This window comes from Phoxinus phoxinus, assembly GCF_949152265.1.
Source record: "Phoxinus phoxinus genome assembly, chromosome: 22".
Lineage (NCBI taxonomy): Eukaryota > Metazoa > Chordata > Actinopteri > Cypriniformes > Leuciscidae > Phoxinus > Phoxinus phoxinus.
This window is the reverse complement of record NC_136897.1, coordinates 5,381,793-5,958,508: the sequence shown is the minus strand read 5'-3', so window position 1 is coordinate 5,958,508 and position 576,716 is coordinate 5,381,793. Positions and strand designations below refer to the sequence as shown.

The following is a 576,716-nucleotide window of genomic DNA, read 5'->3' as shown; positions in this document are numbered from 1 at the left end:
GAGTGTGGGAGGAGAAAAACAAGTGTCTAGAAGAGCAGTGGGCGATATACCGGTTGAAATGATAAACTGTTAAGAATTTGTCAGCTGGTATAAATTTGTAAGTATTGTTTCTATCACCAGCGAGCAGACATGGTAGGACGCATAGGAATAAAAAAATATTAATAATAATAATAAAAAAGATAGAACTTTTTTTTAAATAATAACAAATATATTATTATTATTATTTTAAATAGTGTGTGTATATATATATATATATATATATATATATATATATATTTCAGTCGTGGACATTTATCAAAACTATTTTCTTTTCATAAATAGATTTTAATACCAGTGATGTGAATGATTTTTAAAATTAATCATTATTTTTGAATGATTTGATCTTTATAATATTTCTAATATTTTAAAAATATGATATAAAAAAATATATCTTCTAGCTGAAACCAGGCCAATTTTCTTTCTTTATTTTTTTTTTTTTTTTTTTTTTTTTTTATTATTAGGGTTTTGTCCAGCTAATGCTCGATATTATTGTATACATTTTTTCAATGAGTAGCTCCTCTTGCTCTCTCAGAATTTTTTTAAGAAAAAACAAACTGCAATAAACTTATTTGTGCACATGCTGCAACCTGCTCCTCATCTACTTTGACATTTAGTTACACATGCAGACACCCACATGCACCTGTGAATATATATAGGCCTATGTATATGTATATATATTTTTTTTTTTTTCACTAGCAGTAAGTAGCAGACACACACACACACACACACACACACACACACACACACACACACACACACACACACACACACACACACAGAGTTCTGGCAGCAGGTGGCCCTCAGGACAAGCCAGCTGCATTAGCATGACCCCCTGCTGTGGCACCATCACTCTTCTTTCTTCTCAAACCTTTAGTCTTAAAACACAGGAGTCCCTCCGCTTTTAAACCATTTCCTCGCTTTCTACTTCAACTGCTTCTTTTTATCATGTTCTCCTAGTCTATTCATCACCCTTTACCCACCATTCAGTCTCTGGGAACATACAAAGTGGCGTCACGTTCTACAGGGGCAAAAAAGTTAGTCTCCAATAATCTTAAAACATAAAACACGACTTGCTCTTCTTCTAAAAACCACTTTCCTTCACTAAGGTTGTGCAGAAGGCATGGTCGCTTTCTGTTCCTCACCCTTTCAAAAGGGTCATCTAAACAGCGATTTTGCATCTGCAAACATTTGACCACTTACAGACTGAGAAGGCATTTCGTCATCCTGAAAATTGCATTTGGTACATTAGAGGTCTCGGGGTTGACGACTGACCGGAGTATTAAGCATACGCTAGGAGAAGAGTGTGTGATGTATGCATTCATTATGGCCATTATGGACTGGATCCATAGCTTCCATTCCACCTGCTCCATTACACACTCAGCTAATCTCTGTGGAATCTTTTTTGGGCTTGGTACAAGAGCAACTCTGCTTTCCATGGCGTTCTCATACAGTTCAATCAGGGGTTGTACTGACTAAATTTGGTCGACACCCATCACAATGAATTATTTGTGTGCTACTGCCGATAATCAATCATTAAAATTACAGATACTGTAAATCTACACTTATTTGTTTAGTTAAAGTGTGTAAATCTAGTCAAAGTTGTTATTTCCGACCAAGTTGGGTTGCTCAAACAAACAAACTATTATTATGTTTATTAACTTTACAAAAAAAGGTAAAAGATAAAATAATAAAACAACAATAATAATAATACAATAAAATAAAACCATAATAATAATGATAATATATTAAATCAAATCAAATGAAATACAAAATTAAATCCTAATCTAGAGCATATAGTTAACTAACACTAAAAAGTGTTATGGGGACATATCATGAAAATCAGCGAAAAACTGATAACTGCTTATTTCCGTTCAATCTTGGTATTTTTAAAAAGCATTATCGCCATAATAGCATAATAGTTCACATTATCGGTTTCCAATGACCAACGTGGGTAAATAAAAATTCAAACTATACTCTAATATTCACCAATAATTTGGTGAGTTCTTTATTAAATGTATTCCTCTAATACATTTATACATGTTTGTGCACAAAAGCACACAATAAAACTCTCACAAAAACAACACCCATTTATCTCTAGTTAGCTTGAAGAATCAGAAAATGTTGTTCTCTGTGAATGTTATTGGTAGTGTTCTGGTCCAGTTTCCTGATCTTGGGAGTGGACTCCTGTTACTACTGCAAAAATAATCTAAGCGCCCTTTGTTTGGAGAGAGAGAGGGGCCAGAAATGTACAGTGTTATGAGAGAAAATGCACATTAGGTCCATGACAAACAGCCACACACACACACACACACACACACACACACACACACACACACAAACACACACACCCTCTTGACTGAAAACCTGGATTTTCCTGTTAAAACAAAACTCACCCTGCAATAAAGCCATACAACACACCCTGGACAGAAGATAGTAAAGACAGAGCACAGGACATTGTCCTGTCCAAACATTTCCCCCTTATCTCTGCATCCCCCTCTCCCTCGTCCCCGCTCCCCCTGAGTCAAGTCACCAAAAGTTCACAAAGAATGTCTATATATCACATATGATGTATCTTGTGAATCTATTGTTTTTCCTTTTCATGTTTGGTATCATTTTAAATGTCTCAGTGCGATTGGTAAAATGGTCTTAATTTCATTGCAGTCATTGGTAATATGAGAAAGATTAAGAACTGTCTCTTCAAGATATTTCCCCACTCCCCCGAGACCAGGTGCTACCCCCTGGGGTACAGGAATTGACCCAAAACAAACTCTGAAAAATATTGGTACAACCCTTATGTTCTGGTCTGGGTATTTAAGGCTAGGTAACAGCAGTCTTTGGGAACCGTAACCAGGAAAACCCCCATACAGTGCTGTGTCAGTGTTCTCCCGTTGGAAAACACTCACACACTGCTGTGTGTCTCTGTCAGGAATGCATTGCTTACTTTTAGAATCATCTTTGAGTAATTGATGTCATGTATTTATTATTTCTGAATTGGCTTTTAATTGAATTGGCACATCATTAGATCTTCCGATTTCTGTCTATCCCTGACTTAGCATGTTGTACGCTGCAACTATTACAAAACATTACACCTCCGGGTCAGCAGTGAGCGGCCGCTTGGGGTAAGAGAGTTTGCACTGCACCCTCTGACTATTTCAGGACTGGCTAGATTGTGATTGTGAGCGCACATTCGCGACGTGACGTCTCAAAGCGACACCAGGTCCTCAATGAACGCATATTTGAAATTATGAAATGCCCAGAATAATCTAAGATCTAAATTAACTCATAATCAATATTTATGATTATTTTCTAAGAAGAAACACAATCTAAATTTGATTATCATTAGAAATTGGAGTAGAGATATTGAAACTAAATTCTAATAAATTCAGTGAACTTCACTGGAACGCTGAAAAGATATACACGCATTATCCCTTCGCCCACACCGTTGGATTTCCGTCATTGGGCCAATTGGTGTTCCTTACACTGGTCATGGGGCAACAACACCACCGACAGTGATTGAGATCTAATCTGTTTCTTCAGAGCGCTGTTCTGTAAGCAAGAGGAAGAGAGTGTTTAGTGCTCGAGATAACACATTCCTGCTCTTTGGCATTCGCACAGTTCACAGGTTAATACAGTCACATGAGGTTACGTAACTGTCGAAGGGAAGAACTTCCAGTGGCCTTTCTATTCCAGACTGAGTGGGAAACGGATCTTCACACAAAAGAGTGCAGAGATCCTTTCCTGCAATAAGTCATTCCGCACTCTTAGGCTAATTGCTAAGAGTATGTTCAAAGAAACGGCGGGATGCGATAAGTCGAGTGACTGATATGTCACGTCTCCTTGAAAGACTACAAATGCTACACTCTTTTCGTTCAACCCCAAACAGTGGCAGAATTAGGGCTAATAGTCAGGTCTTTGTTCTCGAAGAACTTGTTATTGGCTGTGAAATTTAACATGAAGCATTTTGCCTCCATTGTGTTTTGATAGATTTTCTTTCTCTTTAGCCTAGCATTGTGTTAGCAGTACAGTATATTGTGTTATAAGAGAGTGTCATTCATTTGCCTCCAAAAAAGAGGATATATAATACTGTTCAAAAGTTTGTGGCCGTAAGTTTTTGAAAGAAGTCATTTATTTAATCAAAACAGTACAGTAATATGGAAAAATATTATTATTACAATATTATTTATTTATGTAATGCAAAGCTGAATATTCAGCAGCCATTATTTAGTCTTCAATGTCACATGATCCATCAGAAATAATTTAAATCATGCTGCTCAAGAAAGATTTACTTACGGTGAAAACAAATGTCATTATTCATTTCTTTTGTTGTTGCTGAAACAGCGATACGTTTTTTTCTGTATTCTTTGATAAATTGAATGTTCAGTTCAGAAAGTGGTAGTTACAGCATCTAGCAGTAGAGGCTAAATTCTGAACATAAGCCAAAACTCCTGGATATTATTCAGTGCGCAATGTAATAACTAAAGAGAATATTTTACTATGAGAGTCAGATGGACGCTGTTCCTGAATCGATTCCTTCAGGTTTTCAGAACATCCTGTCCTACTTGCTGAATGATCTCAAAAGTTCTAAACGATTTTTTCTTTTATTACATTTTTTCCTCATTGAGGATCTGCAGAGTGACAGCTAAACTACAGGGACTCTTCGGCTCCCTGCAGCCATTAACATAATGTTCTGTAGCTATTATCAAAGTGCTAAAAAAGTGAAGCTTGTGCATCGACTGCCTTCGTCATCAAGATTTGTATTGGCGTGTAGAGGTTGATGTTTTGATTCACTTAATAGTACATGCATCTTATGTGAGGTTTTAAACCCTTACTGACCCAAGAACTCCCATCCTGACTCTCAGCTGACTTATGGACTCCCAATATATATATAATAAATATCAGTAAAATTCTATAACAACTTGCTTAACGGTTCATTATTGTAACAATATATGTATACACATGTACAGTATATGGTTTACATTCAACTTATTTCTCATTTTATGAAAAGATCAAAGCTGCAACCAGCACTCACAATATAATAAATGTAAAATAATGATTAAATAATGCTGTGATTATTTATGATAGTCATCAGACCCAGTACATGAAAACCAAGAAAATTGTGCCGTTCTTTTCATTGTTCTTTTTTTTTAGAAATTCTGGGTGTGCAATAATCAAACCTCATGATGTTTGGCAGAGTTTATCTCAGGTAGCAATTTTTCTTTATTTCTGGCATGGGACGTTCTTCGATAAAAAGGTGGCGCCAGTCTTGGCTGTTACTGAATGCTATCGATGTGACAATATTCACATGGCGTGTGAAAGAGTGAGAGAGAGAGAGCAAAAAAGTGAGAAAAGGATCTGTCTGTGGCACCTTTGAGGTATTGACAGAGCAGTGAGACGGGGCGTCAGGAAGAATCCCATAGAGCAAGTGTTGCCTCTCTCTCTCTGTCTCCTGTTGGAAAAAATCAATGGTACAGAGGAACACATACCCAAAGAGGCAGGAGCAACTTTCCAGTGAAAAGCTATGAGTGGTAAATGAAATGTCACAGAAGCAGACATAGCACCTGTGGAGAAGACTAAGGTCAGAAATGCTTCTAGCTCCATTTCACGCATCATCATGGTCATAAACATGAGAATGCAATTCAGAATTCGAAGCAACAAGGCTGTTCTCAGCATGTCTATGGATATTAGTGTAAACGGTTATCTATGGTCAGTTTGTTACAGTATTTCAGTCAAAGATTGTCATGACGGTGCAACCACTGAAGAGATGACTTTGAGTGACATGACACTTATTTAACGCTACGATGTTATTTTTCATGGAACATTGCAGTATTTATCATAAATGATTTATCCGTACACATCATTTTTATTTATTTTTATTGCATGTGCGTTTGTATTCTTTAAATCAAAATAACTTGATTTAGTTACCGCTCTCTCTAGCAGCATTTCTTCTCTTCTCCGATTACGCGTTTCTCGACGCAAGGACGGGACAACCTGTCGCTCATATGAAATCACAGCAATAGCAAACCACAACCATCCGATTAAATCCTCATGGACAAAATCAGGTCATGCCACATATATTTTCTTCCTGTTTCACTCGAATATACGTCACAATAGGGAAGATACTGTAATAAACTTCTGTTTCATCTGACTTTAAATCCTATTTATTGAGAAATATGCAATTCATACACAGAATGAGTTTTACGGAAGGTTATTTTAGGTTGTAAATATGTCATGTGGTGCAATGAGATTTTTTTTTTTAAGAAAACATTAAGAAGTTTGGAATAATCTTTTATAATTGCTTAGAAACATTCCTCCACTAAACCAAAGTCATGTGGTGTGACCAACAACAACAACAACAACAACAACAACAACAACAACAACAACAACAAAATTCATGATATATGTAGAAAACACTTTTTTACCTTGAAAAATATATATTGACTTTTTCAAAACCACAAGTAAGCTAAATTAATACAAAGAGTACATTTCTAAGAACTTGACATGATTTCAATTAGATTTTCTTTTCTTTATAGAGTACACTCTAATTTGCCTTTGAATCATTTGCATACAATTTATTTCTGGTAAAGATTTATAACACTTACATTAGTGCAGTGCTCGGAAGGCAGTGCCACTAAAATAGTTTACAGTGTGGCACTGGCAAGCATGTGCTTTTATTATTGTAGGTTTATGCATGTCTTAAACCATTCTGGTAAATGCATTCATGATCAATAAAATCCATATGGAAATCCTTGTAAAACAGAAACATTCCAATAATGCCTTGGCAAAATTACAAAAGTTAATTTGTGCTGAACAGACATCTTAATTAACTGTGCTGGCTTTGCTTTAGTAGACAAAGGAGGTCACTTTGCCTGTCCTCTCTCTCTGCTAGCCTCTTGTCTAAGCGTTTGCCTGTGTATTTCACTGAGATGTGACCCGGCTATTTGCATGTGCTTGCAGATTTGGTAAAAATTGCTTTGGACCTTAAACAAGGATGAAAATATATCCAGTTAAATATTTGAACGTGCATATTTGCTGCCCTGGTCTTATGGTCAATACGACTTTTTACTCTGCAGGGACATAAGCGAATCCTGCTGAAAAAGAGAACAGATAGATAGAATATCCAATAATATGTAAGCTCTGCATCAAAGCTAAACACAAAGAATGGAAAAGGAATAAAAGCAAAGAGAAAAGACAGTGATGACCACTCAATATAAAAACGTACTGAATCCATCCCTCATCTATTTAAATATTTATTCCCTAACAAAATAATTATCCTGACCTCTCGAGAGACAGCACAGCTGAAAAGGATGATACATCTGATTATTCTGACTTCAAAAATACTGAGGGCTTCGTTGCATGCTTGTTTTGTTCAAAGGAATTGCAGACCTGGAAAAGGAGATGGAGAAAGTGAGCAAGTGTGAAAGAGGATGTAGGGTGCAAGGGTGTGTGCGAATGTCCAGAGAGAATCGTTCAAATTGTGAAGCGGAAATCCAGACGAGTTTAACTGTCTACTCCTCCGTTTCCTCTTACTATTTAGGGCAATAACGTTCCGCCAGGCTACCCTGAGGCCCATGAATATTGCATCAGCCCATGGTTTACTGTAACTCCTCAAACATCTCTGTTTCACCAGACGTCCAATGGGCTCACCAATAGAGACGGAAGTGTCAACCGTCCTGACCCCCGTGGGAATGTGTTATAAGAACCAGTGAGAGGAGTGGACACTTTCTCTTAGGATGGTGTTTCACCCTGAGGCATTACCCTTTACGCATCAGAGATATTAAACAAGACTGTTGAGGTTTCTGAACAGGGAACGGTTGACCTTTTGTGATACTTCAACATGTGTTACCTAAAGTGTAATGAAGTAATGTAGTTGTTTAGGGCAACGAGAAGGTTTGTGTGTGTGGCATTTGTAGTTGGTTTGATCATCGGGGGAACTATCTATCAGGGGTCAGCAACTGTTACTGGACAGTGATGGATTTCCACCAGCTCAGAGTCAAGAGGACTAGAGAGGCTGGACAAAACATCACCATCACAGCCATCCATCAAGAAATTGGTAGCAAAGAGCCAAAATGAGCAATACATCAAAGTCAGCTGCAGAAGAGCCTATCCAGCACTATAGCTCCTCCCTCCGGAACCAGGTTTTATTAGTGCAACCACAGAGCAAAAATGGCCCCAGGACAAAGACTTGAGGCACGCCAAACTTTTCTGATCTTTCTGTATCCCACTCTGACCTTTAGTTTAATCCTAAACAACACAGAACCTTGTACTGCCTTCACATGGAGCTGAGAGTCATCCGTATTTAGATTGGCATTAGCATTACACAAATAAATGCACTGTGCATGATAATTAGACCACACAATTGGTCTCTCATTAATGAAGGCTATGCTAAGCCTTGTTCTTCCCTGCAAAAAAGGCCATTGCACATGTGCTTCAGTGGGTTAGTAGCTTACAGTAAGACCGAGCATACACAATGCGTAGTGAGGCATGAGTAAGAGAACATTTTGCTAATAGTACAACAGCTTAACTTATCTGACCATATAAGCGGAAAACCTCCAAGTAAATTCATGCCTGGCTGATTAAAAATTAGTGAATATATTCGTATTATCTAAAGATTTTGATCTTAATATCGTGCTATTTCAGGATTTATGCATTACAAAAAATTGCCACAACATACCTTTCTACCAAATTACCATTTATGCAGTTTTGCAGTAATACATCATTATACATTAATACGATACACTTTATGCCACCGTTATTGCTACTACTGTGGATGAATAGGAGTTAGTCTTAAAAAAATATATCTCACATTGTTTGATTTTTTTCTTTCTTTCTGTATGACAGTAGCAAGTACAGTACTAAAAAGGGTTACCATGGTGATTTCCCACATTAATCATTTTTGGTGTAAAACAACGCAGGTGTTTTGTCACAATATTAAACCTAATTTAATTTGATCATCAGGAGCAGAGGAGGAATTGTGAGCGGTAACTCTCGTCTAGCCTACCACAATGTGCTGTACAAATGAAATCTCCGTGGGACTGATACAGACTTAACCACACACAAATGTATAATTGGGCTCAGGCATTTGCATTTGAATTGTGCCATGTTTGGAAATGAGGAAAGGAATGAAACTGCAGAGACAGACAGAGAGAGAGAGAGAGAGAGTGGGAGAAAGAGTTGTGTGCTCTGATTAAAATGGAGCAATGTGTGGAAGAAAGGCAGGGATGTTGGAGGAAGCAAGCGGAGGTTTAATTGGCTGATGACCTGTCCTACAGTGAAATCCTCAACCAGAGGGAACTATCTGATCCATCTCTTCCTGTCACTCTCCACAATGTTCGTATATCGCTGAACAGGTTATATAACTTTTTCTTATAGTGTTGATACACCCTTGGGCTTTTCACAATTGATGGTTTTCCTTATTTAGTGTAAAAAAAAAAGGAAATTATGAAGAATGTTCTTGCTGCTCTTTTCCATGTAATTACATTTCCATGCAAACGAATGGAGACTCAAGCTTTCCAGATTGTAAAAGAATGCAATGTCACAGGTGTGCTTTTGTAGTGGAACCCTTTGAGTAAAATGCACACGGATGGCTCAATTTCCCTGGCACCAGTGACAGGAAGTATCCCAGAATGCCGAGTGGGGCAGCTGTTAAAAGTGTCATCGGAGAGTGCGTCCCGTGGTTGGTCACCTGTCCTGTCACATTCACTCATTCTTTCCATTAATCAAAGCATACACACCCTGCTGTCTGTGCAATTCCTGTCACTTAGCCCAGGATAATGGTGTCATGAATAACCTACGATTGTTTCCCCCCTGTTTTTCTCCTCCTTCACTCTCACAATCTTTATTCACACTCTCATACTATGTCTCTCTGGCTCTCCACAGACATTGACAAACTTCCTGTCACCTTTTCCTTTCAGAGGAAAAGAGGGAGCTAATGATATATAAAGATGGAGTGGGTTTAAGAAGAGGCAAGAGAAAAAGATAGCAAGAAAGACAGTGACAATGCCTGTCATGAGTCGCTACCTCTGGGTCTTCACAATTAGAGGAAAAAAAGGAGGTCACAACAAAGATGCAACGATTGAATTCTGGATGTTTGTTGGATCACATGACTTTGTTGATCGGACCACAAGGACTTTCTAAGAATTAGTAATACTAATGATGTCCGGTTCTTGAATGAATCAATCTTTTGAGCTGGTTCTCAGGAAGTAACCGGTCGAGTAGGTTCACTAATCGTACTGAATCAAACATTAGTTCAGGGTTAATGACGCAAGATGAAGAGACACTTTTCTTTCTATATTCTTTAGACATGTGGAGCATATCCGCGTTTGTGCTTCAATGCCATGTGTGCTGTAGGTGCGAAACTTTTAGAAAACATGTGGATCAGCAAAAGAAACTGTGACCACAAACAAAATTAACTTAAGTGAATGAAAGGCAATAATCAGCAATATGCATTCACACAAATAACTTTATTAGAAAGATACTATATATCATAACACTGAGTTGTAAAAAAAAAAAAAAGTGACACCATTGCAAGATGACGCAAGAAACCGATTCATCTTTTTGTTGAATGGTTTGCAGAAATGGTTAATTAAATAATTATTGTATCTTACTCTATAGTGCTGGCCTTGGTCGTCAGGTTTTTCCTCTAAGTTTATCCATTGTTAAATTTTTGTTAGATTTTTATTGTGGGATCATTTGTAGAGGGGTGGATGCCATTTCATTTAAAATTCCATGTTATATCCTGTTTAAATAGAGAGGGAGTAAGGGAAAAGTTTAAGTCTTTGATTTCTCTTTTACTTTTGAAGATAGGTAAGTTATTTTCAAATACCCTCAGGGAGAATGTCTGTTCTTTATTGTTTTGGCCATTTCCCCTCCGGAAGTCTTATTTCATTATATCCCACTGATTATTTAAATAAAACGTGTTATATCTTTTTACTAATCTGGTGTTGCTGTGCTGGAGATGGATCATGGCCCAAACCTGCATGGACATATGTGAAAAAGTAATTGTCCCCATGGGATGGCATCCATGGGAGAGTTCCCAGGTGAAAGCCGCTGCTGACCAAAAAGAACACAAAGGCTTGTCTCACATTTGCCCAAAAACATCTTGATTATCCCCAAGACTTTTAGGCAAATATTCTGTGGACTGATGAGACAAAAGTTGGACTTTTTGTGTCCTGGTATGTGTCCTGTTACAATTGGCGTAAAACTAACACAGCATTTTATTAACAAGAACATCATACCAACAGTCAAACATGGTGGTGGTAGTGTGATGACCTGGGGCGGCTTTGCTGGAACCATGAATTCTGCGCTGTACCAGAAAATTCTGAAGGAAAATGTCCCTCCATTAATTCATCACCTCAAGCTCACTTGGGTTATACAGCAGGACAATGATCCGAAACACACAATCAAGTAAACCTCTGAATGGCTCAAATAAAACATAGTTAAGGTTTTAGAGTGGCCTAGTCAAAATTCGATTGAGCTGCTGTGACATGACCTTAAACAGGCCGTTCATACTCGAAAACCCTCCAATGTGGTTGAATTAAAACAATTCTGCATAGAAACGTGGGCCAAAATTCTTCCAAAGCAATGTAAAATACTCATTGCCAGTTATAGCAAACACTTAATTCCAGTTATTAGGTTTAGGGGGCAATTACTTTTTCACATTTGGGCCAGCTTTTTTCCCTTAATAAATGAAATCATCATTTAAAAACTGCATTTTGTATTTAATCTAGGTTTTTTGTGTAATATTAAAATTTGTTTGATGATCAGAATAATTTAAGTGTGACAAATATGCAAACAAAAAAAATTCCAGGAAGGGGGCAAATACTTTTTCACAGGACTGTATATACTTACAAAAGCAAAATAAAGGACAAACTATCCACTTAGTAAAAACATAGATTTAATCAGCACAAGGACATGGGAACACAAGACACTCTGGGAATCCAGGAAAAGGAAGACCCTGCGTTAATAAAACAAGCTCCCCTAAAAAAAAAATCAATCTTCACCCCTTGCTCACTCGTTCTTCGTCTCAACACCTGAGGGACTCTATCCCTTTGCACCTTCCACACATCTCCAGCTCATTGAAGTCAGAGAGAGCCACTTTAATAGATTTCCAAAACACGTTTTAGATGACAAAGCCCCAGCTGCGGTGAAAGCACAGGTACACAATACACAACCCAGCGATTGATGGAGCCCCATTCAGCGATTTGACAAACTGATTATCTCTCTGGAGCTTAAGCGCAGATCGATTAAACCGATTTTAAAAAGGAGGAAAGAAAGGATGAGTAAGAGAAATGAAAGCGAGAGAGAAACTTTCCATTGCCTTTAGGTCTTGAATCATATTTAATTTTAGATGAAGAGAACCTTCCTTTAAGGATTAAACATAGTCAGAGCGCGGATTACATAAATCATGTAACTGCACAGAGAGAGTGCCACATGAATATAAAGTCATGGTCGGGGCTCAAAGTGGAAACATCCTTCAGTCCAAATGTGCTATTTGGATGATCAAAAATGCTGCAAATCCAATACCAGTTCCTAAAAATGGCCCAGAGTGAACCATTTTACTCATTCAAATGTTCCATATGACCAGTGGTACCGCAGGTGTTTTATTTGCGGAGGGACTATCCATCAAGTGGGTGGGCTAGAACAGTCCGGAGTCAATTTTACTGAGCTGAATGGATCTCAGTGGAGGCCAGGGCAGCTTTTTAGGCCCAACTGGGTCTGAAATGGACTCAGGACACACTCTCATCTGGATTAAAAGGTTAAACAGCCTAACTTGCCCAGAACAGCTTTTTACCAATTTATCAAAGAGAGTTGGTTCTGAGGAAGATATGTTCTTCAATGCTGACACAAGATTGTTGGTTCTTGGGTCAAAGACAAACAAGTGTCCATAATAAAAGAAAAGGAAAGATTGTGTTTTTTAGAAATGCACTCTTTGTATTCATGATGGTTACATTTTAATTTAATGACTTAAAAACAAAGTAGCAGTTCCCCCTGTGAAATAGTGAAATTTCACAGGAGAAAAAAAAAAGTCCACTGTCATTAGTGCAGTGATGCACAAAGCACTGCTCACACAAGTTCATTTAGCAAGTTACGTCAAAATTCCAGATCACACAGATTTCTCTTGAAAATACTGGATTCCACCAACAAAATTTCGATAAAAGCTTTGCATAATAATATTTTTTTGTTGCATTTTTGAGTAAAAAAATATAGATACAGACAAATAAGCATCCTGACATTGACCCAAAATGGCACATGAAAACAAAAACTGTATTGCTGCTTTAGGCTAAATACCAGTGGGTGGTTCCTGTCCGGAAATCATGCCGATAGTTATAACCAGGGTCCGAAATTAACTTTTTGGCTCACCTGCCACGGGGACTGGTAGAGGAAAAAATCCACCAGCCAAGCATATTTTTTACCGGCCAAAATAATAAACAGCCTTTTTGTGTCACATATACATTAATTTCAGTACATTTAATTGAGATAATAAGGTATTATGTTGAATACAAACATAAAAAATTGTCCAGAGCAAAATTTGAAATGTAGGCTATAATAATTTTTTTATTTTTTATATTACACACACACACACACACACACACACACACTCTTAATCTCTCTCTCTCTCTCTCTCTCTCTCTCTCTCTCTCTCTCTCTCTCTCTCTCTCTCGTTTTTACGTTGAAAGAAATGGCTACTGTTCATTTAGCTGTTCATAATCTGTCCATTACTGTTCACACACATTTCTGTCATTTTCTATCTGAAGCTATTGCCTGCAACATTGAAAACTCCGGTCTCTTGTGTTTAGCGCGAAAGCTCACGGACAGTCGTGCCGTGTACCAGCTGCTTTGAAGCGAATATCAGTTTCACTGACTCGTAACGTGTGCAATATCTCACGACCTCCCGAGTGTCCGAACATTTTATTTTATTATTTATTCGCTAAACGGAAAATCTACCAGCATTTGGCGCTTGGCGGGTGTTAATTTCGGATGCTGAAGACAGCGCTTAGGAGACGGTGAAGCCTTTCGCCTGTCTCCACTGAGAGAGAGAGAGAGAGCGCGCGCGCGACCGGGGCTCGCTCTCTCTCTCTGCTCGTTCTTCAGTTAAACATGCGCCCTGTCACACGCGCAGCAGTTCGTCTACATTCGGCTACTCACCGATCAGATAAGACTATGGCGGGACAAACATTTTATTAAAAACATTTTATTACATTACTATTTTGGTATGAACATTCACCCGCCAGTGTGGCGGATAGCCTTTTGAGATTTACTCGCCAAATGGAAAATCTACCCGCATTTGGCGCTTGGCGGGTGTTAATTTCGGACCCTGGTTATAACTATGAGAGACTAGGTCACCTGTAAAATATCTGGCCACAAATAAATTACAAAAATAAATAGAGATTTATTGATTTCAATTGAAGGACTGTTTAGAACGCCAATATCTCAAAGTTCTTGCTGAGAGCCTCTTATGAAGACGCTCTTATTGACTTTTGTAGCCCAGATGTAGAAAACAGTCCCCTGTGAATGTAGGGTGGAGTAATCACCCTATTTTTCCATTTGCTTTGAGTGACCTTTTATGAAATCAATATCCTTTCCCACATAGACCTATAAATGTCCACTATAACAGGAACACAAAGAAGAGGCCCTCATGCTGACTTTGGACTACAACTTTTATTTCCTGGCATTAGCTTAATTAATTTCTTAAGCTCTTCACAGATCAAATGGGCTGCAGTTCTAAAATAACAAGCCCAACATCTCTAGTGTAGATGTGGACCTCGGAGGACTTGACCTCTGCTTGTTCAGGGCCAGTTAAGTCCCATCTAGTGTCTCAGGCGCTGCTTAAATGAGACTGGGGACTCTGCTACCGGCCCCAAGTTCACAATTAAAATCCTGCCATAGAGTGTAGGACAGACGGGCTAAAGAAACTCTATTCAAGAAGTTATGGATGGAGGTCGTTGAAGTAGAAAGAAATGTGATGAAAAACTGACACACTGAAGTTTTTCAGTTTGGGAGTTTTTAGAGATCTCACACACATTCATACATACATAAAAATTTGCTTTAAGGCATGCGCCACCGCATAACGCAGATTTTATTTTCTTCTAACCTCAATTGCTATAAACTCTGAGCAGATATAACCATCTTTCACTCAGGAAGCAAAACCTAATAAAAGCTTGCCTGCCGTTCACAGTTTGTTCTGTTTTTATCCAGCAGATATCAGACATGCAAACAGCAACAGGAGCCAGACAGGAAGAAGAAAATAACATTGCAATTGCAGCAACAACATATTGGAAGACTAAATATATTGTTCAAGACCATTAGTATCGGGAATGTTAAGAGTGTTGGAAAGAAAAACCCAGAGATTCAATGCACAAGGGAGCTACAATGAAATATGTGAGAAATACAGAAGAGAGAAGAAAAAGTGAGGAAGGAAGAAGTTGAGATGTCACCCCGTTCAAGCTCAGAAACAATTATTCCCCTCTATGCAGTCACGATAACTCTCCCTGGACCTCCACTCAAAGTGTGGGGGAACTGAAGGAGTTGCTATATGAAATCCACTAGAGACGATCGCCGAAAATATTCAACTCTGGGCTGCTTCCACAACAAGTCTCCGGAGAGCAGGCACGGGCCTTTCTGTAGTCCTTTGGGAGGAGGAGGGGTCTGATAACCTCAGCAAGCAACAATTATGATGGGACTGATCAATGGCACAAGGGTATTAAAGGACAGAACACTGTATATTCAAACATGATCAGTGGTATTCCAGCGGGAACCTGGAGTGTGTGCATATCGCATATACATACAGGATACTGTCAAAACCAGACAATGGAGAGCCATCAGCTTCATGTATTGTTCCTAAAGTCAACATAAATTCAAAACTGATCTTCATGTGCATGGATTCATTGGTGTATATTATTCCAAAGAGAATAAATGCTTGTATTAAATTGTAATAACTTGCTCCATTTTCCATCTGAAGTCATCAGATGAAATATCTAGTTTCACTCAAAATGTCATTGCAACTATGAAACAAAAAAACACATTCAAAGTCCATTTCCACCTCAGCATGTACATAAAAAAGTGATTGTGACTTTGTTTATCATGAATGCAACATTGTGAGATATGAAGTTATAATTATGAGAAATAAAGTCACAACTGTGTGACATAAACTGACTATATCTTGCAACTGCAACTTTATTTTTCATAATTGCAACTTTATATCGCAATTAAGTAATGCACTTCTATATATTACATAAATAAAATGGTTTCCAAATGCTGTTGCACATTAACATTTCAGTGTTTCTCAAAGCATCAAACTCAGTGCTGCAGGGATGACGTGTTTTTGCAAGCCAAAATTTAGAAATGTAGCATTTTAGCAATTCTGATACCATCGTCCTGAAGTCAATGGGTTTTTTAAATGCTTGAAATAAGGTCTGTGGTAACACAAACTCAAATAATTTTTACGGTTTATTTTATAACATAAAAAAACATCAGTAATACCCCTTTGTGATTTTTTTTAAAAGCTTTTACTTGTCTTGAAATAGGTGGTTTCAAACAAATGGCTAAATGGGACAAGGTTGTCGGGGAAATTGAACATCACCACGTCAAACAGGTAAACTTGTTTAATGCCTTGGAAATGCCTTGTTGTGTTTATTACCACATTATTGCTTACTTTTTTAGGTCAAACTTAACCTAACCCTTTTTTTTTTTATAAAGACAAAGTATTATTGGAAGCTTAAAGGAACACTTCACCTCTGGAAAGATGAATGTGTATTTAAAATGGGTCATTTATGTAGAAGAAATGTGAAATTATTTTTGAATTTGGAGCCTTCTAGACTGAGAAAAGCCAGAAAATGTATTTTTGGCTTATGGGGATGAAAGACAACAACTCCCAGAATGCACTTGCTTCGCTGCCCTAGGAGGCCACGCCTACCGGTAAGAAATCGCAGTAAACAACAAGGCTATGCTACTAGTGAGTCTCCGTGAGTCTGCCCAGTATTTTGATGTCGCCCAAAATGTCCAGGATTCGGCATTTGCGTTCTACAGTCGCCATTCATCATGTTTACTGTGACGAGCAGGAACGAGACTGACGGCCGCGGAGAACGATGCGAGCCCGGTGGCGTGATTACTGATGAGCGGCGCCGGCGCCTGTGAGACGCACCGGTCTCGCATCTCTCAGGGAGGAGCGGGAAATTTCCTTGCAATGTTAAAACGCACATCAAACGATCACTTGTTTAGCGTTCATGTAAACACTACATTCAGATTCACTGATCGGAATGAATTCAGTTAACGTTAGATTGAAACAAAAGGTGTGCATGTAAACTATGAATGCGACAGCAGAAAGCAAAAGCCGAATCCCGGACATTTTGGACGATCTCGACGGCCGGACATGTCCGGGAAAAAGAGGATGGTCACCGCTACTACTCAGCTTTCTCCACAGAATAAGAAACTGTTAGCTTAGCTTCCTAATAAAGAATGGCTGACACTATATGTACATTCTGTGAGTGAGATCCCTCTATGGGCGGGTTGAAAACATGCGGAACAGCGCCTTCTACTGGATAAATGATGAGCTAGTGTTTGTAGTCTTACCCTTATTCAAAGAAATTTGACTTCCTGCTTTTTATGACGCAAATTGACGATTTTTGCGTCATAAAAAGCAGGAAGTGGAACACTTAAATCCTTATTTCTCCCATCTCAGGGGAAAATAAGGGAATAAACCATGACCATTCGAAAATATGACTGGGTTTCTAAAGATACAAAGTCTAATGCAAATGGGTGAAGTGTTCCTTTAATGATGGTGAAGTTCAAGTCAAGTGTCCATGGTGTAGTTTGTTTATAGCCTACGTTTAGCTTTTTACTCGTGTACATTTGTATTTAGACTTCAGAATGAATAGAAATTGTGTCCATGTGTGACGATTATCATGATGAACAAAACATGTCAGAATCATAGGCCTGGTTTCACAGACAGGGTTTAGATTAAGCCAGGATTAGGCCTTAGTTCAATTAAGAACGTGCTTAAAAAAATTACTTGTGTGGCTACATATTGAGACAAAACAATAGCAGTGACATATTTTAAGATAAGTCAGTGAAAGTTTCTTTCAGCTAAAACAGCTCAAACATGCCTTTTAGTCTGGGACTAGTTTTAAGCCTTGTCTGTGAAACCAGGGGATAAAGTTTTATTAAACACAGAGCTTATTTTCTGCAACAATCTAAAAGCCAATAGAAAAATCCTATTGGGTTTTTGTCAAGGGAACCAGGGTGATGCCAACTTCTGGGGGGGCTAACAACAATATGTCATCACTGCAGGGCTCTATGAAGAGAAGTGTTAAGCAACAGCATTACGCAGGTTGAACACTGTAACACAGCACTTAAAGTTCAAACAACCTTAACTTTGATCCCATGTGCCACTGACCTTGATCCCTAAACGATTACCAGAGAATTTGCATTCAGTATCAGTGGGAGTAGGAGGTTCCAGAAAGAAAATAAAAAAAAAGAGACTGAGACTGTACATTACGAATGCACATAATCCCCCAGTTTCACAGACAAATCTTAAATCTAGTCCCAGACTAAAATGCATATTTGAGCTGTTTTAACTGAAACCAACTTGCACCGTCTCAAAATGGACACCAATTATATATATATAATTGTAAATGTTTTTCATGTGAAGGTCAAAGTGTTGCATGAAATCCAAATGTGAATCATGTCAAAGGGCAATTATACTGGGGTGAAGTGGCATTACACACAGTATGAGATGCACCCAAATCTAAGAAATGGAAGAGAAATGGGATATGGTGTGGGAAGCGGCGGAGGAAGGGGTCACCACCACAGGGTTCCTGGGAGCCAGGAGCTCGTCAGGTGATTTATGGGCCTGCAGGGCTACTGTAGGCTGGGCTGATTTTCCCAAAGGCACATCTACCGGAGCCGAAATTACAGCCTTTTCCACTTTCCATTCCTTCTCCTTCCTTCAGTCAACATATGAACACTGGGGACGGCAAAATTATTCTCCCACTCTCTTGGTTCATTTTCAGCCTCTGTGTCCACTCACTCACAGTCTCGCTCTCTTCAGCTGAACAACGAGGCCAACCTCCACCCCCCTCCCCCACCTTTCATTTTCTCAATCTGTTCTCACTCTCACTCAATCTGAAGTAGTCTTAATAAGACAGTGCTCTTTCCGAGACGAGAGTTACTGACCTTCCCGGCCTTCCCGTTTAATTGAAAGACCTGCATAGCTCCGAGTAGCTGCCATTCACATTGTCTCCCCCTTCGGCCGTAACTCTCCTCCAATACCTGCAGTCCACTTCTGCCTCATAAAGTCACAGATGGTTTCTTTATTTGTCAGGACTTTATTTTTCATTTGTTGAGTCTTATTCTTCCCCAGACGGATCGATGAGGCATGAATCTTACTCCAGAGGAGCTAAATCTATATATGAGCCGTAAGGTATAATATCTTCTCTCAGATTATAAAGATCCACAATGAAACTAACAATCTGATGAGAAATGCAGCCAAAATCGCTCATGGATATATTGGTAGGAGCTCCGCAGAGAAATGGCCTTTAAAATTTACTTTCCTCTTCATTCAGTGGTCTATAAACTACATCTGGCCTTGGGTGATTTTAATTAGGTTACTGTTATTAAGCAGTTGGAGGAGAAGGAAAAGGAGAAAGTACAAAGACAATATTTCTTGGAGTGATTATATTTTGTATAGTGGACTAGAGAGTGGGTCAGATGATTGAAGTTCACGTGTTTATAAAGTATGTACTTGGATTCGGCCCGAGTAACATACTTCCTAACAAAAGATCAGACCGTCTAGATGAGGGTATTTCCATCTGTTTGGCTACCCGTATTCTTCAAAATATCTTCTTTTGTGTTCAGCAGAAGAAAAACGACGACAGAATTTTCATTTTGAGGGTGAATTATCCCTTTTCATTCATATTTTTAGCTCATTATATAATGCAGAGTGTGGTTCAAACATCTGTGTAAAACATTTTACCATACCTTAATATACCATACCATTACCATACATAATTCCACAGATTTTTCCTTAAAACCGGCGCAAAAAGTATTAAAATTACATAGCAAACTATTCACAGAGAAATGGGAAAATGGACCTCTGCTGGTTGGAGTTTAGCTGGAACTGTCTTCACTCAGAGCAAGTGGTGTTGTAATGCCCTGCAGACCCCATGGTGCCGCCCACACCGCCTTTGATCCGCATCGCCATCCGTCCACCACCAATTACTGACATTTTTTACATCCCATTTGCATACATTAGCGAACGGTGCGCATATTCACGAGATGCAGATGAACCCTGCTGACGGGCTCCAGGGGCGTTGCCTCCTGTCGAACGTATTGCAATTTAATACTCGTTTACTAGTAGGAGCTGAAGCCACACACAAAGACTGGAAGGGAGGGGGGTAAAGTGGGGTAGTTGTAATGAAACAGCCTGCCTTTACATCAGCTTTGGGGAGCAAATGATGCGTCTTTTCTTTCTTGTGTACGAGCGGCTCTTTAACGCAGGTAATTAGACCAGAGTTAGATTAAGCCACACAATGGAGCAGAAAGAAGAGAAGTGCAATAGGTTTACCCTTGCTGCATTCCACTCCTTTACTATACTGACAGAAATCAATAGACACTCATGTAATGCACTTCACAGCAGATAAAGGGTGGACAATAAAAAAGTGAAAGGAGGAGAAGACAGTGTGGAAAAGGAGAACGGGCTAGAGCCATTTTGAAACCCATTAATCTCTTTGGAGCCATGGTGCAGTGGTGAGCGCAATGAGCTAGAGCTTTGGTGCTCACGTGAGTAATGCAGGTTTGAATCTGCATTGCGTATACTCAAGCACACTTTGTGGACCCGGGAACAACATTTCTGGATGTCCCTCCCTGACGGTAGGATAGTGTGTGTGTTGAGGATCAGAAGGGTCCGTGCTGAGTTGAGCACTGGGAAGAGCTGTTGTCGAGAGCCAGGATCAGGAGCACAATGTGGGATTTACGGTGGAACAGAGAAAGAGCAGCTCGCAGGAGTCATCCTCCACCCCAGGGCTGCTTTACACTTAATGTAACTCACTCTCCATTCACACAGCCACACTAATCCTGTTCCCAGCATAAACCTGTTAACACCACATCAACATACACACACGCGTGCACACTCGATCGTTCTCTGAAAGCATCGCGCTCCCTCGAAACAGTCCCAGCTCAAGGATAGAGGCAGAGAGGAAAATCAAATGAAATAAAGCCAACAGGTCTTGTTCTCCAAGGCACCATAAAGAGCTGATGCTAAGAGTTGTGTTTCACACTAGTCTTGAAATGCTGCCATCTTCCCAAACGCAAAGTGTAGGACAGGCTAGCTCAGTGGAAAATATAGACCACCCATAGTCCTTTCACACCATTTGTTTTTTGAATGAGTTTATGAGACAAAGAGCTTTTGATTTTAGAATCACTAACTGCTCCTAAATGCTATGTAAAAAACAAAATGAACTGTGTTGTCATGTATTTATATCATATGATACAGTTAGCAAAAATACACGAACAATAGTGAAGGTTTTCCGAATATCAGCACAATTGCAAATGTGATCGATTTTATACATTTCAACAGAAGTTAATATTGTGAGTTACATTTTAGACTATTGTCTGTTATAATGTTGTCTGCTTTTGCTCGTCAACGAATATAGTTTCAAACAAAGCTGCAGCAGAACCATTGTGTGTCTTTGAGCAACACAAATCATTTCATTACTGAATTTTGTATTTGTTTTTATTTTTGTGTATTTTTGTCTTTGGCTGTTTACTGTAAAACATATTTTTCAAAGATCATTGGCCTGAAACAAAGATTATTGGAGTATGCTTTACAAGAAAATACAATTTGAGCTATTGAGTTAATATTTGAGTATTTTATGTTTTTATAAAATTTTACTTGTCGTTTTCTGAGAGAAAATTGTTTCTACACCCTTTTTGTCATTGTTGGAGCTAAAGGTAATGCGTAACAATTAAACGTTTAAGGTAAAACGTTTACAATAAGGTTCATTAGTTAACTACCTTAGTTAACATGAACTAAGAATGAACAGTACTTCTTCAGCATTAATTAATCTTAGTTAATATTAATTTCAACATTTACTAATACGTTATTAAAATCAAAGGTTGTATTGGCTAACATTAATTAATGCACTGTGAACTAACATGAACAAACAGTGAACAGCTGTATATGTATTAACTATGATTACCAAATATTAATAAATACTGTAACAAATGCATTGCTAATTGTCAGTTCATGCTGGTTAATTCATTAACTAATGAACCTTATTGTAAAGTGTCACCGATAATGCAAAAAAAAAAAACAGGGTCCAAACCAAGAAATTTTAAAAAACATAATCTGCAAAGTGGACCACACATCATGCCAAAAGTGACTGTCTCTTTGAGAGTTTGTGTTAGCATCCTCAATCCCCATAGTTCTGCGGTCAGAAAAGAAGTACAGTTATTCTGATAGAACGTCTCTGTCTTGTGCTCAAGTTGAAATAAATGCAGAATAACCAATGCGGAGTGCTCTGATTAGATCATTTATACTTCCAGCTGCTCCATGAGCCGATCAATAGCGTCGGTATTCGGCAAGAGAGATTGAACAATAATTTCCCCTCGGATTTTCAATTATAGACTGCTAAACATCTGCAATAAAGCAGCCGGTTCCGGGCGGGGGAGCGATCCATCACGGGACACTCGCAGGAGAGATGGGAAAGAGAGATAATACTGGCACCGAACTCTTGCAGCGAAAGCACGTCTCTCTGTCAATATAAAATATTCATCCGTTTCTGATCACCTCTCCCCTTATCTCGATCGCCCCCCTTCTCACTAGACACAGTTCTGCGGTGATCCATTCTCTTTTGTAGTATCGCGCCATCTTGTTTTCTTCCGTTCTCAACTGCATTGCTGGCTTCCATATTTCTGCCTCCATGTTACTAATTTCCCTCTCCCTTCCTCATCTTGCCGTTTTTTAATTCCGAACACTCTTTCCCCATTTAGTAAACTCCAGAGCGTCACAGCTCGTCCGCAGGGCACATATTAAACACGCTCGGAGCTAATAAGTCTGCAGAATGTGTGTTCTGTGGGAAAAGTAATCAGCCTGCCATCTACACAGGAGGCCTTGGTTGTGTTTTTTGGGAAACTGACAATGTGTGCTTTAGAGTTCTTTTCGCTGCCTAAATGTTTCTCACGACCTGGTTTTAATTGCGCTGGCCATTTCGATGAAGTGTCGTGTAATAATGGGGGGATACAACACTGAGCGTTTAATGATAAATGGATGCTGTGCTTGACTATGTGTGAGAGAGAGATCACATTCTCACAAACCTTGAGTTTGACATGAAAAAAAAAACTTTAATTTACTTTTGTCACGTTCTCACTAGCCTTACATTTGGCATGAAATAAACATGAATTTACTTCTGCCTTATAGATGCTTTTATCCAAAGTGACTTAGATTACTGTGCACATTCTATCAGTTCATGCATCTTCTGGGAATGTGTTAGTGTATTATATATAATGTATAATGTAGTGTATTATATATAATGTATCTGTATTGGACTGTGTAGGTTGGTTTTTCTGGTGTCCATGCTATTGCCAAGAATATCTTTATTTCTAATTTATCTTTTTGATTGAACATTCTTGGTTTTATTTTTGCATTGCAATGTCGAAAATGTATTTGGATAAACATTTTTTATATATTTTATCTGTAAATATAGAGCAACTTTTACTTTTCAGCCCACAGCTCTCGATTTTTTTTTCACAGCAGTAAAACGTCGGGTTTAGAGATGCTGTCCATAGAATTTATCTTATCTTATTCTTTGCCACGAATCTGCCCAAAAAAAAACAACTCAAAAGAACAGAGACATATCTTTAAACGACATGGCCTGTACTGAACTTTGAAAAAAATAGACACCTCTTCTGTTACAATACACTCAAAAGAACATACAGATAGATAGATCTGAGTCCATTACAATCATTCCACAATAAACCACGGTACTCACTAAAATCCATGTGTTTAAATGGGTCATATCTGACTGGTCCACCAAATGAGCCCTGAAAGGCTGTCTATTTGGTCCTGATTTGGTCAGTATAGTTTCTCGAAACCGACCAGAGCCTCCATCTGAACCTTAGCCCTCAGGTCGGGCTGAATTTGAGTGTGATCAGGGTGCAGCAAATCCTAATTCCTTCATGGATTTGCCGGGTGAGATTACGCTAATTTGATCCACATGTTCAGTGCTAGTGTGCGCATGAGAGATAATCCCAAATCCGCTGTGCACAAATGGGTCATTAACAGAGCCAAACATCTGCTAAATGAAACTACCTGTGTGCGGCTGCGCGTGTGATAAATGTGTGAGAAGCTGCGAGTGTGTTAGCATTAGCCTAGCATGCTTACGTGCACACGGGAATGAAAATGACTAAATGCTGCCGGAGTAAAAGTGTGTTTATATGTGTGTGGTCTGTTTTTAAGTCCCGAACACATCCACACCCATTTGTTTGCAGCTCTGGCGTCTCCCTCGAGTCAGGCCCATCTGAGGCACATTGATTAATTAAAGGTGAGTGATTTCTCATCTTTAAGAGCTTTAATTACACCGGGGAGATCGCGCAAGGACAGGAGGGTCGCAGCCACATTGCTGCAGTTCATCATGCCGCCTTGGGGCCGACGTCAAGCACCCCCTCCACCCTCCGGCCTACACTACGCACGTGTACCGCCACACAAACATGCTGTTTATGCTATTCCTCAGCAGTTAAAGCATCATCCGTTCCTGCCACTGCACTCTCGAGAGAGTTTTCCTCTGTGCTAATCTTGACCTATCCCGTGACATCTAAATGAATGTTTCTTATACAATAGCCCCTTTCACACATATAGTCTTTATTGGTAAATTATAAAAAAATACCGATCATGAGTGAATAGGACTTTAAAAAAAATACAGGTCAATCGGTTCTGGCAATTTACCAGTATGAGAAGTTAAATTAGCAGTAAATTACCAGTATGATGCTGTGTGAACAAAGATGACGATTACCGTTATGATCACGTACGAAGTCCGAATGCACTAAGTAAGAAGTCTGCTTTAATAATAAAGTTCTTATGGAGATGACATTAATCCGCGCTGTTTACAGTAAGTTCCGCTGCTTTTCAATAGATTTTCTATGTAAATAATATGCTCTAGATGGACATCTTTGACCACCGCGCTGCGTCTCACAGCTGCCTTCTTTTTCATTGATCAGCACTGCGGCTATGCAGTTAGATGCTATTATGCGCGTCTCATGTTTTTAACTCTTTCCCTGCCAGCGTTTATTTAAAAAGTTTCGCGCCAGCTTTTTTAAAAAAATCTCACTAAATTTTCATGGCCCCCAGAATATTTAGTTGAATGAATATCTGAACATGCGAATGTGGGAATGTTTCATAAAAAAGCAACAATTTGAGCAAAAAGCTGAGAAAATCGCATTTATGTTAAAGACAACATCCAGATTGGATTCAGAACGATGATCGAAATATAGATGGAGTAGATCGAGTCCATCAACACACCTAATGCTTGCACAGTCCTGTAGCTCGTCCTGGGTCGACATTTCATTTGGTAACGTTAGGCAGTTTTGATTTATATGCTGTTTATTGTTGATGATTGCGTTTTTTTACATATGCATCTGCTTACATATTGCTTTTTTCTGCTTCTTCTTCCCCTGTGTTTTGATCCGGAGATTCTGTACTCTTTCAGAAGATGTGTAATAGCGCCCCCCTACCATTTGTAGTGGTAAACACTGAAACAGTGAAAACACTGAAAGCCGGAAATTTCCATTAATGGTGGGGAAAGAGTTAAGAGCAAAAAACGTGTTCTGTGTGATCATGTCCCTCAAAAGTCCCTCAAAAATGTTGTTAAATTGAACAGATAGAAAACGATTGAAAGTGCTTCTCCTCACGCGGGCGAATGAAGACAATTACGCAGCATTTGAAGATCATTATCAATAAGTGACAGAGAATTTACCAGTATTTTGGTGCTGATGTGAGAATGGAGAAAGCCAGAACACCGTTTCTTGTGTGAAAAGCATATTTGTGAATTTACCAGAGAATCATTCTGGTAATTGAATACAGTGATTTACTGGGATTAGTGTGTTGAAAGGGCTAATGTCTGTTAGCTTTCAAACTAACCTACATGTTACTGTACTCCTGAACATTGGCTAAACTCACTTTTGCCAGATGTTACATGTACAACAATCTTTCTTTTCTGCGACAACAGAGCTAAAATATTGACGCCTCATCTTGCACTACACATATTTTTGTCCAATCAAATGCTGTCTAGAATGAGCACGTCTCTCCCTCAGTAACACTGGCAAAAAACTATAGGGAGTAGCAAATCATGATCCCTAGGTGTGAAGTAACTGAATCCTAAAAAACTTCCTGTTTCATAGGTACAGAGCACCTAACGAAACATGGCAATGGACAAAAAAATGCAAACATTTTGCAAGAGTGTATATACTTTTGGAGCAGACACAAAGTTTCTCAGGGGAGCACAAAAGTTTTGCCTGTGGATGCAAAAGTTAACGCAAAAGTTGAATTGAAATATAGTTTTTCCTCCCATCTATATGTTCCCCATCACCATGTCCCTTAAGGGAATACATAGGAAATACTTCAATGCATGGAAGAAAACTATTGTGTCAAGAAGTTGTTTGTCTATAAGTATTTAATTTTATGTTTCAAATTACAATTAATTTATTTTACTCTGACAAAATGTTTTATTAATCTTGAGCTACATTCATATAATTTAATATAATATAATATAATAAAATTAGCTTCTACACACTTAAATCTGATATTACAGATCTGGTTTGCAACATTTCTCATTAATCAAGTACAACTCAAAAGTGGCAACAAAGAAAAATGGCAGTGGAATTTGGTTTTTGTTTGGAATGTTCCAGAATAAAAGCACTAAAAGCACAAGGCGGAGAATGAGAAAGTTACGGTAGTCGTATAAAAAATGTCCTGCTACAGTGGGATGGGGGGAGATTGAGAGAGCTGATAATGAAGTGCTTGTGTTCTGCGGAGGTGAGTGGATTCAGATCTGCTCCTGCTCGGCCCGGGATCCCAGCTGTCAGTTGCCACGGTGACAAGACCACCAGCCCGCTCTTGCTGACAGTGACACCATGGGCCACCGAAGGGCCAGCTGGGCTCGTGTCGATCTGACAGGAGCTCTGCTATCCTGACAGGCCCTGACAGCCTGCACTCTCTCTCTCACTCTGCTTTTCTCTTTCTCTCATCCCTGCTTTCTCTCACTCTTTCGCTCAGCTTGGAGGGATGATACAGCGTTTTTTTTTTTCTTTCATCTTTCGCACTATGTGCCCACACCTCTATTTTAATGGGGAGTGTAGCGCCTCTCCTCTATATTCCAGGCACTTTTCTCCTCACGCACACACTTATACAAACACATGAAATCCAAGTTGTCAAGAGTTGGACGACTCTCTCATGAGACTGCAAAGCCAGACTTCTCCTAATGATTGCTAATGTTTGTTTTCCACAGTTTGCCTACTTAACTCAGGTTTCCAATGAAGCTCATTTAAAAAATAAAAGGGTGAATCTCACAAAAAAACAAGACCAGGTCCCATTTCATGTCAGTTTCCAGTCCGATCATTAGATGATACTGAAGATGAAGCCGGGAAGCCCGGTAAAGTTCTGAAAGGGCAAATACATAAATAAATCAACAGAAAGCATGACCTTGGCCTCTTCCCATGAGATATTTGTCTCTATGAGATGTTTTATTAATGCATTTACTATGTGTTTTGGCTGTAAAAGAAAATTATGCCCCATCCGAATTTCATTTGGATTTCTCAATACAGTTTTGATCTTTGTTTGCAGAATGTAGTTTTTGGATTAGTCTTAAAAAACATGTCAGGAATGTCTGGGTCATAATTATAACCTATAAATCAAAGGAGATAAAACAGAAATTATAATTTGCTTAAAGAAAATTGAGCCTATTTTTAAGACTATTATGATTTTTTTTTCTGTTAATATATGTGTATATATGACTAATAACTACTTTATTCCATGATTTGGGGGGGGGGGGGGGGGGGGGGGAGTATAATACATGCAGAAAATATTAGCATTATGTGTAAATGTTTCACAATAAATTATATATGATATAATAATATAATATGTATACACTATAGTGTGTAATATGTCACTATAGATGAAAACAAAAATGAAACGACTGTATTACATACTGAATTCCTCACCGGTTCATTGAGAAAATTGCGGGGGGGAAATGTCTGTCAGAGCACACATGATGCTGCACTACTGTTCAGGGTGTTTTTTAAAGCTAAAGACAGACTCTCTTCAAAGACGCCTTGAAGGCAGAGAAAATCCAGGCGTCGGACTCCTTTTCATCAATCACCTCCTTCAAAGCCTGGAATAACAACACCTGTCGATACAATATTTAGTTACGTGATCACAAACCTCTAATTTATTTACATCCATAATATATTTACTTTTCATCCGACGGCGTAATAAATTGCAGGTGGCCGACAGAGTGATTCGATGATTTAGAGCTCAATTCGAGAACCAGAATTGGTTTCCGGCAAGCTAATACATCAGAGGAGGGAATTAAAAGGTGTGGCGGGTGAGCGCTGAACCTGGCTGCCCGTGTACTAGCGTTACCAGCGCGACGGCACATCACTCATGCCAACCGGCCACCCAGGGCACAGATGGATGGAGGTGCGTGAAAGCAGTAAATTACCACTCCGATCATTAGATGATACTGAAGATGAAGCCGGGAAGCCCGGTAAAGTTCTGAAAGGGCAAATAAAATAAATAAATCAACAGAAAGCATGACCTTGGCCTCTTCCCATGAGATATTTTCCTCTATGAGATGTCTTATTAATGCATTCACTATGTGTTTTGGCTGTAAAATTGAACGTAGACTTTATGAATGCAGTGATGGCAGTTGTTAGATGAGGCAATCGCATCGTGCTGTGAACACGAGGCTACGTTCTCCTCTTTGTGTTCTGAGACACACATTCACGGTTGTTGATGTCCGGGCCCGTGTGACTGATGGTTCTCGTGGCTCTCATCATGGCTGTCATTGGCCTCTAGGCAGGGTGATAAATTCTGGCCAGTGGTGGGGCAGCAGAGAGCAGGTCGGACTGATCGTTCACAATCAGAGGCTCAGCGTGGAGCTCCAGTCAGAACAAATGGCTCTGACGCGCTCTCGACCTCCGGGTCACCCTGTATAATGAACTTCCCACCGTACACTGAGAGGTCGCAGCCTCAGGTGTGAAGGTCGTGATCCATGGATCTTTTCTATGACAGGTGAATGTAACGTTGGAGAGATTGTCACACTGCGGCACCCAAAGGGAACAATCACTATCTTTACTAACGCCAGGACTGGCTGATAGTGGCTGCAACGGTTCAAGATGAACAAAAACTCTTTTATTTCTTGGGTAGGCAACCCATCTTAATGTCATCATTTTTGAGTGAAACATTATTTTGTGAGGAAATACTGGAAATTTGGTTGAGAAAAGAGAAAAGTCAAGTACCTGTCGCAAAATGGTCAAGTATAATTAACTTTAATTTGAAGAGAAAATAGTCAAAAATAAAAGAGTGGACAATAGAAACTTTATTATAATTGTTAAAATAAAAATGATAATTGGAAAAAAAAACGCTATACATTAGAGAGAATCATAACTGACCCAATAAAGATTATTATTATTTTTTAATAATGTGAATAATCAAGTGTTGTATTTATCATGAAATATATGATATATGGTCCTGTGAAATGCTGTATAAAATGCTGTAAAATGTCTCAATTTGTTTTTTGAATCAACTTCAAAATGGTTAGAATTCAAATGGTGTTATTTATGACTACACTACAGATTTAAAATTGATATTGTTAAACATTTTAAGGCAGTAAGATCATGACGTTTACTGGGAACACAAAAGGCACTGAATCCCAGGAATAACCCCAAAAAAGAAAAGTGCAGAAAACTGTTTAAGCTTGTCAAAAAAAAAAAATATATATATATATATATACAGTATATATTCCTTTCAAATAATGTGTACAGATAAACCATTATTCATATTAAGATCAAGAACAAGTATTAAAAAAGAACCCATTTATTTAGTTCTGTCTTGTTATGAATGATTTATAGTTGCAAGTTATTCCAAAGAAAATTGGATCAAAATATTACGTAAAGTAATACAAATAATTTTTTTGAAAACTTGCATTTGGACTGGTAATAAGTAATGCCCACTTTTAGTTTTCACAATCCAATCAAATCCAGATGGACAAAATAAAGCCCGGTCCTAAATCTGTTCTCACTGAATATCCTATTTCACTCCAACAAATGACACATCATGGAAATAAAATGTTTTGTGATTGTCAATTCACGTTGACTTAAGACCTAACAGTAATGCTGCGTTCACGCCATGTCGTAATTACAGTAATTACCATAATTACTAGATGACAACCTACTCTGAGCTGTTCACATCCTTGGACTTGGAATTATGCGTTTCCATGGCAACCATAAATGGAAAAATGAAGTAATCTGAGTAATCAATAGACAAAACCAGTCGTTAAATAGTTAATCAACTCAGTACTAGCAGATTTCTGAGAAATGCTGTTGAAAATTGAAATCAACACTCAAACAAATGTGTGACTATTTGCTAGATGTCTGCTCTGTGTATGTGTTGTGCTTGTACATAGTCCTAGCTGTGTAAATAGGAGAAAAAATAAAGTGTCTCGGGCCAATCAGACCAAGCACCAAAACACTCTTGTTGCCTATTCGCAATAGAATACACACTGTATACTCATGATGGGGGAGAAGAGAGTGAGCAAGCGCATTTGTAGAACGACTATAGAAAGAGATAAGCCTGAGATATTACCAAAGAGGAAAATATCAGAGGAATATCATTGAAAAAGAAGGGTTACGATCAGGCAAGAGCTTTAAGACCCGCATTAATACTATAAAAGCTTTCCAGCGCTGGAGAGACCTTAGAGAGAGGTGTGGTGGTATTGGACCACCCCTTCAGAGGGAAGGCCTGAAAACGGATGCAACGGTTGCTTTGTTTCTTCTCAATACATGAGTAACATTGCTGTTTCACAGAACCAAGATATGCCATTGTAGTTGAAGCTGACTCACCCATACTTGAATAACCCCCTCAGAACCTATTCGCCCTGCTCGGAGCAGGACTCGAACCAGCGTCTCTGGCATGGGAGGCAAGCGCTTTAAAGGATTAGTTCACTTTCAAAAAATATTTTGCTGATCATTTACTCACCCCGATGTCATCCAAGATGTCCATGCCTTTCTTTCTTCAGTCGAAAATAAATTTAGGTTTTTGAGGAAAACATTCCAGGATTTTTCTACACAGAATGGACTTCAATGGCAACCATCTATCCCAATGTTCAAAGAAGGTTCAGCTTCAAAGTCTCTGAACTATCCCAGTCGAGAAATAAGGGTCTTATCTAGCGAAACGATCGGTCATTTTCTAAAAATAAATAGAAATGTATATACTTTTTAACCACAATGGTTCGTCTTGTGCTGGTCTGCGACGCGCCACGTATTACGTCATCACGTTGGAAAGGTCACGAAATTTAAAAATTAATTAATTAATTAAAACAAAGATGTCGGATGATTTTGAAGTTGGAGGAGAAAATGAGATGGAGTTTTTCGCCCTTCCCTACTTTTTTGAACCGGATTACACAGACAAATAACTTAGATGACGTGAACGTGACCTTTCCAACGTGATTACGTAATGCGTCACAGACCAGCCCAAGACAAACAATAGTGGTTAAAAAGTATATATTTTATTTTATTTTTTCTCGACTGGGATCGTGTCGAGACTTTGAAGCTGCATTGAGACAGACATTTGAACCTTCTTTTGAACATTGGGATAGATGGTTGCCATATAAGTCCATTCTGTGTAAAAATCCTGGAATGTTTTCCTCAAAAACCTAAATTTCTTTTCGACTGAAGAAAGAAAGACTTCGACATCTTGGATGACATGGGGGTGAGTAAATTATCAGCAAACATTTTTTTGAAAGTGAACTAATCCTTTAACAAGTACACTAAAGATGGCAGTCTCTAGCGTTAGTCCCTGTGCCTCTTGCATTCATCATTCGGTGGCTCTGAATTGTCAAAACACTTCTCAAAATGCTTGCTATGGATGCGAAAACCACAGAAAATCAAACCCGATCTGAATTTTTTAATGACGGAAGAAAGTTTCGCAGGCAGTGTATAAATGTGGTTGACACAACGTGAGATCGAATTAATTTTTTAACGTGCAAAAATTTCAGACTCTGTGTACAAGGACCTTCGAACGTGTGTTTGTTTGGGTATGCTTAACTATGTTTTACTGCTAAGGCACCAGTACTGTTGCAACTGTCAAGTCGTACCTGACAGAAAATTATGAGTTTACAAATTGTAATTACGAGAGGGCATAAACGTACCTTATAAATGGTCAGATTGAATAATATATGTTGACTTAAAAAAAAATCATGCTTTTTGTCACACACACACACACAGTTTAGGCGTTTTAATTCTTTAAAGAAAGGGTACCGTACATACAATGTAATGCCACTGTGGCTTCAAATCATAATAAAATACCAGGACGTTAATGGACTACGTCTGAAAGGAGAAGCGAGGTGAAAGGTAGAGTGGAGCTAAAGACAGACCCTGATGTGAGAGGGCAAACAAGCACCGAAGGCTTCTTTGTCGCTGAAATATGTTGCAATTAAAATAATGGAGTGTGGTCACACGCTCACCCTGTTATTCTCCAAAACTCATTCACTCACACAGACACATGCGAAGAAATCAAGGGCATTGTGCACTGGCGTCGAGCTGTGGTGTTCTCCTTGATGATGGCACTGCTTAGCTCCTCAGTGGAACTATTAAATTCCCTACCTACAAACACACACACACACACACATTCATAGAGGAGACTACAGGGCAGCCACACAAGACACAATAATTGCTACCGAAAATAGATTTGAAGAGTTTTATCAGATTCCAGCGGGGCTGCGGAAAGGACATTTTATCAGTCATCGTAGAAGCCTTGTGGCCTATTCCGAATGACGTTCTGACAAAGACATTAAAAACCCTGTTAGCATGAAACACTACACCGGAGGTTTTCAATTATCCCCCCCAAAAAAAGGCATTATTATTTGTAGTGTTTTCTAAGATAAGCATTATCATTATTACTGCTTATATTTAGGGGCTTAAACAATTAAGCAAGTGCGCTGAATCATATAAAGGGGCCAGAATATTACAGTTCAATGTGAATGTGTCAAAGTCAGCGTGAAATCCTGTTTTACTATATTTGAATGTGTTTCAGCGTAAATAAAATAAATAAATAATAGTGAGGAAATAATAAAAATGTATATTTGTAATAACACAAACTGACAAATCTTTCAGATGACAAGGATAAAATACGATCAATTAAAAAAAACTTCAAAATCTAGTTTCTAAAATTGACAAATATTTGATAACTTTTCCATATTCTTTCCCTAATCAATATTAATAGATCAATATTAATAGAAAATAATAGGTCAATATTAAAACATGCATTCTTGTACAAAGATCTTGTTCTGAAATGTTTGGTAAATCTTTCCCCAGTTGTAGACGAGTAATTGCTTGCCAACCTCAAATATTGGATTTTTTAAAACACACACAAAGTTTTGACTGAATCAAGCATTTAGATTAATAACGCTCACGAGAAGCTGAGAGAGAGAGAGAGCGAGAGAGAGAGATGGATGGACGGCGGAGAGAGGAATGCTGGGTCTTTATCACTCAGGGCCGGAGCCTCTGTTTACTCCGCTGTCTTTTCCTTCCCACGCCACATCCCTCACCCCTGATGTACAACAATACAAGGAAATATTTAGCCGCGATGATCTCAGCGAAAATGAATTAATATTTCATGCGTGATGGAGCCTTTTAATATTTCAAGAGCAATTAATAAAGCAGCATATCACTCGTCTCCCAGAGAAAATAGCCACAGCTGAATGTCAGTCGTAGATGAATGAGAATCTGCGTGCATTTAAATGCTATAATGTCGCCACTGGCTCTCGTCCTTGCTTGTACAGTACGGATATCTTCTTGTCCTTAAATACTTATCTAACCTCGGCTCCTCGACTTTGTATGTACCTAGAAACTGTCTGCTACATTTTCAAATTGCATTACTCAGAAGAATCGGTCACAAGATTCATGAAAAAAAGGTAGAGCTGAACTGAAGGGTAATGTTTCATTGCAAATGAAAATGACATGAATGCGGATGAATCTCGCATCCAGAAAGCAGCAGAAAGAGACCTATATGAGACACAATGTTTGTGGTTTCTCATGTTCTTTACCGCTTTTCCAAAATCATTACTTTTTGTTTTACACCAGCATGGTGAGGTGCTAGAGCTGGTGCCAAATCTGGCCCCAATCCACACCTTTCCACCAAAGTAAAGATGGTCCTGAGCAGCAAAACCTGCCTCCAGTCAGTTGTGTTATCATTTGGCTCTCATGCAAGGTGAGACGCTGGCTGGATCTGAGACATTCTGAGAATGTGGTGAAAAACAACATTTTGGAAGAAAAAAGCTGAACTTGTTGTTATGCTGAGGCTCATTTGACAACTAGCATTTTATGCATTCTAAATACACAGGCTAATATTTTCAAACTTTTTGCATAATCTGACAAAATTCCAGCTTTAAATCACGCATAACTGAAGTAGACTTAGTAGTAGAAGGTTTTCTTCACACATCAAATCTCATATTTAATCTCAAACTCACTGTCGTTTCCTTGGATAAACATGTTACACTAACATTTGGACGAAAAGAAAAAAGTATTATGACAAAGGCTTCAGGTTTATGGTGGAAACAATGCTTAATGGGACTGAGGGTGAAGGACAGTTGTATGAAATAAAAAAAGTATATATGTTATATCATATATAACAATGTATATTTCATATAAGTGCTTTTTTAAAAGTTTTAAAGTGCCCAAATTTTATGACATTTGCATATAATTTTAAATGTAAATAATTGATATGTGTATAATGGACTTCCTAAAAATCTGGGTAAAACAATAATCATTTATACAAAAGTAGCAAGATAAATTATTGCAGCATATAAAAAATGTTTACAAGTCCATCTTAATGATCTTTATATAACAAAAAGAAAAATGAAAAGAAAAATAACCCAAAAAATGACAGAAAATTTAAGAAACAACCAGGTGCAAGTGTCTGACCAGGGTTTCTCCACACACACAAAAACACACACGCACACGCACACGCACACGCACACAGTGAATATGTCATGGTGCAGTTCAGTACATATCCTGTGAGAGAATCAAGTTCTCTATCTGTGTGTGTGTGTGTGTGTGTGTGTGTGTGTGTGTGTGTGTGTGTGTGTGTGTGTGTGTGTGTGTGTGTGTGTGTGTGTGTGTGTGTGTGTGTGTGTGTGTGTGTGTGTGTGTGTGTGTGTGTCCAAGAGGGCATGGCAAACAGAAACAAGCTCTTCTCTTCTGTGAGTCATTACCTCTCCTAGCCAGAGCTCATTTTCCACATGGCCCTGGTGTCAAATGCCTTCAAGCCATTCACCAAACTGGTTTTATCTCTATCTTTCTCCTCATGCATCTCACGACAGAAGCACAAGACCTCCGTGATTCAGATGCTTCAAATTTCGACAGAATTAATGCCAATGAAATGAAGAAGGGCAGCAGGGGAGCGCAGCGCACACGACGCAGTCCTCTGTTAGTGCTCATGAGTGGACAAGGACGATCGAAAAGTCCTCACGTGCGGCCACAGACGCAATTCATCACAGGATTCTGCCGAGAACTCCCAGGAACATTCTTCAAGGGCCATCTCGTGTGGAACCCTGAGCACCCATAATGCCCTGAAGAGATGACTGTACATGCACGGAGCCTGCTGGTGAATAATGGATATGTGCAAATACACACACTCACAAACTCCCACGAGTGCTGTTCGTCTAAACAACAACATGACCTGATGGATGCAGGATGCTTTTGTGCTACATCAGACAATATTCAAAGAGATGCAAACTCATACATAAAAACTGCGGGAGATATTTAAAAAAAAAGAATAATAAAAAAATATATACATATATATGATTTCTGAAGGATCAAGTGATACATTAAGACAGAAGCAATGGCTGCTGAAAATTACAGCTTTGCCATCAAATAAATAAATTACCTTTTAAAATATATTCAAATAGAACATTTTAATCGTAAAAGTATCTCACAATATTACTGTTTTTACAGTTTTTTTGATCAAATAAATGTAGCCTTGGTGATCATAAGACACTTCTTTCATTAAAAAATCAGAATTATTCCAAACTTTTGACCAGGGCTGCGTTTCCCAAAAGCATCGTAAGCCTAAGTTGATCGTAAAAACGATCGTACGACTGATCTTAATATTATTGTCTGTTTCCCAAAAGCATCGTAGCTTAAGTAGCACTTGAAAATCTTCGTAGAACTACGAGTGCTCTGGAGTAATCGTACATCCCCAAGTGCATCGTAAGAAGACATATTTATAAGGACACCTGCAGGACAACCGGCAGATTACATTTTTATATAGATTTAACACGCTGCAACGTGAGTAATATAATAATGTTTTGATTGTACTTTATTGTACACTTCATTTTACTCGTTTTTTGTTTACATGAATTTATAAATGAAATAATTAAAAAGGGAAGAAAAATATAGAAATACGCGAAAGGGTGCTATGCGCGTCGTATGTGAACGAAATGTCAACAGCGTAAGTATATGACGCCTTCGGATGAGATCGGGCTGGAAATACACACCTAAATTAAATGAATTAACAAAAAAATATATAAAAGAAGTAATGTGGAAAATGCTTCAAAGACTGGGCAAAATAGGAATGAATTAAAAAAAAATCTGTCAATGACGTGCACGAAAACCAGCCATGTATTGGCGATTTCTTGGTTGGCCTTGTGGTCCCATGCCATCTTAGTCGTTGTCCTCATCTTCCACCTCCTCCACCTCTTCATCTTCCTCCCTGTTAAGTAAGGGCACTCTTTAATGTAATCTTTTTGAAAGGTATCTTTTTTTTTTTTTTTTTTTTCAGCCATTTTGTCAGTGCCGCCGCATGTAGGTGCTTTATATAGACTTGATTGTCTTGATTGCTAATCCATGCACAACAGATGACGATTATTAGGTTAAATGTTCAGAATAGGAATCCATATAAGGTTATATTTCAGCACTTCGCAATTGGACAGCGGCTCTTAAGTAGCACGTAGAGCGCGTTCTCGCGCGTTCATGTTAAGTGCATTTTTGGGAAACGCGCGTGGAATTGCCGCGAGCGTTCGTAACATTGCACGTAGAGAGCGCTCTTAAGAGCTAAGATACATCGTTATCGGGAAACCCGGCCCAGTACTGTACATGTTTACTTGAAAATAACTAAATGCAAGGTGTCAAAACTGGCCGGGCAAATGTGTTGAGTAATTGTATATCATGTAATTAAATGACATACTTATTTTACTCCTACACTTCCAATAATCAAGAAATAAATCTCATATTTACAAATGACAGATAGTTTTCTGAACATTCTGAGAAAAAAAAAAAGAAAGAAGAAAAAAAAAGTTTGATATAAATATTTGTGGCATCAACACAGAAGCAGCTGCTTCACATTATATAACACTTATCATTGTATATAATGTGATTCATTAAATGCAATATACATAGAGTCTGAAATACTGAATCCAGCATATCTACCGGTTGACACACGCACCTCACCGTGTGGTAATATCGCATAAACGCTTATGAAATATTGCCACTTGTACTCATGCTTTAAATAAACTTTAATCAATTCGAGCTAATCCATTTGCTTGTTTTATAGTAGAGGAGAATATTGCTCGTCCACCCCCACCCGACACACACAGCAGCTCAGGGACGAACATGCCGGTCCATTCAGTATTCATTGAGGGACACACACCTCACACACACTCGTGATTTACTCTCATTAAAGTCGACTTATTAATCCTCTGCTAAAGAAGCGGAGCGCAGGCTTCTGATGAATTCTGTGAACAATCTCGTTCTCTTTCCCTCCCTCTATTTTTAGCTCTTTTTCATAGGTCCTTTTCTTCATCCCGCTCATTCATCTTTGTTTCCGTCTCCGAGTCATTAAACTGCTCCTCAGCTAACAGTATTTAAAGAAAAAACTCGCCCACACTAAATACACTTAACACCTTTGTTCCTCTAGCTTGAGCTGGATCTCATTACTTTCTAAGTTCAAATATGTTCTTGAAAGAAGTGACATTCTGTGATGTGGCATGTTTGTTTTTGGGCAGGTTTTAGTAATTGCAAGAAGTGATGCTTTCGAAACACGCTTAGTGAAGCTTCGGAGCCTTTGTGAATCATTTGCTTCGAACCAGTGATTCGGAGAGCGTATCACGCTGACAAAGTCATGTGATTTCAGTAAGCGAGGATTCGTTACATCAGAACTGTTTTGAAACGTTTCGAAATTTCAATGGTTCATCACTATGATTCTCTGTGAACCGCTGTGAACTCATGAACCAGTGTCTATATGTTTTTTGCTTGATCTCGGTTGTAGAAATTAGTTGTAGAAATTGTTAATGCCATGTTTAAAAATTAAATTTGAAGAGTTAATAGTCTCTTATTGGCCTAAGCTCCTACAACTCAGTAAAATAATACATATTATACAGTATTGATATTAGATGACTTGTTAATTGCATTTAATAGATTGCACTTTAATACTTTAATGTTATTGGTTTGTTAAAGGTGCTTTTATGCATGTTTTGGCTGAGCTTTGCTTGCATTTACTCTGCTCTGACCAGCATGCATCACCAACGTGTGGCGTTTCAAGCCATTGATTGATAAATCTGAACATAGTGTTCCCATGAACACTAAATAAATGATCAGGATGGTGTGTGCGATTATATGTCACAAGCTTCAAATCAGATTTCATATTTTGACATGCATGCAGTTTCCTACTATTGGCACATCCTAACCATCCACCTACCATTGCTTATTTTCTTTGTTTTAAAAAGCAGAATTTATATTTATCTATTTTAGGACCCAATTAGGAGACTATGAGCACATGAAGCTTTGTGCCGTGCTAATTATATTTATCAAGCAGTAAAAACACCCTTTCCCGAGTCCAAAACAAGGCGCCGGGTGACATTGTCTTGCTGCACTTCACAGACGATAAGTGGAAGGAGAATTTTAGATTGACATGACAGTCATTTCTGACACAATATTCAACAACAACAGCTCGTTCAAGGCGTCATACCTCATTACACCATCTCTACGTTATTGCACATGCACAGAACTCTCGCATTTAATTCTGATCAACAGATTAGAAATGGTTTAAACTACCCCTCACAATTGGCCAATTTTTCCGATTAACGTTGTAACGTGACTTTTTGGTTCCACTTTATTTTGAAAGTCCACTTTAGACATTCTACTAACTACAAATAACTGTGCAACTACATATCAACTAACTCTCATTAGAGTATTAGTGGACTGTAGTAGACGGTCAGGTTATGGTTAGGTGTTAGGGTTCGTGTTAGTAGAATATGTTGACTTATAGTTGCCAAGTTACTTATAGTCAGTAGAATATCTGTTAGAGAACCGACAAAATAAAGTGTTAGCAAATATTAAGTAGAGAGCCTACTAATACTAATGACAGTTAGTTGACATGTAGCTGCAAAGTTATTAGTAGAATGTCTAAAGTGGACTATGTAAATAAAGTGTTACCGAAGTACTGTGCTAGTCAGATTACAAACAGTTCATTAGGGTCCATGTAAACGCAGGAACTGAATCATTTTGATTCAATCGATTAAAAGTTAAAAAAATTATTATTTTTCTCTCATCACTAATTGCAAGAGAGAATCCCTTGAACTTCTGTTCTCGCCATGAACGAATACAGGAATTACTGATTAAATTTGTTCAATCAAGCCAAGACAAGATTATAAATGGCGAAAGACCACATAAACCACAGGAGATGGTAGCATGCTTTTTTTTTGTAAAAACGTGCTCATTTATTTAACTTTGGAGATTTCTTCAAATGAAACTCAAATAGCTTGGCTAATATGACGTCCTCACCAGGCTAAAGTCGTGCATAGGCCACAGGAGATGAGCCTCAGCTCTGTAAATACTGCAACATTTCCCCTTCACCGCTCTCCTTTTCTCTCCCTCTCTCGATCCGTCTTTCTGCTCTCTCCTGAATACTAACACAGCCCTGGGTCTGTTTGCCTAGCACTGACGGGAACAGCAACATGTCGGTGTGTCTCACCAGTCAGGTGTGTGCGTGTAGTGAAGGAGGAGGGTTTGATATTTACATTCCGGATATATCAGCCACTCTGCACTTCCAAACACACAGAGCTGGCCTTTAAAACCCAGACGTGGATTCATAACGAAAGACAATGGAGGAAGAGATGGGAGGAAAGGGGGATAGTAAAACAACCAGAACAAACAAATGAGTTGCCAAGCAGTTACACAAATCAGTGAGTAACAGATTTATCTTTCTTTTTTTCAGCATAAGGGAGACATAATTTATGCAAGTATGCAAATGCAGATCATGTGGGGCCAATGTAGTTATCACTCTAATGTTCCTCTAACAGTAATCCTCCATCCTCAAGGGGGCGATAGAGTTACCTTCAAACGTATTCAAACCAGAGATAATTTAGGTAATATAGGGTAATACAGCTAATAATACCTCTAGAATAAATACGTTTTCTGTTTCAGTATATTTTAAATTGTAATTTAAACCTGTGATGGCAAAGACACATGATCAAGTCACATGATCCTTCAGAAATCATTCCAATATGCTGATTTTTGTGCTCAAGAAAATTTGAACGCTAGAATACCTCAGTTGAGTATATTTCGCCCTGTGATGAGATTTAAAGCTGACATGGATGATCCAGCATCCCACACGAGCAAACTCTGCTCACAGTTTGACCTGAATGCTTCATCTGAATCGCTTTCTTGCCTCCTCCACCACACACACACACACACATAGTGCACCTTGGGATGGAGCTCAGATGAAATGTGCCTCTGGGTCAGGGTTCTACAATGGGAGTATAACTCAAACTGCACCATGTCATAATCCATTACAGGACTGTTATTGGCTGTGCCGTAAATTGCACAATAACAGCAGGTCCATCGAGTGACGTGCGCTAGCGTTAGCGGAGGCTTGTGATGGACTCTCCAGTAGGCTATGCCCTGCCGGCTCATTTTATTAAAGCAGATCTCCTAATGGATCTCATGTTACTCACTGTTGCCAGATTCAACAGATCAGCACATTCAAACCAAACCTGGTTATTGATTCATATATAAAACCACATCACCCCTCTCCAACTCATCTCTCGCATTCTGTAGCAGTCGCTTTCACTACTAGAATCCCTTTATAAAAGTGTCCCAAAATAAACACTTACCGAGTCATTTTTTAAAACGGGTGCCTTTTCTATTTTTGGAAGTATTTCCTTGCGGTTACGGTTGTATGCATACTTTGTTAATGCCCTTGTCGAAGGGATTCAGTAGCTCAATTTTGTTTGGAATAAACCTCATAGCGTCCTGGTCACACAGTGCCCTTCATGGGCACAAAACACAATCAAAATTCACCCAGAGACGTTATTAGAAAATAAGCCAATGTTAGCAACGTTAGCATAGCATGCAAGACTTAGCACAGTAGAATGAGAGCGAGAAGAAACTCAAAAAATAAATATAATGACCTTGGTTTTAAAGTAAAAAAAAAAATGGCAAGGAACCTAGACAAAAAATATTTCAGAGAAATATTTTTTTCTTCAGAAGAACAGGAGGAAGAAAGAGAGAGAGAAACAGACAGGAAATATGCTATGCAAAAGTTAGCATACATAGCAAAGTATGACAGACCGACTACGGTTGAATGGGAGCAAAAAACTCTTTGTGAGAACTTGTTTCCTGTTGAAGAAAAAAAGTGTGAATTAAAGAAAAATGAGTGCGAGGGAGAGTGTTTCTCATTAGCATGCTCAGTCAGGTACGGCTCTGGTCTGGCTAGCTCAGAGCACATCCAGCTGTACTGGGGTCTGCCAGCTCCCTCTGCCTGCAGACCCACCCATAATTACCCGCTTTAAGAAGAGGCAAAACGGGGGCATTAATTCTTCCCTCCGCCTCTATCTATCTCATCAATGCGTCTGTCGTCGTCTAATTAGCGGTCTAACTGATGAAAAATACCCCTGTCAAAATAACTCAAAGAATGACAAAAGTTAACGCAGCACGCCATTTACTGCGGCACAGTCTCAAAGCACAAAAGCTGTCAGAGAAGAAAGTCCATTGAAAGAAAAAAATGAAAAAAAGGGGGATCAGGCAAACAATGGATTAGGTTTTTGGATGAGTCTCTATTTACATTTAGTTTACTCTGCACCAGTTCGCGGAGAATCTAGAGAGGTAGAGAGAGATTGGAAATCAGTTGTAAAATGACAAACAATCCCTTTCTTCTCAATAACAAATCAAAACAATCACAATTTCTCAGATTTAAAATGTAAGGCTTAAAAATGAAGAAACGAAATTCCAGTAATACTTTCCCTGCGTCTGAATATCCCGACTGTATGGTAGGTGATAAACCGTATGTGAAAAGATTAGTGATCTGAAGGACGCTTAACTATACCGTTGAGGACACAGATGAGGAGATGATGATTACAACATGGCAGATCTAGGAAATCCGGATTTTATTCATACAACACACATCTATACTGTGTGATGTCAGACACAGCTTTTATCCTCTGTTTATGATTTGGAAATGTCATTGACACCTATTGATGTGGAGGAGATATCGCAAATAAACGTTTCCAGTTGACCTATCCTATTTACAGACATATTGGTCACACATGATTCACATCATTTATTGCGACAAAAATGTACAAAAATATGGAAGTCAAGATGGAAGTGAGTAGTATTCGGCAGGTCATGTGATCTCAACAAGGCCCGCCGCATGTACAAAAACCTGGCTTCTATCAAAAACACTATTAGTTTCTTTAAAAGTAAAATTTTTATAGCGGGAGATAAGTATCACACCTTTAAATGTGAACTCTGTACACTTTTAATTATGAGTTTCTTTAAATGTAACATTTACTTGCTACTAGTTTACTAGTATTTACTTTACTAGTTACTTGCGTAGTACTCATTTAAATTTGTTACATAACAGTACAAACTGCACACACACACACACACACACACACACACACACACACACACACACACACACACACACACACACACAGGAAGTACTTTGTCTGTCTGATTAAGTGTAAATAGCAAACATGAGGGTCGACCTGCTGTGCTCTGCACAACATCTGGAGCGGGTCAACATCTGTGTCCAGGTTGCCAACATTGCTAAACAAAAGCTGGCAGCGTTGAGCTCAGAGCTAATAGAGAATGATGGGAAGGGGGTAGATGATGATGATGAAGGCCTGCGGAGAGGTGAACAGAAGATCTGGGAGACTCACAAGATGCACTGTCTGTTAACAAACAATCGTTCAAATAGAGATTTGACTACGAATGTCACACGGAGAAAAGATGATCATTTGAAGTATAGCCAATTTCCACTGTTTTTGTCCATTATAAAAGTGAAAACCATTGACTTTCATTGTATGGACATAATATATATATATATATATTTGTATATATATTTTGTTCCGTAGAATAATTAAATGCAATTTTCATACACAAACAGCTCCTTTAAGAGTAAATTTACTGCTCGAAATATCTATGCACTAAACTTATGCAAGCAAATCATGAGACGTGAAAGCATTGACCAATTGATGGCCTTTTTAACGATCAGAAGTGGCACGGTAGAGGTACCGTATCAAATTCCGCCTTCAATAGAGTTTGGTAGCTGTGAGCTGTTCATTCAAAGGTGGCATCTGGGGATGAAATTACCTTATGTGGGTTGTCATGAAAAGAAAGGAGCCGTACATTTTCCGTCCTTTAAATTAAAATCTATTAATGGAAGCACTGCTGATAACACAAAGGATTTCAAATGAACGTCCGTCGAATAGACTGAGGTTAGCAAGCAGAGATCGTAACGCTACTGCAGCCCTGCATTATACATTTGATAAGTGTCTGTCAAGAACGGTCATACAGAAAATGTATTTTGGGGTGTGGCACACGATTCCTGGAAGACGATATTGATCTTCTTACAAGGTTTTTGATACCATGCTTAGCCAGAGAGCAGCTTCTCCAAGTTCATTAATCATTCAGAGATGCTTGTTTTGTTTACAATCCAAATCTAGCACATTTTTGTGAGAGGCATTTCAATTTAGATGCCTTAAAGATAATAGTGCCTCACTGCCAACATGCGACTGCTTAAGTGCTTTAAATTACAATGCATAATGTATCTCGAAACAGCCGGTTTGTGGGTATGTTTAACAGCACATTATTGATGTTGAGATTATTACACAATACTTCACCATGAGATCTGTGTTTGGCAATGTATAATCAATAAAAGCTTTATAAATTATACAATTTTAAAGAAATATGGTGACTTTCACTGTGTTTTTGTTATAGATGCCAGAAAAACAATGACAATCCTTTGCCCCGTCCACAAATAAACTCCATTGGACCACAATAACAGTGAAGATATGCCTTGAGGTGTTCTGTTAACACCAATTCCACATTGAAATATGTGAAAAACTAACGATATTTAAGTGTAATCTGCCTGAGCTAAATTTGGCCCAGTGGGCCCTAGCCCAGAGAAGTCATAAGACATGTTGTTAGGGGTTTTGTTTGATCAAGCATAATTTCCAGGGCTCTTTAGGGAGCAATAAATAAACTGATAATGGAGCTTGATGCAAAAACGGTAAGGGCTTTGTAACTGGGCAAACCGAGCATGATGACTAACCGGAGGGTACGAGCGCGGCAGCTTTACAAGGCGCGAACAGAGTAAAGCCACTCGACAGGACGACGAGCCGCTCTCAGAGTGAGGATCATCTGCCGAGTTCATTAAATCTGCCTGCAGGACAAAGTCATCTGTGCTCGTCAACAACATTCTGCTCACAAGAAGCGATAGGTGTTCAGCGACCAAAGGAATTCAGGGCAGTACGTGCTTGAAAACATGAACGCACAACCACCAGAAAACACGTTTGGGGATATAAATACATACGGGTGAGTGTAAACATGCACTTTACGACATCTTGTCATGCAATCACAGTTTTTGAGGCTTAACACTCTAGGACCCTTGATGTGCGTAAGAAACCCACAGGCAGATTTGACTCAAGAACACATGCTGACTCTCTATATAGTTGCATTGATTTGTGTTTATAAAAAAAAAAAACATTGCCATTAGCAAAACAGGGATTTGTAAGATCGTCTGAACTGGGGATATCAAAAATGCCAGTACTTCTGTACCAAGTCAATATGAGAACAAAAAATTGTGATACTGGTATTTATACAGTATCAAGAATACAGACTCAATCCAGTACCAATGAATACATTTTGGTATTGTGACAGCCCTAGTCTGAAATGATTTGTGAGTGACAGAGTGTCTATTATAAACAAACAATGTTCAAAAAATCGAAACTTTCATATGGTTTTGGGGGAAAGAAACATATTTAAGAAATGTTTGTTTGTATACACATCTTAATCATTTTTTTTATACATTTATCGTTGTAAAAAAATATTGTTTTACAAATATTCTAAATTAATAAATTTTAAATATCATTAAATCACAAGTCACACCATATGACATTTCAAACTAGCCTTGCATTGTCAATAAAAAGGAAAAATTATCAAATATTTTGAGAGACTTACCAACCTTGACTTACCAACCCCCGCCCCGCCCCACCCCCAAATTAATTTTAATAAAGAAATTGAAAACATTCTAATTATAGCAGAAGTTTATTCAAGTCACCATATACAGTATGAAAATCTTTTTAATTTGTTTTCTGAATTCAATTGATAGGAACAAAAAATGAGTGGCATGTCATTGACTCAAATGCCACCGTAGGAGGTTTTCGGTCCTCTTAGGGTAGTAATTTTTAATTGTTGTCTATTTATGAATTATCTAGTTCCCTCATAATGTGGCATCATGTTCTCTTCTTTTCACCAGGTTACTGATTAAAACTTACTTGCTAATTAGAATGTACTAATTGCCTGTACTTGTGAAAGACTTGCTGTTTTGCCATCCATGCCTGACTAAAAATAGCACGCGCTCTCTCATTTTCTCCGCACACAGCCTGATGCCAGAGAAATCTCACGACACAGCGGGCAAACTACACAGCAACTCTGGGCGAAGCCACAGATGCCCCAGTGACCCACCCCATCAAACCCTTGCCCGAAGCGCACGGAGCATCTCCTGTCTCTGAACAGCAGGGGTTGATGGGAATAATGCAAAGCTTTTAACATTTTAGCAAGAAGGGTATATAGTAAGACTCCTTCAACAAAAAATGTCATACCAACAACCAAAAAGTAAATAAATAAAAAAGATAATTAATTACTAAAAAAATTCCAAACTATTGCTACTATTTTTCAGTAGCCCGACCGAAGCTTAGTGTAGCTTCTCCAGTAACAAGCTCATTTTCCCAAGAATTAGCGGTACAGTGCAAGATTCTCACTGTTTTTGTTTTTAAGAAAGTTCACATTTTTAAATGGTTTCTTAGTGTTGCCAAATATTTTTTAGTAACTACATGTAATTACACACGTTTTCAAAAGGGTGGCTTGACTAGTTGAACTACTTTACATCACGAGTAGCTTACAGCTTAGCAAGCGACAGTACTACATTTGCTTCCCTGAGTCCCTGACACTGGCACACAATGCCAACATAGACATCCAAACGTGTGCACTAGAGAATGATGACAAATGTCAGCCCCCAGGAAGTATTTAAATGTAAGACTGTATAATTATCACTTGAAAATAGATGTATAAAAACACCAAAACATCAAGATCCTTTGACTGAAGGTGTCTTTGATGTGATAATATATGCATACACACACACATAGAGGTTGTGACTTCTTACACTACAATCTCAGCTCTTTTCAGAAGAGAATTGAATAGAGTATATAAACATACACATACCGCCTAATACAAAGACTTTACTAGCAACACTACTCTGGCCCTGAATGCATTGACTATTCGCAATGAATTGGTCCTCTGAAAGATGCTTCAACACCTTAGTGGGACATTAAATGGTGGATGTTAGCGAAAAATACAATAAAGACCACAAGATCAAGAAGTGTTTGTTGTAGGTCACATCTGTGTAAGGGGCCACCCGTCACGCTGACAAACAACAGAAACCCACGGCAGGGAAAAGGGGAAGCATTTAAATAAATTAAATAAATATCATTGGTTGCCGCAGGCTTGGTGGCACAGTTAAAGATTAATGCTATTCTTCTTCAAATATTGCTCAGAGGGACAACACGAATCACTTTCTCAACAGCAAAGCATTCATGAAAGCAAAAGCCAGGGGAGACCCTAAGGCGAGGCCTCTGGGGTGAGGTGGACAGCTCTGGATGAAAGACCAGCTGTCTATCAGAGGACGTGTATATGTTTTAGTGGTAGCAGAACACAATGACTGTCACAGAAGAGAAATTTAAATGTGACTCTTTTAGAAGTGTCTCTATGTATGAGTGAGTGTAGTTTGCTCACCTGAGTAGGCCCAGTAGGACTCTTCGGCCGCTCTGCGGTGCCTGTCACCGATTGGCCGGTCATGATGCTCAGCTTTCTCCCACTCAGCCATTGCTGTAACAGAAAAAGAATGAGAAAGGGTTTAGAGTGCTGTGATAATGTCAACTGTGTGACTTTGAATCTGTTGGCTGATTAACAGAAGTCTTAACTTTCTGTCAGTTCCAAAATCTCCTAAGAGAATTTCAGTTCTTTTATCTTTAACCATGTGTGCTAAAAATCTTTTTTTTATTTCAGTGTATATCTGTATCCCAATAATAATTAAATTGTATTACCCTACACCCCACTCTCTAGTTAACTGTATTGAAATCAGTCATTTGAAAATCCATATCGATTGACTATAAGAGCCCTAGTGAGTACACAAGCATACACAAATCATGAGGGGCAAACTACAGTTTAAAACCTGAGGCACACAAACAAATCACAAGACTCATACACTCACACACACAAAAGCAGTAACACACCAGCCTGTGATCTCTGGGTGAACCAAGTCATTAAATCCTGTATAAACCAATCTGGCTCAAAAAACTCTACTCCATTAGAGAGAAAAACAGCCCCCCACACAGCGGTATTTACAGCCTGTCTGCTCTGGGATCAGTTTTCCCTCCCTCATTAAACATGTATGAGGGGCTAAATAAATAAACAAGGCCTGATTGGCCGGTGAGTGGAAGGCTAAAGCGCTAAGTACAGAGGCAAAGAGGCTGCGGACAAGGCGCTGGCAGCCAGAGACGGTGAGCTGTTCCACCGCTCCGTCAGAGACACCAAGGCAACTGTGTCCCACAGGTAGGCCGAACTAATCTAGACTCAACCCAACAGGAGTTATAGACCCCGTCGCCTACTTGCTCAGGGCTCTAAGGCTCATATTAGCTGTGAAATTACAACACCAGAGGATTGGGGTGCTTACAGGAATCCAAACCTCTTGGTCGTCAAGGATGCCAGAGATATGGCTGTGTTGAATGAGAATTTATTCTGACTTGGTACAGGGGCTGGAGGGGTTAGGAAGCATGGCACACATCCCAGCACCCTGTGGCCTCTGTGTGAGTTTATCAGAGGCGATCTCAACCCCTCGGCTCCTGGCGGTGGGATGTCGGGGACGCACTGGAAGGTGAAAAGACGACGTGAGATCAGCCTCACAGCTGTCGTCCACGTCCAAACTCTCAAACTCACTATGGCAGGACTTGGGGCTGACTGCCATTTTAAATCTAGACTGACCCAAAAAAATGAGTTACTAGAAGAGAAGGAAGAGAATGGCTGAAGAAAGCACTAAAATTACTAAGAAAGGACTAAAATCACAGCAAGATGTTAACGAGAAACGGGCCACGTTTTTTTTTTTTTTTTTTTGCAAGCCTGCCGATGTGCTGACCACACTACGGTAACAAGGACACACTGCCTAAAAGCCATCACTCAAAACATAATGCAATTTACAAGGCCCCTCTCTCTCTCCAAGCATGCTGGGTAAGTATATTCTGATATGAACAATGGGTGACTTTTTGTTTCAATGACAAACTGCCTTCTGCTCCTCGCTGCTCTAATTCTTCAGGATAGCGGCTCGGGCATGGCAGTGAATGCCAATGAGAGGGTATGCTATGGCTTCTCTATGAATTACATTATTGATTGTCGATATTCTTTGAACAGAAAATGTAATTATGCAATGCGGCATGCCCGGCTTAGTCGCTATCCTCCCGATATGTCACTCACGCTCCTAGTCTCTTTCCCTCAATCATTCCCTCCCTCGCTTTGTCCCTGTCCATTCATCAATGAAGCTCTCCCCCTCTCTCCAACACTCCAAAACGTACTTCCTGAGAGTAACTCTCTTGGAGAGACTCGGGATGCCCCTTTAGCTGCTCTGAGGAGACTACATCAGTAGCAGAGTCGACCTCTTCTAGAGACGTGCCTTCTTGGTTTATGTCTTTCAGAGATCTCTTCCAAGTGTGTCTACCTTGCCAGTTCTGGCTGTTTACTCACTTGGTTCAAGGAGAGCTTTCCCGTCAGCTCTTACATCATTACACAAACACCTGTGACTACACATCGTTGTACCCTAGGGCCTCTTTCTCTACTCCAGATGTCTTCAACAATGGAGCATGAATGCTTTAAACAACCAAATAATTGGGCAAGAGCACCTTGTCCAATTGCGGCTCAAGACTTAAATAAATAGGAGCACAGTGTTCCAACCTAACAGAGCCGCTGTGGGAAAAGGTGTCAGGGCTCTGTAACACATAAGGGGCTACCTGGAAACAAATAGCCTAGAGAGACATTCTAAGAAAGCTAAATGGAGAGTTTAAAGAATGGATGGAAAAAGATCATTCATGATGGACAAACATTACCCAATATCAATAACTTAGTGTTAGGTTATCAAGTCTCTTCCACCGAGCTAAGTAACCAAAGAAGTTGTAATGTGTTTCAAATTATTTTCCCTTAGCACAGGTCTGCCTCACCATTTGGGCTGACTGGTTACTGCTCTTTTCACGGTTCTGTGCTGATCCAGGCTCATGATCGTAACATGGTTACAGTTACTTTTTCTATTGTGGTGCCGCAAAATCAGAATTAGAATTTGCATGACCAATCGTGAGTCATTACAGCAGTTTTAACAGCATGGTTCTCCTGTACTGTAATGATTAGCTAACTGTGCTGAGAAATACAATAATGAGTGATTTGTAATCACAATACACTGAAACTTACTCTAAAGGAAATTCTACTGTTCCTGTTATTCATTCATTCATTCAAAAAAGAATAAATCTAAAAATAAACGTGATTTTGCTCAAATTTTACAGCAATTTCATTCAGACAGTAAGGTGTTGAAACACACACAGACACACACACACACACACACACACGCAGAGATGAAGGCACTTACAAGAAAAGGAAAATGTCTAATTAGGTGCACACACTGACAAATATGACAGAGCTAAGTCTCACCATTTTGATTGCTTTATTTCCTTGGTATATGGGGCAAGCTAAAAACAACGAGTTTGCCACCCTCTGCCACTGCGTGGGGTACTGATACAGAGAAAAAGCCATAATCTTGCCCTTCTTTAAAAGCACAAGGGTACAACCGAGGAAAGAGAAACTTACTAAGATTATCAAGAGACACCAAGAATGACCAACCACCCCTGGAACAACTCACAGCCAGATTACCACGCATTTCCACACACACACACACACACACACACACACACACACACACACACACACACACACACACACACACACACACACACACACACACACACACACACACACACACACACACACACACACACACACACACACACACACACACACACACACACACACACACACACACACACACAATCCCCTATCCTCCAGACCCTGTCGAAATCAATCAGCATCAATTCAGCCCAATATGCACAAAGAGTCTTTGTACACAGACACACGATCAAGAGAATGCATGAGACTGGGCAAACATCACACACACACACCAAAGAATGTCATATTGTTCAAAAACAAGCAACATCGGCTTTAAGCACAATCTTTCAAAATCTAGAATCAACTGCGAGTCAATGCCAGTGTACTCTTGCCTTCTGTGATCAAATCTCCGGCGCCAGGGGTTCCATCTAGCCCAGCTCCTCTAAATGAATTCTGACGTAATTGATTTACATCCCTCTATTAGAGCTGCAGAGTTTTATGAGGAAGATATTGGGAGTTGACATTTTTGTCAGGCGGTCTCCACAGAAACAATGATAGAACGAGGAGAGTTATGAGGGCTTCATTTTCAGACACGGATTCCGGAAGTCTCAATGAGATAGGCTAAGTCTCGGAGGAGCCATGCGATGTCTTACAACTGCCACTCAGAGATTGCTTTTGTGGAGGATGGGCCTAATCATTGCGTAATGAAAGTATGTGTCAAAAAAGTTTATTTTGAATGAAACCGAAGGAGGTCTCTAACTACAATCAGTGCTCAACAAAGATTTGTACTGATTATTATACTATATTGTGACATTTGGAGAATGAAACTAAAGAAATGATTACCATGGACGTGTTATTTGTAAATTAATTCGTGTTAACAGACTGAATGATCATAGTCACACACACAAATCCTTGGCAAACTGACTAGATAATGAAAATGTTAATAAAATCCCAGCTTTGTACCACATTAAACCGTTATAATGGAGTTTTTGTTAGTAAAAGTCCATCATTCTCACACACCATGCTAGCATTTAAGCTAATGCTGTCGTCACCTGTGGAACACAGGCTTCTGGCAAAAACTTCTGCTGACCCTGAAATCCTCTCAGTATTTTCAGAGATACACAAAAACAACTGTGCTCTGCCTGACTGGTAAGTTTATACAAGAAAATAATCAGATGGGTATTGCATGGGTACTTTAACCCTTTAGAACCGAATCGCCGACACAGATCAGCAAGCTGTATTCATTGTACCGTAACTCTTCAACCGTTTGCACTATAAAAACCATTCAAATTGCTCCTGACAGTAGACAACATGCACTTTTCGGCAATATACGGCTTATTACGGTAATTTCATGCTTTCCATCAGCAAATGACAGCGGGCTTTCTGGCAGAGCGGGAAGGATGGATTTGAACCGAGAGATACGAAGCTTTTTTCTAAATAAAAATCGGAAAATGTATTCTCTTTTTTTTTTTTTTGTCTATTTAAATTCTATTTACAAACTCACCACACACAATAATGGTCAATAACTGTAGTTTGTTGAAAGCTAATCTTTTTCTGAAAAAGATGACACCTTGCACATGAAGATAGCACATTGTTTTAGAATTTTACAGTCAAAAAATCTAAATATGTGAAAAACACCCATTTTAGCTCCAGGTTCTAAAGGGTTAATTGCTCGTTTCCACCGAGCAGTACAGGACAATACAATTCGGGACAGTAAACCCTGATCTGGCTTGCGTTTCCACCGCCAACAGTACCCTTACTTGGTAGGCATGGTGTAGCGATCAACGTCATTCTCGTGTGAAGAAGAAAGTGACACAGTAAACAACAATGGAGGACATACAGCAAACAACAATGGAGGACATACAGCACCGGTCTCTTGTTTTTGCTTCTCGGCATGTGGCTGTTTGCATCAAGACGAAGACAAGCTTTGTTTGAGCAAAGGCTATAAGGAAAAACACAGATGAAAATGCAAGTGACGATTTTCTGTCAACCAATCAACATTCTGCAGCTCCACCCTTTAGGTACCGGACTACTGTACTAGGTAGCCCAACGGAAGGGTCCCAAAAAAGTGGTGTGGTACGGTTCAGGATTTTGGTACTTTTCATATACCGTACTGTACTCTACCGTACCGCTCGATGGAAACAAGCTATAAGTTTACACTTACAAGGAGTTTGACTCTGAGAATTACTTCCAAGATAAACATACAATACAATATGTACAATATAGAGGAAACGAGAGGAAAATATTGTGCAGCCCCGTTACAACAATGTATTGTGGCATCATGGTGTCACGGAACGGGGGAATCAAAGACGGCAGGCAGAGATGAGGGATCCAAATACAGGGAGATTTTAATGAAAATAAACAATCATAACATAAGTCAGGAACAAAATAACACTGCGAAAAACAAAGAAAACACGGGGAACTGGAGAGACACCTGCATACTATCAAACAATGACCAACAGAGAACCAGAGAATACAAGGGCTATTTAAACAGAGGGGTTAACAAGCTTAACAAGGGAAACTGACACACCTGGAACAGACAAATGAAAATGGAAAAGACTACAAAACTACAACCTGGCCACAGGAAACAGGAAAGAACACAGAAACTAGACACAGATAAACTACATAAAAGTCCCACAGGGCACAAGACACAGAAGCAGATCTGACACATGGTACAAGGATTATATCAGAAAGCAAAACCATGCTAATTTTGATTTATGATACTGAATAGTTTTTAGAAATAGAATTATCATTATGTTGCTTTTTAGGTTATTTTATAGATATAATTATCTTTGATAATTTATCTATTCTAGTCCATTGAAATTCATACTTTTTAAGTGTCGGTTAAGTGGCCGAATACTTTCTGGCGCCACTGTGTAAAATGAACAATAGGAAAATTATAGAACTGTATAAAGTGTGTAGGTATTTAGTGTGCAAGATTCTAGATTCCTTCAGTAGTGCTGTCAGTGTCCACTAGTCAATTGTGATTGACATTCAGTTATTATTGTTCAGTTGTTAATGGTGACTTCAGCCTGAGGGTAAAATCTGTTCTCATGCTTAATTCTTTCAATTAGATAGTTTTGAATTTTAAGTTTGCGCTGACTTCATTGACATGCACATCAGGCATTCACATTCATGCACTTAACCTTGATTTTGCTTTTGTCTTTTTGGACAGGAGGGGTCAGCATGCGTATGTGTGTCCTAATGGACTCATTAATATTCTCCTCCGGTTTCTCCTGAAGGGCATTCACCCTGTGGGCACATCCAGGACATATATACCACCGTCCAATGTGAAGATGCACATGATTTTACACACTTGGAGCAACATCTGTCGCCTAAATCTGCTCAGAAGTGTGAGAGGGCAGCAAATACAGCGAGAACACACTAGGAGAAACAGAGATAAGGCCAAGTTTTGAGCATCACAAAAACAAAACGGCTTCAATCCCTTTACCTATAACACCATGCTGCACTTCTCAGGTCATGCAGAATGAGCCTGTATACAACAAAGTAGCTATCATGCCTCCACCATGTATTTTTTAACACATGTGCATGGCTCAATGTTCAAAAAACCATGGTACTGTACCTGTCAGTAGAACTATCAAAACTGACTCAAAATCTCCTTGTACAGTATAGACTTAATATCTAAGGTCAATATTAATCGTCTTCTGACTTAATTCAAATATTTGGCTTCATTTTGATGCAAATTACAATGAAGAAAATAATGTGCAACCTCTGGCACAGAGAAATCAAACTTAAAAATGTATTTAAAAGCATACTATGAACATTTTGAGTGGAATTAATTCAATATTTGAGACAGGCTGTGAAACAGAGTAACTTACTTCACTTTTAGTATAGTACCAGCAGACTGCAGGAATCTCTATTATCCCTTTTACCCAAAATGGTATCACTGTCAAAGCACCTCACGTTTTACCTGGCTTAAGAGCCGTACAATTACGTAACTGACTGTGTCACTCCAAAACTTGACACATTTCAGTATGCTTTAGGCCAGTGGGTCTCAACCTGGGGGCCTTCATTTGACTTCAAATGTTTTAAAATGAGACCATTTTTTTTTATATATGATAAAACAACTATTTAAGTATGTTCATTTCATTTCAGTGTTTAATTTTTGTTTTTGTTTTTTTGCGTAATCTATGGACGGTGTGTGTTTGTGTGTGTGTGTGGGGGGGGGGGGGGGGTTTGGGGGGCTGGGTTGGATAGGGGAAAGAAAAGAATCAGAAATGTATTGGACAGGTAATTTTCAATTTTCACTTACAATGAGTTTGACTCTAATAGTTACTCCCAGGATAAACATACAATACAAGAGCAATATGGGAAACGAGAGGAAGATATTGAGCAGACCCTTATACAAATGTGTAGTGGTATAATGGTACAAGGATGGTATCAGATAGCAATACCATGGTATCTTTGATGTATAATAGAATACCGAATAGTGGGGGGTGGGAACGAATTGAAGTAAAAAATGGTGAGAACCACTGTTTTAGACAGCTTTGTTCATTGTAGTAAGGGTTGCTGCTAAAACTCAAAGATTTTGGGACAAAATCTATATGTGGACCACCCTTCCCTGGCCCAATTAGTTTCACAGAGGACCTTACTAAAGACCTTCATCACTGTGTTTGGGACAACCAGCCACTGATGTTAGTGATTGCTGGTTTAGAAAACAAGATATTTAAAGGGCCGGCGCCCTTTTTTCTGTTTTTTTCTCGGAACAGATAGGGCTCCGACACCATCACATGTCGGTTCAAAAGGAGTGCTATGTGCTTTTATCTCTGTTGAGACAGAAGGAGAATAGAAAGGAGGGCAAGAAAGTGAAATGAAGAACAGGTCCTTTTATTTCTCTTCAAGAGAGGCTTGAAGGTCAAGGCACATGAGAAGAAATATCCGTAACAGATGCCACATAGCAAGGCCAACAGCCGACAGCGGACAGCTGCTTCAGCCTGCCGGGGTTCAACTCCCACAGCTGTGAAGAGAGGTGACACGTTTGCATCGGGTGTACAAAACTCTCCTGTGTCTTGTAAGCATTTCAATATCAATGCCTGTAGACTCGGCAAGCGTTGGTAAGGGAGTTTGCGTCCCGTCCATGCTGCGATTAAAAACATGCCACACTGTGAATCTAACAGGACAAAGGCTTTGAGGTCTCGAGACATCAGCCTTTGTAGAGTTTGTTATGTCTACATCAGGGTCCTGTGGCTAAGCAGCAATCTTAATGACTTCAAGGACAAGACAGGAGGTCTCTTGTTTATGGAGCACTGAGTCCAAAAGAGCGAGAGAGAAGGAGACTGAGAGAAATGGACTGTTATTAAATCGGAAGGCGCCTAAGCAGCTGACAAGCAGTGTGTGACTGTGTGTGTGTGTGTGTGTCAAATAGGGAATGAGAAAGGGGGAGAGACTTTGAGAGGGAGAAAGAAAAATGGTGCTGGCAGCGCCAGGCGACACTGTTAGACATAATAACATAATTTGAAGTAATGATGGTTGCCCTTTAAGACAGTCCACGGGGAGAGAAAGAAAGATGAACTAGACTGTCTTTGGTCTCCAAAAGCAGCATCCAGCTACATTGAACATTACAAAAGCCATTTACAACAAAAGCAAACAGAGTAATGTCACTTCTTGACCAATTAGGTTAAAACCGTGACATGAATGATTGTCAACACATTGGAAGCATGCAGTCCCACTGAACATTGATTACTGGGGCATTAAAAAGTAAGCCTATAATACCTGGAGAATGTCAGCCGTTAGATACATCTCAGATGGAGGTTGACCCTCTCAGGAAGAATACAACATTTTTGGCAAATCGGTAGTCGGTATCTAACTGGTACAATCAGGAACAAGCTATATTCACTGGGGAAAAAAAGCCTCTAGCTGCATTTTTGCAAAACTCCAAAAATGTACCTATAAAATTCACTTAAGTTTCAGGTAAAATGAACACTAGTGGCAGTAAAACTTGTATACCTTTTATAATTGACCGTTCGCAAAAGCCACGCCCCTTAGTTATTGTTACTACGCCCGTCAAACAATTGAGAACCATAGCCATGGCTGGGTTGAGATCCATACATTAAGTGATTGGTTTTGGAGTAATGCAGCAGACATATCCTCCAGGGCACGAGAGAAAGTATAGACAGAATAGCGCATGGGAGCACATGCACAAAACAGTTTTGTAAAATTATATATCAATCATTTTTATTTGATCATATATAATTTTACAAAACTGTTTTGCGCATGTGCTCCCGCGCGTGCTATTTCAGTCACAACACTTCAATCAGAGGACGCGCTGAAACATCAACTCTCGATGCAGTTCTCTTCATTCATAACTCGTAGCCGACTGACTGAGAAGGATATATTTGTGTAAATAGTTGTGCAACTGCGCGAACTTTGTTTTGAAGTTTAATGCTTGAGTTCCAGAGGAATTTGTGACTGTGTTCCTGTTCAACCACATCAACGTTTCGTAATTAAGTTAGTAAGTCCGTGCTTTTCTCTTTTTTTCCTCTTGTTTGCTGACTGATGAGGGGGCCGCAGTGAAACGGTGTTTGTACATGTAGCCTATTTTTTAATAATAGTTGCAACTTGCAAGCAATCATAAAATACAGCAAGTTTTAAGCCCGTGCAGACCTCACTGCCATAGGCGCATCATTGCACTATCTTGCTGAAATCGGAATGTTTGACGGAGGTCCTTCTCCTAGTTACAGTTGCTGAGCTAGGATTGGACGAGAACCGTTAGAGGGCGGGGTTTTGCGAACGGTCAATTATGATTACAGGGGCAGGTTATCAATTAAAATGTATGTTCGCACAGTTCCTTGCACTAATATATTATAACTTTTACAATAGAGCATGATTTATAAACGATTTTTTACATTTTGGCAGATGCATCAAATAATCAGCTCCTTGCAGTATGTATGTATGGCTTTTCTAACGTAGAAAATGATATTGGATATCCTGATATAGCATTGCACTTGCGATGCGGAGTGGTCGGGTAAAAGTCCTGTAAAAACCATGTCATGATAAAAGCTCAAAAACTTGAAGAAGCAAGATAAAATGCCATGCTTACAGTACTTCAGCAAATGAGTTTGTCTCTCATGTTTGGTTTTGTTAACACTATCGGTTACGTTTAAGGTGGGGTTTATTGGCAGTGGCACGTTATTTTCAAATTAACCTTTCATTTAGCGCCACTTACTAGACATTTAATTACCAAAATTATAACATGTCCTCCAAAAAAAAAAATTGTCTGTGTCAAAACTATTATAAATTAAACATCATTAGAACACATTAATTCCTGAAACTTTTCAAGAGCTGACATTATTTTTGAGGATGTTAGAAGAGCACATCTCATTTAGGTCTTCAACATACACAATCCTGATTAAGACCCGATTAAGTTGACTGACTGATCAAAACTAAAACTTTCGGGAGCTGTAATTTCAGTGTTTTGTTGTCCTGTACCAGAGCACAATTCAAGTTTTGGATGTGGACACCTATTGTAATTATTAGGGTATATTTTGTGCCTATTCCCTAAGCGGCTGTCTTTGTTGTCATAATCCAACTTAACATTCACACAAATGCATTTATGCATTATATAGGCTAGTTCAAACACACATACTACATCTCATTGCCTCCTATAAATAGAAGAACATATGCATAATAAATGGCCAGAACCTATTTAATTAATATATATGGGGGTCAAGCCAAGCATGTGTGTGAATCACAAGTTGTATACAAGCAGGAAAGGAGGTGCTTAATCATTTGTGCACCTGTTTGTGATTAGCAAACCCTCGCACTCATGGTGGGGCGTTAAGAATGCTAAAGATGCCAGAGGAGTGAACTGCAAGAGCCTCGATTAGACAGCAGTCAGTCACCGTGAGGAGAGAGAATGAGAAAACTGCTTCCCGTGGCTGTGACTGGGAGGAGACGCTGGCGCCGCTCCAGTGGACGTGTGTTTGAGTGCGAAGTGTGTGGAAAAGGGGGCGCCCCAGGGCAGGACGTTCGGGCATGGAATTCGGGCCCACAGGAAACAAGAGAGAAAAAGACAAGACCTCGAAATAGCACTCTACTTCCCCTCACTTCTATTTGCATACAAAAGCTAGAACTGGCCATGGAGTTCAGTCCCTTGAGGTTCCTACCGAATGCCAGGGACGCTCTCGGTACCCTCTCTCTCTCTCTCTCTCTCTCTCTCTCTCTCTCTCTCTCTCTCTCTCCTCTATCTTTCTTTCGTAGTTTGCCCAGAACTCCTTGGAGTCTATCAGGCACTGCATTATGCTTTCTGCTGGCTTCATTAGTCCTGCATGCTGCACCGGAGAATTTCATTACATACACACGCAGCCAAAGTTCACAAAAAAACAACAGTCCCTGGGCTACATGACTTTCCTTTGTGATCTTATTACCCAGAGAGAGTGAGAAAGATAGTGTTTGGGAGTATAAGAATTGTTGTGGGCCAAAAAAAAAAAAGACATGGAATAGATCCACACCCAATGAGAATTGCATTGTCGTTTGAAACAAAACGCATACCGCGAACAACGCTTTCACAGAAGGGCTGGATCCCAACCAGGCCGCCATGTGTTCTGAGAAACTGCTACTGTTCTTTGCCCTCTGCAATATGCTTCACAGATCTTCCGTATGAATAAATCACGACGGTAGATACCACACTTCCTGCGTCAAATTCTCATTCATGTCATTTATCTCAGTTGGGATCTTTCTCTATGTCTCATTTAAATTTTTTTTTTAAACAATTAGTCATCACCAACCTGTTTGGTTTGACAAAGATGAGTGTAATTCTGCCATAGACATGTCTCCGCTGACAGAGGTGCGATGTTCTTGGGTGCAATTGTGTTTTTAAACGTGTGAATATTTCAAATTCGAGTTTAAAGTAGAAATCATTGTGCTAATGTCAAAAAACATTGACAAACACACGTTTTACAGTTCCCGTTTTGTGCGTAGGTGACTGCATGTGTTTCGTAACCTCATCTGGAAAAAGAAAAGGCAATGTGTTTAGCCTCAGCTTGTGGCGATGACACCACACACGCATCCGCCATCCGGTTAATGATTTTGAATCGATACGGAGACCCGTGGTGCTCCTTCATGCAAAAGCGGTCAACTCGCAGGTCACAGCTAATCTATTACTGCTCAAACACCAATACGGCCTTGGACACAGAAAATGTCAGCGCAACCAAATAATGAATACCTACTCTGCAATATTGCAGAGCAAATCCTGAAGAAGCAAATATTGTCTGGGGTAAGCTGTCAAAATGACAGTTTCTCAAATCTATCCTTATGTCGATGTTTATTGGCTAATATACTCCTCCCAACTTTCTGCAAGTCACTGTATCAAGAGCTAAGGTTTGGCAAACACACCTAGAATTCAATGTAAGAGCGCAGACGAGATTAAGATGGCTATTGTTTGTAGTGTGGAAAACGAGAGCGAAGGCTGTGAATGGGGAGGCTAGTCGACGTCAAGATTTCCACAGTGTAATCTCACCATGGTTGGATGCGACAAAGTGTTGGACATGAAATTTGTGAACGTGGAAATTCGATTAACACCCACATGAGGTGATGAGACCCCTATTCTATAAACACACACACACAGAGCCACACAGAGCTCAGCGCTGGCCCAATGCAAACTACGAGCTCTTCCCCCCTGCCAGTGGCTAATGACAGACCCACTGCTTCATGGCAGGAAAACCATCTGGTGGCTGCAAAGCTTTTAAACCAAACAAAACACTGCCAACCAGAACAAACTGTGTGATCGACCATGACTACACACAAATATTGTACGCATCATTCGTGTCATCTGGTTGTCATGGATGGGGTGTGTTCGTACAACTTTGCTTTAGGCTGCTTTGCAAACTTAAAATTTGTTTTTATAATTTGATGTGCACGTGTGTATGCGGACACACATTCGATATAATACATACAGGGAATGCGGTGTGTGGCACAGGATTGCAGCCTCAGTAGATTACGCACCTACATTCATCACACACACTTTCTGAATCATGCTTATTTAGCTGTGTGGAACTGCTTCATAATCACTCAATGTGGCACTTCCAAATATAACATTCACTACACTTTCACTTTGTGCTGGAATCATGGAGATAAAGGAAATTGGCGGAGATGGGAAAGAGAGAAGACATCTTCCTGTGTGTCTTATTATGATAAAGTATACAAGGGAAGACAACAGACATGAACTGTATGACAAGACTTTAGTCTCTTACACTCACCAAGGCTGCATTTGGGGGGGGGGGGGGGGGGGGGGAGCAGAAATATTGTCAAATTATTCAACAAAAAAAGAAATATTTGAATATTTGAATTTTGAAAATCCTATTTATTTCAGTGATGGGCCATTACTCCAGTCTTCAGTGTCACATGATTTTATTATTAGTTTTACATTATTATTATTAATGTTAAAAACAGTTGTGTTTATTATTTTTATAAGCTTTCAGGTTTCTTTAATAAATAGAATGTTCAAAAGAACAGCATTTATTTGAAACAAACATTTTGTAACATTTTAAATTGCTGATCAATTTTGAAGTATTCATTCAACACACAAACACAAAACTTAAACTGACTTAAAAACTTAAATGACCCCTTGTGTCAACAACAAGCAACAGTATTCACGGATTTTACTATACATTTTTCTCAAATAAGTTACAGTACATTATATTCAACAAGAAAAAAGAATGATCGCAGAATTTTTAACATCCCAATGATACAACAAAAAATATTGTTATTATTGCCTTAAATATTACATTAACATTAACTAGCATTAAATTAATTTAAGCTACATTGCCTAAAATACCAGCATAAAACAATAGCTCAATGGCTACAGTACTTGGCTGACAAAACCAATAGACAGTGTAGGGAAAAAATAATGCAAACAAACTACCGGTATGTGAACAGATTATTTGTACACAAAAAAAGACCATAGTTTCTGAAGACAGTTATGATTTCATGTTGACATTACATTTAAACGGAATAAAAAACACACTTTGTTCCCTAAAGTGCAAAAAAGCTTTTATCCAACCACATCTGTTTCACAAAGTTTGAGCTTTACACTATCAGCCACCCTGTGGATTATGATTGCGAAGAAAATGAGGCCAATTAGTGAGTCAGATTTCCAGGTTTTCATCAAAATGGTCTTCAGCAGTACCTGCAGTTTCTCATTCTGCAAGTTAAATTTCATCTTGGCTAAAAGGAGTAAAGGTAAAAGGGGACATTCCATAAAATCCCTCAATTTATTTGAAAGGTAGCCTAATCTATCAGAAATGGAGAACAACATGCAGATCTCAAAATCCGATGAATTTTAGATGAAGCAAATAGGGCAGATTTTAAATTTGGAATTTGCGTAAATACCGCAGGGATGAACAAACGCACGCCTCGCATATAGTGTAGCTTAGCATTGCATAGCGCAGCGCTAAATGCCGCGACCTGGCTGCAAAGCCGGCTCCACACAGGCAAAAATAAATTCCCTCAATTAGACATTTGTAAGTAAAATGCCTGGTGTTAGCGACTCAAAGCAATTTCCGATAAGACGCTGGTGTGCTGAAGTGAATCCAACTAATAAATGAGGAGAACTGGTGAAACGTATTTTCAGCTGATAAAACATACCTATGAAATGTATTTCTCATTGGACTACCAAATCTAATTATACACCTATGAAATGGGGGTGGAGGCGGTAAAGCTCGGAAAGCATCAGTGGTAAAGCTCTCAATTCGGCATCCCATTAAAAATACACTTAAACCACTTTGGAAGGAAGGAGAAAAGAGGTGAAAGCAATCCCTGTTCTTAACTTGCTCGCTCTCGGCTAATGAGTATGTTTTCTTATGTGGCACTTCATGTTCTTCTGTGCATATGGAACAACAGTGGCATTTGAAGTGACAAATTTGAACTGATTAAAGAGTATAAACATTGCAGAGCTGTAAAGAGGGTAGTGTGTGTTTTTGAATGCATTTGAGTGTGTGTGTGTGTACCTGGCATTCCCTACGTTATGGGCAAGGAGTAATTACCAGTAAATTTTGACCTTATGGGGAAATGTTTTTGGACCCCACGAGGAAACCAGCTTATAAATCATAGAAGTGTTCTGAAAATATAGAATCTGGCCTACACAGTGTTCTAGAATACAGTTTGTACAGTATTACAATTATTAAGTCTATGGGAAGTCCCCACAAAACATGGAAACCAGTGTGTGTGTGTGTGTGTGTGTGTGTGTGTGTGTGTGTGTGTGTGTGTGTGTGTGTGTGTGTGTGTGTGTGTGTGTGTGTGTGTGTGTGTGTGTGTGTGTGTGTGTGTGTGTGTGTGTGTGTGTGTTTATGCACAGAGAGGGAGCGAGAAGGACTGTTTTTTCCCCTCATGCTCTGCTCTCTAAAATTCAATTTGAAATTGTGAGATGACAGCAGAGCTCATGGCAACATGCAAAAACTGTGCTTCCCAGAAACATCAAAGACAGGAAGTGATGTCTTAAAGAGAGACAGAGAGAACTGGGCGGATGGGTGACAGTTTGGAAATGATGTTACTGTATGTGTGTGCAAAAGCACTGTGGTACAGTGATGATATCAGAATACCATAGTTCTTTGAGATATAGCATGGTACTGATTACACCTATTACCATATTCATTTACATAAATTAAAAAAAAATAAAAAAAAGAGAGAAAGAAAGAAAATACCATTTTTGTACATCAAGCCAAAAAAAATTGGAAACTAAAGTCACACTTTAAAATAAATGAATATGCATTATATAACAAAAGTGGACATATGTACATTATATACATTATAAAACATTATATAAAAAAAAAAACAGTGTTCCCCATTCATGAAGTAGACTGTGGCGACCCGCCATAGTCGAATCTGTCCCACCACAGTTATCATAATTAACCGAAAAAATATATTTAAACATCCCACCACTGGCCAAATGATACGCAAACTACATTTCTCGGCTGGATAAATTAAACCAGCATCTCGCTAGTAAAGTTCCGATGGATGAGGATTTTTATCTGTCGTGTATATTTTGCTGTGTTTAGAAAGTCTGATGGATCCGTGTACAGTAGTAGGTAAAGGTTAAGGCGTTTGGGGTTTTTTTTGCATCTCCACGTGGTCTTGTTTGGAATCACAACTTGACTTGTCTAAAATGTAAATAAGCTATTTGCTGTTGCACTGTACACACACTAAACACTGTGAATTCTGAACGTTCTTTTCTGTAGTGCTTTTTTAATGGGTGTTTTGTGTGCATAAATGTATGAATAATATGAACTCCTTATATCATTTAATTATTTGGTGTCCTTTTGGAGTCTCCAAATGTCCATTTTTAGAAAGAAAATGCCCCTGGACCCCCCTACAGGGACAGAGGTCCACCCACCATAATTTTTTTAATGTTGGTGAAACATCAATTTGATATTTTGTCATCTAATGTATTTTAAATTGTGATCCCAGTCTTCAAAAGTGTCTAAATATTTTTTTGACCCGCGTTTGTCAAACTGTACTTTATTGTTGATGTAGGAAATGGTATACTTGCCGTTGCAATTTCGCATATGTGATTTTATTTTGCTTACCACTAAGATACATAAACTTATTCTGTTGATTCAGCTTTTCATTCCAAGCCTACATTTTCAGTCTATTCATCTATATTCATTCTTTCATTTTAAGTGGCCCAGCAACGCCCTAAAAATCTTTTGATTTATGTGGGTCCTCCATTTTAGCTCCACTAAATGACAGGGAGAAGTAGAGACATCTCATTTCAATTCAAATAGACTGACGCACAACCATATTTCATTCAAGCTGTACACACATCCTTGAGAAAGCTATTAGACAACGGCAAAAAGAGAGGAATGATGAATTTACTGCCCTGATGGAGGGTAGTGTGCCCTGTATTCTCTTTCCATCACCGATGACCAAACAGAGTAAAAAGGCCTAATGGACCTTTCCAATAAACCAGCATTCAGAAACCCAGTGCATGCTGACTCTATTTATGGTAAGCAAAGATATTACTTTATAATGGGGTTGGTGCAATCTAAAAGTTAAATTCAAGCTGGAATCGATTGTAAGAAGTTGTATAGGCATTGTGTAAATGATATACTTTACCATGGTGCTTTCATTCAACAGCATCAGAGCAGCAAAAACATTTCAGAGAAATCAATAGAAGGCTAGTCATCACAGATTAAGCTCAGTATAGTTTAATTTCTCCCTGCGGAACAAGAAAAGGCAGCTTACATGTTCCAGTGACCAAGGCGCAACCTCATAAACAAAATATGGATTGCAATCCACAGCTGCGGTCTAATATAAAACAATAAATATCTATTAGAAAGAAAACATCAGATTAAGAAAACCACTAATCTTTACAGAAAACAAGACGACGTGGTTCATTAAAGTCATCTTGGGTGAGTTGTTTCTCTGTCCAAATAAATAATAAGAACAATCTATAGGAAAACCCTTTTAATTTATTTAATTTCACTGAAAGTACTGTATATTAAGTTTTCCCCTGTTTTGTTCTATCATAGAGTAATTTCTGCTGTGATTGTTTATTTGGGGAATTATTTCAATATAATGAAAAAGTGATAGGAATTGCATTTTTTACATTTTCAAAATGACTGATACATATCGGGGGTTGCCAGGGTGTGTATATGTTAGTTTTTTTGTTTATATGTTTTTTTTTTTTTTTTAAATGTTGCTTGCTGCTTGCAAGAGAATTCTGGATGGTTTCTATGTGGTTTCTTGCTATGCCAATTACACAATTCCACCTAAATTGTCTATGGCTGCGTTCACACTGCAGGTAAAAGTGGACCAAATCTGATTTTTTGTTATGTAACTCAAATATTTTTTTTCTTATAAAGATGTGAACAGCAAACACCACATGGAATCTGATCTTTTCGATTCTGATTTGGGCCACTTCCATATGTGATCTGATGTTCTGCAATGCGACTTCAGTCTGAACAGTCATGTCGGAATTCATTTGACTTTTACGTCACTCTAGATCCGACATTCGTCACAATTCTGATGGAATTGGACATCACTCCAAAGAATTTACATACCAGCAGATCGTGAATATGGAAAACGCCAGTGAAGTTAGTCAGCGGAGGGACGGTGAGCTTTTATACTCATTGTATTACGGAGATATAATACAATTATAATGTGTCAATTAAATCTCTGTGTTTACTGCGTTCCATCTTTGTTATTGTTATTTTCCGCATGTGGGTCAATTCACGACCACACTTGAATCTGATACTGGCCACTTTTAATAGATAATGTGAACAGATAACCAAAAATGTTTATAATTTTGAGAAATATATCCGAGCATTGAGGCTTGTAGTGTGAACTTGGATATTCAGGTCCCTAGGTATAGCTTGAGTCTTTCAATATAAGTCTACAGGATTTTTTGTTATTCACCAGGTAAAAACATTGAATCCAATTATGTCGCAAAGTACAGTAGTAGCACTAGTAATGGTAACAAGCCACAATACTTGATCATTCATGTCGATGAATGCGATCATTCATGAGTTATGAGCTAGTTAAAATCCTTAACCTCAAATATGTGCACTAATAATTATTCAGAATAGAGAATGGTAATTGCATTTCCTAAATGTTGCAGGTCAAACTCGAACTGAGCACCAGGGTTCAATGTCAAGCATTTGCACAGTGTGCAGTGATTTTGCTTATCCTGCCCCCACTGCACCTTCAGTCTTGTTATCTGGGTTCAGTGTAGCTCTAAGGTCATTTGAAGTATTTCCCGCTCCAAGCATCGCTTTCAGGGCGCCCGCTAACTGCACCTACCGAGTCACACGGGACGCCCAATTTATGGCAGCACACGGTGTACGCACATCACCGCGTTCTGTCTGCCTCCGGAACAAAACAGCAAGGCTTTGGCCTCGGAGTCCCTCGAACCCTCAATATGTCAATTACCAGAGAGAGCAGGGTTAGATGTGAGGGGGGAGATGTATAAAGGAAAGAAGCGAGAGATGGAGGTGAAGAAGTGCCGGAGGGGTGCTGAACAATCATGAAGCCTTTACCAGAAATAACAACAAAGCAAAAGAGACATGAGATGAATGGAGAGGAAAGGAAAATAGAGAGGTGGAGATGAATGAAGGAAGAGGAAGGAGGAAGGGGAAATAAAAAAAGTAGTTAAGTGAACGGAGGATAAATAGGGGAGGGGAAAACAGATGAGAGGAATATTGCTCTAATGAAGTGAACCCCTGCGGTGCTTATTAAATGTGTTAGCTAAATACAGCATAGGTAAACAAAACACGACTGAAACCTCCATCACTGGGTTCAAGAAAGCTCCGGTTCAAGGTCGCAACACATTTGTAGCAGAAATACATTTTTCTGAAAGCAAAATACCGCAAAATATGTCAAAATCCCAACCCCACGTATGTACCCCAGAAAGCACACTAATAATGATTGGGCAATGAGAAGGGGAATAGAATGGGAACATGTTGCAGGCTGGATGCAAACCTGCACCCATTTGAGAAGCAATGTCTTCTGAAAGTCTTCTGCTGTTGTTTTGATGCTTGCCACAGTTGTCGGAGTGATCCAAAGTTATTTATTTTCAACCAGAGTCGACGATTTGGACGTGAAAAGGGACGTGCAATTTGTGATGCAACACATTTGAGCAGAGTTTGCTGGCAACACAATGTGGCGACTTTTAATGAGAGTACAAACAGTGTTCAGTCTCCCGACACAGTTGGAAACGGCAGTCCAGTAGAACATGCAACCAACACTTTCTTTACCTCTCCTACAGTCTTTTCCTGGCATTCAATCCTCTATCTATTAACCTTGTGTTCATCCGGACCGCCAACCTGACAATTTCAGCCACCTATCCATTCTCATCCCACAATCCTCTAGTTCTCAAGGCACCCTCTGGCATTTCTTTTTTGATCTCTTCCAATCTGAATTTTCCATCCCTTACATCCACATGCCTGCTACCCAGCCTGATCTCCAGAGAAGCCCAGGGCTCCCGACCCACCTGAGCGCAGTTTTGAAGACACACATGGCGAGCTGCGTTCAGAAAGCACAGCTGCAGGCGGTCCTGTTGAGCACCACCACTGACAACGACTAACAAGTAGAGCAGATCACAAACAGCACAGGGACTTATTACAGCAAACAGGCTGGAGCGTCAATGCAAGTCTCTCAGCATGGGACTCTGGGTATTTCTAGCTTTTTTTTCCCTCTCTCTCACTCTCAGCCATATGCATTCCATCTTTATCCACTTATACAGTTACCTAGCGATGTTAGACAAGTCTCTAAATATTCTTTTTCAGCTCTTCACAACAAAGGTCAAACTCTTGTTCTACTTTGCTCAGAGAAGCTAAGCATTAGAAGCATCTTTCTAGTCTTAATTCTTAAAGTTTGAAATTCTAAATTCTAAAAACTATTGTTTGAGCACGTTCACCCAATTAACACACATCGCGTCCACGTAAATCACCTGTGGAACATAGCGTTAAACCTCATACATGAAACACAAGCAGAACATAAGTCTGTGTAAATATATTGTAACAAAACAATTTTCCATTTAAAACCATAGTTGCGTAAATTGGTACATCAATGCACTGGCAACATGAATTTGTGTACATTGTTCGTAAAACAAGACTTGCGTGAAAACTGTAGGAGCAGAACAAAGTTTTGTGTAAATTATAAAATTATTTTCGTATAAAATGTTGCATAAAATTAATCTGTGTAAACTGTACTGCATGTAAAATGGTTTTAAAAAACGATTTTAACTTTTTTTAAAGGTATTTTATTATTTAATCTTAAACACTGCAACAACAACAACAACAAAAATACTTTGTAGTTTCATTGCATTTTTCTGCATGATATGTGATGGTAACACACTCCCTGCATTTTCCTGTTAGCTGAATGTATAATGGTCTGAATTATAAAGTATAAAGCTGAATGAGTAATGGTCTAAGCATGAAGTAGTTTTCAATAGCTTTTCAACAGCCACGGTGCATTTGCTGATTCGCCACACATACAGTATTTCAGAGAATCCAGCCATTTATTGGTACACTCTTTTAATGTACTAACAAAGTACACAAAACATGTTTTTTAGACAAGGTACCTTGGTAAACCATGTTCTTTTTGGACAGTCTTTAAAAGTACTTTGAATTAACTTTTGATAACATGGTAATTTATCAACTTCTGTAGTATCTGTGAGCTTCTTACTTTGACACCATTTCAACATGCAGCTAATATAACACTTAGCCTTTAAAATGAATAAAAACTCAACTGATTTACCTCTGATTTACCCTTTATCTCAACAAGCTGGGCATGGAGCCATTATTTTGTCTTGTTTTTCTCAATAGCTGTAATTAAATTAAACACAGATACGCTACCTTGAGCAGAGATCATTTGGAGTCAGCTTATTGTACCATCAAGGTTTAATAGACACCCGTCAACCTTTCCTTTTTAGTCAAACACATATTTTTGTAGAAGAACAGAATGGAGGTAATTTATGTAAAGGGGAAGTGAGCAAACGTTGGTGAATGGGCTTTTTTCTGGACGTCCATAAAAATTGCTCATACATTTTTAGGGCATAATGTACTTTTTGGGTGAGTTTTACAAACTCAAATAGAGTTAAATAGCAGTCAAGTAGATGAAGGGGTGTGGGGGGGGGGGACCTTTCACACTATGAGACTATGTTTCCACTTAAAGTTGAGTACCTTTAAGTAATTACCTTTCAGTAATTAGAGCAATAAAAGGCAATTTTGCAGCCAGTGCTTAAAGTCAATGTGGATTTGTAAAGCATTTTAGCTCCTTTATGTGAAACATGATATTCAACAAGAAAAATGCCAACTCGATTCTTCTATCCCTCAGGAATTGACTGGATTGTGTAAAGTTGCTATTTGGTAGCCTAATTGTTAACATAGCATGCAAGGCCTAAGTGACATGACAACAATTTTATGAATTCCACCAATTAATCCTTCAGTTAAAGACAAGGAACATGCATTAAATATATTACCTTTATTCAACAGAGTTTTTGTTGTTGTTATTTTTACCTCTGAAATAAATGTCAGTCTTGATAGAGAGAGTGGTGTCATGATTTGAATACAAAACAGAAATATTGTCTTCCAAACACCCTGACAGAAACCTGTCGTAATCTAATTTACCTCTTTCCAATCCACAGTTTGAGAATTTGGCTTTTTTTTGTTCACTGCACTGCCACCGAGACAACAGCAATAACAACAACAACAAACAATTTACCACAAGGCTTTGGCAAAGCCTGACTTTTGACCCAGCAGAAAATAAGCTCTATCCATCAAACACACAGTCGTCTTTCCTGAGGTAGGTTAATCGAATCTAGTAAATAAAGATATGTTTGCACCTGGTTATAGCAACTGAAAACAGTGCCACAACCATGACAGGTCCTTCTCAACTCCAGGTTAAATGAATAATTTGCATGTTGCTGTTCAATGTCTTGGGGTAGATTAGGGAGCATTTTCTGTATACTTTCTGAAAAACCATTTCAACAAATATTATATAATGCAAATCTACAGGAAGCTTCCATTAAAATAAAGTGCAAATTAACATTCATTAACACACACATTTTACATATTTACAGATATGGTAAATAGAAGCTAAAGCATGCTTGCTTGACGTGTGAGAGCCAATGAGATTCGTTCTCGTGTAACGCAGGACGTTTGAGCTTCTGCAAGAACCACTGAGTTTTGGTCTCGCGCATCACGCACAAAGTTGAGCTTCTGTTTATGTTCGGTGACCAATTTGTTTATGTGCAGAAAAGCCTAAATTCAATCTTTTTATCATATAAAGCGATTGTGTCTCTTCAAAAAAATCAATATCGGTTAGTATTACGATCTCTTTATGAACTTTTTGAAGCGTCAAAGTGGAAGTTGCGCAGAATGTCAATGGAGGGACAGAAATCTCTCAGATTTTATTAAAAATATATTTGTTTGTGTTCCGAAGACGAATGAAAGGATTACGGGTTTGGAACAACATAAGGGTAAGTAAATGGTTTTTGGGTGAACTATCCCTTTATTGCATCAAAGGCACACTTTGACACAAAGGGTGTTCGAAAAGTTAAGAAGATTAATTTGAGATACCTTCTTTTGGCCCAAATCTAAGACAGAACTCAATATCCTCCAGAGGCAGCCATCCAAGAATGCATTGCTAAGAGCTCGGTGGTACAATTCATTCTTTTCCCCAAATGTTGTTGTTGCATGATTAGATTAGCAACATGCTAACCTCAAACTCTACTGGAATCGACTGAGAACTGCTGCCTATGTAGAACACTCCAGATCAGTCACTCATGAGGTTCCATTTCAATTAATTTGCTGCCTTAGCAGGATGCTGCCTATGTAGGCAATGTAGAGGCGGTGTACCCCACATAAACACACACACACACTTCTCAATCAAGACTGAGCCAATTTCAATAACAAGAAGTCTGGAGATTTCAATTATCCCATGAGGTGTTTCAACTAAATTAATTTAATTGAATAAACATTACATCAGAAGTGCTCTATGTAATCTATTATTCACATTTATATGCAAATCAGCAAAAATAAAGAGGCACCTAGTGACAAATTCTGGCATTGTGCAAACGGTGTGTTCTGAGAGGGCGGAGAGAGACACAAATTCACATGAACAAAAGGCGCACTCCTATCAATCCCACAGTGCTGTATTTAACATTTCCAACTGAGATCGGCTAAATGGGAATGCTGTAATAATGGACTCAAATGGAAGCAGAGAGACTGAGCAGATCCCAGAACTGCCAGGCAGGGTTTTTTTTTTGACAGCTGGCGTCTGGTGGAAAGACTTGGAAAAACAAAAGCACACAAACAACGACAAGCAATCAGTTCTCGACACCTTGCCCCTGGCATAAACCTTCATGTATTACAGGGAAGCAGAAAAAACACGACAGCAGCGTAGAAAAAGAGTGATAGTCATTGGAAACGTATAGCTTTGCTTTCTTCCATTTTTCTGTGGGCATGAGACATGTTGGAGGACACTTGACACATCTGCGTCCTTGCGAGAGCAGGTCAGCACAAGGCTACGTACGTAAACGCACACGCAGTCTGAAATGACCAACCCTGTGATCCAAGGTGCGAGACTGGCCACAATAAACCAGTGTGTGTTTGTACGTCTGTTTGTACGTTTCGAAAATATAAGCCAATTTATTTTTAGCTGCACTTTAGTTCCATCGGTTCGAAACGCCGCATTCTAACACATCAAATCTCAGAAGCAGGGAGTCTTGCAGGGAACGGATGCAGCTTATTTTTAGATTTTAGCAGTCATCCTAGAAAATGTGCCTGAGGAAATAAACCTAATTTAATACCCACATGCACACGTACTTGTTTGCAGAAACATGTTATGTTCAGGTGATGGAAAAACAAATCATTACATGCTTCACTCTGCGAGAAAAATGTTGTTTTCATTTTTTTCTTTTTAAATGGCCCGATGATCCCACCTTTCCTTTACTAGTATATTTATATATTTGTATTATTATTATTTATTTTTCATTAGGTCAAGTATGTATCCGTTTTGTTATCGCATTACGAGAGGGCAAACTCCCGCCATGTGGCAAGTGCTCTTAAATGAAGACAATTTCATTTAATGACAGACCACCTCTAGAACATCTCACCGACAGCCAATCAGAGCGCGGTAATGAAGGAAGCCTGATGCAACTTGATTTGCATAATGGCAGAGAGGCTTGTGGGTATTGATTACGGTTACATAGCGGCTCCAAAAATCAATTAAATTAATTGAGCAAACAACCGGAGATTATGCAGATTGAATGAAAAGAGGGGAACAGGCAGAAAAAAAAAGAATAAAAAGAGGAAAGCAGCAGCTGTTTTGGTGGAGTAATGGAGCAGAACAAGGAAGGACTGATTAGGAGAGGACGCAAATATCTCTCCTGCAACAGCCCTCCATCTTCCCACCGCTCATTTCCGTCATTTCAGTCCTCCAATTGCAACGGTTTTTGGGCAGAGATACGCAGATTTGTCAATGTAGGGCTTGGCGTATGATGTGCATAACGTGCCACAGTAGATGCGTGTCAAGTTTGCTATACCACTATTATTTTACTATTACATTTTTTTTTTTATACTATTTAAATGAAAGTATTAAACATTAATTTAAATAAAATATGTACTGTTATTACCATTAATAAATATATTTATAAAATATAATAAATTAAAACATTTAATTAATTATGTTTTTAACTCAAGTGCTAAACAATAAGAAGCCACAATAAGAAGCCACGAATGTTTGCCCTGAAATAGGTTTTATTATTTATAGTTTTATTGTTCATTTTATAAATATTCGTATATCTTTTGGTTGCATGCTTGCATCATGTTTTACATTTTAAAAAAGAAGAAGAAATTATTGAGATAAGTACTGTACCTTCACTGGATTACCCAAAATAGCCATTATTACCATATGGGTATTTGCTTTTTTATATATATATTTCCAGCAATAATAAGAAGGTCGTGTCATATAATGTTACCATGATATAAAATGAATCATTGAGATTATTAAGTACTGCCCACCCCTACTACAACATGAGGTAATTCAAACCCTTATTTTACAGTAATAGCGGGTGTACTTCAAGGTGACCTCCAGCTAGTGGCCCGTGACAAAACAAACACTTTGTAAAGATGTGATGGCATGTGATACGGAAGGAGGAAAAGGGAACGAGAGATGGAGAAATCTGTCCTGCGGTGAGACCGGAGGGTGGCAGCTCCTCTTTGACATGTGTTGGGAAACTGGCACAGCGGGAACAAGCCTCAAGTGCACAGAGGAGGGCGAGAGGGCACAGAGGCAAGAGAAAGAGAGAAAGGGAGGTACGCCAGATGGCATCCGAGAACTTTCTCAAACACTTTTTCTTGCCAAGGGGAGTGGGCTTCAGTTGTGAAAGGTGCCACAGGGCACACACCATGTCCGCTGCAACACAGGAGTCACAACCCAAGCCAGGCGTTGCTGGAAGTCCACAGGAGTGTGAGAGTGTGTGTGAGAGAAACACACCATATGGAAGCGTGCACCTGCAGGTCATTATTACCACAGCCCGGATAACACGCATGATCAAGAGGAGCAGCACACCTGCACTCGGCCACGACCTGAATGTCACACCAGTGCTTCCTACAGAATTAGGATTTTTTTTTTCTAACTACAAACATATTTTAAAGCACACTATCATTTAAACAGAACTCGGACATAACTCATTTTTTTTTTTTCACATTTTAGAATAATAGTAGTCTTAAAAACTACCAAATAACACAAAAGGAAAGGTGGGATGTATGCAAAATCTTCTTTTTCAGCTTCCTCACTTTGTATGAAATAAATAAAATATAAAAATATCCCCCACCCCCACCAAATGCAAACAGGACATTGCATTACAAAATATTACATAAGATTATCTAATACTATATTGTATTATAGTGTAAGCCGCGTAACAGAAAGAAAGTTATTTTAATAGTATCCTTATCCTTGTGGCGAAAGTGATGTAGAGTGACGAAATAAGTGGGGAGGGTCTCGAAATCCGGAGACGAGTAATTCTAAAATACCAATGTAACAAAACTTTGTAATAAATCTGCACCTTTAACTACAAGCCATTTTATAAACATCCATGTAATCCATGTTACACGTAACACTCACTAACAGTTCAGACAAGTTATGGCAAATTTTTTTGCCATAACATTTTTGCCAAAACAATTTGACTGATTCAAACTAATAATGAGGTTGTACTGTAAATAATTTTTTGACCAATTTATTAAAAGAATTGTGAGTCATCACCAGATCATGAATCCAAACCACATCATTGCACCGTATGCAGTCAGCAAAAACAACGTAAGCGAAAAATACATTGTCTTGTTTCTTTCTGGAAACACATGGACCACAAATATCAGTAAATTATCAAAAGTTTCAAGAATGAAACCCCTTTGTTTGATTGTGCTGTACATCACTGTTAGCCACAGTAAGTTCTTACTGTTTACCAATCTTACGATGTTTTAGAGTGACAGAAAGCCTCTTGTTGAAGAATGTGTGTGCGTGTGTGTGAGGGAAAGAGAGCAGGAGATGACAGAAGGCGGGGAAAGACACCGAGCGGAACAGAGGACAACATTAGAGCAATAAAGCGCTGGAGTCATGGTCAGGGTTAAGGGCGGAGAGAGGAACAGAGAGAGTGAAAAAGGAAGAGGTGGTTTAACAAGCCAGCATGTCGCATTAGCGGCTTCATGCAGGACCATAAAACACAAGAGCCAGAGACAATCCTACTGTTTACAACCAAAGATACACTCACAACACACACACACACACACACACACACACACACACACACACACACACACAGTAGGACACACACACACACACACACACACACACACACACACACACACACACACACAAACTAGCCTATATGCACTGCCATCATGAATATTAACAGCTGTAGGTTCCACATAAATCTATGAGATATGCTAATTAGAAGGGTGAACAGGAAAATTAATTTTTAGCATAATTTGTGCTAAACAAGCTAAATTTATTGAACCACTGTTGTCAAATATCATTGCTGATTTAACATCTTAACACAATAATGACAGTTGTATCAACTAGCTGCACTGGAATACCTAGAAAAAATAAAACATGAAATCAAAATTGACCATATTTACTTTGTTAGCACACATTAGTCTTGAACAATTGTGGTGAACAATTCATCTGTGCGAGTTAATCTGCACAGGACAAAATGTTGTTTGTCTTTGTAATCTTTAGTCAAAATCAGGAAATTTGGATCGGTGCTCCTTCAGTGATGACGTCAGTATGACGGCTTGGCCAGAACACCCCCTCCTCTTCAACCACCGGTCTGCTACTATCGAAAGATGGCATGAAGGTGCACTATAATCAAGCCCTGCCGTTTCACTCAGAAATACATCAACACTGAAGTAACTACTGAGTCATGCTGACTTCAAGAAGTTAACAAGGAAGAAAGAAAGAAAGAAAGAAAGAAAGAAAGAAAGAAAGAAAGAAAGAAAGAAAGAAAGAAAGAAAGAAAGAAAGAAAGAAAGAAAGAAAGAAAGAAAGAAAGAAAGAAAGAAAGAAAGAAAGAAAGAGAAAACGATAACTAGAACGACAACCACTCAATATATTGACGTCAACATCGAGGAACGATAAATTTCTGTTTATTACCTATGTCGTCGCCGCTTTAAATGCTCAAGCTCTTTAAAGTAGGGTGGATTCTAATTGGCTTGTTTTTGGGATTGTTTTTATCGTTCATCAGCAGGGAAAGAAATCATTATTGAATATTACAAAAATATTGTTTGTCTGTGTTATTAACGATAATTGTGTAGTAGACATCGCTATTTTCAAAGTGTTAGAATGATTATTAAAACTTTATAGTTATGGTTACCGTTATAGTGATCATCCTTGGTGTGAATGGGCCTTTAAAGAGACTACCAACGGCAGCCATCTTGTTCTGAGTATTTAAAACTTGAATGTAGTAATGGTTAAAAAACACCACCTAAAATCAGCGTTAGCAAGTTGAATGGTTTAATGGTCTCCTAGCCTGGTCAATGTGAGCTGTTGGCTCTTTTAGAAAGGTTTTGGACAAAGCCCTGGACGTGTCAAAAGACTTTTGCTGACAAATAACCATGAATTTCTCGGCCCAGGTAACACGGAGAAAGACATTGTTCATTTTAGGGATACAAATTGGTATCGGATGATAATCACATTCTATGGCTCCATCACGAGTGCCTAAATTTGCCCGATCTCATGAACCGATCGTAATTTGAAGAGGTAAACCCGTTTGCTACTGACGCACATGTAAAGTATACAGATGAGGCTTTTGCGCAATGTTCTGTTTCGTAACTTTGCGAAACATTAGTAAACCATATAGTAAATCACAACTTTATTCAGAGCAGTCTCCATTTTAAAGTTGAACCATCGGAAAATGTTTTACATCTGGAGCCCGCTCAGATTGAGAGGTCTTGATGTACCATAGAATAGGAGTACACAACTGACACAGCGCTGGAAGATCATCGAAAAACCAAACTTGACTTTATGACCTGTCAATATAATAGTCATCATGTTAAGCACGAGTATTAACAAAATAAAAGTGCATGACTTTTTTTTTTCTGGTGTTGTGACATAAGCACCTCAAAACATAATCAAAATCAATTTTCTTCAAAATTTTAGACCATGTACATTTAGTAGAGTTACTAAAAGTAAGCCATTACTTTTAAGTATGCCACTTGAAATCATGTGAAATCATTTTAAAATGCCTTCAGGGTGTAAAGTTAAAAGTGAGAGCCTACAGTACATATCACTTATATGAAGCTTGAATGATCGTGTAGTCGGTAGTCGTCGATATTGGCTGTAAAAAAAACGAATCAGAGCATCCCTACTTCATTTACATATTGTAACGACACAAAGCTGGTTAAAAATTGGCAAAGTTACACTTAAATGAAAAAACTCAAACCCACTAATATACTTCAAAGATATAAACTTCAGAGGCTTTGGGAACTACAGTAGCTGTTCCTCAGATACATTCACTGTGACAAGCAGAATGACAAGAGCCTGTGCACTCCAGAAATTGCATAAAGTCAAATAATCATATTGCAGCTTGCTGTTTTGATATAACTCTTGCCATAATTGTTCACAATTTGCATCAGATTGTCTGTAAACAATATGAGAGCACGTCATCGGAGGCTGAGACCAGGTCTAAACGTTCTACACGCTTCGCATGCTGATATGAAGAAGAATCGACTGTTTGTCAGTATGATCCCAGTGTTTGATCTGAGTATCATATAACCCTTCTAAACAGGAAACAAACAGAAATGCACACATGGACACGACAGGTATATATTATTTATATTCATTTGTGTTCTCTCTTCTCATCTTCTATCTATCCACTATCGCCACGTCTGGCTAAACAGCTCAAATGAGCTAAACAAACAGTGGTCAGTTGGTTAACCTTCCCTGAGGAACTGGCAGCTCACACACAGCTGTCCTCGTTCCCCGGCTCCATGAATTCAGGGAGAAAAGGTAGGGTGGATGGAGAGAAGGAAGGCAAGGACGAAAAAATCTATAGTGGTACCTATTTGCTAAGTGATACAATCTTTGCTCACTTCCCCTTGAAATGAGGTGCTTCTGGGAAAGGGATCTCATTTTGCCTCAGCCAATCAGCTTGTGAGCATACGGGTAATGTGTGGGATCTCTGAGGGACAGACATACGCCTACAATGAACACACACACACTGGTCTGGATTCACGTCATAAATCTACGAGGACACCTGGGAATATAGGATGTAAGCCCGGAATTAAATGCAATTGGCTTCGGGAAGTTCAGCTTTGGTAGAGCCATTGAGTGACAGCCGCATAACCTTACAGTGTCTGACCGTCGATTCTGGCTAAGGCTGATATGAGATTTGATGGGTTAAAATTAAATATCCTCTCACAAAACCACAGGGGAAGAACTTATGACGGTTTGGTCTGAGCGCTGAGACCTGAAGAAAAAAAAAAAATGCTGACATGAGCTCTTATACAAGCAAACACACAATTCGTGTTGTCCTTCTTGCCATAATAATTAGGTGTTGGTATAATGTTGGTGTTAATAAAAAAATACACTTTTTTTTTATTGCTCAAAATATATTTTAATATTTTAATATTATAAATTAAGATTTATTACAATTACAATAGACTACTGTATAATAGGGAAAGTTTGATGTTAATTAATTACTTTCAATGAATTGGTTTGCTTCATCATTCAGAAATACTGACAGAAGTAGCCACTATAAATGTATAAATGTGCTGATGCAAAACATTTCTGATTGGAATGAAAAACTATTTTAAGTCATTTGATAGTATTATATCTTCTCCATATCAAAAATCTTAATACAATAATAATAATAATAATATATAGCCCTAGTTTAATATAATATAATTTATTTTTTATTTTTCACTACATTGTCCAACCATAGAATAAATTACAATACAATTTAGGATTTTTTTAATAGGTAAATGTGTTCAATAGAGAGGTCACTGATGCTGTAGACTCTCTAAAAGCCGATGAGAGCAAATCGTTTGCCCGCAGATGTCGATATGCTAAATACAAGTCGCCGCTGGCCTTTGCTCTGAACTGATAACCTGAGCAGAGCCGCTTAAAAGCCCCTTCAAATAACCTTCTTCTCGAAGCAAAGGAACAACCCACTTGTCTTCAGAGCAGTGCAATAAATTCATGTGAGATGTAACTAACATTCTCTCTCACACACACACACACACACACACACACACACACACACCTGACTCATGTGAAGAAAAGAAAGAATCAGTCCTGCCAGTCAAATTTCACAGTCAAACCTCTTCTCAAATGTCACATTATCTCATCTGAGAGGATCAGAACACAGCAGAATATTAGAGACAGAGAAAAGTATACGAAAGAAAAAAAGGAAAACTGTAAAAAAAAAAAAAAAAAACTTTGGTGAAAAGAAGCAATAGGCTACTAATCCACAGTGCAAAATGAAAATCAATGAGAGATTCATACACACTCGCACATCATTGGTGGTGTAATTAATTTCACATGACGAAACATACAAAAGAAATGTGAATCAGCAAATGTTGACATTTTCACACATTCACATATCGGTTTCCATTTAGTTCAGCAGCACAGGTTAAACAGCACTGGGATGACCAGAAAGCTAAACCCCCCCAGGGACCCTCATCTAACATCGACTCCCAAATCCCTGTGCAGTCCACTGACAAATACTGTACCAGCGCTACACACACACGCACACACACACACGCACACACACACACTTGCTCTCGGTCCCTCGCTAGGCTCTGAATCCCTCAGAGATTAACCTGGAATCTGTGTCCTTCAGGGATCCGCTGCATCAAGTAGCACAAATTAAAAGTGCTCCGGGGAGAAAGTTCACCTGCCGCCCTGTCAGCCATTACATTAGCCTCGAATAAAGCACCTTATGAATCACATTCCATAGTCTGACCAATAAACAAAAAAACTCTCCAGACAAGCTGAATTAGAGACATTTATAAACATGGCTGCCTGCAGCTTTCTAAGTTACCTCCAAAACATGAGTCCGCTCGCTGGTGAGAATGCCACAGTTGATATGCAGTTCCAGTCAGACGCTAGCCTAACTAGTGTTAGTCATTAGCACAACCCCGACAAGTTGTTCAGAAGATCTTAAAAGGTTTTATTTTGTGATTATGTCTAGCTAACTGTATATTACCCTGCTTATTACACATCCAACTTATCAAATATTTTGCAATATCACATTAACGTGTTGATGCTAAGAAAATTGCAGTTCACTAAAGAAGGAGTTAAAACTGAATAACTTACATTTAAAAAAAACCTTGCCAATTAGTTCGTTTGTTGTTGCTCCGCCAGCAAAATGTTTCCAAGCAAAGCAGCAGGAAAAACCCGAGTATTATTTCGTTCTCAATGAATCAAGTTTTTTGAACGAATCGGTTGAAGAAAAAAACGACTCAATGACTCTCTCACTTAATACACTTGTTGCCACCTACTGGCGTTTCGATATACAGAAAGAGTCATTTATTTTAAGATTTATTTATGTATTTATATATTAATTTAAATACTATTAATACAATTTCAAATAACAGTTTTCTATTCTAATTTTTTAAGCTGTAAAATATGTGATGGCAAAGCTGAATGTTCAGCAGCCATTCATATAGTCTTCAGTTTCACATAATCTTTCAGAAATCATTTTAATATGCTGTGTGTGCGTGCGTATGTTTTTGTGACACTTTTTTTGCCAGGATTCTGATAAATGGTTCAAAGAACAGCATTTATTTTATTTTGTTGTTGTTGTTGTTGTTGTTGTTGTTTTATTAACGTATGTCTTACTGTCACGTTTGACTGATTTAATGCATTCTAGGCTATACATTTCTAGTACTAGTAATTCTAGTAATTTTAGTACTGACCCTAAACCTTGTGTGTATGTTAGCAGAAACATATGAAAAAGTGAAAGAAATGAACACAGCAAATCAGTTAAACTGTTTATTGGACATTGAACTAAAACATATGTAAGAAAATGTGCCTTGATTGTTCATCCAAAATCAATATAAAATCAGCAGCACACGCAAACCCACATTAGATGCTATGCAGATTTATTTTACCTTGAGCTGTTCACTCACAGTGTACACGTCACACATTTAAACGATTTCACTGCAGTGCAGAGGCGGGATAAACGCATTTACGCTCTGAATTGCAACTCATATGCAAGTGTTACATTTTGGGCAAAATGTTGATTCTTGTGCACAGCCGAAAACAAGGATAGCTAACCTATATATAGTGATGACTGTGACAATGCATTTTTCTCAGCACTCATTTTGGTTCTATAATTAGTTCAGTTACTTGTTAATAATCTGTTTTATGAGCAGTTTACCATTACAATTTAAACCATAATTGCTCAATAAATGTTTTTAGGATATATCCAGTCATTTTGTACCATATATAGCCTGTAAACACACAGACACAGGTGGGAGACCGTGAATTGACACCATTGACTGATGTGCTGAAAACTTTTGGAAACTCTACTCACATTGTCTGGACTAAGCCAGCATTAGCAACTTTCTCCAGATTCCACAGATGTGAAGGCCGAGGGCTGCTGACTCCTCGACCTCAATCACTGTTGACCCCCTAACCTTGGGCTCCGTGACACCAGCATCCCCCACAGCACACAGATTTGACTGCAACCGAAGACTAGATGCCGTTTCCTTCTCCTAGAACACTAACTCCTCTGTCTCTGTTTTCCTCTTCACATTATTCTAACAGACTCCCTTAAGAGCAATCCAATCAAAGAGCTCATGGCTGTAGATACATCAGCGGTGAGAAAACCACATGCACATTAGCATTAAAACTTAGCGAAGCATGAACAGAAATTCTGAGTCAAAAGACAATGCTGGTAATAAGATATTCACTATTTTTAAAGCCCTGCTGATTTTTAAAAAAAAACTGAGGTATAACATTTGAATTGACAAATATGTGATGGAGGTTTTAGTCAAATTTAAATACTTCTGCTAAACATTTCCATAACGTCTTATTTGTTTGATTTGAAAGCCACAGGGACAGAAGCATCGTGCCGTTTGGATTTTGTTATACTACAAACCCCAACTGCCGGGTGTGCAATGCAAATGTCTGAAGCAGGGTTGCCAGATCTGCACAACAAAACCCGGCCAATTGCTAATCAAAACTAGCCCAATCTCAGTCCGAGAGGAGGGTGGGCCCAATCTCAGTCCGAGAGGGGGGTGGGCCCAATCTCAGTCCGAGAGGGGGGTGGGCCCAATCTCAGTCCGAGAGGGGGGTGGGCCCAATCTCAGTCCGAGAGGGGGGTGGGCCCAATCTCAGTCCGAGAGGGGGGTGGGCCCAATCTCAGTCCGAGAGGGGGGTGGGCCCAATCTCAGTCCGAGAGGAGGGTGGGCCCAATCTCAGTCCGAGAGGGGGGTGGGCCCAATCTCAGTCCGAGAGGGGGGTGGGCCCAATCTCAGTCCGAGAGGAGGGTGGGCCCAATCTCAGTCCGAGAGGGGGGTGGGCCCAATCTCAGTCCGAGAGGGGGGTGGGCCCAATCTCAGTCCGAGAGGGGGGTGGGCCCAATCTCAGTCCGAGAGGGGGGTGGGCCCAATCTCAGTCCGAGAGGAGGGTGGGCCCAATCTCAGTCCGAGAGGGGGGTGGGCCCAATCTCAGTCCGAGAGGGGGGTGGGCCCAATCTCAGTCCGAGAGGGGGGTGGGCCCAATCTCAGTCCGAGAGGGGGGTGGGCCCAATCTCAGTCCGAGAGGGGGGTGGGCCCAATCTCAGTCCGAGAGGGGGGTGGGCCCAATCTCAGTCCGAGAGGGGGGTGGGCCCAATCTCAGTCCGAGAGGGGGGTGGGCCCAATCTCAGTCCGAGAGGGGGGTGGGCCCAATCTCAGTCCGAGAGGAGGGTGGGCCCAATCTCAGTCCGAGAGGCGGGTGGGCCCAATCTCAGTCCGAGAGGGGGGTGGGCCCAATCTCAGTCCGAGAGGGGGGTGGGCCCAATCTCAGTCCGAGAGGAGGGTGGGCCCAATCTCAGTCCGAGAGGAGGGTGGGCCCAATCTCAGTCCGAGAGGGGGGTGGGCCCAATCTCAGTCCGAGAGGGGGGTGGGCCCAATCTCAGTCCGAGAGGGGGGTGGGCCCAATCTCAGTCCGAGAGGGGGGTGGGCCCAATCTCAGTCCGAGAGGAGGGTGGGCGTGGGCCCAATCTCAGTCCGAGAGGGGGGTGGGCCCAATCTCAGTCCGAGAGGAGGGTGGGCCCAATCTCAGTCCGAGAGGAGGGTGGGCCCAATCTCAGTCCGAGAGGGGGGTGGGCCCAATCTCAGTCCGAGAGGGGGGTGGGCCCAATCTCAGTCCGAGAGGGGGGTGGGCCCAATCTCAGTCCGAGAGGGGGGTGGGCCCAATCTCAGTCCGAGAGGGGGGTGGGCCCAATCTCAGTCCGAGAGGAGGGTGGGCGTGGGCCCAATCTCAGTCCGAGAGGGGGGTGGGCGTGGGCCCAATCTCAGTCCAAGGTGGTCTCGCTTCAACCCGTGGACTAGAAAAGCAACTCGCAGCAACAGTGTAAAAGTAGCCTATCTCAAGACAGCTGTAGCTATTGCATGATAATTAAGAAGAGTTAAATTTGTATCAGAAATAATATTCCATTAAAACATAATTTTTTCATATAGGTATTTATTTAATTAAAATATATATTTTTTTATGGAATATAAAAAATATTATGAAATTAAATGTGAGTTGGTTGTGGTAGGATTCCAAGGTGTTTCTATGCAGTTGCTAAGCTGTTTGAGAGGGGTTTATCATGTTTGTATGTGGTTGCTAGGTTGTTCTGAGTGATTGCTATGTGGTTGCTATGGTAAGGTTTTATCAGGAGTTTTTGTATTCTTGTATATTGTTGCTAGGTTGGTCTGAGTGATTGTTATGCGGTTGCTATGGTAAGGTTTTATCAGGAGTTTTAGTACGCTTGTATATTGTTGTTAGGATGTTCTGGGTGGTTGTTAGGTAGTTGCTAAGGTGTTCTGAGGGGTTTTCCACATGTTTGTACAGTAAGTGGCTGCTAATGTGTTCTCGGTGGTTGCTTTGCAGTTGTTGGGTGTTTTGAGGGGTTTTCAGCAGTTAGTATGTGGTCGTTAGGGTGTTTTGAGGGGTTTTCAGCAGTTAGTATGTGGTTGTTAGGGTGTTCTGAGTGGTTGCTATGCAGTTGTTGGGTGTTTGGATGAGGTTTTAGCCATTAGTATGTTGTTGCTATGGTGTTCTGAGTAGATGTCATATGAGTGCAAATGTGCTTAGATGGATTTTCAGCAACTTGTACAGTATGTGGTTGCTAGGGTGTTCCGGATGGTTGCTATATACAGTAGTTGCTAATGTGTTCTGAAGGGTTTTCAGCCATATGTGGTTGCTAGGGTGTTCTGGGGGGTTGTATGCAGCTGCTATGTGTGTTTTACGTTGTTTTTAGCATGTTTGTATGTGGTTACTAGGATGTTCTGGTTGGGTTCAATGCGGTTGCTAAGGTTTTCTAAAGGATTTTCAGCATGCTAGTAAGTGGTTGCAAGGGTGTTTTGTTTGGTTGCTATGTGGTTGCTAAGGTGTTCAGGTGTGTTTTCAGTAGGGCTGGGCGATAAAACGATAACGATAATTATCGCGATATAATTTTTCTCGATAAAACGATATCAAGAGTTCGATAAATGTTCGATAATGTTTTCGCGCCAAAAGCGGAACGAATCTCTTTTGAACCGCGCGCGCCACACGGACCGTTTATCCGCTCGGCTCAAAGTCCAAACGGCAGCGCAGCGCGAGTTCACTAGAGCAGACGCGTTTACTCTGATCGGTCTCGGTCACTAGATCCAGTGAGAAGCGCTTGAATTCAGCGAGGAACACACGTCTCAGGGATTTAAACCAGTTTAAAGGCAGATGAGACCGCGCTGACGAACAGCAGAAACACTGAGCGCAACGATACAGTCAGAAGGCTTTTCCGTCTACACATTCCCATCATTTACCACGGATTTAACGTTACTGTAACGTTAGCCTAGTAATATTAACTGCACCATGAAATGTGGGATATATATATATATTGAATTGTATAATATTATTAATGTAGACGATGTATTGAAGGACTAATGGAATATAATTACAGTTTTTAATAATGTATTTAGGCTACTGGTTTTCATAAATACCATAGAAACCATAAAGTTACATTTTATCTGTGGTTATCATGATCTAAATGCATGATGCTGGATGACCAATGGTTCATTTTAATAAAACTAAAGAATATTACATTTTACCAAATAAAAATAATGTTGTTACTTTTCTTTTTAACAGATGTTACTGTTTTTGTTAATGAACATAAATTGTATATATAGTAAATCTGCATCCTAACTCAAGCTAATACTACTGAAATAAAGATATTTATTTTGTGAAGGAAAAATTACACGTTTGAATGTTCTACCTCGGATTTGTGAATGTTTCCCTGTTTGGCAAGTGTTTGTCATGATATGTTCTGATAATAGTTTCAGATGATTCAGATGATAGTTTAAAAACACAATGCTCTGGTTTCTACAGCTTTCACTTAGGAGTAAAAATCTGTCTTTAAACTTGACATTTATCGATAATTATCGATATCGACTGATATAAAAAAAAATATCGTGATATTTTTTTTTGGCCATATCGCCCAGCCCTAGTTTTCAGCATGTGTGTATGTGGTTGCTAGGATGTTCTTGTTTGGATGCAATGTGGTTGCTAAGGTGTTCTAAGGGTTTTTTCAGTCTGTTAGCACTGTTTGTGGCTGCCAGGGTGTTCTGGGTGGTTGCTATACAGTTGCTAAGGTGTTCAATGAGGGGTTGCTAGGATGTTCTGTCTGGTTGCTAAGGTGTTCAGGGAGGTTTTCACAATGTTTGTATGTGGTTGTTAGGGAGTTCTGGTTGGGTGCAATCGAGTTGCTAAGGTGTTCTGACGGGTTTTCAGCATGTTAGTATACTGTATTTGGTTGCTATGATGGTTTGGGTGGTTTCTATGTGGTTGCTAAGTACACTGCTAAGTATTATTTTCACACAAGTGTGCCGCACAAGTCCTGAAAAGTGAAGCCAAAACATTTCGCCCCCTGGTGGGTGGCTGCAGTATAGGTCATAAACCCGCCCCCTCCATTGAATCGAATGGGACGTGAGCCAATCTAAATAATCTAAATACAATTCAAATAATTTTTTCCCTAAAATTGGTGTGTCATTTTAAGTAGTTCTTATCACGCATATATATGTTCAAGTGTTCGTTTTCCCAATGGTTTTAGTTAGTAACTTAGATGCTATAAAAAAACGGGGTGTAACATCATGATTGCCAGCTGTGCTTGCGACGGAGTCAAAGAACGACATAATCGGCAATGACCATTACTGTGATATTTTGACTTCATTTTTCTACAGTGGAAGGAAGCTTTTTTTTCAGTCTATGTTCAGCAAACAGCAAGCTCAAATCCAACCGGACTCCTACATTGAGGCTTTTGACAGGACATAGATCCCCCAATTGCTCAAATGACTGCTTAACACAAATGTGGAATAAAGAAACCCTCGGTAGAACCTTTTTATTTTTTAAAACATTACTGGCGCTGAGCTGAAAACATTGGTTTAACAGCTGGGGGTTTTGAACAAAACAGCGAGTTGATTATAGGTTAGTTTAACCTTATTTCATAGTTTAACATTTAGGTTGTTTTCAAACAATGCCAGTGCAACACTGAGTCACAGAAAATAATCCAGCTCATTTTGACCCAATGCCACTCAATATTAATGTCACAATGAGTCACAGTAATACAGCCCCCCCCCCCCCCCCCTTATCATCTGTTATGTCTTTTCCCCTCTCTCTCACCATCTCCGTAACCCACAGCTCACTCTATCTATTGAGTTCTACCAGCAATGAAGGCGAAAACTCCAGGCCATGGCATTTTGAGGCCATTTAGACAAGCTACTGTGAAATGACTAATTGGTTAAACAAGATTTTCTCTCTGGTAGAAGTCTCGCTCTTTTTTCTCTCTCTCTCTTTTCTCTCTCTCTCTCTCTCTCTCTCGTAGAATTGGAACAGAATCTGAGTTGTTTACTTCAGAAGTTTAGTATTTGTACTATCCCAACAGGATTTCATATTTTACTGGTAGCTAAAATTGTGTCAGCTGGCTTAAGTATGTAAATATCCGTTTCCTTGTTCGGAGTGTGTGAAGTCGGGTCCATCTGTGTTTACTGACTGCCCTTCTGTTCCGTGGCCTTTGCTTCTGTCAGCATGAGGTCACTTCCTCCAGATACTTCCACACATTTGTCACTTCTAAGATTATGATGGCCTTTAAAGTAAACTTGAAATCAAAATTTACCCTGTTTACTTTCTTAAAGGCACAGTTCACCCAAAAATGAAAAGTATATCATCATTTACTTACTCTCATATCTTTCCAAACCTATATGTATTTTTTTCTTCTGTGGAATAAAAAGCAAGATATATATATTTTTGAATTTTTGGGTCCAAACTAAATTGGACCTCAATTGATTTCATTGTATGGACAAAGGAGTTTAGAACAATGTGAGGCTGAGTAAATAAAATACTTGTTTTTATTTTTGGGTGACTATACCTTTAAGAACAAGGTAAATGTTGATTTCTGATGATTTTTTTTTTTCTGGATGAATTTCCTGTTATTCTCAGAATATGTGTCACATTGCTTTAGTTAAACTGGTTGCAGACATTTGTCTTAGAACGATTAATAAGAAATCAGTAGCTCTGAAAACAAACAGGGGGATCTAAAGGTCAGGATCAGTGAGTCAATTATGCAATAAAAAACACACACACAGAAAACCTGATACTTTCATGCAGGTAGACTTATAAACGTAGAAGACCCAACGTAGTCTTGCGACACTCAGAAAGACCTCAAAGCATTAAACAACCTGTAAACGAGTAGAAAACATGGAGGCTAAAAGGATAGCGAGTATCAAAAGCTAACATCTAGCAAATGCATTTTTTCAGGAATGTCTATTCTCCTGCCAGTCCGTAACAGCATTCGCCCCTCAACACACACACACACACACACACACACTCTCTTATCGGCTCCGTTGACTCACACTCTTCATCTCCCTCCTCGCTCCATCCACTTCTAAAGTAGCTTTGAAGTTATTTTGGAATCAATACTTCATGGAAGCCAGTGAACGACTATCAGGATACAGAAGGGAACAGTGAACTAGATTTAAGGAGCCGTTTAGTAAAGAGGGCCAGGCTGACCCTGTCAGAAAGCCAAAGTTACGCTCTCAGGCAGAGGCAGAGACCGACGCAGAGCTGGAACAGATGAGATTCCACCAACATGCAGATGCTAGTTTGAACCCGATGACAAACTGCCTTGATTCTGCTTATCAAGGTGTCCTTTCTATTACCAACAATCAGCTAAATTGCTCTAAATATCATATTAAGGACATTCAAAGAGAAGTTTTTAAAAGACCTAATGTCTCTTGCCAAAGCCCTTTTATGTTGTTATTTGTTTCAAACGAACTATGATAGCTATGCTAGCAAACTAACCATGCTATGCTATGCTATGCTATGCTAACCTTCATGAAATTTTCATTACAAATCCATATGGCTTATGTCAGCAGTTTCCCTCAAAATATCAGAACTCTGCCATAAAAAAAAACAGTTTTGACCAGATTGGACCAGTTTCTATTCCAACATTTCCAAGATAGTCTTAACTGTCTTGAAATGTGCAACATGTAACATGAAATATATAATGAAATACATACACATACACATACTGTACAGTACACACACCTGTCACTTTTATTAGGTATGGCAGCAATTCAATGATTTTAAGCATGTAGACATGGTCAAGATGATCTACTGAAGCTCAAACTGAGCATCAGAATGACGGAGAAAGGTGATTTAAGTGACTTTGAACGTGGCATGGTTGTTGGTGCCAGACGGGCTGGTATTTCAGAAACTGTTGATCTACTGGGATTTTCATACAAAACCATCTCTAGGGTTAACAGAGAACGATCCGTGTAACGAAGTTAGTAATTCAGGGTTAGTAATCCTCGTGCCATTCTCTCACGGCTCTCGGCCTTGCCCTGCTTGCCAGAGCAGCAGTTCTGTGGGCAAAAAAACTTGTTGATGCCAGAGGTCAGAGGAGAATGGCCAGATAGAAAGGTAAATAACCATTTGTTACAACCAAGGTCTGCAGAAGAGCATCTCTGAACACACAACACATCGAACCTTGAAGCAGACAGGCGACAGCAGCAGAAGAGGACTACACAGAGCGCCAATCCTGTCAGCTAACAACAGCAAACTCAGCCTATTCACACAGGCTCACCAAAACGTTGGCCAACAGAAGACAGAAGATTGGAAAAGCGTTGATTGGTCTGATGGGTCTTGATTTCTGCTGTGACATTCAGATGGTAAGGTCAGAATTTGGTGTAAACAACACCCACCCTGCCTTGTATCGACGGGTCGTAATGCTGCGGAGGATATTTTCTTGGCCCTTCAGTACCAATTGAGCATCGTTAAAACATCACAGCCTACCGGAGTATTGTTGGTGACCATGTCCATCCCTTTATGACCACAGTGTACACATCTTCTGATGCTATTTCCAGCAGTCACAAAGCTCAACACATCTCAATGTGCACCAATGAATTGACAGTGAATGTTCTTACCCACACAGTCTTACACCAATAATGCTTTATAAACCCACATCAATCTTCTTTTTTTAGGTAAAGGTCACTAAGCAAAACCTGATCGGCAAAGATTTTCGCTGAATTTTTTGTTAATTTCTGGCTGCTTATTCAATGTGCACATTTTATGTTCACGTTTTGATGCTAAAAACTGATAAAAACACAGAAGATTCCAACATATTGTGTGAACTCAGTTTTCTGGTGTTGACCTTAATATGAGAGTTCCAGTAAAGTTTCGAGATGGCATCAGGGTTTAATTTAACAACCGAACACAAAGTCTTGCAGCTATTTCTCTGATCAGCTCATTTGCCATAGGAAATCTAAAGGCTTGTCAGTCATCAGAGAAGCTGCTCTTGAGAAGATCACACGCTCTCACGGCACTCGTGGAATCACATGCATGAGTGTGTGTGCGTGTGTGTGTGAGCACGTGTCTGACGAATGCTAATTAAACAGATTACAACAGTGGTACGAGTGACTCGCGGTGATAAAGGAGGTGACCTACTATTAATGTTCTCCACCCATTCTATTTAATCCAATTGAATGTCTTTCTGCACGTCTCTTTGTTCGGGCTCAACCTGCCACTCAAATGATCATTGTATCCCCGTTCACTTTTTCACTCAACAATGCCTCACGTAAATCTAGCATGGATGCAGCGGCTATTCAGTGTACCGACAAAGAGCCGTATTGTCTTATTGTGTGTCTCTCAAAGTTTAGCATTTAAAGGCAAATAAACAGATGAACCGATCTTGAAAGTGAGATAAACACCCAATTCCAAGCAGCAAGACAGCAACAAAATGAACCTTCTTTTAGCTTCTCTTGGAAGGAAAATAACACACATTCTTTAAAGAGACAGCCGTGTAATCAAAAATTGGTCCTAAAGGGGTCATTACACAACTCGATAAGCATAAATTCATGGGTTAGATGTCTGTGAAAGAACATTTTGTTGTATATTATCATGTTTTATAAGTGTGTACTATGAAAGCCTGTTTGCGTGTCTCTGAAAAAGTTAAATAAATTGAAAATAAATATCACACAGCAAGATATAAAGCCTTACTGCCAGAACATTGTGAGGTATAAGTCACAATTGTGAGGGGGGAAAAAGTGGGAAAAACAAAAAAATAAAGTGTCATTTTGTGATTTTATGCCAAATTGTGAAAAATAATGACATTTGTAAGACATAGTCACATTTCTGAGAAATATGGTCACAATTAAAAAAATTAGCAGTTGTTGTGCAAAGCTCCAGTACAATTTAGACAAATGACAAAAAAGATCAGTAAGATAACACAGAATATCTCAATACTAGGACCCAGTAATACATGTTCCTGCTGATTCCTACTTTTAGTATGTGCTTCCATACCGCATATTTGAGCAATATCATCCTTTCACTCAATCCTTGCTCTTTACCCATCTCATCCATTTATTCAGAAAAAACCCTCATCGCATGGGGGTTCTTAAGCTCCACACTCGCACACAGGAAGTCCACTTCCCTTGCCAACGTACACAGTTGCAAAGCGCTTCTACCTCCCTCCTCAGATCTAATGAGAGCTTTTTACAGCTGCCAATGGCCAAACATTTTTTTTTTGTGCCAACAGGAAACACAAACTCAAGCCGACCAGATGATAAGGCAGCCCCATCCAAACTAAGCCAGTAAGCTGCATTTCATTTCAAATTGCGATCTAGACCGTCTTATGCCCAACCTGAGGTAAATCCGCCCAGTGATACACCATTTAACTCCATCTCTCATTTCCTCCAGAGATCTATCTGAGATGAGCAGGCAATGTGGCTTAAGGACTCATATCTGCTCAGCTTTCAGCATCTTCACTGGCCCCGCGAGCGCTTTGTGGTTGACCGTCCCGCTCGACGGCCGGCAGGAAGAGATAATGAAAATCAGAGATAAAGGCGATAAGGTTGAAATGGCGGCAGTCGTTTTTGAACGAAGAGCTCAATCCAGCCCAAACAAGCAGATTAGGAATGACATTTGTCTGCTTGGATTGATAACTACATCTATGCCAGTGAGGCTTACAGAAAGGGGCCGGACAGATTATGTCAACATCCAAAGGCATATCATGTCGATGGAGAAAAGGATCGACAGAGCATGTCTATCCAATAACCCATCCGAAACCAGAATAGAACGTGGAATTGAATTGGAGCGATAGCATTTCGAGAAACTCAGGTGAGTACCTGCATTCCGCAGGTGTGTACAGTGGAGCGTGACTCATATCTCAGAGATGCTAAAAATACACAGCCTATGCATTTACTCCGCGGGCACGCCAGCTCAGATGATGTGACGGCGAACGGGCTTTAATGTCACAACAACATATGTTGTACTAAAAGACACAGGTCAACATCCCCTTCATGCTGACCCCTAGTAGAAATACTGTAGCAGTAGCAGTGACACTATCAAAGGAGAATGCATCGGCTAAAAATAATGATATTCATGTACAGTAATTTTATTTTTTATTTTTACAAATGCTATGGTACATGTCCAAAACACCAAGGTATCAGCATGAAATATGGCCGCACCGTTTCAGGGGAACTCGAGGTAATAATTTTTACGTGATTTGTACAATTGTAAGATACTTGTACTGTACAATTGAGTTGTAAGATACAAACTGGCTTGTATGAAGAGTTTTATCATGGTTTTGGGGTTTCAGCTTAGATTTAGGTTCGATTTATTTCATATTTCTTATGATTTTGACACTACAAATTATTATGACATCTTATGTGATATGCTCAATAAATGTACTACTATTTGGCACCTTTTTGTAATTGAAAGATTTTTCAGTTCAGGTTCAGTTTCAAAGTGGTAGTTGTGTAGCTGTCAATGGAGGGACAAAAATCTCAGATTTCATTTAAAATATCTTTTGTGTTCCGGAGATGAACGAAAGTCTTTGGAACGAGATAAGGGTGAGTAAATGATGACATGATTTTTCTTTAAACTCTTCTTTTTCACAAGGTATGCCAGAATATGTTGAATCAAAGAAAAAGTTCTCTCAGTTTTCACCTTTGCAAATCCATACGTTTTCCCTTTACATACTTGTGAAGCACTATTCCAATTAAAATCACCCCTGTTGCAAAATGGTCCAAGTAGCATGTTCAAAACTCAGCTTGACCAAATGCTGGTATGAGACGCTGGCAGCTGGTTTGTTGGTCCTATGGTGACCAACCAGCTATAAACCAGATAGCAACACAACAGTTCCACAACACGGCTATCAGCTTAAGCTGGATATTCCAGCGGGGAATGGATCCCCAGCGTTCTCCGACTCAGCGTAAACTCTAGCATGTGGGCGACCTTAGTCTAATGCTTTGCATCTATTGAAATATTTAAGGCTTCAAAAAAAAAAGTATTGCTTGGAATTTAAAACCCAGAAAAAAAGGGTTGCTGATCTTGTGACAGGGTAAAAATGAAAGGAGTATGTAACATCAATACACTGAGTCCAAAAATGACAACACAAGCCCTCTAGCACACTACAGGGGAAAAAAACAACAACAGCAGCGGTACACTATCGAACACATCAACCTCTCCTTTAAAGCCCTACTGAGAGTCGCATCCAGTGATCGATGAAAAAACAACAAGAAGAAATCTGGCAGGCCAATGTAGCCAGATGATCCTGTATTTCTGATGACCTCAGGATGGACCGCGGCCAGCCCATGTGCCACTGCTAACACAGGCATGAACAGATGAGGTGACTTTTCCAACTCTTCAACCCAGTCACAGAAAACAATTCGATCCCAGGGGCCCAGCCTGAGTTTTCTCAGCTTTCATGAGAGCAGGGGTGAGAAATGAACAAAATATTTATTTCAACACGTTAAGCTGACCCAAGCCTGTGAGTTGGGAATGAAATCACCGCATTTCCTTTTTATTCCTATAATATAGTTTTAGATGACACTACAGCTTTTTGCCACATAGTGATATTTTTTTTATATCAGCCATATTTTTTGATGTCCACTTATAGTTCCAGGATGTGACAGCAATATGACAGAAAACCATGATTGCATGCAATGTTATTATAGTTATTATTAATCTACAGTAGATTTAGTTGACTGTAAAATTGGTTAAATTGTAATGCATCAATTAAGCATTTCTCTAAAAGTTCCAAACGTATTATAAACTCCTGGAGAAAACATATATTAACCTATTTACATGAATTATATTAAGGTTTGAACATGCAATACCGACACAGATTTAACTGCTGTGATATATAACCTGTCTTTATCATAAAAATGAAACAAAACCACTTCTCATAAAGAAACAAGAACATGGTCTTTTTAATTAATGATGTGCATTCTTGATAACAACTGCATACAACATTCTTCATTTTTTCAAGCAGGCATATTTATTTGTATATTAAAATGTAGCTTAATCCTTATTAAAGCTATTAAAGTTATTCAGTCAAGAGCATTGAGTGATCTTTTTCTTTTGTGGTTTGATTAATATTAATGATGGACAGCAGCCGGTTATTAGACTGCAGTCACTTTAAGGCAGAATGCACAGATCCAATACACTGATACACATCCGATATTCTCCCAACTTATTACTGTGTTTATGTGAATACTCACCAAAACGGACATTTTGACATAATATTTTTAACGTTTTATAAGACATGCAGCAAGCGTATGCAGACTTATGTCCCGCTGGGAAGATCAGCACGATGCAATTCAAATGTGCACAAGCCCCGAAATCCCAAATCGCCTAACATTTTCAACTAGGTTTTTTTTTTTTTTATTTTTTTTTTTATGTCAATAGATTTTCACCATAGTTTTTGTCATTCGAAACAGGATTTTATTTAGTCATCGTCTTGTTTTCGTCAGTGAAAAAAATGTCTTTGACAAAAATTATGCCGAAACTTATTCGTCAACAAAATGATCACTGGTATATATTATATTTTATTATATTATATGAATATACAAACCGCTTGCCCGATGTAGGTTGTAGGATATTATATTATATTATATTATATTATATTATATTATATTATCATGTGCTGTGTATATAATACAAAAGACTAGAGGAAATGAAAGCAAAATTAGTTTTAATGAAAACGGGAACAGGATAACACACTAGCAAAAGAATATCAACACAAGACAAAGGACTGAAGTAACTGAGGGCTTAAATACACAGGAAGGCAATCAACAGAACAACGAACAGGTGAGGACTAATCAGGAACCATAGTAACAAACAAGTGGCGGGGAAATGTGATAAGAAAACTAGCAAGATATACTAGCTCAACCGAAAAACTCAAGCAAAATAGACCATACATGTGACTTCTATATTATATTATATTATATTATATTATATTATATTATATTATATTATATTATATTATATTATATTATATTATTGTTTTATAATTATATGCCGATTATTACTAGCATAACAATTTGTAAAACATGGCCACGTGGTCAATGTAGTTTTTGATTTGATTAGAGAATCAGTGCAGATTGTTGTTTGCATTTTATTCGAAATCCTAAAATTTAGTTTAGTATGGATTCAGATAATATTCTGATTCCTCAATGTGTAGGAGTCCCGTATGGATCTTATTACATTCTGTTCAGCAGGAAATTATAACAAGCAGCAGAACGTTAAAAACACACTCACATGAAAAATAAATGTGCCGAGATGATTGGAGATGAAGGAAAAGTGCAAGCGCACACACTTGACAAAAATTCCCCCTCACCATATATAATTCCGTTCTCTGCACTCTGTATGTTTTCCCTGTTCCGTATTCCCAGGTAATAGGGTCAGAGAATCTCATTGCGGCTGGAGCTGCAGACTTCTATATTATCATTTGGCTGCCAGCACAGCCTCTGAGCACAAATGTAATGATATTTTGTTACCCACCATCTGCCACACGGGCCAAAACACTTCCACTGCAATACAATACCCCTCTCGGAGCAAGGCCGCGAGGGCTACGCCACGTACCGTACACGGCCACGTATGACAGGCAATACTCCCAACACACACAACACAGACAGCTGCTTTGATAAGGTCACATAATCTGACAAATAGCTAGCATAACGCTAGCTAAGCTAAACAAATATTCAATTATTATTTGCGTTTTGGTTCATGCTTACAATGTATCTGCACTTCCAGGCAAGAATTGTGAAATGTGCCCATGACTACATGAGAAGAGTGGAAGAGAAAGTGTGTAGACAGTGTGTGAAAGAATGCTTGTGGCAAGGACCAAGCCTGCGTGACCACTAAATGCCCAGAATCGGGAGAACTGTCGCTATTGGTTTCCGTTAATTTCCGCTAATAGGCCCCGCAGTCATCCGCTAGCCGGAACTTTGGCCGCGTATAATGTTAATTAGATTTTCTTTTTGGACCGTTCGCAGAGCGCTTGTCAACATCCTGTCACATCCTCGAAAATTCTCATAGTGACACAGCCTAAAAGCCATTTTTTTGGCTGGGCACCAAAGCACCGCTAGGCACCAAGCATCTGGCAGATAAAATAACATAAACTAAAACTAAAGAAGAAACAAAAGGGACGTTCAGTAAGAAATGTCCGACAGGAAAACCCTCGTTATTCTGTTGGCCTGATCCAATCAGACAAATGTGAAAAATTCTCCATGCTTTTTGCTAAAGGCTAGTTTTATTTAGCGATTAGTCATTCCCTGATCACATTCCAGAGCCTATCAATGATTAACAAAATGTTGACGCATAATGAATGGATTTGCCTCGGGGTCAGAACTTTAAATAATTCAAACCATCAGGGTAAATATAAACATTACTGATGCATTTATTCATAAAAAAAATCCAGGAATAAATGTAAATCAAGTGGTCTCATCCTAAAAAGACAGCAGTGTTTCCTTTAACAAAAATTGATCTGCAGTCACTTACGAACGGCCCTTAGGAAATGAGAGCTGGTACATTGATTCTGCCCTAGATCGCCTAAGACTCGGAATCAAACACAGGTTTTGGTGTCCAGAGGCGTTTGTTTTTGACAAAAACATATCTCAGCAACTTCAAATAATGTGTAGTCATAAGTTCACGCTGGGAAGTATTCAGTCCTTTAGATATGAAAAATCTTGGTGTTAAATTTGTAGTTAATACTTTGAGAATAATTTTCATTTATGCAATATTTTGTACATTCCATTCATGGTAAATTACATGTATATTGGCATTATATTGGCTAGGGTTGTCAAAATAAGTTTAACAATTTCTGTAGCAAAATTTCAACATGTCAAAACTTATATGCTGTTGAACAGTGCTTTGTTTAAAAAAAAAAAAGTTTAAATGTTAATATAAATATTTGTACACAAAACTATATACATATTAATACAAATCTAATGTTAATATAATTTCTTCCAATTAATGAATCAATTTAACCCCTTAAACGGCACCCCCCTTTTTTAATAGACATGAAAATGCACATTCCGAACTTAAATGGTTGTATTTCAAGAATGCTTTGGAATATAGATGTAAGATTGGTCTTGTTTTGACATTTGGCAGATTTTTGTAGAAGTGAAATACATTAAGAAAGTTAAAGAGAAAAAAGTTATAGAAGTTGGAGTTTATGAAAATGTACAATGTTAAAAATTGTATTATTCATATTTTATATAAAATATATATTTAAAAAAACTGGGGGACTCTAAAAAAATGGAAAAAAGCTCAAAGCCAAAAATCCGAACAAGTTGTGTTTCAAATTTTAGGTTGATATCTCAAAAAATAAGCTTTCAGTGAGATTTAGTTTGGGCGCAGTACCAAACTTTCCCCCTAGTTGACATTACTGCCAATATAAGGGCGCCTCCATTTCCATATGTGGTTTGAGTGATCTGAACCATTATTTTTTACAATTTCATACAATTTATGAAGTAGACATCCTATTCAGAAGTAGTATTGGAAGTTTGGCAGATTTTGAAATAAATTCAACCTCTAAGAAAAACAAAAAGAGCACATATGTGCGTTATAGCTCGCTGCCACATCACAAACGGTGAATCTATCATTTTTTTCTTTATATTCAAAACATTTTCAGACCTTTTTTTTTAAATAATTGAATGGATGTTATCTTTTGAACTCTTGGCATGAAAAAAAACCCTGAGGTTTCTAGCATTCTTTCATGATTTTTCATGTTCATCACTATTTCAAAATGAACACGCCTTAGGAGTATGAAAATATTCTTGTTGCAAATTGATAAATTACCACTGTAATTTATTTTGAAAATCAGTCACCAAATATGTAAACTAGAGATTGTAAGCTTTCAAATGATATATAGTTTGTCAAGATTAGTTTAGGTTTAGTATAGGATATTACTGTTTTAAATATGTAATGGATGTATATTGGCTATGCAAATATAAGGGGTTAAAAACAAAAGTTTATTAATTCAATGTAATATAAACACTATAAGCAACAACATAACTGCCATGGAACAGAAGATTGCAGACACAGGTAAGATCCAACCAGAGTTTACTGAGAGACACATGGGATGTAAACAGGTGAGTAACTGGAAAGCAGATCGATGTGGTGATACTGGCAGGGAAATGACTGTTCTTATCTGTTGCAGGAGGAGATGACAGGTGAGTGGAAGAAGAGATGATCACTGAAGACCGAAGGCTTGACAGGATTGCAAAGGCTAGTATCCACAGGTTAGGCATCAGGTAAGCGTTCAGGGATGAACAACAAGACCAGACAACCCATGTGTGTTTGGTGCTGGCATTTATGGAGGAACTGATGAGGCTGATAGCAGACACGTGTGCTGATTATATAGTGTGCACAGTTTGTAGCCAGAGAGGATTATGGGAAACGTAGTGTGCTGAGGTGACTGGTCTAGTGCATGAGAATTGTGACAATAATAGAAATATTATCAAAATATGTTTTTATATCCAAGAGGAAAAATGTGCTGCCAGACCTCGATCACGAAAGTCACATTGCATTTGATACAAAACTAAATAGACTAAATCAAGTGGAAAAAGTGATAACTGAATCCGTTTTCATAGTAGTTCGTTTTCTAGGAAATGTATTGTTAACGAAAACTTAAAAATGTTAAAGATTGAACTACTGTAAGTTAATCAAAGTCTAAGCGTTTGTTAGTCATCAGTTTGCATTATTTCAACTTATTATTTTTTTTATTATAGGCTACTTACATTTATTCTAATTATATTTGACTTATATTTTATTTATAGAAGGCTTCTCATATTGATTATTTTATGCTTATTTTTAACTTCTGGCATATATTTTTATTTTTAACTTATGCCACTTCTGGCATACATTTAAATTGACGCCTGCCATGGTGTTTCTTATTTGTCGTCTCTGATTTAGATGCGTGTCCTCAGCCGATGCCTCGTACCGTTTAACGGTGAAGTCGTTTCTGTGACATTAGTGCAACCAAGCGGAATTACAAAAATACAGTACACTTTGGAACTTTTGTGCGTCGCGCCTCACTCAAATCAAAGACAACTCAACTGCTTTTACAGGTGCTTGTAAAGGCATCAACAGGTAAATGTAGGCTACTTTCAATTAAACGTCCAATATATTCATATATTATTTTAGCTGTGTTGCTATGTATCATGAGTAAGCAACAAATATGCTAACGTGAACGCGAAACCCAACTAACGTATCTGCACCAGGTGCATTTTTTACATAAAGCGCACCCAGCATACCCGGTTAAAAAAGTCACTGCTCGCCACTGATAGATGATCACATCAGCCATTAAAAACACGGCCATTGAATACCCAGTTGACAACCATTAAAAAGTCCATGCAAATGACAGTAATGATTGTTTAAGACCTCGATGGAACCTTGAGTCACTGATGGTGATTTAAGACGCTTGTTCCACGTGCCCTAAATGTTGGGGTGTGGGATATTTTAAAGCGAAATGTGTGTGCGTATATGTGTGTTGAGGTGGTTATCATCTTCTTTATTCTCCTATCCTGACTGTCTCCTCATCTCCTCTCTGTCACGCCTGGCCACTCTCCATTCCATTTCCCCAATGGCTCATCCATCGCCACCTCCGGTGAGTGGCGAGCGGAGCCCGGGGTGATTAACGCAAGAAAGATGGCAGGACTGGCAGCGTAAATCCAAAGAGGTTTCAGGAGGAACACCGCCGCTTGTCTCCGCATGAGGAATGGAGAACCGGCTGGGCCAAAAACCCTTCCTGGAAGTGTCCTATCCCGTCCTACACGGGCGGAATACAGAGAAAGGAATTCATGAAAAAGTACGGAAAATCCACAGCGCTCCCAGGGGCATGAGAGTAGAAGGCCATCTGTCAGACATCTGGACGGAGGAGCTCTTGTGAAAAAGAAATGTGTTTAATTGTATTGAATGTGTACTTGAAGTGTACTTCAAATCTTCAAAGAATATATTTTTGTAAAAAAATTGTCCTTACAGATAATATAATATTAATAAAATAGAAGGCCACGTAAAGAGAGGCCACGATCATAAATACACTTTTAAAATGTGCACTTGCACTTCTCAAATTAAGGTACATTTTAAATCACAAAAGATTATTATAACTCTGAAGTACACACAATTGAGTATTAAAGGGTAATGAAACCCTGAACCAAATTTTCTGAGATTTTAACAGAGGTATGTGTGTTGAAAACTATTGAAGACAATATTAGCATCTGTTAGATTTAATAGTAAGGGGGGAAATGGTTAAAGCGTAGTTTTTCCCCCGCTATTTTCATCTTCCGGGTTTAAAATCTTCATCGTGTCCACGTCACAGAAGGCACTGTACGTGCTTTGATGACTCATCGATGTCTCATAATTATTAATGAGACTGAGTTTTCATATCCTATGAGAAGACACTGTCTCTTAATTATTCATGACACCACGTGGATCTTTCCAATGACAGACATGTCAGATCGCGTAATAGACGAGAGGCAATCACGGGACGCAAGTGTTTCGTGGTGTTTTCGTTGTGCAAAAGTTCCAGTGAGTTGCATATCTTTCCCCGCGATGCTGCCAGGGCTAGACTCTGGCTCTGGGCGGTTGGTTGGCCATCAACCACGGACACATCTAAACTATGTGTGTGTAGCAAGCATTTTTATGGAGAGAGCTTCGAGAACTGGAGAATGGTGGACTTCGGCCTTGTTCACCAATGCAGGTTGCGTCTTGCGAGTGATGCGGTACCAGTCCGATGACTTTTCTATCCCTCAGAGCAGAGAGGTGTGTGCATGTGTGTGTGTGTGTCTGAAATGTAACCCTGACAGTTTTATTTGGCAAATTTCTCACTGTCCATCTTTATTATGGGGTTCAGGGGGCGCGTAGATCTAGGCTATGTACGGAATGTTTTTTTTAAAGCGGAAAATTAATTATTTTTAAATATAGGCTTATGCATTTATAGTGTGTATATACATAAATATATATTTTATAATGACATTATAATTATACATGTACATTAATATGTTTTGAATAGAATTACGATTACTGTAGGCTAATATATGTAGCAGGGCATTCAGTTAGCCTACTTTTGAAAGGACAAAAATAAGGTGTCAGTGTATTTCATTAAACTTTAACTTTGCCAATATAAAAAATTATGATTTCCTCACGTTTTACCTAAAATTTTTAGTGACAGTCAGTCGATATGCATGGGCCACTGGCCGATGACAGTTATCCCCACCTCCCTTATGACTACGTTTTAAAAGAAATAATATTAAAGTGCTAAAGTTTTAGTTTACCATAAATGCTTGGCGGTACATTCAACAAACCATATTTTGAAAGACAACAGAAGTAATTATGAAATTACATATAAAGGTGTACTTAAGTTCTTCAAGTGGCACAAATGTGTCACTTAATTGCTACATAATTGCATTTTATATAAATTTAAACTATAATAGATTTTCATGAACTTGAATTTAACATGCAATAAAATGTCCAAAAATATTTCATATTACAAGGATATTCTTTTAAAATATATAAGAGTAGAAGTACTCTTTTTTTTTTAAATATGCTGAAGTGTACTTTTCAGAAGGTAGTGAAAGACCTTCAGCGTATCTGTCGGTACATTTCAGAACTATAGTTACTGTATAGTTCACCCCAAAAAAAGCACTTCATCTCCCACATATTGTTCCCATATGACTTTTTCCTTCTGTAGAACACAAGGAGAAATTCTAAAGACTGTTTTCCGTGGAATTACGTTAAATTGAGGACTAAAGCTTTCATGCTTCAAAAAAAAAAAAAAGAAAGAGGCAAAGCAATGTAGAAGCATCATAAAAGCTCTCCATAAGTCTTGCACACTAAATTCCAAGTCTTCTGAAGTCACACAACAGCTTTGAGACAGACTGACACAAGTCAGAAGTCACATAGACTACTTTAATGATATTTTATGGTGCTTTTGCGTCCTTTTTGAAGCTTGAAAGCTTTGGTCGCTGTTCATTGTAACCACATGGAATAGAGCATGGAAAACAAAATGTCTCCTTTTGTGTCCCACTGAAGAAAAGTCATTTGAGTTTGGAATGACACGAGCGAGAGTGTATGTGATGTGGAATATTCCCTAACACACAAGCACCAATGTAGCCTCATTCGCTGAGACCCAGAACAAGAGGTTACAAGAGGTCAAAGACAGCCAATCCAATCAGTAGTCACAGCGCTAACCCATCAGCACTAGTCAAGGTAGAGTGAACCATCAAAGACACAACCCAGCCAGAAAAGGCAATCACAGTTGTCAAGCAGCAAAGAAATGAAAAAGTAGCCTATTTCTACTTTTGGGTTTGATTTCATGCTTGTGCGTTGAACTGCCACTCGGCTGCTGTTTGAGCTTAACGTCAGGCACATTTACCGTTCTTTGCAATGCTGGTTGTTTTTAATATGGAAAGAAAGAACAGTGGAAGACAGTGGAGACATTGCCTCTCAGTAGGGCATCAGATAATGACAATTCTCCTTTCTCATCTGAATTTGCATGTCCGTCAAAGCTATCATTGTATGATCATGGTGATTACGCTGCTAATTAGCATATTTAAAATAAAGCAGTAAGCCTTCAAAATCCTCTCCAAAGCCATTAACCATTTCCATGTCTTTATGTTTTCAGTTGGCCTTTGGTTAGCAATATAACAGATTAGCATAGTGCTAACTGATTACGAAAAGATTTTTTGTTTTGTAGACTACACGCAACGTTTCTGACACGTTTCTGGTGTTCATGGGAATGAATACTTAACGAATAAACTAAATGATAGCCACAAATATTTTCATAAAATGTCTGAAATTAAATTACCACTGATTTTACACAATGTTTACAATGCAAGTAGGTTGTTAGCTAAATCGATAATCTCATAATGGCGAAAAAGCCTATTGGTCAATTAAATGGCTTGATAAAATATTGTGTAGTCTAGAGCTAAACTGTAAACATATCAACATTAAATGCTAGAATTGAACTGAAGAATTTTCAAATCAGCTGCTTTACAATGACTGCACATTAAAAAAAAAAAAAGCTTATCCAAAGAGATGTATGTTTGCTACTTAAAAATAGAAAAAGGTTGTTAAAGGTGATTGCCATTTGTGCAATTTACATTTGCGACATTAGCAAACCCACTAGTGTGAAGTTTGGGTGGGGCTATCTTCTAGGCTGACCAATGACAGATGAGGGTCGTGTTCAGGACACTGGGAATGTTTGCAAAAGAAATGACACACAAATTTGTGATGCACAAAAAGCAACATTAGCATTATCATGCTAGCATCATAGCAAAGAACAAGCTCAGCAACTTCAGAGACCCATCGATTTAGAATCAGAGTAAGTATAGAAACCTAAAGGTCTGTGTGGCACACTAATGTCAGGTTATTCCAAGAGAGTTACAGGAAGAGAAAGGTCATAAGGGAACATGCGTGTGTATAATGTACTCGTCTAATTCACTATATGCACACTGAGTGACTGTTACGAGTGGAATAAATCAGAACGGACAGACACTAATCACAAGCCATTTCCCGAGCACACTCGATACAGGTCTGCCTGATGAAAGCACAGATATCTGGAGTGGCGGAAAGACAGCGGGAGTCTCGCCAATTTGAGAAGAGAGGAGGGAGAGAATAAAAAAAAGCATTGTACTTTAAACAGCTTCCCTAGAAGTAAGACAAATTGGGCAGCGTGGTGCAGTCCGCAGGCTGCGTCTCACCCGCTCTCTCTCTCTCTCTCTCTCTCTCTCGGTGGAAGAGGCTAGCGTCCTCCCAAGCATTAAAGTGGAAAAACCAACTACACTGCAAAAATTTAATGAGAAGACTCACAACTCCGGCCTAACACTGGCTCACTGACACAACGCTCCTTGGCATGTGGTTATTTTCCCCTTCTCGTCTTTTCTTTCCTCTTTTCACCACGGAGGCAGAGGAAATATCAAGGGGCTGTAACCGGCCTGGCCCTCTCAGTCGTGGTCTAATGCAACACTAATGCATTGTGTCTGTGAAAATGGGCATTGTGAATACGTGACCGTGCTTTCCAGAAACGCCAGGGCATTACCTCATTTATATGTCCACTGAGAGACCGCACGCGTCCACGCACAAACAAATTATTTGCTGCCGCAATTTCCGAGGCTCGTGTGATATATAGAGGGTGTCTAATAGTTTGCCTCACTCCTTTTCTGCTGTTTTTGTTCCTCTTTTTCAAAGGGGGAGAATTAGAAGTACCAAATGGAATGAACTGGCCTACAAAACCATTAGGCTACCCTGACTGACAAACACCCATCACATGGACAACATCACCCTAAAGGCTGTATCATTACACGCCAGGCTTGAATCGCAGCCCACAACCTCCATATTAAGGTTATTTCTCTATTGCAAGCAGGCCTGTCCATGACAGCCAGCCCATCAAGAGCTCTGGGCAGAGATTGGCCTTTTACACTGATCCAGACCGGATTACGCAGCCTAAATCCCAGCCATTACCTTTCAAGAACGAACCAAAAAACTGATATCAGATTACAAGGGGAGAGTTCTTTTTACGGGCCACTTGGGATAAGGTAAAGAATTGGATTTCACAAAAGTGAAGCTAAAGGGATAGTTCATCCATATTTAAATTCGGTCTTCGTTTATTCACCCTTCCAAACCTGGATATTTTGAATAATGTCTATATAATGAAAGCAAACGACATTGACTGTCATTGTATAAAAATAAGATTTTATGTTCAAGAGAAGAAAGGCAGTTGTACCGATTTGGAACAACATGAGGGTGGCTAATTGATGACAGCATTTTAATTTCAATGCTTTTGACAAAGAAGTGTCATTGGCGATAATTTTATTGGGCAACACTTTATTTTTATGGTCCACTTTAGCCATTATTCTAATTATAAGTACCAACTTTGCAACTACATATCAACCAACTATCATTAGAGTATTAGTAGACTGTCTGCTTAATATCTGCTAACACTTTATTTTGATGCTCCCAAGAGGCACACTTCTGACTATAAGTAACTTTGCAAGAACGTCGACTTATTCTACTGACCCGAACCCTAACCTAACAGTCTACTAACACAGGCTACTAATACTCTAATGAGGGTAAGTTGACATGTAGTTGAAAAGTTAAAGTTTTAAAGTGGACCATCAAAATAAAGTGTACCTTTTTATTACCGTGATATATTTGATTTTCAGTTGTATTAAGAAAAAAAAAAGAGTGATTGAAAGGAAAAAAATAATTTAAGGAGTATTGTGTGGGCCGGTGATACAGTGATAAATGAAGTCTATCACTTAGCACTAGCGCTTAGCACGCCACAAAAGCCTTGATCAATCAGCTTGACAAACTGCAGAATTAATGCTGCATATAATCAACAGTAAAAGGCTAAGTCCGCATTGCACAAACTAGCATTTTGAACTAGAAACATAAATAACAGAACTCGCGCAAAATACTCCCCCTAGTGGCCAATGCATGAAAGTCTGTGTGAAAACGAATTTTTAGGTGTTGCATCTCGGTTGCACTATAACATCTGTCTGGCTGTTAATATTGCAACGCCCGCTGCGGCTCATCAAATTGTAATTAATTTCTCTCTCATTAATCCATCCATCACTTGTTCAATAAAAATAAAAATAAACATGCTCCATTGTTTGGTTTCAGACGGATTCATTTAACATCATCTTTGACGTTTTAGATCCTTGTTGGTCTTTACACATGGATCACGTGTTTCAGCCTGGTTGAGAGGAAGAACTGGCATTTAAATTGGAGAGGGCCAGCAGCCGTTATACGTTATTAATGGAGAGACTTTTACGTTTGTTGCTCCATACTCTGCTAATTATGACCTTAGAGAGGGGGACGGGGGTAAGCAGGAGAACAAGGAGCTGGAGGGGGGCCGGGTTATGTGGAAGGAGAATTAGCGCTTAAGTCTCCCAGTGGCTCAAAGGTTTCTTTCGTCTCCTGGCAAACTCTTTCAACCCCTGTTACAGTGCCAAATGAAAATCTTTTTCAGAACCTCCAGTCTGGGAGAGAGTCAGAACTAGAGAAAGAGAGAGAAATAAAAGAGTGGGAAAAGCAAACATGAAGAAAATCTGAGAGAAAGTAAAGCCAAAGTACACGGATTTGGTCTCTTGCCTACAACTACTACAACTTTCAATGAGGCGAATCATTATTACTATACCAAATTCGTATCAGGCTAACGTTTCAAAAAATGGTGCACAACATGAGCAGAGAGTTTGGTGCTGTGTATGGTGATGATGTCGCAAACAATCGGTGCTGCAGATTTCGGGCTTGCCAAAGACCATTTAGCAAAGCTGCACACAACAGAACAAACAAAGAACAAAACCAATCCAACCAACATGTTTGTACAAAGCCAATATGTATCTAACGGTACAGGAGCCCAGAAACAACAACAACAAAATGATCACAAATGAACATTTCAGACAAATTTATCACCCTCCTTTTTTTTGCTCAACTCCATTCTCTAAAGAGAGAGAAGAAGAAGGCAAAACGTAAGTGCAGTTTGACATGGTGTAACCGGTCCTACTCAACCCCCTTCGAGCGGGATTCGAACCAGGGTCTTCGACGTGGGAGGCGGCGTGCTAACAAGGATGCTAAAGACCGCATCCTCTAGTGTCAGTTGCTAGTGCGCCTCTTGAGGCCAGATGAGTGAGGTTTACACGCACAGCTCTTACTGGTCTACGTTACACTCACCCCCCTAAACCTCACTCCCATCTGGGTCACGGCACAAAATGTAACGGCGGGGGCGCTAACAAGAACGTAATAAAGCTTGTTTATTTCACTGTTAAAGTGGCCACTGACAGAGGTTCTGATACATATTTTAAACATAGGTAAAAATGTCACTAAGAAAGATCAGAATGTTGTATGCACCGTGTACAAGTATACAAGCACAAGTATAACACTTTTTTTGTCTCCATAGCAATGACATTATCTGATAAAATAGCATTATATGACTTAAATTATTTTCATGCTGGGTTCGTTATCTGCAGTTTTCTGTCTGCAAGACAGGATCTACCAGCATGCTTCATGAATGTCCACTTCATTTAGTGGTTGGCACACACTGTGAGCTGTGGTTGCCAGTGGAGATGAGGAGAAAATGTACCAGCACGAGCAAAGACACATACACGCTCTCTCACACACACACACAAACACGCCTGCCTTCACCAAGACTATTGAGGAAAAATGGAGATGAGTCCTTCACTGAAGAGGACCAATACTCCTTGAGAACCATTCATGACATCTAACACAACAAAAAGGAGGGAGAGAAAAAAACAGTGTGAGTTAATGTAAAAAAGCTTTTTAGAATAACAGAGTCTGTTAAGCGTAAGTAGAAAGGAGAAGCAATTAAACTGGCTTAAACACTTAAACTAAACACTTTATAAGAGTAATACAAAAAAACCCACACACACATTAAATGCAAGAAGTCAGGAATAAACACTTACTGTACAAACCAAACCATCTACAACCAAAATGTAATTTAAATTTAAAATAAATTGTAATTTATTCCTTTGATGCTAAGCTGAATTTCCAGCAGCCATCGCACCAGTCTTCAGCGTCACATGATCATTCATAAATCATTCTAATATGCTGATTTAAGACATTTCTTATTATTATCATTAATGTTGAAACCAGTTGTGCTGTTTAATGTTTAATGTTTTTTTTATTTTTCAAAAGAAAAGCATTTGTGTGAAATAGAAATCTTTTGAAAAATGATAAATGACTTCACTGTAACTTTTAATCAATTTCATGCATCCTTGCTGAATAAAAGTATTAATTAGAACAAAAATAAATAGATACATAAACTGTTGTTATGCAAAACAAATAATTGAATTAATTAAAAGAAAAACTATCAATTGAAATAAACATTACTATTAAAATAATTAATCAATTTCAATGTTTTAAATTGCAAGTGATTTGGAAATCTGTTTGGTGTGAGGCTTATATTTGAACAAAAAATAAACACAGAAAGTTGAGAAAGTGTTCGAGTTAAGAGTTCTTATTCACTTCCACGTTGCTGGTTCCAACCACAAGCTGCCTTAGGTACAGACGCAGTGCACATTCAGCACACACGCTACCACGACGACCCTACGGCAGCCTGACATCACCCCACACGCTTAACCGTCCGCGCGGCCCTATCTTTTAATCAATCTATTAGGGGAGCCGGGCGACGATGACAGGCTTTGTGACTGATAAAGTGACCTGGCGAACATTACAGCAGCTCTGGTCACCCAGCCGGACAGATAACGGCCCGAGCGGAGAGAGATGATGATGATGATGATAATGTTGTTACAGGGGGCCGCTAGAGCATCCAGTCCGGCCCAAATGTCAGCTCCAGCTATCTCACTCCTGAGACTCTACCCCCATCTTAAGTGCCCGTCATTTCCAAACGGACATTTAGCAAATTATCCTTTTCTATTAGACAGAGAAATGGCTCCTCGCTCACATAAAAGGAAATCAGAAAGGCAGGAAGTCTGATACCTCTTAAGAGATTTGAATTATCATTGTGCTCTCCAGCGCGTGGCATGCTATTCGTCATGCGACAGAAATAACCGTCTAGAAATCCTCTCCTCGCTTTCGCCGGCGGTTTCTACATCTTTTGGGTGAATCCTTTGAATAATTTCCCGCTGTAGATAGGAGGTGGGACAAGAATAGCCAAAGAAACAAAACAAAGATCAATTCTATTGCTTCCCTTTGATTTATACGGCGTAAACTCAGGAATGGCAAGTCAAATGATTTTCGCTTGCTAGTTTCACTAGTTGAGCTTTATAGCTTTAAATTATTAGGTGGAAACGGCGCTAGAATTTTCTCTTCCGTGATAGTCATCCATCGGCTCCGACGGCTAGATCAACCGTCTGTAAAGAGATGAGCGTTGCCTGGGGCCAACAGACGCCCCGTCGAGAAATCCTCTCGCTTCCGCTCTGCTCCGTCAGCAAACTGGCCATTACTGGAGACTCAAGTGTGCAGACACTTGTTTCCCACTGGCATGACAGAAATAAATAAAGTTGCAGCGTTCCCCTTTCTCTAGCACGACGCTGTATGTCACTGTAGATACAGAGCTCGCTTGTCTTTCCGCAGCACTGGTTCTGCTAAAAACAGGTCTATCAGACACAGACATGAACAAATGTCACCGAGGTTAAAAAGACCCATGTCTAGAAAAAGCAGAGAGGGCAGGGAAGAATGACGGCAAACAAACGGAACACATCAAAGTGGTCTTTTCTTCTACGGTAACTTCATTTCTACCCCCCTTCCGACTCGAGAATTGGAAGTGTGCACCTTTCTCTCGGTCAAATCAACTCTGATAGACGGAGACAGTAAGATAGACAGAAACACATACTGCGACCGACACAAGAGAGAGAGGCGCAAACAGAAAAACAGACGGAAAAGATTGCCAATAATGTCCACAACCTTGAGTCAGGCATTTGCCCTTTGGTGACAATGTGTTATTCATAGAGCGTTCATCACGGGCCTGATGAAATCTCTCGGCTCTTTGAGATGCAGAAACTTAGACACTTTATCTCACTGTCAGCGCTCAAGTGCTCACCCTTATGTCCACTGAGTCTCTGAGCGCCCGGCGCTTGTAGTTTTGGATCACATAGAATGTGCGATGAAAACTAGTGGGCGAAAGAAAAGAATAGAAAAACTGATACCGGATCTGAAGTGCAGTGTCCAGAGAAACCGCAAAAGCTTGAGCATACGCAGCGTTAATATTAGTTTATTCCTGCGACAGTGATTGACTACCAACAAAGTAACGTTTTATTATGTATGCAAAGCAATGGCCATTTGATAACACAAAACCATCAAGCTCCCCAGAAGTAGGTCAGCTATTGTGGAAATTTATGTTTTGAGATGTATTAGCATTTTATGTACCAAGATATCAGATATTAGATGGAAAGATGAGAGATAAACACAATGTGTTCTGTCTTTTAATGAGATTTCTGAACACATGGTTTGCATGCATGCATACACTTTTAAAAAATGCAATTCACAGCGCAGATGCAATCTGCAAACCATGGCTTTCATTCGTATGTAAAGCTCTAAATATTTCTTGTTTATGAATATGGCTTTCTCGTCACATGTGTTTGCCTGTGTAGATTTAGTTAAACGAGCACAAACAGTCCTTGAACTTGGGCTGCTTCCATAAGGTTTCATTCGAAGACCTGAGAATGTCTTACTCTCTAGAATTATACATTAGACTTGACGCCTCCAGCGTTACATAAAAACTCATGCAAATATGCAGAGCTTATCAGTCTCCTCCTGGTTTAAGATGACTGGTGAATCTCAGACTCTGTTCTTTCTCTGGATGCTGCCTATCATCACAGCAAACCTGAAGAGCCTCACACACACTCAACGACCCAGGTCATCTTAAACAAGATGCCATCAAATATATATTTATATATTTAAACCCGGACGAGCCCCCGGAAATCATACTCTTATGACGTTTTCCAAGACACACTGTTAGTTACTGTGGGAATTCATATTTAATGCTTCATCCCTAGTTGCCTGATCATTCAGATCATCACATTTGAAGTATCAATAAATAGTAACAACAAATAAACAATAACCTTTTTTTCTTAACTGATCCCACAATTATGCTGCTTATAGCATTACTGAGCGGCATCAGAACAACCAATAATGATACACGTTTTTGACACAATAATAGTTTAAAAATCATTAGCTTGCAACCAGAGAAACAATGTACATTATGAAAATGAATAACAAAATATTCACAATTTATAATTTTTTAGGCTATTTATTATATATGCATATATAATAATAAACAGTATGAAACCTGCTTCATTATCTAATTAAGAAATATGTTTGCATTTTTGTTTTTGGATAATGTTTAACTTAAGTTTAAAATGCTATGCTCAATTGGAAAAGTTATGATTAATTACGCAAACAATAAATTAAAAAGTAAGTGTTTTATTTGAAAACTATGCCGTTTTTTTTTTTTTTTGCTGAACACTTTGTAGCTGGTTGTTATTATTAAGAGACCCATTAAATTACGAACTGATTTTAAATAAACTATAACTGATAAGTAGAAAAGTGTGCATATCTATATAAAAAAAATTGGTTAAACCGATAATCGGTCTATTTTTAATATTATATGCACATAAAAAACTATTCAATTCCTAGACTGTCTTTTTTCAAGAGAAAGTGCGTAAATCACGTTAAAAGTCGTCAATAAATACAATTTTGCTAAGTTATGCTCAAACTAAAGATGCATGGCTCAAGTGTGCATTATAATTCAAACTGCTTGAATCAAATATGTTATAATACCTGCTGAAAAACAACGGCTAATGTATTTTCCTAGAACGGATTCGAGTGTAATGTTTAGAGATAACGGATCCGCGCGCTTATAAATAACAGTAGCGGATCATTTGTGGATATTGGAATATCAATACACGTCATTATGTGCGTTACAATTCCGTGTTAGATCGTCCCAATTCCTTGACTTAGGATACAGCAGAAGAAGAAAAAAAGCACAAATAAAACCTCGCGTTCGTATGGTTTTAATTGTGCATAGCCTATGGGTTTTTTCTCTCTCAACCTTCCGCAGCCAATGTAATGGTTTTACTCGTATAATAAATGAAGCGATTTGAAAACAATTCTCATCCACCTCGAATCCAACTTACCGGGATGACAATGTGCCCACCGGAGCAGAAGCAAGGAGAAAAGCAGAGGCGGAATCCACCAGCAGCAGCAGCGCGGTCGCAGTAGCCTCCGCATGTCACACTGTATACATGGAGATCTGGAATAAGGCAACTGTTGACAGAGTTATCCTCCCGCTGAACGACAAAACTCCCACAAACAAGCGATGCGAACGCACTGGACACGGTTCAATGTATCTCGGCCGCCTCCTTTTAGTGAGTCCTTTTGGAGAGATTTTTCTTTTGAAGTTCGACCAAGCCAAAGGAAACAGTTTTTCTTTTCTTTTCTCTTTCTCTCGTTCAGATGGCTGAGCTTGTAGTCCAGAAGAGAAGCATGTCAAGGGGGCTGTGGATTAAGAGAGAGATGTTAGAGGAGCGGTAGTCCATGCATCACGCTGAAAACACAGAGAAAAGAGTTGGAGCGGCTCTGGAAGCTTTCCATTCCGCCATCCAGGAAGTAGCGCATGAGCTGAAGTCTGGCAGAGACTTTAAAACAGGCTTGGAAGAGAGCGAGGGAGAGAGGGAGAGAGAGGGAGAGAGGGAGAGAGAGAGATCCGCCGGATCCTAGCGCCGAGTCCGTAACGGACGCGCTGTCAGGCTGTGTGTGATGGACGCACAAAGGCGCTCTCCTTCTCTCTCTTCTTTATCTGGATAAAACCAAACACTCCAGATAACATCAGTAATAAAATGACTGCATGCAAGCTCTGTATCTGGAATTATCAGCAGAATCTTCTACATGGAGAAGAGTGGATGGTTGTGTGATTCAAAATGCGTATATTTCAAAACTACGAAGTAATAGACGTGGGTACATATTTAAAAATTAATATTACCATAGAAAATTCGACTTTCGCGCGCGCGCGCACACACACACGCACACACAAACACACACACACACACACACACACACACACACACACTCGGTTACGCTATCTTTGTGGGGACTCTAATTATTTTATACTATAAAACTAAAACTGTATATATTCTATCCTCCCACACTAACCCTACCCATCACAGAAAACTTTTGCATTCATACCTTTTTCAAATAACCATCATGTGGTATTGTTTATTACATGATCCATTTCCCGCAATGTAGGTGATCCCAGGTTTTAATATCCTTGTGGGGACATTTGGTACACACACACACACACACACACACACACACACACGACTGTGCAGCTAAAAAGAGTCATGTTTCTTTTGTGAAGAATATACAACAATATAAACAGTGAATACTACAGATAATTCATAAGCTGAACTCTGTCCTTACTCATTTCGGAATTGTTTATTGAATAACTGAATTTTCTGAACAGACATAGAGCAGCTGTATATTTCAATAGCATTTATGCAGTAAATATGCCATTCAGGTTGTTGTTGTTTTTTCAATGAAAAAAGATAAACGAATCAGTAATACTGATAGAGGAGGACATGACATTAAAAAGCTTCTTTATAAACTGAAGTGTGCTGTCAGTGTAGAACAGAAGAGATTTTTATTGGCTAGGAAAGATGGCTCCTCTGAAGAACTCGACTTGGCAGTTCTTGACGTTGGACAGACATTATATAAGAACAATAAGAAAGAAGCTCTCAGCAGCCCATGACTTAATTACAAATACATGCTAACAGATGCAAATAATGAGACTTTCACTTTGATCATACTCTTTAAATATCCTGTTTAAGCACATGGTAAAAATATTATTTCATTTAAAAAATATATTGTTTATTGTCTAAACAGGGAAATTACATAACCATTAAGCAAGGTCTTGTACCACTCAGATGAACAATCAATAAAATAATAAATAAAATAAAAATGACTGGAACAGAGGGATAATATCCTATTGAAGTCCCTCTGTTATGCTAATTTATAAGTTCCTATTTTTGTTTTAGATATGCAGGTTAAATGCATCTGAGGTAATAAAAAAACCTTGAATTTTCTCATAATATACTGTACATTGCAGCATAACCTAATTTATCAAAGAGTCTGAAAGCGAGTAATTCGAAGATAGTATCGGTCAGTCACTCTAAATGTACCGATGAAGCATTGTCGTTGAGATCCATTTGCAATGTCTTCTTTTGTAATAGTAAACGTAACACAATCAGGCAGGGGTCAATCACTAGCAAATGATATATCTGAGGCAGTCCACAATCGTAGTCGATGGGCAGGCAGATAATCAGGGCAGGCAGCAAACAGTAAAGCACATCCAGTCAAACGAAGCAGGGTAACAATGGCATGAAGCAGAGGGTCGAAATGAGTAGAACAGTCCAGGATCAGTATGAGGAATCATCAGTATAAACAGGGAAACCGCTCAGAAATGTCAACCAGGGTGATACAATATTCAGGAGCTGGAGCTCTCTGGTGGTGAGTGGGAGGAACCACAGAGGCTTGATTCGTGACAGAGCTCCCTCCCTGCGAGCGGCTCCTGACGCGAGGAGGTGGTCGACGCCGGGGTCTTCCTCGAACTCGAGGGGCTGGTTTTCCCGGATGGGTCCTATGAAACTCTGCAGTAAGAGATGGGTCGAGAATGTCCTCGGAATTGACCGAGGACCTCTCCTCCGGACCATACCCTTCCCAGTCCACGAGGTACTGGAGAACTCCTCCCCGGTGTATGGAATCCAGGAGTTCCTGCACCTGATAAGCCTCCTCGCTGGCTATGATTATGGGAAAGGGTCCCTGGTCACTGACTTCCTCTTCTACCTCCCCTCTTGGATCACCAGCGGGCTTGAGCAGGGAAAGATGAAAAGTGGGTGAGATACGGTAACTAGAAGGTAAAGCCAATCGATATAAAACAGGAGTAACTTGCCTAACTATTTTGAAAGGACCCACGTACCCAGGTCTGAGATTTCTGCACGGCAGCCGAAGACAAAGGTCTCTTGAAGAGAGCCAGACCCTTTGACCGGGAAGGTATGGGATGGCGGCGGTGTTTAGCTTGTTCCTTTTGTCTTTTAATAACTCGTAGATGGACATGAGCTTTGTTCCAGGTAGCTTCGCTTCTTTGTAGCCAGTCATTGATTGCGGGAAGTTAAGTGGGCTCTCCTGACCATGGGAATAAAGGGGTCTGGAAGCCGAGGACACATTGAAAGGGGGAGTCATGCCAGTAGAAGATTTGCGGAGAGAGATCTGTGCATACTCAGCCCATAGTAAGTAGCGACTCCAGGCTGCTTGATTCTGGTAACAGTAGGATCTTAGAAATCACGTGAGTTCTTGATTGAGGCGTTCTGTTTGACCGTTAGAGTGTTTGTGATAACCAGATGTGAGACTGACATTAATGTTAAGTTGACGGAAGAATGCTGACCATACGCGAGAGGTGAATTGGGGTCCTCGGTCTGAAACGATGTCCTCAGGTAAGCCATAGAACCGGAACACATAATTGCATAGCTGTTCAGTGGTTTCAAGAGCCATGGGCAGTTTGGGTAAGGGAATGAGTTGACAAGCTTTGGAGAAGCGATCTATTACTGTGAGTATGGTGGTGTGGCCTTGGGAATTGGGGAGATCGGTGACAAAGTCTAATGCGATGTGAGACAAGGGACGTTGAGGAATGGACGTCATTATTTGGTCAGACGGCTCAGTCTGTTGTAACTTGTCTACTCTGCTCTGATTGGTCAGACTGCTCAGTCTGTTGTGACTGATCTACTCTGCTCTGATTGGTCAGACGGATCAGTCTGTTGTGACTGGTCTACTTTGCTCTGATTGGTCAGACTGCTCAGTCTGTTGACTGGTCTCTGCTCTGATTGGTCAGACGGATCAGTCTGTTGTGATTGGTCTACTCTGCTCTGATTGGTCAGACGGATTAGTCTGTTGTGACCAGTGTTGGGTATAGTTACTTTGGAAAGTAGTTAATTAGGTTACAACGTTACCATCAATTAAAAGTAATCAGTTATGTTACAGCGTTATCTATTCATAAAAGTAACGCGTTAGAGTACTCATGCGTTACCAAAAATGAAAAGCCGTTTGCAGCGCCTCACACATGCTGCAGCTTGATTGACAGACACACGGCCCCCTTTAAATGCACCTAGAAGTCGTGACTCCTGGCAATGAATAACGTCAGTCATCCGACTAAATTAACACTGCAGGATAACAATAACAGGAAAGATAGTCATCAATAGGCTATTCCACATAGCGTTTTATTTATTTATTATCACAGAACTAATTAATCAAAATTCACACCTTCCCAGCCCGGGTAGTAGAGATGCGCGGATGGGCTATTATTTCAATAAAAAAATCAATAATTATAATGCCGATATTATTTCAGTATAGAAATGCAGACATCCCAAGTCTACCGGAAGTTCCGGGAGTCTCCCGCATATTGATAGTGGCTCACTGATGCCCGCGAATTAGTTAAAATCTCCCGGAATCTAGAGCGAGCGCGCCCGCGAGACAGAGACTGTGCTCCAAACCGCGTAGCGCGTGAACAGCAGAGAGGGAGAGAGAGCAAGAGACCGCGTGCGTGTGCCTTAATGGAGCGCATGGCATGTAATATGATTCATTCCCCTATTTTCTTTTTTTGGATAGTCAGATAACAATATTTAACAATGTATACATATATTTTTCATTTGATTGGTTCAACCACCCACTAATTTTTTGTCACGTCATCCGCCCGATCCGCACATCTCTACCGGGTAGCCTATATGAACACCATACAAGATAACTCCTGATTTTTTCTTTAACTCTAATGCAGTTAGAAATGAACAACCAGTCAACGATCTAACAGAAATGAATCTGCCTGTCAAACAAAAATGATTACAAACCAAATCAAATCATTCACTGGCACACAGGCAAATGACAAATCGCTTAATAGCCGAACTAAATATTAATAAAGTGTAACAACGTTTGTGACTCACAAGCCTAAATTCGCTTTAACATAGTCCAACGTTTGTCCGACAGTTGATTTCTGGGAGTAAGAACAAGACTCCCGAGGCTGAAAAGGAACCAGCCACGGGTTCGCTGGAGGGTGGTGGGGTATTGAAGCCAAGGAAAAACTGTCTTGATCCTGGGGAAATTTTTTTATTCGGGATTTTCCTTTCCTTAAAATAACCTAACGGATTACTTTTTTAAAAAAAATAACGAAGTTACTGATTACTTAACGCACAAAACTAACGCGTTAAGTTACACATTTCACGAAAAAGGTAATTAGAGTACTCTAACGCGTTACTTTAGAACGCGTTACCCACAACACTGGTTGTGACTGGTCTACTCTGCTCTGATTGGTCAGACAGTTCAGTCTGTTGTGACTGGTCTTCTCTGATCCTATTGGTGAACCGGTTCAGTCTGTTGTGACTGGTCTTCTCTGCTCTGATTGGTCAGACGGCTCAGTCTGTTGTGACTGGTCTACTCTGCTCTGATTGGTCAGACGGATTAGTCTGTTCTGATTGGTCTACTCTGCTCTGATTGGTCAGATGGCTCAGTCTGTTGTGACTGGTCTACTCTGCTCTGCTTGGTCAGACAGCGCAGTCTGTTGTGACTGGTCTTCTTTGCTCTAATTGGTCAGACGGCTCAGTCTGTTTTGACTGGTCTACTCTGCTCTGATTGGTCAGATGGCTCAGTCTGTTGTGACTGGTCTACTCTGATCCTATTGGTCAGACGGCTCAGTCTGTTGTGACTGGTCCACTCTGCTCTGATTGGTCAGACAGCTCAGTCCGTTGTGACTGGTCTTCTTTGCTCTGATTGGTCAGATGGTTCAGTCTGTTGTGACTGGTCTACTCTGATCCTATTGGTCAGATGGATCAGTCTATTGTGACTTGTCTACTCTGCTCTGATTGGTCAGACGGATCAGTCTGTTGTGGCTGGTCTACTCTGATCCTATTGGTCAGACGGATCAGTCTGTTGTGACTTGTCTACTCTGCTCTGATTGGTCAGACGAATCAGTCTGTTGTGACTTGTCTATTCTGCTTGGTCAGACGGCTCAGTCTGTTGTGACTGGTCTACTCTGCTCTGATTGGTCAGGCGGTTTAGTCTGTTGTGACTGGTCTCTGCTCTGATTGGTCAGACTGCTCAGTCTGTTGTGACTGGTCTCTGCTCTGATTGGTCAGAATGATCAGTCTGTTGTGATTGGTCTACTCTGCTCTGATTGGTCAGACGGCTCAGTCTGTTGTGACTGGTCTACTCTGCTCTGATTGGTCAGACAGCTCAGTCTGCTGTGACTGGTCTTCTTTGCTCTGATTGGTCAGACGGCTCAGTCTGTTGTGACTGGTCTACTCTGATCCTATTAGTCAGACGGCTCAGTCTGTTGTGACTGGTTTAATCTGCTCTTATTGGTCAGACGGATCAGTTTGTTGTGACTGGTCCACTCTGCTCTGATTGGTCAGACAGCTCAGTCTGTTGTGACTGGTCTTCTCTGCTCTGATTGGTCAGACAGCTCAGTCTGTTGTGACTGGTCTTCTTTGTTCTGATTAGTCAGATGGTTCAGTCTGTTGTGACTGGTCTACCCTGATCCTATTGGTCAACCAGCTCAGTCTGTTGTAACTTCTCTACTCTGCTCTGATTGGTCAGACGGCTCAGTCTGTTGTGACTGGTCTACTCTGGTCTGATTGGTCAGACGGATCAGTCTGTTGTGACTGGTCTTCTTTGCTCTGATTGGTCAGATGGCTCAGTCTGTTGTGACTGGTCTACTCTGCACTGATTTGTCAGACGGATAAGTCTGTTCTGATTGGTCTACTCTGCTCTGACTGGTCAGATGGCTCAGTCTGTTGTGACTGGTCTACTCTGCTCTGATTGGTCTGACAGCTCAGTCTGTTGTGACTGGTCTTCTTTGCTCTGATTGGTCAGACGGAACAGTCTGTTGTGACTAGTCTACTCTGCTTTTATTAGTCAGACAGCTCAGTCTGTTGTGACTGGTCTTTTTTGATCTGATTGGTCAGACAGCTCAGTCTGTTGTGACTGGTCTACTCTGGTCTGATTGGTCAGACGGATCAGTCTGTTGTGACTGGTCTACTCTGCTCTGATTGGTCAGATCTCTCAGTCTGTTGTGATTGGTCTACTCTGCTTGGCTGCATGATTAAACAAAATTAAATCGCAATTGATTTGGAAAAGGCTGCTATTTTTTTATGCACAGCTTGTCAATGAAACACGGCTCTGTGATCAGTAGTAAATGCTGCTCTATCTGAAGGTCAGATGGCGCAATCCCCGCAGAAATTTCTGGAAAGTGAGTTTGGAGTAAAAACATTTTATTAAATGTAGTCTTTTTGTAGTTTTTTGGACAAGAGCTTCATAAATGCTTCTCAAGTCTGGAAAGATGTTTGACACGTGTTGCTTTTTCAAATGCACGATATAAGCGACTCAAACTCACATTGCTTTCAAATGGAGCAGCATTTACTACTGATCACATAACTGACAAGCTGCGCATAAAAATTAATCGCAGCCTTTGTTATTTCATAATCACACTATGTCAAATCGGTTTAAGTGCAATTTCGGGTTTATTGTGATTAATCGTGCAGCCCTAACTCTGCTCTGATTGGTCAGTGACTCAGTCTGTTGTGGTTGGTCTACCACATGATGTGTTGGAAACGAAACGCCTATTACCATATCTGAATTTCAGCTTCCAAGGCTTCCTCAGAACTTGACACACAATGATACGAACGATGACGTCGGTTTTTGCGTATCAATTCCTCATCCTTTTGATGTCAACAACACGAACCAAACTCTTCCAGTCTCAGCTACAACTACAGTGTGTGAGGGGTAGTCGTTGTTCTCAGGCAGCCAATGAAGACCATAGGCTGGCATTATGCAAATGTGTTACATTGTTACGTAGGTATGTAACAGGAAGCGAGACTGGAATTGCTGACGATTCATTTGAGCAGTTCAGAATCGATTCTTTCTTTTAGGAGACAATACCTTTATTTGTTGTACACTTTGATCATTAAAGCTTTAGGCTATAGACATTTTACATTCACAAAACAGCTATACACTTCATTAAAGGTAATATCCCAATAAGCAAAATAGTTGCACTTTAAACAAATTGTGACTGTCCCTCATTGATGGTGCCATTTCCACTTCAAGCTACAATATTTTGTCCCTAAAGTTTTGTCTAAATCATATGTACTAAGGAGACAACATTGTGAGGAGTGTGCTTGACATGAAATATGAGATGTGATTTGTGAGAAAAACAAAGACAAATCAAGGTGAATATCATGTGAACAATGTTTGCATTGAGAGTAATTTCCAGTCTGTCAAAGTTCAACAAAGCTGTAATTTCATCAAATTATATAAAAAGCGTGAAAATATTTAAACAAAACAAAGGAAATAAATAAATGATGGTTTAACCCCATGGTTTAGGGGGGTTGATCTTTATGCTTATGTTCTAAACATTGTATGAATTCATATGAAATTGGCACCTCGTAAAATAGTAACATTTTCTTGTGAGATTGGGTTGGCACTTCACATTGGCTACTATTGGTCTTTTGTTTCTTAAACACTGTTTAGAATGATTATTTACTATTAAATTAGGGACTTTCTTTGCCAAGTCAGAAAATCATTAGATGAATTTATTTCCAAATTAAGCAAGAATGTCAGTTCAGCATCTGTTATTATTATTATTATTTTTTATAGCTTGGCTTCCAGGAATCCACATAAACTCTGACATATAAGTTGCTCTCGGAGCCACTTGAATTAATATATTAACGTAAAGAATAAACCGGCAAGTTAATGGCTGCCGGTGGGAGGGCAGTTTTATGATAAGTAATTCTGTCATATCCAGATGTTGCCCCATTTATCCAACATCTGCATGACAGTAAATCAATATCCCCCTCGATACAAAGCAAGTAGCCTAACAGATACACCCTAAATATGCCATTCGTGTAATTTTTCACTGTAGTCTGGCTCTTAATGTCATATGCGGTATAACAATAACTCCTTCCTTTGCTTTACTGAAAATTTATTACAAATCTATAAAAGGCCTCATAAACTCTGCAGCTGCCAGCACACTATCTTTGACTCTTTGTAGATTAGTACAAAATGTCTTAGTGGCTAAGTTTAACTAAGTGTTTAATTAATGATCATGTAATGTTCCTATAGTGAGCTGTCCATTCTAATTAGGTTAACTGATCAATTTCTGTACAATAATCAATCGGTTCACTGCATATGGGACATCTAATGAATTCTTGGATACTAGAAGTAGCCTATAGCCTATAAGTCTAAGCTTTAGCATCAATACCTTAGACCCAAGTTGTAACACCATCGTTTTTTTAACCGATCAAAAATTAGATACAGAGATCACTATCAAATGAGCACCTAAGGTGACACTAGGTTTTTTCTGTACAGGTTGGCATATAGCCTATAGGATAAAATGTATGATTTGTAATAATGCTTAGGGATGTTAAATTACCTGCCATAAAAACTGAGTTACATAGCATTAATTGCATATATTATGAGTCCTATACCTGCTCATTATGTTGATGTGAGAGTCATTCATCTGATGACATTTTTATTGTTCCATTCATTCCAGTCTATTTTATTCCACTCAACCACAATAATTCATGAAATATAACAGTTTGATATATTTTTTATATTACAGCAGGACTGAAATTATGTACGTAAAAATAGAACTATGCCATTATGCTTTACATGGCACTGGCACGCACACCGTGAATGTGGATGGCAGCAACAACAAACACTGGGAAATGTAGTTTTGTGGCGCTTTGGACAACGCTGCCGCGGCTGCTTAAAAACTACGCTTCCCACAATCCCCCACACCGTCAGCGTCTGCATCATCGACACGGAAGGTGAGTACATGTGTTCAGTGTGGACGCTGTGAGATGTCATTTCGGTGGTGTGATCGCGGTCTCTTTAAATTCGGGTTTAATAACACGCATGTTGTGTTTTTGTAAATGTATTGTGTTGATAGATGGTTTGTGTCACATATTATGTCAGCACGTCGGGCGAATGTAAACATATTACTCTTTATTTTGTGACAGCGTCATGCAAATCAGCTGCATGTGATGCTTGGAAAGTCTTGTTCAGCTCTATACGAAGCAGCGACTTTAATGAAAAGAATCACATACATTAAGACATGTTAAGGCAAGAGTGAAAACCTCGGTCAAATGCTGAATGTCATTCTAAATGATGGCCTTGCTTATGTACTGTAGAAAATCATAATGGTATTAAAAACACCTCAGCAACTTATTTACTCGTTGTGTTTCGTTGGTCCCGTTATTCAAGCAATACCATGACAGCCTATTATGTTAATAATACATATATGGTATGCTCCATATTAATACAGTAACAAATAAAGAATACTGTTTTATATGGATATATTTTATATAGATTTATATGTAGTTACCTTGATTTTGCTGATTAGGACATGTTTTGGATTTTGGAACATTCAATTCAACCAAACAGATTTCAAGGTTATGTTTAGTGTTTTCCCACACTTTTTAACCAGTGATTTTCCATGGTCCCCCTAGCCCCCCAATCCAGTAGTCTAATGTGAATTCTGGATATGGATGAAAATCCATCCATCCATCCATCTTCTTCCGCTTATCCGGGGCCGGGTCGCGGGGGCAGCAGTCTAAGCAGAGATGCCCAGACTTCCCTTTCCCTAGCCACTTCCTCTAGCTCTTCCGGGGGGACACCGAGGCGTTCCCAGGCCAGCCGAGAGACATAGTCTCTCCAGCGTGTCCTAGGTCTTCCCCGGGGTCTCCTCCCGGTGGGACATGCCCGGAACACCTTCCCGGGAAGGCGTCCAGGAGGCATCCGGAACAGATGCCCGAGCCACCTCAGCTGACCCCTCTCGATGTGGAGGAGCAGCGGCTCTACTCTGAGCTCCTCCCGAGTGACCGAGCTCCTCACCCTATCTCTAAGGGATCGCCCAGCCACCCTGCGGAGAAAGCTCATTTCGGCCGCCTGTATCCGGGATCTTGTCCTTTCGGTCATGACCCAAAGCTCATGACCATAGGTGAGAGTAGGAACGTAGATTGACCGGTAAATCGAGAGCTTCGCCTTGCGGCTCAGCTCTTTCTTCACCACGACAGACCGGTACATCGTCCGCATTACTGCGGAAGCTGCACCGATCCGTCTGTCAATCTCCCGTTCCATCCTTCCCTCACTCGTGAACAAGACCCCAAGATACTTGAACTCCTCCACTTGAGGCAGGAACTCTCCACCAACCTGAAGTAGGCAAGCCACCTTTTTCCGACTGAGGACCATGGCCTCGGATTTGGAGGTGCTGATTCTCATCCCAGCCGCTTCACTGGGATGAAAATCATTCTAAAAATTCAAACTAATCCACTAAAGAATCATTTAGGGAATGATTAAAAACTGAAAATATTTTATGTGTTTTGGCCGTTCATTTACACCACAACAGCGTTTTGGGGGCCTGAAAATACAAACTTTTAAAAACGTGTTTCAAAATGCAGGTTTTTGAAAACCATACCGTTATAGTTTCTGTGAAAAGTACAAAACCGCAAATTTGTGAAACGATCTTGCGTAGGCTATTTAAAAATGGCTCGTTTTAAAATCTTCCCGGCCTACTGACATTTGTTAAGACATCTGCCTTAAACATTACAATCCTCATGATAACTCTCGTTAACTTTACATGAACTAAATCCAGATCAAAAGTGAATTATACCTGGACTGCGATGCCATAGAAATATACAGACCGCAAAAACGGAAGTTCAAAGACAATATTCTAAAGATGGCTGTGCCCTTGTTTATCTGGTGCGTTGTAAACTTTTCCTTCTTCTAAACAAAGACCTAGAGACGTTGGAATCACGTTCAAGCAGAAGTTATTCTTTATTGAGCGCATCTGCAGGTCGTTCTAAACAGTCTGAACTGTAACAGTATACATCGCAATTTATACATTTAGGGGCAGGGATTTACATTGTGATGAGAAATTAAGTATTATCTAATCATTTAGTCTCTTCACTTTTGCAGTTTCCTAAATTACATTTTTTATTCTTCAGGTGCATAAGGTCTATAGGTGCGTAGTGTTCCTTTCTTTATTAGTTAAAGTGACATCGCCAACTACTGGCCTGGCCGCAGAATACAGCGTTTTTAGTTGTTTTCGCGGAACCTCGTGAACGGGGATCTTTTTGACAATGTTGTCATATCAGTAGCTGAAAAACGCAAAGGGAAAAACTTTTCCGTTTTTAACATTGTTAACTTACCCTAAGACTGATTTGTGATTATGTTGTATCTAAGACATTTCCATATGAACATTATCTGATAAACCTGTCGCACTCCTCCGGTCCTAAAGGCAATTCAAAAAAAAAAAAAAATCTAAACGCATTATCCATGTTAGAAATGTATTGCTAAAACATATTACAAAGACTGTGACCTGTGAAGTACTGAATTGTGGAGTTAGACCGTTAAACAGGTTTTCACCATTGCTGTGATCCGGATTTTTTGGGCGGGGCTAAAACGGGGGCTCGATGACGCACTGGAGCCCCTGAACTCCTGGCCCTGCCCCTAATTGATGACGCACTGAGGCTGGCCCATCCCCTAACAATAGAGCACATTCGCATCAGTTCGCTGCAATCGCGAGTTACTGTCTGTCAGTACTATTTATTTACAACAGCCTACAGTTTGCTAGCTAGCTATGCCTTCGTCACGGAAATGCGTAGGCCTACTACCTGGATGCGATCACGTACTAAACAGATCGGTATCCTTATTTACATTTCAGAACGAAGAAGAGGTGGATTAATTTTGTGAAGAGCCACATTGATGGCGACTACAGCTTTCCCGCGAGTGGGCGTGGTTTCAGCGCAGCCAGCGGACACGCCCCCAGCATTTGAGAGCAGAGAATACTGCTCATTTTTTCAAGATTTTGATAGCTTATTTTATGTACTTGCCGGCTTTTTTTCTCATTCAAATTTGGCTGGGTGGCTAATAACACATTTCTCTGTGGTGTGACAAACTCAGAACACATACTTAATTTTGACTTTACAGGGACTTTAAGAGTTTATTAATTCAAATTGCAATAACTTTGCCAGGTTTAAAAAACATACAGTTATTTGAAAATTCCTGGCTCATGAATATTATCAGGTTTTAAATCAGGTGAAGTAGCATTCATCTGCTATCGTGAGTGTTGATGTGAATGGTTGGCAGATGTTTTGAATCATGATATATTGTGATGCGTGTTGTGTCATGAGGTAGTTAATGGTACCCAGTCCTACTTTATATGCAAAGAAAATCGCCTTATTGTAAGTGCAATTTTCTGGTAAATACGGGCCAAAAGTTTGAGTGTATAAAGGTGTGAGAGTGGGAGCAGAAGGTGGAACCGGGTGTCCAGCTGCATTTTTCATTAGAGTAACTTGATTAAATGTATTTTAATTACCTCCATCTCAGCGGTGCGGTTGAGAGACGTCACATGGCTCTTCTTTTTAATGTCTGCCATCTGTCTAGATGCCCTGAGAATATAAAGAGAAAAATGGACCCCAAAATCTCTCCCTCTCACCTCATCTAACACTCTCATGCCCATTCGAGGAGTTCCTCCAGAAACCGTTTCTCCAGTGTCAAATTTTCTTGCCACAATATGACCGGATCCAATTGATATCTTGACATCGATGGAAAAATCCAGCTATTTTCAATGCTGTGGTATCTGTGGCCTTCTTACTTAATGGCTAAACCGAAACCTTTAGAGATTCTTTTCAGCTGAAGATCAGTCTCCAAGTCTAGCTCATGCCAATGCAAATGAGTAGATTAAGTGAATAATGTGGTGAAATGCGGCCTCGGTGCTCTTTGACTCCCTCTCGGAAGCGGTACGTGGAGATTTGCAGACAGATATGTATAATGCAGGAGAGCTGGCATCAATTATGCACATTTCATTCATGCCACAGCAATACCTAATTGATTTGATTCTGTTTGCTTCATGTATAATTGAATAGGCACAGATCCTGTGTGTGGCTTTCAGCCATTGGATGTTTTTGATGGCTAGGCCATGCGTTATGCAGCTTTGAGTTGGGACAGATCTCTTGTTCATCATGAATGTATTAGGTATGTTTAACCCTGGCAGTAAAGTGGTCATTAATAAAGGAATACATTATAATGTCGAGATACAATATTTCATTCATGAAAACTCTCAGAATAGATTCAAACAGCATTTATTGATAAGAATGGAATGTACAGGCTTAGTCCAACGCTGCTAGTGCATGAGTGAAGGCTACTGTCGAAACATGCACATAAATACAGCGGATATAATGCGAGCTGCTGCAAGGAAAGTAGGGAGAATCCCCTAGCAGATCTACAGGTGGTGCTGGGGAGGGTGGTGGTTGAATCAAGCTTAAAACAAAACAAAAAAACAAAACAAAACAAAACTCGCTCTAGATTACTCGCGAGATTACTTATTTTTCGCGTCACTTGCGTGAATAAAAACATTGCGCGATGAGTAGTGTCTTCACGCACATAAAAAAAAAAAAAAAGTCAACTTGGAAGATGCGATTGAAGCGGCTATTGTGTGTTCGCCTATTGAACGTCTGTTCGCGTCTTTGCATTGACTTTGTATGTAATCTACTCGCACAAATTTTTTTTTTGCTTTTGGTGTGCACCATTAGAGTTTGTCTGTAAAATTACAATATACTGTGTGAAAATGGTGTGATGAAGCCACATTTGAAAAGTATATGAATTTCATTGCACTAATTATTATCTAATGTAAACAAATAATGTTAGAGATTTTCTCAGATCTTGCTTCACTTTTTTTATGCCATTATTTACAATCTTTTTAAATGGCGCATTTAGATTTCATATTGTGTTGGGCAAAAAAAAAAAATCAGAAACATAATGATATTCAGGAATTAATGATATTTGTAATAAAAAAAAAAAAATATATATTTAAAAACTCTTCAAGGTATAAGGAAATGTCATTACTTTAAATTTGGTTACACCACATGATATTAGATTTTAAAAAACAACAACTTTGAAATGTTTTTCAGAAACATTTGAAACCAACATGAATACAAAGAATAAATTTTCTAGGAACTTATGGATTTGCGTGGACAATCTTATTTGCCATTGTAACTCCCATAACTTTCTGTTTTTGACACTGAATGCTCACAGAAGTGCACCAAAACAGTTTCTTTCTTCTGTTTGCAGCGTTCCCTAAAGTCGCCGTCTTTCAGCCGATTGTGCCCTTGCTTTCATCTGATAGGGGGTCTTCTATTCCATGACCTTTAAAGGTGAAAGGCCCTGCTCAGTCAGTCTTTCCCTCTCGGTGGGAGATGCGAGTGCTTTGAGGAAAGCAAAAAGAAGAGTGTTTATTATCGATGACAGAACATACACACCCTTGAAGGTCTGATTCTGTCAGAGTGTTCTCGTCAGGGTGGCTTGGGGGTCAAGAGCACTAGTCTGGATCAGAATGGCTACTCTGACAGGTCAGAGGTCAAAGGTCGGCCTTTCAGAGCAGCAGGGGAAGAGCTGCCAGAACTCATGCTGGAGTATTAACTCCTCTCTGCTTCAAACTTTCCATAGATTTACATGAAGGCGCAGGACTTGGGGCCTATTTCTGCATTCCAGGTTCAGAGAATGTGTGTGTGTGTGTGTGTGTGTGGTGGGAGATGATAGAAGGAAAGATGGTGAATGCAGAACTTCATATTACTAATGAGTTTAGCCTCTTCTCCATAAAGTATCCAGTCATCTGGAACTGTTTTTTTATTCATTAGTGGTGTTTGGTATGGCAAGAATCACTATTAATATTGCTCCTAATTAGGGTTTGGGATCTGGGTTAGACATTTGAAGTAGTAACATTACGCACGCTATTCATGAAACCACATTTGGAGGGGGTCTGGGAGGGATTTTGATCACATTTAAAGACTGAATGAATGCAAATGCGCTTTTGTTATCCGCTTTCAACTATGTGTTTAATATTGAACAAGGTTCTGCTGCAAATAGTCATTCATGTCACTTTGACTGTCATTAAAACACTGTGCAGCGAGTTGCTGCTTTTTCTTTTTATTCTGCTCTCGCCGCGTTAAAAAGACAATAGATGCCTGGCTCTTGTGATCGGTTGATGTTGATTTAATCAGCGATATTTGATTATTTAACATTCCACATATTTATTCATTCCACTGGATTCCACTTTTTCTCTTCATTTGTCTTCCTGAAGAGTGCTTTAACTTTTTCTCCACTTTTCCTCACTTGTAATCTATTAACCCTGTTTGAGAGGGTTTGTAAACAAATAAAACATGGTAACAATTTTACAACGTTTTAGAACTAGCAATAAAATACTTCTAAAACCTTTAGGCTATGAATCTTTGTTGATGTTTACCAACCTTTACTAATACATCGTTACAATCAAAAGTTGTATTTGTTAATGTTATTTTATGGACCTGAGACATAACTAACAATGAACAGTTAACAAAGACAAATACTGTAACAAATGTGATGCTCATTGTTAGTTCATGTTAGTCAATGCATTAACTACCGTTAACCAATGAGACTTCTTGTAAAGTGTTACCGCAAACAGTAGAAATGGAATAAAGCAATGTTGTACAATTTTGTTAAATGTCAGAAATGTTTGAGCTTCCTCAACTTTTCGTTTAAAGGGGTCATCAGATGCAAAATTCACTTTTATGTGTTTGCATATAAATGTGTCTTTGCAGTGTGTGGACACAACCACCATACAATGAAAAAAATCCATTCACTCCTTTTTTTTTTATCCTCAAAAAAGTCTAAACACTCTCAATAATCAAGCCGTTTGGATTTTCTGAGCAATATGATGTCATATTGCTAATGCTCAGCCCTTGACCACTGACGGACTGTCCCGTATTAGCATATTTCCTTCCACCCTCAGCCATTTGTTTACTGTCCACCAAGGCAGCACTTTGTGTGTGTCGACACCCCCCATGGAAGAGAGGGGTGGGGTGAGCAGTTGCTCATTATCATTTAAAGAGACATGCCCGAAGATGGGTCGCAGTGAACACAGCTGTTTTTGAGCTCTGTTGTTTTACACAACCATTGAGGAATTTTAACCGAAGTATCTTACAAACTTTACATGAAGACCCTAAAGAATCATACCAACTTGTGGAAAATGGGCATCTGATGATCCCTTTCATATGTAAATGGTAGAGTAACATGAATTTGGGAAAAAAGATAATCACTTTTTTTTTTGTCTCCCACCATTTTAAACAGACAACGAAACAAAATAACGTAATGCACTAGAGGTTCTGACAAAATGTGTATTGCTGCAGTCTCTTTAACATTTTTGATTAATTAGAATTATTTTAAAATACAAATTAATTCAAAGTTTTAATGAATGATTCAATGACTCGATCAAAGACGCTACTTGCTTCCTTACTGAAATAATTAGCATTTTTGAACGAATTTATTGAATGAATGATTCAATGACGAACACATTTTTTTTGTAGTCACTTGTTGCCACCTGCTAGTGTAACGATGTAATTGATAACATTTTTATTTGACGTGTCAAGTTTATTTCAATAACTCTTTTACTCAATCTTCTAACAATTAATTGTGCAGCTCTAGGAAGTGGTGATTTGTAAATGTGATCAAAATGAGGACATCTGCTTAATATGGATAGACAATATTCAGAATCTGAGGACACAAAAAGCTTGTTATAGACCATAGACACTTGGGTTAAAGGTCTCCCCAGTAACTGTATACAGTAGTAACGTTCTGGCAACATGATGGCAAGTTGTAATGGGGCAAGCGCCACTCACATTTTCCTTAGTAAAAAGCTGCTTTTTATTTATTAGTGCTTCTTTTTCTTGAACTATTAACTACAAACCTACAGTGAATCACTCACACTTAACAAACCCTCATTTAATAACCCCGTACAATATCAAACAGTGGAATATTATTAATAATCAGAAATTAATTGAATTTTTTTCCTACCTGACAAAGCATTTGTCTTGTGCTAATTAGTTTCCTGAAGCAAAGGCTGAAATGTCAGTTATCAGAGTGATGCATTTTCGTTGCTTGAAATAAAATACAACTGAAACTGAAATAAAATAAACCATAAAAAAAATCTTATTTTCATTTAGTTTAACTTAATGTACTAAAATAACTAAAACTGAACAAAAAATGAATAAACAATATATTATAAGGTATCATCTAGATTTGTTTGATAAGGGTGGGTTTGTAATGTACATATTTTAGTTCTGTGTCCTAGTTTTCAGTTCGTTTCCATGGTTTTTCATTGTTTGATTAATTTGCACACCTGTTAGGCCTATTAGTTTCATTGATTGGTTTGTTCTATTTAAGCTGCATGGTTCTTTCAGTTCATGGTCCATTCTCATCATTGTTGTGTTTGGTGGATCTGTTCCTGTTGTCTGTGTGTTTTGTTTTAACTTTTATGAATAAATCTACGGTGGCCGAGAGAGCTCAACGCGGTGCTGAAGAAAACTCATGCACATAGAAAAACATCTTCATCAGTTTCACAACACATGTGTGCTCCAAATACTCACAACACAACCAAATACAGAAACGCGCTACAAAAGTTCACAACACAACCAAATACAGAAACGCGCTACAAATAGCATAGATCACAACGGAAATGTTGCCAGGGTTACGGTATAAAAATGGATATTCATTTTGAGATTTACTAAAGATTATCGGTGTTATTAATGACAGCAAAATCCATCTAAATGGAAAAAAAAAATAGGCAGAAATAAGCATGCACAATTAAATATACAATTTAGCCTATTCAATTTTTTTTTTAAATTACTTTAGAAGTAATATTGTCAATATTAATTGGTCAATATTGTATAACTTATATGGTAGACATATTGTGCATTCCTATATTATTATTTATTTATTTATTAATAAAATGCACTAATGTGTGGGTAAATGCATCAGGAACATGTATGAAGTAAATGGGTCAGTTCTGATTTCATGTTGTTTCCTTTAATGTACCGTAGTGTGCTGATACTCACTATCTGTCAATAGCTCTTTGTGTTCATTGTTGTGATGCCAATCCCAGCATGAGGCTAAGTGGATGGTGGTGACAGTGGCAAAGCTACAAAGAACCAGCTCCATCTTTGTTGAAGTGTTCCTGTAGATCTCCTTTAATCCAGCTAAATACAAAGAGCTCCCTTTCCAAATCATGTCAACACATGGACAACTCCAGTTTCCTCAAGTCAACAGCAGATATATGTGTTCCTGGGTATATGTTGAGAGAGAGAGAGAACAGCAGATGAATAGCATTGTCAATCTGATGGTCATGGTGAAAAGGATTACAGAGTCTTGAGGGACTAGTGGACTACTGGAAAATGATGGAAGTCCACAATCTTTGGTTGTCCTCCTGCCAGAGGACATAAAAGAATCAGCTAATCCTTTAAACCGGACACAACTCCAGTGTATTTTTATACAATGTCTGAAATATTGTTATCTCCAAATGTGAGACAACCGGGTTATATTTCTAGCGCTGTGACTTCCTGACCTCTTCCATTGTATCTCTTCATTGTATCATTTTTGTGTTGTCCCTGGAGTTGAGCCTGATCTTTGGGTTTCATCAGAATATTTCATTCTTGTAGACATGTTATATGACTCTCGGGGCTGGGCAGTTTTGTGCCACATTTATTCATTGGTTAGTCGGCATCCTCGCGTAACTATTTTAGTCGCTTGAAATGATTGCAGATATAACCTTGGTTAGGGAACATAGATGAGATTTTGATTCTTAATGGACTTGTGGGCTAATAGGAATCTTTACAAATTTGTTAAAAAAGTTGCAGGGAAAGTATATAAACCCATGAATTTCTCAATGTAACAAAAAAATTAAAAAATAGTGCCCATGATTAAGGTAGAAATCGGCAACACTTTACAACCAGGTTGTTAGAATTAGTTAACTAGTTAACATGACCTAACAATTAAATATTCTACTTAAGCACTTTTAAATCTTATTTTCTGTAAATTTCATTTTCCATCCATCTTCCTAGCTTTATTCCTGCTCATTTTCAGGCTCCGCTTCACTCACACATTTGATTTGGCACAGGTTTTACGCCGGATGCCCTTCCTGACACAACCTAGCACTGAGAGTGCTGGGACACATTCACACTCCTATGAAAAATTTGGCATATCCAATCCACCTGACCTGGTCCCCGGTTCAAGCCCCGGCTGAGCCAGAAGTCCTTTCCGTGTGAGTTTGCATGCCATGTTCTCCCTGTCTCAGCGTGGGTTTTCCTCCGGTTTCCCCCATAGTCCAAAGACATGCAGGTTAGGTGGATTGAATATGTCAAATTGGCCGTAAAAGTGTGTGTGAGAGTGAGTGTGTGCATCAGGAAGGGCATCCAGTGTAAAATCTGTGCCAAATCCAGTTTGTGTGTGTGGACAATTCCGATAAAGCGGACCATGCAAATGAGTGTGACTAACGCTATAGTATATATATATATAAATTAAAAGTTGGACCTGTTCATATTGTTTAATGGCCCTGAGTTGGCATGAACTAACTATGAACCGTTATATTTTCACTAACTAATGTTAACTGAGATTACTAAATACTGTAACAAATGTATTGCTCACTATTAGTTAATGTTATTTTAAAGCATTAACTACCAATAAATCGATTAAAAATCGAATAAAAAAACATGCCAAGTTCATGGAAATGTTCTCTTAGAATTCATGTGTGTTGTGTATGGTTTTAATGATCTTTGATGCCATTTTTAAGAGAGAGAAAAAAAAAGACTATTTGTATCCCAGTAATTTTCTTTATGCCAGGAATATGTAAGTGTATACATCTGAATCGTTATTTAACAAAAATCACATGACATTTTACAACCTGAACTAACCTTGCTTTGTCATTAAAAGGTCAAACTGATATGTTAGGAAAGTTATTGACTTCGACACAGTCACTCTATGATCTTATTTTTTTTTCTGCATGTTAGTAAAAAAAAAAGAGCCGTTTTGCTAAAATTTTTTGTTTATATATATATAAATATGAATTAATTTATTTGCACAGCAATTTGGAGAAGATGCTGTGCTTCTTTATCATAAATGTCTTGCGCCTCAAAGAAAGTACCGCCTCACTAAACGCTGTCCCGTTATCTTGGGTTCGGATGGCTGATGTTTATGAACGCAATCGTGTGAGACCGACCCGAGAAGTGATAATACATTCTGATGACTGACTTTAGCTCAGGGATTTCAGAATTACTAAACCAACATTTGAGATGCTATACAATGAAATTGGTCAACGGTTAGTCCAGTTATCCAATCACATCCACTGTTGAGGCAAATACTTGTTTTTTTTGTTGTTTATTGAACAATTTATTCAGTAAATTCTAGTATCAGATTAAAATTTGTCTGCCTCAATTGAGCGCAAAGGTTTTTTGAAATGCATTTTTTTTTTCACATCTAGGTGTATTAGCGTTTAAAAAAAAAATTGCATTAAAATAGGTGGATAGAAACATAGCTATTGACCCATGCATTGGTCAATGTTTGATCTGACCTTCAAACACAAGACAAAAACAGTTTGCTTTAACAAATAACAAACAAACAACAATACAGTAGCTGTTCTTGAATACAATGTGTAAATCATTCATAGTGCAGGATGGAAAAAGTATGTGAAGTATTTCATTACTGGTTGACCCTCTTTTGGCAGCAATGACTTCCTCAAAGGTTTCCTGTAATAGAGGATCAGATCTGAACATCAGTCAGGAGGGGTTTTGCATCACAACTTCAGCAATATTTTAGGAATGTCTGGTGTGAACCGTCCTCTTGAAATCATGCTAAAGAATCTCATTTAGATTGAGGTCAGGCTGGTCACTTCCAGAAAGTGTATTTTCTTCTGGTAAAGCCATTCTGTATGATGTTCTCCTGTGCTTTGGGTCACGGTTCACCCAACTTCTGTTGAACTTCAGAGATAACCTTACATTCTCCTTCAAAATGTCCCGATACACTTGGGAATTCATTTTTGTATCGATGATACCTAATTTTCCAGCTCTTTAACCAAACCAGAATATTTTTTGAGTAACACTGGAAAATCCAGGTGCTGAAAGATATGAGAAGCATGTTCTAGTGTTTTTAGTTGAGACTCCAGGATTCTTCTGTTCCTTGAGCATTTCTGCTAAACTTTGATAATTTGTCTTTTTGTCAATTGATGAAGACTTTGACTTTGATTATGAAAGTCAGTAATTCTTAGATGTCTAGAGACTTTTTATCGCAGCGTTGTTCAGATTAGGCAATGCTTGTAGGGTATTGAAATAAAAATTATAAATTTATTATAATAATAATTATTTTACACACTGTATGAAATAATGCTAGGTTAAAAATATCACATTTTAATTTCATGTTTCACGATATTCTCTAGATCAGTGAACACTGTTTCTGAACTCCCTGAAATGTTTCGAGTTTTCTTCGGGGAATGAACAAGTCAAAATATTCCTCATTTCAATATTTCCTGCCCAAGGCATATGCAAATCAAAAGGCAAAGGCCTGGTTGAGTTGCATTAGTACTGTGTTGGGGTGTGACCTTTCTGAAACCTGCTCGAAGAGATTGACCAATCAGAGCACATCATGCTTTATGGAGGGAGAGGCTTCATAGAGACAGGGACTAAACAGGGGTGTGTTTCCCGAACAACGACGCAACTCGCTGCTTAACTACCAAAGTACGATGCAGCATTGAAGAAATCCACTAGCCTAGCTAGTCACGACTGTTTCTTGAGTGTTTTGTCGGAAATTTGCCGTTCAACCAAGTTGGTAATGATGTCACACAGGTGGTGGAGTAATAACTTATTTTAATTAATCTGTTTGAGATTGAATTAATGCTAAATGTTTGCTATAAATTACGGACATGGCATCTAAGAACTATTTCTTCATTTAGTTTTATTTTCAGATTCAATCATAGGCTTGTTCTTATGTACTAGAGCTCGTACGCACATGAACACTCTTAAAACAGTGCTTTACATCTCTTGACAAATTAAAAGACGCAAATTACATTTGTATGAATTTGAAATAAAAGATATGTACTAAACGTCAGCTTGCTTATTTTGCTCAATATAAGGATTTATTAAGCCCACATGTCATGTAAACAAGAAACTATGCTTCTAAGGTCGAGAGCTGTCGTTCCAACCACACAACTTTGCGATGCTGTTTGCGAATGTTCGTTGGAACGATGGTTTTGGGAAACACAGACTTGTTGAACTGCTGATAACGACAGAACTTGTGACCATAGTTGGCTAACGATGCCTTCGGGTAACGCAGTGTTACCGGCAGACCTGGAAGAGAGGTGTTGCAACACAAATAATGTTTTTTGAACATTCAAGCATGAAAACCTATTCTAGTAGACCTCTAAAAAACTAAATCAAGACTTTGTACAAAGGCATAATATGGCTTTTAATCTGTCCTTTTAATATAGACTTTTACAGTTGCATGTTTATTGACATATTGAAATAAGAACTTGGAACGCTTAGATTTGAAACTGCTATATCATTTTTTTATTATCACTATTAACTAGTTTCTCATTAGCATGCATATTACTAGGCTGTTTATTAGTACATATTAAACTTCCTTACTAAATATTAATAAGCAGTAATTAGGAGTTTGAGGCAAAAGTCGTAGTTAATAGTGAGAATTGGACCCTAATCTAAAAGTGTGATAAATACATTTTTTTGTACTCTAGCTTTCCATTTCTCTGTACAGTTCGTCCATATACAGTACAGAATAGTAGCAGACTGCTGCATTGTCATATTTGTGCATTATTCCTTGCAGCTGGTTCCAGTTTCATGCCACACTGAGCAATGACAGGAAGTACTGTATCAGGCCCAGTAAATGCCACTTTACTTTATCACATCAAGACTGCATAACCGCAGGCAATAAATGCAGTGCCTCCGTAATTACATTTCCTTAACATGAATTCATCACTGACTTGATAATGGAAAAACATACTAATTATATTGATAATATATTAATTGAAATGTAATGCAAATATGATCTGACCAAATTAGGCCATACGGTTGAGTAAATACGGTTGCTCTTAGCTTTCTGCCTGAGCGATTGAATAACTCTTTTGGAGGGAACGTGGGCAGGGATTATGTTGTGCCGAGTGTTGACGCTGATGGGACGGGACTGCTCTTTCCATTAGAAGACCCGTATCCCCCCCCCCCCCCCCCCGCCCGTCCCCCATGTGCAGCTCCTGTCAGCTGCTAATATGTGAAGCTGTTTTGAAGTTTAGACAAGTTTGTGGTGCGTTTTTATGAGAGACAATCTTTTTTTATTATTTGACTACACTGTAAAATATTTTTTATGAAGTTGTAAGTAACAATTTTTTCAGTTTAGAGTGTGATTTAGATACGCAGACCTAGGATCTGGAAACCAATGTGAAATATCATGGTATGTAGTTTTTAGGTAGTAAAATTGGAAAAAAATTAAGATTGGATTTGGATAATTGGGATGGTTCGATACTACTTTCATGTCCGATCCTGGTGATACCAATACTGCAATCTTGTGTATCTGCCAATATAATTTTCAATCCAATACAGTACAGTTTTGTTTCTTGATCATTTCAGAATATCTATACTTCACTAACTACACATTACCAAAGTCCCTTTTAAGACAAACTCAGATTTGTCGAGATGTTATCGTCTCATAAATTGTTTCTAAAATGCTCGAATCGTGACAGATACCCGATCCGACAAAAAGGTTTGTATCGGACCAATACCGGTACGGAGTATCGGATCAGCGCATCCCTATTGGATAATAGTGTAGAACCCATTATATATTTGGTTTCAGTCTATATAGATATTGTCATCTGTTTGATATTTGAAACTGAATTGAGGCACGGTTGTTTTAATAATTAACTTTGCACACATTTTAAGACTTCCTTTAAAGCTGCCGTTTTATATATGGTATTTGGATATATTTTACTTGGATTGCATTTACGGTTACACTTTATTTCGATTGTCCACTTTAGACATTCTACAAACTATAAGTAACTTTGCAAGTACATGTCAACTTATTCTACTAACCCTAACACTAACACTAACCCTTAGTCTCTAATGAGAGTTAGTTGACATGTAGCTGCAGAGTTACTTCTAGTTCGTAGAATGTCTAAAGTGGACTATCAAAATAAAGTGTCACCACATTTACTCCTTTATTATAGATGAAGGTCTGATTTCTCTTTACTGTGCAAAATGTATATTTCCATTTATGTATTACAAAAGAGGTTGCGTTAATGGAATAATACTGACGAATAATTCAACATGCTTTCCAACATTTCTTGTCTCCTTTCTTTATAAACCCCTCAATAAATGATGTTAATAAGGTTGAGAAATGAATAAAATGATTCTTTTAATTGTAATCCACTGGGAAAAAAATAGATAAATAATGGATTTTTTTTTTAAATTGGGTAAACAAATCACAAGAACGCAGTGTCTGTTTCTTTTTCATGTTGTGAGATCAAGACTCCACAACACAACAAATGAAAGACTCAGTCCGTCAAAGCGGATTAAAGTATATAATTGTTTGTTGTTTGCATAAACTCGTCACGTTATGCAGATAATGTAAAACACGTTTACATCAGAATCGGTCTCAGATCACCAGCAAAATTCAAGGCTAATTTTGCCAATTACAAGTTCATTCTCATCTTTGGATGCAGATTTGGTCTTGAATGTTTCTTGGCTTCTGCTAGTTTGTGCTTTTCCTCTCAGTCTGTTTGTTACGTTGGGTATTAGGAAGATTCTAACCAGACTTCTCATAAACAGAGTTTTAAAATGACATGAGGGAGATTTAATGACATCCTGGCATCATGGGGAACCTTGTGGAGGAGTTTCCTCAATGTAATGTGATTAATGTTTATTAATTATTTGATATTAAATATTGATCTACACATGTCATTCTGAGGCTGCTGCAGTTTCCTCTTTATGGCAATCCATTCTTTGAGGAAAAATCTTGGATTGTTTATTTGGCCATTTTTGTTCATTTTGTGGAATTTGCTATACAATACAGTACATTACATACGTCTGAAAAGTGACATTTTGACATAATCAAGTGCAGAACCTTTGACCAGGAATCTAGCAAAAAACAAACAAACTGTAATAATATTTTTTTAATAATAATACAATATTTTAACAAAAGTGCTTCACTGCATATTTTTTATATATACACTTAATAAAAACACAACAATAATACGAGCCCTTTCATCATTTATAATCTACCGTGAGCCAAAAACAAGCTTAAATCTGACCAAGGTTTTATTGTCCAATAAGATGGCATGTAAAGAAACAAAATTGCAATACCATTTGTTTTGCAGATTATAAAGATCAAACGGATACATTTCATTTGTTTTGTAGCATGCCATGCGCTTAGATCTCTGTTAAATCACATTGAAAGTCTATTTTTAAGGGGAATTCTGTTGTTCTTAACTGGGAATTTAGACTTTCTGATTTAAAAGAAATGAAGGCATTACGGAATAGTTCACTTTAGTGTCGTGCCAAAGGGATTTCATTTAAATGCATTTCATTGTGCAGATTAGGTTTTAAGAATAGTTATATACTTAACCCATAGTTTTACTAAGAATAATGTTCAAAATCCTTGAACTGAAAAATTCTTTATCTGTCAGAGGCTCTATCGTCTTTAATAACCGTAGCGGAGGCAGACTGTGTGCTAGCCAGAATCTCCACACTTCTTTAAGCTCGGAGTTATTCATGAAACCTTTTCTGTCATCCACAAAGTCCTCTCAATAGAACACAACTCATCTTATTCTGGCTGAAGTTTGATCAAGGTCAGTCGTCATCTTACTGGAATGTTTTTATTCTAATCCTTTCTTTTTAAGTTAGCCTCAACTGCACTGCTTTCACAAGCTTCTGATATGTGTGGTTGTGCCATTTATGAGGTCATCACTTTCTCTGTTCAGTTTTATCTCCGTCTCTTATTCTCTGTTCAAATAAGCGACAGCTCTTAGTACATCTGGAAGCTTACAGTAGATAATGTATCTTGAAGCAGTGAAAGTATCAAATCTGAATTATGATTTAACCAACCAGTGGCCTGTGAGTTCAGATTGCTGTCTCTTACTTTTTTTAGATTTTTTTGTCATTTAAAGGGGACTACATTTTTATTTTATTTTACCTTACCTTTCCTTTAGTGTGTATTAGCTTATAGCTTTTCATGCATGCTGTGAACAATCTCCAAAGTTACAATGCAGAAAGTCCATGTCAAAGTAATAGGAACTCTCCAACAGAAAACACCTGCCTTAAACGCCTCATTTCTAGTCCTGCCATTGTTTCCGTAACGTGGCTACATCATGTAATACATTTGCATAATGCCTCAAACAAAGGTAGTTCTAAAGCCTGGAAGAGTTTATCACTATGACTAGAATTTTTTATTTATTTTTTTACTCTGAGAGCAAAGCATCATTACATGGACTTCCAAAGGAAGATTGAAGAATTTTATTTAAAACTATTCCTCGGCAGAACATATTGTTTTGTACATAGTTTTTTTTTTTTTTCAAATGACTTCTTTCTAAACTGTGGAGAACAGTACAGGTCAGTGTGCTAACTGAGAAACGACTCAGTTGACATCACATCTGAAATGTAAGTATAAATTATACAACTGTGAAACGTTGTGCTTGTGAAGGTGGTTCGGGTCGATCTCCTTGTTCTTATTGACTGTGTCCTGACTTGCCAGTTATGGTAAGGGGCATTACATTTAAGCGGTTGACCAATCACAATAGACTGGGCCGGCTGACCAATAAGAGTAAATTGGGCTATTTAGAAGATATGGTGGAATCCGGCTTGTCCAGTAGATGGCCTTGCGCTTTAACCTCGCACACGAGCAGATCAGATCGGCTGTTTTTTTTAAAGAAACCAAAACTAATATACAAACCAATAAATACAAACAAATTTGTATTTGAACAGCAAAGGCCAGATTTACTAACAGCTTGCAGCTTACCATTGAAATGACTGTATTTCGCTTGAGAGATTTGCGAAAAACTGAACGCGTCTCCAGAGAGGAAACTGTTCTGCTCGTGCGCGAGGTTAAAGCGCAAGGCCATCTACTGGACAAGCCGGATTCCACCATATCTTTATACACAATATTAATCTTTTACATTGTAATCCTTTTATTTTTAATATTTGGCATGTTTGTGTGCTGCTGTGTGTGTGTGTGTGTGTAATAAGCAGAGCGTTGTGGCCCCACCTATAGTCTTGGAGCTCTATACTAACGCACTCTTTGAATAACAGAAAAAATACTGCGCCATTGACTTTAGATCATGTTTTTGTTGGTCAATGGCGCAGTCTATTTCAGTTCCCTTAAAAATAGCAACACACCAACAATGCACCTGAACACACCAAGTTTTCAGACAGCACAACTGGGCGTAAATGCATTTGCTATTTTAACAACGTGGAGCAGGACGTGAAAATAATAACTGCGTCAGGTTGAAACTAGCAAAAAACACTTGCGTCGCTCCTGGCACTACATTGCACCGGGTGTGAGGGGGCCTGTGGTGTTCCCGGGCAAAAAAGACTGGCCTACAAAAAATTGCTTATAAATTATGATATTTTATCACCAAATATTGGTTTCAATCTTTTTGTAAACTTGTTTTCTTTCAGTTAAGACAGGATTTTTTTTTTTAACTGATTGTTCGTAGGCCTTATTGATCTGAGCCTCACTGATTTGAGAATAAAGTTAATCTCTGTGAAAAAGTAAGCCTGTAATACTCAAAATAGTTAAATAGTTTGTTTGTGCACGTGTGTGTGTGTGTGTGTGTGTGTGTGTGTGTGTGTATGTATGTGCGCAGATGCACCAGTATGCGTGTATCCACACATGTGCATGTCCGAAGCCTTTATTTCCGCAAGTCCATGATGAACACACTCCTGAACACTAATTGTTTCTCTGATTTTCGACTGCCCCTTGAATTTTCAATGGACAGTCAATCGACATATCCCCCGCCACACACATTTTATGGAAAATTTACACAATTATCCACAAATAATGCTTTTTTTCACACACACAAAAAAAAAGGTATGTAAGCTCAGATAAATAAGGCCTACGATCGATCAATTCCCAAAAATAAATATAAAAACAATCCTAATTGAAAGAAAACAAGTCGACTAAAAGATTTAATACAATATTTGGTGATGTAGCAGCATAATGAGAGATTTTTAAGCAATTGTTTGTAGACCGGTCATTTTTGTCCAGGAACACCTCAAGTGTTTTTTATTTATTTATTTTTTTTTATAAAAAGTATCAGCTTATTTTGGGAAGTTGTCAGTCAATTTTAGTCCAATGCAATAACATTAACTAGCATTTTCGGGTACGGGAAAATCAACTCCGGGTCAAAATGATCCGAACACAACATATAGCCTAAGGGCCAGTGTAACCGAATTATAAATTCAAGGATGTTTCAAAATTATTTTAAGTGAAAACTTACTTGAACTCCTTCTATCAAATCAATGGAAGATGTTTCCTCAGTGTCACATCATATATTGATGATACTTGATGCCATTTTCCTTGCATCCCCTATTAGGCATGTTTTTTTACTTTGTGTTTAATGTATGTACATTTTAAAGCTCTTGGTTTTGTGAACTTTTTGATGGTTGCAGTTCAGTGTCCTCAAGCTAAATCAGGGCTAAATTAAAACCTTGTCAGCAAAGGAAAGAAATCAGAGCTGGGTTGTTTTTAGTTTAGTTTCTCCGGCACAGGAGCAGAGGTTACATGCATTTCTTTTTGGAAGTTTAATAGCCTGTAGGCTTGGACTCCAAGATTACAAATACTCACAGCAGAATCAATAGTCCTCTACTAAAGGGGGTGTTCGAAATTCTTACACAATAACACGTGTTCTTTTATAAGAAGTAACCTACTAAGAGCTCTTCAGCTGTTAAAAATTTCAGGTACTTTTAAAGTTCTTTGCTCTTAAAGGAATAGTTTACCTACAAAAATCTGATGATTTTTCTGTGGAACACATAAGACATTTTTTTTGAAGAATGTCTAAGCTGCTCTTTTCTTTTACAATGAAAGTGAATGGTCACCAGGGGTTGTCAAGCTTTAAAAAAGGACAAAACATTTTTGAAATGGACCATGTGACTTGTTTGTTACTTGTTTGTCTTCTGAAGTCGCACAATAACACTATACGATAATCTGTCATTTTTGGATGACCATTCATGTCTGGTCACCATTTACTTGCGTTATACGGAAAGAGCAGAGTGAACATCATGCCTTCACTGAAAGTTTTCTAAGTGAAAACAATAGTCTCGTCATTTCCACTAATGTGACATTGACTTTTCCCCACTTCTTCAGAGAGTGAGTTATACATTGAGATTTCCTCCACTGCTGTCTCTGCTGAACCTTGTTTTCCTCTCTGCGTGTCCTCTTTCCGTCAGTTTAATCAACGCTTTTAATTACTGACACTTTCAGTCGCCTTGTGTTCGTTCGGTTGTCACCTTCGGGAGATCCTGCCATGGAGGAAAAAAAGGAGACCAAAAAAAGGGACCGTTTCTTCCCGCGGGTGTTGGAACAGGCTTGGTAATAACCAGCCGCTGCCAGTCAGTCAACTCCGTTGCCAGCTTATGTCTCCGCATGGACCGCTGGGTTTTTCCAACATTGTCTTGATAAATGGATTTTTGCCTTGACTCGAATGTGTCCTCTTAAGATGGGTGGGACGAGGACGCTTGGGCTTACATTCCATCAAGCCTTAGTCACATCATCAGGGTCACACGAACATGTAGCCTATTTCTCTCAGGTTTTCTTGCATTGCTATTGTAAGAGGTCTTTATCTATAATTATTTGCACTATGAAGTAAACTAAAAAATATATATTTCAAGTTATTTTTGGCTGTTGTTGTTTATGTGAGTGGTCTGAGCTGAATTGATTTCTAAACAGCCATTTCCATCCGTCCATCCATGAGCAGGGGTGTTGCTAGGGTTTCTAGGGCCCTGGTACTTTACTATTGGTTAGAAAAAGAAAAAATATATACTTTATTCTTTATACTTCACCTCCCTGTGGCAACAGAAAGCTTTTTAACACTTAAAGCAACTGGGAAATACATGCAGCATGATGTGGAATGCAAACAGCATTTTAGAGTACTATGCAGGGTTGAAGACAAAAAGGCTGTGGATCTTTTGGGATATATACAACTTCATTTATTTCTTTTATTTATTGCTTGATTGATTTGGAAATTTCAGGAACTTCTAAAGATGCACATGATGATGAATATTTAAATGATCAGCCTGAAAAAACACACAATGCCTGCTTAAAGCGTTCATTTTTAAAACATAATGAATATTACATCCAGAAATGAATAGATTTTCTGAGATTTACAAACCTATGTGGGTCGGGATGTAAAAAAATGTAAGAATTAAAGCTACAATATGTATTTTTTTTCCGCCGCTAGGGGTCGCTAACCTCTTACAATAACAAAGGCATACGTTGATATTGCATTGCGGATATTGCATCATTGACAGGCGGCATTTTTTTTCCGGGATGGGCCATTGTTTAAAATTGGAATTTTTCTGAAATACAATATCCCAAAAGTCTCCAAAGATTTTTTAAGTACACAAATGCAGGAAATATATCACTCTGTGCAAGTGATTTTGGGATATTTTATTACACAATTCTTACATATTGTACCTTTAATTTCAGGTTAAATTACTTGCTGAATGGGACAAGGGCCTTTTAAAAAAATGTAGTAGATGGTAAATATCATTTGTACTCACTTTAACCTTCAGAAATGTATGCTTCTGAGTGCTACAGCTGCCAATGTTTTGCTCTTCATTTGTTTCATAGTGTTCTCCAAGTTGCCTGTGTAATAATACAAGACTCATTATAAGGCACAAGACATGTTTTACTGTTGTCTCCCCATTTGAAAAGAAAAAAAATTCTCTGCACAAGGACGGCATTTCTCAGCCCTGTCATGTTGCATTTGGATGGCTCTCATGTTGCTTAGAGCGGAGAAAACATTAAGGTAGTCAACTCGTAAATATTTGATTTACCCAGCGCTGGAGATGGATTCAATTTTAATTGGTTAAGATGCGGTGTTCTGCCCACATTCAAAAATTATAACGTTTAAAAATAACCAATGTTAAGGGTCTGGGATGCGTAATTCATGATGATGCTTGAATGGACAATGGGTGTAATTATTGTGCATGGAAAACAAAACAGCTTTAATTTACCAGAATAATCAGACATGCAAAGCTATGAGAAAGTAGCTGCCAAGCATAAAGAGTGATGTGTGATGTTTCAGTATTTGTTAAAGACTGCATGTTTACTTGAATCTCTTTTAGACTTCTACAGTATGTGGAGGTCATAGCCTGTTTCATCTTAAACTGAATATTTTGGATCAGCCATGTACAGAATGACTGATTGGTTTCATTAATAAGCTGTCATGGAGAACTATCTTTAAGAATGAAGGTGGTGTAGGCTAGTGGTTGAAGAACTGAATTGGTAACTACTAGAGGTAGTAGATTTGAGCCCTGCAAAGGATGATGGTGAACTATAAGGTGTAATACACCAGAATGCTTTGGGGGGACTGTCCGAATAATTCTTTAGATCCAGTAAAAACACAAGTGGTGTCTTGTTTCTGAATGAATCAAAGTTGGGTAAATCTGTTGGGTGTTAATGCAATAACTCACTCAGTCACTATTTGCCACCCATTGCCTTCATTACGTAACCTTGCAGAAAGAATCCAGCACTAATGTACAGAGCCATGCACATAACGTGGGGATTGATTGGTTCCCTCATTCTATTTTAGTTAAATTGTTCCTACAACTGGGTAATATTTTCTCTTGTTTTTGGTAAATCGTGGACATGTTGTAGTAATTTGCTTCCTCATTTTAATTCAGAGAACAAATTAGTACAATGTGTCCATGATTTACCAAAAAACGATACACAATAATAATAATAAACTCAATAACAAGAATGATACATTCTTAATTAATGGCCAGAGTATTTTTAAATCTTTATCCATATTTATGTTTTTATTTTTATTTTTTTGTCATGTGCATATAATGGGTCATAGCCTACTAATGCACAGTTTGAAATGTGAATAACAACAACACTTAAATCGTGTGAGCAAAACAGAGAAAAATTCCAGGCTTTTGGACTAATTATCTGAACTCTAGGAGTGTTGCTCGACCAATCAAATTTGAGGACTGGAACTAACAAATAAACTAATGCTGTATAAATGTTTGTCCACTACAATGCTGTCTAGAATGAGAATATTCTGCCGCCAACTAGCAATAGCAAGTAGATTTTTTTTCTTTGTTTCTTGGATGGAAGTCATGTGACTAACTAAAGGCTTTAAAAAAAAGGAAAAGTTAAACCCTTCTATGTCAATATTTCAATAATAAATGCATTGACATCTAAACATAGCGTGTTTAAGCTAATTCACAAATTAGTATAGCAATTACTGGTAGTTAGCATTTTCTAGCTGGTTAACTCATTAATAGGCCTAACTCTCTTATTCCACAGCAGGACCCATTTGACTTTAGCTGGGTATAAAATATAGTTCAAACTCTCTTTTATCCAGACACATTTCAAGTAAAGCAACATAACCACCCGTCTGAATCCCCCCGTTGTCTCAATTAGCATCGGCTAACCTGAAGCACGCTAGTTATTTTAGGTTCTAATGATGCCTTAATAATAACCACAGTTGTTCAGGTTTACCAGTAATGACACAGGGTTGTTTAATGTGTGTGTGTGTGTTTCAGGCTCTCTTCTCTCATTAATTACATGAGCTGGGCGCTGAGGGAAAGTTCACAGACTGAAGGTAAGTGTATTTATTGCATCGCTTTGACAATGAAATCAGCCAGGTTCATTGATTTTTCGTCTCTCTCGCACTGTTTTTTTTATTTGGTGGACTTGTAAGCGAGTTGATTACAGATAAAACGAGTAGGAGAACTGCTAGCGCACTCTAAATGAGCCCAGCAGATGTTTCTGGTTGTTGGCAGAGTTTGTAGCACGCTCTGCTCATTGAGACTATGCTCATGCTATGCAGAAACATATCAGCTCTTCAGAGAGCCACACATGTGACACTAATCCCAGAAGACTCCAGAGATGAGGTAAAATGATAATGTGCCGCTTCTTTCTGTTGTTCTTTTGGAGTATACACACACTGGCTGGATTTCATTTTTCTGTCCTTTTTTCTGAGTATTGTGGATTGTAAAATGGGGTTGTAGGCCCTCTACTGTAAAAGGCCCTTTTGATTTTTCCAAAAACTCTACATGTTCAGGTTTACTGCCAGTTCTAGTTTTCCTAAAACTCTCCACTATGATGCTATTATGTGGTTGCTAAAGTGTTCTGAGAACACATTAGCAAGTTAGTCAAAGTCAAAAGACCCCGTCCCAAAGTCTCTTATTCTGATATGGCTTATATAGGCTACTTCTATTCAAAAGTTTGGGGTCATTTACTGTAGATGTTTAATGAATTTAAAATAAGTCTAACATTTATTTCATTAAAAATGGTTTATTCCTGTTCCATTACTCCAGTGTTCAGTGTCACAGGATCCTTGAGAAACACTTTACTTGAAGGGGTGTGCAAAAGACTGAAATGACACCTTCATAATCATGACATGACACATCATGTCATTCGCTCAATTATGACATTTTTAATGCAAATATGACATTGTTTGAGATGTCTTTATGACAACTTGACATACACCAATACACCATAACCTGTCAGTGTCTTTGTCATGACAACTTGACATTACTAAGACATCACAACCTGTCATAAACATGACATAGCAGATTAATTATCAAACTTAAGAAACCACTTATCTTTATGGGTTAACATTACATTAAAGTGTCATGTGGTTGGTTTTGACATTGGCTGTCATGAGGCCATTATAACATTTTAATGACAAATTAAATTTGTACCACTGTAGTTGAGGTCAAACATTCATGACACCGTTATAATGGCCTCATGATGTGTTTAGAAAAATTTGAAACACATTACAAATGTTAGAAATGTATTGCTAAAACATATTACAAAGACTGTGAACTGCGAAGTACTGAATTGTGGAGTTAGACCGTTGAACAGGTTTTCACCATTGCTATTTTCCGGATTTTTTGGGCGGGGCTAAAACGGGGGCTCGATGACACACTGGAGCCCCTGAGCTCCTGGACACGCCCCTACTTGATGACGCACTGGAGCCCCTGAGCTCCTGGACACGCCCCTACTTGATGACGCACTGGAGCCCCTGAGCTCCTGGACACGCCCCTACTTGATGACGCACTGGAGCCCCTGAGCTCCTGGACACGCCCCTACTTGATGACGCACTGGAGCCCCTGAGCTCCTGGACACGCCCCTACTTGATGACGCACTGGAGCCCCTGAGCTCCTGGACACGCCCCTACTTGATGACGCACTGGAGCCCCTGAGCTCCTGGACACGCCCCTACTTGATGACGCACTGGAGCCCCTGAGCTCCTGGACACGCCCCTACTTGATGACGCACTGGAGCCCCTGAGCTCCTGGACACGCCCCTACTTGATGACGCACTGGAGCCCCTGAGCTCCTGGACACGCCCCTACTTGATGACGCACTGGAGCCCCTGAGCTCCTGGACACGCCCCTACTTGATGACGCACTGGAGCCCCTGAGCTCCTGGACACGCCCCTACTTGATGACGCACTGGAGCCCCTGAGCTCCTGGACACGCCCCTACTTGATGACGCACTGGAGCCCCTGAGGCTGGCCGCTCCCTAACAATATAAATAGAGCACATTCGCATCAGTTTGGCACTCAATCGCGAGTTACTGTCAGTACTATTATTAGTTACTACAGCATACAGTTTGCTAGTTAGCTATGCCTTTGTCACGGAAATGCGTACTACCTGGATGCGATCATGTACGAAACAGATCGGTGTCCCTATTTAAATTTCCTAAAAACGATCACATCAAGAAGGTGGATTAATTTTGTGAAGAGCCACCTTGATGGAGAGCTGAGGATCACCACCAAAACCCGCCTCTGTAGTGATCATTTTACACGGGATAGTTTTATAAACTTTCGCCGGAGACAACTAGGATGCTCTGACTATCTGCTGTTACTGGTGAATGTGGCCGAACCGACTATCTCCCGCCTCGGCCGTCATCCTCCCTTCGCGCCGACACCTGGTGCCATCCTCGGCAGTGCGTGCCCACCAATGAGGGTAAGCTGCCTTGTGTGCTTATGTTATAATTATAGTAGGTAGTCCACAGTAACTACTAAATTCTGCAACCCTCTAACGTGATTTTTTTGGTTTATTTATATGATTCCTTAGCCAAGTAATTTAAACTATTATCTGTTCACAAAGCAGTCCCTTCCGACCACAAAAGAGACCGAGTCTTTCATGCATAAAGTCACTCGAGAAGTTGGATGTCAGACAGATCACTTTGTGGGGAAAAGGACTACACAACTGTCTAAAAGAACACTGCGCTGCGGTTTCAGCGGACACGCCCCCAGCGTTTGAGAGCAGAGACCACTGCTCATTTTTTCAAGATTTTGATAGCTTATTTTATGTACTTGCCGGCTTTTTTTCTCATTCAAATTTGGCTGGGTGGCTAATAACACATTTTTCTGTGATATGACAAACTCAGAACACATACTTAATTTTGACTTTACAGGGACTTTAAGCATGCTTTGCTGACCTTTCCATTTGTCCCTCTTGTTCTCTCTCACGCACCTTTAGTGAAACTACATAGACGCACAATACCATGTTAAAACAGTACTTCTGTAAAAAGTTATGATCCACAAACAGTGTGGAAAGACTTAAATACTTTAAAACCTAAAATAGTCGTGGGGTTGTTCAAATCCCAACCCCTTAAGTACGTACAGTAGTAATAATAGTAACACTAATTCAATTCCGCATTCTCTTTCTATTCAGCTTGTCTTTGTGACATTTGAAATGAGGTGTTTAGTAGAGCTTTAAACACGTCATAACAAATCCGCAAATAAAAACCTCCCACTGCTAGTGCTGTACCAGTCTGACCACTCCACTGCTTATACTTTTCTTAGTTATGACAAGTTCATTTTCTCCCAGTGGGAATACGTGTCCCAGGCAACAAGAACCGCCCCTGTGCTTTTCAGTTTGTATGAATTACTTTAATTTGCTCCTTTTCACAGTGGCCTTGGTAACTACATTTAATTCCAGAGACTGCAGAATCAGGGTTAAATAGAAACGCATTCACAGAAAGGGAGACTAGTGCATGAGATTGCAAAATGTTCTGACTATAATTTTGAATGACTGAAATGTGTTAACCCTTGAAATTAATAACAAGAATATGGCATGTTAGGACAAGCCAACACTGTCAACTTTGTGATCTGATATCAAGTTTTGATGTTCTGTTGTACCATCTATTAATAGCCTGCTGACTCTGGAGGTTTAGACAAAAAATAATAATTCACTTGGAAGACAATAAAACTGGTGAAAAAATTATCTCGTAGACTTGCAATGAAGGAGGGACCTGAGCCATTTCTAGAGAGTTGGGTGTAATATAAACTAATCACAATATACTGTATATAAAAAAATATAATTACAATAGTTTAACGTGCATTTCTATGTTTAATTTTTTTGTGTTTTGGATCCGTTTTTCCTGTTCTGGTTTGCCTGTGTTCCCTACTTAGTTTCCTTACTTGTTAATACGCACCTGTTTCTGTTCAGTTGATCTCTCCTTGTATTGAAGCCCTCAGTTTCCTTTATTTCAGGGTCCAGTATTGTTTATTCTTTAGCGTGGTTATTTCCAGCGATTCTCCTACGTGTTCCTATAGTGGAATTACTATTAAAGACTCTTTTAGTTATCCTTTGTGATCGTGTGCTTACAACAGCCTACACATCACCTGACACCATATATATATATATGTATATGTGTGTGTGTGTATGTATGTATGTATGTATGTATTTTGGTAACACTTTAAATAAGGTTCCATCTAGTTAACGTTAGTTAAAGGGGTGGTTTACTGCTTTTTTTCTTTGCATGATTGTGTTTATGGGGTGCAATATAACATGTCTAAGTCTTTTTTTTTTTTTAAGCATTATTTTTCATAAATTTCACCTTTATTGTAAGCCGCTTTCTCCTCTGTCATTTGAATGACCGGTTGACTTCCTGATTCTATGAAACCACTCCTTCAGAAACAGTTGGTTAGTTGGGCCGGTGTGTTGTAATTGGCTAAACTGCGTAGTGCACGTTGTCCGGAAACTTTACCGGCGAAAGTTGCATGTGCTCCGGTCAAATGTAAATAATGGTGTCAATACTGCCGTACAGTTTGAGCCAGAATCAGACCCAGAAAGCGGCAATGAAGAGAGTCAAGCAGAACCTCCCCAAACACGGCTCTTACAAAACGTTTCTGAATGGTAATGTTTTTATTTATTATTGTTCTATTCCATTCTATTCTATTCTACTATTATTATATAATAATTTCGATACGCTGTTACTTGAAAATGCCACTGCTGTTTGTTAGCTTTTGAGATACGGTTTTCTCCTGATTAAACATTTGATATAACAGAATAAATGACTGAGTAATACCGCTGCTGAAGTTTGCTGTTGCGATTACACATCATTTTTTGAACTTTATACACGTTTGTCTTACACATACAAAATAGCATCGAACTAACTGGCTACTATAAACAAACCGCGTTGGCATTGGTTTACGTTCTTGATCAAATCTAAAAATTAAGTCATAAAGTATACATGGAAAATACATTTACAAAGTTAGTACATAATTACAAATTCAGGTTCAAAATGTCATAGACACACGAAATAGCATAACTAAGTGGCTACTAACGCCAGCGCTGGCATTTGTTTACGTCCTTGATAAAACTAAAACATTACGTCTGAAATTACACATGCAAACATTTAAAATGATTAAGTCTTACTTACAGGTTGTGGCCCAACAACGGCTGCCTCTGCGTTTAAAGTTGGAACTGCTTCATGTTTTTAGTAACAGTTTCTTGTTTAATCCGGCATTGAATTCGTGGAGATTCTGGAAGCTGTCTTCCGTAAAATGCTCAGCACAGAGAGCTAAATTACGATTGTAATTTTCAGGAACATAATCAAACAGAAATTTTAGCCATTGTTGACGAACTACATCGTCCGTAGGAAGCCCGAACACAGAAGACCTGACAGCTCCGTGAAAATAACACACTTTAGATGGCATGGCTACAGCTCTCCGTTCTCTTCCACAAAGCCGCATAAATATGGCCACGCCCCCTTTTTTTTCCATATTCCGGAGGGAGGGTTGATGTAAATGTATGGGTTAGTTACATATAAAACCCAGGAAGTATCTCGTTGTAGTCCCATTCGAGTCGTTTTTGTAGGCATTAAACTTCCTGATTTTTAAAAGACGATATCTCTGCTTACATTGAACTTTCAGCGCAGCAACTTTGCAGATACTGTTCAAGCACCAACAGCAACATTACACACTATTTAAAATGAAAAAAAGTGAAATCGCAATCAACCACCCCTTTAATGCTTTAACTTATATTAACCAACATTGAGCATTCATTTGTTACTGCATTTATTCATCTTTGTTGACGTTAGTTAAAATAAAACGTTTCATAGTTAGTTCACTCATCTTAGGTCCATTAAATACTATTATTAGTTATCCACTTACCCACTTTTCAGATATTTTATAAAATAAGCGGATTCAAACTGTGGTCACTCATGTCAAAAGTAATTTTGTTTGGCTTAATCAGACAATTGGTGGGGGGAGTTAGTGAAATAGCATCTGGCAACAAGGCGGGCTGTTTGCACTTGGTTTTTTATCAAGCATTTCTTTCACATTTTAGGTTGTCAAAGTAATATCAGTAATTTCACAGATTTAAGTTTCACAAACCTTCTTTGGTTTGCATTTTGAAACAGACATCTCTGAAAGTAATGAGAACTTATTCATGATGATTCAGTATCTGCTTTGTCAGACTGGTTCAAACCAACTGAGTCTTTTTAAATGATTCATTGAAGAACCAGCTCATTAGTTTGTAAATTGAACTATACTGGCCATCCTACGTTCGTTTGTTTGCATTCAGCTTGTGAGGACAGGATAAAAATGTGTTTTTATCTAACATTCTATTGAGACTTTGAGGCACAACTCTGGGACAAATATATGATTTACTTTGCTGTGGAGCTTGGAGATTCAATGCCACAGACAACACTGATATGACCATGATAAGCAATACTCTCAAATTTGTACCATTTGGCAATTTATCCACTGGTTTATCACCCACCTGTATGCCTGTGCATGGCGCTCTTACATGTTAAAGGCATACCAAACTGTTTGACAGTAGAAGACATATTTAATGGAAAGAAAAGGACCGTATGTCATATGAAACCATTCAATTTTAGCATGCACTGATAAATCTTTAAAAAAAAAATCTTGTAGCTAATTATAGAACATATTTTGAAATCAAATGTGCGTATGGGGTTCTTTTTAGCTGAACTGGTAGAGTCAGTAGGTTCAATTCGAGTTTCAATAAGGTAACTCACTAACTATACAGTGCTAAAATGTATAGCCTGCCACTTTGAAATACCATATGCCACTCGCATGATATGACATATCAAGTGTCAAATACAATCTACTGTCTAAAAATCAGGTTTCATGAATCTGAATTTGATTTGACCCAAAAAACATATATAAGGTTAATGATAACACCCACTTTTCACAATACAATCAACAACTGATGTATAAAATCAAGTTTTACACTAAAATGCGTCTGAAAATGGCAGCAAAGTCAGTCGCAAATTTAGCTGCATGGCATCTTTAAGATTTTTTTGCTTTGTGACATAATGGTTTAGAAGTCATGAAAATATCCTTGACACATTCTTTCTTGACACGAGAGATTCACCCAAATACCAAGTGTAAATGGTGATGCGTCTCGGTCGACCATGTGATTGTATCACTCGAGACGGAAGTTTCTAGGTGTAAATAGGGCTTTAAATTGTCCTTCAACCTGCAATTCAAATGTGCACGCAGCAGCCTCAATCAGGTCAATTCACAACTACAAGACATCAGGAGTCCCTGCTAGAACACAATATCGACTCCATTTCAGCTCCATGAAGCGAAAAAGCTTCCTGAACAAAAAGGATTAAAACAGCCCTGGGCTATTTAGCAGCCAATTTTACATAATGCCACATACTTTCCCTTTTATTGTTCTCTCTTTGTTGGCCGATTTCTCTTTCTTTCTTTAATTTCCCATCTAATGGGAAAGTTCTGGCTGATTTTAAAGGCATTTTCTCTCTTTTCATGGGCCAAGCATTAAGTTTTAAAACCTTGACAGTTTTATGGAAAGTAATTTAACTCCCACTTGTGATTATTTAAGAAAGTCAAAAGATCTTCTTTTATCTTTCATTATTCATCCCTGATTTTTAAAAAAACTTAGGCCGCTTCATAGAAAGAGGAGTCATTATGTCAAACTGGTGGATAGCGCTGGATGGGATATTAAAATTTCACTCTTTCGTGTAAGGAGATTATTTTCCATTTTCCTCTCTCGGTTTTAACAATAACGTTAAACTATGGATTATGCCTTTTACCTACAGTTTCGGATGTAGTCGATAGCACTCCTTAATTTCTTACAGAAAAATAGTTTTTTCAGGCTCGGTAAAATACTTTTTGCCCCTTGGAATAATTTAGCAGCTCAACTACAGGGTAAATGAGGTCAGATATAGACTTAAACCCATTTGGTATTTCTGACAGGAACGCATGCTTGGAATAAACATCGCTAATGGGCAAGAAGTAACTGCTCTCCGAGCCATTCTGAGGATAACAGCGCGACTGTCAGCGAATATAGTTCACACAATTATGAGCGAAGATGAACTGCGTGTCCCTAATTACTCTCAGGTAGATGGCCTTCTTGATCTATGAATTTTCTGTCAGTGTGTACAGAGGCTTGAACTATGATAGTGATGTAACGGAAAGCATCACTGGCCTTATTTTTTTGGTCTGTTTTCGCTTTCTAAAATCTTTTATTTTTCAATCGAAGAAACTTTTGTATGGTAAATAATTGTATTGAGAATCTGAGTATTGTGGAGTCTGTTGGTTTTATCTCCCTCTTTTGTCCGTACTCCAGGTGGAGACCGTGTGTGTGTGTGTGTTTTGAAAGGAAAACCTTGAAGCAATGAGAGCACTGGGGCCCATCAGATTTATATGTTAATGTTCCTGTAAGTACTCTTAGATTGCACATATCAATATTCGTAGGCAGGGCTTGACATTCACTTTTTTGCTCACCAGCCACTGTGGCTAGTGGTTTTCCAAAGTTATAGCCACTCAGCATTTTCACAGCACTTTTTTTGGCATCGATACAATGGAGAAAAACGGCCATATAGATATTTTTTTATAGTATCTCATAATTTGGCAGCAGGTTTAGGCTGCTGTCACTTTAAGACCTGACACACTGATCCATTATACTGTTACACATGCGTGTTTACATTCACTTTAAACTCACCAAGACCGGCATTTTGACATCATTTTGTGTAGTTGAATGTTTAATCACAATGAGTAGCGAAAAAGAGAGACGGCTTTATGCGTGCACTTTGGGTGTGAACACAAAATCTGCGGGAATGTATCTGTTCTGTGGGAAATGATTAGAAGCGTTTCAGATATAGCCTATGGAAGCTTGTTTCCGCCACGGAATAAAACAACTTAAAAAATAATTGCGAGTTTATATCTCGCAATTCTTACTTTTTTAAATCAGAATTGTGAGATATAAAACTCACAATTGCAAGGTATAAAGTCCTATTGTGAGGGAAAAAAATATGCAATTCTGACTTTATAACTCGCAATAAAAGATAAAAGTCAGAATTGACAACACTACATTGCACTTAGTTTATTATTTCAGATGCCTTTTTAAAAGACTACACTTTGAAAATGCATATATTATATATCAAATTCAACCCACTAAAGTGGTTAGTACTAGTGACTGCGTAACATGTCACTGCTGAAACCCACCCGTATTTGGCAGGTGTTAATGTGAAAGCCATGTTTTAAATGATCTCTTTAAATGGAATTTGTTATTCAGGTAGCCTGTTATAAAATATGTACTTATTGATTTATCTGATAATAATTATAATTTTTGGAAATGTGTTTTAGGAATGTCAGATCAGATTTAAAGTAGTTTTATCATTAATGCACAAACTGAATGTAATTATGCGTTATGTGTTTTTAAATGTTTAAAATTTTTCGTTTTTTATTCATTTTTATTTCAGTTTTAGTTATTAAAGTGCATCAGGTTAAACTAAATTAAAATTACAATGTTCCCTTAGCAACAAGCTTGTATATATATACATTTCAGTTCATGTTTTTTTTTTCCAAAATTGTTTGTTTAATTTTTAGGTTGTTAACTATAATAACTGTGGTTTACACTCATTTCCCCTGTAACGTGCCCCTTATAGCATGTACTTGCATTGTGCACTGAATTACAAACACATTTCCAATGTAAAATCAAACAGCTGCATTCTTGTTTGTTTGGAAGCCTCTGGAGTGGGTAATTAGGGAGGGGCCAAAGGCCGCTTATTATCATCTCATTTGCATACCACATATGTAAAATAATTCAGTACAGATGCCATTAATGCTATTTGAAGCTTTCGTCTCGTAGTATTGGGAGAGAGTTGGGAATATGTGTCCACGTTCTCATCAAAAGCTGCGCTGCTGCTATAAATAGTCAAGAACCTCTTGAGCTTCTTAATATATGTTGGGTAAATCTCCCTGGAAGAAAGAAAAAATAATAAAATAATTGTTTCAACAGGACAAAAGCTGGGGGAAAAAAAGTCAAGGTGCCCCTGCGCTACGCCTAAACGCCTTCGTATGTTGACACACTTTCTACAGCTGTCCGATACTCCTATTCTTGGCGGTAAAAGGCTTTGCTTGTTCTCCAGGTTTGGAGATTGCTGCCATCAGTTAAGCAGTCCCTCCTGCCCTCTGCTCAGATCATTATCGCTGGGGCGCGCGCAGGCTGGCGAAACGCTTCTGTTACAGTGATCACGGCGGGTAATGGTCATGATCGTTGCGTTGAAGACACGGGCCTGTTCCGACATGGCTCAGTTTGAAGAAGTCCTCCTGAGTGCAATGCCTCGAAGAGGAAAAGACACTTAGACATCTGAAAGTGTCTTACATTAAGTACTTTTTCTTGTAGACACGTTCATCCTTCAAAGAGAGGCAGAGAGCAAGGGAGCACATCACTGAAAACACACATGCTCAAAAATACATTTGTATTTTTCAACTTCACTCGCTTCAAGGAAGAGGAAAAACACCATTCGTATTCCTTACATGGCACATGCATTTTTGATGCTCGCCGGTGTCACGTTAAAATCCTCCCTCGTTACTCATAATCCATAATTGAAGACATACCTGTATAATTCCCTGTGATCTCGGCTTTTGAACCTTTTAATGATGGTTTGACTTGTGTGTTTCGAAAGAAATGAAGGTGGAGGAAATTTTTCTGATGTTTTTTTTTAACAATATTGGACATACGTACTACCGGCACATCCGGGAACTTAACTCTCAATTTCGTCACCGCCCCTTTTTAGGGGAAAATAAACTAGACTTCCCATAGACTTCAATACAACATAGCGTCACAAAACAACCTCCGTACACAGCCGGCAGGCGTGAATAACTTAAGAAATCACTAAGTTTAAACATGTCAAGTAATTATATGTCCACCCTGCCTGCCATAGAGCGTGAAAGATACATCCACAAACTTAATTTGGTCAATTTAAAAACATGTCCCTTCATTCTCCCAGCATCAAATTGGTGTAACAACCCCACCCAGTGGGGTTATATATATTAAAATGTATATTATAAGACATATATACATTTGAAGATGTTTATTTTCAAAAACAAAGTAAAACCATTCACTGGCTTACCATGGTGACTCGATGAGGTACGACTACGAGTAAATGTAAATGTAAGACACCTCTGACCACTGGGTGGGGTGGTTACACCAATTTGACGCTGGGAGAACGAAGGGACATGTTTTTAAATTGACCAAATTAAGTTTGTGGATGTATCTTTCACGCTCTATGGCAGGCAGGGTGGACATATAATTACTTGACATGTTTAAACTTAGCGATTTCTTAAGTTATTCACGCCTGCCGGCTGTGTACAGACGTTGTTTTGTGATGCTATTTTGGATCGAAGAGGTTGTGATCGCTCAACACCAGGCTCAACATGTCAGATCAAGATGAGCGTGCCCGCAGTTGTGTCACAGCTACCGAGGATTTCTCGGCGTTGATCCATCCTGCAGTCCTGGACTTTTTTTTCCGGTTCGATAAACTGGAAAAAACGTCATACGCCGAATGGACCGCTGTCCACAGAGTAAGTGATTATTTTCAATTACCATGTTTGCTGTAACTTCTCAAAATAAACACAGTCCAGAAGCAAAGATACTCTGTGCAGGTCACGCCGGTATGTTGACGGATTTCAGGTGTTGCGTGATATCTCTGCGCCCAAGTAGCAGTGCTTCGCCTGTGCTTCGCCCTAATATAGTCCCTAGTCAATATCTGCCTAGGTCGTCTGAAGTATAAAATCATTGGTTACCCGTAAGCCAATCACATAACGTTTGGTTATGCGCCAGCTCAGCAGCATCGAACTGCCACTGTAAACACATTATAAATAATGCGAAAACGAAACCATCGAGAGAAATACCGGAGTGAACATGGCTGTCAACGACTTTTGCTCGACAGATAAAAGAGACCTAGATATCACATATCGACATCACCTCCATTCAAAATGTTTACCAAACACTCTTCTTGTTCGTCCTTCAGTTTGGAAATGCCGGGAATATTCTCCACAACAGAGCGAATTTCATCCCTTGTCTCCATATCCGCGGCCGTTTTCGATTTCACCAATCTCAAACTCGGCGCTTAGCGTCTACGTCACGGCTCTCAGCCCGCTCTCTGTTCGTTGATTGGCCGGCTGTTTTCAGGCCGGAGGAAAACTGAGAGACATGTCGATGTCTCAGACTAAGTACAGAAGCGAAATGAAATTGAGCGGAAGCACGAAGTCTGACGTAGTCAGGCTACCATCCACTCCTCATAATAAGGAGATATGATAAACAAAACTTCCAAAATACATTTTAGGATTTTGTTGTTTTGATATAATATTAAATGCTTATAAACAGCTCAAACCACAAATATGTTCTGTTTTACATATGTAACCTCTAGCTGGCATTGATACTTCTATCAAATATTGTCTGGATTTGTGTTTATTAGTCCAGTGAACATTAGCCATTCTGAATGTTGACTGCATTTGAAAATAACCATTCATTTAATATATTTTTGAAGACTTAATATAATATATATATATATTTTTAACTAAGCCTAAGCCAGAATAGTTCAACTTAGATATTTTTTGCTTTTCCAACATGTCATTAATTGGTATTTTTACAGTGTGTATATTCAAATATTTTCTGAAAAACTACTAGAGCAATAAGTTTTAACTGTATTTTTTAAGAAATAAATGCAGCCTTGGTAAGCATAGAAACTTGTCAAAAACATAAAAAGATTTAGTTTCCAGACTTTTGACAGGTACTGTACTGATATGTAGAAGTCATATACATATATTTATCTTAGTTTTAAAGTGAAACCAGTTGAAAATTGATTTAAAAAAAGGTACATTTGTCGATCTTTTACTAATGTGATCATGCTTTCTGTTGCTGATAAGAGTGTCATACCACATTATCACATTAAATATTGCCAATATTTACCATTTCCTTCAAGCATAACCCATAATCCCAGGTTGCTGAAATCAGACAGTGTCTGCAATTAGTGCGCTGCACTGAAACCGCATCTGCTAAATGACAGGTAACACATCCATGCATATTTGAATGCTTAGTTTTGACATCCTCCTCATCTGCCTGCAGTCTGTAAATCTCACATTATTGCTTATATTGTGACACATGTCATTAATGCTATGTTAGAGAGATAATGTGAAGTCTCATCACCCGTCTTTTGTGACATGATTTAAATTAGATTTTGGTCTCACTACATTTCCTCTCCAATTCTCAAACGGCCTGTAAAATGTGCCCCTCTATTATCTCTACCCAACCTGGTTGATTGTGAATGTCATACTTCAGGTAGAAATTCTGGATTTTAAAGGAGAAGTTCACCACGAACATAATTTACTCACCCTCATGCCGTTACCAACTTATTATTATTTTATTTTTTTACAAACATACCGGCACGTAACACAAAAGAAGATATTTGAAGAATGATTCAGTTGGTATTGATTGGGGGCATGAAATGTGTACATAATAACAGAATTTTTCTTTTTGTCTGAACTATCCCTTTAAGAGTGAAGGTAGAGTGGTGAATCATCTCATGCTGGGTTTATGCAATAGTTTTGTTCATGATAATCAAAAGTGCTTCGTTCCAGACGTCAAACGGTGAAACACACTGTCCTTTTCCTCCTCTCATGTCCTTAAGTGTCTTCTAAGACCGAATACTCATCCCCGTGAGTGTATTGTTTCTCCTTTCCTTTTTTCCTGATATATTTTCCAAGCTCATTTCCTCTCTTTTTTTTCATCTCTCGTGCCTCAGTTGCTTTTTGCAATAATTTTTCTCTTTCTCTTTGCCCTTTTTCCTCTCCCTTTCATTCTCTCATCTCTGTACGACTGAAAACACTGATGCACAGCCGTCTTGGCTGAGAAACAGAAGCAAGGATCCCCTCTTGACTGTGGTCAAATCACTGCCCGCCTTTCATGAGCGGCCATATTGTTTCTTTCTTTGATGTGGGTCTGCTTTTGTGGCAGTGTTTTGCTCCCTACCTGGAAAGGCATCCAGATGGAGGGAAAGGAGAGAGGGGTAAGCTCGTGTCCGCTTGCCATCTGTCCTCTATCGGGCAAGATATTCTTCTCATGTAAGAACACACACACACACACTCTATTGCACCGTTGAGCCGCTCAGGGGCAAAGCAATGTTTATTGCGTGGTGTTTTGAGCCCGTTTCATGAACTCATGGCTGGGTTTTGTCGCACTTGGTAAACGTATGGAGTTATTGGAATTTGTGGTTTAATAAAAAACTTGAAGCCACAACCTCAGTGACATCGATCACAGAAAAAAGAAATCTGTGAAATTAACGGTAAACAAACAGTTGTTGCCAGATTTAACTGAACCCTTTCATGCATAGAGGTCAAAAATATAGATATTTTTTTTATCTCGATGCTAAAATATCTGAATCGCTTCAAATATCCATTTTCCGCAGAATAGATACACAATACCAGCTGTGCTTACACACAAACCCACCTCCCCTCACTCACTCATTTCATTTCCTCCGGATGAATATTGTTGCTATCCGGGTTTGAATTTCGGCATGGGATTGCGCGTATTGCACATAATTTTACTCATTCCCGCAAACTTTGTGCTCACACCCAAAGTGTGTGCACATAAATCTGCCTCTCAGTACTTAAATTAGTTATTTTTCACTGCTTATTGAGTATATTTAAAAGTCAAATACAGACAATATAATGTCAAAATGCAGGACTTGGCGAGTATTCACGTAAACAGTCAGTTATGTTTTAAGTGAATGTAAACAGTTTAAAAAGAAAATGCATGTGTCATATAATGGATCTGTGTGTCAGGTCTTAAAGTGACAGCAGCCTAATAAACTTGCTGCCAAATTATGAGATAATATTATATCTATATGGCAGTTTTTCCCCATGGTATCAATCTCAAAATTGTGGCCAGTGAAAATGCTGAGTGGCTAACTTTGGAAAACCACTAGCAACAGTGGCTTGTTTACAATGCTCTGTTTATGTGGCAAGATTTTGAAATGTTTTTGAACAAAATCTCTTACCAAGGCTGCATTTAGTAAAAACAATCAGCATTATTTCAAATAGAAATCCTTTTTCAAGCACTTTTGATCAATTGAATGCGTCTTTTCTGAATAGAAATATTAATGTCTTTCCAAAAAAAACCTTTGGGAACATTATTAGGGAAACCTGATTGGAACGCCATAAAAAGCCTTCAGCAGTTTTCCCCAAGATTTTATGTGTGTCCGCTTTGTCTGCGCTCTTTAAAACGATGAGATATCTGCTGACTAGCAGCATAACACATGCCTTCATCCTCTTTCCCCTCTCATATTTCCGACACAATTCTGCTAATCCCTCCTTTTTCCTGTTCCGGCGCCAAATTGAGCTAAAACTTGTTTTAACCGCTCTAATATTGATTCTCTGCTTTGTTCGGCATATTTTCTATCTGTTGCCTCAATTAGAGAGAAAAGGTAATTATACAGAGCGTAAAGAGAGTGTCCTTCTATTTCGGATGACGAACGCCCGTCCGCTTTAATCAATAACCTTTGTCTGACGATAATGTGTGTATTTAGTAACTTGACTCAGGAAATGGATTAAAAGCTCAGAGGGAACAGGCCAATGAACCACAGTCAATATAATGGGGAGGAAGTCGTAGCTTGATATCTGTAATGGATGTACTTGGAGGGATTCATAACTATGAAATTGTGTTGGGGTTTTTTCACAGCCGTGAGTGTCTAAAGGCTTTAGAAGAACTGGGTGATAAAATGCAGATTTGATTATACATGATCAAGTTATCTCCGAGTATATTCATTACAGTATCTGAGAATATAAAACACCTTGGATGAGAGAGAGAAAAAAAACATTCCATTCCAATGCATTTTCTTAAAAAAGATTCTCTACAGAAAATGTGTTTCCATAATGAAAATGAATTGACTGGAATGAAAGGCAAATTCAGTTAAAACATTTAATTAGGACCTCAGAACACAGACACATCCATTGCTGAATGAATCGTGTTCAATGACACTCTGTCGTGCATTTCCAGTTACATTTCTGACTCGGCTAAGAAAAGCATCACCCCTCCCCCTCCCCCTCCTTTATTTTTTTTTATTTTTTTAATCTACAGCTTCTAATGAATTCAATACCAAGGCTTTTATTTATTTCACGTAAGTGACAATGAATATACCCTCTTAGCACTTAATAAGTGAGCAGTCTTTCTTCAAGTAACTTATTAGACTTTGACAGGATTATAGCAACAACAAAAAAAGAAAGAAAAAAGACAGCATTTTGTTTTGACCAACAATAGACCTATGCAACACAGTTGTCATGTTTGTCATATTTCTGATATTTACGCACCGCAGTGCCACTTCACCGTTGATTCTTTGAATGTTTCTGGAATAAAATGCCTGCTTTTGTCTTAAGGTTAATTTCATAACTAACATTTCATGAATCCTAAATTCCCACAGTTAATTAATATGTTCACCCTTTTTGCCAACGTTGACATAATTACAGCAAGACTGGAAATAGCATAATAAAATGATTCCGTTAAAAAGTGATATTCTCCTAGATTTTTCTTTTTCTTTACTTTGTGTGTCTAATTATTTAATATTAAGCCCTCCGCTGACACTGCTGTCTCATTGTGCAATGTTGGACAATTTGTATAAAAATGAATATAAATAATTTTCACGCATTTAGTATTGATAAAGTTTATGATCATTTAAATCGTCGTAGCTTTTAAAATGTATAATTTTTGAAATAATGAATGGCTATGTCTTGGACATGGACCAACATAATCTCTATACAAGCCAATTTTTACAGTAGAAAAAAATATATAAATAGGCTAAATATGTGGTGTAAAAGGTTGTCAGGAGTTTTAATATAAATTAATGACTGACTGAAATTAATTAATTAATTAATTAATTAAGTAATAAATAAATGTATAAATTAAAACAAATAAATTACCAAAAAGGTAAAAAAATGAATGACCCGATTGTTTAAAAACAGCCGATGATCAGAGCTGATTATTATGGAGCCTCTGAAGAGACGTGGTGGTGGGAGAAATTTGGGATTTTTTCAAATCTTTTGCATTCTCTCACGTTTGCGTTCCCCCGAGACTTTGTGTTCCCTCGCAAAACTTTTGCGTTTTCTCGCAAAGATATTTGCGTTCCCTCGCAAAACTTGTTGTTGGGTCGGACAAGTACTTCCTGTGTAATGTCCCGCCGGCAGTGTTTCAGACAGCTCTGTTAACAATAAAGCGGTTCATAGTGTTTGAATATATTCACAGATTTGAATTTCCCAGATCAATAACTCGTGAGCTAAACGTTTATTTCCTTGAAAATAAATAATTTCCTTCATTAAAGGAAAAAAGCATATCGTTTTTATATTGTCTGAATGCTAAATACTCGTTTTCACTGGAAGTTCAGCAACTGCCAAACAGAGAGCTAACAGAAAACCTGAAGCAAATAGTCATTGGAATGTAAAATGATACACGGCCGCATTGTAAACTGGCAGGTTACACTGTCTACTACACGTCGCGCCAAAAGCAAATGGAGCCCATTAAAAACACACACACATATATATATATTGGACACAAGCCAAATCGCAGACCGTAAACGAATGCTACGTTCTATCCGCGCGCTTGCTCTACTGACAACAAGACAAAGGCGTTTGGAATGCTTTGTTGAATGGAAGCCGGTGTAGACACAGTGTTACAATGTTGCAGACCAGTTTCTTTTGCATGTAGTCATGAGTTAAGAACACCTCAACGCCCCCCTTTAAAAATGTTTGCTTCCAGCGCCCCCGATGTTCTCCAAAGCCGTCATGATGCCAAACCCCCTCATGGAAAAAGTCAACTTTACATTTTCACAAACGAAGTGTGATCGGCTGCTTTACATGCCGGTCAGACGACCTCCTGGACGGCCCTCGGCCAATGAAAGCTGCGCTTGAGTCCAGACATTCTTCTATTAGTTTGAAGGTCTGGCTACTCAAAATCAAATTGACCCTTCGCAGGGAGCTTGATTGACAGGTGATCTGGCCAATCATACTTTGCCATCCTCCATTTTGTCCGACAAAGCAGTCAGGAGAGTTAGTAGATTAACATGGGAGGATTTGAACTTGAAAAACGGAGTGTACTGACGCCTTTCCGCGGTTAAAACAACATTCCTTTTTATGTTCATTCATGTTTATTTGATGCTATAAATGAACTAGAAGGAAGAGATGATCGGTTCACGAGCCGCTTTAGCTGAGGCTCTACAGCGATCTGTCAGACACATTAAAGAACCACAAAACAGTGTTTATTGTTTACATTTCTTTAAAAAAATGACCATTTGAAAGGTGAGACTGGTTGATATCAAAAGTAAGCTGGTCTGTCCTGTCTGTCAGTGTGTTGTCAGTGTCCTCTCTGCTCCGTGATGTATTTTTCACTGCGTGGGAACATGGTGTGGCGGGAGAGCGGCGTAGCTTGTCGGACATAGCGACAGTAACTAAAGAGGGCGGGTCTTTGCGAACGGTCAATTGCATCATGGGATCAGAGATCCCTGTATCCATCAGTGAACAACTCAGTAAGGGTGATTATTTTTCCAGCTGTAGCCCCATACTTTGTGTTGTTGTTGTTGTTGTTGTTTTTTGAAGATGAAGCACTTTACTTTAAGAGAAACACTGAAACCGCTGAACCAGCTCCCAGGTTGAGCTCATTCATAAGTGCCTAATGACGGAGACTACAGGCGAAGTTCTGGGCAAACGTGTGCAGATGCTATAAAACAGTGAGTGAAGCGGTCTCAAAGACTGCCCGGCTTACGGAAGATGTCTTCCCTCCGGTTTGCGCGCTCATACTTTCCGACAGTGGATGTGGAGTGGATTATTTATGGCCTTTACTGCGGTTGTGGTGAAAATAGGTTGGCTGCATTAAAGGGCCTAGTGTGTGTGTGTGTGTGTGTATGAAGGGTCTAATCAGCCCAGGCAGGTGTCATTTTGAGCTCTCACTCTCTCCCGGAAGGCATCCTGTATTATCACATAAATCACACTCTTAATGTGATGTGAGGAACCAGAATGTTGAAAAAGACACATCACACATGTTTGATTTTTTAGTTTTTTTACCCTCCCTTTGTCTCTTGGAGCATCAGATGTAATATCACACGTTGGAGATACTGTTAGGCTTGTGTTACCTTGAAAATGTACAATTAGCCTTCTTGGCTGTATGAAATGATTCCGCCTTTATAATTATTTCATTACTTGTGTAGTTTGCTGTGGTGTCGAACGTCTACAAATTAGCAGCAGCGGTGCAGGAAGGATTTCATATTTTTGTCCTGATAGTTGTAGTGGCTTCTTTTTAAATATTATGAATATGTTTTACGTATAAGCTGTTATCTGCTACCCACGCTAATTGTTTTGTCGTTTGGTCCAGATAAGTTGTTTTCAAGCTCATTTGCTCTGCCCGTGAACACGGCTAATTGCGATGTTTTGGTTGCTGTGCACTTGACTTAATTATACAATTTAGCAAATGTCTATGCTTTGTTTGCTGTACTAAATGAAAAAAAAAAAGATTAGTGTTTTTCTTTGTAATTTATGTATTTATTTATTTATTGATTGATTCTTTTTTTTGTAACAGCATTGTAACTTCCGAGACAATTAGGCATATGTGGTGTTGTCACGTAGTTCAGATGCGAGCCGGTTAATTGTCTCCACTTCATAAGCTCAGATCCGTTCTGTCCTTAAGCGTCAGCAGAACTCTAATATACCATATGTTTCAGGACGTATTGATGCTTGCGATGTTAGACTGTATTATCTATCCACTAAACGTTTTGTGATGTCAGCCCTAAAAGTTACAGCACAAGAAAGCAAGAACAATGCTAGGTGGTGTTATTTATGGTACTGTAGTTTTCACTTTCGAGCTTTTGGCAGGGGTTTTGGTTCATGTAGTTGGCGTAAAAGCTGTCTCTGGTGTGTTTCGTTGGAATGAAGCATATGTATCGCTGAAACAGTGGTCTGTTGTATTAAGAAATTAAGCTTTAATATTCACAGTATATTCACTATGATTTAATACAACATTTGTACAACTGGTCTGATTTTTTTTTTTTTTTTTTTTCATTTAAAGAAGGAAAACCATGAGTAGTTTGGTATATTTTATTATTTCTTAGAGGAATTTTTTAACAAAGTCCCCCCCCAAAAAAAAAAATACACACATATAATGTATATATATATATATAATGTATATTATCAAATATCGTGTGGTGCAACTAACCCAGAACCTCAAGACAGCGTAATTCGGATATTATATATATATATATACACTCACAGTGCCTAGAATAAGTGAACATACCCATGCTAAAGTTGATTAAAAAGAGGAATAAAAAAATCATCTTTTTGGAAATTGATCTTAATGCCTTAATAAAAAAAAGAGGAAAACTCCAACCTTTAAGGACATCACATTTTTTTTTGTGAATGAATAATGTATCGTAAATAATTAAATGTTCTTCCTTAAAATAAAGGGTGCATAAGTCAGGACACCTATGTTAAATTCCCATAGAGGCAGGCCGATTTTTATTTTTAAAGGCCAGTTATTTCATGGATCCGGGATACTATGCATCCTGATAAAGTTCCCTTGGCCTTTGAAAGTAAAATAGCCGCACTTCACACACACTCTTCACCACACCTAGATCGGCATGGTTTTATTTTTTAGTTAGCCTAATAGCTGGTTTGATTTGCATTGAGAGATGATCTTATGGAAAGTACCCCATGCCAATCTCTGGGTAATCTCAAATTACATTTGAGATTACATTACACAAAATATATTAAAATAGAGAACAATTATTTTAAATGATAATAATTCTTATTTTGCTGTATTTTTGATCTAATAAATGCAGCCTTGGTGAGCAGAAGAGACTTTTCACCGACCCCAAACCTTTTCAGTATGTTTAATTAGTTAGTTGTGAACATTGTGATTGACCCCAAAATAATTGTGGTTTTGTGTGTACATGGCCACCAATTTAGAAATATAAATGCTCTTTATACGTTGACTTTAGTCGAGAGCAATACTGCAGTTGAGATGTATTTCTTTAAGCCCAGCCGACCTCATGGACTCCATCAGTGGCCCTGCTGAGCTTTGAAACAGACCCAGATCGGTGACAGCGGGAGAATGACATATTGTCTCTTTCCACCTCTATTTTTACGATCCTGTTACAGTTTGTTTGACTTTTTTATCATGACTGTTGGCGAGGCGTCCCACTGCGGCGGCGTCCATTCGGAGGTTTTTACACATTGTGCTTGTTTCAAAATGATGTTAGAACTGGTCACTTAGTTGTCAGGACGTGTTTGTCACCTTTATTCTTGTCTGTTAACCGCTTTGTGTTGTTTATGGTTTTTACGGCGGAGCAAAGTTGTTGTCGCATTTGAATCGGCTCATCTTGATGGTGTGTTATTGCTTTGACTATCAACGAACTGCAGCAAGGTCACCGTCCCACATAAAGTAAGATTACAGCACGACTACAATCTGTGTGAATGTGGTGTGGAGCGAGTGGGTTAGCGACCTGTTTAACTACCCAATACTGAGACCCATAAAAACAGCACAGTCACCCCCCCATCCCATCCCAATGAAATGTACCTCTGATCTGAGGTGACTTTCCGTGTTGTCACTAAAAGAAGCATTCAGCTACAAGGTTTATGGTGCTTTTCTTCGCAAATCATTATTTCATTGAATCGGTCTGAGAGATTTAAAAATGGTGATCGGTTCAAAAATATAAACCATATTTTTAACTAGTTTTAATTAAAGTCCAAGCAAATTAAAAGATATGGGTTCAAAGTTATTTGCGTGGGTGATTTGAAAAAATAATAATAATTATATATATATATATATATATATATATATATATATATATATATATATATATATATATATATATATATATATATAAATATATATATAAAAATAAAAAAATGTTTTAAAATTGTTAACATTTTTTTTTTTACAATAATGGTGCTATTTAAATCCTGTTTGGCTGCTTTTCCTTCTAGTGTAAAACATTGTGGGTTGTCGTGTCGCTCGCAGCATCATATAGTAATGTTCCTGGTGAATCGGCACCTGTTCTGAAAAATACTATATCAATAATCAAACCTGTTATGGTTTTGTTGCTTGCATTTCTGTTTTGCTGGTCTAATGTGAGAAATATTCCACATTTGACGTTCTGAAAAACAAAAACAAAAAACCTGTTCTGAATATGTTCAACTGAGGTTGCTAGAACACATGACAGATACTTTGTGACAGAAGTTTTTTTGTTGTGGCAGATTTCTTGTTTTTATTTTAATTTATTTATTTTTTGTACTGCAATTAGAACTGACTTTTAATAGCTTCGTTTTTTTTTTTTTTTTTTTTTGCTATCTTGAACTTTAAAATTCTAAAACAATTATCTAAAGAAAGAGTGAAGTAAACAAACTTTCAATATTTTTTGTTTCAATTATTTTTTTGTTAAGTTATTTCTGTTCCAGTTTAATTTCTTAATGATTTTTTTAAATAAGTGAATTTCTATCTTGTTACAATAGTGTTAATGAAGAGCTTGAGATGAGATGAATATATGTGATGAGAAGAAAAGTACAATTTATATAGTATTATAATATATATTAATATTTATTATAAGCTTTTATATTTTCTTTTTAATTTTAAGTTTAATTTTTGTTATGTGCTTCTTTGTTTTTTCATATATTTTTTTTTTTTTTCAGCTTTATTTCAATGAACAAAAATTGTCGTCATAGTTTTTGTTTTAGTTAACAATACCAAAACTGGTCACATGTGAGAATATCTTGGCCAAATGTGCCCATGAACACTCTTATGTAGTTTCTGGTTTTAGGATGGAGTTGTGAATGCCGTACCCTGAAGTTGTCGTACTGATGTTCTTGCTAATGTGTTAGCGGCTCTGCTTCATTTAATGTATTTGTTTTTCTTGTCGACTCAAATAAAATCTAGCTGATGTAATCTAATGATTGTACAAACAACTTAACTGTCTTTCTGTCCACCTCACCTTTATCTCGGAGTGTTAAAGAGGACAGGAACGCCTTCACGTTTCTCTCAGTCATCTGTTGTTTTGCTGGTTGACTCACTGCAGTGAATGACAAAATGAGTAAATGTATGGAGGAAACCGAATGATGAAAAGCCAGAAACAAAGTGTGACAGTGAAGTGCATTGTGAGTGTAAAAGCTGAGAGAGATGTGTTCGGTGGATGGTGCTGTATCGCTTAAGCAGGCGTGGAAAATCTAGACATCACCAATGAATGAGAGAGAGACACTGTTCTCTTTTTTTTCTTGGCTTCTCATCCCTATTTTTAAAAATATATATTTCAGTTATTTATTTGTAGCATATACCTGTGCTTAAATTTCTAGAGATTAAGTGTATGTCTCTGTTTGAGGCCTTCAATGTTTTGCTCTCCCAGAATACCTCAGAAAACAGTCAAAATAAGTCCAGAAGTCTAGAAGTCCAGTACAAGTGAAAGTCCCAACACCCCCCGCTTCTGAAGGTCAGGCATTCAACAGAAGCAGGCAGACGGGTTCTGAACGTGCCACACACACACACACACACACACACACACACACACACACACACACACACACACACACACACACACACACACACACACACACACACACACACACACACACACACACACACACAGAGCTCTCATACCGTTCAGGTCCAGCAGAGGGGGGAAGCTGATCTGGGTCAGGATATATCGGCAGAGAGTTTGGGGTCTGAAACTGTTTGGGTTTTTCTAATGTAATACAGCATTCTCTATTGCAGATCTATCTATCCATCATCTATATATATCTATGTCTGTCTGATAATTCTCTATCAATCTATGTGTCTGTCTGATAATTCTCTATCTGTCTATCAGTCTGTCTTATCCATCTATCCTCTTTTGCCTGTCTACCGGTGTCAAACATGTTTTATTTTCAGGTGTATTTATTTCTAGGTTTAAAAAGATCCAGATTTGTTGTACAGGTATGTGGTCTTTTTAGACTCTACTGTACACCTGATATAATTTCAGTTCTCTTTAGTCTTCAGATGCAATGTTTTCTCTCCCACAGTTTAATTGCAGTCGTTGCTATAATCCGCAGAATCAAATGCTTCATCTGAATTGGTCCAGCTGTATATTAATGATGCTCGGCAACCAAGTCGAGCGAGTTCATGTCTCGCATTCAAAAAAAATGTTTTGTTAAAACTTAATTTGATCTTGCAGTCATCGGAAAACATTTAATATACAGAAAAATTCACAGATGTAGTAAAAATTAGAAAGCACATGCTGTCTATTTGTTCCATCCATCAAATATCATCCAGTTTCAGTTTGTTGTTTTTAGAAATGCGATTTACTTGAAAAATATATTTTCGCTCAAGGTCTCATATGCAAAAAAGACAAAGGTTGTGTCCCAACTCGCACACTTATTCACTATGCTATGCCATGTTGTAGTGTAAATAGTGCATGTAGTGTGTTCACACTGAAAATTCTAAAAAGAAAAAGTGCACTTTAAATACTTAATTACGGTAACAGAAAAAACAAAGTGTGAAATGTTGGACACTTCATGCACTCAACTGACAGCTTTATTTACACAGCGGAGAGGGAGGAGCTATTAGACCGATGCTGAATGACAAAATAAACGTGTACTACTGATCCATCATCATGAGCAAGTGTTTGGTGAATCCTGCATTGAGCTCTGAGATTTGAGAAGCAGTCGTCAATGACGTTTGAGGGCTGGTCAAGTTGTTCACCGGCAGACAACGTACAGGTGGGAATTATACAAATGTCTTATCTAGTGACGTAGAACCGTAACGCAGCGGGATTCGAATTGTTTAGAATTCAAACGACTTGTTTAGACGGCTCAGAGGCGATTATTTCTTTTGAGAGACAAATGTATTTATCGTGCACTTTCGACATTGCAACTTTGCAGAACTTTTACATTCACAAACAGTTGTATATTACACACTGTATGAAAGGGAATATTCGAAAAACCATAATAGGGGCACTATAAATGTACGACAGCTAAACAATGTTAACAGTAAAATGGCACAGATGTTTGTTTTTTAATGAAAAGACAATGATACCTAAGGCCCTGTTTACACCTGGAATTAAGATTGGTTGTTTTGGTTGATCGGATCACAAGTGGACAACGCTAAATACACAAATAAAATGGGGTCTAAAACGTTTTGCGCTTGTTCACTTTCGACAACTTCCAGAGGTAGTCCAAAACGCATTCGACTGGGTTTCTTTCGTAGTGTAAACGCTCATGTGGTCGAATGTGTTCAAACTGCCACAAAAGACCGTCTACTCTCTGTAAACATTATGGGAAGCGCGCTAGCTAGAGGGGATTTAAACTTGCGGCTGTCAGAGCAGAAACATGTTCATACTGTATGTAAATTGTGCAAGCTTATTTTGTCCATTTGATCGAAAGATATAAAAAACACTTACCTGCCCATAGACCCTCCCCTCAAATCAGGACAGAAGTGGTTGAAAGTGGACAAAAGAGATTGATTAAACATGTGAACGGAAATGTGTCTCCCTCTTAATTGTGATCCAATCGACCAAAACGCATCTTAATATCAGGTGTAAACAGGGCCTGAGTTTCCATGTTGTGACATTTTCTTTAGTGGCTTCATTGTATCTGAGAGCGGTATGTGGTGCAGCGCCCCCTGCTGCCCTGGAGAACGACCATCGGCAAAAGCACTATATTTCTTTTTGTTATACTTAAAATTGTAATCCTGTTAGTAATCCTAATTTCTTCCAAATTCATCGGTAATCTGTTTCAGGTATAGTTGACATTAAATGGGGAAATGTGTTTGAAATGTTAAAATCCATCCAAAACTATTTAAACACCATTTTCCACTTATGCATTCAGCTTTTATGACATCATATATTTTGAGAGGCCACGTGGAATATTAATACTTAATTTGTCCTACAGAGACATTAAAAATAAACTAGCACAAAAGTGATTAAAAGTTTTTAAAAAGTAACTTTTTAACATTTAGTTAAAATTCTATGACCTGCTACGTGAAACACTTTTTGTCTGAGTAATTTGAACCCGAACTGTGCCCCAAGCCGCTTGTTCTTATATTGTTTTTGTTTATTAGCTTAGAAAACAATGGAAGCCACAAGCCAGACTGACAGTGAAGTTGGTAAGTCTGCAGCAGAAAGAAGTAGGCGTGCGGGCGAGGGTTTGAATATCAGCAGCTCTTTGTTTTACGAGCGTTTACGAGGCAGATACTGCGGCGACTTTAGCAGCCCTTGATGAGCCATTTAGCATGCTAATCATCTGACATCCTGCTCGTTAAAGAGGAGAGAGAACGAGAAGAGGTAGAAAGAGTGGGTGAAAGCCAAGAAGAGTCTCTCTCGCTCCCTGTACGTCTGCTTTCCTTTGGGGAGGTTTGATAAAATGAATGCATTATTGCCTTTTCTCAGCTGCCCATAAATTAAAAGATAACAACAACATGTATACGGCATGAAGATTAGTTTTGTCGAAGTGTTTCTAATTATTTTCCAGCAAGCTGCGCCAGGCGCTCCAGTATTGATGAAGAACTTTACGACGGCCTTCAACAAGCCGAGGTTGTTTTGGGAAAGGGGGGGAATGCGGTTTATGTGGAGACATGTTCTCTCTAGAGCGGTATTAGTTGCTTGGTTTGGGTGCGAAGCAGAAAAAAAGTTTAATTAGCAAAGCAATAAACTAGTCAGAAAAAGACCAATGCATTGCCTCGTGAAGAAATTACATCTCCATTCCAATAGATGGCCCATAGCTGCACTGCTGCTGGTGTCATTGTCCTCCTCAAATTCAATTCGGACACATTTTTAATTGCTGTAAACTCATGTATATTTATATCAAGTTTTTTGTGTGTGTGTTTTTTGTTTTGTTTTGTTTGTTACGGAAGCCAGGTTGTAGCTCACTTCATTATCGGAACAGTGTGTGCGTGACCACGGTTGACTGCGAGTTAATTTCGTCCAACGCACACACTTCATTCCCTCAAGTGCGTCAGCCTCATCTGTTTTAAATTCATATCAATAAATAATATCGCGAAACATGTGCCCTTTCAAAATCACCCCGCCAAGCTGATAACACAGATCCACGATCCTCGCAGGATTCCGCGGAATGTTCTGGATTCCTCTGTCACGTAGTGGCTCTCAGCTGTTTACCTTTTAACATGTATTCAAATAGAAAAGATTTGAAATTATGATATTTCAAAATATTATTTTATTATCATTACTTTGTTGAAAAGCATTGGGGGAATTTGTTTCAAAAGTAATGCATTACAATATTGTGTTTTGTGTTAGTTTCTTTTTACGGAAAGTAATGTTACATAGTCACTTTTCTTTTTTTCTCTTTTTTTTCTTTTCTTTGTTTTTTTTACTTGGACTATGTTTCCCTGTTTTTTTAATGGCCCAAACAAAAAAAGTATATATATATATGAAAATTCACACCTGTACAGTAGAGGGCGCATCTCAAACAAACTCTTCAGCTGTGCTGCCGTTCTCAATCGCAGAAGAATAGGACGCAGTCACACAGGAAAATAAACTCTTTCTTTAGCGAGACACAAATGTGATGTTTAACTAGTCATTTTTGTTAATTAGTGGTTGAATTGGATCAACTAAGGTCAGCTGCAAAGACATTGTTTAATAAAGTGAGAAATACATAAAGGTTAATTGTGTAATTTAACATATTTAATTGTTGCGGGTTTGCATTTCACTGATTTTATCCATTTTGAGGAATACTGTTTAGTGCCAGTGAGATGAGTAAATTGACGCTCACATATCAAAATGAAAATGACCATGTTTACACAGCGCACACAACACCTTTACACATTGCTCCCAATTTCTGTCAACAGACAATAAATGGGAAGACAAAGTAACTTGCGTTACTTATTTAAATAAGAAACTCAGATATGTTGTTGTCAATTTAAAAGTAATGTATTAGTTACCTGAAAAAAAGTAATCTGATTATGTATATCGCGTTACTTATAATTAAGTTACCCCCACAATCTGACCAAACCCACAATTTTGAACAGTACACTCTTTAAAATAAAGGCTCTTTAATAGCATCGATGGTTTCACAAAGAACCTTTAACATCCATGGAACCTGTTTTCCACAAAAGTTTCTTTACATTGGAAAAAATGTCCAATTGAAAGGCAGGGTTTCAAGAGCTTGTGTGTTAGCAGCTGCGATTACCTCACGCAGACACACTAAAATGACAGAAACTGTTCTGCCTTTAATGTTAAAACGGAGTCAGAATGAGATGGAGAGACTCAAGAAGAAGTGACAACATGTAGAAAGCAACAGGACGTCTCTGAATGGTTAGTTGATGAATTTATGTTGCTGATGTGGAGTTAACTATCTTCAATTAGCATATTCTGTCATGGTAATCTATAAATCGCTCGTATAGGAACTGTTGTGAGATTCACAGAGTGACTTTCTATTGCATGTGAAAGGATAGATGCTAAAGTTTGAGCTGACTCACAAATGTACTTTTACAACAACTTTTCCTCTTCCCAACATGGGCTGTGTTCCCGGGGGTGGGGTTTATGTACATTTTAAGGTTGCTGATGTCACTAACCCCGGAGGGATGTTGTGTAGTCCCTACCAGCCGTTTGTTGTAGTCCTTTTCTTTAAAAGCAAATATCTTCCTTTGCTTTGAACTTTGAGCGTTGTAACTTTGATGTTGTTTATGTTCAAACAGCAACATTACACACTAACTAAAGTTAGAAAAGTGAAATCATATATAACCACCCCTTTAATTTCCATGAAAGAACTTGTTCAATTACACAATTGAACTTGTTCACAAATATCTATGCCTTGCGTTTTCTATCCGCTTTACTTATTCTGATCTATGATTTTCCTATCCTTTATACAGTATGATTCCTCTTTTTGTATTGCATCTTGAGTCCAAGTAACAGAAACGCATAAGCTAGTATCCGTTGTAAATTCATATCAATAAATAACATCGCAACATGTGCGTTCTCAAAGTCCCCACCAAGCTGATAACACAGATCCACGATCCTCGCAGTGTTCCGCGGAATGTTCTGGAATCCTCCATCCCGTGGCGGCTCCCAGCTGTTCATTTCAATGTAACCTTTAACGTGAGCCTTTCAATATCCTTCCAGATGGCCGGCAGAACGGCTTCCGTTTCAAACGTGCCGATGGTGTTCATTTTTGCCCTTGCAGACGCCCTTCAGTCACGACGACCCGTGCTCTCGCGGCTCCATTTGGCTTATTTACCTTTTATTACTGCTCACCCTCGCCTTGACATTTCATCAAACGGGCCACCGTCACTGATCTCGGGGTTTGTGTCAGAACAGGCCGCGCACACACCCGTACACATGCTACCTGACAGGCAAACAATCACACGGCTTGTTTACACAGGCTCAGGCTTGAACCCTTAATATAAAGAAAGTCACACGTGCTTGTGTATACACGGCCAGCATGACCCCCTCTCCATTTCTACTGGTAATAAACTTAAAGGCTCATCTGTGTTTCTGGTGTTTGTATTGATGGAATGGGTTGAAGTGATGGTATTAAAGGCTTAGTTTAATACCTCACTCGCCCGCATTTTTACCTAATTTCTGTTGTGGAGTAGAAAATGCCATTTGCACTTTTGCATACTCAGACTTAAAACACAGGGAAACCAATGATAAAATATCATATCCTGGCACACCATATTTTAATCTACAGTGTACATAACCATGAATTAAGTTTGAGCACCACAGCGGCGACGGTGTTCATTTTTTTTTCTACAATATTTGTCTATTGTTGGAAATGTTTAGTCAATTTTTTTGTTTAATGTGATATCGTTTTTTAGAAATTTTACTCTGACTGAGATTTCATATTTTTTTTAATTAATTCTTAAATTCAGCAAGGATGCATTCAACTGATCAAAAGATAATCAATCAATTTGAATTAAATGTTCTTTTGAAGTTTATTTTAATGAAAGGTGCTGTTTGTAAGTTTTTGACTGTACAAAAGCATATTACCACAATATGTTTGCCATTTAGGAAACATGCTGAGTTCACATACTCGTTTCTCTGAAAAATAATGCTACGGCCAGTTATTTTACTTTGAAATGTGTGTTCCATGTTGGAATGTCTGTTTTTGTTTTGGTCTGTGCGATACCGGATGTTGCCAATTTACCCAATAGTATATCGCCACCACAGGTTGCTAGTTGGCGGAAAACACAGCAAATTACAGCCATGGAAGCTAGCGAACAAACTGGGTCAGATTCTACCTGACCAGATTCTGCCTCCGCACCCATCTAAAAATCTCTATGAACTGGAGCATATTAAAATGTAATATCAATTCATCATGCATCAATAAATCTACTCATCAACTAACAGTGTGTACTGTATATCTCCTCGCCTTCCATTGTTACTTGCACTCATTCCTGTTGCGTGTCCTCAATCTGGCAGCCCGCGTGAGCTTCGAGTCTGAGGAGGACGGGGGAAACAACTCTCTCCAATTTTTTTTAATTTGGACTGCAGTACCCATTTCAACCACTTGCTGTCAATCTCACAAACTGCACCTATAAAGAACCCTGCAAAAATAAATACAAATTCACGAAGATATTAAGCGGCACAAATAGAAAGTTATGTCTGATAGGTTACTTGACTGATACTGTAGGTCCTTAACTCAACCTGCTGGCAATCACATCATTCTCTTTAGGGCACAGCTGATTGGTTCCTGCTATATCATTAGACAGTGAGCTTGCGTTCAACCTTCAAATACATGGTTAGCATTTGCTGTAGCAGTGCACCACATTGAAACCCTCCACCCTCCCCAGCTCCACTTGTATAGATCTGCTGTGAGTAATTCATATATGATCTATTGTACAGCAGCAGGACGTCTTACTTGCTCACAGCAGCGTGACGCATATGTATTGGCAGTAGCAAGTCCCGTACATGCTCATAACCAACAGCAGATAAATAACAATAAATGTCTTTTGAGCAGCATATTATAATGGTTTCTAATAGATCACATGACACTCATTTTTGAGTTTCAACAGCATCTGTCCTCATTTGCATTCACTTTATAGAAAATATGTGAACATTTGCATAATATCTCCTTACGAGTTCCACAGAAGAAAGAAAAGTTAATGATGAGAGTTGAGTATCATTTTCCATCAACTGTAATGTTTACATTACACAAGACACAACGGTATATGCATTTCTTTTTGCCCACTCAATTCTTATTTTCATTGCATCTCGAATCCAAGCTATAGAAACAGATAAGCTAGCCTATTGTTTAGCAATTAAAAAAGGCATTTTCAACACCCAACATGTATTTGTCTGTCGCACAATGCCATAAATGTGTTCATTTTTAATAGGTTGACTTATCGTATGCCGGGAAAAATATTTCGGTTCATCAAGGTTGTGTTTGTCGTGATGGAAAAGGAGCTTCCTTTGTGTCCCTGAGATTAGCCGTGTGTTGGGCCGTATTGTGGAAATGTGGCCTGCGCCCGTTAATTGCCTAAGAGACGCCCAGTCACACACGCTTTGTGCATGAAAACACCTGTCACCGTCATTGTCTCCGATCCCTGAACCTGTTCCAGGCTGCTTGGGAGAGGGTGAGTGTGTGAGAGAGAGAGGTTCGAGGGCTGGAAGCATAGCAGGCTACGGAAACGGGGTTTGCCAACTGACAATTACAGAGGAAAGAGAGTGTGGTTGAGAGTTGTAACTACTCTCACACTGGGAAAATATGACGCTGAGCCAAACATCCAACCAGGCTTCCCAGCAGCCCCTTTCCCACTCACTCATCTTAATGCCCAATCAAACGCTGTGAAAATTTACAACAACACTTTAATTATTGATGCTTGTTCGCCTACATTAGATGCTTTGTTGTCTTTACATGATTTGGATCCACAGTCGGCCACTCAATGTGTCCACAGTCAATAAACGAACATGGATATGAGGTTCGATCCTTTGAAATGGATACATTATCTTTGCGATTTGTCCTGCGGTGGGGGAGGGCAAGGTTTCATTAATATTGCGATGAAATCTGTGAAGTGTGATATATTTCAATTTAGATGCAGAATTGAAGAGATTGAACAATATTAAACCGCATTTTTGCTGCCATGAAAATCATTTTATGGATATTTGCGAATTTCTTCTTTTTTTTCCTTCTCCCAAGGTGTTCGATCTTTATTTGCCACTCTTTTTTCCCCCGTCATCATCATATTGCTGTTTGTAATGAATCTAATTTGATTTAGTCAAGGTTGTTTGCTGCCTCAGTTTACAACAGTTTAATTAAACGGTAAAAGAAAGTCGGAATGCGTGTGTAATTGAAAGCTAAATTAAATTAATGTATTTGCTCAGTCGAGTTGCCTTGTGGGTATGTGGCGGTTTTCATTTTGCACAAGAGACGGATGCTCTGCGTGATGACAACCTGCTGGTGCCCAACCTACAGACGCAAGCACACAAACAATATTAAAAACAATATTAATTTAATCAACTATAACGCAATATGAACATCCTTCAGGCGGAGCGCCGCAACATTTTGGTTATTAATTTGAGAGATTGTAATAACTCGACATGTTGTCTTCACCTGCAAATACATTATTCAAAATTAAATGATTAAACATGGAATTCAATACTCCCTGTGATGCTTTAAACAGCGTTGCTTTAGACTCTTGAGCCCCACTGCCTTTTTGCACCAGTTTTTACCCTGAAGAGAGAATTTTGATAAACTGAGGTAACGGGTGAAGACTGTAAGTGAACATGACCAAAGGAGTCTTCTACACTAGAAGCCCGATTTCATGTGGTGTTGTGTTCTGAAATGTGTAAAAATGCCATAATGCAGTGCAACACGTCGTCTTCCCGACTGACACAATCTACCAGTGCTGGTCTGGAAGCTGTTCGACCAGCATGGTCTTTATAGTTATGCAGGTCGACCAAGGAAGTCAATGACTGAAATTTGATTAATATTTGAATAAATGTTAATTTATTCTAACATGCAATTATTTTTTATTGTATTCTTTGCAACATACAATTACTTAATTTACAGTCCTTCTATGATTCAGTTTTTACATTTTTAATTAAAAAGGATAGATTTTTTTTGTGAGTTTGTGAGGCATATCTGCATATTCATAGAACCACTTATACACCCTTGCCTCATTTAGTAGAGTTACATTCAAGCTATTGTAAGGCATGAGACATTTTTCAAGGACAAAATGTTTAAATATGCCATTTTGTTGTTGTGTTTTGGTGAGTTTTAAAGGATTAGTTCACTTTAAAAAAAAAACTTTTGCTGATAATTTACTCACCCCCATGTCATTCAAGATGTCCATGTCTTTCTTTCTTCAGTCGAAAAGAAATTAAGTTTTTTGATGAAAACATTTCTCCATATAATGGACGTCAATGGGCACCAAACGGTTCAAGGTCCAAATGACAGTGTCAGTGCCGCTTCAAAGGGCTTTAAACGATACAAGACGATGAATAAGGGTCTTATCTAGCGAAACGATCGCTTATTTAAAAAATAAATAAAGTTTAAGTTTTATAAGCACAAATGCTCACCTTGCTCTGTTCTGTGATGCGCGTTTGTGATGTCACGTAATACGCAATTACGTTGAAAAGGTCACGCTTGGCGTAGGCGGGAGTCAGTGTTTACAAGTTGAATGCGCAAACAAAGTCAAACGCCGTTTACAAAAAAAAGGAAGTTAAAAGGTAAAACAACAATGTCGAACGATTTTGAACTTAGAGGAGAAGATGAGATGGAGTTTTCATGCTATAAGCGTGACCTTTTCAACGTAATTGCGTATTACATGACATCACGAACGCGCATCACAGAACAGAGCAAGGCGAGCATTTGTGCTTATAAAACTTAAACTTTTATATTTATTTTTGAAATGAGCGAACGTTTCGCTAGATAAGACCCTTATTCATCGTCTGGTGTCGTTTAAAGCCCTTTGAAGCCGCACTGACACTGTTATTTGGACCTTGAACCGTTTGGGGCCCATTGACGTCCATTATGAGGTCCTGACTCTCTGTGGTCACTAAAAATCCCAGGATGTCTTTCGAAAGAGTAGGGGTGTAACCCCGGCATCCTGGCCAAATTTGCCCAGTGGCCACTGTCCATCATGGCCTCCTAATCATCCTCCTATATATACTGATTGGCTTCATCACTGTCTCCTCTCCACCAGTAAGCTGGTGTGTGGTGGGCGTTCTGGCGCAATATGGCTGCCGTCGCATCATCCAAGTGGATGCTGCACATTGGTGGTGGTTGAGGAGATTCCCCCCTTCTATGTAAAGCGCTTTGAGTGTCCAGAAAGGCGCTATATAAATGTAATGAATTATTATTAATTAATTATTATTATTATATGGAGAAATGTTTTCATCAAAAACCTTAATTTCTTTTCAACTGAAGAAAGAAAGACATGGACATCTTGGATGACATGGAAGTGAGTAAATTATCAGCAATTTTTTTTAAAAAGTGAACTAATCCTTAAGGGATAAAATGATTGACTTCAGGGGGACTTTACATTTCTTTTATCATTATTTCTTATAAAGAGTTAAATTAGTTTTACTTTTTTGTTATATAAAAATAATGGTACAATAAACCTTTTTATGACAAGGCAAGATTAGTTTAGGTTGTACAATTTGTGGTGCGACTGTTCCAAATTCCAAATAATATTTAGGAATTAGTACTTTGTGATGAATGTAATTCTTGAAAATATGTATTTTAAAACTTCGTTGGAAATAATGATTAACGTGTACATGCACATGCCTCTAAACCTGATCTGATGTTACGAGGTGGGGATTTCATATAAATTAATGCAATGTGAATCATAGGGGTGTGCAGCGGAGCCAATATCTGTGTCTGTAAAAGTCCCTAAATTATTTGTATCCAGGCCATACAATTAACACTCGCCAAGTGCCAAATGTGAGTAAAATCTGTGTAGGGCAAGCAAGTCCATCACCAGTTGGCCGCTAACATTTTTATGAATTGTGAGAACAAGAACGTGAACAAACATGAACGACCCTCAGGTCAGTTGTCTTAGACAGCACACAAAAAAAAAAAATTGAGCTCTCTTTCACGACGTCTTGTGCTTGAAAATACCGGTTTTGGCGTTATGTTATGCATAGTCCGTTATGTTTTAAATGAACTTAAACAGTTGCGAAAGAAAATGCACGCGTACAGAATGTATCGGTATAATGGATCCGTGCATTCAGTCTTAAAGTGACAGCAGCCTAATATACATCTGTGTTTTTAATGTTAAAACGCACTCACTGTTCTAGACTGAATAACTTTTGTAACTGTAATAAGGATTCATCTATGTTTAATTTATAAAGTGAAAACTATGCAGTGTTATTTTACATTTGATTAGTCTACTGTTAGTCCTACCTAAAACCTTCCTGAAAAGCACTGTTCAGTTTGTATCATTGTTCTGGTGTATTTATTTGCTATTGCTTGTAATTAGACTGTTTTGTTCTTATTTTATTACTGACTGTTTGCTTGTCTTTAATAACATATTAAATGTAAATGTATATTATTTAAGCTAGTAGCTTTAGTTTCATGGTCGGTAAAACATATTTTTGGTGTGTACATTTTCTTAAGTCACCAGCCATTGGCAGATGTGGGAAAAAGTAAGCTAAAGTAGGCGGATAAATCCAGAAGTGGGCGGGGCTTTAACTGGACGTTCGTGAAATGAGAAGCCTGTTCTCGTCAGTTTTCATTTAACAAGTATGCCTTGTATAACAAAATAATGATTTTTTATTATAATTATAATATGTATTGAACTATCTTCTAATTAAAATAATAATAAGCCTACTAAATGTTTTTTTAATTATTTTATTTTTTCCCCAGAGGAACTTTGTATCCAGAGTTACAGTGTCAGGACAATTATCCTCAACCTCAAATAAATGGACTCTAAAATAGCTGATAAGAGAGCATGGAAGTTGAAATAAAATATTCAGTGGTTGAAAATGGCCAAAACAACATTTATGCATAGTACAAATGCAATCTGAACAAATTATAGAGACGACATAAATCTCCCGTCTCCGGGAGAGAGTGAGACAGAGAAACATAACTTATCGTACAAGGTTTAAAATATGAAATAAATATATCAAGTTGGCCTAGTAGAAAATGTGTATTATGTTTAGTTGATATCACTCTTGTCAAAGCTCTGATTTCTGTGAGACTCACAACGACAATTTGGCAATTTGATTTGTGATCGCTCTGTGTTCATTTAATTCATAAAGTTTACATATCACTGGGGCGTAAGCAAATCATACGGAAATTTACTAATTCATACAATATAGCCACCATTTTGTCAAAAACATAAAGTAGTTAAAAATTGTCATGAGATTGTGTTGGTGTATAAGGAAAATACCATTACTTTTTGCTTGATGGTTACACCACATGACATTTTTTTTTTCTCAGCACACTATAGTGTTTCATAACTATTTTACATTTTGGTGGATTGGTGGCTAATTCAAAATAATTCATACCATGTCATTTGTACATTTTGTTACAATCTGCTTCCACCCTACTTATGGTTAGGTTTAGAGGTGAGCCTTCATACTATTTTTTTTCTTCCTTTTCTTAAAAAAAAAAAAAAAAAACCCAATACCATATTCATACAAAATCACTTCCTTGTAAAATAGTTATGTTTTCTCATGATTTCGGGTAGATTGTTGTCATGGTGGAACAACAGATTTAGAGTCTTGCTGTGTTAGTTCCATCTTCACCTTCACTTATTCATCTTCATGTCATTCCAAACCTGTATGCATTTTTTCTTCTGTTCAACACAAAAGAATATATATTTTTAAAAGTTCCCGTAAAATGAAAGGCTTGTTTCCCACTGCTTTGCCTGACCTCTTCACCTGGTGTTCTAGCCTCATGGAATCTTTCATTTTAGCCACTCCACGAATTCCCTCAGCACTCTTCCTGTGGCTGTAGTCATTATTGTGTTCACCATTTAAGACCCCTCAAATTCCCTTACACTCTGAAGATAGATTCCTCTTTCTTTTCCTTCTTTACAATGACAGGGTTTCTGAAACGGGTGAAAAAGTCATCTCAAGACCCTCCCTCTGTGGCCCCTGGGGGCCCTCACCTGAAAGCACGGAAAGCACGTTTTGTCCCAAGGTCTTAAAACATACAATTAGCACAGCTCGTTCTGCAGTGAATTACGAGTTTAAAACACCTGAGAAGTCCCTGAACCCTGGAGCCATTTCCACTGTGTTTGGATTGTATTGAGTCCTGAATCAGGCTGTGGTTTTCTGGACTGAATCTTTGAGTTCGCTTTAGGGTTATTGGATAATTGGCACCACTGAAAGACTGCAGCAAGAGCTGGAGCACAACTCTTTTCTCAAAATCAAGTGATCTGGTGTTTTCTCAGAGCAAGGCAACGTTCTCGAGCACCAAGGTCACACAGCTCACTTAGTTTCCAGCCTAAATTACATCCTCCGTGTTTTAGTGGAGTGTGTTTTCCTCCTAATAGCGCTGCTGAGGCTGTTGTGAATTTATGTTTTCCTAGACCTCATTTTCATTGTGTTTTCCCATAACCCTTACACATTCTGTTGATTAAGGGAATTGCTGCTGAAAAATCGGACCCAAAACAAGTTGTGGTGGTGAAGTTCCTCAAGGGCAACGTTGAGCCCAACACAAGTTGTGCAGCGAAAGGTCTGCTGTGTCTGCAGATACACGGATCATCAGCCTCTGGAAGGTCGAGGAAAGGTCGGCTATACCTTTAAGCAGTTTGCTTGCTTTGAGGTTGCCTTTTCGTCCACATGCCCATCGAACATCACCTACGCAGGTCACGCTACAATAGAGAATATTAAAAGTGGAAAAAGAGAAAGAACAATTCAAGATGAACACAATTTCTCAACACTTACTCCCACACTTATTTAAACCTGCTAACACTTAGATACAAATTGCCATAGTCTAGATTTCCTGCACGTTCATCTGTCCACTTCACATTTCAGCAGTGGCGGGCCGTGCATACCTAGGCCTTTAGTGATGTCCAACCTGAATTAATAACGAAAAACTGTGACATTCCTGTTTTTATTTTGCACCGGCAGTTATAGGGTTAATGCGGTGAGTTCGGGAAAGGCCGGGTAGAGAGAAACGAGCGAGTGAGTTCGGCTTTTGTGTACAGTGGTTCTTGCGTTCCGATTATAAATTCGGAAACGGATCCTTCCTGTCTTATCCTTCAATGGCTATAGTATTAATGTTTGAAAAAAGAAGTAGCTTCGATCATAAATTTACAAGAAAAATTAGGAAGAAAATAATATGCACGGACAAAAACGGGGGCAAAAAAATGCATTATACTCACCAAAACTACTGACTATTTTTTATACAAAATCCATCCTAATTTCTTTCCTCAAAAAGACTTAAATTACTTGGATGTAGAGGTTGTCTGTGTGTTTCAGTCCCAACAACCTTTTCTATCGCCATCGACGTGAATGTGCTGAAAGTCCAGTCTGTCCCGTCATATTTCTGGCATAAGTTTTAATTCGCTTTAGTGCTGCGAGTGTCTACTCGACAGAAGCAGTAAACCGGGAAAACACCGCAAAACATGACGATGTGTAACGTTACAGCCGACACAAGCTCTCACACATATTTTTGAACGATATCAATGAGATCAGCGGGACTTTTGCCTTCAAAATCAGTCCTGGCATACATGCAGTCAGTTCTGTTTTTACCCGGACAGATCGATAGAGATCCGTGACTCTGCTTAAGCTGAATAAGGGTTTTTTTCCGGTAGGTTTGAACCTGCTGGTGGTCGAGGAAGGAAAGAAACATTAATTTGTGGGTTGAAAAACTATTAAATCTACAGGAATATATTTTAGTTTACACAGTTCGCTACTGATGCGGTTAGCTAGCTCTGACTACCAGTAATAGTCATAGTACACGGCACGCTCTGACCATCCAATCAAAGGGCGTGAAAATGCTTACGTTATTGTATGCCTGCTAGATGGCCCCGGTGCAGTCAACTCGAAATCTGATTGGCTTATTAAATCTGACTGATTATCTGATTGGTTAAAGGGGGGGTAAAATACTTATTTTTAGTCAATCTCATGTTAATCTTGAGTACCTATAGAGTAATAGTGCGTCCTTAATATCTCCAAAAAGTCTTTAGTTTCATCATATTTATAAAATAAAAATACAGCTTTCCGATTCTAACCGGAAAAAGCCGAGGTCCTTGATTCTGGGCGTGGGCGGAGCTATAGAGTCAAGCGGGAGCGCCCGGGAAGGTTTGCTTATTATCGATCGTGGTGCGGTATGCCATATTAGTATATATATATAGTATTTGGTTTGCAAATCCAGCGACGACCTGGGTCTTGTTAATAAAACATTCGTCACTGAAATGACCAGAACACAAAACCGCACTTGCCACACTCCTTTGCTGTCCCGGAAATACAAACTGCATCCACTGTTCCTGTAACACTGGGTTCTTTGGGAAGCTGAACAAGGTAAACTTTCCCTCACATCCCAAAACACACTTTTTTGGAGACATTCTTGACATCAACCATTCCTATTTAGCGCTGCTGATGATGATTTCCGGTAGTAGCGCGTCGATGCATAGATATTATATAGAGATATATGATGTCTATGCGTCGATGAGCGCGGTCTTTCTCTCCTCTGGTCGACGTGTGCGTGAACGCGCTTTTCCGAGAGCAATGCTCATATAAGGAGTTCCACTCTGGTCTACGTCATTAGATCTACGATAGAAAAAAAACAGCCGAAACGTGTTGCAATCCGGAAGTATGATTTTCAGCACAGAAATTCTCTGTTATTCGTTCAAAATAACTTTTCAAACTTTGGCCATTATTAGCATGATAATCCATCTCTTTAACACTGTAAACAACTCTGAATACATGAAACACCATTGTACCCCCCCTTTAAAGCAACAGTTTCATTGCCATTCATTTTAAGCTACAGGCGCCCACACTATCGATTCTGAAGGCCTCGAGGCAGATATATTTGACCCTGACAACACATGATGACTGAAATATGATTGGATAAAAGCGCTAAAATAAACATACACTACTGGAAGCAGCGCAACCAAGAGAAAAGCTATGAAATTACGAGAATGGAATATTGGGAATAATTAAATACTCATTTATAAAAAATGTATATTAAAGTTCAAGTCAGTGATTCTGATCATGTTTAGGCCAGCAGAGAAGGCCTTGCTGGCCCTGACGGCCCACCACTGCATTTCAGAGTAATTAATTGATTAAAATTACTTTTAAAAGGCAGTTCATAAAGTGTTTATTTCTGTATTAAAATTCATATTAGTGTAATTTTATATACACTATATATATATATATATATATATATATATATATATATATATATATATATATATATATATATATATATATATGTGTGTATACTGTATGTATGCTTCATTAAAATAATGACATTCTTAAAAAGAGATCTTTTATGTTAATTTCCAACCTGCTAGCTCACCTCCATGTGATTTTCAAATGATCCATACGAGCTTAATAAGCTGGTTCAGGTGTGTGTGTGTGTTTGGGGTTGGAGCTGAATTCTAGAACAGTGGCTGCCTCCGAAAGCTTAAAGGAGAACTCCGGTCAATTTTAACATTGAGCTCAATTTTTAGTAAATTTGGAGTGCTGTCAATACAGAGAACAACAACAAAAATCGGTGTTGCCTACACCGTGTTATCCTCTTTTTAAAATTTGCACCCTATTGACTTGAATGGGGCATGTTTTAAACCTGCTTTTAGCCTCTTAACATCCTTAATGTTTCATTACAAGTGCCCAGCCATGTTGAGTGATTCCTTCAGAGTGAACACGAGTGAATCTGACTGCAGTAGATGTGAAAGATATTAATAAAAATGATGTTATATCAGCCAGCGCACAGACCTGTATTTAGTTCCTGTTTTCGGTCGAAGTCTAAAGTAGTCGATTGTCGAGTTCACGCGCATAGGTTTAGTTACTTAGATCACGCGCGTGAACTCGACAATCGACTACTTTGGACTTCGACTGGAAACAGGAACTAAATACAGGTATGTGCGCTGGCTGATATAACATCATTTTTATTCACATCTTTCACATCTACTGCAGTCAGATTCACTCGTGTTCACTCTGAAGGAATCACTCACATGGCTGGGCACTTGTAATGAAACATTAAGGATGTTAAGAGGCTAAAAGCAGGTTTAAAACATGCCCCATTCAAGTCAATAGGGTGCAAATTTTAAAAAGAGGATAACACGGTGTAGGCAACACCGATTTTTGTTGTTGTTCTCTGTATTGACAGCACTCCAAATTTACTAAAAATTGAGCTCAATGTTAAAATTGACCCGAGTTCTCCTTAAAAAATGCTGAAGTCTGTCCAAACATTTTTTTCTTTTTTGAGGTTCCTTTGTGCACAAACGCTGCTTGTGAAGTCGTTGACTGATAGGGAAGCGAAGCAACAAGTCAGCTGCCTAAATTCATACACAAATTAAAATTCTGTCATCATCATCATCATCATTAAAATAATATATTTTAAAGAATGTTGGTCATCAAACAATAGATGGGCCCCATTACTTCCATAGTAGTTGTTTTTTATACTACGGAAGTACATTAATTCATACAATTAACTTAAAACATTCATGTAATCTCTATGTGAACACTTTTAATAGTATAAACTTAATTAGCTTTAACAAGACAATCTGCTAACATACTAATTTGCTAACATATTAGCAATAGTATGTTATTCAGACCCACTTGCTGTATGAGCGCATTGATATAAAGGTATTGTTTGCTCTCAAATCAAGCTGCATGCACCACTTGTCACCATGATGGTAACTATCCTAACCAACATTAACAGAATTTCTTCTAAATTAGCATAACAACAACATTAATTTGTAATTATTTTAACAACAGTCACTACTAAATCTCACACTTAACATTAATCTTACACAAAAAAAGCATTATATTACGCTTAATTTTAGCATTTACTCTCCATTTTGAGTGCAAAGCATGCTGGGAAATAGACATCCCAGTCAATTTCAGTTAAACTTAAGTTTGTCTAAATTAAAAGAAATAATTTCATAAAACTCAAAACAATGAAACCGTTCAGTTTACTTAAAATATATCAGTTCTGTGAATTTGAAAGAAAAAAGAAAGTGCTAAATACTCATAAAAGTTCATTTGACTGAACTAATTAGTTTAATTTAGGTTTGTCCTACTCAAACCAGTTAATTATTTTGAGCGTTAGGGTTTACAGTGTAGATTGGAGTCATTTGAATCTGGAAAGTAAGACTGATTACCCTTTGGTTAACTACTAGTTTTTCAGACTAGTTCAAAGTCGTATCTCTTTCCCCGCCATTTGCGGAAATTTCCGGCTTTCTGTGTTTTCACTGTTATACGGTAGGGGGCGCTATGACACATGTTCTGAAAGAGTACCGAATCTCCTGATCAAAAGACATGTAAAGAAGAAGCAGAAACTAGCTATAGCATATGTAAGCAGATGCATATGCAAAATAACGCCATCATCAACATTCAACAGCATATCAATCAAAACTGCCTAATGTTGCCGAATTAAACTTCGACCCAGGATGAGCTTTAGGACTGTGCAGCTTTGGGGGTGTTGATGGACTCAATCTACTCAATCTGTGTTTTGATCATCATTCTGATCCAGATGTAGTCTTTGACAAAAACACAATTTTCTCTCAGAATGTTGCTTTTTTTACCCACATTAAAGTGTTAATAATAAAATAATGCATTAAGCTAGAATAAAACTAGAACTAAAAAACTATTTTCTTTCTTTTAATATATTGCATAATCAGATATTTATACAACAAAATATTCTGGGGGCCATAAACATTTTGTGAAAATTATAAAAAAAAGCTGGTGGTGGTTAGCAACTTAAAAAAAAAAAAAAAACACTGGCAGGGAAAGAGTTAACATAGTGGCTTTGTTTGCTACTGGCCCCAGAATATCAAAGAAAAGACCCCTTCAAACCTTTATAACTGTGTCGAGGTCATGGTTTTGAGGGTAAGACAATAAGTAACCATTTGAATGACAAACACCCTGGCATCGTGTCAGTGACTTTTGCACTTTTTAGTCTCTTGCATGAGCTTTATTGTGTAGACTATTGTTTTGCTGGATTAATTCCAATCTTAGTTTGATATTTTGCTCATTTTCTGCACCCTTTTCTATATTCTCAAAGCCAGACTGAAAAAAAAAGGATCATCCACAAGGACAAAGTGTACGGTTAAAACAGCCTTTTGGCCTTGATCTTTATCAGTGTCACAGATATCATGGGAAAGAGCTCTAATGATGATAGAACTGCTAATTTGAAGGCAGTTATTGCTGACACAAACAGTGCTTATACTGATTAGAGATGCAATTTAGAAAGTTCCACCTTCAAGGCAGGATCACGAAAATCATTAATTACTCTCCGAGGAGTTTTCTCTTCCTTCCGAACCAATTTTCGCATTTTCTGCGAGTTGCAATCATCCTTGTAGAACAAGAAAGGTTGGTTTGACCTCACATCGGATGGTTAATTAGTACAAAACCTCACTTTTTCATCTTTGTGCTTTTTGTGTTGAAATAGTTTTTATTAATTTGTTTTTATTTCGCAATTTGCTAAGCACGTTCCTTTTTCCACTTTGAAATTAATTTAGCTAAATTGTTTGATAGGAATTAATTGCACACAGCTAATCTCAATTAAATCAGAATGTGTGTGGTATGAGAATCTTTTTCTGTCAAATACGATTCTCCATCTGCTAAGACAACGCTGAAGTTCACTTCATGCTCTATTAGATGCTCACTTGCTCTCATTTAAGTATGGAAATTAACATTCAAGGTCTGAACAGCATTAATCCAGATGTGGGTCTCCTCAGAGCGGAGAGGATTGAGAACGTTGGGTCAGGCGTTCGGCCCGTGTGAACATCGGCTTGGTGGGAAAGTGAGGGCTCGCGTGTTCTCATTTCTTCACATGCCTTGATGTGAGTTGATGAGACAAAGACCTGCATGTTGATGAAGTGGTGGGCTGTGTTTGGTGTAGGAAGGATGAACATGTGCGAACAAGTCTCCAGCACATTATTTCTTCTGTCCTTTGAGAGATTCAAACACTGTAAGCTACACGACACCAATGTGGAGGAGGATGCAGCACTCCAATTAGACATGGAACGCTGTTTTGTTCTTTTTATTTTATTTTTTTGCACACTTTTACACTTACAATTGTATTATATAATTATATTTCTATCATGAGAACCCTGAAGAGTTTTAGCATGGTAATGGATGTGACCGTTTTAATGTATCTGGTCTTGGCGGAATAGATCTGCTATTCTGCTGCTGAATGATTATTGTGGTTTTTGTAGACTATTGCTGCTGCAGAGCAAGTACAGGATACATATGCCGATACGCTGCTGTGAGTATATAAGACATAGTGCTGCTTAGGGCTGGGAGAAAAAATCGATTTATCTAACTATCGTGATTTTTTTTTTTTTTTACGATTTTAAAATCTATTATTTATTTCTGAATCTATATTGGTTGACAAAAGTTAGCCACTTTTGATCCAGCAGAGGATGAAATGTCGTCATCTATGAGTGTTTATTGACGTAATATCCCAAGTGGACGCGTGGAAGAGACGTGAGACTGAATGCACTGAAAAGCCCTCGCACTACTCATGCTGAGAGAGAGATAAAACAATAAAGCTGAACGATTCGTCTTTAAAAGACTGTGATCTTGATTCAAACGCCCACGCGATCTTTTTTTTCAATTTGTCTGTCTATTAAACCTTTGACAATCATATCGCAACATTCAAATCTGTATTGGCGTTGTCGCTGATCCAGAGAATAGTTGTCATAAAAAAGCTTCACAAACCGCTTTCATCCTCATAGTATCATTATTTCTGTGATACAATAATGAAAGTTGAAAGTTCACACTGATGTCTACGGATGCGATCAAAATATAGTAAATCAGCTTTTGATATAAACTTGTCGCTTAAAATCACACATTTAGCGATTACATTGTTTTGCCACTAGGTGGCTACAAGTGACTGTTAAAAAATGTATTTGTTATTGAATCATTTATTCAAGAGAATGTAGTACTGTATAATGCTTCTGAAATGACACTCAGAAAGATGTGATGAATTGTTTATGTATAAGTGTATGATTTTGCTTTCCCCCATGGTCTAGTGTAAAAAAAAAAAAACGCAATACATTGCAATATCCAATCGCAATACTTGTAGAATCGCAATTCTTAAAAATCGCAATACATGGTATCAGCACCCAAGTATCATGATAGTATCGAATCGTGAGATAGGTGTATCATCCCAGCCCTACTGCTGCTGCACAAATAGCACATATCAATTACCCAGAGATACAGGTGGAGCTGGGGAAGGTGGAGGGTTTTAGAGGAACTCTGAAAGTGCGGTGCAAACTGCAAATTTACAGTTTCATGACAGATCTTGACATAAAAAAAAAATACAATTATATTTTATTATTGTAAACAACTGAATTTTAAGTTTTAGTAAAGTGTGTCCAAAATTGTGTCGTATGGGATAATGAGATACGGGACATTTTGTTGATTAACTTTCTCTTTCTTGGTCTGCAGCTGAGATATTTTATTATTTTATACATTTATATATATTAGTATTACTAGTTTGAAATAGCTTTTATTTGTGTATTTTCAGGTTTATTTTAATTTCTTTAATTGTATGTGCTTTTGCAATTTTCACTTTTGTAAATTTGTAAATTTTCAAATTTAGTAATTTAAATATTACTATGCAATAGTTATTACTATGTAATAGTTATGTACTATATAGTTATTTATTTCAAGTTAGTAATTTAAGTGCTTTAAAATGTCAGTTTATTTAGTTCATATAATCATTTAGTTTGTTTAAGCTTTATTTCAATTATCAAATGCATTTTTTAAATAATTTTATTGATAATAACTCCTGATAAATATATATGGTAATGGATATACTGTATGTACAGTGAAGAGAACAAGTATGTGATACACTGCCGATTTTACAGGTTTTCCCGATTACAAAGCATGTTGAAGTCTGTAATTTTGATCATAGACCTACACTTCAACTGTGAGTGACGGAATCTAAAACAAAAATCCAGAAAATCACATTGTATGATTGTTAAATAATTAAAGTAAATAATTAAGTAAATAAGTAAATAATTACTGAATATGCTTTTGGTTACACACACACACACACACACACACACACACACACACACACACACACACACACACACACACACACACACACACACACACACACACACACACACACACACACACACACACACACACACACACACACACACACACACACACAGAACATAAATATACAATATAAACAAAAAAGCTTTTATGACAAAACTTACCAAATACAGTATACAAAACAATGCTCTGCACTTTGGCTAACTGTGTGTTAATTGTTTTGTGTGTACATATGATTATATTTTACCAGCTGAGAACTCATGAAGAGCTCATACTGTAAAATGTGTAAAGGAGTCAAAACAGCCCCAGAAGTTCCTGTCACCCTGAATGAAATTTTAATACTAACACGATAAGTAACAACATGCCAGTCTATTTGTGCAGTTGTGTGCAAATGCTGAGTTTATTCGAAGTCATTTTATGTGTGTGAATAAAGCTCTTCCGTCAAAAGTCATTGAATTAAGCTCAGAGGACATGATGACATGAAAATGGCCTCTATTCCTATGCGTTCCTGCAGCTGCAATCATTGTTTCTCAGATCATCAATAAATATTCCGTTTACACATGTCATCAGAAAGAGCTTATGGGCGATCTCCTGCGGGCTCTGGCTTGTTTACTTCACTTCATATAAAAGCCATCATGGCAGTCTGCTGTGTTTGTCAGATGACGGTCTGCTGTAGTGGATGAACAGCTTCCCTGCGGTCCAGAATGTTCCGCTATCACCGCGAGGAGATTATGTGTCCTGCATCGGATGCGTGGTGGCATCTATCCAGCGCGCGGCTGCGAGGCGATTGTTTAGAGGCCTCTGGGGGGAAATGCACTGAAATATAGTCGGTTTTTATAAGAAACATCAGAAGAAGAGGCCGGGAAAAAAGGAACATTCAAATTAGATGCAGAAAGCCTGGAGAATTTAATCTTTTTATGGCGCGTTACGTTTTGCGTCCTACATTGATTAGACGTGTGTTATCCGTTTGTTTGTGCGCGGATTGGAACAGGGCTAATTCTATGTAGAGCAGCGTGTTGCCCGGGCGTCGGGTGTGGAAGGGCAGTAAGAATGTAATGCCGTTGAGCGTTCACCCTCTGGGTGGACTGTGCTTCAGTTTTAATCACATGCCATCAAATATACATCTCCTCATGGACGCAAACCTGCTCGGTTTACTTTATTCTCACGCAGATTAGACAATCTAGGCAGGGGCTCTCAACCTTTTTTGGTCCATGACCCAATTTTTAGGTTCCAGAATTCTGACCTCTCACCCCTGACCCAATAAAAAATGTTTTTCTCTGAATCAGAATTTGGTCTTGATGCAAATCAAACCACTGTGCCAACGCTTTCTGCATGTTTAGTGACACTTCAATTTTTTATATTTGTATTAAAATATGTTTGTTAAAACTGCATGTGATATTTTTTTTTTCAGTATTCTTTGATATATAGGTAACATTTTACAATAAGGTTCATTATTTAAAATTAGTGTATTAACTGAACTAACAATGAGCAATACATTTGTTACTGTATTAGTCAATCTTTGTTAATGTTAGTTAATACAAATACAACTGTTCATTGTTTGTTCACGTTAGTTCACAATAACTAATGTTAACAAATACAACCTTTGATTTTAATAATGTATTAGTAAATGTTGGAATTAATTAACTAAGATTAATAAATGCTGTAGAAGTATTGTTTATTCTTAGTTCATGTTAACTAATGAGTCTTATTTTAAAGTGTTACCGATATTTTTTTGTAACTATTTAAAGTCTTTACGGTAATTGTTTGATTGGTTTATCGTGTCCTCGCTGAATAAAAGTATCAATCTCTTTCAAAATTCTCTTTTCAAAAAGCTTTAGAAAGGTAGTGTGTATAGTGGTAGAATGCCATGAATAAAAATGTTTCACATTTGCACTGTTGTTTTTGGAACCCAGACAAGCTAAATATTCTATAATAATAATAATAATAACATTTGTGTTTACAAGTTAAACTCTCAATAATAAATTAATAAAAGTCATAGTAATATAATTTTATGTCTCATTTTCCCACAAAATTTCAAGGCATTAATTTTTGTTGTTGCATTATGCTTTTTTTTTGTGTGTTTTTGAATTTTGTATTTATTCATTTCTTTTTTGTATATCATTTATTTGGAAAATTCATAGAAATAAAGTAAACAGGTAATTTCCTTGTTTTTATGTCATTGATTTTTTTATAATGACATGAAATATTTGTAATTACATGAACTTTACATTGGCGTAATGTGCGGGTGGGACGTGTCCACCTCTTTTTGCCGGGGTCGATATTGTCCCCACCACTTTTTTTCCACATACTCACGGATGTACCTGAACGAATTGAAGCATCTCCAGTTGACTGGCAGAGTATTAATTTTGTTTGTTTGTTAAATACGGAAAGAGGCGATCTGGCACTGGAATGTATTGTTTTTGAAGTGTTTTGAATGCGTGTTCATTGCCACTGTTATCTGTGGCGGAAGACAACAATGTTCTCTAGTGGCTCGTCTTCACACAGACGAGAGCTTCGGTCTATCGCTTAGCGCCGTTGCGGAAACTCTATTAGTTTTGGTGAAATCTGGTGAAAACTATACAAGGGTGGAAATAACCCAGAACACATTTGACATGTTCGACCACTAGACCATTCGGGCACATAAACATTAATAGCAGATCTATATTGACGTGAAGAATCTTGGGAATAACAATAAATTGTATTATAGTATGTAAGGATAAAACTATCACATTAAACATGACCCCCCCCCCAAACCTTATCACCTGTTTTTTGTTTACTCTTTGCGTGTGTGTGTGTGTGTGTGTGTGTTTAGCTTTGCTACAGTCTACAGACTGCTCATAAAAAGAAGAGCTGCACATAAATACGTACAATATACAGTGATAAATAAAGAAGACAAGGTCAAATTAAATTTCAGCAGTTACATCACCTAAGATGATGTTTTTTTTTAACGTTTTGCATGACCGTTACGTTTTGCTGATAAGTGCGTGGACATGATAGTCTAACTCCACTGAAGTAAAGATAACGCTTCTCACCTCGTGACCCGTCATATATTATAAAAAGACAACTGGTCATATCCGGTGTCAACTGTCCATTATTCAAAAGGCGAACATGCGTTGCTTCAAATGCACATCTGTTGTTAGTATCTCACCCTTGTCTGCATAATCAGAGGCCAGAGGTCATTCCAGATAGTATTTGTGTAGGATGCCCTTGAGGATTGGCCCCGATGTTTACAGCAACAAGGTGAATCAGGGCACGCCTGAGGCGTACGCTTACGACGAAAAACCTTGTCTGCTCTTGTCTAAAATAATTTAGGCTTTTTAATTCAACCATAAATCTAACATCCAAGTTTGCAGGGGATTTAAAAGGCCCCATAATTCACGTCTAAAAGCTGAGCTGGCGAATATTACCTCCAAAGCATCGTGCGCGGTAATAACAAGGGTAATTTGCGGCAATGTTGTGCTGTAAATGTTTACCGAGGCTGCAAGCAACAACTGGCATTATGTTGACATCCAAGAGGCAGTAAACAATTTACAAACAGTTAAGGTTAACGCAGAGAAAAGACGACGGGACACGGGCAACAGGTCGCTGGTGTTTTTATGAAACCCTTTTTGACTGGCGTTCACAGAATTCAAATGCATCCCATTCCGAAAGAAAGACCTCGACAAAGGAGAGTTGTAGGCGCTCTCAAGTCGGTTTATGGCCTTTTGCTTAACCTGCATGAAACTTGCTTTTCATTGTCCCATTCTCTTCTACTTTCTACTTGAAAATTAGACACAACTGTACAAACAAACACATAAACAGACACATCCATGCGTCCTTGACATGACGGATAATCAGAATTCTTTACCTGAAGACGGATTGATTTGCAGCTTAATACCTGTACTTCCAAAGAAAGACAGATGGGAATATGTGGACAAATGGGAACTGCCTTTGAAGTGAGTTTTAGCTGACACGGTACACTGGATCTATACTCATCCCACGTGTCCGAGCAGCACCTCTTCCCCTCTTGCCATCAACTCTCTCATTAGGGACGACAGAACTTTCAGGAAAAACCATTGAATGCACACAACAGCTTGACATATTCCTTCCACTTTTTTTTCTCAGACAAAGGGTGATGCTTCCATAGTCTTCCTCACTGTGAGTTTGTTCTGAAACTAGCACTGAAACGTACCATCTGTTCATCATAGCGTGACGCTCTGACAACCTCTCGCCCATCACTCAAAATAACCTGCCACGCTTGAAGATTCGGAACAGTGTTTTGTTACCTTTACCGGTTTGAAGTTGCCTGTTATGGAAATGCGAGCATCTGTGTTTGAGAACACAGCTATCATTTCCTTTGATTCGATAAACTCCCACGGTTTGCATTTACATGAGCGATTGCTTGACTTCTTGTTGCCTTCTACTTCACATATTGACACATTTGCATTCTATTGTTATTTTTGTATGGTACACCGGCCTTGCCTTATCTTTGAGTTCCCTTGTGGAGACATTGTTTAAATCCAAAGGATCTGTCAGATCCATTCTTAAAGGATTAGTTCACCCAAAAATGACAATTCTGTCATCATTTACTCACCCTCATTTTGTTCCTTTCTTTCTTCCATGGAGAAATTGGCTGGAAGACTTTGCAGGTTCCTCATTTCAATGTAATTGCAGTGGGGACTGGAGCTTTCAAGCTTCAAAAAGGATGCAAAAGCACTTTAAAAGTGTTCTAAAAGGACTCATGGGCTGTATTCCAAGCCTTCTGAAGTCTTATTATAGTTTTATATGACTTCCCAGCTCACTATTTTAGATTCTTACTGTTATACTTAACTTGGTCCTATCATCACGTAAAGTTATCACATGACTACAAATCATTTGAACCATTATTTGATACTTTTATACTTTTATGGCTCCTTTCTTGAAGATTGAAAGCTCCAGTCTCCATTCTTTGTAAGAACATGTAAAATAGCGATAGACAAAGTCTTGTCCTGACACAAGATTAATAAATGATAATGTGAATAAATGTGAACATTTATGTGAATAAATGATGACGGAATTTAAGTCTTACAGCTCATACAGTATTTATATCCAGGTATAATGACACAATTGAATGCTAGTTTTGCAATTTAGATTTTTGATTTTTAAAATTTTTTCTTTTTTGATTTTTCTTTTACGCCAAAATTCATTAGGCTATTAAGTAAAGATCATGTTCCATGAAGATATTTAGTACATTTCCTACCGTAAATATATAATCATGTAGCCTATTTTTGTGAGTAAATGCAGAACATACACACACATATATATATATATATATATATATATATATATATATATATATATATATATATATATATATATATATATATATATATATATATATATATATATATATATATACTAGTCATTACAGACGTTTCTTGGTCGACTTTGAATATGTTTGCTTTTGAATGGCTAGAAAAAAAAAGTTTTGAAAATTAAGTACTACCTACAGTAATAAACCTCCAAGGTATTATAATGTTTAGTTATACATGTTTTATACATGCCCTTTAACTCATGCTTTAGTGCAATAGATTGAAAACAATTTAACAATAAAGGAAAGACGAGTCAACATTACCTGTATTCTGTCCATTACAAGTATTTAAAAAGACTGCAAGGTTATTCAGTTTAATTTACAAGGCTGTATTCATTAAACTAATGCTTGCTGCTATTCCCCCAGAGATGGCCAATCTCTGTTTAAAGTATGTTTGTGTTTTCTCATCATAAAATGTTTTGTTTGTGTTGAATATAAATGCAAATTAATCATATCTCTACAGGTCATGTTTACGTTATTGTGCAAAATTAGAACAATACAGTTTAATTTCCGTATATAATGTCGGCAACAGGAATATGTGCACAGTTTAGGATTAAAAACTCCCGAAAGTTGTTTTGATATAATTGAGCTCATATTTGCATTTCAAAAGAGCTATATGGTGTAGTGAATATTTCTGAGAGCTATTAATGAAAACAAAGATGCTCTTCAGATGCTTGTTACGACCCCTATTTCTTTTAGCTCTCTACGCAGAAGCAATCAAAACTCAGATTGTAGTCTAGAGGCAAGACCTCTGTATGGAAATGTACATTGTCCTTGAATTATTGTAATTATTTAGAGGACACCATACTGAATATGCTTTTGGTTACATAGGAAACATACACACACACACACACACACACACACACACACACACACACACACACACACACACACACACACACACACACACACACACACACACAAATAGCCTTTCGATCTTTTGACTTCATATTTTTAAAATCTAAATTGACAGGCGTTGAATGCGCATTCAGAAATCTAGCCTTCTAGCTTTAGTGAAACAGGCATGTGGCCTGTTGGGATGAATATGAAAAGATGAATGCCCAGAGTCTTCTGCCTTTTGTGTAGTATTTCTGTACTCTCAGGACGTACTATAATGTCCCCTCTCATCTCTTCACCATGGTAACTGCTGTTTTTTCGTTGTGATTTATGCACCAATGTATTCAGGGGTCGGAATAACTACATATCACCATGAGGCTGTTGATTAAATGGACAGTTGCTCTCTACACTTCCAGCTCGCTAATGTATCATTCTCAACAACAAAAAAATCCTCCACATCCTTGTCCACAATTAAATGCCATTATATAGATAATTCCGTGCAGCTGTGCCATTTTCATACGGCTTTTACAGATCAATCAGTGTGCCTTAGGGACTAAATGACGCTTCCATCATTTTTCCAGACGGGCTTTGGAATCCTGACTGTATGTACGGTATATTTATGTGTTTTTACCTTGTGGGAAATGGATTTGAAGTGTTGGAGTTGTTGTTAATGGTGGCCTTGTGTTAATGGTTTGTATCATTTGCCATCTGTAACTCCAGACCAACTGTCAGTTTTTAATGAGTTTGACGAGCTCCCGGCTGATTTTTAAAATTCAAAGCTCATATGAGTCCACCGCAAAGCTTAGCCCATTGTGTATGTGTTGAGCGTTTTCACCAGCTTGTTCTACAACATCTATATTCAATGAGAATGTTGTGTCATTTGACAGACAGAGATGTTGAGATCAAGAGTGATTAGTTTGTACTTGAAAAGTACTGGAGAGTGGCAGATAGAAGCTTGGTGTCGACTCGTAGAAAGTTTGTTTGTCGTTATGCGGTGGTTGTATTACCATTATCAAGACTTGTACTAAATGATTAGCACTTCTCTGAGGAAAATTCTTGATTAGCCTCCCAACCTATTGAAGAATGACTAAACCCTTGTAATTTGTTGATGCAATTATCAAAACCACTCAGATGTTAACATTTATGACATGATGGTACTTGGTACTGTGGCTTGCTGAATGTTTGTTGTTGGGGATCGGTTCATAAAGTTAAACAATTAAAGGTTACATGAATAGTTTATACTCAAGGACTTTTATGCCCCAGGATTTTATGTATTTTTGTGATCAAACTGAAAACTTGGTATCTTTTTTCCATACCTTCAACATTATTTATTTATTTAATCATCCATTGCTATTCTACTTATTTTTCTATGGTTAAATGTGTAGGCCTAGGTTTCGGCTCCAGTTTGGGGGTCAGGAAGTCAACCCTGTGACCTGTTAAACCCAGACACCTTTGAGCAGAGTTTGTATCTATTTCTAGGAGTTGGAGGAAGAACTGCTTAACAGCGAATTGTTTCTCATCTCTTCCCATCTCAGTAACCAGACTCATTACTGGGCACATTTCCACCCCAGACACCATCTACCCCCCAACCCCCAATCCAAGTGATTCCTGTTTCCATCATAATTACTTACTTGGCTTCACCTTGAGTTCACAGCGTGTGCACCACACTTTTTTTTTCATTCTTTATTTATCCCCTGGTCATTCTTATTCCAGTCCCCTAATTATCTTCAGCGGCGGTCCTGTCTGTCACCTCAGTGTCTCACCCCTGCTGTCACACAGACCTTTGGTGAGAATAAACTCCTTAAAATCATAATATGCACTTTCTATGTAACCTTTTAAAGGAAAACTCAGCTTGACTTTTAGTGCAGGGGTTAAGTATGCCTCCTCAGATTAGTAGTTTCCTAATTATTCATGTGGAGCTATAGTGAGTAAACACAGGAAACAAAGTGGAAAATGTTCTGGTCTCAGGTAGAAATAGTCCTTTGGCCATGTTCCTATTATACTTTTAAAATGGTCCATATTTATTTGGTGCATTTACATTTACATGTACACAATACATTTACATAATTTATGTATACATTTACATAATACCATTTATAATGGTGCATACCAAATTGTATATTATTATTATTATTTTTTGGGGGGAGGGGTATGTCTTGGTTATGAATTCAATTCAAATCACAGTTAATTGTATAGCGCTTTTCACAATACACATCGTTTCAAAACAGCTTTGCGGAAAAAGCATGAGCCCACATTACAATTTAGAGTGATCTGTTCTCAGAGGTAACTGTCTAAGTTGTACATTTCAGAAATGTACATATACAAAATCACAGTTATTAATTTAAACAATGTAATATTTTAAGCCAGAAACAATGAGCTCATTAAAGTAATTAATACTTGTTTGTTAACAAATTATGACATTCAGAAAATAATAATTTTCTATTTGCTTCTCTGTTTTATCTCTGAATGCCCATGTTGATTGTAAAAAATCGATTGTAAAAAAGGCGCTTAGCTGCTGTTCATAATATTAAGCAAGGACAATCATCTGCATTTGATCTGACATAACTGTATAATGTTATGAGATGCATTATAGGAATGCTTTGCTAAAGAAATGCGTCTTTAATCTAGATTTAAACTGGGACAGTGAGTCTGAGCCCCGAACTTTATCAGGAAGTCTATTCTAGAGTTTAGGAGCCAGATGTGAAAACGATCTCCGTCCTTTAGTGGACTTCGATATCCTAGGTACCAGAAGCCAAGAGTTTTGTGACCTTATAGAGTGTGATGGATTGTAGGGCGATAAAAGATCAGTTAATCAGGAGCTATACCGTTTAGGGCCTTATAGGTCAGTAGCAATACTTTGTAATTTATATGTAACTAAATGGGTAACCAGTGTAGAGATGATAAAATTGGTGTTATATGATCATATTTTCTTGACCTACTGTAGGAAGAACTCTAGCAGCTGCCTTTTGGACTAATTGTAGCTTGTTTGAGGATGCAGGACAACCAGCTAGTAATTCATTACAGTAATCTAGTCTCGAAGTCATGAATTCATGAATGAATATTTATCAACAGAATAGTCTAAAGACATTGCAATTTAAATTGTATTTATTGTACATCTCTCAGTCAATTGAAATATGTAGATGTTAATAATTCTAACAATGTTAAAGGCTCAGGGAAGAAGGACGTGCGAACATGCAAACGTTCAACGTAACTTTAATCACAAAATAAACAGAACAAAATTAAATTAAGCCCCTCACGGATGACTGCCGCATATAAACATAGTAAAACATAACATAAAGTCCAGGCCTGGTCCTCTCTCATCCTTCACTGTTGTCACTCCTCATTTTATTCTTCCGGAGCTCTTCCGTGGGACTCGAGACCGCTGTGGCTCATTAGCACTCGCGCCTTCAGCCTTGTTCCGTTCCCATGGCTTTCGTCTTTTTAAGTAAAGAAAATATAAAATGTAATCTTGGCAATTTTTGTGGATGACACTTGCAGCGTAAATTTATGCAAGAGTTCTTTTTTGTGTTTACTTGTCTTTTTTTTTCTTTTTTTTTTGGAAGGCATCAAATGCATGGGAAATACACATGCGCAATAATTAAATAATAAAACAAATATTTAATGTTTAGTATTACATGTGTAAAGAGACTGTCCTTCACTGGTATAAATATTTACATTTCTATGAATTATGGTGTTGTACTCATGCGTGATATTTACATGGTTGGAATTTTAATAATAGTTGAATCTTACTGTACAAAATGTGTGTGCTTTTAGAAAGCACTCTTTATTCTGTATAAAGCTCAATTATAGTTGTGATTTCTTGGGCAGCAGAAATGAGATATTTTGGCCTTACATCTTTAAAAAACATCTAATTATTTGGAGCAATGCCTAACTGCATTATTTCTTGGTCAAGTATCATTATTTTCATGAAAATCAATGCTTCTAATTTAACAAACATACATTACACGATAAATGCGCTTACTACTCTTTTTTTTCTTTTCTCTTAGCCATTGATGCTCTTTTCACGTCTTGTTCATTTCCATCAGCTTCCTGAAAGAATAAGCTTTTCTCTAATGTATTTTTATAAGTGGTCTAATTTTTTTAATAGTCTTAATTTATCCTTCCTCTGTTGTGCTCTGGGTAAAACTGTTAGAGGTCTGATACATGCTTATTATCTGGTATTTTAAGACATTGAATAAGCTTGTTTTCCCCAACTCCACTCACAAGGTTCTTGAGGCACAATGTGGTTTTATTCAGTCTTCTGTTGTCATTTGGCTTAAGGGACGCTCCAGACTGACAGTTTAGACAGATAGCTTTCTACATGTACCTCTCGAAGAGCTCATGGGTTGAATTATGTGGCCCACTGCTTCATAGACGGGCAGCACTGGATGCTTGCGAGCTGACAGACCGGTCTATCCAGTGCCCCCGTGGACTAGTTGAGTCTACTGCTGTAAAACCAACTCTGGGATAAACAGCTCCATTTACAAAGATACTCTTTGACAGCATTGCAGATCCGCTTGGTTAGAATGACCTGGCAACATTCCCAAAAGTTTGTTAAATGCATGTTGGTGTTTCTTCAGCTGTGAGAACTTTTGTGTACTTAAAAAATAAAAATGAAATGCCTTAACACATGTCACACATTGACTAGTTTGTCTAAAAGTAGATATATATATAAAAAAAGATTTTTAACTAAACCAATGTAATTTACATCACATCTTAATTTTTTATACTTCAAGAATGCTCTTCATTGACATTTTTTGGTTACCAAGTAAACTAACTTTAGTCATTTGGGTGAGGTGGGGTGGGGGTGTGAAAATAGGATTTAAAAAATGGATGCACTTAGTTTAGATGATCATAGTTTAATAATTTTAGGATCTACAGTATAGAGAGTGCTGCCAAGGATGACACATTTTTGTTGGCCAAAACCCGGAAAGAAGTTTGCATTTTAGCACTTCTGGATCTATCATGCCAAATTCAATGTATGTGTTAATGGAATTTTGGTTAAAAGCCTGATATAAGGTCTGTGGTGAACACAAGCTCAAGATATTTTTAAGTTTTATTCCATGACATAAAACACACCGATAAAACCCCACTTGTGACTTTTTTTTTTTTTTTTAAAGCTTTCACGTGTCTTGAAAAGGCGGTTGCTAGCAAGTGGCTAAATGAGAATATAGAGGTTGTCGGGGATATTAAATGTCGTCACTGCAAACAGGTAAACTCATATACTCACTAGTCCGCTTTCACAGCCTCATTGTGTTTATAATCATGCTCTTGCAAACTATTCTAATTCACACTTTCAGGGAAAATGTTTTGTAATAAAGACTTTTAAGAGTTCAAGACGTTCAAGTCGAGCGACCATGGTGTAGTTCGTTTATAGCCTAAGGTTATAGCTTTATTCCTGACAATTGTATGTAGACTTCAAAATTCATTAAAGGATAATTCCGGTATTTAACACCTTTAGTCTATATTGTAGTTTGTTTTGGATGAACAAGAGTGGTGGACAACATTTTTTTGACAATGGTTCCTCTCTCGAGTTTTTGACTGTAAAAGAATTGGCCATGGACCCATTTAACATTGGAGTCAATGTGCATGTCCGAAAATGTCATTAAAACAGCCAATAATGTTCGTTTACAAAACTGTTAAACTCACCGAGTGGTTAGTGGTGTTCGTTGATGTTCCAGAAACAAAAAGTGTTGCGAAATACAGTTTCTGTCGTGTTTTATTCGTCATTTTGTAAAATCCCATTGTTGAAAAAATAGTTCCACTATAGCTAAATAAACGGATTGGAATCATATATTGCGACGATATATTGTTTATAATCATCAACGAACACCACTAACCACACGGTGAGTTTAACAGTTTTGTAAACGAACATTATTGGCTGTTTTAATGACATTTTCGGACATGCACATTGACTCCAATGTTAAATGATCCATGGCCAATTCTTTTATAGTCAAAAACTCGAGAGAGGAATCATTGTCAAAAAAATGTTGTCCACCACTCTTGTTCATCCAAAACAAACTACAATATAGACTCAAGGTGTTAAATACCGGAATTATCCTTTAAAGTTGTATTTGTTTGTGGAAATGATCTTGATGGACAAAACGTGTAAGTATAATAAACTTATATTGATCACAGAGCTTATTTTTAGCGATAATTGAAAAGCCTGTGGAAAAATCCTCTTGGGTTTTTGTTGGCCTACAAAAATACACAATCTCTGCACCACTCGATTTTCAATATTCATAGTGTATAGCAAATAAATATATAGTTACAAAAAAAAGTAAATACAAAACAGTGTTAATGAATCTTCATATAACAAAGAGAAAATAGTTGAAATCCGTTTGTTCTAATAAAAACCACAGGTTCATAAAAGCGCCTGTAGCTACAGTAGCACCAAAACATGAATTTATAGTATGTCCATAACTTAGCATAGCCTTCGTGCCCTGTATTAGATATTTATAGAATTTATTAAACCTGCCAGAGTGTTAAGATACATTGGTGTTAATGGTACATAGATGGGTTGACAGACATACTTTATTGGTCCCCAGGGGGAGATTCAGAGCAAAAGTTTCAAAGCAATACACCACATTATTCATAAGACCAAGAATCTTAAGAATAAAGATAATTCATCAAAATATCTGTCCGAATGTTCTGTCAGAAATAAAATGTTCTGTCAGAAATAAAAAGATTATCTTTAATAACCTTCATAATGATTTTAATCTTATTGCAAATGACTTGTTCTGTTCTTTGCTGTGTCACAGTTTCCACAGTTATAGATTTCTCCTAAGCGCTTTCATTTGTTTTTTCTGGATGTAGATATACTGAGAAACACTTTTCATTAACTGACTCAATGTCTCTCAATAGTTGAAAAAACAAACGCTTGTCAGAAATGTGTTATTCACTCATATTCTTCACATTTGCAAGGATGTGGTGGATTAGCCAAATGGATTTTGTCCACTAATGAAAAGCACACATTTCACACATTCCTTGTGAATCTTAACATTTACACTTCTTTAAGTTGTCGGTGTAGGTCACTCTCATCAGCTTGTTCTTATTTCACAGGCGTGCTTGTGTGTATGAAAGGTTAGCGCAAATGAATTTGAAGATGTTATATTGTGGAGTGAGACTCATGAAAGTAATATAATTATGCAATTTAGTCACTGCTTTTTTCACCTTTTTTGACAACATTAATTGATTCATATTATATATATGTATATGTATGTATGTGTGTGCGTGTGCATGCATTTTTTAATAAATGTAATACAATTTAATAAACGCAATGAATAAATTATAATGCATTTTGGAATAATTACGATTTTTTAATTATTTCTTCGCTGCGTAATATTTTTTAAATGAAAACCATGATATTACTGTAGTTCAAATATAAATAATATATCATTTTGAGCCGTTTGTAGTCACTATTGTTAATAAACAGGCACATGCATTGGTTTATTTATGTATGGGTTACCTACTACCTATTTTAACTGTCATGTGACACAAAAGTTTATTTATATCACCTAGCCAATCATATACATCTGATATATTCGCCTCAGTCAACTGGGTCGTAAAATATATATATTTTTTATTTCCAATACATCTTGAGACAACTAGTTGTAGTTAATTAATAGCCTTTTCCCCCACGAACAGGACACAACGTCTTCTCACTGTGTGACATGTTGGATCCCTTCAGTATAGCAGTTATTCTACACCTCACAAACCTTTATGTTCAGTTTTAATGTTACCTCAAATCTTGCCATTTAGTTTGTATCATTTAAGGTCTTAGGGATGGGTGTTGGCCTTGTAGGCTTTGCTTTATGAATGCAAGGCTAATCGTGCAATTCAAATCCATAGACGCTGGGAAAATCCACAGTGAGAAACGATTAATTTCTCCTGTACACATTTCTCAAAGGACGGTAATATATAATGGTCCAACTTTGGACGTGTTAGTGGATTTATGATCGGAGGCTTAAGCACTCAATGCACTACCATATCCTTCCAGTGTGCAGATTCTCATACATTTTTATAATTGATGTATATTGGAATGATAATATTTACTTAAAAGTGTACAGTGTCTCCCTCTCTGTGTTTGTTTTATGAAGGACAGTCACGGAGACAGGCCACGGGTTCATAAAACATGTCTGATTAAAAGGATTTTTTGTCCTCAGGCTCATTTTTCAATTTGGTTTTTCTAAACTAGAGCAAAAACTAGGATGGAAGGAGGCAGCGTTGCATGGCACAGGTGTTTTGCGCTATAGTTTTTTCAGTATGCTGGCTTGCAGGGCACTTTTTTGTCTTTTCTATGATATGCTGGCTCTTTGGAAATTTTAATGCATACAATATTTTGCTGACAGCTAAAGCAGTTTTAGGTATTTGAGATGTATGAGGAGGGTGGGCCGATGTGGTTTTGGGTAGAGGATGATGAATTTGTCTTTGAGAGCTGTCTGACATTAAGCGAATGCAGAGATGGTCAGGTAAATACAGTAGATATGATGATTTTTGAAGTGTTGGAATCAGCTGCAAAAACTATGTTAAGAGTTGGTAACTGTTTGCGCAAATCTGCTCTTTTCAGTGAATTTGATTCAAAATCTCTAATTCAACAATTTGTTTGCATTAGATCTTAATATATAATCACTGTGTATATATATATATATATATATATATATATATATATATATATATATATATATATATATATTATATATATTTGTATTACCATCTCATATTTTCGGCAACATTTTCAATTCATTTAAATATTTATTTAATTAGCTTTAACAAAATATCTATCTATGAAACCGAGGTTCATACCTCGGTTCAGACATCACGGTTTGGTACGCGTTCGGTACAATGGAGGGAAAAGCAAAACAAAAATGCAGAAGGCGATTGTTTTTATTGTGCATTGCTCAGTCTGTACCACCTATACAGTCTCTCCCTGAGCTAGCTGACAGCCTGCCCTGAAGTGTGTAACGTAAGATGTAAACAAAATAAGACAATCAGCTATAAAACTGAAAATACAGCATCTCTTATGTGCGGACGCACGAGCGTATATATATATATATATATGTACTGTATATATGTGTGTTGATAGATAGATATTTTGTTAAAGCTAATTAAATAAATATTTAAATGAATTGAAAATGTTGCCGAAAATATGAGATGGTAATACAAATAATATTTCAATATCTTTGCATGCGAATGCAAAGTTTCTTGGAGGAATGCAAAATCAGTGGTCTAAGGACAAATTTATATTTCAGCGCTTGATTGAATGCACAAATTTTGCAAGCAACATAAAGCTTCTTGGGGGAGCTCAAAACTGTTGCGAGAATTTTGTGAATGTAAAGTATCTTCACGATTTTTCTTCGCATCTTGTATTTTTCCATCATCATGCCCAATTATGGATGTACACAACATGGGAAATTGATATAGTGAAGATAATGTTTTCTAGTTTTCTCTTCCATATTTCCTTATTGCTTGCTATTGCTCTTTGTGAGTGTAATGATTACTGATTGTCTCTCTATCTGTACGTCTTCATCCAGTAATCATAGAGCAGAACATGTTATATAAAGTCATGAGGATACATTGGTCAGAAGTTGTTGGAGGGTAGACTTTTGCAGACACAATCAATTACCAAATGAGGTTACAGTACAGAAGCGCCTTGAATCTTAGAGGCTGCAGGATTTGATTTGGTTTATTGCGGTGAACTGAAACCCGAGACCATTCAGCTATGAATCGGATCCTCATTCAATATTTGCCGAAGTTCAATGATTATGACCTATGAGATTGCAGCGCACTGGTGGGGAAATCATAATCAATTCCCACGTCCCTGATGAAGAATCGCATTCCCCTTAAATCAATTATCCCATGTGTCTGGGACATATGCTACATCTCAAGTGTCGCCTTCCAAACACACACACAGGAGTCTGAAGTCTGCCGTTAATTCGTTTGTTTGATGAAGGACTCTGTGTATTCCTGTTGTCATGGATCTGTTGGCTTTGAATTATGGTGTTCGGGTCACATGTAAGCACTGGATTTTTCACAGTGTTCTGGCTGGGTGTTAGTGCTGCCATTGAAATGTGTGTAGGATCCTACAAACCCTCCATCATGTGAAAGGTCAAAGTGACAAAGTCATCAATAGGCCGTTGGGGGCTCCTCTGGGAGCCTTGTGGGCTTGAAAACAGTCGCCCTGCCGTTGGTTTAATCCTTTCTGTGCATCTCCTTTAGATGGCCTTTATCCATCTCTGCTTGTTCACCTAATCTCATTTTGGCAACTAATGCCCTGCCCCTGAAAAGTTTGCTGACAGATCACTTGGAGATAATGACTTACATACACCAACAAATTGGATCTCTTGAGTTCTTTAACCTCGAGGGAAAGACTCGTACTGTTATTTACCAGTCTGCACTTAGAATATAGTAACAATTATATTTTGAGTCTGAGTAAGATGTATTAGGGCAGGTGTTTTGGATTCATGAACTGGCTGGGCTTTTGTCACAGGTGCATCTGAGAACTTCCACGTTTAGCTTTTTGAAATGGCGTTTGTTACCCAATCTACATTTTTATGTGACATTTCAGAGTGTACTTTATTCAACGTGAGAAAAAGTATGGCAGAGAGGATCTTTAGCTATCGGTAATTGGACATTCTGCTGTAAATATGTTAGAAAATGTATGTATTTATAAATAATAGTGCTGTTAAATCGATTAATTGCATCTAGTATAAAAGTTTTCATGTAAAAAATGTGTGTGTGCATATAATATGTGTGTGCGTGTGTATATATATATATGTGTGTGTGTGTGTGTGTGTGTGTGTGTGTAAAAAACTTGTTCAATTGATTTGACAGCACTAATAAATACATATCTTAATAAATGTATTAATATACAGTGTTGGGGTCACACATTACAACTAATGCAAGTAATGTAATCAGATTTTTTTTTTTTTTTCAAGTAACTAGTAAAGTAATGCATTACTTTTAAATTTACATCAAAATATCAGTTACTTTTTCAAATAAGTAATGCAAGTTACGTTGTTTTCCCATGTGTGGACTGACAGCTCTCCTGTTGGGAGAAATCATGAGCAAGCGCAGAGGAGTTGTGTGCGCTGTGTGTGAACATGAGGCTTATTGTAGTTCTAGAAATGCATTTACTCATTTCACGTGCACAGAAACAGATTCAATACTCCTCAAAATGAATAAAAAGAGTGGAAGTTTAAATTACACAAAATATACTTATTGTTTAATATCACTTTACTCTTTGCTTCTGACCTTTTAAGAATCAGATTCAACTAAACGATCCAAGGATCCAATTTAATAAGAAAAAATGACTTTAGATAAACATCACATTTGTGTGCTTAATATTTTAATATAATATTTCCTGCTTAATATTTTTGTGGAAACCGTGAAACACTGGGGTAAGTAAAAAAAAATACATATATATATATATATATATATATATATATATATATATATATATATATATTTAGCATGGACGCACTCAATTGTTCTAAAGTGACCGTAAATAAATTAAAATCATTACAAAAATTAATTACAAGAAATTAAGTTAAAATTAGTTGAAGAATCTTGAAAAAATATATTAGTTTCCACAAAAATATTTAAGCAGCCCAACTGTTTTAAACATAATCATCATTATTATTATTATTATTAATAACCATTAATAATAATTGCACAACAATAATAATTGATGATAATTGCACACCAAATCATCATATTATGATTTCCGAAGGATCACGTGACACTGAAGATGGCTGCTGAAAATTTAGCAAAATATATTAAATTAAAAATATATTAAAATTGTCATCAACATTAACATCAATTGTAATGATATTTAACATTATTAGTGTTTTTACTGTATTTTGATCAATCAAATGCAGCTTTGATAAGCATATGAGACTTAAAATATTCTTAATAATTCCAAACCATTGAACACGAGAGTTCAGAGTTTTCCTCATGAGTTCAGGTGAGGTCATTTGAAATCTCCTCCTCATGGTCAGTGGTTTCATGGTTTTCTCATCCGTACTCATTGCAGCTTGACATTGAGAGCAGTTAAACATAAATCCACTGCCTTAATTATTTGAAGCAATTTCTTTGCTGTTGTGAAATACTGTAGCTTAAATAAATTGGGGCATTCAAAAAATCCATGATTGTTCATGGGTTTTGCTTTCATTTTGTAATGGTGAGGTGCATTTTGACATTTTGCCGGGTACAATATCCTGCTCACGCTTTCAGATGTCTACATTTCCAAAATGGATCGTTTGATAATGTGTATGATTGACAGGTCTACATGTCTTGAATAGAAATATCTAGACCTTAAGGAGATGGATAGTAGTACACAAAGTCTCCTTCTAGATTTGTGTGAAGTGCTTTCGCTTTTAAGTTATTTTCAGCAAAATGCCTCATCAAGATTTTTTCCACTATTCCTTGGGTGAATCTCAAACAACAACAAAAAAGAGAAAAAGAAAAGAAAAAAAAACTGTCAAGAAAAGGCCTGGGTCATTTTCACCCCAAAATCAAAAGACCAAAATGGTAAAATATGTTCAGTTTATTTTAGTACCTTTGTTATATTGTATCCATTGAGACCATCTTTTTCTGACCGTATTTAACATTAGAGTAAATATGTACAGTTGTGGTCATAAATTTGCATACAGTACACCTTGCAGAATCTGCTAAATGTTACTATTATTTTACAAATTAAGAGTAATTTTAATCTTTATTTATTTAGTACTGTCCTGAATAAGATATTTCCCATGTTTATATAGTCCACAAGGCAAAATAATAGCGGAATTTATAAAAAATTACCCCGTTCAAAAGTTTACATACCCTTGATTCTCAATCTGCGTCATTACTCATTACATAGTTGTTAATGAGTCCCTTAATTGTCTTGAGAAGTTAAACTGCCCATTCATTGGTTTTCCAGCATTTTCTGCATATTTAAACCCTTTCCAGCAGTGACTGTATGATTTTGTGATCCACCATTTTACACCGAGTACAACTGAGGGCCTCAAAATTCGGAAATCGAACATTGTTACAAATAAGTAACTTTTTACATTTCTTCGATTGCTTCGTTTTTTTCTGCAAGCTGCATAATTGTTCCTCCTCAGATGGATATAGTATGTATGAAAAGACATGTCCGTCATCACTCGCCTTTATAAGGTTAAAATGTCTTGTTTGTTTGCACATAAGCTAGTAGCTAGTGTTAAAGATGCAATACATTATGACACTGGTGTTATGGGTTAACCTTTAGTGCTTGCTGGAGGTCAAAGGTCGGCCCCATGCGCAGCCATTCCATATACAGCTGTGCCTGATTCATGATGCGTTACCTCTTTCTAGTTGGTGAACATTAATGCTTTTGGCCTTTAAGTCAGCAGCCTGGCACTCCTTCATAGAATCCAAGATCAAAATCACCACATGCCACAGATCAGCTGTAAGCGTTATCTTTGAACATGCTACAGGCAAGAAATGTCAAATTCAAATGTGCCGTGTTGAACACTACCGACACGCAGACCAAGTCATCTCAGTACCGCATTGAGCGGCTGATTGATTTAGTCGTAAACGCTCCACGAATTTCCACAAAGGCAACACTATTGTTCATTATCTACCTGGCTACTCACCAGGAGAAGCTTCTGGAAATAACAAATAAGATGAGCAGAGGCCACAAGACCCGCGGCTGTTGATGCCCCGCGCACAAATCCGAGTACATTTCAATCAAAACCATTATGTTCCATTGCTCTTATTAAGGTCTGTGCTGTAGACTCCACTGAAGGCCTGCGCTTTTTAAAAGACGACTATATCTACGTTCCGTCCTTTGATATTTTTCCACGTGATGATTCTTAGGCCTGCGGATGAGATAATGGCTTGATAACTTTTGAGCGTCCTGACAGTTTTACTGGTAAGCCACTGCTGATCAGAAAATTGGATCTAAATAAGATTTCTATACAGACGCTCAGTGCGGCGGTGTTCAAACACAGGTGATATAGGCTACATTGTAAGAGTTTTTCAATTAAAACAAGCTTAAATGCGACGTCTCCTTCGTCCAGCGTCTGTTAATCAGACGTTTCCTTTTGTTGTGGCAGATTGGATGAGCCGCATCTTAATAACAGAGTTGTATCTGCCGAGGGAATATGGAGAGCAAATAGAAAATGTTTGTTTAGTATATAATACAATTTTTCCCTGCACATCTGGGACTTACCTATATTGCAACATAGACGGTAGTGTTTTGGTTATAATAAAAGATAAGCAGAAGTCAAAAATTTTAATTTTGTAGTGCAGATATTGTTTATATAAAGGTGCAGAAAGCATCCACTTCAAAATACATCTGAATAAATTAATAGTATTTTTGATAGATATGATTAAGAATTGCCATTTCAGGGCCAATAGTGACATCAACAAGTGGTCTGTTTTATGCGAGTTAAAAATAACATTGGCTAAGAAAATGGTTTGAATTTTGAGCCGGTTTGTCCAAATAAGCACTCCTTATACCTTTATATAGTGCACATTTTGAGGGGAAAGCAAATTTATAATGATGTACGAAATGATAGTGGACATAATGCACTGCAAAAACGAGTGTCCAACCAATGAGCATGCAACGGCTAGTTAATACCCGTCATGCACTGTCAGGTTCACACATCTCGCTAGAAGTCGCCGTCCAAAACAGAATCATAAGGCATTGTCACATTGACCATTGTTCTGTACGTTTTTGAGGATGAAATCCAGTGAATCAGGGATTTCACAAAAGCTTGAAAGATTTTTCCATGTAATTTTCGAATTGGGTTTATTTGGTCATGTGAATTTGCTGCGTTGACTATGCGACGATATCAGATATAGAGCAAGAAACTTTTTGAATCTTTATTATTATTATTATTTTTTAATTAAGCAAGTTTGACATAACTATGGTTGTCCTTTGTCATGGTGGCCATCCTGTTGAGATCACACGACCAGCTAAATTATTGCATTTTTTCGTTGGGGAATAAGTTAATCATAGTTATTAAACAGCTCCAAGATATTGCTATAATTTCCACTGTCTATGTGTAACCCCTCCACCCGGGTCCTACTCGCCCCGCTCTGTGCGGCATGAGAGTCAGGCGTTCTAACAAGGAGGCTAAAGACTGCAGCCTCTAGCGTCTGTCGCTAGAGCGCCTATTGAGATCAGAGGAGTGAGGTTTACTCGCACAGCGACTACTAGCTGGCCTCCATTACACTCACCCCCCTAAACCTCACTCCCATCCGGGTCACGGCACCAATGTAACCCCTCCACCCGGGTCCTACTCGCCCCGCTCTGTGTGGGCCTCGAACCCGGGTCTCCGGCATGAGAGTCAGCCGTTCTAACAAGGAGGCTAAAGACTGCAACGACCTCCATTACATATGCCTTTACATAATCAAAATGTGTAGGCCTACTTGTAGTACTGTTTAGGGTCTTGTTTTGGACAGGACCTCAGTGCACCTTTGTCTAAAAATAACCAATATGGCTTTTCAAATTTAGCAGAGGCTCAAGGAATGTGTGGATTTCTTGTTTGTATTTAAAATGGTAAAAATATTTTGGCAAAGCCTCCGAAAGACCTTAACATGGAACTCTACACAGAGATATGCTGCCAACCCACCTGTAAGTGCGGAGCTTCATTCAACCATCTGTGCGAGAGCGTTCAGCTGTTTTTGAGAAAGGTTGTAAGGTCATTTGCTCATTTTAAAAGGCACATTCAAGCATTAATCTGTTTTTTTTATTTTTATGTAAGTATAAATAATTACCAATACTATAATTAACAAAGCAGCATGTTACATCCAGATGCCTTGCCTTTTCCTTTGTGTATCTCACAGGTTCTTGGTGTGAACACATTTAATTAGTCATTATTATAATAACACATAAACGCAAGCGTGCCCACATGCACGCACACGCACGCATGTCTGACTCCATTACTGTCAGTGCACCCGGGAGAGATTGGCAGTCAGCATTAAACCGGTGATGAAATCTTTCATTACTGCCTTATTGATGTAGCTGTACTTGTGGGATCTTATTTGCTACCAAACCTCTCCTGCAAACAAACTTAATGAGACGACGTTTCAACACTTGCTTTTCTTCTGATAGCATTTCAAAACACGGGAACTCCCTCTAGCCCTCTGTCTGGATGCATCTGCTACCTGAATAAACTCTAGTTATCGGCAAGCTAAATTGACAGCTGAAGCCCACTGCTTGCTGTGTATGTTTGGGAGCTGTTTTTCCTCTCGTTCCAGGTAGATGAAACGCAGTGTGCCAAAGGCCATGTTTGGATGGAAAATGGAATCAAACGTGTATGTTTTTCACCTTGAGGTGTTTTCTGTGTGGTAAATCATTGGTTATTCATCACGATTAATTTTATGCTGTGCCACACTCCATCAGCAGTCCGCTAGAAGTTCATTCATCACTGCCATAGTCTTGCAATGCAACCAGCCTTGTTATTACAGTGCTATTACATTGTAATAAGACGTTAATAAGTGTTGTTTCATTGCACACACTCTTGTCCTTAAGGCGAGACACGGCAGGCAAAAACATCGTGTTTTTTTTCACTGGTCAATTTTGAGATTTTGGCCTATTTTTCTCCATTCTGTTAACTGATGGAGTTTTGGTTCCTTGCCGCTGTTGCCTTGCCTTCTGTTGGCTTGCTTAGTTGGGGACATTTAATATTCAACAATATTATAGATCTGCCTTAAAGGTGGACGATGATGAAATAGTTTTTTGTATTTTTTTTCATGTTATCACTGTGAAGCTGCTTTGATACAATCTGTATTGTAAAAAGCGCTATATAAATAAAGGTGACTTGACTTGACTTGACAATAACATGTCTTCTTTCAGACGTGTGGTGAAAAAAAGTCTAAAATACTAATTTATGTCTTTATTTTACTACACTTTGTCTATTTGCGTCTGTAGATTTTTCCGAAATTTAACAAAAGTTGCCGTTCTAAATCATCCCGCTGCTCCGCGATCTCTCTCTGCTTTAAAGGAGAACTCCGGTGCAAAATGAACCTTTGGTCTAATTACACATTGTTACCTAGTCAACCGTTATCTGAGATTTGTTTTCATGATTATCAAATGTAAATAGTTTTATCTCTAAAAACAGTTTAGCCTATAACGCTAGTATAACGCTAGTATATGGGGCGTAGAGTAATGACAAATAAAAATCGCTTGTTAATACCACTAACAAGGCTCAAAATAGCCCCACACTAACACGGTAGCATAATGAGGGTCCCTACCTTCAAACCGAAGCATTGAGAACTTTGACAGTGTCCAAACAGTTTAATAAGAAGATATTTTATACATACAGTCAACTTCACGTATACAAGCAGAATCCATCTTGGAAAAACAGTCTCTATCAATCGATCTACGAACCACCGATCCAAATGCGCTGAACTGTGTAGAATCTCATATGGTCCAGCGCATTTGGATCGGTGGTTCGTAGATCGATTGATAGAGACTGTTTTTCCAAGATGGATTCTGCCATATACTAGCGTTATACTAGCGTTATAGGCTAAACTGTTTTTAGAGATAAAACTATTTACATTCGATAATCATGAAAACAAATCTCAGATAACGGTTGACTAGGTAACAATGTGTAATTAGACCAAAGGTTCATTTTGCACCGGAGTTCTCCTTTAATCTCACACACGTCTGGAAAGCGCTCTCTCTCCTGTACAATGCTGTCGGATCCAAATATGGTCCTTTTTATCAGCAACCAATCGTGAAAGTACAATGGTCATTTAACTCTAAAAGCGAAATCTCATTGGCTGATGTCAATTTCTGACAACGTGATTGGTTCAGATGCATCACGTGACGTGCTCTGACATTTACATGTGTGTTTTTGACTGTTTTTCTGTTCAGTTAAAGGCCATAAATGCTGTGTTTATAAGCTTTGATGTGATTTAGGTGGTTTGTATTGTTGTTGCTAATGATTTGATAAGATATTGTGTCAATAAATAGTTTTTTCCACTAAAAAAAGTATGATTTTTTACATTACAAATCTTTAAATGCCTTTTTCTCAAAATGAGTTTTTTGTCATTCTCCAGTGACACATCTCAGCCTATGTAGCACCGATGTACACCAAACTTTCCAGTTACACTTAGCAGTATTCTGAAGATATGTTCAGAGGGATTTGTTAATAAATCATTCCTGGCCTAATTTATGTGACATTTTAATAATAAAAAATATGGCAAAAATCGATTTTTTAAAGGCTATGGACAGTATATTTTGATTTCCTAGGTAATGAAAGCATATATCCTGAAATCCCTCTGAACATCTTTCATCTTGTGTGTAATCACAATGAAAAAAGAATTTTGCACCTGGCTTTATCATATGTTCAGATCTACCTACCGGAAATATTGTGCATATTTAATGAGATAATGCCTAATTTGCATAATTAAACATACAAATTTCAAAAACTTGTAATACATTTTTTTTTATGAACTTGTGTAAGTAATCAACTGAGGAAGTTTCATGGTGAAATCTATTATTTAAAAATGTTACCCTATTCACCTGTAGTGTCTCGCCTTAACAGAGAGAGAACAGAAAGTCTTAAAGTGTGTATGTCAGGTTAATTTTTTTTTTAGATATATTAAATAAGGTTTAGATGTCTGAGTGAAAATGTAATTATCATTAAAATTATTACTGTAACTGCCCTACAATAAGCTTTATAGCCATTTCTGTCAAGATCATATTTTTAAAACGCAGCTGAGCGGTGACGTCATATGAGGGAGACGTGCCAACAAAGTTCTATTCAAGTATGGAGAGTTTTGAGTCTGAGGAGATGCAAAATCCCCCTCAAACCTATACGATGGCCCACAGCCATACAATTTTGAGCCTCCCAGGCGGGAGACAGATGAGGAGCCAAACAGAAATCAAATAATTCATATCGAAGAAACATAAATATCTGGTGTGAAGAAGAACCAGTGGAGAGTTGGTCAGGTGTCTGGTATAGGCGTAACGGTATGAATTTGTATTGAACCGAAACGGTACGGGTGTCATGGTTCAGTGCATTAATATACACGGAGAATACACAGTATAAAAATAAATTAAACTCGCGTGCAAATTAATTAATGCAGAACTACTGTTAGATACGCGGGTTATTTAGGGACACCTAATCTGTAGATCCGCCTTAGCTCTGAAGCTCCGTGGCTATAATGAACAGGCTGCGATCGATGTCGATATTGCAATGCTGGAATATGTTGGTTGGTGTGTGTGTGTGAGTGTGTGAGGGAGAGGGAGAGAGAGGGGCGCGGGCGCGATCGACTGCTTTACTACAGTAGCATACACCGTAGGCACCGCATCAGCTGCCAGTCTCACTCGGGTTTTAAATCCCATTTTATAACTCATGAGATCTCCAACCGCGTAGTCCTTCTCAGTGAAATGGGCGCTGCAAATGACCGAAGTCTTGGACACCGAAGCAGCACTGAAGTCGGCGCGTTTGGTCCGAACAAAGTTGACCCAGGCACGGAACACAGTGGACTCTGTGACCGGTTTTAACGGTGTTTTTGCACCCAGCACAAACGCAGTAATTCACCATCGTGAAAATACGCCTGCGTATACTAACGACCTAACTTAAATAACTAACTAAATAACTAAATAAATGTCCTAATCACTAATTCTCTCGCTCTATCACTCGTGCAATCATCAACACAGCTCAGCGAGCTGGGGAGACGTCTCCCTCATATGACGTCAAGCGATTCGTTTGGAATGAGGAGCAGTTTTAAGGGAGGACTGAAAATAACGAACTTTTTCATCTTATATTCTGCCTTTATGAATCAAAAAACATACAAAACAATACATCAACTTGTCAAACGTGTTTTTCCCCTCACTATTTTGTGTTAATCAAAATAAAAAATTTAACCTGACATACACACTTTAAACAAGCTAAATGTGAAAGAGAAGCTGTGATTATGTCTCAAAAAGTGATGTCCTGATGTAAAAGGTATACTGTATATGGGCAGTTGTCACGGGAATGTTGCAGACTTGAACATATTAAACTAATTAGCACTATTTCATCCAAATCGAGTGTAGCTGTGATACTGACACAAGTCACTTTCAAACCAAGCTGTTGGTCAATGCGACAAATCTTTTGAACCCATTGTGAAATCTGTGTGAGGAAATATTTTGCTCTCAAGCAACAAACGTTAAATGTGACCACACTTTCTTAACAGACTATAAAAAATGCCACAGATAAACACTGCACACTCAAATTTGAGACCCAGCCAGAGAGTTAGCACATAACATACTAGCTGAGCCACTACAGTATGTGCTCGATACACATCCCGATAAAGACGAGAGATTGCTCTGTTTGTACACTGAGCCACACAAGATTAATCTGTTGTATCACTAACATCACCCAAGGATATGAATGCACAATGCCAAAAGAAATCTCAGAAAGCCTTTGATTGTTGGGCTTCGATGAGACATTCTTTTCATCTCCAATGAGAAGTATTCAACTGAGTTTATTCAATTTAGGGCTCAATGCTTGGTGGACTGAATCCTATAGTTGTTTATAGTCTGGTAAATAGAGAGGACAGCTCAGCCCTGGGCGGCATATCGTTGCTTTTGTGTTCAAATTGCAGATGGGTCTCGCATGGATATAGCCTAAGGTCTGCTTTTGATATATGCTTGATGTCATCACACTAAACTCATCTCCTTGAGCTCTGGAAAGATGAGAACATGCTCTTTTGAATTTTATGTATCATACCGTACATATGTCATATGTTTTTCCATTTTCAATTATTGTTAACAACTGTATAATTAAGTTTGTAATTTCAAACTGAAATGATACTTGCTGTACATTTCAGTAGAAATAAAAGGTTGCTGTAGAGAAAGCACCCAGTGCTTGAACAGCATTCACACTCGTTTTGTGCTCATCAGGTCATTAGTGGATTGGAACGTATGCATTAAAGACCTTGACTCTGTGTTGTATTCCGATGGAGGATATACTGTTTACTATATGCGTTTCATACTGTCACAGGGATTTCAGCGGCTTTGCCGTTATGAACACCTGAGCTCAATTCCACAGGGGGGAAGTGGTCGATATGTCTTTACAGGCCACTGTGTAAAACAAGGAGGTGTTGAGATGCAGTCAACCTTTTGTTTTAAGGGGTCATGACATGTTGGGGCTGCAAGCAGTGCTCTGACATATAAAAAGCTTTAGGACATTTACAGACAGAAGAAAGGCTGAATTTGTAAGTGATATGTGTACCTGCATATTTTGATTCAAACGAAAACAATTGAGATAAAAAAAAAATGAATTGAAATGATGAATGCAATATGATTGTGATGTGTTTAACGCACAATATAATCAATATTCAAATTCAATGGAGAAAACTAAATTACATGAAATAGCAATTGCCATTTGTTCTGATAAGTGCCGCATATGTCAAAAAATAAATGTTTGAGCTGAATTTCATTGGGTGAATCTTACATTGTGGCTGTGTGTTTGAATTAGTTTAGGGATTATTGTGTCTGCCGGTAAATGATGTATCAGTAGCGGCGAGCAGGCTTCTGGATTTCACCGATTACACGCTGGAGCAGCAATCTGTGCAGTCAAGGTTACAGATAAGGATTAAACACGTAACGGGCGCAATAACGCCGCGTGGAATGCAGGCCGAGCGCACGCCCAGCGAATCATGCGTGACCGCCACTGCTGCGAGCAGAGTCACAAGCACGTTTGATGGAAATGTTGATATCAGATCACAGCGGAGAGCCGCTTCTCGCACGCTTCAATCCACGCACATGTGCTTTCCCGTACCTGACGTGGAACAAAATGCCAAATGCGTGTTGTTAAGGACACGGGAGATGCACATTAATTAGGTCATTGCAAACTGCGGCACGCTAATTGCAGCATTGTGATTCTTAATTGCGGAATTGTTGGAATCTGTTTAGGAGGCTAATGCCCGAGACAGCTGGTATGCACACATTTTCCCTTTCCCTTTTTTTTTCCTTCTTCATTTTCATCCTTTTTTTTTTGAATTCGTCCTCTGGGATAGCGTCCAAACGCACAGTATGAGTCCTTTTCGCCATGTTTTCCTAAATTATATGTGTTGTGTTTGTGTGTGTGTGTGTTTAGAGAGAAAGAATATTCAATTTTCTGTGTACGCCTGTAAATAATTCTGCATGCATGCATGTGTGTGTGTGTGTGGGGTCATTTTGAGTGCACCTACGCCTGTGTGTGTATCTGTGAGGTTATTTTAACCCCATTTTAATAATTCATGCACACACAAAAACCCAACTCCCTGTGGTTATTACATATAATTACATTTATAAGGAAAATCATGGCAATGAATTATTTTGTTCCGTTTTTTTCTCCTTGTGTTACAGTAAATGCAGAACTGATTTGACATTTGTTTCGCTTGGTAAAAAAAAGAAGACAAATTAGGTGTTTACAAGCTGTTAAAAGCAATAGTTCACCTAAAAATGACAATTCTGTCATCATCCATAGAAGAAAGAAAATTGAATGTGTTTCGAATGACGTGAGGGTGAGTAAATGATGACACAATTGTCTTTTTTTTTCCAGTTGAACTGTTCTTTTATTTCTACCTGGGATGGTTAATGCGACTGCACTAATATATTTTTAGCTGATCAATGCCAACTGAAATTCCCTGGAGAAGTTGCCTAAATTTAGCAAGAGGCCGCTGATCTTGGTCGATACTTGTTTGTTATGGTGGGCGTTAAAAAGCCCTCCCAGTGCGACAAGATGCCTCCTTTTTTTGCTTTATAGATTGTTCTTTGTTTGAACTCTCGCTTTATCAGATATCCGTTTTATCATTGACATCTCCCATTGAGACTGTTTTAAAATAGCTCTCCATCAATTTGTTTACTTCAAGTCTTGCTATATGAGATGCCTTTCATCTAGACCGAAATGAGAGAAGAAATGTCATAGAATTCCTAATTGATGCAGAATGTTGTCTCAAACAATTAAAAGAGTAGACAAAAACTTTATTTAACATGATGTAGGATTAGCATATTACTTTTCTAGGGTAACCTTAACTATTGGGCTAATGACATTGCGTGAGCTTAGAATTATAAGGTTCTATCTCCGTTTAGGGTAGTTCTGAGATATTGAGCATCAAAGTTTTTACATTCCATCTGGCAAAACTGAGATGGAAAATTTTTATTTTATTAATAACTACTAACAAAAGTAGTAGTTATTAACAGTGTGTTACAAAAATAACAAAACATTTTAGTTAGTTTATTAATTATTATGTATATTTTATATTAATTTAATGAATGCATATTTATCTATTATATGTTACTGATATATATATTTTAAACTGCTTCACTACTTATTTGGAAAAATGCCAAATCAGAGTCATGTGGTGTGACCAACACACAGAAACATGCAAAAAACAACAACAACAACAACAACAACTGGAAATGATATAGTGAGGATCCCTGCAGACCCTCATGACTATGTCAAGGTCTTCAATAAAATATTAGATCATTTGATGTTTTTATGACATTTTCAGGTTGTAAAATGTCATTTGGTGCAACCAAACAACTTAATGATTACCTTGGAAAATATATAATTTGTGTTCAAAGTGTAAGTGAAATATTACTATAAAGGCCTACTGACATTTAACTGGAACTTCTCTTGAAAATGATGTAAAGTTTTTCAAAACCTTATGAAATCAACATGACTACAAAGAGTACATTTTAAAGAGCCTGCCAAATGTGTTTTACAATAAATGTTTAAAAATGTTTTTCCTTTTCTTCATTGTGGACACTTTTGTTTGTCATTGACTGTGAAACTCTGTCTTTCAGAAATTGCTGATCCGCTATGGCTACGTTACGCTTTGGGCAGCACATCATAAAGTCCTCTGCTGTGTTTTTGAAGACGGAGTTGTCCTTCGCACTTGTCAACCGAAAGCCGGTCGTGCCTGGCCGTATCCTTTCCAGGTTTACCATAGTGACTGGGGTATTACACTGAGGTGAAGCAAGGTAGGGTTTTCTGTCTGCCTGTCGTCTCTGTTTACTGTGGTATATTGTGTACTCATAAGAGCAGTTCTGTTTGGTCTGACCTTCGCATTAGGCCATATCAACAGATGTTTGTGATACAACCTTTCAGAACAGGTCATCTTTGGGAAGAAAGCTTTTGTACTGGCTAAAAGTTTTTCAATTTACTGGTATATTTTGAACTGTAATGAACTTAGGCTCTTTTGCAGTGGGTAGTTCTAGGAACTAGCCACTAGGGTGGTTCCCCGAGAACTAACGGGTTCCCTTAGGAACATTTTCCTGGTTGTATTTGCACCGCTAGTAGGAACTCTGAAGTGACATAAGCTGCGCTTGTTGTTGTGACTTTTATTTTGACGGCGCTGAGAACGCCAGAGCTTAAGCACACAGCACTCGCATTCTCCGTGTTCATTAGTTTGCGATCTGTCTAACAGTCCTGTCTAATACCTTATTAGATAGAACTGTTATACATAGAAAGTAGACAGTAATGAATCGTTATTAGCGTTTGCCGTTTGGTTGATGTTGCTAGCTGAGCAGAAATACATAATCATGTTTTGCTTGGTCCCCTCAAAGTTGCTTTGTTATTTCTCCTTAGCGTAAAGGTTAAGAGTCCCGTCTATCACTGTTTTCCATGTTTGTAGAGTTAGTTTGTGGAGTAAATAGATAGGCTATAATCTGTGTGTTTTTAAATGGCGGGTGCTGGTGTTCCGTGTGCGTTCGGCCAATCAGTGAACACTAACTTCACTGGTAGTTCCTATAGTGCTGGTTTAGACCCTACTCTGAAGTAGGAGCTAAATTAGTTCCTCCAAAAGGAGTTCCCAGAGCTAAAATCGTTCCTAGTTCCTGCAGTGCGAACACGCCAAAATCTACTTCCGCCAATAGTTCTAGGAACTATGAAAAGGTTCCTCCGGTGCGAAAGCCCCTTAATATGAAGCTGAATTCCTGCAGTTTCCAGCACAGGCTCATTGGAAAAACATACCTCTGGCAACATTTTTGTAAAATGCAAAATACGCACCAATACTTGCATATCACTGCAGTTTATAACATAAATGAACACTAGAGGCAGCAAAACGGCAAGCACTTTTAATTGTTTTCACACACAATTACACACAGCTCCATATGGACGGCTTTTCTAGCTCAGCTGGTACAGAATTGTACTTGTGATGCGGAGAGCTCGGGTACAAATCCTGTGAAAGACGAGTCACGATAAAAGAACTCGAAGAGAAGAGTTCAAAAACAAGCTAAAATGCCGTGATTGCGTTTTTATGTCACATTTGCTTTTGTTAACACTATCGGGTAGGTTTAGGGTATAGTGTAGGTGTACGTTATTTTAAAACATAAAGGAGCATTAAGCTTTTAGCAGCACATCGGACATTTAAATTCAGAACTGCGGTGATGCGTACAAACTCCAGCATAATAAAACGATGCCATATTCACGTTCATCTGTACCGTAAAAAACTAAACATGCCTTTAGCACGTACAGTATATATATATATATTAGGGCTGGAAATCGATTAAAATAATTTACTAATTAATTGCACAATTTGCTGTAATTAATTGCATTTCCCCCAAGCTTGTAATCATCAATATTTAAACGTAGAATCACCTAATTAAATTAAACAACACAGAAAAAAAAGGAACATAAAATAGCCCTATATTCACATAATATTAAACATCAATATATTATTCTTCATTCAGTTCTATGCAACATACTCAGATTGAACAGATTTGTTTTGGGGACTAATTATCAAAATAAAGTATAGTCCTACAATTATTACCAGATCATGTTATCCCGCGACCCGCGTTTCAATAGTGCTTTCTCCATGTTGGCATGTAGCGTTCACATTAGCAGATAATGCTAACCCATGAGAACGACTAACAAACAGAGAATATTTGTTTTTGTTTTGAAATAGATAATTTTATAGCAGAGACTTAAAAGTTTATAAAGGTATAGCCTATTGCTTATGCCTGTGTGACTAGTATTCGCTGAGTTTTGTTTGAGTTTAGAGACGTTCACGGAGATGGAGAGGCAGAAAGCATACCCTGTTTATTTTCTTTATTTTACAAATGCACAATGTTTTGTTTCGATTGTAAGTGGACACAAAAAGGTCGACATTTTACAGTTTATTTTTTCATATTTCTTAAGTCTGTATGACCATAAATGACGGAGTATTTTAAGTCTATTTTGCTGCTATGTGAGAAAATCCAGCAAAACACGCCGGCGCGTTTGTCGACCCCAGAGGGGTAACTTTAGCCTAATTGGAAGGAACATAAATTGTGATTAAAATATATATGCTCACTCACATCAAGACTCTGCTAAGGTGGTGGAATCCATGCAGGATGAGTTTGGCAATGCGTCGCTTTTCAGCGCAAGCTGTTTGGAGAAGCCCATTTCCACCTCCATTGCGTTGAAGCAATTTATCTTTAATTTATTTATTTAAAATGTATTTAAATGCTAATATAAGCTAACCTGGGCATTTTGTATACTCGCAAATCCAACTCCTGACTCGCTACAGTGGTTTTGAAGGAACAAGATGTTTTTATACCTTGGCCCATGCCAAGGGGCGTGGTGAGCTGGTGCCTGCTTACGTCAGATGACACCACAACTTCCAATAAGAAAAATCAACTGCAGTAGCCACCGTTCAACCTGAAGAGGGCAGCACGTTTATACACCATATATTGTAGAATTAAAACAATGTATACACAAAATTCAAAAAATTTACTCTAATCAATGAACAGCACTAATAAAGCCCCAGTCTTACAGATCATTAATTGAAAAAAGTGTTTTTAGGTTTTGGTTACCCTTTAAATGTCCAGTGATTGTGAACGGCGCTAAAATATTGTTACAGAAGCAGACTCAGGAGAGAACTATATATATAGTTATGAAATATAATAATATATACACATATTATACAAAAACTTTTGTTAGATGCGATTAATCGATTTGACATCTCAAATATATTTTTACGCACGCACGCACACACGCACGCACACACGCACACACACAGTTATGTAAGATAAAAAAAATCCAATTAATCATACCCCCAATAATGTATTTGTACTTTCATGTATTTGCATAAAATTAAATTAAGAATATACTGACTTCTAAAGCCACTTTTTTTGCAATATCCATTCAATGATGGATAATGTAATGTCTTTGAATTACTACATTTGGCAGATATTTCTAAATGGAGCTAATTGTAGTAAATTAATTGGCATATTATGTAGTTCATTTGATGATTTTGTTTTATTCAGTTGAAAGCCTAAATTGATCATTTTGATATTCCAGTTTTGTGCGCCTCTTTAAATCGTGCGGACAGGATTTGTACTGTTTTCAGAAGCTGACTCCGATGCATGCAACATGAAAAGTAAAACGCCTTGAATCATCATCAGATGCTCCTTAATACATTCTCCTCTTTTTAGCTTTTCTTCAAAAAGAAAGCGGATACTTTTTTTTGTCTATTAATCTTAGTGCTCAACGTGCAAATGCAAACCGTGCATATATTTGCATGATTTCCATTGCTGATTTGTTTGAATAATGTCCTTATTCTCTTTTCGAACAGCAATAAGTCCTTGGCTTTGCGGCAAAAGATCTTCAAGTGCTGCTCTGTCTTACATAAGCCGCTATGTTTAGATTAACTTTTGATGGAAAGCCATTTTTCACAGCATTATAGGCCACTGCAGCACAAACCTAAAATCCAGCAAGAAGCAGCAGTGTTTGGAGGGCATAAGCAATACATTAGCATTATTTAATTGTTACTCTCGCAGTCCAAGCGGCGTGAAACATTATGGTACTGCCAGGAAATAAAAGTCACATGAGAGCTAAAGGGAAAAGCTGCTATTGTGTAGAAAAGAGGCATATAGAGTGAAGTTCCCCTAATGTTTCATCAGAATTGCAACAATAGTATGTTTAACAATGGAATTTGAAATGTATTTCTTCATTATTAACATTCCTGTGTAACCAAATTTAGTGCTACACTTAATATTTTGTAAGTGACAAGTGTGTTCCAGGTTAAACAAGTTCAGTTCAATCAACAGCATTGGGTAAAAAATATCCCAAATCAGATTAAAAAAAATATTTCTAAAACTATTTTTTTTTGTAATAGGCTATCTATTTTATGCTTTTTTAATTTAACACAATAATGACTTTTAATGATCTTGTGGGAGTAATTTCTCAGCCAAAGTTGATGTGTGATTAATCTGCACACCATGTAATTAATTAGATTAAAAATTTGAATCGCTTGACAGCCCTGTATTTTATTTGATTATTTTGAGCAAGAATCAAGGGTTCATTGATCTTATGTTTTTTGGACAGTTGTTCTGAAATACAGTGGTGGCCAAAATGAATAATAGAACTAGTTTCTATTTTCCAAGAGAGCAATGACCCTAAACATTCTTCAAACTATTGCCGGAACTTCCTGCGACCGAAGGAATCTGCTAGAACATTGAAAATTATGAACTGGTCCCCTCAAATCCAGACCTCAACCACATCGAGAACATTTGGGGCGTTTTGGAAAATAAACTGGACAGATCTATTGTGCATTCAAAGGAAAGCCTTTGGCTTCAGTTGCAGAAGGCATGGGATAACATTAATGTTCTCAGGAAAATATATAGACACTATGCCAGAGAGATGTGCTGTAATTGTTCCAAAAGGTGGACGTACCAAATATTAAAGTTAAAAGTGAATAAAAACAGTACGACTCACTTCATCTGAGATCTGTTGTGCTCAGAGCAACCATCTGCATGTTTCATGAACATTATGAAATTATATCATGTATTGGAGGCAAAAAAGTTCAATATTTTCAGATCTGGTGTTCTTATCATTTTGGCTACCACTGTACAGTATGTTCATCCGACCAAATTTCAAATTGGCATTTAACCTCGTCTTTGCTCCAGGTTTAATCCTTGATTCATTTGAGAGGCATTAGCAGAGCAAACACAGCTGCTTTCCATGCAACACACGTAATAACCCATCATAGACTGTGATACGGCCTGCTTTCCAACCACAAGACGTCCGCTCCAGAGTTGGTTTCCAGAAGACCAGCGTTGTTCGACGTTCAAACTATCTCAAACTGATATTTTTGGTGCGGATCCGAGTGCAATCGCCATGTTCATATAGACCTTATGCGCCAGAGAAACTTTGAACTTCTGTTTTTAGTTCTGTATATTTCTATGGCATCACTGCAAAGAATAATTATTTGGTGAGGTGGATTTACTTAGTTTAGACTAGAGTTATCATGATCATTGTTGTTTAAAGCGGATGTCATAACAAATGTCAGTAGACTGGGGAGATTTTAAAATGAGTGGTGCATTCATAAATCCGAAAGATCTTACCGTCATGCTGTGGGAATACCAACCGGAAGACAGAACACAATGAGGCTACATAAAGTCTATATGCCTAAACAAACCGGACTAAGGGAGAATACACTGCAGGTTCCAGAACAAACGCTCCACACGAGCCGATGTGTCCATTTAAGGCGAGACACAGCAGGCAAAAACATAGGTTTTTTTTCACTGGTCAATTTTGAGATTTTGGCCTATTTGTCTTCAATATCATGTCTTCTTTCAGACTTGTGGTGAAAAAAAGTCCAAAATACACATTTAGGTCTTTATTTTACTACAGTTTGTCTATTTGCGTCTGTAGATTTCTCTGAAATTCAACAAAAGTTGGCGTTCTAAATCAACACGCTGCTCCGCGATCTCTCTCTGCTTCCTTTTAATCACGCACATCGTTGGAAAGCTCTCTCTCTTTTTTACAATGCTGTCGGATCCAAATATGGTCATTTCCTTTTAATCAGTAACCAATCGCGAAAGTAAAATGGGCATTTAACCCTAAAAGCGAAATCTCATTGGCTGATGTCAATTTATGACAACCTGATTCGTTCAGATGCATCACGTGACGCGCTCTGACATTCAGATGTGTGTTTTTGACTGTTTTTCTGCTCAGTTGAAGGCCATAAATGCTGTGTTTATAAGTTGTTATGTTATTTAGGTGGTTTGTATTGTTGTTGCTAATGATTTGATAAGATATTGTGTCAGTAAATAGTTGTTTCCACTAAAAAAGTATGATTTTTTACATTACAAATCTTTAAATGCCTTTTTCTCAAAATTAGTTTTTTTGTCATTCTCCAGTGACACATCTCAGCCTATGTAGCACCGATGTACACCAAACTTTCCAGTTATACACTTAGCAGTATTCTGAAGATATGTTCAGAGGGATTTGTTAATAAATCATTCCTAGCCTGATTTATGTGACATTTTAATCAAAAAAATATGTCGAAAATCGATTTTTTAAGGCTATGGACAGTATATTTTGATTTCCTAGGTAATGAAAGCATATATCCTGAAATCTCTCTGGACATCTTTTTGCATCTTGTGTGTAATCAAAATGAAAAAATAATTTTGCACCTGGCTTTATCATATGTTCAGATCTATCCTGTGAAAATATATGCAAAATTGCGCATATTTAATGAGATAATGCATATTTTGTATAATTAAACATACAAATTTCAAAAACTTGTAATACATTTTTTTTATGAACTTGTGTAAGTAATCAACTGAGGAAGTTTCATGGTGATATCTATTATTTTAAAATTGTACCCTATTTACCTGTAGTGTCTCGCCTTAAGTGTCATATCACTGTTTGGTAGTTTTACTCTTAAAAACTGTAAACTCTTAAAATCTGTGCTTCCCCATTCTTAAACATCAGCAGCTGATATGATATGATAATTTGCTACACTGTACCATAGGCATACTGGGTGAACGTGTTTTCACCAAGTACCACATGTTCCTGGATCAACATCTTTCCAATCAACCAATCAGATTTGATGGACAAGTTCACAGATTGTCAAGTTTAGGCTTAGAACCAGGGTGAGGTGCTTCTACATCAGTGTTATTCACCTATCATTATCATTACCCTCTTTTTTGGGGAATAAGTTATGGGTAGGGTTGGGTTTCGGGGTAGGGATGGGATATCAACAAAATATGTTGATCCAGGAACATGTCTTACTTGGCAAAATCACGGTGTTGAGCTGATTATATTGACCAGTTCTAACTTTGAGCCCTTGCTATAATATATATTTATCAACATATATTTATATTATTATGATAATATATTTTATGTATTTATTTATTTGTTTGTTCATTTATCATTTTGTTTATTGTTGACCCCTTTGATTCTCTGTTCACGTGTAGATTGATATGATCATTCTTGAGTCATGGTGAATATGTTGCAGAAGTGAGTCTGTGCTGTGTTCTTGGCTCTCTACACCTTTCGGTGGGCTTAGCAGGTTTTGTCTCGTATCAAAGCTGTTCACTTTGTACATGTATCAGTTCAGAAGAGCTTGGAGAGGTAGACAGCGCTTGGCAAAGATCTTAAAGCTCCCCGGCAGCTCTTGAACATCAGTGTGACACCTGAAACACAGAGTTCTTTGTGTGGGGAGCGGGTCCCTGGGGCAACGCTGGGAAATCCCGGAGGCTTTAGCTGGTGTGATTTAAGTTAGTCCACATCCCAACACATAACCACATGAAAGCTAGTCTGTCAGGCTCTCCTCCTCCACACACACTTATCTTCTGTTTCGAAACTTTTTTTTCAACAATATTCCTGTCTTGTTTTATCACAAGTATGGTTTGATATGGCGGCGGGGGGCATGTGATGTTCTTTCTGTAGTCCGATGACAATTTCCATTGCATATCATTGACAAATCACAGAAAATCATTATCGCTCTCAGACGTATCTGCTTGTGAAGTCGGCTACAGCAAATAGAAGGGGGAATTGAACTACTGGTCACTTTACATGTCAATCAGAATTCTTGGCCAGAATATGTCTGGTTGTGCGGTGTTGAAGTCTGACATAAAAAAATATCATTAATTAATTAAAAATCTTTTTTTTTTTATGTCAGACTTCAACACCTGGCTCAACCAATCTTCCATTAGCTTTTTAATAGTGTTTATTTAAGCTCTTGGCAGATGCTGGAACCTCTGGGTACATTAACATGATAAATAGACACTTATTGTCAATGGAATCAAACTTGACTACAATTTAGAAGCTCCGCTCACGAGCACCAGCATGAGTTATGTGTGGAAGGAGGGGTTTAGGGAGACGGAAATTGTTTTCAGACTGTTTGAGAAATGAGGTGATGTGCAATGTATATTATGAAAAAATGATGGTGTTTTTGACCTTGGATGCATGCAAATCTATTGTAGGAGACTCCAATACAAAATGAGAAACATTTAAAATGATAGCATAATGGGGTCACTTTAAGACCTTGACATCTGCTGGCATTGTGGGCTATTCTGTTTGTCGTGGATTTTACTGATTTTTACTAAACCTTGTCAAGGTTTAGGATCTCACATTGAGTTCTTACAGTACACACAGGCAAATCTAGAACTGCACTGATTAAGGGTGCTTTCACACTAGTAGTTTGGTTCGGAACGGGGCACGGTTCGCATGAAAAATCACTAATGCGAACGCTGTCATGCGGAGCCGGGTGCGCACTGGGGTCCCGAACCCGAGACTTCCTGGAGGAGGTGGTCTGAGTTCGGTTGCTCCCGAACCGTGCCGCGGTTCGCGTGAATGTGAAAGCAACTTGTTTGCGATTGTTAGCGCTTGTTCAGGAAGTAAAGTGACCTGCGCATGCGTTTTACATTTACATTTATGCATTTGGCAGACGCTTTTATCCAAAGCGACTTACATTGCATTTCAAGGTACACATTTACATTCTTATCAGTTCTTGCGTTCCCTGGGAAACGAACCCATGACCTTGGCGTTGCAAGCACCAACGCTCCACTGTTTGAGATACAGGAAAGCAGTTTAGCTGATTATTCTGTATTTAATTAAATAAAACGATCGCCGGGAACAATCGCGCTCGGGCTCGGACCGTAACAAACGAGCCCAGTGTAAAAGCCCCCTTAGTTCTTCTACATTCTTCTAATGTGAAAATGAAAATGTAAATTGAAAATGTATTACTGCAAACGGATCATGATGTCTGAAACGGGCGTACTTTTTCAATCCTTCATTGTTATGTGACTCACGACTAGACTGATTTAAATTCATCAGATGTGAATCAGATCAATGAATAATATTTTTGTGGATATAAATATATTTGGACAAATATTTTGAAATATTGCAATTTAAAGGTACCGTGTCTGTTTTAATACTGTCTTTTTAAAAATGTCATTTATTTCTGTAATGGCAAAGTAGATTATTTCAGCATTCAATTTTCTAGTCTAACCCCAGACTTTTGAGTGGGTAGTGTATGTATGAATATTGATTTTGATACCCATCATTGTTGGATACTGAGCGATAATTCCAACAAAAGCAATTAGCTTCATAATTTCATTTCAAAGTTAAAATGATTGCGAAAGCGACTCTAAAACGAATAAACCACTAACAGTCATCAAATCAATTGCTTAATGAACTATAAGCCAGGCAAGTTGGACTTAATGGGCTTGCTGACACACTGGTGTATTTCACTTTTAATCAAAGGTAAAGATCCCTCTCTAGGTAATTCGCTGATTGCAGTTTTGTTGATCTTATAAAGCATTTATTTATTTATTTATTTTTACTCATTCCCTGTATTGTCACTCATTATGTTTATATTATGCTAATATTGCCTTGTCCCAGTTGATGTCTCACTGGAAAAACAGTGCTCTATCCCTCATTATCCGGCACACTCAATCTCGTCACCTGCCAAATAATGTTGCTTTATGTAAATATTTGCTGAACATGTGAACATAAACATCAACGCAAATTGTATTAGTATGATAATGACAATTTTGCCAGCTCAGCAAAAATCCGTTGTCAGCTCTGCATGACTGTGTGGGTTTATGGGGGTGATGATGTAGTGTAGGTGGAAATGGGGTAAGCTGTGTCACTCCCTTCATCTACACTTCTGTACATAATATTTGTCATGTGACACTATATTTACACCTCATATATACAGGCACATATGACTGTAGAAGGCGTTTGTACAGAATGTTTTTCTCCACACATTTTTTAAAAATATATTGCTGGCAAATAGAATTAAAAAAATTAAAAGAAATGTAAAACTTGTATAGGTTATTGTTTTTATTATTATTAACGTTGTAAAAAAATTGTTATACAAATATAAGAAGCATTTTTACAAAAGTAGCAGTTTTTTTTTACTAAATAAATATTTGTATTTTTTTTATTTTAAAAAGCATTTAAATGCAAGTTAACTGAAAAAAAGTTGCCTTTAACATAATTTTAAAACACTTTTTTTCATATAATTTTGTAAACATAAAAAAAAATATATATTTATCCAATAAGAATTTTTGTCAAAGCAGAATTATCCAGGATTATTGTTGTTATTATATATATATATATATATATATATATATATATATATATATATATATATATATATATATATATATATATATATAAATAATTGCAAAAGAAAGCATTTTTGCAAGGGTTGCCGTGATACCCTAGCATGTATTTCCAGAGATGAGCATTATTCTGCTGAGAGGTTAATGTGATTTACTATAAAACATGATATCGGTTTCACTACATCTTACCTGTGCCTTTTCTAGACCTTCTTGCCTAAATCTATTTCATTTTCCTGGAACACACACACCGATCCATTAGACAAATGGCTGCATCTCTTACAGAGAGCGTCTGTACATTGAAAGATGCTATCAGCGCTGATAAAGCGGCCCATCTTCTCAGAGCTGCTGTAAAATATTAATTATTCTAAACAAGAGTTTGCTCACTGGCAGATGTGAAGGTCCAACTCGCATCTAATGGCGTTTCGTATCATACATTTCACCGCAGGTTCGCAAACCACATTATTGGAATAAAATGAGCCGGGCTATGAATTGTGAGAAACTTTATGAAGCAGAACACTCACAAGTCACATCAGTTGATTAATCGTCTCTCGACTGAATGAATTAGGCTGCACAATACTCTCAAGATGATGAGATGATGCCAACAGATCCGCTAATCCTATTAAAATTCATAATTAGCAATATTCTTCCTAGTTTCCCAAGGTAGTAAATGAAAGAGATAACGAATAAAATAAATAGAAGATTTGAAAGTGATGCTAGAACAATACATGGCATTATCATCGAATCTGCAGACTCCTGCTGAGGGATTAAGGCTTTATTGAAATGCTCCTTGGTCTACAGCTGGAGCCTGTAGGGGTCCGGGGACCGCTCGAGTCAATCATGTGCTTTTGTTTCCTTTGTGTTTATAAGAGATCGACCCCAAACGTGCACGCGGGGCATCAGAGACGAGCAGTGACGTCGTCTTTCTCCCCTCTTGACATGCAGTGAAGATCCTCGCATAAGATTTGATTTCTTTTCTCACCTTGTTCTGTTGATGCATACTCCATCTGTTCCACTTCCTGCCTGGCGGGACGGTTGCCTTCAGCTCGGTTAGAAATGCATGCTTCTCTCATGCCACTTTCGGAGTGTTATTTCGCATGTTTTCTATAGCTTTCAGTAAGTGCTGTTGTTTTGACCATCTTATTGCCATATATCCTTTTATGAGAACTTTAGTCTTCTACTGAATTAAAAAAATATATATTATTGTTATTTGTCTATGTTTTGTTAAATTAACTAAATAGTTTTGTACCAAAAATAAATGCAATTGTGGTTGCCAGAACTGTGCTGTAAATATGGGGACAATAATATATTCAAGTTTAAAATGGCAAATATAGTATTAATGTATATACTTCCTTATTTTGTACTTAAAAATACAGTATATGAACCATAATTAATATGCAGTACATGCACGTACATAGTGATTTATACAATTTAGTATTGAAAACATACTATTATTTAATTGTATTTATTTTATTTTATTTTGTGTGTTTTATATATATATATATATATATATATATATATATATATATATATATATATATATATATATATATATATATAATAGTATTATTATTATTATTATTACAATATTTTACTTTAAATTAAAATTTCATGTAAAGTTATGGTAACACTTTAAACTAAGGTTTACAATATGTTAACATTACTTAATTTATTAATTAAATATTGAATTATTAATCATGAACTAACAATCAGTAACGTTTTGTTTTTACAGCTTTTTATTAATTTACCTAAAGTTTATTTTTAAATATGATCTTTTTTTTTTTATTCACGGTCATCATCATGTATTAAAATTAAAATGTTATTTCAGGTTTACTGCCATTCAAAACCTTGGGGTCGGTAAACTTTCGATGTCGGTATAGGATTTCGTCTGTAATGTTTTTATGAAAGTAGTCTTTTCTGCTCACCAAGGCTGCATTTATTTATATATATATTAAAAAAACATTAATATAGTAACAGTAAAAATGTATATTTGAAAATGTCATTTATTCCTGTGATGCAAAGCTGAATTTGCATCCAGTCTTCAGTGTCACATGATCCTTCAGCAATCATTCTAATATGCTGATTTGCTGCTCAAGAAACATTTATTATAAATGATTGCAAACAGCAAACATGAAAAAGAACAGCATTTGTTTGAAATCGAAATCTTTTGTTACATTAAACTTTTGATCAGTTGAATGCTTCCATTTCTTTAAAAAAAATCGTACTTACCCCAAACCATTGAACAATAGAAATGAACATTAACCAAGATAAATACAAAAAAAAAGGTTTTTTTTTTCATTATTTTCCCCGTAATAGTTATTGCCTTAATGTTATTGTATAAGTTTCAAAAAGTAATAATTTTCCAATTTTTCTCTGTATGTGGTAAGATAATATAGATTTAAAAATCTAATATTTCGTACACTGCTTCAGTGCTGTTGATCAAGTTCTGCTTTTAAAGTAAGATTTGCCAGAGCATGGTGTGTGTGTGTGTGTGTGTGTGTGTGTGCGAATGTTTAACTAACTCCTATGTGCGCCACCTACATGTACCCCTCCTCCAATCACCTCTGATGGATCGCTCGACTTCTGCTCTGAATAACTCTCCTTCTCACCCTCTTAAGCATCTGTGTGTTGGTGTAGCTTTGCATGCCGTACGGGCCCCTGATCAAACTCTCCGGCCGTCCGCTCTGATGACGGGCCGGTATTAGACAGACCCTCGGGCTGGATCCGCTCCACTCGTTTTGCTTCAACCAGATGCTTGTCTGCTGCATGGATCGCTGTGCTTCTGCTCCGGCAACCAGGGAGGGAAACCAGGTCATTGCGTATTCAGAGCCGAGGAATCGACCTTTTCATCTTTTAGTGTTTATGTCCAAGGAAGACTCCACAGCAAGTGGGAGGCCGGTGCTGGAAGGAAACCCCGGCGGACCTCGGCACGACCCACTCACAGGATGCCGTCGGGGGGGAAGGGCAGTCGAGGCCATGGCTGCTGGAGATGTAGAAAGCAAAGTGAAATGGAGATATTCCAAGCAGATCCGTCCCACGGTGTCAAGGTTGCTTGTCCTTTTTCATCCATTTCATTCCATGATATGTAAAACGTCTTTTTCTAACACAGTTATCAGTGGTGTTCGCTAAGGCAAGTATTGCTCACACTTACTGTATTGGTTTCCACACTTGTCCGTTTGTTCTACATACACAAATGAATCCTCAAACCATGTGGTTCTTTGAGGACAGGTGTGCTACTACATTTCTTAGTGGTCAAATTTGTTATATTTTGGACAATAAAAGTGGACCAAAAAGACTAAATATAGAGAATAAAGGATGGACTCCAGCCGTATGGGGACAGAATATCAGAAAAAAAATACTTGGGCCAGAAAGCAACCACTTAGTGTTCAGACTGCAGGCAAAAGTGGGCCAAATCCAATTTTCTTGGGGTCAAGTGACCAGCTCAGACTTCTTCAGAAGTAGTGTGAACACTCAAATCTTGGCCAGATCTGATTTTTTCAAATCAGATTCAGACCACTTCCATATGTGGTCCTGAATCAGACCCAGGTCAGATTTTTTTTTAATGCGACCGCAGTGTGAACAACCAAGGCAAATTTAATATGACTTTTACGTCAATCTACATTGACATTTGTCACAAATTATGCGCCGGCGAGTTAGCCCTAGACACAGACAATAAAATTAAAAACTTGACTAGGCCTACAAAATGGAAAACAGAACAGTGATGGAGCAAGTCAATGGAGGGAGAGTGAGGTGTTAGACCTACAGTAATTAGTATATGGGGAGATACTTCAATTCAAGGAAAACTAGAAGGATCATACCGTAACCGCTCCGTTTAAAAAAAAAAAACAGCATCTCTGTGAAGCTATTCACATCACATTCCCACCACTCCTGGCTTCGTCTCCGCATCCACACAGACCTCTGTAGTGAATGTGCAGCCATAACCCAGCAAAAGGCCAAAATAGCCAATTTTGCTCTCTTTCTCTTCATTCTTCTCCTCCTCAGTTCCTGCTCATTAATGTTACAGCTGCCATTACACAAACATTCTGAAATAAAAGCGAAAATGCTTACTTCCTCCATAAACTCCCCAACTTTAGTGCAACAGCGTGTTGCGTCCGATGTCATTGTTATTGTTCTTTTGCGCATGCGGGTCAGAAACCACAAACAGTTCACACTGGAATCTGATATAGGCCACATTTTAAAAGGTAATGTGAACAGTCGAACAAAAAATTAGATCTGAGCAAAAAATCCAAATTGAGCATTAAGACTTGCGGTGTGAACGGGGTTCTTAGGTCCCATCCACACTACTGCGTTTTCGTGTAGAAACGGAGACCTTTTGCTACGTTTGCACCTACAAGGGAAAAAACGAAGACCTAAAACGGAGAAGTTTAGAAACCGTTTTATTTTTATTTTTAGAAAACGCTAGTTTTGCGTTTTGAATCTCCGGAGGGCGTTTTAGTGAATACGGTCAAAACGGAGGACTTTAGAAACGATGACGCAGAGGCCCACGCTCGGCTCTATGATTGGGTGTCATCAGTCATGGCGTATCCTTCCCTGATTCGTCAGCCACCCATCACATGACCCGTCCCCGGGAAGAAAACGTACAAAAACAGCCTGGACTACGTAACGTTAGTGACTGCAACATGGATAACGAATTACAAGCGTTACTGACGTTGATGTCTTTGCTAGCAGCTGTTGTGCAAGTCAATTCTGCATTTTAAAATGCTACAACTGCCTACATGCGCCTATTTACACCGGCACGCACATGCCCAGTGTTGGTGAATGGTCACGTGATCCGCGTTTTCAGTCGTTTTAATGTGGACGGAGATCAATTCTAATACGCAGCTAAAACTCTGGTGTGGACGGAGATCGTATTCGTTTTAATAACTAAAACGCAGTAGTGTGGATGAGGCCTTAGTTCAGACTGCAGGCAAATGTGGCCCAGATCTGATTTATTTGCTCACATGTGACTCAGACAGAGTCATGTTTTTCTCATGACAGTGTGAACAGCACAAACCACATGAAATCTGATCTTTTTGATTCTGATTTGGGCAACTTCCATATGTGATCTGATGTTTTGCAATGCAACCTCAGTCTGAACAGTCATATCGGAATTCATGACTTTTACGTCACTCTACTGTAGATCGATATTCGTCACAATTCTGTACTCACGGGAGCCACTTTATCAAGATCGTTGCGAATGGTATAGTGATGTGTTAGAACTCAGTATTACAGTAGCCGCGTTTCCACTGTCGGGCCAGAGCCGGGCTTGCTAGTGCGTGCCAGGGCCAGTCGCGTTTCCACTTTCACTTCCGGGGCTTGACCGGGGCTTACTCGGGGCCAACGGCCAGGATTTTCTGGCCCGTCGAATACGTTGGTCCAAAGCGGGCCAGCTCAGGCTAGAGGATTGGTTACGCACAGAGGCGGAGTTTACCTGAGCTGGGAGACGGTAGCGCCGGATGATTCTGTCAGCGTTAAAGACTTTTACAATAATTTAACTCACGTTCATGTTTGAAGGCCTTCTGTTTGTGATCCGATGTGGATTCTGATAAACCGTATAAGGTTATACGCGATACAAAAGTCTAAGCACGCTAACCATTACCATAGTAAACATAGTAAATACTCTTGAAGATACGCATAGTAAAATAGCATAGTAAAAATAGTGAACGCTTGAAGAAATCAGGCGAATCATAAAGGCTATCACAATCATGTTTTTATTTGATCTGTCAGAAGCCTATGTCTCGTCTCTTTATACCGGACTATAGTAAAAGCAACTTTCTCTTCGGGAGCTTCCTCTGTTTCTCTGACTGATAATATAACTGTAGCCTTCTGGGAGTCGAGAGAGTGCTAAAGCTCCTCAGGTCGTATATTTGGTGGCATATATTTGTAGAAATGATCATTCTTTCTAAATGTGATGTAAATATGTCCGGTAACAGAAACCGCTTCGAAAGTGTGTCCTCTTTCTTTTGTGAAATAGACCTAATGGTAATTTATTTCTGTGTGACTAATGTGCAATTTTGACATAAATTAATTAATTATGATCAATGTGTCACTTTTTATTGTAGACCAGTGGTAAAACATCGATGCTTTGGGTTTTAAGTAAACAACAAAAATGCCAGCAAACGGTCGCTTATCGTGTTTGTTTTGCGATCACGCTGTTTCCAGGGATTTCTGTCCGATTAGTTTTCTGATAAAACTTCCATTTGTTGGTGAACAGATGGGTTTGTGTGACGTTGCTCCAGAGAGGCGTGTTACGGGTGTGTTTTAGTGAAGCGCTGTGGAGCTTCTGGCCCGATAGTGGAAACGCAGCAGATTTTGGGCCCAGTGCTACTGGCCCGAGGCTATTAGCCCAGCACGGCCCGTTTAAAGCCCTGACTTGCACTGGCCCGACAGTGGAAACGCAGCTAGTGACAGCTCTATATACAAGCAAAACATGAGGGCTCTTATAAATGTTCAAAAACTCTGCTCTCTTTTTTTATATATTGCTTACAGTGTGAACTTAGCCTTAGAACACCATAGCAACACCCTAGTAACCACATAGAACAGCTTAGCACCCTCATAGCAAAGCCATCGAAACTACCCAAAATACCACTAACATTTTCATCAGAAAAATATAATAATATATGATATAATATAATATAATATACACTACCACTACTTTTTTTTTTATTCAGCAAGGATGCATTAAATTAATCAAAAGTGTCAGTAAATGCTGTTTATTTAAATGTTCTATTTATCAAAGAATCCTTAAAAAATTTATCCACAAAAATACTAAGCAGCACACCTGTTTTCAATATTGATAATAAGAACATAGACAATACAAAATACAAAAATATTTATTTCTTATTATTATAATATAGTATTTTATTTTTTCCTCACTAAAATATATATATTTTTCTCTTTATGGCTCTTGCCAATAGATCATGAAACGTAGTATAGTTGAGTGCATATATGTTTTATTATTTCTTATTTTCACGTATTTTTTAAATGAATGGATCACACGGTTTCAAAAGGACCTCAAAGCTTCAATAATGTCTAAAATAGTGCATGTGAAAACAAAGGCATTCTCAGCACTTAGAAATCCGTCTCTTTGAATCGGAGTGTGAGCACAAAAGCAGAATCATTTCTCTGATTTACATTCTTTTACTCAGTCTGAATTTGTTAAGAAGCAGCACCACGTATCCAATTAAAAGTTTGTATTCATAGTGGTTTTCTTTGTGAGCTTTGAAGATTTTTATATATATATACACACATGTATGTGTGCGTGTATGTGTGTGTGTGTGTGTGTGTGTGTGAAAGTTTCCTCACTAAATAATTATTTTTGCTGTATTTCCTTATCTTTCATATATTCTCTCTCAGTAAATGTTTTTTGGAGTGTTTTCTCATCTCATGTTAGGGCCAGAAACTATAGACACAGGGTATCATCTTCCAGTCAATAAATAATAAATAATAAATAAATAAGTCAAGTAAAACATAACATTTTATGGTAATAATAAAATTTTTGATAAAAATGGGGAGGGGGGCCGTTTTTTTTTTTGTGTGCCAATATTCCAGGTTCAGTAGAGCAATGTATACATATATTGCTATTGAACACACATGTCTGCCTTTATACATTAAATTATTTACATTAATATAATTATATAATTAGGGCCCAAGCCTTGAAAAGGCGAAGGCCCTATTGTTTTCCTTCGGATTATTCTTCTTTATTATTTATTATTTATTAGGGCCCAAGCCTTGAAAAGGCGAAGGCCCTATTGTTTTCCAAAGGATTATTCTTCTTAACTATTATTATATTACTACCTTTTGGGCACTTTTGGGGGCCTTAACGTGCTCAAAAACTCTTGAAACTTTAGAGCCGGACTGAAGCTGGTACCCGGGCGTGGCAGGGGGGCTCGACAGCGCCCCCTGGAACGCGGTCCGAAAACTTGGTCCATAAATCAAACACGCTTGCGTGTAATAATATGAAACTCGGTACACTTATAGATCTCATCGGTTCATATACCCTTCGTGCTCTGACTTTTTACCCCAGCCCAACAGGAAGTCGGCTATTTGGCGTAGTTTAAAAAACACATGCAATGGAATTTAAAATACTCCTCCTAGACGATTCAACCAATCACCACGAAACTCGGTGTGCATGAAGTCAAGACATGGAGGATGATAAATTGCGAGGGGATTTTTGATATCTCGAACGGTTTGGCCGTGGCGAGGAAACGAATTTATGGCGAATATTGGAAACAGGAAGTGTGTTATAACATCCTCATACATTAATTGATCTTGATGAAACTTCAGCAGTGTGTTCGTTGTAAGAGGCCGATCGCATGGATGTGACTATTGTGAGTCAAAGTTATAGCGCCACCAACTGGCAGCAGGAAGTGTGTCACTTTCAAAATGCTTTGAATTCACCCTCTTATTTTTACCCGATTTGCTTCAAACTTTATGTGTATAATGTAAACACACGGCAGATGTAGACCTGTGAAAGAATTATTAATATCTTAAATACTGTTGCCATGGCAACGCTTTAAACTTTTATATTCTTTTTGGGTGCATTTGAGGCTCTTAACATGCTTCAAATTGCATGAAACTCAACATGCATATCAGATTTAGGTACTAGGCATGTGTGAAGTTTCAGAAACGGGCATGGTAAGGGGCTCAGTAGCGCCACCTTTAGTCAAAAATGGGGTATTAGTTTTACCTACAGTAACAAAAATCGGTATTTATATTTATCTCCCCGAGCCGGACAACTTTCTAATTTACAGTCATTAGCTCCGACCAACAGAAAGTCAGATATTTTGGTTTGAATGTGATTTGATGGGAATTTTGCCAGTCTCTCTCAGTGTCTGTGTGTGTGAGAGAGGAGGGGGGCTTTATTTTAACCCTTTCTCTGCTGTGTGGGACTTCTCGGGCACTTTTGGGGCCCTTAACGTGCTCGAAAACTCTTGAAACTTTGCACACAGGTCAGAACCTGCGGCCATCAGGGCTGGGCTGAAGCTGGTACCCGGGCGTGGCAGGGGAGCTCAACAGCGCCCCCTTGAACGTGGTCCGAAAAACTTGGTCCATATATCAAACACGTTTGCATGTAATAATATGAAACTCGGTACACATATAGATTTAATCGGGCCGAACAACTTTCGTGCTCTAAGTTTTACGCCAGTCCAACAGGAAGTCGGCTATTATGGGCTGTATGAAAATGCATGCCCCTGGAATTTGATATACTCGTCCAAGAAAAATTATCCTATCGCCACCAAACTCGGTCAGCATGAAGTCAAGACATTGAGGACGGTAAATTGCGGACGGATTTTTGATATCTCGAACGGTTTGGCCGTGGCGAGGAAACGAAGTTATGGCGAGAAAAGAAAAACACAATGTGTTATAACGTCTTCATACATTTATTGATCTTGATGAAACTTCAGCAGTGTGTTTGTTGTAAGAGGGCGATCACATGGATGTGACTATTGTGAGTCAAAGTTATAGCGCCACCAACTGGCAGCAGGAAGTGTGTTACTTTCAAGATACTTTTGACTAAAGTGGGTGGGTTATTTTTACCTACAGTCACAAAACTCGGTATGTAAATTGTGCTTATCGATCCGGACAACTTTCTCATTTACAGTCATTAACTCCGACCAACAGGAAGTTAGATATTTTGGTTTGAATGTGGTTTTGTCTCTCTCTGACAGAGTTCCCCCTGCCATTCTCTGTGTGTGTGTGTGTGTGTGTGTGTGTGCTCCCTCCAAACACACACAGAAAAGGGGGGGGGCTGTCTGTGTGTGTGCCCTCCCTCCCTCCCCACACACACACACACACAGACAGCCCCCCCCCTTTTCTGTGTGTGTTTGGAGGGGAGCAGAAAGACTCACACTGATGCAAGCTCTAAAGCAGACTTCTTCTCGACAGTCAAAGCGGGGTTACGTTATTGCCCGTCGTCAGTGGTGGAATGTAACGAAGTATTTGTACTTCGTTACTGTACTTAAGTAAATTTTTACGTATCTATACTTTACTTAAGTAAAAAAAATAATGCATACTTTTACTTTTACTCAAGTAGATTTTTCAGCAATTATCTGTACTTTGTACTCCACTACATTATTAAAATGCGTGTCGTTACATCCTTCCGAATCTCTTGCATAAAATGTTTTTGGTCGACTGACGTTTTGGCGTTGCTGGCCAATGCACGTTGAAACAGATCGGAGATCTGATTGGTCAAAGAACTCACGCGCTCAGCGCGCGTTTTGAAACAACACAACACATTGCTTGCATGTTTTAAGAGAAGCACTCACCTCACCCTTGTCAAATTTAGTTTGGTGCTTATTTTTGTCTCATTCTAATGTGTTATACATTAGGGGTGTAACGGTATGTATTCGTACCGGACCGTATGTGCACCCACTTTCGGTGCGGTGCACATGAATGCAATCTTTCACGTGAATTAGGCTAGTTGTGTGCGGAACATATTCCGAGTTTCCACACGAACATTAAGTGTCGGAAGTCTCCGCGTTGCACTTGAGCGCGCACTGTACAACTGTACGGGCCGGGTTCGGACAAATATTTATGTTCAGCTTCGGCTCGGGCTCGGTCACATCAGCGCGATAAGGCATTGAACATTTTACACTTAAAACAGCTTATTATGTAGGTAGCCAATGTGCCTGATGCTTTCACTTGATGCAAACGTTCGTTTTTGTGATTAAAATACATGCAAAATATGACCATAACATCTGTCTTCCTGTGTGCGGAAATTTGTTTATGTTGCTGTGACAACGAAACACGCGCCTGTGTTAAAAGCGCTTGTTGCTCCGTGCGCGCTGATGCGATCATCTGTTGACATTTCCAAATGCCTTTCAGTTGCTTAATAAAAGCAGGCTTTCCACACAAACAAACGTACGCGTGTCATTAGTATGAGGAACAAAAATGGGATTTTAACTGTCGGTTTCGGGTCGGGCTCGGACATAAATATCTTTATGCCTGTCGGGCATTTTTTTCTCTCTCTCCTCTCGCTCTAGTGTCATGGCCAATATTGGTTTGAGAGTATTTTATTTAGTGGAGAACTTTGCAGCAGTATTTTATTTATTATTCTTTTTTATTTATTATATTTAATTAAAAAGTGTGTTTAAAAAAATGTAAACAAATTGTTAAAAAAAAAGTTTATAGTAAACAACCAGCAGTTTAATGTTTTGCATTTCTTTCCCTTACTGTACCGAAAATGAACCGAACCGTGACTTTAAAACCGAGGTACGTACCGAACCGTGATTTTTGCATACCGTTACACCCCTATTATACATTATTAGCCTAATGCTTTTGGATTTTCTGTAATCAATGGAGTATAAGCCTCAAATGCAGTTTTAGCTACATTTTCCCCATGCAGGCCAAGGTAAAGGACTAAAGCAACTGTTGTTGAGCAGAATAAACTGGTCATACAAATTTGATTAAAGTGTTCAGAATAACACTCACCTGTGTGCTTTTGAGGTTTTTTTTTTACTGCTCTTAATAGTATAGTAAAAATAAAATAAATTGTATGTCATAATTGGCTTAGCTTAATTAATATTTAATGAGTAATAAGTAAATAACCAGATTTTTACAGTGTGTCAGTATTGCAGAGAGCTTGCACAACAACCCTTTCCAGTACACAATAGAAATTGTTTGTGATTATTACAATTGAACAGCCCAGACATCGAGACAACTGATTGTACTTTTACTTAAAAAAAATACTTTAAAGTAAATTTAAAAGTATGTACTTATGACTTTTACTTAAGTAAGATGTTGATGTAGTAATTGTACTTTTACTTAAGTATATATTTTGCAGGGTAATTGTACTTTTACTTAAGTACTAAACTTGAGTACTTCCTCCACCACTGCCCGTCGTGCACAGGAACCCGAAAGGCAACGGGGTGGCGGCTTTTTATATATATATATATATATATATATATATATATATATATATATATATATATATATATATATATATAAATAAATATAGCTGCAAGCAGCGATGGAGGGCCCAAGCCGGTGGCAGCGCCAGCCCGGTGCCTTTAGTGTAACTAAAGGCACCAGGGTGGCGGTGCCACCGGCTTGGGCCCGTAATCGCTGCTTGCAGCTATATTTTTTATTATAATTTCTGTTTTTATTTTGTCATTTATGTTTAAGTCTTAATTAGATTCTGTGAGCAATCTTAACTCAGTTTGAACAAAAAAAATTAATTGAGAGGTAAAATTCTGTTTTCTAGCTTAAATGATTGGTTCTTGAATAATATCAAAGAGAGTAACATTTCTCCAAGCCTGAGCTAAGATGGAGGGTTTTGTTTCACAGGATTCTGACCTTGGACGTCTGCTTCAGTGAAGATAGCCACCCAATTTCCCTCTTTTAAGAAAACACCATTAATTGGTTTATTTATTTATTTTTTTCATATCTTGCAATCGGATGCCTTTTTATTCTTTTTTATTTTGTATTTCTTTATGTCTAATGCATTTGGGTAGACCATACTCTGGTTTTTAGTTTGCATTTTCAGATCAAATATCACTTTTCTTAATTGCCATCGAGTTGAACCGAAGGATATTTGAAAGACAACCGAAGCTTTTATAGAGGAGAAATAAAGGAGAACAGAACAACATTGTGTTTTTTTCCCTCCCTGCCTGTTTAGATTTTTCCAAAGGACATTGTGTCTGGGAGACAGCCAGCAGTCTACACTGACTATAAAATATATGTGTGTGTGCGTTGTTATTGTGTTTGCTTGCCCGCCTTTCTCTCTGGCCATGTTTGTCTTTGTTTACTGCTCTGTTGGACCTTGGAGAGAACAGAAAAACTACAATTCTCTTGTGATTCTAGTGCTGGCCTGGTTTTCAGAGTCAAGCCACTGTTTCATAATTGAAAGTTCTCCACTTTCTGTTCTGTCCAGATGTCCAGCGTGTCTGAGGACTTACCCACAATGCAACTGTAAGAAACCACACAACATTTTCACTTTAATTAGATTACACTTTTCTGACATTTAGAACCCAAGTGTTACAAATAATTATAATGCTAAACTCCAGTATACTTCATCCTGCTGTTGTTTTTGTAGTTGTGACATACACTTGTGTTTTTTTGCAAGATTACTGCCTCTAGCAGGGCCGGATTAAGAATGCAGAGGCCCCTGGGCACAATGTTTTGTAGCCCCCACCCCTTAGGCAGGCCAAATATATAGTTTGTCCAAGGACATTTAAATTTGGCATTAACAGTTTTATCGACTTAAAAGGAACTTTGTTGTACTATGCTGGAGTTAAGTTAATAAATGATCATTCTTTCCCATAAATGCTAGCCTGACTTCGTCATAGTCTAGGCAGAATGTGAGTCTGATACTGCTCCATAGGGCTTTGATTATGAGTCGTGTCTTAACCGAACCAGGAAAAAAAAAAACCTCTGCACTCATTTGGATAGACCTACAACCAATCAGAGCGACGCAGTAAGTGACGTATGTCGAGCGACGCATAGTTGTCAACAGAGCTCAACTGCACGCACGCAGGAAGAAGTAGTACATTTAAGTGAGATGAACTTCATCCACGACGATACCCATTACGTTGGCTTGAAAAACATCGGAGCCTAGCATGTCCCTCCACTTCTTGTTTGGATTCGGGGCTTCCGAAAAGGAGCTGACAACGACCGCTGGTTATGTCCACCTCGTTGTGCACGCCGAGTTGCATCGCCGTGATGCCCATTTCGGTTGCTTCTTTTACTTGGTCCTCCATGAGTGCGACCAAAGGAGAAACCACAATGACCACTGGGTTTCCATTGCGTCCCATAGCTGATAAATTAAACTTTTGCCGAATCCCGTAGGAAGGACGGCAAACACATCTTTCCGGTCGACAAATGCCTTGATTGCGGTTCTCTGTTCGTCTTTTAAAAAAATGATGCGCTGTCGATTTCTTTTATTACAGACGTATATAATTACAATTAAAATGTAATTTTAATGACAAATTAAATTTGTACCAATGTAGTTGAGGTCAAGAAAAGTATACATGACACTGTTATAAAATAATTTGACAGAGTATTGTCACTTAATGACATTTTAATGACAAATTCAATTTGTACCACTGTAGTTGAGGTCAAGAAAACCATTCATGACACAGTTATAATGGCCTCATGACAGCCAATGTCAAAACCAACCACATGACAGTTTAATGTTAACCCATAAAGCTAAGTGGTTTCTTAAGTTTGATAATTAATCTGCTATATCGTGTTTATGACATATTTATGACAGGTTATGTTGTATTGGTTTATGTCAAGGTGTCATGACTAAGACATCTCAAACAATGGCACATTTGCTTTTAAAATGTCGGAATTGACTGAGTGACACTTAATGGCAGTTGTCATAAACATGCATAAAACCTCCTTCATATTCATAACACGTGTCATGTCATGATTATGAAGGTGTCATGTCAGTCTTATGCACACCCCTTCAAGTAAAGTGTTACCAAATAGGTCTATGAAATTAGCCTTAGCAAGACAAAGACGTTTACCATTTTATTCAAAAAAAAAAAAAAAAAAGCCATTTTTGCTATTACACACAATCATTCTAGATCTAGTGGAAATTATGCTGTGGTGGGGATTATGGCAAAATTAGCTTTTTTCTTTTGCATACTTGAAGATGGATTTAAATACTAACTTTTTTGGATTAAAAAAACTACTGTCAGGATTTACTAAAGACAATTTTTTTGAAAAATGTATGCGAGTAGAGTAGTTTAATGAATCATGCAACCTGATTTACTAAGGTTTACACTAGTCAATTTACTGGTATTTGCGACATTATTTAACAGCCAAAAAAAAAAAAATCATGTCTCCAACCATTTTTTTCGCTTGACACCGAACATATCGTTTGCGAATCCATGTTATGTTTCAATTGCTGTGACCCTACGTTAATCAGCTCTACTCTTGGTAAAGTGGTAAATCACTGCAGAACTTTCCACTGCTGTCAGCGGCTTTATGGGATTGCGGTCTCACGCTAATTTTCCCTGGTTAGCAAATCTGGCTCTAAGTGTCCTAAACAAATCTCTGATTATCTTTCAAAGATTTGTTGCCCTAAACCTTTCAATCCAGTGATAGCTGTCGTTCGTACTCAAAGCGCTCATTGCAGCAGGCCAGTGCCCTGTAAACACAAGTTCATGATACAACCATATGCACCATCACTCCCAATGTAACGATGCATGCAGGGAAGCTGAAGACAGAAGACTCACGTTCTCACAAAACACTAATAAGTTTAATTCGTACTCAAAAAGCAAGCAAACAGGCAGTGCAGACACATCTCAACATAACAGACTGGACAAACAGTGGCTTAAATAACAAACTGAAACGATATAATAAATAAATGTAATAAATGACACACAGCTGAAACCATTGAACTAATAATGGCGGTAACTATGGAAACTGAACAAAGGCGGGAAACTGACAAAGGAACATGTGAAAATCAGACACGAACAAAACAGGGAAACAGATCAAAAGCAAACATGACCCTGACACCCGGAACCAGCCAGTCATAATAAAATGGACAATTTAATTTTTGTGTACAATAGCTCTGGCCATGCCATCTGAGACTAATGTCATTGACATTAAGAAGCCAACATTTGATAACTCTGAAAGATGGCTGATGAAATTATAGACCTCTGAGCCTTTCAAGATACAGTTGCACATTACACGGCCACTGTAACCGCAAACACCTTATTACAGGTCTCTAGCGCTTTTCTCTTCTTCTTCAGTTTGAGCCGAGAAATTAACTTAGGTGCCTTTAAGCTGCTTACTTGCAAATATTTGACCTCCGCTGACAGTGAGTGATTACTGATAGCACAGGCATCGGCGGTGTACCAGCACACCATTAGCATGTCATTACGCATAATTACTCCGCGTGGCAGAGGGGAAGTGAACTGAGCTGTGCATTTAAGCAGAAATGAGCTTGTGTAATGACACACAGTCCTGTCAGTTAGAGAGCTGGTGGTGCCCGTGTGTGGTTATGTACTGTAGGTTGCCTGTTGACTGTGCTCGTGGTATTAGCTCGGATAGTGGTAGGAGTCGTGTGTGTGTGCACTTGTACAACTCTCTTTGTGAGGACCGGTTTGAGTTTTAGACCAGTGGAATGAGGACAAAGAGAGTAAAATGAGGACATTTAGGCCAGTCCTCATTTGCTGAGAGCCCTTTAAAGTATCAAGACTTGGTTTTAGGAATAAGGTTATAATTATGATTAGGGTTCGGCAATTAGCTGTGATGGCTAGGGCTAGGGTGAGGAGCTAGAGATTGCATTGTGTTAATGAATGTCCTCACAAAGATGGATGTACAAGAGTGTGTGTGTTTGTTTTATCTGTAAATGGCTTCATGGAGGAGTGTACACTCTAAAAAATACTGGGTTGTTTCAACCCAATTTTGGGTCAAATATGGACAAACCCAAACGTTGGGTTAAAAATGTAATTTAAAAATGTAACTCAACGGCTGGGTTTGTCCATATTTGACCAAAAATTGGGTTGAAACAACCCAGCAATTTTTAGTGTATATTTAAACATATTCACTCACTTTTTGTATTGGATTCCAGAGACTCCATCTAAAAAAAGACAAGTATATTTTATTATTAATAAGAAGGCTAAACTCCAACGATATCTGCCTACTGGGTAACGGAAAATAATAGGATTTTTTTTTCCGAGTAAAGCCTATTCATGTTGCTTATGTTACCATGGTGTCAATGAAAGCTCGACTCACACAATGCGCTTCATGTCAATGTGCACACAGCTTGTTGTGCCCGAAGACTGTGGTCACTATAGTTTCCATATGTGTTGGAATATTGGAATCAATGCCTGGGTTATGTAGATAGCTAGTTGTATTTTCAGGTCAGTGTAACTAAAACAGTTGTTCCCTTTCGAAGGGAACTCGACAATACGTCATCGACGCTTTGGGGAACGCCTCAGGCGTGACAGGTGTCTGAAATCACAATCAAATCACGGCAATCACATTGACCGGCGACAGCCCGTGAATCATTACGTGAATGATTAACGTGCGACCTGGAAGTATATAAGGGCGCCTTGCAAACATGACAAATCATCTTTTCGTCTTCAGGGACTGTTTTGTCTGTAACCGCTTTTGAAAATCAGGTATTTATGAAATGCACTGAGAAGGCTGAGTGTTTTCAACTGTGCTTTTTCTGTCTGGAGGAAGAGCGCGCACAGGCAGTTCTTGAGGGAACTGCCTGTACAATTGCGAGCGTTTTTCTTTGAGAACGCTCCGATCTCGTCTGACCCTCTCCTTGAGAGAAGAGGGCTCAGCATCTGGGTGTAAAAAAAAAAAAAAAAAAAAGGGATCCCAGATGAAGCCCGCCGATCGCCTTGAGAGGGGTATAATCCTCTCAAGCGATGCGGCGGCTGACGAGATTAAGCAGTGAGTGCTTTTCCGGACAAACAGGAGATGGCTGATGAGGGTGGTGATAATCAATCTTCTCAGCCACCCTGCCCCGTGTATGCTGAACTGGTGGTTTTATGGTAACGTTGGGGGAAAATCGCTCACTATGAGAGCGTTTTTTCCTCAGTCATAAAACCACTAGCTTAGGTGAGCCTTTCATTTCTTCCCGATCTCATACTGAGATCGAGAGGACATGGAAGAACCCATACTCTGCCCGTGTCCACCGACATCAGCGGGCTAGTCTCACTGATGTTGAGGTGATAGGAGAGCATGGGTATGTGTCGATGCCGCCCATTGACGAGACGTTTGCAACTATCTCGTGTCTGGACAGGCGTCTACACTGAGAGCTCAAACCCTGCCAGTTGAATGGCAGAGCATACACGCCAGCGGGTCAGGCCGGTGCTACCCTGCACATCATGGTGGTGTTGCAGGTACACCAGGCCAATCTGCTGGGGGATCTCGTCTAGGGGGTGGGGCCCCTGAGGCGGTTACTGAGCTGCGCCACGGAGTGAACCTGGCCGACATCGGGGAGAAGAGAGAAAGTCTTTTCTCCTCGATTCGCCCTCGCCCTCTGAGCTTTTTGGCACCTCCGTGTAGGCGGTGGCTGGAAAGTTCAGAGAGGCGAGGGCGCGCTCAGCTGTATTAGGACAAATACATACCGCTGAGATCCGTATCCACACCCAGACAGACGGGAGGGCCTGGCCCATCATGGTCCGGGGACCTTAGACAGGGCCAGAGAGCCAGTGTCGCCTCTCGTGCGCCTCCTCCGTGGAGGAGTAGATCGCTGTAGAGGTGCAACTCCCGCAAGAAGAGGGATCTGAGGGAGGTGATCCAGCACGATTGCACACAGCATCGGCATGGATCACCTCCCCCTGAGGGCGTGATTATATCTTAGCCCTCTCCTCTCTTCCCCGACTCCCCAGACACTTTCTACATCAGGCCTGAGGCTGGGCTCATGGTTAGAACAATGTTCTGTTGGCCTGCCTCTGCTTGGTTAGGAGAGTGCCTCTTTCAGGCATGTATAGGTGGTAGACCCCATGTTCATAAAGAACTGTCTGGTAAGTCTTCACTTCGCACGCCGCAGGTGAGCTGAGTGGTCTTCTTTAAGAGTAATTTGTGTGCAACTAACACTAAAATTTATCTCTCTACAGACCTCGTTCCCTGTATAGAGCTATGGGGTCATGTAAGGTACATTTTTGGATTATTAGGGCCCTGAAGTCCCCCTTTAGGTGGCTAGAACGACTATCTTAGCCCTCGGGCTGTTAGCCACCTCAGGGTAGAGTAGTTGGTCTCCCTCCCATAGGATTTTCATCTTGGAGTATAGACTGACGCTAGTGCTTCAGATAGATCTTATGTCCGGTCCATGGGACCGTCTGACTTCCTTCCTGAGTACATCGCCCCCTTGAGCTCTGTTTGGGTTTTCAGTGGGCTGAGCGATTCTGCAGCCAGTTGTATGAAATAATAACTATTTTTCTAGTAAGGCTGTGGCTCCTCCGAGCCCTCAGGTAGATCTATGCTTGCAGGCTGGCCCTCACCAGGGCCGCCTCTGTAGCTGGCCTAGGCTGTGCCAGGGATAGTGGAGGCGCTCTGCTTAAGCATTTCTGCCTCTGAACCTTCACTGTGTGAATATAGGTTCCTAGCATCCCTGTATGACAGCCTCCTCCAATGGGAGTCGTTAGGCCAAGGCCCGCCCCCTTCTCTGCATTCTGGGGCGACAAGTGTAATGCAGCGTGGTGCAGAGGCATGGTTTATAAAGATCCTGGGTTAGGCCTCAAATAGGCCTCCCCGGTACAATGTGTCTTTATTGAGCAGGGTTAGGCCGCCTTTCGCCTCACGAAGAGGCTGGGTCTGTCTGCCCGACCCTGCCGTGCAGAACTAGCATACGGATATGGGCTGCCAGTATAGGCTTTACTCACCTCGCTGAGCTACTGCTCAAGCGTCGGGTTGTAGGTGGTTGGCTCACAATCAAGCCCCACTCCCCTAGGTTGGGCACAGATACTTTTTCTGTCACCCCTAGAGCCACTGGCGGGCCCGCACCCTGGTAAACCTCAGGGTGAGGTGGAGAGTATTCCCCTGTGATACAGGGCAGGTCTGAGTCCTTCACTTTCAGTTCTGTATTATCCTACCTCGCACCACTATGGCTCGGGTTGAGCGGAAAGTTCTAGCCTTCACTTCTTTTTTGGTCGAAGTACGCTCCCCTGAAGCCAGAGCATTGCCATGAGCTGACGCCCATGCTTACAGATGGTAGGCCCCTGGCTCTGGGGCCTCCATTGAGGCAGAGTGGCGTATGTTGTACTCCCCTTGCTCAAAGGGTGCTAGCGCTTTTGCTGAGTACACTGCCATGGGCAATGTGATTAGGTACCAGAATGCTGTAGGCGCTGTGTAAACAGCTTATCTGCCAACGAAGGCTGCGCCATTAGGTAGTAGGCCTCAGCAGGCCTCCTGTATGGGCAGCCCCCAAGTGGGCGCTGTAGGCCAGCTCACTTCAAAAAAGTGTTGCTGGCCTTGGTGGTTCGGGCAGTTGACTCACTGATGGGTAGTAGGCCCTAAACAGGCCTCCTCGGAAGTGAGTCCCAACATTGTGGGACATACTTGTTGGTGTGGTATGATTCCCAACAGTGTACCTTTGGAGCAGATTGACTTGCTGTCAGCTAGTAGGCCCAACCAGGCCTCCCTGATAGGCGAGTCCCCAGTGGGCTGGCCTTAACAGGCCGCCTTCGAACTGTCACCCAGATTCAGGGCTCATAGCTACCAGTTGTTTAAGATTACTATCAGGTAGTAGGCCTCCTCAGGCCTCCCTGAAGGTGAATTCCCACTTACGGTGGCTATCAGGTAGTAGGCCTTACCAGGCCTCCCTGTAGGCAAGCCCAAAGGACAGGCAACTGGACAGCTAGCCTGACCTACTATCAGGTAGTAGGCCTCACCGGGCCTCCCTGAAGGCATGTTCTCACATAATGTGATTATCAGGTGGTAGGCCGCTCCGGGCCTCCCTATATGTGAGCTCCCAAGTATCGTGGCTGTCAGGTAGTAGGCCTCACCAGGCCTCCCTGAAGGTAGTTCCCACATACTGTGGTTATCAGGTTACAGGCCTCACCAGGCCTTCCTGGTCATGAGCTCCCACATGCTGGGGTTATCAGGTAATAGGCCTCTCCAGGCCTCCCTGAAGGTGAGTTCCCACATACTGTGGTTATCAGGTTACAGGCCTCACCAGGCCTTCCTGGTTATGAGTTTCCACATGCCAGGTTACAGGCCTCACCCGGCCTTCCTGAATGTGGGCTCCCACATATTGTGGTTATCAGGTTACAGGCCTCATCCGGCCTTCCTGGTTTTGAGCTCCCACACACTGTGGTCGCTAGGTTACAGGCCTCACCAGGCCTTCCTGGTCATGAGAGCTCCCACATACTGGGGTTATCAGGTGACAGGCCTCACCAGGCCTTCCTGGTTATGAGCTCCCACATACTGTGGTTATCAGGTTACAGGCCTCACCAGGCCTTCCTGGTTATGAGCTCCCACATACTGTGGTTATCAGGTTACAGGCCTCACCAGGCCTTCCTGTTTATGAGCTCCCACATACTGGGGTTATCAGGTTACAGGCCTCACCAGGCCTTCCTGGTTATGAGCTCCCACATACTGTGGTTATCAGGTTACAGGCCTCACCAGGCCTTCCTGGTTATGAGCTCCCACATACTGTGGTTATCAGGTAGTAGGCCTCCAGGCCTCCCTGTGAGTGGTTCCCCAACCATGCTGGGTTCTGGAAGCTAGTGGCCGCCTGCTATCAGTTCAGCTGGCCTTATTAGGCCGTTGCTAAAAGCGAGCTCGTGCCCTGGCTCAACTAAAGTGTTCATCCTCTGCTTCTGGTTCCCTCCGGGAACTTCTTACTCTGCCTACAGCCTGGTTCCTACCAGTCGGTCCATTGCTCCCCTCACTGAGGGTCTCTATGAGTGTTTGGACTCCTGAGTCTGGTCAGACGGTCGTAGGCCTCTCGTGAGGCCTCCCAGTTAGATCAGCCCCTAGGCCTTCACAGGCCTCCTCAGTGTTTCAAACACAAACACTGGGTAGATCCATGGATCGAGTAGAGAAACTCCCCTCTCTAGCAAGGGTTGTAAAGCACTATGCTGAGTCATACTCTCCGGGATATCCCGTCTCTGAGATCCGGGCTGAGGGTTCACTGCCAGCTTCGCAGTCCCTCGGGTTGGATGCCTTACCTAAGGCAAATGTCCAGAGGCTCTGTCTCCAGACAGACAGGAATTTGGCCAGACTGAAGTGTCCGACGTAGTGACACCAGGTCAGGCCGTCCTGGTGGCATTTCGGGTGGTATATTCCCCCGAATAGTGACTGGCTGGGGTTCCCTCGGGTTCCCTAGCCACATTCCCTAGAAGGGACCCCTTCTAAATTGAAGTTGTGGTCCTAGGCCTTTGAGCAGGCCCAGGTAGGCCTTCGGATTACATATTTGGAGTTCCTCCTGTTAGGCTTATAGCTTGGGCTATGACCGTAGGGAATGCTGTCACTGACAGCCCAGTGTGACCTGAGGGTGAGTGGTTCTTGCATTTAATTTGAATTTGCTGGTTCTGACAGTTGTCACTGCCTCCTGGCATGCACTCCCCTCAGCATGGCGGAGTGGGTATTTCGTTCCCCAAAGCGTCGATGACGTATTGTCGAGTTCCCTTCGAAAGGGAACGTCTCAGGTTACAACTGTAACCTTTGTTCCCTGAGAACAGGGAACGAGACAATACGTCTCCCTGCCATGCCTCGGGGCCTGCCTACCAAACAGTCCCTTCAGACGAAGGATGATTTGTCATGTTTGCAAGGCGCCCTTATATACTTCCAGGTCGCACGTTAATCATTCACGTAATGATTCACGGGCTGTCGCCGGTCAATGTGATTGCCGTGATTTGATTGTGATTTCAGACACCTGTCACGCCTGAGGCGTTCCCCAAAGCGTCGATGACGTATTGTCTCGTTCCCTGTTCTCAGGGAACAAAGGTTACAGTTGTAACCTGAGACGTTTTCCTATATGTAGCGATAGAGAGAAAAAACTCAATAATTGTTCAGCTTTTTCTTGGTTGAATGACAGCTCGTATAGCAGTGAGAGCGGTTTCAAAGCAAAGGGCTGTTTGATCCTGATCTGACAGCTACATTTGTGACGCTCGGTTTAGAGGATGTTGTACCATCTGTTTTGGAAAGTCTTTGTTTTTTTCATTATTATTATTATTGTTCTTATTTTGCATTTCGAGGTGATAATGCAATCATATGTTTACCAGATGACTGGCAATTCCAACCAGTTTATTAGGAAAGTATAAGCTTTGTAGCAATCCAACGTCAAATTATTGAAAAAGTTTCCTTTTTTCACATTTCTGTCTATTTACTTGCAGTCACACAAAAACTACAAATATGTGCTTGTGTCATTGAGCAGGTGTAATTTGTGTTAATTGATGCATAAGTTGCCAGCATGCTTTGTTTGCACAGAGAGTTGAATAAAGAACCCTGATTTGAGAATTATTACATTTTGGAGTGAAAGGACGACTTCGCATAACAGAGAGACTACAATCTGCTGATGCCTTTCTCCCATTTCATGGGTCATTTCATATTTTAAAATTTATTTTACCCGCCTCCTCCAACAATATCCATTGTTAATTCGATATGCAAAGACAGTTCTGGTAATGTGCTCTGCCGTTAACTTGGAAACAATGTTAGAAAGCACATATGTGATTAGATTAGTTGGCACATCTAGAACTGCAGCATAATGACTACTCGTCTGAAATTCCTTGCCGCATACTGAGAGTCCCAGCGTGCTTCAAATTATTACCCAATTTATCATCAAAATGCACTCTTCATATATTGAAATGTTTATATGCTCAGCATACCATGTACCATATATATATATATACTCACCGACTGCAAATGTGTTCAATTGTAATTGAAGCTATGCCTGTATATTTATAATAGTTATTTACACATTAGATGCCATACAGTATGTTAGCAGAAAGGCTGTTCATGTGAGGGTTTCATGACATATGGAAGTATGAGCAAATCTGTATTTCTATGGAAGACATCTTGCTATCTCTCATCGCCTCTCCTTCTCATGTTGAACATCTGGACTCGTCTGTCTTCATTTGAAGTTCTGTCGAAACGTGCCTTTCCATGCACACTGAGTGCTCCATATGTCAGATTTTGTGGGACCAATGTAAATACCAAGGCTGCTTTTATTTATTATTTAGTTTAGAATCAGCCTTATGCTGTTTATAAATGATGGGATTCTTTTCATATTATTAATGTAAAGTATGTATGTGGACATAAAATAGAGAAAATATTGAGCAAATTCAATTAGCAAGTATATTGTATTCTGTATGTTTTTTTAAATATAGATTTCAGCACAAACACGCCTCCTTTTTATATAAATGTTGGCTATATTCACAAAATCAGCGCTAATTACCCACCACAATTAACTTTGCGTAGCCATCATATCCATCATTATCATCATTATCATCAAATGATGAATCAATGCTGTGTGGGATAGACTTACCATCTTTACCATTATACACGCTATGCACGCTTTACCATTATACACGCTATATTCAGGTTGTGATGTTTTCAAAATTCAATAACTTTCAAAACTGTTTTATGTTTTGTATAGTTGTTCTTTACTGAAAGCAGGCCTGGCTCCACAGGTGCTCAATCAGGAGTGAGGCCCACCCTTGCCTTATGCCAAATAATGACCGACTGCAAGGTTGGTGCGATGTTCAATTCTGCTCCAGATTTTGAGGGGGATCATGCTTTTCGGCTGCTTGGTATCAAGAATCCTTATCATTTAGAAACTTGAAAGCCTTCCTGTATCTCAAACAGTGGAGCGTTGGCGCTTGCAACGCCAAGGCAATGGGTTCGATTCCCAGGGAAAGCAAGACCTGATAAGAATGTAAATGTGTTTTGAAATGCAATGTAAGTCGCTTTGGATAAAAGCATCTGCCAAATGCATAAATGTAAATGTAAAGTAGTATTAGAAGAAACGATTTTAAACCGTTCAAGTGCAAGACGATGTGAAGAAGCTCCATTCGGTACCCGCATGCTGTTTTGTTTGTGCGCATACACGCAGAGCTCGTTCACACACAGCTGCGTCTCAGACAGCGCACCAATCCCGCGAGAACTAAATTCTCTTTTGCGTCCTATTGCGCTTAAATGGACGAATACACGCAAAATCACGTCAAAATGCACATTTTGGCGAGTATCCTCTTCTTAACTGTTTTAAAATAAAAAGTCTTAAAGCAGGGCTATGCAGTTTCAGGAATTTATTTGCTGTATTCTCGCTTTTTGCTCGCAGGTTTTTCTATAGAGCTCCCCCTACAGCTTCAGAATAGATATTTGACAACACTGTCAAAAAACTTGTTGGCGACTCTCAGATACCAGAGGCTAGAAGATCAACGACATCAAAGCAGACGGGAAATTCTTTACAACGTCTTCTTCATTCGGGTTCGAACAGCGTGAGGGAGCGCAATAAATAACAGAATTTTAGCTGATTTTTTTGCCGTAAAGCAATTCGTTACATCGCGAGACCTGATATCACGCGATACTTCCTGACGCTGCGCCAGCCGCCCCAAAGTTGCAAGGGTGTTTTTTTCCGCTCACAGGCGATAGGGGGGTGCGAGACGACCACCATTCAACCCGAAAAAAAGTAATATAACCATTCCAATGACTTCGAAGCTGTTCAGTTAATGTAAAAAACCTGCATAGTTCACCTTTAATGAATGTAAACAGTTGTGAGAAAATCTGATGTGTGTCAGATCCGTGCATTTAGTCTTAAAGTGACACTGGCTTAACTCTTTCCTAACCATTGACGCACATTTCCGTCATTCATAAGACAACACTTCTGATGACTGATGGTCATTTCCGGCTTTCTGAGTTTCCACTGTTATACGGTAGGGGGTGCTATTACGCATAGAAATAGTCAAATAATACAACAACTGCCTAACGTAACCGACTGAAATGTCGACCCAGGACGAGCTGTAGAACTGTACAAGTGTTGGGAGTGTTGATGGACTCTATCTACTTCATCGATGTTTTGATCATCATTCTGAATCCGACCCAGACGTAATCTTTGACAATAATGAGTTTTTCTCAAAATGTTACTTCTTTATGAAACTTACCCACATTCAAGTGTTGATCAAAAAGAAAGCATTTCTTGCTTTCTTAAACATTTATTTAATCTTTTACTCACCCTCATATCTTTCCAAACCTTTATGACTTTCTCTTTTCATCAAAGTTGACAAAAAGATATGATTGGATTAATAAATCTATGGAAATTTAATAATGTAACATATGAAACAATCAAAGCTATCATTTTAAACATTTACACATACACCTTTACATCAAATAAATGTTAAGATCATGAGGAAGATGAATTCAGTCAAGTGTGTTCAAGCTTTTAACTGGTAGTGTAGATAAACATACACAGACTGACAATTAGTTTTATGTGACAAAATAAGAACTAATCAAGAATTATAAAGGGACGTTAATTAACATGTTATGTAAATGAGTTGTTAACCACACAACCAAACCGAAGTTCTTTCAGTTGGACCATGTGTACCCTGAGAAGTTTGGTTGTGTTTTGGCGAGTTTGTGTTTGGCACTGGACTGATCTCACCACTCCTACACACCACATGCTAACGCTTCCGTCAGAAACTCATACACAGCCCAGTTCAGCCCACTCCGAGCGCCAAAAACAGGCAAGTCCTCGCTAGTTGGATGGTTAGCAGTGTTGGGAAAGATACTTAATTTTCAAAATTTCAAGTGACTTCCATAATGTAATTAGCTACAGTACACTAAACTTTACAGCTAACCACACTCTGGGTCAAATATTTTAAAGTTAGTAAAACATTTTTTTCAAAAGCTTTTATTCAACAGGGATGCAGCAAACTGATCAAACGTGCCAGTAATGACGTTACAAAAGATCCAAATGAATGCCTTTCTTTTGATTTTTCAACATTGACTATATACAGTGTATTATATATATATATATATATATATATATATATATATATATATATATATATATATATATATATATATATAGTAATATAATAAGACATGTTTTTTGAGCAGAAAATCAGCATATTAGAATGATTTCTGAAGGATCGTGTGACACTGAAGATTGGAGTAATGATGCTGAAAGTTTGAAAATTCAGTTTTGCTACCACAGGAACAAATATTTTAATATTAATATAAGTTTAACATGTATTAAAATAGAAAAATATATATATTTGTAATATCAAATTGTAATATGTCACAATATTGTCTTGGTGACCATGAGATACATATATATTTTTTGAAGATGCTAAGTGATTTAAATAGGTTTAATTTTTCATTATTTAATTGATGTTTTTGAGCAAGTAAGTTTGACCAAAACTGTCAGACTGCAAAATATTTGAGCGTAACCAACTTATTTCTATTACCGGTATTGTATTTTATTCCTTTATGCCGCAGGTTATTTGTATCAAACCAAACAACTACTTTCAGGGATTTTTGAGGCATTTGAGGCATTCAGCATCCATTACTTCAATGAGCTCATTGTTTCTGCCTTCCATTATTACACTGTTTAAATAAGTACATTTTTAGCTAGCTGTGATTTTGTATATGTACATTTCTGAAATGCATAACTTAGACAGTTACCTCTGATAACAGATCACTCTAAATTGTAATGTGGACTCATGCATTGTCTATAAAGCTGCTTTGAAACGATGTGCATTGTGAAAAGCGCTATACAAATAAATGTGAATTGAATTGAATTTTCTTTTATTGAAAGCATACATTGCTTTCATAGACTGCTTTTTATCAGATTTTACAAATCAGGGAGAAAATTATCATTGCAATCCTAAAAACTGGCATTGTTCATGAGTCTCTAATTTTCAAAGTCCAAGTAAAGTCTCACGAGTCAAGTATTAAGTTTTTGCTTTTGACTTAAGTGTATGACAAGTAGGCGTATTAAAAATGAATCTTAAAGTCTGTTTTAGCAGAATGTCTAAAAAAGGGCAATGTCTGACTGCAGGTTTGAATGAGTGTGGATGTTGTGCTTGGGAGAAAGATACGAAGTAAGAGGCCGACAGTGATGTGGAGGGGTGTTGTGGTCCCGTGGCCTGTGTTTTAAAGAGGTCATGTCTGTGGTTAATCAGGAGAAGCTGGTGTAATGTGTGCCCGCTGTGCTGGCCGTCTGCGGGGGGTGAACTCTTCTGATTGCCCCTCTTTCATTAGCCTGTCAGAAAACACACCAGAGGACCACAAACACACGGCTCCACCTCTACCACAGAGGTCAAACGCTCTCACACACTCGCGTATCCACACATTCATTCATCTTAACGCACACGCGGGGTCCGACAGCTCCTCTCTCGGGCCGTCAATAGCTGTCCTCGGCTCAAGTTTATTTTGTGTTGAAACTCCCCAACCGGTTTCCAGTCCGTTTGTCCTTCTCAGTTGTTCTCGCAGTATCTGTTGAGACAAATCGATCACTCTTCTACCTCACGGTTGTCACTCAAACGGGCCTTGAGTGACTGTTTTCTAATGCAAGACACTTCTGAACTTCCTCCCTCACTGAGAGAGGGAAAAAATCTCCATTAGGTGAAGACTAAAGACGTCAGTCCTCTGAGACACAATGTCCTTTCATCAATATAGTGTCAGAGTCGGAGAGAAGTATGATCTTTATTTCATTTACATATTATTTGTAGCAAACCAAATATCAGAGTTTTGATGTCAACTCAAAGCCACTGGATTAGCTTTGTTTCAACCCACGTAGGCAGAAATGTTGCCGTTTTCATGAAAATGGCATCTTTTAAAGCAGTTATTGTCAAAAAATTAATTTTTACAGTTTCCTAGTTTCCTGTAGCTTTGCCTACCATTCAAAATGTTCACAAGCCTCTTAAGCTCACCAAATCTGTAATTTTTGAATCAAAAATAGTTTTATAATACAATTATTGTAAAAAAAATGATGATGCTATTGTGAAATATAATTAAATTTCTAAATCGCTGTTTCTATTTGAAGATATGTTTAGGTGTAATTTGGCAAAGCTGAATTGTCAGCATCATTACTCCAGTCTTCAGTGTCACATGATCCATCAGAAATAATTGATGATTTGCTGCCTCAGAAGAAAATCTATTTATCTATTTTTATCTATTTTATCTATTTTTTACCAGTACTGAACACAAAGGTTTTTTTTGTTTTCAATTTTTTTGTTGTGAAACTTTTTCAGGATTATTTGATGGATAGGAAGTTCAAAAGGACAGAACATTTGCATAGTAAAATAAAACCTGTGGCTGTAGTTTGCCAAATAATTTTGCATACATACCATAGCCAAGTTTAGTGTTTTGTTCTTACATAATATTTAAGATATTTTAAAAATATATAAAATATTTTCCTCATTTTGATGGATTAGAAACAAATATTCCCTCCCGGCATTATTTTTGGCCGCTACTGTAATCTTGTGCCACTTCTGATCAATTTAATGTCTTTGCTGAATAAAATAATACATTCTGTCATGATGACAATTGTCAAATATGATTGACAATTAGCATATAGTTTGGATTGGCGGTATGGTTCCGTTCTGGGCGAGAACTCCCTGCGCTTCATGCAGCCTAGCATGGATAAGAGCAGCAATAACCCCACTTAGGGTAACAGAACAGAACCAACATGAATGTATGCATATATTTAATTCAAGATTTAAAAGTACAACATAATTCGAGAATTTATTCTGATTCAAGGGGAATCAGAATGACAAATCCTGACTGGAGTCAGGAGGAGCTGGATGGAGGAGGGATATTTGCTCCTGAGAAAAGCGATAGCTGCTGATAATACTGAAGGAGCTTGTATATGTATACGGTGATAGGCGTCATATTCCTATTGTAAGACGTAGATCAGCTGAGAGTCAGCTGATGCGAGCTTGACTAACGTGACCTGCCAGAACTGACGCTACGCTTGATTTAAAAAAAAAAAAAAACACCCTTTAAAAACCCAAACATTAGTCCATAAGTATTAAGTACTGATTATTTGCCAGATTGAAATTACAACTAAGAGCCTCAAGCAAAACTTTCGAAGCAAGTTTTTTTTTGATGCCACTAACTTCTTTTTCTCAAAAGAGCTTGTTGTAGAAACCCAGTACCTAAACACAACTTTTTTTCTAAAAACCTGGCCTTAAGTAATTGTGTGAAACCAGTCAATAAGACCTAAATGAAATGTATTCCTATAATGGCAAAAAGCTTAATCATTACTCTTCTTTTTTCTTTTAATAATAACATTTCTTATTATTATCAATGTAATATTTTTTTGTGGAAACTGTGATACTTTTTTCCCCAGGATTCTTTGGTAAAGAAAGATCTAAAGAATAAAATATTTTGGAATGTTTTGTACAATATTTTATAACATTATAAATGTATTTTCTGTCATGTTTGTTCAATTTAACGTGTCCTTGCTGAATACATTCTTAAAAAAACAAACAGTACCCGTTACATTTGTACCTAAAAATCTGTCCCTGAAAAGACTATTCTTTTTTATTTTTTCTTGCAAGCACTATAATTTATTTCAATTTCTGTCAGTCCATAAGTATTAAGTACTGGTTAGTTGCCAGATTGAAATTAGTTTAGTTTACTACTAAGACTTAGAAAGTTTTGTTTGAGGCACTATTAAAAAATAATAATAATTGATGCCACTAACTTCGACAAATTTAGTGAAGAGTTCTTTTTCAAAAGTGCCAGTACCTAAACCAGTACCTAAACCAGTAGCCTACCTAAACAGAACTTTGAAACCTGGCTTTTGTAAATCAGAACAGTTTCCTGACTATTTTTTGTGCAATATGCTTGGGAGTTCTGATTAATGAACTCCGTTATCATCAGTAAATGAGCAATTTGTCATAGTGAGTTGAATATCCTGGTAAGTTTTTTTTTTTTTTTTACCAGAATGATGGTCATGTCTGTATTTTACCCAAGGACACAGGGACGACTTAAAGGCACTATGAAAATTCATGGCGTAGTCATTTAAATGGCATTTTTAATGAGGCATAAACTCCCTAGTGTGATTGGCCCACCCAAACATATGCAGATAGCTTCTTGTTTGGTTTGGTTGTTTATTCTAGATTTCACTAATTGACCCATTGCACCATTTATCATGCAAGGATAATCAACAGGAAATTAAATCTGCAACAGGGAGGGGGTGAAACTGATAACTTTGCATAAGCAATACAATGCATCGCTTCTGTTTACTTGATTTGAAGGTCTGAAGAAGAAATGTTGCAGATTTCCACCCAAAAACAACAGTGTGTGCTGCTTTTTTATACACGGGTCTCACCCTGGCCATTAGGATCATAAAGCGCTTTAGGATCATAAAGCGATCCATGGACAGTCAGGTGGCATTATGATTAGTTGCTATAATCAGTAAACTGGCACAGTGTTGGTTGTTTGAATCGGTGTTTGCTGGCAGGCTGGTAATGTAGTGTGTGCTCAGCCGGTGTGTCTCCGACGGCCTTCCAGAAACAGCTTGCTCAATAATTACTGGGTCATTATTGTTCACTTCATGGCTTTGTCTACTGTGCGCTTGATTGCAAACTCTGCTACGCCTGTCCACACTGATCTTCCCTGCAGTCTAGCTGACCTGGTGTTTAGTACATAACTGGCCCTGACAGTATAACTGATTTTTAATTGTGTTGTTCTGGGAAGCATTTCACAATTCCTGTACTCGCTTCTGACCTCACACCTCACTATATCTGTGGCGTAAGCGCACAGCTGAAAAAGAACTAAATGTAAGTGCTTGTTTTGGGTGTCACAGTTTGGTTGAAATAAATGAGGAGTGAAGGATCTAAATCCAGCGGTCGGAAGTTTATTTAACTCTTTCCCCACCACTGACTGAATTTTCTCTCTTTTGCCGTACGAGACAACGCTTCCCCGCCATTGACGGAATGTTATTTTCACTGTTATACGGTAGGGGGCGCTATGACACATCATCTGAAAGAGTACTGAATCTCCTGATTGAAAGACATGTGAAGAAGAAGCAGAAACTAGCGATAGCATATGTACGCAGATGCATATGCAAAATAACACGATCATCAATATTTAACAGCATATAAACCAAAACTGCCTAATGTTACTGAAGGAAATGTTGACTTAGGACGAGCTACAGGACTGTGCAGCTTTGAGAGTGTTGATGGACTCGATCTACTCCATCTGTGTTTTGATTATCATTCTGAATCCCATCCAGACGTAATCTTTGACAAAAAAATAAAAAAATAAATTCCAGCTTTTTGCTCAATGCTTCTATTTTTATGAAATTACTCACATTCAAATGTTGATAAAAAAAAAGAATGCATGAAGATAGAATCATTCTTTTTTAAGCAGAGGGTCTGTTCTTTTTTATTTTTATATTTGATATTTATATATTTTGATATATTGCATGTTTGGATTAAATACACTGAACAAACCAATCAACGAAACAAATAACCGGTAGTGATGCACCGTTACCACTTTTTCCAGAATCCGATACCGACACTTTAATTTTTAGTACTTTAGTATATATACCTGCATTTTTGTTTTACATATTGGGCAGAAAAACCAACAGAATATGAATCAAATTAGTTGGCTTAGCAAATAGACATCATGCCTAACTATGCCTGTTACTTTCACTGTTCATATTATTGCTCTATCATATTCTATATTTAATTTAATAGCATAGTGAATATTTAGAGCTGCTCCAGCAGGGCTCAACCAGTGAAGCGCAGTGAGTGGTTTTCTCTGTCTTTCGTTGTTAGATTAACATCGAGGACAAAGACAGCAGCAGGTTTATTAGGCTGCTGTCACTTTAAGAGCTGCATGTATCCAACATACTGTTACACAAGTGTTTTCCTTTCAACTGTTTACGTTCACTTAAGACATAACCGTCTACGTTTCACATGTAACTTGCATATACAGACATTGTGACATAATTGTGTGTGAATTTGTCCATTCAAGCGCAAGACGACATGAAAGAGTACTCTATTTAATAGGCTTTTCACGCTCTGTCTGAGAGGCAGCTTTCTGTGAGCGCTCTTCAGATGTTTACGCACAGACAATTTGTTGAAAACATCATGTGATTACTGTACCACCTTCCTGTAATAATGTAGGGTACCTCTCGTTATACATAAATCATGTAACAGTTCATGCGTTTACTTGCACATATGATTTGGTTCTCTCTCTCTCTCTCTCTAATCTGTTTAACGTTCAATTTACTCGATACATTTACTTCATAGACATCCTTCTCTGATATATCCATTCTGCTCTCTGTTTGCTCTGTTGTCAGTGTTTCTTTGTCACACGCACTGTACTGTACACGCTCTGTATCGATGCATTTTAATGAGTACAAGTACACGAGTGCAGTATCGGCCAATTCTGATATTGGTATTGGTGCATCCGGATGCGCAACCAAGGAAATGAACTCAAACGCATGAAACTGAACTAAACTAGTGGAATCCCAACCAAATCACCAAAGAATATGAAAATAATTATTTCTGCCAAAATACCGGATTTTCCAGACTATAAGTCGCTCCGGAATATAAGTCGCATCAATCAAAAAATGCGTCACGAAGAGGAAAAAAACATTTATTTAGAAATGTATTTCACAAAATCCAAGACCAAGAACAGACATTTAATCTGGAAAGGCAAGTTATTCAACTACACAGTAGCACACAGAACAACAGGCTGAATAGGTGTCCGGATGTTAACGTAACACATTAAAGGAATAGTTCACTTTAAAATGAAAATTCTGTCATCATATACTCACCCTCATGTTGTTTCAAACCTGTATGAATTTCTTTCCTCTGCTGAACACAAAGGAAGATATTTAGAAGAATGTCAGTAACCAGACAGTTTCTGGTTCCCATTGACTTCCACAGTATATGTTTTTCCTACTATGGAAGTCAATGGGAACCAGAAACTGTTTGGTTACTGACATTCTTCTAAATATCTTCCTTTGTGTTCAGCAGAGGAAAGAAATTCATACAGGTTTGAAACAACTTAAGGGTGAGTATATGATGACCGAATTTTTATTTTAAAGTGAACTATTCCTTTAACAGTTATTCAGCTACACAATAGCAGAAAGAACATGTACCTGGGAGGCTGAATATGCTAAATTAACATTCGCCAGCGAGTCCAACAAGTTACCGCTGAATCCAACTCTTCCTCTGTGTCGCTTCTGAACAACTCCGCCAACTAGAGCTCCCTGTCGTGGCTGTAGACGGTAATGTTTTCACTTGGTTCATCTCAGTCAGTATGAATTAATTTTGATATATAACTCGCACCTGACTAAGACCAGTCAAACAATGAAAAAAAGTGTGTCTTATAGTCCGTAAAATACGGTAAGTAGTGCAACCGTTTTAAACGTTGATATTGATAAGAAATGTTTCTTGAGCAGCACATCAGGATATTAGAATGATTTCAGAAGGACACTGAAGACTGGAGTAATAATACTGAAAATTCTGATATAAAATATATTTTAAAATGTATCAAAATGGTGGTCAGAAAACCGATCATTTGATATTATGATTTGAAATGTTATAGTGATAAAAACAATGTGCTTTTAGTCAAGATGTGCTTCGGGATCATTTTGCTTGGAACACAAAATACCTGTATCATTGCATTCACCTGAGGGGGGGTTGGAAAGTCAGTTTGTAGAGATCTGAAGAGAAAAGCTGAATATATCTCCCATCTACCATTCCCGCTTTCTCTGGTTCAACAGATGAGGACGAGATGCATTAGATGTGCCATTGAATCATGCACAATATTTGATCAGAAATTGCAGGCATTGGATTTTACTTCTTGGCAGCAGTCTCCATGAGCCTGAATGATCCCTGAAGTAGCATGTGATCAAAGCTAGCGTGGCACGGGCTGAATGGCAGGCTTTTGTGCGGCAGAAGGACGTCGGTGGCGTCCGATAGAGGCCGCGCTGAATGACACTGAATCCCTTGATCAGGCTTCATTTCAGCCTCATCACCACGAGTGCTCTGCAATTCTCCGCTCTGAAACTCGTCTTCTAGTAATGACGCCAAATCCACTGCATTTCTATTCAGGACTACATGTGCAGATGGGTGTCTTTCCGCAGTTGTACCTAGCACTACATCTGAATTTAGATGATGCCATCCGGCCACGGTGGAGTAGGGTTGTTTTCTTATTGATGACTGTTATTGATGTCAAAGTGTTGCTCTGGGTTCACAATGAACTTCCATTTGTAGATGTTTATCCTTGAGAGAAATGGATTGTTGACAAATCAAACCCTAGTGCAAATAAAAGTAAGAAATGAACAAAGCATGTATCTGAATTGGAATTAGGCTGAGAATTTATCAAAGCCTCAGTTACAAAGCCATGGCGGCTAGCGGTTAGCACATACTGTATTCTGCAGAAACATTGCACCTCTGTTCTCATGTAGGACACGTTTCTTAATCCATTATGCTTCTGTTTCCCTAGTCACTTATTCCTCCTCTACTGTGAATAAAAAAGGAAATCACATGCTAGCTGTTAGCCAATTAGCTCGTCCCAAAACTGCATTCACAACTATATGTATGCAGGGATGCAAACTTCAGGTGAAAATCACTGTTTTTAATCCAAATAGGTAATGTGTGAGGATATTTGTGGTCCTTAAACTGTCTTTTACACGCCAATAATGTGGACATAATGTGCTTTTGAAAACACAACAAGCCTAAAACAGCTTCTCAAAATTTGTAATGTTCATAAACATTTTGTCAAAAAGAAAAGAGAAGCTTAAGGGGTTTTCTGCCAAAATAAAAGCTTCACTGTTTGGAAATAAATGAATTAAGGGCCGTTCACACCAAGGACGATAACTATAAAGATAAAGATATAATTCAAAAAATCGTTCTCCATATTAAAGAATAACAGAGTTCACACGACAACTATAACGATAAAGATATGAGGAACGATATCGTTGGGATCACTTTCAGAACGATTTTTTTCCAGCTGTCGAACGATAAAACACTGACAACCAATCAGAATCCATTCTAATTTAAAGGTCTCGCACATTTAAAATGGCAGATGACATCGCGTGCTTAAAAAGACTGCTATCGGTCGTTGGTGTGTAGGCATATATAGGTATCTTTATCGTTATCTTTATAGTTATCGTCCTTGGTGTGAACGGCCCTTTAGTCTTGTACTTTTACAGTTGTTCTGTAAAGTGAAATAATAATAATAATTAGGCTGGGGGAATTAACGCGTTAATCTTTGCGATTAATTTGAGATGTTTAACGTATAAAAAAAAATAACGTAATTGACGCTGCACTTTTCTTTGCCTCGTTTTATTGACTTCCTGTTGCGGTTGCTATTGCGAGTGTGCCGAACCAAGTCACCAAGTCAGGATGTTTGCATGTTTGCATTTAAAAAAGTTGCCTGATGGCACGTTTGACAAAACAAAGGTGCTGTGTCCAGTTAGCAAAGCTGGATGTGTTTTGGGCGAAAGAGAAAAAAAGGCCGCACTCATTTCCATGTGTGTGTGTGTCGGTTCCGATCCGTGTTTGCGCTGTGCATTCTGCTCTGTCGTTCACGGCCCAAACGCTCCAATCATGTACCGACCACACACTGGAAAAGCAAAGTCCGCTCAAATAACGTGACATTTCTCAGTAGTACACTTCTGTTTGCAATAGCCCTACTGAGCTGGTACAGTCATGCTGGGCAACAACATTACCTGCTCTGATCACATGCTCTGGTAATAATAGCTTTGTAGGACTATACTTTATTTTGACAATTAGTAAAAAAATAAAATCTGTTAAATCTGAGTATGTTGAAAAGAATGAAGAATAATATATTGATGTTTAATATTATTTGAATATAGGGCTATTTTCTGTTCCCTTTTTTTTCTGTGTTTAATTTAATTATAAATATTGATGATTACAAGCTTGGGGGAAATACGATTAATTGCAATTAATTACAGCAAATTGTGCAATTAATTAGTAAAAAAAAAAATAATCGATTCCCAGCCCTGTAATAATAATTATTATTATTTAAAAATACTCATTGTTTTATTTTAGAGTTTAATATAGTATTATCATAATAATATTTTCTTAATTGGTGTGTTGATTTTTTATAATTTTTTCTTCTTTTGTATTATTGTGATTATTATATAGTCATTGTGTCGAGCAGGACGAGGTCGAGGGCTGTGGGAGGACGGCGCGAGTCCGGTGCGTCGCGCAGGTGACGCTCATCAGTAATCACGGCACCGTCCGCGCGCTGTAAATATATAAATATACTTCTATAAATATATAGAAAGAGTCTATGGGCACTATTAAAAATAACTTGGGTATTACAAAATACCACAAACAAACCTTACATAAAACCTTCCCACATCTGTATCATTATATATACATATATACTGTAAATAGGCATACAGATTATCTCAATGGCTTTCACTTTATGCCACATTAGAGGGCAACAAGTCCCATCTCTCATTAAGAGCTCATCGTAGAGTCATCAAGTCATGTAATGTCATGGATTTTATTGCATGTTCTCTTGGCTTTCCTGCATCTAGCGCTGTTCTCACTTTATAGCACACATCAATGTAGCCATTGCCTTCTGTAATATGCTTTATGGTATTCCAGAGCGAGAATATGATCCATTTATGATACCTCAGGACATCGAGGAAAAGCTGTTGGAAGAAGCGCAGTGTTTTTGGTTGTAAAGCAACGTGAGTGACAGAAATGCAGACAAAACCAGAGCTTGACACAGATAGAGGAGTTAGTCAAGCAAATGATTGGGGCTCATGTCACAGTTCCCTTGGATGATAGCGGCCATCTCCTTCAGACGCCTTTCTCATGCTAAAGTCTCTCTCTCCTATCTGCTCTTACCTGTCACATGGACGCCGCTAATTAATATGGCCACTGCAGCGTGTAATTGGTCCTTTCTTGTGAAACCTTGCACTTAGTAATGTTGCTCTGGCTCACCTTGAGGTGAAAGGTAAAGCTGTTCTTCTGTCTATAAAATGCTATTGCCACCTGTACTTCCACTTCCACATGCTACTCTGGACAGGACTGCCTGATTCAATTGACTGTGACTCCAATCCAAGTGATTCATGACCGCTTTACCAGTGATATTCACATAGTTCTAAGTGCTTAATAAGAGAGCATGTCAGTATTTGAGACATATCAGGCTTTAGCTGGTTATCTTGAACAGTTAGTTCCTGCTAGTAGATGCCATAACTACAAAACTATAATGAGAAAAAAAGCCCCAAATCCCCCCCAAAACAGAATATATGTGTGTGAGAAACAAAGATAAAGAGACTGAGAGAAGAAGAATGAGAGAAGGAGATGGAGATGAGAGAGGAGAGCAGGTAGAGGAATAGCCTATTGCATACTGTGCTCAGAATGAGAATAACTTTATTACAATGGATTCCTATATAACACAGATATACATAGCCTATGTTCTTTGACAATGACAGAGGAAAAGTAATATGCCCCCGAACCCCCTAGCCAGATCACTTTTGGGACCTTTGTATATATAAAACCCTGTGTATGGCTATTGCACTGAATAGAAAATTATATTTTTGAAAAATACAATGAATTACAAGGCTGTACAGAACAGTGCACTATTGCAGACGTATATACTGAGGGTTTAATTACTGTACATTATTTTAATATAGACAGTCGGGAACTATAGTGGGCCGGTCTAAGGCATGAAACTCCAGGGCTGAAAATGAGTCCCACTCCGGCCCTGGTAGTGCGTCTCCTCGCAGCAGATCTTTGTTTATTTGTAAGAATTCTTGATGGCGTTTTGACTCCTTTACACATTTTTTAAGCTCTTCGTAAGTTCTCAGCTGGTAAAAATGCCATGTACGCACATACAAAAAGTGCTTTTAGTCCAACACACATTGGTTTTGATGTTTTGATGGTTTTTAGTTTTTCATATTTAGGTGTGAATGCCAAGCGAACCATGACTAAATGTATCATTTTCTTTTTTGGTCCAGACCAAAGGAAACAAGAGAACAGAACCACAAGTGTGAACACCTAATAAACCTTATTCGCTTTTAGCGGTTTACTCAAGAACCAATGCAACTGGATCATTGAGTCAGTCAGTTGAACTCAAAAACCATTATAATCTATTATTAAGGAACTATATTCCTTAATAATAGATTTATTCAAGGACTGAATGATATGGAAGCTTGTTTCCACCACAGAATTAAAAATAAAAAAGGTAATTGCATCTTTTTATCTCACAATTCAGTTTTTTTTCCCCAGAATTGCTTGATATAAACTTGCAATTGCGAGTTATAAAAGTCAGAATTGTGTGATATAAAGTCACAATTGCGTGTTATAAAGTCAGAATTGCATATAAACTCGGAATTGCGAGAAAAAAAAGAGAATTGCGAGTTTATATATCCCAATTTTGACTTTATTTCTCACAATTCCGAGTGTATATCTCGCAATTCTGACTATAACTCGTAATTTCGAGTTTATATGTCAGAATTGCGAGATGAAAAGTTGCATTTATCTTTTAAATAGTTTTCTATGGCAGACACAATCTTCCATAGAATGAAGAGTTCAGTTCACTAAATCAATGATCTATGGAGGGTTGCATATACTATAACTATATTAAATTGGTCTTATACATTAAAAATGATAAATTGGCCTCTGTCTATGATCATTGCCTCCTAATCATCCCCATATACTGTATACTGATTGGCTTCATCAGTCTTGTCTCCTCTCCACTAATACAATGGTGTGTGTTGGGCGTTCTGGTGCAATATGGCTGCCGCTGCATCATGCAGGTGGATGCTGCACATAGGTGGAGGTTGAATATATGTTGTATATTATTTTGCCTTAAAGGGATACTCCACCGTTTTTTTTCCCCATATTAAACTATGTTATTCCCTTAACTAAGACGAGTTGATCCATATCTCTCTCGTCGCAGTGCGTGCACTTAATCGCTCTGGCGCGCGGTGACACTTTAGCACTTAGCTTAGCCCAGTTCATTCATTGTAAATACAGTTACACGAGTAGTTACACAACCAAGTATGGTGACACAAAATATAGAAAAGCACTGGGAGCACTTCGACTCGGCGCAGTAATATCATCACAGTGATGTGCTATTCCGCCATACATTATAGGTATCCTTTTTAACCCGCTTAGAAAGGCTTTTTTAGTGTCACCATACATGGTTGTGTAACTACTTGTGTAACTGTATTTAAATAGGGAAAACGTGGAGGTGTTTGGTCGCTTCTAACTTCATCTCTGTTTGGTCCCTAATGAATGAACTGGGCTAAGCTAAGTGCTAAAGTGTCACCGCGCGCCAGAGCGATTAAGTGCACGCACTGAGACGAGAGAGATACGGATCAACTCGTCTTAGTTAAGGGAATAACATAGTTTAATATGAAAAAAGGTGGAGTATCCCTTTAAGATGCACACCAGTCATGTTTTTCTTCTTCTAAGGAACATTTATAAAAGCTACTTAAATGCTCTAATTGAACTAAGGCCTAATCCTGACTTAATCAAAGCCCTGTATGTGAAACCTAACCTTCTATCTTTATATCTCTTGTGTTATGTATGCAGAGCTCCTGGAAACCATAACGTTTTGTGTTTTTGTGCGCACTTTTTTAGTAAAGTACATCCAGATTCTGATTATAAAACCCGAAAATAATCGCAGATGCACAATTCAAGTGTCATCCAGGCACTTTCACAAACTACTTTCAGCATATGAATTGGGACACACTAATCTTACATGTCGGACAGAAACTGGGATTTGTGAAACTGGGGTCTGAATTTCACTTTGAGGCGACGGTCAGAGCAGTAGTAACTTTAATGGCTATTGGTATTTGGGAATAGATGAGCAAAAAGACGAGGCACTTGTCCGGACATGGTGCGACCGTCAGAACTGCACACATGCTCAGAGTGAGAGAGAGCCAAATAAATCAAAATCAATCTGTGCATCTTTTTCGGATCCAGAAGGCCTGGCCTTTTCTCCCCTCTCCCGAGAGACATTGCCAATTCACTTTTGAGATACTTTACTTTCTCTTGCTGCTTTAATTTAATCTATTGCAAATGTATTCACCTTTCCTTCATGAAAGTGATGGAGGACGTTTTAGATGGATTACAGTTATTTGGCTCATTCCTGCACTTTTGTCAAAAAACAATTTTTTTTATGATAATACTTCTGCCATTTAAAAATGTTATGTCAGTAATACACTACTTAATTCTGCACGGTTGTATACTAGATGCTACTAACAAAGCAATCTATATGAATTATATTCTTCAGGAAGAAAGGATTTTTGGCTCAATGTACTTTACACTTGGCCTATATCGAGTAATTGGATATAAATGCTCATAAGTCTCGTTTTATGGTGAATGGATGATGTTTTTCAGTAATAATTCATTCAGATCTTCCTTTAGTTGATTTTAAAACATCTTGAAAGTCCTTAATAAATTATTGTATTGTGGTTTTTCAAATTGCTTTTCTTGTTGTCGTCTTGTTTTCAAGAAAGCCCCATGTTGAACATTCACCCAGATCAGGGTTTCCCAAATTGGGATTTGCGAGTTGGTGAAAGCTAATAATTAATTTAAAGATATTTAGTTTTTTATGTTTTTATTATATTATTATTTCGTTTTTCATCAACTCTCAAACACCCAGGGGGTTTGGAGAATGGAAAACCCTGGCCTGGGTGAATATTAAAGATTCATTGAATAATGCAGTGCAACACAAAAAGAGAAACAATTTGAAAAATATTGTATTAAAGGGTTAGTTAACTAGTTCACATAAAAATGAACATTTTATCAACCACTCGTATATGCTATATGCTTATGTCAATCCAAACCCATACGACTTTTGTTCATCTTCAAAACACAAATGAAGATACAACGATAAAAATTATTCTGTGGTGAAGAAAAACTACAGAAAAAACTAAAACGAATGTAGTTTCTACCTAAATAAGTTAGTTCAGGACTTAATGCAAGAATTTAAGCAACAAAGTCATTTAGATATTAGTACTCAATTTAAGCTTGTAGAAATGAAAGCATAAATATCAACGTTATAAAATTATGTAAAACCTACTCAACTTTCGGATGTTCCCAGTTGTGACACTTGGAGTTCATTTTATTCAAAATGACATATTCATATCATACTCATTCAAATTCATAAAAGATATCCAAGGAATGTTACCGTTATTGTGTATTGTGTTCAGGTGTGTGCCATATTACTTATATTATGTAGATATGTTGTCTACTCAATTTCTTGTGTATTACTTAGATGTTCTAAGTAAAGCATAAACTTTAAAAACAGGGCTTTATTCAGTGTTATATTGTTTGAGTAAAATGTATTACAAAGTAAACTTTAATTTAGTAAATAGATGCAGATAGATGTTTAGTGAACAAACAACTACATTATTTTCATCATGTAAAGTGATGATACCTCTAGAAGATTTGGAATAAACCTCTTTATTCATATGGATTACATTTCCAATGACTTCCTGAAACATCAACATTTTGTCGCAATGGAATTTTAATGAAGGGATGAAAAATATCTTAGATATCATAAAAAAAATACTTCATTTGTGTTTCAAAGATGCACAAAAGTCCTTTGAAATGACATGAGGGCGAGTAATCGATGACAGAATATTGATGCGCTTCATGCGCTGGTTTTTGCACCAGAGGAATGTTTTCATAGTTCCTATAACTATTGACGGAACTACCCGCTTTTTAGCACGTTAACACCACAGGAATGTATGTGTGTGTATATATGTGTGTGTATATAGGATGTTTACCTGCAGGTCATGCATGAACATTAACCAAAATAATGAACCGTGAACGTGGATGTGTTGTTAAATTATTGACTAATATAAATATGAACTAAAAATCTCAGGGGGTACTTCAAGCAATTATTTTAGGTAAAAGGATGTCAGCTGACAAAAAAGTTTGGGAATCCTTGAGGATCATGGGAAATTGGACGAGAACAAAAACATATTTGAAATTCGCATCCCTTTGGGATATCTTCCCGTGAGCTCGCCCTTTGAAAGTTGATGCAAGTTCCACTGCGACCATTGGGGACGGATGGCGGTGAAGAATGGACCACATGTATGCGGGACCTGCGGGGTGACGTAGACGAGGTGGGTTATCTCACCCGTCTGGAGAACGAATATAAAGCATCCAGAAGGCAGCGGCAGGCAGTCGCAGAGGCGCCGACGCAGATTTCCGTCACACGGGGAGACGTTATGCTTCCGTCGTGCCAAATAAATTCCGGGAGTGTTAAGCCTCCGCTGTGTGTGTATGCCTCTGATAAGCTGATCATAAATGGGGGGATTTATGATAGCGTATTAGGCAGCTGCAATTGTTCATTCAACTATTATTTAGGATATGAAGGGAGGGGTGGGCATAGAGCTAGGAAATCGCTTTGAGTTTTTTCTAATGTAAAACTAGCAGCAGGAGGTAGTGTTTAACAAGACAGGGAATAGAATCGCAATAGTTTATTTGAAGCTCTGCGTTTTACATTTAAAACGTTTGAAAGGTAGCAAAATGGGGGAGAGAAAAAGGAAGATCTTAAACTATCGAGATTTCCGTTTCTGATTTGTTAGCTGACAGACAAATGGCATAATGTAAATCAACATGTAACCCGCCAACTTATTACCACCTCAGGCTCGCAGGAAGCATGCAGATTCTTTCGTTATTGATTTATTGAGTTCTACTGGGAAGGCGAGACCGGGCTGCTTTAGGTTTTTGTTGTTTTGTGGCATTGACAGTACAGATTAGTGTTGGCCTGCCAGAATGTGAAAGGGGAATTGTTGGAGTGGAAGCGGAGGCTGCTTTCTTTGCTGAATGCTAAAGTACCTGTTCATTTAAATGGTCAGAGAACATCTGTCCATCTGTACCATCTTATTCTTGAAATATAGAGACGTATTAAAAAAAAAAAAGTAAATGTATCTGTTTTTTAAGAAGGGTTTTTTAGTGAAAAACTGGACATTTTTGTTTTCTTTCAAATTATGCATTTAAGCAGCACGCCATTTAAAAATGTCGTCTAACATTGACAGCTCTTGTGTCTTTTCTAAGAAATTAATACTGTTATTTAGCATTTTATTTTAAATGGATCAAAAGGGACAGTAAAGACTTCTAAAAATAACGGAGAAAATGAATGGGATTTTGCTGGTCTGTTGGGGCCCCCCTTGGAGGCCGAGGCCCGTTTCAATTGAAACGGGTGAAACATAGGTAAGGCCGCGTCTGTTCTGGATGGAGGTTGGACCAAAAGTTCACATAGGCCTGTACATTTCCGGCAAATCTGCTAAAAGCTTTTAAACATGTATTGTCAAATGGGTTTTTCAGAAACCCGGTTTGTTCTTGTTATTACAATTCATCCTCCATCCTCTCAGAAATATGGTTTCTTTTAACGTAAAACTGTTGATTTTAACAGCTAGAGACAAAAGACCCAGATGTGATGAAGGTTACTTTCGTAAAACACTTTATGGCAGATGTGACAGTATGCGTGATTGTTATTGCTTCCTGTCTAAGAGTGTTAAAGTGAAAGGTATTAGGTTTTTTAAATGACAGCATCCTTTTACAACTGACAAATGAATACTTCAGATGTCCACCTAGATTTCCCGCCTTTAATGAGATCTCATTAAGAGAATGTCCTAGAGCATTAACGTTTTAAAGAATGTGTCATATTGAAAAGACGTTGAAAAAAAAAATCACACTAACAATGATAACTCTAAAGTCTCATTTCTACAAGAACATGCTCTCATAACCAGACAGAAACACTGGTGCATTAATGTAAATAAGTCAGATAGTCACAGAAGTGTAAATAATGCTGAGATTCTTGTTTTCCTCTTCAGGAGGAATGATTGAATTTCTCAGTAATAGGCCTTTGTTATTGTTCAGATAGCACAGTATTGTAGCCTGACATGTCCCCTTCAGCACTCTCGCCGGCTCTGACAAACGCACAATGCCAGAATTGATCCGCGTTTGCTCGGGTGGGAACCGTAATGAAGGGCCGCGAGTGTCAACACAAACACATCGACAGCGTCACTCTCACACTGCGTCCTATTCAGGCAGAACGCAAGAAGTATCCGGCGACAAGGAATTTTTCTATTTCTACGGTGAAACTGAAAATGCTGAACATTGCAACAAAATCACAGCCAATCACAACAGTGTGTGGACGATTTCTTTTGAGTTCTCTCTCACACTCACAAAACTCTGTACACGCACATACAAAATAAAAATAAACATGTTTAAATAAGCATCCTTTTTATGGTTTTGAGTTGTGGAACTTTGAGATTTGTCAAAATGTGATATTCCTCAACCTCCACAATCAGTCAATCTCTTTTCACCCATATTTGAGGTTTCATATACAGGATTTTAGTCCAGGCTGTTTTTAGTAGTGTCATTTGCCACTTACAAGGCCAAACATTGTAATAACACAAGTGATTTTAAAATCAAATATAAAAATGAAAAACTTAAAGAACTTAAAGTAAGAAACCTTGGAAATGTTTAGACATTCTACTCTAAGTAACTTTGCAACTACATGTCAACTAACTCTCATTAAAGCATTCATAGACCATAATCGGCTGTTAGGGTTAGTTGTTAGGGTTGGGGTTAGTAGAATTAGTTGACGTAGTTGCTTATAGTCAGTAAATGTCTGTTGGAGCACCAAAATAAAGTGTTAATATATATTAAGCAGACAGTCTACTAATACTCTATTGACTGTTAATTGCAAAGTTACAAAGTAGAACGTCTAAAAAAAGTGTTACCTTTATACAGTAGATTACATATATTTACACACCATAGTATACAGGTGTGTAAATATATGTAATCTACTGAATGAGAGGTGTTGTGAAATGAGAGGTGTTGTGAAACACCACATACAAAGATGCTAACAAGTTAACAAAATTACTAAAAAACAACAACATTAAGATTTCTGAACCGAATTCATTCAGAAGCCTGAACAGATTCATTCACATGTTCAAGCTTGTTCACGCAGTATCTAGTTATATAGAAAATACCACATATAATGCACTATACAGTATATAGGGAATAGAGAAAGAAGCCGCTATTATGTAGGAAACAAAACGCATACAAATCTAAACGTTAAATCAACTTTAAAATCACCTCATGATATGTAGAATCCGGTTTTGTGACTCAGATCTTCAGATTCTTTGGCTCAAATTGATCATTTACGAGATTCTTTCTCATGAAGAGGATGTCAAGTTTTTTGCTGCATAAAGACTCAAATGTTGTTCTGTTCGTTATACATAATGCTTTTGAAGAGTTGGAATATGGAGCATAATACAGTACTATACTGTATGCCTTTAAAACACATGAACAGAATTTTAAATGTTAGGCATCACACATTTGCTGACTTTGGTTACAGAGGAAAGACTGGACATCATAAACTAAATGACTGGGATCACACTCTACCAGACTTTTAGGTAATTTCGAACACAACAATAGCCCCTTTTACACAGAGATTCCAGAAAATACACAGATAATGTGTCCCGGTATTTGTCCCGGGATCGTTTGATTTTGGTTTATTCACACTGCCAGTGATTTTCCGGGATTCACACACATCCCGGTAAGATCCTGTAAAGACACGTGAAGTCAGGATGAGACGTGGACGCGGCGAAAACATGTACACTAATGCATCGCGTACCGTTCCAAAAAGCTAGTGATTAATCTCAGCTTCAGCGCGGATATTAAGGAGCTCCTGGTCTCTGCTTCTTTGCAGTTTGCAGACATTTTTTCGTTCTTTCTTTGTTGATGACGAACACAAACTTTCTTTTAAGAGCAACAGAGTCGCGCGATGGCACGTGCGTCATTACTATACACACCCCTTACGGCATTGATCCTGGGACTGGTCCTGGCAATGTTACTAGGTCCCCAACCCGGGATCGATCCCGGCATCAATCCCGGCATCAATTTGCGTTCACGTAGAAGACACTCTGGCAATTTTGCGGCAATTTCCCGGGATCAACATGCTGTGTGAAAGGGGCTAAACTCACACAGAAACCCGTCATTTTGCTTGGAGATGCATGACAAATGAAAACAATATGTGTTTGCCTCAAAATATCGAGCATGTTTGATATGATCTCACTGAATGTGCCTGTCATTTTCTGGAAAATCTGTCGACTCAAACCTGCCAACTGTTTTCGTCAACTAGCGCTGACTCGTCCAGACTGTAAATTGGGGCAAAAGTCATGTAGTGTATTCCACCCTTAAAGGGATAGTTCATACAAACATGAAAATGTTTAGTCACCCTTAAGTTGTTCCAAACATGTATGAGTTTTTTTTTTCTACTGAACACAAAAGAAGATATTTAGAAGAATGTTGGTAACCAGACAGTTGACTGTAGCCATTGAGTTCCATAGTATTTTTTTTTTTCTCCCAACAATGGAAGTCAAATGTTCGATTACCAATTTGATTACAGAAGAAAGAATCTCATACAGGTTTGCAACAACTTCAAAGTTTTTATTTTTGGGTGAACTAGCCCTTTAAGAAGCACTTTTTTGATATTTTTCAAATCACTTTTGAACCTTGAGAGCTTCATTCTCCATTCATTGTAGTTGCATTGAAAGGAGCCACCGGTAGATTCTTTCAAATATCTTCTTCTGTGTTCCACAGAAGAAAGAAAGTCATACAGGTCTGAAACGGCATGAGGGTGAGTAAATGATGACACAATCTGTCACTTTCTAGCACGGCGCCTGCTAAAGACACAGTGTCGTTCACAGTTTTTGGGACCGCATTGAATGCTCACCGAGATGCTCTCGTACCTCTCGGGATTCGTAAAGCTCTTTATGTATCTTTCATCGGTTAATATTTGATAATGAGAGCCGTGTGGCTTTGACCTGCGTAATTACCGGACGAATATTCAAGTATCTCGAATCTGAATTTCAATCAGCCGGGCCAATGGCGCTGACAGCTCTGGTTAGAAGTGTTTTATGGTGGTGGAGACGCACTGGCGCAGATGGCCACTAGGTCGAGGATGAGTCCCCCCGTGGGGAATGGGCACGGGGCAGAGGGCCGATCATTAGGATGGTCAACAGCTGTTGCCGTCTTGGCATGCAGTCAGGTCGGGGCAACCTTTTGACCCCGGCTGTGCAGGGAGCATGCAAATGAGAGCGGCGGCTTCTCGCATTCTTCCACATTCTGGGTTCTGTTCTCCTCGCCTTCCCTCTGTTTGGAGATGAGGTCAATGTGGCATAATCACTTACACGCGAGCGATAGGCACCCCAACAGTGAGCAACACAGGTCATGAAACACAGATGTTGACTCTTTTCTCATCGCCACCGCCTGATTGCCCCTTCACTGAAGGATATTGTGTGTGAATCAAGGAGTTCATTTCTGGGGCCTGGTAGGCCATTAATTCATATCTGCGCTCTAATGAGTGAGTTTCAGTAATGGAGCAGCTCAGCGTGTTTTGATGGCACACAACGCAATTATGTCATCATGGATTAGACCGGTGTTCAGCCAATCAATGCCCATGAGCTCGGCCATTTCGGGCTCCCGATAAACAAATAGTCTAGCGCCTGCCACTTCCAATGAACTACATTAATTCTGAGGCCAGGCCGCCCGTGTGCACGTGTAGAGAGTGTGTGTATCCATATGCTGCTGTATTTTTCAGACCAGGTGTTTTGTTTATCATCTTTGGTCGAGTAAGGGGGGATAATTGGTACCTTTTTTTGAAAGCTGTAAAACCTTCAAATAAAGAAAAACAACAACAACAACAACAGCTAAATAAGATAGCGCTGCTTAGAGCATTTGTGATTTGTAGAGTTGCAAGTTAATGTTTCTGTGAACCGGATCTGCCTCTGTTTCTAAGAACATGCTGTTTGTTCATTTGCCGCCCAATACTTTTCAGAGAAATAAGGCTAATAATAAATGGCATGATAGAGTTTAGTGGTCTGTTGCTAATACTTAGGGTTAGGGGTTATTTGAACAAACTACTTTAATGTGTAACTCTTCCCACCCTGTTTGTGATAGACATTAATGATACATCAGATCGCGCAGGTTCATCAGGAGAGGTGTGGACAATAAAAAAATAACATCCAAAAACACCAGACAATCATCGGTGGGACCTTGAAGGGAAGGGTATCTATAGACCAAAATATGATAGAGATATGAGGATGGGATCTCTTAAATGGGTCCGTGAAGCACCTAGCAACACTCCAGAGCACCTTAGCAACCACACTGCAAAGTGATAAAAACCTTAAAGGAACATCTTCCTTTTAGAAAAGTCCATTGGGAACTTTTATTAGTCTTGCCTAGTTTAAGCTGATCTAGCTCCAAGCCTAACCAGTTGACTATTTTTGAGGGTTACAAAAAACCCTCAAAAACCAGCAGACCTGATCAGGGAGAGAGACCAGACAGCAGATGAGCAGACATTTGCTCATTTGTAATTGAACGCTTGTGTTGGGTACATCTAATCTATCAGACTTATCCGTAACCTTATGCTAATGGTGTGTTCAAATAATCCTGGGAAATTCGTATTTTCAAGAGGGGAATTCGTAATCTTGAAGTCAGGTGCGTTCAAGTCACCTTGGTTGGCTAAATATGGCAATGTACCTTTTCTACAAAAACATTTTTTTAACCACTTCTACAAAATGATAAATAATGCATATCAGGTGTGTTTTTGATTTATGTTTTAATTTAATTTATGAAGCTGCTGTAAACGGAATGGTTATGACTATATTATATCATAATTGTACAATGGTATTGCATTTTGTGCAACTTGTCTAGTTGTATTGTACATTAAAAAAAATACATTTTATACATTTCAACCAATTTAGCGTAAAATTTAGTGTACAGTCAATGCATCATTTTCTCACTGAACGGCCTCAACTTTGAAACTTACTCAACTCATAAATATAATGACTGAAATGCAACACAAGCTAGTGTAGTGAGCAATTAGCTTGTAACAAATACAAAGAATAAGACAAGTTTAGAATTTCAGAATCTATAGCTTTGTTTGAATACCATGACAGTATATGTAAAACAGAATTTAAAAGACAAATGTTTATAAAAAATATAGACACTACATAGTTTTGCACAGGCAAGCACCACATTTTCTTCAGAAACGCGCTGCTCTGGCTTCGGTTCTAAGAAATCGTTGTTTAGTTCATTGAACCCCTTACTTTCAGAGAATCAAAGCTAGGGACAATTGCACTGTTCCGGTTCAGTTTGCTTTGCAAAATGTCAAATTCTAGTTTGTGTTAGTTAAAAAAATAGCAAAACCTTTCACAGAGAGGAAGAAGCGCAACACATGACACACTGCTCTGATTTAGTGTGTGTGTGAGTTTGTCGGCTAGAAGTTAATGATAAGGTAGTAGATCAGGCTCGCTTTCTAAGAAATAAGTGTGGTCGTTGCCGCCTAAACACGTGACACATTTTTTTAACATGATGCTTTGTTCTGTGCTCAGAAGTGCACATCTGACTGTTTCAGGGAGTGTGTTTGTATGTGTGCATGTTATGTGAGACAGGTGGTACTGTAGAGACCCGTGGATAATTCGGCGAACACGACAGAGCAATCACAACACGAAAAACCAGGTGAGCGCATTAGCATACCGCGGCTAACAGTGTGTGTGTGCGTGCGGGTGACAACAGCTTGCCACCGCTGACAGTTCACTGTCACTGTGTTGAGTGGTGCGCTGATGTGCCGAAATCTCATCCACGTTCCTGGAAAAGCCAAGAATCATTCTCCATCACCGCACCAAAACGCTCAATTCCCCTCTGTGGGTTTGTCAGGAAGGACGAGGTTGTTGTTTTGTCTTTTTCATTGTATTGTTTGTTTCAACCCAGGGTCACTGGAAATACATGCCTGTGGTGACAATTATGTTCAGCAAATTGCGTCTTTTTGGGAAAACCTTCAAACTTTTTTTCTTTCTCCACTGTGCAGACGTTGTTCAGACACATGCGAGTCAAGAATCAAGAAGTAAACAGCGACAAATGAATTGCTTCTGTCCTCTTGCAGTGGATTGTGGGACTGAACTGTGCTGAGAACAAATCTCAGCGCTTTATCAGTTGTGTATTGTTTGTTTGTGAATGTTGCCGTAGGATGATGCTCTGGGTGCAAAGCTTCCTTTGTGTGTGTGTTTGTATAGAAGTGTGCACCTTTTGTAATATGGCTCTGCCAGCCCACGAGTGTGTGTGTGTGTGTGTGTGTGTGTGTGTGTGTGTGTGTGTGTGTGTGTGTGTGTGTGTGTGTGTGTGTGTGTGTGTGTGTGTGTGTGTATTTGAATGTGGCAAAGTGTGTGATGTGATGTTACTTTCTCATGCTATAGTTTAGCCAGACATGACTACAGGCCACAAGAACACACACACACTCACTCACTCACGCAAGGTGGATGTGGGTAAATCTGCGGGAGCGGACTGGCAGGATGAAATTGGATTTTTAGCCAGAGCATCAGGCTGCCGAAGCCCCTTCAGCAAACGGCAGCGCTTGAAATCACACACTTGTGGTCTGGGGCCGGCTGCAGTGTGTTTGTGTGTACACGTCAGGGATGGCAATAACGTAATATCGGTTTCAGATTTTTATTCTACTTAATGGATACCGTTCCTTAATGGTTCCATTATTGACTCTTTTAGTACTTAAGGATTTTGGAATTAATGATATACTTCAGAAATAAACATGAAAATATATTTTATATATATAACAAATATATATATTAAAAAAATACTTGCCATGTTCTTATAAATGTACTCGTTGTATTCATGTGCGTCTCTTATGGTTCTGAAAAACTTGTGTGTATATATATATATATATATATATATATTTTTTTTTTTTATAAATCTACAATAATTTATCATTACTTTGAAAATAGTTTATATATATATATATATTTGAGGTAAAGATCATTAAAGATTTCTCTTTAATAAAATCATGAATTAAAAATAAAAATTGGAAGTTGCACCATGCACATTACATTTTACATCCTGAACTAACCTTGCCATGTCATAAACAAGTCAGTGTTTGTTTGTGTATTTGTGCATATTAGTAGCACCACACAACTTTCATTTGATAGAAAACAAAACCACTTTTTTTTTACGTGGATTTTTTTTTTAGCTAATTAAAAAGAATAAAATGTAAATGACACTTTTTTTTCTTTTTTTTAATGTTTGAATTTTGATTTTATGCCCCAAGTTTAATTCAGTAATTAAAAACATGCACATCATGTATTTAGGTCATTGCACGCATATATTATATATGTATATATAATATATATAAAAATCTTGAAAAAAAAGTGTCTTGATGTGTTTTCTCTTGTTTTTCTCACTCACCTGGCCAAGATAGAGAGGAAGAGGCCATATGATGAACGTACAGAGACACATATAAACTGGTTATATCAGTCAGCTATTGGCATTTTTGTTTGTGATATGAATCAGATGGTCAGTGAACAGATTTTGGGCGGTCTGTAGATGTGCCATCTGAGGCTAAGACTGTGACGTGGTTTAGCTCCGACTGAGTCAGTCAGTTATGAGTCATTAAGCAGATTCAGCATAACCCATACATGTGAAACCTAGTTTTTGATTATTTGTGAGTGATGCCAGGGCTTTTTTTTTTTTTTTTTGGCCTGCCAAAAATAGTGTTTTTGACACATGTAACAAATAAATTATGACACCAACATTTTAGACACCATAAAAAATATTCACAATTCGTATTTCTGTGTAACAACAGCAAAAACTACTAGCCTAAGTAATATAAAGTTCAAACATTATTTAAGACAGGTGATCAGTCAGTAATTAATCACATAAGCAAATTGCAAAAAAATAGCACAAATAAACACAACAGAACAAAGACACAAATGTAATAAACAGTGTTTTAAAAACATGTCAAGAAAGTCTAACAGTTATTTTCTGGTACACAAAATGAATTAACAAATGTAAAATAACACAATATAGTAGCTGTATAAATGAAAAACATACTAACCCTTGTTAAAGCTACACAAGTTATACAGAGCAGGGAGTGAATGTATCTTTGTCTTTTGTTGTTTAATATTAATGACAGACGGCAGAAGGTATATTAGGCTTCTGTCACTTTAAGAGCTAATGCACGGACGCAATATAATGATACACATTCGATTTGTTTCTCAACTGTTTATGTTCACTTAAGACATAAACGATTTACAAGGATCGCCAAAACGGGTATTTGATCATTTTGTGTCTATTTGTTCGTTCAAGTGCAGATTCACTTCACAAAAAAAATAATTCTGTGTGCGCACGGAAAACAGTGTGTGAGTCTTTTTGCATTTAGAATGGGTTAAGATTATAGATGCACCGATACTAAATTTCTCCGCCAATAACGATAGCCGATTAGAATGATGTCGGTCGATACCGTTAGATTTTTCTTAAGGAAAAAAAATTGTCTCCCAAATAATGCTGCAAACTATAGGGAACTGTCTTCTCATGTGGTACACTATAATATTAGAGGTTACTATTGTAATCGCGATGATAGTTTTCAAGATATAACTTACAGTGATCTGTCACGTCACATTTAAGAGCATCAAAATTAAATTTATTGTTTGAATTTCGAGATAAAATGGACAAAATTAACTTGCCCTAAATTCAACACTAGATTTCCTTCACACACAGTATGAGTTGCAGTCCGACACGTTTTTCCACGTCTTTTGATTGTCACGATATACAATATATCTGCCTATGGTCGATAGTGAAAATAATACATTTTATTGGCCGATACTGATTATTGGCAGATACATCTGTGCATCTCTTTAAAATCACTTGAAAGTTTACATTGACCCTTCGCTAAGCCCTGCCCTCCTTAGTTACTGTTGCTATGCCTGACAAGCTTTCGCGCCTGGCACGTCTATTACAGTGTGTATGCACCGGTGTCAGACATTCCCAAGGAGATAATTAGTCATTTTTGGCAAACAGGTGAAATATTTGAGAGAGCCAGACAAAAGGGACTGCAGTATGCATTCGAGGGATATATCCAAGACATAATATGCAACCGATTATAGAATAATTTCAGCAAAATTAAAGCCTATAGGTTTAGCTTAATCCAAAGTATTGCCTTTAATCGTCTTATTTTATGTAATATATGCATTATTAACAAAGAACCATCATTATTTCCAAGCAATAGTTGTTTTTGTTGATCCTGTCAACATTTAGTTGTGAATGGGGCGTCCCACACTGCTTGATCCACACCCAACATTTCTCCCCTTGGCTTTTAGTTTTCGGAAAGGAAAAAAATTCCACCCCCCCCCCGTCCAAACTTTTAGGATACCGGGTATCAGATTTGCACAATCCATACGCACAACGCTTCGGCATGTTTCCCTCGCTCGAAAGCTTGCCAGACCTCCCACGCCTAGTTACAGTTGCTAAGCCACAATTGGCCAGTGGCGGTTTTCGGGCGTGGCTTATGAAGGGTCAATTGGCAGACTTTTGTAACAATGAAGCAATTCCATCCAATGGGCAGTCCTTACTGTCGAGCCTTGCATTACAAATGGACTGATTTGTCTCTTGTTTTGGACCATTATAATTCATTTAGTTTATTATTTAATTCTCAACATGAAACTGGATCTGAATAAGAACCAGTTCTTGGGTTCACAACTCAAGTGCGTGTATGTTAACTAGACGTACAATGATTCGGCATTTCACAAACATACACACACAAAAAGAAAGAATGATGAAAACAGTGAGGGGCGGAAGAAAATACGGGCGAGTGAGATGGGGATTGCAAGAGCAGGACAGCTTGACATGAATTAAATCAAGTGGACACAATGTTGACAGACAACATGTAAGGCAAGGGAAAGATAGACAGACAATTGCGAGTGAAAGAAGAGAAAGAGGCTGGAATCCGATGGAAAGGTGAGGAAACGGAGTAAGAGTAGAGGGAGAGAGACAGACGTTCGTACTGAACTGATGTGTCTTTGTCTGTGACTGGACTACCTGTGGCACTGATCAGAGGTTATCTGACATAACTCACATTGATAAGTGAGTATGTGTGTGTCAGGCAGGCTGGAACAAGAGCAAGGAAGAGGGGAAAACTGATGGTAGAAAAGGGAAGCAACCAGTCCTCTGGCAGTATAGGTTAATGCATGAATAGTCAGACGGAGTCTGTCAGTCGGCAAAACTGACTGAATAGCTTCAGACGGGAAGCCCACGGGCCATTCATATAGTGCATATTACACACAAACATAACTAACTTTCTGAAAAGGCAAGTTCCAATCTCATTGGCTGGTTTTGTGGAGTTTATGGAAGTCAGCGTGCACCAGGAAGGTCTAAAATAACTGTAAAGTATCTATTATCAGATATACTTTAGTATTAAAACTGAATTTATTGTTTTAGATTAGCGGAACAGTTTTACACATTTATTCAATACAGTAAAAACTGTGAAATATTATTACAATGTAAAATAACTGTTTTTACAGTATGTCAATATATTTTAAACTGGAATGTATTCCTGTCATGGCAAAGCTGAATTTATTACTATCTGGGTTCTTTAATGAATAGAAAGTTCAACAATACAGCATTTATTTGAAATGGAAGTGTAAACATAGTTTATGTCACTTTTGATCAGTTAATGCATTCTTGCTAAATACAAGTTTTACTGAATATTGTATCTTATTGACCCCAAACTTTCAAAACATAGTGTATATTTTAAAGAGTTTTGTTTTGCACTTATTAGCAACCTGGACCACAACTGTATATTCCGTTTTGTTCTCCTTGAAATCTGATTTATCCTTCATAAATGTCATGCAAAATGACAAACTGAAGTTATTCGCATTACATATCAGTCAGGCAGTATCCTGTGAAAGTGGGTGGTTCTTGGCCAAAATTATTTTGTCATCTGGCAAAGGCCTGGCTATATAAATAGCAGGCCAGTTGTGTTTTTATATTTGGGAACTGGGATGCATGTGTTTTTGAGAAGCTAACAGTTCTGCAAACCGAGTTTGGCTCTGTTCACCTGGCATAGATGAGCTGCGATCGAGCCTGCTCCTGTGTGTTTGAGCAGAGAATGAAACTTTGAGTTTTACCCACTCTCTTTTCCGGAGACTGATCATTGTGCAAGCATGAGTGTGTGTGTGAGAGGCAGGGCTGAGAGTTCATCTCTCAGATGGGAATGATTTATGTATCATCATTGTTCAGAACTGTGATCACACCTGCATGAGAGCCGGAGAGACACAATACTGACGGGGGAAAAAAAGATTGAGTTAGAACATCTCTCTGCCTTTAGTCTTCAAAACTTCACATCGGGGGCCTAATGGAGGGTTTTATACATTTATTTCATACTAAGTGTAAATCTATTAACATATCTACTGACATATCGCTTGAGACTTACTGATTATAATAAACTTTATTTGGAGTAATTTTTTTTTTCTTTCTTGCAAAATTCACATTTCTTAATATTAAGCCTAAAATGTGTTTTAATATCACTAATAGAAAGGATAGTATGATTACTGTATAATATCAGTCATTAAATATAATATATTTAAAGTGTACTTGCAATAGTTAAAGTTAAGCACAATCAAATATAAAGTATATTTGATTGTGCTAAAATTTAACTATTGCAAGTACACTTTAAATATATTTTAAAGTGTTGGACCTGAGCACTACTTCCAGATAACTAAAGTGCATTACGTACAAAATTAGTTGTTCCAATTTAGCAGACTTTAAGTATATCAATTTAGTATACCAACAGTACAATTGCAGGGTATTTATAGTAATGTACATACATGTGCAAATGTATTTGTTGTAAACTTAAAATATTTTTTTTTCAATTACATGTTGGTATATTTTTCACACGGTCTCTCTATTCACTGCAGAAATCACTTTCCTAATCATTATTTTGCTTGTTTTCCATTTAAGATATCTGCATTTATAAAACAAGATTAATTTTCTTATATACTAATATACGCTATTAGGACTTTTATAAAAACACAATTCAATATATATTTTCTGAAAACAAGTCTCATTATTTAAATACATTTTAAATTATTTAAAATGTTTTCCGTCTTAACATGTGACAGTAATAGAATCACTGATTCTTAAAAAAAAAATGCTATTTTGATGATCCATTTTAGTCACTCTACTAACTACAAGTAACTTTGCAACTATGTGACAACTATTTCTCATTAGGGTAGTAGTAGACAGTTAGTAAACTTGTTAGGTTCCTGTTAGTAGAATAAGTTAACGTACTTTCAAAGTTACTTATAGTCAGTATAATGTCTTTTGGAGAGCATCAAAATAAAGTGTTGGCAGATATTAAAGGTACAATATGTAGGATTTTTCGATGCCAGGGGTCGCTAACCTCTTACAATAACAAAGGCGTAGTTAACATTTTAAAACAATCTACTTTTAACTTCTTATTAATTTTAAATGTCTTCTATATGTATGATTGTGTATTTGAATGTTTGTATGCTGTGTGTAACTTTGTTGCCTTGCACCTTCTGCCTTATCTTGGCCAGGTCGCGGTTGCAAATGAGAACTTGTTCTCAACCGATTAATCTGGTTAAATAAAGGTGAAATAAATAAATAAATAAAAACAGCGTGAGGATCCTGCTAGGCATAACCCAGTTGTCCACGTCTGTCGCCATGGTTACTATGGCAGTACGAGTGGAAACCGAGGGTAACGCGGATATGACGCCATTGACTGGCGACTCCCTCACCTCTGCTCACACGCCCCGTTTCCTTGCTTAAAATCTAAATTTTCTCACGATTCACAAATAGCTGGAAACATTTAGGATATTGTAAGTAATCAACTAAACAAAATATATAACATTGGCCTAGTGGTTTTTGGATATTTTGCTGCAAAAATCCTACATATTGTACCTTTAAACAGACAGTCTACTAATTCTCTAATGACTGCTAGTTGATATGTAGTTGCAAAGTTACTAGTAGGTAGAATATCTAAATTGCATTTGCAGCTCAAGTGGTTCTTTGGCCTGTATCTTCAGATGCTTGCCTAGCCTTTCTCAGGGAGAAGCTTAACCTTGGCCCAGTCTCTCTTTTTTTATTCTGCTATTCCCTTTCTAGTAACATTCTGTGAGCGATTTTGTAATCGCTCAGGTAATATAACACTTTCCCGCTGTCTTAGAGAAAGAGTTTATTTCATTTTGTCTTCCTGAGCTGTAGCAAGTCTAGGTGGAATGATCCCAGGGATGCTGATATTTTCAGCACAGTGATTTGAATATGTTCTTTGAACATTTAATAGACAAAACAATTAATGCAAATTTCTTGCGCAGCCAGCAGATCTGCCAAAGAGATCCTGAATTGCTGTGAGCTTGTTGTCCAACCCACAATGCACCTCTTCTGTTGTTACTAAAAACAGCAAGACAAAAAAACAAGTATACTGTTTATGAGACATGAGTGTTGCATTTCTAAGTACATTTCTAAGGGAATGTGTTGTAGAGAGAGTGAGGCAGAAAAAAGAGAGCAAAATACAGTGATTTAAAGGAGCACTGCCTTTTAAAAAAAACGCAAATTGCAGTAAATATTGGTTTTAAATCAGTTTTAACACTTTTTTTCTCTATATCTGGTTTATAATCTGTCAAAGGACAGATAATGAACATAAACTAAGAGAAAATAAATAAAATCATATGATTTTATTTATTTAAAAATAATAAAAAATATGATTTTCTTTAGAACAGAGTATTGATGCTGCTCTTTTCCAAGCAATGAAAGTAAATAGAGACCATGCGTCATTGAACTCAGAAATGATGCTTTAATTCTTTAATAATTATTTCATTTGAAATATATGTCAAAATAAAAGTCCTTGACCACAAAACACATTAAACATAGGGGGGATCGTGGCGGCCATAACTGCGAGTTTCAACACTATTAATGCAACTCAACCAGGCCTCGCTTCCTTTATTTTTGGGGAATTATTTAAAACAGGAATACTGTGACATGTTTGTCCCGGAAGAAGACTCAAGAATACCATTGAGTCATTATACTTTACATTACTCATTTTCAGAATAACTCCCTTTGGGTTGGACTTTGTGTTTTGAAACTTTTCATGCTCAAACAGCAACATTACACACTAAAGGAAGTTGAAAATGTAATAATAATATTAATAACAATAGGATAATAGGTCCTCTTAAAAAAAAATTCTGAAGTGATACAATAGCTTTTTGTGGATAAAATGAAAAATAATCTGTACTCAGAAACTTTTCTTAACTTTTTCTTAAAGATTTTCATAAACTTGTCTTTGTTTCTCACCAATATGACTTCACAAGACGTTGAATATGGTGCAAGTTGAAGTAACAACCATTTTAATGAATGGGACCATTTAACAACTCACTCATGAATGGGAGAAACCGCTACGCACAAAATGGCGGAATACATACCGCCTTATAACTAAAATATATATATATATATTTTAAGTAATTGCGTCACTGCAGCTGCCGTTACAAGCTCAGATTCCCATAGAATCCTGAAACTTTTTCCCCGCTATTTGAGCATAAGAAACGACATTTATGGGTAGTTCATGTCAGATGTTGTTGCTGGATTGAAATATGTTGCTTAATTGTGATTTCGGCAAGCAGTTTTTGAGATTTCAGGATTCCCCCATTCAAATAGATAGGATTTGGTCTTGGATGCCGGAAATAGCTGCCTGGAGGCGTTGGGTTGAACAGGCTTTCCTTGAAAGGGACTTTGGTTCTATAGAAGAAAGAAAATAATATAGGACAACACGAGGGTGAGTGGGTGAAGTGGTAACATTTCCAAGCTATTCAACATTAATTGCTCTTATGAAACAGTGATACGACTCACTGCTCTTTACACTCCCTCACCGTTCCGTTCCTTCGTTGAAATTGTTCTTTTAGTACTTTATCTCGACAACTGACCTCTTCTGTCCCTGAGCTCTCCTCGTGTGCCTTCAGACACGTTTGAAGCTGGTCACGGTCCTCGGCTGTGAGTCAGGCACCGGCTGCTGCCTCAGATGGTTCGAGTCGCTCCCTCTGGCGCTCCGCAACAATCCCAAGATGCCGAGCCTTGTTGTTAGCCGTGTCCTGGTGGTACAGGAGGGCTGTGATTCATTCTCACAAACAATAATGCAGCTTTCAGCCATGCCGATGAGTACATCTGAGAGATGAGCATCTAGAGAGAGAGAAACTGTAGTTTGTGAGGGAAAAGGAGTGGGTGGTTGTGTATTGATTAAGTCTAATGTGGAGACAGCGCACAGGTCCACCTGACTGCCGGGAGAGAGAAATGCCTGACTAATTGACTGAGACAATGCAAATTATTTGTGGCTGTTTGGGAACATCAAGATTGATGGCTTCTTTGCTTCTGGATTTAATCGACTTGCTTTTACTGTTCTCTTCTGACATAATACAGAGAGAGAGAGAGAGAGAGAGAGAGAGAGAGAGAGAGAGAGAGAGAGAGATAGAGAGAGATAGAGAGAGAGACTTTTTACTCATAGAGGGAAGAAAGTGTAATGAATAAAGTGGTAATTAAAGACTAAATAAAAAAAATGTTCAGAGACAGAGCTGTGTTATATCAATGTTAATGTAAATCAATGTAAAATATTAATAAAATATGAACATATATTAACTATAGCCTACCCAGCAAATTGGGTTGTTAATTTAACCCAGCATAATGGGTTGGTTTAACCTAGCATACTGGGTTGATTCAGTTTTTACTATAGTACTAGGTTTTTTTTAAAGTTTTTTTTTACTTCATACATGAATTAATGTTTACGGATAAACTTAAATCCTCTAACTTAAAAAAAAAATACTCCATACAACCACTGTTGCATGATAGGCCTAACTCCTTTTGATCATATTTTGCAGTATAGCACATTTTATATCGTTTTTAATACATATTGCATACATTTAAGCTCGTTTAACAAATATTAGAAGTAAAAATTAAACATTTAGAAGTGTAATCGACCGTCTCTGTTGTCCCGTTTCCACTGTAGCGGCGCTGGGTCTCGTGCCGACACTTTATCATGTTTAGCGGGGGAACTTCTAACTTCAGTCCGCCGCCCTGCGTTTCACTCGCAGCCGAAATATGCTGTGACCGACTCCATAACTGTCAAGTTCTGTGTATTTTCTGGCTGACCACAGCTCTGCCCAAACTTGACAAACAGCTTTATCTCCGATGAACGCAAAGGACAACTCAAATCTGTTCACTTTATGATTTTTTATTTTCTTACAGATGTTTCATAGTTTTGGGATGAAACAGATTAGGTTGATAACCTTTAAGATACACAAACAAAACCATGAATTAGTTACAATAAATCTCAATACCACTTTCTCAAAGTAATAATAAATAAATTATACGGAATTCTCAAATCAAATCAAACAAAGTCATTCAGATTACCCTAGGATCTCTAATAATTAAACTTATATAATTTAAACAATACACATGCTTAGAGTAATGTTACTTTCATCAAGTTCTATGTTCACACTGTTTCATTTAAATTGCACGTTACAACCAAGCAAACAAAATCATATAAAAGCCTGAACTCAACACATTCAAACACATTCAATTACATTCTGTCCTACCAGTTGCGTCTTTGGATGATTAGAAGCTGTGGTGATAGTATATTTTTTCCAGGAACAGGTGAGAGGGCCAACTGAGCTTACCAAACATTTCAAGGCCATGCCCTTCCTGTGGGTGCGCAGGCAAATATGGTCCCAAGAGCACTTCCCAAAAGTTGGTTCCACCACCTCCGGTTGCATGGTTGCCCCCTGCAGTTTGGGAGTGCTCTGAGTGTCCTGGGTGAAACTGTGCTGGGGTGCTCAGTACAATTTGTCATCATGAATTGACACAACACCTCCCACTTGACCTCCTGGTTATTCAACCCAAGGAGGTCACACCAGTACTGTGATGTGCCGGAATTTAGTTACTTCATTTTGATCCTATTGCTGCTGCTCTTCAACAGGAAGCAGGACAACTATCCGTCTGACATCCCTGTGAAGAACTGTTGCAGGTATCTTGGTTGCGTGTTTCTTCATCTTTTTAGTGGGCTTCACAGTTGCGACTGGGTAGCTTGGGAAGGATCGGAGATATACATCTCTCACAATTCCATTCCTGTCAGTGTTGACATCAATGACTCTGGCAAGCCTGAACTGACCTCTCAAGGCGTTCTGGTCAGCCAGCCAGATGACATCTCCAACTGCCACATTCCTGTGAGCGGTGTGCCACTTGGTCCGGACAAACAGATTTGGTCCGGCTAACTGGCTCCATTTCCTCCAAAACCGGTCAACTTCTGTTTGGATGGTTCTTAATCTCTTGTAAGAGTAGCCTTCAAAGTCAAAGGTCCCTGGATCTCCTCTGGGTCCAGTTCTTCCGAGCAGAAGTGAATTTGGGCTAATGTATTCTACACAGTCCTCCCGGCTCTGAGTCCTGGCATCAACAGGTCGTTCATTGGCAAGGTTGGAAGCCATATAAAGGAAAGTTTGAAACTCACCCCATGTGAAGACTCCATTTCCCCCCAGATTGTGCAAAGCCCGCTTCACAGTCCGGACAGCAGCTTCAGCAGCTCCGTTTCTGTGAGGTGAGTCTGCTGGATGGATCTTCCAGCTCCATTCTGTGCCATGCTTGGAGACTTCCTCTTCCAGCTTTGATTTCTCCAGTCGGTCCAGAAACATGTAGAGCTCTTTGAGGGCAGGTCTGGCTCCGACAAAGTTCTTTCCAGGATCCGACCACAATTTCCTCGGATGTCCTCTTAGTGCCGTAAATCTTTGGTAGGCTAACAGGAAGCCTTCAGCTGACTGGTCACTGACAAGGTCTGTGTGCATAGCTCTGGACGCCATGCAACAGAAAACAATTCCCCACACTTTGAGTCTCACCTTCTTTTTCACCTCATCCTTCACTTCGTAAGGTCCAAATAAGTCCACTGTCGTGTACTCAAATGGATTGGCTGGCGTTATTCGTTCCGATGGTAGGTCACTCATGATCTGTTGGCACCTTCGGGCCTTAAGTCTCCTGCATGTTACACAGTTATCAACGATCTTCTGAGCTAGTTTCCGGCCTCTTACCACCCATGCTTTTCTTCTCATCCGGAGGAGTGTGCCTGCAATTTCTTCATGATTTGCCTTGTGGGCTTCTTGAGCTAGAAGAGTGGATACCCATGATGTGCAAGGCAAGATTGGTACTGCCGTCTTATCTTTATTAAAGATTTGGAATCTTCCTCCACAGAGCAAAAGTCCAGTGCTTTCCTCTCTGACCACAGCAAGCCTGCTGAGTGTGGTGTCTGGCAAGGTTACCTCCTTTTGAGCCGCAAGGAAAAGATCCCTGAGTGCATCTTCACACTCTATGATGGTAAGTGTAGCTTCCTTGACTCTGGACATGATCTCAAGAGCTGAAGGAATCTCCATCCTCTCTGGCTTGCTCGTGGTTGAGGTCTTGGCCAGCATTTCTTTCCACCTTGTGGCAGCTCTCCACACCCAGGCAATGACTCTCATCAACCTGGTTAAACTGCTGAACTTACTGATGTCAAGGATTTTCATAACTGAAGAACCAGAAGGTGGCCTTCGGACTTGGATTTGTTGCCCTCTTCCACTAGGGCTGCTTTGCAGGTCCTTGTTTTGGTTAGAGGTTGGGGACATTGGCATTGCAGTGGCGGGTGGATCATGTTGGTTCTTTTCCACCTGTGCTCGGGTCAGTGCTGCTGTAAAACATTTCCTTTGGAGTTTGTTTATACTTTCTTTAGCATCTGCAGCGATATCTTTGGCTGACTTTGTCGACCATTCCTCCACAGGTCGTTTCAGAAACTCTGGACCATTTTGCCACACAGAGTTCTCTTTGAGGTCTTCTGGGGTTGCTCCTCTTGTTGTGAGGTCAGCAATGTTTTGCTCACCTGGAATCCATCTCCAATCTTCAACTGATGTGGACTTTTGGATCTCTCCCACTCTGTTTGCAAAAAAGGTCTGGTACCCATAACTGTCCCTTTGGATTGCACCCAACACGGTTTGACTGTCCAACAGATGGAGCCAACGTTCAACTTGCACTCGACTGTGCTTTTCAATGTATTTTCTGAGTCTTGCAGCGAACACAGCACCACAGACCTCAGCCTTCACTGGTTCTCCCTTTTGGTCAAGTGGTGTGAGCTTGGCTTTGGACTCAACAAGCCGGACCAGGATGCCTTGCTCGGTCTCCCACCTGAAGTATGCAACAGCTCCATAGCTATGGTCGCTCCCATCTGAGAATGTTATTCCCCAGGGTTCTCCAATCCTTTTGACTGGTGTGAGGCTTCTATAGAAGGTAATTTGGTTGAGGCGTATGTATTCCTCAAACAGGTGGATGGCTTCTTCTCGAAGTCTTTCAGACAGAGGTGTGTCCCATGTGTCTCGTGTTAGAGTTTTGCCTCCAGCTTCTTGAAATGCTTTTCTGACTAGAATGGCTCCTTTTTGTTTGGCAGGTGTTGCTAGGCCTATTGGGTCATACAAACTAGCTACTTGGCTAAGCAGTTGTCTTCTAGTCAGTGGGTTTGGAGTTTTTCTTCTCACCTCTTCTTCAACGAGATTTTGGCTGATTCTCATCTTCTTTTTTCTCTTTGAGAAGTTTATCGAGGTCATGAGGTACAGTCTGTCTGGTTCGACCAGGTAACCAACTCCAAGGGCTTTGTTGTCTCCTTCTCTCATTTGGTTGGGGAGAATGAAGACTTCCTCTGACGATCCGGATGCTGGATGTTCTGATGTAGACATCACCCTCCCACTTTGGCCTGATCGGACCCACGGCTTGAGGAAGAATCCACCTGCCTTCAGAATTTCTTCGACTTTTTTGGTGGTTTTGTCTAGCTTTTCCAGGTCATTATGGGATGTCAGGATGTCATCTACATAGGAATCCTCTTCGAGGACTCTTCGTTCCTCTTCCAGATGAGTGAACATGGGCAGCTTTGCTGTCTCTCTCATGGCCAATTGTGCGATGCACCCTGCTGGTCGATCGCCAATGTTGACCCTGGTGATGGCATATTCCTCAATCTCTTCCTCTTCACTGTTTCTCCAGAGAAATCTATGGAGGTGCATCTCCAGGTCTTCAAGCCACACAGAATTGTACATCTTCTTGATGTCGCCGAGGGCAGCATGGACTCCTCTCCTGAACCTTAGTAGCACTGCTCGGATGGGATTAAGTACATCAGGCCCTTTCAGCAGGAGGTCATTCATGCTGATTCCTCTAAACTTCTGGCTGCTGTTCCATACCAGTCGAACAGGTGTTGTTACAGAGTGTGGGTTTGGTGCCACCAAGTGACTGACGTACCATACTGTACCTTTCCAGTCAGCAATGGTCTCTCTAGTGAGTTTCTTTGCTGCTTTCCTTTCCACCATCTCATGGACTTGCGTTGTATATGCTGCACGCCACTCTGGCTCTTTCTTGAGCTGTTTCTCTGTCCTCAGAAACGTAGCTTCCACTGCGCTTCTGTTGTTGGGCAGGGAACTTGGATCTTCAATCCAGGGGTATCTTGTGTCCCAGTGAGGCTCCTGACTATGTGCATCTGACTTCACATAGCTGAGGCCTTGCCTGATCATCTCAAGTTCTCTTTCTTCACTCAGAGTCATGTATTTGCCCCCTGGTTGACAGTTATCACACCGGCATCCTCCACACATGGGTTCGCAGGCCGCACCAATGCTGTCCCACTTCCACCATTCCAAGAACTCTCTGCCAAAAACAGTGGTTTTGGTTTCAGCTCTAGATTCTTGCATCTCAGCAATTTCTTGATACTTCACTGCTGTGACTCTCATCGATCGTGCAAAGTGAGTTTCCGAACTGTGCAGGCCCATATCCACTACTTCACAGAGGTCTGGATGTGCTCCGCCAACGGTCTTTCCTAAGGGGCTGTCCCACAGGACCAGATCTCCTACTATTTTTTCTCTCTGAGGAGCCAGTCTTCCTTCACGGTGGCTTATGAGAAGCTCAACATGTTCTGGTCTGTGAAGATCTTCCAGGTTGGTGTCGGGGAAGAACTTCTTGAGTTGCTGTGCTTTGATTACTCTATGAACTTTTGCAATTTCATCCAACCCATAACAGATCAGCTCATGAGCTCTCTCCGTGCCTCTAGGTGTCTTGACTCTTACCTTGAGTAAGTATCTTTTGGTTTTTACCTTCATGGCCATGCCTCCAACACCATGGACGACAAGGGTGATATTTTCACATTGAAGTTTCAGTCTCCTGGCAGCTGTATGAGTGATGTTGTTGGTATCTGATGCCAAGTCAATGAGAGTTCCAATTTTCTGTCCTGCGTTGGTGGTTACTTCGAGAAGCATAAGAATAACTGGTAACTCACGTGTGCTTGAGTCCATCACTCCAGGAAGGCTTCTCCCAATGCAGTGTGATTTTGCAGCAATGTTGGTGAAGGCTCTCCTGAATTTTTCTGCCATGTCCGGGGTAAGCTCGGATATTAATTTATCTTGCTCCTCTGTGAATGTTTGCCTCTTGGTGCTGGGTTTTCCCACTTTCACAGATTCTTTCCCCTTGAATCCACCTTTCAGGCAGAGAAAGAAATGGTGATCTGAAGAGCTTCCTCTCCTGCAGTCTCTGTTCCTGCATAGGTAAGTGTCCGTACATTCATCATCCTCTGCATGACATCTGAGGCATCTTCTGCATGCTCCCAGCCTTTCAATAGCATTCAGTTTCTCACCAGGTTTTAGTTCTTTAAAATGCTTACAAAAGAAGATCTTCTCACGGTGCTTTTCATCTCCACAGACAACACATCCTTCTTTCCTCGTGGATCTTGTGGAGGCATACCTCTTCTCCGGGTATGTACCTTTCTTTTCAGGTTTTTCACTTACACCCAGTTGGTCTAGTTTCTCTAGAATGTCCTCTTGTGTCTTTAAGAATGTTAGAAGGATGTCGAAGTGATTGTCAGGTGTGACTCCATTTCTTGGATTGACCATGAATGTCAGCCAGTCCCTCTTTATATTATCTGGCAGCTTGCTCTCTATGGATCGGATCACAAGGGGATTTTTTATGGCTCCAGTGCTTTCGAGCTCTGTGAGGTCATTCAGAGCCTTTTCCACAGCTTGAATTAGGTCAATTACCTTCCTTGGCTGGTGTGACTTTAAAGGAGGGATCCTCTCCAGGTCCTCAATTATCTCCAAGGCAATTGTTGACTTGTTTCCATGCCTGTTTTGAAGTACTCTAAATATGTCTTCAGCACTGTTGTATGTTGACAGGCGCAGGTCTCTACATATTCTCTCGTCCACACTGTCAAGGAGTTGGAACTTCTTCACTTCCACTGAGCCAGTCGGCTCTCCCTGCTTTTGCAGACTTTCCCAGTCTCTCCTCCATCTATGGAAATTCCTCCTAAACCCAGTGAATTTAGGTAGACTGGTTGGTTTTATTCTCACCACTGGCTGTGGAACTGCTGTTGGTTGAGGCTCTGGACCTCTTCTTTCCTCTTCTGCAATTTTTTGTGCAGTGAGGAAATCTGCTCTTCTGGCCTCGAGGTTGCTCCCAAATGTTCGCAGGTCTTTTAATCTGCCTTTCAGGTGTGCTATCTGATCATGTGGGATCCATTTTTCCCAGTCTTTCAGGCTTACAGTTGTATCATGGATTAGCCTCCTCGCTCTTTCCAGCTGCAGTTCATAGCCGTCTCTATTGATAGCAGTGATAGGGCTTGCTTGAGCTCTGTCGCAGGCTTCTTCCGCTTCTTGGATTGCAAAGTCTACCTCCTCTTCACCATATCTTGGCCAGAGGTTGGATTGGACTGCTTCACGGATGTCCCTCAGTCTCATGTCGCACTCTTCCATTGTCTTTTCAAGCTCAGCCTGCTGGTGCTTGTCGAGCTTGACTTCTTCATCTTTCTCAGTTCCTGCTTCAGCCAGTAGGCCAGCCCTGTAGTCATCATTTGCGTCGCTGACATGCCTTGCCAGGGTACTGAGTTTGCTGAACTCCTCTTGTAGTTCATGCTTAATCATACCATCTGCAGCTTTGCTCAGGTAGTTCGCTTGCTTGGTGAAAGCAGATTTAGCTAAGGTCCGCTCTTGCTTCAGTTGCTTGACTGTTTTCCCAAGAGTTTCCTTTGCCATGGTGAAGAGTTTCCAGTCAATTCTTCCTTTGCGTTGACAGCTTGACTTCAGGCCTTTGATCCTTATTCTCACTGCCACGCTGGTTATCAACTGTCAAGTTCTGTGTATTTTCTGGCTGACCACAGCTCTGCCCAAACTTGACAAACAGCTTTATCTCCGATGAACGCAAAGGACAACTCAAATCTGTTCACTTTATGATTTTTTATTTTCTTACAGATGTTTCATAGTTTTGGGATGAAACAGATTAGGTTGATAACCTTTAAGATACACAAACAAAACCATGAATTAGTTACAATAAATCTCAATACCACTTTCTCAAAGTAATAATAAATAAATTATACGGAATTCTCAAATCAAATCAAACAAAGTCATTCAGATTACCCTAGGATCTCTAATAATTAAACTTATATAATTTAAACAATACACATGCTTAGAGTAATGTTACTTTCATCAAGTTCTATGTTCACACTGTTTCATTTAAATTGCACGTTACAACCAAGCAAACAAAATCATATAAAAGCCTGAACTCAACACATTCAAACACATTCAATTACATTCTGTCCTACCAGTTGCGTCTTTGGATGATTAGAAGCTGTGGTGATAGTATATTTTTTCCAGGAACAGGTGAGAGGGCCAACTGAGCTTACCAAACATTTCAAGGCCATGCCCTTCCTGTGGGTGCGCAGGCAAATATGGTCCCAAGAGCACTTCCCAAAAGTTGGTTCCACCACCTCCGGTTGCATGGTTGCCCCCTGCAGTTTGGGAGTGCTCTGAGTGTCCTGGGTGAAACTGTGCTGGGGTGCTCAGTACAATTTGTCATCATGAATTGACACAACAATAACCTGTCCATAAACGATCAGTGTACAGTTCTGAGAACATATTTTATTTCTATGTATTCAATTCTGTATCTTTGTTTAATACAATCATAAAATTGTATGCATATACTGGTAGCCTATATATATTCAAGTGTATAGTTGGATATATTTTAGATGAAAATTTTATTTACCTACCACTTAGATTATTATTTTTTTATCTTTCTTTGTATTGTTTTGGTTACATATAATTTTGAATAAATGTGTTTATTTTGTTTGTTTGTGAAAATGTTTCCTTAAAAGTGATAAAATAATCAATTAATTATTGAATTGATAAGGAACTTTAACCATTATATTCCTTTATGATTCCCACCTCGTTGAAGTACAAGTACCACAAATCTGACAAAGCTGTATTTAAAAAAAAACAATTTCGATTCTCAGTTTTTAGGAGTTTGATCCTTCGCCATTAATAGCATTGAGCATGCAGGATATTTTGATGTAAAATTTAATATACTCTACTCCGACATGACTTTATGTGCGACATTTTGTTTTAATCACATCACATAAGTGCAATATTCTGCTGCATTATACAGTAAGACAATAAAGAGAGCGATATTGTCGCATAATCATATTTCACTGGTGTAGATCGTAACCCCAGCGGAATAAGATTTACATTCATGAATATCGTCAGGGGAGGTCACAGCAGCGTTTGTTTACGAATAGGTCCAACAAATTTAAATATGAGGGGAAAATACATACAAATTGGCTCAATATCAAGAATAACATGTCTATTGCATAGATGTTTCTGAGAGAATAGTGTTCTTTGATATGAGAAACAAATAAAAAAGCAAGAATCTCCATCTCTCTGTTAGTTCTTATCAGTCTCTTTGTAGTGATAGTGATCTAGTCAGCCCCGAGACACTTTTTAATATCACCCAGCTCTCTTTTAATCCTGCGTTCTTTCTGTTCCTCTGATCTGTGTGCAGTTCGGGGCGTTATACTGTATGTGTGTGTGTTCTGAACTGTTCATATGCAGCTTTTGTGTATCTCCTCACTGATTTTTTGTGTATCTCCTCACTGATCTTTGTGTATGTGCGCTGTGGCATGTGTGTGGTTTCTCAAAGCTCTTGACAGCCCATTTACAAACCCGAACTTCAGTCAGATAAGATCTTTAATACCAGGTGTCTTCTCTCTCCCATGACACCTCCCCACAGGCCACCGCAACGCAGCGTGCCTTTGAATTATTAATAACTAGGAGATGCCAGGCGGCCTTGATCAGCCCTCTAATAATGTTGATTTTCCAAAAAGTTTTACCACTAATATGATTATTGAGATGATTACTATGACAACCGCTTGGTGGGAGACGTCATATCTGCTTATTGTAAGTCTGCTTCTCCCGCTCTATCACCATCTGATCTGAGAGAAGAGTTTGAAGGAAGCTATAATTCCAAAGGATCGAAGACATGACGTTTCTGGCAAATTAGCAGTGACATCCAACACACACAAATACGTTTCGGTGGACTGGGCTTGAACATCTTATTATTATTTGCACTATGGATACCAATGGTGGGAGCGTTTGAAATCAGGCGCCTTTCAGCGGATCCCTAATATCCGATCCGCTGATAGACGCCTGCTTTCAAACGCTCCCGTGTGTATCTGTATCTGCGCTCGGTGGAGACGGCATGTTTTTGAAGCGTTGATCATTGTAGCCAATCACAGACATTTAGTTGAGGGTGTGAACACTGGCTAATCAGAGACATACATGTTGAGCACGTGAACGCCAACCAGATGTGTTTACGAGTCGGTTCAACAAAGCTCAAAATGCCAGAGGGAAATGCTGGTATCGTCTAATCGTCTAATCTAATTGGTTCCAACGTCGGTACTTTTTACAATAATAATATATATATAATTTACAATGCAGTTAGAGCGGGAATCAATTCTTCATCGGGACAGCATTCTTGCAATGCAAGGATAAGAGCAATTACACAGATGAAGAGGCGCTCTTACAAAAACGTACAAAATCAGACACTGCTGCTTTTTGTATAACACATTTACCATTATGAATTATGATACTGCTTAGTTCGTTGGACTGTTGGGTCCATCAGGGGTGCGTTTACCGAAAGCATCGTTAGCCAACTATGGTCGCAAGTTCCGTCGTTATCAGCATAGTTCAATGAGTCTGTGTTTCCCGAAACATTCGCAAACAGCATCGCAAAAACTTGTGTCGTTGGAACGACAGCTCTCGACCTGTGGTTAGAAGCATAGTTTCTTGTTTGACATCTGGACTCAATAAATCCTTATCATGACCAAAAAAAGCAAGCTGACATTCAGTATAATCTTTTATTTAGAATGCATACAAATGTCATTTACGTATTTTAGTTTGTCGAGATTCAATGCACACTTTTTTAAGAGTGTGTACCGGTATGTGCGTACGTGCTCTTCTACGTAAGAACGAGCCTATGATTGAATCTGGAAATAAAGCAAAAAATAACTGAGGAGAATGAGAAATAGACCTCAGATGCCATGTCCATACTTTATAGCAAAACATCTAGCATTTATTTGATCTCAAACAGATATTTTAAAAAGAAGTTATCACTCCACCACGTGAGGGACATCGAGGCATCCACGATGCATCGTACTATATGTGAAGCAGCGAGTTACGTTGTTGTACGCACCGAGAGCCGAGACTGCCTCGTGCAGTCCATCTCGGAGCGATTGTTTTAGTGCGTATCCGAGTGTGATTGCCGTGTTCATACATGCCTAAATTAACCAAACTAAGGGAGAAAAACACACTAGGTTCTGAAACAAATGCTTAACTGATACAGGTTTGAAAATGCCCTAAAAGATTAATTTAGTAAACAGTTCTGCACTTGGTTTACACATTCATTTATATCTTCACCTTGAACATCGGGGTCGGTGGCTTGTTAATGAACATCATTTCCATTCATCTTTGTGGTCTGTTCTGTGTGAGTCAGGGATGATTATAAATGGTCTGGTGGGTGTGGAGAGGAGCCGTGGAAGCACCCCAAGAGTGAACCGCAAATTTATCGTAATTATCTGTAAAATTTGGGAGCCGTGTTTCTGGAGACACAACATCTGAGCAGATGGCTGAGGGGGCTCGGATAATGTATTACAGAGAGACAGGGGAGGCATGGGAAGGAGCCGAGAGAATCTGGGTTGTTTTCATGGGCAGAAAAGAGTGAGTGAGAGAGATTTCAGTTGTAGAGATAGTCTCGAGCAGGCAGTGCAACATCTGTATGGTGGCGTAGTGTGTGGTGATGACTCCTAACATATTTCATCTCCACACACGGCTCTACACGCTTTACAAATCTACTCTTCCTCGATCCCAGGAGACCAAACCCTCCGACAAGAAACATCTGGAGGTAGGAGCTCCAGCTATGTGCTAAGCTGTAATAGACTTACAGTTGTATTATAAATGTAAGAGTTGGTTGTGTGTCATGAATGAATGATTTCTATCTGCGCACATCTAATAAATGCCTTTTTAAGTGAATTCTCAGTGTTGCACTTCTGGTGAAAGTAAAATGCGAATGTGTTGGCACTTGTAAGAGTGCAATGCTACATAGATAACTTTGCAAACGGCAGGTGTCCAGGTTTAAACTTAGGTCGAAAGAAAAACAAGGCATGATTTGGAATTGGAAAAGAGATGTTCAGTTGTGTAGTCAGTTTATAAGCCAGCATAACCTGAATGGATAATTCACCTTCAGTTTTCTCAGAAATTTATAATCGGTTGGAAGCAAGTAAACTTACATTTTTTGTTGGTTGTAGCCCTTATGTAGCAACTTGCTAGCAATTTACTGTACAAAGCTGCTTTAAAACTCATGTTTGAGAAATAATGAGTCTGTTTAATTTCACATAGATGTGTCATTTATGTTGTAGAACCTTTTGGAAATTCCATATAGAACCCATGTCTTTGATATGCTTTTCAAACCGCATCGCTCTATTGGCGGGAAAACTCTGCACTGCACATTACCAATGTAGCACAGCGTGGCTACTTTTTATGAAGTTTGGAGTTGTTAAACACATTGTCTTGAAGCCAGAGCTATTCTGACAGCTTTATCAATATTCCCTCTCATCAGTGCATTCAGCTGGCAAACACCCACCGAAGGGCAACACTGAGATGCCTGACCGGCTCATTAAAAAGTTTGGAGGGTGCGGCCAACCAGTGAAGTCAGGGAAGGGAGGGTGGCCCGCTGCCGCTCCGGAGGAATCTGACCTCTAGGGATGTGAGAGATCAGCTCACTAGGGAAAAACATGAACCTGACGTTGGCCTCACGTATTTACAGCCTGTCAGAGAGCTGATGAGGGGAAGGATGGCGGTTTATCATCCTCTTCACAATAAAGGGGAACAATAACAGTTAAATGAGAGTGAATAAGGAGAATTCTAATGAAAGAGAGGGAACACATGTAGAATGTAGTTAGCAGTATTGGTTGGGAGTAACTGATTAATAGCAGTAACGATAACCACATTGTTCAGTTGCTTGTAAATGGTTCAGCTGTTATACAATGCAAAATATAGTGACAAAAAAAAATCTACTTTGCTGTATTTAAGTTTAATCCCGTCACCCTAATCGATTCTTATGGAGACCCCATAAGAAAAGAAATACTTTGGTCATAACAAGTAAAATGTATGACATTTATGAGTTGCATGGTAATAATCATGAGATAAAAAGCCATAATTATGACAGAAAATTTAGAAAATATGGCATGCTAAGTCATAATCATGACATAAAAAGTCCTATTGAGCTTGTAAGTCAGTAATTTTGTCTCATAATGATTTTTCATCTCATATTTTTTGACTAATCCTCTTATAATTCTGACTCATAAGTCTCATAAGTCATAACTTACTTCAATTTACTTTTTATGTCATAATGTTGGCATGCTATTTCTTTTATGTCATAAAAGATTTTGATCTACCAAAGCATGATTTTTTTGGGACAGAAATCGGCTTCAATAGATTCCTATTGATTTTGTGCCAAATAAATACTGCTCTGTTTATAAATTGATATGCTTTAGCAATAGTAACAGTAATGGTCCGCACACTAAAACTATCTCTAATATTGCAAAATTCGTCAACAATAACTTTACTGTTAGACTCCAAAATAAAACACTTTGTACCATTGCATTACGTTGTTTATCAGTTTACTTGCATATGGATGTATGTACAATTCGTACAAAGAACTGTTGCATCCTGTAGCATGCAGCTATTTTTAATTGCAAGAATGTGTCGTATGTAAACACCCCTTTGGAAACGTTTCTGATTATGAATCATCATAATTTTACAGGGCTACAGACCATTGACTAATTGACTTTCAAAATATGTCAGTTAGTATTTTGCATATCCGTAGTCTGGCTGAGAGTTTGTTGTTGTGCAGGTATTACTGAGGCCAGAGACCCATCGTGATCAGATGGATTGTGGGTAAAATTGTGGGGGTTGAGTGGGCGGTAAGAGACGGTGGAGGGCGATGCCTGTTTGCTGAGCGCTCCTAATGCAAAACAATAAAGCAAAAGCAAACAAGATAAAGAAAATTTAATTTTATAGCGGCTGTGAGGGGAAAATGTGTGTGTGTGTGCGTGTGCGTGTGTGTGGGGGGAGCCCTTAGACTCGGCACCGCAGCTCTGAGGTGCATTACCGAACAAGCCGCAATCATGATGCAGATCTATGTGGCTATTATTCTGTTTTCATAGCCTGAAAAGGCTAACGGGGGTTATGTGGCGTCTCCAGTTCCAGCCCTTCAGGAATATCTAGGATCTCTATGGCACAGAACATTTCAGCGAGCTTTGTGAGTTAATGGCAAGCTCTCTGTATCTCTCTTTCTTCCTCCAGCTCCCGTTTTCAGGATAAATGTTAAACAGATGGGCAATGACAGGACATGTTTAATGATGCTTTAACACCGCAGAAAGAAACTTGCTCCACCAGGAGAAGAAACACACACAGGGAGACGTTCCTCATCGTTCAGAACGTCAGAAGACAGCATCATCTATCAGGCATACAGCAGGCGTTATCACTCACGGCTCACCCGTTCTCACCTGAGTCACTTTGAGAAGTCAGGAGGACAAGTTAACAACTTGTTACTGTTCTAGGTACCGAACCTCGAAAGACTGACACATTTCTGTTCAAATACATCTGCTATGACATAGTAGTGCACAGAATAAGTCTTAAAAGAGGAAGTGTGTCGTTTCTGCACCTCTAACGGCATAATGCTGTTGTTGAAAGTACATATTGGCAAAAACCCATGTATTAAACTGATCAAATAGTGACAGTAAAAACTTTGGATTGTTACAAAAGAGTTGCATTTATTATGATTTTTTTTTTTCAAATAACCCTGCGTGTGTGTCCACCCCTGCAACAACAGGAAAAACAAACATGAAAACGCCTATAACTACTTCACCGGTAGTCAAATTGACTTGAACATTTGCATGCCGTGTCTTTGTCCGAGCTGCCGTGATTGTCTCTGCGTACATTGACGTATCTCAACAAACATGTCCAGCATCAGCCAATGAAGTTTGAGCAGCTTTCAGACAATGTTATCGGAGGCCGATTGGAACGAAAATCGCTGGGACTGTTTGACTCACAATGAGAAATTCAAAAGATATTGGGGGGGCGGGGCTTTACGTTTTTCATGTGTGTAAAGGATTGTGTATCACGTGATTTTTTTTTTTTTTTGCACACGCCCATGACATTCATACCACATGAACTCCTCATTCTGAGCAACTTTGCCTCTAGGACTGCTGCTGTCAATCAATATTGGAGATTATTTCAAAAAATAACTTTGGTGAACTGTGGTCACACCAAAGAATCGGCGGTGATTCACCACTTGGTGGCGCTATAATATGAAAAAAAAAACATAAAAGCAGCTATAACTATGCAACCGCTAGTCCGATTGACTTGAAACTTGTCATGCAGTGTCTTTGTCCGAAGTGCCATGATTGTATATGCGTACATTGACGTATCTCAAAAAACATGTCCGCCATTGGCCAATGCATTACTGTCAACTGTTAAAAAACTTTAAATCCATATATTTCCTATGGTACATTTCCTGTATTGTCAGTAAATGGTCATGTCCATCTATGATTGAGATGGTAACAGGCTTGCTAAATAAAACATAATATATTTTTACGCATGTGCTTAAAGGCCTTAAACCGCTTGATCCCTGATAATTGCTGTTTCGCAGCTAAATGTATAATTGAAATTATTATTAAAACAGAGGGATATTTATTTTTTTAAAAGCACAGTTTAATAAATAAAAAAAGATGAAAGAAGCAATTTTGTGTTTAGTTTACTCCCCCCTGCTGTACCAATCCCATGCCGAACCGTGACTTAAAGGTACGTACCAAACCGCCATGTTTGTGTGCCGTTAGTTTCACCACTACGTATTACCATATTTAAATCCATTCCATAATCTGCAGATTGTCTCCCGTGATCAATGCAGAAAGTGCACAGGTTCCACGTGGTCGTATATGTGACCAATCTGCAATAAGATGCATTAATACTCAGTGTGCATAATAAAGAGATGACGGTTCGAGTAAATAGAATGAGACGTAATTGTCATCTGCTACCAAGATGTCTCACATCTGGCATGTGATGGTCAGAATCATGTCTCTTGTTTATGGTGTGAGCTTTGTTTGGACGGATTTCCCCAGAATATGTCAAATGAAAAGCTGTTTTCCTGATTCTGTTTTCTCAATGGTGCTTTTCATCCATGTTTCAAATTAATGAGCATTAGAGCCTGTGCCGGTGACAGATAATTATAGTGTGTTTCTGAAGCGAAAATAAGACCCAGTTGTCATGCTAGGTTAAATAGAGTTCACAAGGGGGATAGGAAACAATGACAGGGTCATTTGTGGACTTTTTGTTTATTTATTTACTGTATGTCAATATTTTCTTATTTATATATTAACTCAGTCATTGAGTTCTCGCAGAGCATCTTAAAGGGATAGTTCACCCAAAAATGAAAAATCTGTCATCATTATCTCACCCTCAAGTTGGTCTAAACCTGCATGACTTTCTTAGTTCTGTTGAACAAAAAAGAAAATATTTTGAAGAATGTGGGTAACCAAACAGTTGGTCATAGTGGAATTACTATGGATGTCAATGGGGACCAGAAACTGTTTGGTTACCAACATCCTTCAAAATATCTTATTTTCTGTTCAACAGCGAACTAATATTTCAAAATTATACTATAATAAATAATCCAACCCTCAGTTTTGGTCTCTATATATGGCTCAAGACCCGTCCACAATGGATTTTGTTTTTTGGCCCGATTTATCACTCGCCAGGAAAGACTCATAAGTCTGACCATGCACTTAGAAAAATAATATCTCACCTCCCCTCAACAAGTTGCATGATTTGAGATCCTATCATTCATGTCTCTAGCACAAATGGTGTAGGACAAATTACTTACCAAAGCTTAAAACTTATACTCTAAATTAGTGGTTTGTTCAGATCCTTTATTTTTTGACCAATAACAATAGTGATGCTTGCCTTAGCAAATACCTCTATATACACAATTAATCAGCAACATTTATCTACATTATTAAAGCCACACCTTCTGTACTGACATTACTGATAACAATGAAGCTTCGGAATGGTTTTACCGCTTCTACCACATGTCGACTCGCACCTGTCCTTTTCTACACCGTACACAATCCACATGTCCCTCCTGAGATGAAGAGCGCAAGAGGCAATAATCTTCCCAACTCATTAACTCCCAAATTAATTGATAAGTAAGCGGGGCTGGTAGGCATGTAGGTGTCTTATTAAAGTTCTTCAAAGCCTGAGAGATGTGCTTAGGCACTAACTTTGATCAGTAATTGCAGAGTACTTTTGCACAATTAATTGATTACTCTTGGGAGTGCAGGTTTCCCAAGTTCTCCGTAGTTTGAGTTCTTCTATTTTCCTTTCAGCTAGGGAACCTGACATTGGAACTTAACAGCATAACAATCGTGATTGCCTGTCCTTCTTTGTGTCCTTTATCTTAGTTCAAATCTGGACTTGGCTTCCTCGTTTGCACTCGACCGTTATGGAAATGATGAATGAATGTTGGATTGGCAATGAATAAAATAAGAGCGCATCAGGAATTGGTTGCTTTGCCAAAGGGCCTCTGGTTCCTAACTAAGAATAAGTAAAAACCAAAAGTCAACCTCAATTTCTATCATCTACTGTCACTCTAAATTAAATTAGCATCAAATCCAATGAGAAACCTAAATGGTACACCTAAAATTAATTTACTCAATAATTTATTCCAAACATGCATGGCTTATATTTTTGGTGGAACACAGACGATATTTAACAGAAGGTTTATGCTGCTTATTTTGGAATAGACAGTAAAAACAGACAGGGACCAGAGACTCTCAGCTTCCAAATATCAACATAAAAATAGTTCATATGACTTCTGAAACCATAAAATAACTGTGAGATTTTTTTTTAACCTTAACTGGTTATTCATTGAAAATCTTCTAGTTGAGTTAAGTCAAGCCACCTTTATTTATACAGTATAGCGCTTTGTACAATACGGATTGTTTCAAATCAGCTTTGCAGTGATAGGGAAATGATGCATTTCGGCTGTTGATCATCTCAAGTCAGTTCAGTGTTGATTCAGTTCCTTTGTAAAGATCATCAATTATTTGATTAGTTAATTTCACATGTAAAGCAGTTCTGCAAAAAAGAAAAAGAAAAGAAAAAGACATTGTCCAGCTCAGTTCAGGTCTCATACAACAGCGTCAGTACAGTCAGATCAATAATATTTTTGAATATCAAGTGTCCCCAACTAAGCAAGCCAGAGGCGACAGTGGCAAGGAGCCCAAACTCCATCAGGTGACAGAATGGAGGAAAAAAACCTTGGGAGAAACCAGGCTCAGTCTGTGGACAGTTCTCCTCTCTCCTCACATTGTGTGATTATGATTCAGGCTGAATCACAAGTCAGAATTCAGATCGGGATCGTTAGCATTCAAATTTTCACCCAGTTACTTTAACTTGAAGATCCGATTCATCACTCCAGTATGGAGACGAAGCTGCACATATAGGGTCTGTGTGGAGGACCTGTCTGGTTCTCGTGATCTTTGCTGAGGATTTGTGCCAATGGCTGTCGTGTCGATGAGGCCTTCACAGAGAATTGTCTAGACACGGTCTCTGCTGACATTCAGGGCTGTGTAGTGGTTGTGTCTAGGTGCAGGTCCATCATCTGATCTGGAAACGGTCCACTATCCTGCTGACTACGGTGACCCCAGGATAAGGATGAGACAGACTAATATTAGTGTACATGTATGACCATATTGGGATCTCAAAAGTCTGTCCAGTTGATAATCCCCAGAATGTCAAAATCAACTGCATGTGGTAGATCTTTTTTTCCCCTATTTAGCTCCCAAACTCTGGAACAGTCTTTCTTTCAATTTTTATTTTTCAAATAAGTTAAATGATTGTTAGGCTGCATAAATGAGGTTAACTGGAACCGGCAACACTTCCTAAAATGGGCTTGTTACGTCGTAAGAAGAAAGGCATCTACAGTACTTCTTGGTTCTAGTTAGAACTCTAGAACTGCTGCGTTTTGGACCAGCTGGAGTTTGTTTATTAAGCGTGCAGGGCAACCACCCATAAGAGCAATCTAGCCTTGAGGTCATTAATGTATGAACTAACTTTTTTGCGTTTTTCATTGAAGGCATATGTCATAATTTAAATATATTTTTAACATGATCAAAATGCGGTTTTACAGATGCTAGAAATATAGCTTTCAAATGAAAGATTATCAAAGAGCACACCCAGGTTCCTACCGGACAACAAACACTTGAAATTATATTAATATGTGTGGAGGTTTTTGGTCCAGTAATTATTATTATTTTCAGAATTAAGTAGTAGGAAATTACTAGTCATCCAATTTTTTTTTTATAAACTATCTACTACATTAATTTTGTGAATTGGTATGTTTCGTCAGGGCATGAAGAAATAGAGCTGAGTATCATCAGCATAACAGTGAAAACTAATGCCATGCTTCCTAATGATATCTCCCAAAGTTAGCATGTACAGAGTGAACAGCAACGGTCCTAGTACTGAGCCTTGCTGTACTCCATACTGATCTTGTGATCGATATGATACCTCTACAATTACTGCTACAAATTGGTAATAGTTAGATAAGTATGATTTGAACCATGCCAATGCAATTCCACTAATGCCAACATAATGTTTTGTTCTACCGTAACTTTTGATTCTCATTCTTGATGGTTAGCTAAAAGAAGCCTACAAACCAATAACTTTAAAATGTACGTCAAATGTAATTCAATACTGATGACATTTTTTAAATATGTACATGTGCAAGTATCATATGAGATGTATGTTTCTGTAAACCTTTGGCCCCCAAGTGGTTGAAAACAAACAAAACTGCATGCGGGACTTTGTGGATTAATATGGTTATCCTACTGCTCATTACACATTCACTGCTAGGCTTAAGAGATTTGAGATATAACCAGTTTAGATTCATGCTGACTAGCTGAAGACGTTACTGTAGCTATACCCTTTAATAGACTCTGTACTTAACTGAAAATAAACACCAATGCAGCGTTACAACAACCCATAATGAAATAACCCTTCACAATAGATAATTCTTTACAATTAATTATGTAAGAGAGCCACATATGGCAAATAAAATACATTGCACAACTGTTAAAAAACACCATCTCTTTGCCACTTTCACAAAATTTCTCAGTTCTCACCATCTCTGAAAAGCCAAGCCAATGTTGATTCTCATTTTAGTACGATCTCTGTCACATTTTGTTTTTGCCAGCAGGCTCTCCTCTGTTCAGCGTTTGTTCAAAACGCGTGATTCCCGGAGGTTTGAGATTTAGCTGCTACTCTGTCAGCCTTTCTCGCTGGTCACCTAACCCATAACACTCCCACACCATACTCGTGTCAGTAGCCGGAGCAACTTTTCTCTATTTATCGATGTGACAAGACACACACAGACGAGTGACGCATGTACGCAATTTCCTGTGAAAACTATCCTGCCCTGTCTAAATTATAAACGTGTAATTGTCTTACTATTGTGTATCAGGGTAACACAAAAACACATTTTGGTAGAAGGATTGATGATGAATTGACTCATTACTCACAATGACCTGTGAAAAGTGATTTATAAGCAAACAAAAGGTATTGGCTTTCAAATGATGCAAAAAAAAAAAAATCACAAAATTCATACAACAAATTCCATTTGATGGTTTTTACATTTATTTATTTAGCAGACGCTTTTATCCAAAGTACCTTACAAATGAGGAATACGATATTTTAATGTGTTCTGACAGGAAAGTCATTCAATGTCCATAGCTCATAGATACAAAAGGAGGAAAACATTTTTTTTAAGAAGAGTATAGCTAAAATTATAAATATAATATACACTGTGTTATAAATACATTATATTTTTATTTAACCTGAAACGGTAATTATACCATAAAACTAAGCTGAGACTCTCGGTTTCATACAATTAATAATAATAATAAAAATATCAAAATGATGGAGCAGGTCACATTCTTTCTCTGAGTAAATGATAAAACTATTTTTGGGTGCGCTATGCCTTTAAGCGTTGATCAAACTAAAGATGTCCTCATCACTTTATCTTGTCCTCAGTAATTCCCCTCTAAATGAAAGTTTTTAAGGTCACATGAAAGGCTCATTTACTATCATCAAAACTGTTTTGGATGCTTAACTTATGTCCTTTAATGATCCCCCAGAAATATCACCTTTAATGAACTTCCAGACCTCCCTGTTTGTGTTCATCATGTTGCGGTGGAGGTAACTAATGGCCCTCATACATTAAGGAAATGAGTTTTGCTCAACTAGTGGAATTACAATGGCTGATGTCTAATGAGTTCACATGAGTTTCCAGGGATTTTTGCAGCACAGAGGGAAGTCAATGTGTCATACCTTAATCACTTCAACTTTAAACCCTCTAATGTGATTGCTTTATAAGCTACTGGTCGTGATACAATAACAACTATTCCTTATTCATTTAAAAACAGTTTGAGACCCCATGGAGACGCTTAGCACCTTGTGATCTTAATGTGATCTAAAATTAATGCAGCTTAAATGCTTTATTACATAATTAAAACGCTTAAAATTATTATTATACACACATTTCAATTGTCTATATGGATTATTAATTAAATTTAATTATATTGCAATAATTCTTGCATAATACTAATAATAATTAATGCTATTATTATTGTTATCATTAATAAAATGGAGGCCTTCAAAATATTAAAACATAATAACAAAGAATAGATGTATCCAAACTTTTGATGGGTGAGCTAGAGGAAGGATAGTAATGTCTGGGATCATCTAAGGTTTTGAGCTGAAATATTTTGATGGAAGCTGTCCAATGTGTCTCACAAAGCTTTCAGAATACCATACTCGCTCTTTCTGTCTCTCTCTCTGTCACTGGTTGTTTGCTCTTTCTATTGTTTGACTGCCAAGAGTCCATCTGTAGGACGAGTATGTTGCCCATTTAGTGTGGAATGAGCTTTGGTCAGTAGAGGACAAAGGGAATGTTTCGTTTTCCTCATGCATCAAAGGGACAACTGCAGCTGTCACTCAAACTTTGTCAGGTCACTGTCAAACACAAAAGGTCTGTCTCATTTGACATTTCAGAGCCTAAAAATACAAGTTCTGAAAACCCAGCATAGTTTTGTTGTTACCAAAGCTGTTAGCAGTTTGATAATAAAGAGCACAAAAAGTATAGGCTAGTGTCTCAAACTATATATTTTTTATACGAATATGTCAAATCCATGGAGCCCGGGAAGCCACCCGTAGAGAAAAAAACAAGACCCACAAGTCTGTGGTCACAGTATTGCAGTATGTCCCCTCAGTTTATAAAAAAAAAAAAAAAAAAACGTACCCAAGAGTTTCCAATCTGTGCTCTCAGATGTGTAAACCGTACCTTCGTTTTTTCAATCCGTACCCACAAAATCATAAACGGTGCCCACTCTTTTGGAATCAGTTCTCACAGTTTTGCAAACTGTACACAAGGATTTGTGGCCTGTCCTTCATTTTTGAAATGTGTGCCAATTGATTCAACTATAGCTCACAAAGTTACATCTACATAACAACAATGTAACACATTTTCATAATGCCAGCCTATGGTCTTCATTGGCTGCCCGTGAACAACATCTACTTTTTTGTAGCTGAGACTGGGAGAGTTTGGTGTCAAGACGGCGCTGTTTTCTGCGCTGAGAATCCACTTTGCTGCACTTCAAAAGGACGAGGACTCGAGCTGGAATAGATCCAGAAAAAACTGACGCTATAGTTACTGTTCGTATCACTGTGTATCAAGTGCTGAGGACTAAAAATGTTGATAAGGATAATAGCCGTTTTGTTTCCGAGACACACTGTAAGCGTTAGACTAATCACAACAGACTGGGCTGTCTGACCAATCAGAGCAGAGTAGACCAATCACAACCGACTGGGCCATTGACCAATCAGAGCAGAGTAGACCAATCACAACAGACTGGGCCATTGACCAATCAGAGCAGACTGGGCCATCTGACCAATCAGAGTATAGGCTCATGGAATGAGGGGTTTAGAGTGGCTGAATATTTGAACAAACCATTTTCAGACTCTTTGAGAAATTATGTGATGTGCAATGTATATAATGAGAAAATAAAAGGATTTTTTTTTTGACATTTGATGCATGTACAGTAAATGTATTGTAATTGACTGCAAAACAAAACGAGGGACCTTAAAACTAGCATAATGGGGCACTTTCAAAATCACTGATAGTGCCCTTTGTAATATATATTGTCTGATAAATATGTTATACCAAAGTTATGTACGGTATTAGTATATGTATTATATTTATTTATAAATATGCATTAGGCTATATATGTATTATTATTATTACATAAAAAAAATCACCCTTCAAAAATATCTAGATTCTTCCATTTAGGATACATTTGACTACAATGAAAATACTTAAAACTGTGTTTTGCCTACACTTAAAAAATAAAAATTAATTATATATATATATATATATACTGTACATAGCAATAGTGCTATCTATTATATCAAGTGATATATCAAAGTTTACTTCAAGTTTAAAACTAAATAAAAAAACACTGTTTACACGGAACAAACTCAACCCACAGACCTCACCTGAGTTACAGTCCTAGACAATTATTCCCACCTTATTATGATTTAAACTACTTTACAGATAAAATCATAAACCGTGTTCTACTGAAAAATTCACGTGCTTTAACAAAAATACAAGCTTCACATTTCAGCTGTAAAACCCTCCCGAAGACTGGCCTGGTTCACTTCCGCTGTAAGTGTGTTACTTTATGTATTTTACTGTATATTTTTTAACAGGGACAAATCACATTATGTTAATCGACTTTATGCCACAAAATCTGTCGATAGAGTTTAGCTTGTACTGAACCCAGAAGTTTCCCTTATGAATAACTTTATAATGGATTATACATATAAAGTTGTCAAGAAAGTGTTACCTACGCTTTTCCTGAGCTTTCTCCATATCTGACAGAGGGCAGTGTGGGATGTAGAGAATTCTCCAGGTGTAGTCACTGCTGATGGAGTAGAGCTCAGGGAATGTGGGAAAATGAGCAAATGAGCAGATTGGATGAGATTGAAGCATGTGGGTTGTGTCCATAGAGATGTTTTGTGAGCCACAATCTTGTATCGTGCATGTTTGTGTGTACAGAACAGGGACACACACAAAAGTTCCCTCCCCCTCTTCATCCACCCCCTCACCGGTGGAGCTCTCTGATGGAAACTTCCGCCCGCTTTATGTTCATGTCAGATATACTTTTGGTTCTAACTGTAGCAGATGCTTCTCGCATAACATTTAAATAATCATATGAGCAGATCTGACCCAGCGCTGCCAGATCCATTCAGATTCCGCAAGATACTTAAAAGCCAATATGCAGGAAATCAACAGAAAACCTTTTTATTGGTAACAGTTTAGAATACTGTTCCATCATTAATGAATAACTACACAGGAAAAAAACATACACCCATCCATACATGCATCCATCCATCCATCCATCCATCCATCCATCCATCCATCCATCTACCCAAATCCAATCCAATCCATCCATCCATCCATCCATCCATCCATCCATCCATCCATCCATCCATCCATCCATCCATCCATCCATCCATCCATCCATCCATCCACCCAAATCCAATCCAATCCATCCATCCATCCATCCATCCATCCATCCATCCATCCATCCATCCATCCATCCATCCATCCATCTACCCAAATCCAATCCATCCAACCACCCACCCAGCCAATCCAATCCATCCATCCAATCCAATCCAATCCAATCCAATCCAATCCAATCCAATCCAATCCAATCCATCCACCCAGCCAATCCAATCTATCCAACCACCCACCCACCCAGCCAATCCAATCCATCCATCCACCCAATCAAATCCAATCCATCCACCCCACGCAATCCAATCCATCCACCCACCCACCCACCCACCCAATCAAATCCAATCCATCCACCCATCCAATCCATCAACCCATCCATCCATCCATCCACCCACCCACCCACCACATCCCAACCCAACCCAACCCAACCCAACCCAAACCAATCCAAACCAAACCAAACCAATCCAATCCAATCCAATCCAATCCAATCCACCCACCCACCCATTCTTTGATGAATAAAAATAACTGAATTTATTTGAACTATAAATTCAATTGATACATTAGTCAACCACAAACAATTAATTTATTTACATTTACATTCAGAAATAAAAAATCCTCTTCATGGCCAAAATTCCATCACGAGCATGGCATTCGTCTGTAATTCATAGCGCGCACATCTGCGCTATCCTTTGGCGCTTTTCCACTGCATGGTACGGCTCGGTACGGTTCGTCTCGGCGCGGAACGGTTCGGCTCGCTTCGCTTTTCCACTGCGTTGTACGACACGACTCGGTACGGCACGGTTCGGTTCGCTTTAGATCGGTTGCTTTTCCACTGCAGTTAGTACCGCTTCAAAGTGGGTGGGACTGATCGTTAATAGTTGTCACCTCTAATTTGTCCCTACACTGTTTGTTGGTCTGGCAGCAATCAACGAGAGGAACGTCTGCACCTCGTCCACTGACCACGATTCAGCCATTTCTTTTTTGATTTTTTTTTACTTATTTTGTCAAGTAAATACTCTAAAAACAGGTGCTACTGCGTTGGCTGTTGACTGGCTATTTAAATCTAGCGGGTTTAGTGTCTCGTGTCGCAAATACAATGACGCTGAAGTGACGATTCTGTCTGACCAATCAGTGATCTGCAGTGTTTTCACGTCACGTTTAGTATCGGTACGGTACGCTTGGAACCTCAACAGAGGTGGTACCATTTAAAGCGAGCCGAAGCGAGCCGTACCGTACCGTACTATGCAGTGGAAATGCGCCATAAGTGAGCCGTACCGAACCGAGCCGTACCGTACAATGCAGTGGAAAAGCGCCAAAGCGTGCCGTGCTGTACCGAACCGTACCGTACCATGCAGTGGAAAAGCGCCACTTGATGCTTTCCATTAGCCCATTTACATATATATATATATATATATATATATGAACCTATTACACATTTACTTGAGATCTCAACAAGGATGAGCTTGATGCAGAAACAGCTTTATGGTGTTCAAAGCAGATTAAACATAATCAAGCTTGTTTGAAGATGTATTCTGGGCTAATCCTGGTCTCTGTGTGGATTGTCTATATCATTGTATCTGCTTCCACTTGCTGTTGACATTTCAACATCTGTTTTCTTAAACACTACAGCTGCTGTCAGAATGTGCGGAAGTCTTTTTTTTTTTTTAAGTCTCTGGGTTTATTCCCCTCTAGCAAACAGACGGTTAAAGTGACGGGTGTGACAGTGAAGTTTAGAGGTGCTGTAATGATTTTGAAAGTATCTGCAATGTTGAACCTCATTTCAACTCTCGGACTTGTCAAGTTCTCAACATGGTTTGATTTTAGTAGATGTCGGGAAGCCCTGGGGATTATACAACTTTTTGTGTGTTTCGCTGAGTGGGAGCCAGACCTGCGACACACGAATAGAGTTTGCCCTGGTTCCAGAATGTAGAATAGAATCATTTTCTTCCTGCAATGTCAGAAAGGAAGGCAAAAGGTCTGTGATGTCAGACTATACCTTATAATTGAAAGCCATATTAACATACTCATGCAAATTTAATTACCTTTTCCAAGAGACAGGTGAACAAATGTTTGGCAAACAAATTTTATGTAATACTATAGCAAATCACAAAACCATAATAGAAAAGTAGGTCAAACACATACAGTCTCAGGGGCTGTTTACATAAAACATTTTTATCTAAAAATGTTAAAAAAATATATATTTTTGGCCATTAATTTACACGACAACGCCGTTTTGGGGGCCGGTTTAAAAGTGCAAGCTTTTGAAAACGATACCGTTATCGTGTAAACTACAAAAACACAAATTTATGAAACCGGTGACGTCATGCGCATGCGTGTTACGTGTTCGGAGCAAAGTTTCTTTGCAAAGTGACATCGTCAACTACTGGCCAGGGATGAGTAATACAGCGTTTTATGTCATTTTCAATGATCCTTGTGAACAGTGATTGTTTTGACAATGTCAAACGAAAATTCATTCGTCTGTACGAAAAAAAGGTTTTAAATAAAACTTAAATAACTTAAATATAGACTTTTGTTTACTATATAACCTGGAATGTCACATAATTGGGCATATTATTGGATGAATAAATCAAAAGTAGGGCTGTACACTTCATTAAATTGCGATCGGACTAGGGTCTGTAAATATTAAAGCTCAACAAGATTGCTATTGAAATATAACACTTTTTTATTATATGTGTAAAAAATTTAATTTTTGAAAATGTTTTTTATTTGATAATACATTTGTATTAAATCATAAATCCCCAAAAAAACTTTAGAACACACAATACAGAATTTCTGAAAAGATAAAACATTTCATAGTGCTCTATGTTTGTAAAACATATTTAATATATTAGTACATTTGACTTCAACTAATTCAACTAATTCAGTTTTATTATTATTATTAATACTGTATTTAATGAAACAATTAATATCAAATACAGGTAAATTAAAACAGAAAACATGGAATTTGGGCGAAGAAAATAAATGTGATTTATGAGAAATAATCAAATGTATTTTATATGGCCCAAATTTTTTTTTTGTTAAATATTGTGTACTTTTGTTAAATATTTTAAGTTGATTTTCATGATTTCAATTAATTAGACATGCTCCTTGATTACTGACATTTAATTAATTGGTGTCCAGAGAAAAAATACGTAATTTGGATACATTTGGATGATTTTATAGGGCCCTATGAAGTCCAGTGGACTTTGCAGCTTACTGTAATCAAAATCCGCCCGCTCAGAAAGGAAGAGACCCTCAGAGATTCTATCATTTCATTCGCTTCCTATCCCCTGCTTATAAGCTCCGTTACATGTGTGTCCGTCCATTCAGCCGCATACGTGCACGGCACTCGATCTGCGCTCCTGCAAAAGCGATGTAGAGTGTGATGAAATAACAGGGAACTGCATTTGAAATGCATGTTAATAGCAGGTGGAAACAGTAATGTGTCACGGTTGACCATGTGTTTGGATCGCAGAAAGCACATATGAATAGTAGGTGGAATCAGCGCTATTCTTTTTGGCTGTGCAGTCAGACAGCTTTGGAACAAGGATGAGTAAATGATGAAAAAAATAGTTTTGAGGTGAACTAAGCCTTTAAGCAGGGAAAGTTTAGGGGAGCGGTAAATATGAAATCAATGATGCAACAATAATGAATTAGTTAACTTGCTTTTAATTGCCTCTGAATGTCTTTTAAAGATTTGAAGCCACAAACCTCTCAAACTTTAAAGAGTCCAGCTGGAATTACACTTCATAAGTAGTAGTTCACTTCAAGATTCGTCTGAAACCACCCTGACTGATGTCCTTGACTGGAGTCATTGTGAATGTAAATGATTGACTGTTTAAAGTCTCTGCATGGGTTGTGGTCCACTTAACTGCCTTCGCATTGCAGAATTATAAGGACATACATTTTAATTTGCAGTTTCGCTGTCACTGTTACTGTATGTAGCTTTTGATTAATGACGTTCCAAGCTCGTTTCAATAATTCATGAATAATTCGTCGTGAATAAGTTCCAAAATCTCATTCTGCTATATTATACATGTATAATGCATATATGAACTTGAGAAAAGAAAAAGGCAGCAAGCTCTTGCTTCATCCCATTTTCTGTTCAGAAGGCTTTGGTTGTGTTAAATCACAATTGACAACTCTTTTTTTTTAATGGAATATTGCAGTATTTATCATAAATGTTTTATCCATGCACATATTTTTATTTATTTATCAATATGTCATGGTAATCTTTAATCAAAATAACTTCCCCTGCCTTTTGCAGCGACATCTCTTCTCTGATGATGTTTTTACTGGCACAAGGGCGGGGCAACCTGTCACTCACAAGAGATCCACCAATAGCAAACAACCATCATCCAATCAATTCCCAATGGACAAAATAAAGCCCCGCCCTACAGTCTTTCTGGTTCGAGAAGCCGTTTCACACAGATGTGTCACAATAGGAAAGAAAACACTATCACAACTTCCGTTCCATGCTAACATTAAACTTGAATAGTATCAGGGAATACTGATTGGTTAGATAAAACACTGATTGATAGACAACAAAGGCTTGACGATAGATGAAAATGCAGTGTCTGAGTTGGAAAATGTAGGCTTAGCTTTGACAGACAAGAAGCAGGTCAGACGGTGAGAGAGATTGACAGCTAGAGCTTGTTTACGATGACATGGCCTTGACTGCGGGATCCCTTGATACGGGGCCACCGGGGAAGGGCCCGACTGTGGCTCTCCGGACCCTGTTGCGTTCTCATCCAGCTGTACGGAGTCTGACCCAGAAGGTAGAGGTTGTCTGAGCGACTACATTCACCCGTCTCTCATTCTGGAAACTTCCACAGCCCAAACAGGAGGACATGCGGGTGGAAGAGTCACTTAGCAGATGGATGAATAAAATATTTAGTGATGCTTCACTAAAATCAGCCGTGTTTCAAGCACTGAAACGTGGGAGTGGAATGAATCAGTTTCATTGACATCTAAGAGAACACAATAACAAGAAGTGGGATGACGGTTGATAAGGCATTTTAGGACAATACAGTTGAATGAAGCATTGTGCTCAGTATTGAAATATCACCATTGTTACCGAAAGAACAGAATATAGAAGGTCGCGTCATTGTGCAATAACAATAGTTTGAGTTTGTATCATTTAATCAAAACAGCCATACAGCATTACTGTTGTGTTTATAGAGTGAAAGAAAAAAACATAATTAAATGGAAATATTTTGGCATGCATTGTCCTGGCACTAATGCTGAGTTTGTCTTCATTTGCACATTTTCAGTGTCAAAGTGAAGTGATAATTGTTGTTTAAACTATGCTCTGATTCAAATATTTACCTTTGTTTGAATATGTGGCTACTGTGGACAAAGCAAACGAGGTGCAACCACTTAAATAATAATGACAAAATCTAATCCAGACACTGTGTTCAGGTATTCAACCAGGACAGATTATATTTTGATATTTTTAATTCTTGGTCTGAATGCATATTGAGAAAAGTATTGTCTTTCATATTGTCTTTCTAATTGTATGTGTCTCGTGTCCTGGATGGCATCTTTTTAAGACATCATGTTAAAATGAAAACAGATAAACTGGATACAATTCAGGTAATGATGCTTGTTTGTTGGATTCTGTGAAAAAGTACATTTAACAGTGTTTTAAATTATTCATTAACTTTTAGTGTGGATTAGATAATGCAAAGGTGTTCTAAATGTAAAAAATATTGGAAGCAAGTTTGGATAAATTGATACGGAGCCCCACATATGACATGCAGGAAAAACATATATACATATTGTGGCCAGAGGGGCCTTTTGCATTTCGGGGGCCTATTTCAAACAGTCCCCACCTCAAAAAAAAACTATGTATGCTATGCGACTGCAATTACTTTATTATCTATTGTATATTTAACATTTTTAACTCTTATTTCACTCTTAATAGTCTATTAAACGCATTCCATCCATGCATTACAATCACGACCGAAAACAAAATAAACATTTAATTTTCATCTCTCTCTCAGCCCCTCAGCGAGGGCCTTGGACAGCGTAATGACCAGGCCATGAGAGCAATACAAATTGGAGAACATGGATAAGATAAGTGATTTAATAAAATTTGAATACGGGTAGGCTGCATCAAGAGGAAATGGCTACCATGATTTTGATGTTTCGAACTTGGCTTACCAATAACGGAGTGCTGCAAAAGCTCTGACAATTTATCGTTATCCAGCAATCTCATAATGTTTGGTCAACTTGCTGAATGGTGGACAGCGGGTATGATTTTGTCAGCCGCAGGGGCGAGATATAAATGTAGAAAATGAAACGATGGTAAAAAAAACTGCCAGTAGTTGGTGCCAAATCTTTGTCTTAATGAGTGAGTCATTCGATCATTCGATTCTTTCAAAGCGGACTCGCCGTGGCTCCACTGTGGATTTGTTGCAAAATAGAGCAAAAACAGACAAGGTTCTAAGTCTAAAATGAAAGTCAACTTACATGAACAACTTGTTTATTGAACTGTTGTATAAAATCAATAGGCTATCACATTTGCAGTTGTGCTAATATTTGGGAAACAGTATATCCTATTATAAATATTAAAAACAAGAACTCACAGGGACATTTTTTGCCCCATATATCTTGATTTTAGGGTTCATTTCTGTGATGGCGAGGGGCGGGGCTCTTTTCCCAGTAATTATTTGTTTTTGGATTAGTTCAACATAGGCCATGATATACTAAAACGACGGGAACAAATTAATAAGTCGTGTGAACAAATTCTTAATTCATGGCCACGATTTAACTAAAACGAGAAATAATTCTTAATTTGTGGGAGCACATTATTAATTCGTGGCTACGATATATATTTTCTGTCCGCATGTCATGTGTGGGGCTTCGTAATTTTAAGCAATATCCAATATCAAAAGATAATATCGTTCAATAACCGTACAGTATCCCTAAATTTGGAAATTGAGACCCTAATGCGTTTGGACTTTGTTCATTTGTATCGTCATATGTACATTTTTCCAGATGATTTTTTTAAACAACATTTTAGCTGTCTTAAGCACTTTACATTACAGAAAACAGCAAAGTCTAATGGCTTATGTAATTAAATGTGGATTTGCTCTTGGCACATTTCCATAGTCTCCATTTTTCCTTCCTCAAGGGCAAAACAGACAGGCCAGTCGTTTTTTTCATGCGTGAAGTGCACCTGAACGCAACATCGCAAGCCATATGACACAACATCGCAAGCCATATGACACGGGACGTCCCGTCGGCATCCAATATACAATTATAGCTGCAGTAAACCAGATCTAAAATCCATCAAATGCTATATTCAAGTCACACAACACCACCCAAAGGGCTAAAAAAAACAATATTTGCAAATGTTTGATCAATGCTTTTGTGTGTGTGAGAGGTAGATTAGACCATATGGTTTGCTCAGTAATAAGCCTCCCATGGTAAATCACAGAAAGGCATGGAGTGTGTTTTAATGCAGCAGCGGATATTGCAGCGTTACACACAGGAATTGAAACCATCTTTGCTTCTGGGTGGCAGGTGGCCATCAGTTATTGTGTACCACATTTGGGACTGAAAACAAAAACTTTAAACCCAGAGAGAGCGAGATTCGTGAAATGTTCATGCTTTGAATGCTTACTTGCTTTGTCTGCTTTCTGCATTACAAAAATAGACACATTTAATACGACACTTTCAGAAATATTTGTGCATGCTTCTTTTCTTCAATTTACTGTCCGGCACTTTATCTTGAAGTTACTCTCTGAATGTGTTTGCTACTGCATATTGGGATTTAATGACAAAAGCTCTAGTAATTAGCTTCTTGGTAAATACTGGTTCAGAAAAGATAATTCACTCGTCCGCCATTACTTTCGAGTAACGAGGGAGTTTGATGACTTTTTGTCGTCCTCTGTGGAGACAGTGATATAGGCATTGTTTCTTTATCTGAAAATTATGCGCGACCATTAACTGGCTTCCTTCATTATCCTTACTCAGACTGTCAAGCAAATTGTCTTTAACTAATAATGACTTGCTCTCTTTTTCCTGATGGATCTCTTTTTGGTTTTCATGAGGTAAACAAACAGCTGCCAAGGAGTTCTCAAACACCATGCACGAACGTTACTTCCATTCGGCTCCCAGAGGAGAAACATCCCAAACTCACCCAACCAATCAACCTTAAGAACCAGCACAACTCAATTTAGTGTTTTGTTGTGCTTAAAAACATATTTTTCTGTGGTAAGTTGAGTTCTTCTCTTCATTGTGATGTCAAGAACCTCCCGGAAGACAGCTGCCTTTCCTATTACACTCTCAAAATAGACAAGGTTGTAAACAAACTTCTGAGCCACGCAGAAACTATTTCTGTTGTTCAACGCACTGCCAATTTGTGGAATGGAAAAACGGCATCACTGGGTGAGTTTTTTCACTGGGTGAACGTATCTGGCTTCGTAACATTAGCGCTTCTCAGAAACAGTCGTATCTCTGGAGTATTGCCTACATGGGTAGCGTGACCTCTACATTTGGTAATTGAAACCAGAAATATTCAATCTGTACTGTACCGTTCCCTCCATTTGACCAAATTGAATAAAGGTACTGAGGGAAATCAAGCCAATCAAAGTGAATCTTCTGAGATGTGTGAAAAAAGAGATGCAAGCTCTCTGATGCGTGATTGGACTCACATATACGATTTGTCGAATGTTACAGGTCTATTTAATAAGCTCAGAGAGAGGCGTTCAGGATGTTCAGACCTTTACATTTAGAGGTGGGAAATTTGGCCTTGTAGGGATGAGGATGGACCATTTGTAGTCCAGCAAATAATTAATGATTTAATGAGGTCTATTAGTACGTTTGTCTACATTTTAGCTTTAATAGTTTCTAGTAAAAGTGTTTGAGTAGCCCATCAGAGGGTTGCTAACAGGACTTTTCCACTGTTACAACATTAAAACACTCTCTGAGAACACTGTAAAAAAAATGTCGCTTCGATTAGTTATAACAACTTAAAATTTGTTGAGATAACTTAAATATCCAACTTAACTAAACTAAAGTTAACTAAACTTAATATTTTAAGTCAAGCATGAACACATACTTTTTCAAGTTTAAACAATGTTGGATTTTAAGTTGTGATAAATAATGGCAGCAATTTTTTTTATAGTGAAGTTGTAAATTCTGTAAATGTATCCCCTTTAATGACACACTGCTACAACCAAGTGAAATTATACAGAGGTTGTTTAAGATTGATTCAACTAGTCATTTAGACAACCCACTGACTAGTCGTGTGTTACCAAACATTTACTATAGCATAAAGTCATGCAGCATATCAAGAACAGCCTAGTTCTTTATACAAAAGGATCTAATTCTTTCAATCATTTAAGGCCAGATTTACCAAACAGGGCAAATTAGCCTGAGAGCGCAATTCTATGAAAGCGCTGATGGGAGTGGAAAGTTTCTGTGTGTGATTGAAGACAAATTAAAGAACACAGACACAATCAGATAATTTACATAATGACCAACGCAATCTATCAAGAGCAGCGCAAATTAGCATCTGGTTTAAGACATTCCTTTTTTGGCTGGTAAATAATAGTGCAAACACCAGTCAATTGACTAGTGCAAACCTTAGTAAATCACCTTGCATGATTAATTGAAATACTCTCCTCCCATAAATGTTGCATCTGAAAGGGAAACTCCAACAAATGCATATCCAATAAGGTCATCCGCAAAAATAACCCTGTCCACGCCTTTTCTTCTCCAATTTTTCACTGCGTGTCTTTAGTAAATCCTGACAGTAGTTTAACGCCAAAAGAGGGTTTGCACTGGCGCAATGTTATTAAATCCCTCCCCAAATCTGAAAAACCTGGTAAATTTTGACAAATGTGGTAATTATTTCTAATTAATCTAGTAAAGTACTTGTTGCATAAACCCAGTAGCTAATTTATTTGCTACATTACTTTGTTTCCTGGTCGACTGGGGGAAAAAAAAAAAGATTTTTTTATTATTTCTTAGAGATAAGTTATGTAGTGCAATCAACATGATGGTGGGAACAGCATTAAAAGGAAATTTATATCAGAGTTCAGTAAATCTTTTAAAATATGAGAAAATGTGATTTTTTTTTTTTTGACAAGGCAAGGCTTGTCTTAAAAAGCCATGTGGTGTCGTGTGGGGAGATTCCTAAAAACTTAATTTATGAATTAATTCATGATTAAAAACCAAATACTTTACTTTGAAAAAATACAAGTAAACACATCTTCGAAAATAAAGATCAAGATGTCAGTTAAATGTATTCAAGGTGTGAGAAAATAAGTATTTTATTTTTCTTGATGGTTATACCACATTCCATTTTTTAGTTTTTCCAACAATATGAAGCCAAGAGTACATTTCTAAGAGCCTGGCACTTGTTTTCCCTTTTCTTTATCATGGACACTCTTATATGTCATTGAGAACGCAGTGCTAGATAGCCAAACACAAGTCACACACACTGTCTTTCTTGAAGGATTTTGGTCCTCCAAGTTATTAGTCAAACATGGTCAAAACCAAGTGGCCCTATGCATAAAAATGAGCCCTAACTTCTGCGCAAACCATAATCACTTGATGATAATAACACAGCCGATATCAGTGAGCTGTGCACTTGGCTGCTTCCTTTTATGTGCTAGTGGACTGAATGATGATGTGAATTAAGGGACTCAGCATCTGTTGCAGCAGGTTGTGTTTTGAGGAGTGCTTTTAACGATCGTTTCGCTATCGATCAAGGCCCAGCTCTGTTTAATCTATCAGAGTTCTAGCCTGGTGAAAGCCATGGGAGACGCAAGGCCTGGTTCATTTGATTACCTCTGATCAAGAGCAAACGCGTATCTCGGTTGTAAGCCCCCTTTGGTTACTTGTGTTGGTGAGGGCCTTGATCAAATGCATGATGGGATTACACACCGAGATCAAGAATGCAAGGAATGAAGGAAGAAGGGAGAGATACTTTGCACCTAATGTTGCACTATTCTCCAAAGCAACAGGTGGCAGTGTGAACAACACATCCGCAAGAAGTAACAGTTACCGGAAGTGTTTTAAACCGTACTAAGATAAAGGTCTTATACACGAGGTGGACTTTGTGTTTGGTAGACAAACTTATCAAACATACATTGTCAAAGTCTGAGATTTTCAGTCACAATTTAACAAATTACAGTGGAAAACTCAATTGTTCTCTAAGAAATCCAATCCTGTCTGGATAGGTATGATTAAATATATTGTATTTTTTCACAACGCTTCTTCACATTTATTTTGACCGTCGTTGAATACCATAGGCCTACCTAAAACTAACTTTAATCTTGATGTACAAGACACATATTCTGGCTACAGAGTATAGAGATTCGATCTCATCCACATCAGTGGATGAAATAGCAAACATATTTTGTTAAAATTTTTAAAAGTCTTGTTTAAAGTCACCATCAAATGAAAATTCACCCTATCTATTTCCTAAATATATTTATCTTGAACAATTCAACAATGTAAATGTTTTTCTTTCCTCGTAATGTTTAAAGTTGACATGAACCGGAAGTTGCGAAAGTCTTTTCTATATCTATATCGCTATATCTGAATGAAACAGCTTCTCGAATAAGAAAAAATGTAGGGTGGGACTTGATTTTGTGCATGTGAAATCGATTGGATGGTAGTGGTTTGCTATTGGTGGATCTCGTTTAGGTGACAGGTTGCCCCGCCCTCACACGATAAACGCGCCATCAGAGAAGAGAAGAGATGTTGCTGCAAGAAAGAAGGGAAGTTATTTTGATTAAAGAATACACACACATATGAATTTAAAATAAACAAAAAATAATGATGTGCATGGATAAATCTTTTATAATAAATCCTGCAATACTCTATTTTGATTTCATGGTGATTTTGAATCAAAACCTCATAACTGCATCTTCTGGGTGAAGACGTCTGAAACGAATGCAAGAATTTTCCAATCATTTAGTCTGCTTAAACTCCGCCCCCATCTGACGATCCAATCAACATCTGAGGCTTAGAACCAAGTCCAAGTTAGAACCATACATTTTTTTTTCATAGTAATCTGTTTGGTAACACTTTATTTCATTGCATGTAGTACTAATAAATATACATTACTAACCCTAGGCTAAACCAGTAAGTACATGTAGTTAATTAACATACTCAGCACTGTACTTCACAATAGAACCTTCAACTTTGAAAATCATTTTATGAAATCCAGTTGCATTTAACACACATTTAGAACATTGTATATAGTTATTTTTATGCTGTTTAATTTAAATCAGAGCTGTTCAAAAACCTGCATTTTTGAACAAAATCACTAAACTCAAGTGAATTGTTTGAACGTTTTTACTTTAATGTATAAAAGGCAGCACAACTACTCATTTACATAAATACCCTTTCTAAATAAGAACGAGAGGTGAGCTGTAACAGGCAATTTCACAGTCTAGGCAAAAACATAGTGCTTTTAAACGTATATGCAGTAGTTCTCCTGGCTCTAAAATAACAACTTTTCCTCAGATTTGTCTAATAAGATTGAAATTCAGCACATACAATTGTGCATGCTTACAAAAATGTGAATGTGCACAACCCAAAGTGTCATGGTTTGGATGGTTAGCATTAGCAGTTAGCCTCTGCTGGAAGAGATGTCTATTCTGTGTATTTCTGTTGACAGATTTTCAAAAGTAGCAGTTTCTTTTGTGACAGACGAGCACCTGCCATCGATATGAATGTGAATGCTAACGGATAGCGTTCGCCAGGTGTTATAAACCACCTTGGCATGACAAAACAGAGCAAGAGCAGCACGAGTGTCGTATTTGGTGCGTGATCCCTCGTGTTTAGAAATGTTAATGTAGATAGATAGATAGATAGATAGATAGATAGATAGATAGATAGATAGATAGATAGATAGATAGATAGATAGATGGATGGATGGATGGATGGATGGATGGATGGATGGATGGATGGATGGATGGATGGATGGATGGATGGATGGATGGATGGATAGATAGATAGATAATGCAGATAGATAGATAGATAGATAATGCAGATAGATAGATAGATAGATAGATAGATAGATAGATAGATAATGCAGATAGATAGATAGATAGATAGATAGATAGATAGATAGATAGATAGATAGATAATGCAGATAGATAGATAGATAGATAGATAGATAGATAGATAGATAGATAATGCAGATAGATAGATAGATAGATAGATAGATAGATAATGCAGATAGATAGATAGATAGATAGATAATGCAGATAGATAGATAGATAGATAGATAGATAATGCAGATAGATAGATAGATAGATAGATAATGCAGATAGATAGATAGATAGATAGATAGATAATGCAGATAGATAGATAGATAGATAGATAGATAGATAGATAGATAGATAGATATTTTTTTTAAACATATTTATAAGTTTTTAATTTTATCGTTATTTTTTTAATATTGAAAAATATTTTAATGATTTAAAAAAATACATTACATTTTATTATCTAGTTTTGAGCTTTAGAGAGCTGAAATATAGATCCCAAAAATGTGATCTGTCACTCTCTTTCTCTGGACATTGTGATGCATGATAAGCGTGATGACCACTGACCTTGTTTGGAAAGGAGTGCTGTCGCGGGCCACAACATGTATGTTATTTTAAGGGTGGATGGTTAGGAGCAAACCTCTCCAAGGGTCACTGGTGCGCAGGTAGAGGACAGCATCATGCGACGAGAGAGGAAGAGGTAAGAAGCCGATAGCAAACCAAGCCCACAGGGAAGAGGCTGACAGACATTATTATAAGTGCGCACCCAGTGTTTGAACATCTGTAGATTTGCTTATGTAAATGAAGAGTAAAGCTTAGTGAATTGGAGATGAACACAGCCTGTTAGGCAGCATGTTTCCCGCACTCCTCCTCAAAGCTGCGGCGGGTGTGTGCGCCAACCGTACACCGCACAATACGAACACAATTAAAACCTTCTGCGTGCTGTCTGGAATCAACTCTGTTAGCTGCAGGTGCCAAAATGCATCACACTGACTGGCAGAAATGAGCACGAGGGCATTGCGTCGTTATGAGTGATTTTAATGAAGTCTTGCAGAAAGGGAATGATTGAAACGCTAATGAAGCGGTATAGACGGAAGACGAGGCTAGCGAAAAACTATGGCGGTGGAGAATCTGTAAATCTTCTCTTGTGATTGGTGGGCGGCCCAGTCTCCCCGGGGAAGTCCTGCGGTGTGACAAATTCAACCCACAGTTGTTTTCTTTTGAATTATGCATGCCATTTACAGGTCCGAACTTGCGTGTGGATCATATTTATTGTATTTCTTTTATATATAAGCACCCCCAATGGATTTTGAATGCTGTTGGAGCTGAGCCTGCAGAAGAAATAGCACAAAAACACTGTATCTTTGTGTTTGCTTTGGATCAGGGCTTGAGGCCTACCTGCCTTGCTTCCTGCTACTGTATTTCTTCGGCATCTGAGTCTGAAATGCAGTCATGTGCTTATTTGGGCCCTTGTCTTGTTAATACAGTCAGTGTCTGAACCATCACGGGCACCTTGACACCACTGACTCTGTTCAGAGGAAGGTGATAATGAACATCCTGCTGAATTAATGAAGCAATACTTTAGCAATATGGAAAAAGCTGCTTTGTGATGTTTGGTGTTTTAGTGTGTGTTCAATACTGTTCTGAGCTTACAACTGCCACATTGAAATCCCCCATACTGTATATGGTATTTACTGTGTGTGATAGACTGGCCCTCAGTATAATATATGTTATGAGATGCTCCAATATTAAATATATCTGCCGATACCAATAGTATGATTTCTTAAGGAAAAAAATCTCTCCCGACTAATGCTGTTAAAATTAACAACAGAGCCAAAACTATATATCCAACTGCTATTTATTTTCAGATATAATAATTATGTTTGTATACAACTCAGTTGCACATAAGGTAGTTTTCACAAACACTTTCAGACATACATATACAATTAACACTAAATAAGCTCCTCTCTAGTTTTTATTATTATTAATAATAATATTGTTATTGCAAACCAGCGAACTGTGAACATTGGAAAACTTTCTTAAGGTAAATGCAACATTAAAGGTGCAGTATGTAAGAATGACAACTAGTGGTCTAAATAGGTACTGCAGTCGAATTCAAAATATCCTAGATCGTGGTTTCTCCCGCCTCCTGCTCCTCAGACTGGACGGCGCTCACTCGGGTTGCCAGTTTGAGCACACGCAACAGGAACGAGCGCAATGGACAATAAAAATTGGCAAATTGGCAACGTGCAGTATCACAGACCAACAAATTAAAAATAAAACATTCCAGGTGGAAACGCACTTTTCAAAGTAAATGAACTGGCCGTAGAAGTGTTTTTCGGAGAAACGAGTATGTGAACTAAGCATGTTTCCTAAATATCTGCAAACATAGTATGGTATTTTTATGATTTAGTAGAGTGAAAAAGTTACATACAGCACCTTTAAGTGACATTGTTTACAAGCTGTCCTCAAATTAAATATTCATAATTTACATTTTAATAACCAGTGATGAACGTAATTTTTAATTATACTGTAAATATGATAGGGAATTTTTACAAAAAAACAACGCATTAAATTATAATAGATGTAAATGCAAATAATATGAATATTTATTGCTAGTTGGGTTCCATTTTCTCTTTCTAATCTATTTGATCTTGAATTCGATTATTATCTGGGACAAGAGTTTGGACCAAGTGAAAAGTTTCCTGATAGTTTAGCACAGTCGTGTGGTAACAGCTGTGAGCGTTTGGTTAGATGTTCTCCGCCCCATCTGGAGCTGAGGCACTGAGGGTACATTCAGCATTTCACAGACTCATTACCCACCGCATCCGTGGCATCTCTCCGGGTACGGGAGCTTCATTTAAGACGGTTAAGATTTACAACACATTGTTTTGCTCAAACACACTCACTCGCCCAGTTTTACTCTCATGGAGGCCCGTTAGCTTGTTGCACATGGTGTGTAAACACAGCAATAAAGGATATAACATTTAGGAAGAGTGGCTATGAATGTATATGCATTTAATCTGTTTTCCCATTAGCTCTAAGTCTAACCCAGGGGATTTTACAATACTGTTGAGTGAAATCAAGTAAATTGGGCCACTTTTACCATTTAGATTACTGTGGGGAAAAATTATACAGTACATACATACATATATAATATATATAAAAAATATTTTATTTTGCCATATATGGCTGCAAAAAGGGCCGGTTTACCTGAATTCATCATCTAACTAATGTTTGTTGTAGTAATGGACTGTTTATGAATCTTAGATTAAAAATATGTCTTTATGACTCCAGTATGGTGCATGGTGAGGTCACTCTGTTTTATCACAGGAAAGTGTGGACTTGAAACCCAATGAGATGAGCTAATTCAGTGCATGCTAATGCAGGTAATGAGTAAGGGAGAGAGTGAGAAAGAGATGAGATCAGGTCTGGCAGACACACTCACAGCTCATGATTGATCCTCTACTGACCTTGACGGAGCAGGATAGATATATCTTGCAATCGATTTGCTAGATCTGAAAGACCAATATTAAAATATGCTGAAAGTAGCCAAAATCTCTTGTTTGCCTTCAGCTTTCCCATCATCCACCACAGATAACGGCATTCACACCCATATCTTCCTGATATGCTTCTCTCTGATTGGTTGATGGTATCGTGAATTTAGCCGCAGTCTTATCTTATGGCACTGCACTGTGGACTGTGTTTCTACTAAAGACACGACTTACTGTAAGTAAGTCAAATCTGGGGCCAGCGATTTTAGAAAATGTAAATTAAAACTATATACTGTATAGTCTCAGTCTCAGAGCAGTACATAACACTAATATGCTGATTTGTTGATCAAATAACATTTCCTATTATTATCAATTTAAAAAAAAATGTGCTAGTAATTATTTTTGTGGATCCAATATAATTACTTTTTGAATTATTTGATAAATAGAAAGTTCAAAAGAACCACATTTATTTGAAATGGGAAACTTTTGTAACATTATAATTGTCTTTAAGGCGAGACACTACAGGTGAATAGGGTACAATTTTAAAATAATGGATATCACCATGAAACTTCCTCAGTTGATTACTTACACAAGTTCATAAAACAAATGTATTACAAGTTTTTGAAATTTGTATGTTTAATTATGCAAACTATGCATTATCTCATTAAATATGCACAATTGTGCATATATTTTCAGTAGATAGATCTGAACATATGATAAAGCCAGGTGCAAAATTCTTTTTTTCATTGTGATTACACACAAGATGAAAGAAGATTTTCAGAGGGATTTCAGGATATATGCTTTCATTAGGAAATCAAAATATACTGTCCATAGCCTTAAAAAAAATAGATTTTCGCCATATTTTTTTTATTAAAATGTCACATAAATCAGGCCAGGAATGATTTATTAACAAATCCCTCTGAACATATCTTCAGAATACTGCTAAGTGTATAACTGGAAAGTTTGGTGTACATCAGTGCTACATAGGCTGAGATGTGTAACTGGAGAATGACAAAAAAACTAATTTTGAGAAAAAGGCATTTGTAATGTAAAAAATCATACTTTTTTAGTGGAAACAACTATTTACTGACACAATATCTTATCAAATCATTAGCAACAACAATACAAACCACCTAAATCACATCAAAACTTATAAACACAGCATTTATGGCCTTCAACTGAGTCAAAAACACACATCTGAATGTCGGAGCGCGTCACGTGATGCATCTGAACCAATCAGGTTGTCAGAAATTGACATCAGCCAATGCGATTTCCCTTTTAGAGTTAAATGCTTATTGTACTTTCACGATTGGTTGCTGATTAAAAGGAAATGACCATATGTGGATCCTACAGCATTGTAAAGGAGAGAGAGAGCTTTCCAGACGTGTGTGAGATTAAAGGAAGCAGAGAGAGATCGCAGAGCAGCGTGTTGATTTATAACGCCAACTTTTGTTGAATTTCGGATAAATCTACAGACGCAAATAGACAAAGTGTAGTAAAATAAAGACCTAAATGTGTATTTTTTACTTTTTTTCACCACGAGTGTGAAAGAAGATATGTTATTGAAGACAAATAGGCTAAAATCTCAAAATTTACCAGTGACAAAAAAACTGTTTTTGCCTGCCTTGTCTCGCCTAATGTAGCTTGATCAATATTTTTTTTTTCTTAGCAGAATGAATGTATTACTTCATAAAAACAAAAAGTAACTTACTAAATTTTTCAACAGTAGTGTGTGTGTATGTCTCTTCACAATCCAGTCAGTTCCTGGAGTAAAAAATCAAGTTCTCCCCTGCTCTTTTTCCCCCTCTTGTTGAATATAGTGTTTCCCTCAGAAATACATCACATTATGGTAATACAATGAGTTGTGAATGGTATTTCAAATTGGTTTTAATGTGAGAAAAAGCTAAATCCGTCAGTGCAAATAAAAGAAAGCCCTCTCCGTGCTCTGAATTTGTGGCCCTATTGCTGGGTATGGCTGCCTCATAATAAAATATAAAATCATATCTGATTCCAAATGCGCTGTACCGCATTCAAGCACGGAAGGACACATCAGTTAACCTTCAGCTAATAGAATATTTTAAAGGACTTGTAGGAACTATTCATACTTTAAGCAATGAATTGTAGAGCACTACCTGTCAGGCCTGTTTTAGGTCAGCAATTGAGTCTAAGGCTCCGTTCACTTTCAAGAATGTTCCTTTGTATTTAAAAAAGAAGCAGCAAGTATTCTGATATGCAGATTGTAAATTACTCCTCGGCTGTGACTGGCAGGGAATTTACGAGTTTCTGTCTCCTTTCAGGTCCCTTTAAAGTCTTGCAGGGTCACAGTGTTTTTGAGAGTCTCCCAATCGATGCAGGAGAACGCCATGAGTGATTTGGATATTTGTCTAGTGCGCCTCCACACATTAATGAGCTGTCTAATTGATTTAATGAAGTTCCTCACTTTCACTCTTCCCCAAATAGGAGGAAAAAACAGGATATGACATTTTGATACAAAAGCTGACTCAAAAATCTTAGTGACTAAATAGTAAGAAAACAGACACGGTCACTCTGAACTGAACAGATCGGGTTTGGTACTGGGATGGATTGTTATACGGTAACGCTTCTGGGGGTGGGATGGGATTTAAATGTAAATCAACAAAACATTTTGTTAATCTGGATTCCTCACTAATTGTGTGCTTTTTCTGGGCGAGATCAGAAAAAAGAAGCATCTTTTGCAGCGATTTTAGTGTGAGCATATCAGTGAACACCCCTGACCATTCGGTGAGTTTCACGTCTTTGTAAACGAAAGTTTCATGCGTTTTAGGAAGGATTGTTTCAGTGCACCTATACAGCCATTGTGGAGGTGGGGGGAGCTACCACAGAAACCGAAAATTCTCGGGTCAGCAGCATGTCCAAATTTCAATCTTAACCGTTCTATTTCATTAGAAACGATCTGAAAACAGGGCTTTAAGTGTAAAATACCTTTAAGTTCCTACACTGAGTCCGAAATTTTCGCATGCGTTTTTCGTATTCGTCATTCGGTGGCTCTGAATTGTCAAAACACCATTCAAAATGCTTGCTACGGATCGAAAAACGCAGAAAATCTAACCTGATCCAAAAAAAATTATAATGGATGAAAATTACATAAGCAGTGTGTAAGCGTGATTGACAAATTTGAGGTCGTATTTCTTTTTTAATGTGCAAAAATTTCGTATGCGAATTTCAGACTCAGTTTTGACCTCAAGGACCTTCATGAAGGCACAATTTGCGAAGACCAACAGCCAAGGTCAGGGTTTTCATAAAAATAGAATATTACATTTCATATCGTATACTTCCAGAACACGTGGGATATACAACATGGGACAATTCTGTGATACTTTTGCGTAATTTTAAAAAGCTTGATACTGGCCTCTATTCACGACTATTATATTATATTCAGGACTAGCGCCTGTGGGCCTTCTTTTTTGTCTTTTGTGGTCCACAACACCAGGGTTAATAAAGGATGACTTAATTTTTTTTTTTTTTAGGGTGATCCATCCCTTTAAAACATGGTACTCGGGGAAAATCAAGAAAACGATTCAAACAATAAGACATTGTTAACAGTGTTGAGCTATATATAACATTGTTGAGATATAACAATGATTAGTTTTCTGTCTATAAATGTATCCAAACAGTTGTTCCCTTTTTTAATAAAACAAAATATATTAAAGCGTCTTTGGTGTTTCCATGGTTTCTGCAAAATAAAACTGAAATTGAGGCTAATGCAGGGGAATCAACAAAGTATATAACACTGTTCGAGTTGTTCTTGGATATTTTAATTCAAAAATCGTACATATTGTGCCTTTAAGTAGTTTGGCAATATTTCATTATCTTTTAGTAGTAAAATAAACAGTTTTGTTAAATAGTATACACCTTTTGAAAAACGTCTGTATGCCAAATCATTCACGTGGTGCGTTCAGCATGCAGAAATGTTACTGATATTTATGAATAATTTTTGTTATTTGTAAATATATATATATATATATATAATATACTGTATATATATATTAAAAACTTTACCTTTGAAAAACACAATTAAAAAAATAACGATTCATATTTGTACTCATAATATAGAAAGATAAATGTTAAAAAATGACTTTGGTTATTAATATTCAATTTAAACATTTGCTGAAAATGGTTTAAAAGAGTTTCAAAACCACACAAAACCATCATGAATACCAGGCATAATCCTGACATAACATTTATAAAAAGAATTGGCACATGCATTTTAAACTAGACTCCCTTAGAAGATTTTCCCTTTTCTTTCTTCCTGGACTAATAAGATCTATGTTGTATTTTCAAAGAAGAGAATGTTCAATCTACTGCGCGTACAATCCTCAAAAGGCCACACATAAAATTAGCAGATATTTGCTAACTTCCTCCTCTGCAGTTGACCTCATCAAAACACTAATTTATGAAGTCTGACCAGAGGGGTTTGATACACCCCACTGCAGAATGCTGGAGGTTTCTTCATTAATGGGTAAATTAATTAGACATTCTTTTATCAACATGTTAATGAGCCGTAACAGGAAGTGGTCATTATTGTTTTTTTGGTTCAGCTTAGCCGTCAGTCTCCTCCTCTCTCACCTGAGGTCTCGTCTCCTTCTAGAATCCTTCAGAGACAGAGAATAGACTAAAGTGATGAAATGTCGGCTAATTGATGTGAATGTTTAGTGGCACCGTGCAGTTAGAGGAGTTATTCTAATTGAACTATATTCATAATATTTTTTTTTTCTTTGTTCAAATGGCGCTATATAGGGACTGCTTCATCTGGTTTTTGTGGTGATATGGTCCAGCAAAGGGTCTCTGTTAAGTAATTGAAGAAAACAGTTCTTAAGAGAGAACTTGCTTGACTTCCGCTAGGTATAGTAAGCAGCAACAGATTCCAGTGGCAACTCGTGGATTTTAATAGAGAAGATACTACGTGTAATGTAATAGTCTTGGGATCTGCTCCAGAAGATTAGTTAACAAATGTATTTTGTAACTGCTTTAAAATGGCTTTTTTGATCACTTTTACTGTTTACACCTGGTATTAAGATGCGTTTTGGGCGACCGTATCACAAGTAGACGAGGGAGACTCATTTTCGTTCACACCTGGTGTTTTACACACCGGTTCACACCGTCTCTTTTGTCCACTTTCCAACCATTTATGTCCTGATTTCTTTGAGGGGAGCGTCTATGGGCGGGTAAATGGTTTTTTTCAGATCTTTCGATCTAATAGACAAAAATAAGCTCACGCAATTTACATTTGAACGTCCCCGGAGATGATGGGAAAACATACGGAGAGCATCAGCTTTTGTTTCTGCTCTGACAGCCGCAAGATCAGCCGAACGCTGTGAGTGTGTAGCTAAGTTTCCATCCACTTGTCAATCGAATTATCTGAAGTTCGGTAAAAAAAACTCGGCGAATAAAGCTGGTGAAAGTGTGTTTCCATCCAACGGTAAAGCGAATAAAAACCTGTGCGTAATGACGTCACATGCTGTTTTGCGATCAAATTAGTATATCGAATTGATGTGAGACATTTTAAGGTGTTTCCATTCATTTTCGCACTGAATCGCACAACATTCAAGCCAACATTTGTGAACAAAGTTTTGCTAGACAAAATGGATTCATTATTTATTCGGCAAATAACGTTTCCATCAGCGTTTATCGCATAAGCCGTATATCGATCAAGATAAAATCCGATGAGACTGAACGCATTTCACTTGAGTCGATATTTATGAAATTCAATCGAGTTTCCATAAGGCATTTTTCATTCGATATCACTTAATTTGGATAAAAATGTGTGGATGGAAACATAGCTTGTGTTAGAAATCAGGAATGCTGATTTATTTTAAATAAGAAAAGTTTATTTTATATAGCGCCTTTCTAAAGACTCAAGGTCGCTTTACAATAAATTACAAAAACACATGACATAGAAACATGACATAAAAACATGACATAGAAACTGTGAAAATACATATAGAATCAGAACATAGATCAGGGGTCGGGGAAACAAGTTAAGTCAAAAGATATGTTTTAATGTGTGTTTTGAAGTCATGTAGTGATGAGAGATTACGGATATGTTGTGGAATGGAATTCCAGAGAGTTGGGGCAGCGGTGCAAAACGCTCTACCACCAAACGATGCTAGTTTGTGCCGTGGGATCATCAACAGACCGGTATCCGAAGATCTAAGTGTGCGAACAGGGGAGTATGTATGGATGAGATCAGAAATATAGTTGGGGGCAAGACCATGGAGTGCTTTAAATGTAATAAGGAGTATCTTGTACTGAATGCGATAGCGAATGGGTAACCAATGTAGACTGCGTAAAATTGGAGTAATGTGGGAAGATTTCCTTGAGTGAGTGAGGACTCTGGCGGCAGAGTTCTGGATATGTAGAATTTTATTTAATGATGAATTGGGTAAGCCATAGAAAAGTGAATTGCAGTAGTCAAGCCGTGAACTGATGAAAGCGTGAACTAGGGTCTCAGCATCACTTATGTCTTTTCCTGCTGACCTTATTGCATATACATTTGTAGGAGTTTCTCTTTCAGACACACAATTTATGGGAGGAGAGTATTTAAATGAATCATGCAAGGTGATTTACTAAGGTTTGCGCTAGTGAATTTACTGGTATTTGCACTTTATTATTTACCGGCCAAAAAATGTCTTAAACCAGACGCTAATTTGCACTGCTCTTGATAGATTACGTTGGTCATTATGGAAATGATCTGGCTGTGTCTGTGTTCTTTAATTTGCAGTAGATCAAGTGCAGAACTTTCCACTCCCCATCTGCGCTTTTTTGGAATTGCGCTCTCACGCTAATTTGCCGTTTAGTAAACCGGACCTATACAGTATGTCTAACTTTGGCGTGGGGTCTTTCTTTTTATTTTATTTGTAGCTGCTGCTCGAATGGTATCTTAGTAAATTTGCCGGCGGTTAAATTATAAATATATCTACTCTCCATAATTTACGTCTCTGTGATAATTGGTTGATATACCAAGGGAGGCTGGCCTCTGTGATGTAGTTCACACTCTGAAAGTGAAATACTCGAAGGTGATTGGAAATTTTTTTTACCAATGAAGGCAAAAGTCTTCAGCTATGGATTTGCCCTTGGCTCACCTGATGAGCAGAAAATTGACGAATATGTGGCATTTCTCTGAATTAGCATTAATAAGGTTACAGGAATTACTGTATGAGAGGTATTCAGTTCTTTTGTGAAGCAGATATAAGATTTTCTAGCAAGCAGTTTTGTTTTTAATAATTGATTCTCAATGTATCTCCAACCAGCCTGTTCTCACGTAAATGCGTCTCTATAGCACGCAGTGTGTTTATCGTGCAATTTATACGTGAAAATGAGTTTTTACGTGCATTTGATACGCACTTCATTGCGTGTAATACACAAGCATCCCACACCACTAATTCTACCCAAACGTATAATACACACGCACCCCACCACTACTAAACCTACCCTAACCAACCCATGCGTATCCTCTGCACATAAAAACTAATTTTCGCATATAAATTACACGATAAACACACTGCGTGCTATAAAGATGCATTTAGTGTGATCGGGTTGCTCCAACAGACTAACAGCATCCTTCTGTTTAAATGAAATACTGTCACGACACACACACAAGACACGAAGATCCAAAAGCAGTATTCTTTAATAGGGTAATCCGTACTCACAAAACCAGTCCAGGCAAGGGTCAAAATCCGATAGGGCAATCCAAAGACACAAGACATGAACAAGGACAAGAAACGGGCAGCAACAGGAACGGAAGTGTTGGGACAATAAACAAGGACTCCGTGACAAACACTGAAACAGACAGGGTATATATACACAAGTGCAAACAAGGTGACGAGAGACAGCTGAAGGAAATGAACAATCAGTGACAGACAGGATTATGGGAAGTGTAGTGAAAATGCCTAGACACCGTGAAAACTGAGACCTCTAATGTTAACCCCAGGGAACCACCAGACACTGTGACAAATACTGTATCAGAATCATGTTTGCTAAACCAATGGTGTGATTTTTAGGCAGGGCTATCTATTTGTTCGACCAATGGGAAATGGAGGAAGTGCAGCGGGCTAATTCTAATGTAATGTGTTTAATTTCCAGCAACATTTTACAGATAAAAATTAACCATTCCTTAAAATTCCTTAAAAGTGTCTGCCCAAAGAATAAATGTTAAATGCATTTTCTGTAATGCTGCTTTGAAACCATATATTGTGAAAGGTGCTATACAAATAAATATGAATTGAACTGCATTAAATTAAACTTCTTTCTGTTACACTTTATTTTACAGTATATTCATTTATGCGTACTTACAGTGTACTTACCTAAGAAAGTACTTATAAAGTAATATAAGGTAACTACATGGGTGAAGGTTAGGTTTAGGGGTAGGCTCATATTACCCAGTTATTCTAATTACTATAATAAATACATGGTATGCATATGGGAGGGTACAGAAGGGTAAAATAAAGTGCTTCCCTTTTTTTCAATAAATATAATTATTATTGAATAATTTATGAATGTGATTCTTATTTTGAAATCTGCAGAATATTGTAAGAAAGAATCATAATGCGTATGTGAATCGAAATGTTTACCCACCATGTAAATGACTAATGCAGGGTGGTTGGAAAGATTTTCATGAACATGTATGTGCATGAAATGATCAGTGCCAGAAGAAAAATGTATGATCTTTATCACCTCATTCTTAGGAGTGTGGCTGTGGGTTTGTGTGTGTCTGCGTGAAAGTAGAATGAACAAAGAGCAAGAGGAAAAGTGAAGTTCAAGCTCAAATATTGGGCCTTGACTGCCTGACCCTTCAGAGTCATTCACCCTTGTGGAAGCAAGAATCTCAATTACCGTCACACTTAACATGGAGTGGAGGTCCAGGTTTGAGAGACCGCCTGGCCCCACCATGAGGTTAATTTACAGTCCAGGGAGGACAGCCGTGCAGTATGAAGCATGGAATTCATGAGGCTCAGTGAGAAGGTCTCGACTCGGCGGGTCACTTTTTATGGCAAGGAGCGCAGTGCAGTGAACTCACTGCAAAACTAGTTTAACTCTTTGAGAGGAAGCTAAACTTGTGATTGGAGCAGACTGGATGAGCTAGTTCCTGAACTAAGGTGTGAGTGGACATATTAATCTGGAATTAAAGTTGTGCTCACACGTTTACCTACTCATTGCAGGTCCAAGCTCAGATTCAACGCAAAAATAAGGACCTCTAATATTTTGATGCAAATAGTGGCAGAAAAATGTATGACTCATTGGTCCATTTTTACGACCATGCAAAACCATCGAGTAGAGCGATTTCAGGAAGTGAAAAATAATGTTTGTAAATGAAAAATCCAATGAATATTTTTTCCTCTGGTGCTTCCACAGTGGCAGTCACTATTAACTTAGCCAAGGACGACATACGTTGAGGTGTCATCCTAGTCGGGTTGAAAAGGTGGGGAGAGAAAACTCTTTCTGCTGACAGCAGGGAAAAACAGCGTATCGTTATTACTGCACAAATGTGTGAGATTACATTTGTACAACAAAGATCTAGGAAATGAAATGTAGAATCTGTAGGACATTAGAAAAGCCTGAAATTGAGGTTCATCCCATAGGGATGGGTTTCGCTCATCTAACTGGGTCCCTAAAGTGGGTTGAAGGCGATTTACATTTCATTAGTTCACTAAAATCGAAGTGGACTTCCCTTCCCGACTTCAACGATATACACACTTTTTTTTATCATTTAGTAAATTTGTCATCAACTATTTTAAGATAGATGATCTCAGATGGCTACTCTCGGGTAGTGTGTTGATTTGTGTACGTGTTTAGTTTATTCCCATTCATATTGGGAAAGATTCTGGGTCTCAAGCATAATAGTTTTTTTGTCACCCCCTTTTTTTTTTTTGTATTATAAATGTTCCAATAACAGCCTAGCTTTTAGATCTGTAGAATATTGCATGGCAGAAGAGACATTTGGCCCTGGGGGCTGAACTTTCCATTTTTAGATTTTTCATGAACCTTGGTTTTCCTTCTCGGAGTCGTTATGAAGACTGCTGCTTTACCCTCCAGCTCATATATTTCCATAGAATGTAATATATTATTGATCATTCCATCCATCCGTTTACAAGCTAAGGATATCATTCTAGCACATATGAAAAAAAGAAAATGAGTTAGTGTTGAAATTAGTTTGAGATCTTAAAGCATACATTTCAAGAAATGCTTGCATGCACGTCATTTCCATCACCATTCAACAATCACATCCGAAATGCTTTCACATTACACTGGGGGTCTTTCACAGCTGCTCCAAGCCTAAGGGATGAGGTTTGCTGGGATTCATTAGCCCTCACTAGGGCTCCTCATTCTTTTCTCTTTGGGTTCTTTGTAATAGCGCAACTGCCTCCCCTTACATCAATGCCGCCCCGTCCCTTCAATTGCCACCATGCAGCCAGGCTCCCAACTGGTACAGGCGAGAGAGCGGTATGCGGTGGTTGTGTGTGTGTGTGTGTGTGTGTGGGGGGGGGGGATTGTTCTGTGAGTTAACAGAACTGGCAATGTGTGATGAAGTCCACCGGAAGTTAGGGATGACTTGATCCTGTACCACTGACACGATCCACACTCCAGGAAAGTAAAGACATGTAGGGGACTGCTGGGCTAGGAAGCAGTGGTTGCCATTATTCTTCACCAGAAGATTCTGAGCTGCTCAGAAGAAGCCTTATGGATCAGGAGGGAAGTGCCTGACTCTGTCCTTACCTTGACCACATCCCTTCTTTGCACCTTTTGCATCTTCAAGATTACCAATCATAGCAAGGACGTACATAGCCAGCATGTAATTTCTGTTACTGCATATACCCTTCTAAAAACGACATTGCGGTCATTTCGGAGGCCTCTTAATAAAGACTTTGTAGAGGACTGCTTCCCTCCTTTGCACTTCATCTCGTATATTTCCATAGAACTCTAGGATGCTGGAGCCATCATGCTCCTTGCTCGCTGTCCCCGAGGATACCGAGTCACTAAGAAGAAGCCACCATTCTTTGAGCCCTGGACCCACGAGGGAAGTGTGTGACTACTTGACCCTGCACTTACCCTGATCAAGACACTTGTATGCACTCCCTGAACTTTACATTGCTACAACACAGCAAGAACATTACACCTCCATATCCCCAAGACAATTTTTGGGGGGCTCTTAATTTTTTTCCTTTCTGACATCACAGTTCAGAATAGTGAAAGGGTTTAACCTGTTAACCTTCATGAGGACGCTGACACACCGAATCGTTCTTTGTTTAAATTAGTTCAAAGTTACTGTTAGATTTAATGTTATTTCCTATACAAACTATACATCATAAAAAAGATCTAAGACTCTAGCTTCAGTATTTTTACCTCTATTTTATTTTGAGAAAATTATAGTGACAGTTATGTCTTAATTTGTGTCAGGAGTTATGAAGATAAAAAAAAAGTCAATACCTTTAAGATAAATTATGAGCGTCCACAACATCCATTGAGAAAAAAACGACTGTACTGTCGTCATGAAAATGCTTGTCAAAACTACATCCCTGAGGGCTTTTAGCTCAAAATTGTGCAGATTTGGAGGAATATTGATAGATTGTCAGTTGTTTATATCAGATTTCTATAGAGAGGAATAATATATATAAAATCTTTACCCAAAATGCGCAGAAAGTAATCAATATGAGCACTGGATACTCTGATGTACTGTTTTTTTCTTTTCATACTGGCAGCCTGAGGGCGCTCTATGCACATTTACTTCATAAATGGAACTCGTGATGAACAGGCATATCATGTGACATTCCAGGATATCCCTTACATAAATCTTTCAGAGGTCGCTATAACATGCAGATATAGGGCCCTATTTTAACGATCTGAAACGCAAGTGTCAAAGCGCAAGTAACTTTGTGGGCCGATCCCGGCGCTGTTGCTATTTTCCCGGCGGGATAAATGCCTCTTGCGCCCGGCGCAAATCTAAAACGGGTTGGTCTGAAGTAGCTTCATTATTCATAGGTGTGGTTTGGGCGTAACGTGAAATAAACCAATCAGAGCGTCCTCTCACACTCCCTTTAAGAGCCGGCGCGCTTGTTCCATGGCGGATTGCTATTATAACGGCGGATTTGCCAGCGCACGCCAGGAGCGATTCACAGCCGAGGAGACCGACGTTCTCGTCAGGGCCGTAAAACACAGAGAAGTGACATTGGGGATGATGGGAGAAACCCACCCAAATTAGCTTCGGTTAAACAGGCGTATAATTTGGGTAAATGTGTAGCCTAATCTAGATTTTTTTAAAAAAATCTAGATAGATATTTTTCACATCTTCACGGACACAACAATGATTTCCCTCGTGTGTTAATATTTTTCCTTGTAATAATGTATGATTTGCAAAAATGAAAACTGCTGCGTCTGTTTATAATTATTAGAGAATCAAAGTGGATGCGCGTTAACACGCTACATTATGGCCAAGCACGCACCCTTAAAATACCATATCCGTCTCGCCACTAGTGTAGTAGCACTATGATCACTTTGAGGGGAGGATAAATTTATCCCCACCGGGGATAAAAATAATTAAGCAGAGGCAGGGATACATTGACCAGAAAGGGGGAAATCCCACGCACCCCCACCCCCTTTTTTAAATATGTAGCTTTCCATTGGTCAGTGTGGTGAATTTAGGTGATCAACTTTTTAGCGAAATCTGCAAGGAAAAATATTTCACCCTCATGCGAAATTCTCAATCACATGGATTCCTTTTAAAATGACAGGATTTTGTCTGCAAAAAAATTGCAAAACAATGGTAAATGTGACTGTGCCTTAAAACAGCATCTTAGAGATATTTGAAAACCGATCCACTGTAGAAAAAAGGTGGAGATTCAAAAGACGTCCTAAGAAGCCAACCAACTCCTTCCTAATGATGTTGTACTGTTGTTTAATGAGGACCGCTGTGCAAGGCCACAGGCAAACCTTTAAGATGAATGCAAAATTAGATTGTCAACACTGTTATGTTCCCATCTAAGAAATGCTAATGAATCTGAAACCTCAAACTAAACTCTTCTGAGTGACCTTGTTATGTATACAAAAACTAAACGATTGGTGAAAAGTTTAACATTTGTACAGTATATACCCATACAAACATACAACCTTTCTTCTGATATTACCCAAATCATGCTAAGTAGTGAGTAACATAGAGGTGGATTGACTAGCCCTCTGGCTAAACATGTCTTAATTTCCCCTTCTTAATGAACTTGGTAATTAAATCAAATTAAGGCCCATTAGTCGAGTGATTTTTCAAGCTGATAATGTGCATCCTCTTGCAAAAACTTGGTTTCCTGCAATTAGAGAAGCTTGAACAGAGACAAATTGGAACTATTAATTGTGTACTCATGTCTCGATACTGACAATAAACATTTTTAATGAGGGGGAGGAACCACAGGCCGTGGCTAAAGAAATTGAAAAATTGTGGTCTGCAGCTAAATGCACTGCAAGTGTAAACACTGTCTTAAGGGGTTGTTTGGCCTCTTAATTGAATACACTGAAGAGAGGGCATACATTTAACATGTTGAATATATATAGTAGTGGCTGTACACTGGTTGTCAAAAAAGGGTCTGTAGGAAAAACAATGTTAATAAAATGCCGCTAACCATTTAATCATCCATACTTTAGATAGGAAACGCTCCCAATAACGTTTGTTGTTGATGTCAAATGTCCTCCAAGCAATATTTGTGACTCAATTTCATCAGTCATTTAGACACTTCATGGACAGGTCTCACGACGTAATCCTCAAAAACTGTTATATTAACCAATTATAAATGTTTGGTTTTCAAAACATTTTTAGGTCCGCAATATTGTCAGAGTTCACCCTAGTCACCATCCTCTTCACTACACTTCCCAGCATCCATCCTGGTTCCCACCTGCATGTAATTCCGAATCACACTCAACTGCATCTCATCATCACCCTCATTACCTCCTCTATAAAGGCACACTCCTCACCATAGTTCCTTGTCCGACCTTGTTTGTTTGTTTGTTGTATGTGGACTATTCCCCTTCGTCTCCAGCGTCTTCCTTCCCTCTGTGTCTCCACCAAGATCACCTTTAAGGACTCTCCCTTACCTGCTCACCTCATCAGTGCACCTTTATTCAATAAATATCACTATTCACCATCATTCTTCCTCTCCTGTGTCACCATACCGTAACAGAAGGTATGACCTAAACCGAAGAATGGATCCTGCTGTGCATCTCCTTTGTATAGACCAGGACCAGCTGTCTCTCGAGGTCTACACCGCGGTGTTTCTCGATCTGGCGCCTGCCCGGAATGAGGCCTCGAGAGGACTTTGAGGCTTATGTGGAGTGGGTGTTGGCTATTCCAGAGTCTCTTCCCGCCATTCCAGAGTCTCGTCCCGCCATTTCAGAGTCTCGTCCTGCCAAGACCACCCTTCCAGAGTCTAGTCCCGCCGAGACCACCCTTCCAGAGTTTCTCGTCCTGCCGAGACCACCCTTCCAAAGTCTAGTCCCGACGAGACCACCCGTCCAGAGTCTTGTCCTGCCAAGACCACCCTTCCAGAGTCTCGTCCCTCCGAGACCACCCTTCCAGAGTTTCTCGTCCCGCCGAGACCACCCTTCCAGTCTAGTCCCGACGAGACCACCCTTCCAGAGTCTAGTCCCGCCGAGATCACCCTTCCAGAGTTTCTCGTCCTGCCGAGACCACCCTTCCAAAGTCTAGTCCCGACGAGACCACCCGTCCAGAGTCTTGTCCTGCCAAGACCACCCTTCCAGAGTCTCGTCCCTCCGAGACCACCCTTCCAGTCTAATCCCGACGAGACCACCCGTCCAGAGTCTTGTCCTGCCAAGACCACCCTTCCAGAGTTTCTCGTCCCGCCGAGACCACCCTTCCAGTCTAATCCCGACGAGACCACCCTTCCAGAGTCTTGTCCTGCCGAGACCACCCTTCCAGAGTTTCTCGTCCCGCCGAGACCACCCTTCCAGAGCTTCGTCCCAAGATGGCCGCCGCCGTTCCAGAGCCCTCTGCCAAGATGGCCGCCGCCGTTCCAGAGCCCTCTGCCAATATGGCAGCCACCGCGCCCGAGCCCTCGTCCAGGATGGCCGCCGCACTGGAATCTCCTGCCTCTGTCCTCAGTCCAGAAATGATTCCAGACTTCGTCCTCACCCAGAGCCCAGAAGTGAGTCCAGTCTCCATTCTCCTCCAGAGTCCAGAAGAGGGGGGGAATCAAGAAGATTTATTATTTTGTAGAATAAAACCTTTTTTAGGCCTCTGATATGACTGATGTGAGTCTTGCGGTTTCCTCACATTAATTGTTTATAGCTTCATGGATGTTAGCCATGTGACATGGTGTATGGTTGTTCCTCTGTTCCTCTGGGACCTACTTTATTTAACACGTGTTAACCACATTCAGCTTTCTGCATCTTATCCTTCACAAAATACCCAGATCATCTCCAGTAACAGATCCACCCCGCCACAACCTTATTTTCCTTTTTTTCTCCCAAACTGTTATTCATGTTTCACTTTCCCCTGGAATGAATTTCTACTTTCGGTTGCTAATTTTATGGATTTATACAAGATTGAAATGAATCGCACTCTGGCTGTAATACTGCTTTAGACATACCCACGAGAAGGCATAAGAAACGAATATTCCTTATTGGTTTATTCATGAAGTTTTTAATTCAACTTTTTTTTTGTATACGTATGTTGCTATTGCTTCTGTTGTTATGTTAATATAAAAAGTGTCTCTTCAGTACATTAGTTACGTTGACAACATCATGATTATCTTGATTGAAAGTGCCACCCACTGTGCAGATGTCAAGCCAATCTACAAAGTTGCATGAAGCCAATCTCTAAAAGTTTGCAGAGTTGTCAACGCATGACGGCATTTATAATATCATCATCATCGCACAAACCACACTGCACAAACTTAGTCCTCTACAAATCATTTGACTTTTAAATTTAATCTAGCCCTGTGCTCCAATTTAACAGTGTACACGATTACACGGCAAATTAAAAATCCTGTCCGCATGGGGGTCGTCCTTCATAAATAGCCGAGACTGATTAAGCGGTTATCAGGGGTGGTCCAGCGCAGTGCCTGCGTTCCCCAGGTGAGGGATGTGGCAGATAAGTGTCAGAAGCGGATTTCATTTCCGCCCAACTCTGGGCTTTAGCAAGCCTGCTGAATGATCACACACATACACACATTTCTCTGTTCCTCTCCTTCTTTACACACATGTAGCCTACAACTGTCTTATTTTATTTATTATTGAAGCTTTTGTTAATATTTTGAATAAGATTTTATTTAAATTTTTCTCTGTTTTTGCTTTAAAGGAATAGTTCACCCGACATTAAAATTATCCCATAATTTATCCTAGATGTATATGACTATCTTCTTTCAGCCATATTTTTTTAATATATATATATATATATATATATATATCCAGGCTCTTCCCAGCTTTGTAATAGCATTGAAAAGTGTTTTTGAAGCTCCACAAAGCACATTCATCCACCATAAAAGTCATCCATACGGCTCCAGTGGGTTAAAAAAATACCTTCTGAAGCGATGGGTTTTTGTAAGAGAAATATCTATATTTAAAACTTTATAAACTATAATAACTGGCTTCCGGCAACATCCGGACGCTCGTTCACGAGATAGTCGAGTTCTGGTGGAAGGGTGACCTCCGACCCGTATGATGTAGGGCGTAACTCCTCTTCTCTTATATCAAAATCCTCTTATATTTTTATTTAAAACTTCTCGTTTTAGGCTTTTAATTTGTTCCCCTGTTTTGCTCTATTATCTGAACTTCCGCATTCGTCAGTTCTCACCTAAGCTTACGGTATGCCTACGTCGTACGTTGGGTCAAAGGTCAACCTTCCACCGGAACTCGACTCTCTCATGAACGAGCGTACGGCCGTTGCCGGAAGCAAGTGAATATAGTCTATACAGTTTAAAATATGGCTATTTTTCTTACAAAAAAAATTTGGGGGGGCGAACTATTCTTTAATTTGAATTAAAGTTTTTGTCATTTTGTTGTGTTTTGTAAATGTTGTATTGTTTCTTTATAAAATGTCAACATAGTATTCCTTTTTTAATGATCAATTTTAATTTGTTTAGTTGTATTTATTTTAGTACTTTAAAATGAAATATGTTGCTTATTTCAAGTAACAAACTTTTCTGCCTACACCGCTTTAAAAGCAGGTTTGCATACAGTATATATTTCACAGAGAAGCAATGTCAATTTTTATTATACTCATTTTATGAAATGCTTTATTCCATACTTATTTTATACTTACTATAGTGTAATTAATATTTCATCATGGCATTTTAATTAACTTTATTCATTTTCTAAAAATCCTCTTTAGTCTGTTAAAATATTGAATGATATTATGAGCACATGGTGAATAAAGGTGGCGTTTTCCTACCCTTCGGTGATGTTATTACTTCTTTAATAGAAATGATTTATACAAGGACCTACACGTTCCTAGTTATATTAAACAAATTTGCCAACATACAGAACAATCATTTTGTTCTTTTTCCCCCTTTCCATCTTTTTTCCCATCCCTTTCAATTTACCAACTTGCGTAGATGAATAAATTTGTAGATGGAACTTGGGTTTGAATAATAGATGAGCTGAAGTGGTTTATTTGAATCAGAGGTTGAGATCCCTTGATGAGAAGAACATTTCTGTAGCGAACGTTAATGGATTTTTACCGTGCATACATATTTCACCCACTTACCCACAAAAAGAAATTTATTTCATTCTAAAAGGGAGTCATGGCAACACTGCTGTCTGTTAATTTCACTGATATTCAAAATTTATCAAGCATACATTTAATTATACATCCCATCATGCCAGACTTCCATAAGCTCTGCTTTGGCCACACCAGGCAAGCATCAAATTTGTCTGAAGTTTATTATAAAAAATGTCATATAGTGATGTTCATATAACTAAGATGAGCTTGTCTGGATATGAGATGAGTATAGTCGGCATGTAGTCTCTGGTGAAAATGTGATACAATGGTTCATTAACCTGTACAATGTGAAATAACTAAGATAAAAGCCTATTAAGAAATTTAATAGAATGAATTATGATATACACATCACAATATTCCAATTAGGGCAGTACGATTAATCGTAATTTATTTTCATCCATTTCGATTTTGGCTTCCAACGATTATGAAAACAAGACAATCGAGGTAAAATTATTATTATTATTACCACATTGCGTCCAGCACACCTTTCCTTTAGTAATTTAGTTTCTTTGTTCTTATTGTATTGCTGACGGTTTACTTGTCTTCTGTAACTGTTTTAAGGATTTTTACTTAAATTAATTAACCTAGTTTTAGTTATTGCTGAAGTATTGATAATTGTGACATTTCACTGACATTTAAAATTACTCATATCATGAAGACTATGATCATATCACCCACCAATAATTGTGTTAAATAATCGTGATTTCAATATTGATCATCATGATTAAGATTTTTGCCATAACTGAGCAGCCCTAATTTCAATATTCCACGATATCCATTTAAATAATTCCCACTCAAGTCATGCGCAAAATAAAAGTGACCTGGTTGAGTTGCGTTAGTGTGTTGAAACTCGCAGTTATGGTAAGGGGCGTGACATTTCCGAAAAATGCTTGAAGCAGTTGACCAATCACAAGACACTGATTCAGCTGACCAATCAGAGCACATTGGGTTTTCAGAAGGAGGGGCCTTCATAGAGACAGGGGCCGTTTCTCAATATGCGTTCTTGTCTGTACTTGTGTTCTTGTGGACTTGTGAAACGTCATCAGTCGCTGCCCAAGTGCTGTCCCAATTCAAAAGTTCACATCTAGCCAAGTCCAGTTCGAATCCCCGGATGTGTTCTTTATCCGCCCCTTTTACCGAGGATGCATGTAGAGGTGACTTGCGGACTTAAGACAGACAGGTATCCCAGAATGCATCTCGTCCCACCAGCAAGCGTCAATGGCAGAGGAGAAAACCCGCGTAATATCAAAATACTACTGTTATCGTGTCACGAAATGTAATTCTAAGAGTGTTTCAGTCGAGAATGTAGTTGTTTAAAGCTCAAATCTGTGGTTTATTTATAAAGATAGCGCCTATTTGAAAAATGTATCTGACGTTGTCGGAGTTGTGAGATCCAGGCGATCACCGGGTGTTCAACGCTCAATAACCCGGACTGGAACAGCTTTTCCTCGGCTAGTGCTTCTGATGTTTGCCGCTGGCTCTGGTGTCTCTAGTCTAGTGGTTAAACATGAGATATAATTCGTCTTGTGTATATCTAACGGGCGATCTTTGGTCTCATTAATCTATAATTTGTTCCATGGCAAATCGTTTTGGCTGAGGGCAAAGTGAAGTTTCATAATTGTATATATTTATTTAGGCTATTTAACTTGAGCTATAGGCTATTTTAAGCTGACTTATGTTTGACTGAATTGTTTCCTTTATTTATTTTATCAATATTTTTATACTGGATATCAGATAATTAAAACAGACATTTAACAAAAAGAGTCAGGGTTGTGTAATTTTATTTTAGGCTATATATTTTAAAATATATATAATATTTTTTTACATTTATTGTATTATACATTCTCTTCACTGTAACTTACTAGTATAATAATATAAAATGACACAAACCCTTCTCTGTTTTTTTAAATGTCAGTTTTAATGTTCAATAATGTTTCATATTTTTAAAATGAAAACAAAAAGAAGCAGGGTTGCGTTTTATATTTCGTATTGTTATAAATATATGCAGTGAAGATAATCAATGTAGCCTACACGTTGCCTGAACCGCATGTGTGTGGTGTGGCCATTTAATGTGTTTAAGATTTATTTTTTAATGAAAAAGGGCAGAGTGTTGTTTTATACCATATTTCGTTTTATTGTAGCCTAAAATATACATAAAGAGATAACCGGGCGGGTTAGCCAGAGCGTGCTGAGTGACGCGATCTAGAACGCCACTGTCCCATTTGCAGAATAACCGGACTTGCGTCCTCTCATCCTCGGGAGTTCGTTCTCCTAAGTCGAACTTGGCAAGTCTGAACTACCAAGGACGCAAGTCCGAAGTTTGCGTACTTGGTATTGAGAAACGGCCAAGAACTAAACAGAGAATATATATATATATATATTCTCAAAACATCCACAACTATCATTATATCAAGCTCAAGAGAGTTGTGGTTCACCTTTTTACTTTTGGCTTTCTTCTCTCTTTTGGTCTCTTTTACTCTTTATTATTAGACTGTCTTGCTTTAGAATAAACAGGCTTCTATTTCCTGTGTCTACCCATGAGTTTGATGACTCCTGCTCTTAAAGGGAGGAACCAGAAGGGTCGGCTGGGCGTACGTGTGCCTGTGCTTTTGAAATCATTATCTGGTTGAAATATGGATCGCTTGAGGCTCACGAGACTTCACGTCGCATGCTCTTAGATGAGGAAGACAGTGATCCAGAGGGGAAGATATGATGTTGCACCATTAATGCTGTTTTTTTTTCCACCTGGGACAACAGGCAGCAGAACATGGCCTGCACCACAGGGACCTTCAGCGGTTTTGATCGCTTGCTGAGCGCTTTGATCAGCACGTTTTCCCTGGTGGTTATGTCCTCTTCCTCCCGGCGAAAGAACCTTGTGGCAGGCAACAAAAAAATACGAAGGATATTTCTCAAAAGCAATTACATTATTTTAGAGTCACTAATTAGGGAACAGTAGTTTCACACTGATGTCACTTCCTTTTAATTAAGGTAGCATAACAACTTTACTCTGCAAGTCTCTTGCCACAGTTTGATGTATGGAATGTGTTGAAAGCATACGTTGACATTTGCAACCTAATTTGCTTCTGTAATCATAGGTTTTTCCATTGAAACAGGATAAAGATAAATAAATGTAGGGCAAGGCTTTTATTTCACATTGGAAATTGATCGGATGGTGAAAAGCAGGCATTAAATACCAAGACAATTTGCTAAAACAATGCCAGTGATGTCAATGAAAGTAATTTCACAGGAAGAGCAAGTTGTATTATTTAAAAGTACAAAGTAATTACAAAGTAAGTAAAAAGTAACAACAAAGTGTTTAAATAAATATCTATTCTATTTGATCGATTATACAGTGTATATATATATATATATATATATATATATATATATATATATATATATATATATATATATATATATAGTCATACTATACTGTAGAAATTAACGAATTAGTTATTCCAACTTAGGCAGAACTACATTTTTCTTGATTTTCCAGAAAACAAGGACATTTAAGTTTACATGTCTTAGGCTGAAAGTTCAATGAACAAGTGTAATTGTTGTTTCAACTCAAAAATGCAGGTTGAAACAACTGCACTAGTTAATATTATTTTAATGTGGTATCACAATACATTTTTACAGAGACAGAGTTACAGAGACATTCAAAATGTAAAGGCTATTTTAAAATAATCAGCAGAGATTCATCGATTTAACCAAAAATGTATCTTACTGCTTCAGTTCATTTGTTCAAGTGAATCAGAGACACTTGACTGATTTAATCAATGATTTGAAAACTGATTTAATTACTAATATCTCAGTTTGGAAAGACTAACATTGTTATTATTCTAATCAAGCATCTAATAAACATCATTAAAACAGATCCACACACACATATATTGCAAATGAGATAAATAAAACAATTTCAGATGAAAACAGAAACATCAATTGGAGGTGTGGATAACACACACTCGTTTTTATTGAAGAGTGAAACTTAAATTTTACATAAAAGTATACATAATTCCTAGTTAAGCGTGGTAATTTATTAAGTCTTATTTTTTTATTACAGGTATGTATTATATTAGTATTAATTTATTAAATGTACACTATGAATCTTTTGGCCCTCTAGCAGTTAAAAACAAAACTGCATGCTTTTTGCGGAAGAACATTGTTTTGGTTGTGCTTTGGCTCTGTGTGACTGTGCGGATGAATATGGTTATCCCACCTCTCATAAAACATTCACTATAGGCTTAAGAGATAGGACCAGTTTAGATGAAAAGAATCTCAAGCTGACTAGCTGAAGACGTTACTGTAGCTTTACCCATTAATAGACACGGTACTTCCTTGAAAATAAATTCCAGCACAGCGCTACAACCATTATGAACTGAGCCTTCACAATAGATAATGCTTTACAGTGAGCTCTGTTGGAGAGGTGGGCTTATCCTCTCAAATACATGTTTGGTATTATTACATATTCTGATGCTTCAGTATCCAACGATTGCTGTCCTCTCTTTAATAGTCACAACTCTTTATATAGTTGACTGTTTTCTTTACAAAACTCCACTGAATTGAAGATGTTCATCATTGTTCGTAGAAGGTCACATATTTGCTTCTCATAAAAATGTACAAATCTGTCTTTTATCCCTGTGATTGTCAGAGCTTTTTCCCAAGCTGCATAGAGGTGGATCTCAAAGGGACTAAATAATAGTGCACCGCTATACACCTTTCCTTTGTGTCGAAACTGATTGTTGTTTGTCGAAAGCGTTTGGGAAGAATCCATTAAAGAAATGGCAGTTCAATAAAAACACACTGTTGTCATAGGGGATACAAACTCTATAAAAAGTTCTCAGAGAGTACACTCTGTGGCTTTTAAGATAGTGCTTTCAAGATATAGGTGAAATATAGCAGTTTGAAAACATTTCATTGCTGTGATATTCACACTTTGTTCTTGCAAAATGAGACAAATATGGATGCAAACGGATCGTCTTTACTTCTTAGGTTGCGGGTTCAAAGAGACGCTGAGATGATGAAATTGGAAATGAGATGTTGTTGCTTTTTGTATTACATGGAAACTGATAGTCCCAAATTTCACCGCACGCAGGTGGCCAAAGACACAATACACAAAGAACATTTTGTCATGCCTCTCAACTGTCATCAAAAACAAACGCAAACATTGTCCCAGCAGGTTATTACCTTCTACTTCAAACGGAAAATCGGCGGGGAATGTTTTTCCGTGAAGTCGGGGGGAGGCAGTGCCCTAATCTAACTGCACTGCTCTGCTTTCCTAACAAAGCTTTTAAGAACAAACAACTTCACTGGCGGTCTCATACCTGGAGGTTTGCCTTCAGGGACTTGCTAAACACAGCTCAAGGTCTCGCCTCACCTCGGCAGCCTAACAGTCTAATAATCTTATCGTCTGTTTCTTCTGCGGCTTTATGTGTACATCGCCCCAGTGCTTATAATTAGTATGGAAAACACAATAGCTCTGTTTCAGTCATAGTGATCTCAGCGTCTGCGCCACGGGGAGCCCCTGGGGGCCCGGCCACTTCAGCCAATGTGCCATCTCACCTCTGGTCGAATTAAATTAAATTGTAAAGCATTAGGTAATCTAAGCATCATGTTTGTTATTGTTTTTATTTGTCATGAACGATAGATTCTGACAGTTAAAACTAAAATCAGGCTTGTGTGTTTATGACATCAATTGACCCTTCGCAGGGAGCTTGATTGACAGGTGATCTGACCAATCATACTTCGCCATCCGCCATTTTGTCCGACAAAGCAGTCAGGAGAGTTAGTAGTGTTGTGGGATGTGTCTCCAATGTGTTTAGTTTAGGACAGCTCAGAGTGTGTGTGAATGAGAGTGAGTGGGTGCGCGTGTCCGAGGCGCGCCCCTCCCCCCTGTTGACCCCCGCGAAGCAGCGGATGAGAGTGGTGTGAGAGTGATACAGTGACCGGTGCAGGTAGTTAGCTGTGTGCAGTGTATTTCAGTGCAGCCAGCAGAATAAAGCACCTAAACTCTTCGGCAAGACGGCCTCTTTGTTTTTATATGCTACCACCACACTAAACAGCGTGAAGTTTAGGGAGTTAACACCGGGATTTGAAAGGTGAGACTTTGTTTAATATCAAAAGTAACCGAAAAGTAAAAGTAAAAGTGTCATGCTTATTTTTTCTGTGCAATTGTCAACAAGCTTGGTCCCCCTAAATTTGGAATCGAATCACACCAAACAATTTTCTGAAACTGAGCGCAACGTGTGTGAATTGTAGTAATAAAAAGAGTCATTTATTGTGCCATAACCTTTTCAAATGTCCAAAGAAGAAGTTACTCGATGACCAACGCAGAGAAGCGAAACCACATGAAGAGGCTGCAGCGCGCGAGTATGGCCGTTCATGAATGATTCCTCACTCTATCTGCGTTTGCTCAAATAGTTGTAAAACATGGATATAATTGTTGCTACGCACTTGATTATAAATAAGCTCTCTGTATACAAGTTGTGTTGTGTGTAACTTTATCCTTAAAGGGATACTTCACCTCTGTAAAGATGAATGTTTATTTAAAATGGGTCATTTATGTAGTAGAAATGTGAAATTATTTTTGAATTTGGAGCCTTCTAGACTGAGAAATGCCAGAAAATGTATTTGTGGCTCATGTGGATGAAAGATAACAACTCCCAGAATGCATTTTCTTCACTGCCCTATGAGGCCACATCTACCGGTAACAGAGTGCAGTTAAACAACAAGGCTATGCTACTAGTGAGTCTCCGTGACGAGTCTGCCCGGGATTTCGAGGCCGCCCAAAATGGCCGGGATTCGGCTTTTGCGTTCTACAGTCACCATTCATCATGTTTACTGTGGCGAGCAGGACGAGACTGACGGCCGCGGGAGAACGACGCGAGGCCGGTGGCGTGATTACTGATGAGCGGCACCTGTGAGACGCACCGGTCTCGTATCTCTCACGGAGGAGCGGGAATTTTCTTAGCAATGTTAAAATGCACATTAACACATCACTTGTTTAGCGTTCATGTAAACACAACATTCAGATTCACCAATCAGAATGAATTCAGTTAGATTGAAACAAAAGGTGTGCATGTAAACAATGAATGGCGACTGCAGAAAGCAAAAGCCGAATCCTGGACATTTTTGGACGATCTCGACGGCCGGACATGTCCGGGAAAAAGAGGATGGTAACCCCTACTACTCAGCTTTCTCCACAGAATAAGAACCTGTTAGCTTAGCTTCCAAATAAAAGATGGCTGACACTATTTGTACATTCTGTGAGTGAGATCCCACCCTCTATGGGCGTGTTGAAAACATGCGGATCTAGCGCCTTCTACTGGCTGTAGTTTTTAGCCCCTGGCCAAAAAATCATCAGATGACGCAAAATGACGTTTTTTGGATTTTTTACAGACAAAAAATACATAAATATCTCATCTCAAGGGGATATGAGGGAGGGAAGCACGGTAATTTGAAAATACTACAGGTTTATACTGATACAAAGCCTAATGCTAAATCCTGAAGTATCCCTTTAAGCAGCAGTGATATGTCAGATCATTGACTTTGAATTTCGTCCAGCAAAACAAAATAATCTTTAAGTCATTTCATTAATTTGACTGGAGTTAAAATGTACATTTTACATATAGCTAATTTATCCAAAGACGTCCACATACACAATCTTTGATTACATCCCAAATTAGGAAGTCATTATAATGCAGCCAGAGATAAATTATGACCAACGCAATGAACCATTCATGAGTGACCCATCACACAGACACAGAGATACCGGGGACAAGATACAGGTAAAATATATATTTTTAATTTCAGTCATGTTCACGTATAGTAGAAATAATAATAATCTATCCAATTGTCCACTGTTGCTTTTACAGTAGGTTATTAAATGTTTGTTTTTAAACAACTTGAAACAATCAAAACTATGCAAACTTAGCAAAGAGTCCGCTAGTAGAGAACAGATGTAGGCTACACAACAACATGTAAAATAAATGGTTTAGTTTTGCATTCATAAATTGAGCTTGCATAGATAAATTAATTTGTGTTAGGCCCATCTGTAAGATTATACAGCATAATTTCTGCTTTGTTATCAATTTGTTTTGTGTTATGTGTCAAGTATACAGATGCCGAAAAGTGCCTATATTAAAAGTGTGTTATGTCATCACTGCTCATTATCACACTACAATACAAGATGACTTGTCAAATAAATAAATGAACTTGAAAACATTGTAGTTCACGTGTAGAGATTGCAGAGTGATACATGTAAAAATTACTTCCAATAATCCTGAAAAGGTTAAAGTGTTAGTTCACCCTGTTGTTCCAAACCTGTATGAGTTTATTTTTTGTCTGTTGAGCATAAAAGAAGATATTTTAAGAATGTTGGTAACCAGACGGCGCCCTTTGACTTCAATTGAATGGATGAAAAAAAAAGTAAAGAAAAAAAAAAAGACTTTTCAGAGAATATCCTTTTTTATGTTCAGAAGAAGAAAGTCATATTTGGAACGACATGAGGGTGAGTAAATGATATTCTAAGCAGGTCTGATATCCACTAGCTACCAATTGAAGATATAGTACAAATCATTTTACAGTATTTAATCAATTTAGTTTCTGTGTGTACATACGGTATTAACATATAGGGTCCTATCACATACCCGGCGCAAAGCAGCGCCAGGCGCGAAGCAAGTGTTTTTTGCTAGTTTCAGCCTGACGCAGTTATCATTTTCACGTCCTGTGCCACATTGTTTAAAAAGCAAATGTATTTGCGCCCATTTGTGCGCCCATGGGCTGCTGGTCTGAAAACGAGTTGTGGTCAGACGCATTGTTGGCGCGTTTCTATTTTGAGGCAACAGAAATAGACTGCGCCATTGATCAACAAAACACGGTCTAAAGTCAATGGTGCAATATTGTTTTTTGTTATTTAAAGAGTGCGTTAGCATTATGAGCCTATAGGCGGGTGCACAGCGCACGTACACTCTGATTATTACACACACACAGCAGCACACAAACATTTTTTAATATGAATTAAAGGATTACAATGTAAAAGATTATTATTGTGTACATAAATATATGGTGGAATCCGGCTTGTACTGTAGATGGTTTGCTCACGCACTTAAACCTTGCACACGAGCAGATCCATTTCCTCTCTGGTGAGGCGTTCAGTTTTTCCGCTTGCAAATTCCACCTTGTAAATAGCAAATCCGCCATGGCGCGAGCGCAACTGGCATTTAAAGGGAATGAGAGATGAGACTCTGAATAGTGTATTGCACATTACGCCCAAAACACACCCATTACTCATTAAGAGAACAGGGACAATTAGACCATGCGCCGGGAGTGCCGACCATTTTTCCCGCCGTTAAACTAGCAAAAGTGGATTCGGACGGACACGCGCTTACTGCTCTTGAGCCGTGCGCTTTAGACCATGCGCTTAGATCATTAAAATAGGGCCCATATGCTATACAAAACCCATAATATTGCATTTGTGAAAAAGGGTTACGACGTATCTATACATGCTGAGAAAACAGCTTTCTAGATTTTTGAACAAAGCTAATACATGCAGCATAACCCAACAAAAGTAACAAAGACTGACAGTATTGTGTTTTCTGTCCATTAAGTGTCTGTAGAGCTCTGCTGTTTGGAACATTCTAAAATGTTCTGACTGACCCTTACTGTGAGCCGTGGAGAAAGGCCATCTCAAAGCATTCGCATTAGAGATGTGACAGCCGAGTCTTAATGCTTTGACATCCCTCTGTCTCAATGATCCCTTCTTGTTCGTCCCCTTTTAACCCTGTGATCCATAAACGCTGCCAAGCTCCTCTTGTGGTGAGTGCTGCTATTCAGAGGAGAGAGTGTGTGAGTGCTCTGATTTCATCTCATGGCTACACTCCTTGGAAGCATTTACCGCATTTTATCGATTAAAGCGCATGTCAACCCACCACCCCTCCCCCACCCCTTCTTGTTTAATCATATCAGATTTTTAAGATGGTTCTAGATTGATGGTATTGATTGAGTCAGACAAAACTGTCAATTCCTGTCCGTGGGCTTGTTTTTTTGAGGCAGATTATTTTTTTATGGAGAGATTGTTGAGAATTTAAATGAACATGGCAGAATCAATGTGTTTTTGAGAGCTCAAGTGCTAAAGAATTGGTGAATCTTTAATCTGATCTCATGTCATTTCTCAGTTTACACCAGTCGAACATTGCGCTTGTTACTTTTGACCTTGAAGGGATGGTTCACCCTAAAATAAAAATAGAATCATAATTTACTTTACCTTAAGATAATTTGTTTTCTCGTTTTTGTATTCAAGCGTTAATTAATCACATATTTGACCCTTCTCAATAACATAAAACAATTATATTTATTTTTTCATATTTTTATTTCCGTTTCATATTCATATTTTAGTTCACACTTTGTTCTAATTTGCCAAATGGAAACACAATAAATATGTATAAATAAACTGCAAAGTTACAGTTAATGCCATCAGATTACTGCAATTTAGCAGTATTTACAGTGTAAACTGTAATAGTAATGCAACTCAGTAGCCAGTAACGTGCGGTTAATTTACACTTAAAAAGTATTGTAAAATACTTACAATTTTACTGTAAATTTGACGATCTGTTAACCCACCAATATAACATTGAAAAGACATGTTAAATTTAAATAAAAACAAAAACATGATCAATTTGACACATTTATTTTGAAGTTTAATAAAGTCTGTCTAAACTTTTTCCAGAAAAGAGGTTCATGCTTCTCTCCATTGAACCAGGAGACACTATAGCTCAACACAGAGCCAGTGTTTGGTTTGTCTGTTCTGGCATAGCAACACTACTTGCACTAGATTAACATCCATTGAAAGTTGATGAGTTTTCTGATCAGTTGCTGGTTGATATGTCCTCTCTGACTCTTTGACTTTGTGCCTGTCTCTGGATTGATGCCCAAGAAGCATCTATAAACAAAAAGGCAGAGAGGAAAGCTGTTAGTTTCATTCAAGTGGGATGAAAAATGTGTCGGTTCCCAGTCACCATCTTTAGTGGGTCACTGCTGTTAGAGTACAGAGCAAAACTAAAGTTAGCTCAGTGTGAACAAGGTGACATTACTGTGGTTCAGTTAAACCGCAACCATTTAAATAACAGCAACTGAAGAAAAAACCATGTCCATCACAAACACACAGTCAAGAACAGGTCTGCAACAAAGTAGAAGTGTGTGATTTACCCGGGCAGAGCATTTGCGCACAGCAATTTACAATGTCTGTTTGCAGAGGATGAAGTAAAAAAACAGCTTTCTCGCTGTTCTCCAGCACAGACACACGCGTTAGTCTTCAACACATCACTTGTTTGAGGGGTAAACGGGGGGTCGTCACCGTTTGGCTGCTGTGGTCCTGCGTGGCTCGCAAAAAAACACACATCCAAACATTCCTTTGTTAACCCACCAAATAAAAAACAAGCCCTCAAGTACAATATTAATGTAGACATTACCTTTGGATATATTCCAGAGTGCAAGAACGTAGCGCAAGCAGAGCCGGCTCAAGCCTTTATGGGGCCCTAAGCAGAATTTTATTTGGGGGCCCATGGTGCAGACTGAAAAAGACACCCATTATCTAGTGTATTAGTTGTAGTTGTGTTGCTTACATCAATGTCTGTCTGGCATGTTTTTCCCTTTTTTCTTTTTTTTTTTTACTACCCAAGCTAACTTTAGAAAAACTGTTTTTAAATGATTTTACTATTTTAAATTAAACATTTAAAATAAGACATATTTTCATATACAACAGATCAGATGGACCTTTAACAAGATAACAATAATAATTGTATTAACATTAAAGGGGTAGTTCACCCATGAAAATTCTGTCATTATTTACTTCTCTCCATGTATAAATGTTCTTCTTCTTCTGCTGAACACAAAATAAAATATTTTGACAAATGTCTGTAACCAAACAGTTGATGGACCCCATTGATTTCCATAGTATTTTATTTTCCTACTAAGTCAATGGGGTACATCAACTGTTTGGTTAACAACATTCTTCAAAATATATTATTTTGTGTTCAGCAGAAGAAAGAAATTGATACATGGAGAGTGAGTAAATAATAACAGAATTTTCATTTTTGGGTGAACTATCCCTTTACTATCCATGTGTATAGGCTGCTGTCCCTTAAAGATCAGCATGCTTTAACACACAGTGACAGATGCAACTGATCACTTTCACTTTAGACATAACCAACTGTTTTTATGTAAACCTTTGACAGTATTACCACAATCAGACGCTATTTAGATAAAGTCCAGTAATCGGGTGCCGTTTGACAGGTTTTTAGTGCGCGAGCTCGGTGTGTACGCGACTAAGCGCTCAGAAAAAAATGCATGTCAGAACAGCACGCAAATTAAATGTTTAAACGGCAAGGCTTTAAAACAAATGCAAATAATACACTTTGGTGATAGTGAAAAAGTGCAGTGTCCCATGAGTAACTACCGCTGCGTTAACATGTGATGCAAATGTACGTCGAGTTACAGGTCACGGTCGAAGGGTCTATGGACGGACCATAGTTTGGGGGCCCCCTAGTGGCGGCGGGGCCCTAAGCAGCCGCTTAGTTCACTTATAGGGAGAGCCGGCGCGCAAGATTAGGTGAGAATCGACAAAGGTGGAAGCTCAGAGGATAGAGCAAAACAAAACGCCAGTCATGAATTAGAAGTCTAACACAAGAAGTTTTAAAAAGTAATGTCAGAGGTTTTGATACAAGGGAAAAGGAGCTACGTCCTACATCACAGCCAGGTCAGAGGTCACCCAGCCATGCTTTTTTTTTTTTTTTATATTGTTAAGAAGGACTCAAAAATGGTTATGTATTTTTAAAATGTGCCTATACAAATGTACATCCAACTGTACAACAACATCATCCAAAATGACTTTCCTTTTCGTTCATTGTTTTTCAGAATCCATTCATTTAACAGCCAACTTACTTTTTTGCGTTTGTTGGAAATGTCAGGTTTTATGAAAGTAAAATGTGTTTCAAATGTTTTCATGTAGACATTAATGGACACTATTGAAGTATGCTTTGTGAACTGCATCCCACTACCCATTACCGATCTACCAGGTGTCTTTGCAGTCTTTGATAAAGTGGATTGTATAAAAGCCTCAGATGTGCGTCAAGACCAGTCTTATTGTGCTGACGTGTTTGTTGATAAGAAGCGAACATTATTTCACATGACTCTCACAACTCTCATGACTCGCTGCCCTGTTTCCTTTCAGAGAAGGAACTCTTTTATGGGATTATTAAAGCCCTTACATCCGTACTTTGTATCCTGGAAGCTTACGGTGATCCTTAGGAGAAAGGTTTTGTAAAGGAAAGGTTGTATTCACAATCCCAGCAGGTCTCAGGGCTTTAACTCAGCGCCCGCATCCCTCCTCGTTTCAGACGTGTAGTGTGAGGCCTTGGATTGGTTTGAATCTCTTCAGGGCTTCTGCTGCTGATCGCTCACGAAAGCTTATGAGGCCCTAATCCTACCTGACAGTTTAATGATAATTGCACGGGAGAAGTTCACCCAAGACACTCACTATCAAATGAACGAAGTGCCCATCATCGAACGGAACTAGAGGCAAACTCTTCATTTAGAGCGTGAGAATTAACCTTCACACTGAAAAAAAAATAAAAAAAAATCTTAAACCGTGTTTGTGTCTGGTTTTCCAATTAAAGCAATAAATAGCAGCCTTAATATGAGATTAATTTACTTCAAAAGCAAACATTTATTACATAAGAATTGTTTTCAGAGAATATATTGTGAATTAGGTTTTTTTTTGGTAACACTTTACAATAAGGTTCATTAGTTTACTACCTTAGTTAACATAAACTAAGAATGGACAATACTTCAGCATTTATTCATCTTAGTTCATATTCATTTCAACATTTACTAATAAGTTATTAAAATGAAAAAAAGTTGTGTTTGTTTACATTAGTTAATCCACTGTGAACTAACATGAGCAAACAATGAACAGCTGTATTTTTATTAACTAACACTAACAAAGATTATTGTATTGTATTGCATCTTATTGTAAAGTAATACCATTTTTGTATTGTTTTTTTTTTAACCTAATTCATAAAAAAAAATTAAGCATAAACCTCACACAATTGTGTACGATTTATGTGTAGTTGACATTAAACACTTTTGTGACATGCTGACGGAATGAAATCTTAAAATATATTGTGATTCAAATCTAAAATTTTGATCAGATCGAAATTTTGGCCTAAAATTTAATATTTTTACTAAAAGTCAATAGTCATGTTATGCATTTACTCTAAAATAAATACAATGAAATTTACTCTGAAAATAAGTCTTAATATTTTATCAAATATTAAATGAATACAAAACAAAACCGATTTAAAAAACCGAGCAATTGATACCCTTTTTAATATCATATTTTGTAATATTTCAGCTTTTAAAAATTTTTGTAATATAGATTATTTTCTCATCCAATTTTTTGAGGAGGTACTGCCTTCCTTTGCATCCTCTGAGAAAACGCCCCCTATATATATATATATTTACAGTAACAAAAACTTGTTCTGTCAGTGACAAGGCCTAGTGATTAGCCCACATGCCACAATATACAGTATTTAGCCATGGTGCTATTGTGGGCCACGTGGGTTTGAATTCAGCTTCCGACACATCCTTTCTCATTTCCCCCTTTTCTATGTTCTTTCAATCACAATCCTTATAAATAAAAGTAGTAAAAAGGCCAAAACTACAAGTGCATTCAGGCAGGACTTCCAGTAAAAGCTCAGAGGATAGGTTTATAGCGAAAACATCCAGGATGTGTAACTTCATGAAAGGCTTCTGAGCTGGACGCTTCACTGGAACGCCTGCTGTAAATCTGAACCGTATTTAAAAAGCTCATGTCAGTTTTATGGAGCAAATATGAAGTCATGCACACATAATTTCAACCATTGGCCGTCTGTTTATTTATCCTTCAGGTGTGCGTTTGGGTGAGTGATATCCTTTGCAATATATCACGGCGTGGAAACATCTCTCTTGAATATTTCATCACAAGGCCCTCATTTTAGGCACCGTTATTGCGGGCTAGCCTTGATTGTTTTAGAAAGACAATAAATCACATCCTAATTGTCGGCTTGTTTTCCACCTTGCATGGAAAATGTTGTGAGTATATGCTCTTTCCAAACACAAATGCAATCATAAGACAAATGCCACCTTGATGGATCATTCATTGTACAAAGCATTTATTTATTTCATTTTTTTAAGTGCTGGCAGAGGGAAATGAGAGCAGTCAGTCAAGAGAGCTGTTCTCTTGGAGAAATGAAAGGACATGGATCTGTGCCCTTGCGCAAAGACGCGAGCGTCCTCTTTTGAATCTTTCAAATGGAAAGCAGATGCTTTTAAATGCCTTACAAACGACTGAATCTGTCAAAATGAGATGCATGATTTTCCCTCGGCCTCGCCGTTCCTTCTGTACATCTCCAGATGATGTATGATCCAGGCTGGATGTTAAAATGGTTTCGACGTTTTGTTCCTGCCACACAGCCGGGATGCTGAAACACGGCTTTGTTCCTCTGAACGGAGCGTGATGGGTTGCGGAGATCTGTTTTCTGCACGTCTTCCATATTGTCTTGGTGCGACTGTCGGTATATCAGCGCTAACTGGCCCGCTGATGCCAGTCTTCATCACGCCAGCGCCCGCTGTTTCACTGCCACTCAGTGTCCTGATGGGAATTCAGGTTTAGAGCCCACTGTGAAGTCTAAACTGAAGATGGGGTGTTGACAGAAACAAAAACAAAGAAAAGCACATTAAACATCACCCGGTAAAAACAGCTTCATAAACTCTCCTGTATTTTTTTGAAGCTTTGACACATCATTAGCATTATTAACAGCTTACTTTAGATGAGAACTTTCAAACTAAATTGTACAAAGCTATATTAGAAGCAATGACTTCAAGACCTGATGATCAATCTAACTAGCCTGGTTGACACCAGACTCTTCTCAGTTGTAACCGAGAGTGGGTCTGGGAAAGGTTCATTCACAGTCCGTTTCCAAAGGGGCGTCACACACGGACGACGCTCAAATGCCTCTGGGCGCAATTGGATAGACCTAAAACCAATCAGAGCGATCGTCATCGTGTAAAGCCCACCTCAACGTTTGTGATTGGTGCCTCGATTTGGAAAAATTGGAAATGGGCTTGAATGGGCTCTTGGCCAGATGGACTTGCAGAGCAAATCTCAAATTTGCCGGAAGTTCGTCAGGGTTTTCCCAGGCTACAATTGAGCCACATTTAGGCAAATTGTAAAGCAGAGTAGATTTAAGGGCACAGTAGGTAAGATTCGCCACTAGAGGCGCTTATTCAAAACACCTCCACAGCTGATGGAATCCGACAAACTCGGGCAGAAGTCGTGTTCATGGATGTCCTAATGTATTAAAGTTTTATTAGTGTCACTATTGCAGCGTTTCCACCGAAATTACCCGGAACAATTTTTCCTTATGAAGCAGGGCAGGGCCGAGATCCCGAGACATTTTATGTTGCTGTTTGTACGTTGAATTACTGAAATAAATTAACTTTTGCACCAATATTCTAATTTTTAGAGTTTCACCTGTGTGTGTATATATATATACATACAGTATATAAATGTATATTTATAAATAACTAATGTTAACTTCTGACCTGTTAATTGTGTCATTCCTTAATTGAAGTTACAAAATAGTTACAATTATTGTTATTCATTAAATATGGCCATGCATTTAAAAATAGCTTATGTTAGATGTAGTAAAATGACAAGCCTAATGAAACTGAGATTAGTTTACTAATTAAAAAAAAAAGGAATGGTGTTAGAATAGCTCATGTGTGTGCTGTTACCATGAAGACAGTAATACAACAGAGATTTCTTTCAATAGAGATACTTTCATTTTCAAGTTCAGGGACAAAATGTATATATTGTAAATCACAAAATATAACAGTATAAATAATATATAAACTTTAAAGTGAATCGGTTTTCATAACATAAGTATTTTGTTTGTGGTTTCTTGGCAAACTTGGATTCTTGGCATTTTGTTTCCTGACATATTTCTCAAACACACTACTGCTCACAAATTTGTACCCTAAAGTACATGTTGTTCATTGATATTACGCACTTCTAAATTGTATATTTACACTGTAACAAGGACACCCTAAAATAAAGGGTTACACTTTACTTTAAGGTGTCTGTGTTACAGTGTAATTCAGCCCGGTCTCACCCCAAAACGTCACATACTGACGGGTCTTGACCATACGTCAACATACGACGAAAAGGGTTCCCCTATAACGTCAATATGAGGCGCAGACATAAGCGGTACCCTAACGCATACCTAAACCTACCCATATCCCAAATCGTCACATATGGACGTTAAAGGGTACCCTTTTCGTCGTATGTTGCCGTATGGTCAAGACCCGTCAGTATGTGACGTTTTGGGGTGAGAATGTGTTATGTAATTCTGCATTTAAGTACTGTGTAATAATAATTAACTACATGTACTTACTATAGGGTAAGGGTTAGGATTGAGGTTTGGTTTAGGGTTAGTTGGATGTTATTATGCATAGCCTAATTTAAAGTTATTAGTACAATCACTACATGCAAAATGTAACCAGTAGCCAAATAAAGTGTAAACTTCTTTCAAAAACATAAAAAACAACTTTGTGTTTTTAATGAAACGTAACTTTGACAATTTTATAATTTATTAGTATTTAAAGTATTTGATATCTACCTCAAATTGAGTATCTTTTACCAATTGACCTATGGCTAAGCCACGCCCCCAAACGCGATGAGCCAATCACATTGTGCTTAGCTAACCCAATACACTCGGACATTCTCTGCTTTCACGTTCATTGAAATGCATTGCAGTTAGTCAGTTTTCATTAGTTTTTATATGTATTTTCTTGTCATTTTAAGTTTAAAATGGTCAAACGGTGTGCATGGGGTACATACAACTCTGACACTAGGTATCCCGAGAGGCTGGGCGACGGTGTGTATTTTTTACCCTTTCCCAAGCCTGCTCTGGATTAAGTTATAAATGCGGTAGACCAACACCAACTAAACGTGGATAAATTAAACAAGAATGTCTACATCTGTTCTAAGAAAAGTCTTTAACGTTACCTTTAACATCTGTAACGTAACGTTAGGCTAACGTTAGCCTAACATTAGAAAACGGGGCGTGGATTAGCCATAGGTCAATTGCACTGAAGCGGCGGGTTTCATTATTGTCAGTTATATATTCATATATTAATTTCCCTGTCATTTGTGGCCATTCATTTGGGATCCAGCTGGTGTCATGAACATTTTTGTTTCACTAAACAGTTTGTAAGAATCTGCTAACTATTCTCTTCAGCCTTCAGGACTGTTGAGATTAGTCATTTCCTGTCATCACATTGATAACCTTTCCTAATTATTGCTTTCCCGTCATCCTGTGTGTCACAGGACAACGGGTTGTGTTCATATAAAACTCTCCCTGGGGTTGGCGTCCATTTGAAGGTGTCACATGTGAAGTCTCTCTCCCATGATACGCTCCCGTTCCTGCCTATTTGCCTTGCTAATCAAGTGTGAAGGATGATCCTGCAGGCCGCAGAGAGACCGTCTGTCACAGCGTAATAGGACAGAGACACGTGAATGAACCTGTGTGTGAATACTGCCATTAACCTGAAGGTGCAGCAAGGTGTGTAGAGCGATGATGAGCAAGTTCATGGATCAGAGCCTCAAAAAATCCACCTTGAATTTCCGGATGCTGTATTTTCAGGCAAGCGGTGATATCTAGCCCGCGGCATTACCTACTCTCTGACGGCTGAACGCTAGTGAGCTTTTGTCACCTTTCCTAATAATCCTGATATATGCAGATGTGTCCCATGTGTGCTCTCACAAATTATAATGTTTTATTAGATAGCAAAAGTTTCCTGTCACCTTGCACGCCCCTGTTCCCTTGCGAAGTGGCGTATTGGGAGATCATTTATGACATAGAATGATGGTTCCTTTTGGATTAGCTATCAGAACGTGAAGGAATTTGTTTTGCGGATTAAGGCAATTTCGCTTATAGTTCCAAAAGCCAGAATTTTGACTATTAAAGCCTGGTGCATGTTGTAGCTTAAAAACCTTTGATGTTGTGTAGCTATATAATTTAGTGTGCTCAAATGCTATTGGCTAATATGCAATGATATCAAGTTTTCCTCAAAAATTTAGCAAATCTATAGTAAATATGCTGATTTTTTTTTTAAATTGAAAGAGAAAAACATCTTAAATCAGTCTGTCTGTCTGCTAAAATAATATACTAAAATAATATAATGTTTTGCACAGAAGAAAGTAAGTCTTGTTTGTTTGAACGGTCCCTTTCTTCTGACACAGAAAAACAATTTCAGCTCATATCAATATTTAATGTCCATATATCTGTTAAGTAGCTGTATAATAAGCAGAATAGTTTAAAGTCAGACAGGCATTATTGTGAAATAAATCCTTTAGAGGATTTCTCGTCAGGCCCCTGATCATAATCTTGATATATTTTGTGATAATGACCTGTTGACTTAACATTTGTCAAATGTTCTTGTTATTTGAAACCCTTCGCAACCTCTCTCCAATACACGGGGAGTAGATAAACAATTTCCCCCCAATTTCAGGAAAATGTCAAATTGTCAATATTTTAATCAAAACTGTGAAACTAATTCCACCCCCCGAGTTGAAATGCGATCTACGCTCCTGCCAGAACATAAACCGCCTCTCTCTCTTTTGCCTGGCGTGCTGTTTAATTGCCCTGGTTCATTTTTTTATAGGTTTAATTGCTGTTTGTGTGCTTGTGTTTGCATCTGTGCAGAGGGTAAACGCAACTGTATGATGCGAACGGCACATAAAATATAATGACCACGCCAGGCTTTTGAATTAGTCAGAGCTTATATTAAAATGTTTAGATGATTGATGTCATAAAAGTTAGGATCTTGTGATTGCAGGGATTCGTACTGCAATTAAAAAGCCATTTGTCTGCAATGACTGTTTTTGCAATGGGGACAACACAAAATGATGAGGTTCAATTGGCAAATTGAAGAGCCGGTTTGGAAGGTTGATAAATAGCAGAGTGACATTAATTCTGTTCTATCTCGCTGTCTCTCTCTTTTTTTCTTTTTTTTTTTTTTGGCATCTTTGAAATGCTGAAAAAGATGTTTTGCTAAAAAAAGCCCTTTGCCAGCAGATCTGTCACTCTAGCGGGCGGCTGGCATGTTTTGGCCGGTTTAGGCGGCCTGTAATAAGGCAGACAGGCTGGATTAGTAGCTGTGTGCGAGATCTCTTTGTTCTGACAGACTTGCAGTTAGGGTGTGAAGCGTATGAAGGCAGTTTGATTCATTTCCCCCCGCTGAGTTCATCACAGGCTAAAAGACTGTCTGTATCGCTCAGTTCGTGTCCTGCTTTTTTGTGCGTCCAAAATAGTCCTATTAAGCGTCAACTTGAGCTGGAGGGAAAATAGAAAGCAAAAAAGAACGAGAAAATATCTCTACCTCTCGCACCTTTTATCGTTAAGCTTTATCTTTATTTTCGGGTTTAAAAAAAAGCGATCACACAAGAAAACTATAATTTGACACACTTTGCAGTCAATGAGAGAAAAACAGCGCATGCAAAGTCCAAGGCTGCAGAGTCCCTCTGTTAAAGGAACACTCCGACTTTTTGGGACTTTAGCCTATTCAACTTATTCCCCAGAGTTAGATAAGTCCATACATACCTTTTTCATCTCCGTGCGTGCTATTAGTCTGTTTGACGCACCCACCGCTAGCCTAGCTTAGCACAAAGACTGGATGTAAATGGTTGCAGCTAGCATACTAATCCAAATAAGTGACAAAATAACGCAAACATTTTCCTATTTACATGTTGTGACTTGTATAGTCACAGAGTGTACAAAAAAACAAAGTCACATGAGACACAGACATATTTTAACCATAAATACTGGGAACTATATTCTCTGAAGGCGAAGCACTGCTGCTTGGGCGGAGTGATAACCGCAGCAACTGAGACGCGCTCTGAACGAACTCTCTGCTCCTCACCACGGCGCGTCTCAGGTGCTGCGGTTATCACTCCGCCCAAGTAGCAGTGCTTCGCCTTCAGAGAATATAGTTCCCAGTATTTATGGTTAAAATATGTCTGTGTCTCATGTGACTTTGTTTTTTGTACACTCTGTGACTATACAAGTCACAACATGTAAATAGGAAAATGTTTGCTTTATTTTGTCACTTATTTGGATTAGTATGCTAGCTGCAACCATTTACATCCAGTCTTTGTGCTAAGCTAGGCTAGCGGTGGGTGCGTCAAACAGACTTATAGCACGCACGGAGATGAAAAAGGTATGTATGGACTTATCTAACTCTGGGGGATAAGTTGAATAGGCTAAAGTCCCAAAAAGTCGGAGTGTTCCTTTAATCGACGGCTCATCGCACTGCTCTGAAATGATGAGGTGGACACTTCATGTGTTCCATCTTGGTCACATTTAGCACTGTATTGACTTCCTGACCCGCTCTTCACAACACATAACTGGATCCTGAGCTCTACTCTATCAGAGAGGTCACGTTCACTGTGCTAAGCGCTAATTGTTGCATTAAATTTCACCCTGTTGCCTGCCATGGCTTCTGCCATTTTAATTTCCAGCTAACTGTATAGCTCCCAAATGTGATTCCAAGAGCTAATTGGGGATTCGCTTCTAATGGCATCTCCGTTTTTCTACCTTATTTATTTGCATGCCTTCCTCTTTATGCGGTTATTGTCCAATCACATTACCCAGCTGCTCAGTTTGCCCACCGCACGTCTAGCGGGGTTAGCAGATTCTGCAGTTCTTTTGTAGATCTGTCAATGTTTCAGTAGAATAATAAGGTTCAAGGGCAGATGTTTGAAAAGAGGCATCAGAAAAGGACTGTAAATGTGCGAAGAGAAAGAGATGAAAGCTATTTTTTTCCCCATCCCCAGTGACACGTGCGTTGAAGTCCATGTTGTGAAGAAAGACACCAGTTAATACAGTATCTGATTACATTCCAGCAAGCATGGACATGAAAGCCAAAACGTATCTCTTGTGCCTCTTGCGGAGACTCCCGGGATGAATTCAGTTCTGATGTGCCCATACTGCTATGAGTGGCCTAATGTACTCATAGACCTTCAAACAGCAAGAGACAGTATGATCTATTTCTGTCTGGCTGTAAGAATGAATTTAAATTGTAATAATGTATTTAAGTTGTGTTTTTAGAATATACTCTTTTTATGGTTATATAACAGACACCACACTGGTATATGAATGTATGAAAAAAAATGTGTTTGAAGAGGTCCATTCACTGCAGCATTCATATCAGCATGATTCAAGTTTTTTCTTTTAAATTGGAACATGAAATTCAATGGCATGCAGAGTTTATAAAAATGGGATTGTAAAAATGTCTGACTGTTTGTGGAAAGCTAAATGACTATTGATCTCAGAGAGAGAGAGAGAGAGAGAGAGCGAGAGCGAGAGCGAGAGAGAGAGAGAGAGAGAAGTCTACTTCAAGAGTGTGGGTCCCACCTGTTACCCCTTGGTTTCCTGCAATATGTATTGAGTTTGTTTACTTTTCCAAGCTCAGATTTCTTTGAACAATTACCAATGACCAACAATGACTTGTTTAATAACCTTTCTGATTTACAGATTTTGAGCTCTCAGGAATTCACAAAAGCTTAAAGTCACAATGAAATGGAAGTGGCAACAGATCTTTTCTTATGTATAGTGACATACATGCAAGTTAAATGTAGGGCGGGGACTTGATTCTATCCTTCGGTTGTTGATTCGATGGAGGTAGATCTGAATGTGAGCTTGCAGTCGATTTTTTAAAAAAAAGGGCCTTGGTTTTAAGCAGAAAAAAGTGATGGGAAAAGTCACCAGAGAAAAGTCTGTCGTTTCACCTGAAGGTCGAGTTATGAATGATTGTAAGAAAGGAGCGGAGTTTAACAACTAAATGACTGGAGAAGTTTGTCACCAGAGAGAAGTCTGGAAAATTCCATTCAAGTTGACGATCGAGTTGCACGAAACGATGGGAAGTACTGTATTATAAAACGTACTTTTTATTCAACACCAAAAAGTATAAATAAAAGTTCAAACTAATTGAAAATTCACTTATTTTTTTTTATCTGTGTGCCATGTATTATACTGTATGCTTATAAAATTTGCAATATATCTAAAGTAGCGACAGATCTTTTCTTCTGTGGTGTATCTAAGTGAAACGGATTATTGGAAAAATGTAGGGCGGGGACTTGGGTCTGTCCTTCGGTTGTTGATTGGATGGAGGAAGATCTGAATGTGAGCTTGCGGTCGATTTTTTTTAAAAAGAGGCTGGGTTTAAACAGAAAAAAATTATGGGAAAATTCATAGAGAAGTTATGACACTTTGATTAAAAATTGTGAGGTCAAAACAAATAATTTACATGGGTGAACTGTTCATAATGGGATTAAAACTATGCATTTAAAAATATATATTTTTAATTTTTTTTTCATTTCATGCCAACTTTAAGCAAAAAGAAACTAGGAAGCAACTAACTAAAATGAATGCTACTAACTTATGAACATTTATCTGTTGCATGATGTAAGTATTAGTGGTGAAATGCAAGCAATGTCTTTATTGATGTTAATATAACATTATAAAACAGTTTGTTTTCGTCCTTTAATCTGATTGGCTAAGAGTTTCAAGGACATCTTTGTATTAGCAGTATTCAGAAGTCTCATTCTTTGATCGTGAGGTTATTACACATCAGTGATGCATTTGATTTGCTGTGAAATGTTTTGATTCGTTACAAAGGTTGAAGGACAGGAAGAATATAAACGGAGCATTTGGGAAGAAGAAAACAATCAAAAAATTAGACGTACGATATGAGACGTTATGAATCTTCTTTAATAAAAGATGTTTGGAGTCAAACCGGGAGGTTGTGAAGGAGGACTCCTCTTTCTGAGCTTTCTCTTTTGAGTGTTGATGCCTATCAGAATCATTCATCCATTTCCAATTCAAATTGGGCCTATCTCTCCAACATCAGAACCATTGATATTCCAATAATTTGTCTGGCACGGAGGGTCTGCTTTATTTTGCTTGTGTAGAAGGATGTGAGTTTGTGTGTGGGGGGTTTACATTAGTGTGTGTATGCTGTAGATCTCACTTTATTAGTATTCAGGGCAGGGACAGAAAAAATCAGGGTCCTTTCTTCATTTATATGTTCAGCCTAGCCCTGTTTTGTCAGTTTTCAGTTTTCCATCCGTCTGGATTAAGTTAGGTGATGCTGGCCACGCTGTAATGTTTGTCTTCATTTCTTGTGCGTTAAGAGATTTGTTATTTTCGAATTCTGCAATACCTTTTCATTGTATTACTTTAGAAAACACTTTGTCAGTTAAAGGTGAATGTTACAAAGGCTAAAAGGAATGTTTTGCGTTACTAACTTAACGGAATATTCCGGGTTCGATGCAAGTTAAGCTCAAACAACAGCATTTGTGGCATAATGTTTATTACCACAAAGAAAAAAAATGAAAAACCAAAATGTAAGGGAATGGGGCCTTTTATTGTTGTTGCAGAATGTCAAAACTGAAATGTGACACACAAAAACACATGCTTTTCTTTTCTGTGTATTATTTGATACAATTTTCTTTAAATTTTTACAGCCAATTTATGGTTTTAGGCAATACGCTGGCAACAAAAGTGCAAAATTGGATATAACTTCATATTGAGAAGTAGACAGCAATACAATCATGTTAACATGCATATTACTTCCATCTTGTGGCTATACTTTTGAAACTGCGAATGGGTTAGTGTTTACAGATTGGCCTATTCACTTCCATTGTAAATGTTTCACTCAGAATTTTTGCTTTTTTAAAGAAATGAAGGGACACATAGAAACAGCGTTTTGTGGTCATTAACATTATGCCACAAGTGTTTTTGATTGAGCTTAACTTGTATCAAACTCAGAATATTCCTTTAACAAATAAAAAACATATTTAAAGTAATGCAATCTCAAGGGAAGTCAATTGTGCGACACATTCTGCAGGATTAAAGGAAGGATTGAAGGTAGAAGCAGAAATGTTAAAGCTCATGTCACAGTTGTTTTTTATAGAACTGGAATTTAATGTATCCCAGAATATTCATTTAAGTTATTCTCAAATCTCATATTTCCGGGAGTTGATGTAGATAATGTGTATTTTTCTCGATTCAAATGTTTTTCCCTTGACAAGCTCCTCGTACAGATGTTCTAGTGTGTCCTCTTCGCGTCGTTGAGCGGTTTCGGGATCTTCGTCCTGAAGAGGTGGCAGATCTCTTCATGACCACACAGAGAGTAGCCGATGGAATCGAGAAACACTTCCAGGCATCCTCCCTAACCATCGCCATGCAGGTATGATGGGATATAGCTAATACAAGTCCATTGTGGTACATTTAGCATGTATAGTCTTTCAAATTGTAAATATATCATTGCATTGCATGTTGTCAATGTGATTTTTGCAACACGATCTCATGAAAGTGCCTATCTATACCACGAATGTGATTTCTCCTACCATTTATACGCCAAAAATGTTTTTTTTTTTTTTTGCGTGCATATGCTACGCACTGAAAACCCTTGGGTAGGATTCTGGGTGGGGAGTGTGTGCGTACACGCCATAAAGTGCGTATCATATGCATGCGGAAACTGTGTCTCATATGCACGCAAAAACTATTTTTGGCATATAAATGGCACGAGAAATAACATTTGTTGCATAGGTACGTACACACTTTCATGAGATCGGGCTGGATTTTTGATGTCAGTTCTCCTCAATTTCACACAGGTGTCCTAGCAAAGTAAACACAGGTGTGGAGAATCACATTGAACATGTTTCACTAACATTTGACAACCTAAAAAGTGTCCAAATATTTTTTTCTTAACCCTATAAGCCCTGCTGTATCATATTTGATATGCACATTTCTAAGACCTCTTACAAAAACAAAAAAAAAGTCCTACACAATCTACTATATATGTGATCTAATAGATAGTAAAAGGCCTTTTAGTATCATTATTAAAAGTTCACCTTCAGGTTGTGGCACACATGCTTGCAGTGAAGTCTTTACTGTTTTTTTTTTATAAAGTTAACATAAGAATAACTGTTATATTGTAAGTAATATTTCAAGATAAACACTTATTGAACAGAACAAACTTGATTATCCTTACATCATAACTAGAAACTTTAACTAATAATAAATCAGGTCCGAATCGGATTCCACGTCATCACAGGCTTAGAGAGATCCATTTAAACACATCGCAAGGGTTCCGGCAGTATGGGCACTCATGCACTGTAAGCAATGACGTACATCCGAGTGATTGAGACGGAGGGAAGATAGCGAGGGAAGGGCGTAAACGCAGCCTTGATTTGAGCTACTCCTGCAGGACAGTGGCCCTCCAGGACCCGAGTTTGACATGTGGCTTCATGCATATTGCAGTCGCATTCGTACATGTTTAAGTGTTTCCTAAGAATACGAAAACTTTTGGGGTCGCCTTTTCTTATACTGTAGCTCTTCAAAAAAACTAATTCTGATAAAACCACTAAGTCACTTATGAATTAAAAAACTTTTTAACAGATACATTTTGAATGTTAATCCCAAACAGTTTCCTATTTCAAGACAAAAACCAACAAAAGAAAAGCATTCCGATTATCAGACAAAAGAGAATAATCAATGTCCTTTGCTGCGGGAGTTGATATGAGATTAGATTTCCTTGCTTTCATAAAATAGTAAAATGCTGTTCTACAGTTAAATCTCTTTCTCCAAAAAGGTGATGCAACTGAGGTGTTTAATTCTCATGTGAAAATGAAAAGTGAGAGAACTAAACAAATATCTAAACTTTTTACCAAAAAAAAACAAAAAAAACAATGGGGGATATCACATTTTTTTTGCCATGTAAAAGGTAAAATTTTCACTTGCATTTCATAAAATGCAAAATTGTATGTCCACTTTAATTCTTAATATTCAGCAATATTAGTGATTTACTGCATTGACACCATTGTATGAGATCTGAACTGTGCTGGATGATGACCACTGGTTTCTCCAGAACTAAATTATTATTATTATTATTTTACAACAGAAATGAATCAACACTGAACTTACTTAAGCTGGACAATGACACTATTTGCTTCTATATCTGCTGTACATTCGGAAAAACAACTTTGTTGCATTATTTTCCTGTTATCACTGTAAAGCTGCTGTGAAACAATCTGTATTGTAAAAAAACGCAATTGAAATAAAGGTGACTTGACTTTAATTCTACAGTATACATTTATATTGAATGAAATAATTATTTAAACTCAATTATTTAAAACATATTTTAAGTTTCTAATGCAAAAGCATTAACAGACCCAAAGAGGTGGAGAAAAAAAAAGAAAGAAAAAAGCAGGAATGAGGCACTTTGACATTCACATGGTCACGTGAAAGTGCAGCGATTCATTTGAAATTAAAATGCTGCTGAATTATTGACAGAGGTATTCCTGAATTCCCAACTAATTATCTTCTTCTGTTCCCAATAGGACGGACCTGAGGCAGGACAGACGGTGAAGGTAGGGTCTTAATAAGCGCTCCCTCTAAATTTATCATGAGGCTTCTGTGACACTTATCTTGTATTAAATAATAATTGTATTTCATTTACAGCCCTAAACCCTTTGAGCATGTCAATTATGCATGCGTCTGGCTTAAAATGCTTTGTCCATATCTTGTGGGCATGGTGACACTGACTTGCTTTGAGACGGCTGACTGCACATTCGGAAAGTTCTTGGTTTCTCTGACTTTGCCCAAAGCTGTGCTAGCGGCCACTGGTGAAGTGAGGGGATCTCATCTGGAGTTCCTTGCTCTTTGCTCTTTCTGGCTATTCCTAAGAAATTGCAGCTGATGTCTTTTTTGGGATACAGTTTTATTTTAGTATAATTAATATAGTATTTGTTTTTGTTATATATAATATATAATACTTTGGCAACATTTTTGGAAAATGATCACGGCATTCTGAATTGAAATGTCTGGTGAGTGGCGCAAAAAGGTTAATGCTCTTGAGTTTGAAAATAATGTACTGCCTACATTAAACCCTAAACATACCAGATAGTGTTAACAAAAGCAAATGTGCTGAAGCATCCATGCCGTTTTAGCTTTCTTCTGCAAGATCTCTTTTATAGTGACTCGTTCTTTACGAAACCTGTGCACTCCGCATTGCACATGCGAGTTATTGAGCAAGTTTACTACATCAGAAAATGTGATGCAAACGTTTTATTAGTTTACAAATCGTGTGCTATGGTAAACGTTTTTTGAGGTAATCATAATTTTGTCATAAAAGTTGTTGGTGTTTTACTGCCTCTAGTGTTCATTTCAGCTGGAAATTGCAGTGATTGATATGTTTTGGCACGTTTTTGGAGTTATGCAAAGATGTCGCCACAGGCAGGTTTTTGTTTTGTTGTGAACATATAACAGAATAACACAGAAACAAACTTTAAAGGTTTTTAGTTCTCTGCTGGTATACATACATACATCCATACATACATCCATACATCCACACACACACACACACACACACACACACACACACACACACACACACACACACAAACACACACACACACACACAGATATATATGCATACATACATGCATACATGTACTGTATATAAACATTCTACTTACTACTTCCTCAACTTAACCTGTCTCTCTAATTTTTATGTTTTATATTACATATATAAATTCCAACCTCAAATTGACTTTTACGTTTAATATAAAGTTATTATAAATCAATAAATCAAGTCAACATGACATGGCATTTTCAACTCATGTCCTTCCATAATCCATAATTCCATAAGACGTTTTTTTCTGAGTACAGTATTCAACAATAAAAAAATATAGGATGGGACTTTTTTTTTTTTTTTTTTTTTGCAGGGCTAAAAAGGATAGTGATTACACTTTGATGATCAACGATATTACAAAGACAGATTTTTTAAATTAATAATACGCACCGATGAATCATACACAATAAGACCAGGGATGTTTATTAAGAACAAAACAAATGACAACAACCTTTATCTGTCCCCACACACCCCGAGCAGCTCACTCTGTGATTTTGAGTGATTTTTGTGGCCTTTCCACGTTTGCTGTACTACTTTGTGCATATTATCTAATTGAATACATCAGTTACATTTTCTTTCATGTGTGAAGTCATATTTAATTGCATGTGGTAAGGCGTATTAATTATGCATGTATAGCAGCTTCCATGAGAGCAGCTTGCCTGTGGCCTGACGTGTGGAGCTGTATTAAAATGGCAGTAGTGTTAATTATGTTAATTGCGGTGGGATTGGTCTGAATTCCAATGCCTCCTGACAGAATTCCAAAGCATATCGTTGGATTCTGGAATATGAGCAACCCATTCTTTGGACAGTGCAACATGCTACTTTTAGTCAATTAATTAGCTTAAAAATGAAAATCAAAGAAAGAAAAATCAAAGTCTCTTCACTGTAATAAACACGTCTTTCAATTTTCGTTCAATTATTATTATTATTATTTTTTAAATGTGTAGTCACTTTAATCACAACTAAAAATGGCTTTTCATTTGAGTGTTATTATAGAGGTTTGAAGAGGTCTTAAAATAAATAAGTGGCATGTTTTTCTCAGTCGCAGTGCCAGCTCTTCAGTAAATGAAAGAGCTGTTAGAATTTCGCCTACTTAACAAGCACATTTAAGTCAATATCATAGCGTTTCCCTGATAGGCATCCATTTAAACGCTGATATTCATCAGTATTTGTTATGTCTGAGAGCTCAGTGATGAGGGGTCAAGTTTTGTGGAACGAGAATGTGACTGAAGGCTATTATCACAATCTGCTTTCATTACAGACTGAAAGTTAAAGATTTTATTTACACGAGGACAGATATGCAACTGACCCCCAGAAAAGCCTCTTCAGATGCCGTCTGGTGTGGATTTCTTTTGAACTTTTGGTTGTGAGTCCTAGCAAATGTTTGTAGCCTTAATCGTAGCCTCAAAAAGGTCCATTGTCTGTTGTCAGTAGTCTAGTGATGTATGAAGCACATCTCACACAAGACTTTCAAATCTGTTGTTGATCAACGCCGCGTAATTGCATGACCAACTGAACCTGATGCGAAGTCTGTGTGGGAAGTATCTGGCCCTCACATGAAATTCCTGATTGTGTGGATTCCTATTGAAATGACCGTATTTCACTTGTACCTCCAAGTCTTTCAAAACCTGTATGACTTTCTTTCTTAATAGAATAAAAATAAAATAAAAAGATGTATTCAGTGTCTGAACTGATACTGTAGTTCTCACACAGTGAATGTGGCTTATTATGACTCTTGGATAATAATACCTATCTTTTGAGCGAACAATTTATAAAATTGGTAACGCTTTACAATAAGGTTCCATATAAACGAACAATTAAATTTTTTTTTTAATTGTTAGTTTACTTAAACGTTTATGCATTTAATATTTAAGCATTTATTATTCTTAGTTAATGTTATTTTAATTTACTGATATACATTACTAACAATGAACATTAGTAATGGACATTAACAAAGATGTTACTTGATGCATTAACTTGTTAACCATTGTTAACCTTATTGTAAAGTGTTACCATACCATCTATTCACTATTGCGTGAAGAAAAATAAACGTAATCTAAAATTGTTACTCAACCGACTGTATGCATTTAGATTCTTTACAATTAATTGTAGTTGGATTGTAAGTCATATCTTTTACTTACACGGCTTGAAGGTGTTTTTGGTGTTTCGGGTACAGCCTTAAACTGGGTTAAATCTTATTTTACTGACCATTGCCAGTTCATTTCTGTGGGTGGTCAGAGGTCTGAGATTGGTTCGTACTCACTGGTGTTCCTCAGGGCTCAGTATTAGGCCCTTTTCTCTTTAATATCTTTTTATCACCACTTGGGCATCTTTTGTGATCGCTCGGCCTCCACCTAACCCTTCACAATCTAACTTGTTGGCTATTCCTCAAACCAACTTAAGATCGATATGTGACAGATATTTTTCATTGTGTTCCTATCCATTGGAATTCTCTTCCTCCTGAACTTAGGGAAGCTCATACTTATGGTATTTTAAAAGCTCAAATTAAGACATTATTTTAGATTAGCATTTGCTTGTTGACTTTTGCTCTTTTATTTTATTGTTTGGGTTTTTATTGCCTTTTTCCTATGCATTGTTTATCTTAAATGCAGCACTTTGAGCTGCTTTTTTATGTCACTATATAACATAAAGTTTATTGTTATTATCATATTAATTAGGGTCTCCCGTCTTAGTCGATTTTTGCTGTGTATTCTGTAAGTAACTAATTATGAATAAGTTATTTCAGGGGGGACATTTTTTTTTTTACAGGAAAAGGAAACCGCAACAACCTGCTAATTACATTTCCTAGATCTCCTCACTCACCCACATTCATCTGTGTGGCAAATTGGCATGACTGAAGTCATTATATTGGTTTACTCAATGTCACATGACTCATCAGGACGGGTTTGTGTAAATAGAATTAGCTACACACTGAGACCCTTGAGACTCAGTAAACATTCCCTCGGAATTAACAGGTCCAAATGAGCATAGAGTTATCAGTGGTGACTATTAGAGTAAACTATATTGTATTTTATTTTATTGGTAACACTTTACAATAAGGTTCATTAGTTAACATTAGTTAACTACATTAGTTAGCATGAACTAATAATGAACTGCTCTTATACAGCATTTATGAATCTTTGTTAAGGTTAATTTCAACATTTACTAATACTTTATTAAAAATCTTGTTAACATTAGTTAATGCACTGTGAACTAACATGAACAAACAATGACCTGCTTTATTTTTATTAACATTAACAAAGATTAACACATACAGTAACAAATGTATTGCTTATTGTTAGTTCATGTTAGTTAATGCATTAACTAATGTTAACTAATGAATCTTATTGTAAAGTGCTGCCATTTTGATTTTATACATTTTAAAATAGATTGCAATGTTTTGCAATACAATTTTGAATTTCATTGGTTTGGAAAGGCTGTATAAAACCACAAAAAAAGTGAATAAAAGAGCAAAAACAGAAGAAGAAAAAAAGACGTTGGGCAGCACCATAAATATTCACTAGTGCTTAATGGATGGGTTTGGAAGCTGTTGGTCGTACTGTCTATTTGTTGGTGTTGTTAATGTTGCTTTTTCCCCTACGTCTCATCTCCCTCATGCTCATTAGCCCCACACAGCACGCTGGGAACATCAATCCTCCCCAGCAGAGAAAAACAGCATCGCTGTCATTCGATTAATGGCAATGCTCGAGTTCCAGCCCGCTGCCAAAGACCCGTTCTAAATCACCACTTCTGCCCACGACGGCATTACAGAATGGAATTCAGGTTCGTCCGTTTGACCGAGGTTTCCAGAGCTCTTGCTAGTTAAGATTACCTGTAACAGTCGATCTGGGATAAAGGCGGTTAATTCGAAGAAGATAGTCAGAATTTTAATTCAGCGCAGAGGCCAGCTGCCATCTTGCCTGACCAGTTTCTAAATCATGTATAAAATAAGCACCATGAATTATTGATTGCCCCAAAGTCTCGCGGTCAGGACAGTTTACTGAGGCTGATTTAATGTGCTTTGAAGAATGCCCCCAAACAGAGCTTGTGTAAAATGGCGAAAATGATTGCAAGTTGTCCCCGTGGAGACTCTTTTAATCTTTATTTTTATTTGCCAATTTAATAGTTCAAGCTGTTTTTCAGCCGGTATTGGCTCAAAATATGATGGTGTAGATTGTCAATACAGAAGTGGTAAAAAAGAAATGGATTTCAGATTTTCTTTTTTTAGATGGATGAACCCAACCCACGATGCTGTATCGTGAATAAGTCACGGCTGAAGGGCGTTGTTAGGCACGACGCGAAGCGGAGTAACCCCTTCAGCCGTGACTTATTCACGATACAGCACTAGCCTCGAGTACCTTATTGCTTTTATAAAACGGTTATCCCACAATGCAAATATTAAAGCCGAAAAATATTTATCTATGCAACTTTCATGAAGTAAAATCACTAAAAGCCTTCCTTCCGCTGGAAGAAAATAGTCCCTGACCGAAGTGTATACATTATTTCGTCAATAGATCTTTAATAGTCAATAGTCAATAGTCTTTATGAGGGAGTCAGTCAGTAGAGAAGACTTTTACATTGAAAGGACTCAAACTTGTGATCACTGCAGACAGACGCAACTGACAGATGACTATAGGCACGGGGAAACCCCTAAACTGTTAAAAAGACAAGATGTCGCAGCGGACATTCAAACTGATTTTTTTTATTATGAATATATATAGGACTGACCTGAAGGAAAATGCTATGTCTAGCTATTGTAAATGCAGGTACACTCGCTTTCTCGATCTCTTACAATACTCTACTCTTCAATGAATGTTGCTAAGAGCGGTTGCTAGGGGTGTTGTGTAGTGATACATAGAACCGTTGGGTGAAGCGGTCATAGTAATGACTAAAGGTAATGTAAATCATTCTCATTATATTTCTTTTGTAAAATATAAAAGTCTTTATTAATTGAATACATATTTGCAGAATAAAAGTACAATTTATTTATTATTATTATTATTATTTTAATCTTACTTATCTCAAACATTTGAATAGTAAATCACAGTTTCCAAAATTTTAAAGAACAAAAACGGTTTTGGATATTGATAATAAAAAGAAAAATGTTTCTTGAGCAGCACATCAGCATATGAGAATGATTACTGATTTATATGATTATTGGATTATGGGCAATATAGCATTCAGCGAGTTGTACAACAGTTATTCACTATAAATCATCATGCATTATGGGTATAAAACAGTGAACTAGAGGCTATAGCGAATATAATTGTTCTTTAAAATTCTATATAACAGACTATATTGGTAGTAGGAAGTCATTTCGGACACAGCTAAAGTCAGTCCTTATCAAAAGCACAGGGCATATCTGTGCTCGCACAAAAGCGACCGAAACCCACAGTATGGCACAAATGTTTTCAGTGTTCTTAAACCGACTAGTGCACTTTCCATGATTTATAAACTAATTTCAAACATGGAGTTACTCTAAATTAGAACCCTGCCTAGTTCTTTTATGAAAACAGATTATCGCTTGCATATAGCACATCTGCTGTGCTAAAGCATTGGGTCCATTTATCACTCACGTTATTGCAATCAGGTGCTCGGTGCCGGGAGTACAAGGAGGACAAAAAAAATGGATCTATGATTGAATAAAGGAGCAGCACTCTATAGAAAAGAATACATTTTACTAACCTCTCTGCCTGGAGCTATATGAAGACAGAAGACAGATCTAAGTATTCATATGGTGAAATTGGGTTTCCGCACACTCTATCTAGCAGAAAACTGTGGAGTGACTTTGGAATTCAGTCATTTGTCTTGCTTTGGATGGTTATTTATCTCGCCTGCACTGCCTGATGGTTTGGAGTTAAAAACTCCTGAGCATATTCATCATTACCAGCATAACCGAGTTGTGTTTGGACTCTTCTGAACAACGGCTTGCCATTTGTGACGGATTTAGAACTTGTTCAATCATCATTTGTAAGTGAGAACATCCATGTTCTGAGGGTTTCAGGTTTAGAAGCTTTATTAGCTCTTCTCTTAGTGTCCATTATTATGTTCCAAACCAACAGACCATTCCGAAACTATTTTTGACCAACCGTGCTGGTTATGTGCTGAGAGATGATACACGTTGTGTTTCTGTTATTATATCATTATCTTGTTGTTCTCCGTCCATGAGAAAACATGTCCACAAAATGTATCCCACTGTATGATTGTGGCTCAGTACACTCACCTAACCAGAGGTCTTGTTGTTATTGTATTTACATCGATCAAATAGCCACTCTCCCACAGCCTTAGCAAACGCAGACCTTTTAGCAAATGGTTTCTGAGACATACTGTATGCTGGCCAGCATGAAAAAAAGGGGAAAAATTACAAAAACTCGTGTAAGAACAGAATGTTGGCTGCTCTTAGTTTGCTCCTTGCATTCAGACTGTCCATGAGTTTAAACAACTTGGATCATATATATATATATATATATATGATTAGACTGATCAGATTATGTCAAGCTCATGTCAACTTATTCTACTAACTCTACCACTTGTTCTCGACTAATACTCTGAGAATAAGTTGGCATGCAGCTGCAACATTACTAAACAGAATGTCTATAGGGGACCATCAAAGTGTTACCAAACGTTTCCACAAAAGTATTAATAATGATAACTGTTTTCAACATTGACAAATATGAGAAATGTTTCTTGAGCACAAAGTCAGCATATTAGGATAAAGACTGAAGTAATGGCTGCTGAAAAATTAGCGTTGCAATGACAGGAATATATTACATTTTAATATTGAGATAGAAAACCGTTATATTATTACAATTTATAATTTCACAATATTACACAATATACTTTTTACTGTATTTTCAATCAAATAAATGCAATGTTGTTGAAAGTATAAATATAGCAAGTATATATATATATATATATATATATATATATATATATATATATATATATATATATATATATATATCATAGCAAGATAATTACATGGTAACAAACTTTTTCTTACTTTTTTTTTACTCACTCACTCACTCACTCACTCACTCACTCACTCACTCACTCACTCACTCACTCACTCACTCACTCACTCACTCACTCACACACTCACTCACTCACACACTCACTCACTCACTCACTCACTCACTCACTCACTCACTCACTCACTCACTCACTCACTCACTCACTCACCCATTTTTTGAGATGAGGTATATTAGAAGGCATCACAATTTTCAGGACCTATCATTTTGAGATGATATTTTTGTCAAAAGTAAATAAAAAATAAAAAATGCTTTCCAGCAAGCATTTTACGTTTTGAGCCCATGCAATGCCAGTGGATGACTCAGGGAAAGATGTCTGTTCCTCTAATAGGTAGTTTGGGCTGAGAGCCTCTATTGCTTTTGACCCCCTATGTCTTAATTGGAGGCCAGCTGTTGGTGACAAAATGCATTTGTCTACATGTCTGACTGAATTTAACCTAAACAATATAAATAGCAGTGCGGCCATTTTGCACATTTGTTCATCGTCAAAAGCTAATTAAAAGACATCTGTTTTAATTAGAAGAGCAGGCACTTTACAAACCTTTTACTCCAGTAGAAGTTGGTTGCCGCTTTAGAAGCTTTTTTTTCTCTCTCTCATTGTGGAAATCAAGTTTAAAGAAAGGTATTCTAAGTATATAAGGTTGGTTGAAATCTAAATAACAGTTGTTTAAGTTGTGAGATGATACACACTCTAGAAACTGATACAGTGTGAAAAACCTGATGATTAAAAATATATGTTTTAGTACCAGTTTGAGTTTATTTGCTCAGCTTTCAACCATCATAATATTACTCTTTACCCTGGACTTCTTATGAATGAAGAATGGTTTTATTTCTCAGCCATGCAGAAGCAATACAATTTGAGACTGTGCTATTGTGAACATGAACAGCTAAAGTGTGTTTGTTAGGCATTTTCACAGTAGGCTATATATTGGCATGTACAGCAAACAAAAACAGAATGTGTTCTCTATGAGTGCTGTGGAGGGATATAGCTAAGTTAGCTGTTACTATATTATGTATTTTAATACAGATGGATTGCTATATTGACCAATCAGCATCTGAAACTATGCATTTTATAATATAGAATTGTATGGAATTTACAGTCCTGCAGCATTTAAAGGAACACTCTACTTATTTAGGAAAACTCAATTAAACAGTTGAGTTTTACCATTTTCGAATCCATTCAGCCGATCTCCGGGTCTGGCGTTAGCACTTTTAGCGTAGCTTAGCAAAGATCATTTAATCTGATTAGACCGTTAACATCCCTACAAAAAAAAATGACCAAAGTGTTTCAATATTTTTCCTATTTAAAACTCTTCTGTAGTTACATCATGTACTAAGACCGATAGAAAAGGAAAAGTTGCGATTTTCTAGGCCACTATGACTAGGAACTATACTCTCATTCCTGCGTAATAATCAAGGAATGTGCTGCCAAGTAAAAAAAAAAAAAAATATATATATATATATATATATATATATATATATATATATATATATATATATATATATATATATATATATATATATATATATATACTTTTTTTTATTTTTTTTAAGAATACCTTGTTTGTGCTGTTTTATATATTGCAAGTGAATTGGAACCCCACCCCCACCCCCCAAAAAGTGCTTTATTACCTATTCCCTTCATTGACGTCATACGATAGCTTTGTGTGGCGAACAGACTGAAACATGAGTTGATTCAAGAGCTGCAGCAGAGGGGAAGAGTTTCATCGAATCTGTTAAATGTATTTCACATATGCTGCTTAGTATACAACACATGCATTAGAATTCTTATAGTAGTTCCTCATTCATTTTCAGTATAGTGGCCTAGGCAGAATCTTAAAAAACAAACTGTTTTGTGATCCACCAAAAAAGTCAAATGCATTTTAGAATGACGTGCCGGTAAGTAAATGATGACAGATTGTAAATTGTTTGTCCTTTAATATGTCTGTTACTTTTATATGAATGCTTAACACTTGATAAACCTAGTCTAATAAAACCATACAAGGTAATCCACATTCTTTATCATGTATTATGAGTAACAATGAATGTCAGACTCTGACCCCAAACTCCCGTGCGTATTTCTCTGCACCTTGTCACGTTGCTCTTAAAATCACCCGTTTTATCCTTCCAATTTTCTGCACTATTCAGTTGGCGGCCCTTTGCCACTCGCTCTGGTCTACTGAGCTTTCCTTCTCCATGCTAAGCGGCCTCTAAAAAGTCTTCTTGATGAAATGGCTTTGTGTGTGCGCTGTGTTTCTTCATACTTTCCTCAAGGTAGATGAGTTTAATAATGCAGACATTATGCAAATGCACTCATTAAATAGAAAATGCATTGCAACAAAGCAGATGCCTCCAAACATGTTATCTTGTTTGTAACATTTATAAATACTTATTCGCCAAGCCTGAGCTGTTTATCACAACAGACTAATGAAAAATGAATTCAAAAGCACTGTAATTAGGTTATTACACCCTGGTAGAGTTCAGCACGGTGTGAAAAGCTCCAAAAAGTTGACGGTTTGGACGGCAGATGATAATATTGTTTGTTTATCTTTGGTTTTGATTTATGTCGGGCTAAATATAGGTTCTTGCTGATTAGACAAAACAATCAGAATAGGCTTTGTCGTAAAATCATGTTCGTTTAAACTTTACATTAATTTTTTCAAGGAGACACCAATCACATCGTTACCTCATCTACTCTGTACCTGCTCTTTTACTTTTCCAGGTTTTTATGTATGCTGTCCACATTATACTGTCATGTCGCTTGTCTTCATGCAGAAAGCTCTGATACATTAATAGCGAATGATCACACATTACAAAACTACTGGGGGAGGATGGTGACAGGCCTCCATTTTACCGTCTTGATGTGTGACTTTGATTTTTTTTATACATTTAAATATCTTTTACAGAGAATTTCAAAGAACAGTGACAGTTTTACATCTCTTTCTATCTCTTTTTTCCCCCACCTTTTGTTAAGTTTTCAACTAGAAATGCGAAAAGAAACTTGAACTGTTGCATTTTTGCTCATCTAATGTAACATTTAAAAACATATGGATAATTTATATTCATATTATTCACTAGGGTGAAAGAGGTCAAACGAAAATATCTCTGTATTATTCAATTATTTGCAAAAGTGCATGTAGGTAGGGACACATTCTTGTAATGAACATGTGGTTTAACTAAAATTCTTACATCTTCAATACACGCGAGTATACACATCTTCTTAATCCTTTTATTATTATTATTAGTAGTAGTTAATTAATATCACATTTTTGGAGAGTTTCACCAAATCCTTAAAAGGGGTGGTAAAATGCCCTTTTCACAAGATGTAAAAGAAGTCTTTGATGTCCCCAGAGTGTGTATGTGAAGTTTAAGCTCAAAATACCCCACAGATATTTTTATATAGCATGTTAAAATTGTCAAAATTTATTTTTGGCTCATGTGGATGAAAGACAACAACTCCCAGAATGCACTTGCTTCGCTGCCCTACGAGGCCACTCCCAAGCCACGCCTACCGGTTACAGAGGGCAGTATCGGAAGAATTGATACAAATGGCTACTAGTTGACTCGAAACTGAAAAGACGCCGTTTTATCGTAAATCTCCGTGACGAGTTTGTCCGCCCCAGCTCGAGTCTGCCTGTGCTCTTCCTCCTGATCGTCGGGCGGATCTCGCTCCTCTGCTGCAGCGGCTGCTCCAGTCGCCTCTTGTTCCTCCATCGTCCGCGGCTGTTCCTCGTTGTGTTGCGGCTCATGCGGGTGGCCACGAGCATTTGAATTCGCGCGCTGGAGCAGCTGCTGCAGCGGAGGAGCGAGATCTGCTTGGCGGTCGGGACTCGGGAGGAAGAGCCCGGGCAGTCCCGGACGGATATGTCCGGGACAAAGAGGACGTATGGTCACACCTACTACTCAGCTTTCTCCACAGAGCAAGAGCCTGTTAGCTTAGCTTAAAAAAAAAAGATGGCTGACACTATTTGTACATTCTGTGAGTGAGATCCCACCCACTATGGGCGGGATGAAAATGGGCGGAACTAGCTCCTTCTACTGGCTGTAGTTTTTAGCCTCTGGCCAGGAAAGCCTCCGATGACGCAAAATGACGTTTTTTGCGTCATCTGAGGATTTTTTAAAAACAAAACAAATACATATATCTCTCGTCTCAGGGGGACATGAGGCAGGGAAGCACGGTCATTCGAAAATACTACCGGGTTTCTTCTGATACACAGCTTAATGCTAATCGGTGAAGTAGCCTATCCCTTTAACTTTCTTCTAGTCATTGATTAGCATATTCTGTCATGATAATCTATAAATCATAGATTATGTAAATTCTAGGGTTGGTGAAGTCACTAACCCGGGAGGAATGTTGTGTAATGACAGATGTAGTTGATCGAGTCCATGAACACCCCCAACGCTTCACAGTCCTGTAGCTCGTCCTGAGTCGACAGTTTTGATTTATATGCTGTTTAATGTTGTTGATCGTGTTTTTTTACATATGCAAATGCTTACATATGCCATCGCTAGTTTCTGCTGCTTCTTCTTCACATGTATTTTGATCAGGAGAGTCAGTACTCTTTCAGAACATGTGTCATAGCGCCCCCTACCGTATAACAGTGAAAACACAGAAAGCCGGAAAATTCCGTCAACGGGGAAGCGTTTTTTCACAAATGATGGAATTTTTTATCATTGGCAGGGCAAGAGTTAATAGAGTTGTTGACCTTGACATACAAGGTCTGCAGGCAGGGGTCCTTTCCTTTCTATAATGTAGTTTCTTCCTATGATATAATCACTTGACTTTGTTGGTAAACCACATAACTTTGTTAAATAAATAAATGATTAAAAAAAAGTGTAATGTCATTGCCCTTGATAATGCATCTAGCCCTCCAAACCAAAATTATGCAATAATGAATAATAATGTGCAAAAAAAATATGGGGTTGAAAAGACTGCAAATGTGTTGGGTTGGCACTGTATACACAATAGCTAATGTTTTGTTCATTAAAACAGAGCGTGTCCTACTGGGACTCAAATTGCTAATGTGCACCCAAGGAAAGCACAATTCTGCAAACTAACTGTGCAGATGGCCAAGTTTGTGACAGCATATTGCAGAAGGGAATTCACTGAGGACATCTGACAAAGTCAATTTAAGTTTTAAAATCCTAAAAGAAGTAGTCTTAGAGGTTTACGGATGCACGCTTGGTGGAATTTACAGTAACTCTTGCATGATTTAAGAGAAGTTAACAGTGAAAAGCTGCCAGAAGACTGTGTTGTAATGAAGGAAGTGATATGGAGGGTGGTTGAGTGTACCTGTCCTTACTTTCTCTGACAGTGACCTCAGCTTTGCTGAATGAATGAGTTTTTCTATTAACCACCACTCGTTTCTTCTTGTAATTACAGCATGTCCATGTCCACGTGCTTCCGAGAAAGGCTGGAGACTTCGAGAAGAATGACAGCATCTATGATGAGGTGAGGTTTAACTGTCTTACATGTTCCAGTTCATGTATTACATATTGTCACATACGTTCTGGCAGTACATGGAACTACGTACTGTCATCATGCAAGTACAATTTACATCTAATTTAGTTCTTAAAGGGATAGCTCACCACAAAATGAAAATGATGTAATTCCAAACCTGTAAGCATTTCTTTCTTTCTTTTAACACAAAGTAAGTTATTTTGATGAATATTTAACATGTTTAACAATTAAAGTCAGTAGGTTTCCATCCAAAGTTGTGAATTCGACTTGGATGCAAAAGTGGAGTATCGCATAAAACATTTGTGAATGAAGCGCAGTTTCAATCGCCATGATCAAAGAGAGCAAAATCGTCACTTTCTGGGAAACTGCCGCAAAATATCTGTAAATGAACAATTTTGCCACTGTGCTTCCTTTTCCTACGTGACTGATGACTGGTGTTTGGGAACACAATCGTGCAAGACAGCTTTTGGGAGGAAATTATACCACGTCATTTTGATTACAGACTTTGGCTCAGGCATTTCAGAATGACCAAGTCAACATTTAATGCTGTGCATTTCAAAAGTCCAGTTGTCCAATCAGAATCTCTGTTAGGACAAAGTCACATGAGTTTTTTGTTGCACACTGTGAGGGATTTTTTTCGGTAAATGCGTTTCCATCATAGTTTGTGCAAGTCTTGTTATCAGATAACTTCTTTTTTTTATCCGCCTCATTTAAAAAATAATAATTATGCGCATCTTGACCTTTCCATCCATCGTTTTTTAAGCAACATCCCAAAATTTGCATACAAATAGGTGAATGGAAACAGCTAATAAAGTCCAAAAAAACATTGGAGCTAAATTAGGCTATATAAATATGTATCTGTATTTTTAAAAGTATATTACAGTCATATATATAATGCAATCAATTTGAATCCTTCCGAGTGTTTTATTTCCTGTATATTTTATATTGAAGTATGTTCTTACTAATGCTAGCCTGGATATCAGCAGGTTCACATGAATATTCCACTCAACCCATTTATAAGCCTTGTTTTTTTTTGAATTCCCAAAAGCACTTGGAGAGAAATGAAGGGCTTCATCAACAGTGGTCGACCGGTGCATGATAAATTAGCTTGTTTTTAATTTGCATGTGGTCATGAGGGTTATTTTAGAGTTTTGCTGTTTATATTTTCGGTGTCCAGCACGGCAAATGAGAGAGCTGTTTTTGCCTTCCCATAAATAATGACTGAGGGCTGTCCCCCCTTACCTTATACTGTTAAATGTTTTATAAGTTAAACTAGGCGCATTTACTCTCTCATAAAGCCAATTTAAGAGGCGACAGGGCTTTAGCGTCCCACTGCTACTGAAGATTACTGAAGAAATGTTTTTCAAGTAGGTACTTGCCATGTGCTTTATGCTGTAGTAATTGTACCTGGCAGGAGAGTGGGAGTAGTGTCACATATCAAGCCAAAGGTTTTTTGTGGAAATTTCATTTTGCACTGGTTTGTGAAAAAAAGGTAAATACATGTGCTAATCATCTAGTGCACGACACTTATCTGGCTATTTATGGAGGAATCCAGTCAATAACATGTCCTGGCCATATCACAAAATCTAAATTGCTAATTAGATTATTAATAATAATGGGAATTACAAAAAAGAAACCAAAAAGTAAAACATCTGGACATTTCATATAAGAGGGATTTTTTTGCAGCTTTCATTATTTGTATGCTAAATATGAATGAATTAATTAATTAATTTGTGCATTCATTCGTGCGTTCATTCATTCATTCATTCGTTCATTCATTCATTCATTCGTTCATTCGTTCATTCGTTCATTCGTTCATTCGTTCATTCGTTCATTCGTTCATTCATTCATTCATTCATTCTAGTTTAGTTGAAATGGAAGTTCTGCTAGTCTTGCACTATTAGGTCATACAGTATATCAGAGTGAAACGGCTTCTCGAAGAAGAACAAATATAGGCCAGGACTTGATTTTGTCCATTGGGAATTGATTGGATGGTTGTGGTTTGCTATTGGTCGATCTCATTTGACTGGCAGGTTGTCCCGCCCTCATGCCAGTAAACACGTCATTAGAGAAGAGAAGAGATGTCGTTGCCAGACGGAGGGGAAGTTATTTTCACTAAAGATTATGAGGGCACATGACCCCCCCCCCCCCCCCCCCCTTTTTTATGAGGATGTGCATTGATAAAAAGTAAATATGGACTAAATAATGCAATATATAACAAAAAATGTGAAGAAGAAAAAAGTTATGATGTAGATGTAATGTCGTCTTCTGCTATTTTCAACCAATATGCTGAAAAAAGTAGTCAATTTAGTTAACATGAATAATGATAACTCCTAGGAAAAAAGTTATCTGCTAAACTGCTTTTAAGCTTACTTTTATTACCATGTGCAATATAAATTCATATAAATGTCTCCATTCATTCATTCATTCATTCAAAAAATAAAACAATCAAAATAGTACAAATTAAATTAAACAAACTGAACAGGAAAACACAAAACCCTCATATTCGCAAATGGGATTTACCCCAATTGAACATTTGTTTATTTAGGGCATCAGTGTTCCTTCACTGAGTTTACTGTACTATACATATTAATCATACAGTAGACAATAAAGTAGGACCAACATGACTAAATTTTGTCTACAAATGGCAACAGCTTCTGCATAAATATAAAGAGCATTAATCCTCATAATGGCTCATACTGCTGTATGTAATGATCTCTTAAAAATGAATTGCTTGTCTTGCAGCATTCCTCATTTTTATAAGTTGCTTTAGGTTAACGTGTCTGCATAAGAAATCAGGGATTCGCCTTATTTTATGGTCCCTTTAACACGTTCTGTTGACTATAAGCTATGTTGCACCCACATGTCCACTCACTCTCATTAGAGTATTAATAGAGTATTAGTCGACTGGTAGGGTTAGGGTTAGAATAAGTTGACATGCAAAGTTACTTATAGGAGAAGCATCACAATAAAGAGTTAGCAGATATTAGGCAGACAGTAATACTCTAATGAGAGCTAGATGACATGTGGCAAAGTTACTTATAGCCAAATTACCAAATCATACTAAAAGTGCCACTAACCATATTGGCAACACACGCTCATTGGAAACAACATTTTTTCAGAGACTTGAAGAAACCTTACTGCAAAGCTACCTGAAAAAAATGTGCAAGTGTTCCTGGACAAAGGGTGGTCACATCAAATATTGATTTGATTTGTGACCCTGGACCACAAAACCAGTCACAAGCCAACAATGCATTGTATGGGTCAAAATTATCGATTTTTCTTTTATGCCAAAAATCATTCAATGTTCAATGAAGATATTTTGTAAATGTCCTACCGTAAATATATGTAAAAACAATATTTTTGTGAGTGGATGCAGCACAATCGCGAACATAAATGGGCAACTTTAAAGATTTTCTTAATGTTTAGAGTTTTTTGCACCCTCAGATTCCAGATTTTCAAATAGTTGTATCTCGGTCGAATATTGTCCTATCCCAATAAACCATACATCAATGGAAACCTTATTTATTCAACTCTCAGATGATATATAAATCTAAATTTTAAAAAAAAATACCCTTGTGACTGGTTTTGTGGTCCAACTTAGGTCACATTTAGTTAATATAAGTTAATTGACAATTAAAATCTATTTATGCCATTATTTTTTAAAGCATCCTCACTTTACAGAATTTTAGCACAAGTGCCTTAAACTTTACACATTACTGGAAATGCCTGTTGTGCTGGAAATTACTGTTGTGCTGTTGCCTTTGGCTTGGTCAGTTGGGGATATTCAATTTAATTACTCAATGAATAATACTATTGATTAGCATTACCAAAAATTGACGTTTTATTATTATTTTAATTAATACTGTGAAGCTGCTTTGATACAATCTGTATTGTGAAAAGCGCTATACAAATATTCTTGACTTGACTTGACTTGACTACTGTAGCTTTGGAGGTAGGTGTATGTCGATTCACTGATCATATTTATTTTTCGAGCACATTTTACCAATTCCAAACCTTAAGTCTTCATAACTACTATTTGTTTTGTTTGTTTTGTATGTTATCATTTAATCAAGTGATATATAATTGTAAACGAGGGCTGGAAGTGAATAATGCCTCATTTTCAAATGTGCATATTTATTAAGGAATTTTCTTAAAGGTAAAAATCACCAAGAAAGAGATTTAACTCACTCTGAAATGCCAAAATTATCAAATGCCCTTGAGAAAGATGCAATTCTAATGCAATACTAGAAAGTGAACCATTTAACCAGTGCCACCATTTAACTGCAACTTACTTGGAGTCTCCAGAAGCACTAGTTATCAGGAGACTTTGCTAAGGTAAAGAATCCTGAAACATGACCCCCACTTAATAAGAATCATAAGCTGAAGTGTTGTTAAATAGAAGATTTTTTTAAAGGCTTTATAGACCGATAGTTTGAGAGTGACTCTTGAGGCTCCAGCACCACTTCCTCTTGTACCACTGTTTGAAAAAAATATTTCTGAAGATATGACAGTGAGTTTTGGGAGTTCATTTCAAGTCCATCTGCTACCCTGAAAGGTCTGTCTTGCTCATTGTTAGTAGCAGCTCACACCATGACTCCCTGTCTGACTTGAACTGGTGCTGGGATGTGGCCAGAGCAATAAACTGCAATGTCCGTAATGTAAGACGCCTAAGACGCGCTACAGGGAGACAAAAGGACAGCTGATCCATGTGTGTAACCATGTGTCCCCCCAGATACAGTATGTTCGAGAACTTGCAAATGCCTTGGGGGGAAAAGTGGAGTACATTGTTTTATTCACTAATAAGAAATGACTTGGAATCATTCATTTGTGAATCAGACTAAAGTTGTTTTGGCTGCAGACTACAAGAACAACTCAATAGAAACACATTTCTTGCTAATATTCTGTGGAACAAATACAATCCAGACTGCACAGGACTATCTGTTTATCCAAACAATGGAAGACATGGAGATATTCACAAAAAGAGCAATTATTTTTGAAATTTGGTAGAAATTGCACACTTCAGCTTTAACATCCATACTTTGAAGACACTATTCATGTGCCAGTTGATGAAGATTTTAGTTCAGCCCTTTTATCTTTGAAGTCCTTTTATCTTCCCTCTCCTTCAATTCTGAACAGGCCTCATCCCAAGCACAGGGCCCAGAACTTCAGGCATCACAGTTAGGGTGTTTATCCAGCACGGTTAACAATGGGACTCCAGCGTGGGCTTTTATTTGTCACTTTATTGAGACAATGTGACACGCTACAGTAGACTCCCGCAGCGTGGTCATAAAGAGCCTGACAGCTCCTGTGTGAAAGATTCAGTCTTCAGCACAGCTTTTGTGCTCCTGCTCTGTCTGATGTACCTGATGGCATTTCCACTTTCCTTTGCAGTGTCACCTTGCCAAAGAAAAGACTAGCGCTGCTTATCATACTTGTGTTGTGGCGATTTTTCTTCCCCTCTATTCTTCCCTTTCTCGCTTTGATTTCTTTATCGTCGCCTTTATATTTTTCTTTTTTAATTTTCTTGTCAGTCAATCGAATGGTGGTAGAAGTTAGTTTATTCTCCTTTATTTACCCCAAACTAAAAGTTCTCTCAATATTTGCTCTCACTCAAATTGTTCCTAACCTGTATGGCTTTCTTTCTTTGACATTTTGAAGAGTTGTGCTGATCGCTCTTTTTCACGCAATTTCAATGAATGAGGACCGAAGTTTTAAAGTTTCCAAAAAGACACAAAACAACATTAAACTTTCATAAAAGTAAGTGTGACTCATGCTCTATTTAAAGTCTTCTGAAGTCACCAACTATCTCTGCATGTGTGAGAAACAATTTAGGGCCAGATTTACTAAACAGGGCAAATTAGCGCGAGAGCGCAATTCCAAAATGGCGCAGATGTGAGTGTAAAGTTCTGTGCTTGATCTACTGACGACACGCAGATTAAAGAACACAGACGCGGTCGGATCATTTACATAATGACCAACACTATCTACCAAGAGCAGCGCAAATTAGCATCTGGTATGAGACATGGGCCTTAAATAATGGTGCATACCATTAAATTGACTAGCGCAAACTTTAGTAAATCACCTTGCATGATTCATTTAAACACTCTCCACCCATAAATGTTGCATCTAAAAGGGAAACAACTACAAATGCATTTGCAATAAGGTCAGCCGCAAAAATAAAAAAGAGGGTTTGCGCTCCATGGCATCTATCCTTAATATCTAATTTGGTATTCTCTCATAATCTTCCTTTCCATTGAGGTGTTAACCGCTCCAACCAGATCATCGAGTCTGTGAGTCAGTTTTGTGAACTGAAATTGACTCCTTGAATGAGGCATCGCTGTGTGTCTGTGGATAACGACTCAAACTTTGGTCATATGGGTCAAGAATAAGGCCCGGAGTCATACAAGTGCTCTTTGAAACTTAAAAGCAGTTGCATATGAATGAGTGACCAATGCAGTTCTTCTTTCTGTTGTGTTCCACAGTGTAAATGATGACAGAATTTTCATTTTTGGGTAAACAAACCATTTAAAGCGAGACACGGCAGGCAAAAACATCGTTTTTTTTTTTTTTTTTACTGGTACATTTTTGAGATTTTGGGATATTTGTCTTCAATAACGTGTCTTCTTTCAGACTTGTGGTGAAAAAAAGTCATAAATACACATTTAGGTCTTTATTTTACTACACTTTGTCTATTTGCGTCTGTAGATTTCTCATTAATTCAACAAAAGTTTGGCGTTCTTAATCAACACGCTGCTCCGCGATCTCTATCTGCTCCCTGTCATCACATACCGTTAGAAAGCTCTCTCTCTCCTGTACAATGCTGTCGGATCCAAATATGGTCATTTCCTTTTTATAAGCAACCAATCGTGAAAGTAAAAGGACTGAATGCGCAATCTCATTGGCGATGATAAATCTTTAAAGCCCGTTTTCTCAAAATGACTTTACTGTCCGAAATCTCCACTTCAGTTGCACCTATATACACCAAACTTTCCAGTCTTGTACCTAGTTATATTATAAAGAAAAATAAAAAAAAAAGACATTTACAGAGGGATTTGTAAATATATTATTCATAGTCTGATTTATATAACAATTTATTCCAAAAAACATGGCGAAAATAATTTTTTAAGACTATTGGCAGTATATGCTGATTTAAAGGATAACAAAAGTAGATATCCATAAATCCCTCTCTAATTTTTTTCCCATCTAATATGTGAACATAATGAAAACATAATTTTGAACCTGGCTTCATCCAATACTCAGATTTCGTTTTTTTAAATATATGCAAATTAGCGCATATTTACTTAGATATTGCCTCATTTGCATATTTAAACATTAAATTACAGAACACTTGTAAGACATCTTTTTTCTCATCTTAATGTCGGTAATCAACTGGGAAACATTCATGGTGATATCTGCTAGATAACACATTTACCTTATTCACCTGTAGTGTCTCGCCTCAATAATTCAAGATTCGAGTTTGACCAAAACCTGTCATCGCAGCAGAAGCTTTAAATGGGATGTTTTCTTTGGCGCTGGATGGATTCCAAGAACCAGGACTTTATTTGTTTGCTGTCTCTCATTTCTCATCCCTAATGTATTAAATGGCCATTTGCTAAATGGTGTGTTGAAAGATGCCACCATGCTCGTGGAGAGAGAGAAAAAACAAAAACACAACTATAGAGGTTCTTGGTTTCATGAAGTGCTTTCTAATCTCACCAACTCCATCCTCTCCGTAAAGGTCAGTGATTTTCAGAAATAAGTGTTGTGACCTTTTTTTAATCATGAGAAGGAAAGCAAAAGCGCTGCACTTTAACAGTTGTAAATTTGAAACAGGACCGTGAGAGTTTAGCCCTAAAATCATAACTTTCAGTTGTTTTTACAGTCCCTAAAGAGTTATGAAACATTAAAGGCTTTATGGAATACAATGTTATAATTCATTATTTAGTAATAAGAGTTAATTTAAAATTGTTTTTCAACATCAAGTCAATGTCACTATATGCAACAGACGACAAAACGTTTGTTTTTGACGGAACTATTCCTTTAAAAAAGATACTCATTTCACTGGGTGCTTTGTGATACTGTTCCTTGTAATATTAGAATTGTAATCCAGTTTTGGATCTAAGATATAATCTGATCATTCATTAATCTTTCATAACATGATGTCAATTCATAACATAATATTCTGTCTGCACTGCAATGAGAAAGCTGTTATAATTCCATACAGTAAAAAAACATCCTTCAGCATCTAAAGTTGTATTATTATTATACAGTCCTGTTCCACATGTACATAATATTTACTTATTATAGCAATTACAATAAATAGGTTATAACTAGGTTCTAACCCTGAACATAAACCAGGGCCTAAAACTAACTTTTTTGCCACACCTGCCAATGGCCGGTAACTTCAGAAAATGTATCTGCCATCATTACATTTAAACATTTAAGACAAGTAAACAGTCAGTAGTAAAAAATTAAAAAAATAATTACAAGCAAAATCACAAATAAATACAATATATCAAACAAATGAAAAAGGTTTCAGGTTTTTCTTATAGGTCTGAGTAGTTTTCAGGTATAGACATTTAATAAAGTAAGCGGATGTAAAATAACACTGCATAGTGAGTTCTATATTAAACATCCTTATTAATTAATCAATCCTTAATAAAGTTAGAAATGTTATTCAGTCAAGAGCGGTGAATTGTTTTTTTTCTTTGTCATTTGTTATTTGATTAACGTTAAAAATATGTTAACACTTTAAGAGCAAATGCACATATCTAATATACTGATACTAACACACATGCGTATACTTTCTCATTTAAGACATACTTAACTTGCTATTTTTTTTGTGTGTCTGCTCAAGTGCAAGAAGACGTGAAAGAAAGCACGCTTAGTATTTGCACGCTCTCTGAGACGTGGATTTCCGGGGTAAGCGCTTCAGATGTTTCAAAAAAATTTTTTACATTGCCAAGGTTTAAACATTCGTGGCGCTGGTCAACTGTCCCGAGCGTCGTTCATGTTTGTTCACGTTCATGCATGGTTAGAATTCATAAAAAAATGTATCAGCCAACTGACAAGTTTTATGTACATTTGGCTTTTGGTGGGTGTTCATTTTAGGCCCTGCCCATTTGACCCATGTGGTTACATTATATTACCAGTTCTTTCTTGGGCAACTACACTGTAAGTACACGTACTATAAAATAAAGTGCAACTTTATTCTTGTGGCTCGGGAACATGGAATATTGTACAGCATGGGATCAATTCTGTCATAATTTACTCACCATCATGTCGTTCCAAACCCCCTTTTTTTTCTTTTCTTCGGAACACAATTTTTTGGGGGGAATTTTGGGGATATTTCTGTTCCTACCACTTTGACGCTTAACAAAGTTCACAAAGAATTGAGTGCTTTAGTCCAACTATTCTGAAGAGACTCGATCACTTTATATGTTGAACAGATTGAATTTAGGCTTTTATTCACATATAAACATTCATCAACGCACACATCAGTTATGGCTCAAGCATGTCCGCTTGACATGCGAGAACCAATGAGGTTCATTCTCGTGTTATAACACGTTTGAGCTTCCACAAGAACCAATGGGGTTTGTTCAACAAGTACGGTTGAACTTCTGTATATGTTCGCTGATTAATGTTTATACTTAAATCAAATAAAGTGATTGTGTCTCTTCAGAAAATTTGGACTTAATCACTCGATTCATATGGATTAGTTTTACAATCTCTTTATGAACTTTTTGAAGCGTCAAAGTGATAGTTGAGTAGCTGTCTATGGAGGAACAGAAATCTCTCAGATTTCATTAAAACATCTTAATTTGTGTTTTGAAGGAGAAACGAAAGTCTTGCGGATTTGGAAAGACATGAGGGTGAGTAAATGATGACAGTTTTTTCATTTTTGGCTGTACTAACCCTTTTAATGAGGAGATATTAAAAAGACAGAGTGAGGATTATTATCACAATCCTGCCAACCTATCGGCAGGGAAACGTTAAAAATGGTTCTAGGTTGAGAGGACAGTCAGATTCTGCTCAGGGATCTAACTTTAGAAATCAACATTGAATCTTTATGTTCTTCTCTCAAACTCTAGAAGGGGAAAAGGGAATCTAATTATGAAAAGCAAGATGAACAAAGGCCTGCCACGTATGCCAAAATGTGAAATGTGTGTTATGCCCAATTACAACGAAATTGCAAAAATCATGTTTTCAAAAAGGTTTCCAAAAGATTTATATGGCAAACAGCCAGTCCTACGCCTTACTAAGGAAAGTAAATACGGTTCATATGGATATCAATATGAAAACTTCGCCTTTAAAATATCCCTTGAGGTTTATTAAAACTAAGAGAAAATGCCACTGATCTGATGTTTGAATAAAATGCAGTTATAAATGCATAACAGTGTTGGGGAAGCTTTGAAACTGAGTGACAAACATGACCAACAGCAGCATACTGTAGCTAATCATGATATTGATTTGTAAAATCATTGTAATATGTTATAATATATAATTATTTTTATTATTAATGGCCTGTACGTTTTTAGCCTGGCTCCGCCCTCCTACTGTACGTACTTCTGCTTCATTTTCATTTTCCTTCAGTACGTCGTCGGGGTTTGCGGTGTATTCCTGGGTTTTCTCCGGTCCATTTTTAACCGGTCCAATCATTGTACAGAGGGAGTGGTTTAGAACGATGACGTTGAGGTCGTGCGCATGTTTGAGTTGAAGTTTCGTAATGAACAAACGTTAGCGATTGGTTATGGCAGATCCAGAGTGGCTCTGGGCAGATCCAATAGTTTTAAACTTCAACAGAGTATCCGCCTACAAGGAAGTTAACGCTTGTCAATGGAGAGAGGCCAGACTCTCTGTACAAATGAAATGTACGAGAGTCTGGTAGGACCAGGCTAGAGCGTTTTAGGTTCTAAAGAGCATTTGATTGGACAGAAAATCTGTTGAAAAGCAGAATGATGTCATCAAAATTCTTGATTTTATTAGTAGTTTGTATATTTTGAATGTACACATATGCTTTTTTGCTAATACAAATTCAACTTTGATTTCATGAGAAATAACATTTACTGAAGTTTACATTACTTCTGTTGAATAAATCTTGTTTTTATTCTATTGATAGCCTTGATTTTTTTTCACTAAGAAATAAACTAATTTGCATATTGCTTTGTTAAAATGCTAGACTTGTTTTTATATTTTAGCTTTTAATACATTGAAAATGCAAAAGTCAGTTATTTACTGTATTTTGCAAACCACGTGTCATTTTTATAACTCATTCCCTTTTTCCCATTTAGAATGAATAGGTATTTTTACATGAAATTATATTGCTGTCTTTATAGTTTAAAAGGAGAGTCTCATGCAAAGGTGTCATCTTATTTGGGGGTCCTTAGCATAAAAAAAAAGTGAAATGTGTAGTCAAAAGTGTTCATTTAGAGATAATATCCTTCCTTTATCCGGTCTAAAACGCTCCTCCTCAAAATACTCCTTTGAATAAGTCTCACTTATTTATAGCTCTGATTGTCTTTTATCTCACTGATTTTACCCTTCGTTTCATTATCTACGCAATCAATACATCGTCCCCAGACTTCTCTCAATTTCAGAGAAATACACTGAGCCGCTTAGAGGCTTTGAAATCAAGTATCTCATACTTTCTTTCTCTTGTACCCTCTTCTTTTTTTCTGCCCTGATGTCGTTTGATAGCTTTGTTCATTAGATCGTTATCGATGGCTCCTTCTCACGAGCTATGGCGGAACAGTGAGCGAGCGATCATATTTGGCGTAGCGGTTGGGGGCGGGAGCGTCTCGGCTGTTATTTGGGGCGTGATTTATCGTCGGGCCCTCCTTCCTCCGCGCCAGAGTTTCGGCGGAAAAACAAAGACGGGGGAGAGGGCAACGTAATGAGAAATATCAATGTATTCTCATGTTCCTGCTCTCCCTGACAGCACACAATCCATCTCTCTGACACTCACCTAGTTAACATTTTTATCAGAGGGCCAGGACTCGTCATTTTTTACCCCCTTCCTCTAGACGAGAGTATAAGTCTCCACTAATAGTTTAGATAAAGATGAAGAATCAGAAAAATAGCTGCACTGCTCCTCGTGAGAATGATAAACAATGGAGCCAGCAGTTGGTTTCTTATTTTTACCCCCTCACAGCTCTTTTTACAGATGTAGCTATACAAACCTTAAGGTTTGAGTAACCAGCAGTACCTGCGGTTGTGAGCCGTAAGCACTCAGTGGGTGCGCCTCCCTCAGGGATTTGGAAGGAAATGGCAAAATTATTTGCAGGCTTTTCTGATGACCGTTTCATTTGAATATGGTAAATGTGACCCTTCTCTAATTGAGTGTGCATGATGGCAGTGTCCACTGTGCAGTGAAGCCCATATCTTTATCGTGGTCTGTTGCAATGGTACAATTACAGTATTTGTATCCACAGATGTATTCAACGTGGCAACCTTCCGGTCTCTCTCTTGAAGCCAACATGAAAGTGACTTAAACTGCAATTCATCGGCTGGCCGCAAGAGACAGGCTCCAAAAGGGAGTCAATTCCATACAGTATATCCCCCATTTTAAAATGTCCAACTTTACATCAGAAAAAAATATGTTTACAGCCTAGAGCAAAAAATGGTTTAGATCTATATAGCTAATCTTGCCCTTCATGACAAAAGCGTTTTTTATTTATAATTATATTAAGGCTAGCCTGGGAAAACCCAGACCACTTCCGGCAAATTTAGATTTGCTCTGCAAGTGGGTCTGGCAAAGAGCCCATTGAAACCCATTTCCAATCCGTCAAAATCGCGGCACCAATCAGAAACGTTGGGGCGGGCTTTACACGATGACGACAGAGCAGAGACGGTGACGCAGATTTTGTACATTACAAAGATGGATGTCGCCGTGGATCATCACAACATCACTCGTTCGAATCAGCTATCGCGTCTGTTTCAAGCGATTTAAAATGGTCATTTTCGTTAACACAAACAGAGAATTGCTGAGAGTCTCAGATGTTTCTCCGTCGCTCTGCATACGTCATGTCATTCATCGCTCTGATTGGTTTTAGATCTATCCGACGTCCGTTGGTGACGCCCCTGTGGAAATGAATTGTCTATGGAGCTTTGCCAGACCCTAACTCAGTTACAACTGAGAGTGGTCTGGGTTTTCCCAGGCTATATTAAGGCTTAAAGTTCTGCAAAATTAAGAGCGTGGCCACATGAGTGACAGGTGGATTGCCGCTGCTCTCAGCCGTTTGTCTGCTGGTAACCAGGCACCTCAGCTCCACCCACATCCCGCCACTTTGCCCATTTTCTGTTATCCAGGAGTGGCATGTGTTGATGCTCTGCCAAGATGGCGACGGCCGGCTCCGCCCACTTTTATGCTTCAAAAATGCACAAATTAATAAATTTGGGTCACAAACCGCTCCAAGTATAACGCCACGGGTTTTCATCTCTTCCAGATTACAGTAGTTATGGCGTATACGCGCAGGATACGTCTGTTTTGGTACGTTTTGGTTCAGAACAAAACTGTAAAAGATGGCTGTTGGTTTGGTTCAGAACAAAACTGTAAAATATGGCTGTTGTTTTGGTTGCGCTGCTCCGTGACTGACGTCTGTCTAACTCTGCATCGCATGAAACGCGCTGATGACACGTGATGTCTGCGAGCAGGTGCATGGAGGTATAGAAATACATACGTTGACAGGCAGGTAGGACATCGTATCACTGCATTTGGACTGAATGCAATGATTGGACGAACATTTTATGGTCCCACCACAGACGAGATATATACATAACATATAAATACATTTGGACCATAAAGCTTAGTGATTGCCATCTGGATGCGAATAGACTTTCAATCAGCATAACAAAAAATGTTTCTGGCCTTTAATTAAAACAATAATCCGAAATGGTAAATAAAATGAAAAAGTTATTTAGAGGGGGTTTAATTTGTCTGGGACTGATGTGGAAAGTTTCCAACACTTTTTGTCAAATCCAAATTTTGTCCCCTCCACTTTTTGACAGGAAATGTATCTGGTTGCTGTGACAACTTCACACACTTGGTGCTGCACATCAGAAATGTCAACGCGGTTATTTGAGCACATCGCACTTATATTTATTCATAGAGGATACACTCAGTCACCAAACACTCACTTTTGCATTGTAACTTTAGTTGTGTTAGTGTTAGCAAATATTGATCACCTGTTCCAGCAATAGCAAGGAGTGACTGCATCTAACGTATATATATATATATATATATATATATATATATATATATATATATATATATATATATATATATATATATATATATATATATATATATATATATATATATATATATATTATTTTTTTTTTTTTTTTTTTTTTTTTTTTAAATGATATAGATTTTTTTTTTTATGATTTGAATTTGTTAATTATCCGTGCCTTTCCGAATCAAGCTTTGGGCACATCGCTAGTGTTGCATGTACCAGCCAAACAATTGTCATTTAAAATGTTATTTTTCATTAAAGTTTCAGTCTAAAAATGAAATCAATGGAGAATGTCATGTGGTGTAACCGTCATGTAGTGTAACCATCAAATTAAAAAAATATTGAGTAAAAGTAACATTTTCCCTCTCTACACATCTTAATAATTTTTGAAAAAATATATATATATATTAGGTTTATATACAGTATGAATTGCTTACTATCCATTCCATTGATCCATTCTCAATCCCATTCCCTGTCAGGTCCTCATCATTTACTGTCCTTCCTGTAATATCCTTGTAAACATAAAAAAGGAAAATGGTTTTATTTTTAAAACACAAATTGCTGGTAGCTTCTTGCTCTGGTGATACTATACTAAATATATTTACTTTCTTCTAAGATGTATTTATAAAAGTCAGTTAAGGATGCTAAAATTATTTTAGAAAAATTTAATAATCCCTTACATACAAGTAAAGGAAACGGGCGTGAAAAAAAAAAAAACATTATATCCAGAGGAAGCAATTCAGAGACTCCATTTCTTTTGAGCAGCAAACAGACATTTATAATGCAGGATGAATTTTATTCATAAGTAATCACACAGATGGCGGCAGCCTTGTTTCCTTAGCGCTGTCTTTCCCAGTGCCAGGTGTTGATCTAAGAGAATAGAAAACTGTGTCTGGCAGAACAGAGGATATTAGTAACAAATATCTGTCTGTCAAATCTGACTTTCCTCTTGGTCGCTACACCTCAAACTTTTACTTTTAAACCCTCCCACTTTGGAAAATGACCTCTTTGGTATTTGCCCAGTCCTGGACTGATGAATGATACAAAGATACTGTCAATATCCATAATGGTTTACCTGCTGTAACACTTGACCTTTCATGTTTTTTGCACCCTTTCCTACAAAAGGAAGAAACAAACAAAAACAAACCATTCTCTAAAATGCTTCTGACCGAGTATCTGTCATTTTGAGCCGTCTAGCGTAAGAGCAAAGTTCTATATATTGATTTTAGCATTTGCGTTTTTTCTTTACCGCTCTCTGCCCTTTTGTCCCGGGTACTTTCCTCTTACTGTCTTTCTTCTTTGAGTCTTCCATCTGTCTCGGTCTGCAGAGGACACCGAGACATTGTGTCTTTTAAAAGGGTTTGAGCATGTTTTGATGATGCAGTTAATTATGCCGGAAACTGCAGAATAGGTTCAGCTACTGTAAAAGAGTACATGAAAAAGGCCTTAAAGTTGCTTTTATGTTTTTTCTTTTTATAAGTTTCACATTGTAAATCGGTGTGGAAAACTAGTTAATTGGCCAGTGAGAGGTTCTGCACATGCATATTTATGCATGACTACACGTGTTTGCAGTTTTGCAAGTTAAGTGTGTGTGCATTAGCATGTGTTCATCATGTGACCCATGCACTCGCCAGTAGCATGTAACCTACATAATTAGCTAAACACTGTTCATTGCAGCTAATTTGCATATGATTTTAATTCTGAATGTGCAGTGCTCACATAGAAACCGATTAAGCATATTTTCATGTATGGAAATACCCAGCTTTAAATAAAAAGCTTACACCAGTATGGATTTAAAATCAGTAAATCAGTGTTATTCTCAGCCTCAGACATCAACGTCTGATGCATAAGGCACACAAAATGGAAAATACTTTGGAAGTTTCGAAGTCGTCATCTGATTGGTTGAATTCTACAGGATGTCCTGAAGACGTGTGTTGCGTTCTTTATCGCTTCGGCTGGAAACAAGCCGCCATAACGCCGAACCCGCTCATGGAAAAAGAAATCCGTCGTGTTTACAACTGTGACAATGAGTGCATATCAGGATAAACTAAATGCTGGGTTTTCAGAAGTATGTGAAGTTTGCGCCGCCATTGTTGCAGTACACTTGCACAACATTCTTGAATAAATCATTTATTAAGTCGCGTTTCCACCGAAATTACCCGGAACAATTTGTCCCAGGAACTTTTTTTGCCCCAGACCGGTTGCTTTCTGCGTTTACACCGTGGTCTAAAGAACCGGGAAGATTATAAACTGCACGCGACTGCTCCTCCCAGTCTGCGACGGACAGTAATCAGTTTTGAGAGCCACATTTATAATAAGTATGGAGGAGATTCAGTGCTGCTGTTGTTTGTGATGTATTGGTTTACTAACGAGGTAATAAACAAAAAGGCAGAAAAGAGACGAGCACTGATACTAAAGCGTGTTCTGAAAGCTCGTAATGCTATAAAATTAGACAATGCGGACATTGACTGTGAGATGGCTGGGACGAACGCGCAGAACATTTCCTGTTACACAAATACGCTTAATAAAGCCTGAACCTCGTTGTCGGTCCAGCTGTGTGTTTTTTTATTTTTATTAATTCCATATCTGCATGAAGCCACGAACCGCAATATATTTTTTAAATTGCCGGTTAAAATAGAATACTCAAAGAGTCATGGAGTCATCCAATCAAAATGCGGCGTGAACACAACCAATCAGTATGTTCAGCGCACAAGTCCCACCAGCCCAAAGTTCCTAGTTCCTGGGGAAAGTTCCCGCGGTGGAAACGCGGCTTTAGATGCAAGCTGGTCTGTTGTCGTAGGGATACCAACTTTTGTCATGACGTGGAACAGAAAGAACTGATTGGTTGCTTGTCCTTGGCCAATGAAACCTGGAGGTATTGACATGCTCAGTATCGGCAAATTCTGGGTCTTGGTGCTATTTTACAATAAACATTTTTAAGCTTTATATTTTAATCACTGAACACATCAGACACACTTTTGGAAGAATTCTAATGTCCTTGCCTAAGGGTGGCACTCAACAGACTTTAGCACACACGACAAACGCATAGAATGCCATCTTAAACATGTCTTAATGTAGTATTTATTGCCTCTGCATGTTGTTTTAGAATATTACAAGTTGTGGAGGAATTCCAGCAAGGAAAACAGTCATGTCTATTCTTAGAACAAACATAAAACAAATACAACAGAACTACTGTATATAAAAGCTATTATGAGCACGTTTAAACTAAAGGATTTATACTTTCATTAATTTGAAACGCTGCTCCACATAGGAAGAACATATATGCCAAAGTTAGTGACCTGATGCAGACTAATTTACACATAGCTGAAGCAGACTGATATCGTCTTGGTCTGGAGTGAGGTTTACGCAACGTGAAAATAAGCGGGGCAGCCTGAAATCTGCCCAATGGCTCTCAATTAGAGCAAGCTGCAGTTCCATTTTTCACCACAGATTTACATTGGATATTTGTGGTGGCGCTGTAGAGCTGGGGAGGGCTCCGAGACCGGCTGCCCCGCTTAGTATCATGAAACATGCCTGCTGAAGCTATGTGCTAAATTGTCCTGCTCACTTTACGACTTAAAATATTTGAGAAAAATTTAGTTTGAAATTATTAAAGTTGGGAAGCATATGGAAGTAAAATAATGCCAAATGTTTTTGAAATAAAAAGCCTGTTGAATTGCACTACTTGAAAAAAAACATGCATTGCATTAACCATGCTTGCATTTTAATGCATTGTATTTTTAGGGCTTGCATTTTTATGGGCTGAAATTCAACATGGTTGTATATTTAAGCTGTGAATATTTCAAATCAAAACACATTTTCATTAATAAAAATTCAACAATCCATATTCACCTTTCATATTTCACTTCCAAAATATTCAAACGGTTTAAAAATGCAACCTATAATATTCAACGGGCAATTTTTGGTCCATTTTATTTCACTTTACAAATTTGCTTTCACAAATTCAGTGGTTCAAATTCGACAGTAAATTCAACATTGACATCCAGGAACTGCAGGAAAAGCAGTAGATTACCGAGCATAATCTCCATCTGCTGTTAATCAACCTCACCAGCAGGGGGTGCAAGCGCGTGTTGTTGACGAAGACCAGAGCAACAGTTAGAGCAAGCCATTCATTCATAAAAACTGATTTATAGAAATGTACGTGTATTTGTGAATATTATGAGGGCTGTTTTTATGTTTAATTTAGTGTCTTCACTGTGTAGCCTACATGCATCTTTCTCTACCGTGAGCGAGATTATAATGTTATTACAGTAGTTTTCAGGTACATCATTTGAATAAAGTAATAATAGTGCATATTCATCACTGTATAAATTAAAAAGATTAATCTTTATAAAGTTACAAAAGTAATTCAGTCAATAGCAGTGAGTGATTACTTTGTCTTTTATAGTTTGATTAACAGTAAAACACACAGCGGCAGGTTTATTAGGCTGCTGTCCCTTTAAGTCCGAATGCACGTTTCCAATATAGCCTGCCCTACTGTACATGTGTTTTCTTTGTGTACGTTCATCAGGACATAACCGACTGTTTACCAGGATACTCGCCAAGAGAATTCAATCCAAATTGCTGAGGCAGTTTTCAGGGCACTCGCTTAGTTTGTTTGAGTTCATGAAACTTATTGACCGACAAACGTCCTGTAATAATGTGAAATTGTTAATTCTGAAATTGTGATGTAGAGTTCACTTTGGTTCACTGCAATTTTAAGGAGAAAATACTCAGCAATGGTGTTGACTTATGAATTTGCACATATTTTGTCTTAAAGCATATTAAAACACTACATAGACATATAAACAACATTAAACGCTTGATTTTCTCCACAGGGGGGTTTTACTTTGAATTGTAGAGGGTGAAATAAAGGCTTGGACTCTATAAACTAACATTTAAAAAACAATTTAGATTGCCTGCTTTGATCTACCTCATTTTTTTTGTGTTGCTTCTAGCACAGTCTCTCCAAAGCAGACAGAGTATGTTCTGTCTTTATTTGCTGTGAATCAGGTTAGCTGGTGTATGGAGAGTGACAGGCGCCAGCAGAGACAGGCCGATAGGATGATGGCAGCTAACCTTTAACAGAAATCATTTTTCATTTTGCTCAGCTGCGTCCACTGCCCGTAGATCTGCCTGGAGAGAGGTGTGTGACGCATCCAGCAGCGGCTGTTCCCTGCGGTGCCGGCCACAGAACTGTAATTTGATTCCAGAAAACTCTACGGCCCTGAGACACAAAGTCGCCTGGCTGTTTCTCTTCAAAATCTTTCGGGGTTTTTTTTTTTCTTCTGATATGAGATGCTGTGACTTTTTGCATGAATGTATAATGAACTGAGCAGGTGGGTTTGTTTACGGAGTCCGGTGGGAACTTCCATGGTCACATACAATATGAGCATATCCCCCTCTTAATTTCTACAGGGAATATATGTATATATTCCATGGATGCTTATGGCACCTTTTATGTTTCACAAGTCTATGCAACACTTTGATACAAAGATATGTATAGCATTGGAAAATGCAATAGTGTGTCCCTACTGGCATGGAAAATAGTTTTGGGAATAGAAATCACAGAACATGTTAGAATTTTCACAAATATGTTATGTAGCATTTACATAGATCTGTACTCAACACTGCTCTAGAAATCTATACTCATGTGGCTCAATTATACAGAGAGCATGCAAATGAAGCCTAGTGCCCCTCTTGAAATCAAATAACTCAAGTATGGGTAGGAGGGATTGGCTATATTTAAGCAAAAAGCTGATTTAAGAGCCTCTTGTGTTATATTTTCTGGGTCTATAGAACATGTAGTTCCTGTCCTCGAATCTGATTGGTCACACAACTTTCCAAGAGAACTGATGTGACAGTACAACACTTAGACTTTTCACTTGTTGTATCACTCAGCTTGTCTGTATTGCTGTGTTCCAGACAGACAGTCTGTGAATTAGTCGTGAGCTTTTTCTGTGAGTTTCATGGTTACACCAGTAGGTGGCGACAAGTTTTTTTTTTTGAGCGAGTCATTAAATCATTCTTTCAAACAGTTCATTTAAAGAAGCCGATTCATTCAATAACTAATCAAGTGACTGGCTGCATCTGAATATGCCTACTTTCCTACTATGTAGTAGATGAAAAAACAGTATGTCAACTTCAGTATGTCCGAATTCGTTGTGTTCATAAAGTAGCAGGCGAAAACTAGCCTTATGACATATTACTTCCACCAAGTGTGCATCCAGTTTACCGTCTTATGAGGGTTATTGTGAATGGCTGTGAAGCAACAAAACTAACGGAATAGGTTACATGACAAAACCAACATGTTGGAAACTGTAGTACATCCAAATTTCATTCATACTACACACATTTATAAAAAAATAGAACATACTGTTTTAATGGTCACAAAGTTACTTTTTTTAAATCAAATGTAGTACCTACTAGTGTGTGATTTCTGACGTACAATCTGTCAATGGGCGAGTCATTGAATGATTCACTCAACCAAGTTTTTTCATGAACTAAACTTTATGGGCCCTATCTTGCACCCAGCGCAATTGACTTTGAACACCGACGCATGTATCATTCCTATTTTGCACCCGCGCACAGCGGAGTTTTCCCTCCACAGACGCACGTCGGTAAATTAGGGAATGAACTTGCGCTCGCGGGGGCGGTTCAGCGCAAAGTTCCGGCGCAAAACTCCCATGGTGCTATTTTCCAGTTTTAGAAAGCAATTGCGCCACTGACCAGGAAAAAAACAGTCTAAAGACAGTGGCGCGTTGCGTGTTAGTGATATGGTATTTTAAGGGCGCGTGCTTGGCCATAATGTTAACGCGCATTCACTTTGATTCTCTAATATAAACAGATGCAGCAGTTTTCATTTTTGCAAATCATACATTATTACAAGGAAAAATATTAACACACGAGGGAAATCATTGTTGTGTCCGTGAAGATGTGAAAAAGATCTATCTAGATTTAAAAAAAAAAAAATCTAGATTAGGCTACACATTTACCCAAATTATATGCCTGTTTAACCGAAGCTAATTTGGGTGGGTTTCTCCCATCATCCCCAATGTCACTTCTCTGTGTTTTACGGCCCTGACGAGAACGTCGGTCTCCTCGGCTGTGAACTGCTCCCTTGCGTGCGCCGGCAAATCCGCCGTTATAATAGCGATTCGCCATGGAACAAGCGCGCCGGCTCTTAAAGGGAATGTGAGAGGACGCTCTGATTGGTTTATTTCACGTTACGCCCAAACCACACCTATGAATAATGAAGCTACTTCAGACCAACCCCTTTTAGATTTGCGTCGGGCGCAAGAGTCATTTATCCCGCCGGGAAAATAGCAATAGCGCCGGGATCCGCCCACAAAGTTACTTGCGCTTTGCGCTTTGACACTTGCGTTTCAGATCGTTAAAATAGGGCCCTATGAGTGAGTAATAGAATCATTCTCTCAAATTATTAATTCAAAAACACTTATTACTTTAGCAACTAAACTGTTATCTTTTTTTAACAGTTTTCATTGGTGGAGACAGAACAGACAATGTAACTAACAGTTAATAACACAATAGGAACTTTTGTTACCAGACATTTTTTATAAAAGCAATCATGCAAATTCAAGAACACTGTGCTGAATGAAGTGGATCTTTACCTACAAACTATTAAAAACAAACAGCTACCTTTTTGAGAAGTAACTTTAAGAAACTCCAGCTAGTGCTGTGTCGTGTAAATAAAGAGCCAGCTAAAATCTCCCAACCTTTTCTCACAAGAAAACGTAACTGCGTTACAAGGCAATGATTTAGTTTGAATTTGTACGATGTGAATCATACACAAACGTATGATTATTAGAAAAAAGTAAGCATGAAGGTCTGCCCCTAAAGATATAAAAACATATGAATGAGATTGTATGCATTAGCCACCAATTTGCCAAAACATAAGCTAGTTACAAATTACCATGATTTGTGTTGAGTGTTCTCCTTGGCGAAAAAGCAGTACAATTTTCTTGATCAGACAGTTTTCTGTATGAAATCCTGCTGGCACCCATGTTTGTATAGTTTACATAACTTGATTCCATATTGTTTGGCTTGATGAAGAGATTCAGATATCATTTTTTCTCCCTCCTATTTTACTCCACCGCCATTTAATCCCAATAGCTATAACTTAAGATTAATTGCACAATAAGGACCTTACCCACAATATAATTGCCTGTTAAATTCATGAATATGTTAATGTGTAAATTGTGAATATGATAAAGGAGAGAAATCGTATGGGTCCACTTTTAAACAGTCTTGGAGCTGATCTCGATTTATTTAAATGAGGCGGAGAATGCTTACAGAAACGAGCCGCATTATCCTCCCCCACAAAAGCACCTGCGGTGGACAGGAGGAAGTGTTCTAATCACCTGACTTTTGACATCCCTTCTGCCAAGCGCAGCACTTCTCCGGCTTGGCTTTGTTCTGGGATGATGGCTCCGGCTCAGAGGCATTTATAAACCTGTGGGTCACTTCTGTAAGCGCACAGTAATAGCTTTGAAGATGTGAGACGGAATCCAGAGGAAAACTCTCGCCAAGCATTATTATCAATGAGCAAAAAATACACTTTATCCCCTTTATACGCTTTTTTTTCTTTTCTTTTTTACAAATAAGGAAAATAATGAATCTCCTAGCCTGTACTGATGTATTACTCCTATACTAATTTTCCTCCTGAAATGGTGTAATTAAAGACTATTAAGTGTTTAAACCTGCGTGGCAGGAGAGCCGAAGGTCTGGCCGCTTAAGGAGAGCTTTAAGTGCTATGCGCAGAGAGGCATGAAGGTGCTGGAGCTGTTATCAGATCGGCTGCCTAATCGCACCGCTCATATGTAGCCAACCTGCAATTAGAGCTTCATAATGGAGAAGGTGTTATCTCTGCCAAAAGTGCTTCATTTAAGGGCACATTTAGATAAAAGTTTTGCAAAGAATGGGGGAGATTTTCGTCAAATCATTCTAGCAGCCCCTATTGTGCTGCTAAAGTATTGTGGCGGTACCATGGTACATTGGTGCTATCAGATGTAATGCCATGGTACTTTGACATGTGGGTAACTGTAAGGGAACTGCTTCTTTTCTGATATGTGTGTCTTAGTATATAATTGATTGGATACTAAATATAGTTAGGCAGTGCAAATGGGCTTATTATTATTTATTTTTTATCAGAATAAAAGGTAATTTGCTTGTCCCCATTTATCAACATCAAATATTTTAATTGGTCACATATAGAAAAAACTAAATTAATTTCTGCCTAAATGTTGTTTGACATAAAAAAATGCTTTAACTACACAAAATATGTAGTAGATCTTTCATGATGGGTATTTTTTTATGTTTATACTGTCAAGCTCAATTAAACTTAATTAACACAAGCAAACATTTTTGCAAAAACATTTATTTTTAGCTTTTGTTTGCCTTTCTTTTTTTTTGCCAAATCATTTTGTCAGATAAATACCATAACCAAGTTTAATGTTGTGTTATTCACTCATATTTAATATATATATATATATTTTTTTTTTATACAAATTTTCCTCATATTTTGATGGTTTCATTTTAGGTCCTTAAAAACAAATACCACTTATTTCTTGAATGTTCAGTAATACAGTGCCACAGTTGGGTTCTGGAAGTAAAATCACATTCAGTTTCTCCGTAGGGCAATTTTAACGATTGCTTTTAAAGAAGACAGACCTACCATGAGCTGCAAGGTTGTTAATCAATTATTTTTGTTGGAGATTATTTCCTGTATTATTATTATTTTTTTTTAAATGATCCCATTTAACAGCGGAATTCCTAGTGAAGAACTACTTTACCCATGATTGTGTAAAGAAATAGCCACAGATCAAAGAATCAAAACAGCAAATTGTACCAAAAGAACTCATTGGAGCTGGAGACAAAAGAACATCTTTAAGGACCATACAAGTGAAGTGATTCTCCCATGAAGCACTGTGAATGACATAATTACGATATCAAACTACTTAAATATATTTTAATCGAATAATTTAAATATTTAAATAAAGCCATTACGTAGGCTACATGTATTGTTGAAACCTTGTCTTTTTTTGTCTTTTTGTCACACGCAGGTTATACATTCATGTACTGTACAATTGACATGATGATGTGTCCAGACTGACTCATAAAACAATTGCTGATTCTGATACTTTTTGGAACAATTTCATTTTAGATGTACTTGCACATTCAGTTTGATATCAAGTTGGGCAGTCATGCATTGAGACAAATTATATAAAATTAAATGTTATATTTTGACGGGAGCACAGAGAACTTGTAATGCGTGCCGGCCACCGTGTCATTCCCCTCCGCCCCCCTTATAGTGTCCTCACCGAAGCTTGATCCCTGCTGAGTGATATCTCTTCCCAGCCCTAACCGTTTCCGACACCTGCCCTGACATGCCTTTAGTGCCAGCGTGGTGCTTGTCAGCATCATCCTGCCCACCCTGGCCGCCACCCCAGAGTCAGGCATGTTAATCTGGGCATCGGCTGATGCCAATTAACTCCCCTACCGCCCCCTCTGGTTCTTCTTTAGCAGAAATAGCAGCATCTCTTCCTGCCCAAGGCCAGTCCGGCACAACCCTGGCTGATGATTTCACAGTGGGGATGCGGTGCAAAGCCCTGCCCTCGCCAAAGGCACCGCTGGCCTTTTATTTTGTTCATTCCCTGACTAAAAAATTCTACTTTGTTCTGGGCATTCATCCCATGTGTGTATTTCAACCCCGATTCTGTTTTGATTAATTTTCAACACCTGACTTTTTTTCAATTTAAAAAAAAAAAATGTTTATGTGTGTGAGTTGCATATCTTTCTTTTTGTTGTTTTTTGTTTTGTTTTTTACTTTGCCCTTTTCAGAGGATCAAAGATGAGCATCATCATTCAATTCACTCTCCAAGCTTTGCTGTATGAATAAAAGAGGATTGTTGTTTTGCAGTGTACACTACAATAAGATTCCAAGTGCTCACATTAACTACATTGTTTAGCTTGACTAAACAATTAATTTCAACATAAAAATTAAAAAAAAAGTTGTTTCTGTTAATATTGTTTAATGGATGAGCTAAAATTAATTAACAATGAACAAATGTTAACAAAGGTAAATAAGTATTTTAACAAATACATTGCTAGTTAAAGGTGCAGTAATCGATTTGGTAGGTAAGTAGGTGGACAGATGGATGGACGGATGGATGGATGGATGGATGGATGGATGGATGGATGGATGGATGGATGGATGGATGGATGGATGGATGGATGGATGGATGGATGGATGGATGGATGGATGGATGGATGGATGGATGGATGGATGGATGAATTTATGGATGGATGGATGGATGGATGGATGGATGGATGGATAGATAGATAGATAGATAGATAGATAGATAGATAGATAGATAGATAGATAGATAGATAGATAGATAGACAGATAGATAGACAGATAGATAGATAGACAGATAGACAGATTAAAATGAGTTCAACTTTTTTTTAAAGCATCTCTTTGACAGTCCCTTTGATTGCAGAATCAAGTTTTGTGTGAATGACCCCTAACTGATTGACAGATAAACATCGGATTGTTATTTCAGTTTTTTTAAGCAGACAGTTTGCCTTGTACATTCAGTTTAACAGCAATGATATATGCATTTTATACTCTTGCACTGTCCTTGCTCTGTCCATGAAATAATCATGGTATGATCCACTTTTGTGGTGGCCAATTAACACTTTAAAATCAATCAGAGCTATAGAAATGTATATTAATTAGGGCCGGGACTCGATTAAAAAAAATTATCTAACTAATTAGAGGCTTTGTAATTAATTAATCGAAATGAATCGCATTTTAATCGCATATAAATATTTGACCTGAGAACAGTGAGAAGTAATTTTTTTTCACATAGATTTTTATTATACCATTGATTAATGACTGAATACATAAGCTTAAGCAACAAAATATTGTTTATTTTTGTTTAACCAAGTCCAGCAGACCAGTGCTATTTTTGCCATTAAGTGTAACATTAGCAATAGCCGTTCCGAATTCCTTGTTGCACAGCTTGCACACAACCATGCTCTTATAGGTTGTTTAATAGTTTTTTCTTTGACACTGGTGGCTCATCCGATTTTGTTGTGTTATCCTCCTCGTCCGTCTCTCCCCCAATTTCACACAATAGATGTAAATAGAAAGTTTTTTAAAGCTAGCTAGAAACTGAACTCACGCTGTTTAGTCCTGGATGTTTGTTGATGCGCGCGCGCGCGACCGACCGACCGACCGACCGACAGCGCAGGCAGTTGCTAGGCGATAAGTTGAGCTTCCAATCAAATAAAAGTAAACGCCTGGCATTGGCCAATCCACTGTTTTACCCGTTTACGGACACAGGATTGGATGTACACAACCATGAAGAAAACAAAGTAACAGTAGACGGAAACGGTTTAATTTGAAACCAGGAAATTCTACTTTAGAAGTACATTTTCACAAAAAAACGGGACAATTCGTGTCCCGGGAAAGAATATACATTTTCCGGGACTGTCGCTCAAAAAAGAGAACAATCCCTGGAAAACCGGGACGGGTGGCAACGCTAGAAGTTATCGTTTAAATACTGTCTATGGAAGTTGTGAACGCTAGTTGGTGCTCCAGTATAATCGGTCCGCCTAAACTCATCCAGTGAGAAACGTTCCGCGGTGCAAAAATAAGTGCGATTAAAATGCGTTAAAAATGTTTAACGCGTTATTTTTTGTGTAATTAATTAATCTTAATTAACGCGTTAAAGTCCCGGCCCTAATATTAATATTTACAAGTAATTTACAACTCCCCATAATTCGCACCTTTAGCAAAGAAATATTTCTGCCCGTTTTGGCATAAGTGATTGTCAGCCTCTGCTTTTCTGGAACACACTGAAGCGTGTGAATGTATAACTTACGTTCGAAAAAGAAAAATAAGCCTACTGCAATTATCTGGTGATATTTTTTTGATTGGTTGGGTATTGTACAGCCCTTCATCAAACTTCTCAACACACAGCTCACCTCAGATTATTTTTAATCAATGAATAAATAAAAAAAGAAAAACAGATTAACACTATATTTGACTAAATTCTGATTGGGTGGACAAGACAGACATTTGGGTGGACTCAGCCCATGCCTAAATCCTGCCCTGTGGCTGAGAGATATTACAAAAGAGAAAAGGTCAGAGGAATATCACTGGGGAAAGAAGGGTTAAGATCAGGCAAGAGCTTTAGGAACTGCATTAATATTATAACTACTTTCCAGCGCTGGAGAGACCTATGCGGGAAGGCCTGAAAACGTATATGGTTACTGATGTAACCTATGCTCTCTGAATAGGGAACGAGACGCTGCATAGCTTAAGACGCAGTGGGAGCGCCCTCTGGGTGATTGTCTGAAGCCCTTATAGAATCTCGCCAATTTATTGGCTGATGGCACGGGCACCGCCTCGACGCTCTTACGTCGTCACATTATATAGGCACGCGCCATCTGCTCCTCAGATTTCTCTGCCAAAAAAAAGAAGCTTGTCGGCAGCTCGAGGAGCTTGGCAGTAAACGCACCATATCGTTCCCTATTCAGAGAAGTGTGTGGAGAGGACCAGCCTGCCGCCACACAAATGTCTTACAGGAGGGCCCCTCTAAAAAGTGCTTGAGAGGAAGCCACACTTCTGGTGGAATGTGCCCTGATGCTAAGAGGTGAAGGCAGACCGCGCACCTCATATGCCAGTGAAATAGCCTCTGTAACCCAGTGGGAAATTCTCTGCTTTGATACGGCAAGCTTGCGGTGGCCAGCACCAAAACATACCAAGAGCTGGTTAGATTTTCTCCAACCGCCAGAGAGATCCACATAGAACTTCAATGCTCAGACAGGGCAGAGCAAATTAAGTTTCCTGTCCTCCTCAGAAACAAAAGGAGGAGGATGGAAAGAGTGAAGGTTAATAACCTGAGAGCAAAATGCTGTGGACAATACTTTGGGCACATATCCTGGCCTCGGTGTTAAAGTCACCCTGACCAGACCAGGAGCGAAGTCTATACATGTTTCGCTTACAGAAAGAGCTTGCAAATCCCCCACCCACTTCAACGAAGTCAAAGCTAACGAAAGAGTAACCTTGAGAGTCAGAATCAACTCCAGATGCTGACTCCAAGGGCCCAAAGGGAGCCTCTGTTAAGCCCTCCAGGACGACTGACAAGTCCCAAAAGGGAATTCCAGGGGTGCGTGCTGGTTTCAGGCACACATAAATGCTGAGACTAACCTCAGTTTACCCAGGGGGATCTCATCCGACTCTCTATGAGTGGCAATAACAGCAACGTATACTCTCAGAGTGATAGCGGCCACTCCAGAAGCAAACTTCTCCTGTAGGAATTCCAGCACTGTACCCACTGGGCAGCTGACTGGGTCCCAAGCGTGTGCCGAACACCATGACTCAAAGACCCTCCACTTGGAGGAATACAGCCTTCTCGTGGAAAGGGCTCTCGCACTCGCAATGGTCTCCTGGACGTCAGCGGGAAGACCAAAGCTCAAAGCTAGCGGCCTCTGATGGGCCATACACATAGCTTCCAAATGTCAGGGCGAGGATGCCATATCCTGCCCGTAAGCTGGGATAGTAGGTCCTCCCTGACCGGAATCTCCCAGGGGGGGAATTCCAGAAGAGGAATCAGCTCCGAGAACCACGGCTGGAACGGCCAGAATGGGGCTATAAGTAGGAGACGGGCTCCGCTCTCCCTCACTCTGGACAGAACCGCCTAGATCAATTTGACGGGCGGGAATGCATAAAGTTTCCGCATCGGCCATGGGTGGGCAAATGCATCTAACCCCAACAGTGCTGGGAGGCTCAGGGTGAACCAAAGTGGGCATTGGGACGACTCCTGTGATGCAAAGAGGTCCACTTCTGCTTTTCTGAACACGTCCCAAATCAGGGCTACTGTTTGGCGGTTCAACATCCATTCCCCCGACTTGAACTTCTGCCTCGACCGAAATTCCGCTAAGAGGTTCAGGATCCCAGGGACATGGACTGCCCTCAGTGAAAGGAACTTGTCCTGAGACCACAGGAGGAGGTGGCGCGCATGCCTGTCCAGGGTGCCTGACCGTGAACCCCCCTGCCGGTTTACATAGGACACTACCCCCATATTGTCTGTTCTGACAATGACAATAGTGCCCTTCGAGAAAAGGGAGAAAGTGAAGAAGGGCCAGGGAAACAGCTCTCAGCTCCAAGCTGTTTATGAGCCAAGAGAGAGTCTCCCAGTCCAAACCCCACATGCTGGCCTGCCCTCGAAAACCGCACCCCAGCCGGTCAGAGAGGCATCCGTCATAATCATTTGGCGACGGAAAACTGCACCCATGCCGACACCTTTCCGAAGGAAGAGGGGGTCCCGCCAGATTGAAAGCGCGTGGAAGCAACTGTGTGACACCTTAAACAGGCGAAGAGCCGGTCCCCTGTGGACTGGACCCCTGAGAGCCTCATCCTCCACAGAAAAGGTATCATGTGGAGTAACCCTAGGAGTAGCACAGGGGAGGCTGCAGCCATGAGACCCAGAAGCCTGCGGCAAGTGCCCACAGAAACACGATGGCCGAGCATGAAGCGGGCCAAACATGTCACAAGACTAGAAATCCGGGCAGGAGCCAAACGGGCCTGCATCAGAACAGAATCCAGGTCCACCCCTAAGAAAACTGTGTGTTGAGCTGGGGTGATAACACTCTGTGTTTAACCTCAAGCCAAGAAACTGAATGTGACGAAGGACAATGTCCCTGTGGTGAGCCGAACGGGGCAAGAGCAGCCTCCATTCACTTTGTGAACTTTCTCGGCGCTAGAGCAAGACCAAAGGGAAGGACCCTGTACTGGTACGCCTTGTCTCCAAAGGCGAATCTGAGGAACCTTCTGTTTCGCCGTACGATCTGAATATGGAAATATGCATCCTTTAGGTTGCAACTGTCACGAACCAGTCCCCCGCCCTAATTTGAGGTATGATAGCTTTCAGCCTCAATATCTTGAATTTCCCTTTGTAAAGGGAGAAATTCAGCCGGCGGAGGTCTAGTATAGGTTGCAGACTGCGGCTGAAGAAGCCTTGCTTGACTTCCTTCCTAGGAACCTCTTCTATCGCTCCCTTGAGGAGAAGGGACGAAATCTCCTGCTGTAGTACAGAAGCCTGCTGTTGTACAGAGGCGCTGTCGACTACAGTTGGAAAAACCCTGTTGAAGCAAGAGGGGTTGCGACATAACTTAAGCGTGTAGCCGAGCCGAACTGTGCGGAGGATCCAAGGCGATACCCCTGGCAGACGCCTCCATTCTTAAAAGAAATGTCATAGAGGAAGCGGAGTGTTGCAATGTAGAGGACATAAATGTACCTGTGTTAGGGTGTCACGCTGACTTCTGTGGGGTGGCGTGGTCGAACGTGAAGGAAAGCACTTGTGGGAGGTACCACTGCCTGGATCGGCACTACAGGGTCTGCCTGTTCCTGAGGAAAACAGAACGTGCCTCCGAGGATGTGAGCGTCAGGTATCAAATGCGTCGGAGGCGGGGGGAGAAAGCTTAACGCGTCTCCTTCCTCCTGTGCCGGATGGTTTGAACAAGGTTGAATAGGAACTGCACTTCGAAACACGCTGGGTGGTGAAAGTGGCAGGGTTGGAGAAGGAAAGCAAGTGAGAGGTGGGCAGAACCGCTTGCGCGGTCTGTCCCAACCGCGTAAATAGGGGGAAGCTCTCCTTTTCCTGACCTGAGGGTCTCTGAGGTTGAGCCATAAGTGACGCTCTGCAGCCCGCCATAGACCGACCTATAGCGCGTGCGGTGTGCTTGCTGGCTCTTAAGGCCAGATCCATGGCCTTACGAAGTTCTTTGACAGCTTCGTCCATCTCCTTCAAAACATCCGCCTGGTAGGCTTGGAGGGTGGCCATAGTATGTAGGCCATGCCTGCCTGACCAGCTGCCATGTAGGACTTTCCGATAAGGGCGGAAGTAGTCCTGCACGGTTTAGAGGGACGGAGGGGGCGAGATTTCCAGGCTGTTTCCAGGATCTGGAGATCTCGTGATGCTGATCACTGAAAAAAGGCAGACTTCTCCGCTCTGGCCTAGAATTAGGGCCACTTAAAAATCTTTCGTCGAGTTTAGACGATTGTGACTCGCGGGGCTCGTCGGACCAGTCGATAGCGATCTTCTCTGTAGCGCGCGAAAGAACTTCAATAAGCTCCGTGTAGGCTGCAGTAGGCCGCGTTTCCTGGCCACTGGGGCAGAGAACTTCATCAGCTAAACCAGGCCTGAAATCCTCAGTGTTGGACGTTGCAGTATAAATCACATCTTCCAGCCCGAAAGAAACCGCCTCGCGCGCTCTCGGGCTGGGGCATAAATAATCATGCAATAACTCGACTGGCGGGACGCTGCGTGCGTGCTCAGGAGAGGGAGGGAGAGAAAGGGCGAGGCCCGTCTGCTCACTCTATATCTACAAGCTCTACATCCGAACCCCATGTCGCGGATCCCCGCGAGGCCTCAACGAATGACTCCTTCTAAAAAAAACGCGAGCCTAGAGCGAAGGGTTTTAAAAAGCAGGTTGTCACAAAATTTTAATTTTGAAAAGCCTAGGACAGCGCATGCGAAAAACCCTAACATTTTACACACTTACTGTGAGGGTCGTCACTCGCAATAAAGCGAGCGCATGGCAGCAGGCAACAACAAAACTCCATGGCACTTCACCGTAAGGAGAACTGAGTTCCACTATTCGCAGTCGCTGAAGTGCAGATGAAGAATGCTGATGCTAAATCCAATATTTGGGCCAGAAAAACCGAGATCGAAGAGCTTAAAATGGCCGCTTCGTGAAGGCAGAGAAATATATAATGTGACGACGTAAGAGCTTCGGGGTGGCCCTGCGCCATCAGCCAATAAATTGGCGTGATTCTATAAGGGTTTCAGACAATCGGCACACCCAGAGGGTGTTCCCACTGCGTCTTAAGCTACGCAGCGTTGAGTGAACCTACAGTATGAAAGAGAACAGACATTGTTGCACTGGTTGCATTGTTTACTCCATACACGAGTAAAATTGGTTTTGAGTGTGTGAGCTGCTGCTGACTAAAAACGATTACTTGCTTGGTTTTGCTCTTCCTTGTTGTTTGTTCATCATCTTTACTTTAATTTCCTTCGCTTCTGCAAAGACATCCACTCTTGAACTGTCTGTTTGTGCATTCTGGGGGCGGAGCAATGAAGGGAGGGGTGTGTTTGTTTGGGTTGTTTTCAAATATCAACAGTGTTTAACAATGATTCTCAGAAATCGCTTACTGCTACTTTAATGTTTACTAATTTTCACTAATAAAACCTTATTGTAAAGTGTTGCCTTTATTTCTTCAAGAGTTGACCGTATATGCAATAATCAGCTACGACAGAGGTTAAATTGAGTGTGTCATTTACATGCCATGTATGAATGAAAATTAAGCTTAAAATGTACTATTCAGTAGCTTAAAAAAATCCAAACAACAAAATGAAATGACTGCGATGTGACGGACACATTGAATTGATTGGTGTGAAAACTGCCTGACAATGTGAGGAGAGGAGAAGTGAGGATGCTGAACTCTTGGCTAGTGTGTCTCTCTGGCAGGTATATTGAACAGGTGATAGCACCACAAACCAACTCAATCCCTTAGTCAATACAGTCCCATGAATTAGCATGCTAATTAACTGCTATCAGATTGCATGTCGCTATCACAAACTGACAGAATAAATCAGCTAATACAAATTTAATCTAAGGGTGGAGGCAAGGGCGTAGTTTTGGTTTGAACATGGGGTAAAATGTGAACCATTTTAGGCAGGTTTTTCTAATATTAGTCATCATAAGAAGCATTTTAACCAGGGGGAAACCCGATTGTTTGGTCAATATTACAAGAAGGTCCAGACTTGATTTCTATGTTATACTTGCCCTTATGAAAAAGTACCATAGTTGTTATACTAAGGCTATGATTACACATAAGACCAGTGATGGCTCTTCATTACCATGCTTATGAATATGAACACATTTAGAAACAATAGCTACAACTTGCCACAGTTGTAATATAAATCTATAGTGAAAAACCCTGTTCTGTTTCAGTTCGACGTTACTCAGAATGACTGCCGAATTGGGATATCACCTTCGAGTGTGAAAAAAACAAATCATTAGCGTGCAGGATTTGCATTGCACACCTTGCCCTGCCAAGCGGGCATATAAGGAAGAGCACATGCACATTCAAGCTTTCGCTTCAGAGACGATTGGTTGTTGTTCTTTTCTGCAATCATCAACGAGTGTGCGACGAGTTGAGAGAAGCTCTTCATTCAGTGTTAGTGTGATGGTGCTGCAGTGGTGGTTGCAATCTAAATGTGCATTTCCTGCCGTTTCTACCGTTTCTAAAAGAGCCCTTTTTTCACACACCAGGCTGTTATAGTTCTTGATGCAGGAACAACTGCGCATTATGACTGACCATGATCAAGTCATAGCACAGACCCTCATCCGTACGATTTCCACCTCAATGGTCCAGAACCGCCATTTCTGGCTAAACCTTACAGAGGTGCTAGATCTTGACGAGTTCGCTTCCTCTATGCTCTCATCTCGCAAGATGGCCTCTTCAGCTATGCTGTCTAGTGCTGTACCCAGCCGTTCTCAGCAGTCCTGCATCAGGCTGAGGCAGTAAAGAGTCTTCCCTTACACCACCAGTCTGTTCGCTGCAGCCCCTCTGTCTGCTTGGCACCAAGGGCGTCTGTTCCCCTGCAAAAAAAAGTGCTAAGCCACGACCTTGGATTTGCGTGTTTTGAATTGGTCCCTTCACAAGCTCCCGTTCAAAATACAAGAAATTAATTTTCAAATGCATCCGCCCCTGAGATTGGTTTGCAACAATCAACCTGAAGGACGCATACTTTGATGTCTCAATTCGCACTCGACACAGACCGTTCCTACGCATTGCGTTCAAGTTAAGTCAAGTCAAGTCAAGTCACCTTCATTTATATAGCGCTTTTAACGATATAGATTGTCTCAAAGCAGCTTTACAATGATAATAGGAAATTAAAGTAACAGGGATTGGTTTGGCTTTACAGCAGCTCTTGATTAAGTATATTGTCCAGCTAAATTTAGATTTGATTTATTCATTTCCGTCGCAATGATCATTAGTTATTAACTTAGGGGCCGCTAACATGACGCCGTTCTAACAGAAAACACTTAATGCGATCTGGCCGCTTATTTGCACAAAACAGTGTCTGGTGTCTCGAGAACGCAAACCATGAAATATATATATTTATTGATTTATTTATTTAGCGCTTCCGCATAGCCACGTGAACCGGATTTGTCCCGATTTTATCTGTACAGAGGTAAAGGGAAAGGAGGGAGGCCTTCACAGGGGAGATTCAGGACTGCGTTGTCGTCGTGTGCAGGTCCTTCATCAGATCCGGATATGGCCTGGATCCGGCGGACTGCAGTGAACCTCGGGATAAACAGAGAGACTAATATTAGCGTAGATGCCATCCTTCTTATGATGTACCATGTACATCAGGATTTATGGGAAGTGTTCCCGGTTCCGGCTGATCTAAACTATGCAGCCTAACATTGAGTTATAGAAATCTATAATGTGTTATGTGTCTGCTTCCAATGTTAGGAAGATTGTTCCAAAGTTTTGGTGCTAAATAGGAAAAGGATATACCGCCAGCAGTCGATTTTGATATTCTAGGTTCAAGGGTTGAGCACAAAGTACAAGTACAAAGTCCTCCCCTTCGTGCTGTCCCTGTCGCCTCATGTCTTCACAAAAGTCATGAAGGCAGCCCTTTTCTCTGAGGGAGCACAGCATTCCCATTCTCAACTACCTCGAAGACTGGCTCATCCTGGCCCACTCGCAAAAGCAATTGAGCGAACACAGGGACATGGGGCTCAGGCACCTCAGCCATCTGGGGCTTTGGGTCAATTGTGCAGCTTTCTCTGGGCCGCTTGAAATTGCTGCTACAGGGCAAGCATTTACTGGTCTGAACAGACAACACTGCAGCCGTTGCATTCATCAAGGTAATCCACACTCTCTTCGCATTTCGCAACTCGCCCGCTATCTTCTCCTCTGGAGTCAGAAGCATCTGAGGTCGCTTCGTGCTTCATTCATTCAATCATGCATCCGACGAGGTCTCATGATAGCCCATGCTCCTGGGAGAATAGAGAGTCCATCCCCAGGCGGTCCAGCTGATTTGGAGAAGCTTTTGGTCCCACACCTGTTTGCCTCTCTGTCCCACTGCCGCGCGTAGGCGCTGGCACATAGCTGGTTCCGGGGCATACACAAGTATACGTTTTCTCTAGTGAGCCTGTCTCTAAGTAGAAATTGGTCAAACTGGATTGTTGATGTTATCATCTTGGCATAGGCCTACCAGACCCAAGGTGAGCCATGTCCAGTTGGTATGAGAGTTCACTCTACCAGGAGTGTTGATTCTTTCTGGGCGCTGGCGCATGGCGGCTTGCTGGCAGACATCTGTAGAGCTGCGGGCTAGGCGACACTTTACATGTTTATGAGATTTTATAATCTCAGTGTGGAGCCAGTATCTTCCTGTGTACTTGCCACCAGTATTGTGGAGGGCCCCGCTCGGTGTCTCGCTTGCTGCGCCATTCCCGTCCTAAGGACCAGATATGTGCGCTTATCTTGCTCTTCAGGTGAGTTCCCCATCTGGTGAACCCTGGATAGAGTTCCTCAAGCCCCCTACGGCAGTCAGACGTGGCGGAGAGGTCCGACGCCAGGCCTGAGACTCGTATGTAACCAGGCCTGAGACTCTTCCTCACATGTAACCTCCCTACGGGCATGGTGTGATATCCGTTGCGTCGCTTTCCATAGGTGCGCTTTCACAGGGTTATCCCATAGTTTCACTGTATGGGTCAGAAGGAACAGCAGTGATCAACCTTCTCTGCATAATGCCCTGTCCCATCAAGGACCTTACGCGGAGTGCTGGAAGGGGCAGCAATAGTAGCGCTTTTGTAGGGATCCCAATTCCTCAGTCGTTCTGACATAACATAGAACGTGACTGACTGAAAGGGTTTTCATATAGGTTACTTTTGCAACCCCCCTTCCCTGAATGTTGCATATACAGATATTCCTACAACAAATTATTCTGGGGGCCATGAAACTTTTGTGAAAATAATAAAAAATGCTAAGGGTGGCTGGCAATTTTTTTTTTTTTTTTATTCTGGCAGGGAAAGAGTCATTAAATAATGTAAACATGCATTAGAATATCTGACTGATTTCTCTCCTCAGTTAATGGGGTCCTGATAAGGTTGTTTTGTGTGTGAATATACTCTGCAAAGTGAAATGGTAAGAAAAACTGACCATGGCCTTTTACCAAAGTCAAACAGTGAGCTGAGTTTGAGGCAGGGAATACCTGTTTGTCTCAATAATGTTAGACTGGGTGAGGCATGTATGATTATCTGTTTGGATTTGATGCAGGTTTAACTGATGTGGACGACCAACACATTTACATTCTATGTACGTTTTGCTGTTTCCGTAGATTCCTGCTTTGTTAGACTGTTAACTAAGCTGCTAAATGGATGAGAATATGTGTTTTGGAGATAAAATAACCCCTCACATAAGACCTTGAGATAAGATTGAGCACAATATCAAAGCCTTCATCTCAAGTGGAGATCCAGCAGAGATCCTGCAGCTCAGAGAGAGGCTGAGGTTGGAAGAACGTGATCCACAACCTCCCTCAAGGTTTCTTGATACACCTCACTCTCTGTTAAAAAAAGCAAAGAAAAGTGACCGAAAGCATATATATTTTTGTGGTTAGACGTTTTCTTTGTTGGTTGGTGCGTCATTATTAGTAAAGACTCTTGGTTCTCTACAACTTTCTAACCGATGATACATTTGAGGAAAATGTATATGTATTATAAACATCCCCATGGAGATATAATATTCTATTAATTGTATGACTTTTCCAGCTCTACAGAGTGGGGAACCTGATTCAATAATAATATGTATGTATATATATATATATATATATATATATATATATATATATATATATATATATATATATATATATATATATATAAATAAATAATCATATTTAAGTCAACTTGAGGCTCCCCTTGGAAATTTTCTTGACCCTCATGATAATATTCACTGCTAAAGAGTAAAGTTTTTATTTGAATCTGAATTTATTTGATACATACATACATATACATACATAACTTTCATTAGAAATACACATTTTGTATACAGAGTTCAAAAGGTTCTGCATAACAGGAGTGACCTGTGTACTGTGCATAATGTTCTTAAGGTTAAGCTTTAAATGCTCATTACTGCAGGTTAACTAACTTCTGTATTTGAATGACAATTCTGTTTGTGCGGACGATGTTCTGCAGATTGAAGATCGATGTCTGGTCGGTACATTCGTTCTGAAAAGTGACATGCATACAGAGAGCAAGGTCACAACAAATCCTTGAATGCAGATGGAGAGAGACAGAATAAATGAAGTGAATGTAATCCAAATAGCCTGCAGTATGTGATTGTGACTAGAAAATCAATGACACTTAATAAGTAAACAACATCCCTTAAATGTAGTCATTGACATTCTGACAGCTCAAATTTGAGGCAAGGCCCTCTCTCAGACCATCACAGACGCTGGATTTGTTTGTATGCTGAAAACAGTTTTGCATTTGTGCCCGAACCTTGCTGCCCAGTCGGTCAATGACTTAATGGGCAGCTTATGAAGGTACCCGCTTCAAACTGTTTCCAAAATACCATAACACTGTAGAACAAATTGTGTGTAGGCTATATAGTTATAGTTATAGTTATATGTATCATTTATTGGGGCTGTCTGCTATTTACATGATATGATTGCATCAGGAGGCATTTTTTGAATGATTTTCTTTTTTTCTTTTTTTTACGTTTTATTAACAGTTAAAATGGCAATGCTGTAGCTGTTTGTGATCTCTGGACACTGGGACACTGTAATATGTTGTAGTTTGTCATGTCTTGGCGAACAAACATTTCCCTGCTTTGTTCCCCACCATGAGTCAAAAAGTATGAAATCAGACCTTTATTTTTATGCCTCTCTGAACTTAAACAACAGAATAAGTGTGCATTATTCATGTTCTGCTCGGCACAGACGGCAAAGATTGAATGAGGAATATTAAAACCACCCCCAGAGAGAAATGAGCTTTGAGAACGTAAGTGGCTTATTGAGACTGACACCAACCAACCACCCACATGAGCAGAGAGATGTCGCAACACACACACACACACACACACACACACACACACACACACACACACACACACACACACACACACACACACACATTTGAGAAGCCTGCTGGGACAATTATTCACAATTAACAGTCACGGTAGTGCCCAGAGAGATTGGTCTTTGATTTTTACTGTCTTTTTAGGCTGTTTCAAGTCCGAGCGGATGATCTACAGCTCTCCAGACCTTCATTAATCAAATATTGATTCATTAATTCTGCCTATTAACTGAGAGTCGTTCAGAATTGCTAGAAGCATATCAGCTTTGAGGGTGTATTCTGAAGGCGGCAGCTATTGCGCATGATAAAATATGTCTGGTGAAAGTGTCCTCTGTTGTTTTGAAGATATTATGTGTGGAAAAAATAAAAAAAATTTGCCCATGTATGAGTTTTGCTTATAACGCTGGTGCTGGTTTTAAACAATAATGGGCCTGATTCATGAGCAGGATGAGTAAAACTAATTTAAGAGTAAATCATCCCTAAATCCATTTGTACATAAATTGTTCTACTAAATTGCATGTGATGATTTATGCAAGAATAGCTTCATGTACAATTTACACACAACATTTGTACTGTTCCCATTTCGTGAATAAGGCCCATTGGGTTTAAATGATTGCTACATAAATTTGATATGCTCAAATATGGTACAAATATGGTAGTAGTAGTGATTTAATATTGTTACATTTGATTTTATATTTCTGGTCATACTTCATGAATGAGGCCCAGTGGCTTTAAGGGCCCTATTTTAACGATCTAAGCGCATGGTCTAAAGCGCTGGGCACAAGTTCACTTAGGCCGTGTCCGAATCCACTTTTGCTAGTTTAACGACGGGAAAAATGGTCGGCGCGCCAGACGCATGGCCTTAAAGGGTTGTCCCTATTCTCTTAATGAGTAATATGTGTGTTTTGGGATTGAAGTGCGTTAAACCAATCAGAGTCTCATCTCCCATTCCCTTTAAATGCCAGTTGCGCTCGCTTCATGGTGGATTCACTATTTACGTGACGGAATTTGATAGTGGAAAGACCGAACTCCAGAGAGGAAACGGATCTGCTCGTGCGCGAGGAAAAAGTGCGTGAGCAGTTTTGATCTACATGACAAGCGGGATTCCACCATATCTTTATGTACACAATAATAATCTTTTACATTGTAATCCTTTCATTTAAAATATTTGACTTGTTTGTGCTGTGCGTCCCTGTGTGTTTAATAAGCAGAGTATACGCGGGTTGTGGACTCGCCCATAGGCGCACATTACTAACACGTCCTTTAAATAACATAAATATTGCGCCATTGACTTTAGACCAGGTTTCAGTTTTGGCACAGTCTATTTCTGTTGCCATAAAATAGCAACGTGCCAACAATGCGCCTGAACACACCTCGTTTTCAGACCAGCAACCCATGGGCGCACAAATGGGCGGAAATGCATCTATTTAAACAACGTGGCACAGGGCGTGAAAATGATAACTGCGTCAGGCTGAAACTAGCAAAAACTCTTGGACCGGGTGTAAGAAATGTCTGTTAGATGAATAGGCCTATATTATACATGTTCAAAGATGATAATTAAATTAATATTATTAGTAGTAGTATTATTGCATTTTTTATATAAATATATTACCAGTATAGTATTTTCTATAACACATGTTTTGGTATCACTACAAGGTCTCATAGTTAACATTAGTTAATGCATTAACAAACATGAAATAACAATGAGCAATACATTTGTTACTGTATTTATTAATCTTTGTTAATGTTAGTTAATAAAAATAGAACTGTTCATTGTTTGTGTTATTCAGTGAATTAACTGTTAACAAATGCAATCTTTGATTTTAGTAAATGTTGAAATTACAAGATTAATTAATGCTGTAAAAGTAATGTTTATTCTTAGTTCATGTGAACTTAACTAATGTTAACTAAAGAAACCACTTTTTTAACAAATACATTTCTCTCTTTGTTTATTTCATCATTGTTTTGTTAGTTTATTATGATTTGATTGTCATAATCATGAAATGATGTATCTTATTCTTTAGACTGAATTATCATTTTCTTTGAAGTCTGTAAAACCAGAGTTCATTGGATCCATAAGTCAATGTCTGTATTGTTTTATCTCCTCATTTCTTTTGAAGTGTGTCATTAATTACTCGATTGGATTCATCTTTCTCTTTGTGTTTTGATGAATATTTTGCCCTGCATGAAAGCTTTATTTATTTTATCTTTTTTTTTTTTTTTACTTGATATTTATCAAAGTCACAACATAAACTGTTCTTTTGTATTTCCTGAAACTAGTGATCTCAACAGTCACTCATCTGTTTTGATCATTTGAATGATCAAAACAGAATAACTTCAAAAGTGTGAGAACGCTACCAAAATTATTGCAGCCCACATGCAATTTTATAAAGGAAGAATTTCAGGTATCACTTTCGATAGTCCACTTTAGACATTCTACTAAAGTACATTTTCAATTACATGTCAACAATTAGTCATTAGAGAATTAGTAGACAGTCTGCTTAATATCAGCTAACTCTTTATTTTGATGCTCTCCAACAGACATTCTATTGACTATACGTAACTTTGCAAGTATACCCTAACCTAACATAGTACTCGAATGAGAGTTAGTTGACATGTAGCTGCAAAGTTACTTATAGTTAGTAGAATGTCTTAAGTGGACTATTGAAATAAAGTGTAACTGAAATTTGGGTCATACTCCTCTGTTCTAACCTCTCACACTTTTTAGTGCACTAAATTGGTGCGTGAAATCCAAGTCAAGTACTGAAAAGTTGTTATAACAACTAAATTACTCAGGCAGAAGTGTTCAGACAGTCCCCAATAGCGTGTGATTGCACTGTTGACAGATTTCCTCATGATGTTTAATTTAGAAATGTCAGTCTCCTTCATATTTATGAGCTGTAGCCAGTGAGAGCTGTGCAGGTACCGGCTGGTTTATTGCGAGCGCTGCCACATGACCTTTCTGACTCCATCACTCGACACAGCGTTACATGTTTACTGCTGCAAGGCATGATGGGAATCCTGAGTGGGCATTGCGAGCTTAGGGGGTAAGAGGTGCACGTGCATTGTGCATACATCATTTTAACTCTCTCTCTCCCCCCCACACAAGTTTCCTCGTATTTTTTTTATCATTTTTACATAACTTTTATGGCCCCCATAATATTTTGTTTTATAATAGTTTCATAAAAAATGTTCACAAAAAGCTGAGAAAATTGTGTATTTATCAAATACTATGTCCAGATTGGATTCAGAACGATGATCAAAACATAGATGGAGTCGATCAACACCCCCAAAGCTTCACAGTCCTACACCCCCTCATTGGTTCGGCATTTCATTCAGTAAAATTAGGCAGTTTTGATTAATATGCTGTTTTTTGATGATCGCGTGTTTGTATGCAAAGCTTGCTTGTCTCAGCTTCTTCTTCACTTGTTTTGAGCTGGAGATTCTGTACTATTTCAGATGCGTAATAGCGCCCCCCTACCAGTGAAAACATGGATTGACGGAAAATCCTGTCAATGACGGGGAGAGAGTTAACTTTATCACCGCATGGAAGATCTTTATGCTAGCACATCTCCTGAATATCCATGCTGAACAAATATATTTCAGCTTTTTTTAATTTGTTGCTCCATATTCTTTTCCCTGTAAATATCAGCTCCTGCCAAACGACATCCGTGGTCCGTAATAATCTATAATACTGCGCTTTTGCACTTCCCTTGCATTCCGATACACGTCATGGGAGTCCGATATAATTTGATTTCTCACATGAGTGAGTGCTGAGGGTTTGTTTTCCATGATTTTCTCTCTTATCGACAGCTTTTGAGGCTCTTGAGTCTCTATTCCAGCACTGTGATTAAAGGCCTTCTGTTGCTACTCAAAACCCCCTTAAAGATCTGCTCTCCTCTCCTGTAGCATCAATTAAATCCAAAGTGTTTGTCTCTCTCTCTCTCTCTCTCTCTCTCTCTCTCTCTCTCTCTCTCTCTCTCTCTCTCTCTCTCTCTCTCTCTCTCTATCTCTCTCTCTCTATCTCTCTCTCTCTCTCTCTCTCTCTCTCTCTCTGTGTGTGTGTGTGTGTGTGTGTGTGTGTGTGTGTGTGTGTGTGTGTGTGTGTGTGTGTGTGGGAGAGCACTTCAATCCATGGATATTCTGTGATCCCTTCCCAAGGTTTCTCATCTGTCCGGACATCTGGTGTTTATCCTGAGGCGTCTATCATAACGGCTATTCAGGCATGTTATTAGAAAATTAACGCCCAACTCAAATGTCACTCCTAATAGTGCTGCTTAGTTTTCCTCATAATCATCGTAATTCGTGCCGATCTTGGGATTTCGCTCGATTAGAAACAACTTCTCGGTAATTCAAGTGTTGCTGGCAAGGGCACGACTGTTTGGATTAGCGCTGGAGAACGATGCGTCTGCCAATGGCGGGACTCGTATATGGTCTGTCATTGACGATACTGTGTCGTCCGATGTCCTTTCATGGCTTTTAAATGCCGCTGAAAAGGTTAATGGAAGCAGTTTGCTCCCTGACGACACTCCAGTGACGATGGCATGAGAGACCTTCATCAACACTGCATTCATTTCATGTTGAAAATGTTGAGAGCTTGTTCATTTGCTAAATGATGCTCACTACCTAACTAATAGTGCTGTTTGCAATTCAAATAGGCTACATATATATATACTGTATTTATGAAAATAGCTATTTAAGGTATTTTAGTTTGAAGGGCCTCATTTGCGAAACGTGCATCACAGACGTGAATTAGCAAATAAATAAGCATTGAAAATGAATTGTCAATTTATGTTTTATTGCAAAATTGTGTTGAACTAGGCAAATGAAATTCCTCTGTTGTGTCATGACTTTCTTTCATTCCAATTGCAAAATAATTCACACTCAGGATCTGCCGATTTATAACTACAAAATGTTGCCCAGTCGTGACTCATGTCATGCAGGCTAAAGAAATCGGCAGTGTTGCATTGACAGAGAAGACAAATGAAACATGCTGTCATTAAACACTTTTTCCCTCCTTCTGTGAGTCTTTGTCCAGTGGAGGTGTTTGGTGCGTTCTGGGAGAAAGGGAAGATGAGAGAAAGGCAGGAGACATGTTGTCATGCTGAGTAATTAGTCTCCGTTGGGCAAGAAAGCGTCTGGATGTTGTGACACACACCAGATTGTCCTCTAGTCCATTGAGATACCCTGTCATCAGCCTGTGGGCCTGTCCAGGGATGATACACACATACACACACTTCGTTTTCTTTAAACCTTAGAAGGCTTGGCTGCCATCCAGCGCACAGCAAACACCAAGGTGAAAATCCCTGATTTAAAAGTACAGTACACTTAGGATTGAAAAATCTGTTATCATTCAATCATCCCCCTCTCATTATAAACCAGTATTTTTTTTATTTTTTTTTCTAGTTTTTTTATTATTTTTTCAATAATATGTTCCATGGGGACTGTGGTTTTCAAGCTTCAAAATACAAGTACAATACAAGTAGTCTACAGTATATGACTTATGCATATTCCAGTTTTTCTTAATAACTTAAAGGAATAGCTCACCCAAAAATGAAAAATTCCTGATTATTTACAACTGTATATGACTTTCTTTCCTCAGTGAAGAGAAATTAAGGTTTTGGGCTTTTCTCCATCTAATACAAGTGAATGGTGCCCAACGTAGACCATTTTTGATGGTCCAAAATCCATATTTAGGCAGCTTCAAAGAGCTCCCCATGACCACAGCCGACAAATAAGGGTCTTATCTAGTGAAACGATCAGTCATTTTCAGAAAAAGGAATTATACTTTTGAACAACAAATGCTTGCATTGGTCCAGCTCTGTGAAGCATGTTGGCTATCAATGCTTTTTTGAAACACAGCCCTGAATGAACTCATAAGTCATAAATGAGTCATTCAAAGTTTTGTGAATTGGATCAATCCATTCATAAAAAATTTGGAATGATATGAACATCAGTTTGACAAAACATTTTTTTTTAAGTAAATCATTCAGTAATCGACTGAATTTTTTGACAACAATCTTTCGACTGTTTTGACAAGGAAGATTCTAACCCTTTAATTGCAAATATTATTTTAAATACCTGCTATCGGCAAACAACCAGTGATGCCGATAATGAGACGAGACGTGTTAAGTCTGAAAACCAACACTCGTTGTGAGAAGCAACCCTGAGGGGCCAAATGAGGTATACTGTCTGTCAGCATAATCCAGTCCCTCTGATAGGTGGCTTTACTGTGAAGGGAAATAGCACTTTGTGACAGTGTTGTGAGAAGGAAATCGTTACTGTTACACAAGAAAAGAAGAGAAAGAAAATGAGGGCGAGAGAGAGAGAGAGAGAGCTTCTGAAGGCTAAAGGTTACTCAAGAGAGGAAGAAAGCTAATAAGAAATGAGAAATGGAACGGATGAAAAGGAAGGTCGGTTTTCCGATAAAGGTTCAGCCTCGTCACTTTGTCAGCGCCAAGCCTGTGGATTTCTAATCCAGAAGCTACCTTAATCCGAAACCTTGGCCGCACATGTCAAAGTCATCCTCGCGCATTAAAACACCCTTGTTATTTCACGTTAACAGAACAGTTCGATTCTGACATTTGTATGGGGAAGAAAATCAAACAAATTTCCCTCATATTTGCTAATTCTCTACTGTGTTCTGAGTGGTTTATCGGGTGTTACTAGGTGATTGTTAAATAGTTTTGAGTGAACATCTTTCCCAGTATTTGCTAATCTCAGGTGTACTGAGCATTTACTTTGGCATTGCTATGGTATCCTGGATGTTTGCTAGGGTACTGCTAAACATTTTTTTAAGGTGTTCTGAGGGTTGCCAGGGTGTTGCTGATGGATATTCTTTGAGAACATATTTCCCAGTATTTACTTATATATTGCTAAGATGTGCCAAGTGGTTTCTTCGGCATTGCTGCAGTATTCTGGTTGGCTGCTAGGATGTTGCTAAGCATGTGCTGGTGTGTTTGGGTGGTTGCTAGGGTGTTACCGGGTGATTGTTTTATTGTTTTGAGTGAACATTTCTTCCAAGATTTGCTATTGTGTTCTGAATTTTTACTTGGATGTTGCTATGGTGTTCTATATGGTTGCTACAGTAGTCAGTTGCTATGATGTTACTAAGATGTTGCTTGGTGATTGCTAGTAGAGTTCTCAACGGGCCTGAAAATTATGACCCGACCCGACCCGGCCCGTGGCTTTTAAAGCCCGGACCCGATGTAACCCGATACATCAACATTAATTATCTGCCCGAACCCGGCCCGCGGCCCGACGCCCCCGGCCGTTTTTTTTTTTTTTTTTTTTTTTTCTCATACACGTATTATATCATGATTGACCAGCAGACGGGAATTCAAATCAACCTTTAATGTTCAACAATAAAAAACAATACAAACAACTGAAACAATAAACTTTAAATAAATAAATAGGCTATCTAAGTATGCCTTTCTTAAATCAAAATCTTCACACAATAATAAATAAAAAGAACTCAACTTTTCACACCACACAATTTTTGAAGAGTTTTGAAACAAAATAAGCCTATACAAACATAAGCGTAAGTTTATAAGGCATCGTGGAGGAACAGGAGTGCGTCCACAGTGGATGGACTGAGGCGTGTTCTCCTCTCTTCAATGGTACGGCCAGCCACACTGAATACCCTCTCGCTGCTGCTGCTGCTGGCCGGCACACAGAGCACCTGCCGTGCCAACTGAGCCAGTTTAGGATACACGCTGCTGTTGGTCTTCCACCAGCCCAGCAGGTCCTGATCGTCGGTCATTGTTGGCCTTTGGCGGACGTAACTGTCAACCTCATCCTCTTCTGATTCGGTCTCCCCGACCCCGAATACATTTTCCCATTCATCAAAGCGCGGTGTTTTCTTTGCGGCGGGTGCCGGTGCTGCTGCCGACGACGAAGCACTCGTCTCCTGGCTCGCTTCACCTGGGCCCTCGGGTACCGGTTGCTGCGCAGCTGACAGGCGGGACTTCACATATTGTTGCACATTTACCCTTTGGTCAGCGGGCAGCATCCGCAACTGGTTGAATTTCGGCCACAGGAATGTTGCAGTTTTGTGGAGATCAGTGACAGACTTGGCCATTTTTTCCTGCAACCAGTGCGCATGGCGTTGACGCACACCCGCCAGCTGGGCAGTATCATTGGCATTTTGCTGGCAGTGGTGTCGGAGTCGCTCTACCCATAGCAGCGCAAGATGTAGTGTGGGATATTTGTCCCCCTCCAGTTCACGCTGAGCATCATAAAAGGGCTTCAAAAATGACACCAGCATGCCCAAAGTGTCGGGAGTTATTTTTTCAATCCTGTCACTCTCTCCACGCGCTTCCAGTTTGTCCTGCAGCTCCGCGTAAATGTCACTGATGGATTTAAGGGTCAAATACACAGTGCTGAAGCGTGTATCCACCATCTGCAGGATGGTCTTTGAGAGTTGCGCTGTCATTCCTGACTGCTTTACATATCTGTAGAGACAATAAGAGAGCGTGCGTGCTGCTGTTACACAAATGAGTAGCCTAGCCCTAGTGATAATCAAACACAAACTAAAGACTCAGATTATATTAACGTGTTATTTTCCGGACTATAAATCACACTTTTTTTTAGTCCTGTCACTGTGCATTTATGTTTTTTTTTTTCCTCTCCATGACGCTGCGACAATTTTTTGACTGATGCGACTATACTCCGGAGCGACTTATAGATTAATAGATACTAATAATATTATAAGAGTAAAACATTTCTACCATAGCCTACTACTTTACCTGACAAGCGCCTTTGATGCTGTCACTGTTTCAGCGAAGTCAGGGGCCACCTGCATCAGTGCGTCATTATCAAGTCCATGGCGAAGGACAGTGTTGAGGACGTGGTCCATGCAGTCAAGTCTCATGTATGACCTGAGAGCATTAACTACATTTGCTCCCTGGTCTGTAACCCAAACAATGTCTTTTAAAGACAGTGGGTCGAACCCGAACTTGGTGACCAAGAGCTTGACCAGCTCCCTCTTGATGTTATCGCCCGTTTTTTTCTCATCCACGGGAAACATTGCCGTGGTCAGATTCTTTCCGATCAATTCAAAATCTTCTGTAACATAGTGGCACGTTATTGACAGATAGTGAATCTTTCTGAAGTCGTCTGTCCACATATCTGTAGACATTCCCACTTTTCCTCCTTTTTTCAGGATCTCTTTCACCTGCTTCGCAAGCTCTTCTCTTTTTTCCTCAGCCAAATTCCGACAGTGTGTTGCTACTGTGTTGGGAGATGGGAGGACAGAGCTGGCAGCAACTCTGCCATGTGTTGCACCAACATTTATGAGTTCCTGTGCAAGTTCTAAGAAGCCGTCTCCTTGAACAAAATAAAATGGCCTAATGTCCTTGGCACACATGTAAACACATTTTTCTGTTACTGCCTGTTTTGTTTTAAGGGGGACATTTTTGGCAAGGAACTTCGTCATTGATTGCTGCTGCTGCGTCGTGGTGGTGGTGGTCGAATGCCCACAGTTTAATGTATGGCGGCTCAGACTGGACGACCCTGTTTTTTTGCTGTCATATTTCATCAGCACCTTGCATTTTGAGCATTGCACATAACCTGTAGGGTTTCCATCCGAATTCAGCACCACTCCAAACACTTTCCAGACCTCTGATGATTTTCCCACTGTACTAGTAGCGACAGTGAATTCACCTGCGGCAAGTTTACTTTTCACAGACTTCTCCTCCATCTTCTTAGTAAACGCATGCACGCACGCACGCAGCGGCGTCGTCAGGGGTCTGCGTCTGCCTGCCCCACCCTTCTCCATGCACATTGCACGCCACACGTTGCACGCAGCAGCCAGATAGACTTTATTTACGGTGAACAGCACGCACGATGATAAATCTATAATTATTATAAAAAAATTTTTTTCACTGAGCGGAAAAGATTAAGCCCGAGGTCCGACCCGACCCGAGTCATTTGCTTATATTTTTGACCCGAGCCCGGCCCGAACCCGCGGGTCGCATCGGGTTTGTCGGGCTGACCCGACCCGTTGAGAACTCTAATTGCTAGGTTGTTTTGAGTTAACATATTTACCAGTATTTGCTAATCTGTTGCTAAGGTGTTCGGAGTAGTTTATTTGGCATTGCTAGGGTATTCTGGGTGGTTGCTAGGGTGTTGCAAAGCAGTTGCTGAGGTGATCTGAGTGGTTTCTGGTGTATTACTATCTAAATGCAAAGTAGTTTTAAGTGAACATTATTTCCAGTATTTGCTAATGTGTTTTGAGCAGTTTCTTGGACGTTAGGTTATTCTGGATAGTTGCTATGCAGTTGCTAAGTAGTTACAAAGATGTTCTGAGCTGTGACTACGGTATTAATAGATGATTGTGAAGTACTTTAGTGGAAATACTTCTCAGTATTTGCTAATTGATTGCACCCATGGTGTTCTTGGTTGTTTTTCATATGTTACATTATGGGTGGTTGCTAGGTGGTTGCTAGCTGGCCCAAGTTTACTGCCCTGAGCCTTTATGATATTCTCTCTTGATATAACCCAGTAATTCCTTTACTATAAGTACATTTTATCCATTTTTTCCACCTGCTTAGCAGGTGAAAATTAAAAGCCATGTTGCTTAAGCAATAGCATGTGCATCACCAACATTTAGTATGAGCTATTTTATTATTGATGATTGCCTTAGCAAGTTTAACGGAAGCAAGCTAGCACTAGCGACTGACGCTAGAAGCTGTGGTCTTGAGCATCTTTGTTAGCACGTCAACCTCCCATGCCAGTATGAATCCTGCTCAGAGCGGGACGAGTAGGACCGGTTACATTTGGTGCCGTGACCCGGGTGGGAGTGCAGTTTAGGGGGGTGAGTGTAATGGAAGCAAGCTAGTAAAAGCGCTGTGCATGTAAACCTCACTTCCCTGGCCTCAAGAGGCGCACTAGCGACTGACTCTAGAGACTCGGTCCTTACCGTCCTTGTTAGCGTGCCTGTCTCCCATGTCGGAGACGCCGGTTCGAATCCTGCTCAGAGCGGGTCGTGTAGGACCAGTTGCACAAGCAGCAATAATTAATTAGTTCCTAGATTCTTTCCCCAAGAGATCTTAAAATGGGTTAAGAACAACATAATTAGTTTTCTCCAGACCCAAAATAAATTATTACTCTTTAAAACAAGGGTGACTGGAGATGTGCAGAAAAGCCCTCCAACTCAATGCATTGATTTGCATGTGTGAGAATGTAATTAATCTTGATGGGGCCTTAAGGCTCAGCTCGCTTCAATTCAGGTCAATTACTGCACTGACATATAAGTATTGACTTCGGCACACACTCAAATAAAGCCACACTCATGAAGCATGGATAGACCTTTATACATCACCACGCAACAATCACTTTGTCTCCATGTGGCCCTGAATAATCATATTATTATATTTTTGGCCCAAGATAGCGGAGTTTCTTTTAACCCCCATTGTGCAGTTGCAAGTGTCACCGTGTCACTTGCAAAGTGTCACCGCGAAATGGCTTATGTAACTGAAATTTTGATAATAGTCATCTGTTATTCTGTGTCAAAGGGGCCACGCCAGTTCAGTTATTCATCCGGTATGTCAAGACATTTTTAATTCATCTAGATTCTTCCTTTCATCAAAAAGGAGAATCCCGAAATGGTAATGAATTGGTAAAGAAGATTTTTGAGATTCTGTTTGATGGCCCTTAATTTAGATTGAAAGTTCAACATATTTTCCCTCCTATAATCACATGATTTTCTTCACAGTCATGGCTGGTATTTGAATGATCTATTTTATTAAGACACGTATACTACATAGTTATTGCTGAATAGACCAAATTAGATTATGTTTTTTCATAAAAAAGTCATCTCAACTTTTCAGACATGGACTCCCTGAGATGTGCTATCATAAATTCTCTTTTGTCAGAGATTATTGTCTGCGGCGCTGTCATCATTATTCAGTGTTTACCTTGGAATAACGAAGGAGAAATAATGAGAGAATAAAGGAATGAGGAAAAACAACTGTTGTGAAATGTTAATGATGCGTCCTTGGCTGTGTTTGTTTTTTGTTGCCGGTGATGAGCTCTTTAGAGCCTGTTACATTCCCTCAGAACAGAGACTTCCACATACGTGACTCGTGTGTAATTGAAAGTGGCGCTGTCTGCATTTCAAACCTGCCTCGTCAAAGTCAATCTACCTCAAACAGAGGCTTTCTCTCACAACTACATTAGAAAACGAATTTAACTCCTTGGTTTTTTTGAAGATTACTTTGTCTTTTCAAACTGAAGCAATAATAAGTCTCTTACAACTACATCAGAAATCAAAACTTCATCTGATTTTTGAAGGTTATTTCATGTTTTTTTTATCATTAGGCAGACATTTACACCAGAACATTAAATTGAAAGATTGCCGATTTGACGAATCGCCCATTTCTTGAAGATTACTTAGCTTATTACTTTTCATACTGATATGATTTCCATCCTGATGTTCAGATATTTATTTTATGACTTTTCACACCAAAATGATAGGTAGCCTACCACTCTTATGACAATTCATAATTTGTATGAGATGGCGAAATCGTATGATATTTTACGACTTACAAAAAGATACATCTTTTATTTTAGTTAAATTATGGCTAAGGTTAGAGATTGAGTAAGGGGTAGAAATTGATGGTAGCATTAGGTTTGAGTATGACCCAAATTGTAATGAATTTTCCATTATGTATGAATTACGACGTTGTCATGTGACTTTTGAATTGTCTGATTTATGAAGGTTACTTTGTAGTTAAGTGACACTTATTTGATGGGCATATTCAGTTTACATTCGAAATTGAAGCTTTATCATTGTAAACATCTTATTTTTGAAGGTTACTTTGTGACTCTTCAAACTGAAGAAATAGACATCTTCTTACAACTAAATTAGAAAACAAAATTGCATTTAACTACAGTAATTGCAAGATTTTTTTAATGTTATTTTTGTGTCCTTAAGTGATAAGCACTTCTAAACCTAATTTAGAAAAAAAATACAGATTTTAAGTATTGTCAGTTTCACAAAATATATGTTTTGTCTTTTCATGCTCATATGACAATCATGCTCTTAGAACATTCAATCTAATTTTTTATAGATTATGGAATTGAGTAAGGGGCTAGACTTTATGGTTGTATTTGGGTTTGGGTTATATGTTTTTTGTTCAACCCAAATCATACAGGTTCTAATTAATTCATCTCATATTAATGAGAGGAAGGTTGGACATCTTTTGCTGCTGCATTAGAATACAAAACTTCACAATCGTATATTTAAAGAATTGTTTGTTTTTTGAAGGTTATTTGTGACTTTACACCAAATTCATTGTCAGAAAATAAACACATTTCTGATGGTTACTGTCAGGGTATCATTTATTACCTGAGAGGCGTGTTGTGTTATCCAGCCAAATAGGGGGACTGTATGGGCAAGTTACACATAGAGTAAGCATGTTCCTGATGTAGACTGAATACAGTGTTGTTCTAAGGTGCTCTTCAATAAACCCCAAGAGATATTACTAATGCCTCCTTGTAAATGCATACCAGGTATGGTGTCAGAAATGTAAAGACAAGAGAAGAGCATGATGTTGACATCGTCCAACGTAGTGGCCAATATGGCGGCAGATGTTTGCTTGCTTTTCAAATCGTTCATTTTCACGGCTGAGGAAAGTACTGAGGATTACGAGATGGTGCTCGTAAAATTCGATGAGTATTTTCTTGCCGAAAAAGAATGTGATACATGAACGGGCATGTTTCCACCGGAGAGTGCAGAGACTCTGGGAAAATGCAGAGAAAATACGAACTCGGTGAGATCTGTGAATTTGGTGCAGGTCAAAACTAACATATAAGAGACAGACTTGTTGTCGGAAATCGGGACAAAGAGCTGTCTATGAGAATGCAGCTAATGACAAAGAAATAGCTTTTTTCCTGGGCGCGGTGAGTAATAAAAATGAGTCTGAAAAAGCTTAATGGACTGTGTCGCTTAAGATAGGTGATACCCCCGTTCGTTTTAAGATAGATGAGCTGATACGGAGATAGGGAGCTGATGTTATTGTATTGAACACTGTGACATTAGCCCAGGTGGATCACTAAAATACATCGGACATTTTACTACAGCGGAGCATAAATGTAGAGAGTATGCCCTTACCGCGTATGTGGTAGCGGGAAGAACTCTCAGTAACCTTCTGAACTGACAGACAGCATCTGAGATGGTGCCAGTCAAAATAATAGAGCATCATTTTTGAAGGGAGTGGTACAATGAAAACGAAGGCGAAGAGCCATATGCAGTGCATACTGCGCGGTGGGTACCATTACCTCTAATGCCGAAAGTTAAAGCAGAACTGTGGAGAATGGAGGAACAAGGTAACATGGAAAGAATCACACAGCCTACAGATTGGTGTGCACCCATGATACCTGTCATGAAGCCAAAAAAGTGGTTATTCAGCGGTTCTTCAGGGGTTCTTTGCAGTGCTTATGGTGCTATATAGCACCACTGCCATTTTAAGAACCTGTTAAGCCCAGTTTGGTTCTGTTCTTCAGCAGTTCTTCAGCGGTTCTTTGGGGTGGTTAAGGTGATCTTATGGTTCTACAAAGCACCATTTGACAAAGGTGAGGTGCTATATGGCACTTAAAGTGGTTCCCCTATGATTGCAAGCCAATGCACCACGTTTAGTGCTATTTAGCACCATTTTTGTTCAGAGTGTAATGGCATGGTCAGAATTGGCATTGAATTAAATAAACTGAATAAAATAAACAAGATTGTAGCTGAAGCGTCCTTGCATCATTAGACACACATCAGGATTTTGTCAGATGCCGTTATGTGAGCACAACAGCTCGCTGACAACTTTCATCACTCCAGTAGGGCATTATTGTTTTAAAAAACTCCTGTTCGGAATCAATATATCCCCGGTAATCTTTCAAAGAAAAATTAATGAGCTTCTAGTGGACATGGATGGAGTTGCTGTGTACAGGGATGACTTAGTCATGTAAAGCAAGGACCGGGCCGAGCATGACAATCCCCTGAAAAGAGTGCAGAGTGAACACATTTAAATTGATCACTGATCACAAGCCATTAATAGCACTGATCAAAAGTAGAAACTTGGACACTGTGCCAATGAGATGTCAGAGACATCACTGCTGTATAATGCGAAAGCGAAATATGCACCTGGCAAAAGCTTACTTGTCACATATACATTGTCGCATAGCCAATTGAACACTCTGGAGAACTTCATGACAGCAGATGTGAGTTGTCACGTGAATGCAATCATCGGATGTCTGCCGGTGTCACAGCATATGTTGAAATAAATATGAACGGAGACACAAAAGCATGAGCAGCTACTAACAGTGGAGAAATTTCTAATGGGACGATGGCCAGAATATGCTAAAAGCCTTCCTAACAGTGTACAGAGTTTTACAGAAAGACTCTTTGTCAGTGAGTGATGGTTTGATTGTGCTGGGGAATTGCATAGTAGTTTCAAAAGTGATGGGACATGAGATGCTTAGCAGAATTCACGACGGACACCAAGGTTAGTCAAAATACAGGACAGGACACAGGATCAAGAGACTGTGTGGTGGCTAGAAGTTTCTGAGGATCATAGGTGAAACATAGAGACATATGTTTTGCGTAGAAAATAAACGTGCACAGCGCAAGGAACCTCCATAATCCGTTCCCGGAAAGGCCATGGTAGCGAATAGCCACGTACTTGTTTCTGCATAAAGGGAAACAATGGATGAGGGAGCGGCGCAATTCCCCAGTGAAGCTTATGTGGTGCGTATGATATTCAGCTCATTACAACAAGTCCACACAATCCACAAGGTAACGGGCATGCAGAACTCATGTGTTTTCGACCTACCCCTACCACTTCTACCAGAGTCACCTAAGCTGAATTGCTTATGGGAAGGAAAATCCGCTCTACTCTACCCACATTATTAAAAACTTGAGACCAAAGTGGTCAAACAAATCAAGCGTAAAAGAGAAAGACAAAGCAGAAAAAGAAAAGCCAGCACACTACTTTAAAAGATGACATGGTGTGAAGGACTTGTTCCTAGACCGGGGAATTCAGTCTTGTTAAAGCTGGATGATGAATCAAAATGGAAAGGAGCTTGCTACATTGCTTGTAGAGATCACTACTCAAAGGTCATATGAGGTTTCAATGAAAAGGAGGGAGAGAAAAGGAGAAATTGTAGGCATCTTTAATTGCTGCCTGACGGAGTTCCGGGAATTACTTCAAATGAGTCCAGAACAGTCACCGAAGAAATCTCAACCTCGTATGGACTGCTACCTGCAGAGACTATTGCAAGGAAATCGTGGTGAAGAATTGAGAAACTGTATCATGTGACAGCAATGGCAGGGTAAAAAAAAAAAAACATCTGATATGCGAGTTCTAGAGTTAAAAACATAGACATTGTTGTTAGGTAAGGTTACTGGTATGGGGGAAAATATGTAAATTATTTTTTAATCATATAACAGAAATTTAACCTGAAGTATTTGACTAAAAGGGAGGGGGGGAGGGGGGTCAAGGTATCATGTAACACCTGAGAGGTGTGTTGTTATCCAGCCCACTAGAGGGACGCAATATTGTATGAGCAGGTTACGCATAGAGGTAAATGTGTTTGTGATGTAGACTAACTGAATACGGTGTTGTTCTAAGGGGCGATATGACTAATGCATACCAGAAAGTGACTTTCTTTTAAGCTATTTTCTTAATTTGATGAACACTTGGCAGCTTATTCTAATTTATTTTTGAAAATTAAACTTTACTATTGTAGATTTTAAGGAACTGTTAATATTTTGTTATGTCAATTTGAAAAGCTGCTTTAGCACCATTGATCTCCAGCTAGCGAAGGGACTGTTCAGTTAGCTTTCAGCCTGAGATCAGTGCTAAACACAGGCATGTTCTCTACTTCAGGGGGTCATGATCTTTCAATGTGGTTTGACACAGAGTCACCAGAGAAGAAAATGGGGTTACATTGGGTTAATCATGTCCAATTTCTCTCATTGTAAGATATTCTTTCTCTGACCTGACATTCGAAAAGGACTTTCCAATAGATCCGATAGTGGGCTGTTAAAATGCCTGTTTTTGATTATAAATATGGGGACAGGTGAGAACAGTCATTTACGTCGTCACATTAATGTCACTAACTGACTCTGACTTGCAAGATTTTTGTAGTACATACAGTATGGATTTCATTCAAGATTGCATTCTTGTTTCTCTTCCACAGCCTACAAGGCCGACGGTTTGATTACTTTGTCATTCACCAATCTTTAATGGAAGCATTCTACATGTTGTTATATAAAGATCAATTTTGGTCACTTTATAAAAATGCATTATTTTAGATATCCTCATCAAAGTGAGCAATACTTCATGACAGTTAAGGCCTAATCAAAGCAAATGCCAATATTTCATTAAATTATAATAGTTTATAATAATAAAATCCCCTCACAGCCTCATTTTAATCCACAAAAAAATCATTATGACGTCTACCCTAAAACCCACAAGTCATAAGAAACCCTAGGCTATTCCTATTCACCAAGCTACCCCATTTACCACCCCCTGCCTTGAATTTATAAATCTAGTATTGACTGATTGAATTAAGATATTGACTTAATGAAATTCAGTATTGTTCAGTTCGACTTGGGCCCTTTTTGACTCGGACTCGAGTGGGTAAAGAGTCATACTCGACTTGGACTCGACTAAGGTGGACTCAAACCCAACACTAGTGAATAAGCCAATCAGACTGCTCGATTTCCTCCTTGTATTTCTCTGGCTTCATCGGAATTGCTGAGAAAACAGATATGCTTTGACAAGTTTTCAGCCAAGGGACATTTTCCTGACAATCTGGGGAATATAATTTCTGCCTGGTAATTACAACACCAGCTGTTGAAAAGTATTTACATGTCATTAAAATAGTTTCTATCGGAAGTCACACAGAATGTGGCAGAAGTCTGTATGCTGTCTCTTTCTTACTTCGTATCCCTGCGCGTCTGCTCTGCACAGTCAGAGATGTCAGTGTGCAGTGACCATATGAGAAAGAGCTGGTGTCCAAGGGGCTGTGAAGAGCGTCCAATGTCGCACTCTCTCTGAAAAGAAAGAAGGCACATTTGTGAAGTACCTTCCTACATTTTGCTCACTACAACTGTCAATGCTGTCAGCTCTGTTAAGAAAGGTCTGGTAAAAATAGATGGTCTAACTTGTGCTATCTTTGTTGGCCTGTTATGAATTACACACCTGACAGCTGAACATTTCTCTGTTGATTATAGATGGTGAGAAAATATGAACTATGTATGCACTTTTCATGCCCTGCACTTTTCTGGTCTCTGAACGCTGATAATTATGACATGTCAAACATCTAACAAGTTCAGGGGTCCACAATTCATTTCACAAATGACATGTAGATCGTGAAACACTTTTATATCTTTTCAAAGAAAGATTGCATCAAAGGAGAAAACAGCTTCATTTCACTTTCATTGAGTCCTTGTAACTTGTCATCTTTTCAGCTGTCAATGCCTTAGAATAACTTTTTTTTGTTTAACATTTAGTAACATTATTTGTTATCCAAAAAGTGCAGCCAGCTGCATACAAGTTCAAGAAATATTTTACCCCGAAGTTAAATAATGTTTTTTTTTTTTTACTTTTTACAACCAATATGATTGATTGATTTATAAGAAAGACAAAAAAAGTGTCCAGGGTGCTCAGGGAGTTCAATCAGATGTTTGAAGGTGCTCTTTGGTGTCGGGAACTCAAATAAATATAGAAAAGATAAAATCCAAGGCACTCTTCTCCAAAATTATTTAAAAGGCCTTTATTTTTCTGGCTATATCATAGTAGAAAATGTAAAAGACATTGGGGAAAAGCAACCCACGCGTAGCGTGAAGAGAGTGCCTTGGATTGTCTCTTTTCTATATGATTGATTGATTGATTGATTGATTGATTGATTGATTGATTGATTGATTGATTGATTGATTGATTGATTGATTGATTGATTGATTGATTGATTGATTGATTGATTGATTGTCGATCGGTTTAGAATGTCAGCATTATTTTAATTTTAACTAAGCACCCTCATTACAAGTTTATTACATAATGAAAATAAAATACAAATGATTATTTATTATATTGATGCAATGATACAACTTTGAAAAATAAAATTAACTTGACCACATATCTGAAATTTTACAATGAATGAATGAATAGATAGATAGATAGATAGATAGATACATACTTACATACATACATATTTTTCTGACATTTGCATGCATGCATACATAATACATGCATGCATACATAAAATATTTTTGTATAGTGGTAATTTGGATTTATTACTCTTAATTAAAAATACACTGTACAAAATGAAAGCATCTGCATGCTTTGTGGCACTATTTGGGGGAAACATTTCTTAATTGTCATAAAATTAATGTCATAATTTTTTTTTTTTAAATCTCAGTGATCATGATTTTCATAGTTTTTTTTTTTTATGTTGGACTGAAATATGACCTGCAAATGATTTTTGACATTCACCCTACTACATTTCTTTGTTCATTTTCTTGTCTCGGCATAATGTGTTGATAACTTCCCGACTTGCCAAAAATCCCTCAAATGTGCTCAGATAAGCACATTTCGTGTAATCAATTATTCAATTTCCCTCTCTTCCTGAACAGAGAACAAAAGATTGTCCTCTGAATTTCTTTTTGTTCTGTTGTAATTATGCGATGACCTTCTGTGTCACGTTCATAAGCCGCTGAATGCGACTCAAGGTCCCGATGTCAAGAGGCAGCCAGATAGTCAAGATGTACCCCCTTTATTGCTACGCTGTGTTAAATGTCAAGAAGAGGCCGCAAAACCCATTATGTTCCCCATTCTGCATTAATGTGTGTCTTTTAATGAGCACATAAATTCATACATTAGCATGAGCCTAAGGGAAAGCCTCAACGTTTCCCATATGCTTCCTTACACTAGGTGGCGAACTTCATGTTTTCGTACAAAGGCCCCTCCTGCTCCTTAAGTGTAGTTGGATGTGGTCGTGGGGATTCGTCCCCCCGGCTGGAAGCTTTGTTGAGGAGCTTCGCATATGCCTTTAGGGTAAATGGGAAAGAGGTTGTTTAGACATCTATACAGCTGTTGGTGTGAAGCCATGCGGATCTAGCTCGTCCCCGCCGAGAGGAAACCGCTATATTCACAAGGGCTCAAGAACATGCTGGGTCTGCTGAAGGGCCTCACAGATTTGCCATATGGAGCCGCTTATGGAAAAACAATGTATGCTGGAGGTCTTAAAGAAACAGATGTGCAGCATGTCTATAGAAGACGACAACAACAATATAAAAGGCACTTTATTTGTGGTATTTTTTTATTTTTTTTTACATAATAATGAATATAATCATATTTTATATTATAATTTTATATAATTCATATAACAAAACTTGCAGCATATAATACAATACAAAGTGATATGTCTTTTCTAATCCTTTTCATTCTTTGAATCTGTGATCAAAAGGTTTTTGAAAATTGGCTATCTAAGATGAAAGGCATTTCTTATTTGCATGTTCTAGTCGGCCATTTACCACAGTACTTTCACTAAAAATCTTAATATGAATGGCTTTAAAGGTGAAATATGGAATGTTTTCCATGTAAAATAAAAAAGTATAATGCCATAAATCATGTCACATATTGAGAGTTGTGCTATTACATTTTAAGCGATTGGATTTCCATCTGGCGAACAATAATAAGAGTGACCCACAGATACTTGCACTGAAGGCCAGATCTAGGGAGCAGATGGCATAGAGACTTTTTTTTTTTTAAGTTACTTGGGCCAGTAACTAGGAAGGCCTTCGTAAATACCCAGAAAACCCATCAGAACACATTAGCAACTGCATAGAAACACCCTGGCAACCATCTACAGCACCTCAAAGTCTTGAGTGAATGTAAACATTTTTGCATCTGTGTTTGGTGCCATAAGCAGTGGCACTTTTAGGGGGGTATTTTTAGGCGAAGCTGTTATGGTGCAATTTCTTATTCGAGCATCCCCAGGCAGTCGGTTCGACTCCAGCTCTGATTTCTAAGTATCTCCACCACGGAGCCCCCCGCTTCAAGCTGCATGCCCGGTGAACATTCCTCTTTTGCTAGTCTGATGTAGTGGTGCATGTCATCGAACATTTGAGTGGATGCCTCCAGTGATGGCGGAGTTACAGAGCTGTGTCAGAAAGTAGAGGATCCAGACAGCGGACCATCCACAGTGCTCATGTGACAGATTAAGATGGCAATCCTGGAATTTGCTGCCTTTTCAATGTCTGTCTCCCTGTGGAGATTGGACATGATAGAATAATTTTGTTCCGTGTTTCTGGATTTCAGCTGAGGGCCATTATGCCATATTTCAAGACCCCATGAAACGGCTCAAGATGAAGCTGGAGCAGTACAAATCATATCGTTTTGCACCGATTAGTGTAATTAATTAAATCGTAATGCTTTACAATAAGATTAAATTAGTTTTACATTAGTTAATGCATTAGATACTACATCATTTATACAATATTTATTAATCTAGGTTAATGTTAATGTATTATTATACTTTAGTTTATTGTTAATAATTAATACTACATTGACTCTGAAACCCTCCACCTCCCCAGCTCCACCTGTCTAGATCTGCTACAGCAGCCTGTTCTCACCCAAATGCGTCTCTATAGCACGCAGTGTTTATCGTGCAATTTATACGCGAAAATGAGTTTTTACGTGGATATGATACGAAGTTTTGCGCGTGCATATGATGCGCACTTAATTTCGTGATATACACACGCACCCCACACCACTAATCCTACCCAAGCGTATAATACACACGCACCACACACCACTAATCCTACCCAAGCGTATAATACACACGCACCCCACACCACTAATCCTACCCAAGCGTATAATACACACGCACCCTACCCCACCCTAAACCCAACCATGTGCTATCCATGCGTATACTATGCACGTAAAAACTCATTTTCGCGTATATATTACACGATAAACACACTGCGTGCTATATAGACGCATTTGGTGAGATCGGGTTGGCTACAGGATTTACATGTCTATTCATGGATTAGCAGCAGCATATCTTACATGCTCATAGCAGCATATGTGTATCTAATAGCAGACACAAGTCTAATCAGAATCAAGCATTTCAGAGAGACATGTAAAAAGTATAATTAACATATAACCGAGCTAATTAATATTAGATTGTAAATTATTTAATTTAATTTGTCAGCCTGGCTATGCTGCTGTTTAGTTGGTTGACCAAAACCTCTCTGAAATTAGCATACTACATGTACTGTATATGCATATGTAAATGAGTTATATTCTAAGCCAGTGGTTTAAAATGTTGCAAAGTAACTCCATTTGCGAAATAACTGCACTTCTAACCAGATCCTTACATGTGTTACATGATCTACTCTGAGTTTCCTGCTCACAACAGCAGCTGTGCTCTTTTCCAGGAACTTCCCTCCCCTCTGTTCTCTGCTCTCGGCAAAAATGTGATACTGACGAGCATCTACTCTTGAAGTGTCGCTCCGAATCACTCAGATCTGAGGAAAGGTTTTCCATTTAGTTTTACAAGCTCTGAAAACAAATAGGAAACTTGCATTCCCCCCCATCCAAAACACTTCTCCGCCCCAAAGTTCATCTTATGGACGGATTGAGATAACCTCAAGGGGAACCGCGGGGCGCTATGATGCCGTCTGATAGAATGAAGGGGAAAAAACAGCTTCTTAGCTCGCACTGTTTGTCTTTAAGATAGAGTACAAATGCAGACAAGCAGAGAGCATCCAGATGATAACTAACTCTGACACACTCAGCTGCAACACAGTTTTGTTTGTCTTTTCAAACAAGGCCTATGGCAGCTTAACCATATATTACAATGATGTTTTTTTTTTTTTCAGATAACCGTGAGAATTGTAAAGAAAAAACAAAAAAAAAAACAATGCAGCTTTTATTTCAAATGGCATCTAGTTTGAATGTTTTATTGCTGGATAGATTCTTTGTAAATGTGATTTTTGTTTTATACCAACATGCTGCAACCTTTAACAGTCAGTGATGACATATAGTGTGACTATGTTAACTAAGTTAACTACTTATTTCTGTAGTGCTGTCACACCAAATATATGTATGAATCCAACAAGCCTTTTGTCTAAATCGCTTTTCACTGACATTTTCCATATGCATTTCCTTTAAAGCTGAGTTTTAATGTGCGTGTATATATATATATACACATATATATACACACACACACACACACATATATATATATATATATATATATATATATATATATATATATACAAGAAAAAGATGTACTAAAATTGGAAAAGTTTTTTCGTTTGCATTTTTCACGTAAAAACGATAATGTTGTTAAAATGATCTCTGGTCACACGGATCCACACTAATGACTAAAAACTATGTTCCACATGCCAGCCCAGTAGTTGGCGATGCCACTTTTTGAAGAGACACCACGTGCCTATACATGTGATAGCACATTATGTCACCTTATTTTTTTTTTTTTACAAATGTGCATTTTTGTTGTTTACTCAGAGACAATTGTATTAATTTCACAAACATGTACTTTGAATCCCGTTTTCAAAAGTTTCGTTTTTAGGCCCCCGAAACACAGATGTCGTGTAAATGATCGTCCAAAAAGCATTAAAAGTTTTCCGTTTTTAGTTGAAAATGGTGTCGTGTGAACAGACCCTTTAAAAGTCTGTAATCCATAACCAGAAATTCACAGGGAGAATCTCAGGAGAACATGCATGTCATGCATACCCTTAATAATTATGATAACCATCAACCAACAGGAACAGGGAGTGCTCATACAGAGAACTATACTAGACACAGGTGGGATTAATCATTAAATGTATTTACTTTGTAAAAACCTTTAACACTAATATGACAGCGAAAGTAAATCATTTTGAACCTGGCTTTATACAATGTCCAGATTCCTGTTCACGAAATGTAGTTCACGAGTGCATTTTTTATTTAGAAAACTTTTTTTTTTCTAAAAGTGCTGTGATTAACGGATGTCTGGTCATTTCTGTTACAGTAGTTAAACATTTTATTCTATTCACCTGTGCCATTTAATTCAATGTAGCTACTATATACATTGTATTATATTATAATCTATATATATTTATACGCCTCTCTAGAATACATCAATGTACTAATCATTTATTTTGTGATAATAACCGGCTGTCTGTACATTATCCCTTACATATTATTTATTTAGAATACATGCCAACATTTGAAACCTTGTTATTCTTCCACCTTCCAGTTTATGCAATATTAAATGACTGAAAGAGAGAGAGAAAATGAAAAAAAAATGATAGAAAGCACTCCAAAGCTTTTATGAAGAGCTCAAAGCTAAAAGGACCGTTACCTCTTCACATCACTTCATTATCGTGGGCTTGAGGGCTTTTGTATTTTAAGACTATGGCCTGGTTTCACAGACAGGGCTTAGATTAAGCCAGGATTAGTCCTTAGGTCAATTAAGACATTTAAGTGGCTTTCATAAACGTGCCTTAGAAAAAAGCATGACTGGTGGGAATCTTGAGACAAAACAATACACGGGTTTCTGTGCAACGTCATCACGTAGATGCGCGCGCATCTAAGAGGCAGAAAGCAACAGTCTTTACGGCTATATCTAGCAGAAGCAGAGATGACGCGGAGCTGTTGTGCTGTAAACTAACCTAAATGCATAGGATATGTCATGTTTTTATGATTCGCAAACTTAGTTGGACAATTTCATACTAGTCAACTAACTAACTTTTTACATAATGTTATATTAATATGCAAATGAAACACAAGCAAACAGATTCAACTCTGAAATTGCAGTTTATTATTGAGTCAACAAGAATTTACAAACAATGCGAAATCTACGTTAATTACAAAGTTCTTTTACAGAACTCGGCATAACATATAGCGGTCTTGCCTCTTGGATGCGCGCGCATCCGGTATTGTTTGTATACAAGAAACCTATGTATGGAACTGACATATTTTTAGATATGCCAGTGCAAAGATGTGTTCAGTTAAAACAGCTCAAACATGCATTGTCTGACTTGTGTATGAAACCGGGGGTATTAGTCTTCAATAAAGTGAGTTGAGTTTAGGTCAGCAGCTGTGGATTAAAATGTATTTGGTTTGGACTGAAATGGTATGAGCTGTAGTCGTTTAAGCTGTTTGTACTTTCTATACTGTAAAACCAATTTAAATTCAAGCATGCTCTGTGATTCAAACTTTTCAAACTGTTATCTAGTCACTCAGATCAATCTTCAATATTTTGATGTATTTGGTGTCATTTTGTGGATTTAAGACATTGTCTTGTTAATGACGTTTCTCACTTTTTTAAGTAAAAAAAAAAAAAGAATACTGGACTTGCTAAAACAACAATTTTACAAACATTTATTTAACTTGCCTACATTTTTTTTTATATGCAATTTTTTTGTTTACATATATTAATTTAGCTTATGTAAGTATTTGATATAGAAGCTTTATTGTATAAAGTTCATATATATTTTATACAAAATGCAATATAAATGTACGCGTACAACCCGATCTCACAGCAATTCGTACGAATTTTACGAGGTGGCTAATTCGTACCAATTCATACGACCTCACTCGTACGAATTTGTAAGTTTTTTGGTATATCGTAGATATTTTACGAGTTGCCAAAATCGTATGAATTCATACGAATGACCTACCCCTGACCCCGCCCCTAAACCTACCTATCACGTGGGTTTAGACAAATCGTACAAATTCGTACGAGTGAGGTCGTGAGATAGCGTTGGTCAATACATGTGTTCTGAATCTGAACTGCATGTCTTTAACAAAAATGTGATTTTCTAAGCTTTTTGCTCAAAATATATATATTTCTTAATGAAACTTACCCACATTAAAGTTTTGATAATAAAAAAAGAATGCATGTAGCTAGAATAAAACGTTGTTGTTTTTTTTAAAGCAGAGGGTCTGCTCTTTCTTTTGATATATTGCATGTTCAGATATTCATATGATAAAATATTTGTAACCCTTTACAATAAGGTTCATTAGTTAACTACCTTAGTTAACATGCATTAAGAATGAACAATACTTCTTCAGCATTTATTAATCTTAGTTAATATTAATTTCAGCATTTACTAATACATTATTCAAATCAAAGGTTGTATTTGTTAGCATTAGTTAATGCACTGTGAACTAACATGAACAAACAATGAACAGGTGTATTTTTAACTAACATTTACAAATAGTAATAAATACTGTAACAAATATTGTGCATTGTTAGTTAATAGATGAACTAATGTTAACTAATGAACCTTATTGTAAAGTGTTACCAGCATTTTCTGGGAGCCATTAAAAACTTTTGAAAGTTATCAAAAATGCTGGTGGTGGCTGGCAACTTTTTAAAAAAAATGCTGGCAGGGAAAAGAGTTAATAAATGTACAAACTGAAGAGAGACAATACAAATTATAGTATTTCAGTATGCAAATAGTATGATGCCATATGACTTTTATAGAAGAAGAATTTATAGAAGAAAAAAAGGCTAAAATTATCTACAAAACACAATTTCAATGGAGATGTTATTATGTTAAACAGTTAGGGCTGCATTGCAGAATGTTAAATACTTGAGGTCAGAAACACTAACCTGAATGTTTGAGGAATATGAATGGTGCTGCCTGACAAGTACTTTAATAGCTATGGGGCATTGACATTTGGGGTTCTCTAGGAAGTGCTAATGATTGGTTTTATATTTCCAGCTCCAAAAACATGACCGGGAAAGTGAGGATGTTCCTTCCAAATGGAGATCAGAAGAGGAGATGGCCAGAGAGGCGACAGAACTACGCAGCCTCTTCAACTAGCTTTTTTAGGTAATGATTTATGAAGAGGTCGACCAAAATTGGATTTTGTAATTACTATTACCTAAGGTGGGAGGGGAAAAAAGACAATGTCTGGTTCTAGGTGTCTGCAGTTGGTTGTGCAACCAAATATCCCAATTATAATATAATAAAATAAAATATAAGATTCAGTGCGTAACGTCAGAATTTGACAGTGAACAAGCCCTCGATACACAAGGGGCAGACTTCTTTTTATTCTTTTTATATTCACCAGATGGATTTTTAAAAATAATTATTCACCAGATGTCAGATGAAGTTGGATATGCGATGTATATGGTGGTCTCATGTGGCATGCTTCCATATACTCATCTTTTCCTTGGCATGTGTTCAGTTCAATTTAGGACACTTGATTGTCTCATCAAAATAGCATGATATGCATTAAAGTCAGGATTAAATTAAAATGTATTGTGACGACACATTTAGACTCTAAAAACCTCACATCAACATTTGCTTTTGTCTAAAAATCTAATAAAATGTACTACCCCCTATATGTCATATTCTCTGTAACAAATCTCTCTAAGTTAAATATCTTTCATCACTTTGTTTTTGTTTGTTTTTTACAGCCATGGGACAAGCTGATGGAGAATTTCAACAATTTGATATTTGTTGTTATCTTTCCAGCACTGGAAAGCTGGAAGACTAAAGGGTCACAAACCCTTTATTCAAATTAAAATTTAAGTTCATTTTCTGAACCGTGTGTAATTTTTTTTTTTAAATATGCCTGAAAGCAATTTTGGTTAAAGTGTTCACTTATTTGTCACACATTTCTGCACAAAATAATGAACCTACTGTCATGATTTTTTTTTTTTTTTTGGTTTGTGTCAAAAAGTCCATTCATTATCAGCCATTATAAGTCTCTTTCTGTAAACGGGCTGAAATAAGATTTTACACAAAGGTCAAGCTGGAATAGTACACTGTGTACCATTCTATTAAGTCAATTTAAACCAGTTTGGTGCTTGTAAGGATAATGGTTTGGTAAACTAAAAGCATTGAACTTGAATGAGTTCCGTTCTTTTACAGATGTCTGTACAGCTCAATGAACAATAGAGGTTAGACACAGATTTAGGCCTTGATGCCTGAATTGCAGAAACTTGTTTTAATAAAATCTCTTCATGCACATATTGAAAAATGACACCGCAAGCTATAGTAGCCTTAATAGAGAATCTAGAATAATCGAATAAAATAAACAGAGATGTTGCGTTTGCGACAAATAAGCCTTTATTGTCAGAGTGTGGCGTTAGTTACCTTACCCGCAGTCCCAGTGCTGGAAAGTATTATGAGTTTTATCATTTTATCAATGTGGAAATAAAATGGTCTTGACTGGCCCCTTACTCATCTGGAAAAAGGAAATACAATTCTGACAGGGTAATGTGTACCAGCCCGTAGCCCTTTCAGAGTAATCAAGTTGTAAAAAGGCCCATGAATTTTAAACAATATCATTATCCACAAGGGATTCCTTTAAGAAACAAGTATAACAGTTTGAACGGAGAAGGAATCTATCACAACTTGCAAAACAGAAATAAAAATTCACCTAGCTTAACTCCCAAAAGGACAGCACACATTACCCATGTAGTTTGTTGTCGTTATTTCAGCCCCATTTCCTTCTGAAAATGTAGGTTAAACTGGTCACAACTGGTTTAAGTTGGTCTCTCAGCCTGGTCAAGTTGATATTTAGTTGGTTGGCCAGCTGGTCTCCTGGCCTGAACTGTTGACAAGTCCCCAATCCCTTCAAAATCAAACCACGCCAAAATGACCAGATGACCAGCTAAAACCTGTGCCTCTGAAACGTCCCGAAATGTCTTCAAATGTACAGGAAACAAAGTTGTGGCAAACTATAAAGGTGTGTAAAAGACTAAGATTGAGCTAGCTAACCTAGCTAATAGGCTATATGAATTTTGGAAAATATAAAACATAACGTTATGTCCTTGGATTACTAATAGCCATTAAAAGGGCAGCATGGACTTCAAATCAAAATTCCAATCTAGATTGCATATAGTAGCTTTCAATAGGGTTTTTGTTAACCCATTTGTCTTTTTAATTGAGTTAGTAGATCTAAAAGTCCACGCTAAAAGTCCAAGTTTCATGCAACTGATTATGTCAGAATGTTATGACATTGTGAATCATGCAGAACCAGATTTCACTCCTGAATATCAACAAGTTTGTTGATCCTGGAACAAACTTTCAGGTTTTTTTGGTTTCAATCAACCATCACATTTGAGGGACAAGTTTACAGTTGATGTCAAGTTTTGTCTTATTTGGCTCAGTGTTATTTACATATAATTTCCCTCTGATTTTAGGGATAACTTATGGGTAGGGTTATGTGTAGGGATATGGTTATGATACAATTTTTAAACAGGAATGTTTTTCCAGGATCAGCAAAATAGGCTGACCCAGCAACGCGTCTAACTCTGCAAAATCAGTATGTACGTGAATTTTGTACCTCTTTAGAGTTTATGGATGGTGTATTGTTGTCATACACAACAATTACATACTGACCATTTTCCAACATTATTTGTTATGATGCTTTTAGTCGATTGTGTTCTCAGAAAATATCTGAAAATATACAGCAATTTTATTTTACTTGTGGTTCAGGTTCAAATTCAGTTGCTTTATAGTGCCATTGATAATCAAAGGATGGAAGAATGTTACAGGAAGAATTTCAGCTCAAGTTCTCAGACATGAAAGAGTCCTACAGGAGACTGCTCTGTGATCCTTTTTACAAGGTTTTGCAGGCCTTCGCCCACAGTCCCACACATAATGAGATATTTATCAAACAACGTTTTCTTCACCAGTTTCCTCCAAAATTGATCCCTGTTGAATCCCCTTCCCATCATCTCAATCGTCCAGCCTCTGAAAGTGTGAAAGAGGGACCGGGCTTGACATGGACTGAGGTTGGGTATGAAGCAAAAAGAAGGCATGGAGCAGAAGGCTTTTTTGGAGCTGTCCTCTAGTGCTTAGCACACCTTGCTAACCGCTAAGCTTGTGTGAGAGATGCTGGTTTGATTTCAGTCTGTGTCAGCGTATTATTTCAAGTCACTTTTCTTCTATACTTTCAATAAAGTGGTAAAAGATTAAAAAACAAACCAAAAAAGCAGGACATTTACCAAGGATTTTAGCATTACTAATGCTAACTCTAGCGAGTTAGCTGCAAATGCATATATAATAGCCGAAAGAGGTCTAGGTGGTCAACCAAATGTGTTTTGTAACATGGTCAACAAAGTCAACCAGCTATGCATAAAATAGCTGGTTGCGTCAACCAATCTAAGATGGTATGTTTGGTTTATTTGGTTTAAACAGGCTAGCCAAGCTAGTTTTTAGCTGGTCAGCAAGGAGGTCTAAACTGACCAGCTAACAAGTGTCCAAAACCCACTTAACCAGCTATCTAAGACTAGCAAAACACATTAGGATATATTTTTTCTTTCCTTTAGTAGTCGAATTCTAACCTTGATCTTAGACCCACCAACTAGTAATACAGTGATTCAACCACCCAGAACATATTCAGCCAGTTGGAACAGTGTCTGAAAATGAAGTTCTAGCGTAAGTTCTGCCGGGAAGACTCAATTGTTACGTAACTTATTACCTTCTCATCTATACAATCATATCCTAATACTTTTGGTATAAAAGGTTGGTACTTACACACGTCTGAGTTTGCAGATGCTGTCGCTCCATTCACCTCCACCCTCCCCACCACCTCCAAGATGGGACCTTCCCTTCATCCTCCCCAACATCACCAAGACGGGTCCTTCCCTCCATCCTCCACATAACACCAAGATGTCTTTCTCCTCCATCCACCCCACCACCACCAGATGACCCCTTCCTTTACTTCGCAGGGGATCGGCAGCGCCCCTGCCTTCGTCTTCAGGCAGGATATGCAGAGTCCGAACCCTAGGATTGCAAGCTACGGATGGGGCCTACGCCGAAGAACTTGATTGCTTGCTGAGCTCTTAATAAATGTTAATGGCTTCAGTATTTATTCTCCCGAGTCTTTCTGGTAGAACTTGTTCTTAGAGCAATATATCTGTGAAATATGTATTAAAAAATACGGTTACACTTTATTTCGATAGTCCACGTTAGACATTCTACTAACTATAAGTAACTTTTCAACTACATCTCAACTAACTCTCATTAGAGTATTAGTAGAGTGAATAAGTTGACTTGTATTTGCCAAGTTACTTATAGTCAGTAGAATGTCTGTTGGGGTACCAACAAAATAAAATGTTAGCAAATATTAAGCTGATAGTCTACTAATACTCTAATGACATTTAGTTGACATGTAGTTGTAAAGTTACTTATAGTTAATAGAATGTCTAAAGTGGACTATTGAAATAAAGTGTTACCAAAAATATATATCTACTCTGTTCATTGAGGTGTTCTGTACAACTTTCTATAATTAGCTGTAAGTAATTGCAGCTAATTAGCTTAGTTTAGCTTGGCAATTTGGTTATCTGAGAAAAAAAAAAGACTAAGCTAAAATGCGTTTTGAAAATTAGGTGTTTATTTTACATGTTAAATATAATGAGTCAAAAGACCCAAACAAGTGCACAATATTAAAAGACACAGTTTATTGCACAATTAAACCCTGTTTTTATTCAACACGCACAATGCACTCATGAAATAACCAAGTTAGCTGTTACTGTGTTATGCCTTTAATGAATAAAAGGCCAAGGATATGGCCTCTTTTTGAAATGGAAGGGGGTTAAATTTTGCATGACTATCACCTGTGATATATCAGCATCACCTAAGGTTCATTTGTGCAATGCTGCATTGAGATAATAAAGCTCATTTTGTGTGTGGTGCAGGAATATATTACCAACATCATTTGCTGCTAATGGACTCTCAGCAGAGCCACTCGCTGGTTTAGGTAAATGGATGGTGTGTGTCGTTATTTGTGCTTTGGGAGGAGTGGAGAGGATCAGGGGGTGATGTTCCCTCCTCTGCGCCCCCTGTTTTAATCATTAGCGTCGTCATTTTGCAGATGGGAATGTAATGGGTTGGAGGTGGCGGGGTAGAGGAACACACACCCATTAATGCCCTTTTCGAACAAGTGGTCGTCTTAGCAAGCTAGTTAAAGTGCTTCATACCATCAGAGCGATAATAAAGAAGGTCTAAGGGCAGAGATATGCTGTCATTCCACAATGGGAAAATTGTCTGGAAAGCACAGGTTGCTGAACGATCCTTAGTTTTCTTTTTGTCATCATTTAATTTGTTCTTTTTTCTTTGTCAGACATAAGAAGGGACACCTGGAATGTCTCTTGTATTAACGTGGACTCTTAGAGGTTTTATAGATTCTTTACTTGACTTTGGTGCTAGGGTATATCATGTATGTAATAATTAACTAGCATGCTAGTATTACTGTCTGTGATTTAGTGTGTTGTGTGGGAAAGAGTGTATTCACACATTTTGATTACCAAATTTTGACTAGCACGTCCACTACCAGCTTGTAGTTTGTTTTTGTTTTTTGAAAGAAAGATAGAAATGAATAAATTTTATTCAGCAAGGTCACATTAAATTTAACAAAAGTGACAGTAAACATAATTATAATGTTACAAAAGATTTGTATTAAAAAATACTTTCTATTCATCAAAGAATGCAAAAACACAATAATAATAAGAATTGTTGATTGATAATTGAACATTGATAATGATAAGTAATTTTTCACCCTATTAGAATGATTTCTAAAGTATTCTTAATGGTTCCTCACAATTCAGGTGTCCTTGTTACAGTGTAATTATACATTTAAGTTCTGAATATAATTTAACCACATGTACTTACAGGGTTATGTTGTGAAATATTATAACAATTTAATCATATTTGTGTGTTTTTATACAGTATCACACGGTAGCCGTGCAATATCGTTATATCAGGAATACAGGCCGAGTCTGTAAATCAATAAGAAACAACAATGGATCATTCGTCCGCCACGGATTCAAATCTCAGAATGAAAGTTTAACAGTTGAGCCCAAGCCTCCGTTAATATTTCTAAAATGTCACAAACGAAGGAACGTTGAGTCGCCACATTGAAGCTTATTGTATTATGTAGTAGAGTGTTATGAGAGAGAGATCGGCTAAGAGAGTGCATTACCTGCATCTGATATTCTTCAGATCAATCTTATATTCATAATCACAAAATCATTTTAAATTTCCGGGAAGCGAAATTTGTCTTTGTCCTTTTCCTTTTAATAGTTAAGTGGATTTCCTATGACAGTTCTAGTCAATTAATTTGTACGTTTTTTTTAATTATTATTATTGTTTACAACCTTGTTTCAGTCTTTTTCAATATAAAAGTCTTTGCCACTGGCTCACTCATAAAGACAGTCTTTGTTGCCGTCTAATGGTGTAATTGTGTCAATTTTACTGAAGTCGAAATCACTAACGGACCCTTTCTCAATACCAAATTTACGGCATCATATTTATTCAAAACTAATATTTAAACAAACAATATTAGCCATTGCAAAAGTATAAGAAGTTTGTACAATGGAAAATAAACAAGCAAACATTTCAGTCAAAAGTACAAAAGCAAGCACTAGTTATAGTACAGGATTTCAGTTAAATAGAAATATAAAGTTATGAACCTTAGTCAAATCGATTTGCTCTGGAACAAGTAATAGATTAATAAGACCAAAGATTGCCTGTTTGATATAACCCAAAATGAATTACTGGCCGAGATGACTCTGTTCTCGATGGGTACACGAGTGCTGAACGGCCGCTTACGGCCTGGAGCTTAATCTCCCAAAACATCGAAACAAATTGTCAAATATGTGCTATGTTTATTTATAAGTCCCATATTTGAGGTGTTAGAGACATTTTTTAAGTAATCTTAACTAACATGTATTTTTCTTGCAAGATTAACTATGCTTTTGGAAACTAAATGTCTAAAGTGTGTCTAAAATGTCTGAATATAACAAAAAGGGGAAATAAAACACAGATGTCTAAACTTATAAACTCTATGACTTTGAGTAACAAAGTGAAGCAATCAAGAAATCCAGATTTGCTTTCACTGAGTAACAGAAGGGTTTGCTGAATTATTCACGAAGAACGACAACTGTATCATTCTAAGTGCATATTATTTAATGTTGGCCAATATTATATCTATATATTCACATGTATTTAATCAGCAGTATCAAATTACTTAGAAAATTGGGTAGCACTTTAAATTTGTTTCCATCCATACAAGTTAATGGAGTCCAATGTTTGTTTTTGTTTTTTACCCCAATGACCTTCAAAATGAGCTTCAAGAAGATGTGAGGTGGAGCTTTCCCTCCTTCTTTTCACTTGTTTTTGTTGTTGTTTTTCTCCTATAAGAATCCCGTGCACCTGAATGTTTCGTTCATTACACTGTAGAGTGCACTTTATGGCGCTTTCCCTGACTCTTACATAAACATATCTCTGTGCTAAAAGAGAATGTTCCTACTTGAAGTGCCATTTCACATGATTGCACATAATATACAATTACACTCCTGGTATATTTTGGATGTGAATGCATTGGATAACTATCGAGCTTACTCTTTCTCTCTCCCTTTGTGTTTATTCTGAACAATAAAAGTTGCAATTTGCAGGCGTCTTGATGATTACGAATTACACTCTCCTGAGAAGCATGGTGCGGTTTGTTGATATCTATAATCTTAGACTGGTTTAAAAGAATATATCTGAATCCAATTAAAAGCACATTATGCTTACGGAGGTGGGGTGGGCCCAGAGAGGGTTTAGCATGGGCTTAGCTTGTGGCTAATGAAATGAAATGATTATACAAGGCGTCTCAGAGAAGCCCAGAGCATATAAACCTCCCTGGGTGGAGGCGCCCGTGAGAGATGATGTCAGTAACATGTCAACCTTTACGCCCGTGGGTTATACGCTAGGTTAGCATTGCTGAAATATGCAGGGAAAAGCTGTTCGTTTTAAAGTAGACCAGGTTCAGACTCCCGCTCAGCAGAGAGAACTGGGGAAAACAGCTAATGCACATTCATGATGAAGACAAACACATGTGCAGTCGACTGGCATTTATTCCCTGTAGCAACTGAAAAATAATTAGCGTGTCATTAGCGTCTTTTTCTCCTCGTTCAGAATACAGTGCAATAGGAGAATGAACACTAGCAGAGTGATTTGCCTCTTTTTGCTCAAGATTATGAAATTAATTTATAGTGATAGATGAAGATATGTTTCAGGAACAAACTGCGGACTAGAAGTAAATGATCTGAAGAAGTTTCTTCCCCTCACGCGCATTGATTCAAGACAATAAAATGTCAAAACCAGGTGAGGTCTGATTAAACATTTAGAGGTAGATATTTAAAATGGTAATGTTTGTTAAGGTTGGTTCACTAAGAAACTCAATTCTGTCAATTATTACTTTTATGTTTACAATGTTTTTAGTAACAACTCTTAAAACAAACTTCTAACAATGTCCAACAGTGTATGTAATCAAAAGTGAATTATTTCATTCTGAAAGTCCACAAAAGTGTCAGTTTTTAATGAAAATCACCTATATCTTTGTCTTGCTATAAAGCTAATATCATAGCTGAATACACATACACATTTTCCCTCTTGCAGAATTTGAATAAATAAACAAAAAATACAGCTTGGTTTAAAAATGGCACACAGTAATATTCTTCACAAATTATATTCACCTTTTATTTACAATATTTTCCTTCACACATCACATTTAATATCTCTTCTCAAGCTTTTCTGATAATGTTGTCTCCTTAGTAACAAAAAAAAAACACATTTGAAAAAGAAGAAGAAAAATAAATAAAAACTTTTTGAAGCAGAATTGTTGGTTGTGGTAAAGGAACACACACACACACACACACACACACACACAGTTTAGATCATTAATTTTTAACCTGTAATAATTTATATAATTATCAAGGGATTTCATAGTTTAATATTATAGGTCTGAGGCAAATGTCAAACAGTAAAATCTCTATAGAAATTATATTTGAAAAATAGAAATAGGATATAGTGCATGATGCATAACTTCTCCTTTTTTGTTTGATTGAGTAAAGTAAGTCATACAGGTTCAAAACAACATGAGTAAATATGACACAATTTCCATTGTTGGGCGGACTATTCCTTTAATAGAGACCAGTTATAGTTTAAAAACAAGTCTGTGGTAAATTATGCCGCATATTAATTATTTTTAATTATTTTTTTTAATTCATAGCTGAATTATGAATATTCAGATTAATGTTCAATCAACAATCAAGATTGTAAAATAAGAAGTTTGTTCCCCACACAATCCTGATGTTGATCATGGATGTTTTTTTTAAAAGCAAATAAATAAAATAAAATAAATATATTAATAAAAATGATCTATCATCCATCCATCCATCCATCCATCCATCCATACATCCATCCATACATCTGTTCATCCTGTCCTGGAAGTACCCACATGCCTGTCCAATAAGACTCACCAACCGATATCACTCATGATCTTTCTCCCTCCTTCTTTTTAGTCTATATCTGTGTCAATCTATCTATCTCACTGTCATTCTTCCTCGGTTGTGTGACATTTCCTTGCCCATGGCTGCCTGAGGGGCATTTCAATGCTACTTTGATCTCTGCATTGACTTCCTCTGGTGCAAATGGGAGGAAAAAGGAGAAGAAGAGAAAAAAAACCATAGTATCACTTATGGATGTGCTGTAATGCACAAAGTCTCACAAACACTGTAAATGTGCCTCCTCAGCAGCATGTGGTGTTCATTGTGCGAGGAAGTGCACTGCTTCTCCTACAGGCAGCTTTAGCAGCCGCATGTCTTCAGCCGCTGTATTTTTCCGTGTGCTTCAAAATGTATTTTACATCAAATAATGCGACATTAAATATTTAACATTTTCAGCTTGCATATTCAAAGACAATGCTTTACTTACGTTCTTAGTACATTTATGTGGTGTTATTGTGTACGATTCATCACTGAACAAAACAAAATGTTAATCAAAATGTAATGACTTTCTCCACCTCTGAAATTACTTTTCTGTTGATGTATTCAAGGCCACGTGGGCAGAAAAAAAATAATAATATTAAATCTGCCTCAGTCAATTTTTCTTCACTTAAAAGTTGTGCACATGCAGAGATGAATATTACTTATGCCAAAATGAAGTACACTCAAAAGAGATAATGGCTCCAGTCAGAAGTCATTTTTTGTTCGCTTTTTTTTTTAAGTCAACCGTCACCAACATTGTTTGATTATGCAAATTTTTTCAAAATATCATATTTTATGTTCTAGAGAAGAACATCTCTTTGGAATGGCATGAGAGTGAGTAAATGATGACAGAATTTCTTTCTTTTTTTTTCTTCTTTTTTTTTTTTGAGTGGGTAAACTATGCTAAATTGCGTCTCCGTTTTTCCCCTCATATCAAATAAAGTATTAACACTCTCCACAACATATATGAGTTCACACCTCTCACACTCAGACCTTCTACCGCATGTGTTAGTTTGAAAATGAGTAAAGGTCACTTGTGAAATAAGCTTCGCCTGTTTTCGAGCAGTAGACCAGGAGAGAAAAAATTGAGGGATTACTCAATCAGGGTGTGACTGGACTAAAGCGCGAGGAAGCCCGGGGCCTCAATGAAGTGGACAAGGCAGTCTAAAAATTGATTCCGCCGGTCGAGCACTGCAGAGCAGGACTCCTCCGCTGTAATTCCCCGCATGCATTCATTCATTTCAGCGGTGGCTGGGATGCGGAGTACGTCAGATGCTTCTCTGCATGAAGTATGAACTGGAGTTCTCGCCGCGGGCCTCGGAGATCTCCTGCACCGCGGTGCCACGAGGACTCGGGCAGTGGAATACACTTACAGTGAAATATCATCTGTGATTTGCCTCGGGAGGCTCTGGAGAAGTGTGTACGCAGACAGCGGGTAATTTCGTGCTTCTATGTATCCGAAGCATGTGGAGACTGAGAATGTGGTCCGGACCTGGCTTATACCACTGATTCATTTATCACTCGAGAGCCTTTGGGTTTCTGCACAGATGGCTGCGCGTTTCCGGTTTGTTCCACTTCGAGCGGCTCTCCATGTGGCTCCTTAAGAGGACTTTGTGAAAATACGTGAGATTTGGCTGGAGGACAGTGTCAAACTCATTTATTTTCCATAAATAGGTGGCGGACACGCGCGCAGGCTGGTTTATATCTGCCCCACCTGGCGCAGTCGACTCTGTCGCCGCTGAACCTTAAGCACATTTTTCATTAGTCGGCTTCGGCCGGCCAGCAATTGTGCGCTGAAGGGATAAATTCAGAATCTTTCAAAAACGTGAAAACTAAAGCAGGTCAGGGGAGAGTTCCAGCCATACATCAAAGAGATTTATCCATCAGTAATGTGTATGGTTCTGGAATATTTTCTTGTGTAGTCCAGAGACTGGCCTCTCTAATGCCAAACCACCATCATAATGGAACTGCAATTGACTGCAAAGTCAGTCTATAGACGACTGATGTGTAATGTATTTATTTATTGATTTGTTTTTGCTTTGGGTAGTCATTTACTTATCCAATGCGTTATAATAAAAATGCAGTTAGTCTACGTATTGAAAAAATGCTCAATACATGTAGTTTAAAAGAGGTTAGAGGACTCTGCGGGGTTAATTTCTCTGCATTGCTTATGTCATGTATTGATAAACGGAACAAGCTTTGCGAAGTGCAATTTTTGGGCCTTCAATAGAAATGAAAGGGAGGCATACATCATAGGAGTTCATGCTGATATATGTTTATATCATGTTCTGTTTGTATGCGATGTGGCAGAGATTCATTCATGCATTCAGCATGATCAATAATAAATACAGTGAATCTCTATTGATTTGTGTTGTCACACATGGACTATTAAATGTCCATAAGTGAGTGAGTGTGCATCATTCATTAATTTGTTTGTTCGTTCATTCATTCATTCATTCGTTCATTCATTCATTCATTCATTCATTCATTCATTCATTCATTCATTCATTCATTCATTCATTCATTCATTCATTCATTCATTCATTCATTCATTCATTCATCTTTTCATCCTCACTTGAAAATACAATTTGATCCACACATCTGAGAGCAGTAAATAAATATACTTGTTTTACTTTTTAAATTTCTATTTTTCACATTACAAATGAAATCATCATATACAAATTTGAGTTTGTCCCAATCCTAACCTTAACCCTATAGTAAGTACATGTAGTTAATTATTATTACACAATACTTAAAGGAACACGCCACCGTTTTTTGAAATAGTGGTTATTCACCATCTGCCCAACATTTAAATAGGTGGGCAAACGCATTTTTTTCTCAGTGCATACATTGTCTTAGTCTGGCAGCGCCGCCGCTAGTTTAGCTTAGCATAATGAATGGAATCCTTTGTTGCCGGATAGCATGTCCTGAGTAAAAGTGAAAAAAAACGGAAAAAAAAACAAATGGCCTGTGTATTCACAACAAGTACAAATAGCAATGCAGATTAAGACTAGGTGATTTCCTAGGCAGATATTGACTTGGGAATATATTGGGGTGAAGCACAGGCGAAGCTCTGCTATTTGGGCGCAGAGATATCCCGCAACACCTGAACCAATCACCACGCGTGATATTTTTTAAACGGTGGCGTGTTCCTTTAAATCCATAATTACACTGTAACACTGACACCTTAAAATAAAGTGTAACCAAAAGTAATTTAAGCATTTATTTGGTATGCTCCATTTTATTTTTATGCACTTGAGCTGCATGCACACAAATTTGAGAATTTAAGAAGGATGTGAGAAAGTTTCAAAAACCACCTTGTACTTCAGTGGAGTCTGTAAATCCGACTGCACAAAGGAGTTCACAGTGTCAATGTCAAAAAATATATATTTATTCAATTAGTGTCCTAGGAATACTGTGACATAATTTATTATTATTCCACATCCTGGAATTTGCATTCATCACACTTGTTGTGATTCGGAATTCAGAATAGCATTGTATACAGGCAAAAGAAAGAAAGAAAGAAAAAACCATTGGAGGAAAGCACTCAAATGAAAACACTAACATTCACATCTCCCTGAGGGCGCCTTTGCAATAAAAGGAGAGGGCTGATTTTCATTCAGATAGAAAGCTAGTGGGGAGCGTTTGCTGCTTTGCGCCTGTGTGATGTGGGACGCGGGCTGATCTTCAGATGGTGGTCGGGATTCTGAGCCATTTCCTTCTTTAGTTTGAGACAACACCATGCATTGCATTATTGTGTTATTCTCTTGTTTGCGCCTCCGCGGCTGATTTGGTTTGAAATGAAAGATTGAAAGGGGATTTTCAGATATAGCTTACACACGCCCTACAGCAAAACTACTTCCGACTTTCCCGTTGAATATATGTGCTGAGCATAACGCATTCAGACCTGTTGAATCTGGGATGGGGTTTTGGCCAAATGTCTATGTTTACCAAATATCACACTTGGGTCTGCAAAGGATCATTTCCTAATGGGACATTGCTACAGCGGCTGGTCAAAACAGCAAGATGTGATGCAAACGTCTTGAACCAAATTTCAAACTCAGCATATAAACAATAAGATTTGCACTTTAATAATTCTCCGCGAGAAAGTGACTTATGGATTTGACCTGCCTTATAGATTTCATGCCTAAATCCAGATTTGCTTTCACTAGAGGTGTGAAGTCAGGAGTGATTCTCCAGCAGGAAAAGGTCAAGGACAACAGGCAGGGCATTGGCGGGCTGTAATCTGTTTCACGAGAGAGGCGGCTATACGCACCCACAAATCTCAGTGATTTGCAGCAACAATGTGACCTTTAGTCATTCATCTTCAATAAGAATTGGCAATTTAAGGAAACATGAGCAACAGCAAATGGTGACCATGTGACTATTGAGCAGTTTAATTTTACGCAAATTAGTGTGGCTACCGATGGGAGACATTGGAAGTCAAATGATTTGATGGCTTATACAGTTAGATACTGCTAGGTATACAGAATTTTTTTTTAAGTTTTAGTTTAGTTTTACGAGGGTAGATGTATTTTTACCACAAGACGTCTGTAATAATAATGGCCAATTATTTATTGCACCGATTGTGTGGCTCGATTGAAATCGCATTGTGAATCGCAAATTGCAACATGTGAGAAGTGCCAGTACGCAAGATAAAGTGAGGATATGCTACATATTAAAATATTTTAAAAAATGCCAGTACTGCGTACTTCGAGCACTGGGTACAACACCTTCATCACGGACCCCCCAGCTAAAATAGCAATTGATTTCCAGGGTTCCTCTCAATCACAGGACAAAAGGTCAAGTTCTCCCCCCTAATCGGTGGCCCTGACCAACAGTGTATCAATTTAATCACTGTCAGTGTAAATGCATATTAACGTAAAAGTGTGTTAATTTATGAACTGTTGATTGATTTCTAAATACATTTTTTTAGCTTATCTTATAATAGTCCCTTTTATTTATTTTTGTTCTCTTTGTAAATGTTAAAATCTTTTTATCAGGGGATATCAGAGCTCGAGTTGAAGCTGCTTCATCGAGACCCTCTTCAGTGGACAGCAAGCCAAATAAGTTTACCTAATATCTTAAAGATTTTATGGGCAAACAAACTTGTTAATGTTGTTTATATATTTGGTGTTTTTAATTTGCTGAGTCAACACCATTGCTGAGTATTTTCTCTTTAAAAATGCGGTGAACCAAAGACAGTCTCAAAAATGTTTGCGGTTTGAAATCACTGGTGTTTCTGACGTCACAAACTACCTTGTAACCAATCAGATCAACGTGTGATCGTCAACGAGTGGATCTCTGAGCATCTGTGAGTGAGTGGAGACGGGGCTAATTAGCATTTTCATAGAACCGCACTAAATGAGGCAAGGGTGTAGAGTTACATTCAAGCTATTTTAAAGTCCGCGTGAACCAGAAGTTGCAAACGACTTTTCTCAAGTGTTGTGACGCATTTCCGAGTGAAAGGGAATATTGAACAGAGGGCAGGGTTTTACTTTAGCGCTCCTCCTCTCCATCTCTCGCCCATAGCAGAGTAACGGTTTGAGGGGAGTGGTTAAGCGATTAACCAACCCAAGCCGTCAAGCCTATGTCATCAGAAAAATAACCATTCCAGACCCGGAAGTAACTTTTCAGACTTTGATTAAAGATAACTTCGGAAAACAATTTTTTTCCGTGTATTAACTTGCACAGATTAATTGTTCACCACAAGACTAGTAATATCCGCTAACAAAGTAAATAGGGTCAATTTTGATTTCATGCCGACCTTAAGGCATTAATATTTTTTATATAAATATTTTTTTAATATAAAGCATTTTATATGTAATTTTGGTGATCAAAGATGAGTTTTAAGGGATAAACTTATTGACTACATGGGGACTTTAACATATTCATAAGCAATATTTTTATTTTACCAAACATTTTCATCAGTGAATTTGTTTTACATTTTTTAAAATAATAATACAAAAATGACTTCTAAAGCTGGCAAATTGCTAGAGCTTATTTCTATAAATTGCCCAGTTCACATTCAACCTTTAAATGGGAAAAATCCATTCACAGCTAAATTGCATAGTGCTCAATGGCTCATAAATCAGTCACTGAGAAGAAGAAGAAAAAAAAAGAAAAAAAAAACTTCTGAGTTTCTAGCCATGAACCTTACCACCAATATCACAAATCATTCCCATCACTCTTTTTAACAATACAAAATTACAAAACCAGGGGTGTCCAATCCTGCTCCTGGTTGACCAAGATCCAGACAGTTTAGCTCCAACCTTGACTAGAAGTTTCTAATTCTTTTGATCACATTAATTAGCTGGTTTAGACATGGTTAGATAAGGTTGTATCTAAACTCTATCAGACCTTGACCAAGGATGCCCAGTCCCGCTCCTGAAGGGCTGACTTCCAGCTGAATTTAAAGCCAACCTGCCCCTAGTGGCTCTATCTGAAGGCTTAGGTAGCTGACTGCCTAGTTACAGTAAGTTGACGACGGCAATGGTTCCTCCCAAAACTGCTTTCAGACAGGCTTCGTTGGAAACAAAATAGAGATCGCTTTGCTGATGCAAATACAAAATACTAATTCCTGCTAGAATTGAAATCAAAGTTGAAAAAGTTGCTCAAAAACATAATGTACAACTTTCACGGGGCAACTTATTTTTTAGCCTAACTGTAATGGAGTCGAATGCACAGTATAGTGAGATACCATATGCAGTGAAGGATACATCTATTGTCTGCAAAAATCGATTAGATGAAAGTATCAGTAGACAGGATCCTAAGATCAGCATTCAGATGCAGCCAGCGATTCTGAAGACCTTGGTAGCTGTTAAACTCTGCGGGGCAGAGGCACTTCAGTAGACCTTGACTATCTATGAGCAGGATCGGACACCCGTGATTTAGACCAAGATGGACGTTTCTTCACGGTGGACATCTGCTAAACTTCCACTCTGGTGGGATTCTGGTTATTCCGTGGTCCAACGTTTAGAGGTCAGGGGGCAGAGATCATTTATCCTGCAAGGTTCACACTGTACTTTTAGGTCTATTTATTCTCGCAGGGCAGCTCATACTGTGATGATCAATTTGATGTTGCATAAAGGTCATTTGATCCTTTTTAAACAAACCGAAGACTCTGATTAATAATGCATTCATGCATTGATTCCATCTGACCTTTCCATTGCAGACCAGGTCAATTATCTTATGGAGATGGAAAGTGTTCCGAAGGTTCTATTAACGTCCTAATAGTTGCATTTATCATGGTTACCGGCGTGGGGAGAGTGTAACAGTAGCTTGAGGCGAGTTGTGCTAATATTTTACTCTATGTTGACAGCTAACTGTTTACTCTGCCAGCAATGGCATGTAAGGAAGTGCTCAAGGGAGGGATAATTAAAACAGGGAGTCATGATCACCACTACTTTGCCTTTTTGTCCCCTGACAGTGACAAGACAGGAAGAGCTGTCGAGAAAGCCATCGGCCGGAACTGCAGTAGATGTTTTACAGCAGTCAAACGGGAAGGAGTTAGAAGGCCGATTTTAAGTTCACAAAAACAAGTAGAGTGCACTGTGAGTGGGGTTTATACTTCCTTTCCTCCCCTTCCCTTTGTGTTTTCAGTGTCCGTCCTTCCTTGATAATGTCTTTCCATCCTTCCTTTATAATGTCTTTCCTCCTCTTCTTAATAATGTCTTTCCTTTCTTTCAATATGCCTTTCCCATCATTCCAGTGTCTTTCCATATATCCTTTAGAATTGTGTTTAATTATACCATTCCTTCCTTCCTTCCTTCCTTCCTTCCTTCCTTCCTTCCTTCCTTCCTTCCTTCCTTCCTTCCTTCCTTCCTTCCTTCAATGTCCTTCCCATCTTTCAATGTCCATTTTCTCATCCTTTCTTTTAATGTCCTCTTTCTTTCTTTCTTTCTTTCTTTCTTTCTTTCTTTCTTTCTTTCTTTCTTTCTTTCTTTCTTTCTTTCTTTCTTTCTTTCTTTCTTTCTTTCTTTCTTTCTTTCTTTCTTTCCTTCCTTCCTTCCTTCCTTCATTCATTCCTTTCTTCCTTCCTTCCTTCCTTCCTAATCTCCTTCCTATTTTTCAATGTACTTTTTTCTCATCCTTTCTTTTAATGTCATTTTTCTTCCTTCCTTCCGTCCTTCCTTCCTTCCTTCCTTCCTTCCTTCCTTCCTTCCTTCCTTCCTTCCTTCCTTCCTTCCTTCCTTCCTTTATTCCTTCCTTCCTTCCTAATCTCCTTCCTATTTTTCAATGTACTATTTTCTCTTCCTTTCTTTTAATGTCCTTTTTCCTTCCTTCCTTCCTTCCTTCCTTCCTTCCTTCCTTCCTTCCTTCCTTCCTTCCTTCCTTCCTTCCTTCCTTCCTTCCTTCCTTCCTTCCTTCCTTCCTTCCTTCCTTCCTTCCTTCCTTCCTTCATTTCTTCCTTCCTTCCTACCTTCCTTCCTTCCTTACTTCCAGTGTCCTTCTGTCTTTCTAATATACTTTCTTCGGTCACTACGTTCAATGCCCTTCCTTCCTTTCCTACATTTTCCCTTTCATCATTTCTTTCAATGTCCTTCTTTTCTTCCATCCTTCTTTTCAATGTCCCTTCTTGCTTCCATCCTTTCCCGGTCTTTTCTTTATAATGTAATGTCTTCCCTCCTTCTTTTATTGCCCGTCCTTCCTTCCTTATGGTCCTCCCTTCCATTCCTCCTTATTTCCTTCCTCCTTTCATTTTTTTCTGACAAGTTTTTTTTGCCCCCTAATATAATCCGTTTGTGTCTCTGCAGTCTTCAGAATGATGGCAATAATATGACTTCATTCTTTCATAAAATAGAGAGATTTTGTAGCACCTTGGAGTGAACTCAAAACATTACAACTCTATGTATAAATGGGTTCAGAGCTTTTGGAAAGAACTGGTGTAATAAGGGTGATCAAAAAAAGACTCTTTAACTGCCAACTGACTTTACATCATATAAAAATGTAACAATGATGAAACATTAAGTTTCACACATTTCCATCATCCAGACTAGAACGATTTCTTCCATAATATGCGTGCTTGACCTCAGAGCTGAGAGAGTATTGTCTTGCAGTATATTCTATAGAAAGATGCTGTCATAAACCCAACTCCACCTTCTGAGTATCTCATTCTATTCCCTTCGGCATGACAAGAGGTTCTAATTTGTATCAGATCAAACTAGACTAGACAGACCAAGATCCATATGATATCATTTATTGTGAAGCTATCGGCCCTGCATTACAATTTACCACAAAATCAGATATCATTGTTATGTGCGGAACAACAGAAAATAATCTAAAAGACCATCCGTTACTCTTGGTGGTTTCAGAGTACAATCATATCAGTATCATATGGTAAACTCAAATGATCACCATACTGATACATCATGTTTTTTTTTACATGACCGTTTTATTTATTTTTTAATGAGAAGAAAATGTTAATAATATAATTAAAGAATTAATTAAAAAAATATTAGGGAAATTTTTGATTGATACGCAAATGAACACAATGAATAACTAGTATTTTCTTTCCCATTAAAGATCAATTAAAGTAGTGTTTACATCAGTAAATGAAACATAAAAATGGCAAAATACGTTTTTCTATAAAATAAACACAAATCCCCCATCACCATCTCAAGCTAAGTCAGTGTTTAAGTAGCGATGTATCCATGCGTAAACACAACTGTACAATGGCGTTGCAGCTGTGATGTGACTGAGTGTGAGTGGATTTGTAAAATGTGTAAAACGCTCTGCAGACTGGAGCAGGTGGCGTTTAAAAATCACTGTTTTATAAATGAAGTCCTCACAGAATGCAAGTACCACTTATTAAATGCAAAAGAGTCATTTTGTTGTGTGCTTTCTTTTTCTCAGCCTACACATCCCACTTTGCTGACATTTTTGCAACCCAAGTTGTGTGGTGATGCTAGAGTTACCGGTCAGGGCCCTGAAAGCCTCCATCACGGTGCATTGTCAGCAGTTGGAATCATTCAGCATTGCTTTTGCTGAGGAACATATCACATCATTTCCCCCTCAAAGGATGTAAGTAATACAGTTATGTGGACTGCTGATACAGGCCTGGCTGCATTTGTTTGTATGGGTTATGCGATAAATTTCTTCTCACAGGTCAATGAAGAGAGAAAGTGGCAAAGAGGGAAAGAGAAAAATAAGCACAAAAATCACACTCTCTTTCTCTTTTCCAAACACTGCCAAGTGTCTCAACCCCTCTCACTGCATTTTAATTTCTCCTTTCACAAAGAAACTTGTGTGCTCCATCTACTGGTAAGGAGTAAACTTACAGTAGTTGTGAACAGAGGCATAGATGGATAGATCGTGGATGAGTGTTATACATGTATGAATAATTTATGAATGAATGACTGTAATAGCTTTATTATTCTTCCTTTTGTATTCTACAGAAGAAAGAAAGGCATGGATATTTTAAGGTGAGTAAATGATAAAACAATGTTTTTTTTTTTAGTGCGTGATGCTTTAAGCCTTCATCATAGTTAAACAGAAAACAACTACACAAAAAGTAGCATAAAAGAGACCTTATTAAAGTCAAACACTGCCAGTGTTTCATCTTGTGTGTGATGAAAATTTAAAGATGATTCAGTGAGAAGACATCACCAAAGCGTGCTTTACATCCCTGTGCAATTAATTTTTCGAGAGCATGATTTTTGAAAACGTCAGAGCTCGCGTGTGCTGGTGAGATAAGGAACGTAGGTTTTTTTTTTAATGATAAATAAGAATGTTTTTAAAATGCTCATCTGTTTTCCTCTGCCGTTTTGCATTTATTTTTTATATTGAAATACGTTGGAATTAAAATATTTAGTACACTTTATTTGAAGGTGTCCTTGTTTATAATATAATATAATTAACATACTTACTATATCATTAGGGTTAGGGTTGTTAGTTGCATGTAACTATGTCTCAGGTATTACGGTAACACTTTACAATAAGGTTCATTAGTTAACATTAGTTAACAAATACAGTAACAAATATGTTGATCATGATAGTTCATGTAAGTTAATACATTAACTAGTGTTAACTAATGAACCTTATTGTAAAGTGTTACCATTATTAGTAGGGCTGTAAACGATTAATCGCGATTAATCGAATCCAAAATAAAAGTTTGTGTTTACATAATATATGTGTGTGTGTTGTGTATAATTATTTTGTATATATAAATACACACACATGCATGTATATATTTAAGAACAATGTGTTATTTATATATAAAATAGTTATATTTATATATATATATATATAATATAAATCATATAAATATATATATGCAGTATGTAAATGCAATATTTATTAAATATATACATGCATGTGTGTGTATTCAAAATAATTATACACAATACACACATATATTATGTAAACACAAACTTTTATTTTGGATTCGATTAATCGCGATTAATCGTTTACAGCCCTAATTACTAGCTACATGTAAAATGCGTAACATGGACATTGTTAGCAAATATTTAATTTAACTGCTGTAATACACTCAATTTGAATTCATCCAGGTTAAAGTTAATCAGTTTATTTTTTATTCGAATCACTTTGCTGACTTTGTAATACGCTTAGACAATCATCACCAGGCATTTGACACTGATCGAACTTTGCGGCTGCGATGCCAGGTATTTTTCGGCATGTTCATGGAGTGTAAACAGAAAGAGGAAGCACCACCCTCCCATCCCTGTGTGGAAAACAAATTGCCTTCTTTCCGGGGATTCAAGCAGAGTTTTGGAGCACTGAGCATGGATCAGAGCGCATAAAGGATGTGTAATGAGTTCCATGCTTGTGAAATCATAAACAGGATGGAGGCAGCCCGAAGCCCAGGAACGCTCTCAGCCGCTGAACGCCGTCTTTTAAAGCTCCACCATTCCCCAGATGGATTGCATGCACGCCACACTAACTCTCTGCTTCGCTTGCCAGAGGTGTTTGTTGTTCAGTCTCTCTAACCCCTTCAACCTTCCACCCTCTACATGCATATACCCTTCTCTTTTAACATATTGGAGCCAGATAAACATGTTTGATTTTCATCTCTGTCCTCACCTGAGCACTGAAAAAAAAATATATGAGAAAGAAAAAAAAAACTGAGAAAGTTAAGGCAAAATGATGCATTGAGATTTTATACCTTGATATAATTATACATTGATATAATTGCATTTTTATATAAATAATGTAATTATGATCGTATTTTTGTATTTCAGACAAAACTTCATATGAGAATATTTAAAAAAAGGGAAAAAACAGTGCACATTAGCTGTTCCAGATTAGGTAAGAAAGTTGAATTGATTTTGGTTTGGGAACAATGTTAAAGAAGCTAATGATTCACTCAATTTTCTTCATTCTTTACATTTGCCCAAAAATATTACTTTTCTGTTATAAAAAAACAAACCCAGCCCAGGGTGCAATTAGTTACTTTTTAAGGGAGTAACGCAATATTGTAATGCATTTATTTTCAACGTAACTTTTCCCAACACTGCTAGTTACAAATTATTTCTTTACAGTATAGGCTACTTCAGTAGATTTTTCTACTTTCTTGATTATAATTAAATTCTGGTACTTTTACTTTTATTTGAGTTGAATAAAAATAAAGTATTCAACTTCGCTACATTTAATTTACACCAAAAGTACCGACGAAGTAACAGGGCGAGCTGGCATTCGACACAATCGACAGACACTTTTCAAACTACTGCGGTGGAACCCTGCGCTTCAACCGATAACAGACAGGTCTGAAGCACTCAGCCAATAACAGACAGGTCTGAAGCGCTTCAGCCAATAACAGACAGGTCTGACTCAGGTGTAAAACCAATCAAAACTTCCAGTCCAACTGGGGGGCGGGGCGCTCTGACAACCAATAACGTTTCAATATTTTAGTGAATGTAAGTGAACTATGCTCATATTCTGATTTTAAATTGAAATAGGTCATAGGCTACCATTGATATTACTAGAGCACTGAGAAGTTGAAGCAAATAGAAAACTCGGCTCATACAAGAACGCTGTTACAAAAAAGGAGCAAGAATGTACAGTAAGTGTCTCTTACGCAGTGATGATGTATAAAAATAAATTTTTGCCACAACAGTTACATCAGTCATTCACGCTAGAGCTCGGGTAATGTATACATTGTTCTTCTGTTAGTGATACAGTTTCCATGTGTTCACCGCAATATATTAGAAACATACTCTGTAAATAAATTAGTACATGTAAAATAATCGGTTGATGGACATGCACTTGTTAATGCTGATGGTGAGGAATTGCAACATCTCATAATGTACCTCAAACTGAGTACACTCTAAAAAATGCCGGGTTGTTTCAACCCAATTTTGGGTCAAATATGGACAAACCCAGCCGTTGGGTTACATTTTTAAATTAAATTTGTAACCCAACGTTTGGGTTTGTCCATATTTGACCCAAAATTGGGTCGAAAAAACCCCAGCATTTTTTAGAGTGTCACTGAATCACTGAAACGTCCTGCTCGAGTCGTCTTTGCGATGGAGGTTCGGGTTGAATAACTAGTTCTTCTAGTGTTTCATCATCGGACTCGCGCTCGGATTGATATGGTAAAATCGACGTCATTGTTCGTTACTGTGTTTAGTTTAAGGTGCAGGAAGCCTCAGGACACGCAGAGCTGTCATTGTTATGGTAATGAGACTTTTTGTTTTCGACGCGTGCTGTACGCGTTTAAAAGATCACAACAGACTGAGCTGTCTGGCCAATCAGAGCAGAGTAGCTCGCGGAAAGGAGGGATTTAGAGAGATTGATTCATTTGGCGAGTCGTTTGAGAATCATTGAAAATCTGGTTATGTGCAAATGTATATTATGAGAAAATGTTTTTTGACCTTTGATGCAAGTAAACATGTTGTAGGAGACTCCAAAACAGCATTAGGAAACTTTAAAATATCATAATAGGGGCCCTTTAACATGTTAACCCGTACTCTACTTTATTGTTTTACTGACACTTTTTTTATTCATACTTTTTTTAATCCCACATTTATTTAATCAGACCTCTCACTTACTGTTCTTTGCTTTTGCCCTTCTTAAAAAAAAAAAAAAACATTCAAATGATCTTTGTGGACTTACATTTCAAAATGAGTAATAAAACGTACTCGGTTACTAACGTAACCTCGGTTCTCTCTAGAAGAGGAACGAGTACTGCGTCGAAGACGCTACGGGAAAGATTCTTTCTCGAGATATTGAAGCCTAAAAATTAATCCTTAATTTTGTTATTAATGTAAAACGCTTTCAGCAGCATACAGCCTTAGGCGGAACAGCTTGCACGCCCATTGGCTGTTCTGCTGGAAAAGCAGCAGCCTATGCGAGGCCCCCAGTGACGCTTGACCCAATGAGGACACTTCGCGCCCTCTGCGTCACGTCCCGCCGAAACGGGCGTGGCCTAGGCCTATAAATTCTCGAGCGGGGCTGCTCCACACTGATTTTCGCCAATGAAGTGACGCAGAGTGGGCATGCACGGCACGGAGACGCAGTACTCGTTCCTCTTCTAGAGAGAACCGAGGTTACGTTAGTAACCGAGTACGTTCTCTTACGAGAGTTCTCTCGTACTGCGTCGAAGACGCTACGGGAACCCCATGTAAAACGCTGTGCGTGCTCTGATCCGACACAGACACCCCAGGGCGCGCGCGCCCGGGGCATATAAGTGCCTGAACGCAAAAAACTCACAGAGAGTTTATAGGGAGAGCGGCTAGAATAGCATCATCCCTTTATAATAGTGCCCCGAAGGACATAATAGCATATATATGTAAATTAATAAATATATATGGCGGGTCATAGCATGTATAATGCCCTGACCGGACAAAGGGAGCTATTACCGTCCTCGGAGGCCGGCAGAGCCGACAGGGAGATGACCTGAGCCCTGAACGGTGTGTTGAGGGACTTAGGCACGTACCCATGTTTCGGTTTTAGTACGACTTTAGAGTCGTTAGGCCCGAACTCCATACACGACGCTCTCACTGAGAGTGCCTACAAATCCCCCACGCGCTTCACTGAAGCAAGAGCCAGAAGAAGCACAGTCTTGAAAGACAAGTGCTTCATCTCAACTGAGTGTACAGGCTCGAATGGGGCACCCTTCATGGCATTCAGTACCGTAGAAAGGTCCCAGACGGGGACTGAAGGAGGTCTGGGAGGATTCAGCCTCCTAGCTCCATTGAGGAAACGAACCACCAGGTCGTTCCTGCCCAGTGAACGGCCAAACGTCGGATTAACGAACGCTGATATAGCCGCCACATAGTCTTTGAGCGTGGATGGGGTTCTACCCTTATCCAGCAGCTCTTGCAAAAAGGAGAGAATTTCCGTCTCCCCGCAATGTAGGGGTGATAGACCCCGGGCTGAACACCAACCCGAAAACACAGACCATTTAGAGGCATAGAGCCGCCTAGTGGACGGGGCTCTAGCCTGCTCGATCGTGTCTAGTACTCCCTTCGGGAGGTTAGTGGGTACCCGTTTATAGCCCACGCATGTAGGGACCATAGTTCTGGGCGAGGATGCAAAATCGAGCCCTTGGCCTGAGAGAGGAGGTCCCTCCTCACTGGTATCGGCCATGGGGCAGTGCTCGTCAGCTGCATCAATACTGGAAACCACGCTTGGTTTGTCCAGAGCGTAGCAACGAGTAGCACTGAGCATCCGCTTTCTCTGATTCGCTCCAACACCTGAGGTAGGAGTGAGACAGGAGGAAAAGCATAGAGCGGACAGCGGGGCCAGGCACTGGCCAGCTCTCAGCGTTCATGCTCTTTGAAAAGAATTTTGGGCACTGAGCATTCTCCTGAGATGCAAACAGGTCTATTTCTACTCTGCCGAACGTTTTCCACAGCAGCCGCACTGTCTGTGGGTGTAGAGACCACTCTCCCGTAGGAACGTTGTTCCGTGAGAGTCTGTCCGGGTCTACGTTTAAGTGCCCTGGCACGTGTACTGCTCTCAGCGAGCGCAGGTTGTGCTGGGCCCAGACCAAGAGGCGTTCCGTCAACCTGTATAGGTTTCGGGATCTTACGCCCCCCTGGCGGTTTATGTAGGCCACTACCGACATGTTGTCCAAACGGACCAGGACGTGGTGTCCTTTTATCCGGGGACAAAAGCGCCTCAGCGCTAGGTCCACTGCCAACATTTCCAGGCAGTTTATGTGTGGTAGCCTGTCCCGTTCTGACCATTGGCCAAAGGACGGTCTGCCCTCGAGCAGCGCTCCCCAGCCTGAGGTGGACGCGTCTGTGGACACCACCTTCACGCTCGAGGAAGTCCCCAAGCTTACACCTGATCGGTACCAGTCTGACGCTCTCCATGGTGTCAGGGCTGACATGCATTCCTGATCGACCCTGAGGCGACACAGACCGGAAACCCATGCTCGGCGCGGCATAAGGCCCAGCGTCCTCTGAAACTTCCTGAGCGGGACTATGTGACCGCAGCGGAAGGATGCTATCATATGCAGAATACTCAGTCTGCGCTGTGATGACAGCTGTGCCGTCATAGACAGCGAGTCCAGTACCACTCCCAGAAAAGAAACCCTTTGACTGGGAAACAGTGAACTCTTTTCCCAGTTGACTCTGAGACCTAAACACTCGAGGTGATCGAGTAGTAAAGTCTTGTGCCGTACGAGTTCTGAACGCGACTGGGCTAGAATCAGCCAGTCATCCAAATAATTCAGAATTCGTACGCCTCGGAGTCTCAGGGGTGCCAGCGCCGCGTCCATGCACACTGTAAATGTACGAGGTGCTAGAGACCTGAATGGCAGGACTGTGTACTGATATGCCTGGCCCTCGAAGGCGAATCTCATCAACCGCCTGTGACGTGATGCAATTTGTATTTGAAAATACGCGTCTTTCAGATCTATTGTCATAAACCAGTCTCCTCTGCGAATCTGCGCGAGGATTTTTCTGGTCGTGAGCATTCTGAACTTTCGCTTCATAAGCGTTTCGTTCAGCTGCCGCAGATCTAAAATGGGCCTGAGACCCCCGTCTTTCTTTGGCACCAAGAAATATCTGCTGTACAAACCCCCTTCGCTCTGAGCTTGTGATAAAGGCTCTATGGCCCCTTTGCTCAATAGCTTCGCTATTTCGGCCCGAAGTAGGTGTGCTACTTCTGCTACTTCTCACCGTAGTCTCGACTCTCGCCGTGTGACGGCGAGGGCGTCAAGCGAACTGTAGCGAATAGCCTCTTTTTATGATGTTCAACACCCATTCTGAAACCCCGGGAAGTTTTCCACATGCATCTGCACGAGTAACTAGGGGTCGAATGAATTCCGGGCCCTGGTCACGAAATGGCGGCGACGCGAGAGCAACCGTGTGCTGTAACATCGACGCTTAATCGAGCGGGCATCCCGCGCGCGCTCAACTCTCTCAGTTGAGAGAGAGCATGCGGGGCGAGCCCCGTAGGGCTCGTTATGTTCGTGGATAAATGTGGGTGCGTGACAGCGGGCACATTTATTACATTGGGGGTACTGTATGTTAGAACTGACTGACCGTGCGTTGGTTTCGTTTTTACAGAAACCGCGGGACGTGCAGTGTGTAGTGGTTGTGGGCACTGAATAGTGGGCACGCTCACCACGTGTGATGCACAATCGACATAAGTCGATTTTATGTGTGCAGACCCTGTGTTGTATGGGGCTGTGCTTGTGTGTACGAATGGGCACTGGGTGGGCATTACAGTTACACACATTACACCATCGGCCATGGCCGGAACACCAGAAATTAAACTCTTTTTCAGACTTATCTGGGTCGCCGTGAAAACGGCGTTTGTGTGCAGGCAAACGGGCTTTACTGCCGGTTTGTTGGCTGCAGTATACACTTGTACAAACGCGAGTGCTGGGGCTGTACGAGCGGGAATCTTGGGTGGAAGTCTGGCAGCAGCGGGACCTGAACACCGGCTTTTTCCTAGCCGGGCTAGGAAGGCGCAGAGGCCTCGGGCTTGATCGAGATCTTCGGCCGAGGCCCACGCGGCGGGGGGCGGCGTCCGGCTGAGCGAGAGCGTGGTCTCTGGTCTCGGGCCTTCTGCTGCTGGGTTGCCGCGGCGGGCGCGGGGCGCTGCTGAGCTCGAACAGGCGGCTGTTTAGGGCGGCCTGTCACGGAGCTGGAGCGCTTGGGCAGGAAATGTCTCATGGCTTGCGACGTTTTCTGTACCTCAGCGAATCGGTCTGCAAAATCCTTGACGGATGATCCGAAGAGGCCAGTCGTCGAGACGGGAGCGTCGAGGAACGCAGAGCGCTCTGACTCCGCCATCTCGGAGAGCGTCAGCCACAGATGTCTCTCTGCTACTGTCGCGGAGGCCATAATCCTCCCAATGGCGTGTGCAGCGGACTTTGTAGCGCGAAGGGCGAGGTCCGTGGCGCTACGTAGATCCGGCACGTTGATCGCTCCCGGGCCTTCCTCGTCCAGCTTGCGGAGAAGGTTAGCCTGGTGGATTTGAAGTACCGCCATGGTGTGCAGCGCCGATGCAGCTTGTCCGGCGGCGGAGTAAACGCGGCCGTTCAAAGCTGACGAAGTGCGGCAGGATCTCGGCGGTAACACTCCCTTAGCCCGCCGTCCAGCAGAGGGTGGGCAAAGGTGAGTCGCTACGGCCTCTTCCACCGGAGGAAGAGAGTGGTAGCCTCTGTCTCGAGCACCGTCCACTGCGGAGAATGCTGCCGAGGCAGAAGTGCGCACTCTGGCTGAGAAAGGGGCTTTCCAGGACTTCGCCACTTCTTCGTGAAGCTCAGGAAGAAAGGGGGCGTGTCTAGAGGGCGGCGAAGCGCGGTCTCCGGCTAGAAAGCAGCCATCCAGCCGGTTGAGTGCAGGCTCTTCGGGCGTCGACCAATCGAGGCCGAGGCTCGCAACGGCCTGTGAGAGCAGACGCATCAGCTCTGCCTCGATGCTAACTTTCCGGAACGGCGGGGGAGGGGAGGTCCACGGAGCTCGCCCATCCCTCGCTTCCTGAAGCAAGGAAAGAACAGCAGTCGTCTTCCCCCACAGACGCGGCTTCCTGTTCGTCGTCCATGACAGACACGGCGGCAGACAGCGGCCGTTGTCCGTCGGTGAGCGACTCCAGGGAAGCAGATGTAGAAGCTTGCGGCGGTGCCGGCGAGCTTCTCGTGGTGGAGGGAGGTTCCGGGACCCGCTGGGCGCGGCACTTTTTACGGCGCGGCACCGTGGCGTGCGGAAGTGCAGCTTCGGTGAACGATGCTAGGCGAGTCCGCAGAGTCGCCATAGGCATCATGTCGCAGTGATGGCAGCCGCCATCGCCCCCGTCGACGGGGCTCTGCACGAGCCGCAGGAGGTGCGAGGCATCTTTAAAAAGACGCTCGTGCTCTTTTGTGAGTGGAAAAAATGTGTGACGCGATGGCGAACACACACACAATGTAAAGGATATAAATCCAGCCGGATAGCGTCACAGGGAACGGCAGCTGAAGGCGGCTACCATGTCGGTAGTGGCCTACATAAACCGCCAGGGGGGCGTAAGATCCCGAAACCTAGGCGTCCTGCAGAGGTGCTTTCTCGACGGCTGTGGCGACTTGTATCCAGATTCCAACGATGCGGGAGCTTCGCTGAAGTAAAGAAAATCAGTGTGGAGCAGCCCCGCTCGAGAATTTATAGGCCTAGGCCACGCCCGTTTCGGCGGGACGTGACGCAGAGGGCGCGAAGCGTCCTCATTGGGTCAAGCGTCACTGGGGGCCTCGCATAGGCTGCTGCTTTTTTCAGCAGAACAGCCAATGGGCGCGCAAGCTGTTCCACCTAAGGCTGTATGCTGCTGAAAGCGTTGTACATTAATAACAAAATTAAGGATTAATTTTTAGGCTTCAATATCTCGAGAAAGAATCTTTCCCGTAGCGTCTTCGACGCAGTACGAGAGAACTCTCGTAAGAGAACAATCGCTCCTGGCAACAGGGATAGCTATGTTTGCTTAGCATAATGTCAATGTATGAGATTAATATAATGTTTTGCTCCAAAATCAATATATATATATATACACGTCAGTCATGTTTGAAATAACTTGCTTCTGTGGTTCCATGTTGCTTCTTAACACAGAGTGAGACTGTAGTTTGATCAAATGCTATACTCTGATACAGACTGTCGATTAGCGTTGCATTATATAGATATACATCATTCTCATGAAAATATACCTGAGATGGCTTGAAGAACACAGATAAACACAGATCATTGCATTTGCAATCGTGTTTATTGTCTTCATGTTTCATTAGTCAAAACATCTCTATCTGCATGTTATTCAGCTGAAGAAATACCTGATGTCCATGTAAGGGATTTCCTAAGGGCGCCCTCTGGCCCTCCAGTATGAATGTTCAGTAATGACATGAGAGTGTTTAGCTCTCCATATTTTTAATGTCGCCTCATTTTGGATAAAAATAGAAAACTATTCTACTTTGTAATATAGTAACTTGAATAGTTTTTCAGCATCCTTGCCTACTTATTTACTCTTACTTGAGTCATCTTTTTTTCCAGTACTTCTACTTGTACTCAAGTAAATTATTTCTTAAGTATCAATACTTTTACTTAAAGGTGCAGTCTGTAAGAATGACAGCTAGTGGTCGAAATAGGTACTTCAGTCCAAATTCAAAATATCGGAGATCTTTGTTTCCCCCGCACCGTCCTCCTCAGACTCGACGCTCACACGGGTTGCCAGTTTGAGGACACACAACAGGAATAAGCACAATTGACAATGAAAGTAGAGAAAACTTACACAACATTTATCATGCTGCAACTCATGCTGGGAGCTCGCATCGCTTAATATGATACTGTTTTTACTCTGTTAGATGAGTTGGGACAACATTCTTGGGATTTTTAAGTGAAATGAAGATGCAGAGAGAATTCTAATTTCTTACTCCCATCTGTTACTCAACAGCTCTATTTGCTGTATAACATTTAATTGTTGTTTTATAGCGCAGGTTGATCGCCATTTTAGTTGCTGCATGTCTTTGTGTGTAATACCAAGGAAAAGAACAGTAAAGTGTTGTAAACTCCAGTAGCACTTTTATTTTCATTTCTCCTTGTAGAAGAGGGAAAGAAAAATGAGAGCAACTCAAAAGCCATGGGGAGACATAAAATAATGCAGGGCAATTTGTCATCCAGGAAAGCCAAGGCCAACCTCACTTTGGCTTGGAGAATGATATTAACACGGTAATTAGCAGCAACATGTGTGCAGTGTTTCCTAATAGAGTCTGCCTAATCTTGTTATTAGTCATTCAATTAATGACGAACCAATGATGCAGGTTTTCATGTAGGGGCCCCAGATGTGTTTCTCAGAGGCCTCCGAACGGTACAGTTATAATCACCTCTCTCTCGAGTCTGAGCCGGTAAACTCAAAGATCTTCTCAGCTAGATGCCACAAATAGAAGCTTGTATATGCAGGGAAGGAAAAAGGAAATGCACAGCACAACAACCATTCTAGTTGTTTCTCATTTGTACTGTCTTCAGTAAACGTTTCTCGATTCTGAACTGTTGATACCTTGTAAGAGCAGAAACTTAAATAATGCCCCATTAGACTCTAAAATAAGAATACCAGTCCCTATGAATTCCCTTCCTGGGATCAGTAGTGGTAAAGTGTTGTGAGTGTTTTAAAGTGTTACTTTGTTTATCACTGATGATCACTAGCTATGCTCATTATTATAGTCTTTGTGAGTAAACTTAAGATTATTAAGAGTTGATACACACACACATAAAAAAAATATACAGTACAAATTAAATAAACTAAGTTTGTCAGGTACAGTAGCCTGGTTTTAATTAACATGTCTTAAGAAATACTACAGAAATGGAATAAACAAATGTAAAAAATAAAACACTGTACAGTCTTCACTGAAAAAGTGACACATACAAAAGTGATTCAGTCAAAAGCAGTAAGTGATTTTCAGATCTGTTTTTTATTCTTACTTTCTTTGTTAACATTAATGAAAAGGATGACAACAGTTTATCAGGCTGCTGTTACTTTAAGAACAAATGCACAGATCAAATTTGTGTTTGCTGTTTATGTTCACTAAAGGATATAACAAACTGTGTGACTGTGTTGAATTCTCCACATGATGTGCATTTTGAAATAATTGTGTGTGTATTTGACCATTCAAGTGCAATAAGCTATTAAACAGAACTGAATTTGGGGATCGCATGCACCTTAGAATCTGTGCTCGCCTGTGAATCGATGCGAATCGGCAGAAGATAGAATAGTGATTCATATGTGACTCTTTTTTTTTTCACCCCTAGTGTTTACTTCCAAGTCTTGAATGACCATTTGACTGTACATAATCATTCTTATTACACTATATTTAATATGAATATATACTACTACTACTACTAATAATAATAATTATTATTATTATTATTATTATTGTTATATTTTAAATAAAATACATATGTTAGTCCAAATAAATAAAAAAAGCTTTTGATCTGAGACACTACAGTTATGTAGGAAACTGGTCAATTATATAGTGGTGATTGTACAACAATATTTGCTTGCAGAATGCTGTGACCAATCAGAATCATTCCAGACTGTTGTGTCATATTTTAATCTTACATTTTTTAATACATTTCAAATGCATAAAAAATAGAACATTATGTACTGTAGGTGGTCTTGGTCATGTGAACCAGCTTCACTAACAATATAGTATCTAGACTATCTATTCACATTTTGTCTGAAAGCGCTAGGTTTTAATAACCGAAAGTATGACATTTGAGGTGTAATTTTCACTTTTTCAGAACTTAAGTTTCACCCATACTAAACTATAAAATTGCTTTTGAAGACTTAGAATATAGTGCACACATATAGACTATAGTGTATGTACTTCTCTTGAGGTTTACAGCTCAAAATCATTGTCTGCTTTAGTTGTACAGTAAAGAGCAGAACCAACAGTCTGCACAAATCTCCTTTTGTGTTCCAGGGAAGAGAAAACCTGTACAAGAAAAAGTCGTACAGATTTGGAGTGACATGAGGGTGACAGAATTTTCATTTGTGGTTGAACTGTTCACCTAAAACAATGACAACTGTATTCACCAGCTAGAGCGACAGCTGTCTTATTGCAGTGTTACCTGAACCCCAGCTGCCTGGTCCTGTTCTGACAAGAAGCAGACAAAAAGTGACTTTATTTCTGTCTTTCTCTCTCTAGGGGACATACCTCCAGGGAGAGAGTTTTTATTTTATATTAATACTTTGATTCTTTCAGTTAAAACTGATTATTTTGACGGCAATTAATCAAACTTCAGACAGAATGAAAACGTGGGGCTGGGAACAAAAAAAACACTATTTGCTGATTATATTTTAATCATGGTTTAATTATTTCTGTTTTGCCTTAATTGGTCTCATTTAAAGAATTACTCTGCTCTGCTAATGTAAATTGAGTCACATTTATTCCCTCTGCTTATTGACAGATACTGCAGATTGACAAATACAGTGCTTTCTTGGGGTATTTTCAGTCAAACAATCACTCTTATGTTAAAAATCTGGGGGTTATTTTTGATTCCCGACCTGAAGTTTGACAAACAAATAAATTCAGGAGTCAGGACCAGCTTTTTCCAACTAAAGTGACATCGAAAGTTAAAGCACCTTCTTCCTTTTAATGATTTGGAGACTGTTATTCACGCTTTTATTTCCTCAAGACTTGATTACTGTAATGCCTTTGTATGCTGGAATTAGTCAGTCATCACTCTCACAATTACAGATTGTCCAAAATGCTGCAGCTCGTTTCCTTACTGGGACAACAAAGAGGGAATATGCCTTACCTATCCAGGCCTCTCTCCATTGGCTCCCTGTGAAACAAATAATTGATTGTATGGTTTAAATTTTTGCGTTAAAAGCTCTACATGGACTTGCCCCTATTTATATATCAGAACATGTATGTTTTTATTCTCCTCAGAGATCACTTAGATCTTCATCTCAGCTGTTATTAAATGTCCCGCAGGTTCGTTTGAATACAAAAGGAGATAGGTCTTTTTCAGACTATGCTCCAAAACTTTGGAACACATTACCTTTAACGATTAGAGGTTCTCACACATTAAACGCTTTTAAAGAATCAATTAAAATCTCCTTTTTTTTCTCAATCTTAGTAACTCAGTTTTTTTTTTGTATGCATTTTTTAAATGCTATGGGGTTGCAGTTTTTGTGATGTTCCAGGCAGACATGGGCAGTATTTCAATTAAATGCATTTTAAATACGTATTTAATTACTTTAGTGTATTTTGTAATTTGTATTTTGCAGGTGTGGAAAAATAAAATGTAGTTTGTAACTAAATATTTTGAGGGAGTGTATTTAGAGTATTTCAAATACTTAAATACTTAAGAAAAATCACCATATGCTTATCACCATAGTAAATGATTTTGCCATATTTTCGGTCTGATGTTGGTAATGGCAATGTCCAGGTTAGATGCACGGAAATCACGTGACACCCTGTAGACTGGGCTCCCTCCACTAATCAAGCTGCTCTTTGTGAGATTCAAAACCACTCTGCCATCATCAGCACCAGTTGAGAGTCTCTTTTCTTTTGCAGGCATTGCAAGGGGATTAACTCCTGAAGTATTGGAGAAGTTGGTTGTACTTAAAAACAACTAGCCTAAATGACAATGGTTTCGTTTTCTCTTGTGTAGCATAGTTGTGTTATTGCTACTATTTCTGTTATTGACCTTTTAATAAAGTTCCTCATTAAAGCTGTTTTCCCCTCCCTTAGCTAGCCTGGCTCCACCTTCCTACGTACTTCCGCTCAATTTTCATTTTCCTTCAGTACTACGTCTGGGATTGTGGTGTATTCTTGGGTTTTCTCCAGGGAGGCAGTGTTCCGTAAGACATTGAAGCTTCCCCGGGCGCCGCCATTGATTAGCGGACCCTCACCTACTGTTAACATTCCATTGACTCCCATTCATTTTGGCGTCACTTTGACAGCGAATAACTTTACATCTGAGGCGTTTAAAGACTCCATTTGTCCATTATTTATTTCTAAAGAAACACGAAAATTTATAAAAGGCTCCATTACCTTGTATCTTGCGTTATGGCCCCATAGGAGCAGTTTTTGTAATAATAGGCTAACGATAGCGTCATAACCACTGGACTGTTGCACTGTAGAGAAATTACCGTATAGACCGGCGGAGAAGCTCGCAGGCAATCGAGGGGGCGTGGAGGCATAAAGTCCGATAAAGTCAAGGGAGAAGCCCATAGAGAGTGATAAAGTTATCCTGCTGCTAGCTCATGGACAGCTAATGCTCACGCTCTCCGTCTCTGCGAGATTCGGAAGGGAATTATTCAGATTTCTCTCGGCACAGCTACTAGAAGACTTACAACTGTCAGACAGATTACTCACGTTTCCGCTGCTGCCGCTGCCATATGCCCCAGAAGCCTCTGAAAAACATTGTGTTCAAGCCGAGAAAAGAGATCCTCTGCACGGGGGAGAGTTTGCTCTTTTCCCAGTTGACCTGAAGACCCAACTGGCTGAGGTGCCTGAGCACAAGGTCCCTGTGTTCGCATAACTGATCTCGAGAGAGTGTGCTAGTATGAGCCAGTCGTCGAGACAGTTGAAGATGCAAACGCCCTGTTCTCTCATGGTATCAAAGAACCCCTCCGTGACTTTCGTGAAGACACAGGGAAACAGGGACAGCCCGAAGGGCAGGACCTTGTACTGATATGATTGACCCTCGAACGCAAAGTGCAGAATCGGCCTGTGTCGAAGAAGAATGGAGGCATGAAAGTGCGCGTCCTTCAGGTCGATCGCAGCAAACTCGGGGACGGATGCATTCGAAAATGCGTTTCTGCATGAGCATTTTGAATGGTAGCTTGTGAAGGCTCCGATTCAAAACTCTCGGGTCCAAGATTGCTCGTAACCCACCGCTCTTCTTGGGTACAATAAAGAAGGGGCTGTAGTACCCTGACCTCATATTGGCTGGAAGGACCGGCTTTATCGCGTCCTTCGCCAGTAAGACGGCGATCTCCGCTCGCAAGATATGGGCATCGGCTGCTCTCACTGCAGTGGAGTGGATGAAGATGTCAGTGCAGATGTTTTTGGCTTCTTGGGTGATGTGGGGGCTTCTGCATCTCTCACATCATCAGGAGGACCAAAGGAGTTGTCATCCTGCTGAACAGGCACGGTGACTTCACCGCAAGCACCATCAGTTCCTTGTTGCTTAAAGATAAAATAATTAAAACTTACATTTTAAATATAATGATAATAAATGATTACAAAGCAAATACCATCTGGAAATTCTGATCAACATAAACCAAAAACACTATTTCTATGATCTATGTAAAGCACTTTGAATTACCATTGTGTATGAAATGTGCTATATATATATAAACTTGCCTTGCCTTGCCTATTTCCTTTCTACACTAGTACAGCTTACAGTCAGTGTTTTAATTTGTGCTGATGCTGTATACAATGTTTCCTTCAAGCCAGAAATATTTAGGAAATTCCACATCTTTAATTAACTTTTTGTCATATGCAGTTATACGTCCATACACAAGTCAAAGTCACATAGTAATTTATTAAAGTGTTGCTGATTGCATTTCATTTTTTTATTTTTTATCTATGTATGGTTGTAATATATATTTAATGTATGTAATCTATATTTAGTTTACACAGGGTCTATAAATCAACACTACTACATAATTTTTAAAAAGTTTAATAAAAGTTGAAAAAAAGTAAACATACCTTGACATTAGGTTGTCATGTATCCTATGACGGTCACAAACAAACTTTTTTTTTTTTTTTTTGGGTCACATAGCAACTGCCACAAAAATCCCAGAGTATCATTCCATTCATGAAGTAGCGTTTAAAAAAAAAAAATTAAACACAGGTGTCCGGACAACACCAGAGGGTTAAAACAGTGTAGACCTGATTGGCTGTCAATGTTTTTATTGTTCATCAGCTGAAAAAAATATTCTGAAAGTGATCGCAACGATATTGTTCCTCTCTGCCGTTATTATAATATGCTCTCTATGAAAAATGCAGAACAATTAGTTCATGCATTCATGACATCAAGGCTAGATTATTGTAATGTTATTATGGGTGGTTGCCCTGCACGCTTAATAAACAAACTACAGCTAGTTCAAAATGCAGCAGCTCGTGTTCTTACCAGAACTAGGAAGTATGACCATATTAGCCCAGTTCTGTCAACTCTGCATTGGCTCCCGATTTTAAAATATTGCTGATTACTTACAAAGTGCTAAATGGTTTAGTTCCCCAGTACTTGAGCGAGCTCTTAACACATTATAGTCCTTCACGTCTATTGCGATCTCAAAATTCCGTCCAGTTGATAATACATAGAATATCAAAATCGACTGCTGGCGGTAGATCCTTTTCCTATTTAGCACCAAAACTTTGGAGCAATCTTTCTAACATTGTCCGGGAAGCAGACACACTCTGTCAGTTAAAATCTAGACTAAAAACACATCTCTTTGGGCTAGCATACACATAACACATCATAGACTTCTATAACTCAATGTTAGGCTGCATAGTTTAGATCAGCCTGAACCGGGAACACTTCCAATAAATCCTGATGTACTCGTTACATCATAAGAAGGATGGCGTCTACGCCAAAATTAGTCTCTCTGTTTATCCCGAGGTTCACCGGAGTCCACCGGATCCAGCATATCCGGATCTGATGAAGCACTTCCGCCTGGACATGACGACAACGCAGTCCTGAAGTGTCAACTTGTCACGATCCATACGCAGGAAACACAAAGATCCAATTGCAGTAAAGAGTTTTAATGGGGAAATCCGTACTCACAAACAGTCCAGGCAGGGGTCAAAACCATGAGAACAATCCAAACACAAAACAAGAACAGACAAGAAACCAGGACTCCGAAGTGGCGTGATAATAGATAAGGACTCCGTGACACATACTAAAACAGACAGGGTATATAAACACAGGGAATAGACAATGATAATGGGGAAATGGCTGAGTGCAATGATCAGTGATTAGGAAACAGCCGAGTGCAATGAGAAGACAAGGATCGTGGGAAATGTAGTTCACTAGTGTGATGGACACCGTGAGGAAGGAGGACATCTAGTGGTGACCCAAGGAACATAAACCAGACACTGTGACATAACCCCCCCTCTACGGAGCGGCTACCAGACGCTCCAAGACCCACAAAAAACAAACAAAACAAGAGTCCAGGCGGGAGGTGGAATGGTGGAGGATCAGGGGGAGGGATGGAGGGCCAGGACCATGAAGGGGAACAGGAACAGGGGATGACAATTTAACCGGCGGCCGTGGCGAAGCAGACAGTCCATCGGGCGGCCAGGGCGGAGACGACAGTCCATCGGGCGGCCAGGGCGGAGACGACAGTCCATCGGGCGGCCAGGGCGGAGACGACAGTCCATCTGGCGGCCAGGGCGGAGACGACAGTCCATCTGGCGGCCAGGGCGGAGACGACAGTCCATCTGGCGGCCAGGGCGGAGACGACAGTCCATCTGGCGGCCAGGGCGGAGACGACAGTCCATCTGGCGGCCAGGGCGGAGAAGACCCCTCGGGCGGCCACGGCGGTGAAGACCCCTCGGGCGGCCACGGCGGTGAAGACCCCTCGGGCGGCCACGGCGGTGAAGACCCCTCGGGCGGCCACGGCGGTGAAGACCCCTCGGGCGGCCACGGCGGTGAAGACCCCTCGGGCGGCCACGGCGGTGAAGACCCCTCGGGCGGCCACGGCGGTGAAGCCACCGGCTCAGGAACTGCAACAGACACCACCGGCTCAGGAACTGCAACAGACACCACCGGCTCAGGAACTGCAACAGACACCACCGGCTCAGGAACTGCAACAGACACCACCGGCTCAGGAACTGCAACAGACACCACCGGCTCAGGGACTGCAACAGACACCACCGGCTCAGGGACTGCAACAGACACCACCGGCTCAGGGACTGCAACAGACGCCACCGGCTCAGGAACTGCAACAGACGCCACCGGCTCAGGAACTGCAACAGACACCACCGGCTCAGGAACTGCAACAGACGCCACCGGCTCAGGAACTGCAACAGACACCACCGGCTCAGGAACTGCAACAGACACCACCGGCTCAGGAACTACAACCGACGCCACCGGCTCAGGAACTGCAACAGACACCACCGGCTCAGGAACTGCAACCGACGCCAGCTCGGGACCTGGCTTGACGTAAAGCTCAGGCTCGGCAGACGTGTGTCCCCTCCATGCATGCAGTACTGCCAATGTATAGAAAAGGAAAACAGCCCTCTTGGCCATGGCAGGACTTACGGGAACAGCGTCTGGCACAGGAACCGTCTCTGCATCGGCAGACGTGACGTGGACAGTCTCTGGAACGGCCGACGTGACGTGGACAGTCTCTGGAACGGCCGACGTGACGTGGACAGTCTCTGGAACGGCAGACGTGATGTGCCTCCTCCACGCAAGCAGTACCTCCACCGCATAGAAGAGGAAGACCGCTCTCTTGGCCGTGGCAGGACTGATGGTGGGCGGCTCCGAGACAATCTCAGGGACGACAGCGGGCTGCTCGGAGGGGACGGCCTCCGGGACGACAGCGGGCTGCTCGGAGGGGACGGCCTCCGGGACGACAGCGGGCTGCTCGGAGGGGACGGCCTCCGGGACGACAGCGGGCTGCTCGGAGGGGACGGCCTCCGGGACGACAGCGGGCTGCTCGGAGGGGACGGCCTCCGGGACGACAGCGGGCTGCTCGGAGGGGACGGCCTCCGGGACGACAGCGGGCTGCTCGGAGGGGACGGCCTCCGGGTCCTTGGGGAGGCTGAAGGTCTTCCTCCTCCGCCGTTTCTGACGAAAATGTGCCGGCTCTGGACTGGACGGGCACCACGGCGAACAGAGCTCTGGGCTGGGCGAAATCAGCGGTGGGTGGAACTCTGGGCTGGATCTCACCAACCCAGGGCCGAAGGGGGGCCAAGGTGGAGGGTGGTGTTGGCCTTGTTCTCGACCACCTCCTCCTCCTCTGTGACCTCCCCGGGTCCCACGAAAAATAACCAGACGGGTCCCCTTAAAACAATCCCTCCTCTCCCGCTCGATGGCTGGGGAAGAGAAGCTGGAACTCATACTGCTGGATCTAGGCTTGACGGAGTCCTTCTGTCACGATCCATACGCAGGAAACACAAAGATCCAATTGCAGTAAAGAGTTTTAATGGGGAAATCCGTACTCACAAACAGTCCAGGCAGGGGTCAAAACCATGAGAAATAATCCAAACACAAAACAAGAACAGACAAGAAACCAGGACTCCGAAGTGGCGTGATAATAGATAAGGACTCCGTGACACATACTAAAACAGACAGGGTATATAAACACAGGGAATAGACAATGATAATGGGGAAATGGCTGAGTGCAATGATCAGTGATTAAGAAACAGCCGAGTGCAATGAGAAGACAAGGATCGTGGGAAATGTAGTTCACTAGTGTGATGGACACCGTGAGGAAGGAGGACATCTAGTGGTGACCCAAGGAACATAAACCAGACACTGTGACACAACTAGTCTCTCCCCTGTGAAGGCCTCTCTCCCTTCTCTTTACCTCTGTACAGATAAAACGTTGTCGGGATAATTCCAGTTCACGTGGCTATGCTGAAGCGATAAAAAATAAAATAAAAAATGATTTCATGGTTTGCGTTCTCGAGACACCAGGCACTGTTTTGTGCAAATGAGTGGCCGGATCGCATTTGGGTTTTCTGTTAGAACGATGTCGTGTTAGCGGCCCCTAAGTTAATAACGAATGATCGTTGCGACGGAAGTGAATCAATCAAATCTAACTTTAGCTGGACAATAACCTTAATCTAGAGCTGCTGTAAAGCCAAAACAATCGCTGTTACATTTATTTCATATTATCACTGTAAAGCTGCTTTGATACAATCTATATTGTTAAAAGCGCTATATAGATGAAGGTGACTTGACTTCTTGTTTTCTTGGTAAGTCTCAAGTAATGCTTTTGCTTCAAGTTGTTTCATGTTTTGGATTATTGTGTTTCACCTCTGGATTTAGAACAAATCTTTGACTTTGATCGTTACCACTGTTAGCCCTAAACAGATATTCCACACATCACTTCTTGCATGCAGCCTACAAAGCTTCAGGCCCCAAACTCAAACAGTGCAAGCTGAGTTTTCACAGCCAGACAAAAACATGCTCATAAAAACATCCTAGAACACACAATGTCACCCAGAGCAAGTTATAAAAGTGACTTTTCATCTGCATTTTTCTGCCTGTTGTGTTCTTCCAACGTGATGTATATCCTATTACATACCCTGGCATTAACACATTTTTTATCCTGCGTTTTTTGAAAGAATATGTACTGCGCTCTGTGAATAGAAGGCTTTGGGTAGTAGGGGGCTTTTTTTCAAGCTGACAATGACACCGAAATAGTGGAGATCAACTCAAAAGAAAATTCCTGGCTTCAGGAAAACTGTCAGTGCTGCAGTGTTGCGCTTTTACCTGCAGGCACCGTATTTTCCTGTCTGTTCCTCTCAAAGTGATTCATGGTCTAAAGATGGCACTTTAGAGGCTGTTGGGATTTTGGAGGTTTATAACTACCTCTGTAAACAGTAGGAAGTAGGAAATCAGCAGGCAGCTGTGCTGTGTGCCTAAAGCCGCTCTAAGGCAGGTCCCCTCACTCTGTGGCCATCTTGGTAATGCCTCCGGGCAGCTATTTTCTATGTAGGTAATACAGCTCCCATCTACTTGAATGGGGAATGGCTAGGAATGTTGCTTGTCAAGATCAGGGGTGATTCTTCAGGGGTTTTGGCCCACTACTTGAGCAAGAGTTGATGTGTTGCTTTAAGTATAATGGTTGCAAGTTTGAATCTTGTTTAAGTGACACTTAAGGCTCTATCATACACCCGGCACAATGCGTTGCGCAAGTTATTTTTGCTAGTTTCAGCCCGACGCAGTTATCATTTTTACATCCTGCGCCATGTTGTTTAAATAGCAAATGCAAATGCTGGTCTGAAAAGGAGGTGTTTTCAGGCGCATTGTTGGCGCGTTGCTATTTTGAGGCAACTGAAATAGACTGCATTGACCAACTAAAAGCGTGTCTAAAGTCAATGGCGATTTTTTTTTTTTTTTTAAAGGGCGCATTAGTAATATACTTCTATAGGCAGGTCCACACCATGCATACACTCTGCTTATTACACACACACACACGCAAGCAGCACACAAACTAGCCTAATATTAAAAATAAAAGAATTACAATGTAAAATATTATTATTGTGTACATAACGATATGGTGTAATCCAGCTTGTCCTGTAGATGGTCTGATCACACAATTTAACCTCGCGCATGAGCAGATCCGTTTCCTTTTTTAGAGAAGCGTTCAGTTTTTCCGCTTGCAAATTCCGTCATGTAAATAGTGAATCCGCCATGGCGCTGTCAGGGTGTGTGCAGGCAGAAGACAATGAAGGCAGAAGGCTCCAATACAAAGTGTTTACTTACAAATATAACTTAAGCGATACAAATAGGCAGGATACACACACCAGTAACGACGTTACATAGACAAGAACGGACAAAGACTGACTGAAAAGAGGGAACTTAATACAGACACTGATGAACATAAACCAGGTGACACAGATAAAGATGATTGACAAGACAAAGGCGATGATGATGAACTAATGATGGTAGACTCAACAGAAACACAACAGTTAGGCGCGAGCGCATCTGGCTTTTAAAGAGAGTGGTAGATGAGACTATGATTGGTTTAACGCACGTATCTCAAAACACCCACTACTCATTAAGAGAATAGGGACAACCCTTTTAGACCATGCGCCGGGTGGACCATTTTTCCCGTCGTTTAACTAGCAAAAGTGGGTTTGGACACGCCTAAAGTGCGTTTGCGCTGTTCATTTTAGACCATGCGCTTAGACCATTAAAAAAGGGCCCTTAATGTATCAGACTTTAAGTTTTAACTATACTAGTAAGAGGAGGATTCATAATAAGCTCAGATAGCTTAATGATGTATGGAAGCATATGGGTAGCAGCAATGATTAGATATGTTTAGCATGTTCAAGCAAAAACTGTAGCAAAATTATAATTTAAATGTCGTTTTTTCTTAATTGCATTTACACTCACAGTTAAGACACTTACACATTAAGGCATATCCAAGTGTCCCGCAAATTTAACAATGTAGCAAAATGTGTTCAAATGCACAAAGAAAAATACAGGTTTTTAAAGATGTACACACACCACAAAATAAATATTTTTACTCTCAAACAGAGTATAGAAGGGAAACTCCATACAAACGTTACACAAATGTAATTTTTTTAAAAATTGAAAACAGAAATGCATTGCCATTTTACATATTTCATTGTCATTTTGCATATTACATTTCAAATTGAATATTGCTACCGATATGCTTCCATAATGATGCAGCTGTTTTATGTAGGCTATAGCTGTTTTTATTAGTATATATATAGTATATATATTAGGGCTGTAACTAAAATCCAAAATACAAGTTTGTGTTTACATAATATATGTGTGTGTATTGTGTATAATTATTTTGTATATATAAATACACACACATGCATGTATATATTTAATAAAAAAAAATTATTTATATATAACATAGTTCTATTTATATATAATATAAATCATATAAAAATATATATACAGTATATAAATGCAAATATTTCTCAAATATATACATGCATGTGTGTGTATTTATATATACAAAATAATTATTGTCACAGTGTGGGTTTTGTGTCTTGTTCTTGTCTGTTATGTGATTCACTGTTTGCCATGTGTCTTAATTGTCTGATCATTGTTCACAGGTGTTTCTGATTACCACGCCCCCTTGTTATCTTGTCTAGCTCGGTTATCCCTTGTATTTAAGCCTTGTGTTTCAGCCCTGTCTTTGTGAGTTCTTGTTTGATTTTGATTTCGATGTTGTATGTTGGTTGTTCTGTTCTCCAGTCCTAGTCTGTCCTAGTTTTGAATCTGTTTAAATAAATTACCGCTGCATGTGGATTCTGCTTCCGTTGATTCAACCCTGCATCGTAACAATTATACACAATACACACACATATATTATGTAAACACAAACTTTTATTTTGGATTTCGATTAATCGCGATTAATCGTTACAGCACTAATATATATATATATATATATATATATATATATATATATATATATACAGTATATATGTAAAGTATATATATACTGATTGGCTTCATCACTCTGTCTCCTCTCCACCAATAAACTGGTGTGTGGTGGGCCTTCTGGCGCAATATGGCTGGTCTCGCATCATCCAGGTGGATGCTGCATATTGGCGATGGCTGAGGAGATTCCCCCTTCCATATTTATAGCGCTATATAAATGTAATTAATTATTATTAGTATTAATTTCTCATTCTTAAGTGAATTGATTTTTAAGCCTTACAATTTCTATTTCTATTTAATTTTACAATTACATTTTTCTAAGAGTTGTCCATCTCCTCCCCCTTTCTGTCTCTGATACACCATTCAGCTAAAGATTTTTTTTCTGTATTTCTGTATTTGTGGTCTAAATTAAACATTTCATATGCTGGCTTCAGAGAGTTATCCGAATCTAAATCACAAATGCATGCAAGAAATGAAAGCAATTGGATTCTTTTGATGAAGTCCAATTTGTATTTCTTTAAATGCTGGTGGTCCGGATTGCACTGAATCAAAGGCTGAATGCGTTTAGCTCCTAGCAATGGAACGTCAGGGAAAACTTAATTTCCCTTGTAATTTTCTTAGCAGGGAATAGTTACACTGACATGCTCAAACAGTAGGTAGCTGGTGTTTTCCAACTGTCTGTGAAAGCAATAGATTAAAAAAAAAAGAAAACTTGCTACATATCCCTCCACTCTGCATGTGGGTGTAGGGATGTAGTTCTTGAGACTCATTGCTTAACACTACCTGACAACTTGGTTGACATCTCAAAGAGTTCCTTAATATATTCTTAAACCTTTTGGCATCTCTTTCCTGCCCCAAATCTCATGAATAAAGCATGGGGCCCAGTCAGCAAGTGAGCAGTAGGAGAGGCAGCCAGCCTCCATCCATCACTGTCTCCCTGCCTGGCTGGCAAGCTAGCCACATCAGCTCCCCAATAACCACCCCTCCCTTTCCCTGTCAGTAAACAGGTAGCAGAACTGCAAGAGCAGGTGGAGGAGAGAGGGAGGTTGCAGGCATTTAGCAAGCCATGAATCTTCAGAAGTCAGTCCTGCCTGACCTGGCAAGGCTTGCTGTTGGTACTGTATATGTAAAGTAGTTCTTTACTTAAAAAATCTGAAAGCGCTATACTCTAACTGTATTTTGACAGCACAATCTGACGTTTTTACCTTACAGAGACATGCAAGGATTTATACTGCTGTTTTAACCAATGCATTTACTCTGGCCTGCAATATGGTTCATCTAGCCAAAGCCCAAAGTTTGAAAGGAAAAAGCATGTTGATCATGATGTAAAATGACTAGTAAGTATTTAGTCAGTAATGCCATAATAATATACCAGTGTCTCAAATTATAACACAGAAATACCCCACACTGTCAGCGGCGGTTGCAGCAATAAAGGAAAATAATGGATATATTAGCAGAAGTTTACATTTTATTAACAAAAAAAAAGAAAAAAATAATAATACTCAGGATGAAATCAGGAAGAGAACAGCTGTGTAATACCGGCGAGAACAGACAATGAACTGAAAGAAACAAAGAGCTTAAATAGACAACCAAACCAATCAACGAAATGAATAAAAGGTGCAACTAATAATCAAACTAATAAAAAAAACATAGAAATGAACTAAAACTATGAAAAAGAAATATATGTATATATATATATATATATATATATATATATATATATATATATATATATGTAAACTGCATTACAGGTTTTATGTACTTTAGGGAACATGTTTTTAATGCATTTTATATATATATATATATATAAATACAAAATACAAAATACTATATACTTATATATATACAAAAATATTTCTTTATAATGCATTTTAACCTCAGTAATAATACATATAATATTTATCTATTCATTGAACACACAATTAGAAAGTATAATGCATTATGCAATGCAAATGCAATAATTTATGATAATGATATGATGCATTATAGTGTCAACTACATTATGTATATCTTTATAATGTACTATACATAAAGGCTTTAAGTAAAGCCTTTCAGAAAAGCGATGTTTGTCAAAACAAACTTTGAATGTTGGGTGGCCTTGTATGAAAGTCCTATAAAAAAGCCTTAAAGTTAGAATCTGTGTTGAATTTATTTCAATTAAATCAGTAAATTCCACTTGTCATTCAAATTTCAATTTAATCTTCCTGTGGGTTTTGAAAAGTAAAATTCAAATTCACACTCATGAATTGAAAATGAGCCAAGTCTTCAAATTCTGAATTTTATACTAACCTGGATGAAATAGTATTCCCTTAAAAGTAAAAGTAGCCTACTGCTTTAAAAATGTTATGGCAATATGTGTGTATTCGATTTTTAGAGACGATTTTTAGTAACATTTAGAGACTTATTCTGAATTATTCCTTGAAGCTGTCTGCAGGTCACCGAATGACGAATTGGGATCCCAATTCGTCAGGGAACTCCCCCGACGACACGTCGGAGTTCCCAGGACGAAAGGGAACCTTGTTTTCTTGGAAGATTGACAACTTGTGTAGCAGTCAGCCAATCAGATATGACTGACTAGAGAAAACATATAAAAAGTTTGTTTGTTGTCTTCCCTTTTGCAAGATTGGTAGATAAAATTCAACACCCATAATGCACTGGGCATGTTGTTCCCACCAGTCTGCTATGAATACACTTGACCAGAGTCAAATAACGTCTTGCTTTAGTAGGAAATACTTCCTAGCAAACTTTTAGTCATAATGGTGTTGACCTGTATTGTTTCAATGTGCAAGAATTCAGAGTGTACGCATTTAGCAAGAGTCAGTTACTTTCGGTTTCCACTTTCCAGTGAAGGATCCAGCGCATTTTTTTTAGTGGCTAAAGGCTGCAAACAATTATAAATATGGAGAGAACACAGCAACGAAAATTCAGAAAAAACAGTGTTTAGTCATCATTTCAAACTTTGTTAATGTATATACAACCGACACTGTAACAATACAAAGTGCTTTGAAAATAGGCGAAGTTACACTTTAATGTCCCCAGCAACTCTGTAGTCCCATTTAGCCACTTGTTAGCAAGCGCCTTTTTCAAGACAAGAAAGGGGGTATTATGAATGAATTTATGTTGTGGAATAAAACTTAAAAGAATGTTAGCCACAGACATTATTTCAGGCATAAAAACCCATTCAAAAACCCCAATTGACTTCACAACGATGAAACTGGAAGTGCTAACATGCTAACTCGTTTCTATGATTTGGCCTACAAAAAATGTGCCATCCCTGCAGCACTCTAATTCTTTTTCTGTGTGCCATTTATTCTGATTTCTTAGATTGTGATTTAAACTGCGAATGAAGAAAGAAAGATCCATCCTGCTTATTAGTTCAATATGTTGATGGTTTCAAACCACATTAGCAAATAAATGTCTACATTAATTGCTGCCTTATTCACTAAGTTCCTGTTGCAATGCTACAACTTCATTCTAATCAGTTTTGCGGTGCAGGCCGGCAGATGTGGCACAAGCTCAATGGCAGCAGCACATTACTGAGGGATCAGAGACCAATGCTCGGTGACTGAAGTAATACAGAGAGATGTCTTGTCACATTTTCACCTTCTCACCTCCACGTCACCCAACAACCCAGGCTGTTTAATGGTAACATCAGGGGGCCAGTGCCTCTGGCTGGCAGAGAAACCGGCATTAGCCTCCAGCAATATCCGTGTCAGGGCTAAGATGCACAACCTCTTGCTCGGTTGAGACAGAGGGAGAGATGAGGGAAGAATGTCTCAGCAAGAGGTGAGACTTCAATACCGAAGATTCCATTAACCTGCTGCTAAAAGACGTGTGTGTGGGAGTGGGACACTAAAGAGCTGGATTTAGTGTTGTGGAGGTTGAGGAGATAGTTTGCTAGTCAATATGAAACCTCAGAACCCACGGTTTTATTTTCGCAATCTGATATGTTTCCAAGTTAAACGGGATATTCAACTTGGAATTTTTAATCATGAAGAAATGTCTTTATATATATTTGTATGCAGCGTGTTTCCGTAGTTGGTTATGTTGTGAGTTTTTGCAAATTTAAAAATTTCTGTGTTTTCACTGTCAACTGTAGGGGGCGCTATTACACATCTTCTGAAAGAGTACAGAATATTCATATTAAAAGGCATGTGAAGAAACAGCAACAATCAATAGCATATGTAAGCAGATGCATATGTAAAATAATGCCATCATCAACATTAAACAACATATCAATCAAAACTGCCTAATGTTACCGAATCAAATGTCGACCCAAAGAGTATAGGACTGTGCAAGCATGCGGGGAGTTGGTGGACTCGATCTCCTCTTTTTTGGACTCTTTTTTTTTATGAAACTTACCTACATTCAAGAATTGATAAAATAGCACTAAAGGTAGAATATATGTTTTTCTCTTTCTGTTCTTTCTTTTGATATATTGCATCTTCAGATATTATGAGCTATCTCACGACCAATTCGTACATATTTTACGAGGTGGCGAATTCGTACGAATTTGTATGGTATGTCTAAACCGCAGTGACGGGTGGGTTTAGGGGCGGGGTCAGAGGTTGGTCCTTCGTATGAATTCATATGAATTGGGCAACTCGTAAAATTTGTATGATTTAGCAAAAATCTTACGAATTCGTATGAGGTCGTACAAATTAGCCATCTCTTAAACAAAAAATACGTACGAAATGCTGTGAGATAAGGTTGGATCAAAATGTGGATCAAAACTTTATCAAATCAAAGTTACACATGAATTTTGAACAATACCCGTTCTTGTCTTAAGTTTACTTGTCTACAACTTTTTTGATCCACTTTAAACGTTGACTTCTGTGTGTGTGTGTGTATATATATATATATATATATATATATATATATATATATATATATATATATATATACAAGAAACAATCTAGGTCTCATTAATCGACTAGTTGATTGATTGTTGAACAACTTAACTAGCTGTCTAATGTGATCAATCCTTATTCCATAAATACTCTCTTTGGTACTAAATTCAGCATAGTCACTTCAAACCCACATTCAGATAACTGTCAAAAAGAGTACATGGGTAAAATCCATTATCTTGATTTCAAGGCAAGAGTGCAATACATCATTCCTACCATTATAGAGTTGTCCAGGGGTGGTGTTCGGGCACCACTGTGCTCTGCTAGAAATGAGCCTCGCTGAAAATCACAGATGTCATTAGCTATCAGTGCTCTGTGTGGGAGGTTAATGTTGCTTAATGGATGTGTGAATATCTAGAGGATGCCCCCGTAGAAAGTTTTTCATCAATAGGAATATTCTGAAAAACATCAGCGCTATGCCTCTGGAATCACCTGAAATGTTGTGTCATGCCGCGTTTGAGACTCTCACCATTTATTTTTTACACTTTCCATCTCTTTTTTTTTTTTATCTTTTTTTCCTCCATCTCATCTGAACTGCCTCAGCCAAACATGGTCTGGAGTTTCTCAAGACATGAGTTATGATCAGAGGTTGCCTGTATGTGGCTGATTCATATTGAATGAGAAAACATTATGATCTGGCCTCAGGGCAGCGTCTAATGCTCGCCATTTACAAATCATCATGATAAAACACTCTAATGGAACGTATTCATACCCACAGACCTCCCATAGTTTGAGACGTCTCTACGTGCATATACGTAGGATATGTTGAAATGGTGGTTTGGGAGTTTACAGTTGGTGTGAATGTGTAATCCGGCCTAACTTGTGGAAGTGAACTGCTGTTGCTGAAATTAATTAGCTAATTATAAGAGAATGCCTCTCTCATCGCTGCTTGTCTCAGCTGGAACTGCGATTGGTGAGCAGCACACGTTCTTCTCTTCTTCTGCAGCGCATCCGTGGCAGACAGACACCTGCTAATTATGTGCGTGTCAAGTTTTGGTTGTTAAACCAAAGGGAGGAAAACAGCAAATCTGGCATCATCTCCTATTGCACGGATTCAATTAAAGGAGTTCCGTCTGTAAGTTTCCTTCCCAGCAAATATGAACATTCAAAGGTTCCAAAATAACCTGCGCTCTTTCAGGAGTTGGTATGTTGTTCGGCTGTGAAATAAAATTTTTACTTTGTTTCATATTGGAAGCAATACTTTAAAAGTAAGAAATAATACATCCTACTTAGTCAAAATAGTCTCTCATATTTTTTTGGTCAAACTTTTCTCAATACAAATTATTATAATTTGTGATATAATTTTTTTTTTTGGGGGGGGGGGGGGGGGCTGGAGGGGGGCAAGACAAAGGTGATTACAGTAATCTGTGAAAATAAATAAACAAATATGATATCTGGTCATAATAAAGTTCCATATTTAATTAATATTATTTTAATACAATGCCCTCAAATAATATTGGAACCCGTGGTAAATGTGAGCAAAGGCTTCTATGAAAATAAATCTGCATTTTTATCCTTTTGATCTTTCATTTAAAAAAATCTAATTCTAAACTTTCTTTGAAGTAAAACAATTGAAACTCACACAATGAAATAAATATTGGCCACAATTGTTGGTACTCCTAGAGATTTGTATGAACTTGTTCAGCCATGGCTTCCTGTTACACATGAGTATAAATATGAGGAAGGACAAAGGCCAAATTTCCTTAATCATTCATCACATTGAGTAAAACCAAAGAATAGGTATGATTTGCAGCAAAAGATTGTTGAGCTTCACAAAATAGAAAGCTAAAGCATTGAAAATCCCCATTTCCACCGTCAGGGCAATAATTAAGAAGTTCCAATCAGCTAAAGATGTTACGATCTGCCTGGAAGAAGACATGTGTCGATATCGTCCTAATGCATGGTGAGAAGGATAGTTAGAGTGGCCAAAGACTCTCCAAGGATCACAGATGGAGAATTGCAGAGATTAGTTGAGTCTTGGGGTCAGAAAGTAAAAAAAAAACTAACATCCCCTACATCACCACAAAGTTGCTTGAGAGGGTTTCAACAAAATCTTCTTCGATCATCCAAAAACAAACATCAGCCTTTTCAGTTGTCAGACACGACTGGAACTTTTGCACCAGATGGGTTTGGTGCAAACAGGGATAAAAAGTACCCCATACCCCATGGTTAAATATACTGCTGGATCTTTATTGTTGTGGGCCTATTGTTTTTGCAGGAGGTCCTGGACATCTTGTTCAGATACATGTATCATATAGCAAAAAACAACAGATGAAAAATCAAAACCTGACCGTTTCTGCTAGAACGCTTATAATAGTGGTTGGATCGTCCATCAGGACTATGATCCAAAACAAACATCAAAAGCAACACAAAAATGTGTCACTGAGCACAAAATGAAGCGTCTGCCATGGCTTTCCCATGCAGTCATCTGACCTGAATCCTATAGAAAACGAGTGGGCTGAACTGAAGAGAAGAAGCAGCAACATGGATCTGGGAATCTGAAGGATCTGGAAAGATTCTGTGTGAAGGAATGGTCTCTGGTCTCTGGTCTCTTGTCGGGTGTTCTCCAAACTCATCAGGCATTATAGAAGAACACGCAAGAGCTAATTGTGGCCAACGTGAACTAGAGATAAACATTTATTTCACAATGTGAGCTTTCCCCCACTTTCAATTTTTTAATTTCAATAAAAGTTTAGAATTGTGTGACTTTTTAAATGAAAGAGTTCCAAGGGTGCCAATACGGCACTGCTTCGGGACTGAGGGTCGATGTTACACAGTTGCCGACCGCATTAGAATGTCGGTACTGTGGTCTAGCGGTTAGGACTCCGCGTTATCACGCTGGAGACCCGGGTTCGATTCTCGCCTCAGAATTTTTTTATTTTTTTTTGTTGTGTTAAATTTTATTTTTTATTTTCATTGTTGAGCGACCACCGTTACAACTTCAATATCATAATTTTATGAGAATATTCATCGTCCAATACTTTTTACCCAGCAATTCATATTTAAAAAAGCTCACCGTTTTTTTTGTTTGTTTGTTTTTTTTTTTTTCAGATTTATGTCTGCGTCATGAGATACTGAGGAGCCAAATTGGTGATCTATAGTAAGCTCATTGCTGTTAATAATTCAAGGATAAGTTGGTTCCATGACCCGGACAACCACAATAGTTAATTTTGATTATATAAATGTTCAGCTCGTCCTGATTACGCACCTTGTCTTATAAATAAAATATTGCTTTCAGATTTTTTTGTCATCATTTATTTATTGTTTGCTGGATGAGTTTGCAGTGTCAATCATAAATCAAACATCACTCTTGCTGCATTGCTGTTGGTTCAATTTTGCCACAAAGGTTAAGTTACCGCATCAGTGTTATTTTTGTATGACTATCATACCAAAGCAAACTCAAATCCTCTTTTGTTGCTGAAAGTTGTCTATCTGTCTATCTGTCGTCTATTGTCTACTTGAAAGAGCTATCTGTTTGTCAACCAATGCAGATGGAGAGAGTGTTTTGAAGTTTGCAATGGTATACAAATGACACACTTTGCCTTTTAAGGTGACCACTGACAAGCACTAATGTAGAGGTAGTTATTCCTTCTTTTTTATGCAAATATATGCCTGGTCTCCAGAATATCTATCAACACCTCTCCATGCCTGTGACCCAACAAAAATGACTGTCAGTTCTCCTGACAGTTCTGTGTTATTGATTCCCCCCTGTTTCCAAGACAACAAGGTGGCAGTTAAATTGACACATTTGTCTCTGGGCTGCATAATCCCTTCAAGAGGATTTACACTTGCTAATCAAACACCTTCTGAGATTGAGCGAAACAATTTAACTCAAGTCTAATTCAAGCCAAAAGTGAATCTTATAAATATAGTGCACTGTTTGCCATTTGATCGGCATTCACTTGATGGGAAGGGGGTAAATCTTCAGCCATGCACAGACATAAGAAGAATGTTTGTTGTAGTTGGCTGCAATTTTTCGCTAGTTTCCTTGGCTTCTACCATATGCAAATTGCATTTCTGTGTATAACCTTACAGACCAAAAGCTTTTTTATTCAAATATCCCCTAACTTTTTCCTAAAAGAAATGACTAGAGGTATAATCCATAGCCGCATGCTTAGTTAGCCAAACAAGAAGTGCAAGCCACGGGAAACAAGTAAAATTAATTTTGAGACCACGGATGTCTTCTTAATCCCACGGTTAATAACTTCAGCTGTAAGTACAGAATATCATTAACACCTTGAAAAGCAAAGCTGCCTCGGAGGCAGGCATTTTTTGTCATTATGTTTCAGCTCAGTGAAAATCCAAAGGCAGAAAGTGAAATTGAATGCCGTCTGTCTGCTTTTTCCTCTGAGAGATTGCTTTCTGTACTGAAATGTAATGTGCATTGTAAATTTGGTTCGGAAAACACTTATTTTTGTTTGCATGATAGTAATCACAATGCACCGTGCGGTGAACTTAAAATATTCTACACACTTCATGTATTAGCTTGTGTTGCATGAAGATGACTTTTTGATGAATTGTGAATTGATGAATTGGGTTTTCCAAATGTAAAAATGTAAATGACTTGTAATAATCTTTGCGTCCTAGAAACCCCAATGATACATATATGTACCTCTGGCATAATCATAATGCAGCACACAGATATAATTGGTGCTTCAGCCTTCTGTTAAATCACAAAATAGAAAAATACTTCTCAAAAATGTTATCCGAATCATAAATGCTTCTGTTTGACCTCGGTAAAAAAAATAGACAAAGAAAAGAATGTCAACATGTAAAAATGCATTAATGTTCGACACCTGGTGTATAAAAAGTTATGACGCATTTTTCATAGTCAAAATAAGCTCTTACAAGATAAAAACAAATCATGAAATACCAACCTGTTTATTTTTCTTTCATTTTTTATTTATATATTACAAAGACTTTTATAACAGAACATGAAGGTTAAACAGACAACAAAACGACTTGATCAATGAATGCATGTTCCCACACAATGAACAATGTCTTGGAACAATGCATTTGATGTTGAATCATTAAGGCCCTTCTTCTCTCTTCCGCCTGGCGTGCGTTTGTTTCCTCATGAGCGTATGCAAACAGCCATGCTCAGCAAAATGCAAGTTAAATGCAGTCTGATCAATACTAATGAAGTCTGATCAGTGAACACCCTGCAGCTTACACATCACAGACAAAGCCTCTAAATTGCTTATTTGTGTTTTCTAGTCTACGTTATATTCAATAACGAGATCCATGTGTTGATATAACATGATTGTGAATGCACTGCAATAATTATTCAAAGAGGACGGTGTCCCTGCAGCTTCTTTTTCATTTAGGGACTTCTTACCAAGGCTAGAAATTAACAAGGCTCAGGGATAAAAGGCCAGCAGAAAATGATACCGGCAGAGTTAGCGGCAACGGCAATGGCAGTTATTTAAAAGGTTTTGGACAAAAATGTGACCAGACAGTATTTGATGTTGATTATAAATGGAACCATGTAGGGGGGATTTCTGTGTTAACATCAGTTTCACTAAATAAATTATAGAAATCTGTTGAAACAAAACGGAAATTTGTGAAAACAAAAAAAGTGGCCAATACAATTTGAAAATCACAATTCACAGTGTTGAGTAGCTGTCAATGGAAGGAAAGAAAGCTTTCAGATTTAATCAAAAAAGATCTTCATTTAAGTTCTGAAGATGAACGAAAGTCTTAGGGGTTTAGAACGACAGGGTGAGTAATTAATGACAGAATTTTAATTTTTGGGTTATCTCACCCTTTAAAAAGTTCAAAAGGTTCTTCTTATGTAGAACCTTTTCAGAGTTTCCATTATGGGATCTTTTTATAGATTTAGTTTGAATTCATTTTGTTTAAACACATTTTTATTAAATTGTATTTATTAAACAGCTGGTAAAAATCAGAAAAAAGATCCGCACACGAATATAATCCAAAAAACTCACAGGATTATATTGTCCAGAGGCCACAAATAAAGTAAAAAAGTGCAAGGTGCGCAAAACATTTTCGGGTTCAACCCTTCATCAGAGTCATGTGTTACTAAGCATACAACTGCGGTAATTTACACACTTATTACCGTAATCCATGTAACATAGCGGAATCTGATTTTATCCCATATTAAAATATTTACATCATTGATCTACATAATTATACATACATTTCACAACAATCCTCTATTGAAAACTTTGAAAACATTTTTCTTTAAATTTGACCATAAATATTTTCATTCCCATTATTGAATATCACAAAAGATTATTATCATATGTCACACGATTAGATATTGAAATGCATAATGAAACAGCATTTATAGAAAACAATTGAGAGTATATTCCTCATTCATGCCCAAAGGATATTGTAACGATCATCAGCTGGAGTGCCCTTGAGAGCCACCAGAGGGCACTCCACATCAGACCATAGCCATTCTCCCACAAACTACATCTCCCATAATTCTCTGCCTAGGACTCATCTGCACTCATTATTACATTCACCTGAGGCCGCGCCTCAATGGCCCCCTGTACTGTCGGATCCACTCTGGTCCCCTGTACTGTCGGATCCACCCTGGTCCCCTGAACTGTCTGGTCCACTGAACTGTCTGGTCCACCCTGGTCCCCTGAACTGTCTGGTCCACCCTGGTCCACTGAACTGTCTGGTCCACCCTGGTCCCCTGAACTGTCTGGTCCACCCTGGCCCACTGAACTGTCTGGTCCACCCTGGTCCCCCGAACTGTCTGGTCCACCCTGGTCCACTGAACTGTCTGGTCCACCCTGGTCCACTGAACTGTCTGGTCCACCCTGGTCCCCTGAACTGTCTGGTCCACCCTGGCCCACTGAACTGTCGGTTCCACCCTGGTCCCCTGAACTGTCTGGGCCACCCTGGCCCACTGAACTGTCTGGTCCACCCTGGCCCACTGAACTGTCTGGTCCCCTGAACTGTCTGGTCCACTGAACTGTCTGGTCCACCCTGGTCCCCTGAACTGTCTGGTCCACCCTGGCCCACTGAACTGTCTGGTCCACCCTGGTCCCCTGAACTGTCTGGTCCACCCTGGTCCACTGAACTGTCTGGTCCACCCTGGTTGCCTGAACTGTCTGGTCCCCTGAACTGTCTGGTCCACCCTGGCCCACTGAACTGTCTGGTCCACCCTGGTCGCCTGAACTGTCTGGTCCACACTGGTCCCCTGAACTGTCTGGTCCACCCTGGTCGCCTGAACTGTCTGGTCCACCCTGGCCCACTGAACTGTCTGGTCCACCCTGGTCCACTGAACTGTCTGGTCCACCCTGGTCGCCTGAACTGTCTGGTCCACTGAACTGTCTGGTCCACCCTGGCCCACTGAACTGTCTGGTCCACTCTGGTCTGGTCCACCCTAGCCCACTGAACTGTCTGGTCCACTGAACTGTCTGGTCCACCCTGGTCCCCTGAACTGTCTGGTCCACCCTGGCCCACTGAACTGTCTGGTCCACCCTGGTCCATTGAACTGTCTTGTCCACCCTGGTCGCCTGAACTGTCTGGTCCACCCTGGTCGCCTGAACTGTCTGGTCCACCCTGGCCCACTGAACTGTCTGGTCCACCCTGGTCCACTGAACTGTCTGGTCCACCCTGGTTGCCTGAACTGTCTGGTCCCCTGAACTGTCTGGTCCACCCTGGCCCACTGAACTGTCTGGTCCACCCTGGTCGCCTGAACTGTCTGGTCCACACTGGTCGCCTGAACTGTCTGGTCCACCCTGGTCGCCTGAACTGTCTGGTCCACCCTGGCCCACTGAACTGTCTGGTCCACCCTGGTCCACTGAACTGTCTGGTCTACCCTGGTCCACTGAACTGTCTGGTCCACCCTGGTCGCCTGAACTGTCTGGTCCACTGAACTGTCTGGTCCACCCTGGCCCACTGAACTGTCTGGTCCACTCTGGTCTGGTCCACCCTAGCCCACTGAACTGTCTGGTCCACCCTGGTCCCCTGAACTGTCTGGTCCACTCTGGTCTGGTCCACCCTAGCCCACTGAACTGTCTGGTCCACCCTGGTCCCCTGAACTGTCTGGTCCACTCTGGTCCACCCTAGCCCACTGAACTGTCTGGTCCACCCTGGTCCACTAAACTGTAGTGTTTTAACGCAGCGCGTCTGTGTTGCGCGTCACCACGCATTACACACATGACCAGCGTCGGCCAATAGTGAGTCTACGTGGTGAGGTGCAACACAGACGCGCTGCGCTAAAACACTACGTTAACTAACTCGAGGCCCAGAGAGAAGGAAATGAATAGTGGAATAAAGTCGTTATTTTTGTTGTTTTTCCGCACATAAAGTATTGTCGTCGCATGACAAACTTAATGCAGAGCCACTGTAGTCACTTGGACTAGTGTAACGATGTTTTAATAACTATTCTGGGCCGGCAAGTTTGGGTCCCTCTGAAAGCCTATGGAGGAGTGAGACTGCCTTCAGATTTCATCAATATCTTAATTTGTGATCCGAAGATGAACGAAAGACTTACATGGTTGGAACAACATGAGGTTGAGTAATTACTGACAGAATGTTCATTTTTGGATGAACTAACCCTTTAAGACATTTATTCTTATATAGAACCTTTTTGGCATAAAGGGTTCTTTCAAAATTCAATAACCCCCCAAAAAGTGCAATTTTGTGAGTTCAGTTGTTGAGGATGCAGCAGAATCTGTCATACTTTTTTCTGGTAATGTGCATCACTGAGATCCAAACTTATAAATCTGCTTTATAAAATGCTAAAGGTGTGATATATTTCCAGTTATAATGCTCTTCTCCTTTATTTGATGAAGTACTGCTGCCATGATCAGCAAAAAAACTGTTTTGCTCAAACTGGATTGCAGGTGCAGAATGGTCATGACCCCAACAAGCTTCTCTGTATAAGAGACAATTAAATATCTCAGTACTTCATTAGAACTGAACACAATTGTGCATGTTAGATAAATGATCTGGTAGACTTATCTGTTCTATCTTCCCAGCATCATTTAGTTAAAATATCAATTCTACTGTACATTGTATTCTTTTTTTTCTGCAGCCCATTAACTTCTGGTAGAACATTGTTCACTGAGCAGATTCAATACATTCATCTGTGCAGCATGTAAAATAACTTAAAGGGAAAGCCAAATGATGCAAATATAGGCTCTGTTTGTATATTTAATAACAAATATATAACCTTATCGATTGAGAAAGGAAGAGAAGCACTGAGAGAGAAAATTGAATTCTGGAAGAAGAAAAAAAAGAGATTACTGGTGATGGATCTTCTTGTGAGGCTGAATGTGTGTGTTTTGAATCTACAGCGGCAGCAAGGATACAACCAGCAAGAGAGCACTTATCATACGGTACAATAGAGCTGCTATTTCCTTAAAGATATCAGACGGAGACCGGGCAGAATTTAATTACTGTGAGACTGTTGCCGTTTCAAGGACTTTTTTTTCCCCCACAGCTGAAAATGAGATTAGAGCTAACGCCTCAGTCATATGAGAGAATGGTGATTAATTTCTCGAAGGAATTTGCCTCTAAATCAGTAAACTTTCTCTATTAGCAATTTAGATCAGACCTGCATTTTGCAGCAGTGAATATTCACCTGACAAGCATCATCACACTTTATTAACAGCTCAGTCAGTGCTGCATTTTGGGGCCCTCATTTCCAACTGACATACGCACGCATCGTAGACTGACAACTGTTATGAATCCATTGACAAATCCACAATGTGTTTTTGCCACCGCATACAGTGCAAACAGGCAGACCACTCCTGTTTCACTCCACTGTAATACATAACGTCTTCCACATCTCTCCTCCACAGCTAAGTATTTTTACATCTATGTGTTTTTCTTTCCATAAAAGAATGGTTGATCCAAAAAAATAGAACTCTTTCATCGTCATTTCAAACCTGTATGAATGTATTTCTACCATCTTCTGCTGCTCTCTTCTACAGTGAAAGTCAATGGCGATCAGGAGTTTATTACTGTAGATTCAAAAAGGCATTGAAAAATAGTCGATGTGACTTTTATGTGCACTATATTAAAAGTCTTCTCAAGACACAAGATAGCTTGTGAGAAGCAGATGAGTATTTTAATACTGTATATCCACAACGAATTGTGACTTGAAAATCTGTTAACATTCACTTTCAATATATGTAAAAGAGTATCTCTTTTCCCTCAAAATATAGACATGCGTGTTTGGAACAACATTCGAATTAATAAATATTCTCCTTTTTAAACATATGAATTTGCATATCAATAGCTATTTAGTTTTCAGCAGGTTGGCCCACTCTGATGGACAATGATACATAAAAAAACAGCTAATAATAACCGAGTTTATTTACATAAAATGCTTGCTTAATTGGGTCAGAGAGAGGACGAATATGCTTATGTACAACTGAAGAGCTTTGACTAACAAAAAAAAGATAAATACCTAGGGAATACATTAGAATTTAGTGCAAGACTCACAACAACATCAGCTTTAACTAACAATTGAAATTATTTACAATTCATCCCTATGTTATTTTGTGATATTGCAATAAAAGTACTAATATGAATTGAATTCCATCTCAAACTCGATTCCGCTGCATATTATCTATGGGGAATGCAAAGGCCCTGTGTATAAGTATTGAAAACCTTATATAACACTTTTCTCGTCACATCAGAAATCTGCACTGTTGAATCAGCGTTTTGAGTCTCAGCTGCAACGGTGGCAGGACTCTACTTACGGGCCGTGAGGGGGAAGCGCCCAGGATGACAAAAGCAAAAATCTAGATTAATGACAGGAATCAAGCTGTGGTGTCATCCGCGAGAGGGCACATCAATCTCAAATCAGATTACTCAAGATTAATGACGGCAAAGAAAAACATCTTGATAATGAACTTTATAATGATGGATGGTGCCCCGAGTTAATGTTAAAAAGCCTGAAGTGCAGTTTCCTGGCCCAGGCACAGAGACAGGCTAATCAAAGTGGAAGAGATGTTCATAAATTGCATCATATTCAAAGATCGTCATACTTCTGAGTCTGAAAGCAAGTGTGTGACTCACTGTCTCCAGGGACACTGATCAAAGCCATGAAAGTCAACCGATACACTGTAGTTCAGTTCAGAGGAGTAGGACTAGCTCTTATGATGCATAATCACTGACAGCCAGTCAGTTTTGCGCCCTGCATTGTCAGCATGGCTGTGTATTTGACATTCATAGGAAGTTTAAAAGTTTCAACGAGGTGTGATCTTTGCTACTATGCTTGAACATTAAAGGAGTAGTGCATCCACTTCATGTCGTTCCAAGCCCCAATTACTTACATGCTTCTGTGGAACATAAAAAGTACACATTTTTAAGCATGTATTGGTCACACTTTTGCACCTTCAATGAATGTGGACTAGAGCTTTTAAGGTTTCAAAAGGAGCGCAAGAACGACGTAAACTTATCAAAAGTCTATACATCTCATGTGATATATCCAAAGTGATAATTCTCCTAGTTTTTGACATAAGAGCAGGCTCAGATATTTTAACGTTGAATGTAGGCTTTAGCTGTCAGCCACTTCCAGTTATTCTTGCTGTGCAAAAGCAGTCCGTTATGCTGCTTGATATTGCAAACTAATTATTGTAATCATAAGCACTGGTTTGTAGTGAATCATTTTACAGTTCACTGCACTTTGTTATTCTTCTAGTTTGTATAGCAGCTAATGAATCGGAAGTCTCATACATTCACAAGAAATAGCTTGCTATTTACAAGAGTGACAATCACGGATTGAATAACCAAACTCACACCCGTAAATTCAGCACTCACAACCGCATTTTCTGTGAATCCCTGCTGTGTAAATGGAATCGCACTTAAGGTGTGGTTACTTTAGCAAAATGGTCCATTGTTTGCTATCAATAGTGTGCATGAAGCACTTCTCACGCAGAAGTCACTTTCAAACCAAGTCAGTTGTCAATTCGGCGTATTCACTTGACCAACTTAAAGTTGGGAAGTCTTTCGCCCCCGCGTGAAAGTCCATATCGCCTGGATTTCTGTGAAAATGTCCGGATTTCAACTAACAACAGTTAATATTACCACACCTTTATTCAACGTGGCAAATTCAAGTGATTAACTTGAACCCAAAATGCAATGGGAAATCTTTCATCCTCAAGCAAAAAATCTTGGTTGCGCTGATTCCTGTTAAACCAATGTGATCGCACTTTTAGTGCTGGTAGCAACAAAGCTTTTTTTTAAGCTCTGAATCAGCTGAACCAATTGTTTCACAAAACGATTTTTACTGGGATCAATCAACCTGATTTCACCCCAAAAGAAGTGTGTCTGAATTCACAGTACTCATAAAAGAGTAGCCAAAAAGTACCTGGATGACACTCTTCTTTCGACGTGATTCTGAAGTGCGCATTCGATGGACACTTTACTATCCCATGACGCCACGGTGAAGGATTTGTGAATGACAGTGAAGCCTCGCAACTGACGCTGCTAGGTCACATGATAATGACAACATGGCAGATGTAGTGCATCCAGATTAAATTCATACTATATGAACATACTTTTTAAGTAATTACTTATTCAAAATAAGTTTGAATTAAGTTTTTCTGAATACATTATGTTTATGTTTATGTTTTCACTCACACATCGTTCAGATTGTTAAATCGTGCTTCTTTCATGAAGGCTATACATCATTTGATTATAAAACTTCCCATCTTAATTATTTGTAGTTATTGGTTGTCTCCATCTGATTTTCTGCTTGTTTGACTGTTGTATTAAGCAGATCGCTTGTCTCTTGTCTGTCAACTCTTTGACAGTTTTTTTGTGAAGCGACCTTGGGTTCTCGAAAGGCGCTATAAAAAAGAAACATATTATTATTATTATTACATTGGCATATTTTTTGGTTGCACTTTCTTTTAAGGTGTCCTTGTAACACTGTAATTATACATGTATGTACTGAGTAATATCAATTAGTGACATGTACCTACTATAGGGTAAGTTTATGAATATGGTTTGGTTTAGGGTTAGTTGCTTGTAATTATGCATAATTTTCTGTTATTACCACCTTAAGGACATGTAACATATGTAAAGAGACTGTAAAATAAAGTGTTTTAGTTTTTTTTGCATAAACTCACTTCATTTTGAGCACCAGTCATTGTGAGCACCAGTCAAGTAAAAACATCTTGATTTAAGAATGTTTAGATATTTGTTTTGGGAAAAAACTACAAAAAGCAAGAAGCTGTTTTATTCTCAAAATGTACTCGGGTAGTGCTCTTAAAAGACAGTTTTCAAGCCACTATTCTAAGCTGCTATGTGAACAAGACATTTCGAGACTCCAAGGTGGTGTTCACAATTGACAGATGTCGTTCGATTAAAGCGAACTCTGGTGCGATTACTCTGTTAGTAGTGTGCACCAAACAAGTGAGAACCCTGAAAAGATGGGGTTCGGCCCGCTTCCAAATAATGAAATATAAATAAAATATGAACGCAACACCGACCAAAGACATCTAAACAAACCAAAAACAGGACGTGATGTCACAAGATGCGACCATAAAAGTAAGCATTCCAGGTTTTTCTCATCATAGGAGATACTTTGCCAGTATCTCTTATAGTTCTTATTATAGTTCAGTACAGGCATTGGGAATTGGCATTTTCGTTTGTGTGCAACAGAGGAATATGGTGCTGTGTTGACTCCTTTACACATTTTATAAGCTCTTTATGAGTTCTCAGCTGGCAAAAATGGCATCATATGTAAGCACATTCAAAGAGCATATTTAGCCAAGCACAGAGGATTGTTTTGGATGTTCGGTAAGTTCTGTCACAAAATATGCATCATAAAAGCACTTTTTTTGTATCTTTCGATTCTGTCTTTAAAATTACAATATGAATGTTAAGCAAACCATGATTACATTTTGGATTAATCATTTTTGGTATGTACAATTTGTAATGACTGAATGTGGAATTTGGAACCGCTAACATACTACTTTTACTATTTCTGCCTTGTTAAAAGTATAGTAATATGAATAGAATTTAGAATTCAGTATTTATCAACTATTTTATTGACAATATTTCACTCAAATTAATGATTCATTCACAAACATTTTCATGAATGGACCAAGGAAAGCTAGATTGCTCAGATTATTAGTGAATAACTCATAATCGTGCTGTCACCATTCATTGTAACTAGAACTAGAGTGATTAGTAGTTTATGCAAAAATGGGTTAAGAGTGAGTAAATACAGTAAAAAAAAAAAAAAAAAAAAAAAAAAACTTGAAAATAAATTGATGATATAGCAAGTTTACTATTAATATTAATAATAATTGTGGCAACGTGAGTACATTTAGCAATAAGCTGCTACAGAAAAATCATTTTCATTTTTTTTTTTTTATCTTTCTGATATTTCAATTTTAGCACCTGCTGAGAGTAGTTGTAGTTATTCTTGCCATCAGAATCATAACAACTGGCTGTATTTCCCTGGTGACTGATAGTGCTAATGCAATATGGTATAATGTATTTCATGTCTAGATGGGGAAAAAGGTCAGAGAAATGATATTAGTACGTCTTAAATTACATAAAGTGATCTTTTCTACCCCTTTTAACTGTATTTGCCTCTAGGGGTGTTTAAATGAAGAATAGCTGGCAGATGTTTCTTGAGTTTCTGTGATAGCAAGAGGTCCATCTCATTTAAAGTCCCTCCATTCTGTTTCCATCAACCTTTTCCCAAAGCGGAATAAGGGTCAGAGATACATGTTAAATTCCACATTTAATTTATAAATAGGCAAGAGAATAAATAGCTTTTTGATATTTTCAATTTTCAAGGCAGCCAAAGTTGTTATTTCCATTTACACTTTGCTTTTGTTTCTGGAGAAAAAAAAGGCCGGCCGGTGGCGTGATTGATAATGAGCACCGGTCTCGTATCTCTCACGGAGGAGCAGAAGCAAAAAATGAGGAGCGACGACAGTGGAGATCGAGAGAGGAACAGGCCTGAACTTATGTAGTGTTTTGTTTTATTATATGTGAGTAGTTGTGTCGAATTGTATGCACGTGTGGGAGTTATATGGTACGTTTAAGTTAGGCTACTCTGTCTTTTGCAGACAGCAAGATGTAGGCTGTAGGCTTCGTAATGTTCACAATGGTTTTTTATTAGTTGTTGGTTTAACCATGGATGAGGTAATGGCTGTTATGTTATTTTCTTTTCAATGACATTCCTTGTTTCATTGCTGGATTTATGGAAAAACATCAACCAATATTGCATATCCATAATTATTATAATGGATATAATTAAAGAATACTTACATTATAACGTAAATTAGAAGTGTAACGCAAAATAAATGGATTTTTACGCCTATTTTGATTTTTACTCGAATACAAATACAAATACTCCCCAACCCCCCCCCCCCCCCCCCCCCTTCAACAAATACAGATACAGATACAAATAGCGGCTGCTTTGCACACCCCTAATATATATATATATATATATATATATATATATATATGGTATATGTATATGTATACAGTATATGGTGAAAACTGACAAACAATTACATCTTTCTATCATGCTGGTTGATCAGCTAATGACAGGCGCATTAACTGTGATTGTTAATAACAGACAGCTCATGCTGAGCTATGGTTAATTGAAGAAGGCTAGGAAAAATAGGAAAAATGGACCTTCGCAATTATGATATACCATATTGCTGACACACTGAGCTCATGACAGCCGCTAATGGGGAATGATTCCTGCTGTTTTAATACCAGGCCATTTCTAAGAAGATCTGTGACACCTTTTATAAATAAAGGTAAGTGTATGTTTGTGCAGTACCATGCATATGTCAACACTCTTTTTTCCTGTATGGGAGTTCTTGAATTGACTAGTCTTGAATTGAATAGTTCTTCAGAAAAAGAAAAAAAAAAGTTATAATAATATTATATTTTTTTCTCAAGTCAGTGTATATCATGCTTCTTTGAAGAACAGAGAAGCAGAGAAAAATGCAGAGAATAAAACGTTGTTTACAATTAAAATATTATATGACATCAGCCTGTAGGCCTATATATATAGTTCAGTCATTACATTGTATAGAGGGGGCAAGTCTTCATATAGCATGTGTTATTTAATATATTATCTCAAATAGTTGTTCTCAATGAGGTGACTCATTCTATGTACTTTTTTTGTTATGCTACTGATATGACTGGAGTCGTCATCTTGTCATGTGTATTTTTTTAATGATGAGAAAATTACTGTGTGTACCTTTTAACATAATTTTGGTTTTAAAATGCCGGCAAAGATTTTAATAAAATAAGGTTTTTGTATTGAATGGCAGTCTTTGTTTAATAGTTATTTTTACCATTCAATTTATTCAGTGTCATTTATGCCCCCTCTTAAAACAGCGTATGAACTTGAAACACAGAATGCTAACATCTCTCTCACCACTGTGTTTATACAGACAAAAACAAAGGCCAAAACAGACCTCATCACATTTGTTCGAGAAACGTTCTTGTGCTTTATAAAGAATGCTTGTTAAGAACCTACTCTGCCCTTTCGCGGTTTCACTCATGAATTTCCTCACGTTTCGTGCATAGATTTTCTGTCGTAAAGAGCTATGGGAGCCAGAAAAGTTGTGTTTGAAATGGCGTTCCTCTCTGCTTTGCCTCTCCCTGGCAGAATCAATCACAACTCGGTCTGTGCATCAGTTATGTTTCATAGATTTGCCAATAGTTTTGCCAGCTCCTCAGGAGGAGCGAGGGAAAGTGCAGAAACCTGCCAGCTGTCTTTAAACTGTTAGCTGTTGTTTGCATTGGTGGCAGTACCACCAGGAGGCTGATAAATCTGATTCACTGGGCCACGCAGGTGGCATTTATATTAATAAGAACAGGTCTTTTGAGAAAAATTACGTGTTTAGGAGATTCATTATCCATTATCTGAGGAGAAGGGCGTACACAGGGGATAAACAAGGTGTTGTACAGTGTTAATTATTTAACAACATTATGACATCAAATATGATGTGGGGTGGTGATGGCGCAATGGATAAGACACATGCCTATGGTGTGAGAGACCCGGGTTCGAATCCACTGTGAGACACCAATGTGTCCCTGAGCAAGACACTTAACCCCTAGTTGCTCCAGAGGCGTGCGACCTCTGACATATATAGCAATTGTAAGTCGCTTTGGATAAAAGCGTCAGCTAAATGAATAAATGTAAATGTAAATGAGGCAATCAAATACTGTATAGTGTATGAGGCAGGTTGGTTTCATAAAGTAGATGTTGTAGTACCTCTCATCTCGCAGCACCAAAATGTCGCTCTTGTGAAATTCTCATCTCGGTTTGAAGAGTTCCTTCATTATCTTTCATATTAACCCTAAACACTTATTTTAAAACTTGAGCAACTTACAATACACATTTTCCACATAAAAACATAGCAAGTTACATAGCAGTTTGAGTTTCATAACAAGTCAAGTTAAGTCACCTTTCTTTTTATAGCGCTTTATTCAATACAGATAGTTTCAAAGCAGCTATGAATGGGAAAATAATGATTGAATGATGCAAACACAGTTTAATTCAGCTGTAAAGCAGCTCTTAATAGTAAAAAAAAGTGTCATTGTGCAGCTGAAGTCAATTTAGTGTTGACTCAGCTCCATTATAAAGATCATCAATAATTAAATATCAGCTATAAAGCAACTCTGCAGAAAACAGTGATGTCATCATCCGGGCTCAGTTCAGTTCTTATTAAATAGTGTCAGTACACTCAGATCAATAATATTGTTGAATTTTAAGTGTCCCCAATTAAGCAAGCCAGAGTGGCAAGGAACCGGTGGCAAGGAACCCAAACTCCATCAGGTGACAGAACGGAGGAAAAAAACTCTTGGGAGAAACCAGGCTCAGTCTGTGGACAGTTCTCCTCTGGCTGGAGAAAAAACACGGTGTGATTATGATTCAGCCTGCATCAAAAGTTAGAAGTTGGATTGTGGATTGGTGTCATTTAAAATATTTAATTAAATTCCTTCTGCTTGAAGATCAGATGTATCACTCCAGTATGGAGACGAAGCTGTCCATAGGGTCTGTGTGGAGGACCTGTCTGGTTCTCGTGGTCTTTGCTGAGGATCTGTGCTGATGACTGTCGTGTCGACGAGGCCTTCACAGGGGATTGTCTAGTAGTCTATTGTCTCTGCTGACATTCAACTGTGTTGTGGTCGTGCAGGTGCAGGTCCACCATAGACACTACCTGGATCCGGCTGACTACAGTAATCTCGGGATAAGGATGTGACAGATAGACCAATATTAGCATAGATGTCATTCTTCTTACAATGTAACAAGTGCATTGGATGTTGTGGGACGTGTCCCTGGTTCCGGTTGACCTAATTTATGCAGCCTAACAATCATTTACCTGATTTGAGTTCTAGAAATGTGATAATATGTGATGTGTATGCCAGTTTAAAGAGATGTGTTTTTAGTCTAGATTTAAAATACCTGGTTTCACAGGCAAGGCTGAAACTAGTCCCAGACCAAAATGCATGTTAACTGAATGCAACTTGCACTGACAAAACTTAAAATATGTCAGTGCCATTGTTTTGTCTCAAGATGCACAGCAGTTTTTTAAGGCACATTAAAAAAAAAAAAAAAAAAAAAACCTAGAACTAATGCCTAATCCTGGCCTAATCCAAGCACTGTTTGTGGAACTAGCCTGAAATGTGTGTCAGTTTCAAATGAAACTATACCAGTTAGTTTAATATATATATATATATATATATATATATATATATATATATATATATATATATATATGTTATTGCTTTTCTTTTACACATCTTACTCACTTTCCTCCATTTTTTTCCTTCATTCCTTTATTTACTAATTTATTGACATTAACTATTTGAGCAGTTCATTTGTTTGGGGAATTATGGCTCTCAAACTATTGTTGAATGCAACACTCCTTTTCTTGATTTGTATGTCCTGTGAGTTTAATTAGCTGTTTTGCATGACAACACCTATTCAAGCTATCACCTCGCATCAACGACAAATTATTTTTTGTACTCGGAAACCGGTGCGGGATTCTAGCCAAGGGAGTAAAAAAACGGCATAGAAACTCATTTCAAGTTGCTATGAGTCATTTTGTTAATGACAAGGCCTCTCTTTCCAACTGAAACTATCATTACAGGGGGGAATTCATATTTCATTCATCTGACAATTCAATTGACAGCTCATCTGGAGAGATTTGAAAGAAAACTCTGGAAGCATATTGCTTCCGTAGCATGCACCGGCACACTGGCATAGAGAAACATTTGGAGGTTTGTGAGCGATACGGACACGTTGAGCAAGCCTGGGACCATGGTGTGACGGATATATATGAAGGCAGCGTAGAGGGCTGAGCGTGTTTAAGGTAGCGAGTGTGGAGGCTTAGCCAGCATGCAGGGCCAATGACACAGTTATCATGAAGATGAATGCTGGCCTGCACCTTAGTTCCAAGCTAGGCTTCTCCTTAGAGAAGCGTGAAAACTATAGATCTGGATGCAGCACGCAAGAGCACGCAGCATCATGCGCTTGCATACAAAGCAGATTCGCTGGATAATGCTCTCAAAATCAGTGGAAATGGTCTTCCTTTAGTTTTAGCTGGTTGTTATTTAGCTAAATGTCTACACTGTAAATGCCTGAATAAGCACACAATGGAATAACATTATGTTCCTGATGAAGAGGTGCTACACAAAAGCACATATTGCCTGGTAATGGGAGGGAAGGTAGCAGGTGTCTTGCTGCGCTGAGTGAAGCAAAAGTGATTTGTACAGGTTGCTGCTTTGTGCTGACCACCCACCAAGGTCCAGTCCCAATCAAACCCTCTACCAGCAGCATACCAGGCTGCTTATTGACTTGACTGAATTGATCTAGAATGTCAGTCTCGCCAGTAGGTCAGCATTTAAATTAACGCTAAGATACTTTTTTTGATTTGCTAATTTTCTAGCGGTTTTTATCCTCAAGTAAAACAATCTTCTGTCTGAAGGCACTGGGGCAATTAGGACTATGATAGTATTAGAAAGAAAAAATGGTAACACTTTATTTTCATGGTCCCTTTTGAGCATACTTTTGCAAATAAAGTGAACCGAAAGAAAAAAATAGTTTTCATTAGTTAACATTAGTTAATGTATTAACTAACCATGAGCAATCCATTTGTTACTGTATTTGTTAATAAAAATACATGCATTGTTAGTTCATGTTAGTTTACAGTGCATTAACTAATGTTACGATTTTAATAAAGTATTAGTAAATGTTGAAATTACTAAATAATTTACTAATAAACATTAACAAAGATGAATACATGCTGTATTCATACTGTTCACTATTAGTTCATGTAACTAATGTAGTTAACTAATGAACCTTATTGTAAAGTTCTACCGATTAAACTACCTACATTTAACTGGTTATAATACAAAACATGCAATAGGCATATCTGTAAATCAACTGTTTGCATGCTATTTACGTGTGATTATTTGTATAGTTACCTGTTCAAAACTTTGAGTTTGTAAGATTTTTTTTATGTTTTTGAAGAGGTCCCTCGTGGTCACTAAGGCTGTATTAATTTGACCAAACATACAGCAAAAAACAGTAATATTGTGGGTTTTTCTTCCCAATATACTGATTTGCTGATCAAGTATCATTTCTTAATATTTTATGGGAACCATGAAAACAAATAAACTGTCACTTCTTGACCCCACTGTTGACCTCAAATGTTTGAATGGTATGTTTGGTCCTTGGCAATAAACAAATACATAATAATTATAATTATAATTATTTATAATAAACATTCTAAATAATTAAATAATTAAATTATGACATAATTTCCGTCTCTAAATAAAATAAAATACATCTCTAAAGATCAGTGCCTACTTCTTCACCGCAACGTTGGCCCCACCCACTGGCATGTTAGTGAGATGACGAGGACTACAAATAATATTACCTTCCAAAGGATCCTAATGCTAGGAATGTGCTAATTTATTTTCAACAATGTGTAATACTTAGCTATTTCATATGCAAAGATGTCAGCCAATCACAGCAGTGGGCGTTAACGCTGAAGTCTCACAGCAGACACGCCCCTTCGTTCAAATCAGAGGGCTAAAATCAGGGTAGGAAAAAATGCCTTTTAATTCTAAATTATGACTTTTTTTGATGTAGAAATCATACTAACATTATAAGTAAACCCCGGGAAACATTATGAAACAATAAAACAATGCAGTTCAAATTTGAGTTAAAGAGATGGAATCATTTGAAACACAGCACCAGAAATCACAGAACAGAACTTGTAACAGAACTGGTACAAAGTGATCTTATATCTTTTTTGTGTGTGTTTATCTGTGTTTGCTAAAACCACACTATGCGAGAATACATAGCCTATAATGAGATCACGCTGGTTTGAACACGTTAACCAGGCCATGGCATCACAATTCACAAGTCAAAATAACTTTCATCTGTTTGAAGGCATTAAGTTCATAATGTAATTAGATGTTCAAGTAAAGAGAAGAAGTCATTTCTTGGTATGATAATGCTGAAAAAAAAAAAATGTAATTGTTATTTAAAAGTGAAGAAAACCGGTGAAGGACTGGCAGCAAATGATCTAAATGTATTAATTGGTTACGTATTGTGCAGTTGAGAGCTGTAAAACATATGATTCATATTTTGAATTCAAGTGGTGAGAGGTCGTTAGCCAATTCCCCGTGTCTATAAAAAAAACATAATTTAGAGTGTTATCCCAATTATAACCCTGTGGAATTCATAATTTAAAACGTGTTACAAATTATACTTGATGGAAGGGAATGTGGAGTGTTGCTTTAATTTGATTTGATTAACATCACAGTAGGTATGTGCATATTTAGATGCTTTTCATGAGTGTACATATATTGATTGGACGCAGATCGTCTCAGAAGTTTTCTCCCAGGCTCTCGGCGGGTGAACTTTCCTTTGAATTATTCATTTATTTATCTGTGTTTCCGCTTGTGTTCCACAGAACAAAGAACATGCATGAACACGTACCTCAGATTTGCCTCCGGTTTGTCATGCTTGTCCTCAGCCGCTCACCACCTCTCTGCAGCCAACGGGACATCGGTGAAAACCATCAAATAGGAGCATTGACAAAAAGATAACAGAGCTGAGAGGCCCAGCTAGCAGGTTGGGGATAAGACGGGTGATGATCTGTCTAAAATATTGTTCCAGCGAACATCGGACTATTCCACCAATGGTGCGTGTCAATAGCTTTTGGTCTCGCCGCTGTCAGATCGGCAACCGTGGCGACCTGTGTCTGATTCCTGCTCGCTGCAATCAGGAAAACAACAGGTGGCTTTGTCTCACAGGTGAACCCACAACCTGTCAGAGGAACAGATGGAAATTCATAAACAATACACCTGACTCCAAGCCATCCTGTGGGGAATTCTTCCTAAAGAAAATGTGCAATCACAAAAATGCATACAAATGCAAAGAGGTGTTTTCTGTAATCAGGGTCGAGAGAGACCCCAGAGGAAAATTGTATTGCTAAGAGGTTGCTCTTTCTTTGCTCAGCATATCTTATGGATTCCTCATTTGTCAAGTTTGTCATTTCAGGATGACTAGCATCACTGCAAAGAATAATTACTATTTTCAAAAAGGTTTTCAAATCAAAACACTCACCCTGTTTTCCATTGGTCAAGACGACACTCTAAAAAATGCTGGGTTGTTTCAACCCAATTTTGGGTCAAATATGATACAAAATAAATATGATACAATTTTGTATTTGTAAAATACAAAAATTTTATTAAATTTTTAACCCAACGTTTGGGTTTGTCCATATTTGACCCAAAATTGGGTTGAAACAACCTAGCATTTTTTAGAGTGAAACAGGTAGTATCACCTCGATCTTGAAAAAGATACGGATTTCAAATGGCGTAAATAAATATGATTGTGGCATGATTGTGTTTATACAGCATATTTTAATAGATGTTTACATACAATCGGCAATCATCCAGCTTGAACTACTGCAGGGAACCACCCTTACAGTATAAAAAAAAATTACTATCAAAACATGGGGTCACTTTTTGCCCCAGCACTGATGAAAGGCTACAATTTAAATATATATATAGCTTACACATAAGCTGAACTAATTTGAATAAAGACCATTATTCACTAGGGGTGTAACAATACCCTCACTACACCACTATTGCGATACTCCAAGATATATGGTAAAAGGTTTTACAAAAAATGTACCATTAATTACCATTTTAAATTTAGTTGTTACATTCAAATTATTATTGAGGCTTGGATGTGTTGGTAACCCAATGCACAATGGTGACACCAGAAAAAAAAAAAAATCATGATTCTAAAGCTGAAAATACATAATTATTTTTGATTAATATGCTTGCACTCCGTCACTAAGTTTCCATCCACTTGTCAATCGAATTTTCTGAAGTTCGGTAAAAAAACCTCATACGAATAAAGCTGGTGAAAGTGTGTTTTCATCCAACGGCTTTAAAGCGAATAAAAACCTGTGCGTAATGACGTCACATGTTGTTTTGCGATCAAATTGGTATATCAAATTGATTTGAGACATTTTAAGGTGTTTTCATTAATTTTCGCACTGGATCGCACAACATTCAAGCTAACATTTTCTAGACAAAATGGATTCATTATTTATTCGGCAAATAACGTTTCCATCAGCGTTTATCGCATAAGCCGTATATCGATCAAGATAAAATCCGATGAGACCGAACATATTTCATTTGAGTCGATATTCATGAAATTCAATCGAATTTTACTGTTTCCATAAGGCATTTTTCATTCGATATCACTTAATTCGGATAAAAAAGTGTGGATGGAAACATAGCTACTGACTAGATGTATTCAACATAATGTAGGGCACTTTTGACTGGCAACATTTTACATTTGGCATTATCCGGACCCACAAATATTTCCCCATTGCATTGTTATACATTATATTCAACATTATAGTAGTTTAATGTAGATACCTTAAATTCATGTAGACTGAATTTTCATTTTGGGTGAACTATACACAATACAGATTGTCACTATCCACGATACATATTGTTGTATTTTGTATTGCAATATATTGTGACACGATAATTGTTACACCCCTGCTGTTCACCATAATATTCACTATATTTCATTACAGTATGTACCATATATCAATGACTGAATACAACATACATTTGTATACAGACAACTAAAAGAGCAATCCAAAACAGAGTAGAACAAATAGTAGCCTGTACATTTCTGTAAATAGCCTTGTAATATATCCAGATCTCATAGGTAATATGCCTTGTCAGTTTTATTTTGTTTGAGCAAATAACTCTGACCATGAATGCAGCAAGGCATTCACGCAAATCATCCATGTGTTTACTGAGAGGCGAGTTAATTTGTTCTTTCTAAACATCGCCTCATCTCGTGTGCTGTTTCCGCTCTCTAGGGTCCTCAGAATGGGAACGTTTTTACCACGATTTCCTGCCGTGTCGAGCGATGTACAAATGTAAGAACGGCCCGATGTAGAAACAGGGGTAAATAGTTTTTAATTGGCAAGTGCGAACAGTGTCTCTGGAGCTTGCAGGATGACAGATAAATCGTCTGTCTCTCACATTTAGCTTAAAACGGTCCCTCTGCGATTAGACCATCTGCTTTAGGTTACGCTACAAGTCGCTTAAACACTCTTTGTAAAATGATTTAAAGACGTAGCTGAAACGTTAAACGGAAGGAGTGAAACCACAGAAGAGCTCAGCATCTGAGCGATAATGAACAATGACCAGCTGTTAAATGCGTGGATGTAGAGTCGCAATTGCCAAAGAGTGTTGGGGACAACATGACGATTCTGAAAATAATGATCATTCAGGCAAATGAATACTGCAGAAAACCATGAGGCTCACTGAACCTTTAAAGAAACAGTTCACCCACAAATAAAAACTGTCATTTTTTACAGTAGCTACACACTCTCATGTTGTTCCAAACCCTGCTGTTAGTTTCTCTGTGGAAGACCAAAGTAGACATTTTTTTTAACAATTGCTTGGCAGCTATTATAATATGATATGGTTAAAAAACAACTCATAGTGAGTGACCACACTGACTAATGGATGTGAAGCTTTAAAAAGGATGAAAATAAATGTCTTAAGCCCTATTCGGACGGATAAACAACTTTTCAGTTATTCTTTTCATGATTTCATGTACCAATTTGGAAAGGACTAATGGTACAGATCTGCTGTGCTTGCATGAATCACGTATGGCGTATAGGTTTTTTAATGAATTACTTATTGATATAACTCTAATTTATTATTAAACCCCTATTTAAACTATTTAAACTTCACATGAGTTTATAGAAGTGGCTGTTTATAATAAACTCACATAAGTGAGCAGAAAAATCTTGACAAATGTCTTCACACTGATATTAGCAATGTCCGTGATTTGGCTCTGTTTATTCAGTTTATAATGTTATTTTTCTGTCGGATTCCAATGCGTGATGAAATGAAAGTATGCTTAAGATTTGTGCCTAAACGGAAGCTCAGGTGGGTCAAAAAACACATGAGGAGAAGCTTTAGTAAAATACAACATCAGCAATCACAGACATTTGCATTCAGACGGGATTAGATTTCTTAGAAGACGGTTGAGGTTGTGTGAGAAAATTGCAGACATGATTAAAGACTCAAATCACATACTGAATCAAACCATCAGAGAGACAAAACAATGAATGGGTCAATAGCTTTTTTTCCAGATCTTTTAATTTATTTAAAAAATGCAATTCATACATACACGATTGTACACGTTGGTAAAACAAGTAAAATAAAGCAAAAAAAAATGTCAGGTGAGGGTAAAATACAAATGTCGTTTATATCAATTATAATGATAGTTACACCACATGACATGTTTAGAGCAATTTAATGTAAACTGATGTTAAAATTGTGTAAAGTTTTGCAAAACCATATAAAAACCATATGAATGTAAAGAATACATGTTTCATTTTTATGGATTTTAGGTATTCATGTACCTAGATATATCTGTCTATATACTTGTCTATCTATCTATCTATCTATCTATCTATCTATCTATCTATCTATCTATCTATCTATCTATCTATCTATCTATCTATCTATCTATCTATCTATCTATCTATCTATCTATCTATCTAACTATCTATCTATCTATCTATCTATCTATCTATCTATCTATCTATCTATCTAATGAAACAGCATGAGGGTTGGTAAATGATCAACACAGAATGTTCAGTTTTGAGTGAACTATCCCTTTAACGGTACTTAGCACTTGTTGTTTACAGTTCTCAATAGATAGACCTTGAAATTTTAAATGACAAACCATTCACCGGGGTATATTGTGCCTTATAGTGGTGTTCTTGTCTAAAAATATTCTTTGCCTGTGGTAGCACATAGCCCCGTCTCAAAAAAAAACAAAAAAAAAACAGCAGTGGTTCCTGTCGCTGGGCTCCATGGCTGTCCATCTGGGAGGCAGCCTGCATACACTTCTAAATGAGAAAGTTGGGTCTGATCGTCCAGCCATGACAAAAATAGATTACTCTGGGGAAAAAAAGAGAGGGGAGAGACCAACAGAATATGTGTGTGTCTGTGTGTGTGTGTGTGTGTGTGTGTGTGTGTGTGTCTGTGTGTGTGTGTGTGTGTGTGTGTGTCTGTGTGTGTGTGTGTGTGTGTGTGTGTGTGTGTGTGTGTGTGTGTGTGTGTGTGTGTGTGTGTGTGTGTGTGTGTGTGTGTGTGTGTGTTATTGGATCGATTGACATAAGGTAGACAGTCGACTTGTAGAATGTGAATGTGTCTTGTTTGAAGAGCTGCAAAAAAGGTAAAACAAACGTCAACATACAGTGTGCAGCTATAAAGATTCTCAACAAATCAGATTTTGAGCTGGGGGTTTGAGAAATGTTCATCAAGAAATATCAAGCTCCTCACTAGAAAGAAAATAAAAACCTTTAAAATGTCAATTGTCCCAAAGCAGTGGTATTATAAATTAGAGAGCAAAAAATAATTTTGGTTTCATAACTTTCCCCTAAAATACAAGTAATATATAGAATATAATAATAATAAAAATCTATTATCAGAGCAACCTCTGATATTATTTGTTTTTTTATCTGACCAGTTGACCAGCTGACCAGCTTTAATCTGGTCAACTTTTCTGACCAGCATCTCTTTGAAGCTCTTCTTTTTCTCAGGAGAGTTAAAGTGCACAAACAGAGATCAGGGCAAGCTAGAAAAATAAATATACTTGTTTTTTTCTCTCTTTTTATTTTTTTACAAGTGCAGTTTGGTGCATTAACTTTTAAAGCCATTAGATATTTTGGCCTCATGGCATTCAAATTGAAAGTGCAAGACCAAATGGTTGCCCAATAGCACTTAGGTTTGAAATCAGATAAAGGTGTAAATGTAAGAATCTTAAAAACTCACTTCATGTTTTACTGATAAGTGCACAGCATTCGCCAAGAGCTTGTGTGACAATAACGCTGATGTACGTCAGAGACGTGGCCAGCTAGAAAACACAAGGTATACAGAATTCCATTTACAAGGACCAGCGACACAGTCTCGCATGCATTTGATAACATTGCTTTTAATAAATGTGCAGGGTTACTATGGAAACAAAAGCTGTCCATTAAAGAAAGAGCACATTGTGTCTGGGGTGGGGGTGGGTGGTGGGGATGGGGGGGATGGGGGGGGGGGTTATAGCTGTTTTTGCAGCTTGAACATCTAGGACACAAAACAGTTGAAAATAACCCAGCCATATTTCCCTGGAAAACTTGTGAAAGGCATCTGATTATATACTTTATGATATCAAATTACTGTGCAAAAACACATTTTTACATTTCCTGACAAAGAGTCTGCACTGAGTTGAGTGTTGTGGATGACACCCAGGGTGTTGCTATGCCCTGGCCACAATGCTAGCATGTTGCTACATGTTTGCTACATGTTGTCCCAAATCTTTATATGATGTTCTGGCGTAGTGGTTTGGGTCCTTCCTTCAGTATAAATGTGCAGTCATATTTACCGTTGTTTGGCAGATTTTCACATGCAAAATCCAGTAATTTTCAGAAAGTTGCATGGTTTGAAAGTGACAACATGAAATTTGGCTAATAAACCCACCCTCTTCAATTAATGTTGCTATGTCCGACAAGCCATGCCTCTCTCAGGCCACACCAAGTTTTGGTTATTTTCTATGAGTTTCCGGAGATGCTCGGCCTTGGCTGCTTTTAAAAGCCTTTTTATAATGGGAAGTGCTGTCTTTCTACGCGATTCTAAAGACCTCTAAGTAAGTTCATCTCCATGCGATGATTACGGGTTTCTCTCTTGATAACGTGAGTAATACTGTTGTACCACACTGTAAACCCAGATTTTGTTTTTAATTAAACTTACGAGTGATCATTATTCTTTTATGTTTAGTAAAAACCTGCTCTCATTACTAAACAACATTAGTTGTTTGTACTATTTAGCTGAAAGATTCACTGCACTAATCAGGTTTAGCAGAGATAACTTGTTTAGTTTCATAAGGAAGGGGAGGGGGCTAATTCAAAAACCTGCCTGGTCACGTGAAAAGACCCGCGTCTATCGTGCGTCCAAGGGGCTCTACACCTGGCGGGACGAGCACAGGCCTCGGCAGCAGACGGTATTGAGAATTAACAGAGGTTTGGATGTTGATGAATTATTGTTTAATTTGTAGTCACCATAATGGTGACAAGTGTTGGCTTTAGTTGGGCCCTTGACATTTGAACATTAGTTTTTGCTTTACCTGTGTGTTTAAAAGGCACAATTATTATAGCAAAAAAGCCAAGAGTAAAGTGATCAAGTGACTATGACTGCATATTGATGTTGTCATCAATAAAGATTATAAGTCAGCACCACCTCATTTCATCTAGATTGTAATCTCTTATTGTCTCGGTCTTTCCATATGATTGATATGAAAGACCTGTGATTTTTTTTTTTTTTTCAGTGTTATAATTTGAACAATTGTTAAAACAACTTTTTTCTTAAATGCCATGTTATTTTTTCACACATAGAGATCAACTATCAGCATATGAATCTCAACAATGGTGACACTCAAATGAAAAGTTTAGTTTCAGTTTGTGTAAAAAGTTAGGGTTCCATGTTAATACAACTCAACATGTTTAGTTTCAGCTTGTGTAAAAACTAAAGTTGTATAGGGCAACAGGTTTCCACACGATTTGCGAATAAAGTAAACTAATTTGGGTTAAGAGTGGAAACTAACACTAAGTTAAGTGAACTTTATTGTTTAAGTACATTAAATAATCGTCAAGTTTGGTGAACTAAACAATTTAAGTCAAGTCTACATAAGCACCAAGTTAAGTAAACTTAAATATGAGACCCCATTACTCAATTAAATTGAGGGAATGAGTTAAATCAATTGAGTTCAATTAAGTTATTAGGGTTTTCAGTGCACTAAATTAATGGGTTTAATAACTTTTTTCAAAGTGAAGCAAATTACTTGTAAAGTTTCACTTTCTTCCGTCTGTCTTTTCCCAAACAAGTTATATATGCATATCTAACTAACTAGTTGATAAATCACACCTCTCAGAGAGTTCCAGAGTTTTTGCGTACTGACATAGCGTGTTCATTACTCATCTTTAAATTGACTGCTTTGAGGCATTCAGTAATAAGGAAATATGATCGTTTCCTCCTTCCATTCCCTGAATATCATCTCTAATTACATTTCTGCTCCATGTCTGTGTTAAATGAATGCTCTCTGCCATTACCTCTTCATTTCAGTTAGCATTCCAGAAAGTTCGAACACACGTGGATAGAGGCTCAGATTACTGCTTTTAGGTGTATGTATAAACAACCACGAAGATTGGGATTCATTTCGCTTTGCCCGTTTTTGCAGAGGAAACAAGCTTGCCTTCCAAATGGCTGCTTTCGAGTACTCTATTGATAACCTCTGAAGATGACTGCTGCATGACAATGTCACCGATTCACAAAAATGAGACCAGGAGAGAAAATTAGGCCATTTTGAGTAGTTTGTGTATTTATTTATTTTATATTCGTGACGAAAATGCCGCTCTGCAACGCCGGTGAAATCATGTGAAGTACTCTGATTTTGGGCTTTGATAAACAAAAGTTGAATAGATTTCGGTGAGAAACAAATATGTAAATGTTGCCATGAATCAAAAGAGTTTATGAATTTTCAGTCGCTCCTATTGGCACCTGTCTTTTCATCGCAATTTCAGTTTGGGTCATAACAGAGATCAAAGAAAGGAAGTAAATGAAGATCTGGGGAGGGAAGCTGTTAGATTAGCATCTTCGGTACCAACCTCCTTTGCACAGGTGAAATGCAGTTAATTAAAAATCAGTCTATCTTGGCTCCATTCACATTGCTTCTGACTTCTTCACCTTAAAAAAAAAGAGGATGGAAATGTGACTGCTATACATAAACCCATCCTTACGTGTTTTTAAACCTCTGGGATGAAATTGCAACAGACGTAAAGCACAGAATATACACAATAAATGCTATACAAAAAGTTAGAGAAAATGGAATATACTCTCTACAATGTACAATAAATAATTAACAGTTTACCAACTAACAGTATTTTCAGTTTACACTAATGCCTGCTATAGCGCACCTTTTGGCAATGCTGAGAATTCAATGTTCTTTCACTGTTTTATCATTTATTTATGGAAGGAGAACTCAGCAACATGAGAGAGCAGGATCCAAATGCAGATGTTTAATAAACTATACAATCACAAGAGTAACATAAACATGGAAAACATTGAAAACAGAACCCTCAAGCAAGCTCACTTACAAAACATAAATAGACAAGACCTGACAAGGAACATGGGGAACACATGCGCTGCATCTGAATATGCTTACTTCCATACTATAGTGTGCACAGTACGCTAAAAGAGCGTGTCCAAATTTGTTTTATTCAGAAAAAAGATAGATGGTCATGTATCCATGGACAAGAGTTGTAAATGCCAAAGATGAACTGATTCTGATAGGACACATGGCAGTGACAACATGACAGGTGTAGTACATCCGAATTTAATTCTTACTACCCATATTCATTCTATACAGAAAAGTTACATTTAAGAAAGTTCAAAAAGTTTTTTTTTTTTTTTGCATTAGTTAAATAAATTAGATTACATGAACTAACAATGACCAATACTTCTAGCGTTTATTAATATCAGTCAATGTTAATTTACTAATTAAAAATAATTAAAGGTTGTATATTGCTTGTTGTTAGCAAATGCATTTATTAATGTTAATAAATAAAACCTTATTTTAAAAAGTGTTACCGAAATATCTAGTTCAGTCATGAAACTCTAGATCAGGGGTCAGCATCTATGGCACGCTGAGGGATAATCACAGAATCGCACACAGTGTGTGACTATGAAGTAAGATTTACTCAAAATGTATGCCCGTATGCAAGTCGAGGGACTTTATTTTAAGTTAAATACATATACCTCTTCAGCTATTGTCACATGCCAGTTATTATTGCCAACCGCTGGTCTAGGATGCAGGCTGATAGGTCCTTTACATATAATCTGCTAGTTTACATGGAACAAACTGATTGGCCTCCGGTGACATAGTTTCAGTGTCTGCTGTAAGCTGGTCCTTCCTTTCCTCTGAAACCCTCCACCTCCCTCAGCTCCACCTGCCTAGATATTCAACGGGATTTATGTATGTATAATCATACAGCAGCAGCATATCTTACATGCTCACATCAGTGACTCTGTGTATCTATTGGCAATAGCAAGTCTATACTTAGCGACTATAGACTAACCCTAACCCTACTCATACTAACCCTAACCCCCTCTAACCCTAACATGCAAATATGCTACATTAACATTGTCTATTAACATGCTAAAGATATTCCGAGAGTTGTCATGATATAAATAAATTAGTTGATGTACAAAAATTACTGAAACTAAAATTATATATATAAAACATGTACTTACTATAGTAATAAAGATACAGTTAACACTTTAGTTTAGGGTCCATATAGGGTACTGGCTGTTTATTACTACTTATAAAGCACATATTAATGTGCTTACTACAATGTACTTATTATGCATGACCATATCCAAAACCCCTTAATTCTTCATGATACCAAAACTTAACAATTATCTTACTAGCTATTAATAAACAGTAATTAGGATTTTATTGAGGACCCTAATCTAAAGTGTGACCACAACAAATGATGCATAGTTAAATGTAAGTTAACTAACCCTAAACCAAACCATAAGCCTAATTACATAGTAAGTACATGTTAATTAACATTACTCAGTACGAAATTGTATAATTACACTGTAACATAAAATTAAGTGTAACTAAAATAACTTATAAAAATGGCAGAAGCGCATAATAAACTGACCAAAAATTAAACAAAAATTTTAATTATAACTAAAAACAAAAAAAAACAAAAGCTAATTCAAAAATATTAATAAATATTGAACATGTATATATAATACTAAAATAACAATGGTGTTCACATACAGTAGGCTAACTGGTAGAATTTGTTTCTGTCCTTCAAAAATATGACTTACACTCTTTTATCCCTAAAATGAGTGAGTTAAACACTTAGAATAAGTAGCAGAGAGACAATCAAACAGAGGTAGGACAGCAGAATAGGTATTGATGAGCATAAATCAAATTTAGGGAGGTTTGAGGCTAGTTAAAAACCCCAAATAAGGCTTTTGAAATTGTGTTACCTAGAAGTATAATTTTTAGGCTTTATAAATTTGGGCTTTTAACATTTTGCCTATTTAACGGTTCCTCTAGTGACATATAGCGTGACAACATGCCCCGCTAAAGATCAAGGTGTGTTCAATGAACTGTATTTATTTATTATTATTTATGTATTTATTATTTATTTTTACTGACAGTGGAAATGCTCAGTAGCTTCATCCAGCCACATTCTCTCCAATACTTCTCTTGTCTCGTCTTGTCTCTCCTTCGCCAGGTTTGATTGTGCAGTCAAAACATCTGTCAGGTGATCCACAACCAGACTTCGCCACATATCCACCCCCACTCTAAAGCAAATGCTCTGACAGGTCCTTCCTATGAACGCGACCCAGCATCCATTATACGACAGAATTCATCACAGCCCTCCCAAACAACATTGACACTGACACACAGAGTATGAAATGCAATAACAACAGCCAGGTGTATCTCAGGTGTGTGTGTGTGTGTGTGTGTGTGTGTGTGTGTGTGTGTGTGTGTGTGTGTGTGTGTGTGTGTGTGTGTGTGTGTGTGTGTGTGTGTGTGTGTGTGTGTGTTATAGAGAGAAGGGAATGTGATATTCATCCAAAAACCTACTTAGAAACCCTACTTTGCATATTCACTTTACACATGCACATCATTTCCACAGCACTCCGCACATATTCCACCCATCCTCTCTATAACAGACGCCAATATGTAATTTCGTAACCCCCCGTCTCTTTTTATTTTTTGACGGCTGTAAGTTGTACCACCAGCAGCTGTAGTAATATGTTAAGCAAATGCTTCTTTCTTCAAAATGGTGGTTTGTGGCAGACAGCTCCATTTGGCTGATAGTTTCTCCCAGCGTGGGTCCTAGTCCGCGTTTATCATTCATCCTCACTCTCAGCGCGTAAACGACACCACGTCAGTTCTCGTTCCCTCATATCTTTTACACCCCACGCAATCAATACGAGTTAAATTTCTAATTTAATATTTTCGTCCCCTCAACGTGATCTGTGTTGTTCTTTATATAACGTCCCTTTGTATGTGATCTGATAAGAGATGACAACCCTTCTCGGATTGTTTGTTGTTGACATTAAATTTTGTGTCAAACTCCATGATATTTTGACATAAAATTATGGCCTTTGTTAGATGCCTGTCAGTATAAGATTGTCCACATTAAAGAAAAGGAAAAGTAGGCTATTTTAAAAATCTCTCACACACACAGGTTTCTTTTATAACTTTTTACTTGATGGTATATATTTATATGTACATTTCATACTTTTATTTAGATAATGAGAGATCAGATCCCCCAATACATATATTGTCTATATATATATATATATATATATATATATATGTGTGTGTGTGTATGTGTATGTGTGTGTCTAAATATATTTTTCAAGGCGAGAAACATTTGACAAATACCATGAATTATTAATTCATAATTATCAATATTTTTTGGGAAGTTGCACATTTGGGACGTCTTCCTTTACATCCACATGAACTTTAATGATATCCCATTCTTAATCCGTAGGGTTTAATATGGAGTTGACCCACTCTTTACAGCTATAACAGCTTCAACTCTTCTGGGAAGGCTTTCCACAAGGTTTAGGAGTGTGTTTATGGGAATTGTTTGACCATTCTTCTAGAAGCGCATTTGTGAGGTCAGGCACTGAAGCTGGATGAGAAGGCCTGGCTCACAGTATCCGCTCTAATTCATCCCAAAGGTGTTTTATCAGGTTGAGGTCAGGACTCTGTGCAGGCCAGTCAAGTTCTACCACACCAAACTCGCTCATCCATGTCTTTATGGACGGTTGGAACATGGGGCATCCCCAAAACTGTTCCCACAAAGTTGGGAGTATGACATTATTCAAAATATCTTAGTATGATGAAGCATTAAGACTTCCTTTCACTGGAACTAAGGGGCCAAGCCACACCCCTGGAAAACAACCTGTAACGCAGTTGAATGTTATGGGAAACACTGTAAAAAATGTGGCTGCGATTAGTTATAACAACTTGAAAAAAAATTGTGATAACTTAAATATCCAACTTAACCACACTAAACTAAAGTTAACTAAACTTAATATTTTAAGTCAAGCATGAACACATACTTTTTTAAAGTTGAAACAATGTTGGATTTTAAGTTGTGATAAATAATCGCAGCAATTTTTTTTACAGTGAAGAAGGTGGCGGGATCCGGCGAACATTTAAAGACTTTAATAACAAAATAAAACAAATACAAAACGAAAGTAAAGACAGCATCCCCTCACGGACGACTGCTGTCACATACATATAATAAAACACAATCTAAAATAAATCAGTCCAGGCCTAGTCCTCTCTCAATCTTCACTGTCGTCGCTCCTCCTTTATGCTTCCTTCCATGAGAGATACGAGACCGGTGCGTCTCGCAGGTGTCGCTCATTATCAATCACGCCACCGGCCTCGCACCATTCTCCCACGGCCCTCGGCCTCGTCCTGCTCGCCACACAACCCCACACCGTAATCCCCCCTCCACCAAACTTTACACTTGGCACAATGCAGTCAGGCAAGTACCGTTCTCCTGGCAATGGCCGGACAGAGAAGCATGATTTGTCACTCCACTGACACTGCTCTAGAGTCCAGTGGTGGCTTGCTTTGCACCCCTGCATCCAACGCTTTGCATTGCATTTGGAGATGTAAGGCTTGGATGCAGCTGCTCGGCCATGGAAACCCATTCCATGAAGCTCTTTACGCACTGTTCTTGAGCTAATCTGAAGGTCACACGAAGTTTGGAGGTCTGTAGATATTGACTCTGGAGAAAGCATCTGCATGCCTGTGAGCTTGATTTTTTTTTTTTTACAACTGTGGCCAAAGAAGTGATTGGAACCCCTGAATTTGGTGTATTTGGAGGGGTGTCCCTTTTTATGTGTACTATTTTATATAAATTATTAGGACAAAAAAGTAATGGTCAGGTTGTGTAACAGGACCTGACCCTCAAAAATCATGCACAAAAATAAGCAAGCTAAAGACAATATGACGCATTATAATATTTCATCGCTCACCACATAAACGACACAGTGTGTCTTGTCAATCCTCATTCCCTCACATCTGTTCTCTACCACCCCATGCAATCGATACAACTTAAAGCTCGAATTTCCTAAGCCTGGTTTATGTTTTCTCACGGCCGACATGATCTGTTATCCATAATATAACGTTCCTTTGAGTAAGCGTAACACCGAATATACCGGACCCGCTGGAATCGATGCATTCGATGTCGGGGGCGTATGGTAACCGTACATAAGGACTCCTAGAGGACTGTGCATTGTCCGTGAAATGTATTCATTAAGGGCCGTTACAGAACTCCCCCACCTCTCGCCCACAGATCAGTTCCTTTTGGCCCGCAGCGAGCCACTAAGATTTAAAAATGACCTTTTGGGATTATAAACAGTGCATGTGGAATCACTTTATTTCTACACTCCACTAATGAGAACAAAGCGGTTGTCAGTGTTTGATTAATGATTTTTTTTTCATAACCTGGCAGAGTAGGAGATCATAAAGAAGTCATTTTCCAACTTCCTCTCTGCCTGTTCAACATTTGCGTGATTCCCATCAGATTAAAGGTCCATATCCCGACAGCTAAAAGCCACATGGCATAAGAATAGAAGGTCATTCTATTTTGTGGTGGAGAGAGCTAACATCCACCGTAACCTGTGATTAAGATACAGAAGTGAATTGTGGAGAGACTGTAGGGTGTGATGGAGCTGTAGGTTATTCTTCTTTGGATGAATGAGGTCTCTCTCTGAGTGTGGAGTGGATGATGTAAGAATGAGCACTGAGAAAAGGAACTGAAGGCCGTGGTCCCTTGAGTTTGATGCATGGAGGAGATGGTACCGATGCCAGACAAAGAACAACAGAATCTGAAACATGAGCTAAGAATGAGCGCAAAATCACCAAACAATGACCTTGCAACACAACAATCTATGGAGTTCTTACACTGACAATATCTGTTGGTAAGATTTGTTTTTATGTTTTTGAGAGAAGTCTCTTTTTGATCAAAAATAGAGTAAAAGCAGTAATTTTGTTAAATATTTGTAGATAAATGAAAAAATACTCTCCCTAAACATTTGAACAATATATATATATATATGACGGAGAGTTCTGTAAAGAAAATGTTATTTGGAACTTTGAATCCCTTGAGGGTGAAGGCTGAAAAGGTTCAGCGCATGTTAATGTTTAATTAAATGGAGGTGGATCAGCGTGATGGGGACATGGAAATCTTTGCATATATTTTTTCCCCCTTTTGTAATTGCATTATTTTTAAAATGCCATTGGAGTTAATAAAAACAACACAATTCATTCCTGAGGATCCAGGGAGCAGAGAAGATCAATTTTACGTCAGTCTTGACATAATGTTCAAGTAAAACAGACCGAGCATGCTGAACAGTCATGCATGCAAAACTCCCTGGTTCGAAAAGACTGGTAAAAGATACATCCTGTGAAATTGTTACCATTAGTAAGAGAGAGAGAGAGAGAGAGAGAGAGAGAGAGAGAGAGAGAGAGAGAGAGAGAGAGAGAATAAAGTTCTTTATTGATTTTTTTTTAATGCATGCTATAAAGCCATAACTAATCTAAAAAGCCAGTAAATACATGCATTTATAACAGTATTTTTTAACTATAATAACCCAAAACAATATTTTATTAATTAGTTTTGTTTCTAATTTTATTGTTTTTTTCGTGGTGTAAATATTTTCAATATTTAAATACCTTCAAATGCAACTTTAATTGTTATACGGAGGGTGCCAGTGTTGCTGTCGCATGAGCCTCAACAAATGGGTAGTTGCACCCCTGAGAGCGAGTAATGGTTGAACATTAGCATTCGAGATACATTTCACCCAGTTAGCTTCTGGATGGAAATGTTTTTATACTGAGCTGTGCATCATGATATTATTCATGGCTGTCAAACACTTTCCAGAGGCAACCCATCCCAAAATATGTTTATTCTCTTTGCTCCTGCACACACACAGCAGAAAGGACATCACTCTCAGAGAAAATGTTTTTTGAAATCCATTACGGTGACAGGTTTTTCACTCACTGATTTGATGTCTCAGAAGAAACAGGACTTAAGCCTTAACTTCACAAGTTACCTGTCTGTCTTTACCCCAAGAGTTAAAGGGGAGCTAACAGAGAGGGAGAGGGGTGCAAAATTAAGCACCGAGCAGAGGAAAAGATGGAAATGAAAATGCATGACTTGCGATAATTGCTGTGAAAGAAAGTGACAGCTGGACTCTCTCTTTTCAATCTGAGGATGTGACACGGTCAAACATTCTTCTTTTCTAATGGACTGCTTAGGTGGCAGCCACCATCATCCAACCCTGTGTAAAACAGATTACAGCCCCTCGCGATGTGTTTTTTTTGATGGAACACTGAATAAATGTGTTGATATTATGAGACAGATAAATGATAATGACTTGAAGATATAAATGGCGTGTGCATAAGGAACCAGGCTGCTCGACGTCAGGGCGGAGAAAAACATTGCTCTTCCTCATCTGGGACAATCTTACCTCTCTGGGAGACAGAGTGAATTTGTCATGTTCTTGCTATCAGCACACGCAGTAGTGGATTGATGCTAACATTAGCAGCGCTAGTTGATGTTTTGCCTCTTTCAGTTTGTTAATGCGGAAATGAAGGACCACCATATAAGTGGACTTACTTAATTAAAAAGAAACTTTCAAACAGCCAAACTAAGTCTGAAAACTGCATATAAATGTGAATGGTACTATAGTGCTTAGTTGATTTTTAAACCGAACCCCACAGCCGATTTCATTAGTCAAATAGTGTTACATGCAGTTGCCTGTCAAGAAAAGTTCAGACTTCAGTATAGAGTTCAGAAATATCATCGACGGATCCATTCGCGACAAAATAAAGGTACGGTTACATTAGCAAAATTCTAACATTATTAAATGCGCAAAAACAGGTCCATTGTCCATTACTATAGAGATGTATGAAGCATAGCTCACACAGAAGTTACTTTCAAACCAAGCAGCTTTCTGCAAATTTGCGTGAGCAAATTGAACACAGGCCAAATCGGCATGGGGAACTTTTCCGCCCTCACGTGAAACTCATCGGTGTGAAGTCACTTTAAAGCAATATATTAAATAAAGTGATGCATAAGTAGCCGTAACAGGACATGACAGGGTTGCCGAATTGCAGAGCAAGTGCGAACATATCCACATATTTATGATCAGATGCTTTCTAAATGGCTGTTTTCTTACTGATGTAATTTTTGTTGTGTGGTTATTTTGTTATTGATAGAAAAGCATGCATATTCATCTAAACGCCGCTCTCAGCAGCATGGGGGCGTCGGAATGTCCGCTAACAGTATACCACTGCAAATGTTTCTAACTTCTTTTTACCTCTAAGCAAAGATATATTGTATATTGGGGCCTCAACTGTTTTATGACCCTTAAAATGGAAGTGAACTGAGACCAGTATGGGTGTACATTTAAAGTAAATCTGATTTCTCAGTGTATCATGAAGTGTAAATGAGCCCTCACCTTTAATGATAGAAAGAAGAACATCTGGCAAATTGCCTTCATTAAGGCAGCCAAAAAAACTCACAGACTTGAAGGGGGTTTTCAAATTGAACTCCTCAAACGCTGCCAAAATAAAGTTTACTGTGGAGTCAAAGGGTTTTGTTGACAGCTCCTCCAGCGAATGACAAAGTATAAAGACATATTGAGCTGTCACTTCAAAATTAGTTTGGAGTGTAGATAGTCAGTTTGAAATTAGGATCTGAATGTGACGCTGAGCCCATATACTGTATCACTGTAGATCAGCATTGGGAGTAATATATTACATATTAAATGTGTATAGCCAACTACTTTTTACAGTAAAATGTTACCTGCTACATTTACACCAGATTGTGTAGATACGGTGTGTTAGTTATGTGTTCCTAATTTAAGGTTAAGAACACTTATGCAAAGTTTTTTTTATATAAAACTACGATTGTAATCGTCTGAAAGAAGAATGTCACATACACCTAGGATGACTTGAGGGTGAGTAAATCATGGGCTAATTTTCATTTTTGGATGAACTATCCCTTTTAAGGTCTATTAAATAGAATTTTGCTGAATAGTTTGGCATTTCCTTCATCATGTGTGTCACTGAAGCTGTCTTTGAAGTATCTAACTGCTGCCAGTGTAATGGATGCATCTCTCAATACGAGGGACACGTGTCATATTATCAGTCATATCAGTGTCCATAACTGCTGAGTTGTGTCTCATTGCATGTCAAAATCTACTAGTACCTTGTTGAGATAAAGCCAGTCAAGACAGATTTAGGTCAGGGTGTCAGATGGGCGATATTTCGGGGGTCAACAAAGCCTCACCCCACGACGCCAAGCAGCTGGGAAAAGAGGAGGACCGCAGCTGCACCTTCCTCAACGCGTTTGACACCTCTCCATCCATCTGCTGTCCCCTTCAGCTGTTTCCTCCATCCTCCGGCTCTCTCAGTCATTAGCGTTCCCTTCTCTTTTGATGTCTGTCTGCCGTTGATGGGAAGTGAGAGAGGGAAATCTGAGAGAAAGGGATGAGTGCAAATGATTGATGTCTTTAAATGATGCAAGAAGGAAGAGACGAGGACAGAATTCGCAGATATCTGTTCAAACAATAATTTAGGATAATTAAATCAAAACAGTGTGGAGAGTTTTGGGGGAAAGTTTTGATTTATTGCATTTTTTACATTCCAACTTTTCAAGCAGTAGAAAAACCTGTATCTTATTTATTAACTACCAGTAATTCCTTTTAACCAAGCACTAAATGAGCCGTTCAATAAAGTCATCAATGGCCATGTTTCCATGCAACATATTTGTATGCAAATTTTGGGATATCAATTTTTTTTTTTAAAGACATAAACTACGATAGAAACACAATTACCGAATAAATCCCTCAATGCGCAAACTCTTGTGAATTTTCCTCAACGGAGAATGCGATTAAATAACTGGACTAACCAGCGGATCAGTTTCATTTCACAGCCTCTCGAATGTTGTTTTAGTTATTCTGAAATAAGGCACAAGTCGAGGCAAAAATCATTTATGATATATGAAAAAAAAAATAACTAAGCGGCTTCCCCATTTGCAGCAACTTTCATTTTTATTACAGATATTTTTCGCCAGTTTCCGAGGAAGTAACGATGTAATTTTTTTATGTGATATTCAAATTTTTGGATTAGCAACTTTGGATAGAAACATAGCTTTTGAATTACAATTCAGTTAAATTCATCTTCCTTTCATTCCAATAAAATTGTCTGTGGATGTGACCAATTTGATCCAAATTCCAACACAAGAATAATGGATGCCAGATCATACTAGTCTGCTGTATCCTTTTTAACCTAGCATTCAGACTCACCAGATTATTTTGTCATAGATTTTTGTGATCCCGAAAAAGACGCTAAACCAGGAACAAAACAGTGTGCGAAAAATCATTTTCAACAAATTAAGTGTGCCCCAAGCTGTGGGGGGTTAATTCTACATTTCAGATTCCTTGTTTATTTATTTGCTTGTGAACTCATTGCCACTATAATCAATTGAATTCTCCAAGTATGCTTTTCACAGATGCTTGAAAAAAATATGCCTCCATCACAAAAAAAAGAAAAAAAAGAGAGGGAATATTTGAGGTTACAAGCCTCGATTGACTCCCCATCGGTGTGACTGACAGATCCAGCTGTTATGCCTGAGGCTAACATGGAGGCGAATCAGTGTGTCCCATTCATTACTGCCTAATAATGCAAAAACTCATTATCATGGTCATGGTCCTTCTGTCACCATGCAGAGCAAAAGGCCCCTGTTTTCTCAACTTCCCTAATTACTTTATCATACTGAAAAAAGGAGAGGTGACAGTCTGTTCTGGCTTACATTCAGAGAGGGCAATGTTTGGCTATTTAGCGTCAGCCACCTAAACCCTGCTGGTAGATGCCGTTACTACACCATTATTCTGGCAAAAAAAAACATAATTCACAATTGACAGCCTTTCAAAAGTAGCTGTACAATATATTCTGTACAAAATGAATTTAAAAATTTATTTTAAATTTTTTTGGGGAACAACATATCGTCGCTGCCCGATGAAACTCACTTATGTGAGTAATATCGTCGCTGCCCGATGATACTCCCGATGAAACTCACTTATGTCCAAAACGGTTACTTTTCAAGAAGTGAAACAAATTTAAAAAGCAGTTGAACGTAGCATTGTCATACTTGGTACGGCATCTTTAAATTCTTGCCAGTGTAATGATATAATCCACATTTGACCAAAATCGAGCTTAAATGGACATACGTGCATATTTTATAGTAACGGTGTTCGATACGCGTTCTTCCGATCATTAATTAGAATGGCCAAGTCGCGTTTCATATTGACAGATGAATAGGCTACGCTCAGTTTATTAAATAGCCTACGTCTCAGTTTATTAAATACGCTCAGTTTATTAAATGTCTCTTGAAAACTATGAAGGGACAATGAATCAATACACTGACATGGAAATGCTAGACAGATACTTTGTTTGCACAGTCCTACCATAATTTTGTCCGTCCTCTCCACTTCTAGACATACGTCTGGCGTCAGGGGGGAAACGTTTACCTTGATAAAGTTAGGCCTACTGTAAAGGAAAGTCATTGTCTCACCAGGCTATCTTTATTTGGCACTGTATTTCAGAAAAGAAAAAGATGAAACTTCACGAGACCGGCTTAAGATGAAACTTCACGAGACCGGCGCGGCGAGATGCCTCCACAGGGTGGGAGATACGCGGCGTAATTGACAGCTTTGACACCAAATGGATATACGTGAAAATCAGATGACATGATTTCACGACTTTTCATTGGTCATTTAGATATGTGAATACGGTATACGGAAATTAACCTGGACATTCTATCCGTCGAAAAATCTAAAAATCGGCAAAATTGACATACGCGGTTTTTATCAGACAGCGACGATATAGTAAATGTTTCATTATTGTATTGTAGATACAATTTCAGTGGCAAGTTTTTGGAACATTAGCGAAATTTCATCGAAAAACGTCCATTGTCCACTGTCACTTTTTCGCGAAGCATGACACACCATTCATACAGAAGGCACTTAGCACAACTAAGCAGCTTTCTGTTAACATAACAAATATGAGTGACCAACTTGAACATGAGCGAAATCTGCATGGGGAACTTTTTGTCCTTACACGAGACTCTGAAAAATCATCTTTTTCCATTGACAGCCTTTCGAACGTAGCCGTACTGTATATTCTGACTAAATACTTTTTTTTTGGTGAACAACATATTGCAAATATTTCATTATTGCATTGTAGATGCTTTTTAAGTCCTATTTTTTTAACATTAGTGGAATTTCGGCACAATTTCATAGACAAAAAAAAACATCCATTGTCCATTAGTATAGTGATGCATGATGCACCGTTCACACAAAAGGTACTTTCAAACTAAGCAGATTTCTGTTTGTCAATGCACTGAATCCGAGAGACCAACTTAAACACAAGCGAAATCTGTGTGGGGACCTTTTCACCCTCAGTCGGCCAGATTCCTATTAAAATGACTCTTTATTTCAAACCTTTATAACTGTGACATATTATTTCTGAAAGTCTACCACCGCCTTTGACATCGCAGCTCAGAATGCTTGCAGCACATACATACATACAGTTACAAAAAAAAGGCTCTTTCTGCATTTCTAGTTAAGCAACAAGCCAATATAAATATTTATTTTAATTTAAAATGTTGGTAGCAGCTGCAGGTACTTCCTAAAAAGTGCTCAATACTGTCCATTTTTGGTTCGGTTTTCATGTTCCATTGGCTCAGCTGGACGTGATGGATCATTCCCAATTCACACTCTACAGAACACAAAGCCGGTCCATCTCGTCCCGTCTGTTAGAGATGCTGGATGGCCATGACTCTGTCCAAGTCTCCCCATTTGTTATGAATAGCCCCTACATCCTGGCGCATGCATCCGCTTTCAGCCACTCGCTGGGTCTTAATCAAGGTTGGCATGGGGAATGTAACAGGTGAGCTCCGCTAATGATGGTGATTACAAAAGGCCTTGCAATGGAGAGATGGGCTTGAGGCGCAACCAATAGCTGGACACTCGTTCTGATGGGGGTTTTGCCCTTCTGAATACTAGACATGTTTGGTTTGGCTCTTATCTTCACACCGTCAGGGATTTTTCTGAGAGCCATGTGGTTCTAATGCACCAGTCTATGCCTTGACAGCTGGGAAAGCAGATTTTAGCTTGGGGAATTTTAGCTGTTAGGAGTTTTAGCTGTTAGGAGTTAATGGTCAGGAGATAACACCTACAAGACATCATAATAGCTTCATTCTGATTTCTGTATTGTCGACTGAACTGCAGTAAGAAAGTGAACATCAAACAGAAATACCACTGTAGGTTAGTTTGGCAAAATGGTTAAAGCTCAGGGCTAGTAATCGAAAGGCTGCTGGCACAATACCATGAAGAAGAAAAAAGGCGCAAAAAAAATACATTATTGTTCCCTTGAGCAAGGCACTTAAAGTCACATGGTATGACATTCTGAACCCATTTTACTTCTGTAATGTGATGTTTTTCCAAGTGAAATAGGATGTTCTACAAGAACAAATAAAGGTTCATCCAAAAGGGAATTGATTGAATCTTGAAAAGTGGGAATTTAGTGGTCCTATAGTCAGATGTCTGGTGGTGATGATTCTCTGGGCCTCCCCGATTTCACCCCTGCCCCTGATTTCACAGGCACTGATGAATCGTGAGATGAGAAATGTGTATTAGGAGTGCAGATAGGGTCAGTTTTTGATTTCATGTTGACTTTAACCCCATATGATTCTCCAGGAGGGCGTCTTCTAGTTCTAAAAAAATAGCTTATCTAACCGAATTCTGAACATTTAAATTTAGTTTCTCAGAAAAGCTTGTGTTAAGACGTAGGCATAAAAATGCATGGCAGCCTGGGCCAAATGCTCATCTGTGCCTGGTGGTGATACCAGGTTGCTGTATCACTATCTGTCAGAGTCGTAATCCAGGCCTTTAGTCGGCTCAGAGTCCTTATAAGCATTCAGCTCTAGTGCGCGTAACCAGTCGCTCTAAACGGCTTTGCCAGGTTTTGATAGAGATTAGTTTCCTGCGCCTTAATGACCCCTCAAATTAGTACCCAGAATTAGACTAATTAGAAGTGTGTGCTTTCCTTTAATTAAGAGCTGAAATGCATCGTTGACTTCAGTGAGTTTTCGAAAGTTCATCTGGGGCTCGCAGAGCAGGGCTCTCGGCAGCTCTCCAGAACACTGCGTCACCCCGGACTTCCAAATGACATTATTCACAGTTGACTTGGCTGTGCTCACGGTGAAATCTCTACAGCATCCGCGCCAGGTCTCCCCTCGCCCCCCTGCCAGCGCCCCCTCGTGCACCAGGCCTCTTTCAAGCACACTATTTCAAAGCCGTCCGTCCCCCCACGTTCCAGTGAGATTTGAAATTGCATGAATGTTGCCCTTCAGAGTAAAGTGTTTGGGCACCCTTGGTTTTAAACCAATCTAATCCTTGTAATCACGGATTGTGCTCAAACCTCCATGATCCCGCGAAAAAAAAAAAAAAAAACAGTTTGGAGGGGTTGAACAGAATTCCTGCCGGCGTCGAGCCATGACCCGAATAGCAGCCAATATAGCGCCTTATTTCTCTATACTTTAAGAGATATGTGCTAGCAAAGCGAAAGTGACAGATAGTGTTTTGTGGCCGGCTGGGAGATACGTGTGTCCCCTATATGAAATGACAAGTGCATTTTCCAAAAAGAAAGACTATAATGTTTTTCTATTTAGCAGTTGACAGTTTGCCTTCGTCATAACATGAGCTTAAGGGCTTCGGAACAAGCATGATTATTTTAGGCCCCTGGCGTCTCTCTCTCCACAAATTGAAATCTTTTATGGGGAAGGCACCGTTAAGGCCCCGTGGCGGGGGAGCCACCTAAATCAGCATGCAAAGTGAATCTGCTATATTCACTTCCATTGACCTCCATCTTTGCACTGAGCGCAACAGCAATAAAAAGAAAAAATGTGCCTCTTTTCCAGCAGTGTCCCAAGAGTCTATTGCATTTTTTCTTGGGATGGAGTTTCATGAATTTGCAAAGCGCTGGAGCATTATGCCCATTAAGCTGGACTGCAGTCGTCTATTTGATGCTCTTGGAATCAAAATGGCAGCTGACACAGGGATATTATTATACTTTTTGCACATACATCGAAAACCTCTCGAAACCAAACCACCTGGTGCCACGGCTCCATATAAATTGGACGCCTTTCTGTAAGTGGTAGCATCTGAGGAGTGGGGATAAATGATATCAATTTGTAACATTGCAAATAATTTTTTTTGAGGGGGTGTCTTACAGACAAATATTTGTTACACTTCATTTCGATAGTCCACTCTAGACATTCTGTTAACTATAAGCAAGTTTGCAACTGCATACAATCATTAGAGTATTCGGTTAGGGTTAGAGTCAGATCGTCACAGGGAGCAAAATAAAGTGATATTAAGCAGACAGTCTACTGATACTCTAGTGACTGCTAGTTGACATGCATGTGCAAAGTTGTTTAGTTAGTAAAACGTATAAAGTGGATCAAAATAGTGTGTTACACAAATATTTGCTCATAAAGGAACACGTAAATTTACAAAGTCATATTTACAAGGCTTTTTATAGTTTAGCTCATTTAGGCTACAGTACGTTTAGAATCAGATTTTTGTGCATATCCGATTGAAATCCCATCAGATTTGGCAGGTGTAAAAGGCAAACAATCCCTTACAAATCCGTTTCACGCTACATGGTACATTCATATGTGGTTTGAAATCCTATTCAAATTTCACTTCTAGAAATCCGATTCAGTCTGACCGCTGTGATCGGATTTGCATAACTTTTTAGCCTACGTAACGTTCTCACGCCATGTACAACGTCAATGTGTCAGACGCTGTTGTCAAAACTTGAGGATGTGCTGTTCGTGCAAATATATATATATATGATGGAGACATCTCCATGGGCCAGTGACGAGGTTTCTTCCCTTCTTTCACTGTGGGGTATGCAGATGAGCCTGGAAGGGACATATTGGAACAAAAGAATATACGAAGAAATTGCGCGGAAAATGGGAGAGAGAAGGTTCCACCGGCCGTGGCTTCAGTGCCAAAGGAAAATTAAAAACCTTAAAACCAAATGCAGAGAAATAAAAGATGCAAATAACAAGGATAAATACTTTTCCATTTTACGAACAGCTTAACAACATTCTGGGGGAAAAGCCAAGTGTTTGCCCTTTGGTTGTTATTGACAGTGCAGCGTTCTAAGAGGAAACGCCATTGGCCGAAGAGCATCAACAGCGTCACAGAGGACACAGCGGAGTGAAAAAACTTATCTCATGAACAGTTATCACACTATAGCAAACACTGGGCTGAAAAGCTAACATGTAATCATTTTTCATTATTACTGTATTACGTTCCAGTGATTTTGCCTTGTGATTTCAATTCTGTACTGCACACATTATTATGGAACTTTGGTCTTTCTGACATATAATATCCCAAATAAAAACAAATAAAACAATATTTAAAAAAGTACTTTTGACAAAACTGTACAACTCATTCCTGAAAATGATCTGTGTAATATATACAGTACGTGCGTGTGTGTGTGCGTGCGTGCGTGCGTACTATTCAATGTGTTATATATATATATTCAAATGTTTATTCTTTTGCAAGTGGACAGTTAATTTAAATTAACAACAAACAAATAATATGTATGTGATGTATCCAGTTTCCAGTGATGTATTCCAAGATTTTAATAAACATTTCATGGACCTAAATAATTATTTAATTATTTAATTTTTGTTATTAACAGTGCTACCATAATTGTTAAGCCAAATCCAACAGGCACACACTTGAAATAATCTTCATTTTTAAATTGTCCTAATGTTACAGAACTTTTATTTATAAATGTCATTTGATGCCTGAATGCATCCTTGTTCCACTAGTTGACCTCTTGCTCAATGAGGCAGTCCCACCACCCAGATCTGATAGTGCTGTTCCTGCATCTGCTTCCCCGAGCACGACAGACTCCTCAGTCTCCTCTGAAACATCCACAGGACGTATCGGGCTGTCAGAAAACATTAAGGATGTGTTGTACTTCATAGTTTCCCATTTGTTTATACATAAATTCATTTATTACAAGTCAAGCATACCCTAAATGGGATGCATTCAGAGAAAGTTGTAAATGTCATATTTCTAAAAGTTTTTTTATTTTTCTGCACTACACTTTTTTTTAAATTAATATATTTATATAAATTCAAAAGACTTGACAAAAACCAACAGAAAGCGTAAAAGTAAGATGGAGGCCACACTTAAATGAAGACGGGGAAGCACCTTCTACAAATGCTCAGCATGCACATGAACTGAAAATGATGTAATTCCTTGCACAAGAGATGACTCCAAAACCCCAGCCATTTCAGAATGTTGCACCTCCTCCATTCCCAAACAACCAACACCCCTTCCCAACCAGGGCCACAGCACTACCAGCACATCCTTTCGACCACAGGGACCTCCCAGCATAATCTAATTCATCTGAATCCTCACTAATGGCCTCCACAAAGACCCCACATGTGCCCTCAGGACCAGCCATCTTTTTTTGATGACACTTGAAGAAGCCCCTCTCCCTCAGAGTCAGTTTCAGCAAGACAGTCACTAAAACCAGTTTTGAAGTTAACAGATAGCAATGTTCAAGAGCTGATTTTCGTTGTCAAAGTTTAATATTTAAAGATATGTGATGAAACTTCAGCAAAATTATTTGCATGAAATGTTTATTTTTGTAATGTTGCACTTGGCAAGTATAATTGTTTGAACTTTTTATTTTATAATAAAGAGCTAGATCATGAATTAGTTCAAAGCAATTTAAGAAACACAGTAGTTCAATTTCTGAAGTGTTATATCTTCTCTTGTTTACAGTAGCAGTTAGCAATTGGATATATAACTAATCTAGGGAAAGCAATACTTATAGGCATGTTTGCCTAAAATATCATGTCTTCCCTCACTCTCTCTGGCCCTGCACAGTCGATGCTGTCAATTACTTCCTCTGGCTGTGGTGCATCAATCTCTTGCATACACTGTGTATCTTGCTCACCCTGAATTTCACAAATATTGTGAAGCACACAGCATGCAGTGATAACTGTGGGAACATTCACAATGTCCAAGTCCAGGGTCTTATTCAGACAACGCCACTGACCCTTCAGTCTCTCAAACGAACACTCTGCTGTCATTCTAGCTCTGCTCAGCCTGTAGTTGAAGTTCCGCTGGTCTTCAGTTACAGTAGATGTCCTGTCTCAGCATATCACTTCATGATCCAGCTTCGCAAAGGGCAAGCTGGGTCACCTAGAAAAATTGGCCCTGCTGTTCCACAAAATTCTTCAGTGTGCTGAGAAGACACAATTTAATTGTTAATTGTAGGGTTGCACAATTGATGGTAAAATAATTGAGATTTGAATAACAGGTGCTGCAGTAAAGTATTCGTAATTATTCAGTGTCAACGAAAAATTCAGTACAAAATATTTTTGCCATATTACGTACCTGAATGAAATAAGAAATCAGATTGCATTAGTAGAATCATATATAAGAACAACTTTGAATTCTTGCGTTCCTCACTTTAAATGTATTCAAAATAAAATAATTTGTCTGCAAGCAGCCCTATTTAATACCTACATTGATGTGAAATTGTTGAAGGTGTGTTGTAGGTAACATTGTACATACTGTATGTTGCAAAGATCTAAACAAATTGTTTCTTAAAGACTTACAGGTGGGAAAGGGACTCCTCTCTCAGCCCTTTTATAGATCTCAGAATTCCATAGCACTCTGGAGTCATGAACACTCTCAGGCATTCCAACATTGATGTTCATGAATCTGAGGCAGTCGAACAATAATGATTACATGATGATTTATACATGTGATTTACAGTTGTGTTAGCAATGTACCCAATGATAACATTAAAAAATATTCCACTTCGATTGGAATGTGGTTTTCATCAATGACCCCTCCACACTGTGGAAAGCCCCACCTTGCTTTGAAGCCACAAATAACCTCCTGCAGGCAATTTCCCAATGGCAATGTCACATATTCAACACTAGAGCCCTGCAAACTTTGTGCACGATGATGCAAACCATGATCTTCCCAAGCCCAAATAGATGTGCAAGGGTTCGGAAACATTGCAAACCCCTCCATATAGTTTTTTGACGTTGAACTACCAACACAACGTCATTGCTAGAGAAACCAATGCAGATATTCCGAAAAAACGAAAGAGTGGCATGGACACACAAATCAGATTTGAACAGTTGTGATACACAGTGTGGACAGTCAATAATTTTAGATCAGATTCCAATTGTATAGACAAAAAAATCAGATTTGGACTGCTGTGTAAACCTAGCCATAGATAGATTGTGTGTGTAAATGTCTTAATTATTTAAATTAAGGGTTAGTTCACCCAAAAATTAAAATTCTGTCATTAATTACTCACCCTCATGTTGTTCCAACCCAGTAAGACTTTCGTTCACCTTCGGAACACAAATTAAGACATTTTTGATGAAATGTGCGGCTGTCTCACTCCTGGGCAATTTCATTCTGCCGGTCCTGAAAAGTTAATAAAACCATCGTTAAAATAGTCCAAGTGACTACTGTGGCTCAACCTTAAGTTTATCAAGCAACGAGAATACTTTTTGTGCACACTTCTTCTGTGTGGACCTCTGAGTGAGTTCACCAAAGCGCCACAAGGCATTGCACGAGAACTGAAAAAGATGACACTCACGATCATTTGATGGGAAAGTGTGAAATAAGCCATTCATTTTGCTGCATTGGTAAGACACTTTTACGTTTTCTCGTTGGTTTCTCATGATTCGGACATCCAGGAAATGCACACTTTAGAACCATTTTAAACACTATACATCAAGACCCATCTGCGCCATCTTCTCAGTTCTCGTGCATGCGTCGTGGCTTTCTCGTGAACTCCCGTCAGAGGCCCACACAGAAAAAATGAATAGTTGAATAAAGTCGTTTTTTTTGTTTTTATTGCGCACAAAAAGTATTCTCGTCGCTTGATAAACTTAAGGTTGAGCCATTTTAGTCAATTAGGCTGTTTTAACTATGTTTTTACGAAGTTTTCTGGACCGGCAGAATGAAATTGCCTAGAAGCCTATGAAGGAGTGAGACAGCTCTCAGAGTTCATCAAAAATATCTTAATTTGTGTTCCGAAGATGAACGAAAGTCTTACGGGGTTGGAACAACATGAGGGTGAGTAATTACTGACAGAATTTTCATTTTTGGGTCAACTAACCATTTAAAAACCATGTTATAGCATGAAACTCTAGATGGTGCAGGCTTATAGGTCCTTGATTAAATTTTGGCAGTGATCACATCGTTATCTACATAGCACAGCTGATTGGTTGCCATTGCATCAGCTGCCAATGAGCTGTGACTCAACATTAAAATACTGGTAGAGTTTGATGTATGCAGTCTGCAGCACACTTTCAGAAACCCTCCAGCTTCCCCAGCACCACCTGTATAGATCTGCTATGGGGGTCATGTATGTTATATGTGCAGCAGCAGTCTGTGAATGTATAGGCAGTGGCAAGTCTCTGTACTTGCACTGCAGCAGCGTATCAGATCTAAGACCAAATACATTAACATTGCTATATCCATTACCATGCCAATCTCTCAGAGAGTTGATGTGACAGAAATGTTTTAAATCAACTTGAAATGTCCAAATTGTCACACTTTACAATATGTCAGACTTTAACACGGTTTTAAAATGGTCAATATAATAAGCTTTATCTCATTGTTAGATGAACATGTCATGGAGAGTAAAGTCTTAAACTATTGAGAAATGCAAACGTGAACACTCATTAGGCAGAAAATATTAACGAAACACATTCAAACACATACCTCAACTATTGGAATAGGAAACAAAATGGTAAGAACTGACTCATCCAGACATAAGAACACGAGGTACTAAATGTGACAACAAAATCATCAACGACAGTGTGAAAAACAGACAAATGACAATACAAACATTTTATTTGTATGCCCCAGTGGGAATATGGTGAGACTGAACCATGAAATCATTTTAACCCTTTGTAACAAAATATAGGCCTAATTAAACTAAAAGAAAAATACATTAACAGCAATATCATAAATCATAAAAGTGTATAATAATACATTTTTAAAAAGCTGTATTGAGATACAATAATTCCACAGTTGTAATATGCAATGCCATGCAAAGTTGTAAATTGTTAGAACAGCTGGTTATATTTTCAGCATTATTTACTTGATCCAAAAGAAAAATTATTTTGCAAGCTGAAAAAGCAGTTTACATAATTATTGTATATTTAACTCTATGCATGGATAACAGTACCATCTCTAGATGTTAATGTTGAAGCTCTCAGCTGCTGCAGCTTTATGCATTTGCATACAAATTGCCTGGCCTATCCTGACCTCTGGGGAGACCAATACTCTCAACATCTGCATTTTATGCAAAAATACATTTAAAAAAGTTTTTATGGTGTGCACCAAAATCCCATACACCAGTAGCCTAGTTGTGTTAAGTTAGCCAGTAATTTACTGATAACAAACACTGAATCTATGATGTTGACAGGCACATGCTAATAAATTAGGATTAAGAGATTTCAAATGTGAACTTTGCACTCTGGGTAAAACCATTGCTGGTCCCTGATAACCTTCTGAGTTGGACAGCCATTTTGCTGTTGTCTTTATATAGCTATTAAAGATAATCGCCCTTTTAGAGTTTGGGCTGAATTGTTGTGTTCTGCCAGACTCCATCAAGCGGAATAGAAAACAGCGCATGGAGATGCACCAGTAAACTACTTCAGACAGATTGCCACTTTACAACGCTGTGCACACACTCCATTCCAGGGGCTGAAAGTTTAATCCTTTTAAGCTTTGAGAAAGCACCAAATAAAATGAGTAAAACTGATGGCACTCTCATTGCTGGGTGTTGGTATTTGCCCGTCACAGCTACTGTGTGCGGGCTTCTGTGCATCAGTCATAAAGGCCAAATAAAATATAGAGGGGAGTTTTGAAAAGATTGAGAAAAGTATAGAGAAACATTTATTGTTTTGCTTGTGGCCTGACTGAACTTCAACTCAACTCAACTGTACTTTAGTTTACTTTTGAATTAAGGACTTTCTGCTATGAATTTAGAAATCTGTTGCCTTTATATACTTTTAAACACCTTTTTAAATACACTAAACATTATATTGTTTTGTTAGTGTAATATATATTTTTCTATATCGCCGTAAAAAAAGATATATATGCAGGGATTCAAATAAATCTGTGATTTTTGTAGCTGTTGTTATTTTAAATTCCGAGCTGTCTGAATGGACTGATTCCCTCAAATGAATCAGACTTTTCTGAATGCTTGTTCAGGACAGTTAGCCTGGGTGCCGGCCCGAACCCCGCCCACAACATTTTTTGGTCGGGAAGTTCGGTCTGGACTCGATCCGTTGAGGAGTAATTATGCTTGGCTCCCAGAAGGCCGAGCCAATTAAATTGCCTGGCCGGGCTTTAATCGATGATAGACAGATGATCTGCGGTTACGTAATCCCCCACGCCATCAAGGAGAATGAAAACCAATGGAAAATATGGGCTCACAATCTCTTTTCCCTGAAGCCTCAGATGAACATGCTTCTTCAGCCTGGTCTCTTTCGTCGTCTTTCCATTTTTTACAATCAGTCAAGTCGCGTTGCAACCGTGTTACAAAGTCGAGACGGGGCCGACAAATGCGAGAAGATTTATTTGCTTTCGAGATCTAATCCTAAACGGAGAACTTGTTCGTATATACATACACCTTTTGTATTTCTCTCAAAAATGCTATTCGTGCTTGTAAGTACTCCGCAAATTCTTAAGCTATTTTTACAACTACGGCAAAGATCGTTTACACTCATTAATTTACTACTTCTTCCAGCGTGAGTGCAGTTGAGCTCTGTAGACAACTATGCGTCGCTCAACATACGTCACTTACTGCGTTGCTCTGATTGGTTGTATGTCTATCCAATTGAGTGCAGAGGTTTTTTTTCCTGGTTCGGTTAAGACACGCCTCATAATCAAAGCCCTATGGACAGTATCAGACTCACATTCTGCCTAGACTATGAGTATGACGAAGTCAGGACAGGACAGTATTACTGTACAGGGAATTGTGATGTAATGCTGTTACTCAATGTAAAAAAGTATCTTGTTAGAGAAAAAGCTACACGGTTTTGAAAAGAGCTGAGCGACAGTCATGCTTCTGACAAATGTAGTTAAAGAGCATCACTCCCTTAAGTGAACAATGTTCCTCCTCAACACAGGCCCGGTTCTACGGGGGTACTTGAGGGTGCTAAGCACCCTCAAACAAAAGTGAAAGCACCCTCAGATGAAATTATTAATAGCACACATGTAAACGAGATTTTGCCGACAATAGAAACACAGACGGATTCACACCCATACATATAGGCTAATACACAAAATAAATCCATTAACACGATTTTTCAAATCAGAAATGATTTAATTATGCTTTCATGTTTAATGCATTTGATTGGTTGTGTCCTTTCGCGATCGTGATACGCATAGGTGAAGAGGTCTCTTTAATTGCCCACTTTGTTTGCGTGTGCGTCCCACTCAGGAAATTAGTTTACGCTAACAAAATGAAACCTTATTATAAAGTGTTACCATTTTTTAAATAAAATGCGTTCCTGCTTTTGGTTTGAAGCTTTAAAAGAATATTTAGTTGCTAGGCAGGCAACGTGAAACCTTTGAGCGCTAGTCAGCTTCATGTCAGTGACTATACTTCACAGGGGTAGAGTTACTCACAGGACACTGCACTTATTCGCAATCACAAAAGTTCATTATTTGCTCGTGTTTTAAAGCTTTGCCGGGTTAACATTTCATTGGCGTTCTGTTCTGACATGATGCTCTTTTTCTGAGCGTGTACGCGCGCGCGCACTATCAAACGATTTTTGTTGGGTCAGACCCATCTGCTGGCGCTGGGGGGCCGAGACTGAGAGAGCTACATGGCGCCACATGGAAAAATATGCACCAAACAAGCCACTTTGAAAATTTTCTATTTTCATGAATACAAAAAAACGGTACAATATGAAATTTGGGTGACCCTCCCCCTAGACTAAAAAAATTTGGATGACCCTACGTTTATGTAAGCACCCTCACTATTTTCAGAAGGACCCTCAGTGATTTGGTTCTAGAACCGGGCCTGTCTCAACATTGTTAATGACATCATGCTATTTATCTGGAGTGCTTACTAGCATTGTGAATGCTTTATTTTCCATCTGTCTGCATGGCTTAATGTCAGTAGGAACAGTCTAAATACAGTCAGAGGACTTTACTTTTCAAACACAATCCCCACGGTTGATGTCTAACACTTATTTATATTATTTTAAAGCATACTGTCTTATTTGAGTCATTTGAACTTTTTTTTTTCTTTGTTCTTTAATTCCTTTTTAGTGCTTGTCTTCTGTCTTTAATGTCAGAGGCCAAATCAATCTATCCGTGGGTCCGGCCGTCTAATCCTCAGTGGATTTTCCATCTTTGACGTGTTTGAGAGAAGCTGTCAGGGAGGTCTCTTGCCGTTAAGTCATCTGTCATGTCCAGACAGAAGCTTGCTCGTCACTTGTCATTTGTATCTCCTCACTTTTCTACAGAGACTTTATCTCTGTCATACATGCCAGAATTGATTTGGACCACAAGGCTGCTTGGAGTCAGGTGTTCATGTGTTGTGCGGTTCTCATTTCAAGTGCCTGTACTGATCTATGTTGGAGCATCTGGATATATGCCCGAGCATGTAGCTCGCTGTGTGTGCGCCCTCGCGCAAGCATGTGTTCAGACAACAGGATGCAAACAAGCCACCAACTACAAATAGAATATCTTTTTTTTTACATATTCTAATCAATCTCTTACGCACACTTCACACCTCCAATTAAAACGCGAGTTGTCATTCCAGGTTAGATTCCGTGCAAATGTGTTCCTCTGCTTTACATAAAATCGCATCAAAAATTAACTCATTACATTCATAAAACTCACAGTTTATGTTGCCACCAACTCGGAGGTGCTCTTGCAAGATTTATTTATGTAAGTGAAAATTACAATCCCTGTCATTCCAAGTAAATAAAAGTTTTCAGTTTGTCAAACAGCTTGACATAAAACTAAACAGCTAAACACGGGGGAACACAGTTTAACTTTTACTCTCTCCGCCTTTCTCATATTTTTATCTATTTATTACTACTCAACTTAATCATTTCAGTTATAATTTAATAATTGTGTTTGTCTTTTAGGTTTATTCAGTCATCACACATGCAAGATCTGGGTGCTGGACAAAACCTCTGATCTAAAGGGTGGATGTATTAAATGCTATTTGTAGAGACTGCATGTTTGCTGTACATTTGGCACTTCGTTCTGCCCCAAACAGAGCTCTTGACAGATCGGGCTCCTCTCCAGGTGTGAAATTGGTTGATTGGACGAAATGGGCCACTCTTCTGCCATCAGCCCCGGTGGCCTCTTCTGGGCTGTTCAGCAAATGAGTCCTCCCCCACTGACTATAATGCACAACTCCGATTACAAGTGCCTTTCCACAGCCCGGCCTTTCGACGTGATCAAGAGTACATTTGTGTTATTATTAATATTACTATTCTTTTGTAAGGTGTCAGTTCAGTTTGTTCATGACCTTTATGTAATTTCAATAAAAAAAAATATTAGTATATGACTTGTTTTCCTCGCTACCTCAATAAAATATTTATTCAAAATGTGTTGGCAGTGATTTTTATCCTGCCATTTTTAGCAAAGGGGTAGGAGATAATATTGCTTTCATGGAGGATTCATGCCTACAGTAGCGTGTGTGTGTGTGTGTGTGTGTGTGTGTGTGTGTGTGTGTGTGTGTGTGTGTGTGTGTGTGTGTGTGTGTGTGTGTGTGTGTGCGTGCGTTTTGTGATTTATGAGGACACAAATCTGTATAATGACATGTGTATTACACTGGTATTACAACTTAAATGTGATTTATGAGGACATTTCATGAGTACTCATAGTTCAAATAGCTTAAAAAACATAAAAAAAACAATGTTTCATTAAAAATGTAAAAATGTTTCCTGTGATGGGTAGGTTTAGGGATAGGGGCAGTGTAAGGGGATAGAATATACAATTTGTACAGAATTAAAACCATTACGCCTATGGAATGGCCTCACAAGGATAGGAAAACAAACGTGCGTGTGTGTGTGTGTGCGTGTGTGTGTGTGTGTGTGTGTGTGTGTGTGTGTGTGTGTGTGTGTGTGTGTGTGTGTGTGTGTGTGTGTGTGTGTGTGCGCGCGCGCGTGCGTGCGTGCGTGCGTGTGCAAAACCAAGTGAGCTGCTTTGCTAGACAGTATTTCAAAGCATTGTAAAGTATATGTGCACTTCGGAGCAAAGGCTGTTTGAAAATGCAACATTTCTTTGGACACACATTGTTATAGACAAACTAATGGGACGTTCACAAAGAACACGGTTTTCTATTCCACTGCACCGCTTTTTTTTTTCCGATTTTTTTTTGGACTACTGTGCTTTTGTCTTTTGCAGCTTGCACATGACACAACATTAAAACAAAACAGCACTCTAGATTAGGGATGGCCCGATACCGATACCAGTATCGGGTATCGGCCCGATACTGAGCTCATGTACTCGTACTCGTACTCGTAAAAACGCCCCGATACCAACAACCGATACCAGGCAGCGTGTGTACAGTGTTTGTGTCCAGACAAAGAAGCACTGACAACAGAAAGTATAATGGGGATAAAAAAGAAGGCTGTCTATGAAGTAAATGTATCATATTAGTGAAATATTAAACAAAATATAGTAACGCCTATATAGCTGTGGTGCGTGAGCTGATAAGAGAAAAATGCGCAGTGGATTGAGCGCGCCGCGGCACCGAAGCGCGAGCTGGTCGAGCGCATCAGACGTCAGTGGAAAGTTTGTAGTTCAGTCGGATATCAATGGCAAAGAAAGTAAAACGAGGCATGTAGCTTATTATTAACATTAACTGACCAGAGAGAGAGAGAGAGAGAGAGCGCGCACTTCTGTTGAATGCTCTGGATTGCTGATCGTTCACTCGGCACGTATATTTGGATTAAAACTAAATCGTATATGTAAGTAAAACATGAACTGTTACCTTATTTATGTTTAACGACATTATTACAGGACATTTGCAGGTCAAGAAGTTACATGAACTTCAAACATCCAAAGCGCGCGCCCCGAAAACCATCGCCTCAGACAGCGCGCGAACACTGAGTGGAATTCTTTCACTATTGCGCTTGTACGGATGAATTCACACAAAACTATGTAAAAACGCCCGTCTTGGCGAGTATCCTAGTAAACAAAGTATATTATATGTCAAGTGAACGTAGACAGTATAATTCAAATGGGTTTCAAGTGCGTTCGGTCTTAAAGGGGCAGCAGTTAAATTAATCTGCTGCTGTGTTTTAATGTTAACCAGACAAAGGATTAACTCTTGACTAAATAGGCTACCTTTTTTTGTAACTTCACAAAAAGATCCATCTATATTTAATTTATACAGTAATGAATATGCAGTGCATTAAATATATTTGATGAACAAATTAAGTTTACATTTAATAAACAAATATGATTTGACATTCTTTTGGTTTCTCTACCAATACATTTAAAAATGACAAATGCATGAATTAAATTAATTGAAAATAAAAATACAGGTATCGGTTACGGTATCGGTATCGGCGAGTACCAAAAATTAAAGTATCGGTATCGGACTCGGCCTGGAAAAAGTGGTATCGGGCCATCCCTACTCTAGATAAAAGAAGTTCAACTTTTAAAAAAAAAAACATATCTTGATACCTTGAGCTTCTTTCCCATTCCACTTTTTTCCGACACAAAAACACATAGGTGTGAATGGCTCCTAAGGAATATATCCTCAGAGTTGTGGCAATCTTAGAATGCTCAGAGCAAAAAGAAATACAATATTTATTATAAATAAAATATGATGAGTGAAATGTTCCATATATTTCATTCAATAATGAAAAGTATGGATGAAAGCAGTTCAATCTATTAAAAGCTGCAGTCAGTGTTGCAGATTGGGTCGATGATGTACTGCCAAAAAGCTCACCAAAACCCGAACAAAACTTTAACTGGCAAAATAATGTAATACAATTGTATTGCCATACCAATCGAGGTTGATAAGCGCCATTTTTATCTCATTAAACAAAATAATGATGAGAAAATTAAATAAAAAATTAATTTCCCAGAAACACGGATCAAAACAGTGTAAATACATTAAAGATAATTAGCATATGTGACTAACATCTCCAGGAAACTGTCAAAACAGCAATCAGGAAATGATCCAATGACTTTAACCCTCGGAAAAACACATGCATCATTTTCAGTGTCAACAGAAAGAATAAGTCAATTAAGTGCAAAAACTGCCCATATTAGTGATCAGAATAAGCAATGTAACTGGCAGGCATTTCACACGTTAATGCACACACCACAGCCAAAATGTGTCATTCGTTGATACATTCGATAATCCAAATAATACAAATAACAACAAGAATGCACTCACCTTTGTGTTGTGCTTTAACTACAGAACTACAGTACGTCTTTCGTGAAGAACATATCGCTCTTAGCACAGTCAAAAATGATTAATCGTTGCTTCAAACCTCTTTCAGCAGGTTTCAGCTGTTTCACAAATAGACATTCATCAACTCACACATCAATTGGTAAACGGAAGCTTAAGCATGTTCGCTTGACGTGCAAGAACCAGTTAAGTTCATTCTCGTGTTACGCAGCACATTTGAGCTTCAGCAAGAACCAGTGGGGTTTGTTCTCGCATGTCAAGCAAGTTCGGTTTATATCAGCTGATCCATTTTTAAATGTGAAAAAGTTCATAAAATTAAATCTGTCTCTTTAAATCATATAAAGCGATCTTGTCGATTAGTTTTACAATGCCTTTATGAACTTTTTGAAGCATCACAGTGGTAGTTGCATAGACTGTCAGTGGAGAAACAGAAAGCTCTCAGATTTAATAAAAAAGATCTTCATTTTGTGTTCTGAAGATGAACGAAAGTCTTGTTAAAAACTGAATTTTATTTTATGGGTTAGTGTTGTTTGGGACACTTCTCAGCTTGTCAGACTGGCAAACCAGCTGACCAGCCACCATCTTGGCCATGCTGGGATTACAGCCGTACTATATGCTATATTACCAGCTAAGACCAATTTAAGTAATTTAAGCTTTGTTCATCGGTAAACAGCCAATGGTGTTTTCCAAACATCACCACAGACAATAGACCATAGTATTTATGGGCCACGTGAATTGCTTCCTTGTTGTACAGAAGACATTCACTGGACTTCTCTGTTAAGTCATTATAATTCCCCTTTCCTCCTCAAGGGCTTATTTTTTAGCATTGCATATTCATCTGTTCTGACAGCTGTCGGAGTGGTTATGTATTTACTCAGCCTTGTCCACAGCAATCTCCCGTTATAGCTGCATGGGAGAGAATTTTCATGGAAATGAGCCAGTTTAATTGGTCCCTGTGTTATTTGCATAACAAACCTAATAATAATGAATGGGGACTGATCATCAACGGGGTCTTAAATTTCATAATATTAATAAGCAGGTTGCAAATTGCTATTATTGCAGTACATTTGTTTGGCCAGAGCATTTCATTATCACAGAAGAGCTGAGATTTCAGGTCATTTGCCTGTCAGAACAAGGTTGGGCTCCTGTCATTGTCATTTACCAATTATATGTTGGCAGTTGGCAGGAGCACACGTAGCAATGCGCCGGAAACTGAACTCTGATATCTGTCATAAGCAGTAATGAGGAAATGAGGCAGGTCATCTAGAAGGACAGTTAGCTTCGATTATAAAAGTAATCATCAGTTTCCTGGATTTATTTGTGTGTGGCTACGTTTAAAAGAGGTTGACAAAGACAGGCATCTCACCAAACAGATGCGGAATTAATTGATTAATTAATGATGCATTAATGAGATGCCCCTCCCAAAAAAGAAATACAGTTAACTATTTCTCTTGTACGTATTAAGAGTTAACACATAAGGGTGTCAACATGGAATTTAACCATCTTTGATTTTCTTTTTAAAAACATTATTAAATTATTGTTTTTTTTTTTGTCCTATATTATTTTATTTAAAAAATACATTCAAATTGCAATTCATCCATACAGTGTCTTGAATACACATCTTCAATGATCATTATCTTTTTAAAAATGTATTTTTTTTATTAAAATTTATTTTGGGGATTGGCAAGCTGCTTTGAAACAATATGTATTGTGAAAAGCGCTATACAAATAAATTTGAATTGAATTTAATTGAATTAGGGTCATGTTGTAAAGTGTCATGGTGCAACTCCTGAAAAACTTAATTCATGATATGTATTTAAAAAAAAAAAAAAAAAGTATTAGATTTATAGTTATGTGCTCAGTATCTAACGAAACTATTACCGTACTTTTGATGGTTACACCACATGACAAAAGAACTTAAGATATGTGTTTTAAACTATAGTTTAAAATGATTTTTATTTATATTTAGCCTATTGTGGACACTTATGTCAAAACAATACTCCAAAGGAAAATAAATTATAATTTGCCATTTTTCATTTGAAAAGTTAGTTCATTTTAACATTTATTTAGACAAATTATTCAAAATTGTGAATGCTACTGCAGAGTAGAAAAAAGCGTGTGTAGTTTGAGATTGTCCAGCAAGTGTTTCTCATTGTGAATGCAGCTGACAGTTTGCTAATGACTGCTGGTGCGGAGGATGAATGCCAGTACTGCATTATGAGAGGCATCCTGTTTGCGGTCAAACAGAACTTCCAAGTCATTTGTAGCTGATGGCAACATCACTTTAGCATCTGACTGCAAATCCTGAAAGATGGGAGGAAGAGTGGGATCAGGGTGCCTGGCCATGTTTCCAGAATGTTTAGGAAGAAAGACACTGATCTGTCCTCTTTTTACTGCTATGCAAGTCACATTTCGAACAAAACCATTTAGGAATGATCTGCGTTCCCGTGTATTCACAGTGTCACACATTCAGCTTGAGGATTGAGCATTGTGAATTGTGTACATCAATTAGTTCTGTCTGGCTGACAGAGCTATTCTGCTGGAATCTTCATGGTGGGAAACATGGTTGTGGTGAAGTGCTCAAATCTGAACCTTTAATTCATCTGCTTTTTTTTTCCCCCCGGAGCCATGGAAGCCATTAGAGATGTTATCCGAAATTACAGGCTTATTAAAAAGGCCATGCAATTCCTCGCCTTTTGTGATTGTGAAATTGGCATAAATGAACGTTGGCAGTCTCGCTGCGGGTAGCTGAGGAGATCGGTGAATGAACTCATTTATCCGGCCAAATCAAGCTTTTCAATTTCCAATTGAAAGGATGTATTCTGCATCTAGCCGGATTTTTTACACATTTGCATGTCTGATTTGAGCTTTTTAGATATTAATCATCTAGCAGATAGCAGATGAGTCTATCAGCATTGCTGCTGAATGAATTGTGAATTGATATACGGCCAAATCACATTCAATCAGATTATAAATTTCACGGCTCTCGAGATGTTCAGCATTGGAAAATTCACTAGAAAGTCCACAAACGTAGATTTCGGAGTAGTAATCAAGTCATGAAGGTGCGCATAGACTCAAAATTCTACCTTTGTGATCAACACTAGCGGCCGGCAGCTGGTTTTTCAAAGCCTTCCGACTTCAATCCCATGAAAAATCATCTGCCCGCGACGCACCACGCTGATCCTCACTGACTTAAATTCCATTAATATAACTTTCAGTCTGATTACACAAAGCAAATGAGGACCCAGTGAGTGGTAAATTGATAGTTTAGAAAAAGGATGAAAAATATGCGGTGGGGCAAAAGAAATCTAAACACTTCAAAAAGCCCTCCTGCAGCAGCCCTACTCATCTACATGAGAGACACGCGATCGGTCGCTTTCTCCACGCACACACACACACACAAAATCACCTGCTGTGAGATGTGAATAATGTCTCCAGCTCGCCACCCCCACCGAGGGCCCGGCCCCCGTACTCCATTACGTTTATGAAGATATGTATCTGAAAGTTGTGTAGGAATATGAGGCTGAGCTGGAAGGGCTTTAGGAGAGAGGTGATACATTTCAATAAATCCATAAAGTGGGAAGCGCCTCCGATTTCCTTCCCCGCTAAGTTTCTTGTGTATTTTAGTCCTCTCTCGCTTCGTTTGAAATAAAAAAGCGCTTTCATCTGACGCAGTTTGGTGGGAGCTTGAATAAAAAGCAGAAGACATGCAGTAACACTGACATTTAGCCATATTTGGAGCTTGGGAAGCTGAAATGTTATCTCCGTCAAACAGCGCGCCCTGATCTCACTGTTCTCTGGAATCACTGCCGGTGCTCTTTTTGACTGCTTCCAACCTAGTCTGTTTTCAGCCACGTTAAACGTCTCTTCTCGGTGCAGGAACGCCCTCTCGACGCGCAACTTGCACTGACTCAGGCACTAATACCCTGATGCCTCAACCCATGTCATGGCACCTGTTTCTTTCAAATTTGTTCTGATCTTCGCTTTGTTCTGCTCGAAGCTCTCGTTTGGCGCCGCTCTACGGCACCTTTCTAGTCAGCTCTTGTTTCCAGCCACTTGACATTTACGTTAAATGCTGGCATGCCACGGTGCATCGAAAACAAGTTTGAAAGGCGAGCCATTAAAGCCAGAAACTCCTGCCTTCGGCTGTTCCATTTTATTAGCCTCTCTGTTGTGATTGAAGGGGGCGAACACAGCTCTCCAGCAGAAAAGGCACGGTTTTACATATATATCTCCGTGACTCCTTCGCTCTAAACCAAGTCGTCCTCGCATCTGCACCTTGGCGGGCCGATATGACTATTATGAGATGAAAAAACAGCCTCATGCTGTCTATAGCCACATAACCACATCTGAAAAGGACTAAGCCTTTTCACCTGGGGCTAGGAGTGAACTGAAACCGATCTTTTCCCTGCAACTGTCTGCAGAGATTAGTATTGATTCACCCCTTTTAGATGACTTTGTCGCACCTTGCTGGGCAGTTTTAATCTGGCAATGTACCAACAGCGCTGGGGAGCCACTCTCTCTCCCTCTGAGTGTATAATCTCCATCTTCATGATGGTTCCATCATGGCGTCCGCTCGGCAGGAACGAACTGACCTATTTTTCATGGTATTAGCCATTGTGCTGCACAATCACTGGGGTGCTAGACCGAGCACAGAAAAAGGTTACTGGTATATGCTAGATTCACCACGCCTTAAGTCTGTTTAGTTTGCTCTTATTGGTTAAGTATAGTACAACATTGAGAATAATAAGTGATATATATATTACATATTTGGCAGACACTTTTATGCAAAGTGACTTACATTGCATTATAAGGTACACATTTTTACATTCTTATCAGTTCTTGCTTTTATCAGACCTTGGTGTTGCAAGCGCCAACGCTCTACTGTTTGAGTGTGTGTATGTCCATAGTAGGGATGTACCGACTTCCAACCTGTTTCAGGGCTGATTAAGCATTTATCTTAAACCGTATTGGTTACACTAAGCCTGATTGTCATGTTTTGGTTTTGTTTCATGTTTCATGTCTGTCATGTGATCCCCTGTTCTTACAGAATACTTGACCGACAACAATGAACCAATGACAACACAGAAAACATGGCAGGATCACATGACTAGAACAGGGGATCACATGACAGACATGAAACAAGAACATGAAACAAAACAAAAACATGACACTGATCTTAAATTTTATATATGAACACATAAAATACAAAAAAAGTTTTTATCAGTAATCAGCCCACGTTCATAATTGTGACCACACAGTCTATTTACAAAGTCTACCATTGTATGTTTACATCTACCAATGTCTGTATATATTGGGCTATATAGGCCTATAAATATAATTACTGTAGTAATTGTTATATTGGAATTACTCCCTGGTGATAGTTGCCCCTTTATCACATTTGAGCCCCTGCCCCTGAGAAACTCTCTGCACAGCCCTATGTACATTGGATTGATTTTAATAACTTTAATGTACTTGAAGTGTGCACCAAGCACTAGGAAAATACAAGTATTGGATAGGGACTTGGTATCGGGAGATACTCAATATTCAGTGACTTGGATCGGATTGGGGGCATGAAAAACTTGTTTGAGACAAGTGTCCTCACAAATGTATTCAACATGAATACATTTATAATAGTACATGTATAAGAGATTTTTCCTTTTCTTTATCATTGACCCTCACAACACACAGATGCCTGTTGCACAGCTCTCCGAGAACAGCAATGGACTGCCATTAAATTCTGCTTGTTATCGACACTAGGTTCTCTCTTTTGTTCTGGTGTTAACACCCACATATATATGACCTCTGTGGGACAGAAAGGAGCAAAGGAGCGTGGGAGATGTAGTTTAGGTCAGAGGCAACTCTTAATGGATTATCCTACAGCAGAAGAGTTTCCTCGTTAGACGGGAAAGCATGTCTCCAGTATTGACATTGTGGCTGGTTTAGGGGTTTAAAAGACACCAAAAGTTTTAAGAGAGTGCAAAGGTCACGGTAAGCTCGTCCAGCTATCCATTAGTGCTTAAGGGTGACACTCCAGTGTGTATGTGCACAAACTTACAAAACAAACCAAGGGACCCACTGTCAGAAAAATATATCATTATTAACTACAATTTCCTCAGCCAATGCTGTTTTTTCTTTATTAAAAGAAATAAACTTTGTCTTGATTAATATCCTGTTTCACTTGCCTTTACTTGCAAACAGTGATTTACATTAGTAAGTTAGTATGAGGTGTCAGATGTTTGTTTTTAAGGTTCCTAATATAGTTTTGGAGGTCTCCTACAAAACGAACATGTAGCCAAGGTCAAAAAACTCTTTATTTTTCTCATAAGATATAATAATATTGCACATCACCTCTTTTCTTACATTACCGTAATTATGAGATTTCACACAACAACACTAACCAAACTTTTCTATTCTCAGCTACAACAACAACATTGGAAGGCGGATCAATGTTGACAAAAATGTAAATGAATGTATGTATGTACACATGCTGCTGTATATTTATATATATATATATATATATATATATATATATATATATATTTATTTATTTAGATCACGACAACTCTCAAGAGTTTAGCATGGTAATGGATATGACAATGTTAATGTAGTTGGTCTTGGCGGATTAGATCATGTATTACATGCGGTGAACATGTAAGATATGCTGCTGCTGCTGCACAAATAGCAAATATGAAATTACCCGTAGCAGATCTATACAAGTGGAGCTGGGGGAGGTGGAGCTGGGGGAGGAGGAGGGTTTCAGAGGAAGGGTCCTTTAAGAGGCACCAGGTGATTGAGTGTGAACGCGAAGTTAAGAAGTCACAGCGTTATGCTTCTTGCATGTGATTGCTGTTCGAGCAAATAATTCGACATCATCCACGTTCGAATCTATGTATAATTTGCATAAAACTGTAAATATGCCGTTCGCTGGAAGATTGTATCGGATGTCGAGCTATGTCCATAGGGATTTGGATGTTGACGCAGGATTGTGTGGATGTGCGAGTGCTACTGAACTAATTTACTGCATGTTCAAACGTTCAGACATCAAATCTGTTTTTCCGTCGTCCCCGGGCACGCGCAAAATAATACAATTTCATATGTAAATTGTGCGAGCTTATTTTGTCCATTAGATCAAAATATCTAGGGCAAGGCAAGGCAATGCAAGTTTATTCATATAGAAATTTCACAAGCCATGGCAATTCAAAGTGCTTTACAGAAAGGAAGTAAAATAATCACAAAATAAAAGCAAGGGAAATTAAAACAGTCATAAAATAAATTAAAAGAGATATATGATACAATTATAAAATGAAGTAAAAGAGTAAAAAGATGATACATAGATAAACTTCTCATCTGGCAAAACACCGGTGTATCATATTTTTCACAACTCACAGTTTTACTCTGAGATTTATGGGCGCCTAATAAATCTATTGGACGTCTCCGATGGACCCAATTTTTCCCTAAAATCGGACAGAAGGAGTTCTAGGACTGACTCACGGGGTAACCTCGGGTTCACTGCCCCATCAGTCCCCCCCCCCCCCCCCCCCCCCCCCCCCCCACCCCCCCACCCCAAAAAAAGCCCATTTGTTCAGAAGCTCTAGGAATGGAATCAATTCAGTCCGCACCCCACAGAACCACAGAATCTAAGAAAAAAGATCGCCCATAAACTTTCCACTCAAGGAGATCAGGACAGAAGTGGTTGAAAGTGGACAAAAGAGACAGAATAAAACAAAAGGTGTAAATGGGTATGTGTCTCCCTCGTCCACTTGTGATCCATCTGGGTGGGATCCATCTTATTACCAGGTGTAAACAGGGCCTGAGTAGTGAGGAACACAGAGAAAATGAATGTTATTGTAGTCTAATAGTTAGTGCAATTCTAAGATATGCTGTGTTTGATAGTTAGTTTAGTTTATTACAAGGACAATGCATATTAACATGACAAGTCAAAATATGCCAGAGTTAGCCAAAAGGCTAGTTTTCATCTGCAGTCCTAGGCCAGATGTATAATAGGCAACCTAAAAATACAATGTCAATACAACAATTTAAGCAAAAACATAGATTATACAGAAATACAACAAACCCTACAAATTCTAAAATCAGCAGAGAGAAGAAGAGAAAAAAAGAAAGAGAGAAAAATCATTCAATGTTGACATATTTGCATACTAAAAAGCCAAATTTTAAAAGAAGAACGAAATCTATAATACCTATTTACTTCTCTAACTGACGTTGGGATGTCATTCCATTCTTTTGAGGCTTTAATGGAGAAAGCAGACTGACTAAAAGCAGTTTTCCTGAAATGAATCACACAGTCCCTTCTAAATGTACCTCTAGTGAGACGACTGTTTTCTGATCTTAAACTCAGAAACTCACTAAGAGGTGGTGGAGCCAGGCCATTGAGAACTTTATATGCTAAACAGCCATTTGAGAACTTAACAAAGTTTTCCCAACTCAACAAATTATATTTTGATAAAATCTTACAATGATGAAAATGACGTGGTTTCTTATCAAAAGTTTTTAGCGTTTGTTTATATATAGTCTGTATTGGGAGCAAGGCGGAGTGGTTGGCCTGAGACCAAGTAGTTAGACAATAATTCAAATGCGAAAATATCATAGAGTGCATAAACATTTTGGCCGCTTGGGTAGACATTGAATTCCTGATATATCGAAAATTAGATAAATTAAATTTTATTTTCTTAACAGTATTTGAAATATGAGAATTAAACTTAAGTTTGGAGTCAATGATAATGCCAAGATATTTAAATTCTGAGACAATTTGAATTTTTTCACCAGTAATAAAAATGTCCGGATCGACTGCAGAGTTGGTGGTTTTACTAAAAAACATACCAACTGTTTTGGAAAGATTTAACTGCAGGCTACAGTGGTTTAACCATTCACTAATTTTAACCATAGCATTCGTAAGTTTGGCAGCCACTTCTGCTTTTGTTGTTCCATGTATATATAAAACAGTGTCATCTGCATACATTTGAACTCTCACTTCTGGGCACGCACTTGGCAAGTCATTAATATACATGCAAAACAAAAGGGGGCCCAATATAGACCCTTGAGGCACTCCAGTGGACAACTGAAGAGGTTCAGAATAATAGCTGCCAATACGTACAGCTTGTGATCGTTGAAAAAGATAAGAGGCTACCCACTTTAGAGCATTATCTGAGAAATTAAAATGAGATAATTTAGACAGTAGAATATTGTGATTAACAGTGTCAAAGGCTTTCCTAAGATCTAAAAAAATAGCTCCAACAACCTTGTTCCTATCAAGCAATGATTTAATATTTTCGATAAAAAAACAGTTTGCTGTCTCAGTGGAGTGATTCGTCCTAAATCCAAATTGTAATGGATGAAGGGAAAAGACTGAATTATTCAAGTGATTCCTAATCTGTTGAGACACCCATTTTTCTAAAACCTTAGAAATGACTGGCAAAATGCTGATAGGTCTATAATTGGAAATAATGTGTCTGTCTCCTGATTTAAATAAAGGGGAAACAATAGATAATTTCCAAGCATTTGGGAATTCCCCCACAGAAATAGATTGATTAATAATTTTTGTGATGGGGATAAGCAAGGACGAACCTAATTCTTTCAACATTGTATTATCCATACCAAAGACATCTTTCGCTTTAGAAGTATTAAGTGAACTGATTAAGGATTCAATATTTCTTTCCGAAGCGCTGGAAAACACAAGGCTGTGCTCTGACGACAAGATAGGGCACTTACTAATATCTACGTGTGAGAAACCCTGTGCAATAGATGCAACAGAGTCTATAAAATAGTTGTTAAAAGCTGTAGCAACCACAGTTGGATCAGAAATACTTTTCCCATCCAACACAAGTTCAACAGGTTTTCTGTCGTTATGTTCCTGCCCCAGCAATTTGTTTAATTGATCCCAAATCAATTTTGAATTGCCCCCTGCATTGTTTATAATGGTTAGAAAAAAGTCAGCCCTTGCTTTTCTTAACTGAGATGTAACTTTATTCCTCAACATTGTAAAACGGTGTTTATCAGTACTTAATTTTGAATTGTTAGCCCTTTTTTTTGCAAGATCCCGTTCTTTCATCATATTAAAAATGTCAGCATTAATCCATGGGAGACTATTCTTATAATTTCTGTTTCTAAATTTTTGGGAAAACTCCTTAATAAAATACTGCAGTCTACTTGTAAGCACTGTACTTCCATCATGTACGTCTTTCCCAGCTAGCAAATCACTCCAGTTAAGCCTGTTTATTGTATCTATAAAATGATCCCGTACTTTGTTGGGTATTCTCAATACTTCCTTCTCCTTAACAGTTGAAACACAGAACCTTCTGCTAGTTAACTTTCTTGTCACCAGAACTAAATTATGATCCGATAATCCAGTGATCATATTAAAGGATTTAGTAATTCTTTCTGGTTTATTGCAAAAGATTAAGTCAATCTGTGTTTCAGTATTATGAGTTTTTCTTGTAGGACCCTTGACTACCTGTGTTAAATCAAATTTATCACATATTTGTTTAAGATTTTTCCTAGCTACTCTGTCTTCCCAATTAACATTAAAATCCCCCATTATTAAAACCTCTTTTTCAAAGTTGCATCTAAGAAGCATATTACGAAAATTTTCATAAAAATCAACTTTGGCAGAGGGAGGGCGATAAATTACAAACAAACTAAAAAACATTTGTGGCGATACTATAATTTTCAATCCAATACATTCCAAGTCCAAGTCACTATTTGACAAGTTAATTTCATCACATTGAATACTATTTTTAATATACACTAAAACACCACCACCTTTAGATCTCACTCTATCATTTCTATAAATTTGATATCCTGGTATGGTGATAGCTGCATTAGGTGAATTCTCATGAAGCCAGGTTTCGGACAGACATAAGAAATCCAAATTAGAGTCCAATAACAAATGGCGGATTTGTTCCATTTTAGACATGAGACTACGTACATTCAGATGACCGCCAAATAAGCCCTTTGGTTTTATACTGGGGTCCCATAAAATTTTAGAATTGTTCACAGTTCTGCAGACGTTCCACTTTCTATTTTTCACTACTGCTCGGTTTGTCGTCAACTTCCTGATCTGATTTGTAGTACTTCCGATCGTAGCTAAGCTACCCATATCAGCATTACCTTCAGTAGAATGACATTGTGACTGTAACAATTTTCGAATTGCCAAGTCACCGTCCGTATCATCACACCCACACGGCGATCTCCGTTGAGCAGCGGGGACGCCAGCAGGGCAAGCAACATCTCCCTTGCTCCCCTCCAGCACACCCCGCGAACCCCCGCAGAGCACGCCATTCCTGCGAAACAGACCACACTCCCCCTCCAACGCACCAACCGCCGTCACCACGCCAACCACCGGCAAATCCACAGCGTCCACCGAAGAAACAGAAACCGGTAGGTCAATCGGTTGCTCCAAAGCATAGCAATGTGTACATGATGAGCATACCTGTAGGTTTCCAGTGTAGCTCCTACCATAAATGGATGATACACGCGGCCCCGCCCGCGTTGGTGCGCTGACTGGACCAGGGCATTGATGAATGTCGCCAGATAATAATAGACAGATTGAGATAATGAAAGCGAGGCTTCGTTGTTGGTGAAGTACAGTTTTGTACATTCGTCCTCTTGTTTTACTGAAGAGATGTGGATGAATGAAGGTGATAGCTAAAGCATGTCTCCCAAAACCAAAATGCTTATTTACATGACTCGCCATCAAATGGCGTTGAGTTGCACAGGATAATTTTAAGTCCTCATAAGGAAAAAAACTATTATTAAAACTTTGTCCAGTAACAATGGAGCTGAGATTACTTAAAATCAGCACATAAACAAGGAGCGCCACAGCTATCCCCTGCACACCCGCCGCCATCTTTTTCCGTTTCTCTTTGTAGTTTACAGTTACTGGTGTTTTACTATTGGCTTTTCTTCTTTTATATTGCACACAGAAGAGTCAAAAATTGTGCTTTATTTTAGAGTGAAGATTCTGATGTGTGATCAGAAGATATTCTGACTTAACAGACAAAAACAGAATTCCAAAGAGTAATAAGGAATAAAACAAAGAACCCCATTTATAATTGCTGGTCCTGCGTTTCATTTCCCTGTGGCCACATATATATTTATATTTTTGGTAGGCCTACAGGTTTGAATTGAATCCTTACTATGCACATATACTCACACATAGCAGTATAAGAACTAACAGTGATAATGAACAGTAATTTCTTCTCTAAAATGAAATGGTAAACACTCTCATGTGTGCTGTAACAGCTGAAGTCACAGCTTAATTACTTTAGTACATAAAGTTGATTAAAATGAATTAAAATGGGCCTTAAAGTGCCTTAGTGTGTTCTAAAATCTACCAACCTCAATTGGGTTCCACAGAAACACATTAAGAACTTGGGAACTGCAATATATCCATATTCTCTCATCACCCCCTTCTTCTTGAAGGCTATAATTCACACAGTTAGCAGAGGCTCAGATGGGCAGTACGTCTGCTGGCAGATAAGCACATGTTCCGGATGTACTGGTGTGAGCTGCGGGGTTGGAGGTGGAGGCGATTTCACAGTATGCTCTGTCTCTCTGTTAACGGCAGGTTCATTAGCTCTAATGGGACATTAGATAAAAGTCAGGGTGAATTCTCCCAGGCCCCAGGGTTTTCAGCACAAGGGCAATTAAAAACACAGATTGTAGCATAAAAGCCATTTTAACGTTCGGCAAATGCTCACTCATCCCTCACGCGTAGGGTCGTCCCCTCAGGCGACGTGGACGAGGAACGTT

At 38.6% G+C, this 576,716-nt stretch overlaps 2 protein-coding genes across 4 annotated transcripts in view; one reads left to right on the top strand and one right to left on the bottom strand.

Annotated features, from left to right (window-relative positions):
• Positions 1 to 111,861, bottom strand: part of ptprga (protein tyrosine phosphatase receptor type Ga) — a 280,191-nt gene extending 168,330 nt beyond the window's left edge. Inside the window, exons 1-2 of one of the 2 annotated variants that reach the window (XM_079597964.1) lie at positions 111,369 to 111,861; positions 47,599 to 47,691 (exon numbers count right to left, since the gene is read on the bottom strand). In XM_079597964.1, the coding sequence (XP_079454090.1) occupies positions 47,599 to 47,691; positions 111,369 to 111,462 (187 nt within the window). In that variant the 5' untranslated portion in view covers positions 111,463 to 111,861. Of the gene's footprint in view, positions 1 to 47,598; positions 47,692 to 80,055; positions 80,192 to 111,368 lie in introns of those variants that run through there. The other variant, XM_079597965.1, reaches the window with a different exon arrangement.
• Positions 111,862 to 121,047: 9,186 nt separating this feature from the next.
• fhit (fragile histidine triad diadenosine triphosphatase) lies at positions 121,048 to 457,082 on the top strand. 2 transcript variants are annotated; one of them, XM_079597960.1, is made up of 8 exons: positions 121,048 to 121,091; positions 144,891 to 144,949; positions 220,960 to 221,081; positions 375,225 to 375,370; positions 377,526 to 377,555; positions 391,013 to 391,081; positions 456,254 to 456,364; positions 456,955 to 457,082. In XM_079597960.1, the coding sequence occupies exons 3-7, from the start codon at positions 220,976 to 220,978 to the stop codon at positions 456,353 to 456,355; spliced, it is 453 nt and encodes a 150-aa protein (XP_079454086.1). In that variant the 5' UTR covers positions 121,048 to 121,091; positions 144,891 to 144,949; positions 220,960 to 220,975; the 3' UTR covers positions 456,356 to 456,364; positions 456,955 to 457,082. The 2 variants fall into 2 exon arrangements, with proteins under 2 accessions (XP_079454086.1, XP_079454087.1); XM_079597961.1 differs by having other exon boundaries at positions 456,254 to 456,360; positions 456,953 to 457,039.
• The last annotated feature ends 119,634 nt before the right edge of the window (positions 457,083 to 576,716 follow it).

Bases quoted from the DNA above. Each gene is read 5' to 3' on its own strand.
- fhit (XM_079597960.1), top strand. From the start codon at position 220,976: ATGGCTACGTTACGCTTTGGGCAGCACATCATAAAGTCCTCTGCTGTG. The intron at 221,082-375,224 runs GTATCCTTTCCA...CTCCTCGTACAG, and splicing joins AAAGCCGGTCGTGCCTGGCC to ATGTTCTAGTGTGTCCTCTT. The intron at 377,556-391,012 runs GTAGGGTCTTAA...TTGTAATTACAG, and splicing joins AGGCAGGACAGACGGTGAAG to CATGTCCATGTCCACGTGCT.